The sequence below is a fragment of the Remersonia thermophila genome, chromosome 4 (assembly GCF_042764415.1).
Source record: "Remersonia thermophila strain ATCC 22073 chromosome 4, whole genome shotgun sequence".
NCBI classification, from domain to species: domain Eukaryota; kingdom Fungi; phylum Ascomycota; class Sordariomycetes; order Sordariales; family Chaetomiaceae; genus Remersonia; species Remersonia thermophila.
Genome location: NC_092220.1, coordinates 1,399,059 through 1,867,088, shown reverse-complemented (window position 1 = coordinate 1,867,088; position 468,030 = coordinate 1,399,059). Strand labels below are relative to the sequence as shown.

General features: G+C 58.6%; 148 protein-coding genes and 6 non-coding genes across 154 annotated transcripts; 79 read left to right on the top strand and 75 right to left on the bottom strand.

Moving 5' to 3' along the window:
* Window positions 1–3,657: 3,657 nt before the first annotated feature.
* On the top strand, window positions 3,658–4,203 carry VTJ83DRAFT_4668 (uncharacterized protein; the record flags this gene model as incomplete). The annotated part of the gene is made up of 1 exon (XM_071011182.1): window positions 3,658–4,203. The coding sequence occupies one exon, from the start codon at window positions 3,658–3,660 to the stop codon at window positions 4,201–4,203; it is 546 nt and encodes a 181-aa protein (XP_070866118.1).
* Window positions 4,204–4,718: 515 nt separating this feature from the next.
* Window positions 4,719–6,890, bottom strand: VTJ83DRAFT_4667 (uncharacterized protein; the record flags this gene model as incomplete). The annotated part of the gene is made up of 5 exons (XM_071011181.1): window positions 4,719–5,650; window positions 5,721–5,858; window positions 5,926–6,428; window positions 6,494–6,582; window positions 6,645–6,890. The coding sequence occupies 5 exons, from the start codon at window positions 6,888–6,890 to the stop codon at window positions 4,719–4,721; spliced, it is 1,908 nt and encodes a 635-aa protein (XP_070866117.1).
* A 412-nt stretch (window positions 6,891–7,302) lies between these two features.
* VTJ83DRAFT_4666 (uncharacterized protein) lies at window positions 7,303–8,245 on the bottom strand (the record flags this gene model as incomplete). Its single annotated transcript, XM_071011180.1, has 6 exons — window positions 7,303–7,311; window positions 7,365–7,418; window positions 7,495–7,588; window positions 7,849–7,902; window positions 8,054–8,109; window positions 8,234–8,245. The coding sequence occupies 6 exons, from the start codon at window positions 8,243–8,245 to the stop codon at window positions 7,303–7,305; spliced, it is 279 nt and encodes a 92-aa protein (XP_070866116.1).
* A 530-nt stretch (window positions 8,246–8,775) lies between these two features.
* Window positions 8,776–9,897, top strand: VTJ83DRAFT_4665 (uncharacterized protein; the record flags this gene model as incomplete). The annotated part of the gene is made up of 1 exon (XM_071011179.1): window positions 8,776–9,897. One exon carries the CDS (start codon window positions 8,776–8,778, stop codon window positions 9,895–9,897), a length of 1,122 nt encoding a protein of 373 aa, XP_070866115.1.
* Window positions 9,898–10,902: 1,005 nt separating this feature from the next.
* On the bottom strand, window positions 10,903–12,904 carry VTJ83DRAFT_4664 (uncharacterized protein; the record flags this gene model as incomplete). Its single annotated transcript, XM_071011178.1, has 2 exons — window positions 10,903–10,970; window positions 11,035–12,904. 2 exons carry the CDS (start codon window positions 12,902–12,904, stop codon window positions 10,903–10,905), a joined length of 1,938 nt encoding a protein of 645 aa, XP_070866114.1.
* Window positions 12,905–13,639: 735 nt separating this feature from the next.
* On the top strand, window positions 13,640–14,764 carry VTJ83DRAFT_4663 (uncharacterized protein; the record flags this gene model as incomplete). Its single annotated transcript, XM_071011177.1, has 1 exon — window positions 13,640–14,764. The coding sequence occupies one exon, from the start codon at window positions 13,640–13,642 to the stop codon at window positions 14,762–14,764; it is 1,125 nt and encodes a 374-aa protein (XP_070866113.1).
* An 868-nt stretch (window positions 14,765–15,632) lies between these two features.
* Window positions 15,633–16,602, top strand: VTJ83DRAFT_4662 (uncharacterized protein; the record flags this gene model as incomplete). Its single annotated transcript, XM_071011176.1, has 2 exons — window positions 15,633–16,098; window positions 16,175–16,602. 2 exons carry the CDS (start codon window positions 15,633–15,635, stop codon window positions 16,600–16,602), a joined length of 894 nt encoding a protein of 297 aa, XP_070866112.1.
* A 1,296-nt stretch (window positions 16,603–17,898) lies between these two features.
* Window positions 17,899–18,787, top strand: VTJ83DRAFT_4661 (uncharacterized protein; the record flags this gene model as incomplete). The annotated part of the gene is made up of 3 exons (XM_071011175.1): window positions 17,899–18,336; window positions 18,424–18,544; window positions 18,606–18,787. The coding sequence occupies 3 exons, from the start codon at window positions 17,899–17,901 to the stop codon at window positions 18,785–18,787; spliced, it is 741 nt and encodes a 246-aa protein (XP_070866111.1).
* Window positions 18,788–19,363: 576 nt separating this feature from the next.
* Window positions 19,364–21,024, bottom strand: VTJ83DRAFT_4660 (uncharacterized protein; the record flags this gene model as incomplete). Its single annotated transcript, XM_071011174.1, has 3 exons — window positions 19,364–20,326; window positions 20,417–20,830; window positions 20,926–21,024. The coding sequence occupies 3 exons, from the start codon at window positions 21,022–21,024 to the stop codon at window positions 19,364–19,366; spliced, it is 1,476 nt and encodes a 491-aa protein (XP_070866110.1).
* Window positions 21,025–21,954: 930 nt separating this feature from the next.
* On the top strand, window positions 21,955–22,968 carry VTJ83DRAFT_4659 (uncharacterized protein; the record flags this gene model as incomplete). The annotated part of the gene is made up of 1 exon (XM_071011172.1): window positions 21,955–22,968. One exon carries the CDS (start codon window positions 21,955–21,957, stop codon window positions 22,966–22,968), a length of 1,014 nt encoding a protein of 337 aa, XP_070866109.1.
* Window positions 22,969–29,540: 6,572 nt separating this feature from the next.
* VTJ83DRAFT_4658 (uncharacterized protein) lies at window positions 29,541–29,881 on the bottom strand (the record flags this gene model as incomplete). Its single annotated transcript, XM_071011171.1, has 2 exons — window positions 29,541–29,760; window positions 29,838–29,881. The coding sequence occupies 2 exons, from the start codon at window positions 29,879–29,881 to the stop codon at window positions 29,541–29,543; spliced, it is 264 nt and encodes an 87-aa protein (XP_070866108.1).
* Window positions 29,882–31,930: 2,049 nt separating this feature from the next.
* Window positions 31,931–33,791, top strand: VTJ83DRAFT_4657 (uncharacterized protein; the record flags this gene model as incomplete). Its single annotated transcript, XM_071011170.1, has 2 exons — window positions 31,931–33,028; window positions 33,084–33,791. 2 exons carry the CDS (start codon window positions 31,931–31,933, stop codon window positions 33,789–33,791), a joined length of 1,806 nt encoding a protein of 601 aa, XP_070866107.1.
* Window positions 33,792–34,173: 382 nt separating this feature from the next.
* On the bottom strand, window positions 34,174–35,058 carry VTJ83DRAFT_4656 (uncharacterized protein; the record flags this gene model as incomplete). The annotated part of the gene is made up of 2 exons (XM_071011169.1): window positions 34,174–34,265; window positions 34,389–35,058. 2 exons carry the CDS (start codon window positions 35,056–35,058, stop codon window positions 34,174–34,176), a joined length of 762 nt encoding a protein of 253 aa, XP_070866106.1.
* A 1,843-nt stretch (window positions 35,059–36,901) lies between these two features.
* Window positions 36,902–51,303, bottom strand: VTJ83DRAFT_4655 (uncharacterized protein; the record flags this gene model as incomplete). The annotated part of the gene is made up of 4 exons (XM_071011168.1): window positions 36,902–42,225; window positions 42,278–44,075; window positions 44,142–44,896; window positions 44,964–51,303. The coding sequence occupies 4 exons, from the start codon at window positions 51,301–51,303 to the stop codon at window positions 36,902–36,904; spliced, it is 14,217 nt and encodes a 4,738-aa protein (XP_070866105.1).
* Window positions 51,304–52,349: 1,046 nt separating this feature from the next.
* VTJ83DRAFT_4654 (uncharacterized protein) lies at window positions 52,350–54,909 on the top strand (the record flags this gene model as incomplete). Its single annotated transcript, XM_071011167.1, has 4 exons — window positions 52,350–53,802; window positions 53,864–53,940; window positions 54,013–54,141; window positions 54,214–54,909. 4 exons carry the CDS (start codon window positions 52,350–52,352, stop codon window positions 54,907–54,909), a joined length of 2,355 nt encoding a protein of 784 aa, XP_070866104.1.
* A 975-nt stretch (window positions 54,910–55,884) lies between these two features.
* Window positions 55,885–56,706, bottom strand: VTJ83DRAFT_4653 (uncharacterized protein; the record flags this gene model as incomplete). The annotated part of the gene is made up of 1 exon (XM_071011166.1): window positions 55,885–56,706. The coding sequence occupies one exon, from the start codon at window positions 56,704–56,706 to the stop codon at window positions 55,885–55,887; it is 822 nt and encodes a 273-aa protein (XP_070866103.1).
* A 1,536-nt stretch (window positions 56,707–58,242) lies between these two features.
* On the bottom strand, window positions 58,243–63,686 carry VTJ83DRAFT_4652 (uncharacterized protein; the record flags this gene model as incomplete). Its single annotated transcript, XM_071011165.1, has 6 exons — window positions 58,243–60,356; window positions 60,422–60,791; window positions 60,849–62,941; window positions 62,997–63,451; window positions 63,514–63,540; window positions 63,616–63,686. 6 exons carry the CDS (start codon window positions 63,684–63,686, stop codon window positions 58,243–58,245), a joined length of 5,130 nt encoding a protein of 1,709 aa, XP_070866102.1.
* Window positions 63,687–64,389: 703 nt separating this feature from the next.
* On the top strand, window positions 64,390–66,206 carry VTJ83DRAFT_4651 (uncharacterized protein; the record flags this gene model as incomplete). The annotated part of the gene is made up of 4 exons (XM_071011164.1): window positions 64,390–64,458; window positions 64,522–64,672; window positions 64,746–65,078; window positions 65,152–66,206. The coding sequence occupies 4 exons, from the start codon at window positions 64,390–64,392 to the stop codon at window positions 66,204–66,206; spliced, it is 1,608 nt and encodes a 535-aa protein (XP_070866101.1).
* A 626-nt stretch (window positions 66,207–66,832) lies between these two features.
* VTJ83DRAFT_4650 (uncharacterized protein) lies at window positions 66,833–68,037 on the top strand (the record flags this gene model as incomplete). Its single annotated transcript, XM_071011163.1, has 2 exons — window positions 66,833–66,863; window positions 66,917–68,037. The coding sequence occupies 2 exons, from the start codon at window positions 66,833–66,835 to the stop codon at window positions 68,035–68,037; spliced, it is 1,152 nt and encodes a 383-aa protein (XP_070866100.1).
* Window positions 68,038–69,089: 1,052 nt separating this feature from the next.
* VTJ83DRAFT_4649 (uncharacterized protein) lies at window positions 69,090–70,350 on the bottom strand (the record flags this gene model as incomplete). Its single annotated transcript, XM_071011161.1, has 3 exons — window positions 69,090–69,407; window positions 69,465–69,974; window positions 70,066–70,350. 3 exons carry the CDS (start codon window positions 70,348–70,350, stop codon window positions 69,090–69,092), a joined length of 1,113 nt encoding a protein of 370 aa, XP_070866099.1.
* A 2,040-nt stretch (window positions 70,351–72,390) lies between these two features.
* On the top strand, window positions 72,391–73,622 carry VTJ83DRAFT_4648 (uncharacterized protein; the record flags this gene model as incomplete). Its single annotated transcript, XM_071011160.1, has 2 exons — window positions 72,391–72,580; window positions 72,682–73,622. The coding sequence occupies 2 exons, from the start codon at window positions 72,391–72,393 to the stop codon at window positions 73,620–73,622; spliced, it is 1,131 nt and encodes a 376-aa protein (XP_070866098.1).
* Window positions 73,623–75,695: 2,073 nt separating this feature from the next.
* VTJ83DRAFT_4647 (uncharacterized protein) lies at window positions 75,696–81,543 on the top strand (the record flags this gene model as incomplete). Its single annotated transcript, XM_071011159.1, has 2 exons — window positions 75,696–80,898; window positions 80,963–81,543. 2 exons carry the CDS (start codon window positions 75,696–75,698, stop codon window positions 81,541–81,543), a joined length of 5,784 nt encoding a protein of 1,927 aa, XP_070866097.1.
* Window positions 81,544–83,025: 1,482 nt separating this feature from the next.
* On the bottom strand, window positions 83,026–84,492 carry VTJ83DRAFT_4646 (uncharacterized protein; the record flags this gene model as incomplete). The annotated part of the gene is made up of 1 exon (XM_071011158.1): window positions 83,026–84,492. The coding sequence occupies one exon, from the start codon at window positions 84,490–84,492 to the stop codon at window positions 83,026–83,028; it is 1,467 nt and encodes a 488-aa protein (XP_070866096.1).
* Window positions 84,493–88,783: 4,291 nt separating this feature from the next.
* Window positions 88,784–90,091, top strand: VTJ83DRAFT_4645 (uncharacterized protein; the record flags this gene model as incomplete). The annotated part of the gene is made up of 3 exons (XM_071011157.1): window positions 88,784–88,859; window positions 88,923–89,585; window positions 89,637–90,091. The coding sequence occupies 3 exons, from the start codon at window positions 88,784–88,786 to the stop codon at window positions 90,089–90,091; spliced, it is 1,194 nt and encodes a 397-aa protein (XP_070866095.1).
* Window positions 90,092–90,672: 581 nt separating this feature from the next.
* On the top strand, window positions 90,673–91,979 carry VTJ83DRAFT_4644 (uncharacterized protein; the record flags this gene model as incomplete). Its single annotated transcript, XM_071011156.1, has 2 exons — window positions 90,673–90,961; window positions 91,024–91,979. The coding sequence occupies 2 exons, from the start codon at window positions 90,673–90,675 to the stop codon at window positions 91,977–91,979; spliced, it is 1,245 nt and encodes a 414-aa protein (XP_070866094.1).
* An 866-nt stretch (window positions 91,980–92,845) lies between these two features.
* On the top strand, window positions 92,846–94,324 carry VTJ83DRAFT_4643 (uncharacterized protein; the record flags this gene model as incomplete). Its single annotated transcript, XM_071011155.1, has 3 exons — window positions 92,846–93,156; window positions 93,224–93,425; window positions 93,488–94,324. 3 exons carry the CDS (start codon window positions 92,846–92,848, stop codon window positions 94,322–94,324), a joined length of 1,350 nt encoding a protein of 449 aa, XP_070866093.1.
* Window positions 94,325–99,422: 5,098 nt separating this feature from the next.
* VTJ83DRAFT_4642 (uncharacterized protein) lies at window positions 99,423–100,704 on the top strand (the record flags this gene model as incomplete). The annotated part of the gene is made up of 2 exons (XM_071011154.1): window positions 99,423–99,474; window positions 99,557–100,704. 2 exons carry the CDS (start codon window positions 99,423–99,425, stop codon window positions 100,702–100,704), a joined length of 1,200 nt encoding a protein of 399 aa, XP_070866092.1.
* Window positions 100,705–101,647: 943 nt separating this feature from the next.
* Window positions 101,648–104,823, top strand: VTJ83DRAFT_4641 (uncharacterized protein; the record flags this gene model as incomplete). The annotated part of the gene is made up of 9 exons (XM_071011153.1): window positions 101,648–101,665; window positions 101,886–101,909; window positions 101,983–102,028; window positions 102,102–102,243; window positions 102,302–102,492; window positions 102,554–102,753; window positions 102,813–102,938; window positions 102,992–103,809; window positions 103,866–104,823. 9 exons carry the CDS (start codon window positions 101,648–101,650, stop codon window positions 104,821–104,823), a joined length of 2,523 nt encoding a protein of 840 aa, XP_070866091.1.
* Window positions 104,824–105,776: 953 nt separating this feature from the next.
* Window positions 105,777–107,260, top strand: VTJ83DRAFT_4640 (uncharacterized protein; the record flags this gene model as incomplete). Its single annotated transcript, XM_071011152.1, has 3 exons — window positions 105,777–105,967; window positions 106,083–106,256; window positions 106,333–107,260. 3 exons carry the CDS (start codon window positions 105,777–105,779, stop codon window positions 107,258–107,260), a joined length of 1,293 nt encoding a protein of 430 aa, XP_070866090.1.
* Window positions 107,261–107,740: 480 nt separating this feature from the next.
* VTJ83DRAFT_4639 (uncharacterized protein) lies at window positions 107,741–108,481 on the bottom strand (the record flags this gene model as incomplete). Its single annotated transcript, XM_071011150.1, has 1 exon — window positions 107,741–108,481. One exon carries the CDS (start codon window positions 108,479–108,481, stop codon window positions 107,741–107,743), a length of 741 nt encoding a protein of 246 aa, XP_070866089.1.
* A 1,128-nt stretch (window positions 108,482–109,609) lies between these two features.
* Window positions 109,610–110,851, top strand: VTJ83DRAFT_4638 (uncharacterized protein; the record flags this gene model as incomplete). Its single annotated transcript, XM_071011149.1, has 5 exons — window positions 109,610–110,044; window positions 110,114–110,266; window positions 110,340–110,584; window positions 110,650–110,759; window positions 110,820–110,851. 5 exons carry the CDS (start codon window positions 109,610–109,612, stop codon window positions 110,849–110,851), a joined length of 975 nt encoding a protein of 324 aa, XP_070866088.1.
* An 829-nt stretch (window positions 110,852–111,680) lies between these two features.
* VTJ83DRAFT_4637 (uncharacterized protein) lies at window positions 111,681–112,467 on the top strand (the record flags this gene model as incomplete). Its single annotated transcript, XM_071011148.1, has 3 exons — window positions 111,681–111,724; window positions 111,912–112,189; window positions 112,277–112,467. The coding sequence occupies 3 exons, from the start codon at window positions 111,681–111,683 to the stop codon at window positions 112,465–112,467; spliced, it is 513 nt and encodes a 170-aa protein (XP_070866087.1).
* An 898-nt stretch (window positions 112,468–113,365) lies between these two features.
* On the top strand, window positions 113,366–114,583 carry VTJ83DRAFT_4636 (uncharacterized protein; the record flags this gene model as incomplete). The annotated part of the gene is made up of 1 exon (XM_071011147.1): window positions 113,366–114,583. One exon carries the CDS (start codon window positions 113,366–113,368, stop codon window positions 114,581–114,583), a length of 1,218 nt encoding a protein of 405 aa, XP_070866086.1.
* Window positions 114,584–116,886: 2,303 nt separating this feature from the next.
* VTJ83DRAFT_4635 (uncharacterized protein) lies at window positions 116,887–117,990 on the top strand (the record flags this gene model as incomplete). Its single annotated transcript, XM_071011146.1, has 3 exons — window positions 116,887–116,998; window positions 117,069–117,556; window positions 117,643–117,990. The coding sequence occupies 3 exons, from the start codon at window positions 116,887–116,889 to the stop codon at window positions 117,988–117,990; spliced, it is 948 nt and encodes a 315-aa protein (XP_070866085.1).
* Window positions 117,991–118,470: 480 nt separating this feature from the next.
* VTJ83DRAFT_4634 (uncharacterized protein) lies at window positions 118,471–119,497 on the bottom strand (the record flags this gene model as incomplete). Its single annotated transcript, XM_071011145.1, has 3 exons — window positions 118,471–118,590; window positions 118,653–118,909; window positions 118,984–119,497. The coding sequence occupies 3 exons, from the start codon at window positions 119,495–119,497 to the stop codon at window positions 118,471–118,473; spliced, it is 891 nt and encodes a 296-aa protein (XP_070866084.1).
* A 1,880-nt stretch (window positions 119,498–121,377) lies between these two features.
* VTJ83DRAFT_t86 lies at window positions 121,378–121,448 on the bottom strand. Its single transcript has one exon. It is a non-coding gene; the product is annotated as a tRNA-Gly (tRNA).
* An 869-nt stretch (window positions 121,449–122,317) lies between these two features.
* VTJ83DRAFT_4633 (uncharacterized protein) lies at window positions 122,318–123,322 on the top strand (the record flags this gene model as incomplete). The annotated part of the gene is made up of 1 exon (XM_071011144.1): window positions 122,318–123,322. The coding sequence occupies one exon, from the start codon at window positions 122,318–122,320 to the stop codon at window positions 123,320–123,322; it is 1,005 nt and encodes a 334-aa protein (XP_070866083.1).
* A 1,580-nt stretch (window positions 123,323–124,902) lies between these two features.
* On the top strand, window positions 124,903–126,679 carry VTJ83DRAFT_4632 (uncharacterized protein; the record flags this gene model as incomplete). Its single annotated transcript, XM_071011143.1, has 3 exons — window positions 124,903–125,442; window positions 125,511–125,623; window positions 125,677–126,679. 3 exons carry the CDS (start codon window positions 124,903–124,905, stop codon window positions 126,677–126,679), a joined length of 1,656 nt encoding a protein of 551 aa, XP_070866082.1.
* A 1,274-nt stretch (window positions 126,680–127,953) lies between these two features.
* VTJ83DRAFT_4631 (uncharacterized protein) lies at window positions 127,954–129,717 on the bottom strand (the record flags this gene model as incomplete). Its single annotated transcript, XM_071011142.1, has 3 exons — window positions 127,954–128,506; window positions 128,574–129,449; window positions 129,515–129,717. The coding sequence occupies 3 exons, from the start codon at window positions 129,715–129,717 to the stop codon at window positions 127,954–127,956; spliced, it is 1,632 nt and encodes a 543-aa protein (XP_070866081.1).
* Window positions 129,718–130,630: 913 nt separating this feature from the next.
* Window positions 130,631–132,169, bottom strand: VTJ83DRAFT_4630 (uncharacterized protein; the record flags this gene model as incomplete). Its single annotated transcript, XM_071011141.1, has 1 exon — window positions 130,631–132,169. One exon carries the CDS (start codon window positions 132,167–132,169, stop codon window positions 130,631–130,633), a length of 1,539 nt encoding a protein of 512 aa, XP_070866080.1.
* Window positions 132,170–133,171: 1,002 nt separating this feature from the next.
* Window positions 133,172–134,714, top strand: VTJ83DRAFT_4629 (uncharacterized protein; the record flags this gene model as incomplete). Its single annotated transcript, XM_071011139.1, has 6 exons — window positions 133,172–133,303; window positions 133,366–133,462; window positions 133,526–133,616; window positions 133,689–134,002; window positions 134,093–134,511; window positions 134,577–134,714. The coding sequence occupies 6 exons, from the start codon at window positions 133,172–133,174 to the stop codon at window positions 134,712–134,714; spliced, it is 1,191 nt and encodes a 396-aa protein (XP_070866079.1).
* Window positions 134,715–135,122: 408 nt separating this feature from the next.
* Window positions 135,123–136,886, bottom strand: VTJ83DRAFT_4628 (uncharacterized protein; the record flags this gene model as incomplete). The annotated part of the gene is made up of 3 exons (XM_071011138.1): window positions 135,123–135,154; window positions 135,220–136,572; window positions 136,640–136,886. The coding sequence occupies 3 exons, from the start codon at window positions 136,884–136,886 to the stop codon at window positions 135,123–135,125; spliced, it is 1,632 nt and encodes a 543-aa protein (XP_070866078.1).
* Window positions 136,887–148,969: 12,083 nt separating this feature from the next.
* On the top strand, window positions 148,970–149,997 carry VTJ83DRAFT_4627 (uncharacterized protein; the record flags this gene model as incomplete). The annotated part of the gene is made up of 4 exons (XM_071011137.1): window positions 148,970–149,055; window positions 149,120–149,250; window positions 149,311–149,775; window positions 149,843–149,997. The coding sequence occupies 4 exons, from the start codon at window positions 148,970–148,972 to the stop codon at window positions 149,995–149,997; spliced, it is 837 nt and encodes a 278-aa protein (XP_070866077.1).
* A 1,853-nt stretch (window positions 149,998–151,850) lies between these two features.
* Window positions 151,851–154,610, bottom strand: VTJ83DRAFT_4626 (uncharacterized protein; the record flags this gene model as incomplete). The annotated part of the gene is made up of 5 exons (XM_071011136.1): window positions 151,851–152,646; window positions 152,711–153,842; window positions 153,900–154,168; window positions 154,233–154,456; window positions 154,527–154,610. The coding sequence occupies 5 exons, from the start codon at window positions 154,608–154,610 to the stop codon at window positions 151,851–151,853; spliced, it is 2,505 nt and encodes an 834-aa protein (XP_070866076.1).
* Window positions 154,611–156,269: 1,659 nt separating this feature from the next.
* Window positions 156,270–157,393, top strand: VTJ83DRAFT_4625 (uncharacterized protein; the record flags this gene model as incomplete). Its single annotated transcript, XM_071011135.1, has 5 exons — window positions 156,270–156,314; window positions 156,399–156,416; window positions 156,482–156,685; window positions 156,762–157,093; window positions 157,309–157,393. 5 exons carry the CDS (start codon window positions 156,270–156,272, stop codon window positions 157,391–157,393), a joined length of 684 nt encoding a protein of 227 aa, XP_070866075.1.
* Window positions 157,394–159,208: 1,815 nt separating this feature from the next.
* Window positions 159,209–160,024, top strand: VTJ83DRAFT_4624 (uncharacterized protein; the record flags this gene model as incomplete). Its single annotated transcript, XM_071011134.1, has 2 exons — window positions 159,209–159,888; window positions 159,964–160,024. The coding sequence occupies 2 exons, from the start codon at window positions 159,209–159,211 to the stop codon at window positions 160,022–160,024; spliced, it is 741 nt and encodes a 246-aa protein (XP_070866074.1).
* Window positions 160,025–164,115: 4,091 nt separating this feature from the next.
* Window positions 164,116–165,363, top strand: VTJ83DRAFT_4623 (uncharacterized protein; the record flags this gene model as incomplete). The annotated part of the gene is made up of 1 exon (XM_071011133.1): window positions 164,116–165,363. One exon carries the CDS (start codon window positions 164,116–164,118, stop codon window positions 165,361–165,363), a length of 1,248 nt encoding a protein of 415 aa, XP_070866073.1.
* Window positions 165,364–166,605: 1,242 nt separating this feature from the next.
* Window positions 166,606–167,766, top strand: VTJ83DRAFT_4622 (uncharacterized protein; the record flags this gene model as incomplete). The annotated part of the gene is made up of 4 exons (XM_071011132.1): window positions 166,606–166,674; window positions 166,856–166,946; window positions 167,031–167,584; window positions 167,650–167,766. 4 exons carry the CDS (start codon window positions 166,606–166,608, stop codon window positions 167,764–167,766), a joined length of 831 nt encoding a protein of 276 aa, XP_070866072.1.
* A 917-nt stretch (window positions 167,767–168,683) lies between these two features.
* VTJ83DRAFT_4621 (uncharacterized protein) lies at window positions 168,684–170,143 on the top strand (the record flags this gene model as incomplete). The annotated part of the gene is made up of 3 exons (XM_071011131.1): window positions 168,684–168,749; window positions 168,876–169,296; window positions 169,374–170,143. 3 exons carry the CDS (start codon window positions 168,684–168,686, stop codon window positions 170,141–170,143), a joined length of 1,257 nt encoding a protein of 418 aa, XP_070866071.1.
* A 555-nt stretch (window positions 170,144–170,698) lies between these two features.
* Window positions 170,699–171,297, bottom strand: VTJ83DRAFT_4620 (uncharacterized protein; the record flags this gene model as incomplete). The annotated part of the gene is made up of 3 exons (XM_071011130.1): window positions 170,699–170,738; window positions 170,912–171,026; window positions 171,171–171,297. The coding sequence occupies 3 exons, from the start codon at window positions 171,295–171,297 to the stop codon at window positions 170,699–170,701; spliced, it is 282 nt and encodes a 93-aa protein (XP_070866070.1).
* A 1,288-nt stretch (window positions 171,298–172,585) lies between these two features.
* On the top strand, window positions 172,586–175,333 carry VTJ83DRAFT_4619 (uncharacterized protein; the record flags this gene model as incomplete). The annotated part of the gene is made up of 2 exons (XM_071011128.1): window positions 172,586–174,813; window positions 174,895–175,333. 2 exons carry the CDS (start codon window positions 172,586–172,588, stop codon window positions 175,331–175,333), a joined length of 2,667 nt encoding a protein of 888 aa, XP_070866069.1.
* A 754-nt stretch (window positions 175,334–176,087) lies between these two features.
* Window positions 176,088–179,120, bottom strand: VTJ83DRAFT_4618 (uncharacterized protein; the record flags this gene model as incomplete). The annotated part of the gene is made up of 2 exons (XM_071011127.1): window positions 176,088–177,148; window positions 177,203–179,120. 2 exons carry the CDS (start codon window positions 179,118–179,120, stop codon window positions 176,088–176,090), a joined length of 2,979 nt encoding a protein of 992 aa, XP_070866068.1.
* A 3,496-nt stretch (window positions 179,121–182,616) lies between these two features.
* VTJ83DRAFT_4617 (uncharacterized protein) lies at window positions 182,617–183,375 on the top strand (the record flags this gene model as incomplete). The annotated part of the gene is made up of 1 exon (XM_071011126.1): window positions 182,617–183,375. The coding sequence occupies one exon, from the start codon at window positions 182,617–182,619 to the stop codon at window positions 183,373–183,375; it is 759 nt and encodes a 252-aa protein (XP_070866067.1).
* Window positions 183,376–184,417: 1,042 nt separating this feature from the next.
* On the bottom strand, window positions 184,418–184,510 carry VTJ83DRAFT_t85. The gene has a single exon. It is a non-coding gene; the product is annotated as a tRNA-Arg (tRNA).
* A 298-nt stretch (window positions 184,511–184,808) lies between these two features.
* On the bottom strand, window positions 184,809–186,263 carry VTJ83DRAFT_4616 (uncharacterized protein; the record flags this gene model as incomplete). The annotated part of the gene is made up of 1 exon (XM_071011125.1): window positions 184,809–186,263. One exon carries the CDS (start codon window positions 186,261–186,263, stop codon window positions 184,809–184,811), a length of 1,455 nt encoding a protein of 484 aa, XP_070866066.1.
* A 421-nt stretch (window positions 186,264–186,684) lies between these two features.
* VTJ83DRAFT_4615 (uncharacterized protein) lies at window positions 186,685–187,638 on the bottom strand (the record flags this gene model as incomplete). Its single annotated transcript, XM_071011124.1, has 3 exons — window positions 186,685–187,078; window positions 187,163–187,259; window positions 187,326–187,638. 3 exons carry the CDS (start codon window positions 187,636–187,638, stop codon window positions 186,685–186,687), a joined length of 804 nt encoding a protein of 267 aa, XP_070866065.1.
* An 892-nt stretch (window positions 187,639–188,530) lies between these two features.
* Window positions 188,531–188,770, bottom strand: VTJ83DRAFT_4614 (uncharacterized protein; the record flags this gene model as incomplete). The annotated part of the gene is made up of 1 exon (XM_071011123.1): window positions 188,531–188,770. The coding sequence occupies one exon, from the start codon at window positions 188,768–188,770 to the stop codon at window positions 188,531–188,533; it is 240 nt and encodes a 79-aa protein (XP_070866064.1).
* A 1,885-nt stretch (window positions 188,771–190,655) lies between these two features.
* VTJ83DRAFT_4613 (uncharacterized protein) lies at window positions 190,656–191,306 on the top strand (the record flags this gene model as incomplete). Its single annotated transcript, XM_071011122.1, has 1 exon — window positions 190,656–191,306. The coding sequence occupies one exon, from the start codon at window positions 190,656–190,658 to the stop codon at window positions 191,304–191,306; it is 651 nt and encodes a 216-aa protein (XP_070866063.1).
* A 666-nt stretch (window positions 191,307–191,972) lies between these two features.
* VTJ83DRAFT_4612 (uncharacterized protein) lies at window positions 191,973–193,514 on the top strand (the record flags this gene model as incomplete). The annotated part of the gene is made up of 4 exons (XM_071011121.1): window positions 191,973–192,021; window positions 192,231–192,397; window positions 192,451–192,767; window positions 192,851–193,514. The coding sequence occupies 4 exons, from the start codon at window positions 191,973–191,975 to the stop codon at window positions 193,512–193,514; spliced, it is 1,197 nt and encodes a 398-aa protein (XP_070866062.1).
* Window positions 193,515–195,200: 1,686 nt separating this feature from the next.
* On the bottom strand, window positions 195,201–196,394 carry VTJ83DRAFT_4611 (uncharacterized protein; the record flags this gene model as incomplete). Its single annotated transcript, XM_071011120.1, has 4 exons — window positions 195,201–195,251; window positions 195,346–195,364; window positions 195,435–195,513; window positions 195,614–196,394. The coding sequence occupies 4 exons, from the start codon at window positions 196,392–196,394 to the stop codon at window positions 195,201–195,203; spliced, it is 930 nt and encodes a 309-aa protein (XP_070866061.1).
* A 1,284-nt stretch (window positions 196,395–197,678) lies between these two features.
* VTJ83DRAFT_4610 (uncharacterized protein) lies at window positions 197,679–198,129 on the bottom strand (the record flags this gene model as incomplete). Its single annotated transcript, XM_071011119.1, has 2 exons — window positions 197,679–198,023; window positions 198,103–198,129. The coding sequence occupies 2 exons, from the start codon at window positions 198,127–198,129 to the stop codon at window positions 197,679–197,681; spliced, it is 372 nt and encodes a 123-aa protein (XP_070866060.1).
* A 2,006-nt stretch (window positions 198,130–200,135) lies between these two features.
* On the bottom strand, window positions 200,136–201,842 carry VTJ83DRAFT_4609 (uncharacterized protein; the record flags this gene model as incomplete). Its single annotated transcript, XM_071011117.1, has 3 exons — window positions 200,136–200,318; window positions 200,390–200,810; window positions 200,878–201,842. 3 exons carry the CDS (start codon window positions 201,840–201,842, stop codon window positions 200,136–200,138), a joined length of 1,569 nt encoding a protein of 522 aa, XP_070866059.1.
* A 1,856-nt stretch (window positions 201,843–203,698) lies between these two features.
* Window positions 203,699–204,977, bottom strand: VTJ83DRAFT_4608 (uncharacterized protein; the record flags this gene model as incomplete). The annotated part of the gene is made up of 2 exons (XM_071011116.1): window positions 203,699–204,678; window positions 204,749–204,977. 2 exons carry the CDS (start codon window positions 204,975–204,977, stop codon window positions 203,699–203,701), a joined length of 1,209 nt encoding a protein of 402 aa, XP_070866058.1.
* A 776-nt stretch (window positions 204,978–205,753) lies between these two features.
* On the bottom strand, window positions 205,754–207,397 carry VTJ83DRAFT_4607 (uncharacterized protein; the record flags this gene model as incomplete). The annotated part of the gene is made up of 2 exons (XM_071011115.1): window positions 205,754–205,786; window positions 205,850–207,397. The coding sequence occupies 2 exons, from the start codon at window positions 207,395–207,397 to the stop codon at window positions 205,754–205,756; spliced, it is 1,581 nt and encodes a 526-aa protein (XP_070866057.1).
* A 3,236-nt stretch (window positions 207,398–210,633) lies between these two features.
* On the bottom strand, window positions 210,634–211,681 carry VTJ83DRAFT_4606 (uncharacterized protein; the record flags this gene model as incomplete). Its single annotated transcript, XM_071011114.1, has 2 exons — window positions 210,634–211,499; window positions 211,552–211,681. 2 exons carry the CDS (start codon window positions 211,679–211,681, stop codon window positions 210,634–210,636), a joined length of 996 nt encoding a protein of 331 aa, XP_070866056.1.
* A 941-nt stretch (window positions 211,682–212,622) lies between these two features.
* On the bottom strand, window positions 212,623–213,747 carry VTJ83DRAFT_4605 (uncharacterized protein; the record flags this gene model as incomplete). Its single annotated transcript, XM_071011113.1, has 4 exons — window positions 212,623–213,265; window positions 213,318–213,486; window positions 213,549–213,601; window positions 213,707–213,747. 4 exons carry the CDS (start codon window positions 213,745–213,747, stop codon window positions 212,623–212,625), a joined length of 906 nt encoding a protein of 301 aa, XP_070866055.1.
* Window positions 213,748–216,649: 2,902 nt separating this feature from the next.
* VTJ83DRAFT_4604 (uncharacterized protein) lies at window positions 216,650–217,116 on the bottom strand (the record flags this gene model as incomplete). Its single annotated transcript, XM_071011112.1, has 2 exons — window positions 216,650–216,821; window positions 216,884–217,116. The coding sequence occupies 2 exons, from the start codon at window positions 217,114–217,116 to the stop codon at window positions 216,650–216,652; spliced, it is 405 nt and encodes a 134-aa protein (XP_070866054.1).
* An 836-nt stretch (window positions 217,117–217,952) lies between these two features.
* On the top strand, window positions 217,953–218,522 carry VTJ83DRAFT_4603 (uncharacterized protein; the record flags this gene model as incomplete). Its single annotated transcript, XM_071011111.1, has 1 exon — window positions 217,953–218,522. The coding sequence occupies one exon, from the start codon at window positions 217,953–217,955 to the stop codon at window positions 218,520–218,522; it is 570 nt and encodes a 189-aa protein (XP_070866053.1).
* An 807-nt stretch (window positions 218,523–219,329) lies between these two features.
* On the bottom strand, window positions 219,330–221,828 carry VTJ83DRAFT_4602 (uncharacterized protein; the record flags this gene model as incomplete). Its single annotated transcript, XM_071011110.1, has 1 exon — window positions 219,330–221,828. The coding sequence occupies one exon, from the start codon at window positions 221,826–221,828 to the stop codon at window positions 219,330–219,332; it is 2,499 nt and encodes an 832-aa protein (XP_070866052.1).
* Window positions 221,829–223,832: 2,004 nt separating this feature from the next.
* On the top strand, window positions 223,833–228,853 carry VTJ83DRAFT_4601 (uncharacterized protein; the record flags this gene model as incomplete). The annotated part of the gene is made up of 4 exons (XM_071011109.1): window positions 223,833–224,078; window positions 224,138–227,666; window positions 227,717–228,501; window positions 228,584–228,853. The coding sequence occupies 4 exons, from the start codon at window positions 223,833–223,835 to the stop codon at window positions 228,851–228,853; spliced, it is 4,830 nt and encodes a 1,609-aa protein (XP_070866051.1).
* A 1,643-nt stretch (window positions 228,854–230,496) lies between these two features.
* VTJ83DRAFT_4600 (uncharacterized protein) lies at window positions 230,497–232,710 on the top strand (the record flags this gene model as incomplete). The annotated part of the gene is made up of 1 exon (XM_071011108.1): window positions 230,497–232,710. The coding sequence occupies one exon, from the start codon at window positions 230,497–230,499 to the stop codon at window positions 232,708–232,710; it is 2,214 nt and encodes a 737-aa protein (XP_070866050.1).
* A 702-nt stretch (window positions 232,711–233,412) lies between these two features.
* Window positions 233,413–234,771, top strand: VTJ83DRAFT_4599 (uncharacterized protein; the record flags this gene model as incomplete). The annotated part of the gene is made up of 1 exon (XM_071011105.1): window positions 233,413–234,771. One exon carries the CDS (start codon window positions 233,413–233,415, stop codon window positions 234,769–234,771), a length of 1,359 nt encoding a protein of 452 aa, XP_070866049.1.
* Window positions 234,772–235,836: 1,065 nt separating this feature from the next.
* Window positions 235,837–237,337, bottom strand: VTJ83DRAFT_4598 (uncharacterized protein; the record flags this gene model as incomplete). The annotated part of the gene is made up of 4 exons (XM_071011104.1): window positions 235,837–236,146; window positions 236,350–236,724; window positions 236,791–237,231; window positions 237,291–237,337. The coding sequence occupies 4 exons, from the start codon at window positions 237,335–237,337 to the stop codon at window positions 235,837–235,839; spliced, it is 1,173 nt and encodes a 390-aa protein (XP_070866048.1).
* A 1,487-nt stretch (window positions 237,338–238,824) lies between these two features.
* VTJ83DRAFT_4597 (uncharacterized protein) lies at window positions 238,825–240,639 on the top strand (the record flags this gene model as incomplete). Its single annotated transcript, XM_071011103.1, has 3 exons — window positions 238,825–239,371; window positions 239,443–239,526; window positions 239,582–240,639. 3 exons carry the CDS (start codon window positions 238,825–238,827, stop codon window positions 240,637–240,639), a joined length of 1,689 nt encoding a protein of 562 aa, XP_070866047.1.
* Window positions 240,640–240,969: 330 nt separating this feature from the next.
* Window positions 240,970–241,914, bottom strand: VTJ83DRAFT_4596 (uncharacterized protein; the record flags this gene model as incomplete). Its single annotated transcript, XM_071011102.1, has 2 exons — window positions 240,970–241,468; window positions 241,667–241,914. 2 exons carry the CDS (start codon window positions 241,912–241,914, stop codon window positions 240,970–240,972), a joined length of 747 nt encoding a protein of 248 aa, XP_070866046.1.
* A 1,449-nt stretch (window positions 241,915–243,363) lies between these two features.
* On the top strand, window positions 243,364–244,302 carry VTJ83DRAFT_4595 (uncharacterized protein; the record flags this gene model as incomplete). Its single annotated transcript, XM_071011101.1, has 1 exon — window positions 243,364–244,302. One exon carries the CDS (start codon window positions 243,364–243,366, stop codon window positions 244,300–244,302), a length of 939 nt encoding a protein of 312 aa, XP_070866045.1.
* Window positions 244,303–245,796: 1,494 nt separating this feature from the next.
* On the bottom strand, window positions 245,797–247,497 carry VTJ83DRAFT_4594 (uncharacterized protein; the record flags this gene model as incomplete). Its single annotated transcript, XM_071011100.1, has 4 exons — window positions 245,797–246,502; window positions 246,593–246,709; window positions 246,791–247,047; window positions 247,135–247,497. The coding sequence occupies 4 exons, from the start codon at window positions 247,495–247,497 to the stop codon at window positions 245,797–245,799; spliced, it is 1,443 nt and encodes a 480-aa protein (XP_070866044.1).
* A 2,039-nt stretch (window positions 247,498–249,536) lies between these two features.
* On the top strand, window positions 249,537–249,610 carry VTJ83DRAFT_t102. The gene has a single exon. It is a non-coding gene; the product is annotated as a tRNA-Val (tRNA).
* Window positions 249,611–250,072: 462 nt separating this feature from the next.
* VTJ83DRAFT_4593 (uncharacterized protein) lies at window positions 250,073–251,394 on the top strand (the record flags this gene model as incomplete). Its single annotated transcript, XM_071011099.1, has 2 exons — window positions 250,073–250,616; window positions 250,709–251,394. 2 exons carry the CDS (start codon window positions 250,073–250,075, stop codon window positions 251,392–251,394), a joined length of 1,230 nt encoding a protein of 409 aa, XP_070866043.1.
* A 557-nt stretch (window positions 251,395–251,951) lies between these two features.
* On the bottom strand, window positions 251,952–254,515 carry VTJ83DRAFT_4592 (uncharacterized protein; the record flags this gene model as incomplete). Its single annotated transcript, XM_071011098.1, has 2 exons — window positions 251,952–252,240; window positions 252,303–254,515. The coding sequence occupies 2 exons, from the start codon at window positions 254,513–254,515 to the stop codon at window positions 251,952–251,954; spliced, it is 2,502 nt and encodes an 833-aa protein (XP_070866042.1).
* A 1,896-nt stretch (window positions 254,516–256,411) lies between these two features.
* VTJ83DRAFT_4591 (uncharacterized protein) lies at window positions 256,412–257,926 on the top strand (the record flags this gene model as incomplete). The annotated part of the gene is made up of 4 exons (XM_071011097.1): window positions 256,412–256,462; window positions 256,535–257,425; window positions 257,484–257,772; window positions 257,853–257,926. 4 exons carry the CDS (start codon window positions 256,412–256,414, stop codon window positions 257,924–257,926), a joined length of 1,305 nt encoding a protein of 434 aa, XP_070866041.1.
* A 584-nt stretch (window positions 257,927–258,510) lies between these two features.
* VTJ83DRAFT_4590 (mitochondrial 37S ribosomal protein uS12m) lies at window positions 258,511–259,355 on the bottom strand (the record flags this gene model as incomplete). The annotated part of the gene is made up of 3 exons (XM_071011096.1): window positions 258,511–258,585; window positions 258,714–259,007; window positions 259,182–259,355. The coding sequence occupies 3 exons, from the start codon at window positions 259,353–259,355 to the stop codon at window positions 258,511–258,513; spliced, it is 543 nt and encodes a 180-aa protein (XP_070866040.1).
* Window positions 259,356–259,967: 612 nt separating this feature from the next.
* Window positions 259,968–261,485, top strand: VTJ83DRAFT_4589 (uncharacterized protein; the record flags this gene model as incomplete). Its single annotated transcript, XM_071011094.1, has 3 exons — window positions 259,968–260,062; window positions 260,174–261,343; window positions 261,440–261,485. The coding sequence occupies 3 exons, from the start codon at window positions 259,968–259,970 to the stop codon at window positions 261,483–261,485; spliced, it is 1,311 nt and encodes a 436-aa protein (XP_070866039.1).
* A 1,907-nt stretch (window positions 261,486–263,392) lies between these two features.
* On the top strand, window positions 263,393–267,167 carry VTJ83DRAFT_4588 (uncharacterized protein; the record flags this gene model as incomplete). The annotated part of the gene is made up of 6 exons (XM_071011093.1): window positions 263,393–263,759; window positions 263,842–264,105; window positions 264,166–265,146; window positions 265,211–266,526; window positions 266,600–267,005; window positions 267,106–267,167. The coding sequence occupies 6 exons, from the start codon at window positions 263,393–263,395 to the stop codon at window positions 267,165–267,167; spliced, it is 3,396 nt and encodes a 1,131-aa protein (XP_070866038.1).
* A 746-nt stretch (window positions 267,168–267,913) lies between these two features.
* Window positions 267,914–269,470, bottom strand: VTJ83DRAFT_4587 (uncharacterized protein; the record flags this gene model as incomplete). The annotated part of the gene is made up of 1 exon (XM_071011092.1): window positions 267,914–269,470. One exon carries the CDS (start codon window positions 269,468–269,470, stop codon window positions 267,914–267,916), a length of 1,557 nt encoding a protein of 518 aa, XP_070866037.1.
* Window positions 269,471–270,684: 1,214 nt separating this feature from the next.
* VTJ83DRAFT_4586 (uncharacterized protein) lies at window positions 270,685–272,303 on the top strand (the record flags this gene model as incomplete). Its single annotated transcript, XM_071011091.1, has 2 exons — window positions 270,685–270,905; window positions 270,971–272,303. 2 exons carry the CDS (start codon window positions 270,685–270,687, stop codon window positions 272,301–272,303), a joined length of 1,554 nt encoding a protein of 517 aa, XP_070866036.1.
* A 171-nt stretch (window positions 272,304–272,474) lies between these two features.
* On the bottom strand, window positions 272,475–273,393 carry VTJ83DRAFT_4585 (uncharacterized protein; the record flags this gene model as incomplete). The annotated part of the gene is made up of 3 exons (XM_071011090.1): window positions 272,475–272,608; window positions 272,678–272,826; window positions 272,900–273,393. The coding sequence occupies 3 exons, from the start codon at window positions 273,391–273,393 to the stop codon at window positions 272,475–272,477; spliced, it is 777 nt and encodes a 258-aa protein (XP_070866035.1).
* An 816-nt stretch (window positions 273,394–274,209) lies between these two features.
* Window positions 274,210–274,685, top strand: VTJ83DRAFT_4584 (uncharacterized protein; the record flags this gene model as incomplete). Its single annotated transcript, XM_071011089.1, has 2 exons — window positions 274,210–274,526; window positions 274,592–274,685. The coding sequence occupies 2 exons, from the start codon at window positions 274,210–274,212 to the stop codon at window positions 274,683–274,685; spliced, it is 411 nt and encodes a 136-aa protein (XP_070866034.1).
* A 43-nt stretch (window positions 274,686–274,728) lies between these two features.
* Window positions 274,729–276,260, bottom strand: VTJ83DRAFT_4583 (uncharacterized protein; the record flags this gene model as incomplete). The annotated part of the gene is made up of 3 exons (XM_071011088.1): window positions 274,729–275,637; window positions 275,733–275,977; window positions 276,113–276,260. 3 exons carry the CDS (start codon window positions 276,258–276,260, stop codon window positions 274,729–274,731), a joined length of 1,302 nt encoding a protein of 433 aa, XP_070866033.1.
* A 325-nt stretch (window positions 276,261–276,585) lies between these two features.
* VTJ83DRAFT_4582 (uncharacterized protein) lies at window positions 276,586–277,981 on the bottom strand (the record flags this gene model as incomplete). Its single annotated transcript, XM_071011087.1, has 4 exons — window positions 276,586–277,406; window positions 277,519–277,616; window positions 277,708–277,842; window positions 277,959–277,981. The coding sequence occupies 4 exons, from the start codon at window positions 277,979–277,981 to the stop codon at window positions 276,586–276,588; spliced, it is 1,077 nt and encodes a 358-aa protein (XP_070866032.1).
* An 810-nt stretch (window positions 277,982–278,791) lies between these two features.
* Window positions 278,792–278,882, top strand: VTJ83DRAFT_t103. Its single transcript has one exon. It is a non-coding gene; the product is annotated as a tRNA-Pro (tRNA).
* A 537-nt stretch (window positions 278,883–279,419) lies between these two features.
* On the bottom strand, window positions 279,420–280,040 carry VTJ83DRAFT_4581 (uncharacterized protein; the record flags this gene model as incomplete). The annotated part of the gene is made up of 3 exons (XM_071011086.1): window positions 279,420–279,657; window positions 279,741–279,845; window positions 280,018–280,040. The coding sequence occupies 3 exons, from the start codon at window positions 280,038–280,040 to the stop codon at window positions 279,420–279,422; spliced, it is 366 nt and encodes a 121-aa protein (XP_070866031.1).
* An 826-nt stretch (window positions 280,041–280,866) lies between these two features.
* Window positions 280,867–282,084, bottom strand: VTJ83DRAFT_4580 (uncharacterized protein; the record flags this gene model as incomplete). The annotated part of the gene is made up of 3 exons (XM_071011085.1): window positions 280,867–281,432; window positions 281,502–281,721; window positions 281,791–282,084. The coding sequence occupies 3 exons, from the start codon at window positions 282,082–282,084 to the stop codon at window positions 280,867–280,869; spliced, it is 1,080 nt and encodes a 359-aa protein (XP_070866030.1).
* A 1,115-nt stretch (window positions 282,085–283,199) lies between these two features.
* VTJ83DRAFT_4579 (uncharacterized protein) lies at window positions 283,200–283,961 on the bottom strand (the record flags this gene model as incomplete). Its single annotated transcript, XM_071011083.1, has 1 exon — window positions 283,200–283,961. The coding sequence occupies one exon, from the start codon at window positions 283,959–283,961 to the stop codon at window positions 283,200–283,202; it is 762 nt and encodes a 253-aa protein (XP_070866029.1).
* A 1,134-nt stretch (window positions 283,962–285,095) lies between these two features.
* VTJ83DRAFT_4578 (uncharacterized protein) lies at window positions 285,096–285,899 on the bottom strand (the record flags this gene model as incomplete). Its single annotated transcript, XM_071011082.1, has 1 exon — window positions 285,096–285,899. One exon carries the CDS (start codon window positions 285,897–285,899, stop codon window positions 285,096–285,098), a length of 804 nt encoding a protein of 267 aa, XP_070866028.1.
* A 601-nt stretch (window positions 285,900–286,500) lies between these two features.
* Window positions 286,501–287,433, bottom strand: VTJ83DRAFT_4577 (uncharacterized protein; the record flags this gene model as incomplete). The annotated part of the gene is made up of 1 exon (XM_071011081.1): window positions 286,501–287,433. One exon carries the CDS (start codon window positions 287,431–287,433, stop codon window positions 286,501–286,503), a length of 933 nt encoding a protein of 310 aa, XP_070866027.1.
* A 1,131-nt stretch (window positions 287,434–288,564) lies between these two features.
* VTJ83DRAFT_4576 (uncharacterized protein) lies at window positions 288,565–290,907 on the bottom strand (the record flags this gene model as incomplete). Its single annotated transcript, XM_071011080.1, has 1 exon — window positions 288,565–290,907. One exon carries the CDS (start codon window positions 290,905–290,907, stop codon window positions 288,565–288,567), a length of 2,343 nt encoding a protein of 780 aa, XP_070866026.1.
* Window positions 290,908–294,997: 4,090 nt separating this feature from the next.
* Window positions 294,998–296,484, top strand: VTJ83DRAFT_4575 (uncharacterized protein; the record flags this gene model as incomplete). The annotated part of the gene is made up of 2 exons (XM_071011079.1): window positions 294,998–296,275; window positions 296,371–296,484. The coding sequence occupies 2 exons, from the start codon at window positions 294,998–295,000 to the stop codon at window positions 296,482–296,484; spliced, it is 1,392 nt and encodes a 463-aa protein (XP_070866025.1).
* A 476-nt stretch (window positions 296,485–296,960) lies between these two features.
* Window positions 296,961–298,094, bottom strand: VTJ83DRAFT_4574 (uncharacterized protein; the record flags this gene model as incomplete). The annotated part of the gene is made up of 1 exon (XM_071011078.1): window positions 296,961–298,094. The coding sequence occupies one exon, from the start codon at window positions 298,092–298,094 to the stop codon at window positions 296,961–296,963; it is 1,134 nt and encodes a 377-aa protein (XP_070866024.1).
* An 871-nt stretch (window positions 298,095–298,965) lies between these two features.
* Window positions 298,966–301,962, bottom strand: VTJ83DRAFT_4573 (uncharacterized protein; the record flags this gene model as incomplete). The annotated part of the gene is made up of 1 exon (XM_071011077.1): window positions 298,966–301,962. The coding sequence occupies one exon, from the start codon at window positions 301,960–301,962 to the stop codon at window positions 298,966–298,968; it is 2,997 nt and encodes a 998-aa protein (XP_070866023.1).
* A 1,143-nt stretch (window positions 301,963–303,105) lies between these two features.
* Window positions 303,106–305,823, top strand: VTJ83DRAFT_4572 (uncharacterized protein; the record flags this gene model as incomplete). Its single annotated transcript, XM_071011076.1, has 3 exons — window positions 303,106–303,145; window positions 303,226–303,368; window positions 303,454–305,823. The coding sequence occupies 3 exons, from the start codon at window positions 303,106–303,108 to the stop codon at window positions 305,821–305,823; spliced, it is 2,553 nt and encodes an 850-aa protein (XP_070866022.1).
* Window positions 305,824–306,710: 887 nt separating this feature from the next.
* VTJ83DRAFT_4571 (uncharacterized protein) lies at window positions 306,711–309,249 on the bottom strand (the record flags this gene model as incomplete). The annotated part of the gene is made up of 3 exons (XM_071011075.1): window positions 306,711–306,723; window positions 306,805–309,033; window positions 309,119–309,249. The coding sequence occupies 3 exons, from the start codon at window positions 309,247–309,249 to the stop codon at window positions 306,711–306,713; spliced, it is 2,373 nt and encodes a 790-aa protein (XP_070866021.1).
* Window positions 309,250–311,586: 2,337 nt separating this feature from the next.
* VTJ83DRAFT_4570 (uncharacterized protein) lies at window positions 311,587–312,798 on the top strand (the record flags this gene model as incomplete). Its single annotated transcript, XM_071011074.1, has 4 exons — window positions 311,587–311,602; window positions 311,705–311,938; window positions 312,006–312,260; window positions 312,341–312,798. The coding sequence occupies 4 exons, from the start codon at window positions 311,587–311,589 to the stop codon at window positions 312,796–312,798; spliced, it is 963 nt and encodes a 320-aa protein (XP_070866020.1).
* Window positions 312,799–313,416: 618 nt separating this feature from the next.
* Window positions 313,417–314,993, bottom strand: VTJ83DRAFT_4569 (uncharacterized protein; the record flags this gene model as incomplete). The annotated part of the gene is made up of 4 exons (XM_071011072.1): window positions 313,417–313,547; window positions 313,628–313,676; window positions 313,750–314,078; window positions 314,897–314,993. The coding sequence occupies 4 exons, from the start codon at window positions 314,991–314,993 to the stop codon at window positions 313,417–313,419; spliced, it is 606 nt and encodes a 201-aa protein (XP_070866019.1).
* A 2,318-nt stretch (window positions 314,994–317,311) lies between these two features.
* Window positions 317,312–318,702, top strand: VTJ83DRAFT_4568 (uncharacterized protein; the record flags this gene model as incomplete). Its single annotated transcript, XM_071011071.1, has 3 exons — window positions 317,312–317,375; window positions 317,434–318,589; window positions 318,654–318,702. 3 exons carry the CDS (start codon window positions 317,312–317,314, stop codon window positions 318,700–318,702), a joined length of 1,269 nt encoding a protein of 422 aa, XP_070866018.1.
* A 1,359-nt stretch (window positions 318,703–320,061) lies between these two features.
* VTJ83DRAFT_4567 (uncharacterized protein) lies at window positions 320,062–321,441 on the top strand (the record flags this gene model as incomplete). The annotated part of the gene is made up of 3 exons (XM_071011070.1): window positions 320,062–320,172; window positions 320,266–320,439; window positions 320,683–321,441. The coding sequence occupies 3 exons, from the start codon at window positions 320,062–320,064 to the stop codon at window positions 321,439–321,441; spliced, it is 1,044 nt and encodes a 347-aa protein (XP_070866017.1).
* A 1,593-nt stretch (window positions 321,442–323,034) lies between these two features.
* VTJ83DRAFT_4566 (uncharacterized protein) lies at window positions 323,035–324,691 on the top strand (the record flags this gene model as incomplete). Its single annotated transcript, XM_071011069.1, has 4 exons — window positions 323,035–323,302; window positions 323,687–324,065; window positions 324,178–324,372; window positions 324,445–324,691. The coding sequence occupies 4 exons, from the start codon at window positions 323,035–323,037 to the stop codon at window positions 324,689–324,691; spliced, it is 1,089 nt and encodes a 362-aa protein (XP_070866016.1).
* Window positions 324,692–326,931: 2,240 nt separating this feature from the next.
* VTJ83DRAFT_4565 (uncharacterized protein) lies at window positions 326,932–331,668 on the top strand (the record flags this gene model as incomplete). Its single annotated transcript, XM_071011068.1, has 1 exon — window positions 326,932–331,668. One exon carries the CDS (start codon window positions 326,932–326,934, stop codon window positions 331,666–331,668), a length of 4,737 nt encoding a protein of 1,578 aa, XP_070866015.1.
* Window positions 331,669–332,230: 562 nt separating this feature from the next.
* Window positions 332,231–333,404, bottom strand: VTJ83DRAFT_4564 (uncharacterized protein; the record flags this gene model as incomplete). Its single annotated transcript, XM_071011067.1, has 2 exons — window positions 332,231–332,401; window positions 332,571–333,404. 2 exons carry the CDS (start codon window positions 333,402–333,404, stop codon window positions 332,231–332,233), a joined length of 1,005 nt encoding a protein of 334 aa, XP_070866014.1.
* Window positions 333,405–334,168: 764 nt separating this feature from the next.
* Window positions 334,169–337,499, top strand: VTJ83DRAFT_4563 (uncharacterized protein; the record flags this gene model as incomplete). The annotated part of the gene is made up of 4 exons (XM_071011066.1): window positions 334,169–336,193; window positions 336,282–336,853; window positions 336,911–337,032; window positions 337,105–337,499. 4 exons carry the CDS (start codon window positions 334,169–334,171, stop codon window positions 337,497–337,499), a joined length of 3,114 nt encoding a protein of 1,037 aa, XP_070866013.1.
* Window positions 337,500–338,287: 788 nt separating this feature from the next.
* On the bottom strand, window positions 338,288–339,677 carry VTJ83DRAFT_4562 (uncharacterized protein; the record flags this gene model as incomplete). Its single annotated transcript, XM_071011065.1, has 4 exons — window positions 338,288–338,679; window positions 338,738–339,010; window positions 339,109–339,426; window positions 339,488–339,677. 4 exons carry the CDS (start codon window positions 339,675–339,677, stop codon window positions 338,288–338,290), a joined length of 1,173 nt encoding a protein of 390 aa, XP_070866012.1.
* A 570-nt stretch (window positions 339,678–340,247) lies between these two features.
* VTJ83DRAFT_4561 (uncharacterized protein) lies at window positions 340,248–341,379 on the bottom strand (the record flags this gene model as incomplete). Its single annotated transcript, XM_071011064.1, has 2 exons — window positions 340,248–341,190; window positions 341,258–341,379. 2 exons carry the CDS (start codon window positions 341,377–341,379, stop codon window positions 340,248–340,250), a joined length of 1,065 nt encoding a protein of 354 aa, XP_070866011.1.
* Window positions 341,380–342,178: 799 nt separating this feature from the next.
* On the top strand, window positions 342,179–342,776 carry VTJ83DRAFT_4560 (uncharacterized protein; the record flags this gene model as incomplete). Its single annotated transcript, XM_071011063.1, has 2 exons — window positions 342,179–342,297; window positions 342,410–342,776. The coding sequence occupies 2 exons, from the start codon at window positions 342,179–342,181 to the stop codon at window positions 342,774–342,776; spliced, it is 486 nt and encodes a 161-aa protein (XP_070866010.1).
* Window positions 342,777–344,040: 1,264 nt separating this feature from the next.
* Window positions 344,041–347,702, bottom strand: VTJ83DRAFT_4559 (uncharacterized protein; the record flags this gene model as incomplete). Its single annotated transcript, XM_071011061.1, has 7 exons — window positions 344,041–344,095; window positions 344,244–345,081; window positions 345,163–345,546; window positions 345,635–345,684; window positions 345,757–346,503; window positions 346,563–346,961; window positions 347,380–347,702. The coding sequence occupies 7 exons, from the start codon at window positions 347,700–347,702 to the stop codon at window positions 344,041–344,043; spliced, it is 2,796 nt and encodes a 931-aa protein (XP_070866009.1).
* Window positions 347,703–349,090: 1,388 nt separating this feature from the next.
* Window positions 349,091–352,211, bottom strand: VTJ83DRAFT_4558 (uncharacterized protein; the record flags this gene model as incomplete). Its single annotated transcript, XM_071011060.1, has 3 exons — window positions 349,091–350,088; window positions 350,159–350,470; window positions 350,534–352,211. 3 exons carry the CDS (start codon window positions 352,209–352,211, stop codon window positions 349,091–349,093), a joined length of 2,988 nt encoding a protein of 995 aa, XP_070866008.1.
* Window positions 352,212–352,858: 647 nt separating this feature from the next.
* On the top strand, window positions 352,859–353,803 carry VTJ83DRAFT_4557 (uncharacterized protein; the record flags this gene model as incomplete). Its single annotated transcript, XM_071011059.1, has 1 exon — window positions 352,859–353,803. One exon carries the CDS (start codon window positions 352,859–352,861, stop codon window positions 353,801–353,803), a length of 945 nt encoding a protein of 314 aa, XP_070866007.1.
* A 268-nt stretch (window positions 353,804–354,071) lies between these two features.
* VTJ83DRAFT_4556 (uncharacterized protein) lies at window positions 354,072–355,040 on the bottom strand (the record flags this gene model as incomplete). Its single annotated transcript, XM_071011058.1, has 2 exons — window positions 354,072–354,771; window positions 354,847–355,040. 2 exons carry the CDS (start codon window positions 355,038–355,040, stop codon window positions 354,072–354,074), a joined length of 894 nt encoding a protein of 297 aa, XP_070866006.1.
* Window positions 355,041–355,625: 585 nt separating this feature from the next.
* VTJ83DRAFT_4555 (uncharacterized protein) lies at window positions 355,626–356,041 on the top strand (the record flags this gene model as incomplete). Its single annotated transcript, XM_071011057.1, has 3 exons — window positions 355,626–355,673; window positions 355,776–355,903; window positions 356,002–356,041. The coding sequence occupies 3 exons, from the start codon at window positions 355,626–355,628 to the stop codon at window positions 356,039–356,041; spliced, it is 216 nt and encodes a 71-aa protein (XP_070866005.1).
* Window positions 356,042–357,112: 1,071 nt separating this feature from the next.
* Window positions 357,113–359,227, bottom strand: VTJ83DRAFT_4554 (uncharacterized protein; the record flags this gene model as incomplete). Its single annotated transcript, XM_071011056.1, has 3 exons — window positions 357,113–358,813; window positions 358,880–359,015; window positions 359,127–359,227. 3 exons carry the CDS (start codon window positions 359,225–359,227, stop codon window positions 357,113–357,115), a joined length of 1,938 nt encoding a protein of 645 aa, XP_070866004.1.
* Window positions 359,228–359,783: 556 nt separating this feature from the next.
* VTJ83DRAFT_4553 (uncharacterized protein) lies at window positions 359,784–361,484 on the top strand (the record flags this gene model as incomplete). Its single annotated transcript, XM_071011055.1, has 3 exons — window positions 359,784–359,862; window positions 359,932–361,213; window positions 361,271–361,484. The coding sequence occupies 3 exons, from the start codon at window positions 359,784–359,786 to the stop codon at window positions 361,482–361,484; spliced, it is 1,575 nt and encodes a 524-aa protein (XP_070866003.1).
* Window positions 361,485–365,975: 4,491 nt separating this feature from the next.
* Window positions 365,976–368,463, top strand: VTJ83DRAFT_4552 (uncharacterized protein; the record flags this gene model as incomplete). The annotated part of the gene is made up of 4 exons (XM_071011054.1): window positions 365,976–365,981; window positions 366,289–366,390; window positions 366,479–367,231; window positions 367,528–368,463. 4 exons carry the CDS (start codon window positions 365,976–365,978, stop codon window positions 368,461–368,463), a joined length of 1,797 nt encoding a protein of 598 aa, XP_070866002.1.
* A 1,673-nt stretch (window positions 368,464–370,136) lies between these two features.
* Window positions 370,137–371,453, bottom strand: VTJ83DRAFT_4551 (uncharacterized protein; the record flags this gene model as incomplete). The annotated part of the gene is made up of 1 exon (XM_071011053.1): window positions 370,137–371,453. The coding sequence occupies one exon, from the start codon at window positions 371,451–371,453 to the stop codon at window positions 370,137–370,139; it is 1,317 nt and encodes a 438-aa protein (XP_070866001.1).
* Window positions 371,454–372,098: 645 nt separating this feature from the next.
* Window positions 372,099–372,495, bottom strand: VTJ83DRAFT_4550 (uncharacterized protein; the record flags this gene model as incomplete). The annotated part of the gene is made up of 2 exons (XM_071011052.1): window positions 372,099–372,244; window positions 372,339–372,495. 2 exons carry the CDS (start codon window positions 372,493–372,495, stop codon window positions 372,099–372,101), a joined length of 303 nt encoding a protein of 100 aa, XP_070866000.1.
* Window positions 372,496–373,025: 530 nt separating this feature from the next.
* Window positions 373,026–376,304, bottom strand: VTJ83DRAFT_4549 (uncharacterized protein; the record flags this gene model as incomplete). Its single annotated transcript, XM_071011050.1, has 7 exons — window positions 373,026–373,327; window positions 373,402–373,831; window positions 373,898–374,055; window positions 374,112–374,952; window positions 375,005–375,156; window positions 375,210–375,659; window positions 375,728–376,304. The coding sequence occupies 7 exons, from the start codon at window positions 376,302–376,304 to the stop codon at window positions 373,026–373,028; spliced, it is 2,910 nt and encodes a 969-aa protein (XP_070865999.1).
* A 1,961-nt stretch (window positions 376,305–378,265) lies between these two features.
* On the bottom strand, window positions 378,266–378,890 carry VTJ83DRAFT_4548 (uncharacterized protein; the record flags this gene model as incomplete). Its single annotated transcript, XM_071011049.1, has 2 exons — window positions 378,266–378,627; window positions 378,794–378,890. The coding sequence occupies 2 exons, from the start codon at window positions 378,888–378,890 to the stop codon at window positions 378,266–378,268; spliced, it is 459 nt and encodes a 152-aa protein (XP_070865998.1).
* An 815-nt stretch (window positions 378,891–379,705) lies between these two features.
* Window positions 379,706–380,394, top strand: VTJ83DRAFT_4547 (uncharacterized protein; the record flags this gene model as incomplete). The annotated part of the gene is made up of 4 exons (XM_071011048.1): window positions 379,706–379,708; window positions 379,843–379,996; window positions 380,070–380,303; window positions 380,366–380,394. 4 exons carry the CDS (start codon window positions 379,706–379,708, stop codon window positions 380,392–380,394), a joined length of 420 nt encoding a protein of 139 aa, XP_070865997.1.
* Window positions 380,395–381,656: 1,262 nt separating this feature from the next.
* On the top strand, window positions 381,657–383,960 carry VTJ83DRAFT_4546 (uncharacterized protein; the record flags this gene model as incomplete). Its single annotated transcript, XM_071011047.1, has 3 exons — window positions 381,657–382,448; window positions 382,502–383,607; window positions 383,693–383,960. 3 exons carry the CDS (start codon window positions 381,657–381,659, stop codon window positions 383,958–383,960), a joined length of 2,166 nt encoding a protein of 721 aa, XP_070865996.1.
* A 554-nt stretch (window positions 383,961–384,514) lies between these two features.
* On the top strand, window positions 384,515–384,613 carry VTJ83DRAFT_t104. Its single transcript has one exon. It is a non-coding gene; the product is annotated as a tRNA-Ile (tRNA).
* Window positions 384,614–385,303: 690 nt separating this feature from the next.
* On the bottom strand, window positions 385,304–386,810 carry VTJ83DRAFT_4545 (uncharacterized protein; the record flags this gene model as incomplete). Its single annotated transcript, XM_071011046.1, has 2 exons — window positions 385,304–385,363; window positions 385,428–386,810. 2 exons carry the CDS (start codon window positions 386,808–386,810, stop codon window positions 385,304–385,306), a joined length of 1,443 nt encoding a protein of 480 aa, XP_070865995.1.
* Window positions 386,811–388,786: 1,976 nt separating this feature from the next.
* Window positions 388,787–391,455, top strand: VTJ83DRAFT_4544 (uncharacterized protein; the record flags this gene model as incomplete). The annotated part of the gene is made up of 4 exons (XM_071011045.1): window positions 388,787–388,927; window positions 388,996–389,289; window positions 389,351–389,460; window positions 389,514–391,455. 4 exons carry the CDS (start codon window positions 388,787–388,789, stop codon window positions 391,453–391,455), a joined length of 2,487 nt encoding a protein of 828 aa, XP_070865994.1.
* Window positions 391,456–392,539: 1,084 nt separating this feature from the next.
* Window positions 392,540–393,067, bottom strand: VTJ83DRAFT_4543 (uncharacterized protein; the record flags this gene model as incomplete). Its single annotated transcript, XM_071011044.1, has 2 exons — window positions 392,540–392,574; window positions 392,851–393,067. The coding sequence occupies 2 exons, from the start codon at window positions 393,065–393,067 to the stop codon at window positions 392,540–392,542; spliced, it is 252 nt and encodes an 83-aa protein (XP_070865993.1).
* An 893-nt stretch (window positions 393,068–393,960) lies between these two features.
* Window positions 393,961–395,711, bottom strand: VTJ83DRAFT_4542 (uncharacterized protein; the record flags this gene model as incomplete). Its single annotated transcript, XM_071011043.1, has 2 exons — window positions 393,961–395,601; window positions 395,679–395,711. The coding sequence occupies 2 exons, from the start codon at window positions 395,709–395,711 to the stop codon at window positions 393,961–393,963; spliced, it is 1,674 nt and encodes a 557-aa protein (XP_070865992.1).
* A 1,711-nt stretch (window positions 395,712–397,422) lies between these two features.
* Window positions 397,423–399,918, top strand: VTJ83DRAFT_4541 (uncharacterized protein; the record flags this gene model as incomplete). The annotated part of the gene is made up of 5 exons (XM_071011042.1): window positions 397,423–397,690; window positions 397,794–398,052; window positions 398,138–398,313; window positions 398,385–399,345; window positions 399,513–399,918. 5 exons carry the CDS (start codon window positions 397,423–397,425, stop codon window positions 399,916–399,918), a joined length of 2,070 nt encoding a protein of 689 aa, XP_070865991.1.
* A 681-nt stretch (window positions 399,919–400,599) lies between these two features.
* On the top strand, window positions 400,600–403,118 carry VTJ83DRAFT_4540 (uncharacterized protein; the record flags this gene model as incomplete). Its single annotated transcript, XM_071011041.1, has 2 exons — window positions 400,600–400,728; window positions 400,797–403,118. 2 exons carry the CDS (start codon window positions 400,600–400,602, stop codon window positions 403,116–403,118), a joined length of 2,451 nt encoding a protein of 816 aa, XP_070865990.1.
* Window positions 403,119–404,123: 1,005 nt separating this feature from the next.
* Window positions 404,124–407,238, bottom strand: VTJ83DRAFT_4539 (uncharacterized protein; the record flags this gene model as incomplete). Its single annotated transcript, XM_071011039.1, has 6 exons — window positions 404,124–404,881; window positions 404,955–406,043; window positions 406,118–406,743; window positions 406,828–406,913; window positions 407,010–407,102; window positions 407,191–407,238. 6 exons carry the CDS (start codon window positions 407,236–407,238, stop codon window positions 404,124–404,126), a joined length of 2,700 nt encoding a protein of 899 aa, XP_070865989.1.
* Window positions 407,239–408,446: 1,208 nt separating this feature from the next.
* Window positions 408,447–409,858, top strand: VTJ83DRAFT_4538 (uncharacterized protein; the record flags this gene model as incomplete). Its single annotated transcript, XM_071011038.1, has 3 exons — window positions 408,447–408,514; window positions 408,583–408,668; window positions 408,738–409,858. The coding sequence occupies 3 exons, from the start codon at window positions 408,447–408,449 to the stop codon at window positions 409,856–409,858; spliced, it is 1,275 nt and encodes a 424-aa protein (XP_070865988.1).
* Window positions 409,859–410,276: 418 nt separating this feature from the next.
* Window positions 410,277–413,472, bottom strand: VTJ83DRAFT_4537 (uncharacterized protein; the record flags this gene model as incomplete). The annotated part of the gene is made up of 21 exons (XM_071011037.1): window positions 410,277–410,337; window positions 410,396–410,508; window positions 410,564–410,628; window positions 410,689–410,740; window positions 410,819–410,889; window positions 410,946–410,961; window positions 411,066–411,109; window positions 411,190–411,202; window positions 411,271–411,343; window positions 411,408–411,421; window positions 411,496–411,559; window positions 411,620–411,678; window positions 411,746–411,786; window positions 411,870–411,888; window positions 411,948–412,078; window positions 412,146–412,188; window positions 412,250–412,725; window positions 412,805–412,828; window positions 412,918–413,084; window positions 413,292–413,309; window positions 413,405–413,472. 21 exons carry the CDS (start codon window positions 413,470–413,472, stop codon window positions 410,277–410,279), a joined length of 1,632 nt encoding a protein of 543 aa, XP_070865987.1.
* A 2,389-nt stretch (window positions 413,473–415,861) lies between these two features.
* On the top strand, window positions 415,862–418,134 carry VTJ83DRAFT_4536 (uncharacterized protein; the record flags this gene model as incomplete). The annotated part of the gene is made up of 2 exons (XM_071011036.1): window positions 415,862–415,933; window positions 416,140–418,134. 2 exons carry the CDS (start codon window positions 415,862–415,864, stop codon window positions 418,132–418,134), a joined length of 2,067 nt encoding a protein of 688 aa, XP_070865986.1.
* Window positions 418,135–419,197: 1,063 nt separating this feature from the next.
* VTJ83DRAFT_4535 (uncharacterized protein) lies at window positions 419,198–422,271 on the top strand (the record flags this gene model as incomplete). The annotated part of the gene is made up of 2 exons (XM_071011035.1): window positions 419,198–419,829; window positions 420,003–422,271. 2 exons carry the CDS (start codon window positions 419,198–419,200, stop codon window positions 422,269–422,271), a joined length of 2,901 nt encoding a protein of 966 aa, XP_070865985.1.
* Window positions 422,272–422,840: 569 nt separating this feature from the next.
* VTJ83DRAFT_4534 (uncharacterized protein) lies at window positions 422,841–424,403 on the bottom strand (the record flags this gene model as incomplete). Its single annotated transcript, XM_071011034.1, has 2 exons — window positions 422,841–424,236; window positions 424,297–424,403. 2 exons carry the CDS (start codon window positions 424,401–424,403, stop codon window positions 422,841–422,843), a joined length of 1,503 nt encoding a protein of 500 aa, XP_070865984.1.
* Window positions 424,404–425,561: 1,158 nt separating this feature from the next.
* Window positions 425,562–426,679, top strand: VTJ83DRAFT_4533 (uncharacterized protein; the record flags this gene model as incomplete). Its single annotated transcript, XM_071011033.1, has 3 exons — window positions 425,562–425,641; window positions 425,705–425,962; window positions 426,022–426,679. 3 exons carry the CDS (start codon window positions 425,562–425,564, stop codon window positions 426,677–426,679), a joined length of 996 nt encoding a protein of 331 aa, XP_070865983.1.
* A 1,429-nt stretch (window positions 426,680–428,108) lies between these two features.
* On the top strand, window positions 428,109–429,650 carry VTJ83DRAFT_4532 (uncharacterized protein; the record flags this gene model as incomplete). The annotated part of the gene is made up of 1 exon (XM_071011032.1): window positions 428,109–429,650. The coding sequence occupies one exon, from the start codon at window positions 428,109–428,111 to the stop codon at window positions 429,648–429,650; it is 1,542 nt and encodes a 513-aa protein (XP_070865982.1).
* Window positions 429,651–430,403: 753 nt separating this feature from the next.
* Window positions 430,404–432,075, top strand: VTJ83DRAFT_4531 (uncharacterized protein; the record flags this gene model as incomplete). Its single annotated transcript, XM_071011031.1, has 3 exons — window positions 430,404–430,905; window positions 431,061–431,715; window positions 431,862–432,075. 3 exons carry the CDS (start codon window positions 430,404–430,406, stop codon window positions 432,073–432,075), a joined length of 1,371 nt encoding a protein of 456 aa, XP_070865981.1.
* A 629-nt stretch (window positions 432,076–432,704) lies between these two features.
* Window positions 432,705–434,418, bottom strand: VTJ83DRAFT_4530 (uncharacterized protein; the record flags this gene model as incomplete). The annotated part of the gene is made up of 5 exons (XM_071011030.1): window positions 432,705–432,996; window positions 433,056–433,386; window positions 433,454–433,588; window positions 433,652–433,832; window positions 433,909–434,418. 5 exons carry the CDS (start codon window positions 434,416–434,418, stop codon window positions 432,705–432,707), a joined length of 1,449 nt encoding a protein of 482 aa, XP_070865980.1.
* A 295-nt stretch (window positions 434,419–434,713) lies between these two features.
* Window positions 434,714–435,328, bottom strand: VTJ83DRAFT_4529 (uncharacterized protein; the record flags this gene model as incomplete). Its single annotated transcript, XM_071011028.1, has 1 exon — window positions 434,714–435,328. The coding sequence occupies one exon, from the start codon at window positions 435,326–435,328 to the stop codon at window positions 434,714–434,716; it is 615 nt and encodes a 204-aa protein (XP_070865979.1).
* Window positions 435,329–437,326: 1,998 nt separating this feature from the next.
* Window positions 437,327–438,602, bottom strand: VTJ83DRAFT_4528 (uncharacterized protein; the record flags this gene model as incomplete). The annotated part of the gene is made up of 4 exons (XM_071011027.1): window positions 437,327–437,508; window positions 437,591–437,741; window positions 437,819–437,907; window positions 438,323–438,602. The coding sequence occupies 4 exons, from the start codon at window positions 438,600–438,602 to the stop codon at window positions 437,327–437,329; spliced, it is 702 nt and encodes a 233-aa protein (XP_070865978.1).
* A 745-nt stretch (window positions 438,603–439,347) lies between these two features.
* Window positions 439,348–443,140, bottom strand: VTJ83DRAFT_4527 (uncharacterized protein; the record flags this gene model as incomplete). Its single annotated transcript, XM_071011026.1, has 3 exons — window positions 439,348–439,746; window positions 439,825–442,966; window positions 443,046–443,140. 3 exons carry the CDS (start codon window positions 443,138–443,140, stop codon window positions 439,348–439,350), a joined length of 3,636 nt encoding a protein of 1,211 aa, XP_070865977.1.
* Window positions 443,141–443,719: 579 nt separating this feature from the next.
* VTJ83DRAFT_4526 (uncharacterized protein) lies at window positions 443,720–445,485 on the bottom strand (the record flags this gene model as incomplete). The annotated part of the gene is made up of 7 exons (XM_071011025.1): window positions 443,720–444,026; window positions 444,089–444,256; window positions 444,317–444,594; window positions 444,648–444,675; window positions 444,741–445,153; window positions 445,212–445,278; window positions 445,325–445,485. 7 exons carry the CDS (start codon window positions 445,483–445,485, stop codon window positions 443,720–443,722), a joined length of 1,422 nt encoding a protein of 473 aa, XP_070865976.1.
* Window positions 445,486–450,711: 5,226 nt separating this feature from the next.
* On the top strand, window positions 450,712–452,999 carry VTJ83DRAFT_4525 (uncharacterized protein; the record flags this gene model as incomplete). The annotated part of the gene is made up of 3 exons (XM_071011024.1): window positions 450,712–451,770; window positions 451,835–452,011; window positions 452,070–452,999. The coding sequence occupies 3 exons, from the start codon at window positions 450,712–450,714 to the stop codon at window positions 452,997–452,999; spliced, it is 2,166 nt and encodes a 721-aa protein (XP_070865975.1).
* A 2,521-nt stretch (window positions 453,000–455,520) lies between these two features.
* On the top strand, window positions 455,521–457,289 carry VTJ83DRAFT_4524 (uncharacterized protein; the record flags this gene model as incomplete). Its single annotated transcript, XM_071011023.1, has 2 exons — window positions 455,521–456,423; window positions 456,471–457,289. 2 exons carry the CDS (start codon window positions 455,521–455,523, stop codon window positions 457,287–457,289), a joined length of 1,722 nt encoding a protein of 573 aa, XP_070865974.1.
* Window positions 457,290–458,173: 884 nt separating this feature from the next.
* VTJ83DRAFT_4523 (uncharacterized protein) lies at window positions 458,174–458,964 on the top strand (the record flags this gene model as incomplete). The annotated part of the gene is made up of 2 exons (XM_071011022.1): window positions 458,174–458,254; window positions 458,338–458,964. 2 exons carry the CDS (start codon window positions 458,174–458,176, stop codon window positions 458,962–458,964), a joined length of 708 nt encoding a protein of 235 aa, XP_070865973.1.
* An 843-nt stretch (window positions 458,965–459,807) lies between these two features.
* Window positions 459,808–459,922, top strand: VTJ83DRAFT_t105. Its single transcript has one exon. It is a non-coding gene; the product is annotated as a tRNA-Leu (tRNA).
* Window positions 459,923–460,080: 158 nt separating this feature from the next.
* On the bottom strand, window positions 460,081–460,713 carry VTJ83DRAFT_4522 (uncharacterized protein; the record flags this gene model as incomplete). The annotated part of the gene is made up of 1 exon (XM_071011021.1): window positions 460,081–460,713. The coding sequence occupies one exon, from the start codon at window positions 460,711–460,713 to the stop codon at window positions 460,081–460,083; it is 633 nt and encodes a 210-aa protein (XP_070865972.1).
* A 939-nt stretch (window positions 460,714–461,652) lies between these two features.
* VTJ83DRAFT_4521 (uncharacterized protein) lies at window positions 461,653–464,584 on the top strand (the record flags this gene model as incomplete). The annotated part of the gene is made up of 4 exons (XM_071011020.1): window positions 461,653–462,254; window positions 462,309–462,890; window positions 462,944–463,227; window positions 463,278–464,584. The coding sequence occupies 4 exons, from the start codon at window positions 461,653–461,655 to the stop codon at window positions 464,582–464,584; spliced, it is 2,775 nt and encodes a 924-aa protein (XP_070865971.1).
* Window positions 464,585–468,030: the final 3,446 nt, after the last annotated feature.

Below are 468,030 nucleotides of genomic sequence, written 5' to 3'. Positions count from 1 at the left end.
CCGGAAGGTGTGTCGTGTCCTAACGCTAGATCCAACCCAGATTTTGGTGTCATATATTACATCATCCCCTCCCCATGCGCCCATGCGTCCAACCGTGCCCGTTGGTTGAGGGTACGAGTTACGATGAAGACGACCAACCTAAGGCAAGCCCGGTGGGCTGCAGAAAAATGTGGCGTGAAATATGATATCGGATGCTTTGGCTTGAGCCATTTTTTGTCTTGTTTTTTTTATTACCTTAGTTTCCAAGAGACTCATCTACCTCCCAACCTGGGCGCCTCACCTGCCTGGAGACCTGCTGTTCCATCCGAGGAACGAACCGGCTGGTCACTGGCACCGGAAGATCGTCCTTCAGATGAACCAGTTGGTCAATGAAGTCATCAAAAGGGGGAACCGTACACAAAAGACATACTAGGCATCTCGAAGCGTTCGCTAGCGGCTCGAGGCAGATCATGAATGACAGTCATGCACATCCTCGTCTGTCCTCCGCAACTGAACACACCGTACCACCAGCTCAGGTCCTTGAACATCGAGGCTTTGCCACAAATTCTTGCCGTGATATAGCCGGCTCATGACCCGTTGGTGTGCATCATTGCCCTGGAGTCCGAAGTTATTCCCCGGATTAGTACCCTATGAGTCATGGGTGCTTAGCAACACCCTCTCGAGGTGAGAGTGGGAGGATGAATGGAGACGGAGAATGAGACTCATTCATAGTCGCCATGATCAAACTAGCCCTATAAATTCTAAAAGGTAAGTTTGTCTCCACGGGGAAAGAGGCTAACAACACGTCTTGATCACCCATGGTCCACACAAAACGGTTGCTATGTCTCATCTTCGGGCCACAGCCCCAAGTACATCTATTGACTGGCGGCGCCTGTTGCACCAGCCATCGTGGTCCTGAACCACCTCAGCTTCACCCTTTGTTCCCACATCACCCGCATCCGGACATTTAAACACAACACCATGGAAGATTCTCATCGCAGCCTCCTACACGACCTATCAAGCTCATACCGGATAACCCTCAAGGCACGCCACGTCCGCGAAAGCAATCAAACCGATCCACCGCCAAACCTCATACAGGGTAAAAGAATTTGGCTGTTACACGCAGATCTTGGGGTCTACCAGGCCAGGCCAGCGGCTGGCGATCAGTAAAGTGTCGAGGTTGGTATCGACAACGAGCAGATGAAGCTGCAGTGGAAGACGGTGGGTCCTGATGCTTCCGTGAGAGCAAATATAGGAGGCCCCTTTGATGGGGGGTATACTGTAGTAGTAGCTATGGGGTCGATCAATGAGACTTGAGCCTTGTTTCGGAGCATCGGCGGAAGGGACTTGCCGCGCATCCGCACTAATACTTGCACCCCCGGAGTTCACACAGACTTCCGATCTTCCGATTGGGATCTGACAGCTTCGCTTGCATGTACCATTGCCCGCGGGGTACATACAATCCATTCATTATGGTTGAATCCATGCATGTGTTGACAGCAGATTTGTGCCACCAAGATTGATGTCAGATCCGAGGTCGAGGTTGGATTCAGAACCGATAGGTTGGAGGGCTAAGAAACGATTAAATTACACCGCCGATTCACAGGTACAGGTGAAACGGCAGTATCTGGCCTGGTTTCATAAGCCAATCAAAACATATGGTGAAGACTACAATCCCATCCTAAGTGGAATCTTTTGCGTCCTTGAATCGAACGTGCCGAATCTCATCGTCATTGTCTCTGTTCGGTCTACGGATCAAAGGCCCGGACTTTTTCAAGGCCACAAACAAGCCAGGTACAACTGTGTGCAGAATACAACATGCCATGCTGATTTCCTGGTTTCTTACTTTTTTGGCGTTTTTTCATCCTTTTTTTGGCGTGGATGGATGGATGGACGAGATTTTGCCCGGAGGCACTGAGGCTGGAGGGTCCTGACCACGAGCTGCACCCCATGTACTCGGTCTTCTCCTGGTCTTCTAGAAGGCCTTGAAGATATTTTCTTGAGCAAAGGCTTCAAGGCGCTTGCATGGCTGTGCCACCCATGGTGATAAGCCAGCTGGATCTGTCCACGCCTATTCGGTCGGAGTAGAAGATAATTCATCCCTAGGTAGGTGATAAGGATCACCCCTACCCTTATTGTGTATGACATAAAGAAGCCGTGCATCAACAAGCACGTCACCGCCAAGCAAGGGGAGAGTGTCAACAATATGGGATGGCACCTTCCCTATGTCCAATTCTTGTTCTATGATTCATTTCTTTTTTTAACTACTCCGTCCACCATGAGTCTCGTCGATCCTTGACCGGCCTTGGAGGATATGTCCTTTTCTTGTCTGGAACAGCAGAGCTCATTTTCTGTCCTAATTAGGTAATGAGCTGCGGCTCATGGTTGTTCGGTTTCTTATAGTATAGTGCAAAGACGTACCTTACGTAAGAAACGCGAAAGAGTTGTTGCGGATTGACTAATAAGGGAGTCAACAAGAACGGGCATATGATTTATTCAACGAGACAGCATTGAAGATGTTTTGTGAAGTATCACAACGGAAGCTTTCGCCCTTGCCTTGGTGTCTGTCCCTATGTGTTAGGCAGCAAGGACCCGGCGCTGCTGGAGGCAATGTCGAAGCAAAGAGGACATACAGTAGGTGCCTAGGTACCTATCCATGGTCTGATGACGCCCGAGTCTCGGACGAATGGCTCTCGGACGACAAAAGAGTAAGCCGGAAAGGATACGCGTGCGCTGCTTTGACCTTTACCTAATGCCCAGAGGCACTCGGCTGCTCCGGCCAGTCCTGCACCGTAGAGTGGGCCTGAGGTCAGGGTTGAGGCGACTTGGGCAGCAGCAACCTCGTGTGTAAGTTGCCCAATTTGAACGTGCCCCGACGAGCTCGCCCCGCATCCATTGGCCACAGGACCCCCCTTCGCTTGGGCTGGCAGTTGGCGTCGCTCCGTTGCCCCGCGTTGCCGGCGGTTGCCGTTGCCCCGCCCACCACCCCCGGGGGGCAGACCGTCGGAATCCCAACGACGCTGATTGGACGGTGTGGACCCGGGATCGGCCGAGGCCCTTGTTGCAGCAGCGGCAATCTGATCGCGACCACATGGATGGTCACGCTTGCAGTGCGTCAATGCTCGTCAAGGTTGTTCCGACCGAAACCTTGATTTTCCACCTCGAATCCTCCAACGGCGGCCAACCCAAAGATGCGTTGGTCCTTTTTTCCGACAGCCGTCCGTCCATCGCGCCATCACGACCCGAGCCATTTATCTGCCTTTCTGTCCTTTGCCTTTTGACCCAACGCCAACCACGCGGCAGGCGTTCCTATCTCTCTCGGCAAGCCGAGAAAACGCCACAACGCAGGCAAACCGCCAAGCGCATTACATCAGTTTGCAACCGCGCGACTGGGACAGCCCGGAGCCGACCCTCCAACGGCCAGACGCACGCCGTCTTTGAGACATTTTTTCCCTCGAGCAGCCGTCCGCGATTGCTTGCGACCGAGGGCATTTGCTCTTTCGGGGTGGGACGTTGTAGCCATCAGCGACGCTGCCATCCGACTCGGTCGACCGACTCCCTGGATCGCTGCCCCTTCCGACAACCCCTTATCGCCGCAGACAAGCCACCGTCGCAAGCCCGCAGAGAACGCCCTCGCTGTGCCCTCTGTCCTACCGCACCCTTGCCGTCGCCGCCGCCATGTCTTCCCAGCGACCCTTCTTCCTCTCCACCTTCTTCGCCGCCTTCCGCCAAACCCCAGCCTCCCTCTCCACCGCGAGCGCGTCGGCCCAGCAGCCCAACAAGCCCTCCACGCAGCCCTCTGCCGCCGCGGCGCAACAGGTTGCCGCGTCCAACCCGCGCTCCATCTCCACCGCCCCGACCGCGACGGCCTCCTCGTCGCAAGCCACGTCGCCGTCCTCCCGCTCCGGCGCGGTCATGAGCCACCTGCCGCTGCACACCTCCCGGCATCACCACCAGCACCAGAACCAGCACCAGCATCAGCACCAGCACCACGGCCACCACCACAGCTCCGGCATTCCCATACCGCAGGGCGGCCGGGACAATCACCACGGCCGAAGAAGGGGGAGCGATAGCAGCAGCGAGGGGTTCCGGGAGGCACTCGGGGCCGACAGGCTGTACATCGGCGGCAGGACGGCCACGGGGGAGGAGAGGTTTTTCAAGCTGGGCGTCGTGCGCAGGATCAGGAGCGGGGATAGGTTAAGTTTGGATCGGTTGAGCTTGTGAGGCGTGAAAAGGGTAGGGCTTGGCTGAGAAAGCATGGGAAACCAACAAAAACATGGGATCACAGGACAGGGTTATCACAGAATGGGCGATGCGATGGCTGACGGGCGGCGTTTACGGCATGAGCATGGAACGCAGGGATTTACTTTTTTTTGTTTTGTTTTGCAGGAAACATGGGCAAGGTCGGTTGGGTATCACATCGGGCGAGGGAGGGTACAGGGCGTTATGGGGGATGGAAAAAGAACCGATCCGTGCTTGTAACAAACGTGGCGAAATCCGCATACAGCATCGTCGACAGAGGAATTTGCGATTGGGGTGTCCAATATAAACCTATTGACTGACCGTCTTATTCCTGTGCATAAACGTTGGAGGCAACGCTGTGGCGAACCTCAGAGAGGTTGTGCATGGTAGACGGCGAACTCGAGGAAGAAGGCATGAAACAGCTCCCCTTTTGCCATTTCCTTCGACGCGATTCGTCATGCCCAAGCGCAAAGGATTCGGCAGAGACAGGGATGATGCTACCACATAAACCTCTGCACCCTCCCGCCGTCCAGCACCTCTCCATCCTCGCCCCTCCACACGAACCCCTTGCGCAAAAACACGTACATGGTCGCCGCGTTGACCACGAAAAACCACGCCCTCTCCCATCCCAAGCGCACGTCCGTCCCTCCTCTTTCTCCTCCTTCTCCTTCTCCTCCTTCTTCTCTTCCTCCCCCGGGCGTCCAAGCCGGCACCAGCAGGCGGTAAAACACCCACGGCAGGATAAAGTAGCGAGGCTCGACCAGCGGGGCGGTGACGAGCGAGAGGGAGGTGGCCAGGAGCCAGAGGAGGGCGGTGGAGGTTCTTGGCGGGAGGGCGGATGCGGGGGGCGCGGCTTGGCGGGGGAGCGGGAGGTGCTCGTTATCCGGCTTGGTATCGGCACGTTCATTCTCCTTGGAACCCGCGGGGCCAGCAGCACCGCCGCCGCTGCCGCCGCTGCCGCCGCTGCTGCCGCCGGTGGTAGTGGTGGTGGTGTTGGCGGTGGGGATCAAGGTGGAGCTGGCAGAGGGATGGGGCGCCGTTGACGGCCCTGTTAGCTGGTCCCATACCAGCCACCGACACAGGGTGTACGGCGCGACGAGCAGCAGGCGCACGCCGGGCCCGCGGAGGATGGTCCGGCGGAAGACGTAGAACATGTAGTGGCGGTTGTCGGCGAGGGTGAAGGGGTGGACGATGGTGTTGTAGCGCACGGCGAGGAGGGAGAAGAAGGCGGCGAGGAGGACGTGCGGCGCGGCGACGAGCGCGCGCCGGCGCGAGGCGAGCCCCGCGAGGCGCAGGAGGTAGGGCAGCGGTTGGCGCAAGAGCAGGGCCGCGGAGCGGAGGAGCAGCGGCGCGGAGAAGAAGGCGAAGAAGGGCCAGATGTAGAGCAGCTGCGGGAGGTGGAGGGTGGCGACGTGGTTGGATTTGTCTCCTGGGGGCGCATCACGTTAGCGCGGGACGTTGACGTGATGGGGAGGGGGGCGAGGAGGGGAGGAACGAACCGAGCACGACGCCGCCGTTCCAAGCGACAAACCCCGCAAACAGAGCGAGGATCGTGATGTGCGGCCATACCTGGCGCAGGACCCTCCCGGGGCTGCGGAGGGCAGCCGTCGCCACGCTCAAGGCGCACAACACCCAGTCTGGAGCGGCCTGTCAGCGATGTTTGACGACGACGAGGCGAACAAAAAAACAGCGCCAACCACGTACCCGCAAGGTCGGATTGATCCAGCAGAGGGTCATGCAGGTCCTTCTTCCCGTTCCGGCCAAGGACGTAGACGGCCTCGGATCCGCCCATGTACACCACCACCCAGAAGACGTTGGTCTGCCGCATCAAGAGCGCCGCGATGCCCAGAAGGACGGTCCGGACGTCGCTCGCAAGGCTCGGGGCGCCGGCCCCCAGCCGCAACAGGTGGTTGCGGTAGGCGACGAGCACGACCAGGGCGGAAAACACATCGGTGTAGTAGAGGCCGGAGAAGAAGAAGATGACGGGCATCGCGGCCACGTTGACGCCGGTGCGGGAGGCGTAGGCGGAGACGCTTCGCGGGACGCGGCTCCCCTCGCGCTCGGCGGAGCGCATCTCCAGGAGATGGCGGCATTGCGCCGCCAGCAGGCCGGTCAGGACGGTGGCGAGGACGTTGTTGGAGCGCAGGCTTGCCGCGGTGCACGCGGGCAGCATGCGCAGCTTGTGATACGCGACGCTCAGGAGGTACCTGGTGCTGGGTGAGCGGACGAATGGAGACAAACGCAAGGTTTCATGAGCCGGGGGCGTTCGTACAGGCCCGGAGGGGTCGTGATCTTGTCATCCCAATACCAGAAGCGACCCTCGCAGTATTTCTGCGCCTGGGGGATGTGGAAGACTTCGTCCTGGCGAGGCATCAGCGGAAGGGCCCCTTTTCGGCTTGGGGTTCCTCCGGGATGAGACTCACCAGATACGGCTCCGGGACGTACGTGTTGACGAGGTTCAGCCAGCACCGGGCGGCCAAGTAAAGAGCCCAGAAGCCGAGGCTGTTCAGCCCATCGCGGCGCGGCTGGAACCTCGGGGCGAAGACGGCCTGCGCCCACTCCCGTTCGGAGCTCACCGTGAGCAACCGGCTGCAAACGACACCCAACGCTAGGCCTTGGGCCACTTCGGCCCAGGTCAGGCAACCGACAATTGTCCGTATCACCTCCATGTCGAACGGGAGGATGATTCACAGATCAAGGAGAGTGCATGTTGTTGGCTCTCACCACGGACTTGATGTTGTCGCAGCGCAACCGAAGGTGTGGTTTGTTTTGGTGCATGCGTTGAGGACAACTTCCCACCGAATGAGCCAACGCGAAGTTGGTCCGTGCGTTCATGTAAGTGAGATGAAGGTGGGAATGGGTGGCACAACCACCCAGGGATTTTTGTACCCCGTGCTCCTAAAGCTGAGCGTTTGAGATGGCAAACGCTTGGAGTTCACGCAAGGACCCGCCAACGGGAAAACGAGGGTGTATGCAGGACTGTCTATGAATTTTTCTTCTACGTGCCGTATAACACCCCGGACGCCATCGCTCTCCAGACGGACCCCACCCGACACCACGTCCCGACAAGGCAAAGAGGATTTAGAAGGGCTGTCAAGCGTCAGTCTGCCGTAGCTATTACGAGGCGCGCCTGTCGAACTCACGTTGTCCTGGGGGTGGATCTCCTTCTCGAAACGGCTGCCGATGACCGGAATCTTCTATAGGGGGGTCAGCAAGCCACGGCCGGAGGATGCGCTCATGTCATGTTGTGCGCGTTTGCGGGGGATGCCGTACCTGGAGAATGTCACGCTGGATCCTGGGGATGCCCGAACCGAAGAAGAGGACGGCAAAGAGGGCGACGCCGCCGAAGAAGCCGGCCTTGACACCGCTGGGTCACCGTCAGCCCTGGTCCACCACACCGCGTGCGCATTGGGGGAAGAAGGGGGGCTATCAAGCGTGCAAGTCCCCCCCCCCCCCCCCCCCCCCCCCGGGCCGTGTCGCCAAGCAGGAGCTCCGAAGAATGCCCAACAGGCCTCTCCGTGTTCCTCAGGTTGACCGTCCGGCACTCGCCATGAACCCCTCCTTCCATATCTCTTTTGCATCGAGGTGCATCCTATCGTCGGGGGATGCGGGAGGTTGCGGGCTTACGTCTTGAGGAAGGTCTGGGTCGTGATGCCGGCGACCTGGCTCTGGTAGTAGTACCTGGGGACCGTCAGCACCCGCTGAGCAGAAGAACGCCGCATCGGGCCCAGCCCCGCAGCAAGGCGGTACGGCCGAGGTGCGCGATGCGGGATGCCGGCCGCGTCGGCCGTAGGACTGGGGACTTGTCCATGGATAGGGGGTGGGAACCTACTTGGGAGCGTACGGGCTCTGGTACCGCGGCAGGTCAGCGGCCCGGCGAGCGAGGGTCTGGCATGACAGTGGTTAGCTCCGGCGTTGGCGGCATCGTGTGCAAATACATCAGCGTCGGTGCAGCGGCTCGGGAAGCTCGAGAAATCGGCGCGGGTGGTGGGAGCGTGTGTTGGATACGTACGGGGTAGACCATGGTGACTAGGGCGGTGAGAATGAGCGAAGGGCTGCTTCAATGGCGGCAGGACAGTTGTGCTTTGGGGACTGGGATTTCCAAGTTGCGATTTCGAGACGGAGTTGCGCGCGAGTTTCTTTGACCCGGACAAAGCCGGAGAAGTTGTGGCCTGAGGCAGCCTTGTCGAGCGGGATTGGATGGGATCCATCAGGTGCCAAGTCCATCCTGCAACGGGCTCCATCGCATGCCAAGGCTGAGAGATCCTGAGGGCCCCACCAGGCAGAGGGAGCCCCACAGTTCTGGCCCGGCGCCGTTCCCTGAACGGTTTGACAAGCGCGCATCGGGTCGCGGCAGTCAACCAAGCGCATTCGTGCATTCGTGCATTCGTGCACTCGTGCATTCGTTCAGTTGCCTCACCCAAGGTCCCGTCAGGTGCCAAAAAGCTTCCAGCGTTCACATTCCCGAGGGGACTTGAACCTCCTTCTACATGTTGCAACCATAGCTGCTGCCGTCCAACCCCCTTTCGCTAGAGGTCGACCGATGCGCCCGCCATGGACAAGGACCTCGACGCCCGCTTCGAGAAGCTCGAAAGAGCTCTCGGCAGCATGATCGACTCGCTTGCTAAGAACAATCCGTCCAGGACGGTTGCCGAAGAGCTCGTCGCCGCCGAGGCCGAGCTCGCCGAGGGCCTCAAGCTGCTCGAGCGGCACCAGAACAACGCCGCCCGCATCCAGCAGCTCCGCCAAGAGACGTCGCTGCTCGACACGCAAATAAAAGACATCGCCAGCTCCCTCTGGACCATGCGCAAGGAGCTCAAGGCCGTGCCCGTCACCACCCACCCGCCCGCCCACCCCGAATACCGCTTCACCACCGCCGAGCTCCTCGCCTACGCCCGCCGCATCAGCCGCAACACCCTCCCCCTCCCCGGCGTCACCAACGGCGTCGAGATCCCCACGCCCCAGCCCCCCTCGCAGCAGCAGGCCTCCTTTTCCCAGCCCGCCGACGCCGACGACTCGTTCCGCCAGACCCAAACCCCCAACACCAGCTTCAACCTCAGCTTCGCCGCCCCGGCCGCCGACGCCTCGGCCGTCTTCCCCGGCAGCGGCGCCCTGGCCCCGGCCCCGACGGCCCTGACCCAGGACACCGCCGCCACCCTCCCGCCCTCGCAAGCGCCCCTCCAAGAAAAGCTCTCGGCCGCCGCCGCCACCGCCCCGGCCACCAAGGCCGCCGCCGAGTCCAAGCTCCCCACCCACCTCCGCCCGGCCGTCAACCCGCTCCGCGACGCCACCTTCCTCCCCTGGCCGTCCGAGGCGCGCATCCGCTCCGGCGCGCTGGCCGCCGTCCAGGCCCTCGTCGACGCCGGCATCAACCCCAAGGGCTACGACCCCGCCGAGGAGGAGCGGAAGCGCAAGCGCGCCGAGGAGGAGGAGCGCGAGCGGCTGCGCCGCGAGGCCGAGGAGCGCGAGGAGCGCGAGAGGAGGATGCGCGAGGAGCGGGAGCGCATGGCCCGGGAGCGCGAGCGGGCCCGGATGCAGAGCCAGCAGGAGGCCGGGCTGGTGCCGGGGCTGGAGCGGCGGGAGAGCCTGCTCGCGGCGGGCGGCGGCGGGCAGAAGCCCAAGCAGTTTACCTTTTTGGGGGCGGATGACGACGACGACGACGACGACGCGGATTGATGGCGCAATGTCCAAGCGTGCGTTGGGGCCCTGTGCGGCGGAGAGAAAGGCAGGTTGGTGAGCCACCTGGCCCGCAAGACCGAAACAGCCGGCGCTCAACCCGATCTGCCAGGACATGCCATGGGGAGGTTTGCTCTCTCCTTTATAACCAGAGGAGACCGGCATCTCTGCCGGGGTGGATGGGTATGGGTACTCAGCGACATGAGCGGCAACGCATTCAAGCCTTTGCCGTCATCGTAGTCAGAGACACGAAGACGGAATGATGCTCCCGGGCTGGCATGTACGACTGGAGAGAATATTATGTCTCCGAGGGCTTACGTTGAAGATTCCGTGCTGCGAGCTCAGCAACTGAGCTCTGCTGTTTGATTAGCATTGTCGGGAGTTACGAACAGGGAAACGGCGCTTCAGGAAGCCAGAGTTACTTAACAGGCCTCAGCACTAGGCTGGCGTGGTTATGACCACTTGATGCGATGCTTAGTAAAACAAGAAGAATAAAAGAAAAGAAAACAAAACAAAACAAAACAAAAAAAAAAAAAAAGAACCTGCCTCCTGGGCCGGAGGCGGTGGTATCCGAACCGCATCGCGTATGCATAGGTACCGAGATGGAAGATGGATGAAATACCCGCGTTCATGAGCTGCTCCAACGTAGGTAGCACAGCCCGCTCGTCTTGGTCGTGTCCAGCTGCCTGTAGTTCATCTGGTGCCGATCCGTCTACTTTTGCGCAAAGCTCCACCCTCTCTACAGCACAGCCAATATCCCGCCATACATGCCACGGCAGCGGGCAGCTAGGAAAAAAAAGGCGAACCCTGGCTGATAATACATACAACCCCTCGCTATTTTTGCACTGTGTTGGTACATGAAAGGCACGGCACCGAGTAGGTAATAAAAGGTCCCTCCCATCGTCCATTGCCGCAAAAAGTCCTTGAACGTCGCGCAACAAACCTCCTCTCCTGCCCAGGCTTTTTTCGTGAGCTCTCAGCTCTCCTACGCGTGCTTCGCCTCGCCTAGTCGATCTTGATGGACGAGTAAATCTTGCGCACAAACATCCAGCTGGCGAAGAAGCCGATCGAGCCTGACGCAAAGTTAGCCAAGAGACCGAGTCTTGGGCAATGACAAGGAAAAAAAAAGAAACTCACCCGTAAGAATAAAGAACAAGAACGAGATCATCAAGCTGTACCCAATGTACAGCACGCTGCCGACAAACCCGCCCAGGGACAGCTTGCTGATCCAGTAGATGATGGCGTTGAGGAAGATGTAGACGGCGGTGGTGGCCGGGGCGAGGAAGGCGCGCCACTGCCAGTTGTAGTTTTCGGCGCACAGCAAAAAGTAGACGAGCAGGACCGTCACCGAGGCGCACGTCATGATCATAAGGCCGTAGCACAGGAACAGGAAGCCGAACATGTAGTAGATCCTGCTGAACCAGATGGAGCTCATGATGAAGTAGAGCTCGACAAAGATGGCGCCGAAGGGGAGCAGGCCGACCAGCAGCGCGCTGGGGATCGGGCGCAGGTAGGTGGTGACGGGGGGGATCTGGCGCGGGATCTGGTTGGTGCGGACGGGGGGCTCGATGGTCGGGGCGCGGAAGCCGAGCCAAGAGCCGGCGAAGGAGAGGGGGACGCTGATGAGGAACCAGATGAGGATGATGGCGAGCATGGTGGTGAAGGGCACGGCGCCCGACGACTGCTCGGCCCAGAGGAACAGGTCGAGCAGGAAGAAGACGCCAAAGACGATGCCCGGGACGAGCAGGGGCGTCAGGATGATGCACAGCTTCCAGCGGTCGCCCTGCATCGACTTGTACAGGCGGGACGAGGTGTAGCCGCCGATGAAGCCGAGCACCGTGTAGAGCAGGATGATGATGGTGCCGAGGGACCCGCGGTTGGAGGGCGAGAGGAAGCCGAGCAGGGCAAAGGCGATGGTGAGGCCCGTCATGACGAAGAGCTGGGCGCCGTTGCCGAGGAGGACCGACAGCAGCAGCGGGTGGCTCGGGGTGCGGAACACGTCGCCGTGCACGAGCTTCCAGCCCGAGTCCTCCTGCACGCCGTCCTCCATGACCGCCGAGGTGCCCGACAGGTCGTCGAGGCTGAGCTGGTCGAGCCGGTTGTAGCGGGCAATGTCCTTGCGCAGGGCGCGCACGAGGATGGACATGACGGTCAGGACCAGGAACACGACGATGAAGGCCGAGTTGACGAGCGAGAACCAGTGAATCTTGGGATCGAACACGTGCAGGTACTTGTCCCAGCGCGTGGCCCACGCCGTCTTGGACGGCACCCAGTAGACGCTGTAGGTGAACGTGACCTTGGTGTCGGCCCCCTCGTCCAGCACAACCGGGTCGAGGGCCTGGTTGCACGTGTCGGCCTCGACGGGCCCGGTGTACTTGCGCGATTCGGGCTGAACGATGACGCCGACGACGCGGTACTCATCCTTGGCCCCCGGGACGGCGTGGTACTCGACGATGATGTCGTAGTGGTTGTTGAACTGCACCTTCTCCGTGTCGCCGATGTGCTGGCCCATGAGGAAGCCCGGGTTGTAGAACTCGGTGTCGCTGATCTCGTCGATGATGCGCTGGCCCGCCGGAAGGCCGTCGACGAGCCAGTTGAGGCTCACGCCGGCGTTCATCAGCGAGTTGATGAACTGGGCGGCCGAGGGCGGGTACGTGGTCTCGCAGAGCGTCTTGCACGTCTCGTTCTTGGCCATGTGCAGCTGAAAGGAAGACGTCTTTATCCTGTCGCCGAACAAGATGCTGCCGAGGCTGGCGCCGACGTCCTTGGGCCCGTCGGGAGGGCGGCAGAACTGGAAGATGGGGTGGTAGTAGTCGTACGAGACGACCGAGTGCAGCATGGCGTCGGCGCCGGCGACGGGCCGGATGGCGTTGACGTAGAGCGGCACCTGCTCATCCTGCTTGTACGAGGTGGGCGCGACGCCGGGGAGGTAGAAGGCCGAGGCCAGCTGGGGCGCGGCGACCAGCGCGAGGAGCGCGCCTGAGGGCGTGGGCTTTCGTAACTGCATCGTCGGCGGGATCTGAACCGGAGGAGGGAGGAATCAGAGCATCTGAAAGGGCTCGCTCGGGGGTGGTCGAGGCTCGGACGCGCGATGGCGATGCAGCGGCGTTGGCGGCGGTCGGCTGCGTCTTCGTCTTGGTCTGTTTGTCCTGGAAGCTTCCCGTTACCGAAATTGGGAGTCAATAAGCAGCAGCGTAAACAGCAACGTCCCAAGTGTCGCTGGCAACAAGGAACGATGGCTTGGGCAAGAAAAAAAAGGACGAGAAACGGAAAACAAACGACCGTGAACGAAGGCTAGAAGTGGGATGGAGGGAGGGGGGTTGGAGGAATGTCGCGGCCTCCAAGTCAGGCAGTGCGTCTAGACAGGTCTCTGATAGGGGCCTTGCTTCTTGTCCGCGTCGTTGGCGAAAAGGCATCCATGCAACCTGTCGTCTTTTGGGAATTGGCAAGACGAGGCACGGTGGACCCTTACGTGGGACGAGGCCTGGTGGGTCCGTGCTTCAAGCCGCAAGGTGGCGCGGCCTCGGAAACATGATTGGAGCGACAAGGCTTGAGCGGGGCTTGGCATCAGCCTTGCCTGGACCCACAAAAAAAGTTGGATGCAGCCGGCAGCAAAACTTCAGACTTTCCCATTGCGTCCAGTCCCATCTTGTTGATCCTTCACCCACCCCCCCAACAACACCCACCGGCAGCGCTTGCAACCCAAGGTCGTCCACCCAGACCGACTCACACGGCCGCAATCATGGCGGCACCCGCAACGCTGCCAGCCTTGCTGGACTCCCTGACCCGATCGCTTACCACCACCCTCGAGGCAGCCCCGAAACTCGCCGGCATTGAGCTTCCGAAGGAAGGCCTGTCGCTCCTCGACGTCAAGAACGAGCTGCTGCTGTCGTACCTGCAAAACCTCGTCTTTCTTATTCTCCTCAAGCTGCGCCAATCCAAGTCGGGATCCGACGCCCAGCAGGACGGCCAGAGCCTCAGCGACCTCGTGGTTTCCAAGCTCGTCGAGCTGCGGCTGTACCTCGAAAAGGGCACCCGGCCGCTCGAAGACAAGCTGCGTTTCCAGATCGACAAGGTCCTCCGGGCCGCCGACGATGCAGAGCGCGCCGCCAGGGCTGCAGAACAAGCCGCCGCCCAGGACGGCAAGTCCGACTCCGAGTCCGGCAGCGAAGACGGCGAGTCGGACGAGGACGACGACCAGGCCGACGGCCTGGACAAGGTCAACGTCACCGATCTGCAACACCGTCCCAACCTCGCTTCCTGGCAGCGCCCCGCGGCGGCTGCTCAAGCCAAGGACAAGGAGAAGGACGCCTCCGGAGTGTATCGGCCGCCCAAGATCGCGCCCGTGGCCATGCCCACCACGGAGCGCCGCGAGAAGGCCGACCGCCGTCCTCTAAAGTCCGCCACGCTTGACGAATTCATTGCCGACGAGATGTCCACGGCGCCCATCGCCGAGCCCAGCATCGGCACGACCATTGTGAACCGCGGCCGCAAGGTCAAGACGGCCGCCGAACGCCGCAGGGAGGAGGAGCGTCGCGAGTTCGAAGAGACCAACTTTGTGCGCCTGCCAAAGGAGAGCAAGAAGGACCGCGCCAAGCGTGCTAGGTTGGAGGGCAGCAGCCGCCGCATGAACTTTGGCGGCGAGGAGTGGCGCGACCTCAGCGAGGGCGTCGACCGCATCAGCCGCTTGACCAAGTCCAAGAGCGCCGGCCTCGGCACCAAGGCGCTGCTGGAGAAGAGCCGCAAGAGGACCCTCGACAGCGCCGATGGGCCGCGCGGCAGCGGTGTCGCCGTGGGCGAACGGTTCCAGAAGCGCCTCAAGGTGCTTGAGGCTGGCCGTGGCACGCGAGGCAAGGGGCGGCGGTAAGGCAGCCACCGTAGCTGCCGATCGCCCGCAACCACCGGTAGCGGTCCGCGATCGTTTCCGGCATCCATGGACTGAGCCCCGCAAGCTGCGCTGGGGTGTCAGGCTCCAGCGTGCGCATCCGGGCGGCGGGCGCGCCGCTGGCCTGCGAAGCGCCATGCGCCTTTGGCTCTGTTCTTTCCTGTCAGAGCATGGCCTGCATCGAGGAGCATCTGCCGAGAACGGCATAGTGTTTCTCGTACTGGATGCAAGCCGCCTCCCAGAAATCCCACCGGCCGACGGCTGGTCCAAGAGACGACCCAGCTGGCCCGTTGGACAGGTTCCATGTCCTGCCATGCTTTGGGATCTGGCATGCGCATTTCCTGGGCACGCGCTGCGCCTTAGATTGGTATTGGAAATATAGTATACTCCTTGGGGTCTTCCGTCATCATCGTCCTCCATGTTCACCTCGTTGTGTTGATGATGCTGCAGTGTCTGCGCCTCAATCTGGGCCTCCCAGGGGTCAAGGCAACCCCCTGTTTAGCGAATCTTGTGTCTTCTTTAATCGTCAAGTACAACCCTTGCTGCGAAACATGCTGGAATGAAGTGGGAATGGCATCGCGAAACGCTGGCGCGCTAGGGTCCACCATCGGCCCATGCTGCGGCTCACGCAGGGGCGTTGAGGCGCCCTGAAACACCAGGCGTCTGGGACCACGACAGCACACCAGACCGCGCGTATTTAATCGCCGGACAGCCCAAGTCTTTGTTTGAGCTTGGCGGCTCAACTCACCCCATCCTTTAGCACACCATCGACGCGCCGTTCAATTCGTTTGGATCGCAGGCGGTCCTGTTTCCTTGAATGACCAACTTTTAATCACCAACAGCCGCCACGATGATGCAACCACTCCCCTCCCCTGCCCCGGGGACGCGGTATCACGAGATCCGGTTCGACGATGTCGCAGGCGACGAAAAGCACAGCACGGCGTTCCTAGACCCATCCGATCCGTTCTACAAGGCCGTCGACGAAGAGAGGGCATGGAGCGACATCACGGCCGGGGATCCGGACATTCCGCACAGGAGACTCTCGAGGAGGCGGAGGATGTGGAAGGCGTTCATGTCGGTGCGGTCGCTGGTCGATACGGCGTTGTTGGTGGTCATCCTCGTGCTCGTGCTGGATCGCGGGCGGGCCAAATCGGCTGGCCCGGTGGATGTGGATGTTGGGGGGGACATCACGGGGTTTGCGCCGACGTTCCCGAAGCAGATCCAGCAATTCTCGCCGGACCCGACCTTCTTCCCGGAGAACGGCGAGGACTTTTTCACCGATGAGGTGCAGGAGCGGTGGCTGAGCATCGTTCCCCGTAAGCCAACCCCCCCACCCCCGAGCAAACCCCCCTCCCCCCTCACGCAACGCGCTGCTAACACGGGCCACGACAGGCGGTCTCGGCTACGTCCGCGTCGACACCAACACCACCGCGCGCCGCTACGACAACCTCCCTACCCCGCTCTCTCACTACCCGCCCTCCACCTTCACCACGTCCCTCACCCACCAGCTTCACTGCCTGCACACCCTCGCCGGGGTCGCCGCCGCCTTTACCGCGGGCCGGCCCGAGCTCCTGCATCGGGGAGACGAGGAGGAAGGGCGCGAGGCGGATGACGCGGCCTGGCACTTGGGCCACTGCGTCGACTACTTGCGACAAAGCATCATGTGCTCGGGAGACGTGGCGCTGGAGGGGCAGCACACGACCTTCCCGGAGCGGGTGACGGGGAGCGATGGGTGGGATGGGAAGCATGTGTGTCGGGATTACCGGGCGGTGATGAAGCACTTGGAGGAGCGGAGGGTGGACGATGAGAGGTGGATTTGACGACGGCAACGCCGCGGGGGGCGGGGGGGAAAATACCTTCCTTGCCTTGCTCTAGGGCGGGCCCCTAGGGCGAATACGTAATGAATGCCTGATGATTGCCTAGCATCGGTGAAGAGGTCGTTCCGATCTTGCCAGTGGAGGGAGGTTGCAGCCTGAAGTTCAAAGTTCACCGGCGATGGATCCAAGACATACGAGCATGCGTCGGGGTGTATCGGGCGTGCAGGTTGTGTTGTGATACTCCTAGTACCTAAGCCACGGACGAAAATCGGGAAGGTGGTGAGATCTAGACCAGCAGCGATCTCCGGGTCCTCGGGCACCGGTGAAAGGCTGCATGGAGCATGGAGGCATGCTAGGTAGGTACCGTGCCGTCCGGAATGGTGGAGGCATTGCGGCTTTGATGGCTTGTCGGAGAATGCTGAGAAAGGAAGAGGCTTGTTCCTGGGTTTCCGAATCGGCCTTCAAGGGGGTGGTGTTCTCGGGCGATTAGAGGGCGGATAGATACGACGGTCTTGTGATTACGCTCTCAGCACGGCGAAGGTATGCTAGGCCCCGGACCAACCCCTAGAACGGTTGTCATAGCAATAGCAGCTTGAAACGAGGGCGTACGGAGTTGCTAGCATAACGGTATGAGGTCATGGAGCGTCTGCTAGGATGGACCCTTTTCCGTTGCCCGCATAACAACAACAGCGGCCTGGTTCAACGTGGATCGACGCTGGCTGCAACATGTGTTCCCGCCTCGTGTTTGGCTTGCTAAAGTCTTGGCTGCCGTCAAAGCAGGGCCCCCGGGCGCCGAAGCTGCGGGATGCCAGAGCGTCGGAACAGACCAATCACGCCGGGAATCACGGCGATGGCACCCGTCATCAAGAAGCCCCGGTCGTGCAGCCTTTCTCGTATAACCCGTCCGGCTTCACTCGCCGCTTCGAGCCCGATGCACAATCTCGGCTCCAGTGCTACCTTACCTGCCTAAGGCTGAACGAAGATCCGCGGCGCAGTGACATAACAAACCCCGGATTGGGGTCACACCACCCACGTCACGGTTCGGCCCAGGGAGGTATCATGACGGTCACGCCGCCGGCGGGATGGCTGAAAGGAGGATTCCGGTGGTCAAGGCAGAGCTTGCAAAGGGGCTTCCTAGTGGCGGGAGAGTATTCTTATGCTTTTTCCAGGTCGGGCGTTCCGATGTTGTAGTTAAAGGCAGGGCATCCCCCGCGGAAGAGGCTTGCCACAGAAGCCCGCCATCCTCATCTCATCCATCCACCTATTTGCACGCTTCAGAATCACCACCCACCTCCCAACATGGCACTCCGCTCCCTTGTCTTCCTCGCCGTCGGCGCCATCGCCCCCCTCGGGGCCCTCGCCGAAGACATCCACTTCTGCGGCCCTGCGCCCTACTACCCATCCCAATACACATGCTACGACGGCAACTTCCTGTGCCCGATCCTGTACGGCCAGCCAACGCTCCGCTGCGGCGAAGCTTGCTACAGCCCGGACATGTACTTTTGCGGCGCCGGGGACCAGCTGCACCTGATCGCGACCCTCGGCCCGGGCAATCCCTTCACGCTGCAGGTCCAGAGCTCCAACCCCGCCATCAACGGTCGCCCGGTGGAAATCAGCGGGCTGCGGTTCCGCGTCGGCGCCGACGTCCAGACGAGCACCTGGTGCTACCACGCCCCGCCCATGTATGATTGCGGCTCGTACTCGAACAAGACCATCTTGCGGCCAGAGGGCAATTTGGTACGGACCACCCCGCCCCTTCCCTTGCGTACGTTCGGCGGCGAGAGGTGCACCATGTCGCTGACCCTACCTGCAATAACTACCTAGCACGTCGACGTCCCCGGCGGGCAGTATTGGTTTTTCGACGGAACCACCGGCGCGCTCAGGGCCACCGCGGCTGGCAAGGCCGCGGGAGAGGGAAGAGACCGGGCGGGCATGGGCGTTATCAGTAAGTCGCGCCCCGCCACGCATGAACGCTGGCGCTCCCAGCTGACCGCTTTACGTCGCAGTCTATACCGAGGGATACTTCTGGTTCGTCGGCAGCACGTACTGGCTCGCTTGCAAGGAGCCTGGTGCCGCCGCGGTTTACAACATTGTTGCGCCCATCATCGAGTCTGAGGCGGGCTGCGAGAGGATCAAGCTGGTGACGGTGTTGGGCACGGGCCAGAAGGGCGCCTATTCGTATACTTGAGCCATTAAGCCTTTTGTTGGAAGCGAGGGTATGGTGATGGTACAACGTAGCGTCCGAAAATCAAAGAAGAAATCGGCTGATGAAGGGCCGATTGCTCCGTGAATATCCGTCGATGATTACCAGTCGGGTCTGCAAAATCAATGTGATGATTGCCGTTCTCAAGGGCCGTCCACTGTTCCAAGAAGGAGACCCCAAAGGAGGAGGTGCCTTGATACATACACCTGACGAGATCCCATACACATAGCGGCATGTTGCACAAGCATCAAGGCCATCAGATGATCACCTATGTTAACCCCTGATGTTAGCTTTCTCGATATGGCAGGGGACCCTGCCTCATCCATCAGGTTCATCTCATCTCATGTATAGTAGAAAGCCTCGTCCAAGGTCTTGGATCCATGACACGACGCAGGGCCATTCACAAAACGTATTTGCCGCCATTTGAGTTTACTCATGAATAAGCTATCGCAAGGACGCGAGCAAGGAACGTCATGATCATCATTACTCAAGTATACATACTGTCTATCCCGATCTAACCATTATTGTTACAAAACGGTCCCGATACGTATCCCTCTCTGATTACGGGGTGTAGATGAAGTCCGGCCTCATATCACCTCTCTGCACCAACTCCTTCTCCGACTTGCCCTCGGCCCAGTAGTCCCTCTTTCCGGCCTTTCTCCTCTTGTTCTCAACCCGCAGCAGGACCGTCATCAGCAGACTGCCGCCAAACAAAAACACAGCCAAGAAGGCCAGCACGATGGCATGGCCTTCAATGTACCTCGGCGGCGAAAAGTAGATGTTGGAGCTGACGATGCCGTTGAGGTTACCCCACCCAATGACGAACCCGAGGATGATGCCTCTGCGGTACACGCCCTCCACGTTGTTGGCCATCCACGTGATGGTGTTGCTGATGCAGGGGTAGATGCCCATGGCGCCGAGGAACGTGCCGGCGTACTGGACGCCCGGGTTCGTGCTGCCGAGCAGCATGGCAAAGCCCACGGCGCCCAGCGAGCTCGAGACCAGGTTGTAGATGCCCCGCGTGCGGGTGCGATCCGCCAGCCAGCCCACCACCACCGTCAGCAGCGCCGCGGCGACGTACGGCGGCACGCTGTAGAGCTGCGTCTGCACGACGTTTGTGGCCCACCCCATCTCCGAGATGATGGTCGGCAGGAAGATGCTGAAGGCGTAGAGCGGCACCGTCGTGCCCATGTAGATGGCCATGCCCAGCCACATCTTCCAGTCGAGCAGCGACGACCACAGGGCGCCGTGCGAGTACGACTCCTGCTCGGCGCTGCTCTGGTTGTCCTCGCGCAGCCGCCGCAGCACGCGCGCCAGGTCCTCGCGGGACAGGAACTTGGCCTCGGACGGGAAGTCGTGCACCATCCAGAAGGAGGCGACGGCGAAGACGACGGTGAGCAGGCCTTCCAGGATGAAGATCCACGCCCAGCCCGGCTTGCCGCCCACGCCGTGCATCTGCTCGATGGCGGCGGCGAGGAGACCGCCGAAGGAACCTGCGATGGCGGCGGAGGAGAAAAAGATTGCCTGTCGCAAAAGAAAAAAAAAAAAAAAAGGTTGTTAGCCTGCGAGCCTGTTTCAGGGGCGGCGGAAACAACAGACGCCGGGAGAACGTACCACGCGGATGCCCAGCTCGGAGCGCTTATACCAGCAGCTGAGGTAGTAATTGAGACCGGGGAACAGGCCCGCCTCGGTGAGACCGAGGAACCACCGCGCCGCCATCAGGCCGGCGTAGTTGTGGACGAAGCCCATGAAGGTCATGGTGAGGCCCCAGGCGAGCATGATGAGGGGGATGAAGATGGAGGGGCGCATGCGTTTGAGGAGCACATTGGTGAGCGGCTCAAACACCGAGTAAGAGACAAAGAAGATGGTGAGGGTGGCGTTGAATTGCGAGGTGGTGAGGTCCAGGTCTTTTGTGAGACCGGCGATTTTGGCGTTGCCGATGTTGGCGCGGTCGAGAAAGGCGAGGAGGTAGAGGATGCAGAGCCATGGGATGATTTGGAGGTCGAGCTTCCACAGCAGTTGTCTCTCCTGAATCTAGGGTTAGCGTCGAGTGTGTGCTGGTCGGGCTGGCTGCCCGTGTAAGGCAATGGTCGCCTTTCTAGGATGCATCGAGGGAAACGTACAATCTTTGCCTTCTCCTCCTCGCTGAGCCCTTCATCAGGGTCCGACAGTTCGTCGACCGTCGGCACTTGTGACTTCTTGAACGCGTCGAATAGTCGCATCTTGTGCAATGGACAACGTTGATAGGTAGTTGAAATAAGCTATTGCGCTTGTCGATGGATATTCCCAGCATCTTGGTGGTTCTTTAGGGATGCCTTTTTATACACACGTTTGTCGCAACCGGCGCCGTCCGTGTCCGATTCGGTTCCGGCGTGCTATGGTATGGTACGGCTGTCGGTGGTGATCCGTGGTGGCCTGATCTTTCGCCAAGCCGCCGTCGTCACCCCACGCTCCCGAGCGGTCTCGCCGGTCGCCGACCACCGCTGGGGTGCCAACACGGGACGCGTTGTGCTGCGGCCATTGGACAGGGCATGTAGCTTGGCACAGGCGATATCGCCCGGAGGCGGCCTCGGGTTCCGTCTTAAGGTGGCTCCTCGAGGTTGATGATGTCTAATTATCAGCTCAGGGAGCAAAGTGCCCATGATGTTTTGTCCTTCGAAAGACGCTGGCGAGGGCCGCCGGGTTGCCGTCCACCCACGCCATGTCTGCCGAAGCCCACGCGGTGGCTAGTATGCCCCAGGTCTGGGCTTGGGCTCAGAAAGCCCAAGGGTTGCATCGCCGAGAAATCTCTGCAGGCTGAATGCGGTCGGTGATGCGGTACGAGCTAAGGCGGAAGCGAGATCGTACATCCCGCAAGCGATGGCCTGAACACGGCGGGAACAGTGGACAGTTGGGCGCTATCGTGCGTCGTGCGGCTGTGATCGCGCGTTGTTTGGGGGGCGGCGGTGGAGGCTTCTAGAGGGAGTTTGCCTGGGTTACGGTGGAGGCTCACGACGCTAGCCAGCAGCATATTATCTGGGATATCTGAGGCTTGATCCTGCGAAAAGACAGCGAGCACAACGCAGAGTTTCATTGTTCCATTGCTTGGGTAAACTACCTTACCTACCTACCTATCCACCTACTTACTTACCATTTCTCACCATCTGAACAAGATGACCAAGAAAACCATCAAGCTCGCTGTCTTCAGCGCAAAACCCTACGACAAAAAGTACCTCAGCGAGGTGGCGGACAGATTCCCCGGAGCTGTCGAGGTCTTCTTCTACGACTTCGCCCTCAAGCCCAAGACCACCTCCGTTGCCAAGGGCGTTGACGCTGTCTGCGTCTTTGTCAATGACGACCTCTCAGCCCCCGTGCTGCAGGCCCTCCACGAAGCCGGCGTTCGCGCCGTGCTGCTCCGCTGCGCTGGCTACAACAACGTCGACCTGGCCGTCGCCAAGCAGCTTGGCATCTTCGTGGCCAACGTCCCCTCCTACTCGCCCGAGTCCGTGGCTGAGTTCGCTGTGGCCCTGCTCCAGGTCCTGAACCGCCACATCCACCGCGCCTACAACCGCGTTCGCGACGGCAACTTCAACCTCCAGGGCCTTGTTGGCACCACGCTGCACGGCAAGACGGTCGGCCTCGTCGGCCTCGGCAAGATCGGCTTTGCCTTTGCCCGCATCCTGCACGGCTACGGCTGCCGCCTGCTGGCGTACGACCCCTTCCCCAACAACGCCTTCCTCGAGCTGGGCGAGTTCAGGTCCCTGGAGGAGCTGCTTTCGGAGTGCGACATCATCTCGCTGCACTGCCCCCTGACGGAGCAGACGCGGCACATCATCAATGACTCCTCGCTGGCTCAGATGAAAAAGGGCGCGCTGCTGATCAACACCTCGCGGGGCGGGCTGATTCACACAAAGAGCGTCATCACGGCGCTCAAGAAGGGCCAGCTCGGCGGTCTCGGCATTGACGTGTACGAGGAGGAGGGCGACCTCTTCTACAAGGACCACAGCGGCGACATCATCCAGGATGACCAGCTCATGCGCCTGTTGACGTTCCCCAACGTCGTGGTCACGGGCCACCAGGCGTTCCTGACGGAGGAGGCCTTGGTGGAGATCGCGACGACAACGTTTCAGAACCTGCATGACTTGATAACAGGGCAGGAGTGCCGCAACTCGCTGGTGAAGAACTGAGGAGAATGTTGGATCGGGAGGAGGGCAAGGATGCTCATAAATGACGAGTTGGACTCCGGTTAAGGATAGATGATATGATTTGGGCAGTATTACACACTGGGTGAGCTATGCGGGAAACAGGCGTTGGAGGCAGATAGTCTGGTGAGTTTCATGCCGATACGAAGACCTGGAGTCAGAATACAAATGGTTTGCTACTACCGGAGAGGATTGGCCAACTCATAGAACCTTTGATAACGAGTAATCAACACTGAAAGCTTGGACGTCGGTTCGTTATGAACGAAACGGCAGAACGTCAATGTGCAGTCATGTCTCATCAGCAGAAACGAGAAATAATACATAATGAAACAAACAGTTGGCGTAAAAGGACGAAAGAAAAGGAAAAAAAAGAGAAAAGAAAGACAAAACAAATAAAAGACGTTGCCGCTCTGATGTGAATCGCCGTTCACCCAAACTTCCGCATCATTTCCTCTTGGTATCCTCCGACCTCCCCCCATAAGTTCGGACCATTACCATCTCTACCGCCCTCAAACTCGTTGCCATCCAGCCCCTGCATATCTGGAGCCCCAATCTCGGCCCCTTCACCGTAATAGTACGGGGCACTGTCATCTCCCGCCCCGTAATGACCGTACTCCCTGTTGTAGTTTGCCACTGTGTTCTCTTCCCTGTTCAATTCCGTGCCCTCGAAGAGGACTTCCTCTTGCGGCAGCTGCCTGGCCCGTCCCGGTGGGTTCGCAGCCGAGATGCTGCTGTCGTGCTGGACTGTAGTGCTCGGATATACTCGGCGTGTCATGGCTGCGGGACCAGCCCTGCTGTAAGCCACCGCGGGTTGGTTGCTTGAATCGGCGGCAGCACCCCGAGCCGATGTTGACGGCGGCCGCCTGACTTGGTTCGGGGATGGTGATGAAGGCTGAAGTTTGGGCGTGACTTGAACGGCGGCATCATTGGCAGGGGAAGGGGAAAACGAGCGGGACGTGCTGTGATCGCGGGTTCGTGGTGGTGGCTGCAGACCTCCTCGGCCTGCCCCCGACGACGCGGGGTGCAAAGTGGGCGGCGGTCTCAAGCCCCAGGGTTGAGGTGGTTGGCCAGTGCTTGGGTGACCAGGACTTGGCCACCCTGGGCTGGCATCCCTACTGCCCTGGACGGGCGTATGACGCGGGGGGGCTCTTGATGGTCGGTGGCCGTAAAAGTGTGCCTCCTCGCGGCCAAAACCAGAGCCAGATGGGCCCCTACGATGGGGATAATTCTCCTGGTATCCGTAACCCCCCCGGGAACCTGCATGAGGATATACTGTGCTTGCTGACCATGATGCTTGATGTGCACTTTCGGTGGCTCCGTAGTCGTCTCGTCGAATCCTCGTCTTTCGAGCTCTGTCGGCGTCCGTTGCCTCCGTCGCCGCGTGAAAGCAGTCTTCAAAATTCCGGTTGGCATCGGCAACCATGCCGAAATGTTCGCCGTTCAGCTGCGTACTTTCGTCACTCTCGGCAATGGAAGACGCAATCTGAAATGCATTCCGAATTTGCCTTCCATTCCATCGCATGTGAGGAGTGGCTTCATTCTGGTCATAGTGAGACTCCGCGAATCGGAGGATGCTATTGCTGTTGATGGACATGACATGACCGCGCTCTTCTGGTTTTAGCTCATGCTCATGCTTTTGCTTTTCGTCGATTATCCTCTTGAGGTTCCGGATATTGACTTTGAAGACCGTGAGGGTTTGCCGCTTGTCGAGAGGCGGGTAGTAGAGACTCATATGAATTCGCGATTTGAAAGCCTCATCAAGGGTGCCGACTCGGTTTGTTGTTAGGAACAGAATGCCGTTGTAATACTCGAGCACGCGCAGGAACACTGTGTATGCAATGTTAGCGTTGGGTCGAAGGGCTGGTTCACGGACATGCATGATGTTCGACACATGTCAAGTGGTTTGACGTGTTCTAGCCAGACCGTCTCCCGACACCCGGACCTTACCTGAAACAAGTGCGTTTCGCTTGAGGTCTTTTAATTCTCTGCGGGAGAGGAAGATGTCGGCCTCATCGAGGAGTAGAATACAATCCCAAAGATAGGCCAAGCGAAATATTTCGCTGAGCGCATCCTCGACCATGTTGGGAGTGAACCCTAAGTCTCCACAAGTGATAGCAAAGAGCGGCTTTTTGTAGGCCTGGGCCACAGCTTCAGCCGTTGCCGTTTTCCAACTGATAGGCAGAGCATGCTGTTAGTTTGCAACCATCATTCCTTTTGCGCTGGGAGAGACGTATTTACCACCGGGAACTCCGTGGAGCAAGAAAACCAGTGAAGAGCCTTTGCCGCGGATGAAGTCCTGCCGGAGGCTAACATTGGGGAGACGCCTCCGGGCGTCTTGTTTCACAAGGTGTGATTTTACCAGGGACTTGACAATATGCATGTGCACCTCGTTGATACAGAGGTTGTCGAAGATGCTCTCAGATGTCGGGAAGTCTTTTAGCGAGTGAATGTCAAGCATAACGAACTGACGGATTCGAAAGGCATATCCTACTACCCTCCGAGGCAGCAGCACCCCGTCACCCTCGTCAGGTTCCTTGAGGGGCGTTTTGTCTTCATCAAATGCCTTTAGTCCTGGTCGAGTACTCAAGAGATTCTGCTTTTGTGCGACGGAATACCTGTTACGTTGTCAAGAATTAGCCACGGTAAGATATGCAGACTCATCTGGGACAGAAGCGTCTCTTGCCATTCGTAAACGTGTATCCGGTCCTCCAGCTCGACGAAGGACAGAGAGGGCTTTTTTTCCCATCTGAACTCGAGCATTTGGTCTCCAAGGTTGATACCTTCGTCCGGCAAGTGGAATATCCCATTGTTTATCTCGTTTGTAGTCAAACAGCCCGATGCTCCACGATGAGGGCCCAAACTTGATGAGTGATTTTGACTTGTAACCTTCCACCAAGTCAACCATAACATCACTATCAATGTTCTGGATAGAAGTGCCTACACCCCCGGAGCTGACACTGTCTTCAAGGGCAGAAGAATCAGGAGAGGCTCTGACAGTCCAGCCTTCGTAATGAAGAAACCTCTCCCCCACTGCCTTGCGGAACAGATCACCCTGTTTGAGAAGGTTGCTCTTGATGGTTTCGTGATCCCTGACATAGCGAAGCGGATATATTTCAAGCGTCCGTATGTTTTTCTCCCCCGTGTAGAAGGGAATCGTGAACCTCCGGCAAATCGGGACATAGGAGGTTCCATCATGGTCCAAGCGATAGACGTCGATATCCAGCCCATCTTCGGAATTCGCATTTCCATCACCAAGCATGACGCTCTCGACTTTTTCGTTTCTTATAGAGAAGAGCCTCCATACAATTTGGCGGCTGACGATGCCAAACTGTGATTTGTGTGCTGTGCCAGGCTTTTCCATAGATTCTGAGCTGGAGAGGGGGGAGTAGAGCAACTCTCCAGGCTGAAACGCCATACAGAGGTCGCGAAAGCGAAACCTTTCCTGGCTGGTGCCCCGGGCGCGGTCCCATAGGGGTATGATGGACTGGTCGATGAAGTCGACCAGCGTTTTTATATGCGCCAGGGCAGTTCGCGAATCGAGCTTCGCTTCCAGAATGGCTGTTCTTGAATCCAAAGGTTGCGAGAGCGCTGCATCAATGTTGCTGTCGTCGTCATCGTCATCATCGCCGTCATCGTCATCATTGCTGTCGTCATCGTGATCGATCTCTGAAACTTTCATGGCTTCGTCACCGGGAGAAAATATCCGGTCAATATCGTTGTGTGTTGCACTTGTCACAATCTCAAGACATTCCCTAAGCCGAGGCAAGAAGTAGTAGAATACCCGAAAGGGGGCGAAGATGATGTGACGGGCGTGAGAATCCCACTGAGCGCCTTGTCCAGTCAGCCGGGCAAGTAGACGAAGGAGTTGTGGCGACTGAAGGCGGAGGCAGTGCATCCAGTGTGTCTCCCCGTCTACAAGTGACTCCAGATTAGGCCGAGGCCGTAGTGTTCGGGTATCCTGTTCGCCATAGATGCCTCGTCGAGTTCGTTTCCGTCGCATCTCGTCGTATAATTGCGCATTGACAACAAGGACTTCAATAATGGCCAGCCCTTGCCCTGACCAGTGATTCTTGAAATGCTCATCGTCTAGCCATGCCACTTCCGCTCTAAGTTTGGAGTTGCAATCGTGCACCGATCTCTTTATCGGTAACAGGGACTACGCGATGCTCATGCGAAAGGGAGCGCCGCAGTCAGCTAGGCGCGATCATGAGATGATATTGATTGCTTGGGTTGGGCTGCTGCGTCCCTACCTCTTCCTCCTCTTCATCTTTGGTTTCTAAAGTGGCCTCTTGATGCTCTGAAGTGCCGTCTTCACGCTCTAAAGCGACATCTTGGCGGATGTAAGTGGTGGCTTCACTTGCTGAAGTGTCATCGTTGTCCATGATGACAGCTGGGAATCTGGGTGGACCAGGATGATATGAGTGTAGAGGGATGCAACGAGGCAGAAAAGGTTACAAGTTCCAAGCTTGCAAGGTAGTGTGGCCGTAGTCTGGAGCGTAGTCACTTGACTCTCAACCAAACGAATGCGAGGGACAGGATGGGAATTCATAGATATTTATTTCCCTCGGTTGCCATAGACTTGCCCCAGGCTTCCGCTGTGTTTCGAACTGATTAGCAATCTCCCTGCCAAAGCCGCTCGCTCCCAAAACGCGGGGCAGTGCTGGACGAGGCTGCAACACTTGCAGTGACATTGGACATTTATGATGTGAGGCGTGGTGCCAGAAATGGCACTTTGATGCATGCACGAACTCCCGGCGGCGCCGGGGAGGGAGGGGGCGAGGTAGGCGGGAGGAAGAGGCAATTTATGCTGCTGGATTCATTGTGCCTGGTTGAGTTGTACTGTGTATGTGACCCCAGCCATTGCATCAGAGAGTGTACATGTGTTGGGCTCGTCAGAGATAGGCCATAGACTTGAAATTGACGCTTGATTGACAGCATTGTGCTTCAGGGTCTCAAAGAAGGAAGACGTCGCGCAACCTCTGACTGCAGGGTGTCACACCCCGAGAGCACTGAGGTGGAGGGAGACTTCTTGATTGGTTTAGGAGAAGCCTAGGTATGCAAACCAGCTCCAGACTTGGGTGGCTTCACTTCGTAGGCCGCTGGCTCTGTGGTGGTGCGTGTCCCGGCCTTGCCTGGTTTGATATTGTTTGATCCATTCTGCATGGTCTGTGCCGGCCCATCAGAAGTGAACAGACCTGGCTCCAGTAAAATGGCAGCAACAGTCTCATGACACGCGAGGCATGTCACCATCTGTTAATAACTACTGTGATCGCCAACTGCAATGCAACGCTGGAGCCCGAAGTAATGCAGATGGGAAGCAGGCAATCATCCCGACAGACTCAGACCTGCCGAGATGAAATGAGGATTTGGCTGGATGCAAAGACCGCATGGAAAGCTACGCATGCGGAATTACCTGGACGATGTGATTGAGCAGGAAAAGGGAGGCGCGGCGCCATGGAGAGGGAAGACTGGTCAGGATATCGATACGGCATTTTATTGATCATATCACTGTTGATGGCTGTTGTTTGGGTCGGTCTGTCGTGTGCCCGTGTTTCTGGCGATGTTGGCCCTGGTGGTTGGTGAAGTGATCCTGGTGAAGAGGAACTCACCTAGAGCAGTGTTCGCAGTTGGAAGCCGTGGATCAAGTATCTGATTACTGCAGCGTGCAGGGAATAGAAGTGGCTTTGCAAGTAAGTCGGCTAGGTACCTAGGTACATACATCAGGAACTTTGATATCTCACTCTCTGGTCATATGGATAGGATTTGAGCTATGAGACAGGGAGTTTCGCAAGCCGAGGCCATAGGCCGACGGGTGCGTAATTATTATCATGTTGGAGTGGAGCAACATCCAGGCAATTAGTGCTCCTCAACGGGCTGCCCCCAGACTCCCCACAGCCACCCCGCTACCTCTGATAACCCCAATATGAAGAGTGGCGTCAATCGTGCAATGTCAATAGTCTGAATAGTCTAACAAGAAGGAAACGGACACGCCGTTCCTCAACTATCCTACAAGATATACTACTGCTGTTTGGCGTCGCCAAGGCGACTCCCAAATGGCAGGTACATTTGGCTAACAACCTCCCTCTGATGTGCAATCGTCTTTATCTCCGCATCCATGAGCGCTACTTCATCGCCCCCTCCCAAAGGTAGCGTCCCACCCACCCGGCCGAGTCAAATCCATGCAACATGTCAGGCGCAAGCAGCCACCACAACCACCGCGTACTCCCATGACCGCCGTCATGAAGCTCACACCACACAAACCGTTCGCTATGCGCGCCTATACATAAACTGGCCCTCGATACCAAACGGCTGCGGTCTTTGTGATCCAACGAGCTCGACGCCAACGAACCCGTCATGTCACATAGGCATTCGTATTAAGCGTTTGCACAGTTCTGCCATTATTACTGCCCGGTCGCTCCGATACGGACGGAGACTTCCTCGCGGAAAACACTACCGAAGCCTCGATAGCCTGACCTCATAAACCTGCTTAGAGGTGATCATTGTACGCAATAACCGCCTCTCCACAACTCAGCACGGTAGACATTGACATTCCAGAATCATTCAGCATCCTCCTCCATCCGGCTACTGCCTGTGTGAGAGCCGCCCTTGCGACCAGCCTCCTTGGCACGCTCACTTCCGGGCGCGAAACTGCCCGACGAGGCGTGGCCGCCCTTGGAGGCGATCTCGCGCTGCTTGTCCGGATCCATGCTGGCGAAGCCGCCGCTGTGGCTTGCCTGGCCCCCCTTCGAGGCAATCTCCCGGACCTCTTCCTTGGGGCTGGGTGGAGGGGAAAGGAATGTTAGCTTGGTGATCCCTACATGCGGTGAGTCTCAGCAAGCAAGGGGAAACCGCACCGGTTGGCAAAGTTGCCAGGGTTTGTGTTTTGAGTGCCGGACATGGTGCTTTTGGGTGTTTAGCAATCGAAGAGTGCTGCTGAATAAAGCTAATAGGAGTTTAGACTGTAATAAGCCGGCATTCGTTGGGGTGATGAGGAACTTCGCGCGTGAAGCACAACGGTGAGAGGGACACTGCCCTAACAGTCCTATGCCTCCTAATATACCGGCCGTCTACCGCTTCGTCACTGGGGCGACGCATGATGTCAAGCCTTTCCGGACAGATGCCGGCGGGTGGAAAAGGATTCGCTCCCAAGCGCCGGAGCCGGTGACGTCTTCCTCCGGATATCCGCCCCACTATGAGAGCCGGGCCCACCCGGGGCCAAGGGAGCATCTGCCGGGCAGCCGGTCTCCACCATTCCCGAATCAGGCAATAGCGACGTCGACCCATCGGATCGGCGCCAGAATGACGATTGCGGGGCGGTTTCAAGTCGACTTGACGACAGGAAACGGATGGAACTGAAATCAACCCAGAAAAGCATGTGATCAGGTTCGGGACAATGATGCGTTTCTTTGATACGACTGGCCATGGCATCCGCCAGGAACTGTGGTCCTGTAGCGTCACAAGATGTACTAGTAGGTGTAGCTTGCTGCTGGGCCCTCCTCTACTAGAGCAACGAATTTCAAAATGAGACACACTTTTCGGACCGTATAGTTACACAGTACAAATCCCTTCCCAGACCGAATCACAAAACATTTTGCATATATCCCTAACCCTTGCAATCGCACTTGCGATGGAGGACATCGGTCGATGAACAACAACAAAATCGCTAGAAATCAACGATTTTGCAACCAATCTTCCACCCGCACAACCTAGCGAAATCTATTAAATTGCGCATATACATAGATAAACAGCTGCTGGGCAGGGTAACCAAGGCTAGGGCTACCAGGGTAAGGACGCATACCAGGGGTGTACACAGTAAGCTAGGCGCAGGCGGGGTGGTGATTGTTGACATAGGAGGCGATGCCTGAGGCGCTTTGCGGGTTAGGGTTTTGTATGAACTACATCGCCAGGTTCGCTGCAAATCGCAGTGTCTCAATCTTATTTCGTTTGCACGCGATCCAGCGCCTGCAAGCTTGATTGGTTTGATTGATTTCGACTGTGATGCTTGTGAAGTTGATCGACCGATATCTTCGAGCGCAAGTGCGATTGCAAGGGTTAGGGATATGTATGCAAAGTGTCCGAAAAGAGTCCCTCTTATAATATGGTCCGAAAAGTGTGTCTCTTTGTCGGCTGACAGTTCCACCCCTGGGCACAACGACGTAGCATTAGAGCGGTTCAGCTATTCTCCGTTTGACAGTCATCGGTTTCACTACTAATGGGGCAACAATGCATACGACAGGATGTCCAACAAGCGGCAAAAGCTCCTCTGTAGGGTGTGCAGTCATCATCGCGTGCTCCAAGGACCCGGGTTTTCTTCCGGCTGTTGCCTGTCCGATCCTCTTTATCGTCACCGTGTTTCCAGTTCCCAGAGGCACCCTATGGGCGTGGATTGCTGCCATTCCTTTGGTTGAAAAACCGTAGGGCTCCTGTTGTTGTTTGTGCCGGAATTCCTTGCCATAGCATCGGACTTCTCGGTGCTTACTATCTATGAAGGTCGCACCGAGACGGCCCCGGAATCCTGGGCCAAATGGCCGAGTCGCTTTCGCGATCCGACATGAAAAAAAGTGGCTAAGGGGACCGAAAAATGTGGCACAGCCCTGTGGGAACCGCTGAAGTCAAACCACTGGACAGTAAGCAGGGGAGCTCTCGGCGAACACGGGCGAGTCCACACCCCCGCAAGGATGCTTACTGTGATGCATGTAGGACGAACGCATGTAAAACCTGTTACTATGGTTTGGGACGATATCGACTCTTTCGGTGTCGGTCATGCCATTGTCAACACTTCCGGTCTAGATGCATGTCACAATGGGTGCGCTGGGGTTCCCTACGCAATGGTGCCATTTAACAAGCAGACACCCCAGCCAGCCTGGAATGGAGCGCAAACGACGGTGGTGCCGACAGAGTCTCGCTGGTGTCGTATGTGGCCAAGTGCACCGCTGGCTTGGGCACAATGTCCTCCTTCATTCCTCTGTCCCCCCTTGATTTGGGGCTCACGCGATACACCCTGAGCCCAACCACAACCACCGTCCTGGTCGGCATCCTATCCTTCGTCCTCTGGCGCCTGTACCTTGCTCTGCTCCCCAAACCCCTCCCTGGCATCCCCTACAACCATGCGTCTGCGCGCTCCATCCTCGGCGACATCCCCGGCTACCTCAAGGCATCGCGGAAAACCCGCGAGCCCATCACATGGATTTTGCAGCAGGCCAGCGCCACCAACTCGCCCATCTCGCAGCTCTTCCTCGAGCCGTTTGGCGGCAAGCCCTTCGTGGCCATCACCGACTTCCGCGAAGCGCAGGACATCCTTATGCGCCGCGGCAAGGAGTTTGACCGTTCAGACATCCTGAGCGGTACCCTCGGTGTGCCGCTCCCGCACCATCACATCGTGCGCAAGACCGACGCTGGCTGGCGGGCGCAACGACGTCTTCTCCAGGACCTCATGCTGCCCACCTTCTTGCACAACGTCGCCGCGCCCAACATTTACGCCAGCGTCAACAACCTGGTGAAGCTGTGGCAGGCGAAGGCGAAGATCGCAAGCGGCCGGCCGTTTGATGCGGATAGGGACATCTACTATGCTGCGCTCGACTCGGTTCTCGAGTTTGGCTTCGGCCCCAGCTTTGCCCCGCGCGCCACCAAGCCGCAGCTGGATGCCACCTTGAATCTGAGCCAAGAGCAAGCGCAGGCGCTCCGAGGGACGTCTGGCGACGCGGACACGCCAGTCGACTTCGCGAGCGCCCCGGTCGACGAGACGGTCCACGCCATCCTCAGCGCCGGCGAGGTGATCGAGCCCCTGACTGCTTCGCCGTTCCCTCGCCTGACGTTGCTGTTCAAGAAGCTGTTCGACAAGGACTTTGTCAAGATCTGGGCCGCCAAGGATCGCTTCCTCAAGGAGCAAGTCGAGATTGCCGTCGAGCGCCTGCAAAAGCACGGCGAAGGCAACGACGAAAGCTGGGTCAAGTCGGCCGTCGACCACGTCATGCACCGCGAGCGAGTCTTTGCCGCCAAGGAAGGCCGCCAGCCCGTGTACTGGACGCCCGTCATTCGCGACGAGGTAAGCATCCCTCTCCAACCACCCACCGTGCACGCATCTAACCCCTCCAAAAAAGATCTTTGGCTTCATCGTCGCCGGCCACGAAACCTCCAGCACCACCATGCTCTGGGGCCTGAAGCTCCTCGCCGACAACCCGCGCGTGCAGTCCACCCTCCGTCAGGCCCTCCAAGCCGGCTACGCCGCCGCGCTGGCCGAGGGCCGCGACCCCTCGGTCCACGAGATCATCCACGCGCCCGTCCCCTACCTCGACGCCGCCGTCGAGGAGATCCTCCGCTGCTCCCCCACCGCGCTCGGCGTCATGCGCGACGCCATGGTCGACACCACCATCCTGGGCTGCCCGATCCCCAAGGGCACGCACGTGTTTGTGTTCAGCACGGGCCCGTCGTTCAACCAGCCCGCGCGGCCGGTCGACGAGACGCTGCGCACCCCGTCGGCGCAGGCGGCGGCGCGGGAGCGGGGCGTCCGCGAGTGGGATCCCCAGGACATGCACGAGTTCAAGCCCGAGCGGTGGCTGGCCAAGGCCGAGAGCGGGCAGGTGGCGTTCGACTCGACGTCCGGGCCGAGCATGCCGTTCAGCCTGGGGACGCGGGCGTGCTACGGCCGGAGGTTGGGCGTGTTGGAGGTGAGGATGATGGTGGCGTTGCTGGTGTGGAACTTTGAGTTTTTGAAGTGCCCGGAGGAGCTGTCGGATTACGCGGCGATTGACGGCATGACGCACAAGCCGCAGAGGGCGTTTGTGAGATTGAAGCCTGTGAGGGAGTAGTTGGTTGAGCGTTTGCTTTGGAGGCATGGTTTTCTTTTTTTTTTTATCATTTTCGTCTTTTTTTTTTTTTTTGGGGGGGGGGGGGGGGGGGGGGCGGGGGTCATACTACTGCGTACATATAGTAGTCACTTTTTGCGACGCGTTCATGTATCGGTACTTGCATGTCCATGAGACATCCTACATCCGTGATCCTGGCCAGAAGTTGTCTTAGCCCTGAGCATATGTATATTGCAACATGGTGGGGTGCGGTGCATCACAAGGCCACAGAAAAGACGTTATCACGAAAAGCAAAAAAGACTGATGCAGAGCTACACATTATCCATTATGAACTAATGCTTTTACCGAGCATGTTGCGCTTCTTCCAAACATGGCCCGTGACACGTCAGAGCAGCCCAAAAGCCGCCACCATGACCATCCCCAAAGCCCATCCCATCGAGGATGCCCCAAAACGAGCGGCCGCTCCCGGGACCGGCGCTGCGGTAGTGTTCTGCGCGTCAGCCGGACGGGTCGTTTCTTCGCTGTCGGTGCCAGAAGCGGGGGTGCCGGTGGAGGAAGAGGGAGTGCTGCTAAGGATGGTTGAGAGCGTGGTGGTCGTACCTTGGCCATCGGTCCCGGTAGGAGTCGGGGTGGTGCTCGCGTCGGTCGAGTCGGTCGAGTCTGCCTCAGAAGCTGAAGTGGTCGTGGAGGCCTTGTCCGCATCGCTAGACTTGGCCGTGGTGGCCGGAGCGGAAGTGGTAGAAGAGGCAGCGGTTGTCGACGGCGTCAAGGCAGCCCTCACGACCGCAAGATTCAACGAGAGCGAAACATCCATGTTGTTCTGAGGATATCGATGGGACTTGTGGCTGACCCGGCTCGCACCCTGCGAGCTATCCCTCAACGATAGACAATTCTCCGCCCTGTCGTCCGATACGCAGAGGGTCTGTCCGTCGGCAATGATCGACGTGCTCGAGGCGCGGCAGTGGTGCAGGAGCGAGAAGGATACCGAGGTGAAGTATCTCCAAAAGTCGTGGCTGCTCGAGTAGCGCAGGCACCCTTGGCAGGCATCGATGTATGCGTACCACTCGGTGTTGACGGAATCCGGACAGACGCATTGCCTCGCATCGCCAACGACCTGCTGGCATTTGTGGAATACGCTGTAAAGATACGGGCACGCGCCGCATTCGTCCAGCATGTCGGGGCCTTCCGGGACGGTTTGGTAGGCCGTCGCGGCGAGGGGGGACACGCAGAGCGCGGCCAGTGCGGCAGAACGAACGGAGTAATACTTCATGCTGAAGAGATGCTGAACAGCCGTGGGTAACTTGAGACGAAAAGATTGAGCAACAACGAGGGGACAATCCCGGCGTAAACGGGATCTTAAAGACAAAGATGGAAGAGCGTGAGGACCGAAAGGTGGTGAATCAATATGAGTTTGATCTTGGGCGAAGGTGGTGTCATGATGCCTCTTGATTATAGAAAGTCGACGTCCTCCCCTTTACACGACTAGTTACACTAAAATCTGACCATGCAATTTCCCCTGCAGAACCGTTGGGGGCCGTTCTGCAACATTACATACGTGCTGCGGCAATCCGTGCCGCAGGGTGACCTGCGGCGCTATGCCCCTTGCGGACAAGCCTTGGGTAGCGCGCCGTGGGACTCTCCATCGACGATCTTATCGAGCCAACCACGAGGCCGAATATCCTTTTGCCTGGGCTAAGCGGGGAGGCTTGGGAGATGATCGGTCCTTGTGTATGCGGCGGTGCAGATGGAAGCTCCGCAACGCTCCCACCTATAGTAGATGCACTTGTTTCCTGTTGCAGTAGCAGGTATATATGGTGCACTAGCTGATGGCAGCATCAGCGGATCCGTTTTTGCTGTCACATTTCCACTATGACTCCCTCGCCGGATGGGAGGATAGAAACGGTAATCAAAACTCCCCGTTGGTTCAGCGAGAGGCTGATGCATTAATGAACCTGCGGAACACGCCGCAAAACGGCCCTTTGTCGTCGTCAGACCAACCAATTGTTGACATGGACCCGCACGGCGACCTGATTCTACGCGTCGGATCATCAGCCCCGACCTCAAACCCGTCTCAGCGCGTTGAAGTAGTGCGATTCAGAGCTTGCTCCGCCTCCCTAAGACGGACCTCTCCTGCCTGGAAGTCCATGCCCTTTGGAACGTAGATGGAAGCGAAGCCGGCGACTGGCGAGTGGACAGCGGACCTGCCAGAAGACCGCCTTCAAGACTTCCAAGTTTTGCTCGCCATAGCTCATGGCCCGTTCACCTCGTTCCCGTCGACATGTAGATCGAGGACTAGGCCAACGCCCTGCAGCTCGCTGACAAATACGGCATGGTGTCTCTTCTTACACCACGGAACTCCATGGTCGAGATGACTTTGCCATCGTTGCCGAAGCAGGACAGCCCTACGGGACATGATAATTGCCAGGTTGACCACGTTTCGGCCATCCGTGCGGGTTGGATTCTCGGCCTCGGGAGCCTTGTTTCCGAGCGAATCTGGACCCTAGCGCTCGCTTCAGAATCCTATGATCGTGTGTTGGATCATGACCTCAAGACGAAGTGCAGCCATGGAACACCCATTTCCATGGGAGACTGTGCTGGTGCCAGAACCGATGTTGAAGCTAGGGAAGCGGAGGGAACAGTGGAAGTAAATGAAGGCACCGAGTGATGAATGCCAAGCTCGATTAGGTCGGGCAACTTTGCATTGATTACTCGTTGGGCAACCAAGGGCGGAAGCGAGAAAGAAAAGAAAAGCATCATCTGAGGAGCAGAGGAATTAAACGGTCTTGCATTTGTCACTGGAAAAACCTCTTGGGTCTATGGACGGAGACGAGCAGAGAGAGTGAAGTAGAAAGATGGCAATGTTATCTCAGCCAAGTCTAGAAACAAATCATATACCTAATGATTCCCCATTGTTCTCCGAAACTCCGAGGAAAACCCAACAGAACCAATTTTTAGATAAAAACAAGGAACCCAGCAGACACAAGAGCATTGAAAGAGAAAGACACCAACCAACACAAAGAGAAACGCGGTACAGAAAGCAGAAACAAAAGCCTCCACGCTGGAATCCTGTATCCACATCGTTGCCCACCCCTTCACTCGACCCCTCCGGGCCCTTAATCCCACCTATCCGGCTCCCTGGCCTTGATTCTCTTCCTCACGTGGTGCGCCACGTCCCGAAGGGCGTTGCCGTACTCATAAAACCACTCCCGGACCGAAACCTGCCGCTTCATCTTCTTGCTCCACGTGCACTGGATGCACAGCTTGCCGTCCCTCACCTCCGCCGAGATCGAGAACAGCGAGAAACCCTTCACCTCCTGGCCGTCCGCCCCGAGGCCGCCCTGGATCGCGTTGCTCATGTCAAACAGCGAGCTCGCGTCCCCGCTCCGCTGCTGGTTGTCCGAAATGCCCAGGTAATTGACCGTCACCTCCATCTTGTCCAGCGGCCCAAACGCGCTCGGGCCGGCCGGGTGGTAGTACCTCGACGCGAAGAAGCCGAGGCCGTTGTGCGGGAGGGACTTGCGCGCGTCGATGACCCGCTGCAGCACCGACAGGCTGTCGTCCTTCTTGTTGACCTGCACCTGGATCGGGGACAGCGTGGTGAACCACCCCACCGTTCCCGACGGGTCGCCCCGCCCGAGCACCTCGCGCCCGTGGTTGTACCGGAACACGGTCGGGACGGGCCTGTCGCGGAAGACGTAGCGGAAGGCGTGGCTGAGCGACGAGCAGAGGATGTCCATGGGCTCGGCGCCGAATTCCTTGTTGCAGGCCGTGAGGAGGGTGGCGGTGTCGCGCTTGGAGAGGGTGATGGTGTGGTGGGCGGCGTCGCGGACGACGTTGGGCCGGTCTTCCATGCCCCAGTACTTGTAGTCGGCGGGCATGACGCGCAGCGGCAAAGCCTTGGACGGCGGGAAGTTCTGGATGGCGTACTGCTGCTGCTCCCTGGCCCAAGCCGAGAAGGGATAGGGTGTTTCGGCGGAGAATGACTGGGTCTTGATGTGCTCTTCAAGGTCGCGGAGGATGGTGTTCCAGGAGACGAGGTCGACGACGAGGTGGTGTGCCACAACCATCAAATACTGCTCATCCTTCTTGGTCGTCACAAGGTCGACGGCCATGATCGGGCCCGCTTCGAGGTCTAGCCCCTGCCGAGCCTCCTCTAGCTCGGGCTTGATTTCCTTGATGGTGACGTTGTCCCAGCTGCGGAAGCGGAACGAGCCGGCAATGTCCTTTGAGATGTACTGGCGCCAACCGCAGGCCACGGTGCCGTCGCGCAGGAAGCGGGCGCGGAGCATACCGTGGCGCTTCACCAGCGCTTCGAAGGCGCCGCGCACGGCCTCGGCCGAAAGGGTCTGTTTCACAGAGAGGCAGAAGGTGTGGTTGAAGTGCTTGTTGGTCTGCTTGGAGAGATGGTCATCGCCGAGGGCAAAGTTGGCGTAGAACTGCTGGATGGGCGTCAGGTCAAACGGCTCGCTGGACTCCTCGACAGCAGCGGGCGTCTCGGGAAGGGCGGCGAGGGCGCCCGCGGGGATGTCGACACCGATGCGGAGAATCCGAGAAGCGAGCCCGGCGATGGTCCTGGCGCTGATCACATCGGCCATGGTGACGCGAAGGCCGGCGGCCTTGAGCTTGGCGATGACCAACATGGCCAGAATGCTGTCGCCGCCCAGGGTGGTGAATTCCTGGGTGACGCCGATCTCCTCGGGTGGCATCTTCAGAACCTCGACCCAGATCTTGTGGATGAGTTGCTCGGCCGGTGTCGAGGGCTGCTGGATCCGGAAGCTAGCGCCGATGCCAACAATGCGTTGATGAGTGGCCTTGTCGAGAGTTCCCAGCCATTGTTCGATACGCTTCCGGTTGAGCTTGCCGGAGAGGAGCAGCGGAAAGCTTTGAACAACAACCCAGACCTCGGGGATCATGTACGAGGGCACACGCGTCGTAAGGTCCTTGGAGAGCTCCGCCACCTCGGCTGAGATGTGCTCCGCCAGCTTCGTGTCAACCAAGACGACATCGCCGTTGGAGTTGGTGGTAGCGCCGAGCTGCACAAACGACACGAGGCCGACCAGCTGTCGCTTGCAGGGCCCTGTCTTCGGATAAGCGACGACAGCGTGCTGGACCTTCTTGTTGCGCGTAAGGTGGGTTTCAATCTCGCCGAGCTCCATGCGCTGGCCGCGGACCTTGACCTGGGCGTCCTTGCGGCCGACAAACATGATGTCGCCATCGGTGCTGAAGTAGGCCAGGTCTCCCGTCTTGTACATCCTCCTATGGCTGCTGCCGTTGGGGACCATCTCGGTCCAGGTTGGGTTCTCGATGAAGACCTCGGCCGTCTTGTCGGGCTTGTTGAGATAACCGCGGGCCACGATGCTGCCCTCCACCACCAGCTCGCCGATGGTGCCAAGGGGCGCCAGCTTATTGTGATCCTCCGGGTCGACGATCCAGCAGATCCCGCCGAGCGCCTTGCCAATGTTGGCGGGGTCCTCCTCGGGATGCGTAATCCCATGCGCAGAGGCAGCGATCGTGCACTCGCTGGGTCCGTAGCCGTTGACGAGCCGCACATGGCCGGCCCAAGTCTTGATGTTCTGCTTCGTCAGCGCCTCGCCACCAAGAACCAGCGTCTTGAGGTGCGGGATGTCGGCGGGCTTGATAAACTTGACAATCGACGGAGTCAGGAAGGCCCAGGTAATGCGGAAGTCGTTGATAACGTCGACAACGCTGCGCTTGCGGACGTTATCGTTGGGCACGCAGACGCAAGCGCCAACGGTCAGGGCTGTGAGCATCTCCATGACGCTGACGTCGAAGGAGTACGAGGCTCCCTGGAGCACACGACTGCTGTGGGTCATGCCAGACCGAGCAGCCTGCGCCCTGGCGCAGGTAAGGAAGCTGTGATGTTCAATCACGCAACCCTTGGGCTCGCCGGTGGAACCGCTGGTGAAGATGAGGTAAAGAGAATTGGAGGGCTTGACGCCAGAGTCCACCTCGTCGGTGATGGACGGAAGCGACTCGATGGAGATGTTGTCGATGATCATGACGGGCACGTTCGAGCCGTGCCAGAGGGGGGCCTGGTTCAGGGAGGCGAGGATGATGCTGGCGTTGACCTGCCTCACGATGCCGCTGAGACGGGCCATGGGATAGCCGGGGTCGAGGAATACGAAGGCTCCGCCGGCCTTGAGCACGCCCAAGACAGCGACCACGGCCCATCCTGACTTCTCAAAGCACAGCGGGACCACCGTCTCAGGGCCCACTCCGAGGGAGCGAAGGTGATGCGCCAGCTTTGTTGACAAATGGTCGAGCTCGAGGTACTGGAAGTCGACGTCCCAGGCATTGACCGCCATGGCACACCCGCGCTCCAGAGCGACGCGGTGGATCACGTCGTGGGTGCAGTCCAAAATGTCATCAGGTGTAGCCTCGTTCATCTTGGCCATTTCGGTCAGGTCCTCGGCGCTCACGAGGTTGATGTCCTTAACCAGAACGCCGGATTCGTGTTTCTTGTCGATGTCGGCGAGGGCGGTCTCAAACTGCCTCAGGATCCGGCGCATCTGAGCTTCCGACACGAGGCGCTTGTCGTAGCCACCCGTGACCGAGATGGCATCGTCCTCGAGGGAGCACTCCAGGCCCATGCCAAAGCGGAGGAAGCCCTTGTCCTGGTCCTCGATGAGCGTGGCGCCCATGGGATCCAAGTTGGCGTCGCCCTGTCCGGCGGGCTGGATAACCATGATGTTGGTGAAGGCGCAGGCCTCGCGACACTCGGCACTGATCCTCGAGATGTTCTGCAGGCCCATGTGCTCGTGGCGCATCATGTCGGTGCTCTGATCCTGCAGCGTCTTCAGGAAGCTCGCCAAGGACATCTCGCCGTCCACCCGGATGCGCAGAGGCACGGTGGTAATGGTCGGGCCGATCATGTCGGAGATGCCGGGGATAGGGACGTTTCGGCCGGTCTGGACAGCGCCGAAGAGGGCATCAGGGGACCCGGTGTAGCGACTGATGGTCAGCGCCCAGGCGGCCTTGAGCACGGTGGCCGTAGTCCACTGGCTCGCGGCGCGATCCCTCGTAATCCTGATGGTCAGAGTGCTGTCGAGGATGGGCTTGTACGAGAGCGACGGGAGGCGGGGGAACGGCTGAGCCTCGAGACCGTCGAACTGCGCCCGCCAGAATTTCTTGGACTCGTTCGGATCGGTTTGCTGCAGGTACTGAATGAACCGATTGTAAGGGGCGATCTTGGTAGGAGAGGCCTGAGGCGAAATGCCCCGGTACGCTTCCTGGACGTGCTTCATGATCAATGTCTTGGACCAGCCGTCGTACACGGCGTGATGCATGCTCAGAATGAAGTAGCAACCGGTATGCTCGGTCTCGATGAGGGCGAAGCGCGCAAGCGGCGATCCGTAGTCGAAGGGCTGCGACTTATCCTGGTCGATGTACTCTTGAACCTTACCCGCGGTGCGCCACGGGATGCCGTCTTGGTTCATGACAAGCTGGAAGGAGCCGTGCTCGCCGAGGTGGACGATGCGCGTGCGAAGCGTTGCGGCGTCTTTGACCACCGCCTCCCAGGCGGCCTTGAAGCGGACCATGTCGATCTTGGGGGGAAGGCGGTAGATCTCCCGAAGCACGTATGCCTCAGGGTCCTTGATCGTCAGCGAGATCAGGCCTTCCTGCAGAGGGGTGCATGGCAGCAAGTCGGCGACGGCTGCTTTCTCAATGCCATACGTGCGCTCAACAGCATCGAGGAGCTCGCCACGCTTGCCAACGGGCAGAAGGGAGAACGGAGCAATCGGGCGGCTGGAAACTCCCGAACCGCCGTCGCGGGCCAGCTCGGCTGCCTCCGCCAGGTCGCTGATCCTCGGGTGGCGGAAGATGAGCTCAGAGGACAGGGTGATGCCAGCGGTCCTGGCAGCACCCACGAGTTGAATGGCGGTGATGGAGTCACCACCGAGCCGGAAGAAGCTATCATTGCGTCCGATATCCTCAGGCTTCAGGCCGAGGATAGGAGCGATGAGTCCTACCAGCGTTCTTTCCACGTCCGTCGCAGCGATTTGCTTGTCGGCCGTGTCTTCGTCCTGCTCCGCCGAGCCGAGAGAGTACATCATGAACTGGGTCGCCGTCAAGCCGGAGAGGAGAGCGGCAAGCGTCTTGCGGTCGGTCTTCCCGCTGGCGTCGAGGGTCGGCATGGTCGTGACCGGAATCCACAGCGATGGCACCATGTAGCCGGGCAGAGTGGCGCGAGCAGAGGCCTCCAGGTGCTGCAAACGGGCAGACATGGCATCGTCCACTTCCATCATTATGTTGCGCTTGTCAACCAGAGTCGGGCTGTCAATGTCGGAGAACTGAACGAATGCCGCCAGCTTTTGTTGGTTCCTGCCGAGGGTCTTCACGGGGTTGTTCTTGGTCGCCAGGACCACGGCGGATTCGACGTTGTCGCCCTTGGCCTTGAGCTGAGTCTCGATTTCGCCTATTCCAGTGTCAGCGAGACGCCATCACCATGTGCACAAAGTTCTGCTTACCGAGCTCCAATCGCTGTCCGTTAACCTTGGTCTGGTTGTCCTTGCGCCCAAGGTAGGTCAGAGAACCATCTTCTACATCCTGCCTCACCAAATCGCCCGTCTTGTACAGCAGCTGTTCCGTGTTCGTGTGGCCAAACGCCCGGAGCCACTTCGGTGCCGGGACGAACGCCTCAGCCGTTTTCTCGGGGTTGGCCAAGTACCCACGAGCGACACTGGGGCCCTGGATCAACAGCTCACCGACACAGCCGACAGGTGTCAAGCGGTGGTGGTCGTTGGGGTCAACAACCCATCCGATGGAGCTGACCGGGTGGCCGATCGTCTCGGGCTTGTGCAAGCGCCGCGGCTTTCCATCGGATGGCTGCTGTTGCTGCGCCTGCCGGGTCTCAGCGCCAGGGATGCTGCGGGTGACAGCAAAGACACAAGTTTCCGTCGGACCGTAGCCATTCATGAGGTGCAACCTCTCGGCCCAAACATCGATGCAGTCCTGGTTGAGCGCCTCTCCGCCGAGGACCACAGTCTTCATGGAAGGGACCTCGTCCGGGTGCAGCAGGCGGACGAACGAGGGCGTGAAGAAGGCCCAGTCGCACTGCATATCGCGGATGAAGCGGGCTAGGTCGTTGCGGCGTTCGTGCTCGGTGGGGACGCAGATGACGCCACCGAAGTGAAGGGCCGTGAATATTTCGGCAATGCAGGCGTCGAAGGTGTAGCTGGCGAACTGAACGGTGCGGCGCGGGAAGTCGGCGAACCCCATGGCGACACCGTGGCCGTACGTGCTGGAGCTGACAGCAATGTGCTCGATCAAGACCGCCTTGGGCCGGCCGGTGCTGCCGCTGGTGAACAGAGCGTAGGCCAGGTTGGATGGCGTGACTCCAGAGATGACGGGGTCGGTCTTCAGAGGAGCCCACTCGGCAATGGCCTTGGGCAGAACGACGGGCGAGATTTTGTTCTTTTGATTGTCGGTAACCAAGGGCGCGCAGAGGTTCTTGGTCTGTTCCGAGAAGATCACCACAGTTGCCGAGACCTGGTCCAGGAGGTCAAGCAGGCGCTCCGTCGGATCAGTGGGATTCAGGGGGACGAAACCACCGCCAGCCTTCTGAATAGCGATCATGGCAATGATGGCTTCAGGCGACTTCTCGAGGCAGATAGGGACAAGAACATCCGGGCCGACGCCCAGCTCGCGCAGCTGGTGAGCGAGGTGATTGCTCAAATCCTCCAGTTCCTTGCGGGTGATGTTTCCAGCGGTTGAAGCAATCGCAATGCTGGACGGCGATTCGGCGGCTTTGCGTGTGATGATGTCATGAATGCACTCGTTGACGACCTTGGGGAAATTGCTGTTCCAAGCCACCAGGTCGGCGCGGTCCGCCGGCGAGAACATGTCCACATCTTGGATGCGTCCAGTGCCGTTGTGCGCCTGAAGCTGATGAAGGAGGTGCTCCAGCTGGTGCAGCAACCGCTCGACATGGGCAGAAGAAATGACCTTGGAATCGTGGTGCGCCGAAAAGACGACCTCGCCATTGCCCAGAGCGCACTCAACAACAAGGCCGTAGCCGCTGAGGTAATTTGCCGAGGTAGCCGACATGTGCTTCTTGAAGAGCATCGATTGCTGCTCTTGCTCGCCAGGCTGGATGACCAGGAGGTTTTGGAAGTCGCACGCAGTCTGCGTCGCACTGCCGCCCATGTTCCTAATGTTCTGAAGGCCGACATGGGAGAAGGGAATCATGTCCACTGCTTGGCTCTGCAGCTGGTTCAGGAACTCCCTCACGAAGCGCTGACCGTCGATCTTGACTCTCAGGGGGACCTGTTGCGTACACAGTCAGCACGTCACCTTTCCGCTCAGTAAAAGACAGCCAGCAGGAGCACTAACCGTGGTGATCGTGGGCCCGTTAATCTGCTCGATGCCCGCCAGCTCAACATCCCTGCCAGACTGAGTGATACCAAAGACCACATCTTGCGATTCGGACAACCGAGACACCAGGAGACCCCAAGCCCCCTTGAGCAGTGTCGCCATTGTGATGCCAGCCGTACGGTCGAGCGAGAACGGGACCGTGTACTGAACAGTGTTATCAGCCTGACCACGATGACCAGTGGGGGCAACGGGGAAGGGAGACGTCTCGAGATCCGCGAGCTGCTGAATCCAGAACTGCTTGAGGCGATCCTTGTCAATCTTGCTGAGATACCCGATGAACTCTGCGAACGGCCGAGTGGGAAAAACATCCATCTCTGTCCGGAACGCATGGTCAACAGCAGCGAGGGTCATGTCCATCGAGTAACCGTCATACAATGCGTGATGAACGGTCCAGACGAAGACCTTGCGCTTGCCGTCATCGACGATGGCATAACGCGCGAGAGGGGTGCCGTAGTTCATGGGTTTGTTCCGGTCGTTCTTGAGATACTTGTCGAGGTTATCGGCATGCTCCCAAGGGATCGGTTCGTCGACCACGACTTGGCAGGTCCCAAGTCCGGGAATGAAAACGAGACGAGTTCTCAGGATGGGATTGTGCCGAGCGACCACATCCCATGCGGCAGAGAACTTCTCGACGGGCAGAGAGTCGGGAATCTCGTACATGTCGCGAAGGACGTAAGCGTCGGACTTGTCCGCGGTCAGGGCCATCATGCCCTCTGTTTATTCGCACTCAGTTAGCGCTGTACCAGATAGGGGTATCCGATGGCTGAGAACTCAACTCACCTTGCAAAGGCGTTGCTGGGTAGACATCTTGCACAAGGTCGCTGTCAAGCCCGCACTTCTCCGCGACCGCTGACTTCACCTCCTGCACAGAAATCTTCTCAGAGACCATCTGGAACGGGAAGTACGCGCGCCCGTCGACCGGGCTCTCAGGCGGCGTGACCCATGATGGGCTCGCAGGCTCGGTGACAGGCTCCAACATGTCATGCTGCTTTGTCACAACCTTCAGGCCTGGCCGCGGCTTGGCCACAAAGGCCTCCTCAGTAGGTAGGGGTGGTGTGACAGGAGGCGAGATTTCCTGCGGGACAAACTGCCGTAACGCCTGCTCATCGGCCACCACAGCTGCCGAAGCCATGTCCCTCAGCTTGGGTGCCTTCAGGATCCGAGGTACCGACAGACCTAGTCCAGCGGCTGCGGCTTTGCCGACAAGTTGCATGGCAGTAATGCTATCCCCCCCGAGGCCAAGAAAGCTGTCGTCCGGGCCAATGGCTGTTGAGCTAAGGTCGATACCAATGATGTCCGCCCATAGGAGGGCGAGGGCGTGTTCAACCGGCGATGTGAAGGAGACCTTCGGCTTGACCTCGCTCGATTCTGATTGAGGAGACGGAACAGCAGGCTGAGTGAGCGAGTACAGGGTCACAGTCCGCGGGTCGAATTTGCCAGCCTCCTCTCGGAGCTTCTTGCGGTCGATCTTGCCGGAGGTGTTTGTCGGCATCACGAGAAGGGGAATGAACAGACTCGGGACCATGTATTTTGGGAGCTTCTCGGCGATCTCGGACTTGATGCGGCGGAGTTCGGTAGTCAGGGCGTCGGTCATTTCCATGAGGGTAAGGCTTGAAGAACTGCTCCCAAGCTTGGTACCCGCGCGGGCGCTATCAGCCTCGGAGAACTGTAAGAACGCCGCCAAAAGCTTGCGGCTGGAACCACCAGGGCTGAAGGCCTCGACCGCAACCTGCGAGCCATCAAGGACCGAGAGGCGCTTCGTGATGTTGTACTCGATCTCACCAAGCTCGATGCGCTGACCATGGAGCTTGATCTGGCTATCCTGCCTGCCCAGGCAGTCCAGCGTCCCGTCAAGGTTGAACTTTGCCAGGTCGCCCGTGCGGTAGAACCGACGGGGCTTGCCATCAACGCCAGGCATGGCCCAGCGCAGGTCTTGTACAAACGCCGCCTTGGTTTTCTCGGGCTGGTTCAGGTATCCGCGACCGACAATAGGACCTTCGATCAGCAGCTCACCTGCTGCTCCGATGGGAAGAAGGCGGTGAGGGTCCTCAGCGTCGACAACCCACAGCTTGCAGTTCACTGGCCAACCGATGTTGGCGCCTGTGGCGACGCGGGCCAGGGCTTTGCTCGATGTGCATTGGATTGAGCACTCGGAGGGTCCATAGGTGTTGAAGAGTCGGATACCGTCCAGGCCAGCCCAGGTGTCGATGATGTCCTTGGTCAGGGACTCGCCACCAAGGACAATGGTCCGCAGGTATGGAGAGTTTTCGGGGGTAAGGAGGCGAGCAACAGTAGGGGTGAGATCAGCCCAGTTGATCTGCATGCTCTTCATGACGCCGGGAAGGTTGCTGAGACGCTGCTCATCCGAGGGAATGCACACGCAACCACCGTACATGGGGATGATGACGTTCTCCTCGATGGCCACGTCGAAGGCGTAGCTGGCAAAGTGAATGGCGCGGGTGGATGGGCCAACGCCGAGGATTTCGGAGTTGGTGCGAGATGTGGCAGCCAGAGATCGGTGCTCTAGAATGCTGCCCTTGGGAACGCCGGTAGAGCCCGATGAGTAAACGACCCAGGCAGGATTATGTGGGGAGACGGTGACGGCACCCTCCTTGAGGGGGGATCGACAGGGCAGCTTGTTCAGCATGTCAGGATCAACAGCCACGATGTGTGGGACCCCGAGGCCTTCAAGATGGCTTGCGTATCCCTTGGACGCAACGACGACCTTGGCAGCCGTATCGATCATGATCGTTTGGTGACGCTCGCGGGGATGCGACATGTCCACACCAACGCAAGCACCACCGGCCTTGAGAATAGCATGGATAGCAACCGTCGCCCATGCGCTTTTCTCGAAGGCAAACGGGACCATGACCTCAGGCCCAACACCGAGCTGCTCGAGGAGGCCAGCAAGCCGATCAGAATACTCATTCGCCTCGTGGTAGGTGAGCTTAGCATCCCAAGCATCAACCATCAGAGCGTCCGGCTGGCGCCGGGCTTGTTCCTCGATCAGCCAGTGGAGGCAGCTGTCCAGCGGTGGAACTTCGGGATTGAAGGTATCGAGCATGCTCACGTCGAGAGGGCTCACGGTGTCCAGCATGGACAATGGGAGTGACCCGTTCTCAGTCGCACCCAGCTGGCGGTGGACATGCTCAAGACGGCTCAGCAACAACTTGACCTCGGTTTCTGAGAGGAGGGAGCTGTCAAAGCCAGCACGGACGTCGATCTCATTGGAACCGAGAGTGCACTCAAGGAGCAGGCCAAAGTTAAGCTGGTCGCCGGCGTTGCGGACATCGAGAACAGGCGAGAAGAGCTCGGAGCCGTTCGGGAACGAAGGCTGAACGACGAGCAGATTGCGGAAGCCCACCGCATTGGCACACTCGTCGCTGGCCTTGCGGATATTCTGCAGACCGACTTGCTGATGAGGGATCGCATCGACGTATTGCTGCTGAATCTTGGCAAGGTACTGCGCGAAGGACAGGGATCCAGCGGCCTCGATCCCGCCGCGGATCGGCATGGTAGCCAGACACGGGCCCATGCAAGCGTGGACTCCGGGGAGGTCGATATCACGGCCTGACTGCGTCACGCCCATGACGAGCTCACTCGAGTTATTGGCCTGTGAGAGGACCAACATCCACGCAGCGCGGAGCAGGATCGCCGGCGTGATGGCGGAGCGTGCTGAGTTGTGGGATGGCATGATGCGGTGGGAGATGTACTTATCAATCGTAGGTTCGTGTGTGTCGGGACAGCTGGGGTAGTGGGTGCCGTCAAACCCAGCAAATTCGCGGCGCCAATATTCCAAAGAAGCATCCTTTCTGTCCCCGGCTGTGGTATGCTTGACAAACTGGCTGAAGGCGATGGCGTCTGGCGAGTCCGGAGCACCGCCGTGGTAGGCGAGCTCCAGGCAGCGCAGCATCAGCTGATGCATGTGCCCATCGGTGATAGCGTGGTGGCACGTCCAGACCAAGTATCGCTCGCCGGCCGGGGCGGTAATAATGGCAAAGCGGCTCAGGGCATCTCCATAGCCCATGTGGATGTGCTTGTCGCGGGCGAGGAAAGCGTGCAGATCCTCCGAGAGCAGGTCAACCTCAACGGGCTCGCTATCGGAGAGAACCACCTGGAAGGTCCCACGGTCCTTGAGACGCACGATGCGCGTCCGCAAGATCGGGTACTGCTCGACGACAACCTCCACCGCATCATGCAGCCTCTCCACGTCGACATCTGCGGAGAGTTTGAGGACCTCCTGCAGAATGTAAGCCTCGGGATGTGCCACAGTCTCTGCCATGAGACCCTCCTGCATCGGGGTCGCAGGAAGGACATCTTCGACCCGGTTTGCGGCGAGCTTGAATATCGTGCGGAGCTCCCCGCGAAGGCCAAGAAACCCAGCAAGACCACCGATCAGCTCGAAGGGCTCCGTCGGCTCTGGCACCAACGACACGGTCGCGCCGATGTTGCCAGTGTCAGGCGTCCGAGTCACGGCCTGCGCAAGTTCGGCCAGGGTGGGATGCTGGAACACATCCGCAACCGAGAGGCGCAAGCCAGCCGCCGCCGCTTCTGAAACCAGCTTCATGCACGAGACAGAGTCACCACCGAGACCGAGGAAGCTGTCCTGTCTGCCGATGCAGGTGCCGTCAAGACTGAGGACTTTAGCCCAAAGTTTGCTCAAAGCGGCTTCCATGTCCGTGTATGGTTTCTCGACCGTGCCGCTGGACACTGGAGCAGAGCCCGTGAATTGGCTGGCTTGCTCAGGAGTCAATGAGCGGGCAAAGCTCTGCAGCCTCCGCCGGTTGACCTTGCCTGTGGCGCCAAGGGGGATGTTGTTGACCACGAAGATGTGGCTCGGCACCATGTATGATGGCAGAGAGGCCAGGAGCGTGCGGCGGAGGTTGAAGATGAAGTCGCGGATCGTATCGTCCACCGGTCGCAGGGCCATCTCCGGGTTCACGACGTCGCTTTCCGTGGCGCGTTCCGGCATCACGGAGACCGGCATCTGAATGAAGGCGGCGAGGGTCTGGATGGTCTGGTCATCTCCCGCAGCAATGCTCACCTTGTCGACGACAAGACGTGCTTCCTCGGGCAGCTCCTTCTGGATCTTGGCCTCGATGTGCCCGGTCTCCAGGCGCACGCCGTGAACCTTGATCTGGGCATCACGTCTGCCGATGAACTCGAAAGAGCCGTCATGCCTCTGCCGCACCAGGTCACCTGTACGGTACACCCGGGAACCGCGGGTCTGTTCCGGGTACATGGCCTTAAGCCACTCAGGGGCATCAATGAACGAAGCCTTTGTCTTCTCCTCGTCCTTGAGGTACCCCTGGGCCAGGATGTTGCCCTCAACCACCAGTTCGCCGATGCCGCCGACAGGGACCAGGCGAGTAGGGTCGTTGCTGAGAGTTACCCACAGTGCCGCGCCCATCCTCGTACCAATGTTACTCGGCGTATCGCCGGGCGATTTGATCGAGCAGGCCACGCGGCTTGTGCACTCGGCGGGACCATACGAGTTGACCAGGCGGCAAGCCCCAGCCCAGAGCGACATGATCTCTTCGGGCATGGTCTCGCCACCAGTCACCAGGACCTTGAGCGTGGGCACCGCCTTGGGCCGGAGGAACCGCGCGACGGTGGGGGTCAGGGCCGCGTGATTCACACGCATCCGGTTGATGGCGCCAGCCAGGTCGTTAAGGCGTTCGTGCTCCGTCGGCACGCATACCGTTCCGCCAAAGGCAAGGGTAGTGAAGATATCTGTGATGCTAATGTCGAAGGTGTACGCGGAGAACTGAAGCAGACGGGTCTCGGTGGCGTGAAGCTCGCGAGGGCCGTGACAAACCGTGTTGGTGCACCACGCGCTGTGGCTGCAAACGACGCCCTTCGGCATGCCTGTCGAGCCGCTGGTAAAAATGATGTAGCCAGGGTCTGAAGGGTGAACCTGAGGAAGTGATGCGCCATCGAACGGCGGGAGGCTGTCGAACACAGCCGCGTCGACAACCACGGCATCAACACCGTGCTCCGCAAATCGAGCCTGATGCGTGGGCGAGCAAACCACGAAGCCGGCGTTGCAAGCCTCGAGAAGCCCTTGGGTATCCTGCCACTGATGGGCTGGATCCAAAGGGGCGAATGCCGCGCCAGCCTTGTTGATGGCTAGCAGGGTTGGGATGACCCAAGGGCTCTTCTCGAACATGAACGGTACGATGCGCCCTGGGCCGGCCCCCTTGGCCACCAGGTGGTGGGCAAGCCTGTCGGCCATGCTGTTGAGCTCCCCGTAGGAAAGAGACAAGTCCAGTGCCTGTGAGCACACGGCTTCGGCGAACGGCCTTTGTTGGGCCATCCGCTCTACCATGTGATGCATGCAGTCATCAACCACGGGCGGGACCTGTCGGTTCCAGTCAGCGACCCGGGTGATATCGCCGGCACTTGCAGGGTTCAGATCTCTTAGTGTCCGATTGTTGGCGGGATCAAGAGTGGCGGGATCAGCGAGCTGCTGCAGCAAGTGTTCGAAAGTGTCGAGCACGCCCTCCATCTCTGTACGGGTGATGATGGCCTCGTCATAGAAGACCTGAGCAATAACTCGGGACCGGACCAAGGTGCACTCCAAGTTGATAACCCGGTCCAGGGGGACCTCCACGTCAAGATCGGCGGCGTTGGCGTCGCCGTGGATAATGAGCTGGGTACCGAACTTGGTAGCATCCTCAAGCTCGGGCCCGAGTCTGGCAAGATCTTCCAACCCCAACGGGCCCCGTGCCAGCTGGCGGCCTTGCTGCAGCTCATCGAGGGATGCGGCAATGGTTTGATCCGGCTGCATGTGGAAGCGGAACGGCATCGCTGCCGGTATCCGTTGTTGAGATGTCTCGCCATAAACCTCGCCGCCTTGTGGTGTCAGAAGGCCAATAACGACGTCGACGGAGTCCGTGTAATACACGTTGACAAGACACCAGGCGAGTTGGAGGAGATCTCGTGATTGCTCGGCAGAGATGCCCTCTGTGAGCCTGATCTTGCGGCGTAGGATAGCCCCAGGAGTTGATGCTGCTCCAGGGGTTTGGCGAGGAGGGAACGCAGACAGAGGGGCGTCCCTGAGGTATTCCCGCCACCTCATTTCCAGGGTGGCGCGGTCAATGGAAGCGCTGGACGACATTATGCGAAGGTCGTTTCAAGAATTACCGGGGGATGGATGTCGTTAGGACGTCTGGGTTGACACGGTAAAGGGTCTCGCAGATGTATCTCGATGGTGTTTATGTTGGGGTCGTGGGGAGACTCGTGGAGAACACCACAAGGAGTGGTAACAATGCCTGATTATGGCCTTGGAAGGCGTGAATCTTCCTCGGTCGACCTGTAAATGGAGTAAAATAAATGAGCTCAATGGCTCAAGCTTGAGACCGACAATGGACTCGGGAAGTGATGTGATGGGGAATGTTAGAGAGGAGAGGAGATGGTAACGTTTATGAGATACCTCCTGTGGTCCCGTGTCTCAAAGAGCTTGCAGTATGATGGCCAATGCGTCTTCTTGAGAGAGCATCTTGGAAATTGTCTTATCTATCACAAACGCACTCTGATCTAATTACCGCCTATGGTTACGCTGTCTCAAGCGGACCATGTAAGTTCAGTGTCAAGCCACCCGTCAGGCGTTTGAGGCTTAATCCGCAGGCATGTTTCCCGTGGCACTCTGCTCACTGTGCAGTTGTTGTTTCTGTCATGATGTCAAGACAACCTCGTCTTGGGTCAAGCCCTGTTAGTGTTTAGGGTTACATCGATTGCCATATTTGGCAAGGTCCGGGCGTTGCCCACCAACTTGGCGTAGTAAGACTTGCTCGCGTGTAAGTGGAACGCAGTAAGCAGCCCCACGGGCTCAAAGCGTTGCAGTCAGCTTGCGGCCTCGGCATCGAATGTGTGTCGTGAGGATATGCGCACCAGGGTGGTCCAGCCCTCCGAAATGACTGAAGCTCGTAAACGAAGGGAAATGACCAGTCGCTGGACTGGGATCCTAGCCGCTAGGTAACGGGAAGCTGCGGGATACCCGCTGGGGCAAGGGGTAAGGGACATTGGGCGAACCAAATAAACATAGAGCTAATATCTCCCCCTGCAACTCAAAGGTTTTACTTAGTGCTATCCTACTTCGACATCCTCGTTCTCTTCCGTGACCTTGGAGTCTTCTTTCCCTGATTCAAACTCAGATTGCCCACCATGTGGCCTATGACACATGCCCTTTACACGGGTCTCAACGAGACTGCCGTTGAGCCAATTCCGAGGCCCTCAACCTCAGAGTCTGTCAGGACCTGGTACGGCAACAAGCGCCAGTCCTATGCGTCCAGCATCTCGTACTCCCAGTTCGATAGCCGAAGCATCCAGGAGCCAGCACAAGAGCCAGCAGCTCGGGGCGAGGAGCTCGGAGACCTCATCAACCGGTCGCAACAAGTGCTCAGTGTCCTAAGCTTCGATGTCGAGAAGGAGGCCCAACGTTCTCAGAGCCGCCAGTCCATCGCCTATTCGAATGGAGGTGCCGAGTCGAGCAGAGCCGTGACGACACGGGATGACGAGCCGTTTTCCCACCATGAAAGCGGCCGGCACAGTCAAGACCATGAGGCAGTCCAGGGCTCAGAGGGCGATGTCACCTCCAACGGGTTCACCACCGTGGCATCTTCCATCAGGGACATCTCCGAGACCCCCAAGCGCATGTCGGGAACATCCACCTCTGGAGACGGCACGCCAACAGTCATCCCTTCTTCTGGATCGAGCAACATCGCCACTCCGCAAGGCAGAACCGCCACCCCGAGCGTCTCAGCTGGTTGTGATGGCATGAATGAAAAGAAACCCGACCCAGTTCACGTTAGACCCTTGATATCGGACGACGATATCAGCCGTGAAGAATCTCAAGCGGGTACGAGGGATCCTGAGAAGAATCAGCCCGAACAGCCGACTGCGGACGACGCGACCGAAACCGATGACGACCGCCTGACTGGCCTGGCCCTCGCATCCGTTACTATTGCCCTGAGCGCTGCGGTTTTCCTCGTTGCCATGGATGTCAACGTCATCGCCACAGCTGTCCCACGCATTACAGGCGAGTTCCGCAGCCTGGACGACGTCGGTTGGTACGGTTCATCGTTCTTGATGGCAACTTGTGCCACCCAGATCCCCTACGGCCGTATCTACAGCCTGTTCCCGGCCAAATGGGTTTTCACATCAGCTATCGTCGTTTTCATGATCGGCTCTCTCATTGCAGGCCTCTCGCCGAGTTCCCCCATCCTGATTCTTGGACGCTCTGTTCAGGGTCTCGGCACCTCGGGCATCCTATCGGGCGGTCTCATCATCATGAGCCAGGTTGTTCCGCTGCGGATTCGGCCTGTGCTTACCAGCGCTATTGGGGCTATGGAGGGCGTTGCCATGATCTCGGCCCCTATCATCGGCGGCGTGCTAACGGACCGTCTGCATTGGCGGTGGTGCTTTTACATTAACCTGCCAATCGGTGGTTTTGCTCTGGCGGTCGTGCTTTTGTGCCTGCGCAACATCAAGGACAAGGTTCCTCGGATGCAGACTGACAAGCTTACGGTGTGGGAGATTATGTACAAGCTCGATATCTTGGGAGCGATTACTCTTCTCCCCCCCATTGTTTGCGTGCTTCTGGGCCTTCATTTCGCTGGTAAGCCAGGCGCCATCGATAGTATGGTTATGATCGCGAGCGTATGCTGATGATATCACAGGGGCAAGTGGGCATTCATGGGCTGACAGCGATGTCATCCTGCTTTTCGTGTTGGCGTTGGTTTTGTTCGGCATTTTTGTAAGTACCAAAGTACCTAGGTACCAACACACGACCAGGAAAGGCATTGCTGACAACCATACCCGACAACAGGGCTACATACAACACCGCAACCAGGAGGTTGCTATGCTCCCATTCCACGTCATCAAGCATCGCTCCGTCCTTGCAGGGTTTTGGTTCATTACCTGCACAAGCTCAGCTTTGGTCGTCATCACATATTTCGTACGCAAAATCCATATCATTCTCATTTCTGCCCATCTTGATAACATTGGTCCTAACTTTACTCTTTCCCAGTTGCCCCTCTGGTTTCAGACAGTCCAGGGGACCACTGCCTCCGATTCTGGTGTCGGCATTCTGCCCATGCTGGTGGCCGTCATCGTCGGAATTCTTGGCAGTGGAGCGCTTGTCAGCATGATCGGGTACTACACTCCGTTCATGCTCGCAAGCTCCGTCCTCATGCCTGTCGGCCTCGGCCTGCTCACGACGATTAACCCCTACACCTCACGGGCGAAGATGTTGACCTTCCCTGCAATCTTCGGCCTTGGCGTTGGCATGGGCTTTCAGCAGCCCCTGATGGGTGTTCAGGCCGCGCTTCCCCAGGCCGATATCCCCGCCGGCACCTCAGTCATCGTCTTCGGCCAGGCCTTCGGCGCCGCTATTATTATTGCTGCCGGCGAGACCCTGTTCCAGAACCGTCTGCTGGCAAGCCTGGCTAAGTTTATGGGCATCACTGGCGTCAGCAGTGATGCCCTGCTTGGACAGGGCCCGGAGTCCCTGTCCGCTTTGGTGCCGACGGAGAAGATTCCGCAGCTTATCGAGACGGTGAACGTTGCGTTCACCCAGACCTTTTTCCTCGCGGTGGCCCTGGGCGCCTTGTCCGTGTTCGGGAGCATGTTTATGGGCTGGACATCGGTGAAGCAGCCAAAGAGCGACGAGAGTGTTCTTTCGCCTGTGATCACCGCTCGTGCTAGTCTGAGGGCAGCTCCTTAATTAGCGTCAATTGGTATGGGGTTGTGAGGGATGATGTGTAAGAAGGATTCCGATGCTTGGATCTTTTTCAACGAAAAGTTGTTTCTTTCTGTTTTACGATTCTACGGACTCCTGACGTCTTTCTATCATTTTGAACGCATCATTTAGGGTAAAATGAACTAAGTTGTATCCGACATGCATTAACAAATCATTGCTTGGTTCGGTCCGTCGTTGGACAGGAAATTCCAAGTTGAAGCATGAGTAAACAGATCAAGAAAAGGAAAAGAAAAGAAAGAGACAGAACATTAACAAGATACAAGAGCGCATGATAACTTTCACCACCTCGTGGAATCATCACCTACACAGACGGCACCAAAGCAGGGTCAGACAACAGAATTGAACTTTCTTCAGAAAAAGTGGTTATATTACCTTAGGAATTAATATACCACCATACTGCTGTAACTCTTAAATCATGTTTCTGGTTATCAATTAGCAATTAGTTCATCTCTCATCTTCATATTACACGCACACGTAGAGATACCTGCATCACGACACTAAGAGAGTGGAGCTGTAGCTTCGGACAGAAAAAAAAGCCCTGTACAGCTCAGCTGATAGTTCTTTTTGCTAACACCAAGAGCGGCCTGTAGGAAACCGGGTAGTTGGTGCGGAAGTAGATTATTGTTGGTGGTTCTACACCGCTGTGCCCTTTGGCTGGGCTCGCTGGTCCATCTACCGCTAGTGTGCAGGAAAACCGTGCCCTCGGGCCGGGTGAAAAACATATACCTCTCCTTCGGAACCACCCTCAAAGTCCACATTCTACTAAGAGCGGAAGCAGATATCACCCAAGGGATTCCATGTTGTTGCATAGCCGCAAGACTGTTCTCTCAGATAATTATGAGGCTCAAATCTGAGCAAGAGAGAGGAATCGTTTCCAAAGAGTCAGGGATGGCACCAGCGACGTGGTGGGAGGGAGTCTATTGTGCTTAAAATGATTAATTACACCATGCAGTCTCTGACATATTCCATCCCAGCCTTCACAGCGGTTTCCACAGCACTGGGTGCGAGCAACTGAGCATCTAGAGGATCCGCCTTATCGACTCCAGGTGTGCCAACCGCTTTGACCAGGAGGCCAGCATGTTTCAACACGGAAGCTGGTGCAACCGTCTTGCGCCCCTTTGACTTGCACACATATCGCGTAACCATGACGGCATAGATGGTTCTCCTCAGGCTCGCATCCTGCAACGCCGCAGCCGGCCCACCGGCGAGTTCCACATCAGGGGGTAACGCAGTCCTCGGCTTCAAGAAGTAAGTGACAATAAACAAAGACTTCTCGTCCCAGCAGAGAACACGCGATGACAGGTCGTACGCCTGAAAAGGCCCGATTTCCCTCTTGAAGGTGCACTGAACAGCTGCCAGGAGAGGCACAGCCCCGACCAGGCCGCCAATTAGCCTCCGGGTAAGCAGTTCGGCGCGATTGATGTCGGCGTCGGCGAAAAACGTGCTGTTGGACTTGTGGATGTTGACGTCCAGATCAGACAGCACGGCGCGCGATCGCGTGATGTGGTGTTGGAAGAGACCAGGCCGTGCAGCAAGAGGAGCCTCGGCTGTGGCTGCAGGGGTTGAGGCCGCGCTAGCCCTCTCGGGGACTCCTTTCCGCGACGAGAAAAGTCGAGGGCGAAGGAGACGGTAGAGCGAAGGGAGCAGACGGATGCTGTGGACGAACGGAAGACCCTTGGCGTTGACGACGAGCAAGCAGACTATAACGGCGGAGCCGACGAGCGTAGCCGCACCAGGGGTTGCAGCAGGGAGTCGTTCCATGACGGAGTGGATGGAGGGGGGTGGGACAGTGCAAATCGATGAAGAAAACGGTGCCAGCTGGTGTTGTCGGTTTGTAGGATGCCCCTTGTCGAATTGATGTCAACGCAAGAGCGACAACGAGATCCTTCAAGACATTTTTGCCAGTGCTGGTCGCCAGAATTAAGGGGCAGCGAGGCCGCCAAGCCCTAGTACACGCCCTGGATTTTGGTGGGGCACCATCTTACCCCTGGACGGGCGAATAAGACTAAAGCGCTGCAACCGCAGTAAGCTGCTTACTATGGATGGATCATACCTACCGCAGCGACACCAGCGGCTCGTAACCGCATCCAATGTCAACGTGTTAACTGTTCAATACCTGATGTTCAGGTGTCGTATTGTAATCACAACCCTCGGGGAACTTGTCCGGGGCCGGGGGCTAGGGGGGGGGGGGGGGTGGATCATCTTCTAATAGGTAGATGTGAAGACTTACTAGGAGTCAAGGAAACGGCTCTCCTAGAGCCTCTAGGCCAGGACTGCATTGATCTGTAGACGCTGGGGTGTGATTAATGCACAAGGCTTGCGATCTTCACATACCCTCCTTCCCGACGTTGAGCTCGGTGAGAACGGATATGAGATCAGGGGCCTGATCCTCGACGCGGAAGCAACGGCCCAGTATCGGATCGTTGATTTAGGATCTGAGTAGTTGCAAGGGATCGAGCATTGTGTGCACTTGTATCTCGGTATCACCCCCCTTGGCCTACCCGACTTGGACTCGGTCAGGAATTCACGCGGAACTGGACGTTCAGCAAGGAGCAGCTATTCAACGCCAATACCGTTAGCCCTGTTTTGTCTCAAGACAGGGCTTGAGATCGAGCTGGGGTCGACCGCTACGGCACCCGCCATGTCTGACTTGGTCTCGGTGTGGGCCAACTGATTGCGACCTGGGTGTTGACTAGGACGTGACTTTCCCCACCTCTATGACATGGCACGATGATGCCGATATTGTAATATGTTCGTACCTTGCAACTGATCCATTGAGACAGGGGACTAGAGCTTGGGGGTTGGGGATTCGGGTAGCGGTCCGGTAGATGAAAGGGTGGAGATGGGATTTGGTCAGTCGAGGATGGGCGATTTGGTCTATTGTCGGAGTTCCGTGCTCATAACGCAACGAACGGCTTTCCTTAACAACTAAGGCGAATGAAACGAGGAAAATGGGCGAAGACATGAGAGAAGATACCAGGTCATGGAACCTATGGAACCTGAGAAAGCCCACGGTCTATCAGAGCTGCTAACTAAAGCACGGTGATGTTCTGTTGGGGGTTGGACATAGCACTGTAGCGATGGCCAGGTCTTTGCCTGGAACAGTCTCCCAAGAGCAATGTAAAACAATGGAGAGATAGCGTAACAATCGTGACCAGTTTCGAGTATCCTGCTTGAAGCTACACCAAGGAAAAACCAATAACATGATAAAGATAGTAAAGGACAACGAAGATAGAGCAGCATCTTAAACCTAGCAGCCTCCTCCTGAGCCATCCGCCAGTCAACCCCGAAACAAACTCACATGTACAGCATCGCCCTCTCCAAGTTGCTCTTCTCGTACACATTGTGGTCCTTCACCCTCACAAACTTGCCTCCGTAAATCCCCTGCTGCAGAGCCCTATCGGCTGCCGCTTCCCTCTCCTGGACCTTTGCCTTGTAAGCCTCATACTCTGCGTGCGACAGCGTCGCAAATAAGTACTTGGGGTTAACTCCGATGACCTGCGCTCCCTTCTGGCCAAACCCAAACGATGTCACCGAAAAGGCCTTGACCCCCATGGGGGAACGATACGTCTTTGAGGGAAAGAACAGCAGCTCCCGGCTCTTCAGCTCCTCGTCAATATCATCGGCATTCCGATTCCCTGGAATCAACCCGGTCGCGACCATTTGGAGGCAGCTGTTCATGGCGAATGCGCCCGCGGCACCCTTGCCGTGACCCACCAGGGCCTTTTGGAGGCAGCAAGGTAGCGTGTTGCCGGGCGTCCGGCCCAGGAAGCTCAGCTGCGCCTGCACCACGGCCGTTTCGTTGATGTCGTTCAGCTTGGTGCTCGTGCCATGCAAGCTTGCCACGCTCAGATCGTCCACCGTCAAGCCCCATACCGCAAGGGCACCGCGTAGCGGCGAGATGGACGGGTCGTGCTTCCAGAACTCGTTGCCGTACATGTTCTGCGCGTCGCGGCGGGCGCGGGCGGCGTCGTTGTCGATTTCGAAGCGGCAGCGCTCCGCGTACTCGGCCGGGCTGGGGCGGGAGGCGACGCGATCATCGTCGGTCTGGGGCTTGGAGCTTTGCAGGTTCAGCCACTCGTTGAGCCGGGTTATCTCGGCTTCGCGCTTTTCTTCAATCTGGCGCAGGCGGAGGGCGAGGCGGACGCGGCGGTGGTTGATGTCGAGGAGGGGGCTGTGCAGGCCGCCGTCACGTTTCTCGGAAGCGATGGTAAGAATGCCTTTGCCGGGGGAGGGGACGGAGCGGCCGATGCCGTCTGAAGCCATGTGCGTTAGAGCGACGACACCCCGGATGGGAAGGCCCATATCGATCGCAAGGCGTGCCGTCGTTAGCAGCTGGACACCGCATCCCTCACTCTCGACAAACCCAGCACGGGTTGAGGTGGCGGGCCGGGAAGCTTCCTTTGGCGTACGCCCGGCGGCGGCGTCTTTCGTAGCGTCAATCGTAGCACCCATGTTGGCGAACTCCTGCGCGATTTCCCGTTCCAGGGAGTCTGTTCCTCCCACAAGGACCGCCTTGACCCTGCCACTGACGATCATGTCGTAGCCGGTATCCAGACTCTCGAGGGACGTGGCACACGCACCAACTGGGGTGCGGAGAGGGCCGGACGAGCCGAGCAGCAGCATGTTGATCCAGGCTGCGGTGGTGTTCACAAAAGTCTCGGCGAGAATGTCGCTTTGGACCTGGCGATCCAGGAAACGGCGCTTGTACAGGCTGTCAAGCGACTGGAGACCACCGAGACTAGCTCCCACGGCGTTGCCTATCTCGGACACGTGGATGTAGTTGTACAGTTCGTATGGGTCCGTGATCCCCGCCGAGAGGAGCGCCTCGACGGTAGCTACCAAGGCGTAGAGAGTCACACGATCCACCTGATTGATGATGTCGTCGCTGATGCCGTACCGTTTGGGGTCCCATCCGCTAGGCACCTGAGCCCCGACGATGCTGCGTGACTTAATTGCCTTGGGAATCCAAAGGGTCGTGCCAGCCTTGAGAACCACGGAGCACTGACCGCCCTCGGTCTCGGTGACAACCGCATTGTCGCCGTGCTCCCGCTTCAGGTCCTCGGCGACCTCCGCGGGTACCTCGAACGGACCAAGGTCTTCCACAACCGCAACCTCATGCAGTCTCTGCTCCTGATCCGGCGTGGTGAGGTCGCGGGTTTGTTGCTCGACGATGCGGATGCCGGTGTGCTGAGTGATGTATTCGCCGTACTTGGCCTTGACCTCGACATCCGCGATGGGAGACTTGGTTTCGGCATCGATCCAGCCGCAATAGTGACCCTTGCCGTTGAGCGGACCGGAGTGGTGGTACTTAATGAGGCCCATTAACCACGCTAGTTCCACAAACCCGGAAATGGAAAATGTGTCGGAGCACTCGGCTTCCCAGCGGGTTCTGGCGCTGCCATACGGACCTGAAGGGGAAGATGTTAATCAGGGAAAGGTTCAGCGAATACGCCATCGATGACGGTGCACGTACCAACTTCGCCAAAGCCAACGACGACAACGACACGATCGAGATCCACCATGTCCTGGAGCCGGGCAGCAAGGGGTTGCAACTCGTGATACTCGGGGAGGCTGGCCCTCTCTACCTGGATCCGAGCCTTGGGAGCCAGCGCCCGAGACGACGCAGGCGAGGAGGTAGAAGGATCCTGACCGGACTCGAAAAGCTGCTCTTTGAACAGCGACTGGTTCATATCGCTCCGAAGACTGATCTTATCCTGGATCTGCCGCAGCATGGGCCGCAGGTTAATGGTCGAGGACAGACCGCCGCTCAAATCGGCCATCAGGGGCTCCAGGTCACAGTACGAGGCAGTGCTGGTGTCCATCAAGCCGACGATGTGCCATGCCTGTTTGCGTTTCTGTTAGTGCCTTTCCATGAGTCTTTCGTATGACGGTGAACTCACCATTTCAGCCGCTGAAAAGGTGCGGATGCCCAAGTCGGCCTCGATGCCCGTGGCGAGCAGGTCATTATTGTTCATCAATCCCGTTCCTCTGGTCCAACCGATGACGGTGCCGCACAACGTGAGATACTCGTTCCAGTCCTCAGAATACCACTTGTTCAGCAGCGCCTCCAGGGCCAGCTTGGACTCGGCATACAGCCCGTCCTTCCCGAAGACGCCGTGGTTGGGAGAAAGGGGAAGGATCACGTGGGTTGGATGCGTGGTGATGTGCCTCTCGTCCTTGACTGTCTTGACCCACCCGAGAAGCTTCACCAGGTTGGTCAGCATGACACGATGCGCAAGCTCCGACTTGTCGTCAATCCCATCGATGGCCCTTCCCGCCTCACCAACGGCGGCAAATGGAACGATGTGGTCAAGGTCCCAACCAAGACCGCCCTTGGACTCGTCATCGTAGATGAACCGAACCAGCTTCTGCACGTCTTGGCTGCTGCCGCCGTTGAACGGGACAACTACCAACTGCGACCCTCGAGCTCCGCGCTGGTGGTACAGATCGCGGTAGTAGTTGCACGTTTCTGGAGAGTAGGAGCTCGTTGTTATGATCACCTTAGCCCCAGCAGCGAGACAAAACGAAACGATCTCGGACCCGATGGACCCCTTGCCCGCGCCAGTCACGAGGATGGCCTTGTCGGTGAACGAGATGCCATCGTTGGAGCACTTCTGGAACCACCGGAGGTACCCGTTGGTAATGTCGTGATTTGTGCGCCATCCGCTGTGACCCTTTGTCTTGAGCTGGGGAGTCCACATGCTGCTGGGCACACCGGTCTCGAGGTGCGGCGCGGCGGTAGCGTGGGGCCCATGAATAAAAACGACGTCTTCGGCGATGGAGCTCAAGGGCGATTCGGTCCCGCCCTGAGGGTCGTAGGCAGATGCGAACAGGGAAACGGAGATGGTGGGTGGATGGGTTAAGGAGCCGTAGTAGGATTGCGCATCGGCGAGAGAGCAGGTTTCATCAGCGTCGAGGACGTCGCAAGCACTCGAGAAGCTGATATCCATCGGCCGTGCCATGCGAGGCACTTCCTTGACTGTGGTACGGCCGCGCTGGTCCACCTCAAGGATGGGCACCTTGGAGACCACAGAACATCGGAAGAGAGGTTGCTTGCGTCCTATGGAGGCTTTGCAGTTCTTCTCCAGATCGCGCAACCATTCCAAAGCGGTGTCCCGTCTCGTCGCCTGAACATCTTGCGCCTCGCGAAGCTGCCGCTGAAGGAACTCGACAACCTGAAGAAGCCTGGGGGAAGCCCGGGTGGTGATGAGGTCCATGGACTGCCGGGTCTGGACCAGGAAGTCGTCAAGCTGGCCAATGAGGGCCATGGAAAATAGAGACACGACTTGCTCGACTGCCCAGTTCCACCAGGAGCCGTACCGGCGAGCCTTCTTTGCATCAAACGTAGAACTGATGCCCTGCTCATAGAGGTCGCCGTGCTCGGCGGACCAGGCGTCCAGTCTAGCCTGGAGCTGATCGATGGCGCTCTTGGCTCCTGCCTTCTCGATTGTCGCCTCGTTAACATCACGACCAAGCTGTCTGGCATAGACGCCAAACAAGGCTTCGGCTTGTTGTCTCTGCTCATCCCGGAAAGCCTTGAGTGCCTCCGACGAGACGGCAACAGCGGCGGCCCCCGACGAGCCGGAACCTCCAGGACCGGCCGAAGCCAGGCTAGTCGGGTCAATGCCCACGCTCTTGAGTACGGTGCCGGCGATACCGTCCAGGAATTGATGCAGGTCCTTCTCGCCAGCCAATCTGGCGTCCGGGGGGCAACGGATCATGGCAAGTAGGGCCTTGTCCTGGAGGCCCTGTTTGAAGCCCCAACGACGCTCGAGATACTGCCGCAGAACCGTGACATTGGAGTTCGCGGGCATCTTTCCGGTGATGACCTTGTTGATCAGGGCGTTGGTGAAGGGCCCAAGCTTGGCCCCAGCGCCATTGTCCGCCACCGTGCTGGCAAGCTCCTCCAGGGACATTCCCTCGGGTTGGTCCGGAAGAGACCCCAGCTCCTTTGTGAGGTTTCCGACGATCTCATTTTGAACCGTCGACCGGCCTGTGACCTTATCAGTCTCTCGTAACGGCCTGTGACACTAGACGATTGCACCTACCGCCGCACAGCGACCTCAATGTTTGGTCCTGAGGGATGTCACTCGACCCCTTTGCCAGCCCAAGCCCCACAAGCGTCGTGATTATTTCCTGTGGCGTTACTGGTTTATCTGGGACAGATGCTGCTACTGCCGGTGGCGCGGCATCTGCTGGTGAGATCGGTGCCGGAGGTGGTGGAGCTGAAACGGTCGCTGGAGCAGGGAGGGGCTCCGGCGCGGCGGCGGGAGCCGGGCTGGTCGTGGCGGGAGCAGCCTGCTCCTCGGGAGCATCGTGGTAGATGGCGGGGGCATCTCTGTTGTAGCTGAGGAGCTCTCGCTGCACACCGAGCGCAACGTCCTGGACCTTGTAGTCTGCTTCCACCGTCCTCTTCGCCATGTTGGTTAGTGTTTCTGCCGGCCCAATCTCCACCAGCCTCTCTGTTCCCAACTCCCCGAAGATGGCATCTTGAGTTTTGATCCTGGATTCGGCCCAATCGAATCAGTGAACTGCTCAAGGGAAAGTGGAGAGGGCGCATCTTACCACTGAACAGGAGAGCAGAATTGGTGTCTGGTGTATCAACGGTCCCGTTAGACAGCCATCCGACGCCCCTATACTTCCACCACTCGGCCAAGGATGACGTACGCAAGAAGCTCTGTGAGAAGGATCTGGGTGAGCTGATGCTCAGCGGCAGTGTAGGTATCGGATCTGCCCATCTTGGATGCTCTTCGTCGCTGTCTGGATGCCAGCGCTTGGGAAGCGGGAGCAAGGGACAAACAGGGACAAAGCGAAACAGGTGATCTTTTCAACCAAGGTAATCACGGAAGAAGAAATCGAAATACTTATTTCTCGTCTATCTTTGATCCGATGTCACGCCCAGCCTTCCTTCTGCCATACAGAGGACACAGTAGAGTGGTATCAAACCCTGCGCCCTCCCCGCAACTGCACTTCCGATCCAGTGCACCCAAAGAACGATGCATGCATGTGTCTGCCAGACTCAGACTGATGCGGTCAAGGCGAAGCTTAGCTTGCGTTTCAATCGCGTTGGCAGCCATGACACGTCCGAAATAGTGTATGCTTACGATGTGATCCCTACGCTTACTACATCGCCAGCCATCCCCACAATCGCCTCTTGGTGGAGTAAGCCTGAGCAAGGACATTCACGAAAACCATGCCACACATGAAAAATCATGGCCTGGCGGTCGTACGACACAGAGTGTGGTTTGCTCCCGTTGTTTTGTTCCTGCCATTGTACTCCGTACGTCGAGTGTTGAGCGCAGGAGGTATATGGTCTCCTCTTAAGACCCACGAGACACCAGTCTTGGGCAGTAGATGCCTTCGAACAGGATTGTGTCTTGAATCTTGCCCAATCCATCCGCTGAAAATCCATTGGCACTCGGGTATAGCAATCTCAAGAAAATGGACTGGGTGTCCTTCTGTCGACCAGCCACACTGGCTGTTGTTGGCCTTGCTGCACTGGTCGTGGTGGTATGTTGCATCTGGTATCTTCAACCCCCTTGCCGCATGTTAACATTGTTTCTTCGTCATCAGGCCCTTGCCAAAGCAGTATACCTAGCATTTTTCCATCCGCTCGCAAAATATCCGGGGCCCTGGCTTGCCAAGTTCACCAACGCTTATGCTGCCTATCATGGCTGGAAAGGGGACATTCACCTTGACATGTGGCGATGCCATCAGAAATATGGTAGGGACAAAGCCCTAAGACCACACTTTGGTGGAGGGTCGTGAAGCAATCATGGCTAACGAAATTCCCCTAGGCGATCACGTCCGGTACGGGCCAAACCGGCTCATCTTCAACACTGCCGCAGCTCTTCGGGACATTTACAGTGTTGGCTCCGTGTCCAAGGTCATCAAGGCCACCGCTTATGAGCCTCTTGTCCATCGGGCACCCAACACCCTGACCATCAGAGGGGGCAAGGATCATGCCCGCCGGCGTCGCATCATGGCCCAGGGGGTTTCAGAGAAGGCACAACGCGGTTATGAGCAGCGCATCACTGGGCACATTGCCAAGTTCTGCGATGCCATGTTTGGCACTGCCGAAAAGCTGGGGCCTGAGAGGTGGAGCGAGCCAAAGGACATGTCCAAGTGGTGTAAGTGAACTCTACACATCGTGTCGCTCAGTTGTCGGCGAGGGGATTGACTTACACGAGGTTATCTCGGCAGGCTACTATCTCTCGTTTGATATCATGGCAGACGTTGTCTTCGGAGCGCACTACAACCTTCTTGAGGAAGAGCGCTTCCGCTACGTCATCGAGTGCATCGACAAATCCAACACCCGCATGTCCTGCCTGATCCAATGGCCCGAATTTGCCCGGTTAAAGATTGACAAGTACATCTTCCGGGAGGCCATTGTAGCGCGGAATCGCTTCATCAAGTTTGTTTCCCGGGTTGTCGGCGACCGGCTGGGCAAGTTCAAAAGCGCGTTCCCGGACAAGGTGACGGCCGGGCCGCCGGATGTCTTTGCCAACCTGGCCGCCGCCAAAGACCCAGAGACGGGGGAGGGCTTCTCGTTGAACGAAATTGCCGCCGAGAGCACCACCCTGATCGTGGCCGGTGCCGACACGTCATCGGTTGCCTTCGGCGCCATTCTCTTCTACCTGGCCGACAACAAGGAGGCTTACGACAAGGCCGCGGCCGAGGTGCGCAGCAAGTTCCGATCGCGCGACGAGATCGTCATGGGCCCCGCGCTTGCTTCTTGCAGTTATCTTTACGCGTGCATTAACGAGGCGCTGCGCATGTCGCCTCCCGTTGGCCTGGCCCTGTGGCGCGAGGTGGCGGCTGACACGCTCCTCATCGACGGTGAGCCCATCAGCCGAGGTACCGATGTGGGCGTGCCGCTCTACTCGATTCACCACGACCCCAAGTACTACAAGAACCCGTTCGAGTATCGTCCTGAACGTTGGCTGGAGGATGATGGGACTGGAAGTGTGGAGCGTGCGCGGTCTGTCTTCAACCCCTTTTCCGTGGGCATGCGCAGCTGTCTCGGCAAGAGCATCGCCACGACCGAGATGGCCCTGACGGCGGCCACGGTGTTGTTTACTGGTGACTTCAAGTTTGCCGATGGCGAACAGGCTTTGGTCGGCCGCGGCCGGCCTGATGGAGAATTCGGACGTCATCGGCCCAATGAGTACCAGCTCCGGGATCACATCACCGGCCAAAAGGACGGGCCTATCTTGCAGTTCATGCCCAGGAAGATTGGCCAGCTTGACAGCAACTAGCAGAGGAGCAGGAGGCATACAAATGAGGCATTTTTGCTCACGTTACTTCTAAAGAATCGGAATTTACCAGGGAGTGTATATGAAATCATACTACGCAGTACACTAGTTCGCCTCATTTTTGTGTATGCGTGAATCTCAGTGCCCGATGAATCAGAGCGTCATCCACGTGCTGCCATGCTGGAGCTGCGAGGCTTTGGCAACGAAACAATTAAATGGGCATGAGTAAGCAACCTCACAAGCCGTGTCCCCTGTCAAAAACATGACTTTTCTCGTGAGTGGGGAGTAATTAAGGACTGCTTACTATGGACCCAGGGCTAGTTTGCAGTAAAGATAAGCTGCACTTCATCCAGCCATGGACCAGGACGGAGGGCCTCGTCAAGTGTTCTGATTCTGATGACTCCATCATGTTGTGTCAAGCGCCTTAGTAATCATTGCTCGTACGGGTGAGGTTGGCAGAACAAGACTTTGGTTCTGTAGACAATAGAAGATCTTAGCCTAGGCGCCATTACGTCGAGCATCTGCATTCTTCATATGAATCTGAGCACATTGGATGCCCTGCACAATTACACTCCCTCCCCATATCCCACCATCCCACCGGTACTCTGTTTCCCCACAACACTCACACAATGGCTGCTCCAGCACCCCGGAAAGACATCGGCAAGTTGCTCTGCTTCCTCTTGCATTCCCTAGTACTAACCTGTCCGCACCAGACTGGTCCCAGCTCGGTCTAGGCTTCGACCTCACCGTGAACGGCCACATCGAAGTTCGCCACTATCAGAGCACAAAACAATGGACCTCCCCGGCCCTCATCGCCAACCCTAACATCTCCATCAGCGGCCTCTCCCCGGCTCTCAACTACGGCCAGCAGTGCTACGAAGGCCTAAAGGCCCTCCGAAGCCCCAACAACACCATCTCCATCTTCCGCCCGGACTTCCACTGGTCCCGCCTCTGCCGCTCCGCCGAAGCCCTGTGCCTCCCACCTCCGCCGAAGGGGCTGTTCCTGGAGTGCCTCCGCCGCGCCGTCGCTGCCAACGCAGAGTTCGTGCCCCCCGCCGATAGCGACGCGTATCTGTACATCCGGCCCGTCCTGTTCGGCGCGTCGACGCGGCTGGCGCTGGCCCCGCCGGAGGAGGTCATCCTGGCGGTGTACGTCCAGCCGGCGCGCCCGTATCACGGGTCGGAGGCGGTGGATGGGCTCGTGCTCGAGGACTTTGATCGTGCTGCGCCAAGGGGGATGGGCGGGTACAAGGTCGGTGGGAACTATGCGCCTGTGTGGCGGCACGCCGCAAAGGCGAAGGAGATGGGATATGGCATCACACTGCACCTTGACAGCGCGACGAGGACGTTGGTGGAGGAGTTCTCCACCAGCGGGTTCCTGGGTCACAAGACGGTGGACGGGAGGGATATTCTCGTCGTGCCCAAGGCTGGGGGCGCGATTGCGAGCACGACGAGCGACAGCATGGTGAGGCTTGCCGAGAGGGAAGGGTGGGTGGTGGAGAGAGCCGAGGTGCCGTTTTCCTCGCTCAGCGGGTTGGATGAGGTTGTGGCTGTTGGCACCGCCGCCGCGGCTGTGCCGGTTCGCAGCATTACGCGGCTATCGACCAACGAGAAATACGAGTTCTTGGGCTCTGATGGGGGGAGCGGCAAGCTCATGGGGCTTGCACGGCTGATGATGCAGATTCAGCGGGGAAAGAGTTCAGATACCGAGGGATGGTGCTGGGAAGTCACTGGTTTCGTGCCACCAACCCCTGCGCTGGGGCCCTTCTCAATGTTGGGCGGTCTTGCGCAAATGGTGTTTGGACGCGGCACGAAGGTCTCCGCTGCGGCGTAGGAGGGCAGCAAGGCCAGGATACGATTCAGGGGCGTTGGTGGACGGGATGGTTCGCAGTCAGCAAGTTTCAAGGGCTTTGAGCAAGTGTCCGTAACGCCTTTTACTTCTATGATTGGTGCAATCCTAGCCAAGATGGTCTCATCAAAACGCTTACTATTGTTGACTCGTTTACTGTGTAAGTGTCGCGCCAACAGCATCGGGTATTTCCGTCGAGCGAAAATTGGGTCGTCAATTAACGGTCTGTGTTCCTTGCTCCGAGTTCAGCTGGCAAATCATCTTGGTCCCTGCGTCTGTACAACTGAAAAGGCGCTGCGTTGAAGTGGCTGCGAGACTAGGTAGCATTAGGATCACTACCCTGCGCATCATCAAAAAGTCAGTTCAGCATTCCCACCTACTGTTGTCATGGGGAATACAGGGTGTAGATGTCTCCAGTTAGGTAGGTCGTCGGAAAGACATCCCGAATTCACGACATGCGTGGATCCTCCTGGCTGCACACACCCTTCCACCTGACAAGCCGGTCGTTAATTAGACCGAAGACGGCCTCTAGAAACCACGGATTAATCCGCCCTGCATTCCTTGCAGCGGCTGCTTGACCGCCTATTCCGTGACAGAGTCGCATCAGGAATAGTTGGGGAACCGGCCGTCGAACTCCTGAGTGTTCCAAAGATGTTACAAGCCAGGTCAAGGACAGGCGGAGCGTGATGCGTGGCGTTCCTCTGAAACCATGATTGGGTGTTGACCAGCGCCTCAACCATTCCGTCCAGGATTTGCAGTTTCGCTGCGGGGCGCGGAAGGCCGCGGCTGGGAGGGGTTCAGAACAAATTGTGGCTAAAGAGGGAGAGAACTGGGGATTTTCCTTGGGCTCAGTTGTTTTGTGCCCTTCTTCGCCTGAGGGGTAAAAAGACAGGTACCGACATCGCCGACCTCGCCAAACCAGCCGTGCAGTCTACCAGTTAAAGTTTACCTGTACCCATCAATGAACCATGTACCCAAAATGTCTGGAAATAGAAGTGTGCACCTGAAGCGTCCCTGCACACCATAGCTGCAGACTCTCAAGGGAGTCCATCATTGTCTTCATGATGCCTCCTCTTGTGTCGCTTGGCCTCCCGCTTGGCCTCCTTCTTGGCCTCTTTCTCCGCGCGCTTCGCTTCCTTCTTCTGTCGCTTGATGGCCTTTTTCTCCTTTCTCGACGGGAACTCGCTCTCGTGGCCAACCAGGAACCGACCCGGGTGCCAGATGGCGATGATGAGGAGTGCAACCATCATGGGAAAGCAATCGAGGGCGTAGGTGTACTCTTCGTGGAACGGGATGGGGTTCTCGGCGGGGTCAACGCCACCTGTGAATTCAACAAGTCGGAAGATGATCCGAACCTTTTTGTCGAACGTTAGACATGATCGAAAAAGAAACCGGGGCAGAAAATCGCTTACCGTGATGCACGCAAGGACGCCGTACTGCGAGTACAGCAGCGGCCGCCAGCTTGTCCGTCGGTTGCGGTCCTGGCCGCTGGCTTCCGCATGGCTGCAGCGTCTTTGGAACGCATACATGAGACCGGAGAAGACAACAATGAAGAACTGCTGAAGCCCCATGCCGCTGAGGTAGATGTTCAATCCCACCCTGATGATCTCGGCGCTGGACGTCGGGTTGGCCATGATACCGCCGACGCCTTGGACGATGAAGCAGATGATGTCGGCCAGGACAAACCATTTGGCGATGGCCGTCGCCGGGAGACCAACGACCTTGCCCTCGGGATGCCAGTACAGAACCATGCGGGCAAACGTCATGTACGCAAAGGCGTTGATCCACAGCGGGGCGAGCAGAAAGAGCACGTTCCAAACAGTTGCATAGGCGATCTGCTGTTGGTCCTTCGCACCGGCCGCGTGGATTGCGAACGCGATGGTCTCCCAAAGGGCGCCCATGAGCAAAACCCAGCAGTATTTCTAATGTTAGGGTGATGGGACAGCGCGGCATGCGTTAGAGCGGGACTGTTGCCAGCAATATGTGGGAGCAGGATTGGACACCCGAACGAACCTTTCTGAAAGCAAAGGCCTGGACGACGTGGATCCCGGTGAAGAGGCCAAAGATGACGGCTGTCGCGACGGCGGGGGCAAACTGAGGATCGTAGTTGTAGTACGAGTTGCACGCATCCAGCGGCACGTTTCCATTCGGACCAGGCTCCGCCCAGCAGTCTTTGTTGTCCTCCTCCCAGTCATTCCAGTCGCCCCAGTCGCCCCAGTCGCCCCAGTCACCTCCCCAGTCGTCATCGCGGCGGGCTAGCCGACTGGCGGTCCTCGTGAGGAGTGTGTGTGGCAGCATGTTGGGGGAAGGAAGGCGAAGAAAGTCAGCGCTGGATGAGGTGAGATGCGTGCAGAAGAGGAAAAGCGTCCGAGCTGGCTGAGAAGGCAAAACGGTCGTGGGCGTCAAAAGCTCTTTAGAATAGGCGAGGAGAGCGTGGTCGGCCGGGCTTGCTAACAGTCGACGATGGCGGAGAGGTGATGACCTGCGAGGAGCCGAGAAATAAAGATACAGGTTTCGGAGAAGAGGACTTGGGAATAGTGTGGTTCAATAATAAGTGTATGAACTGCGCCAGGCATTCATATGAGGCTTGGATTGGTTACGCAACGCAGGCGCTCTTCATGTTGGCAGAAGATAGAGAGACACATGTGCCATGCGTGGCGCGGTAGTGTGGCCCAAAAGCCAACAGCCCTCCTTCACAGGCTTCGAGGGATAAGCCCCAGCCATAGACACGCAAGTAGCAACAGTGGCAGAGAGAAGTCTAAATGCCCAATCGTATGCGGGCGGTTAGAAACATGCTCATCAGTCAACCAACGGCTGGCTCACAAGGGCTCTGATTGGAGGCCGAGACGACTGCCGCTCAGATCCCAGGCCGTCGGAATTATGCGGTCCACGCAACAAGCCACCACAAGCTACCAGCGTAGCAACAGCCAGACCGACCGCTGCCATACAATGGTAGCATGCGTTTCATTTGTTCTTGCATCATTGCTTCTTCCGGGATAGGCACCATCTCGCTTCGAACCGACGCCCACATCTCTGCTGCGTTTTGACAGCGGCTTGTCGCACTGCCACAATACTACCGGGCGAGAGGAGGGAAAGATGACAGACCACCAAACCCAACCCCTTACTGTGCAGGAGATGGACCCCATGGCGAGGCCGCGGTACCAAAAAAATAGTAAGCCGGACTTCTCCACAGCTACCTGATCCAACGCTCCCGCGTGGTCGGCGATGTCACGGTAACATGACACACCGACGTAGCAGGATCACCGCTGCTTGTTCCCTAATTGATGTACTTTCCATTGTCCTTCACTGACTCGGGGACCTCAAACATCTACAGCTGTTGTTGATTTCCATCCGACTCATTGGGTTCGAAGAAAGAAAAACAAAGTGAGAAAAGAACGGAAAAAAAGAGAACAAAAGAGAAAGAAGAGAAATAAAAGGAGAAAAAGAAAGAACGAAAGAGAAACACAGAGAAAATAAGATAGAAAAAGGAAAAAAAGAAGAAAAAAGAAAGGAAAAGAAAAGAAAATGAAATGAAATAAAAGCAACTGATGGTTGTATCGTTGATTCTGAGTATGAACCACATGAGCCTTCGCTGGCGGCGACAGGCGGTCACCAGGGTGTTTCGTCGACGGTCGCTTTCACCTTGTTTACACCCGACTCAAGAGGGGCTGATGCATCTGGCCATGGCATCATGGCCAGCGTTTCGCTCGCGATGATACGTTGCGGCCCCATTGCGCGACGTCGTTATTCGCGGGGGAGTTCTGGAAACCATCACCCAATACCGAGCACTTTCAATGTCACACTACGACCTCGCGGCCCCATTCACAGTCGGGAGAATTGGGCCGTCTTACATGTAACCGTTTACGGTACTGTGACAACTTTGTATCGAACAGTTACGGATCTAAGATGGCGTGGCTCTAGAGATGCACCAGCGTTGTAGCATACGCAAAGACCCCTGAATGCAGCGCTTCTTAGCTTGGATTCGGGACTGCAGCCCCGGCTGAACGAACAAAGATCTAGGTACGGAGTGATGCTATCGGAGTGAGAAACCGAAGCGGTGCATCGGTTAGGTAGCAGATAGCTTGGGACAGCCGAGCTTGGCCGGTTGATTGTGTTCTATGGTACAGGAGGATCTGGTGATGGCAGGCCATGGAGGGGCATCCATCCATTCTCATCGTCTTTAAGGTTTGCCCCTCCGCCAGCGTTGGACGTCTGCTTTCCTATTAAATTGGCCGCCCGCTCTGTGTACCACATGGTTGGTGCTGCGCAATTGTCCATGTGTCAGTACATGATCACTACGTGACGTCTTTACAAAACTCGCACGACCTAGCCCCAGCAATGGCAACCACCCGCACGGCTTCTCCCGGCAAGTCGCCGTCCCCCCAGCCCCGGGCTCGTCAACACTCCAACCGTGAGCAGACGGTTGCGTATGCGGACCTCATGGTGAGCCCAGACGAGGACTGGAGAAATCTCCCGAACGCAGCCGAGCGGAGAAAGATCCAGAACCGGTTGGCACAGAGGGCCTATCGTGAGTTGCTGCTCCAGCACCCCCCCCCCCCCCCCCCCCACAGCTTTGGGCAATACCTAGCCAGGCGGTCCGAACGTTCATTCGTTGCTAACCAGCTACAGGGAGGAGCCTTAGAGAGCGGAACGAAGAAATCAAGCGGCTAAGGAAGAAGGTGGAAGAGCTTGAGGAAAAGGGAGCGCAGAATGAGCTGTGCAGCCCTCCCGGCGAGCCCGATTCCAACGCCGCCCCGAGCCTGACGATCTCGACAGGCTCGTCGACGTATGCGGATACGGTTCACTCTGCCACCTCTGTCACATCGACGTCGGACTGGATGGGCGACTACCTCGGCGTCTGGCCACACACTCCGCTATCAGACTCCTCCCACAACCAAGTGGATGCCTTTGGCGCGGAGTTCGGCATGGATGCGGCCACCGCAGACCGCATGCTCCACTCCATCCCCGAGCCCGCTGGCATGGACCACCCAGGGTCCGCCGCCGAAGCAGCTCTTCCTGCTGCGGTCATGTCGCCGTTCAGTCCATACGGGAAGTCGGACAGCAACAACAACAACAACCCGAGCCACAGCAGCGGCAGCGGCACCATCGGCGCTACCAACAGCACGCTCGGCGGCCACGACATGTTCGCCTTCCATCAACCCCTCAACCTGGGCGCGGGGGACTTCACCATGTGCGCCAGCCGGCAACATCGACTGTCCCCGGCGGCCACCCCCCGCCTAAGCCCGTGCGGCAGCACCGTTCACGGAGCCAAGCGTCACGACACGTTCCACTCCTACCCCACCCCACCGCCCTCGCACTGCTGCGGGTGCTCCTCCTCGCCCACCTCCGCATCCAAAGAACAACATGGACGGTGCGTGATACGGCCTCTCGATGCGGAGTCGCTGTACATGCAAGGGCTGGTGGTGGAACCGTCTGACGGCGGTGATGCGGTCACCATCCGGCTTCCCGCTCCAATCGTCGGAGATGGGAAGGCCACCGTGGTGGCGTTTATGATTCAACGAGGGGGGACTTTGGGGAACAACACTAGCGGTAACAACACGAGTCACTAATGTCCATCGTGGGCGCTCCTCTTCCTTTCCTTGGTGCTTTTCTTTTTTTTTTTTTATCTGTTTCTTTACTGGTGGCTTTGCGATGATACCTCAAGACATCGGTAGAAGTCCTTGCATGGAATGGATGGGAAAACGGTTTGGTTGGCGGCGGCAGAATCGCCATTTTGAAGGTTCAAACCTGTGCATACGGAGTTACGGCTAGGGGGCAGAGGAATGGTTGTTTCGCTTTTTTTTTTTTTTTTTTTTTTTCCTTTTTTTGTCGTGTAAATAGTTGGCTTCCGTTGAATGACATAGATGTAACAATGAATTTCTCAACGGCTCAATTGCACTGGACAGAATCCCGCAGCTGGAATGTCGGGCCCCATTCAGAGACAGCTAAACTGTCGAGGGACGTCGGCGTCGTGACAAGCCTGGCATCTGCACCGACGCGGTTGCAAAAAGGTAACCCCAGATTTTCCCCGTTTGCGCCCTTGTAGATGCCGCTCAGCCCCGCCAGCGATCTCAGCCACGTCAAGGTACCCACCCATCCAGGGGGGGATGAAGGGCGCGCCAGATCGTCGCCGCCCCCTTCCCCCCACACTATGTACAACCACCACCCACCAACACCAAACGCCTTCTCAATCACACCACACACTACCACCCTGACACCGATAAATTGATCGTATGTTTCGGCAATATGAGCCTACTTCATGCGCTATATCATCAAAAAAAAAAAAAAAAACTTTGAGAGTTGCCCTGTGACGTTGTGAAGAAAAGCCACAACCCAAGAAGAGAGTGAACGAGCGCGCGCGAGAGACGGAGAGAAAGAGACGGAGGGAGAGAAAGTGAACGTGAAAGAGGAAAAGGCGGAAGATTGAAAATCGATAACAGTGGGGTCGGATCAGGACTACCGTACCACCTACTAGTAGTGTCGGATGCTGTGCAAGTAAACCAAGTGGAAGCCAGTTCCGCGCCGTGCGGCAACAAAAGTCCCGACGACGGTAACTGACGGTTTTTTGCGCGGAACTTTGCCAATGAACAAGCTTCTTCCCGCTAGACTAGTGCTTACAACAGCGATCCCAACGCCGCGGCCCGCACCTTTAGGCGCGTTCGCATCGGGAGGGTCGGGCAGTGTGGGATGCTTCACCCCCTCGCAGGAGCTTCGACACCCTCTGCTGCGAGCCTCGCTGTTCGGTGAACGAAGATGGGTTGCGACTCGCGAGGACCCCAAATAAAAATCGGTTGATGTCTTGTGTCTTAGCGCGAGCTCCCATTGTTTGTTGGCCTTTCGTTGGCTGCTCTTGGCTCGAGTAGGACGCAGTGCAACGCTGACCGTAGCCAAGTCTGCGGGCTCCAGGCCCCGGGCGGTGGGGTTCCGATAGCCGAACACAGGTGTGTGTGTGTACGGCGTAGTAAACATGTGGCTGAGCATCGTTGCAAATGGGGACGGGGAATCAAACCGTCCGTCCTGCTTACTACGCCGGTCTACAAGACGTCTACCCCCCTTGCCGATGGCCGGCTGTCACGTTCCGCGAAAGCTAGGGCCGCCTTCATGCTTAGCTCAGCTCCACGACAACTCCACTTGGGGGTTTGGAGATGATGAGGAAAAGGAGACCAAGTTTCAATTCCTCGGCTTACTGTTCATCAACAAGCACCTGAAAGAGTCGAGTTGCTTACAGTGTCAAACTGCTGCACATCAAGACGCATGGAGGTAAGGCAATGACGCTCTGCTAGCTGGGTTATGTCGCTGCTGTGTAAGGCGTAGTCAGTGAACCATGGACGATGATATGGAGAAGAGTGAAGTTGTAGGTGAAAAATGCATCCTACCGGTGTTCAGCTTAATACTAGGTAGACGGTGGCTTGGGGGCGTTGTACTACTTCTCTATAATTCAAGATTCTTGGTTACCTTCTCGAATGCTGTCTCTGGTTTCATGGGCTATTGCAGCAACACAGTTGATCGTCTTCATCGTGACCCCCTCACCTCGACGGACACGAGACCCAGCAAGACAGCAAAGTATACCTGACCACAACGTCCCGGCCACCTCCGTTCAGCATCAACCTCTCGGCCTGCCGGCTCACTCCACTGTCGGCGATATGGAACCCTCTACTCAGTCGGCCCTGCTGCAGGCCTGCGCCGCGGGCAAGGCTCAGCTTCACGGCCTCTTCGGCGGCCAGGGAAACAACAGGCATTACTTGGACGAGATCCGGACCGTGTGGGAGACCTATGAGCCTCTGATCCACGACCTAATCGCATCGTTGAGCACTGTTTTAGACACACTCAGTCGGGACGAACGGGTCTCAGACCAGTATCCTGATGGCCTCGACGTGGTCCGCTGGCTCCAGGACCAGGAATCGGTCCCAGATGACGACTATCTTATCAGCGCGCCTGTCAGCTTCCCTTTGATCGGGCTGCTTCAGCTGGCCCAGATTCAGGGCATTTGCAAAACTTTGGGCGTGGGCCCTGAGGAGTTTCCCCAGCTGTTTGGGAGCCTGGCCGGGCATTCTCAAGGGGTTGTGACCGCTGCGGCCGTTGCTACCGCCTCCAGCTGGTCCAGCTTTGCAGAAGCCGCGGTCAAGGCCGTTACGATATTGTTCTGGGTTGGCGCTCGGTGCCAGCAGGCTTGGAGGCAAGACACGGTGTCTGAAGAGATGGCGAAGGAGCTGGAGTTGAACGGCCACGGCAAGGCTTCTCCAATGCTATCTGTCTCGAACATCCAGCAAAGACAACTCCAAACTGCTCTTGACACCTTGAATCGCCGCATTCCGCAGCAAAATCAGGTGTCCATATCGCTGGAGAACTCAACCACCAGTTTTGTCGTCAGTGGTCCTGAACGTACCCTCGCGGCTCTGGTTCAGACGCTTAACGCGCCGTCAGCCGTGGCCTCGGGGCCCCAGGGGCGTGTGCCGTTCTCCCAACGGAAGCCTTCGCCATCAGCAAGGTTTCTTCCAATCACGATTCCCTGCCATGGCAGTTTTCTCGACGCAGCCCTGCCGCTCATCGACAGCGACCTGGGTCCTGCATGCGCCATCCGAGCCAACGAGCTCAGGTTGCCCGTGAACCGGACACGCGACGGTGCGCATCTGGGGACGCTGGGGCAGGTAGGAGACGAGAGCAGCAGTGACGACACCAACCTCACCCCGGCCCTGGTCCGTTTGATCACTTCAAAGCCGGTGCAATGGACCGAGGTGGACTTCGCCAACGCAACCCACATCATCGACTTTGGTCCCGGCGGGACAAGCGGCGTAGGAGCAATCACTCATCGCAACCTTGTCGGTTCTGGAGCCCGCGTGCTTATCGCCGGGAAGACGGGGCGCAACGACATGCCCGACAAAGCCGGCCTCGGCTCCCTCTCCGAGCTCCTCTCTCCCGACCCCTCGCACCTCGCTTGGGGCCCCAACTTCTCCTCCGACCACCGGCCCTCCCTCACCCATACCGCATCTGGAGTCACAATCGACTCCAAGCTCGCCCGCATCCTGGGTCTGCCCCCCATCATGGTCGCCGGAATGACCCCCACCACCACCCGTCCCTCCTTCGTCGCCGCCATCATGAACGCAGGGTACCACGTCGAGTTTGCGGCAGGCGGCTACCATTCCCCCTCCGCTCTCCGCTCGGCCCTTGAGCAGCTCCGCTCCCTCATCCCCCCCGGTCGGGGTATCACCATCAACGTCATCTACGCGGCGCCCAAATCCATCGCATGGCAAATCCCCTTTATCCGCTCCCTCCGCGACGAGGGGTTCCCCATCACAGGCCTGACCGTCGGCGGCGGAGTGCCAACGCCAGACGTTGCGGAGGAGTATATCACCACGCTGGGGCTGGAGCACATATCCTTCAAGCCAGGCACGGCGGCAGCGATGCGGCAGGTGGCCGAGATTGCGCGCAGGAATCCGGACTTTCCCGTCATTCTGCAGTGGACCGGCGGCCGCGGCGGCGGCCACCACTCCGCCGAGGACATGTACGCGCCCTTGCTCGAAACCTACGCCGAGCTGCGCGCCTGTCCCAACCTCATCCTCGTCGCCGGCTCCGGGCTCGGGTCGGCGGAAGATGTCGTCCCCTTCCTCACCGGAACCTGGAGCACCGAGCGTGGGCACAGGTGCCGCATGCCGCTGGACGGTGCGCTGCTAGGGAGCAGGGTGATGGCCTGCGCCGAAGCGTTCACCTCCCCCGAGGCGAAGAGGCTGATTGCGGCCGCGCCAGGGGTGGGCGATGAGGCGTGGGAGGGCACGTACCGAGGCCCGACGGGTGGTGTCATGTCCATTGTCAGCGAGATGGGCGAGCCGATTCACGTCATTGCCACGAGGGGGGCAAAGCTATGGAAGGAGATGGATGAGCTGGTGTTTAAGCTGGATAGGAAGAAGAGGCCTGAGGTTTTGGAGCGACACAAAGCCTACATCATTGAGAGGCTGAACAAGGATTTCCAGCGTCCGTGGTTCGGGAGGAGGGCGGATGGAACGCCGTGCGACGTCTCAGACATGACATACGAGCAAGTTGCCAGGAGGCTGGTGGAGCTCGTGGTTGTGGGCGGGAAGAGGTGGATCGACGACAGCTACGTCGGCCTGGTGGCGGCGTTCCTGACGCGCATTGAACAGCGGTTCCGGGCCGAAGCTGGCAACGAAGCCAACGCGCAGGCCGTCACATCGGAGGCGGCTTGCCGGAAGAATCCCCTCGCTCTGCTGACGGAGGTGTTCCAGCGGTCACCCCTCGCCGCGACGACGCGGGTTATGTACGAGGACGTCGACTACTTCTATCAGCTCTGCCGGAAGGCGGGCCAGAAGCCAGTCCCCTTCGTCCCGGCTCTTGACGAGAACTTTGAGACGTGGTTCAAGAAGGACTCGTTGTGGCAGTCGGAGGATATCGACGCTGTTGTGGACCGCGATGCGGAGCGGACCTTGATCCTGCACGGTCCTGTCGCCGCTCGCCACACCTGCAAGGTCGACGAGCCTGTCGCCGAGGTCCTGGATGGGATTCATAGCGGGATCATCAATCACCTCAAGGCCGGCCTGGGCAGTGGAGATGACATCGAAACCTCTCTGCCCTACGAAGAGCTGCTCTGGCCACATCAACATCGGGACACCCTCTTCTCCGGTCAGGAGGGCGGCCTTGTGCAGCTTGCGGGCCTCTCGACTGACGAAATCCACCGGGTGCTCACCCAGGCAGGGCCAGCTCCTTCGCCATGGAGAATGGCTCTGCTTGGATCCAACCTCGTCGTTCGCGGCAATGACCTCGTCGAGAACCCCGTCCGGAACCTGATCACGGTCGCCTCAGCTCACGCTGCAGACATCCAGATGGACTCGGTCACCTTAGTCGACGAGACCAACCACAAGCTCTTGCAGATCACAAAGCAGGAAAACGAAATCCACGTCCTGGTCTTCACCCACGTCACCAACGGCGAGCAGCCCATCTCGCTGGCGCTCGAATTTGAGTACCGGCCCAGCACTCCGTACGCACCAATCTGGGAGTTGACCAAAGACCGGAACGAGCGCATCGCCAACATGTACCGGCAGCTCTGGCAAAGCCAGGCAGCCCCGTCGCTCTCCTACGAAGGCAGCTTCACCGTCGACGCAGCTCGCGTCCGCGCCTTCAACCGCGCCATCGGCTACACCAAACCCCACCAACAGGACAAGGTCCCAATAGACTTTGCGATCGTCATTTGCTGGTCGCCGATTTGCAAGGCGCTCTTGCAAGACCCCATCCAGGGGGACGTGCTCAACCTGGTCCACCTCTCCAACACGTTCGAGGCCGGGGATGAGCAAGCAAGCGGGGAGCCTATTCTCAAGATGGGTGACGAGTTGACCACTCTAGCCTACGTCAAGTCTGTCATCATCGAGAGTTCCGGGAAGGTGGTCCAGATCGCTTGCGAGGTTCGGCGCGCCGGTGCTTTGGTCGTGACCGTGTGCTCATCGTTCCTCTTCCGAGGAGAGTATAACGACTTCTCCTCTACCTTCTCGCACGTGGTCGAACCTCGTATCGAGCTCGACATCCGGAACGAAACCGACATTGCCATCCTCGACAGCAAGCCGTGGTTCCGTCTTGACAATCGCAACCAGCTCGACCACCTTGACCTCACCAACCTCACGCTGGAATTCCACCTCGAAACCGTGACCCGTTGGCGCGACAGGACAAGCTACGCCAGCCTGGACACCACCGGCAAAGCCTACATTCGCTCCGAGACGGGAGATCTCACCCCCATCGGCACTGTCGACTACCACGACTCCAACCGCCGCGAGAATCCCGTTCTCTCCTATCTCCAGCGCCGCGGACGCGTGATCAGCACCCAACAGAATCATCCCCTGCGCACTCCCGGCTCCCCTGAGCACAAATATTCCATCCAGATCCCCCCCTCCAACGAAGCGTACTCGCGCGCCTCGGGCGACTTCAACCCGATCCACACCTCCCCGCTGTTTGCGCGCCTGATCTCCCTGCCAGGCACCATCACGCACGGCATGTACTGCTCTGCCGTCGTGCGGCAGGTCCTCGAGAAGCACGCCGCGGGCCGCGACCCGGACCGCATCCGGAAGTATTCCGTCTCCTTCGTCGGCATGGTCCTGCCCAACGACGTGCTGGAGGTATCGCTCTGCCACTCCGGAATGCAGGCCGGCCTCAGGGTGTTTGACATCACCGTGACCAACACGCAAACCAGCGCGAAGGTGCTCACCGGCTCAGCGCTGGTCGCGCCACCCCCCACGGCGGTGATCTTCACCGGCCAGGGGAGCCAGGAAAAGGGCATGGGCATGAAGCTGTACGAGTCGTCCCCCGTGGCGAGGGCCATTTGGGACCGCGCCGAGGCGCACTTCCAGTCTCAACTGGGCGTGAGCATCCTGGACATCGTCCGGAACAACCCCAAGGAGATCAAGGTCCACTTCGGTGGCGTCAAGGGCCGCATGCTGAGGCAGAACTATCTGTCCATGTGCCAGTACGAGGAGTCGCAGGGTGGCACGATGCACCGCCGGCCGCTGTTCCCAACCGTGACGCCGTCGACGCCGTCGTATACGCACTCGTCGCCAAACGGGTTGTTGTTCTCGACGCAGTTTGCCCAGCCGGCCTTGACGATTATGGAGCTGGCGGCGTTCAAGGACATGGAGAGCAGGGGGCTGGTTGATCCCTCCGGGTGCACGTTTGCGGGGCATTCGCTGGGGGAGTACGCGGCGCTGCTGTCAACTTCGGGCGTGATGACGTTGGAGAACTTGTTGAATACGGTGTTCTGCCGCGGCATGACTATGCAAGACGCCGTTGAGAGGGACGAGAATGGGCGCAGTGGGTACGCGATGGTGGCCGTTGATCCGAGCAGGGTCGGCAAAGGTGAGCTGCGCTTCATGCCTCCCCCCGTTCAGACCTGAGCAGGTTGGCTAACTCACTCCTATAGGCTTCTCCGAGACCACTCTCGGTGAGCTCGTCGCCCAGATCAATTCCAAGACCGGCTTCTTTGTCGAAATTGTCAACCTCAACATCCGCAACCGCCAATACGTCTGCGCCGGCGACCTGCGCGCGCTCGACCTGCTCCAGCGCATCTGCGACGACATCAAGAAGGGCACAGGTCCGTCCCCGCACGACAGCTCGGCTTTCGAGGAACACCTTCAGCAAACCGCCAGCTCGTACGCAGGCAAGCTCCCGCAGCATGTCACTCTCAAGCGCGGCACCGCAACGGTGCCCCTCGTGGGCGTCGACGTGCCGTTCCACAGCTCGCTGTTGCGCCCGCGCATGGGGGCTTTCCGACGCGTGCTCCAGGAGAGTCTGAACCTGGATCGGGTGAAGCCACAGAGACTGGTGGGCAAGTACATTCCCAACATCACGGGCGAGCCGTTTGAGGTTTCGAAGGAGTACATCGAAAAGGTGTATCAGATGACCAACTCGGAGGCGTTGAAGGAGGTGTTGGACAACTGGGAGAGTTGGGAGGAGAGAATCAGGTCGGAAAGGGAGGCCGTTGCCGTTGTGGCGGCAGCCTAATGAGGAAGCACTGGGTTGTTTTGTTATGCGATTCTTGACTTGTTTCTTGCGTTCTTGCAACTCTCTTGTAGCTTATGAAAGTCTTGAGTTTATTCATGACTTCGAAAATACTAGAGAATCTCAGCAACGTCCCACAACATGAGAGTTCCCATGTGACGGCAACCTGACCCACGAAGCCTGCAAAGAGTAAACGAAGCACTACATGAACTTCCTAGCACCTAACCCAGCCCAGGGTAACGCTAGGGTATGATGAAGGCGGCCCATCTTTATCACCGCGTACCACTCACAGATGGAGTGTTGTGGTTCTATCTCGCATGTTGATCATGAAAGATCCGGCTTACAAGATTTCTCACGGTTGGTGGAACGCTATAATACGTCTTCCAACGGATACATCACCATGTCTTGGAGTAAATGCCACTACCGAGATCATGTTGAACCTTCATATCCCTCTGCCAGTGACATCTCAACGAACTTCCTGATCAGATGCGACACTGAGCTCTATGTAAGATTGCAAAGCCTGAAACCGAGCCACCAGCTCGTGCTCTGGAACCCGTTCGGAACCTCCACTGCCCGTTTCGGATCAACATCGATGTCCTTCCTGTAACCCCGAAGGGTTGCGGTGAGGACGCTACAGCGCAGCCCTTGTCATCCACCTGGTACCAACGGTTTTGATGGAAACTGGGAGTTATTGTTGCAGTAGCAGGTATATATGGTGCACTAGCTGATGGCAGCATCAGCGGATCCGTTTTTGCTGCCACAGTTATAGCAACCGTTACAAGCCTTGCCTGCTGAGGCGTCAATGTGAGATGTTCAAGACCCATTTTTGGAATGCCCAGCCAGAATAACTATCGCTCCGAGCGACGGCTCGCATGCCAATCTGATAGTTATCTTTTACCTGATGCCTCAGGTGGGCCTTGGGACAGGGCTACGCAGTAAGATGGCATGACTGACCTCCCCCCCCAACCGTAGCCCCCAGCCGAACCCCTCCCCGCTTTAACGATCCCGATGACTCCGCCCCCTCCCCCCCCCCCCCCCAACCAAATCCACTTAGATCACTTATATGCAAAGATTTTGTATCTCCATTGAAGTGATGCAATCTAAACCATTCCAAATCCATTCCAAAACTACAAATCAATTCAGGATCGATGCACCCTAGATAAATTCAAGCCTGAAAAACATGAGCGATTAGGAATAGGTGTAAATCTTTACCGGTCCACACACATTTTCCCGGGATCAGGGTTCGATTCAACTCACCATGGATTTACGGTTCTTTGGTTTTTGGCTTGGCATGCGCTTAAGCGGGAGAGAAAGGGTCATCTCAGGTGTGATGTGATGGATGGCTGCCTAGTCCAGGTCCACCGGACGTGCCAGGTGGGCCCGTGCGTCGGCCGTTGCCAAGACTACCGCCAAGAGGCCACGCCAACGCTTCGGCGGACTCCCGGTCAGCGGGCCAGGGAACTGAACGTCAACTCATCTCTCCCCTCACCTGCGCACCCAGCCTTGTCTGTCGTCCTGGCTTCGTCCTGACCCCGCACACATCGCACAACATCTGGATGACCGTACAACCTCCGGCCGCAACCTGAAATCATTTCGACACCAGACCGAGCCCTTCGAGTTCCCGTCCCAACTTCGACCATGCGCCTCGCGACCAACCCCCCCTGTCGCATCATTCTGCGTACCCGCGGATTTCTCATCGACATCGCACACATCACTTAACGCCCAACTCGTGTGCTTTGTCTTGTGTCGTTGTTGAGCAGCGGCCACTGCAGCCGGTTTTCGACATGATGGGGCGGTTGCCTCAGGGCTCCAACCCAGCGTGGCCGGGTTGCCCCTCCTGGGCCCCCACCTCCCTGGACGAGACACCGGCAGAGTCGGGAGCGTCTCATCAAGCTCATCGCAGCCAACATCACCGCTCTGACTGGGCGGCGTGAAAAACTGCACCTGATCCCCCGTCCTCCTGGCCGTCATCGACGACTTCTTCGCCTTGGTGCCCCGCGACGACCCCGACGAAGCCTTGCCCGGCCTGGCAACCTCCAGCACTGTCGCCTGCGGCAAGGCCCGTGCCAGCAACGGCCCTTCGCCCCATAATGACCCGCAGGCACCATTGGGCGTCATCGTTGGCGGTAACGGGCCCTCGGTCCACGTCCATCTGGACAAGCCATTCACCCTCGGGCACAACCTCTGCAGTGTCTGCCGCGTCGCATCCAACGCCGGGTCGCGGTACAGACTGCTGATGGGGTGGCTGGCGAGGTAGGCGGCGATGTTGCGGTAAAGTTCGAGGTGCTCGCGCGCTTCGCACCGGGCTGGGGGAAGCCAGGTCACGCGGCTTGATGACGCATCATAGCTGTCATCATCGACATCTTCTGCGGGGTGCGGCCGGGTGTAGCGGTGAGCATAGGCAGCCTCGTCGTCTGCTGCCTCCACCGCACAGGTGTGCACCGCCAGCTGCAGCAGCCTGACGATGGTCCTATCGGCGGGCTCATTGGCGCCATAGGCGGATTCCTCAACAACGGACAGGAGGAGCGAGTTTACGTGGGCGCGGCCTCCGACGGCGGCGAGGTCGTGCGGATGGTAATGCAGCTTGTCGCGGATGTCCAGCAAGGCCTCCCGCAACCCGATTGCGCCATATGGGTGGTGTTGGGCCGTTGCGGGAGGTGCTTTTCTGGAGAAGTCTGGCGGTTCCAGCGGGAATGAGGGTGGTGGTGTGGGAAAGGCCATGAGCACGGAGACGGCGGTAAAAACCAGCCGGCGGGACTTTGGCGGTATCGAGGGCGATGCTGTGGTGGATGGAAGTTGGCTGGGTGGATGGGATGAGATGGAGAGGACGAAGATGATGAAAAAAATGGAGCGGACGGATAGACGGACGGAAGGGGGGAGGATGTTGGGGTCAAGGAGGGAAGCGGGAGAGATATTTGGGGGATGCACAGATTTATACGTGCAAGGTCGCATGAAACGCAACCAAAGACCCTTCCGCCAATCTGGGCATCTTTCCGGGCTTCCTGCAGTCAGTTGGAGCCTTACAACGACATGTGGTTGGATTTGTGGGCAACAGGTGGTTCATAGATGGGGGTGGGACATCTGCGGTCCATACCCCTGTCAGCCACCCACCATCCTGCAGCACCCGCGGCGAGACACCTCCCTCCATCACCACCATTTACCAGATGTACCTACCTATCGATAGCTATTGGCGTTTTATAATGTCCTCAGGCTTTCCATGAGCGAAGGCATTTTCGGGGCCAGATGTCATCGATGCAACATAGCAGCAATCGTGTAGCTTGTCGCTTGGCATTGTAAATGTCCCTGATGCCTAGGCCATCCCAACCTAGACGCCGCTCAGGAATAAGGAAGTTAGCCTGTTATCAAAATCATCCGACTGCATTTGCATCACCTCCATGGCACCACAAGGCTTTCTCTTTCTACCAGTTTGGGTGGTTGTTACATCCCAAGCGGGTGCAGGCGGAAGGCGTCACTGTCCCAGGGAGGCAGATGGTACATCCCCCAAGACAAGCGCAGATGGCCAGCCAAATGATACCATACCGATCTCGACAAAACCGCTCGAAAGTGATACAAGTGCACTGGATCTATTGACATAAAGTCCTTGTAAAGCAGCATCAGTTTTTTTGTCTTGGTTGTGACATTTTTGCTGCGTCGTCCTGGGCATTCTTGTGAAGTGCTTGTTATCCTCGAGGTTGACAAGATTATGTAATCTTCCCAAGATCTGCCGAAAGACCAGAGAGAGGGCGGGTATGTGTCGATGGGAGGCGATGCCAGACCTGCATGGGTCCAAAAGGAATGAAACACGCCGGTCAGCGCAGGAATACCGTCTGATTGGACACACCAGCTGCGCTTACTTGGAGCCTGGAAGCGAATGAGAGTGAACAACTGTAGTAAGTTGGGCGTTGATACCAGCGTGCGCCTTGACCGCGGTTAGCAGCGGTGGCGAACGGAGTGACCCATAAATTTCCATTAAGGGAAACGACAGGAAAGGAGAGCCGGAGATGTGGGGATTCACGGCCCGGAGCGGAGACATCTGGTCGGCCGGTCGCAGCACAAGTTCGGCTACCCTTCGCTGATTGGTCGCAAAGGCAGCTATATACTACCTCCCGCAATCGGAGTCATGTTGACCTCGCAGCTATCTGCATTGACCTCGCGAATAACTAGCCGTATCGGTGCCATAGATAAACGCATCCTGTCATTCCTGGCTGAAGCAAACATAGGTCATGAGCGCCCCTTCGTCGGCTGCAAATCAGCGGGAAAATCTATTTGCATTCAATCAAGAGTGACTTGGTTCGCCGAGGATCCTCGATGTTGAATGATGGTTGAAGACGACAGACGCTGCCAGATAGTAACTGCGGTGATGCTGTCGAGCAACCTCACGACGGAAAGCTCAAACCCACCGTCCGTTCATCGCTATGTACCCAGTCCGCCCTAATGAGCAGCCGTCCAAGGAAGGATAAAAAATCACATGATGTCCCGGGTTCCAGTCAAGGTGCACAACAGATGCCAAGACGCCAGGCAGAGGTCTCACGATACCCCTGGGTAGAAACGCTTGTGGTGATGCCTTGTCTACTTTCCCAGCCAGGGACAGATGGGACTCGAAGGAGGAGTTGCCAAGTACCTATGTGAGACTCGAAGAGTGACTCGGCAACGAGGTCGAAGAGGGTAATAGCATAGTCATTGCTAAATAAAACAGGACAGGAGAAAAAGAAAATTACCTGAACACTCTGCTTCACACGTACTCCCGCCCTGGTCAGGTAGGAGTAGTGGGCAGGTACCAAAATCCCCGCGAAGGAATTTTGCTTTTACTTTGGTGATGAATCGTGGAGAACTTGTACCTGTTTTCACGACAACGGAACGGTGCCAAGGAACATCCGAATGTAGCTTTGATATACCACCGATTCTGGGGCCATTGATGGAAGGCGATCGACTTGGCTCAGCGAGGAACTTCTCGATATCCCGCTGTGAGCAAGGCGGTTACCAAACTTCCGAGCTCCCGGCCAAGTTGAGACATCAAGAGCCATTCTGCGATCAGATACTAACAGCAGTCGTCTTACATTTCTTCATGTGCTCCATGTTGACGTTTTCTTACTGCACAGCCGATCAGGAGGGGAGGCTGGAGCAGACAATATGCGCGACTAATCTACCTCACTTGTCACCGACCATGTGCGACAAAGTCGTTATCCTTTCTTATGCTTCATATTACGGATAGCACGGGTCGAAAACCAACACAGGCACGCCCCAGATGTCTGCTGTCTAGTATACGGTGAGAGAGCGGGGGGCGGGGGGGGGGGGGGGGGCACTGCCCGTTTTGGGCTCCAGCAAGCGGAGTAAGTTATTGATATCGGTATGCTTACCATGGTTGGGTTCACCTGAGCTAACAAAATATTTCCTGAGTACCTCGGCCGGCTTGGAAGATTGCAGCTCTCAGAGTAGCCTTTGCGATGGTGCAAAGTCGAGGGAGGTTGTCTACTGACTTATGGTTCTGGCAGACATCGCTCGGAGGTCAAGTCCATGGTATAATAAGAGTCTGACAAAATATGATCTAGATCTGCAAGTAAATGTGCTTGTTGCTTTTTTTCCCGTCTTCGCTTACTCCCACCCATTGATATGATGGTTTTTGATTGTGTTGCTTTTTTTTTTTTTTTTTTTTTTTTTTTGCTCCCACCTGGACAAGAGCATCCGGGTGTCTCCTGGGCGTTCGAGTCCAGACCGTGTTCCAGTGAATCTAGACGATCCTCATAGGCTTTTGCTAAGGACCCTTTAACCTTCACAAGATGAGTGGCGCACCCCTGACAACCTAGGTAGCTACCTTAGGCAATGTTTGCATCAGTAGTCTCGTCTGAAAAGAAATGCGATTTGGGGAGGTCGGAACTGGCCTCGCCAGAAAAGGTAAGGAGGGCGGAATATAGGTAGGGCCATTCGATGGGATAAACATGAAAAACACCGGTGCTCGGTGATTTCCCTATGAGCCATTAGAATACTGTCACTGATGACTTATTCGCCCTTGGGGTCTCAGCTGCAAAGCATTGATCAACATTTCTCGCAAACCGACGACAGACCGCTGAAGAAGGGCACAATGTGTTTGTGATGCCTCTGCGAAAAGAAGCGCGCCAAGCGCCCTCTAGCGCCTTACAGCGCCGAGCTTGGCGCCGGATCATGCTGCGGGTTCCCTGTCCCGGGTTGGGATCCAAGTTTCCGGGACCAGGGTCCGAAACCCTGTTTCCTGGTTTCGGTTGGTTTTCCGGCCTCCCAGGTGCCTTTTCTTCCGTAGGATACGCTAAACTAGCATAGACTTGGTTAGAGCGTAAAGCATATTGTCCGAGCAAGCCATGATGATTCGCGCGGTTTGTGTTTCTTATGGGTCGACTGCGACTCCATGTTACGCCTGCGCGCTCACACTTTCTTTTTTTCCTCATCTCCTGCTGTTCATCAGGGCGGATCATCAGCGTGCAAGGCTGCTAGCCCGGCTTCTTTTGTATTCGCTCGGATGCTTCTGCCGAATGGAGATGTGACGCAAAAGAAAAAACAACCAAAGAACCGTGGTTGTGGGCCGAATCCTTGTGACCAGCAAATGCGAGTTTGTTGCTGAAGAAAGGCTGACGTTTGGCATGCATCCGACGCAATCCCCGCTTGGCGGCCTGCATGCTTGAACGGTCGCTGACGCCACCCTCAGCGTTTCGCACAACTTGAACGCTCTTCACTTCGAACTGATGGTTAGTACTGTGTAAACGTGAACATCACTGACGAGACAGAACATTATGTCCTTTAGGTGCTTCTTGTGGTCTGATTAGCGTTCGCGGGATCTATGCTCCGTGGCAACGGGCGGAACGGGGTGGCTGCCGGCGGCGGCGAGGGACAAGGAAAGCAATAGTAATGCAACCTCCCTTAGCCCCTTTCGTTGATGGAGCCTCCACATGCCGGAAACCAAGGCATCCGTGGGGGTCGAAACAACAAGGCGCCTCAGCGGCTCTACGGCGCATTTCGCTTGCGCCTGAACCGGGGAAGCCGTGCTCCCAGGGGCCCCATGCCTCCCGACAAACGACTCGGCATTGCTGGGCGCCATGGGGGATATCAACACTTTTGCCCCAGCCAAAATTTACTGATCTGGCTCCCGTTTGCTCCCATTGCGCCGTTGCCGTTTGGCCCAGGATTCCTTGGCTCGCCAGCTGTGAGCCGAGGACGAAGCAACACCATCGAACACCTTGCTATCGACGAGATCTGAGAGAAGCAAGGCTCTACGATGGGTCTCTGGGACGTCGAAGACTATGGCACCGTGGCCGACCGGGCCTGCTGGGCCATGTTTGCCGTTACGGCGGGTGAGTCTTGTCACGAGGTGTGGACGGCTGTCTCCAGCACGGTTGCTAACGGAGCTTTGCCAGTCGCCGTCGGATTGCGCCTCTTCAGTCGAGGCTACTATCGACGGATCACCGGGGCGGGCCTCGGCTGGGACGACTACATTACGCTGTTTTGCCTTATCGTCTTCCTGGCGACATGCATCCTCATCACCATCGGCTCCAGCTACGGTTTGGGTCGGCACATGAACACCCTCGAGCCCGCGCAAATCTCCCTCGCCCTGAAATACAACGCCATAATCAGCTCCGTGCTGATCTGGACCTTCTCGCTGCCCAAGTTCGCCATCATCTCGACCCTCCATCGCATCCTGAGCCCGGGCATCAAGACAACCATCCTCTTTTGGGCCCTCGGTCTCTCGTCGCAGGCGTGCATTTTGGCCACGTCGATCTGGTGGTTTAAGCAGTGCGACCCCGTCGAGTACGGCTGGGACCGGTCTATCGAGGGCGGATGGTGCGCCCCCGTCAGCGTCTTGGCCAACCTGGGCTACTTCACATCGGCCTACTCGGCCTTCCTCGACCTCTTTTTCTCTCTCTACCCGATTCCCTTCATTATGCGCCTCAACATGCCGCTCAAAGAGCGCATCGCCGTCGCCGTGGCCATGGGCCTGTCTTCATCAGCCTGCTTCCTTTCCATCTACAAACTGGCCATCTTCGGCGAGATCTTTGAGATTTTGGCCGTGGATCCAACGTGTAAGTTACTTCTAGGGTTATCCCTGACAGGCAACGATGCTAACCCGGCAGACCCCGTGCCGTACCTCGACATCCTGGGCCTCGCAGAGGGTACCATCCTGTTGGTGTGCATCTCGCTGCCGACACTTGGCCCCCTCTTCCGGGCCGTCACAGGCAAGCTGCATCCATCCTCCAACAACAGCTACCAGCTGTCAGGCGCCACGCCTCACGGGAGCGGCAGCCAAAGGCGCCGGTCGCTGTTTGGCGGCGCAGCCGGTGGAAGCAAGGCCCTCGCCGGCGGAGGCTGGGATAAGGTGAAGGGCCACAAGCTCGACTCGGACGCTGAGGGCGCCAGCCTGCACCTGCGCCCGAGCTTTGACAATACCCCGCTGGTCACGTCTGCCAAGGTCAACAACCCGACGGTTTCAAACGGGAATGCGGATCTGGAGCGTAGTGGGTTAACCATTCACAAGACCACGGAGGTGTCGGTGTCTTCACAACCGTTTAGCGTTGAGGTTAAGAGGTAGATTATTATGTATGTAGGCATCTTTCGCCAGAAGATGTGATATGCTCGCTAGTTCCAGTGGATCTCGATGCTTCCTGTGATCACAATGGCGCTAATGACGCCGCTTGCATGGGATGGGTGGAGAAGCGGGATGACCCCAGCACTCCTAGCACTTGGAGCCCACACTCAGTCTTCAACGGCGCGGTGCTGATGAATTGTGTCTCGAACATGAGGACTCTGGCCACGCCAACGACGCCGATACATACCCGCAACTCAAGTCTAACTCGGCCAAGGCGCATCGCTGATGGCCCGTTCGGATGCTTTTTCCTCACGCCGAGGGTCGCAGCGAGCGACGCCTATGGAAACCCCTAAGCCCCTGTTTTCCCGTCACGCCAAGCATCCTGGGGGGGGGGGGGGCAAAAGCAACGCTCTGCACTAGTCCTAACAGAGATGCGGATTGCCAACTCGATGCGCGGGGCGGGGGCATCGTCAAGACAAGAAAACGGTCGACATCCCTCCGGAAGAGACGTTCCAGCTCAGATTCCTCAAGTCACCAGAAGCCCCCGATCAGCCCATCCGTTCCCACAGACAGTACCTGATATCATGGCATCCGCCGACCAGCTCATCGCCAACCTGGAGGGCATCAGCGCTTCCTCGTTCGCCAACGAGGCCGAGCGCATCCGCGCGCGGGACGCCGTCTTCGAGGCTCTCCGCAGAATACAGTCACCCTGGGACATCGCCTGGGACCACGTTTGGGTGAGCGGCGCCATCAATGCCTGCGTCGCAACGCTCATCAACATTGGCGTCTTTGCCAAATGGGCCGAGATCGGCGGCGAGCCTGTCACCTGCACCCGTCTGGCCGAGCTCACGGGGGCCGATGAGCTGCTCATCCGTATGTGTCTACCTTCTCATCTCTGCTTTGGCCATGCTCATCGGCTAACAACCCCCTGCCAGGCCGTATGATGCGCGTCATCTCCGGCCAGCACCTGATCACCGAGGTCGCGCTCGACACGTACGCCAGGACGCCCTGGGCCAAGAGGTTCGCCGAGGACCCGGCGTTCGGGAGCATGTACGGAGGGTTCTACCACGAGCTCAACAACCCCATGTTCCGCTCTCTCCCGGCCTACCTCAAGAGCACCAACTTTCGCAACCCGACCAACGTCAACGACTGCAACCTCCAATTTTGGCTGGGCCAAAAGGGCAATCTGTTCCAATACATCGGCACCAACGCCGCCCTTACGGCTCCGTTCAACGACGCCATGGAGTGCCACTCCAAGTACAACTTGACGTCTTGGGTCGATATTTACCCGACCGAGACGGTGCTCGAGGCAGCGGCGGCCAAGGCCGCGCAGCAGGCCAACGGAACCAACGGTGACGCCTTGCCCCCGCCCCTCGTCGTGGACGTCGGCGGCGGCAAGGGCCACGATCTCGTCAAGTTCCTTGGTCGCCACCCATCCATCCCCGCCGGCAGCCTCGTCCTGGAAGACCTGCCCGACATCCTCAACGGGGTGAAAGACTCCCTCGCCAAGGAAAACGCCACGGCCATCTCGGTGCTCCCGCACGACTTCTTCACCCCGCAACCCGCCCGGGCCTGCGGCGCGCGCATCTACTTTATGCACAACGTCCTCCACGACTGGCCGGATGAGACCGCTCTCCAGATCCTGCGGGCGCTGGCGCCGGCGATGGAGAAGGGGTATTCGCGCCTGTTGATCCACGAGAGCTTTGTGAGCGCGGAGAAGCCGCTGGCGAGGGTCACCGTTTCGGATATCACCATGATGGCGTGCCTCGCAGCGGCGGAACGGTCGGAGGACGGGTGGAGCCGGTTGATTGAGCAGGCGGGCATGAGAATTGTCAAGATTTGGAGGGCCGTGGAGGCGGTAGAGAGCATTATCGAGGTGGAAGTTGTGTAAGTCAGTGGGGCTTAGCGGTGGTGGAGATGGGGTGTTGGGAACGGTTTGGTGTTTGGCTATGAAACCTGAGACAGTGACAAAGTCATGTCAAACAAGTCCCGTTGCCATCGTTCCAGCTCCGTCTTCGGTATCACTTCATACCTCCACCATAGCCGTCGTCCCTCGCAGGCAAGTTTGTCGGGAACATCCCACTCTGTTGGGTCCTGACAGTCGTCGCCGGCATGCAGGTCCCCTTGGCTATGCCGCGCACGAGGTCAGTGGCTTGTGCGTGACGATGGTGTCTCCCGCGGAGAAGGACCAGATGTCGGGGACGAAGCTCCACCGAAGCCCGAGGTTTTCACGTTTGTTACACGCAAAGACAGCCTCTTGCAGGTAGAAACGTGATCACCCAGGGTGATGGCGAGAGCTCAGTATAAGGATTTCCAGGGGTAAAACCAAGGGGCTATAAGCCGCTGCGCGGTGGCTCTCGATTTTGTTTCTTTTTTGCTTCGCTGCATCATGCAGGGCGTTTCCGGCGTCTCGGATCACGTTCACGTAATTCAATGTGCGACCCCCACACCCACGAGCCGGTCCCAGGTTCGAGGATCCCAAACCCGGTTGTTGAAGAACGTGCAGCTGCGGTGCCCCCCACAGATCTGTCTCGAGGGCAATGGCCGTTGTAACAGCACGCAATCCCATGCCGCCAATTACTCAATGCCCTCAACCAGCGCATTATATCGCCATCATAACCCCGCTATTGTCGATCATCTGCCTGCTCGGGGCATCATGGTGGTTCTCGCAACCGGCTCTGTCAGGTGCTGCTACACGACTCGGACAGGAAGCTCCATCAACGGGATGACAGCTTCAAAGCTTCCGAGTCCACCATCATGGCAGCAGCGACCATAGCAGCAGCCTCGCCTGCGCTCCAGGCCCGCGCGAGCCATGAGCTCGATGCTCATCAGCTATGGCTGTTGACATTTGTTACGCGCTTCGCGTCTACGCTGTCGGCGCTGGGAGTCATCACCATCATCACCACCTTCGCCCTGTCGCGGCACTTTCGCAACCCGATGCACAGGCTCATTGTCATCAACGCCTTTTATAACGCCCTCGACGTCGTATGCACCATGATCTCAACGAGCGGCTGGAAGGATGGAGATGCGTCGCCTCTATGTCAGTTTCAGGGATTTCTCAACCAGATGTAAGTGTTGCCACCCTGTAGTATACTAATTCTTAGTTTGCTGACCATTCATGGGGTGATATCCCAGGTTCCCCGTTGCTGATGTGATGTGGACACTGGCCATGGCCATCAATGTCTATCTCATCGTTTTCAACAGCTATGACGCCAGCATGCTTCGCAAGCTGGAGTGGAAGTACGCTGTCGCCATCACAACCTTTTGCTTCATCCCTGCATTTGTCGGCCTGTTCATCAGCACCCCTGAGAAGGGACCCTTCTATGGCGGCGTGACGGTGAGTTGGCACCTTATGTGTGGCGACATTTTCCCCAGTCACACGGCTGACTCCAACTCGAGCTCTGGTGCGCCATCGGCCGCAAATGGGTTCTCTTCCGCATCGTCATCTACTACGTCCCCATCTGGATCGGCATCATCGTCACCATCGTCCTCTACCTTATCGTTGGCATCGAGATCGTCCGTCGGCGCCGCATCCTCCGCTCCATCAGTCGCACCAACAGCACCAGCCTATCCAGCATCGGGGTTCTAGACATGGACGACACCATCGGCGCCCGCGCCCCTGGCGCCCGTGCTAGCCAACCACCTCCGCCACCTCCCGACTCACGCGAAACCTACATCACGATCGAGTACTCGCCTCGCTCAGCCGACGGGGCCGACGGCTTTAGCGTCGACCTCGACTCCGACATGGATGACCGCTCCCCACGCACCACAACGTGGGTTGAGTCCCCCGGTGGCAGCTCCGCCGGCTCAGCCAACGACAAGCGTCGGACGAAAAAGAAGCATTACACCCCGTCCACGACGCACATCAACCCCCCTGCCCGCGATCGCAGTCGTCGTCGTAATACCATCCCTGGCCTGCCCTCCACCACCACCTCCATCCAAGCCGCCGACCCAGGCTCTGCCGCCTCGTCCCTCTCGTTCAGACAGTACATCCTCATGCCGCTATTCTTCTTCATTGCGCTGCTCCTGGTCTGGATGTGCCCCTCGACGAACCGCGTCGCTGTGTTCGCAAATCCGGACTTCTTTAGCTACGAGCTGCATCTGATGGTGGGTATCACGGGATCGCTGAGGGGGTTTTGGAACGGAATTGTGTTTATTGTAGTAGGCATGAGGTCGTGGAGGAGGAGGAAAGAGGGGTTGACGTTGGAGTCTATGAGGTCGAGGGAGGCGAGGTGATACCAATTGCGGCGCCGTTTGGATCTTCATGAGGTTAAAGGGATGGCAAAGACGTTGCCCACTCGTGTTTTTCCATCTGTCCTGGTTTCTTAGAGTTTGGGCTATACCTTAATTCAAAATTATAACTTGGGTTGGTGTACTTTACCTTGGTTGGGTATGTCTTGCACGAATGCCCAAGGGGCCAGGCATCCTATTCGATCTTCTTTTGCGCCTTCTGGCGTGGTCGCTCGCAATTCCGGGGGATAGTCATCCAACACGTAATTATTCTGATGGATCCTTCCATGGCTAGTCGGACCCAAGCCGTCAATGAGAATTAAGATCCATTGTTGGTCAGTTACATATCGGCGGATCATCAAAGATCCTGCCTATCGTGCCACGGACGGAGTCGGTCGGGTGTTTCGACCCAAACCAAGTATAAGGGCTTCGTGGAATACCATGGTGCCTGTTACTCCCAGGATGGAGGGGTAGTACCGTCGTCTGATGATCTGATGATGAACACCTCGAGTATCGTGTCAGTCTTGCGCACCGTACAGTACTGAACTTCCTGCTGATTGCAGAGATGAAATCCCTCATGATGGACCAGTTAGAGGACTTCATGCCCAATGCCAGTATGCTGATGGCACGCACCGTCCTGATCAAGGAGCTCCCCCAGAGTGACGCATAAACCCGATGGTGAGCGTTTTTTCTAAACGTCTGGAGTTTGGAGCCGTCGACGAGCACCTGGGCTCTGCCCTAAGATATGCTGAACAGGCTCGGGCCGAGTCAGCGACATCGACATCGCGTGCCTGGGCGAGATTCATTACACGATGGTGATGGTATAACATTGGCTGGACGCAGAGAAAGCAAACGTAATGGCTATTTGTGCAGTGGAATACGGTCTCTGTGAGTACGTCCTGCGCAAGATCCTTGATCAGCCAGCTGGGTTTGAGGCCACGACATTACTCAACATTGCTGTTGACTGGGAGATTGACCCTCAACCTTTCCAACATTGGCGTTCAGAGCTGCTCGGAAACGCAAGCTCTTCAAACAAAATCATGGAGACTCTGCCTGATGCTTTCCATAATCACAATGCTACTCAACGTTAACGCCCAGGTCATCGAGGATGGGTGGAACTATTGCATATCAACGCTCGCTGACTTCCCTACAAGTTCATCAAATATTCGTCCGAACTGCCCCCTGCAGTGTTCAATTGGCGGTGATCTTGCTTCTGCCGTGCACCAGGACTCTAGCAACCTCTCAGCCCAGAGGATGTTGTCTGAGTTGTTCTAGAAGGACGCTCTTGAGGTCTGCCGCGTTTCCATGACGAACTCCGGCATATTGGCATGGCTAATGATCACACCAGATACGAGGTCAGCAGCGGCAATACGACGATGGGCTTGCGCTGCGGGATCAAGCCTCATGTTCAGGGGACATTATCGTTCTGAAAGAAAATTCTGATGTGGAGTGGCATAGGCACAAGTAGTACGATGGTATGGCATCAAAAGGCTTTGGTTAAGGCTGGATTGGATCTCAGCTGAACCCCTCCTAAACCCTCTTCCAATCTACGGACAGGACTCCATCCGTTAGCTCATGACCCCCTGATCATCCTGGGATTTCCAAGGCACACTCCCCTTACTCCCCAACCCCCCTGCAAGGTGTAGCTCGGCATCCTACATACCGCGAGGTACTGGCATTTCAAGGCTCAGCCTGTCTCAATTGGGCACAGCACCTCCACTGTATAATTCGGTTTCCCAAAGCATAATCATACCCTCCTCCCAAAACTAGCAACCAAGACTGCCCATCTCAGTCGGTGTGTTTCGGGCTTGCGGCTAGTGGAGTGCTATGCCCGCGCCGCGCGGTGAGATCCACTTACCGCACGCCGGCGCCGTGGTACCATTTCTCCGGATAATTACTCTGTCGTGTCCACCCAGCGCCAACTGCACTGATACCCGCCCACTCTATGACGTATGCCTAGCTGTACATATCTGGAAACTCTGCACCCGAGCGCGCTCACCAGGTGCCTGTCGTCAACGCCATCCTGTAGTTACGGGTGTATGCCCCCTGCTTTGGGTGCTGGGTGCGCCAAAGCGGCATAACGGGGGACTTGATGCTGGGCGGGACTGGGACCGGGGTGGGGACGGATTGATGGGCCTTGCGCCTGCTGATTGTCCCGGCAGCCGGCCGGAGAAGAAGGGCGGGGACTCGGTAGGCAAGCGAACGGAGTATGGATGTGGGGGGGGGGGGGGGTGGAGGCGGGCTTCGGGGCACTGTGCTCCAGAGCACATATTGACTTTCAATTGTTATCGTTTTTTTTTTCCCGGATCAGTTGTGTTGTGTTTGTGTGACCTAGCAACCCAGGGGTGTTTTTAAGAGGAGAACGGTATTAAAGCCGAGCCGTGGGCTCACTGGAAAAGTCACAGTTCGGAGTAGGCAGGAGTAACGGTAAGGGATGATTGAGACAGGGAGCGTTGAAAGGGGATCAGAGGTGAGTCTGCTAACAGGTTAATTAGTTCCTTAGCATAGGATTGTGCCATGTCCGACGCATTCTCATGAGGGAGGTGATTGGAGTAAGTTGGCGACGTGGCAACGCAGGGGGAGATTCTCAATCCATGTAAAATAGATTTTTCTGCAAATAATGCCCTACATTTCATACTGTGGTTTTCGACGCCATGACAATGACGGTTGCTTGACCAATTTGGTCTCGTCAAAAGGGTGAGAGACGCCGCTTGAGTGTGACGTCATGGCGGGCTGGCAAATCCACGGTGGGGTGCAGTTAACAGCGAGGCATTTAAGAGGCCGTCTTGAAATGTTGTGGAATTGGGTAGTATTGTTGGTTGCCTGGCGGATTCCCAACGAGAGAGAAAGAGAAGTGCAAAGAGAAGAAGGAAATGGGCAAGAAGAAAACAGCCCCTTATACCTAGAATGGCAAGACAGCTGTTGTGTCATGTAATTATACGGTTGATTGAATGGTAATCATGTGATGAGGTCAACCACATTTCATGTTGTTGAATCTGAGAGGTGAGGAATGGGGGACAAATAAGGTAGGGATATGAGGTCAACCTCTCATCAGGCTCACACTCTACAAACGCAAGCAAGAAAAGGAACTCACGGCTTGATGTGTCCACTCCATCTTGTTGCCGCCTGGCTATCCGTGTCACGGTCCAACATTGCATCGGCGGTACCGCTCTGCCACCGGGGAGGCCAGGGATGGTGTTCCATTGCAGACTAGGAACCGTGCACCGGATTCCAGTAATCACCGGATGCAGACAATTGCAAAGAACGGGCCCAAAATTGATTGGTGCAGGAGAATCGGGCCACGGCGAACATGAGCGCCAGCTACTACCATGCGAGGTCGACAGGGACATGGCTGGCCGAGTCGAACGGGACGCCACAGGAGGGAGGCTCGGGTCTCATTCGGCATCCTACTTGTCGAGAGGGTTATCTGCTACAAATTACGGCGTCAATGCTTGGGTCGGGTGGGACATGGTGTGGTGAATTGTTAGACGAAAGCAACGCGACGAGAGCTAATACCGATGATCAAAACAATCGTTAGAGGCCGGGCGGATTCGTAGGGTGGTGCAGGATCTCAGCAGTGCAGGACGAGGTTGTGTTTCGCTTGTCGGCCACCAACACAGAAACGGATCCTTCGGACCTGGACTCCTCAGACCACCACAGGCACTGGCCGGTCCGGATCCAAGCTCCGGGAGTAGAAGCGAAGACAACAAGGGCTCACCAGCTTGCCAAATTAAACAAGGTTGGGATGTTTCAAACATTCTAATTCTGCTGTGAAAGGTAAAACCTTTTATGGCTTGACATGGCTTGCCCTCCTACGCGGGTGTTTTAGGCCTTTCTGAGAAGGCATTCTTTTGTAACCCTGGTTTCTAGACAACCTGGAAGTACGGACGGATGGTGTGAAGGAGCATCGACCGCTTGCCATTTTAAGGGAGCCCATTAGGGGCCCAGTCCAGGGTTAGGCTTGGAGTCTGACATCATTCAAACAATTGCTGCGCTGCACCCCGGCTTATTCTGAGACGAAGTGGGAGTGAGAGCCAGACCCGACTGGCTGATGCTCCGTCTGTCCCTGACAGCAAACTGTTCAAGGGAGAATCTTTGGACGTCCCAAGGAAGCCCTCGCAGTCTCAGCCAACCTAGAATGCTGCTCTGAGCCACAGTGGGCTCGCTGTTCTCGCGGGTTCCATGACATGCAGCCGGCCACAGATCTCACCGGGTGGGGACCCGGAGAACACGTCGATGTGGGCTGCCGAAAGCATGGTTCGCAATTCCGGTGAATACAGAATGGCCACATCAAAGAAATTCTGAGCGGTCCCCCCCCCAGGGCCAATTAAATGCGGCATCTTCATATCTTTGTTTCAACAACCCTCTTGGGTCGACAGCCCGGTGCGAGCTCGCTTGATTCCGAGGCCACTTGCAAGACCAAGCAGAGGAACAGTGTTTTATTTTGTAAGCCTGGAAACTTGCCGAGGCATAGTAGGTCAGATAAGCGTGATACTTGCCGGGACAAAACTCAACTGCACATTTCCAAGTCTGCCAACGGGCAGTGCGCACCCGCGACTTCGCCCTGTGGTGGTTGATGCGGCGTTCCTGAACCGGTGCCAGCTAAACCACGCCGGGAAATGCGCCATCCCGCCAAGCGGCCGGTGGGGCCGTTCTTGCTCCCGATGAGCCCCACTTGTCTTCCGCTTCCGTCTCGGCACACCCCTCTGGTCCGTACCCATCTCTACTACGGGCACACCACAACGAACCCGTCATCCAAGACCCGCCCATCGTCGTCACTGAAGAGGGTGGCCACGAGCCCCTCGCCTCTGGGGGAGAGATGAGGGGAAGGCGACCGTCTCCCCGCCCTTATGAGCTACAAAAACAAATATGCCCTTGTCGTGTATAAGAAATGGCCGACCCTGCTGGTATCGGGTGCCGCATCGGCGTCTCAGTAACTGCTCCCCTATTGAGATCGGATGGCTCCTGGCCAAGTATTTGAACGATCTCGACGTCATCACCACAACCGTCAGTTCTTGTTTGATCTGCTGCTTCTATTTCCCCCCTGCCCCTCCGACGCCCGTTCTTCCATCTAGCGTACCGGACATAACCGGCGCTCTTCAGAATGGAAAGAAACGCACCCAAAAAGGCTGTTCACTTCGGGGCGGGCAACATTGGTACGCAGGCCCCGGCCTCCCGTCCAAATCCTCAGCACAGTACGGAGTAACCAATGGCCGCTGACTCTCTTTTCCCTACTAGGCCGCGGGTTCGTTGCCTGCTTCCTCCACAACTCGGGCTACGAGGTGATTTTTGTTGAGGTAAACAACGTCACGGTCAACCGGCTCAACGCACAAAAGAGCTACCGGGTCATTGAAGTGGGCGCCGATGGCACATCCGAGACTGTTGTGACCAACTACCGCGCAATCAACTCCCGGACGCACGAGGCCAACCTTGTACACGAGATCGCGACAGCGGACCTGGTGACCTGCGCCGTCGGCCCGCCCACTCTTGAGCGCATCGCGCCGGTCATTGCCAAGGGCATCGACGCGCGGTCCGAGGATCTAACCCCTGTGGCGGTCATCGCCTGTGAGAACGCCATCGGCGCCACAGACACCCTCGCCGGCTTGATCCAATCCCCCATGAACACCGACCCGGCGCGGCTGAACGGTTACGAGAGGCGAGCGCGCTTCGCCAACTCGGCCATCGACCGTATCGTTCCCGCGCAGGACCGCAGCCTCACCTTGGACGTGCGCCTCGAGAAGTTCTACGAGTGGGTCATCGAGCGCACCCCCTTCTCCGACCACGCCCCGCCGCCCATTCAAGGGGTCCGCTGGGTCGACGACCTCCAGCCCTTTATCGAGCGCAAGCTGTTTACGGTCAACACGGGTCACGCGACGGCCGCGTACCACGGCTACGTCCGCCGCAAGGCGACCGTCTACGATGCGCTGCGCGACCGCGACATCCACGCCGAGGTGCGCCGCGCGCTGGCGGAGACGACCGCGCTGATCACTAGCAAGCATGGCATCCCGCACGACGAGCAGCAGGCGTACGTAGACACGATCGTGCGCCGAATCGGGAACCCCCACCTCGAGGACGCGGTGGAGCGGGTCGGTCGCGCCCCGCTGCGCAAGCTCGGCAGAAAGGAGAGGTTTATCGGGCCCGCGGCAGAGCTGGCGGAGATGGGCGCCGAGTTTGGCGCGCTGCTGGAGGCTGCAGAGATGGCGTTCCGGTTCCAGCGCGTCGAGGGAGACGAGGAGTCCTTCCAGCTGGCTGAGATCATGGCCACCCATGATGCTGAGGAGGTGGTCCGCCGCGTTTGCGGGTTGCAGCCCTCGGAGAAACTGTTCCCGGCCGTTGTTGAGGTGGTGAAGCGTGTTCAGGCCGACACGATATCTGACTCCGACTAGTAGCGAGCCGTTGTCCTACATCCCCCGCTGTGCCATTTCTCAGGCTCACGGAACCGGTGTGCCTTATAAGGATTGGGATAGGTTGGATTCGGGGCTTGGAACCTGGTGTTGGCGTGGGAAGGGTAAACAGCCTGGAACTATGGCATTGGATTGGGACGAAATGGCTGTAACATAATAGAGCATGGCTTGTACTGTGTACATGTTGGGGTTTCGTCTATGTAGGCCTTCGCCAAGCGATCAGGGGTGCATGTCTTACCTATACTATATAAGTACAAGTCTGGTTCCGGTGAGTGATACCTGAATGATGTGGATGGGACAATGGTTAGACGTAGCGAGTTGTTGCTTTAACTAGGGACTCGATATGTCGCTGAGAGATCAAGCGCATGGTATTTCGGCCTTTGATCCTCCCTGTTGTTCCTGATCCATCGAGCCATCTGAGTGCTGTGATGCAGCTCAGGCGGCCGGCAAGAGGCATGGAGCCCCACCAACGATCCACCAGAGCTACCAAATGTAAGCAAGTACCACCCAGCTAGTTACCTGGAGCTACCTATTAGCTATGTTGCTTCCTGAGGCAGCAACGCCAAGGCTTATGTAATCCGCCGCTCCCACTCCTGGCTGCAGCCGATTGACCACATTGGCGAAATTGGCCAGCATTGGACCTCGAAACGTGGCCGGCAACTCGACACAGCCCGACTGCCTCGCTCGTTGGAGTTTTCGGATTTCGACGTCGAGAGTCGATAGCGCCTCAGTCCCCCCCATTCTGGCGCTCAAGACAACGACGCAACCTCGCAACGTCTTCCTGCCAAGCGACTGACCAACCACTCCGCCGCATCCCCCCCCCTTTCCGATAACTAGACGTGCCGCCTTAAACCCCCCACCTGCATCACGACGCTCGACGCCGACAACAACACCCAGTACCTGAAACAACGCCACCGTGATCAAGATGAGGCTGGATGTCAAGGCATGTCGCACAGTTTTGCTTCACCTCTCTGGCTTCGTCGTGGACAAGGAGAGTCAGGCATCGGGAAATGGGGTGACCGTTCGGTGCAGGGGCTGTTCCGTGGTCGCACGCTGGACTCCGTTCTCCTGATGCTTGCGCTCCGTGTCCAGCCTAGAGGCCCCGGTCCGACTCTGTACCATCTTGTTATGGATTCTTGCTAACAGGTGGTTGCCTGATGTAGCGCCAGCTCTTTGCCCGCTCTGAGGTATGCCGCTCCCCGCCCCCCGTCCCCGCCTCTCCCTACCTCCCGGCCCGCTCTGCTAACAGCACTTCGCTAGCGGGTCAAAGGCATCGACTTCCACCCGACCGAGCCATGGATCCTCAGTTCGTCCGCCTGCTCCTTCGACGGCTTCCCTGTGCCCCCATTGCGCTCCTCGCCGCTGACCCGGCCCAACAGCAACGCTCTACAGTGGCCACGTTTACATCTGGTCGTACGAGACGCAGCAGGTCGTCAAGACCTTCGAGCTCACCGATGTCCCCGTGCGCGCCGGTCGCTTCATTGCCAGAAAGAACTGGATTATCTGCGGGTCGGATGATTTGTATGAACTCCGAGCCCGGGCTACGGTGGAGGATGACGAGATTGACCGCACGACACAGCCAAATCCGCGTCTACAATTACAACACGAACGAAAAGATAACGTCTTTCGAGGCCCACCCGGATTACATCCGCGCCATCGCCGTCCACCCTACACAACCCTTCGTCCTCACCGCCAGCGATGACATGACCATCAAGCTTTGGGACTGGGAGAAGGGGTGGAAGAACGTCCGCGTCTTCGAGGGCAATTCGCGTAGGTTGCAGAGAACGTTCCCCCGGTAGGCCGACATGGGTGCTGACATGCCTGCGATCAGACTATGTGATGTCGCTGGCCATCAACCCCAAGGACACCAACACGTTCGCTTCGGCCTGCCTGGACAGGACCGTCAAGATCTGGAGCTTGGGCTCGTCCACACCTAACTTCCAGCTCGAGGCTCACGAGACCAAGGGCGTCAACCACGTCGACTACTACCCGCACAGCGACAAGCCGTACCTGCTCACGACATCAGACGACGTAAGACCCCGTTCCCGCCGGAGGGAGTATGGATTATCAGCCCGCTGACTGTCTTGCAGCGCACGGTAAAAGTGTGGGACTACACGACGAAGAGCCTGATCGCCACTCTAGAAGGGCATACCAACAACGTGTCGTTTGCGTGCTACCACCCGGAGCTGCCCATCATCATCTCGGGTTCGGAGGATGTAGGTTATCTCTTGCCCGACCAGCGCCAAGACTTGGAAGCTGACGTGCGCAGGGTACCGTGAGGATATGGAACGCCAACACGTACCGCTTCGAGCAGTCGCTCAACTACGGCCTCGAGCGTGCGTGGTGCGTTGCCTACCAAAAGGGCAAGCAGGGCATCGCCGTCGGGTTCGACGACGGCTCGGTCGTGATCAAGCTTGGTCGCGAGGAGCCGGCCGTGTCGATGGATGGCTCCGGCAAGATCATCTGGGCCAGGCACAACGAGGTGGTGTCTGCCGTTATCAAGGGCGGCGAGGCCACCAAGGACAACGAGCCCATCACCCTTACAACCAAGGACCTGGGCAACGCCGAGATCTATCCGCAGAGCCTGATCCACTCGCCCAATGGTCGCTTCGCCGCCATCTGCGGCGACGGCGAGTATATCATCTACACGGCGCTGGCCTGGCGCAACAAGGCATTCGGCCAGGCCCTCGACTTTGTCTGGGCCTCCAAGGAGAACTCGAACGACTTTGCCATCCGCGAATCGGCCACCAGCGTCAAGGTGTTCAAGAACTTCCAGGAGAAGAAGGGGGGTCTCGATGTGCCGTTCGCGGCCGACGGCTTGACGGGTGGCGTGCTGCTGGGTGTCAAGGGCCAGGGCGGTATTAGCTTCTACGACTGGCAGACGGGTGGCCTGGTGCGCCGTATTGAGGTCGAGCCCAAGCAGGTGTACTGGAGCGACAGCGGCGAGCTGGTGGCTCTGGCCTGCGAGGACACGACGTACGTGCTTCGCTTTTCGCGCGAGGCCTACAACGAGGCGGTGCAGAACGGCCAGGTCGAGGAGGACGGCGTCGAGGCTGCGTTTGACGTGGTCACCGATATCAACGAAAGGTAAGCAGCTGTGTGTCCATGCCTGCGTTGCGCTGCCCTGCTGACACCCGGGATAGCATCCGGTCCGCCGAGTGGCTGGGCGATGTTCTCATCTACACCAACACGACCAACCGGCTCAACTACCTCGTCGGCGACCAAACCTACACGGTGTCCCACTTCGACAAGCCCATGTACATTCTGGGCTACCTCCAGCGCGACAGCCGCGTCTACCTCACCGACAAGGATTTGTCGGTCACGTCTTTCGCCCTCTCCCTGCCCGTACTGGAATACCAGACCCTCGTTCTGCGTGAAGACATGGAGACGGCCGCCGAGCTCCTCCCCAGCATCCCGCAAGACCAGCTCAACAAGATTGCGCGCTTCCTCGAGGGCCAGGGCCACAAGGAGCTCGCCCTTGAAGTGGCTACCGACCCAGAGCACAAGTTTGAGCTGGCGCTGGCCCTCAACCGCCTCGACATCGCCCTCGAGCTCGCCCGCGAGGCTGACGCCGATCACAAGTGGAAGACCCTCGGCGACGCCGGGCTTGCCGCCTGGGATGTGCCCCTCGCGACCGAATGTTTCGTCCGCGCCAAGGACCTGGGGTCCCTGCTGCTGGTCTACACCTCGACGAACGACCGCGAAGGCCTCGCCAAGCTGGCCGAGCAGGCGTCCGAGGCGGGCGCGCACAATGTCGCCTTCACCTGCAAGTGGTCGGTGGGCGACGTCGACGGGTGCGTCGATGTGCTGGTGAAGACGGGCCGTCTTGCCGAGGCGGTGCTCTTCGCGCAGACCTACAAGCCGAGCCTTGCTCCGGCGTTGGTCAAGCAGTGGAAGGAGAGCCTGGAGAAGCAGAAGAAGGGACGGGTTGCCAAGGCGATTGGTGTGCCGGGCGAGGATGAGGAGCTGTTCCCGGAGTGGGAGGAGTGGCTGAGGTTGGAGAAGGAGGGGCCGAAGGTTGCGGAGAAGGCAGAGGAAGAGGAAGAGGAGGAGAGCGAGGAGGCGGATGAGGACGACGAGGAAGAGGAGGAAGAGGAGTAAGCGGCCCTTTGGTAGGCTTAAAGAAAGGGGCGGGGTGGGCGCGATAGTGATGTGATGATTGGTGTCTTGGAATGTGTAAAGAGCGAAACAGAAAAGCTCTGCTTCTTGAGGCTGGTGTGGTTCGTGATAGATGATCATGAATACATCAAGTCCACATGCATGGGCTCATGGTAATGAAATTCTCGTGGTCTTGTTCACCCGCCGCCACTACCAGCAATGACCTTGGGTTGTCGCAACCCAACTAAACTAACCCCAACCCTCTCGCCGCGAACTCACCCCTGGTTCCTTGATTCAGCCAGCCAATAGCGCACCGTTCCATTGCGCCTTGGCGCACGTTGGCAGGGCAGGCCCGTCCAAGTGGGCCCTGTGTTGTGCGTCATTGATTTCTCGGCTTCTTCGGATCGGCCACCGGGGTGGATGCAAAGTCCGATGACTGACGGGATTCAAGCAAGACAGGAATCGAGTCGGCGAGTCCCCGTCAGAGGGCGGGCTGCATTTTGCATCTTTTCCCTCCTCACTCCTCGCCTCCGCAACCGTAGCGCCCTTCTGGTGGTATACACCATTGGATTCTTTTGTTTACTCTCTTCTTCCAGTTGCTAAGCTTCCGTACGACGTGACTCTGAGACTCGATCCGCAGGCCGATCCCGCCTAGTAAGCACGCATCACTTACAGATTGGGCCTGCAGATCACCAGCTGCCTGCATCCCGCCACCTCCGCGCCCCGCATCCTTCCTCTGACTCCGACGCTCAACGCAAACTTGCGCTCCCTGCGCCGCGCTGGCTGTAGAAGACGGGCGCATCCGCGTTACGCCGGTTTCTCTGTCATATCGAGCAGAGAAGACAACGCCGAGGAGTTAGTGACGGGAAGGACCAAGAAAAGTCCAAGAACCTTGACGAACGCCAAGCGCCGGCGGCAACAACACCAGCTCTATAACCACTCCCAACAAGAAAAAAATGACCCTCGACCTCGAGCGCGTCACCTCCGTGGGCGGCCACGATATAGGCTACCCTCATGGGCACCTGGGGCATCTGACAGCGGACGAGGAGAAAAGCTTTCAAGAGTTTAAGGCCTTTTTGACGGAGAAGGGGCTTTACACGCCGCCAGGCGAGAATAAGAGGGCATCTTGTGATGACGGAACGCTGTTGTAGGTCTTCTTTTCTTTCTCTCTTTGCTTCGTATTACTTTTGATTGTAGTCATAACCCCTCAAGTAGTCGGTGGGCTTCGAGCTGGTCGCTGACGGATATCCTCCTACCCACAGACGGTTCCTCCGCGCGAGGAGATGGTCCGTCCAGGACGCCTACGTCCAGTTCCGCGACACGGAGGAGTGGCGGCGTCGGAACCAGCTCGAGGTGCTCTACGACACGATTGACCTAGACGCGTACGAAGAGACACGGCGTTTGTATCCCCAATGGACAGGTCGACGAGACAGGAGGTTCGTTCACCCACCCCCCGCCGCCTCTTTCTCCCGTCCCGTCCACCTCTCTCGCACCAACTAACCAGAGCCTCAGAGGCATTCCTCTCTACCTCTTTCAAATCCGCCATCTCGAGTCCAAAACGGTCTCCGCCTACGAAAAGTCCACCGAGGCCACCAACGCCAGCAAGGCCCAAACCGACGGCTCTACCCCGCAGCGCCTCCTCCGCCTCTTCGCCCTCTACGAAAACCTCACGCGCTTCACCCAGCCCCTCTGCAGCGCCATGAACGACCGCCCGCACGCCGAGCGGGGCACCCCCGTCACGCTGAGCACCAACATCGTCGACGTCTCGCACGTGTCGCTGCGCATGTTTTGGAACCTGAAGGGCCACATGCAGACGGCCTCGACGCTGGCGACGGCGCACTACCCGGAGACGCTGGATCGGATCTTCGTCATCGGCGCGCCCTACTTCTTCGGGACCGTCTGGGGGTGGATCAAGCGGTGGTTCGACCCCGTGACGGTGTCCAAGATCTTCATCCTGCAGCCCCATGAGGTCAAGAGCACGCTCGAGGCGTTCATCGAGCCGCGCAACATCCCCAAGGCGTACGGCGGGGAGCTCGACTTTGACTTTTTCGACCGGCCCAACCTGGACCCCAAGATCAAAGAGGCGGTGAGCTGGGAGAACGGGTACGCAGATTTCCCCGCCGGACCGGCGTATTGGGTGCCGGACGAAGACGGAAAGCGCATGGTGTGCTTTGCGGTGGGGAGCAAGGGCGGCAAGGAGAGGAGGGAGCGGGTGTGCACGGTTCCCGCAGCCGCGTTTGCGGGGGAGGAGGCGACGGCGCAGGTCAACGGAACGGCCGCGACAAAGATCGACGGCCAGGCAGTGCAGACGGTGGTGGAAGGGATCGAGGGGCTGGTCGTCTCGGAGGAAAAGGTGGTGGCGAAAGACATGGACGAAAAGGTGGCCGGAGACGGTGCGCAGGCAGCGGAAGAGCCCAAGACGGCAACGGTTGCTGTGTGAGCGTCGGGGAGGCGGGAGATACGGTTGGGTAAGGCGTTGATGTTGGGCAGGATTTGGCATAGACATCCCGAAGGGACGGTGTTTGGCTGGTCGGTGTCTCGTTGGATTTTTGCAGCGTTGAAGGTACATTTTTCTTGGTGGGCAAGGTTGGGGGATCTGCATCAAGACTGGGTCTTTTTGTATACGCATACATCAATGGTGTTCCAAGACGCATCCTGTCTCTCATTCTTCATCCTCCGGTGCGGCAAGTCGGTCATTTGATGAAACAAGTCTGGTATCTCGAGTTAACCAATAAATCCCCTTGGCAATGGGTATGTGCCCCGATCCATTCTTTCCTTCACGCCAGCCCTCCCTCTATCGCGAAGTCCTCAGCTTCGATATTACTATCCAGAGGTCCGAGCCATTCCTGGGTGTTCTTGCATTCATGATCCTCCACAACGCCTATCAACGCCTACTTTTATGTGTATCCTGACTTCGACCTCAGACAAGGCCCTGATTGCCCCTCCACTGCTCAATCCCCCTGGCCAGCTCCTCCCACGTCAACCCATCCCGAATGAGCCTCATCGTCACCCCGACCGTCTCCACCTCCAAATTCGGCCTCTCGTCGTCAAAAAACAGCATCTCGCTGTACGGAACCCCCGTCCTCCGCGCAATCACCTCGAAGTGCCTGAGCTTGCTGCTCTCGTATATCTCCAACCCGCCGCTCGAAAACGCGTCAATGACCTTCTTGGGCACTGTCGTCTTGTTGCTGCCGCCGCCAGCGGCATTCGCGGCCTCCGAGGCCGCGTACTCCTCAATCGCCTCCGCCCAGCCGGGCGGGAGGGAGGGCGGCAGCCGGAGCTGCTTGAGGACCTCGCGGCAGAGGTCGCCGACGGGGGACTTGCTCGCCACGGCGATCTTGACGCCGGGCAGGGCGGCGAGGAGGCGGAGGATGAGCGGGGCGTCGGGGTAGAGGGAGAAGAGCTCGCCGTTGCGGTCCGCGAGGGTCGTGATGATGGAGGAGGAGGAGGAGGACGACGACGACGCGTCAGGCTGGACGGGCTTGACGGGAGGAGAGATGTGGATGTCGGAGTAGAAGGGCCAGAGGGTGTAGTCGAGGTCGAAGACAAAGAGGCGCGGGATGGGCAGGTTGTCGAGGAGCCACGAGGGCGGTGGTGGGCTGGAAGGAGACAACGGGGAGGCGGGGTAGTCGGAGGGTTTTAGTTTTTTGCCTTTGGCCATGGTAGTTGTGGTATAGGAGCCGAAAGGTCGTTGAGGTGGTCGTGGCCTCTTGGAATCTTGCCTTGGACGGGTCGTTGTGATATTGGGGAGTATAGTTGGGCTATGATTGCTGGACCCTGTCACTGCTGGGGACCTTTGCGGCTCGGAGGAGCGGCCTGCGTTGGGAACGTGGGTGGGATGCGCGCTGAAGGGTTAGGGTTGCGCTGGCGATCTTACCCCACTCGATCCAACGGACTGGTGCCGGGTGGAGACTGGAGGAACTGGGACCTTGACCATCTTCCTGTCACCCTCACCACCCTGAAGAAGATGGCTTTGGTAGGTCCTGTCTTGTACAAAATGGTCGCCGATAACCCTAATGCAATGCATGGTGGACTGACTACCTGAAATATCGAAGACGTCTCAATCTGAAAACCGTGACCAACTCCAACAGAAACTCCCGCTCCGGGTTCTGATTGCATGACCTCACAGACTGGACTACGATAAACTTTCCCGATCTGCAGCTCGCTGGCATGATGGGTTTCTATCACCCTTCCCTCAATGTGCCCCTCCTTCCGTGATGATGGTCTCTACGCACGGCAGCAAATAGGGAGGATGTCACCGGGTAGGTGGTTCTGGTGCGGATGGCGGTTTTTGGTCGAATTACCCGGCTCCGACGGCCGTTGGCTCTCTCGCTGCTGCTGGCTCATAGCATCCGGTGAATATGCGCAGGTGTGGTGATTTCAACCGGCAACGAATTGCCGTTGTTTCCGTCAAGAAACACCCGGCCTTGTCCCTCGCAGATGTTCCCTCATCCATGTCCGGCCTGCGTCACCCGCCCCTTACCCCACAGCTGCCCCGCGGAACCAGTCGCTCCCGGCGGACCTCGCCGCGACGGGGACGGGTTCCAAATGTAATCTCCGTCCTTGCTAAGAGAAAGCGCCTTCGGGACTGGGGCATGTTTAAGATGGCGGCTGTGAGCAACGGTCGTCTCTCGCGCACCTTGGATGGCGCTGATCATCACCAACCAGCCGGCGTCAACGTCGAGTTGAACACGTCCAATCGCTGACTTACAACCCCTCCAACTGCCTGGTTCCAGAACGGTACCAACAGCATCACCAAATCTACGCAACCCCTCCCTGGACCTCGGCCATGACCTCGGACAACCCCATTCAAAAGATTCGCCTTGTGCGCATCGCCCACGTCTGGTACGAGCACAAGGACATCGACTCGGCCAAGCGGTTTGCGCTCGATTTTGGCTTCGTCGAGACGGCCCAAGTCGGCAAGACGACCTACTACCGCGGCTACGGCACCGAGCCGTTCGTGCTCGCGCTCACGGCATCCGACCAAGACAGGTTCGGCGGCGCTGCGTTTGTGGTTGAGTCGGAGGATGACCTGGCTCGAGCCGCCAAGATCCTGCCGCCCGAGTGCAAAGCGACCGAGGTGCACGACTTGACGGGCGTGCCCGGCGGTGGGAAGAGGGTGACGTTCTATGATCCGGTGGACGGGTTCCCGTTTCATTTGGTGCATGGGCAGGCTGCCGTGGCCCTGGAGGATCCGGGGTTTCCGCAGCTCAAGTTCAACTACGTGGGTTCTTTCACCGTTTCCCTCCCCCGACCAGCGCTTGACCAACACGGGGTTGCTGACTACGCCCAGCCCGTCGAAAAGACCCGTGGAGTCAACCAGTTCCAGCGGTTCCAGAAACGGCCCGCGCCGGTGCACAAGCTGGGCCACTTCGGCATGTGCGTGACCAACTTTGCCAAATGCTACGAGTTCTACACGACATACTTCAACTTCCACGCGAGCGAGGTAAGAGCTTGCGAACTCGCCGAGCTGCGGAACGATTCGCACATGCACACGCTAACCCTGCTGGCCCCCACAGCTGGTGCACAATGACCAGAATGTCGACATTACCGTCTTCTTCCGGCTTGACCGAGGCGACGAGCTCGTCGACCACCACTGCTTCTTCTTCTTCGAGGGTCCCAAGATGCACGTGCACCACTCGTCGTTTGAAACGCATGATTTCGACGCGCAGGTGCTCGGGCACGACTGGCTGAGGCAGCGCGGATGGAAGAATTGCTGGGGTGTGGGGAGGCATATCATGGGCAGCCAAATCTTTGACTACTGGTGGGACACCCCGGATCCCCGTAGGTTGGCCGTGTTTTTGAGGGACGGCGTTGACCATTGCATAGGTTCGACCCCGCCGGCTTCATCATGGAACATTACGTCGATGGCGACCTGCTCGACATGAGGGAGCCGACGCACCACACCAAGGCGGCGCCGGATAACTTGCATGTCTGGGGTGAGTCAAATCGCGGTCGCGTATCGTCGGATCGGAGCGTTGTGCTAACAGCGATTGCAGGCCCTGATGTGCCCCCAACGTTCCTCACATGAGTGGCCAATGTGCGGGCGATCTGTTGGTCGTAATCCAGTGGCACGGCCGGTCTCACAATTGGGGCATCATTATTATTGCTCGGGGCGGAGCATCGGAAACATTGGGTGAGATTTGTCTTGCTGGGGGGAGGGGCGGCTTTGTGTGAAGTGCCTTGTATTATTGTAGGGGGCTCCGAGGTTCTACGAGGTGGATCGACAAAGCTCGAGACATCATGCTCGAGCCACCGTCGACGTGAACGTGATTTGCATCGCTGGTTTCATGAACAAGGAAGGTCAAAGCAAACGTGCAAGACTAGACCCGACGGACCGGGTGAAAGAGGAAGGTGCCGAGCCGAATGCCACGCGGATGTGGTTGTGACAGCGGAAGGAAGAGAGCGGATTGGCACTCGACAAAGCTTGGCCTTTTTGCTGCATGACGTGTGTGTTAGTTCGGGCGACGGGGCAGTGCAGCGCAACTTTTGATTCTTCTTCAACGCTTGGATCCCCCCGATGCAAGACACGGCTGCCATGAGTTGGACCTCTCGTCGATGAACGTGGTCCGATCGGACAGCCTTCCGCTAGAGAGCCCTTCGTTTCGCCACAACCTCAGTCAACTGTCGAGTTTCGGCTTGCGTGGCGAGAGACGTGCTCTATCAAAAACCCGAGCCCGCCCGAGAGACCGCGTGATCGGCGTCTGCGAAATCCCACGGCATGAGCTAGATGCCTATCGATCTTGGTTCAGAAGAGGCGGAAGTTCCCAGCTGTTGCTTCATCCTCCCTCCTATTCAGCACACACACGCAAGAGCCCGCAAGCTTTTCGCCCGTTAAACCGAGACCTGTCAAAGCAGCCATGCATCTCCCACGATTGAACGTATACGCCATAATATTGGCCATGTGAGTTCCACAGATAGCCACTCAGCTATACACCCACACATACATAACACATACACCCACGCAGCGACCATTTTAACCCGTCATACCAACAAACAAAACTCTCTACCACGTTGCACACAGACCACCGTACACCACACACACACCCACAATTCGAAAGCCAACTCAAGCTGACAAAGCGATCCCGTAGGGTCACCTGCCCCCTGGCCGCCTTCGCCCAAGATATAGCCAAGGCCACCACGGACTACGTTTCGGGCTGTCCCGCCGTCGTGTCGACGGCAGATGTCTGCGCGACATGCATCACCCTCCAGTGCGTCGTATCCTTGACCGTCACCGCGGGATGCGGCTCCTGCGCGGCCGACGCCGTCCCGACCCTCTACAGCTCGTGGCCTTGCGATGGGCCCGCGGGCTGCCCTTCGGGCTGCAAGACCCTCTACGCTGTGTCCACGGCGAGCGCAGATGAGTGCGGTGAGTGTTTTGTCCGATCCTGAATGGAGGATGACTGGGTGCTTCGGGGAGGACGGTGTTGAGCTGTGGCTGATGGCTGCGGCACAGGCCAACCGACGGCACAACCGACGCCGACGGGCGATGAGCCTACGCCAACGGGTGGTGACCCCGGGCCAACGAGCAATGAATCCACGCTGACGGGTGGTGAAGTCGCACCGACGAGCGACGCGTTCCCGCCAACGGCGCCGCCGGTGCAAACAGCAGGCGCGGCAAGGATGAGACCTTTGCGGTGGTGGTAGGGCGCTGAGGGCACGTAACGCTTGGCGACGTGTTGAACTGAAAGCCGGCCGAGGAAGGGCAGCCGTGGTATTATTCATGGTTTGTGGGTCTCACATCGCTCCATGTTCGATTCCTTGCTTTGATTACACCTCGCGCCCCGTATTCACCATCATCTTCTCGCTTTGAGGTTTTCCAAGACAATATTCGGCCGCCTTTGAGGCATCAGCGGTGCTGGTCATGTCACGTTAGAACCCCTGCTGGTCCGTCTGTGGGTGGATACGTGACCGCGCGTCCAGTCCTTTGCTGCTTTGCTGAATGCTAGACCTGCCAAATCCCTACCTAAGGCCCAGCTAGCTACCTTGAGCAGATATTCAAGTAGACCTCAAATGTTGACTCCACAAAACTCTTGAACCTCATCTTCACTCCTCAGTACCTAGTGTACCGTGAAATGTTGTACTGTCACCCTCTCATGTGGCATCTGGGACGGCCTTGCGTTGTTGACCTTGTCGGGTAACTATCGCGTTCCGGCGCTACGATGACATCATGCAAGGGCCCATCCCTGCCCATGGCGCAGGCAGTTTTGAGTCAGCGCGCTGCAAGCTGAAACATGGAACCCGGAACCCGGAATGTTGGGTTGGCATCCTTTTCCTGGTCGGATTTCCTCCTTCAAGGCTTGTTTTCTTTTCTTCTGCGCAAAACAAATCTTCCTCGCCACTGCCCGTATCATGCCGGCCTCGAACCTCAACGTTCCGGGCCTCTTTGTCCTAGAGCGATAGCTTCCACGCTGTAGCCCTCTTTGGCTTGGGGCTAGGCGATTCAACAGCGCCTTGATCCTGACTCCCGAAATGCTTCGTTTTGAAGAAAACCGGGTGATCTCTCATCGTCCCTGAAGCACCAACCACCACGCCGACCGGCGCCATGCGGCTCATCCCTCCTATTCCGGCCCTCCTCGCCTGGGTGACGACGACGGCCGCCTTTGCCACCATCAACGCCCCAGCCCTTCTCCAGCAGAACAACGAACACGAAATGATCACACGCCTCGCCTTCCAGTGTCCGCCAGGCGAGAAATCTGACGGCATCTGCTTCGAACCGCGCTCCCTCGACCAGCTGGCCGGCTATCACGTCAACATTCTCGGCGTGGCCATCACCGGCGCCGGCATCAACGGCGCCGTCGGCGCCCCGGACACCCTAGACCCCATCCCCGAAGGCCCCGCCGCCCACTGCGACGACGCCGATTACCTCGACATCCCCGATTACCCGCAGACCCGTGAACAGGCGACGGCAAAGCTGCAGCAGTGCGTCGACCACCTCCGCCGCCGCTTTCGCGAAGCCGTGGCCGCCGCCGAACGTATCCTTGACGATCGCCACCGCGTGCGCGAAGACATGGTCCGCTTGTCGAGCGCCTTCGGCGGGGATTGCACGTTTGCGTTCCCCGGCCTGCAGAGCGACGCGTACGCCCGCGCCAAATGCTCCGCCATCGAAGGCCTGGGCCGCGCCCTCCACGGAATCCAGGACTTTTACGCGCACAGCAACTGGGTCGACGCCCACGACTCGACCCAGCCCATCAGCATCGCCAACCCGCCAGGCCTCGGCCTCAACCACACCGCCCCGTTCTTCAACATGCGCAGCGACCCGGACACGCCCATCGATCCCGCCACCGTCCCCCACAACCTCACCACCGGCTGCTTCGCCCTCCCGGATGTCTCCTACGGCGGCATGGGCCCTTGCCAGGGCCGCATCACCCACCACGACCTCAGCAAGGACAAGGGCGTCATACATCTTGACGGATCGTTCGGGCCTGTCGGTCCGGACCCGCGCTCGCGCGCGGCCAGGGGCAACTTTGCCGCCGCGGTGGCAGCGGCAGTGCTCCACTCGCGCGAAGCGTGGGCGAGCTTTCGCGAGGAGCTCAGGGAGAAGTATGGCAAGCACCGCGGAGACATGATGGTCTGCGCCTTGGTCAGAGATGATCCGGTTCGGGACTGCCGCGGGCATGCTTGGGATAGAGGCGGTTCGGTGGGCGGCACGGCCGAGCCAAGCGTGCAGGTTGCAGAACATGCGGTCGGGATTGCAACGGAGGATGAGTTGGTTGGAAGCGTGGTGCTGGGGCAGAAGGTGGTGATTGTGGGCGGCGATTGAGCGGCCGAGATTTCTTGCTCTTTGGCCTCTGACGACAGGCCCTGGGGGGGGGGGGTCTGCGTGCCTCAACGACGCGGCTCAGCTCGGATCTGCCAACAGCATCCTTTTTGTGGTCCTAACGGCCGTGGAACAGGCATCCCGGCACCACCCCTAACCGCTCGCCGCCGGCATTCTTTCTCTGTTGAGCCTCTCAGGCCCCGGAGCCGTCGACGACAACCTACCCGACATATAACCTTGAACCCACCGCTCAGCGCCGAGACCACCCATCGACGGTTCGAGACGATGCGTACGGCTGTCCCTCCTGCAGAGAGACACGGCCAGCCTCGAAGCGGCCATGGCTTGATCAGGCTTGTGCCTTGGTGGTTCGTGTACTGTACAGGCGCGGACTCATTCAGCAATTCTTTGCGCTGCCTGATTATTGTCGACAACCCCATGCTGCCCATCGGGCGCCGCGCTTGGGTACCATCACCATCGCTCTAGGCATTCTTTCGCCCGGCCCTGGATGAGACGTGCATTTTCCCACATTTCGGGCGAGGTGACGAGACATTCGTCACCAATACCTCATGTCAGCATGTGGTCCGGTGAAACCCACCACATGAAGCATCGCTAATACCGGGTTTTTCTACATCTATCGTATGCTAAGAAATCGGAGCGGTTGGCGAGGATGAGGAATCGTTTGCGAGGACAACAATCGGCCACAGGATGCATCGTTGTTAGACGTACTATAGACTTGCATAGAGAGTACGAATAGACGTTCTGCTGCGTTTCTGGTGAAAACAACTTTTGCTTCTTCGTCCATTCCTTGCGCCCTAGGCCGTGGTTTTGCCTCAGGTGACCTCGGTTGGGATATTTTTGGCATCCCAAGAAGCTAGGGTGATCGGCGGGGAACCAGCGTTGCAAGGGATGCCTCCTGGCTGAAACCGCAGGCGGTTTTGGTTGCCGACGGGGATTTCCGTTGCATAAACCAACCAGGCGTGTTTCGTTTCGTGATTCCTCATCCCAACTGCCGAACGTCTGCGCAGTTCATCCAAGGTGATGACTATAGGCTTCTTCGTACCACGCATCCCAAGTTTGCAGAGGTCGACCGGCGGGAGTGCATCTTGCGATTGGAAATGTCTCAACATGGACGCTCAAGGTCACATCCGCAAGGTTCTCCCCAAGAGGAGCCTTTGATCCGATCTCCCAAACGTTTGTACACGTACGCGGTGAGGGTTGGTTTTTGACGCCCGTGATCGACAGCTTGGGGGCCCAGGGGTTGTGGAGGAAAATGTCACCCCCGATCTGGGAACGCAGAGCTGCCAGGAGCTTGAAACCGGGGATCCCGACGAGAAGCGTGAATCGTACACGAGGAAGAGTTCGGGAAAACACACCAAAGGCGACGCTGGCGGCAAAGTTCCGATGATCATAGCTTCCCGCCTACCTAGCAAGACACCTAGCGAAGCGCAAGAGCGGGTTTCACCGGCCAGCGTTTGGCCGACTATTTCGGCTGGAGATACTAGGTACCTTAGCTATGCTGTAACAATTACCTGAGATGTACCAAGCGACCAGCTCTAGGAAGCACAAATTCATCGTTGAATTTCCGCTGATCTTCCGGAGGGTTTCCCGCGGCATAATTTACGTTTTGTAAATCGTTTGCACGCTTGCATACCCGACGGCCAAAGGCATCGATCGTAGACTTGCCGTTGCCGCGGCATAAGGTTTCGAGCAAGCAGGCGACGTTTTTGGCGTCGGGTGGACGCCAGGGGATCGGCGCTAACCTTTGGGAGCAGACCGCACGCACGGGCCTTGGCGCCTTTGCAGCACCATCGTGAGGCTTGTTTGGTGTTGCATCTGTCTCCTGTTTCGGGAGAATGCTTCTTTCGGCTGTCCTTGGCTGCTGAGCCTCGCTGCTCTATGGGATTCAGACTTCAGATGAAACATCCAAAAACCGCATCTAGGCGTGAGAATGGCTGAACGCACAGGTGGATTAGGGGTGAGCATCACATCTAGGATACGGACGAACCTCACACAGGGGGCGCGTTGAGGAGGTGTTCTGGCGGTGAGATTTGGAATCTACGTGGTGGAAGTTGGGACGAAGGCGATGAAGCGCTTGCAAGAAAGATATATAAGGACTCCAAGCTGGCGTTGAGAAGCGGACTTGAGATCAGCAGGGTCGGCTCCTCCTCCTCAAGCACCTTCTTCCATTCAGATCAACTCTTCATTCTTCACTTCTCCAAGCCCTGGTGGCATTGTTGTATATAGTTCATCTTCATCCGTCGTCGATTCCCACCCCCCAAGGCACTTAGACCCCCTGAACCGCCACAATGCACGCCCACGACATCCTCGCCCTCGCCCTCCTCGCCACGCCGACCGCCGCCCACGGCGTGGTCACCATGATCCGCGGTGCCAATGGCGTCAACATGCCCGGCCTGACCGGTAAGTCTCTTGCCACCCATTCTCCATCCCCGCTCTCATGCCCACGCCGGCCACTAACGTACCCTCCCAGTCGCCGATGGCACCCCCCGCGACTGCTCCTCCAACCGGTGCGGCTCCCAAGCCGACACCGCCATCATCCGCGATCGTGAAATCTCTTCCGGCCGCACCGGCCCTCTCGGTCGCACCCAGGGCCGCGGCAACGTCGACCCGGCCGAAATGATCGCCACGTTCATGGGCACCGCCGGTGCTCCGGCCCGCATCAACGCCGCGAACGCGTCCGTCGGCGTTGAGGACGACCTGAGCGGGCTCAGCCGGGTGTTTGGCGGTAGGAACAGGAACCAGCAGCGCGACGAGACCGGCGGCGTGAGGGTCGTGGCCAGGCAGTTCCTGGATCGCCTGCGCAACGCGTTTGGAGGCGGCCGGAACGGGAACAGCAACAGCGGTACGCCGACCACGCAAGCCACCGAGACGAACGTTGCGGCCATGGCCGGGCTGGGCGCCACGCAGGGCCTCCCGACGTGTGCGGATGATGGCACCATCGAGATGGTCTTCCGCCAGGTAAGCTCCTTTCGTGCCCCCGTCCCGCTCTCGCGAGCTCCCATCTTCCATGCCCAGCAACCGCTAACAACCACCCGCCCAAAAAGATCAACCAAGACGGCGCCGGCCCTCTGACTGCGGCCATCGACGGTACCTCGGGCGGCAGGGACCCCGCCGCCTTCCAGAACGCGCCCGTCATTGAGGACGTGCCTGGCGTCGCCGGTTTCAGCCTGTCCACGGTCCGCGACTTCACCGTCAGGGTGCAGATGCCGGCAGGCATGACCTGTGATGGAACCGTGGCGGGCGTGAACAACGTGTGCATCGTGCGCGTGCGCAACAATGCGATTGCCGGTCCTTTCGGTGGCAGCGCTGCCTTCACCCAGAGCTCGGCGGCGAGGAAGAGGGCCGTCGAGTACCAGAGGAAGATGAAGCGTGCTGTGGCCTTTAAGGCTTGAAGGGTTGACGCCAGACAAGCACGGATGTATAAGATGGGTGGATATGCGAGTACGGTAAAAGCCTGCTGGGCGAGGCATTGGGTTATGTGTGACAGCAAAAACGGATCCGCTGATGCTGCCATCAGCTAGTGCACCATATATACCTGCTACTGCAACATTATGACTTCAAGACGGTTTATGAGATTTCCTACCATGTACGGCTGCGGAGTGCTTGGGTTATCAAGGACGGGTTCCATGGCGTTGGATGATGGATACAACAACAGGAAGGTTTGATAGAAATTCGTTCAAGTTCAGATACAAGGCAAGATGATGAGCTATCATGTACATATATGCAGCCGAGCAATAAATGCTCTGACACAACAGGCAAAAGTCTACAACGTGTGTCGGGTATAAATATCCTTGAAGAAACAGCAGAGATCCGCCAGCCACCAAAATTCCAACCTCGAACGCTCCGCCCCGCTCAACGTCACCTAGACTCCTTCAGCAGGTTTTGGTCTGTGGTTCTGTTGCGTTATGCTCCGCTGTGGCATACTGAGCAACGTATGCCACTTCCATCATGGCACCGTATCCATCTTTGGTTTTGTCATTGGGATACCCAGGCTGTCCCGACACCGCGTCAGCATGGGAAACTCAAGCACGCCATCGACACGCAGGAAACTCACCCAGGTGCCTCCCACCGCGACGTTCAGAATGAAGTACAACGGCTTCGCCGTCAAGGTGGACCAGACCTCATGGTTGTTGATCTGGTCGCCGCGAACTTGAAAGAACTGCTCGTCGTTCATGAACCAAGTGATGGTCTCGCTCAGCCAGTCCTCCGTCGTGCGGTCCCAAACGATCCGCCAACGGTTCCATTCCTGGCTGGGCATGGCCACGGAGCCGCCGCGGCCGGTGGGCTCGTTGCAGACGCCTCCGGGATAGACTGCAGCGCCGCGTCAGCTAATGAGACCGTCTCTTCGCCCATCCTCTGTCGGAACCCCGCCGGGCGCAACTCACCATTGCAATGAATCGTCCCGTACCCGGTCAACAGCCCGTTGACCATCTCCATGATATCCAGCTCGCCGCACGCCGGCCACCCCGTCCCATGCCGGATCGCATCCCCCAACAACCAAAACGCAGGCCACATGCCTTGCTTGTTATCCGCCGGGTAGGAACCGAACCGGATCATCGCCTCCGCCATCGTCTTCTTCCCCGGCTGCGGCACAAACACATACTTGCTCTCAACCCTCCCCGAAGTCCACCCCAGCGTTTCGTCCCGCCACGGGACTAGCTGCATCGTTCTGCCGCCGCTGATTTGCACGTTGCGTCGGTCTCGCCGGTAGGTTTGCAGTTCGTTGTTGACGCCGAGGTTGGTGTTGAGAATGTTCCAGTTGGTTTCGTTGGGGAGCTGTCCTGGGCCGCCGTAGAAGGCGTCGGACCAGACGAGTTGGTAGTCCGGGTAAGCGGGTGGTGCCCAGGCATAGACGGCTCGGGCGAGAAAGGGGAGGAGGGAAGAGGTGGTAAGGCGCATCGTAGCGGCGTAGCAATGAAGGATTCTATGAGCCACAAATCGATAAGGGAGGTGAAGATGAGTACGGTGATGATTCGTAGGTAACGATAGGCTCCTGTGGTATCTCGAATGTGGGATTATTGAGGAACGATTTTGGCGTGTAGCAAAGAGCGACTATGAGAGAAAGATGGGAATGGTACAGAAGAGGTCGTTGAAGCTGGTCATGGCAGGTTGGAAATCAAACATTTGAAACGTCCGCCGACGGGGTAGTTTTATATCGAGAGGCCAGCACGTCGGTGCTATATCGAGCAGCCTAGCCACCAATCCACCAGCCAACCTCTTGGTGGTGTGAAGGCTGAGCACCCAGATTCCGGGGCATGTTTGGCCAATGAAACTTGACCTCCTTGTGCGCATGGTGTGGGAACAGTGGTGCGACTGGCGATGAAGAGGTTGGGGGGGTGGGATTCCATTTTGCTCAAACTTTGCATCAGGTAATTAAGGTGGTCGAGGTTTTACCAGCCGCCGTTGATTGTATCCAGTTGTTGTGAACGTATATCATCTACCAGCCACAAAATCCACCATTCAGCCTGTCCAAAGCGGAGACAAGGCCATCTGCAGAAGATGAAGGATACAAGCACCTCCCGGGCTCGGAGTGCGAACCAGCCGACACTCCCAGCGATAGGGCGAGGAGAAGTGGCTGGAAATTGAACGGGGCCCAACCGCGATATGCGAATAAACCTGAAGGAAAACACACCCAGGACCGAGGTCTAAAATGCGCTCTCCTGCCAAGACGAAAGGGTCGGCCTAGACAGAGTGCCTTGTCGAACTGCGCTGAAAAGTAGACGGATCCGCTCGGGAGGAGCCGACGATTCAGTCCACCATGCCGGGTTGGCGTCACGCTCCCCAGCCTCAGGGTAAAGAGCTCACCATGGCATCCAAAAAAGTACAGTGTCAGCCACACGCTAGGGATTTTAGTGGCGGTGTCTCCGTTACGATTCTCCCAGAGAGAGTGTGTGCGACGATGCACTGACTCGGCACCCTGCCTGATCATCGTTGTTGTGGGTTGTGACGTCCAAGTGTAACTCAAGGCCCAAAGCATTTCAACTCGTAGAGTTGAGCAACGTAGCTACAACACACAGAGCACGAAAGATAATAACTGGGATGTAATTTCCGTTCTTCACTCGATATATATGCTCCTGCACAGACATCTCTCGAGACCGCTCTCTTGAATCTCATGCAGAACTTTCGAGACAGGAGCTTCCAAGGGTGGTAGGGTGTGGGGAAGATTGCAGGGGTTCAACATTATAGTCCTCGGCGTGTCAACGGGAACTTGAATCGCCGATCCCGCCATCTACCCGGCTTTCTTGGGCATGCTCGTACCTTGACAAAACAAGGATGGTCCATGCATATCCTCACTTCCATGTGAGAACTCCACAGCACACTTGCAACACCAGCGTTGCCAAACTGCCCAGACGAAGTGAAGAATGCAGCTTGTTCGCCGGAAGCCATGCCAGTCCTCCCTTTTCACTGCCCAGCCAACCCGTCAAACCGATAAAATATTGTTGACCATAACCGCTCGCAAAAGCTGTGGAAGATGGACTGTTGAGGGCCTCAAAAGTCACTCATCGGGCCCGATGTCATGGTTCTCGTGGCGATCCAATGGAAAGGAAAATCTAACTGGTGGCCGGGTTCACCTGCCGGGATGACGAAAACGGTCTGGCCAGATCGGGAGATTTCTCTGCTCCCAATACTTGGGGATCAATGGGAAGTCCTGTGAAGGTTTTGAACTACTTGGATGCTCTGGTCAAAAGAACGTCTTCCACAAACGAAGAGGAAAAAACAATAGAAAAAAAATAAAAAAACAAAATAAAAAACTTGTCGTCTAAGCAAAAGTTTAGGTGTGCGCCAGCCGCGAATCGAACGCGGGGCTCATCGATGGCAACGATGAATTTTACCACTAAACCACTGGCGCGGACTTGGGTGGTTATTGTTGAGATGCCAGTTTGGTGGAGCAGCTTTTGGGTGAGGCTAGGCCCCAGCGGGCCTGTCTCGGCATGGCGCTCAGGACGGAATGGCAAGGTTGAAACATGGAGCATACGTCTGAAAAAACAAAGAACATCTTCACAATGACACCGCTAGGAATGCATACTCATCAACGGCAAATGACGAAGATGGTGTCAAACTAGATTTCGCTGTCGTATGACAGTTTGTCCTAGCAGGAGGAAAGCCATGAACTCCGCCACGGAAAGCCAAGACGGCACGTGAAAATGTATAGGGCAACCGTTTTATTCTTTGTTCGCATACTACTAGTTTGGCATATACCACTCCCATTGTCTTTGTCACTAATTCAAGGCGAAACAACGCCTTGGGAAAGGTACGATGTGGCTGGTGCCCCATCATGATCTGAACTGTCAGCAATCCGGGGGTACACGACTTTCCCTTTCCCCGCAGCTAGCCTAGGTAGGTGGTAGAGGTATATTTAGCCTGACACCTAAACAAGGTACCGTTAGTGTCTCCGGTCTCTTGAAGAGAAAGACAAGAGGCTCCAAGCACCGGGTCTACAGAGGGTTTCGCGTGCGGAGGATAAATTGCCGCACCAGTCGGAAGAACTGAAGATTCCCGAACCACGATTCCGGGACGAGAGCTCGCTCGCTTCGATATTGAACGCAAGGAGAGGTGCAGTTTTGGCTGTAATATATAGGATGGTAGCGTGATCTATATATATCTTTCGCCTCACTCCTTACCGTAAGGGTCCGCTTATAGAGTGTGCACCTCCCTCTCCTCGCTTTGGGAGCCTCGCCCCTCGTGGTAATTAGAACCCCTTGGTTGCCTTCGCCCTCCATGCTCTCCCCCCTTGTGTTGATCCTCTCCGTCACCGCTGCGGCGGTGGCCGCCCCCCTCTCGCCACGAGCAGCCCGCACCTCTCCTCCGGCAGGCTGCCTCGTCGTTGGCGGTTCCTCCTTCTACAGAACCGTGCAATCTGCCGTCGACGCGCTCAGCAAAACCTCCACCAACCCCCAATGCATCTTTATCTACCGCGGCACCTACTACGAACAGGTGTACATCCCGCAGTTGAAATCCCCCCTCACCATCTACGGCGAAACCACCGACACCTCCTCCTACCACGCCAACACCGTCACCATCACTCAGTCCCGCAGCCAGGACAACTCGCCCAACAACGATCAAACCGCCACCCTGCGCGCGCACACGTCCAACCTACGCGTGTACAACATCAACCTGGTCAACACGCGCGGCCGTGGCAGCCAGGCGCTCGCGCTGAGCGCTCAGCGTGATCGTCAGGGGTACTATGCCTGCCAGTTCAAGGGCTACCAGGACACGGTGCTGGCCAACCAAGGGACGCAGGTGTATGCGAGGAGCTACATCGAGGGCGCGACGGATTTCATCTTCGGCCAGCGCGCGCGCGCGTGGTTTGACGGGTCGGACATTGCCGTGATTGCGTCGAGCGTGGGCTACATCACGGCGAACGGCCGCGACTCCACGTCGAACCCATCGTACTTTGTCATTCACCGGTCGCGTGTGGCAGCCCGCGCAGGGGACAACGTCAGTAGGGGGGCGTATTACCTCGGCCGGCCGTGGAGGGATCACGCGAGGGTCGTGGTCCAGCAGTCGAGCCTGTCCAACGTGGTGAACCCGGCTGGGTGGGCGGTTTGGAACAATGGGGACCCGAGGACGAACGGTGTCGAGTTCGGCGAGTCCGAGAACTGGGGCGAGGGGGCGAACGGTGCGAGGGCATGGTTTTCGAGGAGGCTTCCGGCGCCGGTGACAAAGGAGGAGGTGCTCGGGGGTGATTATAGGTCCTGGGTTGACACGTCGTACTTGGCGTGAGGGGGGTGTGATTACCAGTTCTGTACATAGCAACCTGGCCGAGGGTCGTCATTGGTGCATGCATACACATGAATTCTTCTCGAGAGTTGATTTTTGGATGCTTTGTCACAGCCCAGGAGGTTGTATAGCGCGAACTCGTTCTGCCAGGAAGATGGCGTCGTTGGTTTATCGATGGCCGGGCACCGCCGATGATTGCAAGTGCGTAAGGTAAGGACTATTGACGCTAGCATCAATGTGATTGACACACCTTGTCGACTCGCAACTCATGCCTTATGATCGACACCTGCCTCGACCCTAGTCGGCGAACACGTGAACCATGGCAGGTCGACCATGAGCTTGTTTACGGTGCCTAACATGGCCCCCAACCCCGAGCCTCTGACCCCCACGCCGCTGATGTTCCGCCTAGTCCCCCTTCAGCCGTGCTTTGAAGCTATGGCCTCTGGCAACAGGCCACAACTAACGTTGAGCAGAGCCAACCTTAATCTCTAGAGTGTCTCGGCACCCAACCGTGTCACACACCTGGTGACGCCCAAGATGCTCCATTGACGCAGGAAGGCGATTCCACATTTGCAGGGTATGTGGCGTCATCGCAACTTTGCCGTTCCGGGGCCCCATCAAGAACCAAAGCGTCGGGATGGTGGTCACGGGTTTTTCGTTGCGGCTGATAGGTCGACAAGGCATCCGTGGCACTAGGTCTGCGTGATCCCTAACAAGACCAACTCTCAACCTTCGTCTCCTGTACGTTCGAGCTTCAGGAACCCGATAGCCGCTGGAGTTGCGGTCCCAAGCCCCGGGCTGCTCTGCTTGTTGTCGACAAGTTCCTTGCTGAAAACAGCATTCTTTGCCAGGCGGTGGTGGGGACTTCATGATGTAATTGGCTGTCCCGACCAATCGCTGCGACAACGCACGCGGCATCCCATCGCGGGAGCCCCAGCGAGCGTGTGGTTCCGTTCCATGTGGGGTGGTCGGCGCGGAGCCCATGCGGATTGCGCGATACATGGCGGGGTTGATGAAATTCCCATTGTGGATTTTGTCAACTAACAACAGGCTCGCGATTTCCATTCCGGCGCCTTTGTGTTAAGCCGGCCAGAGGTTGCTCCTCTGGTGTTGGCCGAATCCGAACCAATATCCCTGCCCACCATCCAACCTCCCCAGACCAGGACCCCCGGGTGGGTGTCTCAGTGCAGGCTTTTTCGAGATGCGGATTCGTTGACGACGATGTGAGTTGGTCCTTGGTTGACGGATGCCGTTAGCTTCCTTGACTCAGGATCACGACAGTGGTATCCCTGGTGGCTTCCGTCGTTGGCAAGCATGAAAGAAGCTTTTAAACATCATGCATCTCCCCCGACCTCCCGTCCGCCAGTGTTACACTGGTCCCGCCTCTCCTCCTCTCCTTATCCAGACGGCCGGTTCCCTGCCCGGGTTTACATACACGCCATTCCATCCTCTCCGCTCCTCTGGCTGAAGGCTCTTCTTCTGCTGGGCGAACCTCCATCCTCGCAACAGGACGACCGCCTGCTGACGCTCCTGAGACGTGGTTATCCACGGAGAGGACGCCTCTCATAGCCCATTCACCAGCCATGGGCTTCCCCAACCCTTTCAAGAGCAAGTCGTCCTCGGACGGCGAGACCGCGCTCGCCCCCAATGGCTCCAACGACCCTGTCGTCAAGACGGTCGACAACACCGAGACAGCGACCAGCTCCGACTCGGACGACTTCCGGGCCATTGACCCTCACAGCGGCGTCAAGCGGGGCCTCAAGACGCGCCACATTTCCATGATGGCCTTGGCCGGCATCATTGGTCCTGGTCTGCTCATCGGCTCGGGCGGCGCTCTCAGCAACGGCGGTCCGGCCTCCCTGATCATCGGCTTTGGAGTGATCGGCATCGTTGCCTTCTCCATCATGCAGAGTCTCGGCGAGCTGACCACCCTGTACCCCACCGGTGGTGCCTTCACCGACTTGAGCGATCGGTTCGTTGACAAGGCGTTTGGTGTCGCCGTTGGCTGGAACTATTTCATCATTTGGTTTTGCGTCTTGGCCAATGAGTACAATGTCATCTCGAGCATCATGGTGTTTTGGAGCGACAAGGTGCCCATCTGGGGCTACTTTTTGATCTTTTGGGTGAGTGAGCCTGGGAAACATGGAATCCCCTCCCTCACCCCTGACTCTCGCTGACCGTCCCGCCACAGTTTGCCTTCCTCGCCTTCCAGCTTCTCGGTGTCGAGACTTTTGGCGAGGCCGAGTTCTGGCTGGCCTTGATCAAGATCGTTGGCCTCATCGCCTACTTCATCTTCAGCATCATGTAAGCATTCTTCCACCTGGTGGTCATCTGTTCCTGCGCTGACCGGCTCTCAGTTATGCCTCGGGCGGTATCAAGGGAGTCGACGCTCTCGGGTTCAAGTATTGGAACGACCCCGGCGCTTTCGCTGACGGGTTCCGCGGCGTCGCGTCCGTCTTTGTCTTTTGCAGTACCTTTTACGCCGGTGTCGAGTCTGTCGCCGTGGCCGCCACCGAGACCCGCAACCCGCGCCACGCCGTGCCGCTTGCCATCCGCCAGGTCTTCATCCGCATCATCGTCGTCTACATGGGCAGCGCTTTCTTCTTTGGCCTGACCTGCCCGTCTAACGCCCCCGGCCTCATTGGCGGCAGCAGCCGTGCCCTGCGCAGCCCCATGACCATCGCCATTCAAAACGCCGGCTGGGAGGGCGGTGTCCACCTCATCAATGCCTTCATCTTCGTCACCTGCCTCAGCGCCATTAACAGCTCCATCTACATTGGCAGCCGCACCATCCTGTTCATGGCCCAGAACGGCAAGGCTCCCAAGTTCCTTGGCTGGACCGACCGGCGTGGTGTGCCCATCCCTGCCATTCTCTTGACAAACCTGTTTGGTGCTCTCAGCATGATGAACGTCAGCACGGGCGCCAGCAAGGCCTACAGCTACATCGTCAACCTCTCGGGCGTGTCCACCTTCCTGGTGTGGGGAGCCATCAGCTTGACGCATATTCGCTTCCGCTCTGCCTGGAAGGCGCAGGGCCATACCGAGGAGGAGCTCCCCTTCAAATCGCTGTGGTATCCCTACAACGCTTGGTTCGGTCTGTCGGCCAATGTGTTCCTGGCCCTTATCCAGGGTTGGTCCACCTTTGCGCCCTTCGACGCCGGTCTGTTTGTTGATGCCTACATCCTGCTGCCGCTCTTTGGTCTCATCTATGTTGTCTACAAGGTCATCTTCAAGACCAAGCTGTGGAAGGCTCATGAGATCGATCTGCAGTCGGGTCGTCGGAGAGACTTGGATGAGGCGAAGAAGATTGCCAGCAACCAGGGCCTGACGTGGTGGCAAAAGTTGCTGAAGAGCGTTTGAGTGGTTGAACGCATGGAGGAGGACTGCTTTGCTGGAGATACCCCCTGATATTAATGGAAAGCAATAGGGCTTGGAAGTCGGTCGTTGGAAATACCCCCTGGAGTCATTGACAAAGGTGTCACTTAGTTTGCGCTTCAATATTCCGTAGTTTCGTGCCAGGAATCTGGAATCATACCAAGGAGCAATTTGTCCTACATTGTCCCAGAGAGAAACTGGGTTCTCGATCCATGTACATGCTCGGCCCGAATGGTAATGCTGAGACAATGTCGCGTCTCACACAGGTCTCTCGGGAACTTACCCCGTACTATACACGGGTTGTTCAGCAGTCGTGCTCTTTAACATGGCTGGTAAAATCCGCCTCGGCTGTTCTGTTGAAGCCTAGCAGGCCAGGAGCCTAGTGCGGGGTGCCTAGAGGCTCAGCATCGATTCCTACAATGTTCGACCTGGGCTTTGGAGGACACTCCAGCATGAACCTGATGAGGCCAGAAGTTAGTATATCAACTACTTGGCCAACTCTTTCATATGACAGAGGGCATCAGCATACGAGAGCCCAACTATCCCCTACATGCCGCCCAAGATGCAGTATGTTCCTGATTACCTTGCCTGCATGATGACGCATCGGCTCAGACCTAACCATAAGATGCTTCATGTATAGGCAACGCGCGCAGTTCACGGAGAGCAGGCAGAAATTGATCCAGCAATCATCGCCTCAAACTTAGAGGAAAGAATAGAGCATTATTCCCTGCCATAATGTTGAAGCTTAGCGATGAGCAGGGGGTGGCAATGATGGCTGATCATGGGTTCGTGAATTACTGGGGATGTGTGCTACTGATTGACGTCCGGATGATGGCTGTTGCATGAAATGTGACTGCGTTTCTTTCGAGATGAGCAAGGCGAGCGGTGGCGCAGATAATACAGAGGGAGGAGCGTACCGTTAATAGGGGTTCGTTTATTGGGGAATTCGGAGAGAATTAGTAGGGTGCGGAAGAGCGTACCAGGAGTCGCCGTGTCGGGGTCGTGGTGGCTATCTGACGGGCTACCATCTCAACATTACGCTTTGGTGACAGCATATATTGTGGCGAGCACATGGTAGGGTCGGTTTCATTATTAATCATTACCGGAATACTCATTCAGTCATTCAGTGTGACATGAAACTCGGACCACTCCGAGCTCGCGGTGTGACTTGAAACACAATAAATAGCATGAAGTCGTGGTATCAAAAATAAGTACAAAGAAATAATATACTAAAACATGCATCAAGCTTTAAACTCCTCTCAATGCATTATTGAGTCGGCAAACTCTGGGTTTACCCACGTCGGGGGCCCAGCCCACTTCCTCATCGACGCACCGAAGCGGTGGACCATGGCCAGGATAGGAATGCAGAAGACAACGGTGATAATCGCATGACCAGCAAGCGTCCACGTGAAGCCGACGTTGTCGACCCACGGGATGATGAAGAAGGGATCCACAAACGCCGACATGTTGAGCATCACGGCGTAGAAGGTCATGGTCGCCATGCTCTGCATCGGGTATGCGTCCACAACGTAGGAGCACACGGCCGTGTTGCCCATCTGGATGCCCGCGCCAAACAGCGCAAAGGCAACCTGGCCAACGATCCAGTGGTAGCCGCGGTCGACGCTGATGCCCCAAAGCACCAGGCCGACCCCGGTGAGCAGCGCGGCGGGGTATGCCAGCCAGAGGCGCATCTCGGGGGTCTTTTTGTTGCCGTTGGCCTTGGAGAGTTTGACGACGATCCAATCGCTCAGACTGCCGGAGAACAAGACTTCCGAGATAAGAGTGCCAATGATGAGGCCGAGGAAGAGGAGCCTTTTGTGCGTCGTTAGCTTCAACGGTGGCAGGACCTATCGGGAAAGGAACAAATGTAGAAGCTTGCCCTTGAATGTGCGGCTTATAATCCGGATACGCCACCGGCACCAGCGTCACCACCGAAAGCACCCACCAGTACCAGCCGAAGCAGTAGCTGATGATCGAAATAGACACAACTGCGTACTTGAAGGTTTTGATGAAGCGCACCATCGTGTCCCAAAGCTTCGGGTGCGTCATCCCGGGCAGCGGCGTGGCGTTGATGAAAGACAAATCCTTGGTCCTGCGCGGCGTCACCTCGACATGATCCGGCGCCAACGACTCCTCGCCAGCTTCCACGGCGCCAACGCTCTTCTCGTCGTCGGCATGGCTGATGGTCGTGCTGGGCGAGGCGTGGCGGCGCTGCTGCTGCGCGAGCATCAGGTGGCGCGGGTAGAGCGTCTCGGGCAGGAAGAAGATTTCGGCGACCAGGATGACGCCGAACAGGATGGCCGACAGCCACTGGATCCATTGGTGGCTGACCAGGTTGATGAAGCCGCCGATGAGCGGACCGACAAGCAGGCCCTGGTCGATGGCCAGCACCCAGAGGCCGAGCTTCTGGCCGCGTTCGTGCTCAAAGAAGATGTCGTTGATGATGGCCAGGCCGACGTTGGCGGCAGGACTGACGCCAAACCCCTGGAAGAAGCGGGCTGCCATGTAGCCGTCGAGTGTTGGGGCGAGAGCGGCGCCGATGGTGGCGACCAGGGCGATGGTGGTGCCCAGGATGACGATGGCCCGACGGCCGATGATGTCGGCGGGGGAGGCCCAGATCAGGGGACCCAAAGACAGGCCCAGGGCTGGGATGGCGACGGTCCAGTTGATCTGCTCGAGGGTGGCGTCGTAGGTTTCCTGAAGCTCCGGAAAGGATGGGACGGTCGTCGTGGTGATGTAAGTGAACATGAAGTACCTGGATCATCAGGGGTCAGATCCAATCCCATGGCCCAAGCCGTCTCTTCGCGGGCCCTAACGTACAGCGCCATGACGATGGCCAAGATGACGCGTTTTTGAAACTTGGACCAGTTCAAGGGGTCAAGCTGGTCAACCCTGACGGGCTGCGGCCAGAGCGGGAGGCCATCGGGGCTCAGGGCAAGTTCGTCTGTGGTATAGCCCAGATTACTCTGCGCCCCGTCTGGTGTTGGAGGGGCCTTCTTTTCGCTGGTATCAAGGCCGGCCATTGTGTTAACGACTCTCTGGTGACTTTTGGAGCCGGTTTTGGGATTCCAATCCAATGGGATATTCGAATGGAAGCCTCATCATGCTTTGACGGGATCAACGCGCGTACTCACTTATATGTATATCAAGATCAAAGGTGGCCCCGAATAACTGCCGTATCTCTGTTACATGCTGCAACGACAACTAGCATGGTTTGATCTTCATCCTCAACCTTATCAGACAGGTCCCTTCCATTCCATCTGGCGCTCGCGTCTTATCGTGGAGGTGGTCATGCTGGCCGGGACCGGAATGTCACGGGTGCCCCCTCCTTATCAGCCCGGCGAGGGTGCCGGCCGCGAACGGGTGCCTTATCTGCACCAACAAACATGACGGCTAGGTAAGCCTCTTACCATGCGTGTTTTTTCTTTTGTTTAAGGCTGTAACTGCTCCCCACGCGGATTGATTGCCACACATGGGGTTGCTTGCATCTGTTGCATCCATCGCAAACCCGAGTGGCTGGAACCGAGGCAACCCCTTGAAAAACGGGGGCACAGATGGGGTGTTGTGGACCAACAGGGCGATGACAACATCCCGAAGCTTCCGGTTTCTACCTTGAAGCCTGGAGAGCTTTCACACGGGTTGTTCAACATCATGGGGTCTGAAATTCTAGAAGTTTTGAAGAAGCAAGAAAAAAAAACCGCACCATTCCATGTTTCACATAATACATGCAAGTAATTGCTTTGAAGAGAACGTGGGCTGCCCCAGAGCGGGAATTTATGGAGCTGGAATGTGGGAAACACCCTGACTCGAGCACGTTTTATCATGAAGGTATCCATCCGCCAGTTGGAAAACAAAACCAATAGTTAGTTCAAGATTCTCATCGATATCAAAACAATACCCCACCCCGAGTTATCTACCTAATGTACAGTACAGTTACTAGTACTCCTCGTCCAATAACCCATTTGCTTCAGAGCCATGCCCTCGGTGCTGATGCTGGTGCTCGTCATCCAACCTCTCCGCTGCCTTCTGCACCTCCATGTCCCAATTGCTCAATCCCACGATGATCCATTCCAGGATGCCCACCAGGAAGAGCGCCACGCATTGGCCTATCCACAGACCGGCCAAGCCCCAGCCGTGGAAGGCAAGATAGATACCTGCGGGCAAGGCGCCGCCGTAGTAGGAAACAATGTTGACAAGCGCACCGACCCACTGGCGACCCATCCCCCTCAGCGCGCCGCCGCACGATCCGTTCAGGCCGTCGGCGATCTGGAACAGCGCGACGTAGGGCATGATCTCGGAGACCAACCGGATGACGTGCTTGTCATCGTTGAAGAGGCCGCCGATCACATCGCGCGTGGCCATCAGGATCGTCAGGATGAGGGTGCCGAGGATCACGGACAGGATGGCCGCGGTGTGGGCGGAGCGGCGCGCGGATTTGGGCTTGTTGGCGCCGAGCAGGTTGCCGAGGCGCGCCGATTCGGCCACGCCGAGACCGAAGGGGACGGTGTTGATGATCTGGTCGAGCGTCATGACGACGGACTGCGCGGCGAGGGGGAGGGTGCCGAGCTTGCCGGCGGCAAGGGCGACGATCTCGAAGGCCCACCACTCGGTGCCGACGTGGACGACGCCGAGGAGAGCGAGGCGCGCGAACCGCCAGGGGTTGGCGATGGCGCGCTTCAGCTGGAAGCCGCTCCAGCACTCGTGGCCGCGGATGAAGGTGGCGTAGGCGACGAGGAGGAAGAAGGAGAGCCAGTACGAAATGCCCGTGGCGATGGGCGCGCCGTACAGACCGAAGCCGAGTTTGTAGACGAAGAGGTAGTTGAGGACGGCGTTGAGCGGGGACGTGATCATGAGCGCGTAGCTGCCGGGGCGGTAGATGCCCTGCGCCTGGAGGAACTTCTTCATGCACTCGAACCAGATGTAGCCGAGGCCGCCGGGGATGAGAAGCTGGAGAAAGCGGGCGCTGTGGACGGAGATGTTCTCGGGCTCGCCGATGAGGCGGAAGAGCGGCTCGGAGAAGCACCAGAGGACGACGACGACGGCGTAGAAGCCCGAGAGGACAATGATGCCGCGCTGAAGGAGAATGCCGAGGTTGCCCTTATCCTTGGAAGCCGTGAAGCTGCTCGAGGCCAGGGTGTCGAGGGCGCTTGTGCCGCCCAAGGCGATCAGCCAGGCCGTCGCCATGGCGAACATGTACGAGAAGGCGGCGACGGCGAGCGCCTCCGATGAGAGCCGGCCGACGACCAGCACCGAAACGGTCTGAAGGCTGTTCTGCAGCATGTAGCCCAGGATAACGGGGACCGCGGCTTTGGTCAGGAACCACGCCTCGGCGAGCCACGCTCCGTACTCGCGGCGGCGGTCATTGTGAGGTTGCTCGGCGGCGGAGGTTTCGGAGTTGACGAGCAGCGGCGTCGTTTCGTCGACATGCTGCTCAGAGTCCTGCGGGAAGCTGGTTATGGTTTCTTGCGGGCTCATTGTCGCGGCGGGCTCGATGGGTTCGAGCGGTCCTCTCGTCTTCCTTTGGTGAGCGGAGAGGGCTGCAGTGGTGAAACCAAATTCAAGGAGACCTTCAAACCTCGGACAGAGATCAAGGAGACCCGAACAGCATTCCCTCCCCCGACGTCACGGCACAGCATGATATCATATGTCTTTGTGATATGTGTCGCCGATTCTTGCCCGATGACGGGTTTCTCGGCTCCGGCGAAGAACCTGCATGTTGCATCGAATCCACCGCCTGTCACCAATTATTCACAACTTTGGGCAACGGGAAGCAGCATGTTTCGCGAACGCCGCCATGATAAGACCCAGCGCCGGCCTTCCGCAGCCATCATCCCCTCACTTTCACCTAGGGATGTTGAACCATGGGCAAGGCATCCCTGAGCAAGCCGCCCCCGTATCTTTGACACCTACCCCCGCTGCCGGCGGGTATCATGCCTATTTTGGAAATCGTCTGAGGATAGGATCCGACAAATCGCGGCAGAGGCGCAGACCAGAGGGGACAAAAGCATCCCACCAGATCGGAAGACTGCCCGTCAGCGATCTACTATGCCGAATTGGGCAAGGTAGGCGCTGCGCGATTGCTCGACGATAACGGGAATGTGGGGGACGGACGAAGCCATTCCTGGCATGCATGGCACAAACATGTGGGGTAACGTTGTGTCTGTCCAACCTCACACCGACGCCGCTTGACTGACTGTGGCGATGTAGGCGCTGGAGAGACGCATCAGCTGTGACGACACGAAGCATTCGAGCATTCGACACCTCGGATGTGGATGTAGGCGGTCTGGGGTAGATCGGTGAGGGGGGGAGGGGGAGGCATCTCCGTGCGTCGAGATACCGGCTACGATGACGTCCCGCCAAGTCCCGACTGCGAGGATATAAGACAGACTGGCATGCGTCTGGGGAAGCAGGTTGGAAGTCTCACCATCACAGTCACACTTGACGAGATCGCTAGGCAATCTAGTCAATATCATCACCATGCGTTCCCTTCTCCTTGCCGGGCTGGCTGCCACTGCCACCGCCCACTCGGGCCACAAGAACCAGAAGGTCGTCTCGGGCCCTCACCAGTCTCTCTGGTACAACAGGCTCCCCGGTGACGGCGGCACCCAGGTATGATGAACCCCAGGCTCCAGTGCTTGCCCGAACCTCCTCCCACTTACACGCCGATCCAGGCCGACTCCGTCTTCTCGGGCATTACCACCTTCGGCCGTCTTCCCTACCAGAACTGCCTCGAGAACCCCGATGCCCTCTACGACATTGCCTTCATCGGTAAGCAGATGCAGATGCTCAGCGATGCCGCTTCCAGAGACTCTTGCTGACGTCGAGACGCAGGCGCCCCCTTCGACACTGGCACGTCGTACCGCCCCGGTGCTCGCTTCGGCCCCTCGGGCATTCGTCAAGGCTCCCGCCGGTTGAACCTCTAGTATGAGCAATCCCCGCCCCCACAAGCTGCCCTCAACGGACGGGGCGAAGGCACCATGCTGACCAGATCCAGCGGCGGTTACAACGTCCCCCTCAAGACCAACCCCTTCAACAGCTGGGCCACCGTGCTCGACTGCGGTGACATCCCCGTCACCTCGTACGACAACTCGTGGGCGCTCAAGCAGATCGAAGAGGGCCACTTTGCCATCCTCTCCCGGACCCCGGCTACCGACTCCGACAAGCGCGGCCCCGCCCTCAAGGGCAAGACCCTCCCCCGCGTCATCACCCTCGGCGGCGACCACACCATCACCCTCCCCCTGCTGCGGTCCATCAACCGTGCCTACGGCCCCGTGTCTGTGATCCACTTTGACAGCCATCTGGATACCTGTAAGCCCGCATTACCCCAGACCCCTCCTCGGCTTGGCCCGCAGAAGCGTGCATGCAGGCGTCGTCCGTGATGCTGATTCCCGCATGCAGGGAAGCCCAAGGTGTTCGGCGGCGCCCCCTCCGACGTTGCCTCCATCAACCATGGCACCTACTTCTACCACGCCGCCATGGAGGGCCTCCTGGCCAACGACACCAACATCCACGCCGGCATCCGCACGACGCTGAGCGGTCCCAGCGACTACGACAACGACGGGTATGTCGGCTTCGAGATCGTCGAGGCCCGCGAGATCGACACCATCGGCACCGAGGGCATCATCAAGCGCATCCTCAAGCGCGTCGGCACCGACAGGCCCGTCTACCTCTCCATCGACATTGACACCCTGGATCCTGCCTTTGCTCCGGCCACGGGCACCCCCGAGACCGGTGGCTGGTCGACCCGCGAGCTGCGCACCATCCTGCGCGGTCTGGAGGATCTCAACCTGATTGCCGCGGATATCGTTGAGGTTGCTGTAAGTTGACCCGTGGCTTGCCGTCCCTGGAAGCCTGCAGCACGACGACTGACAACGCATTGCAGCCTGCCTACGACACCAACGCTGAGCACACCACCATGGCCGCTGCCGACGTCCTCTACGAGGTCATGAGCATCATGGTCAAGAAGGGCCCGCTGAGCAAGATGATTGAGCGCGCCGAGTCTGACGGCGAGGACCTTTAAAGGGGTGGTGGACGCTGCGAGGATGTAGGGACAAGGAAGAGTAACTACCTGGTCGAATGTGGGGTAGTGTGGGGTAGGACGGTGGGGTAACGGAGGAGGGGGAACGATTCCTCGAGCAGCCTTGAGGCTTTCATGAACAAAACCCCAACCGGGGGACAGGCACCTTCGGTAGGGGGATGTAATAATGACTATCTGAACGCATTTTAGATCTCTGAACACGGCGGTTTGACGTTGATCAACAACCCATCCGTGCGGCTGACTCGATTGGCTGAACTACAGGAAGTGAGCACATAGACGAGAAAGAAAACCCCAGCAACCAGAACAACCTGTGTTTGTCATGATCATTGCCATCATTTCATTATACCCCGGCCACCACTCTCGCAGAATCCAACTTACCCTCAAAGCCCCTTAGAACAAAACAACGTGGTAATTCAGTCTCTCTGTCATGACGTTAGCAACCCCAACCCCCAAGGAAACAAGAAGCACGGCGTCAACGCTAACGTACCTAACAGTTCATTCGCGCACAACAAGCCCTCCCGATCCCCGAGGCGGTCCCTCAGGTCCCACACGTCCCGCAACGCCTGGCGGATGCTCCCGACATGACTGCTCCCGATGCACCCGGCCAGCTTGCCCACCATCTCGAGCGCAAACTCCCTTTCCGCCTCCTCCACCGCCTCGCACCCCAGGTTGAAGAGCGGCATCGCCATCGCAACCCACGTCCGGCACGGCGCCGGCGCCGCCTCCCGCTCCAGCCGCGTCAGCAGCTCCCGGAGCGCGCTCGCCGCCGCCCGGACGGGCGCCGAGCCCGAGGGCAGGCGGTAGAGCTTGCGGTAGCAGTGGAGCAGCGTCGCCTGCTGGAAGATGGCGTGGCTGAGGGCGAACTCGCGGCCCGTCTCGTCGGTGAGCGGCGTCGTGATGCCGGCGACGCGGGGCGGGTCGCGCGAGTCGCGGAGGATCATGGCCTGGAGCCTGCCGAGGAGGAGGTCGGCGTCAAAGGGGACGGGCGTGACGGGCGTTGCCGCCGGCGCGGAGGATAGCAGGTCAAGCGGGGAGACGGCGGTGACGGCGGGCGCGGGGTGGTGGACGGAAGAGAGGTGGTTGATCTCGTGGATGATGTCGAGCAGCTCGTCAGAGTAGCCGAGGAAGCCGTCGATGGCCGGGCTCGCGGGGGTGGGGTCGAGAGGGGGGATCTTCGGGGAGTCCTCGCTCTCGGGCGACGCTGGTTCCGGGGTGGATGTTGGGGATTCCGACGCGGGGATGTAAGGGAGGGTGCGGAGGGAGAGGTAGAGCTGATGGAGATGCTTCATGGCTGGGCGCGTTGCGCCTGTTGGCGCGGCGAGGCTGCGTTGAGCACCGTCGCCGTCGAGGAGAGCGCGGATCCCCTGCAGGTGGATGCGCCAGGAGGATGTGCCCTGCCGGTGGGTGAAGATCTCGGTCAGGCACCACAGGAGGCAGGTCGCTACCAAGGTGCCGTTCATCTGGTTCGTCGCGAGAGCGCTGCGGAGGAGCGAGAGGCCCGACGACTGCAGATGGCCGAGGATCTTGGAGATGTCGACGCCGTCCAGGGCGGGGACGCCGCGGGACAGGAAACCGGCGGCGGACAGGGCGAGGCAGGCCGACATGAGGTGGGGCGATTCGAGACTGACGGGGACAAGGCCGTCGAGGAGGTCTTGGTGGATGGAGGGGTGACAGGACAGAGAGGCGAGGATGTGTTTGGCGAAGTAGCTCAGGAGCATCTGGTACGTTGGCGACAGCGGGATGCCGTTGGGGAGGCGCCGCGGGGATAGCGACGGCGGCAGCGTGTCGTCCAACTCATACCGCTCCTCTTCTTGCAGCTCCAAGGGGTCTCGAAGCCCATCTTGGCCAGCCGAGGAATGTTAGGTTTTGGGGAATGCGAGGACAGCGGGTGAGTTGTGACGGCATACCTGGTGGCTGGCGACGGTCCGGTGGGCTTGTGCAGCTTGGACGCCGGCCAACGCCCGGGTTGCGCTCTTTGCAGCCATTGCGGCGGCCGGTCTGCCCTGCGCTAGACCACCCTACAATCCGGACCTGAAGGGAGTAGTTGCAGGTCCTGTGGAAGGTGGAACACTGGCCGCAGATGGGCTTGGACTCATCACACTTCCTCCTCCGCCGGCGGCACTCGTCGCAGCCTTGGCGAGATCGTGAATTCATTGCGGCGCCCGCCGATGTGTCCGGGGGAGGTTGCTGGTTGGCTCAACCGCTCACGCGTCACTCCAGATTTGTTGTTCGAGGCAGCTTTACTGTGCATGGCAGTAAAGACGCACCGCTACAGAGTCTAGTACACGATCCGGGATGCCTCTGGAACGGCATCGGAGGCCCCCATCGGCACATCGAGCTTTCGATTTCACGATTGCATTGGCCACCAGCCAAGAACCACGAGCGATAAGCGTCACTGCTGCTGGCACATGCGTATTACCGATGCTGTGGAGATAAGCGAAACCCCCCTCCATACCTCCACCCCCCTCCTACCCACATCCATGGGCCCGTGGAGCGCCGTCGAGGGGTTCTTGGTTCGTCGGTCCGATGACCCCCCGAAGAGTGAGGCATGTCCTGTCTTCAACGAAGACCAGTCAACTCCGTTACACCCTGTCGTCTGGGGCCCGTTGCGAGCACGTCGTCGGAGCAAGCCGGAACCACTCGGCATTCAATCCTCAAAGGATCCAGAGATGGAGGAGACGGGCGCTAGGCGGTTGCTAAAAAGTCTATGTAACATGTAACGTGAATGCAGTAGCGAAAATGGGGGATGGGGCAGCTTGGCCAGGTCGCTGTCGGGGCGGAGTGGGGGTCCGAATGGCAGCCCGGGACGGGCCAGGGACGAGCTACATGCTTATCCATGTTCACGGCCCAAACAGATCACCGACCAGTCCCCACTTTTGAACAAGCCCCTAGCCGAACAGAACATATACGAACGTCAAGTCAAGGTAGTCTGAAAGTGGCGACAGACTTGGTCTGGTTTCTGCCATGGACTCTGCCCGTAGGTCAAAGAGCCTACCGAGGAGGTGGTTTTGTGGAATGCGATATCAATTCAGTGGGAAACCCCAGGAGCAGGCGCCAGCCCCCAGCACCTCGGACTCTTTGAAGAGAGAAAGGACTTGGTGGCGAGGTGTCAAGAAAGAATGCCTGATGCGACGGAGATATGGCTTTGTCATGGTCATGAACAGTTGTAATCATTCTTAGAGCACGGTTGGGAAACGCGCCTAGTACGAATCAACAATCCGAACAACATCTCGGGACGTAGAATGTCCTGCAAAGTGGTGGCAACAAGTCAATCGGATACCTCTCTTCCGCAGAAACATGGTCATGAGAGCATGTTTGATATTAGTATTGGGCTCAATAGAATCTCCATGGAGGTGTGCTGAAGAGATGCCCTAGCGTATCACACCGCAACGCCCAAATTAACTCTCATCAGCCTGCTACCCTAGAAACCCATAATACAACCCCCATCCCCTTTCAGAAGATTGAAAAGTGCATCAACTTGCCCTTGTGACACAGGAGTCGTTTTCCTATTCAGGGCAACGGATACAACGAATGCTAACACCAAAAAGCATATTAACTACATCCTGGATCTTCCCCCATCAGCCTCCCAGCCCGACCTCCTTGTTATCACCACGCTCTAGCTGCCTCCTTGACCAACGAGTCGATAACCATGAAGCTTTCTCTGTCTCTTATCTTTTTGGCCAGCCTCATTGCCGTGTCCAGCGCGAGCTGTCGCGGTGATTGCAAGATTCAATGCGGAGGGTGCAACCGCGAGTGTGTCAGCCGGTGCATGGGAGCCAACTGTCCCGGGTACGTTTCCCATCGACGATTCCTACAAATATAAAGCACCTAGGTAGGTATCTGAAAAGGGAATATCGTTCTGATATGGTTCTGCCACAGCGAGCCTCGCGAGCCCCTATGCTGAACCGGCAGTTTGGTCTTGGTTGGAACGTCTGGCACGGATTATGAAGTGATGCCAGAGCAGGAGGGCTGGCCGCCATCTTCTCTTGACGAGTATTCCTTTTTGGTTAGTGCATAGGGTATGAACTTCAATTCAACCTGAAAGCGGTGGAGAAACGGAAGGCATCTTCCCAAGATGCCTCATTTGCTCCTTGCGTGAGAATCCACTAGGGAATAGTTCAACCGCTACTCAAAGCATTAACTCGGCTGTCTACTTCGTATTGAGCTTCCAAGGTCTCACAGGCCCTATGCTCATAGGGTCACTGTGAATCAATTGATATTTTCTAAATTTGCCTCACTGCTCCGACATTCCTGTAAACTGATCTGAGTCGCAGTCTCGTTTTAACTCGAGCATCTCGACCCTGCTAAAACCCTGGTTTGCTAGCAATGTACAGTGATGCAAGAATACTCTTCGAGATCACCTGTACATAACTACGTAGAAAGCTTCAAGACAACCAGACAACTAGCAGGGGAAGCGAAGCCAAACAATAACCAAATCTATCGACTCACTCGGGGGCATGCTAGCCGGTCAGCCGGTTAATGAACCGTGTATGAAACTCGGTCCAACCATCAGACTTCTATTCATGCTGGGTTTAGCTCGAGTAATGACTTGGAGACTCAACGGTAGGTTTCTCGGGAGACTTCGACGTATCACAAACTGTGGTGGCCCGGACCTGTGAGAGTGTATACGGCGGAAAGGAGTGGTTGGAAGCTGTTGTTCAAAAGAAGAAAACAACTATCTAATATGCCTCTCCTGGAGGCTCCTTATATATACGATGGATGCCCAGAATAGCGGTCTGAGCAGGCAGAATGCCTGCTGGGGTTCAGGACCAGGGTATAAGTCCCTATAGATCCTGTTATACACCCCCCAGTTGTTCGTGATCAGCGAGCAACTATTATAATAGGATCTTGAAAATCAAAGAAAAGAGAGAAATACCGTCGTAGCTCTTACGCCCTTTTTAGCAGGGTAGTTAGGAGTTGAATCCCTTTGTAGTATACTATAGGCTATTTTAAACTTTGGGACGGGCTGTATCCGGCAATCCAAAGTCTTTGTAATTAGTTGACTTTTTAGGCCTTCGAAAGGTCGATTTAAAGGTTAACAAAGGAAATTATTCTTTTTCCGGAAATATTAATAATAATCCGGTCGACTATAATATTCTAAAACTATAATAATAAAAGCGATTTTTCCGATTATTATAACCGTAGAAATAGCTTCCCTAGGTACTATATTGATTTCCAGCTCTATTAGTTTTTTTAGTACTAAGAGTATATTGCTAAGTAGCTTAACGAATTAGGTTACTAGTTCTTATCGTTCAGAGTATATTTTCGATCGTTTAAAACTACTCTTTTTACCCTTTAATTATAAAGGAGTAACCGACTAGTTTTTATTATAATTATCTATAGTTTTCTAACGTATTATAATAGTTATCTAGCTTCCTGTACCGCTAGGGGTAATAGAAAACCTGCTAACGTAGGTAGTAATACCAGTTCGCCCGCGAAGTTGCTTTCTAACGGTACTATAGTATCCTTTAACGATAATTAGAACGCTATAGTTACGTTACGTAAAAATAAGGTTAACTCTGTTAAACTACCGTTCTTTAAGCTTCCGCGGAGGCTTAAGGACAGCTATAGGGTTCTCGGTCGGCGGATCGAGCCCTATATAAGTTGTTTTAAGTCGGCTTTAAAGTATAATAACGGTTTATATTTATCGGTCGTAGGTTAAACCTACTACTATTGTTATAAGATAATAACGTCTTATAGACTCGGGTAAAACTTCTTTCTTATTATTTTAAAGTCTTAGATAGTTATTGTAGTAACTAGTATTGTATTCTTAACTGATCCTTTTAATTATATATTAGTTCCTCGTTATTAGCGTTTGCTACTGCTTAGTATATACGATATAAGTAAGCTAGCGCCCTTAAGAATGTAAGTTTGTTATTTCGGAGACCCGATCTATAGGTTCTAATAAGTATATAGATTATCGATCGTACCCGTTACGTATATAAGGACCTAGAGGCCGGTATCGTTAAAGATTAATAGCCGGAGTCTCTCCTAGCTTTAAAGGAAAGTCTGAGGACTCTACTCTTTTATATTATTAACAGCGTTCTAGCGCTGCCTACCCTAGCTTAGTCCGGTCCCTTTATATTATCCGGTACTTGTAAGCGTTCTCTAATAGTAATTTCCGCTCCTTCTAGCCTAGCTAGTAAGAAGAAGAAGGAGGATAAGTCTCCCTTTGCTAAAAAGACTAAGAGTAAGGGTAAAAGTAAGGCGGTAGAGGAGGATAATAATAAAGATAAGGAGGAGGAGCTTTTAAAGCGTCTTCTAGCTGACGTAAAGGCTAAGAAGGATGTTAAAGCAAAGGAGAAGGAGGCGGAGGCTTAGAAGACGCGTCTATACGCCAAGCTAAAGAAGCATAGGTTAGATATTTAGATTATCGGTTTATTATATTAGTTTCTAACGCTTTTATTATAGAGTCTCTAGGAGTAAGTCCTATTAAATAACCCTTTGTTTTAAGTTACCCTCTAGATCCTGTACTAGCTTAATAGTATTTTAAAGGTTAAGGAGCTTCTGAAAATACTTAAAACGCTGTTGTAATAGATTCTTCGTTAATCTGTTAGCTAGTATCTGTACCGTTTAAAGGTACTTAATACTAAAAGTATTTTTTTTAACCTGCTCTTTTACCTATATATTATAGATATCGACGTACTTTAAAGAGATACTTATCCGTATTCTATCTTTAACTACTAGTCTAATTATATTAGTATTATTATAATAGATTATCTACGGCTCTCCGAGGTTTAAAGCAATATCCTTAAAGAAGCGTTACAGTACTATAGTTTCTTTAGCAGTATTTATAAGCGCTGTTAGTTCAGCTTCTATAAATAAAGTAATAACTATCGACTGCTTTACAGCCTTCTATACAATTATACTCCTAAAGAGTATTATTATATAGCCCTAGGTAAACCTTTAAGTATTAAGGTAATCGGTAAATAATACGTCCCCTACGATAAGGAGTACTCGCGACTCGGTTTCCTTATTAGTATATATAATCCCTAAATACTTTGTTCCGTACAGGTAATAGACTACCTAATACGTTGTAAAGATATATTAACGTAACGGATTTGTTAAGAAATAAAATAGCTTTAACGTAGTAAAAGCTACGTTTAAACGAATTATAATAGCTATATAAAGTATTAAACTAATAAACTTTTAGAAAAGCTTGATTTCGTTGTTTAAAGCAGTCCCCTTATATTTAATAAAATCGTTAGGGGGAAGTAGAATATAGGGCGTACGAACCGTAAGGTTAATGTCGAACCTTTTAGCTACCTTCTCGATATATTGGTTGTAGACTAAGAATACCTAGCGCTTCGGACGGTCCTTAATAATTCTTATACTTAGAAACTACTTCGCTTCTCTTTTCTTATAAAGTTTGTATTTAGCTTTAAAAGTATTTATAATACGGTTTGCTTTATCCGTATAGTTTCGATAGAAGAAGATAAGATAATTATTAACGTAGAATACAATAGTAACTTTATATTAGTCGTCGTAGAAAAGGTAAGGCTCTTCTTTAGAGGCTTTAAAGCCTAGTTTACGTAAAGTAGAGGAGAATTTTCGGTATTAGAGGAGAGGTAACTCTTAGAGTCTATAAAGGGCCTATAGAAGTTAAATATACTTCTCTGGCTGCTTATATCTTTCCGGGAGCTTATAATATACCGGCGCTTTTAGGAAGGTATTTAAAAATACCTGTTTAATATCGAACTAGTAGACTTTAAAGTTAAAGTATATAGCGATTGCTATTATAAAGCGAAATATATAAGCGGCAAGGGTAGTAGCGTAGGTCGTTTTAAAGATACTTTAGCGTTGTAGATCGCCTTTAATATAAATGTATACCTTTGCTTTCTCGATATAACTATACTCGTCGAACTTATATATAAATATCTATTTAAAAGGCAAAGGACGTCCTTTAACCTTTACGCGATAGATAATACGCTAAGTCTTCCGGTTAACGAGATTTCTAATCTCTTTATTGTAAGCTTTTAGGAATAGGTATTAAAATTTATAGTTCTCGATATCTCGAAAGCGCTAAGGTACCTTAGTATTAGTTAGTTCTAAGAAATATATTCTCGGTATTTTAAGAGCAGTACCTAAGCGTTTTATAGACCTTTGATTTACGGCTGCTGCTACTACGTAGTAGATAGTATAAGTTTAAAGGCTGTTACCCTTATAAATAGGATTGTCTAGGAAAAAGGTTGTATAAAAGCTTTTCTAGTATCTTTAATTTAACAGATATATACTATCGTTTCGATATATCCTGAATACGAATCCGATAAGTCTATACTTATCGTTATTGTCTTTACCCTTAGGCCTTTAACCTTTCTACTGTCTGCTCTAATATACGGCAGGCCTATATACCTTCTTAACGTACTTACGTTTAATACAGGCTAAATTAAAGTCTTATTTTTTTATAGTTTATTGTTTTATTATAGTATTTATAGTATAATAAACGCTTTATAACAGTTTATAAATACCGTTTGCCGGCTATAAAGGCTCCTCTTTAACTATAAGGAGTCCTATAGTATTATTATTGTAGGGGCCTAATAGGGGCGTACTAAGCTTTATAGTCCTGTTAATAGAATACTAGTCTTTAACTATTATACCTTTACGATAAGTATTATTAGTATAAGGTTTAATATTTATAACCCCGTTAAGTCCTATATAAAGCGATAGAGGACTAATAAATAGCTTTAGGGTCGGGAGTTTAGTTATAGGCGATCCTGCTTTTAATAGCTTAGTAAAGGTATCCGCGGGAAGTATACTCTTTACCTATACTCCTACCCCTAAATCCTAACCCTTTAGCCGGTTAAAACTCGTCTCTAGCCTTTTAGAAGATATTAAGTATTCTAGACTTTTAGGGTTAATATCGTTAGGCTCTTTTACTATACTAGCGTCCCGGTACCCTGTATTGGATTTAAATAACTCTATAATATCCCTTATAATTTAGAACGGTTGTAGGGATATATATTCCTTACTAGGTTTGTAAAAGAGTTTTTTATTGAAGATTATATTCCGTATAATAATAACCCTTTTAAGCTAAGGAACCTAAATCCGGTAGATATTAGTTGCCTAGTATTTAACTAGGTATCTAATATAGGTTTTCTTAGTTGTTTTAAACAGCTTCCGGTAAGTATTCGCTTTTTGTCGTTTATTGAATAGGTATACCCGGCATCCGTATATATATAGGTTATTAAGGTAAGGCTTTAGATCTCGTATATAATTATCTATAAACTCGGGTTAGTATTAACGGAAGTATTACTAAAACTACGAGTATAGTTTCTCGTTTAGTAATTTCTAGTCGTTATACTATAAAGGCGTAATATTAATTAGCTAGGCAGCCGCTTTTATAGCTTTTGGTTATAGGTTACGAGGTAAGCGGGCTCCGAGAAGTATAGTAAGCTCTCTTTCGATAATTTTACGTCCTATACGCTTAGATCCTCTGTTAGCCTCCGAGGTATAAGTTAGGGTAAGTTTAAGATCGATCCCTAGGTTTTAAATCCAGACCTTATAATCCGTATATCCTTTAATACTAATAATACTAGTATCGTTATCCTACCGGATTTTACAGACTTTAAGGCTAAACTATATATTAACCTATAATATAGTATCTTTGATTTGTTTAGCTACGGTATATAGCGATTTAGTTGTTAGAGTTTTTACGATTACTCTTCTACTCTACTCGTCTTTAATTATAAGTAGCTATTTTAAACCGTTAAACCTAGGATTAAACTTGAAAAGGTCTTAAATAATCCTTTAGAAAGGTCTTATAGTATAGTTCTCAAAGGGTTAGCGTAAGATAACTCGAGTAGCGTATACCTGTATATAACTTTTATATTCCTTTTTTAGAATACTATTTACTTTGTACCGAACTCTTTTAGCTGTAGAGATAAGTCTTTATATTACTTCGGGTCCTGTATATTCTATACGTAAGTATTATAAGCGCTCCGTATCTTTTTTTTTAGGAAGTAGCTTTTTCGATCGGGCGGCTAAACGGGTTTTAATAGCAGCGAAAGATATAGTTATAGTATACTTAAGCGGAGGAATCTTTAAGTAAATAGAATAAACGTTATATTTAAAGAATACTAAATTATACTTATAGACTAATTGTCTTATTACTAGATTATACTTTATAGGGCTGTAACGAAGGGTTCCGTCCTACCCGTAATACTAGAGGCCTACTTGTTTAAAAGCTACCTCTAATATAATATTAATATAGAACCCGTTAATAAAAACCGTATCTTTTAGAATCAGATCCTTAGTATTAGGACCTTTGTTACCGTTTAGTATATTCCTAAGCCTTTATCGCTTATAAGCTTATATTTGGAAAAAGGTTATACCCGCCTTTATACAGTCGTCTAGGTTATCGACTTCGTACTAGGATTTAGGCTTAAATTATAATTTATTGTTAATAATATAGACTGCTCCGTAGTTATCTAAAAGGATAGAATTATAAAGCGGGTAATAGTTAGTAATAAATATAGTATAGATACCGGGGGGAAGTTAAATTTTTGCCTATAGGTTGTAAGGGATTACCGTTTTAACGAAAGGCCCCGAAAAGTCTTTAATATTATTAAGTTTTAATTTAACTCTAACCGAATTAGGAAAGGGTTCTTCGCTGCCCGGTCCTAGTAGTAGGCGTAGTATTCTAAGACTAGGAAGTCTTATCCTTTAAGCTTATAACTTATCTTTAAAGTCCGTTTATTAAAGCTTTATAAGGTTATTAAGGATACGTTAGCGTAGGCCCTAGGATATTATACTGCTTCTCTTACTTTTGCTAATTATAGTAGTTTTAAGATTAAAGCATTTGATCGGTATCTAATAGTATTATTCGAGGATTTTGTATAAACAGTTATAATAAACCTTTAACGTTCGGTTTACTTTCCTATTTTAATTATTAAACTAGTTATAGCTTTGGTTACCGCTTTTTCTACTACTATTCCTACCTTTTCTTCGTTTATAGCTACCCTTTAACCTAGAAGGCTTACTTTTACCGTTATTATTATTTTTCTTATTAAACCTTTGTTTTAATAGGTCTTACTAGTTAGATAACTGCTTATATCCTCCAAAAATAACGTAAATATATAGTAAGATATATACCCCGGCTCCGTTTTAAAGGAGAAATCGGTATAGCTAGTCTATATATACCTTTATAGTTTCCTTAGGGTCGCTTCGGATAACTCTGTTAGCTAAGAATATATATTTAGTATAGGCTTATCCTAAAGTAATACGCTTCTAAATAGTATTTAGGAAAGCTATAATAACTAGGAGACCGATTATATTAGTAACTGTGACAGCAAAAACGGATCCGCTGATGCTGCTATTAGTTAGTACACTATATATACCTGCTACTGCAATACACCCCCCAGACCGAGGCGATTAGTCGAGGTCTGAGTTCCCTGGTACATTTATTTATCCTGACTTGGAGTCAGAGGAAATTTCATCTCTATCCTCCATCGTACCCCCGAGGGGTGCCCGGGTGTTTATTTATCAGACGCCACCCTAAAAACGTCCTTTGTATCAGGTGTGCAAATACAGGTTTCGAACTCAGAGCCTTCTTATTGTATGTGACTTTTACAGTGCAGGTAGCACTATTAATATACCGCTACGTAAACAGAAGAGGACCGGGCTTATAACTGTAACAGTAAAAACGGATCCGCTGATGCTGCCATCAGCTAGTGCACTATATATACCTGCTACTGCAACAGTAACTCCGTTTATAAATATATTATAATACTTACAGCGGAAGTCTATAATTTATTTAAAAGGGTTTATAGCTGTTTCGGCTCTATTAAGGATGTTAAGGAAAGCTTTATAAGACGTCTTTATCTTTACCGTTTAAATAGAAATAATTTAGGCTTCTAAAATACATAGGACGTTATAGCAGATCTGTAGCTATCTTATTAACGTAAAAAGGTTGAAAGCGTTTTTAAGTAGATCCTTCCGAACCGTGTTAAGGATAAGATAATATATTACGTTATAAGCCTTCTTCTAGTCGTTCGAATCGTCTTACAGGGTCTTTAGGAAGTATTAAAGGAGGTTCTGCTCGTATACGTAGTCTATATCGGATTTAAAGGGTTCTTTTAGTTTTTCCGGTTTAAAACCCCTTTCCTCCGGATTAGCATTCTGCTAGTCCCGAAGCTTTCGCTGGTATTGAATCTTAAGCTGCTGCTAGACCTCTAAATAGGCGTCTATATAAGACGGCTCTTAGTTATTATTAAGGATCTTTAAAACTATTTTAGCGTTTACTTCTAGTCTACAGATCTGCTATATACTATAGGTACAAGCTTCGTTTCGGACGTAATCGAACTATCGTCCTTAGTCGCGGAAGGTCTCTAGCCGTACAACGCTAAGAGTATAATCCTTAAGGACTAAGTCTATTTTACCGAAGAAGGTGTTTTAATAGTTAGCGACGGGTTTTAAGAGAGAGAGGAGAAAATAAACGAGTTAAACGCTTTAAAGATTAATTTAAGGGCTTATAACAAGAAGGGGAGGTTTTTTTCTACGTAGCAGGAAGGTACCGGGCTTATAACTGTAGTGGTCCGGACCTGTGAGAGTATATACGGCGGAAAGGAGTGGTTGGAAGCTATTGTTTAAAAGAAGAAAACAACTATCTAATGTGCCTCTCCTGGAGGCTCCTTATATATACGATAGATGCCCAGAATAGCGGTCTGAGCAGGCAGAATGCCTGCTGGGGTTCAGGACCAGGGTATAAGTCCCCATAGATCCTGTCACACAAACTCAGGTTGAGATTCATACGACAACTTTCAAATCACATTTGGAATGGATCGAGGAAGAGCAATTCATTCAAGTCATGTTCTCAAGGAACGTTACCATTACCAGGTATAAAGCTAGACTCTTGCCCCCCGAAGAGAGACCCGGTCTTCACATGCAAAACCAGGTCCAAACTGACATATCACCTCTTGCTCTAACATTCTCACATTCAGTACTTGGAATTATTGTATTATCACAACATCTACGGAGATCAAGCTGTCTCTGTCCCTCGTCTTTCTCGCGGGTCTGATCACGGGGCCACTACAGGCTGGAAGGGACAATGCCAGGACTCTTGTAGTCATCTTATATATACCAACGAATGTGTCCACCGTTACATGGCGAAAAGCTACTTGGAGTAAGTTGTTTGCTACATAACTCCACCTAAGGCATCTATCTATCAGACAGAGCAAACTAAAAAGTGTAATTACCAAAGCGAACCTCACAACTGACTTAGATTTGGGAGGGTTTCTCGAAGCGGTCAGGAACTGGTGATGGACCTAGACGCAGAGGCACAGAAAGAGGCCAAGATGAGGCCGAAGATAGCTAGGCGGCTATCGTTGTGTACGTTGTGTGATGGGTGGTGTCTATTCTTGTTGGGTGATCATTCAGCCATACCATAAATGGCCAATCGCATCCAGATTCCCTTCCTGTCTTGGTCAGAAAGCTAAGGGGAGTTGGGCGGTTTGGTGGTCCCTTAAGTGCCCAGCCTCCCACATTTGAACCTGCCACTGTTTCATAACACGAGGCTCGTCTGGTGGCGGCGTCGAATTGCGGCCAGCTGGCCTTGGAATGTGGCATCCTGTTATGTGCCGCATTGCAACCACTCTGCTGCACGGCGTAGAGTGCCCAGCTGAACTAACAACGTTGTACAGCATCGGGTTGCCCGGAGCCTGCATATCGCCAGTCCCATTGTCAGGTAAAACGTCCAGTAGCATGCCCAGGTAATATAAAAGAGACATTTCTCATGGAGGTCAGCACCTCGAATTTGCAAGGCTTGGTTTCGCATGTTACCCACTATGGCTAGCGGATGGCCTCCCACCAAGGCTGTGCAGGTGAATCTCAGCCTTGGGACAACCAAAACTCAGATAGCCGCTGCCTGCGAGATCTCGTTCCATATTGTGCGTATTGTGATGGCCCGGACCTGTGAGAGTGCATACGACGGAAAGGAGTGGTTGGAAGCTGTTATTCAAAGGAAGAAAACAACTATCTGATGTGCCTCTCCTGGAGGCTCCTTATATACACGATGGATGCCCAGAATGGCGGTCTGAGCAGGCAGAATGACTGCTGGGGTTCAGGACCGGGGTATGAGTCCCCATAGATCCTGTCACACGTATATAAAGGCAGAAGACAGAGCGGCGTCAAGCCGACGTGCTCATCAACTCTCTCTTCCATTGATTGTACGCCTTTGTATCCATTCTTAGCTTCAAGAAGAAAAGGCACGACCGAATCAACTCTTCAAACCGACGGCGACCATGGGCTCCCGGACGTGTGATGTGTACTTTGCCTTCGGTCCTGAGCCGGGAAGTTACCTGCTGAGCACCCGGACCGAGTTTAGAACGTCTGTTCAGCCCGATGTCAGTCCCCACTCTACGTACCATGCTGACCAACCTGCGATGTCATAGTTCGAGAATGCCCCCCTTCTTGACGGAGCGTATGACGAATGTGGACAGAGTACACTGGGCCGTTGTCGGTGTCAATGGATATGCGGCTTTCGCATACCGAGGTAAAGACGCGGAGGAGGGTGAATGGAGCTGTAAGTCACGTCTTTCACCTTTTTGGTCTTCGTCAACACCTACTAAGATTGGATTTACAGGGCGTTCTAGCGCGTTCAGCTCCGGGCTCCCCAAACCCAATGCCCGCCTCGCAAAGATAGTATCGGAGAATCGGTCACTGAGCATCTCGGTCACAATGGGCCCAGGAAATACCGTCGTCATCTGTGATCCAGTCAAGGGCAAGGTGTACGCCGCCAATCTCGACAAGGACGTCGAGACCCTTATCAAGATGAGACGGAACGTGTGGCACGTTGCGCTAGGCGTTGACGGTGCGTATGTGATCCTCCACGACCAAGGCGTCTCATGGGACCTGCGAGGCAAGTATGGCAACCTCGACAAGCTCTTGTCGAGGATGAATGAGGAGGGCGGACCTGACGTCTCGTACGTGACGCTCAACCCATGGAGAGCGGACCAGTACTTCCTGGTCCACCGCGACGGTACAGCCCATGTCCAGATGGATGTGCCCACAGAGGTTGAGCTTCGGCCCTTGCTGAAAAGACACGACGGCACGTACTACCCGAAGTATCCCGCCTGCCATGCTGCGAATCCTCCCGTTCTGACCAGGTATAGCAGGCCCTTGCCCCACGGCCGAACGAGCTGCCAAAGTTTTGGAGGCATCAAACCCGCGAAAAATCCAAGAACACCCCCCCGCGCCCAGTGCAAACGGCCAAGGGTTCACTTGGCTCCGCAACCCGTTTGGCCACGGAGCCAACGCTCTTGGCATGTAGACAGAAGAAACTTTAGTCTTGGTCTTGAGCATCTCGAGACAAACTGAATCAAGTCAAAGCTCGGGGTGCCATCCAAGGTACCGACAAACGCACCATGCCATAGGATTCGTTCTCCTCTTTTTTCCTTTTTTCGGGTCTCCAAGTTGAGGACTGGATTGAGATTAAAGAAGCAAGTGAAGTGGAAGGTATAAATTGTTTAATTGGTAGTTTACGATCCTCTCGAACGTTCACAAGCTGGGCAGCATTCGGTACCCGGGTAACTACCTCCCTGCAGTACCTATAATATACCTCGGTATATCTCCTTTGTTAAATCCAATAAAGTGTTCAACAACATGACTCGAGCAATCTGTCAATAAATTGCTGTGCTGAGCACCGAGTTGGCCTCCTCCCCTGATTCTGTTCCGACGGGAGCTCCAGTGAGGTGTCTATTAAGACGCATGTCAGACGCACATGCGTCTGCACGTTGGAATGTCTACGCGTTGGTTTGCCTGCAGCTAAGCTTCATGCACGTCCTGGAGAGGAGGGGCTCTTGAATGAGTCAGCATACTCCCTCAAGGCCATCCGTGATCAAAACGTAAGTATTACTCGAAAGGTTGATTCTTCGAACGCCGGTGATGCATCCTGGCTGTAGAGCGAGCATTTACAATCTAGAGCTCTTTCTATCGCTGAAGACTCTGCCAAAGTGACCCCGCCCACCTCCCACCAAGCGTCATCTTGACCACACAAGCCTATGGCGTCCCGAGCATGTGCCATCTGCTTCGCATTCGGCCCTGAGCCGGGGAGCTACCTCCTGTGGACGCAATAATTACATGTCCAAGACGTAATCCTATCGCGCGTACCATCACAAAGGCTTGGCTCTGATCTTCAGGCTGTCTCACATATATAATTTTCTAGATCCAAAATGCCCTTGGCCTTGGAACAGCTGTTGGCCAATGTCGACAGGCTTCCTTGGGCATCAGTTCGGGACGGCGGGTGTGTTGCCTTGGCCTACAGAAGCAAGGTGCTAGAAGGCAGCGAATTACACTGTAAGCTGTCTCTGCGTTCTCATCTTCGGCCATGCGAGTTCAACTGTCTGATACTTTATTCTCATGGGGACATCTAACGAGCTGATCTATACGATGTACGATTCCTACTGGTGCCTGCAGAGGATATTAGCAGTCGAAACTCAGCTCCCCAACATCTCCGTAGCCATGGGTCAAGGCGACGCCATGGTCATCTGCGATGTGGAGAAAAGTCAATTTCACTTCAACGCGCTTGACGACGGCATAATACATCGTATCACGAATAGAACCAGGCCTGTCTGCCAAGTTGCTCTAGGGGTCGACGACAAATATATCATTCTTTGTGAAGGGGGAGACAACGCGTGACAATTACGCCGCAACTATTCCCAGCTCAGCGAGATCTTCTCTGACATGCGGCGTGCCCAGAGACTGAAGGACATCGATTTTGTGGCGCTCAACCCATGGCGAAGCCAGGAGTTCTTCCTGGTGGAGAAGGACGGAGCCATCCACTTCCAAGTTCACGAAAGCGTGAGGCAGGATCTCGATGATATCCTGAGAGCGCACAACGGTATGCTTTCCTAGGCAGCCCTGCCCATCATCTTTCCAAGCACCATTCTTTTTGTTTGTGTGTGTGTGTGTGGGGGGGGGGGGGGGGGGGGGAGAGGACCAGTTGAGGCAGAGGTACGTCACCATTGACTACTCACTCAACTGATGTGGCAGTCCCATCCTTACCCAAGTCTATATAGGCCTATATTCAAGTAATATTACAAAATACAACGTGAAACTGAGGGAACCTCCTAACGTACAACATCTGACTCCTTTCCTCTACCGCTACTTCTCCACCGTGTTCCATCAAAAGTAGCCCCCATGTAGCCGAGCCACCGACTCCAGCGTCAGCGCATCCTTATGCCTCCTCGTCGCCAGAATCTGCTCCCTGACCAACCAGCCAACACCCAGAGTCGCACCCGGCCCGACAAGCGGCACGAGGATCGCGCCAAGGATGACCGTCTTCAGCAAGCCCTCACGCAGCATCCCCGCCTTGCGCATGTCCCAGAACAAGTACGCGAGCCAGAGCAGATGCGAACCCAACGCAAACACCTGATCCCACCTCAGGAACTCGGACGCAAACTTCTCAAGCGACCCAGCGGACCCGCTCGGCAAACCACGGGGGACGAACGTGTTCCACACAGACGCCACGACCGCACCCAGCCCGCCAGCTTGGGACATCCCTCCCAGGATCACCCACCACCACAGGCCCGCCGCGAGCAGACTTGCACCTCCCACATACACCTTCATCGCGTTCAAATCCTTCAACGGCCGCTGGATCTTGTCCGTGTCCATGGTCTCCTGCAGGAACACCTTCGAGATGCCCCATCTCGCAAGCGCAAGCCACACGGGGTAGAGCTGCCACAAGAACAGCCAGCACTGGCGCCCCACGAGGTTCGGCCAGAAGCAGACCGCGTAGAACGGCAAGAGGTACGCGAGCAGCACGGCGGGCAGCGAGGCGTAGCTGACCCGCGTGTTGGTCAGGCGTCGGTCGATGGCCGCGAACTTCTCGACGGGGGTGAAGAGGTAGTACAGGAAGCAGTACACGGGAGAGACGACACCAATGCCGACAACTTGGCCTAGGAGGGAGAAGAAGTTGGGCCTGTCAGGCATGGTGGGTTAGCAAGCAGCCGGGAGATGGGTAGACGCGGAGGGAGGGGGCTTACAGCTGTATCGGGGTGAGCAAGCTCGCACGCCGGGCCGACTCGAAGTGCCAAATCAGCTGGAGGACGGTGCCGTCGGTGATGAAGGAGATCATCTGCCGGCGAGCGTCGGGATCGGTGCCGAAAATGGAGGGGTAGAAGAAGGTGTTCACGAGGGCGAGGAAGTCGTCGAAGCTCGGGATGTGGTAGAAGTGGCGCAGGATGGGGACGCGGTCGCGGATGGCGGGAATCACCCCGCCATCGCGGACGGCTGCGGCCAGGCGTCCGACCGGAGTAGCATCCATGACGGAGCTCGCAACAAACGCAAGCACCAGCAGGGGAAGGGCAATCAGCATGCGGTGCAGCTTGCTGCCACCGACGCCGTCGTTCATGGTCGGGTTGAACGGCATGGTGCCTGTGAGCGAGGCCTCGGGGAGAGGGAGGAAATCGAGCTTGGCCGCGCCGACCATCGTGTTGGACAGCGTCTCGGGCAGGAACTCGGTCAGGCGTGGGCGCACAAATTTGACGAACAACTTGGCGCTGAGGCCGCGCATGTTTTGCAAGCGTGTCAGGCGAGCGGACGCGTCGACCACGCCCATGGCCCGGACGACGCGCTCCCGCTGGTACTGAGCCATCTCGGCGTCGATCTCGGCGAGCGTCGGCCGGCGGCCCGTGGCGTTCTGGGCATCGGCAAGCCGCTTGATGGCGTTGGCAAGGGTCGCGGCGGTCTCTATGGCCGAGTTGCCGCCCAGGCCGAGGTTGGGCGTGGCTTTGTGGACGCTGTCACCCGCACACACGATGCGGCCCCAGTGCCACAGCCTGAACTTGGCCTCTTCAATAGGGACGAGACGGAAGGTGACGGTCTTGGCCCAGAGCTCGGCCAGTGTCAAGCCGCCCGTCCCCGGAACAATGACGATATCGCCATTTCGCTCCACGAAGGCGCGTGCGTCGTCGTCGGTGTACCGCGGCATGTCTCCCACGCGGTGCTTCCGGCCCAGGCGCTCCTGGCTGAACCAATAGACCGTGCCCTTGTCGGCTACGATAGTCAAGGCGCAGCGTCCAACGTCGTACGTGGTGTTGACGTCTCCAGCCTTGATCTTTGGGGAATCGACCCCCTTGGCGATGCCGAAGATGCAGTTGTGCTCGGCGGTCATGCCTGGAACGTTGTCAGGAAGGAGGGTGAGTAGGTTCTTGGAGCTGTTTCGAGACTTACGATCCCTATCGGCGCGGACGATCTCTGGCTTTTCCGGCTCGGCCAGCTCCCACATCTTCTGGCGAGTCCTGCTGTAGGCGCCATCTGCACCGACAAGCAGGTCGGCCTGGTACGAGGAGCCGTCATCGCAGATGACGGTAACGCCGTCGAAATCATGCTTCACATCAACGACCTTTTTGTTGACATGGATCCGGCTGCGGTCCTTGATGCTTCCCAATATCCCCTTCAGGAGGTTCTGCCGCTCGCCCCAAGCCGAGCCGTACCCGGTTCTGGATTCCTGGGAGTTAGACCGGCACTGACTGGCACAGGCACGAATTTGGTGTATGTACCCACCTTGCCTGCATCAAACGCGGGCTGCGATCGGGAGTGGCGACAAGCTGGCCTTTTCCATCGCGGCTGTAGAACACCTGAAGAGGTTCGCAAAGCTTCTTGAGCTCCTTCCAGGCTCCGAGCTGGTCCAGAATTCGCGCCGAGCAAGGAAAGATGCCAATGGAGGCGCCGATTTGCGGTGCGACCTCATCGCGGCGCTCCAGTAAGACATAGTCGACGCCAGCTTTCTGATGCCCATCGGGGATCTTGTCAGCATTGCGAATTTGAGCGAAGCCCGGCGGTGGAATCCAAACACACCTCGAGCGCGCTGGCCAGCGTCAGGCCGGCCACGCCGGCTCCTGAAATGACGACCCGGAAACCGTCCCCTTTCGTACCGGCCATGGTGGTGTACAAGGGGTGATACGTTGCGCCGGCGTGCCCTGGTCCGAGGAGGGGAGCTCACAAATCCAAGGCTGGCCTCAGTTTATTACCACGTCAAGTTCTAGCGGGACACTCAGCCGCTCTGCTGCACGTGGCGTCTACCTGAGGTACCTAGGCAGATTAGAGTAGGTCGGGGAGGAAGACAACTCGAGCGTTGGACGTTGCCTGGTGGAACACCAGGGCGGGCAAACGGGGAACATAAAATAAACCATCGTGACACATGATACCGAGGGACAAGCAAAAAGTCTTTTAAGAAATCTTCAGGCGATCTGCCCTCCTGGCGTAAAAGACGCGTTCTATGGAGCCATGCGCGCGCCATGCCGACCGGCCACCCCCTGCATTTGGGTCCCGCCATCGCCCCAGCGCCGCAGTGAACCGATCTCTGAACACTCCGAAGTCCGTCTGCCCTGGCATCTGGGCCCCTGTCATACCCACTGCCGCAGCCTTGTTCCGAGATACCGGAGCTGAGTCCGGCAGGGTTGGGAGCAGGCAGCCAGTAAGATCAAGCCCTGATGGGAACACAGGCAGTCCAGGTCGCCGAGCCGATCGGCGACACGAAGGACGTACGCCCAAACCCCGTACGAGGCGTCGTTGACACCTATTGGCTGATGTTGCCGGCATGGAAAGGTTTGGGGGGAACCCTTCTGGGCTCAGATTCGCCATAGTGTAGGTCCAGAGTTGATGTAGAATCATCACAATCTTGAACATCTGCCAGTTCTACAAGAGGGCCGGGAATAGGTACAGGGCTGCGCACTTGACACTAGCGCCGCGTTACGCTGCTAGGACATCCCCTGCAGCCCCTGTGGAGTTTGTGGAGTTGCGGCTCTCAGATAGGCATGCTACTCGCTTGGAGGACTGTGGACGTGGACCACCTCATAAAAAATTCAGTGATAGTTGGCAGATCTGAGAGAAAAACACCACAGGTTGTCGGTGATGCGTCTTGTGATGCTGAGATGCCCGCCTGCGTTACTTCAGTCGTGTCATGAACGGAGAATGGAGCAACTGGGCATCTGTCAAGAAAGACCGAAATATCAACATGCAATCTCCGAGGCATGTTGACGACTCCACAGGGCTTTTGATTGCAACGTCACTTGGTTTGGATGGTAAAACGCTCCTGCGACGGTCGCCTCCGCCAATTGGTGTCATAGCGCGAAACCGTCAATGTCGGGCATGTGCAGACCAACTTTGGGTTTAGGCCAACAAGATCTCAGTAAAATTGCAGCCAAATGCCTCGCAGGATCGAGCTGCAAGATGGACCAATACGTGGAAAGCTCTATGAGGACATGGAGAGTAAGAAAACTGAAGCCAATGTCGAGAAGAACGACCCGTAAACAAGCACGGAACAAAGCAATCAAGAAAAGAAAGATAAAACCCCCTATGAAGGTTATGCGGAAAACTGGGAAAACAAGCCAGCCAATATCCCAGAACATAACGGGAAGCTGTGATTCGTTGTATGACTAAGCCGGCGTTACAAGCGCATTGTGAACTCATCAACCAAACGAAAACACCTCAGCCAACCATCCATCATTCCTCATAACTCATATGGTCCCCTTCACAATGCACTTAATATTGCTTTCATCCACCTGATTCAGCTACAGTAGTCTCAAGTCTCATCACGGGATGGATGTGCCCATTGCGGCCAACATCCTTGGCACGCTTGGTGCAGTGAGTACATAATAAACAAGCCTAACCTCCCGCCATCTGGTGATGAAATGTGACAAGTCTCACCCTTTTAACAACCTACCGCAGGTGTGCTGGTCAGTGCAGGTGGGTGTATACCAAGAACCAAACTCGTATACCCCGATTGCATCCTCTTACACTCACGATCTCAGCTCATACCCCAAATCGTTATCAACTATCGCCGCCACCATGCGACCGGCTTGCAGCCGTCAATGATGATGCTCTGGGCGTGGGCCGGCGTGCCGCTTGGTGTCTACAATATCGTTGAAAACTTCAACATTGCTCTGCGTATTCAGCCCCAGATCCTCACGGCCCTCAGCATGGCGACTTGGATCCAATGTTACTACTATCAGAGGGTAGCCAACCATGACACCTGCAACGCCCATTTACAAAATTACAATAATTATTATCCAAAAGTCTAATCGCTCACAGAACTGGCCCATTTCACGGTGTATCCTTATCACCCTACCTATCCTCTTTTCCATGGCCACCATCCAAGCCGCCCTGATCCTCATTCTCCGCCTACTCGTTTCGAGCGACCTCGCCTGGCCGCGCACCCTCATGGCCGTGCTTGCTGCTGCCCTTCTTGCAGCCGGTGTCCTTTGTCACTACTGGGACATCTGGGTTCACCGAACGGTCCGTGGCATCTCGTTCCTGTTTGTTGCCATCGACGCGGCGGGCGACCTGTTTTCCTTGGTCTCGATCTTCTTTCAGCCCAAGTTGGACGTGATGGGCATGGCAATTTACGGGGTGGAGTTGGCGCTGTGGTTGGGAGTGTTTGCGTGTGGGGGGTATTACAACTTTTGGCCATGGGTTAGGGAGACGTGGACGACGACCAGAGAACAAAAGGATGGAAGCCGGAGGAAGCCAGAGGTACCTACAGGGGATGGTGCCGTTCAGAGGGAGGTTCAGGATCGGACGGTGGGATCGACCGGTATAGAATCGATCGCGTTGCATGACATGCCCTCATCAACGTCAGTGTTTCAGACGGCATCCAGGGAGACGGTCCCGGACGGTGTGAGGCTAAGGACCGGTGGATCATGTCGTCGGAGCGGTCAAGTTGATGGCCGGTCTCCGGTTCTAATATTGTGATGGGGAAGATACCTTTGCCATTTTCGTTTAACACATCGCTGAAAGTTAAAAGTCCGGGTTTCCCAAGCCAAACTGCTCTCCACTTCGCTCTCTGAACCCCCTTAAGACGTCACTCGCTTGGGCCCCGAGATCCAACCCTTGTCCGGGCTGCCCAACCTCTACGGCCACGAAGTGAGCTGGAGCTACGTCTAGTAACGTACAAACTGACACGGGCTTAGATACCGTCGTCCGGACGGTTACTGTTTCCCTCACGTTATAGAGATAACACCAAGACAAGCTATACCGACATTTGGACTTTCAGGGGCAGTACTATAAGTATGAAGCTCCACTCGATAACTAGACTACACGTACTACAGTATGTAGGTAGGTACTCAGACCCAATGATGACACAGTCCCCAGCCACTAACAGAGCGCCAAATGTCAGATCTGTCAAAGTACACTACGCAGCTCCTCTGTTAACAGCTACTACATATAGTCACGGATCAATTCATGTTCCTAACGGAAACGTGGTTCCGCGACATTTTCGGCTCTGCCCGCGACCAAAGTCTACCCTAAATAATGAATGAGGCCGACCAACCAAGCCGAACCCAGACGGTGATTGCAGCCCTTAGCTTCTTAGACTGGCACATCATGCAATTGTAACCGGTACCCAGCCGATTCTCAATACGTAACTGTGCTGCTAGGGGGTTGGCCGCCTCTGAAATGGTCGAAGGAGGAGGAAGAAGAATGGTCGGATAACGCCCAGAACTTTCCCGTCAAAACAGCGTGGGGTTAAGAGCCCGGGACCGACAATTGGGAAGCATTGCTCCTTGGAGCGAACATAATGCATTGTAAGCTCATTGTAATGCCGTCGCGCTCTGGAGTCCTGGGAGAAACGTTAAAGATTGCCATTAGCTGCCATCGAAGACTGCCCGAGCCAGTTTCGAAACACTCGAGAAATGGCGAATCAAGCGCTGCTGCGGAGATGAGGCGATCGTATGGAGGCACTGATCTCGCATTTCAATCCATCACCCAGACGCTCCGAGCCACTCCTTGATGAGTCTAACAACCTCATGCTGTAGCAGTTGACCGGTTGTCGGGGAGCAGCTACGACCGTATCAAGCCCTTTACTTTGTCCAATCCATGTCGACAAACTACAAAAGGTAATAGCCGCGTGGCAACGAGATGCAGGATTGTAGAGACGTTTTCATCAGCATTGGGAACGGCTCCTGCAGCGCTCCCGTCCCGTGCAACCTGCGGAGCAGGCCAACGAGTGCAAACTTGCCGACCGCAACGACCGAAGAACTCGATGGCCCGAGTGATCGGGACGGTTCCGTCGCCAAGTAGCGCGCAGCTGCGTTGGACTGGACTGCTTGCCTGTTGGTGTAATCTTGGTCGCGGGATGGGAGCGTCAAGCACTGGTACCTGGTACAGGAGGATATGCCATCCAATCAAGGAGAGGTTTTATATGCGCCGCAGGTGCATGTTTTCCCCCCGATAGTACGGCCCCGCCGGCGTGGGCCAGAATCGGTGAGCTTTTTCGAACCCCTGGCTGATCAGGCTGTCTGTCAGTCTTGTGTAGCACATGCTTTGTAATGGTGTGCGTACTTGCGCACGCAGCCTGCTTGCAGGAGACGGTTTTGAGAGCATCCCCCTCATCTCTTTCTGCTCTACAACTTCTTCCACACATCTGTTGTTGGTGGTTCCACGCGTTTTCTGGGGTTATTTGTGTCAATGTAGGTAGTTCGGACGCCGCTCGTTAACCAGGCCTTCCCTGGACCCTGCCGCTCTCTTGTTTCTCCTTCACCATGCCACCATTGAACGTTATCGCCGACGCCGACGCCCCCGCCATCCAGAACATAGCCGCCTACATTTGGCCTCGCACAGAAGATACAACAGATACGAGTGCGAGTATCAGCAGCGACATCCAAGCCACCATCGGCGTCACGGTCTTCGCCGGGTGCATATTGATTGCCGTGGGCGGATGGTTTCTGAGGAAGCATCTACTTGCGCGGAAAAAGAGGAAACAGGAGGCTGAAGAGGCCGAGGCGGAAGCAGCAGGAGCCGCAAGCGACGACACCACCGGTCCCTACGACGAGTTCGAGGATGGCCTTGGCAAGCGACCGGAGCTGGAAGGAAGCAGAGTCGCCCACGAGTTGAGCGGGATGGTGGTGCCAAAGGAGCTAGAAGCCATCGAGAAGCCGGTCGAATTAGGCGGGACGCCGCGGGCGGAGTTGGAGACGTGCTGGAACGATGCGTTGACCTGGTCGGCGGTGCAGCAACGGTTGCCTATCACCTCAACGGTCCTGGAAGGCCCCATGAAACAGTCGCCATCCGTCATCACATTACCTTCGTCATCGTCACTATCGGCGGCAGTAACAGGAACGTCAACGGGCGCGCTCGAGTCCGAATATAAAAGCTCGTTGAGGTTCTCACCGTTCGCCGACCCTGAAGGAATCCTGAGATCATCAAACTCTTCTACGCTCAAGTAAGGCGACTCGAGGTTCAGACAGTTCTTATCGGAGTGTGTAACAGCTGAAACGCACGGTCTTCATGTTGCCAGCCATCAATCCGGGATATGTCAAATCGGAATCTTTCTCAGCACCCAGTTTCCCACTCGGTAATTATGTACAAACGAGAGATAACGACCCCGATCCCCGCATTCTACGGCTTCCTAGCACCAAATCGACGATGTTGGGCTTACGGTAGCCACGCTCATACCTCGAACGAATGGTGGCCTCGCGGTATTTCTCAGCTCATAACTTACACCGTCCCTGCTATCCTTGCGCCGTGTCAAAGACGGTATTATTAAGAGGAAGGATGCGCAGGCTGCAGTGCGATTGAGCCATGGTCACCGGATGTAGATAGGACTGTGCTGGTTTTGTGATGGGATACGAGCCCCTTTCTCCAAGGAGATCAATGAATTAATGTTGGAGTAATTACATCATAGACAACGCTGATGACAGTATCTTCTGGGCCCGACACAACAACGGATGGCAGGTGGTGGTACGACGGAAACGACGGGCGAGACAGGGATGGTTACATGAGATCAGTTACGGACCTTGAGAGATTGCAACTTCGCTCTGTTTTCCGCAACAACTCGCATCCCTCGCCTGATTGTCCCTGCCGGCCCTTTCGTGATCTTTTCGAAGTCATCACGTCAGACGAAGACACGACCACGATGCATCTGGTTCCACTGCTTGCTCTGCGGCTGCGTCTCCCTCGGCTGCTACCTGGGAGTCTCGTGGAGAGTGGGTCAGGATGGATTCAACGCCGGATTTCAACCACCCTGCTACGTACCTTTGTGTTGAGAACCCCTGACAAGGGAGCTCCCTTGGTTCAATTAATCCGGTTAATTGAGCTGAATTCTTTCAAGCAGAGGCACCTGGGCTGTGGAGGGCAAGGACCGATATGACGAGCAAGAACCCATCTACGTTGTGATGTGTCTCCTGCTCTCATCTTCTCACCACACCACGCTGCTCTCGGCGACCCATGGCATCTTTAGCATGGAGGACAAAATCCTGAGCGGGATCCCAGTAGCATCCTGCAAACACGTCTCAAACAGATTCATCCATCAAGACATAGTGGAGGTAAAGTGATGGGAGTATCTACGGAGTTGGGCCGTTGAGTAAGGGGGGAGCTGATAGGGTTCTGAACATGCCTCCTTCCCGAGTTGCTGTATGCTAATCACCGTACAGGGGAGTCATGAGGTTAGTTAGCGTATACGTTCAAATAAGGGTCTTGGAATCATATGAGGCGAACTGATGATGATGATGATGATGATGACGATGATGATGGCGATGATGGGAGTTTGTGGGGAGCTGAAATGGCTCCAGGGTCGCTGCGGGGGATCCGCACCATTGAGCGACAACATCGGCATAGCAACCTCTTAGCAACGGTGAGTAGACCTTCAGGGACTGGCGGAAGGCTCTGGTGGAAAACAGGAGAGTCAAGGGCCAAGGGGAATATCAACAACCCAAAGAGTTTACAAAGACGGAGCCGCGTCCAGTGAAACCTCCCATCGTACTCCTCCCATTAATATCACAATAACCCAACCAACATCGCGTGGCTTTATACAAACTGCTCAACACCACACCTTCCGATAAATTCCAAGTCATAGCACTACAGCGTCTACCTTGGTTGCCCCAGCTGAAGCTAGCATGACCACAGCTACCCCGGCCGAGCTGGCACGGGCCCCAGCTTGCCCGGTTGAACTCGGCCACGAACTCGCCATCGATCTCTTCGATGGTGCTGTTCATGCTGTCATCGTCAGCAGGTGGGCCTAAGACAATCTTCCCCGCCAGAGCAGCTACTACCCTCTCGATGCCCACAACTTGACCAACAACAACGAGGGTTATTTTCTTTGTTGCCGCCGAGTATTACCACCCGAGGACCGCAGGCAACCCAGATCACATCAGCAAGATCGCCGCTTTGGTGCTGAGCGGTGAGTTCAGTTCCCTTTCTCTTCATTTACGCCGCCCCAGCTGACGTGAATCAGAGGCCTAGCTACCGGTTCACGGTCGACCGTAGGTTCCAATTTGGCCAAGAGGACAGAAGCGGTGCCTCACAGCTTTGTTGTCTACCACGACAAAGAGCGCAAGCCGTTCCATCATCGCTTCGTGGAGACCAGCGTGCTCTCTGTCCTCGCCACATTAGGCCAGAAGATTGCCGACGGTGTGCTTACCTGTCAACTTTGGCCTGTCCGGTGCTGCCGAGAAGGTTGTCGAAGCCATCAAGTCATGGGTTGGTGACTTCCTCCGTACATTGGGAAGCAACACCTTCAGGGCCTTCTAGCCGTGGGCAATGAATCGCCGATGGTCGGGGAATCGTGACCGCGAAGGAGGCATAGTTTCCATTAAGACGGTGATCGCCCAGATTTAAGAGGACGGTTGTGCTGGACAATGGGCCACGCATGCAGCGCAGATCGGAATTCAATTTCCTCAGTATCATCCCGCCTTTTGTCCCTTCCGGTGGATTGGAGCAGAGCACTGGACAAAAGAATATAGACGGTAACAAAGCCAGGACATGATGGTCAAGCCGACGGTCGGATGGGACCTATTGCTAGGGCCCTAAAGTGCAGGCTCATAGAGAATGGACCTATTTACCGGTCGCTAGATCCCGAGGATAACGATATACTATTGATGACACTGGCTTCCAGAGCTGTAGAGTTGTGCCCTAATGCAGACGGTAGGTTGGGACAGTTGTTGTCCCATCTATATTATACCCCACCATGGGTGTCCAAAGGTGGTTCTGTACCTAACTGGTAGTTAACTAGTCGGGAGTGGAAAACGTTCCCGCTGGCTCGGCCTAATTAATGAAAAGACCGCGCCATGCCAGGAAAGAGTCGATCCAGGGGTGCTCCCGCGTCCCGTGAAGCTTAGCGTCTCACGTCAGCATGGCTGCAACCGTAAAAGTCCCTGTCCTCAAGCATGGGCTCGAGCTCGGGAATTGACCTCTCGCAAGCCAGCGGTTCAGAATCTTGGTGGACGAAGTACTATACCTCCAAGGGAAAACAATTCCCCTGCCATCCGTCGCCGGTGCCGTTTCATCGCAGCGGCGCAGTCCACAGGTCGGAGGAATGTCCCAGAAGACGCAATGTTACCACTGAACAATAACCTTATTGTTCCTGCCAAGCCAGCAGACCTCATTTGATCCACATCGCCCACAATGCTACAGCGGACCAGAGACAGGGGAAAGAGACAAATGGCTCAGTTGTGATACGCCACGGGCCCGTCGTGCCACGGCCTTGCAGTCCTCCCTGATTGCCCGGAGTGTAGGCAGATTTTGGGCACATGTCCGTGCCGTAGATGAAGAGCGTTTCCAGCCCCCGCGAGCGGCGCTTGCTCGGATGTACCAGGCAGAGAGAATAAGACTACTATATGCTCAGGCACCTATCTCCTGCGTCGCTAGGCTGGCGATGAAAAGCCCTAACTGGTGCAAATAGTTTAGAGAATGATGGAGAGCAGCTATGGGAGGATAGTTACCTAATTATAGTTTCTTCTTGGGACCGGGACAGATGCTCACAGCCACGGGGCTCCACTGCAGAAACCAGACCCTGCCGGATGGGGACTTGATGGTCCAGTGGTTCACGACCACAGCGATCGGGGAATAAGCTTTGAGACGTGTGGTGGGAGATCCCGATCCCAGGCAGCCACTCTAATGCTCGGCCCCTCCCTCACAAGCGTGTGGTCTATTGGACGCTTGGCCATGGTCAAACGCCATCCCCCCCTGGTCCTCCAGGGGACTGTGGCTGTCAAATCTGCAAACCTTGACGACCGGAAGGGCAGCCGGCCACGCAGCTGGTCCCTAGCGCGACGGGCGGCGGCTCAGACACACCGCAGCTCCTTAAGCTTAACCCCGGCCCGTACTGCCCGTTTGGGACCGGTCGGCCGCTCTGCTCCACAGGGTCATCTGCGGCACGAGGATTCGGGATGTCAGGCCTTCCGCGCTGTGACCCTGCCTCGCGGGCTGATGCAGACCCAAAACCCGGCCGCTCCCACCTCCACGGACCGCTTGTGCTCGTTCTCTCCTGTTTGCCTGTCGTTTTTTCTACGAGCGCATCGACGACGTGCCGCGGCAAAGGCTGCTGTCGACACATTCTTCCCCGGAGCGAACTTGAAAGGCACTTGACACGACAAGCAGCACGGCGGACACCCTCCAAAGGCAAGCGGGCAGGCAACCAGTCCATACAAGTCCGACAGGCGCAACCGACGACATGGCGACCCTCACAGACAGGGAACGGTTCATCATCGGTGACCTCACCACCGTCTTCACGCCGCCAGAGTATTGCACGACAGCGATCGGTTTGGGGCGGAAGAATAACGTCGCCTGGTGGGGGCAAACATGCTCGTCGAAGGGACCGAGGGACCATACAGGATGCTGGCCGCCGGGGACGGAAGGGGCGAATTTTGCGCCGTCATTTAGCGGAGGCGGCTTCTACTCGCCCGGCCTGAACTGCCCGGCAGGGTACAGGACGGCCTGCACGGCAGTAGAAGGTGGTAAATCGCAGTGGCGGGTGCAGTTCAAGATGGAACCCGGGGAAACGTTTGTCGGGTGTTGCCCGACGGGCTTCAACTGCTGGAACCTCAACGGGCAGACGTGCATCTCGCACGTCACGGAAGATGTAGTCTCGACCGCATCGTGCCAGAGCGGGTCGTTCGCCGGCTTGGGCCTCACCACCATCCCAAACGAGTTCGTCACGTCGTTGAACCTGTTTGCGCCCATGATCCAGCTGGCGTTCAAGGAGTCCGACCTGCCGGATAGGACAACGACCACCACCTCCCCCACAACAACCACATCCTCCTCGTCGTCGTCAAGATCGTCTTCTGGACAGTCCAGTTCCCGCACCACCACGCCCGGCGAGGCCTCTGATGCCGCCGCTTCCGATGCCCCGAGCAACGGCCAGATCCAGCAGCCTGACAACAGCAACCCTGCCGCAAACACCGGGGCGGGGCTCTCAACGGGCGCAGTCGCGGGAATAGCCATAGGCACGGCAGCCTTCCTTCTTCTCATCTTGGGCGCGGCGTTCTTCGTATGGCGCAAGCGGCGGCAGGATCACGTTGCCTACCAGCCAGGGCCAGCAAATCCTCCCGACGCCATGTCCAGCCCTTCGACGTACTACACGGGCCCTTACCAGCCGATGAGCGATCCCAGCGTGAGCAGCCAGGCGGGGGAGATGAAGCCCTTCCCTCACTACTTCGTCCCTGGCGTGGGCGGTGTCGCGGAGATGGGCCAGGGCCACGAGCGGTTCGAAGCACCGGGGCCGGAAAGCCAGCGGGCGGAGATGTTCGCGGGCCCGAGGGAGTTTGGGAACCAGGGCCAGCAGCAACCGCTGCCGCCGCCCTCGTATTATCCGCAGGGTTGGCAACCACCGCAACAGCAAGGAGCGGGCTATCCGGGGATGTATGCGGGCGGCGGTGCAGGGCAAGGTCCCGTCGAAATGCCTACGGAGCGGTACGCGTAGACAGGTCGGCTTCAACGTTTCGGCTTTGGAGAAAATCGGGTTGGGAACGGGGTATTGGTTGCGTTTGGCGGAGCGTGCGGGCGAGAAAGGCATTTTCTGGTGTCAAATTGGGACTTTGGTATATCCGGTGTATCCATGATTTCGGTGCAAGGGTTTTCCTTTTCTTTGTTTTTTAGAGAAAGATGGGTGAATAGACCGATAAGGTGGCTCTGTCAACGTATGGCATCGGTGCAATCCGACGCCGTTGTCTCTTCCCGTGGTAGCCAAATGTCGCTCATTGTCGTTGTCACACTGGTGTATCGAAAAGTAGGGAGGCAGGAAGCCGTCCACGACATAAGCGTATCCGTTCCTTTGAACAGGGCTGAACCCGAGTCTTTGCGGCACGCAGTTCCAGGGGCCATTGGCAACAGCAGATGGTGGGTTAACTGGGCATCTTCGGCCTTGAAAACTACACTTTCCGGCTTGTTGTTCTGTTCCCGAGTATCGTTCGTTGTCTGTTGGCAGGGCTCCGCTTGGCCCAGATGTGCTAACGTCGGATGATGGCATGGAACATCGGACAACTGCGTGACAGAAATAGGGGAAACGAGCCAAATTCCGACTGACCATAGGATCCCCCGTAGGTCAAAGTGAAATGTCGACAGAGATTTGTAGTGGCCGTTGTGTAGAAAAAGGAGGGGGGTAGGAAGGAAGTCGCGGAGAGAGGCGAACGCTTCCGGTGTTTCGATGCCAAGACCCACTCGGATCGAAAACGGCCCGTAGGTCGGGCCGGCAGCGAACAGACGCAGCTTTTCGCCGGAGGCAGTCCATGCCATTGGCCGACTGACATGGGGCAGCTTGGCTCAAAGCAATCGCCCAAGACTGTTCCTCATCTTCCCGTCACTTCATCCTTTGCACATATGTACCATCATACCAATTACATCTTGAACCCTGCTGCACCCTATCCCATCGCTTCTCATCGACCCTCATTCCTCCAGAGCAGCACACAGCGGGCCAGGCCAACCCACGAGGCGAAACGGCAGCCTTGTGGACCCAACGAATTGCCGCTAGCGCATGATTGTTCCAATCACGATCGCCGGGCCGAGGACACCCCTGCGCGACGTGTCGTCATAGAACAGCGACCAAGGAAGCAAGAGGCCGGGGGGGGGGGCCTTTCTCTGGATTTCTTTGCCCGCGGGTTGACCCATATCAGGGTCCTCAACCATCTTTATAGTGCGAGGACGTTGCCCTGGGCTCTCGTCCATCATGACCTTGGAGCTGTATCGTCGCCGTTTCGTCCAATTTCTCAACAGCACATCCATCAATGACAAGAGCGTGAGTTCCGGCCTCTTATCTCCCCACTTTCCGTGTGGCCTCAACCGACCTCGATAACGACCACAATCATCACCACAATCCCCATGCGTCTGTTCTGGTCGCCAGTTTGGCTCGGTGTATCCTGTATACAGGCTTATTACTCTCCAGGATACCCAAGCTGACCATGATGCGTCGTCGCCAGCCGCTAGTGCATGCCATCATCCTCTTGATCGAGATGGCACTCTTCGCGCGGCTCACGAGCCGCTTCAACGCCTACTACGATGAACGCCCTAGTACGTGCACACTCCTGGGCCGAGCCCGCCCGGACGATTCATGGCCACGTTTTCCCGCGTTCTAACCGGAACCTTGCTTCACAGTCCTCACCATGATGGTGTCGAACGCCGTCCTTGGCGGTATCGCCGACACAGTAGCGCAAACCATCACGGCCGTCCGCGAGCGCGCCCTGCGCAAGCGCCCCGGAGGCCGGCTCGACCCCAGAGAAGACGCCCTTGCCATCGAGATCCACGAGCTCGATCGCAAGAACCCCTTCACCGACCGCGAGCTGATCCCGGAGTCCACGTCGCTGCCGCCGCCCTTTGACTTTGAGCGTCTGGCCCGGTTTATGGCCTATGGCTTTTGCATGGCACCCCTGCAGTTCCGGTGGTTCAAGTTCCTTGAAAAGGCTTTCCCGCTGGGCAAGCCCGCCGCGTTCCTGCCCGTGGTGAAGAGAGTGGCCTTTGACCAGCTCATGTTTGCCCCATTTGGCCTGGCTTGCTTCTTCACGGCCATGACCCTGGCTGAGGGCGGTGGAAAGACGGCGATCCTCCATAAGATGCGCGACATGTACGTGCCGACGCTACAGGCGAACTACGTGCTGTGGCCAGCCGTGCAGCTCGTCAACTTCCGGCTGATGCCGGTGCAGTTCCAGCTGGTGAGTTCTGTCCAACGTTTCTCCGCTGGTGATGCGAGGATCTGACCTGCGACTGTGCTTGGTAGCCTTTTGTCTCGACGGTCGGCATCGCATGGACCGCGTTCCTCTCGCTGACCAACGCGGCTGAAAATGCCCAAGAGACGCGGCGCATTGCCCGGCGGGCAGATATGCGGCTGCCCTGAGGGGCGGCGCTAGACTCCAGGCAACGGGATGGAGGCTGTACACAGGCTGCTCATGGGAAATGCTCGTGGGTCTAGCTGGGCGGTGCATTTCATCGTTGGGGTAGTAGTGTCCGGGGGGTCTTGACACATCCTATACCGGCATGGTGAAGGATCATGGAGCACGGAGTTAGGCGTATTGTTTTTGGAGGGGGGGGGGCCGGTCGTCGTTTTCTTTTCCGTCAGTTCTTTGGTTCTAACCCCCCCCCCCCCCCCCTGCCGTGAGACTTCGGCTCCTTTGGAAACAGAGTACAGTTCCTAGCGTGCACTTGTAGACCAAGATGCACCTGGAAACCATGGGAAAATATGCAATGATTACTTGTCAGAGAATCGTCGGTGTGGCCAGCTCCGGTTGCCTCCGCCAGCCTCCGAGCAGCAGAATGGAAGTAAGCCGAAGTTCGGAGAACTGGCTGCCGATCCTCTAGGTCGGTTCCCTGCCAAGCCACCGAAGTCTGGAGACGCGGCTGTCCGTATCTCAGAGGGCCGTCGAAGTCGCGAAACGGCATCAATTGCATTTTCGGTGAGCTGATCGAGCCCCGCAAGCGGCAGGAAATCGGCATTTCATGTCCCTCGAGCAAGTCCAATTGTCTCTTGGTGGTCAATGGCAACTGGCCTGACCGTCGTGAAATCAGCTAACCCTGGGCCGACGTCAGAGGCCAAGCGGGACGGCTCCACACCCTGTCAACCCCCAACCCGCAAAGGTTACCTTACCCCTCTACCCCTCCATCCCGCGGGATCACCTCAGCTCCCTCGCGACCCCTGGACCTCTGCGTTGTTTTAAAAGGCTTCCCGCTTTTCGGCCGTCTCCCTTGGAAAATCCTGTGACCCCTCGTCCACCCAAGCTGTCTCTCCCACATTCGTCCCCATTGACCGTCATCAAGATGTCTCTTGCCAACAAGCTCTCCATCGAGGACGTGGACCTCAAGGGCAAGCGGGTCCTGATCCGCGTAGGTTCCCCCGTCATCTCGTCGTCTCGTCCCAAGTGCCGTTGCTTGCTGCTGTTTTTTTTCGTTGCGCATCTCGGTGGAATCCGTCATGGAAGTGGCTGACCGGGTCTCGTCATTCTTCTGCAGGTCGACTTCAACGTCCCCCTCGATGCCGACAAGAATGTGACCAACCCGCAGCGCATCGTCGGCGCCGTCCCCACCATCAAGTACGCCATCGACCATGGGGCCAAGGCCGTGGTGCTCATGTCGCACCTGGGCCGCCCGGATGGCAAGGTCAACCCCAAGTACTCGCTCAAGCCCGTCGTGCCCGAGCTCGAGAAGCTGCTGGGCAAGAGCGTGACCTTCGCGCCGGACTGCGTGGGCCCCGAGGTGGAGGAGATCGTCGCCAAGGCGGACAATGGCGACGTTGTCCTGCTCGAGAACCTGCGCTTCCACATTGAGGAGGAGGGCAAGGGCACCGATGCCGAGGGCAACAAGATCAAGGCCGACAAGGCCAAGGTGGAGGAGTTCCGCAAGGGCTTGACCAAGCTTGGCGATGTTTACATCAGTTCGTACCACCTTCTTTTCGCGTCTTTGCTCTCTCTCGGCCCAAAGCTCTCACCGGCTAACATGACACCAACCCAGACGACGCCTTCGGCACGGCCCACCGCGCCCACTCGTCCATGGTGGGCGTTGACCTCCCCCAGAAGGCGGCCGGCTTCCTCATGAAGAAGGAGCTTGACTACTTCGCGCAGGCGCTCGAGGCGCCCAAGCGCCCCTTCCTGGCTATCCTCGGCGGCGCCAAGGTGTCGGACAAGATCCAGCTCATCGACAACCTCCTCGACAAGGTCAACACGCTCATCATCTGCGGCGGCATGGCCTTCACCTTCAAGAAGACGCTCGACAACATGGCCATCGGCACGTCCCTCTTCGACGAGGCCGGCTCCAAGACGGTGCCCGACCTGGTGGCCAAGGCGCAGCGCAACAACGTCAAGCTCGTCCTGCCCACCGACTTCATCACGGCCGACAAGTTCGACAAGGACGCCAACACGGGCAAGGCCACCGACAAGGAGGGCATCCCCGACGGCTGGATGGGCCTCGACTGCGGCGAGGAGAGCATCAAGCTCTACAAGGAGGCCATCGACGAGGCCCAGACCATCCTGTGGAACGGCCCGGCCGGCGTGTTTGAGTTTGACAAGTTCGCGCACGGCACCAAGGCGACGCTGGACGCGGCCGTCGCGGCGGCGCAGAGCGGCAAGATTGTGATCATCGGCGGCGGCGACACGGCCACGGTGGCGGCCAAGTACGGCGTCGAAGACAAGCTGAGCCATGTCTCGACGGGCGGCGGCGCGAGCTTGGAGCTGCTCGAGGGCAAGGCCCTGCCGGGTGTGGTTGCGCTGAGCGAGCGCCAGTAGGTGGCGTTTGACTCTTTTTGTCTGGTTGTGAGCGGTGGTTGGTAACATGAGATAGCAAGACAATGTTGTGAATGATGACGACATTCTGATACCGCACCAGGCACGTACTCTGTCTGTTGGGGTTTGTTGGGGTCGTGTTTGTACTCGCTGCTGGTGGGACATGGCACGTTGCCTGTTGCCTGTTGCCCGTTGCCCGTTGCCCGTTGCCCGTTGCCCGTTGCCCGTTGCCTGTTGCCCGTTGCCTGTTGCCCGTCGCGTTGTCTAGTAGTGTGCATTGTCTCTAGCAGTGTAGACAATAATAATGCATCGCGTATCCATGCCCCATTGGGAAGCGTAGCATCCATGGTACATCAGGGACTCGGGCAAGACGCCTGGCATCACATCGAAGGCCGTTTGGTTGAGTATTGACCTGTTATGTCTGTCCTGATGATATGTGTCGTTACACCGAACCTCGTGCTAACCCGTATGCTGCTGCTGCTGTTGCTGCTGCTTCGGCTGCTGCCGCCAGCAACCCCTTCTTCTCCTCGCTGCGCATCTTACATGTCCTCGCCGTAATTACCGCTTCCTCGCCGCCTCGACTTTCTTCAGCTCCTCCCTGGAAACGCAGGCGTCATGTCAGCAAGGTGTCCTTGAGTCTTTAGGAATGGCGGTCTCGGTGGTTGGGCTTCAAGCCAGAGGGGGGAAGCGAGATGGGAAGGAAGGCCATGCGCGGGTTGTGATAACGGGGGAAAATCAAACAAGAAAAAAGAGAAAGGAACCGGAACGCACCTAAGTTGCGTCGAAAAATCGTCGCTCGTGTCATCGTCGTCCCACGACTCCTCCCACAGGTGCTGCGTCGCGCCGCCGGCGCCGGCGCCGGCCTCGGTCTCTTCCTGGTCCCAGTCTGCATCTCACCATGGGTCTGGTCAGCCAGCCGTCCGTGCTCGAGCGTATAATATGCACTTTAGAGAATCCATCGATTCCGCGGGGCTTGACCAGCGCCGTCCCGGGACATGTTCACAAGGGGAACAGGAGGAGCAGAACCGACCTTCCACGGGGAAGTCCTCAAACTCGTCGTCCTCTTCCAGGATGGCGGGTTTTTGCTGCTGCTCGGCGGCCTGGGCCTCGGGCTTGGTCTCGGCGGTGGGCTTGTCGTCCTTCTTTTGTGAGGCCATGATGGGCGGATGTGGATATGGATGTGGATGTGGATGTCGGTGGGAGAGAGGGAGAGAAGGGGGGGGAGGGCGAATGGTGGAAGGGGAGGGCGGTGGGAGATGGGTCGGGCTGGGCCACGGGTCACGGTCGACGGTTCAATGGCGGCGGGAGATCAAGAGATGTCGGTGGCTCGTAACAACTTGGTGCTGCTGAGCGTCGAAGCGAAAAGTGGTTGATGGGGATGTTGTTTGGTCTTGGTTGGTTGGCCTGCGGGTTTCGCAGCTGATGGGTTGCTTGAGGCAGCTCCCCCCCAGGCTGCGACGGCGGTCGGCTGGATCGTTATGGAAACGCACGGGCCAGAAATGGTGGGGCAGCCGTTTGCTGTCCCTGTCAGGTAGTTAACGTTAGTTAGGTCAGCCCCACCCCCCACCCAGCGAGCCTGCCTTTTTCCCTGGGCCGTGTTGTCTCCCTTTTCGCCCGTTCCACTGGCCGCCTCGCTCCTCAGCTGTGCCTCTCTGGTCCCATTCAACCTAGTCTACCGTTCGAGGGGTTCCTGTGTATTCGTGGAGGGTATCACCGCGTCATGTCTTGTCATCCTTGCTTGGGGGGGTGGGAAGTTCGTTTCCTCCCCGCGTTTGCACTTCTTTTCCTGTGCCATTATGTACATGCTTCGTCCTCCGTACTCCGTACTACGCTTCGCTTTCAGATGCAGCTCTGACGGGACATGCCAACTACTGTGTAGGCGTGGTACAGTGCCCGGCGGCTCTTGGAAACCCTTGCGGGGCATCAAGACCGGAGGATAGCAACGTCTACTCTTTTTTCGTCGGGGTTTTCTTTGTTTCTTCTGGGCACCTTAACCCTCGCCTGTCCCGGCGGCCGGGCCGGCCCCTCTCGCCCTCCTCCACCCCCCCGAACCAGACTGTCCAAGTCCCGCACTCCCGTGGCAGAGGTGCTGACACTGACAGCAGCCCCAGCGGCGACCGGCAGGGATCCGTGCTGGCTACCTAGTCGGGAGCTCCGCCCTGGAACCTGGAAAACCCCCCCGGCCCTCCGCGGCCCCAGCAATTCGGTCTCGCGGAGTCGTCCACAGGATTTGATGCCGGGGTTGCCGACTCGCCGTACCTCGCTCCGATTCTTGCATCGTTCATGTTGATCCTTTTTCTCTCTCTTTTTCTTTTCCCGGGCCTCATGATCGCTGCACGGGTTTGCATTGCGACGTCATCGTTTCTCCGGCTTCACCTCGCCTCCGCTCCCTCCCATTTCTTCGCACCCGCCCGGCCTCCTCCCGGCGCCGTCATCGTCTAAGCCATGTCGGGCCTCCGCTCGTGGCTCCGCGGCTCCTCCACCACCGCTAGCTCCAAGGTCTCCTCCAAAGACGTTACCCCGAAACAAAGCCCCAACGCCAGCACCTCGAACCTCCAGCATGCCAAAGACAAATCACGACCGGCCACGCCCCCCGCGGAACGCGAGGCCCGCGATATCGAAGATGCCATGGCCGCCGCTGCCCGCATCATGAACGACGACATCGACGGCGCCGAATCCGTCCTCCGTCTGCGCCAAGACGCCTCGGCTTTTCACAGCCTCGGCCTCGGCGTCACCACCTTCATGCGCAGCGTCTTGGGGTTCGAGAAGGACGCCATGGCCGAGGCGGCAAACCGTCTCAACGAAACGGAAACCAGGGCCTGGAATGACATGAAAAAGGCGCAGAAGGAGGCAGAGAAGACGGCCAACGGCGCGGCGTCCGGCGGCGGCTACTGGTACTCCAGCAAACCGGCGACTCCTGGCCCCCAGGCGGCCGGGGCCAAAGGCAGCGGCTCCGCGATATACCCGCCCGGGTCGGAGTTTGCCCTCGTCAACGCCGAGGCCCAACTCATGGGTGCCGTGGTGGGCGTCATGCACGAGACGCTCACCGAGGCCCTTCAGGGGTTCTACAAGCTGCGCAAGGCTTACGTGACGCTCGATACCATCATGCAAGCAGAAGAGAGGCATCTAGAATCGATTGGCAAAGGGCATGCAAAAAGGGCGCCATCCCCGAGAAGGCCGAGCTTCTCGGAGGACCTCATGCCGGGGAGCTTTGACGAGTCCGAGTTTGCCGACCTCGAGGAGGAGATGGCCCGGGAGTTCCAACGCGAAACAGACAGCACCACTAGGCCGGTGAATGGTGACGGCGTATCAAAGACGGCGTCCCTCGCCGACGGCAAGGCCTCTGTGGAGACACAGGACACGGCGGCCATCGACCAACGGCTTCCCAACCTCACCATCTCACCTGCCAACGAACCACCAATCCCCAACGCCCATCCGTCCTTCGACGCCCTCAACCCAAGCGGCGCCGACGAGTCCCTCTTCACCACCACCATCGACGTCTTCGTACACAGCGGTGCCAACATGTGCTTCGGCATCTTGCTCTTGCTCCTCTCCATGGTCCCTCCGGCGCTCTCCCGCCTGCTCTCCATCATCGGCTTCAAGGGCGACCGCGACCGCGGCCTGCGCATGCTCTGGCAGGCGACCAAGTTCGATAACATCAACGGCGCCTTGGCGGGGCTGGTGCTGCTGAACTACTACAACACCTTTCTGGCCATGGCGGATATCCTCCCTCCCGACCACGACCCTGACGACGACGACGACGACGACGGCAGTGGTGTCGCCCGCGAGGACAGCCACGAAGGCATCGGCTACCCGCTCGCCAAATGCGTCGCCCTCCTCGCCACCATGCGCCAGCGCTACCCAGCCTCCCCGCTCTGGCGCCTCGAGGAGGCCCGTATGGACGCCAACGATCGCCGGCTCAACGACGCCATGGCGCTGCTCGCCGAGAACCAGAGCGGATGCCGCATGGTACAGGTCGCCGCGCTGAACAGCTTCGAGATGAGCATGTGCGCGCTCTTCGCCATGGACTGGCCCGCCATGCGCGACGGGTTTCTGAGGTGCATTGAGCTGAACAACTGGAGCCATGCGCTGTACTACTACATGGCGGGGGCGGCCGAGGTGGAGATGTACAGGGATGCTGTCGAAAGCGTACGGAAGGCCGAGAGGGCAGCAGAGGCTTCCGAGAAGGGCGACCTGGACGTCCTGCACAAGAAGGCCCTCCAGCACAAGCGCGCCGCGGACGAGTTCCTCCGCCAGGTCACCCGCGTGGCAGGCAAGAAGCGCTTCATGGCTCGGCAGCTGCCGTTCGAAGTGTTCGTCTGTCGCAAGCTCCAGAAGTGGGAAGACCGCGCTGCCGCGGCCGCCTCGGCGGCGCCGCAGTCGGAAAAGGCCGGGCCGCTGGATCTCGTCGACGCGGTCATGGCCAGCCCGGCCATGGAGATGGTCTACCTCTGGAACGGGAGCAAGCGCATGTCCACCGAGCAGCTAGCCAGGGCGAGGCGCCTGCTTGCTTGGGACCGGTGCACGGCGCCCAAGAGCGCCGTGGAGCATGTCCGTGAGAAGGAGAAGGACGAAGCGGCGCTGCAAGCGCTGGCGGATGCTGCGTTGGCGAGGCAGATGGGCGAGCGCGAGGAGGCGCAGGCGTTGGCGGAGGGGGTGTTGGCGCTGGATAGGTGAGCTTCCCGCCATTTTCTGCGCGCACAAAGACGTGGCGACGGCGCCTTTGCGGACTAATAGCTGACGGCTTTGCTCAGATCCCACTTCAAGGGCCCGACGCGCGACGACTACTGCGTCTCCGCCGCGCACTACGAGCTCGCCGCTCTCGCCTGGCAGGCCGTCTGCGACCCTGCTCTGTGGCCGCAACGCGAAGCCTCTTCGCCATCGGCGTCTGTCATTACCAAAAGCACCGACAGCGCGGAGACCTCGTCGACGGCCACGGGGCAAACGAAGGAGAGCAAAACCAAGAAGCACAAGGCCGAAAAGCCAAAGGCCGATGCAGAAACCGCCGCCGCCGACGCCGGCGCAGCGGAGAGTCCAATCACCTCCTTCCGCCGCGCAAAAGCGCAGGAATGCCAACAGCACCTCGACCGCGCGGCAAAGACGGATGGGTTCGTGCTGGACGCGCGGCTGGGGATGCGCGTCAAGACCGGCATGCAAGCAGTCGAGTGGTTCCAGGCGAAGAAGGGATGGTGAACTTCCAGCAGCTTGAGCGCTTAGGGGGATGAGAAAGGGAAAAGGAACCAACCCTTGGACCTGGGGCGGGTTCGCTGTGACGGGAATCCACGTACGAACGTACCATGACTTTACGCAACGAGAGGAAGCAGGACTCGGGGGCAGCGTCCATGTAGACCGGACAGCACACGTCAATATCCGGCATATGTTTATCCTGGGGTTTCTTGAGCAATCGGAGTTTGTTGGTGTACACATTCTGGAAATCTAGGAGGCGTAGAGTCCAGGACCGGGGCTGAGCCATCTCTCAGGCACAGATACAGCAAATTATAGAATAAAAGCATCACCTTTTTTCTCTGTTCGCGTGGACCGACCTATCTGACTGCTTAGACAAACGCCCGGTGAGATTAGCAGACAACAGGAAGAAAGGCGCGAGAAACAAGCGGCCGAGGAGCTGCATCGGAACGTCATTCGCGCGGGACTACCCATGAAAAGATAGAGTCATATGAAAAGCGCCATGAAATCTAAGAATGGGTTACCTCGCCCGTAGTAGATGGAGGTGGGGTGGCGACAAGAACTGAGAAGACGTCCCGAACAAGGATTCCCGACTCCGTCTAGATATACCTGGTCTCCCGTAAAGAATGTAAAAAGGAAACCCCCCCCCCAAAAAAAAAAAAATACAGAGATATTAATAGTCAGTATTAAAACATGATATCGTGAAACCCTCTCCAAAAATCTCCCGCCGGTATTCCCTGAATAGATGATCCGTTAAATCACCTTACCGCTGCCCAATCGTCCCCCGCCTCCCCCTCTCTTGCTCCCTCTTCGTCGCACCCGTCACCCTCGACCACTCCTCCCACTCCTTGCTGATCTCCATCAGGACGTTGCCCATCACCTGGGCGCTGGCCATCAGCCCATGCCCTTCCCCTTCCAAGACGCGCACCTCGCAGCGCCGCATCGTCTTGCCCAACCATCGCACGTTGTCCACCGGCACTCGCGTATCCCTGCTACCATGGTGGATCACGACCGGGCGGGTGATGTCGACGTATCGGAACCCGATCGTGTGTCTTCTCTCGAGGCAGACGAGCAGGTCAACGGCGGGGTTCGCGCCCGTAGTGGCGAGGTTCCAAATGGCGTGCGTCAGGCGGTTGTCATACAGCTCCTGCCTCTCGCGGTCGGCTTCGGCGCGGGAATGGGCAAGAATGCCGGTGGTGGAGAGCACGTCTGATTGACGGCGGTAGCCGCTCTGGTGGTTTGTCGTGGTGGAGTTGGAGCGACGGTGGCGATGGCCGATTCCGTTGTGGCTGCTGAGCGCGGGGCCTGTGCTGGAGGCGCCGTTGGCCTCGGGGCGGATGCGGTCCATATCCTCGTCGGCGTCAGGGAAGGTGGGGTAGTTGGCGGCGTTGCCTCCTTGGGCCTGGTTTTCCTGGTCTTCGAGGGCGGCGTGGAACATGCTCTTCGGTTGGTCCTTGTTTTCCTTGTGGCTAGCCGCCTTCTTGTCGCGCTTGACACGTTTCTGCTTGGGAAGAGAGCTCGTGATGCTGGAGCTCGTGGCTGTCATGAAGCTGCTGTTCGCCGCCTTCAAAATGGGCGTTGGGAGCGCGCGCAGGATCTTTTGGCTGGTGGGAATCGCGTTGGTCGGCGGAAGCGGCGTCTTGTCGCTGGCGCCAAACACATTCATTTGAGAGGGGGGGATCCAGGGAGCCAGCAGGTGTATCCTGCCGCGGATGTGCTGGGGCATGCGCAGGGCCGTGGCCAGAGCGTAGATGGCGCCGGCCGAGTGGGCCAGGATGGAGAACTTTGTGATTTTCAGGGCCTGGCAGATGGCGTACACATCGTCTGCCTTCAAGTTAGCAACCGAGATGAAACCAGGGGAGGAGGCGCACTACATACCAGGCCAGCTGAGGGGCGTTGTTGTACCATCGGCATATGGCTCGCTGTCGCCCACGCCGGGGCGATCAGGGGTGATGAGGCGAAGCTTCAGCGTCAGGGCCAGCTCGTCGTAGAAAGCCGTAATGTACCTCGTCAGGCCCATGCCCACGCAACAGAAAACGGCGCTCCCGTTCGGGTCGCCCACCTCGCTGAAGCTGATGACGCGGCCGGTCTGTGGATGTCGGATCTTCTGGCTGAGTCGGGGGCTGCACAGGTAGCTCTCAACAGCATCGTCGATGCTATCGGCGCTCTGAGGCCGCTCATACGCGACGTGCGGGTGGTCGCTGCTCTTGCGAGCCCCAGGGGAGCGCGGATGGTCGGCTCCGCTGTCGGACAAGGCACCGCCCGCGCCTGACAGGCGCTTCAGCTTGGAGCTGCTGCGCTTTACCTTGAGCGACGTGCCGCCACCTTCGCTGACGTATCCACCGAAGGGATCCGGTGTGAGGCGACCGGGGCGCCGGCGATACTCGGCGCTCACTTCACGATCTCGCCGCCTGCTCTGCGCCACGGCGGGGGACGGAGCTCCCTCGTCGATGTCGTCCGGGAACATGGCGATTGCAGGGGTGGAGGGGCTTGTGGCCGACTTGCTCAGCGAGGCCGGCCCGTCAGGCGGCAGATTCGACGTCAGCTGCAGAGGATCCAGGCCCTGGGATCTCTTCTGGCCGGAATGACGGCGCTTGTGCAGGTCGCTGTGCCGGGACGTGCGGGTGCCGGGGGCCTGTTCCTCGATCTCCGGGATGGCACCGTAATCGCTGTCACGCTTCGAAGTCCTCGATGTGCGGCGCGACGACCGCCTCGCGTTGCTCGGCGTCTTCCTCAGAGACGACTCCCTCGCGGGAATCAAGCGCGGGTCGGCCATCGTGTCACCGGGGCTGGCTGGCCCAATGCCCAGGTCAAAGCCGGAGCCCGGCTCCTCGTCAATGACGGAGTCGGCGGATAGCGGATCAAGGCGCGGGGTGGTGGGCCCGCTCGCGGCGCTCAGCCGGTTGGAGGACCCAGCGCCGTTGCTGGCGCGTTTCTTTTCAGTCTCCTTGTCGCGCAGCTTTTCTCTGCTGCTCATGTACTTCAAGCCACGCGGGCGGCTGGAGCTCTTCGCCGCCCAGGTATCCAGGGAAGGCTGCTTCCTCAAGGTGTGGGCAGCTTCGGGCCTAGGAGACACAGGCTCCGAGCCGCGTTCGATGCTGGGCTTGCCGATGCTCTCCGCTGCAGACGTGAAAGACCCCCTGCTGGAGGGCCGCGAGATGCCGCCGCTGCTCCTCCGCGAGATGATGCCCTTGAGCCCCGAGTCTCGACCGCTCGGGCTCCTCGGAGACCTGGGGGCGGTTAGGGGAGACAGGCCGCTCGGCGCCTTGGAGGTCCGGACGACCGGGGGGCTGGCAGGGAGCTCGTCTAGAGGGTCATTCTCCTCGGGTAGCTGGGTCAGCAGCACGGGCTGATTGTAGGCTCCGTAGTCTACGCCGAAAGAGCCACCGGTGGGGGAACCGGGAACCGAAAGGCTGAGCGGGCTTTGGAGGCCGCTCGGGGCCAGGGAGGCGGGGCTGAGATAGGAGGGACCGTCAAAGTGGTTGCTGACGGGCCTCGAGATGGATGACAGTGATGTGATGAGCGACGAGATAACCTCGGGGGAGGCCGGAGGGAGCGGAGCAAGCTGGTCGTCGTCTCGGGTCTGCGGCCGGCGGTTGTTATCGGTGAAGGCGGCCCAGTTCGCAAAGACGTCCTCGTCGGCCGAGGAATCCTTGGGCTTGGAAGGGTGACGCGGGGTGCGGCGGTTGGGGGACAGCTCCGGGTCTCGGACACGGTCCCGGGTTCGCTCGGAGGACCTTCGAGGAATCGGAGGCGGGGCAACGGCGGCTGGGGGGAACAGGGAAGACTGGTCCATGGTGACGGTCGGGACGGGCGCCGGTGGCGCGGCACGGATAATATGGATGCAGGCGATTCCCTAACCTAACCTTGACTTCTGCGGTGCGCGCCCAGGAACGGCCGAGCACGCGCGGAAGCGAAGGGTGGGCGGAGAGCTCAGGGGGGGGCGAAGCCTCCTCTCGGCCAACACGCGACTTGTCCGAGCCTCCAGGCAGGATCGACTCCTCACGATCGGCGCGTGCCTTGGAGCATGCGGTGTATGGGGTGTGCTGGAGATGATCGGGACTAGTCCGACTCCTGCAGAAGCTCAAGCCTGCATCGCGGAGGTCCTGGCGTCGAGCGAGGGGGTTGTGGCCCAGAACCGAAACGGCGAGGTTGATCGATCAGGTCTGAGCGCCGTCGGTTGGAGGCGGCGCGGGGCCAAGGAGAAGGTAGCAACACGACAAAGAGATTTGGTCTGTTTGGGAGTTTGGCCAAAGGAGCAAAAAAAAAAAAAATATCAAGGGAAAGAAGAAGAAGAAAACAAGGTCAACAAGCCATTGAAGCCGCAAAGCAAGGACGAGAAGATCGACCTCGGAGCGCGGTGGGGAAATGCAGATGCAGATGCAAGCAGATGCAGCGCACGGCGAGGCGAGAGTGCAACCGGGACAGGGAAAAGACTGGGGTTGGCTGATGAGCCAGAGTGGAGCAGGCGCGAGGAAACGAAAAGCAAAATGAGTGGGGAGAAGGCAAATGGAAAGAAAGCAAAGCGTAGGACGGGACGGGAAGAGAGGGTTTGCTGACAAGCTGGAAGTCCCGCGTCCGAGGGAGGGAGTCGTCGCGCGCCGAAAGCACAAGCACAAGCCGACCTGAGGGTAACTACTGTGTACCTACCTACGGTAGGTTCTCCCCCACCCCTCCGACGCCTGCATGGGCTGTCTGTCTGCCCTGGGCTCTCTTGCGTCTCTCTCTGCCCGTGTCCCTGGCTGGGTGGGTGGGTGTCCGTGAACTGAAGCGATAACTAACAAGCTGGGATCAATTGGCAACCGACGAATCTCAACGTGAGGTGTGACTGCGGGAAATGGTGAAGGGCGCATGGGCCCTCTCGTCTGTCATAGGACGGGAATGGGTTGGTCCGTGTTCCTTTTGATCGATACCCCTGAGAGCCACCCCTTACATGTGGGGCCATGCTACTCCCCATGACCCAATCAGATGGTCGTTGCCGACCCAGCGGCCCGTGGTGTGGGTCTCACCCCCCACCCCGTCTCAGTTCCATCAGTTCCATCATCCTTGGCTTCTCCTCCGCTCCATGACATCCCAAGCTCCTTTGGGGGAGTCAGCGCGTGGAACTCCACTGAGAACATTCCCCCGACCCGAACTCCTGGGCCCAGGCCTGTTTCGTCCTCCAGTCATTTCCTGTCCGAACCCTGTCAGCATATCAGGACTTCAGCACCAGCCAAGAGCCGCCATCCGGCATGCTGTATGTACTGTGTAGTAGTACATAGCATCCCGACCAGGACTCCCCCGATCCGCGGAAGCTAGCTGATGTTGACGGTAGCATCCCCGGATCGTTTAGCTTGCCAGCCACAATCGTCACAACGCAAGGCGTGGATGGCCACTCCCACAGGTGACTGACGTCATGGCCATCAATCTTCTAACTACCGTGTACGTGCTCTACCACCTCGAGCTTGACGCTCCGTCTTGACGTGAGGCCTGGCTAGGCCCCCGACACTGCTTGGGAGGTGTCTCGCTCGATCTGCCTCTCAGGACCGTACTTGCCCGTGTTAGCATAACTAGGTATAAGGCCTTGCCTGTGCATTGGGCACTTGGTCAAAGAGAGCCGGAATCTTGCTCCGATTTCCCCGGCTCGGAAAAAAGGAGACAGCCAGCCTGGGGGGTGACAACCGTCTTTGTCAATGTGCGCAATGTGATCTGTATGGTCGTGGAACGCCAGAGGGAGTACACCAGCCCTGCCCGAGGCATGGGGGCCGCTCGCAGCGTCAGAACAACCCCCTTGTTTTCCTTTGTCTCTCGACGCCTCTCGGCACCTCCAGGGCCCCCAAAGCCTATCGGGACAGCGCATCTCTCTCCCCCGGGAATCACAGGTGCTCCCTCCTGTCGCGAAATGAGTCGATGCTAGACCGGAATCTGTTCCGAGGGACGCGAGAACATACTCGTGATGATCGTAGAGAGAGCTCCAAGAAGTCTGTAAACAAGATAAATGCATTGTCGTGATTGTTTTTCTCTGTGTCTACCATGTCTTCCAGTCCAAAAGGCCTCAAGGCACAGCTTTTCCAAGCACACTCGTCCGTCGTTCTACGTGTCGACTTGGCCTTGATCTGGCAATCTTCCGTTTCACCTCTTGACAATTCCTACGCCTTCATAGCCTCTCGCTTATACCCCTCGCCCGCTGGCGGGTAGACAACTATCAAGGCGCCCATCTGGGCTTCGCGGCCCGCCAGCTGGCTCAGGAGGGACATCGCTACCAGCATCTCTCCAACCCAGACCTGAACAACCACTTCACATCCGCCCTTCAATAGCCCCCGGACTACACCGTCCATGGGCAAGACACACCACTGCCCCGGTGCGAGGGGCCCAGGCAAACACTGCACCTCCCGGAAGATCTACGGTGTCTGGTGTTGTACTAGACACCAGGTCATCTGCTCCGATCATTCCAAGGTCTATATGAAGGATGATGAGTGTCCATCCTGTACGAAGGGTGCCATCCACAAACTGCAGCGCGAGAAGAAGATGCAGCTGAAGCAGGAGAAGAGGGCCCAAAAGAAGGCCAAGAAGACCAAGGTTACGGTCAAGGAAGGCAAGCGCAAGAACAAGAAAAGGAGAGGTGGGAACAAGTAGATGCCTAGCCTCCCACCTCGCACAACGCCCAGCACACTTATCACACACCGCACATGCCCGCGTACAGACATACGCACATTCGAAGAAACGAAGGCACCGAAAGGAAAACCAAAAGGAAGACGAGTGGGAAGGAGGAAGGCAAGAGACGGACAAGGGAGGCAAGAGAGAGATAGATGATATTTTGGATTGAAACGGCGGGCGTTTTGGCTTTGGCTTTGGATAGAGAACCTGGGATATACAGAATCTGCTTCTTGAAGACTGCATGTCTGTTGGCGTCGTAGAGGGCGCACGGTGTGTTGTTGCTCCATCTGTACTGTCAAGCCCCACTTTGCTGACCTGATGGCCGAGGCCCGGCCAACCATGGCGCCGGGATTGGGAAAACTGACGCTCGTTTGGGAATGTCATCAATGTGGGATCCGTGTGCAAACGGCTAGCGGCCCGATCTGGCTCTGCCTGTCCGCGGGGTGGCCAACCGGTCGCGCCGAGACCCGACCCCGAGACCCGGCCCGTTCCGGCGCGAATAACGCTCCCGCCTGACCCCTCACCGAATTACAACCACCATCATCTATGTCCCGGTCTCTCACCAACCCCTTCCCTTTCAGCAACCACAGCACCTCCATCCACCTCAAACCGGGTGGCCCTCCCATCTCATCTTCTCCATTCTACGCTCATCCACAATGACAGACGCCTCCAACGCCCGCTTCAACACCGAAGCCCTCTCCTGGGACACCAACCCGGACGTGCAGCGCGCAACCGCGCTCGCCCACGCAGCCTACCTCGCCCGCCTCCCGTCGGACCCCGCCGTCCTCTCCACCTACGACGTGCTCGACCTGGGCTGCGGCACGGGCCTGCTCTCGCTCGCGCTGGCGCCCGCGGTGCGCTCCGTCACGGCCGTGGACCCGGCCGAGGGCATGATCGACGCGCTCCGGGCGAAGCTCGCATCGCCGCCGCCGCCTCCTCCCGAGGGGGGCAAGGGCCTGCCTGTCGCCAACGTCTCGCCCGTGTGCGCGCTGCTCCAGGACCCGGACGACCCCCGCCTGGCCGTCGACCCCGTCACCCGGTCCCCGCGCCCCGGCCGGCGGTTCGACCTGGCGGTCTCCCACCTCGTCCTCCACCACGTGCCTGACCTGCGCAGCTTCTTCCGCACCGTGCACGGCTGCCTGGCGCCGGGAGGGAGGCTGATGGTGACGGACTTTGAAAACTTTGGGCCCGAGGCGCGCAAGTTCCACCCCGAGAGCAAGATGGACGGGGTCGAGCGGCACGGCCTTCGGAGGGACGAGATGCAGGCGCTGCTGGAGGAGGCGGGGTTTGCAGACGTGAGCGTGGAGACGGCGTTTGCGCTGGAAAAGAAGGTTGAGACGGAGCCGGGGAGCGGGGTTATGGGACCGTCGATGGTATTTCCTTTCTTGATATGTCAGGGGAAGAAGACCGGGTAAGGTGGATGGGGGCTTGGATCAGAGGGGGAGAAGCAGGAGGAGGACGAGCTGGGCTGGGTGGGTTCACACAACGCCGAGAACCCGGCATCAAGAAAAATGAAAACAAACTGTCTCTTGTCACAAAGTGAATTTCCGTACCCTGCTGAAGCCAGGAGCAACACAAACGAAAAACATATCGTGCAAAGTCACGGCTACATTCGGGAATACACACCCTAACGTTGAGATAGGCAACCCCAATAGAGTTCCTTCGAGACGCGACGAACAGATCGCGTCTCCAGGGTGGGTTGGATGCAATATAGATGGAGTCGGCCTGCTGACGCGTGGAGAGGCTCGAAAGGGAGTTGGAGAGAAATAGACTAAGTACAGCGAGGACTTAATTCCATGATGAATCATTTTGCAATCTTTTGTAATATGCCTCATTCCAGACCATCGTATCAACACCACTGAAGAATGGGCCTCCGAAGGTTGATGTGCATCAAGGCGTGCACCAAACGTTTAGCTGGAGGGTGAGGCTGGCTGTATGTACTATAGCCGTCTCTGGGTACTGTAATCCCGACTCAAGACAATGGCAAACGCTAACGATTTGCCAACGGTATGCAAAGTACTAAAGGAAGGGAAAAAAAGCGAATCATGCATCTTGACTTAGTCATCGGCGCAGAGTTCGCGACTTGCACGGGAGGATGTGGGTCGTGTCTCACCTCAATTTCAGTGTTTGTCCGAAGTCATCTCCAAAGGGACCTTGCTTGGTGGCTATGAGTTCTTCTCGTAGAAGTGCAACCATCTTCTAAGGGCAGCTCAATTGGCTGTGCATACTTATGTGTTTGGAAAACACTCAACCAGCGAAGGTTGACCAAGGCTTGCCTGTGCCGCAGGGTGTCCGTCGTCTTCCCTCAAGGCGCACGCACTGGACAGACCCTCGGACCTCGCCAACCCAAAGAATATACACACGAAAACGTCGCAAATGAGCGGTATCAAAAGAAACGAGCGGGTGTAGATTAAGAATTCCAAAAAAAGTAGCATAAAGGGGACGGCAGAAAAATTACACCCGACGTGGGACTCGAACCCACAACCCTTAGATAGCTACCAACGTGAATGTTAGAAGTCTAAAACGCTAGACCAATTGCGCCAGCCGGGCGTAGGACGATCATTGGCCAGATTTCCGGGCTCATAATTTTATCAGAACTGGATCCTGGCTTGCACAGCGGTGTGTGCCTCGTCCAGTCCCCGAGGCCAACAATCGTCTCGATCTCGCTCTCATGACTCCAACCCTGAAAGCAGCCCTACGATGTACTGTAGTACGTCTAGAGAGTCCTAGCAGAAGCCTGGTCATTTGGAAAAGATGCCTGAACAGGATCGTAATACCGCGCGCCCCAGGTGAATCGTTCAAACAGTGTAATTGATGCCCTGTCGTGACTCTATTCTCCTGTATGTCTCTAAGCCTCTTTTATCGCCAGCTTCTCCCCCATCTCCCCCTTGATCCTCGTGATGGTCCCCGGCCCGCCATAGACCAACCCCGTATACACCATCGCCACGCTCGCGCCCGCGTTCAGCACCGCCAGCGCCTGTTCCCCGTTGGTGATTCCGCCCGTGGCGAAGATCACCTTTTGCGGCGGGAACGCACCCTCCACGCCCGCCGTCTTGAGGTTGTAGCTATCCAGCATCGAGCGGTACCGCTTCACCAGGTTCCTCGTCCTCTCAAACATGGCGGGGCCCGAAAACCCGCCCTCCTCGCCCAGGTTTTGCTGCTCGGCCTTGCTGAGCTTCAGGCCCTTGGGCACCAGGCCCGTCCTCCGCTTCGTCGTGTTGCCCACAATCACGCCGTCCACCCCGCTCGCCCACACCGCCTGCACCACGCCCTCGATTTGCGCGTCGTCCTCCTCGTCGGGTGACACCTTGACCATGACGCGGGGCTTGGTGCTCCGGCTCGGGGTGCGGCGCGCCTCGTCCACGACCGACTTGAGCAGCTTGGCCAGCGGCTCGGCGGCCTGCAGGTCCCGCAGGCCAGGGGTGTTGGGGCTGCTCACATTGACGACGAGCACGTCGGCGTAGGGGGCCAGGCGCTGGGCGCAGTAGACGTGGTCGGCGATGACGGCGTCGATGTCCTTCTCGTCCGTCTTTTTGTTCTTGGCGATCTGCACGCACAGCAGGCGGCCGGGCTGGAGGCTGCCCACGGGGACGGACGGGCCGGCCTCTCCGGCCAGGACTTCCTGCTCCGTCAGCCCCACCGAGCGAGCGAAGCGGCGCAGACGGTCGCGGAGCCGCGCCGCCATGGCGTCGGCGCCGCGCGAGTTGAGGCCGTAACGGTTGATGAGGCCATCCACGGAGGGGATGCGGAACACGCGGGGTCGCGGGTTGCCGGGCTGCGGGAGGGGCGTGCAGCCGCCGACCTCGACCACGCCGGCGCCCAGGGCGAAGAGCGGATCGGGAATCTCGGCGTCCTTGTCGAGGCCAGCGGAGATGCCGATCGGGTTGGCAAGGTTGACGCCAAAGACGTTGGTGGCCAGGGGGTTTTCGGCGGGCGTCCCCGGAGCGACACGTTCGCGGGGGTGGAGGCCGAAGGAGTAGAGGGTGCTAAGGGCGGCGGTGCCGGCGTGGTGGGCGTCCTCGGCGTCGGGGAAAATGACGCGCAGAAGGCGGGGGACGAGCCATTGGTGGACGGAGGCGCGGGTGTCGGTGACGTAGTAGTACGTGATGCCGCCGGCGACGGTCAGGAAGCTGCCGAGCACGATATTGCGGGTCGTGGAGGTGCCTCGGGAGGAAGACGACGCAGTCGAAGCGGGGCGACGGGCAGGGAGCTGGTTCAGGCGTACCGGGGGGCGTGCGACGGGCCGGAGGCTTGCCGCTAGCGAGCGTCGGACGCAAAAGCAGGCACCCGTCATGTTGGGCATGAGAGCCGCTCGGGGCCGGGGCTGAATGGGTTCGAGCGAGGGTCGAGAGAGCGTCGAGGTGGGAAATTTTGGAGCGGGCTCGGAGCTGTGCATTCCATGAAGTCCAGAGTGGGTTTTTGGGTCGCAGCGCTTCACATGCACGCCAAGACGGAACAGTGGGCCCCGGCACCCGGGGTGGTTCGATGCCGGCGGGTAGGTACGCCGTACATCTGGTTGTGGACTTTTGTGTGCAGGCCTCTTCTTCTCAACTTCCAACATTCCCAGCTTTGCTTTTTCCAAAAAGGCAGTCAACAAGTCTATTCTCTATTCCGGGTTCCAAGCCCAAAAATGCAACGTTAAAAGGTTTCAACGAGAACCGCCAGCCCTGCTCCAACGCCCGTCTAATATTCAGCCGTCCCTTGTCAACACCGACTCCGACGCGTCAAGCAGCCACCTCGATCCCAGCCTCCTGCATCCCCTTCGTCTGCACCTGCGCCGCCACCCTCTGCTCCGCCAACCGGTTGAGATAACTCAGATACGTCTGCCACCCCACCGCGATAACGCCGCCAAACACCGGCCTATACTCAAGCGGCAAGAAGGCGAAGCTGAAGGCGGTCACGGCGGGCCACAGCTTGCACGAGTTGACGCAGCTCACGGGCACGGTGTGGACGATGCGCTCCCAGGTCTCCGCCAGCGTGGCGCCCGACAGCAGGGCCTGCATGCCGAAGAAGTAGGTGTTGAAGACGGGCGTGAAGCAGATCTGGTTCACCACCACCTTGGTCGCGATCGACAACAGCCGCGAGCGGTAGTTGAAGTTCTCCGAGAGCCAGACGAACCTTTTTTTTTTTGCGATGCGGGAGAGGTCAGCCGCGAAACAGCATGGTGACAGGGGATGCGACGGCCAGGTGGTGGATACTGACCAGTGGTAACTCGGGATGGACGACAGCGAGCCGATGAGCAGCGACCGTGCCGTCCGGGTTGGGTCGTAGTCGCGTCCGCCCATGCTCTGCGCCGAGACTGCAACCCATCATCCGTCAGTCACACATCAACGACCAAGAGTCGGGGCTCCAGGGGTCGGCGCACTGTCGGAGCAGAAGTAGATGAACAACGACGTGCACACTTGGGTCACGTATGGCCTCTTGCGCTGGGCGCGTGCATAGGCTTGGGCAGCCCGCGTGAACGGCCCCAGGCGCTGCCAGAAGTTGAGCGTCGGCACGTTGTTTGGCGTGGGCACCTGGTCCTGGGTGGGCGGCGGAGTGCTGAGGCGTCGCTTCGCCGGCGTGCTGGGGTCAGCGCCGTGGCCGCTGTTGGATGAGTGCATGCGGCGCTGGCGCTGCTTCCGGAGGAGGTCGATGTGCCGCCGAAGGGCGCTCCTGCAGACCGAACACACCGTCATATCGCCGATCCGCGCGCCGAGAGGAGGGTGATTTGCTGGGTTCGCTAGGCGACGGACGCCCTGGGCACGAAACGTGACAACGGCGCACGGCGGAAACGTGGATGTGAGCGAGGGCTGCGTTCGTGGAGGCGTCGCCGCTCGCGATGTGTTGGTAGGGCTGAGATGAAACCGTCAGCCCGCCAGGCCGGGTCCCTTTCAGGGTGCAGCCAGCCGCGGCTGGACGCGGTAATTTCACGTCCTGTCCCCTAACTAATCCATAAACATTCGGCCGAGAGCGGGTTCCCTCCTTGTGCGACAGGGGCACGTGGCGAAATGCGGAAAGGCACGTCAACGCCCCCTGCGATGGCGATCCGGTGGCACCCGGACAAGGCGAACTCCACGTGCGCAACGGGCAGAACGACGGGTCGCGGGGAAATGCTCAGGATCCTACCCCGAGGGGTTGCTGCTGCGCAGCGATGAATTGTCCTCTTTTTCTGGCTTTTCCGGCCGTCGAGCTCCCATCGTTTTGGCCGCATTACGGTTTCAAAGTGTGTAGTAGGGTTAGGGTTCGGCTGCCGGTCGGGTGCTGTGCCGGCCCTTCGGGAATCATTTTTGCGTAGCATCCAACCGTCTCGGGCGTCATTTCCGCTCACATGCATGCGTCACATCTGGCTGGCAAAAGAGTAGCGGACCTGCCGGGAAGGCATCAACAAACTCGCCAAAAAAATTTGCAACCCAAAAGACAACCCGTCTATTAGACTAACGCCGGTCGATGCGTCATGATGTAGATACCGCTAGACTCCAAAAACGACAACCCAAGGCACCTCGCTAAATCCCTGACCAACGAACTTGACTGACGTGATTTGAACTGATGCAACATCGCCCCCACCCCTTCCTTCGTTCCTTGGATGTCTTACTGACGCATCTTGAGCCAGGAAAGGTCCCAGCCGCCGCGGTGCTCGTGGTGCTGAACCGTAGAGTCGGCGGGGCGCTCGCCGATGGCCTTTAGCACCCGGAGGTGCTCGGTGCGAAGCTTCTCGAAGTCCTCGTCAAGCTGCTTGTGCCAGGGGTAGAGCACGCCGACCTGGAAGGCCAGGGCCGACGTGGCCACCACGAAGTTGGTGCACGAGACGATGCGCGTGAGGACGGCCATTTCGACGGTGTTTTGACGATAGATGGGGGTAGTCTGGCTTGTTTGCCTGGAATCCGAGGTTTGCGAGTGTGGCGGATGTGTGTTCTTGTAGGAGCTGAGACGAGACGAGAGAGGTCCGGAGGGTATCGCAGACGAACTCTAGCCCGAAGGTCCGACTTGGATGATGGATCGCAGCGACAAGTCTCTAGCGACGTGAAAGGTAGTCTCCGGCGGTATGGAGGTCACAGCCAAAGCACCACAAAATGAGGGATCGTGGTCCAAGCTGTGGGTGTCCGCGAAGAGGGAGAACAAAGCCTGTGTGGGTTGAGAGAGAAAAGGGGAAGGAGTTGGCGCTGGGTGACTCAGGGTTTTACATATATGTGAGCAGGCGCCGTAAAATTGGTCCGTGCTCCAGTCGGGCGGCCAAAACTCGGACATAACCGAGGTCCCTTTCTTCTACACAGTAAATTGTCCGCCTTATTTCCTCGTGGCAAGCCGCCAGGGAGAAAAGGAAACCTGAAGATTCGCCCGGATCTCGCTCTTCGGCCTTTTGCGTGACATTTTCGGGGGGCGGCGCCGCCTAATCCGCTGACGGCAGGAGCCCCACAGTTCTCTGCAAGCGTGGATGTTCCCCGTTGGGAAGGTTCGACCTCGATCTGCGGCCTGTGGTTTGTGTGCAAAAAAGCGGGGCGTTCCGGGAGCATCCCGGGAGGCCCACGGAACTCCCTAAACTCACTCGCAACGACATCTCGCTGGAATCCTGGTTGTCCGTCCTATGTACGAGCACTCCGCTTGTGCAAGGCGGGATACTCCGTGCTCGCATATGTGCACTGTACGCACACATGACCCTCTTGTGACCGGTGCAATGCCCTCAAGCTGACCGAGATCCTTGCCAAGTCGATCCCGTCCAAGCCCAGCACGGTGTGTCAAGGATGGGTCCCACTCCGAATGGCTTGCACGGCTTCGGTCGAGCGCTGCAACCTGCGAGCGCTGTGCCATCCTGCTTGGCGATGCCCACACGGACCGCCTGGTTCGTGACAGTGACTGCGTTCGCCTTTGGACCTGCTGCCATGACTAACCCCGCGAGAACGCGCCGTGGTATCGTCCCATTCCCATCCCGGGCAACGAGGTCGTTATTGCTCCCCATGGTGCCACGGGTTATGCGCACTGCGTGCGCCGTGTTGACACGTGTGTGGGCGGTGGTAAGCCGCCTGTTTCTCAGCGACCCGGCTGTCGGCTCCTGGATGGCCGACCTTCCCAGACGGCCCTGACATCTTGAAGTACCTCATCGCGTTGCGTCCCGTGTCACCGACATGGGACGCGCCCCTGTTGCGGCGCTGGCTTGGCACCTGTGTGTACAATCACATGTCTTGCAAAATTCCAGCTCCAGAAAACGGCCTAGATCACGATGCAGAACCGCCAGAACGTCCCACCCGCGTCATAGATGTTGGGCCTGAGAATCCAGCGTGCCATCCTGTTCTCGTAGGGGAGCCTAAGCAACAAGAGTCGATACGTTGCCCTGAGCCATTGCTGGGGGCCGCTGGCTGCGCACGTCACACAAACGGAGCGCTCCAACAAGCATCGCCGGATGCAAGAGATCCCCATCAGCGAGATGAGCACAAACTTCGGACACGCCATCGAGGTCACGCAAGTCTTGGGCTTCCAGTATCTCTGGGTTGATTCTCTTTGTATCGTCCAAGACGATTCCCACGACTGGACGGCCGAATCGGTCAAGATGGCTGAGATATACAGCCGCGCGAGCTTGGCCATTGCGGCTGCCAGCAGCGCATCTTCCGACTAAGGCTTCATGAAGCCCCGGCACAGCTCTCGGACCGTTAAGTTGCCGCTTAGAGGCAGCCACGAAACCCTCGGCGGGTTTTGGACCATCATATGGCTGTTCAGAAACATGCTCCGTGCTACGAGTAGCGTATGGAACATCAAATGGCCGTTTCGAAGCAGCCCCGGTGGCGTTGTAGGCCAGTTCATGATCGCGAAGCGAGCGCCCGAGGATAATGAAGACCAACCTGATCACTACCTGGTCGAGACTGAGAAGAACCCGCCCTCGAATCGCGGCTGGACCGTGCAGGAGCGCGTGCTCTCTCGTAGCACCGTCCTCTTTGGCCAACGCCAGATGCATTGGGAGTGCGCTTCGGGCCGCTGGAGTGAGAGCACCCGCATGCGCCCCGTTCGATTTGAGAACCATGTGCTACAAGTCGGGTTGCCCTTCGCGCCCTTACCCAAGTTTGGTTCCGGCCCTGTGCAAGACCAAGACGAGCTGCTCGAAGGCTGGTACCGGATCCTCAGAGTGTTCACTCTGCGCGAGTTGACAAAGAAAACCGACAAGCTCCCCACGCTGTCCGGCATCGCCAAGCTCGTCCGTCAAGGCTTTGGCGACAACTTTGACACCACATGCCAAGATGGTCTGTGGTCCCACGATTTTCCGCGGGCGATCCTGTGGACATCAAGGGATGCCGCCACCGACATCCTCAGCGTTGCTTGGGAGAACATCGTTCTAGACGTGAACGATTCGTACGGCCCGGTCAAGGAGGGCACATGAATTTTTACAGGCTATCTGAAGCAAGGAGACTCGATTCACCCCTTCCAACGAGCGCCACAATTCGTCCGCTCGCATTCTTATCCACTTACAGACGCGGTCCTGTGCGGCAGCGAGGCCCTGGAGATAGGCTCTGCTGTCCTGGATGAGCCATCCGATAAAATTATAATTTTCCAGCAGTTGCTTTTGCTCGCTCTCCAGCATACCGCGCCCGAGCCGTCATCGTACTGGATCCCTGCGGTTCACGCCCTGCTGTTGCTGCAGCGAGTCGACGGCACGTTCCGGAGGGTTGGCGTTGCGGAGATCAGAACCGACATTTCCGGAAAAGAACGTTATAATGGCTGTTCGTTTTCTATGCATTTTTAAGCCTTGTTTGGCGATGCGCCGGAAAGGGAGGCCAGGATTTCCTAATGGGTCTGTCATACGTTGGCCTTGACGGTGGTTACAGTTTGATTGGGCGCCAAACCCCTGGGCGCCGGCGCTTAAGCAGCCTGTGAGGCGCAGCGCCCAGATAATGATGGCTATTGATGGATGTCCCGTGTTGCTATTTAACGTGACGCTCTGCGCCTCCTTTACCTGGGTGCAACATCTCTCCGGGTTTGCTCACTTCGGTCGTCTAGAAGAAACGCTATTTGATTCGCACCTTAAATCCATTGAGGTATTGTGAATATGGCCACCCCACCGGCGCGAGGTGCCCAGATACGTGTGCTGTGCTTGGGTAAGTCCGTCAAGTCTCGAAACTTCAACGGGTGACGAATTGCAAAGAAGATTACCTATTGGTTCATTTGTTTCTCTTCTCTCTCTTTTCTTGCCTCTTTTTTCTCTTTTCCTTTTCAAAATGAAACAAGACAGCTCCGATGGCAGTGCTCGATCTTGGTACCAACATAATTGACCTTCCTGCAGAACCTGCTACTAACTTGGGTGTAGACAGTGGCGGTGTGAAGGTCCTTTCATCTTTGTATATCCTCGAAAGGTTATTATATCGCATCAAGCCCGAGGATGACCCCCGACAACGAATAAAGCCATGTGATGCATTCGACATCATCGTCGGTTCAGGAATGGGGGGCTTGCTGGCCATAATGTTGGGCGTGCTGGTCAGACTGTTCATTGTCAAATAAAATTGAACGTTCGACTAACGATAGAGCAGGAAATGGACATCCAGACATGCATCGAATGCTTCACCTCACTGGCACAAGATGTCTACACGCCACGACGGCGTACCAGAGTTGGGGGTGCCCTTATTCACAAACTCCTAGGTTCAACAAGATATTCAACAAAAAGGTTTCAACAATTGATCAGAACCATGGTCCGAGAAAACCACCCAGATATCCAACATCTTCAGCGGGTTAAGGAATCGAGCGATGCCAGCGAAAGCCAAACAAAGGAGGACGCCACGCAAACGAACATCCAAGTCACTGAGCCAGAAGATCTGCCAATGCTGGAGAGTAAACGTCGGTGTAAAGTGTGAGTATCGTACTTAGGTTCAAACCTCGTATGCCGCTGGCAATGCTCGGCTTCCTTTGGATTCTAATGTGTGCTCGCCATAGCTTCGTTTGTACTATGCTTGAAAACCGCACTCCTTACCGCATCCGAAGCTATCGATCCAAGTACGAGCCAGGTCTACCCATGACTGTCTGGGAAGCTGCTCGGGCGACAACAGCAACCCCGGGTCATTTCGAACCCCTGAACTTCAAGAATATGACGACAATGCACGACGGCAGCTTCCGCAATGCCAACCCTGTCTTGGAAGTGATGTCTGAGATTGAGCACGAGTTCGGCCTCCGCGATATCGACATCTCATGCATCGTCAGCATCGGGGCCGGTGTGCCGAAGACGACGCTTCTCCAGGACGGCCTCGTTGACATGGCCATGGCCTGTGTCGACATCGCCAGTGACGCCCAAGCCACCGAGGCTCTCTTCCGCAGCACGTACGCCACCCCTGGGAAGCCCCTTCACGAGCGTTATTTCCGCTTCGAGGTTGAGCAGGGCTTGCAAGATGTCAGGGCCGACCAATGGAAAAAGATGCGCAACATGTGGTCTGTCACGACAGCCTATTTGAACCATCCTCTTCGTCAGGAGAGCCTGGGAAAATGTGCTGCTCTTCTCGCGTCAGACCTGCCTGTTGGTGAAGCCTTGAAAGGCTCATGGAGCACCCTTTGCAATGGGTACTGCGGGTCGGTACCTGAAGGTGTTGAGAGTCTCGGCCCCTAGGATGTTGGATAAACGCCTGAAATACAACTTCTTAGCCAGCGGATGTCTGGCGGCAGCCAATCGCTGGAACTGTCTTGCCCAAAGTTTTGGCGTTGACTTGAGATTCGCTCCGCAGGTCCACACCCCAGAGTTTGAGTGCCCTGCTGTAGTATGGGTCGTCCCTTGGTCGTCTCCGTCCGTCGTCGACGTTAAGGAAGATAATGTCGTTCGACGAGGCCCTGGCGGTCCGTCGCCGCAACGTTCGACATTTTATTTGTCTGCCTTTTCCTGCTAGGCTTCTAGGAATCCGGCCTATGCTCTCAGGGTGTTGACCGGGGGGTGATCTTTTTCCTGGCGTGCTTTCCATTGATTTTTAGCGCTCTAAGTACTCTGGGTCGACATATTTGATGAATTCTAGGCTTACCGTCCGTAGGAGTGCGGCTTAGGGGTATCCGCCTTTTGCTAAACGTTGGACTTAACAGGCACTGAGCTAGACATTCGTCTTGTCCCATGTAGGCGCTATTAATACGGTTATAGATAGGATTGACGGGAGAGCCCAGAAGAGAGCTGTGAAGGTGGCCTCAGAGCAATCATGATTGAACGGAGCTCGCAGCGGATCCCGGGGATGACATCAAGATTTGGACCAGGGGGCCAGAATGAATGAGCTCAACCCTTGATTGATCACATTGGCAATCGATAAATTCGGGTTTGGGTTCAGTGGTCCTTCCGATGCTCTCTAATACAGGTGAGAAGGTCTCCGTCCACAGCCGTTCAAGTACCGATGTAAAGAACAGCAGGAGACCCTGCTGTCTCAGTAAGAAGTAATACCCCAGACCTGGCGAGGTATCTCATCGGGGAGGGACCTGGTCCAGTAGGGGGTCGGGGGAGCCGGAGAGTTTAGGACTTCTAGAAGGCCTGGGGCAGAGCTCAGTTCAGACTTGTCTTAGAGTTGCCAGAACGTGGTGTACGTGTCGAGGATGACTTTGTAGACCGGTTGGTCCGATCCGAGTTACAAGGTTCCATCATGTCTTGTTGCAAAGGTATATGCGTAGGTCCTTGACTGCCGGTGACATCTTAACAGTGTTGGAGACGAGGCGAAGACCGCAGGGACAACAACGCACAAGGAATCGCCGATAATGTGTGGATATTGCGGAATATTCTATGCCTTCCAGTCGAGGAGAATCTACAGAAGCCCTGAGTTGTTCCTTTCACAAAATCCCGTTCGTCACTTATCATGGAGAGCCTTTTTCCTTTCTGAGGAGTCATGGTATTGGCTGTCGAGGTGGTGAAGAAGATATGGGTCGAGCATGATGCTATACCGGTTGCCAACGGTTCTTATAGAATGGTCCAGAGATCTGGATTTACCCATGTTACCCTCAAAAGTTATTAGAACATTGTGATCTACTTTAAAGATCATCGTCGCTTGTACACACTATCAGGAGTGGGATGAGCCTGCGAGCATGTAACTTTGAGTTTTTTGTCCTCCGCTGCGAAAGCTGGAAGCTCAAGTGCTTCATGACACCACAGCTGCGTGATCGAACAGTCCCACCCAGAAGTTTGAGGTACTACTACCTTACGCGCCTTGCAAGATAACCCCCTGCTGGGACAGCTGGTGAAACACACCTCACTTCCAAACCAACTAGGGAGAACTGTTCAGTTTTACCCATTCCATTTTCGTCGCTCAAGCTCAGGATCTTAGATGACCCTTTATTTCAAGGTGCAGACAAACCACCCAACCAAGAGAGCGTCGCAGTTAATCTGAAAAGATACCATGTTAGTAAGAGATTAAATCTACGTCTCCTTGCTCGAGTAGTTGCAGGAGGAGAGCAAGTAACAAGGAAAAAATACTTACCGAGGGGTTAAGGGCGTAGCTGTTGTGGAAAGGAAAAAGACAGGTTAGTTCTGACGTAATACGAACGGGCTATAGCATCGGTTGCTTACAAGTCCAACAGAGTGAGGTTGTTCCTCTGCGCCAGGCTGCGGCACGAGTCGTCCCAGCGGATCTGATCATAGCTCCGGCCTGTTGAGAGTGAAAATGGAGGGTCAGTCTTTTCTTTTTCGTCTATGGTTGCTTCTTTTTGCGACAACATTGTCTCTCAGCAGGGACTTTGGACACTCACAATTTGTCGGCGTGCCTGGAATAATTGGCCGACCGCCGGGCACCTGGGTGGTCGTCGTGACCGGGCGGGTAGTGGTCGTGCCAGCGCAGGTAGTCGCAGTAACAAGGCGTGTGGAACTGACGATACTCGTCAAGGTATAGCTCACGACAGACGTCCGAGAAACGACGCTGGTAGAAGTCGACACGCTCGTCACGATCGAGGTCAGGCGAACGGTGGTGGTCGTCGAGGCCGGGACAGTGACGGTGCTGGCAGCCTGAGTCCGCGTCACCGTTGCGGTTCTGGTGACGGTTCCAGCGGCCTGGGTCCTTGTCACGGTGGTGGTACTTGGTGGCTGCACCAATGTATACGTAACCGTTGGGCATGTTGAAGGTCCAGCGGGCGAGGTCGGCCCGCCCGAGCCCTGACAGATACCAAAGTCGGACTGGCAGCCGGCGCCGCAGTGCTGGTTAGTGCTGCCGCAGTAGCCGTATGGGGAGCAGCAGTTGCCGAAGTTGGAGCCGGCGCAGGTGATGCCGTTGCCGCAGGTGCCGTCGGTGCTGACGCGGAGGGGGCTGCCACCATCGGCAACGCCCTCAATGCAGTACGCAACGCCGGCTCGGAGGGCGTTGCAGTTGGTCACGGAGGGGTTGGAGCGGAGGAAGTCCGTCACCGAGATGCCCACCAGGGCCGACAGCGAGGCGCAGGTATCGCCTGCCTGGGCCGTGATGGTGCGCGAGCACGCCGCCGCGGCGCGCTGCGAGAGGCCGGCAAGGGCCAGGAGCAGAGTGCCCTTGGTCAGCATGGTTGAGGCGAGGTCGGACGAGGGGAGGGCTCTCGAAGGTGAGGAGCCGGATGGTCTGGACGGGATAGGATCGTCTTGGGAGCAGTCTCGACCGATGGCGTGCTGGGCCTAGGTAAAGCCGGAAGCTCCCGCGTTGTGGGAGCAGCGCGCAGCTGCAAGCTTAAGTACCAGTTCCAAGGGCGGAAGAACAATGGCGGGCCGCTCATGTTGCCGTCAATCACCGTAGTCAGGTCGATGTCACGTTAATCAGTACAACGTTGTAGGTTCCAGGAAGCAGGGCGATATCTCACCAGCTTCTCCTCCGGACCACGAGCCGCGATCATCGCCGAGGCCAGGTCGGGAGGACCCGAAGTGGTACCCGGAAAGCCAAGAGGTGGGGATAAGACAAATATAGCGACAAAATAAACAAGGCTCACCTGTCCCAAGGACCGCGACCCTGGGTCGGAGGAACGATAATATGTGGGTAAACAGGCAGCCCCGCGAAAGTTAATATCGAGACATGCGAGGCCATCCGGGCTTGCTGGGCCGCGTGGCGGAAGCGCACCAACAGGCTAATTTGCTGGCTTATCCTGCCAGGCTTAGCAGCAGCACAACACGGTAATAACGGCGCAACAGACTCTGCCGTGTCCCTTTCAAGCTTTCCAACATGACCCGCGGTTCCTGCACGACAGTTGGACAGTTGCAGGCGAAGGTCAAGCCCCACAAGATGTCACACGGATGTTATAGCCCAGGCCGGGGGAAACACATGGCAAATTTAATCTACGAAGGGACCTCGAAGTCAAGTATCCGGATTCTCGGAGCCTCGAGAAGCCAGCCAGTCAGTCGGTCCAGACGATCTCGGGAGCTAGTGACTTGGCAGCTGAGGAATCAGTGGCACATCGCCATTGAAAGTAGTGATGCTTGCCATGTCCCAGGCAGAACAAGAAAGGTGACTTATTTACCTACCCAAAGTACATAGAGTTGTGTGTCAATCCATGCTCACTCTGAGTTGTTACAAGTGGCGAAAGTTCTCAAAGTGCTGATTCATAGGTACGTACCTATGCCCATGTGCATGAATACTAAGAAAGGATAGAAACTACCAAGGAAGAACCAAACCCATATATATTCCAGCGCCCATGCTCCTCTCGCCATGCTCCCATGGTATCAAATCAGTTTCTTCCATACCGGCCAGTGCTCCAGGATCCAACCGTTGCATAATAAACACCCTTCCGCTTTGTTCCTGATGCTGTCATGAGCCATGATCAAACGCGAGAATGAAAAACCGCCTCCTCGAGCGTGGCAACCTCATGCCCGCGATACCCGACCCACCGCCTCCTTGCTCCCCGCCGGCGTTGAGTTATCAGCATGGGTCCGCTGACACTTCGCGCATCTCCCGCCAGTGTCACGAGGGTGCTGGATCTGGGCTGACGTGACTGGGCAGATGAAGACGCGCTTGATATAGGGCTGGTGGACTTGGAAGCATGACAAGCATTCCCTGTCCGGGCGCACCGAGGGGCTGTCGACGCGGTAGCCCGTATTGGGACAGACAAAGACCGACTGCCAGATGATGTCGTGATTCGCCCGGCATTGTTGGCAGATGCCGAGCGGGGTGTCGATTTCGGTCCCCGTTGTGGGGCAGAAGTATGAGGGCTGGAGGCGTAAGCTGGGCGTTTGCGGAGAGAGAGAGAGGGGGGGGGGGGGTTGAAGGGGATGAGTTCATACTGCATACCTGAATGACGGAGTGTTTGTGTCCCATGGTGGTGTGGTGCTTTCGATTCCAGGAAGCTGTCGTTGCAGTTGTTGTCCTTCTTGAGAGTCAATTGGTCAGATAAAGATAAGTCTTGTGTTCTCGTTGCACAGAGGCTCAAAGGCAGGCGATGGCAATCCGAAGTCCCCTTTCTAAGATGTCCAGAAGGACTAACATGCCCCTTATTTGAAGTGCGGTAGAGTCAAAGAGTTTAGAAAGAGGCGAGTTTTGAAATCCCTCGGACTACCGTTCGGTCCTATCCCTTCGTGGTTGTGAGCCGTAGTGACGTGGAAGCCTCTTCAAGGCATGGCGCGTTGGGGGCGATATTCAACACCTGGGAGCACGACTCAGCACAGCCACACGGCAGCAGGCAACAAAAGAGGACAAAATGATCGGACGATTGCCATTCAACATGGGCGGCCAATGGAAAATATACCCTACCACGTGTGGTCGGGGATCAGGGGATCGAGCTGGCGCGAGACGTTGCATCTCTCCAGGTCCCCGAGGCTGGGATGGGAATGGCGAAAATCAGGAAACGTGAGATTAACGCAACGATGGACGCCCAGAACGAACCCAAGAGCGCCCACAGGGTCCGAGCTTCAAGTCGACTGCAACATTGGAAGCATGTCAAGGAACACAAGAACATGGGGTACGCTCAGCGTTGGTGTGCTTCATTGGGCAACGTCTTCCGGCCATCTTGCCGGCGCACGTCCCTCGATCGTGCACTCTTGGGACCTTCACCACAAGAGCGTACAAGAGGCCGGTAGTCCGCATAGCATCTGCAGAAAGGGAAGGGGGAGGGGTTTGGGGAGCCCCGACGCACGCCACGGGCCAATGTGGTGTTCAGTGTTGCGGTTTCGCAGCAATGTATGACTTAATAGAATCCTTGGCGAGGTGCCTGTTCTGTTCTGGCCGAGTGCTGGGCATTGATGAACGTTCAACGTTTTGCTTTAACGTACTATAGTTAGTGTATAATTACGGGACGCGGAACGCTGCCGAAACAGGGACAGGTTCAACCGTTCGTCAACCCCGCCGCCGGTCCAGAACGCGGAAGCCAGGCCTATCCACCGGCGACCGCAGCGGAGGACTGACGGCGAAGTCTTGCACTGCAAAAGCCTTATCATCTTAACAACCCCCCTCGATTACCTCTTCGAGCAACCCAACAATACTCGTCAATATATCTCCATCGCAAGCCGTGTTTGCACCCAGCGGATGGCTCCCGCATCTCAACACAACGCATCACGGCCACGATAACATGGCTAACATCGCCCCTGTCGCGTTCTCCGTACGCTTTAGTAGTACGTTAGCTCCCGCTCTCGGGACGATGGCCCTGGCGTCTCCAAAACGCAGCGCCAACAAAACACCAAAACGCAGACTCGGCTTCCAAGCCACTGCCGGGACCCCTGTTTAGGACCGTGCACCCGGATCAACGAGGGCATGGCTCGGGGCTCGGCAGCGTCATCCGCATGCTAGCGCCTGACCAGTGGTTTGCCCGCTCGGCTTCGCTCTCTCTGGCCGGGGGGGGGGGGGGGGGGGCTGAAAGGCATCTGTGAACCTTCATTCTTGTCCCCGATAGTTAAAGCCCTTTCCCTGCGGCCGAACCGGACGTGAGCCGGCACTTGTTTTCGGTGTTGATATTCGTGAATCTCTCCATGCTCATCTAGCTACGTACGGGTAGGCGTGTAGGACATCGTCGGGTAATTTTATGAACAACGTGATTGTTAAGGAACTCTTTGCACTAGACCCTGAGGCAACTTTACTTTATCTGTTGTCCATCATCGTCTTCCATGATCTCCAACCATCCACGATAGACAAAAGCACGATGCAAGACGCAAGACGCTGAGATGGTATGGGACCCTAGCCCAAGTCATCATCTTTCCGGCTGTCTCATGTGAAGCAACGTCCAAATCAACAAATCAAACATTTCAACCAAACGCCCTCATCCCATGCCTGTCATATCGATGACCTCCAGCCATCTGCGAAAAGACTCCCGAGCAGCCTTGAGCAATCCAAGGCTACGCCTTCTTGACGTGCACCTCAAGCCCAGACTGCACCACAAAGAACGACGCATTCGCCTTGAGGGGGCGGTCCGGGTGGGCCAGCTGGAAGCGGTAATCCCTCAGAAGCCGAGGCACGACCTTGTTGATCTCAAGCAAGGCCAGGTTGCGGCCGATGCAGAGATGGCTTCCGCCGCCGAACTGTTGAGAGGAGGGCAATCGTCAGACTCGCGAACAACAATGGCACTCCCGGGGTTGAGAGAAGGGCTTACCTGGAACATGTATCTCTCCATCCTCTTTGCCTTCTCCTCGTCCTCCAGCCACCTCTCGGGCCTGAACACGTCCGCATCCTGACCAAAAATCTCTTGATCTCTGTGCAGCACCCACCCGTTGCACGCGACGGTCGTGCCGCCGGGGAAGAAGTGCCCATCCAGCTCCGCGCCCTCCGGCGGAACGAGGCGGGTGATGTTGAGCCCGACCGCGGGCCTGACGCGCATCGCCTCTTTGAGGCACGCCTGCAGGTACGCGAGGCCCTGGGACTGGTTCCAGGTGAGGTTGCCGGAGGCGGGGATGGCGCCGGTCCGGACGGCATCGGCGAGCTCGGCGAGAATGAGCGAGTAGACGCGTCGGTCGGCGAGGATGTGCCAGAAGAAGGATTGCATGGTCGAGGCGGTTGAGTCAGAGCCGGCGAAGCTGGAAGGGCGTTGTTAGCTGGTGTGTTGGAGGTGACGCCCCGAGAGCGGGAAGAGGGAGTCCTTACATGGCGCCATGTGCTACGGCAAACACATCTCCCTCCCCAAACCTCTCTGGATCCTTCAGGTGCCCCTGGATCAAGCTCGCCATGAGATCCCGCCTCCCGTCGCCGTTGCGAAGCAGTCCCGCATTGTCCTTGTCAAACGGCTGGCGACGGGCCATCTCCTCGAGCGCCATGCGCGTGATGAGCGCGTTCTTGGTGCTCAACCACGGCACGAATTTCCACAGCGGGTTTCGCCTCAACAGGTGGTCCAGCTCTGGCACCTGCCCGACGATGCCGTTGTACATTTGCGAGCGGTCGATGGTCTTGATAGCATTGTCCACGTCGCGGCCCTCAGCGAGGAAGCCGAAGCTCCGGCTGAAGGCAACCTCTCCGAGCACGTCAAAGGCGAAGTAATGCAGGTAATCCCCGAGATCAAACACCCCCTTGCGACCCGCAATGTGCTCCTCGATCTTCTTCATAAAGAGCTCAATGGTGTCGTCAATAAACGGGCTCAGCTGCTGCATGGCCGCCATGCTATACGGCACGTTCGCCACCCGTTTCTTCATGGCATGCACGTCCTCCCTCGTCTCGGTGAAGATATCCGGATTCTCGGGCGGCGGGAACACGCCGTAAAAGGGCGTCTTGAAGAAGCGCTTTCCCGCGCTGAGCAGCGTGCGCGCGGCCTCGGGTGACGAGACGGACACCTCGTTGGGCGCAATGCGCACCACGGGGCCGTATTTGCGGTGGAGCGCGATGTGGTCGAGGTGTGTGCGCCCCGAAGCGGTGGAAAAGACCTTCCAGAGGCGGGAGACGGAGGCAAGGAAGGGTCCGGGGTATTTGCGGAGGGGGGAGGCGTAGCGACGGTAGAGGGCGCGGATGAAGAGGGTAGCAAGGAGGATGAGTGCCCAGTGGGTGGTGATGGCGGTCACGGCGGTGGCGAGGAGAGCCCGGACGGGGGAGCCATCCTCGACGGCGTGGAGGACGCCCATGGCGATGGCGTGGCGATGGTCAATAGGAACGGCGGTGGGATAAATGGGGAGGATGATAGGGGGTTGGACCTGCAACGAACGCCTTGTCCCCGTCTCGCGAGGGTGCGCGAAGCCCGCGACTCCTCCTCAATCAACAAACCACAACGGCAGTGTCCAGGGCAACTATTGCAGTTGCTCGTCCTGCCACCGACCTTTGGTTATTATACGTGATAAGCAATGCAACTCCTCAGGCCTAGAAGTGAGGGACGGGACACATGCCCGGCGGGCTGGGAGTTATTAACCAGGAAGCTCCAGACCAACGGACGGAGTTCGACTCTATCAAGCCGCCCCCTCCCCTCCGGGCATGGGTTGCCGTTACAGCCCGGTTGTGTGAAGCTAAGTGGCAGTACGCCACTCTTCGTGTTGATCAACATCATGGAAGGATTCCGGGCATCATCTGCCGGGCAACTTCTCCAGCGCCTGGGAACCGTGTCGGCTGATGGTTGCTGACAGCCAAGCAAGCGCCGGCTGAAGATTGACCGCGCTGCGGCTGGCCAGCCATCCATGCCACTGACGTTCGGGACTCTCCCGCCCATTCGGGCCCATTGGCCCTGTCTCAGCGGTGTGATGGTGCTTGTCTGGCTAGCTGAGCAACGTGCTTGGTTGTTGTGGTTATGCGCGGCAATGATGACATCCAATCAGGGGCATCGGATTTCGGAGTCAGAAATAGAGAGCGAGTTACGCGGGGCTGCCAGGAGGGTGGGAGTCGAGGGGATGCGGAGAAGATGGGGAACTGAGGAGGGAGGGGACGGGGGCGCTAACAGACGACGGATCTGGGGAACTGGAGACAAGTCCCGACGAAGTGGCCCTCGCGCAGCGAAAGCCCAGGAACGGTGGACCATTTTCTCCTTGGTCTTGCTTCTGACCCAAAGCCATGTTCCCGGGAGCGGGAAGCACCTAGAAATGGACTGCTGTCAATGCAAGGCGAATGACTACAGGTATTTAGGACCCGTCAAGCTCCATCACGCCAGCGTTACATAAGAGGCGAGTCAGCATTCTCGACAAGTGGTGTCCTGAGAGCTCCCTATTCTACTGCACCTATGCTCTGCTCTTAATGATTCTCCCTCGTGTTTCGGTAGCACTCACTTCTGCATCATGCAACACGGAAGGAAGCCAAGGACCCCAAAATGGACGGCTCGTGCGGGGTGTGAGTCAAGGAGTGCTGGGTGTGTAAATACGTTCAAGTGCCCCTCCGTCGGCACTTGTTCTGGGCCTTGGCTGGCCATCCGGGTGCCTTTTCCGTGACCCGCCGGGACGTGCCATGATGGATGCATGCTTTCACGCCATCAAGTTGGAGAGAGCTAGCGAGGTAGAATTCGCTTCTTTCCTCAAGCTACACGCGCTGATGTTGGGAACTGGAACGGAGGGAGGGAGGACGAGGTGGTGGGTGAAAGGGTTGGGATGGATTTCGCACGCGCGCCGGTTTGCTATGTCGAGGTGAAACCAAGAGATGGGCTTCGGGGACATGGACCTGCTGTGGCTCATAACTTCGATCCCGGCATCGCCGCCGGACGTGAGTGTGCGACGCCGGCCAACTCAAATGCCGTTACTCCGTAGATCGCACCGAAGCCTCTGACCTGCATCGCCAACACGGTCATGCCACACTTTGCACGCGCGTCACGCGGTGTAACAGCCCAAATACCAGGTCTCCGATGCATAGCGACTCTACCTCAGGTAACAACACATGAAGACATGCGAAGAAAGCCTTTTGTTTTCCTCCCGCCGATGACTCCAAACTCCAAGATATACCCATGCAAAATCTGGAGGGCCAGGGGGAGATACTGTCCTCCGGCGTCCCATCCATCGCGCACCGGTGATTAGAGGACCTCCGCCTTGCCAGCCGCCTTCTTCTTCTGGTTCTTCAACTTCGCCTTCCGCTCCGCGATCTCCTTATCCAGCTTATCGTCGTTGCTCTCCGGCAGCGGCGCGGCCTTCTTAGCCTTCTTCTTAGGCCTGTCTCCCTCCTCCTTCGCCGGCTCCTTCGCCTCCTCTGCACCGGGCCCATCCTCCAGCGGCTTCCTCTTCTTGCTAATGTTCGCCTGCTCCGCAGCCGGCCGGGCCTTGCCTGGCAAGGCACTCGGCGCTTGCTGGCCGTCGGGCACAACCTTGGACTCATCCAGCCACAGCTCATCGGTCTGGTAGATGGGCAGGGCGGCGGTCTCGGGGCCCTTGATGTAGATGTTGCGGACGTTGCGCCAGCCCTGTGGGACAAACCGGCTGACGAGCTCGCGCACCACCGTTTCGACGTTCTCCATCAGCTTCTCGGGCTCCCACCCCGCGTAGCCGACGCGCACGGCCGTGTTGGTCGACGGGCTAAGGTGCACCAGGGCGGCCCCCATGGCCCGACGAATTTCGGCCGCCATCTCCTCCGCAGGCCGCGCGTTGGCGTTCTCGGCCGGGTCGCGCTTCGCCTTCTTGCCTCCCGTCTTGGCCACGGGCGCACGCTTGCCATCAACCTTGGGCCGCTGGGCCATCAGCACGACCGGAATGGGCCGCTTGACGGTCGTCTTGTAAAAGGTCTTGCCAAGCGCCTTGGGCAGACGGTTGATGATGCGGTCGTCGCCAAGGAAGACGTGGTGCTCGCTGAAAAGCTTGCGCTGGGCCTCGAAGGCCTTGAACTTGGAGCGCAGGTGGCTGATGTCGACGACGCGGCCGATCTTGGCGCGCAGGTCCTCGGGGAACTCATCGGCGACAAGGTTCTTGTAGTAGCGCTGCGGATCGGCCGTGATCAGGCAGATGCTAGTGTCTTCGGCCGTGTTGAGCGGATGAGGGAGGATGATCTTGCCGGGTTGGAGACCTAGAAAGAGCCGGGCGCGTCAGCAGAAGGGGGGGGGGGGGACCGTCAAGCCAATGGATGGGTTACGTACGGTTGGAATCGTGGATATGCTTCTTGGTGGTCAGAGTCAGCCAGATGGGCGTCTCGGCGACGGTCGACTCCTCGTCGGCGAGCAGATCCTTTTTGCCATCCTCCCGAGGTTTCGCGGCGGCCTTCTTGATGTGAGCGACGAGGGCCTTGCAGGCCTTGAGGGCCTGGGCCGAGTCAACGGGAACCACCTCGGCCTCGGAGGCCTTGGTGACAGCTGTGGACTTGGACATTGTCGCGAGATCGGGTATATCGGCGACAACGGATCCGGTGTTTGTGATGCTGCCGTTGTTGTTCCTGGTTGTTGAAATGCAGAAGCACGTCCAAGAAATTTTGGCTTATCGGGGAGCCAGTTTTTCCGCTTATCGTTTGGCTGACAGAGCGCGACGGCCTGTGGGGCGCCATTCCGCTACTTGCTCAGTCGGGCAAGTGGGGCGCAAGGGTGGAGTCAGCCACACCATCATCACCAAACGGCTGCCAGGTGAACCCTTGAGATACCTCGACTCAACTGCTTCACAGCACAGAGCATCTACCAAGCTACCTTACTTCACAGTAATTTTGCTAACTTGAGCAAAGTACCTAACTATACAATACATCCCACAGCGCTGCTGTCCATCCGTCGTCTCATACCAACAACAAAAACAGCCAGACCGCCACCATTTTATCGTCCTCCATCCCCGAAAGACCTAAGTCATCCGAAAAAAGAGGCTAGGATACACAGGATTCGTGACAAACAAAGACAACGAAAGCAAGAGAGAACAAGCAAACGGTATACCGACAAGACGCCATGCGCTATGCAACCCTCGCAGCGGAAAGAGACAGAGGGCAGATGAAAAGGACCACCCTGTGAACAGCAGGGAGAAAGAGGCAACACCACCTGGCAGAAACCCACTCAAAAGACCAACCCTAAAGGACGGGCCATCCTTGACATGGTACCCAAGACACGCCTGATATCAGGGTGCAAGCGAAGCCATGGCTTAGGGCGCCGTGATAACACCATCTCGCCCCTCTAAGGAGTCTTAGGACGCTTCCAGTAGTATTGCTATTCACCGCATCGTCAGCAACTTGGGCTACACGTCTTCCCGATCGACGAAAAGAAACCCACCTTATGCTGCTTCCGGCAAGCCCTCAAACTCGGCTTCCTCAGCCCATCTGTCACCGCAATGCGCCGCTGCTCATCATCATCCAGCTCTGGCGTGTAGTAGTACTCGCTCTCGAGCGGCTTGCCCGCCGCGTCCTTGCCCTGCCGCCGAATAATTCCCACGCAGGGGGTCGACTCGATAATGACACGAAGCTGCTCCTTGCTGACGGTGCGCCTCTCGTCTGCAGGCAGGTTGTTCATGATGGTTGACAGCGGCGTCGACGACAGCCGCGAGAATGCCAGCTGGTTGATCATGTGGTTGCGGAGCGTGGCGGCGGCTTCCTGGGTCATGCCGGCGATGGTTGCGGGATCCGAGGGCGGGGCTGGGGTCGTCGGAGTGGTGGTTGCCGACTGGTTGTTGCCGTCGTTGGTGCTGGCGCTGGAGGAGTTGGGGTTGGTGATGCCCAGCGGGGAGGACTCGAGGGCCTCGGCCAGCGAGCTCCGCGGGCGCACCTTCTTGGTGGTCACTGCCGCCGATGAGAAGCTGCCGCCAAAGGCAAAAGAATGGAGCATCGGGTCGTTCTCGTTCTCGTTGTCGTCGTCATCGTCCGACAGCGGGTCGCTGAGGTCGCTGGAGAAGCTATCGCCCGCCTGGGTCGCGAAACTGGTGTCCGCGGCGCGGGACTTGGCAACGTGCGGCAGCTTCTCATCGCCGCTGGCATCCTCGTAGATCTCGACCGGGGCGTCATCCTCATCCTCCTCGTGAGCACCACGGGCAATCAAGCTGTCAATGCTCGCGTTCGAGGTCGTCATGTTGGCAGGCGTGGGAGACTCGGGGCTGGCAAAGCGGGTCGTCCTCCTCAGCGGGCTGCCGGGCAGCTCAGAGCCGGCCCTCGTGCCCCTCCGCGGCGATTCATCCCAGGTGGAGTCGCTCAGGTGACCCAGCGCATCGTGGTCCTTATCCTTCCGCGGCCAGAGCACCAAAACACGTGCGTCCTGGACATCGAGCATGAGCTCGGCGCCCTCCGTCTCAGACGTGAACGAGTCGCCCTTGGCCAGCTCCCAGGTCTGGCCTTGGCAGTGAAGCTTGAGGCCGTTCCAGCCAGTGCAGACGATCTCGATCTTGTTGGGCTCCAGCGGGTTGCTGGCGGCGATGTAGCGGGCCTTGACGTGAACGCGGCTGATGAGGCGGTTCGCCGAGAGCTGGTAGTGAGAGGAGCTGCTGGATCGACCCATGAGGAGCACCTCGCCGTTCTCATTTAGCTGGACCGACGGGACGCTCGAGAGCGGGGTTCGCTCCGAGGCCGTCGAGAGGGTCCGCTGGATTGTGGGACGCGACCCGACACGCGGCGGGCTGGACGAGAGGATGCCGGTGCTCGAGGTCGGCACGGGCGTCGGATACTTGAGGAAGGCATTGGAGCTTGCATGCCGCTTCGTTGGCCGCGGCAGGCCTGGAGATGAAGATAGGGGCTCAAAGGCAGGGAGGAGGGAGGGGGCAGGACGCTTAACGCCGGCCACGGTGGGCAGCGTGGGCTCGGCGGTCTTGGTGCCGGTCGACGGAGAAGAATCCATTTCTCTCGACCTGTCACGCCGTGGTCATGACAATTCCAGATCCAACAGATCTCCCAGATGCCGGCAATGCCTTAGACGGCGTGGGATGGAAATCGCAGAGTTCGAGTCGCGATAAAACGCGTCGTCTGTGGCTCCTTGGCGGCCAGCTCGGACACGCTGCTGCGGCGTTTTTACGTGTAAGTCGCGGCCGTGCAAATCCAAGGTCCCGAGAGGCCGAAGTATCGAAATCGAAAGCTGCAGTCGGAATCACAAAAAATTGTCGAGTCGGCCGGTGGAATGGTTGAATGGGTGGTCGGGTGAGGTGGCCGGTAGAAGCGAGACGAAAAGCCAGGTTGGTGGGGATTTTGATAGCTTTTAAGAGTCGTGGTCGTGTCTGCGGGACTCGCACGGAACCCGTTGCAGACGCGGTTTCTGGGCGCGTTTGGCGTGTCTGGCCCACCCAAGGGCGCGTCCCAAAGGGGGCTGGGCGCCGCTGTAAAATACCGGCCCGTGGCGGTCAACCGCCGCCAACTGGCGTATCCGTCACCCCTAACCCAGGGCAGCTAACCCCCATGACCTTGCTCACATGCCAACATTGACGACGACCCGAACCCTGGTTTCATGAATGGGTCCAAGGAAACATGCCCAGATGCAATGCGCTGTCTTCAAAATCCGAATCAAGCCCCATTGGGTCGTTGTCGTTGACGCATCTCGATGTGTTACAACAGCAGGCCTCTCCCCAACTGTCCAGTCCAACAATGTTCAGGGAGACGAACCACCCGCTTCATCGCCTCGGTCGCGACAAGATCTACGGGACCAAAAAACTCTAGTGACACGAAATTCCCATGCCACTACCTAACCAAACTTTGGACAGGCACCTCGGTGTCTCAACTGATCAAGCCTTGGCGAGGCGTCTTCATTCTTCCAGACAACGTCATCTTTAACAACCAATAATAGATCCACAGCGGCTGATCCCAGCAGCAATTACAACATCCCTGGCAACACATACGATACATATCCTCCAGGGAGTCGTCGTCTATGGGACCAGGACCGAGAAAAGTTCCCTACTTATGTACGTGAGCAAATTGGCCTTCTCACCTCCATTGTGACTTTACATGCCTTCTCCTTATCCTCTCTTTGTTTTCTCTTCATGACGTCACAGGGCAGCTTACAATGAACCCAAAACTGCGAACCGGTCCAACATGCTTTTCTCTAAGCGCGGCCTGCGTGCTATGGTATCGCTATGCTAGCAAACCATCTAGTCAGATATTGTTGATGTTCCTGGCTCTCAACGCCTGTGCTCATGGTTGGAGGAACTTCCCCCAGCACCCCCCGAGTCCCTCAAGCTCATGAAACAAAACTTCTCCTTGATCTTACGGTTGCGCTCCTCCCGTTCCCTCTGTTTCTGCTTGTATGTTTCGCACTGCCAAGTAGGATCGTATTCCTTCTTAGTGTCGAGGTAGCCGCAGTTGCGTCGCTCTTTGAACTTGTTACACTCGACAAACTTTCCGTTCCCAGTCCTGTGTTTCAGGCTGCATGGGCAAACGTATACGATCGAGGTGCACATTTTGATGCTGAGTAAATTCTGCGTTTTTGGCACAAGTTGTAGTGTGTTCTGAACAGGGCTGGTAATTGCCGCGTCCGTTTAAGAAGCGATGACTATGGCGCTTGAGAGTTGAAAAGATACCAACAAAGGGTAGATATCTGGTAGGAACGTTGGAACGTGAATAGAGCAAGCTTTGACAAAGAGTATGAAGTGACTTTAAGAAGGTATTCAGAATGGGAGCAACGCCGTCTGTGGCTTCTCTGCTCTTATAGAGCCGTCTGACACCGAGACTCGTTGATGTTCAAAGGATCATTTACGTGAACCTAGCAGCCTGCCGGACTTACCCTCTCGGAAGGCAGGAACGAGGCCATGGATTTGGCCCTATGACCGACACATTTGTCGCCTCCACATGGCTACTGGTTGGATATCAAGCGAATACCCAAGTAACGGGCGTCGCAAATCGTGAGGCCGCGGGGAAGTCATGTCCCGGTAACCAGCCTCAACCAGTGCCCTGACCCGTAATCGTTGCTTCAGGCCAGAAGGCAAGCCATGGTCACTCCGCCTCGACCCGTATCATGGATCAATTGGCCCTAGGCCCCACTGCAGATCTGTAAGGAGTGCTGTGCCGCCGGTTTAGCCCTGCGTTGACTGTTCTGTCTCATCCTTGTTTTCGATGTTACTGGGGCGGAGGGAGCGCCCTGCCACACAAACAAGGTGTCGGTTTGCTGGTGGGAACTAAGCACAGGTGGCAAGCAGAATCCTTCCGATTCTGACCGGAGAGCAGAGGTCATATCATGGGAGCAGGACATGAAAACACAACTTGGTCTGCTGGGATGGATCATACCTAGTCCCGCTTGACAACTACCTAAACTGTATACTCTTTGAACTCCTGCCTCCACACATTGGGCATCGCCGAAGAGCAACGGGACATTGAAGACCCCCGATCTGAGGTAGATGAATGGAGAGGAAGGCAAGGACAAGGGAGATCAAGCTCGGCAATGCAAACATTGCAAAACCAGAGGAGCATCTTCCGAAGGATGGGGATCAGCGAATGCGAAACATGCTCAAAACTTGAGAGTAAGCCATATTGCTTGATCGGATACGCCGGGGGAGATGGAAGATGGTCAAGACCTGGCCGGGGGCTAACGGTTGCTCGAAAATATGGTTGGAAGGATCAGGTCTTAGGAAGAGGCGGCACACAATGGTTCTGGTCGGACCCCATGATTATTAAGCAGGAGGTCTTTCTTGTGGAGAAAGTTAAGTGTTTATAGCTATTCTGAGACCGATGACTCTTTGGACATTGCTCCGGCTGGCCCAAGCCAACCCCCAGATTGACCTGAATGCGTTGCCGACACGACAACGGAGTGTCGCATTATGGAGGGCTAGTTCAATGGTGCCTAGATACCTTAGATCGATCTCTGAGTAACATCGTGTAAGAGTAAGTTGCCCGACTTGATCCATGGGTGAAGGTCTTATACCTGTTGAACTGAGAAATAACCGGGTTGTCCACAATTGCCCTCCCTATCGCTCTTCCTGCTATCACCAAGAAGTGGAACAAATAATCCATCTAGCCCACAAATGCTGCCTCTTCCGGGGCCCTCTGACATGTTCCACGGCTAGTAGTCACCTGGGCATTACATGCCTCCAGGAACGCCAAACGCCAGCCCGATCCAGCCCATACTTCAAAGAAAAAGAAAGAAACCCCTCCTCATCAAAGATCGCCAGCATCCTCCGGGTATAACGCCGGCCTCGGCTCCGACCTTCCTCTGTACAGGTTCAATGGCCCGTAGAACTGGGCAAAGGTGTCCCGCAGCAGGTCGTCCGAGAGCTGCATGTGTTCTCCTGGCGCAACCAGAAACTTGAGCCCACCCTTGCGGTCGAGGGCACGGAGACCCAGCCAGTCCTCGGTGTACAGCTTCCGAGCGCGCAGGGGGGTGCTCTCTGTCCCATTCATCTCCTCGAACCAGGCCGACTCCTTGGGGATGGCGGTGGTATCGTCTTCAAACATGTACATGACGAAGTACTCGAGGTTGGCGATGTTCTTTTTGTATTGCTCGTTCTTGACATCGCGCTCGTTGTTGATGTCGGCAAGAAAGTTGGAGTGCTCCAGGTACTGCTCGTACTCGGCTGGGTTGCGGTAATACTGGGCCGGCACGACCTTGCCCTGCACCGTGTTGCTCCAGGCGTCATTCTTAAGCCAGGCCATGGCCGCGCGGCAGAGCCAGTCCGTGGGCTCGCAGTCGCGGAAGGTCGTGATACCGTTGTGCTGCGAGCCGAAGGTGACGAGGCTGCGCACGGGCGGGTTGTTGCAACGCTCGACGTAGGCGCGCAGGAACTGGCCGCCTTGAGAGAAGCCGAGGGCATCGATGGCTGGCGCGGTGGAGAGGATCGGGTGAGCCGCGATATCGGCGCAGACTTTGGCGACCTGTTCCGTTACATTGCCGACAAAAGACGAGTAGCGGTCCCGCGACTCGCTGTCGTCGATTCGGATCGAGTAGACGAGCGTTCCGGGATTCACTTCTTCGGCGAGTTCGGCTACACGGCGCATTCCCTCGCTCTGGTAACTATCGCCTAGGCCTGGGCTGCGAGTTAGTGGTGGTCCAAACCAGAGGGAAAAAGTCGCACGCACCATGCCAGATCACCAGCGGCAGTGGGGTGTCGTCGTCGTCATCGCTAAGGGCCGTCTGGACAGGCTTCGCGATAGCGGTTCCAAGAAGCGAGCCGACCAGAAGCAACCGTAACGGATTAACAACCGCCATGCCGAAAAAGAAAGTGGTTGATGATGCAGACAAAACTGTCGGATTAGAATTAAGAACGCTGGTTACGGAAGATGACAGATTCAAAGCCCTCTAACCGCTGATGAGGCAGCAGAAGACACAGAAGAGTTGGTTGATGGTTCACCAGGTGAGCTTGTCGCGCGGCTGCGTAGCCTTATCGCCCACCTTATCAGGTGGATGACATAAGCCATCTCCGGTGCAACGTTAGTGGGTCCGAAAGAGACTACAAAACCTTCCACCATGTTCTGTTTGGGTTTTTGCTTTTCCTCAACTCCATTTCTTTCCACGTGGGATGAGCTGGATGTTGACATTGTAGCGCGACACTTTCCTGAGTTTGCCACCAGCTGCCTACCCTGCTCCGTGTTGCACTGTAAGTCCATGGATGTCCCTTCTTTGCAGCCATTTCTCTTGAGCACCATGATGATATTAGGTTTCCAAAAAAACATGTTTCAAGACGGGGCTGAAGTCTTTGATGATAACTGCACCTGCTGAAGCTCATTTTCGTTTTCTTTGGCTAATGCAGTTCTGCCTGGGGAGTGCAGCAACTAACTCGGTTGTAGAACAATGCTATTGTAGCATCTGACGATTCAGAACGGTTGAGTGAGGCGTGACCCATGAAGTGTCTGCGCACCAGGCGAATATGCTCGGACCCCGACTCGAAGACGTCATCCTAGTGGCCGTCCAGTGATGCTGAGGAATGTATCTGGGTGACCTCCAGCTCCTTGGTTGGGCTCGAACGAGTCCGTCTGGCACCCTTGGTGTTGGCATGATGCTGCTGGTGGCCAAGCTTGGTCAATCTGTCACCACAACTAGTCCCTTTCCTTCACCTTCATTGTAGCAACAGCTGTAGCGAGTTGAAGCAATTTATGACCCAAGGGAGATTTTTCCAGCTACCCTCCATCGGCAAGAGCAATGCCTCCTCGTCATTTGAGCTTCTTTTGCCTCTCCTCCTCCCTCAACACCTTCTCCAGCTTCTTCATCCCAATCATGCGATACAGCGCGAAATCCAAAATCCACTCTCCAAACCACGTCGCAATCCAGACGCGCGTAGCATTTCCGCCGCCCCAGAACCAATCTGGTCTCCCAAACCAGCTCCTCAACAGCAGCGGCCACTCTGGCGCCAGCGCCTTTGCCACCAGCTTCCTCGCGAACTTATCCGTATTCACGGTGGCATTGTTCTGACTGAACGTCAGCCGTCTCTCAAACACGTCCCTCACCCGCTCGTAGATACTGCCCGGCGGCAGGGTGCGGTGGGTCTTGCTCGCAATGTTCGATCGAATGGTTCCCGCCATCACCACCATGACCCTCACGCCAAAGGGCTTGAGCTCGAGGCGCAGCGTGCGCGAGTAGGACGTGACAGCGCCCTTGGTCGCGCAATAGGCGGAGCCAAAGACGTAGGGCGTGATGGCGGCGAGGGAGGCGATGTTGATGATGAGGCCCTTGGCGGAGATCAAAAGATCCGAAAAGGCCGCACACATGGCCATGACGCCAAATACGTTGGTCTCAAAGGTCTCGCGGACATCGGGGATGGAGAGGTCCGTGGCGGGGTGGGTGTGGGTGCGGCCTCTGGGGGAAGGGTAAGCTGTTGTTCCGACAGTCTGTGACAGAAGGGACATACGCATTGTTGACCAGAATGTCGAGCTTGCCGCCGGTGATCTTGGCCACCTCATCATGGCATGTCTTGATGCTGGTTTCGTCGGTGACATCAAGCTGCAGGGTGCTCATTCCCATCTCGGCCATCTCGGCGAGCACGGCCGGATTCCGGGCTGTCGCAATCACATGAACCCCTGGGGAGTCTGTAAGCAGGGGAAAACGGCCTGGGTGATGGCCAGGACGGTGACAACAATACCTTTGTTGTGGAACTCGAGGCACAAGGCGTGCCCGATCCCACCCGGTGTACAACTGCAGAGCCTTAGTTAGTGTCGACTGCAAACGTCATCTCTCACAGATGCGTCGCGGAGCCCAACCAAGCCCAGTCATGTGAAATTTCCTCCACGGGGAACGTACCCGGTGATAAGCACCGTCTTCTGGCCAGGCTTGGGTCCCATGACTACCTAGCTTCAGGATGCAAATATCCTCACTGCAGCAGGGCGTATCAAGAATGTCAGGATGCAACACGTGGTGTGGTGAAATCGTCGATTATCTTGACGACATGGAAGATGGGAGATGTTCAGGTCCGCCGAGGTTTTCGGAGATTCCCCCTGGGCTGTGGCGTTCCACATGCGCATGCGTCATGATTGATCCTGGTCCCCGCTCCAGAAGACGCCGAGAGATCTTATCAGGCGGGGTTAGGGTTGCGCCTGGAAGATGGGCGGCCCGTTCAATGCTTACATAGAGGGAGAGCTCAGGTATCAACGATGATACTTTGGTGTTGATCTCAAGAAACCGCTCTGAGCTAGGCATGGCTTATTGAGGCAATGAATTAACTAAGCGTCTGACTGGGATATGCTGAGCCTTACAGAGCAGGATACGGGTGTAGGCAGGGGTTGATTAGCTACGGAATCCTTCCCAGGCCCCTTCGGCTTTAAGTCTGAAAGGCAACTACGCAGTAATGTCAGGTGGTGAAGAAACTGAACATGCAGCCCAGTACAAGGCCATTGGATATTACATGCTTTCCGGCTTTGCTGTGTTGGCTCTCTAGATCCTCTCTTTTATTCCCCTCTTCACCATCACCTAGGTAGATATTACAGGTTTCATTGTTCAAGGTCCACGCCGAGGCTCCATCGCCCCGCGGGTCAGTCTTGGCATCAAGCATCTCACCTGGGCTCGTGACGATAACAAAAAGACCACTCCAAAAATATATAAGAGCTCAGAAAAAACCAGGGAGTGCTCCTAATTCAAAGCTCAAGGATATTTTGGGCTTCGCATTGCGATGTCGCATCAGGTATAAGGTGCCGAAACAGTAGACACAACACCCCATGCGCTTGAACAACACGTTCCAGGCTGGTAGACGAGAACGATCTTGACGTCAGCTCACCGAAAGCGTACGCAAAAGGATCCCAGATGGCTGAGTAAGTTGCCTTGCCCTTCATGTTGCCTACATAGGTACCTACCTAAGCTGGCAACTCTGGTTCCTCCGTGCCTCTCTCGGCGGGTACCCAGGGCCAACACAGCACAGCCCCGCGTCCCCAAGCAGCTCCCGCTCCAAGGAGGAAGCCTTGCGGCCCGGCGAGGTTCTTGGCCTATCCTTGCCGCAGTCCTTGCAAGTCATGGACGGATGGATAGATTGGAGTGGTGGTTCCCAGGTACCGGGGGGCTGTAGTTGGTTCGTCGTTTGCCGGAGTTGGTCGCTGCTGTTGAAAGTTACCTGGGTCTGAAGCCGATGGCTTTTTATCTCGGACGTAACCCGTATGTTTTCAGCATTTTGTGTGCCCAACATTAGCATTATCCTGCACATTCGAAGCGGCGCATATGGATCAAAATTCTGTTAGTTTCAGATCGCCTGGTTCTTGTGACCACTCTCCTAGTCATGGTAAATGGGTCAAATTGGTGTGTCGACAACATTGTAGTTGTTTTGGAGCCTCATCAACAAAGTTGGGGAGTCTGAAAGAAGTGCTGACGTGTTGGAAGGTGATCGGTTGATCACATTCCCAACTTTAGAAGCCTGAATGTCAAAATGGTGCAAGTTAGCCACGTGAAAACATAAAAGGCAAAAAAGCGGACGTCCAGTCCGTTGTCCCCCAATCCCTGCAGATGAAGCGTTGAGGCGGTGCGTTCTCGAGGTTAGCAATTGTATGTGCGACCCTTAGCTCAGCTCAGATTCTGTACGTTTCACACCCATGTTTGGTGGCGTTCTGCTGTGCGACTGGACCAACCGCTCCATGCTGATCTTCAGCCTTAACGTCTTCTTACATCGATCTTGGCAACATGAGTGAGTTTTGCGGCACACAACTCCGTCCTCTTACTCTTTTCGTTCTGAAATAAAGTGGGGGGGGGGGCGGGGGGGTTCCCGGTGTGATGACCGAGAACAGCTACGCGGGCTGAGTGAGTCCTGGTTCGGGGGATAACGCCGCTGTGCCGCAGCCAGCTTCCTTCATCCGAGTTTCTCGCTTGTGCAGGCACCAACAAACCAGAACAGTGGTTCAGGATACCGGCTTCGGGAGTTCCAGCGGCCCGTGGCGGGTTTTGTGCTCCAATTCCCGGTTGAATTGTGGCCTGTGTACGTCATGTAATACTTGTGTAGGTGTACCGTCCATCATTTGTAGGAGGAGTCAAGGGTGGGATGTTTTGCCTTTCCTGAGGAGTAACAATGCTGTAGCCTGAGGTGGAAGCCGGAAAGCTGAGTCTTTTCAGGATTCCCATGGAACTTTGTATTGTGTGCCATGGTAAACTTCAACGTTGGCCTTACGGTGGTATCCTGGTGGAAGGGTCTCGGATCGGCTTGCTCCCATCCGATGGCGACCCCCGCGGGCTGAGCATCATCGTTGCGTTCTACGCCGCGAGCCCGGATCACAGGTCCACCCCAACGGAATTATTACGGCGGCACAGGGCCACTAGATATGCTCGCATCGGGTTTACACCTCCCTGTCCCACGCTCTGGCTCCTCACCACCCCCAGGCTCCCCTCCGAGCATCATCCGTTTCTAACGACAGGCCCGGTATCCTACGATCTGCCTGCCTGGAGAACCAACGTCGCTAGATCGGGGTTCACCACTCCTCGTCAACTGTTTTCCCAAGTCATCTCCATACCAGACCAGCCAGCCATATTCGATGAGTTAAAGCAGACCTGACTGCACTCGTGACGCATCCGATACGTCCAAGCCTTGGTCTTGCCGGTACGGTTGCTGGTGCAGCGGCCGAAGCCGACATGGTGACCACGAGAACAGAGGGACCTGTCCCCACAGACACAATACCGGGACGGACGACGGTGACAGTAACATCCACAGCCATCAGGGTGACAGACAACACCTTCAATCTTATCCATGAAACGAGACGGCCCGCGACTGAATTGTCACCGACGAACGCTGCAGGATCGAGCGGAACCGGCGGAATTGGGTCGCTGAGACGGACGACAGGCATTATCGTTATTGTGTTGGTGACAATCGCCGCGGGTATCATAATCTGGACGGCAGCGTTCCTCATCGTTCGGCGACACAAGAAGAGGCTTGCAAGCCTGAAGAAATCTGGATCACAGTCAGACAGTGACGGGAACGCGCTTGAGCGGGGGGCGCGACAGACGGCATACACTTCACGGGGCCCATCACAGCGCACGCCAAAGCATGCGGCAGTTCGCCCATCGCGGCACGTCTCGAAGCATACGCACCCTCGCTCCAACTCCCATTCCCACAACACATGCAAGCCAACCATAGGGACGCCCATGTCGGCGATCACCAGCCCGGCGGCGTCAGAGCTCGAGGCGGGCACTTCCACAATCGGGAGCACGCCAAACCCGGCTGAACTTCCAGGCGATCTGCTCATGGAGCCCAGCAAACCGTGGCTTGGCCAGCGCTCCTGGCTGCGCAGCCCATCTCTACAACCGCTTTGGTGTTCGCCTCGGTCGGTGTTGTCGAACCACAGGCGGACGATCCGCGAGTCGTTCGGCGAGAAGATCAACGACCCAGCAGCGGCGCTAAACCAGTTAAAAATCCCCAAACCAACATCGCTATCCTCCTCGGGGCGACCGTCGCCGAAGCCTGCGAGCCCGAGTACGAGGAGTTTCAGGCCATGACTGCCGCTGAGTCCGAGGAGCCCCTCAGCACCCAGGTCATCGGAGAGGTTGGGAACGGGGTTGAATTCTGATGCGTCAGGTCCGGGTGGGGACGGAACAGGACACAGAGGGGAACAGAATGGTGGCACGAGGGAAACGGCGTGACGGAAGCAGTCCAGATCGGCCCAAAACGGATGCGAAGCGTGGATTCGCCCGGAACCTTCCCCCAGGTACCACGCACCGGGAACGACGGGACGACCGATCAGTGAGTCCAAGGCCCGCTTGAACTTGAACCCCGAACCCTGACCGGGAACGGGTTCCCTTGGGTTCCCCACTCTGCTGACAGCATGATCCCCGCCGTGGGATTGACATCACCCAACAAGGACGTAGGCTGTGCCGACATCACGAACGTCATGGAGCGTCCATAAGGAGACAATCCATTCCCTGTCATACCATCTGACGACGTCTCGCCAATCTCTGGTTCTTGCGAAAAGAGATATATCTTGCAGACTCGCCACAAAGCAGAGCCTCCAGCCAGCCTCAAGGCTACAATCAGTTGCATCACTTACACGCTTTCAACAACCAACCTCAGCAATATCACAATACAATGTCCGCCCCACAAACATCAACCAACCGACCGGCCGGGTCTGAACATCAGCACGGCCGGCCGGAAAGGGCCAGTGTCAACCTTACCGCCGTCATTCCCGAGATCGACCCCGAACTGACGGCATCGCTCCTGTCTCCCAAGTTCTCCCACCCGCATCGCCACCACCACCATCACCATCATCACCACCACCACCGCCAACCACACGAGCAAGAAAACAAACCAGAACAACACCAATCCCAACAGCAACAACCGCAACCTGACATGCATCTCCAACCCCCCCACCCAACCTCGACCTCGGGATACATCTCCGACACCCCTTCCTGCGCCTCCGCAAGCGGCATCTCGGACACGTCAACCCCCACCCCCGCCGCCCGCGCTGCCATGGACCACACGGGCGCCTGGCAGCCGCGCACCGACCGGCGTCAGAGCTGGGACAGGCAAGAGTACAAGCACGAGCTGCTTGCGCAGCAGAGGCTGTTTGCCGCCGTGTCGTCGATGGGTCGGAAGGAAGGGGAGGCGAACGGCGAGGTCAAGGGTGACGTTGGGATCGCCGGGTTCTCGGAGGCTTAGCCTGCTAGAGTCGGCGATGAGAAGAATGGTGGCGTGTCCGATCCTGCGGGAGACAGCCAGTATGGGGTGAGTGGTGGCTCTGCACAAGGGAACGAGCCAGGGGCGGTGACAGCCTGGTGGGAAAACGCCAACATGGTGTATTCCGCGGGCAGCGAAGCTTTTTTTTTTTCTTCTTTTTTGACTGATGTATTGTTTTTGCTTTTCTGTTCTTTCTTCTTTCGCAGATTGTTTTCCTTTTCGCTTTTCTCTGCGTAGGCATCGGACGATGAACCCCTTACCGACGCGCGCTGGGTATGGTCTCGGGACTGGTCAGGAGAGTACGGAAACGGACATGGGAACAAGAAAGGGGGAAAAACAACGTGGGTCTGGAATGGCGAAGGATAAAATGGTCATGGAGGATGTGGGAAGCCTGCCCATGGGCAGACCATGAAACGACTGCCTTTCCTTGTTTTTACCTCTACTGTTCGTGTACTTCAGGGGTCATGGGGAATCTGACAACGACCGCCAGACAGTCCGGGATGTTTTGTCACACGATAGGATGGACGATCCCGGAGGTCGAGTAAAGCATGCACGCTTTTATCACCTGGAATAGTATCAAGATCGAGTGACAAACTATCATTATGTGAACTTTGCGAGCCGAAAACCAGCACAACCCTAGTTGCCCTGAACCAATCCTATATACAGTGCTCAATGAGTCGTGGTGGTAAGAGGCTCCTTTCTCTTGTATACGATATACGGTCCAACCGTTTTCTCATCACCGTCGTCATCGATACATCGAAAGCAGAAACCAAAAGCAACACAAATTGGTCAGAACCTCTTTGGTCCCCGGCCATCAACCCCTCCGTTTCTAAAATATTCGGTCACCACCCCGATAGAATAAGCCGCACCTGCCAACGACGCCGTGCCCAAAGCAAGCTTACGGGGCAGACCGGATTTCTTCCTGCTGCTCTGGTTCCCACCCATTTCCTCGCCATGCTTATACGCTCCCGACTCACTGCTGTTGCGAAGGGCTTCTCCGCCGCCACGACGCTCCCCTGCCCCATCTTGCTCGGCCTCTGACCGTAGCCGCGATTCCCCTGGTAGCGGCAGGTCGCAGTAGTTGACAAACCCCGTGGGGCTTGAAAACCGCAGTGCCTTGACCGAAAGGTCGTCGGCGCGTGGCTCGCCAGTCATGTCGATCGGATTGATGGCCGAGAGCCTTCCGCCCTCGTTGGTCCCTGCTTCCTCTGCCGAGGCAGCGACGGTGCTTTCGCGGACCTTGCGGAAAATAAGCACGTCCCCGCTGCCTGAGACAATCTCAAAGCCCTCGGCCTGGAGACGTGCAAAGTGGGGGAGGAACTTGGCTGGGTGGGAAATGCCGGGGAGGACTTCAGCAGGCGTCAGAGGTGTGGTGTGACGGTCTTCTGTGGGGACAGAGGAGGTGGCCTCGGCGATATGAATAGACTGGGTGGTGGGGTCGTAGGCGAGAACTTTGTAGATGGTTGGATTATTTGTGCCAATGTTGTTGGGGTTGGCTTTGGCTGCCTGGTGGGTGGGTGTGTATGTGCCGGTGGTGAGGCGGTCGAGGGCGGGCTGGAGAGGTTCTCCCGAGATGACATTATCCTCCTCTAATGGACAGCCTGTGGTGATCTCCTGGGTCCAGGACTTCGAGAAGTCTTCAGGGAAGTCTTGGACATAGTTCCCTGTCAACGTGAGCTGGGTGGTGGGCATATTCCCGTGTTCAGTCGAGGGCTGGGCATCTGTCACGGTCGAAGATGCTGCAGCGATCTGCGCCATCAGCTCGTCCACCTGCTCATAATGAGAGGAGGATAGATTGTGGGTGGCTGTCTTCTGAGTTTCGATGTTGGAAACTCTTCTTCCAGACCCATTGCTTTCACCGGGACTCATACCCGGCTCAACGTCCGTCTCCGTCGCTGTTTGTGGGAAACCGACCGAGTCATACTCCCGGGAGAGTGTACGTTTCGATTCCATTTGGATGTCCTCCTCTTGATATCCGTTTGACATCGCTTTCGTCTCCGTTTCAGTGTCGTGAGGGGCCTCATAGCTGGTAGCCTTCTTAGCCTCTTGCATAGAGGCAGTAGCGGTTTCCGCGTCGTGCTTCCCGTTGGGCTCGTGGCTGCGGACGGCCTCGTACCGAGATAGCTCCGGCTCTCCAGGCTGTGGTTGGCTGTTCGAAGCGGCGTGCCGGTCATCTGGTTCGTAACAAAAGAAGGGGTCGCGGTACTTGGCCAACTCGTCCACCGGGTATCCAGGCCGACCTTGGTGGATGGCATACGTGCCATCAGGCTCGTTGGAAAAGAAAGGCTTGCGATACGCCTCAAGCTCTGCCGCGTCAGGAGGCTTGGTCTGAAGTTTTTCGTGGTGCTTTCTGTCTGGTTCACGGTAGTGGAATGTCTTGGGGCCACCGAGCTCCTGTGAGCTCGCCAAGGATCCAGTCGTAGTGACTTTCGAACGCTTGTCTGACGTTTGTCCCTGGTTGGATGCAGGAAGAGGAGACGACTTATCCAGCCACTCTAACTCATCGGGTGCGTCGGCCTTATTCCCCAATCGGTTCCATTGGATCTCCTTACCCCTGGATCCCAACATGTTACCATGGACCCGGCTCTCCTCCGTTTCCGGAGCCCAGAAAGCCTCGAACTGCGGCTTGTACGGTTCGAATCGTTTGGCGGTGACTTTTACGTCTTGGTCTGAAAGGTGGCAACTGCCTTCGAATTGCTTCCGGGGCATCTTGCGGTTCGAGATGGGGTCGATTACGTAGTCGGCATCATTTTCCTGTTGGGCCGACGACTTGATCGGCTCACTTGAGGCCCTCTGCTTTTGCTCGCTGTAGCCCTTCTTGTCGCCAAACAAGAAATGTTCCCAAGGAGCTCTCTCCACATCCTCAATGTTCTGGCCTGGTCGGATGCCCTCTGGGTTGTCCGGGGTCCTTCGCGGTGGAGAGCTTGTGTTTCGGCTGCGGCTAGCATGCTGGCTAGCCCCGGGATCCAAATACAGATAGTTGTTAACCACGTTATTGACCACGCGTTTCACATCGTTGGCAACATGTTTGGCGAGAGCGTGTGGATCGCAGGACCGATAGAGATTCTGGCAGTACTTGTTATAGCCTGGGGACTTGCCACGGGTGTAAACGTCGGGGGAAATGTAGTGGATGAAATATGATGACAGGCGGCCGAAGCGATAGCCCCTTATCTGGAGCGACGGGTAGGAGCATGGAGAAGATGTCAGGAGCGACGCGAGAACGGCAGGATGAGCGGCTCTGGCGGTCCGGCAGCGACCAGCAGATGTGGAGGCGAGTGATGATGGCATGGCTGTTTCTGCTCCTTACGAGACCGGTGCTACCTCTGGCATAGCATGCGGGTCAGCTATCTAGATGACGGTGGACGCTCGACACGGCTCGGGTGTGTGACCATGATGACATTCAACGCGGGCTGGAAAGCGGGGTTGTTGTCGGCGTGGTGGCAACTTACAGGACCAAGACGAGAGGCCGTCGACTATCGTCGTTGATGGACTTGAAGGTCGATGAGGATGGAGAGGATACATGTAGCCTTCAGGGGCCGAGGTCCTGAGCTAGGGCGATAATATCAGGGTAGTTGTCGATAGGTGGTCAGACTGGACCGAGAGCAGAGCATGACGTGGTTGGGGGCAAACGCAAGCTCCCTGAAAGCCACGACTTGACACCTCGGAGGGAAGACATGCCTCTATCCGTGGTTGCGGACAAGCCCCGTTACATGCCGAGCCATCCACTATCGCCCCTCGGTGCGCGAATGCAGCAGCCCAGCTGGGTGTGAGAGCCAACGACAGGGGTGCTGCAGCTACTTACAAACTGTGATTCGCCGGTTTCGGTTAACCATGCTTTGGGACGAGAATAGAATGGCCTGAAGCCGCAAGCCATGCAGTGGGACCTTGCGGGGTAGAAGGCCGGAGCAATCTTCTGGGTACTGTACCTGTACCTGATACCGGCTTATAAATCCGTCTGGCTGAAGAAGGTAGATATGACACAGGGTGCAAACTGCCCCTAGAAAGACCCAGATAGTAGAAAACGCAGCCCAATCAGCCCCAACGACGCATTGAGTAAGGATTGTGAGGCCGGAAATGGATGCGATATGCGTCAAGCGGTTCTGGCCGTGGCCAGCATGGTGGGCGGACGGCCAGCTCCAGACTTGGATCACAATCCGATGAAACAACCACTTAGTGCCGCGTATGTGTCTTTGCTAAAGTGAATCAAACTCAAACGCTGGCTTCAAGTCCATGACACTCCATGAAGAAGCGAACAATTGTCTTGGTCACTTACTGTGGCTGGTACTGTGCAACTTACAGGAGTCTCTCGAGTGATGATGTCATGCCGCTCCCACGTGGATCCAGAGTGGGCAGGGATCTGCACAGTACCGTTACGAGTTTCCACTATCACCGCAGCGGGGCATCCATTCCACAAACATCAAGTCCCGAAGACCCTCCGAACAGGGCAGTTGATAGAGAACGGTTGACACGAATTGGAATATCCTGAGTTGCAACAGTATAATTATTTGGATAATTTTTAGTCTGAATCTCAGTACATATATGCTCCAGACACGCGCGTGCCTTGGCCTCACTCGACGGACAGGCGGCTAGTGATTAGCACTGCCCCGCGCCTGGGGATTTCGACGAACCGACCATCTGCCCAGGCGAAAGACACGGCTTTGGGATCTCACAGCTGCGAGAGCGAAGGAAAGAGAAAAAAGGTTAAAAATAAAAGACAAGATTGAAGGAAAAGGGATGTCAGGTACAGGCCGTTCGGTGGTTGATACACTGTTTAGATGCAGTGAAATGGACGCCAAGACACTCGTTGTGTCAACGCATACGCAGTACAGTCGATTTACCAACACTGGCGCCTGGCAGCGTAATTTTCGACCCCTGCCCCTCTGCCCCGCGGCTACCCCACGACGAACGCCGCATCAGTCACACACCGAACATGGCTGAAATCTGCGACAGCATACGATAGACGAATACCCCAATAAACTCGACGGCCACGAAGAGTCCGTGACGGCATTTCATGGGCTCAATTACACTTCATCGCCATATGCTGCCTTCCCCATAGTCCCTCCCGTTGTTCTCCCTAGCTCGGATCCCTGGCGCCGACCAGAAAGTTGAGCTCTGGCGCATATTTCAGAGCACCGAGCACCAAAAGACCAGCCAAACTCGCATTTCCCTCTGCGTCACGTCTCGCCTCTGCCACCGCGTCGAGTCCCAGGGTGATTGAGACCCTCCAACTGAGCCTCTACGACGCCCCGTCCGCCGGCACTTTCACCGTCCGTCGCTCCTTTCAACCGCACAATGTCATTCGGCAGAAAAAAGCCCGGCGCCAGCTTCGGCGGCTTCGGTGCCTCTGCTACCACGCTCTCGTACCTCACCCCACCGCCTGACTTCTCCGCCATACCGCATGAAGTTGTCGTCCAGTATAAGAACCTCCTAAAGAAGGACAGCACCACAAAAGAGAAGGCCCTTCAAGATATCCTCGCCTACGTCCGGCGCCTTGGGCCCAACCCCGAGACCCTTGAGGAAGCCGTAATCGATACCTATGTTCGTTGAACCGCCCGGTTAACGCGATAACTAGTCAGCGCTCCCTAACCGCCTCCTAGATCGACCTCTACCCGAGACTATCTATCGACGATTCCCCTAGAGTACGAGAACTCTCCCACCAGCTACTCTTCCACCTGCTCAATGCGGCCAAGAAACGCATGGCGAAGAAGCTGCCCAGCTTCGTCGGCCCATGGCTTGCTGGAATCTTTGACCGCAACAAGGGTGCCTCCCGAGCGGCAACAGACGCCTTGGCTGCATTCTTGAAAACCAAAGAGAAGGAGGAGGCATTCTGGAAAGCCGTGCAGACGCAGGTCCTCGAGTTCGCGATCGAGGCCATCAGGGAAACACCCGGCACTCTCAGCGACGAACGGGTCACCACGGCGGAGGACCTGGCCGCCAAGTACCACCGCGTTGTCGGCGCCAGCCTGTCGCTGGCCCTCCACGCCTTCAAGAAGGGGGACGCAGGAGCCTTGGAGGACGGGCTGACCCGGTACCTGGAGACAGATGCTCTCTGGGACATGCCCAAGACGGATGATTCCTTTGTGCGGAAAGCCTACTACCAATTCCTCCTCGCCCTGCTCGCCGCAAAGCCAGAGCTGCTTGAGCCTCATCTCCAAAAGGTCGCGAGAGCCCTCGTTCATGACAGCATGAAGAAGAGTCAGAGCGGCTCGGCAACAGACTTGCTCAAGGCCTTGGCCGCCCTGACAAAACGTTTCCCCCAAGTATGGGGCACCAAGAAGCACCCGTTGCAAGCCCTTCAACAATTCGTGGCCCAGGGTTCTCAGGGCGGCGATGAGGAGTATTGGCTATCCTTGGAGCAACTCCTTCGCACGATTCCTGACAGAGAACCGCCGGTCAATATCGTGTCAGCCTTCCTGGCTTCGGTGCGGAAAGGGGCCGCAGACCGGCGTGAAACCACTGGTGCTCGGAACCAAGCTTTCAAGACCTATGGACAGGTTTTCGACATTTTCCTCCAGCACACGCCGCTTTCGACAAGCTTCCTCGAGGAGAACCTGGTGACATTGACGCGGCAGTATCTCCATCCCAGCTCGGGGTCGTCCACACCGGTGCCTCAGAGGCCCGAACCCCTTGCAGCTACCTGGGTTATCGTGGCTCGTCATCAAGACGACGAAACCCAAGCGGGGATCAGGGAAGAGTGGCAGAAGATGGCCGATGCGTTCACCACTCGCATGGCCAACTCGTTGCCAGAAGTCTCGGAGGGCTACCAAAAATCGCAAGCTTCTATTGCGTTCGAGGGCCAACTTTGGTTTGCCTTCACAGCAAACATTCTCGCTCAGCCGGCCGAAAGCACCGCACTTCTGTCTAATGTGGTTACCACCGCCTCGGCTCACGTCCTGCGCGGGGCCGTTGACCTTCTTGTCCGGAGGAATTTCAAGCCTTTCGGCGCAGCTTCGGTCATTCAGTCAGCCTTTCGCCACTCTCCTGGTCTTTGTGCAGATCAGAAGCTCCTGGAGTCTCTCTTCCCAGCCGATGAGGGTGAGGTTTTCGACCGGGTTGTCACCTCCCAGTCACTTCCCTACCTCGTATCTGACCTCAATACCATCACGGGTGGTGATGATGGGCGCTTCGGCGAGATCTGGTCCCCGCTCGTTGAAGCTGCACTGAAACTTCCGGATCGAGGACAAGCGATATCTGCTGTCAGGGTACTCATCGGGATACCCTCTGCTGCCCCGCACGCACACCAGAACTCTTCGTTGCAGGCTTTCCTTGTTTCCCTCTGGAAGGCGTTTGTCACCGGCGAGGCTGCCAACTCGGGCCGGGATCTCTGCGAAGCCACATTGTCATATCATATTCTCGTCAAGGAATCGTTGGCCGAGATCGCAAACGAGATTGTTGCGGGCCTGGAGGTTCCCACAACACGTGATTCCGCCTCCGCCGCTCTCGAGCTTCTGCTCGCCAAACGCCGCGAGACATTGACGGAAAACGGGGGCCTTCACGTTCGCTTGGTGACCAACCTGCTCGCGCTAACCGAGATCTCGGATGGCACGCTTTCTGCAAAGGCGAAGAAGCTCAAAACGCTCCTCGACGAGCAGCCGACCGCACAGAACCACGTGGCGGCGATCCTAGAGAACCACCTCGAGGAGGCTGGTCCTTCATCGCTGGACGTGGACACGCTGCTCCAACAAGCTCTCGATGCTCTTAAAACGGACATAGTATCGGCCGAGGACATCTTCCCCAGCTCAACGGTCTGGATGGAAGAGCTCTCGGCCTACCTCCAGCGCGTTCCCAATCCGTCTTTGTCTTTGACCAGCAGCATGGGAGGCGCATACTTCCTGGTGCAGGGAGCAGGAAACCTCAGCTCTGCGCCGCTGCGCCGCGACAGCAGCGGCCGCTCTATTCCGGCTAGGATGGCCCTCTTCACGGCGAAGCTCTTCTCCTCTGGCGTGGACACGTCGTCTCTGCCTCCCGAGTTCCTCTTGGAGCTCGTCTATCTCTTGTGCCTCACCGAGGCCGTCGTCTTGGACCAGCTCTCTGTGCCCCAAGCTGGCGGTTTGTGGAACGATGGTCCGGAAACCGAAAGTCGACTCCAAGAGTTTTGTGACCTCAGCAACTCTGTGATCCGTACCATCGTGACGGCCTGCGGAGACTGGACGAATTGGACCATGGCCGGTGACTCCCTCATTGAACGGCTCGTCAACTTCATGCTGCACGAGGCCGTTGGGCTGAAGCCGAAAGCCTTGTACGCAGCCAAGGCCCTGAGTTCGCTGCTCCAGCTGCTGGTACAAACGCACGGCGGTGCGCCGGCGAACCTGGAGGAGTGGGTCACCAAGCTGGGAATCATGAGGGTTGCGCCAAACACGACGTTCGCAACAGCTGCCTTTCTGACCGGGTTCGGCGAGGCATTGGCGTCATCCAAAACCGTCGCGACGCTATGTACCCGCCTCGTCAGCGAGCTGCCAGGCATTCGTGAGGTTTCTGACGGCAAGGCTCTCGTCACTCTGGTCATGCTCAATCTCTGTATGGATGTCTACGAGGCGAGCACAGTGCCGGTCGAGACCCGCAAGCAGGTCCTCGCCCTCCAACAGTTGACCCGATGGACGGAGAACCCAGAAAAGCTAGGCTACCAGGCCGCTTCTGAAATCTGCAAATCCATCATCCGCCTCCTCCCGGGCACCAAGGATACCTATGGACCATACTGGGAGCAGGCCATCAAGTACTGCCTCGAGCTGTGGGTCACAAGCGCTGCGGGCAGCGTTCAGGACCAGAAACTGCCGTATCTTCACGCGTCTCTGAAGCTGATGCAAGCGCTGCGTGCCGCCGAGGACCCCAACGACGATCTGGTGGAGGCCCTGGCGGAGCACAAAGGAGAGGAAACGGCGGCGCTGATCACCTTGCTCGGCGCTCCGCACGACGATACGGCAAGCATGCCCTCCCAGCAGGTCGACGCGCTTCTTGCGAGAACCGTTCGCAGGTTGCAAAATGTGCGACTAGAGGATCTCGAAGATATCTACGAGGCCGTCGCGTCGGAATCTCGGGAGATTCAAAGGGCAGCGTTTGGCCTGCTCCACAACGCCCTGCCGGCCGCGCAGGAAGATATCAATCTTGCTGTGGTCCTGGATAAGAAAGGTACGTCCCATTCACCAACACAGTGTACTTCGGTGCGCTGACCCTAGCAGCTGCCAACCTCCCGTCCGAGCTCCTTTCCCTTCTCCTCAACGCTCCCTACCCTCAAGACTACACCGATGAAGACCTGGCTTCCTTCCCGACCCCTATCCGCTCGTACCTCTTGGCCTGGCACCTCGTCTTCGACGCCTACAGCAAGGCTTCCTTTCGCGTCCGCAACGACTACACGGACAACGTCAAGAGCGGCAAGCACCTGGACCCGCTCATGGCGTTCCTCGTCGACGTTCTGGGCCACGCAGCGGCGAAACCGCTCAACCTTGATCGCGCCGGGTTTACAACCGAGCATATTCGGTCGTACAGCATTGACTTGGCCGACGCTGAGCTGCCAGAGAGGGATATGAACTGGTTGCTGATTCACCTGTTCTATCTGGTACTGAAGTACATACCCGGGTTGTTCAAGCTGTGGTACCTGGACTGCTCGTCCAACCAAACCCGCATGGCTATTCAGGCGTGGATGGAGAAGTTCTTCTCGCCGCTGATTATTGCGGATGCGCTGGATGAGGTGGTGGAGTGGTCTGCCAAGCAAGGGGAGACGGCGTCGGGTAGTGGTGGCGGCGGGGGGGCGGACGCCCAGGAGATCACCGTCAAGGTCAGCAAGAGCGCAAGAGAGGTCACGGCGGGATATCCCGTGGATGACGATGCCGCGACCATCGCGCTGCGCGTGCCAAAGTCGTACCCGCTTGACCCTGTCGATGTGGTCGGCGTGAAGAGAGTCGCCGTGAAAGAAGACATGTGGCAGGCGTGGTTGATGGGAACGAAGGCGGTTATCATGTTCGGGGTAGGCCTTTCCACCTTCTTCGCTCTCTCGCGCGCACCATGCACATTGTGCTGAACCTTGCTGACGCAACACGTTGTTCCAGAACTGCAACTTAGTGGACGGCCTGACCGCTTTCCGCCGCAACATCTCGCTCGCCCTCAAGGGCCAGGAGGAGTGCGCCATTTGTTACTCCATCATCGCCCAGGACAAGACCCTGCCCGACAAGCGCTGCGGCACCTGCAACCACTCCTTCCACCGCGTGTGCCTGTACAAGTGGTTCCAGAACAGCGGGCGGAATACCTGCCCTCTGTGCCGGAACGCCATCGACTATTTGGGGTCGGATACGAAAAGGCGGAGACCGGAGCACGAGTAGAGGGATGCGTGGTGGAGGGGATGAAGGCGGGTTCTTTTGAAACGGGTTGGCAGTTGCCGTGCTGTGAGCTTGAGGGTTGGCGGACGAGTAGTTGTGTCCTAGCTACATGCTTGGCGTCATGGAGCGTTGTTGCATCCGAGGATGTATGGATATGTCGTGATACCAGTCGCTGCGCGGCACATGAGATGGAGAAGAGAGATTCTGATAGATTCGATATCCATACAAAATACAGCATTAAAACATGCGTTCGATGATGAAGCACCTGGCCTGCTTCCGCTCGTGGTGGAAGCCGTCCCGGTAGTAATTAACCCTCGGGATGCGACGACCTGAGACGGAAGCACACGCCGGGCGAGTCAGCGAGGGGGGTGGCGGGTTTGGTGTCCCAGGGCACCCCACATGCATGAACCTGTCAAACGTTAAACCGTCCAGTGTTGCGGTTGAGCACGTGTGAGAGTTGCAAGTGTGAGGGGCTTGGGAACCTTCGAACTCGGACGTTCCCGCTCCTTGTGCTGGGCTGTCAGCAAGAAATGTGTCGTTGTGCTGAAGCACTGCCCCGCAGATCCATTGCGACGCAAGACTTCCTGTCTCCGCTACGATCATATCGGAGAGAGGTATGCGAGGGGATCAACTATGTCGACTTGCCGCCGTACGTAATCAGTTATACCTACGCTGTATGTAGGGGTCGTCGGCTTCCTCCGATGGGAAAGGTAATCTTGAGCGTTGACGAAAGCAGAAAACCTTCCCATAATCGGGCATGAGGAGATCGGCTTGTCCTCATTGCATCACTTTTCTCCCTGAGCTGACAGATTCTTCGAGGACATTGCACCTCCGGTGCTTTTCCATATCCCCCAGAGGACATGATGTCATGCCGATTGCATAACCACATTGGGACATGCTCCTCTCGGGCTTTGGTAACTACCTGAGGAACCTGAATCACCCCAAAGGCTTCGGGAGTCACATCGAGATCCCCCGGTCAAGAGATGGGCATTCACGCCCGGGATGTCCGAGTTTCTTCTTGGTCCAGATTCTTACCAATGTAGCCTGTTGTGGATCTCCCAGGGGCCTTGCTTCTCAACATTTCTGTGTCAATGTCAGAGGAGGTCAGTTCAGACGCATGGAACAGGGTCAAGATGTCTTGGCAACACCCCCTTTACCGTTTTGGGACAATCCCAAACATCGCGAGCCCCTGGCTGCTGAGAGCGATGAAACACGATGTGGTTCCGCAAACCCGGTGCTCTTCACGGCCGCAGGGTTATTGTCCAGGTGCGGACGAGGATGAGCACGGGGCGGGATCAACGGGATGCATGTCGATCAAACGACGGAGCAAGCGAGGAGGAAGATTAGGTCAGTCTGCGTGGACGGACCCTCAGCAGCGGTGATGGGGAAATCTCCCATGATGATGATCTGCCTTTTCTCCAGTCGGGATCTTCTCTTTCCTTCTCTTCCCTTTCGGCAGAGAACCTTCATTTTCTTCTCTCAGGATGTGCTGTTGAGCAGAGAGGCAGGCTGTTCGTGTGCCCCCTGGCGACGGCCATTTTTTTTCATTCTTTTCCTCTCATTCACCTTTAGCCTGTACTTTCATCCATTCTTTCTTCCTTTCTTCCTTTCCTTCTCTTCTTTTTTTCTGTTCTTAGATCGCGACAATGCTGGTCATTCGCGCTCTCTGGCTGCAGGCTGTCCTGGCGACAGCCCAGCTGGTTGATGTGGATGGGGTTTTGGGCGGAGGGAACGGCGCGATCGGCTCGGACATCATCAACAGCGAGGCTCCCGTGGAGGTCCCAGCAACGGCGACCCTGCCGGCTGGTGTGCCGGACGCTCTGCAAGTCGACAATTCACCGGCAGCGGCAGACGACGATGTTAAGAACATAGTCGTTGAGACCCCTGAACCAGAACCCATCAAGGAGGAGGCCGATTCCGTACCCTCCCCACCGGACGCGGAGAATAACAGGGAGGCGATCAACGGTGGTGTGTCCGTCCCGGCTGACAATATTAACGACAACGATGCTGCCACACCCTCCCCGACAGATTTGTTGGAGGTTGTGGAACGGGATGATAACGCGGGGGCCACCCCGGCAGACTCGCCGGCGGACGTGAAGGAGGAACCCGAAGCCACGCCTGGCTCAACGGACCCGACGAATAGCAATGACGCTGTTGAGGGCGGCGTGGCCGTCCCGGCTGCTCCCATCCCGGTCGACTTGTCGGAGGCTGTGGACAAAGACGATGCTGCCCCGCCCGCGCCTCTCGAAAATGCGGAGACGGAGGTCCCAGCCCCGATCGTTGTCCCAACGTCGTCCAGCGAGGAGCCGAAGCCAGAGACGACCCAAGTGGACGTTGTGACTGAAGCGCCCGAGCCAGCACCGACTCCTGAACCAGAGCCTACCCCTGAGCCTGAGCCGACTCCTGAGCCCGAGACGACTCCCGAGCCTGAGCCGACTCCTGAGCCTGAGCCGACTCCTGAGCCCGAGCCGACTCCTGAGCCTGAGCCGACTCCTGAGCCTGAGCCGACTTCTGAGCCCGAGTCAACCCCAGAGCCCGAGACGACTCCCGAGCCTGAGCCAACCCCAGAGCCCGAGCCGACGCCTGAACCCGAGACGACGCCTGAGCCTGAGCCGACTCCTGAGCCCGAGCCAACCCCTGAGCCCGAGCCGACGCCTGAACCCGAGCCGACTCCTGAGCCCGAGCCAACCCCTGAGCCCGAGCCGACTCCTGAGCCCGAGCCAACCCCTGAGCCCGAGCCGACTTCTGAGCCTGAGCCAACCCCAGAGCCCGAGACGACTCCCGAGCCGGAGCCGACGCCTGAACCCGCCCCTGAGCCAACTCCAGAGGAACCTCTCACGACAGAGACTCCGGCCGAGCCAACTCCTGACCCGGTTCCGGCTCCTGCGCCTACGAATGACGAGCCTGAGGCTCCTGCTCCCACCGCTGATCAGCCGACAGCAGGCGGCGAAGAGCAACAGCCTCCAGCAAATGACCAGCAGCAGCAGCGGCCGGATCCTGAGCCGGCGCCCGCCCCCGCTCCCTCTCCGGATGGCTCGAACATCGAAGAACCGGCTCCTAGGCCAACGTCCGACTCCCCCAACCCGGCTACTTCCCCTGAGGCCCCCGTCCTCGCTCCTCTCCCCATTCCTGGTCAGTCTTCGGCCGGTGGCTCTTCCAGCACCAGGCAGGCTTCCACCCCAACCTCTGCGCGCGAGCCATCCCCGACAGCGACCGGCTCCAGCGGTGGCCAGGACCAGGGCCAGAGCCACACCGTTCCCTCCTCTTCCTCCTCCCAGACTAGCCGCCCAACGACCACCTCCCTCCGCCTCCTCCAACCCACCGGCGCCCTCCGTGCGATCGACGGCACTGGGTCCACCAATCCCGACAACTCCAACCTTTCCTCCTCCTCCCCCTCCAACAACGTCGGCACCGACCCCTTCTCCCGCTTTGGCGACGACCAACCCAACGGCTCCAGCTCGACCGGCGACGTCAGCGTCAACCCAGACCTTCTCAGCAACGGCAAGATCACCGACGCCGACTCGGACGACAGTGGCTTGCCGCTCAACGTCAAGATTGGCCTCGGCATTGGACTGGGCATCGGCAGCATCGCTGCGGCTGTCATCACGGCATGGGCGCTCTGGAGGAGGCGGATGGCCAAGGGGCTGGCAGCTGCCAGGACAAACGATTTGGAGAGGGGAAACAGCGTCTCGGGCAGGTCGACGCCTGACGAGAAGGCCAAGATGGATTTTGAGAGTGAGCACGATCAGGATTTCTCGCCCTTCTTCCGTGGCAGGGGGGTGACGCGGAGCCCGAGCAACGGCAGCTCAACTGGACCGGTTGAGCCGCCGCCGGCGTACTATAGGGGGGTTGCACAGTGAAGTGATGGGATGAGGACAGCCTAGGTGGATCAAGAGCGCGGGAGGGAGGCATTCCGGGCTGGATTGTCAGGTGGAGGAATCGCATCCACGTGTTGGTGACAAGAGACGGGTTTCACGGTCAGCATATATATCAACCATGCATACAGCCAACTTTTATTTTCACCAGGGGTTAGGTCAGGAATGGACACTACGCATGGCCAGCCTTCTGCGATGTCTAGAATGTTAAACATAATTTCCAAATGACAATGATAACAAATAGTGCTACGTCTTGCACATGGTCACCTCAATTTCTTATCCTTTGTTTAATTACAGAGGGCCAAGTGAGAAGAAAATAACCAGTAGGCACAGTAATGGTCGACAAGATGGAAGACACTCGAAATGAAACCGGGCGGGAAGGCAGACGGGGACAACTCATGAAAAGGATATCCAGACCGTCGGTATTGGGACTGTGCGAGATGGAGCTCTCAAAACGTGAAGCGAGACGCAACGGGAGCACCAGCTGCTGCCATATGGTGACACCTGCCAGTCCCTGATCACAACGTGCCGATAGCTGAAGCCCCACGTGCATGTCACAAAGTCGGCTGGTGCCAAATATCCGTTTCAGCTCTCTCGGCCCACCATCCTGCATTCTCATCTTCAACCTACACAAGAGAGGATGCACACCGTTGACGGCGTGAGAGAGCGAACGAGTAGATAGTCAAGATGTCTCAACAAAGCTATCAACTTCATCTGCCACAACAACCACAGACGCAGTACGCGTCAATGCACCAGCTGCACACTCCGCAACCTCCACAACAGATGCACCTCCAACAACAGCAACAGCAACCACAACAGCAACAGCAGCAGCAACATCATCAACCTTTACAGCAACCACAACCACAACCACAACAACCACAACAACCACAACAGCAGCAGCAGCAGCAGCAGCAGCAGCAACCGCAACAGCCGCAACAGCCGCAACCGCAACAACAGCAGCGGACACCCGCAACACAGAACGCGCGGCGCCAGCAAACTCAACAACAGAGGCAGCGGCAGCAGCAGCAACAGCAGCAACAGCAGCAAGCTCCTCAATACACCCAGTTGTCGATGGCGCCTATTGCTCCGTCGCAGGCATCTCAGCAGCAGCCGTCATACCAGCCACACCAACAACAGCCTCACCAACCCCAAGGGCCCCAAGGGCCCCAAGGGCAGCAGAGCCAACAACTGCCGCCCCAGCCTGCCCCGGCACCTCCGACCCCCCAGCAGGGTCACCAAGGGCAGCCAGGCCTGGGCTACCAGCCGGCCCAACCCGCTCCCCAGCAGACTCCGCAGCCCCAAACCCACCAGGGCCAGATGGCTCTCCTTCCCCCTCCTCAAGACCGGCTCTACAACACGTGGGACGACCTCCGCGAGGACGTCAAAGCCTTCGCCAAGTCCCAGGGTTACGCCATTGTCATCATCTCCTCCCTGAACCGTGACGCCGACGGGCAGTACCGGCGTTACAACCTTGGCTGTGCCAAGGGCGGCAAGCACTACACGTCGACCAGCAAGGGCATCCGCAACACCAAGTCCACCAAGACGGGCTGCCCGATGCGCATGAAGGCCATCCGGGAAAAGGCCTGGCCGTACAATGACAAGTGGCACGTCATTGTCCAATGCGCCGAGCACAACCACGAGCCCTTCATGGGCGGGCCCAACGCCGACGCGCCCGCGCAGTTCCGCAAGATCGAGGCCGACGGCATGCGGTGGCTCATGATCATGCACCGCGAGGCCCAGCTTAACCTGCGCCAGCTGACCATCGGGATCCGCATCTCGTTTGGGGACAAGTACCAGTACGTCAAGAAGACGGACGTGCGCAACATGCTCGCCAAGATCAAGCGCGAGGAGGAGAGGAAGGCGGCCGCCGCCGCCGCCGCGCAGGGGCTGCCGAGCAACGTGCCGTACACCATCATCCCGGCGTCGCACCTGCCTCCGCCGCCGCCGCCGCCTGCTCAGCCGATCGAGAGGCTGCCGCCGCTGCCGCCGGATATGCAGGTGCCCGATCCGGATATGGAGTCGGATGATGATGGGGACGAGCTGTGAAGAAGGGGAATGGCTTGGCCGGGCGGATGGTTATGCTGCGCGGATGTCGGTCTGGGGGGTGTTGAGTTTCATGTCGTCTATCCGTAAATTGCGAGAGCGACGACCGAACTTTGAGAAGAGGGAGGTCGGCTCGGCATATTCCTGTGTGTTCTCTCTGTGTTCTGTAAGAACGTAATAGTCTAATCCCAAGCCCAGGCCCCCCATGGCCTGGCTGCGAGATGACTAGTCGGACTGTGTGAGTGCAAAGTTCTTCCGTAGATACACCGTGTCGAGGTCAAGCGCAGGCGTAATTAGACAGACTGTGTCCACCCAAGGCTCATAAATGGACTATGCCCAAACAAGAGTTCTACAACGTCGAGCAAAGTCTCCAAGCGAGTGGCAATATCACGTATCATCAACAACCACCCTTGGTGACGTTCCACCGAGGCTTCACTTTTCGAGAAAGCCGCATCAGGTCAACAGGCGCGTTGCGATAACAGATCCTACTGAAAGTTAGAAATGAATGTAATCAAACAAGAATGCCATGCTGAGAGCGCCAAGCAGGATCCGGGGAACAACCAAATGAAAGCGGCAGAGAACAGAAAACATAGCCAGACCACCCGAGTTGTCCAAGATAGCGAACCCCGTATGAGAAAACGCTCCAACGCACACGAAACAACGGTTGCATCGCCGAGACAGCGCACAGCACAGGGCTGAGCTTACCCCAGAGCGACGGACACCATGCGTCTTTTGCGAGGTAATAACGAAAGACCCCTTCCACCCACACCACACACCATGGTCCAAGCCATTATTGGGTAGCGTTTGTCCGACCCGCCCTCATTCATTCCTCCATGCCCCAGCCACAAGCCCATCCACACACCGGTACGGTCGAGGCCGTGACGCCGAGGCCGAGAAAGACACCCATCCCCACCTCGCCCGCCTTGATGCCCCGATGCTTGATCCAAGGCATACACTATATGCAGGCCCTCTTGAAGCGATCTATTCATTGGTTCAGAGCAAAAGTCCTGGCTCCCCAATCATGCCCCATGGAAAGGGCATGCGGTTCTCTGGAAGCACCGCCCTCCGCTATCCGCGGGACCGGCGGCGCCTACCAGAGCCCGGGGGCGAGGCGGGTATCCCGTCCCCCCCCGCAGCATGGCTTTCCGGCATCTTGGGGCAGGTCCACTTGTGGCGGCTGTTGAAGTTGTCTTTGCGCATCCTCTCGGAACAGCCCGGGCAGCGGACCTCTTCGTCCCAGACGGACCGGTTATTGCGCACCTCTGGGAGGTCGCCGTGACATTTGCGCAGGTGGCGGTTCACTTCCTTTTTCGTGGCGCCCTTGTACTCGGGGCAGTGAGGGCAGGGCAAGGAGGGTATGTGGTATTTCTTGTGTTTCCTGAAAGTTGCAAAACCGGTCAGTGGAGTTGGTGATCAGCCAGCGAGCGTGGGGGTGGAGGATATGCACAACAAGTCCGGCTCGTTGAGTCGACGGGGGTAGGTTTGCAGGGAGGGTTCGGGGGATGGCGTGGAAGAGGGCATGAAAAACGAGGAGGAGACGGGAGCCGGGGGGGGGGGGGGGTGGGAAGGGGTGTGACATACCGAAGCTTGGACGGAATTCTAAACGTCTTGTTCTCACAGCCAGGGAAATTGCATTTCAACCCTCCAGGCTGGCCGGTGTGTGATGTTGAGCGGTCGCTATCCTGGCCGGAACGGGGGGTGTCTGGAACGCCGTGCTCTTCTGGTGACATCGAAAGAGCATTGTGCGAAGTGACCAGCTCGGGAGCCGGTGATTGATTAACAAAGCTTGTAAGGAAGGATGTGGCCGTACTGTCGGTGCCACTATCGAGTGGTACGGTGGTGCCAACGCCACCATGGTCTCCCGGTCCCCGCGCGGGCTCGGGAGGAAAGAAAGCGGATCCCGTAACATCAAAAGAACCTTCCGAGACATCCTCCACAACCTCTCCCACCGCATTGCTTCCCATGTCAGATGAAGCCTAATGTTCATACCGTGGCACGCTCGAAGAGAGTGCCACTGCGGACATGGGGGCATCAGGGAAGAAGGAGGTGGGAGAGAGGATGTCTACCGCGGGCTCTCCAAATGAAACGGTAGCTCCCCCGTTCCAGGGATTGGCATCTCCCAGGTTGGGGGTGTCCAATGCTGCTGAAAACATTCCGTAGGGGTCAGGGTTTCCCAGCGAAACGCCCAGCCCGAGGGCGTTCCGCTCCGCAGAGCTCGGCCCAAAGGCGGCCAGATCTCTGGGATTTACGGTGCCGTCGTGAACGGCCAGGTTAGGGGGCATCTGGACGGGCGGCGAACCCGGCGTAAACGAAGCCGGTGCGACGGCCGCGTGGTTAAGCCCCATCATGCCAAACAAACCCTGGTGGCTGGTATCATCCCCGAAGAAGATGGGGTCATCCTCTCCGGAGACCTCAGATGTGGCATCTGGCCCCGAGGACCAGTCGCCATCTCGCACATCAACGCTTTGGGCGAGCTGCGCGTCAGCTCCCCCGTCGGGAAGAACTCATTGGCGGCAACTTACTCGTAAAACATCATTGTGCCCGAAGCCCAGCATGCGCCAGAGATCATCCGTCAGCTCGGCAAAGCCGCGAGGTTTCTGGCAAGTCAGGGATGATGGGGGCTGGGCTGGCAGCGAGCCCCGTCGAGAGGTAAGAGACTGTGGAATCCCCACCCCCGGCGTCAAGTGTGGAGATACGGAATCACCAGCCGTGCCCGTGTGACAGTAGGAGGCGATCGTTTGGGGGGGGGTGGGAGCCTAGATTGATGCCTTCAAAGGATGTCTCTGGCGGGTCATCAAGACCGTCTCGGGCGGAGAAGAGAGGACAGGGAACCAGAGAATGTGGGCGCCGCGCCGGGGCAGGGAGCCGTAAAAGTGGCTCAAATACCCCTCCCACCGTTTCCGCAACGCCAAATCTCGGCGTTTCTGGGAGATCAACGGAGGCAGGCATGTACAGAGCCGGTTGGGCCGGTGGTCAGGCTGTCTGGCTGCGCGTCGCCGACCCGGACGCAGTAGTTAGTTACATGGCCGCTCTCTGGCAGACAGCGGATGGAGGATGCCAAGCGAAGCGTTGAGGTCGGGGGCTGAGGCCCCTGCAAGAGGGGACGCAGTGAGGCCTGCCACCTAGTTATTAAACGAACAACGTTACGCAGTACACCTACTGTGTACAGGACGCGTTCTCCACTTTTGTTGTGAGGCCCGCCACGGGGCCATGCAGGCACTCTAGCGTGTACACTTATAAGTCCACCTGTCCGAAAAGGCTGTGATTGGCGACAACAGGAGCAAGGCTGCGAACCGTCCCCAGCAAGTAAAAGAGAAAGACAGAACCTCACGTCCAGGGCCTCGTCATTCTTCTTCTCTCGTCCGTACTTTTCTCATCTCGGCTATTCGTCGACTTGGAAGCCGCCATCCACAGAGACAGAGGCTTACAAGTGTGCCTCGCCGTCGGTTGGCTCGTTGGTTCATGTATCTACCTTCCATCTGGTTCTCTCTGCCTTTTACCTCTCCAACAGCCAACAGCGTTTCTGCTGCTGCACGGTGTCCTGGCGGTCGAGTCGCGGCCAAGGCCGTATCGTCAAACGGAGGATCGGTTCAATGCGTCACCTGCGCTCGGAAATGCGAGATCGAAGCGGAGGGACATGGTGGCCACGCCGGGACGCAGGGTCCTGTGGATAGGATGCGATGCCCTCGGCGGCATGATGTTGAGGTGATGAAGATGAGATGGATTCCAAAGCAACGAGAGCAACATAACTTGCCAATCTGGAAGGGGAGAAGAGGGGGGGGGGGGGGGGGAGGAGGGGGCAGATTCGGCGACAAGTACCAGGATGTGCCAAGGAGGGTGAGGCCCTCGACCTTGGCGGCGCCATTGGCTCCGTTGGGTCTGCGCTCCGCCATCCCATCTCGCCTTGCATGCGGCCGCTTGCCCGGCGGCCGGCCGGGGGCGGGGCGACTTGGCTGTGCCCACCAACCGCATGGGAACCTAAAAGGCCCGCAAGCCCAACGACGGCGGCGGCATCGACGGCGGCATCGACATCGGCATCGACCACGGCGACCGGCAATGGCAGACCAGACCAGGGAGAAAGAAGACGCCACGGGTCTGAAATACAGCGTCCGAAAGCGCTTCTATGACCTTGCCCTTCTCTTGGACGGCCTCCGCTATGTCTACCGCAAAGACAATCGCCTCTCAGAACCCGACCTGGAGAGCGCGGTATTCAGGTCCAACCGGGAGACCTATTTCTGCTTTCTCAACAAGCTCAGCCAGGTCTGCGATTGCCGGCCAAAGCAGCCCCTGGGCCCTACCGTGAGCGCCGTCACGGTCCTCGACTCGGGCACCATCAGGTACTGCGTGGCTTCGAATCAGCGCACCGCGGCCGAGCTCCAAACCGTCAAGAGGTACCTGACCGACATCCTCTCCATTCTCGGTCGCGCGAGGGACAAGGCAGTCACCGACCGCATTGCCCGCGCGCCCATCGCATCGGACATCCTGCGCCGGGTTTTGGCCTTTAACCGGCCCCGGATCGAGGATTACCTCGAGTCGCTGCTGAAAAACAACCGGCTTCACTTCTGCATCGGCTATGCTGCATCGACGGATGGGAGCAGCCAAGGTGACATTTCCCAAGGCTGGACCGCAGCTTCTACCCCCTTGCACGCTGACGGGGTCCGCCGTGCTTTGTAGGTACTGCTGCCGCCGCAGCGCTCAGGGAACTGTATCCGCTCGTCGACGCCGCCCGGCGCGCTTCGCCACTGGACCACGAGCAGTGTAAGGGGAGCCTTTTGAGGCGAAACAAGGGTCTCCAGGTGGCTAACAGGCCCAGTTGCCCGCCATGCCGAGTCGTTGCTTCAGGCCATCGACACGCATTATGCATCCGCGCTCGATGAGTACATGAAACAGTTCACCGACCCGGAAAGCCCGTGGCGGGAAGTGCGCCACGCGATCGGCCGCCTGCTCTCGTATTTCATCGCGGTCCGCGTTCTGTTCACGGCGCGCAAGCTCTGGCCGGCCCTGTTTGTCGACTTTGACGTGGAGACGGTAGCCTCGAGCGTGCCCCTCGAGTCGCCGCCTCCCTCGCACAAGAAGGCCAAGGATATGCTCACGCTGCCCGTCGGCATGGCGGATAAAAGGGCGCTCCTGAACCACATCGAAGGCCTGCAGGAACTCGGCCTCGACAATCATATCCGGCAGCAGGCGCACCGCACCCGCTTCCGCCCCATCGTGCACGCCGAGGTGCTGCTGCTGGATTGGGTGCTTCGGTCGCGCGCCGCTGCCGACCGCAACGGCGATGGGCCGCTGCGCTTCTGGGGGGAGGCCGAATTCGGCCCCTACATTGGCTCCAGCAAGCCCACGTGCCTCCTGTGCCACGCCTATTTCAACGCCCATCCGGCGAGGGTCAAGTGTCGTGATACACACGGCAACCTGTACTACAACTGGCGGGTCCCCGACCCCCAGACGGGAGAAGGCGAAGGCGCTGTCCGGATCCGCAAGAACATCTTCAACAGCATGACGACGGAATTGCGCATGGAGGTGGTCAAAGCCATCGTGGATCGCTCTTCCACGCGCAGCCGCCACGACTCGCGCGACACGCCGTCCAACCCTCTGGGTAGCACCGCCTTGACCGAAAGCGTGATCGGGGACAGAGCATCGGCGCTGGCTGCGCAGGCGGCAGGAGGGCCCCGGGCCGGAAACTGGGCAGCGAACCAGGACGTAATCGGTCCCGGGAGACAGCCGGCACGAGCCGACCTGGATTCGGCGTCAACGAGAGCCCTCAGTGGTGGCACCGGTAGTGATATGGGCGACGATGGTGATAATCATGATGATGACGATGATGACGACGATGATGATGACGACGATGACGACGGCGGCGCAAGACTTTGATTGTGTCATCTCCGTATGATCTATCCCCTACATCATTGCATCGGCTTCTTGTTCTTGTTTTTGTTCTTCTCCTTCTCCTTCTCCTTCTTCTTCTTTTTCTTTTTCTTTTTCTTTTTCTTGGTGTTGCTCGCGTCTTCTTCTTGGACCGTGCAATGACAGAGTGGAACGGAGAGTTGATTGAATATCTGCGGCGCCAAAGCCACCATGCCGTGACGAAACAGACCACCATGGTCATGGACGAGAGAGATCTATTTTCTGGAACACCGCATACCCAAGGATAAGGGCCTCCCTGCTGCTTCCTTCCATTCCCGAAACCGCTCATCCGCCCACTCAAGCCCCCTGAACAATCGACTTCCCATGCCTCGCCGAATCCACAACCTGCCTCAGCCACCACACATGTATCCTCACGTCGCCCGTCAATTCCGGATGGAAGCTGGTTCCAAACACATTGCCCTGCCTCACCGCCACGATATCCCCTTTGCCCTCCGCCTCGGCGTCCCCCTTCCGATACACCCCCAGCACCTCGACCGGCGGCTTCCCGCCGCCGGCGCCCTCCTCCTCCGCCATGATCTCCTCGACGACAGGCGCGCGGATAAAGACGGCCCGGAACGGCGCCGCCGGCTTGCCCTTCTCCTCCTTTTCCTCCTCGGAAAGGAATCCCAGCTCGAGGGGCGCCACGAAGCTCTGCAGCTGCGTGCCGAAGCGGTTGCGCAGCACGCGCACGTCCAGCCCGCCGACGAGCTCCTGACCGCCCTGCTTGACGGCCGAGGCCTGCTCGGCGAGCATGACCAGGCCGGCGCAGGTGCCCCAGACGGGTTTCCTTTGGACTCTGTTGTAGGAAAGAAGGGGAAAGGGACTCGTGTTAGCCTTGTTTTTTTTTTTCTCTCTTATTCGTCTGGATTCTAGCATGCACAGCATGCATGTCCTCGAAACCTCGGAGATGACGAGGGCAGAGGGAGGGCCGTTGAGGAGAAAAAGAACGAGGGGAGCTCCCGCGGGCGGGGGGGGGCGCAGGCAAGGAACATACTTGACAAACTCCCTCAGGGGGTCAAGCAACCCCAGCCGGCGGGCGACGATGGCCATGGTGGTGGACTCGCCGCCGGGGATGATGAGGGCGTCGCAGCGGGCGAGCTGATCCGGCGTGCGGACCTCGGTGAGGGCGAACTCGATGGCGGGGCTCACCTGCGCGGTCGCCCGGCGAAGCAGGTTGAGGTGCTCGACGACGCCGCCCTGGAGGGCGAGGACGCCGATGGTGATGGTTTGGCTTACCGTCATTTTTTGAAGGGGCAAGGGGGGGAGGGGGGGGTTGCTTGTCCCTATGGGTTCCTCCTCCTGGAATTCTTTTGGGCGAGGGGTGTGTGTGAGACGAATTTGGAGTGCAGGTATGCTTGATGCACCCACGGTTGGATGGATATCTCTATCCGGGTCCCGGCGTAATGCTGTGTGATCGTATGGAAGATATCTGATCCTCTCCTTTGTTGATAAAAAGAGGCTCAAAACGGCAGTTGGACAGCCCACTCCCGAGTTGACAGACGTCCCAGCTTGATGATTGATGATTGCGAGCCGGAGGTTCCCTACGGATCGCCACTGTCTGGGGCCAAAATGGAGCAGCGACCTGCTAAGCACAGCAGGCAATGCTATATTATACTTCGTATCCACTTCCCGCCGGACCTGAACCTCCTGGGACCTGGGATACGCTGGGAAACCCGGATTGAGTCGGCAGCGCCGGGAATTCCGAGGATTCCAAATGCTGGGTAGGTAGGGAAGAGGGAGCGAGCATCCAGCGACAGCCAACGACGGGATGAGCCGGTGTGTGCGCCGGTTAGCTACGGCAAAATGCCTCGCCTCGTGCCCTTTGCCTTTTCAACCACATCGGCCCTCCCTCGCACGGGTGGCCATCTCAGTAGCGTAAGAAAAAAAATATCATCCTGCCCCTCCCTCCGGAATTGGCACTGTGCGTGCGAGACGGGGAGGTTACAACGGCATGGAATTAAAGTTAGAACGGCCTACACGTGCTCCACTCGTTACGATATCTTCAGCAAGGATGACCGTGGGGTCACCGAGGGTGAAGCCAACAACGGCCGAGAATCGTGCGACGAGGCGTTGCTGGCCGGTCACCGGCAGGGCGTAGCCATGATGCTACATGCCGCATTGGGGGCGCGTCCCGTGGGAGCTGAGGATGGGTTTTCGTGTCCAACCAAGCCGGCCGCGTGTGTTGTTTCGCTCACAATGGAATGCTCTTCCCCTGATAAATATTCTTCCAACTCGACTCTGGAGCAGGCCCGCGGGTTTCCTGGCCCCATGGCGCAATCCACCTGCCCCGCCATCCAGTTGCCGGGGGTCCGGTTCGGAGGCGGGGCACATGGCGGGTAGCTTCTGACGCCCCGACCTTACCGTGTGCGCCGCACTGTGGTGTTTTTTTGGAGGGGCAGCCCGAGGGGTTCTCTTGCTCTTCTTTTCCTCCTTGGGTTGCACATCCGTCAGGGAAAACCTCCAAGGGCGTGGTGACATTCCATCTTCCCATCTTCCGTCTGGTCCCTGGCCTGTCCCGTCCAGAACATATATTATTGCCGTTGGATACCTCGGGTGAGTCTCACCAGCGAGGGAGGAAGCAACCCCGAACCACCCCGCAGCCCACCGTCTAGGTCCTCTCCTGCATCTCGCCACAAATCCCTCGGCCTCGTTCACGCCAAACGCCAACAAGAAACCCTTCCAGCTTTCGCAATGGCCACCAACCTCCACCCCGACGTCAACGGCAACGCCAGCGATGACTTCACCGTCAAGGCCGGCCTGGCCCAGATGCTCAAGGGCGGCGTCATCATGGACGTGACGACCCCGCAGGAGGCCCGCATCGCCGAGGAGGCCGGCGCCGTGGCCGTCATGGCCCTGGAGCGCATCCCCTCCGACATCCGCAAGATGGGCGGCGTGGCGCGCATGTCCAACCCCGAAATGATCCGCGAGATCCAGGCCGCCGTCACCATCCCCGTCATGGCCAAGGCCCGCATCGGCCACATCACCGAGTGCCAGATCCTCGAGGCCCTCAACGTCGACTACATTGACGAGTCCGAGGTCCTGACCCCCGCCGACGACCAGTTCCACGTCCAAAAGACCGACTTCAAGATCCCCTTCGTCTGCGGCTGCCGCAACCTCGGCGAGGCCCTGCGCCGCATCAAGGAGGGTGCCGCCATGATCCGCACCAAGGGCGAGGCCGGCACCGGCGACATCGTCGAGGCCGTCAAGCACATCCGCACCGTCAACGCCGACATCGCCCGTGCCAAGGCCGCCCTCGCCGCGGGCGGCGACCTGGCCATCGCCCAGCTCGCCCGCCAGCTCGAGGTGGACGTCGCCCTGCTGAAGCAGACGGCCGAGCTCGGCCGCCTGCCCGTCGTCAACTTCGCCGCCGGCGGCGTCGCGACCCCGGCCGATGCCGCCCTCATGATGCACCTCGGCTGCGACGGCGTCTTCGTCGGCAGCGGCATCTTCAAGGACGCCGAGTCGCCCGAGCATGCCCTCAAGCGTGCCCGCGCCATCGTCAAGGCCGTCGCCAACTGGACCGACAAGAACGCCCTCATCGAGGCCAGCATCGAGCACGGCGTGGCGATGAAGGGCATCAGCAATGCGGGGCTCAAGCCGGAGGAGAAGATGGCCGGCCGGGGCTGGTAAGGAGAACGTGGAGGCCGTGGGATTGGTGCTCTCGATCCGCGGATAAATGCCCCTGCTCTGGGTTGGCTTGGGTTGCATAGGGTCTCTGCTCTGTATCTTTGCCGCTCCCTTGCGAGACAGTTGCCGGAGGAGTGCCGACCTGAATCATATATGGGTGGATGTTTGAACATTACGCTGATTTCTCAACGCATGTCGGCAGGGGATGGGGGCGGCGATCTTGTCTTTTGGTTTCTTCTTGTTCATCAGCGGAGGTATTAAAAAATACAAAAGGGATAAGGGTTTTCTCATGTTTTTCTGGTACCCTGGGGTTTGGTTGTTTAGTGCCTGGGAACTGAGGCTCTGTCTCGTGTGACAATATAGGGTAGTTGATGGGAGATAGTGTAACGGTAGACTACCTGAACCTGTCTTGGTCTTCGCACTCCTCGGCGTCCGGCTCGGCAAAACGTTGAAGTTCGACGTCACGGTTCACAACGAGAGTCAGCATATTGCCCTTCTTCCTGTGGCTTCGGTGCTCACTCGTTCCACCGCAATGACCACATCCAAGAAGACAACAAGGCTTGTGGAATACGGGCTGCACATACCAACTGCCCCGTGAGAGCACCAACTGTCCGAAGCCTCTCTCGTATGGGCCTCCTGCTGACCATGAGATGAAGAGGTAACAAGTGGTATTCCCGTTGACGGACAGCCAAAACAAGATGCCGAAACCCTGGGATAATAGTGCACATCCGTCCGCCGTGTCCTCTATGGTGTCGTCCACTCAGGATCCCTCACACCTTGTGACCTGAACAGTCTGTCCCACCCTCCCGCCGGCAAGGCGCTCGGAGCGTCCTCATCTCGCCCTTGCCAGGTTATTTCGGCGAGATGACGGGACAAGACTCGCACGGTTGACCAAGGTTCGGGCAGCGAGAGCATCAAGGGGTATTGTTGCATATTAGCGATCCGCGTGGCGATCCCGGTTGCCGTTGACATGAGCCAGGGGTCAGCGTCATGCTTCTCAACAGGCCCTGCTGGATCGCACCGCTGCAGGGACATGAGAGATCTCGTGGATCTTGGGTCGAGCGAGCCGATCCTTATGACAGTACCGGTCCTCTGTCATCATGTTGCAGGGGATCCATCCATGCAAGAGTGCACACCATCCATCAGGATGGTCGGCCTGATTGATCCAACGTCATGAGATTTGCGATCTGTCGATACCAATCCATCCCGAGGATATCGCAAAAGACACTACATACCAGAGGTTCAAGAAAGCAAGAAACCATGATGCCCAACGCCTGAGTCCCATCCGTGCCCTTCCCACCCGTTCCCTAGCAGAATCCATGCCACCCGGGAACTAATGGCCCATGAATGTTGCCCACCCAAACACCCATTTATCAAACATATCAACCCAACAACTCCAGAAGCCCCGAAGGTATTGGACCTTTTGACCAAATCCGCCCACACAGCCCTTTTTGTATCACCGCCAGGAACCGCGGCCTTCGTCCAAAGGCGATTGCCTCATCCAATGGACCGCGCCGTGGCTACCCTCCCAAGATCTGGGTCCGTCCGCTCAGACGCACCATCTCCCAGAGCAGGCGATGGAGGTGCCATGTCGCCGCTGGCATTGTTGCCTTCGGTCGATGGCATCCGGACCGGGCCAATCCTCCTCTTGTCATTCGTTCCGTCGTCATAACCACCGACTCCCAGGCTCCTCCTATTCCTGCCATCGTTCCCCGCGAGAGAAGGGTGCGAGCGTTGGTCCCTAGCACCGAGGCCGAAAACCAACTTGTTGTACCCCTTCGCGCGGCCGTTCCCGTCCGCGTCCTTTTCGGACAACCCGCTCTCCGCGGTCCCGTACATAACCGCCTCCACCCCCGGGTGATGCTCATGCTGCCCATCCGCGACCTGCAACGGCCTCGTCGGCCTCGACCCAATCGTAAGCGGCGGGTCGCTGCCGCCAAGACCGCTCCCATCGTCTTTGAAAGAGTCTCCTCCGGCTCCTGCCGGTCCGTTCCCATTCGACCCGCGGCGGACGCCAAGCAAGCCGGGGAAGAACTTCGCAGCGAGAGGTTTCAACGTCATGGCGCATGCGACAACGATGGCGGTGTGGGATTCGATAATGGTCCAGTAGGTCAGCTTTGCTGGCGAGTAGGTGAAATCCGGGTCGACGGATTCCGTGACGCTGATGAGGATCGAGAGGCGGATGAGGGAGACGAGGCACACGCTGAGAAGGAGGGGGTGCAAGGTAAGTCAGTTATCCGGACGCTGCTCGCTGGATCGTGCGGACGGGGCAAAGGAGGGCGAGGCTGCCTACAAAAAACCGATGGCAAACACGCCAACCAGGATGACCTTTTGCCGCAATGGCAGTTTTAACGGGGCGAGGAACGGGATCGGCAGCAAGAAGATGAGGAAGTCGGTCACGATGGCGAGCCTGGTGAGCAAGGAGAAACACAACGTCAGCCTTTCCCACCGCTCCAGCAGGTTCGGGAAGAAGGGGCTTCCGGTCACTTACGCCGTGTTGACCCACCAAATCTCCGGGCTCTGGCGGAACCGTGGCACGACGGCAGGGTCCCAGGTCGCCTTTAGAGGGATCGTGAACGTCGCGGTGCTGACGAGAGCAGTGAGGTTCGAGCCGACGACGAGGACGAGGACGACCCAGGCGGCGCGTTGAGCCCACTCAAAGGTAAAGATGGTGAGGTACAGCAGACATATGGAAACCTTTGTGAGCGAGAGGGTGAGAACGTAGAATAAGAGGGTGAACCACCAGGCCTGGCAGAGAGCTGATTAGCCGGGCTGCTGCTTGCCGCGCCTCTGGGAGGAGGCATGAGCTGCAGACGAGCAAGGTAGTCCTCTCACCATGTTAATGGCCACAAAGCTGCTTGGGTCAACATCCCAAACGTGCCGGCCCAGGCCATGGCTGATCTGTACCGCAAGAGCGACGCAGTAGCCCCCGGCCGCCAACAGAGACAAGAGGATAGTCCAATCTGACAGCCCCAATTTGTGGACGATCCGCATGCGGGTGTAAAAGCGCAGCACCACAAACACGAGGGCGATGGTCCAGGTGATGGCGGCGGCGGCAAGCATGTTTGGGCCGAGAGTGTCGTGATCAAGATCGGCCGTTGAAGGAGGAGGGCCGTCGGGCGCGCCAAGCGCGCCGGGCAGACTGGGCGCCGGCCCGGCCTGGGGCCCGGGTCCTCCCTCGGGGGTCTCGGAGGCCATGAAGAGAACGGCTAACGGCGCATTGGCTTCTTTGTTCTGTCAGGTAGTGAGGCGGTTCGGGCGAGGCGAATGTGCCATGGTGATCGTGGGTCTTGGTGGTGGGGGCGGGCTTGGGCAATGATCTCAAGTAGACCTCAAGTAGACACGGTCAGACCTCGACGAAAAGGACGCCGCGCCGATGAGATGGAGTCAAACAGCAATAACTAGTTAGTTATCGTTCAAGAATCTATCAAAGGTCAGGGACCACGAAACGGGGTGGGCAGCCATCTTTGAAGGAAGCCATGAAACTCGGCTCCCGGCTGCGCCGCATGCTTGATATGCGCTGAATCGGGAGCCCACGCGGGAGAGGACCCTGCTATCATCAACCTCCTACTATACTCCCCCGGCCAAGTAAAGTGAGGCCTGGACTCGCATCCGGCAGAGAGGCACAATGTCCCGCCGCGACCCGGTCCCCTGGAAAGCACCATCTTGGTTTGGTGGGAGAGCTAGTCGCCAAACAGACGGGGCGGCCCCACAGTGGGATGTCCAGTGAGAATCACCATTGACGTCTGGCGGTGCAGGCCTGGGCCCTTTCAGACTCACACCGCAACGCTAGCGTCGCTATGCCTGTGTACGCAGTACTGGGGCGGCCGAGCCCCTATTCGCCCGAGTCGCTGCATCTGTCTTGCTGCTCCTTCTGCTCTTGTTGAGCCTCTCATCGGCCAAAGGAGAGAGAGGTGTCAACATTCCCGTGGCTCTTTTCCGGATGATGGCAGGCATGAGAGATGACACGGGCCGGCCTTCATGTGTGCGCGCATCAAATTGTAGCCAAGAGGTAGCATTGAAATTACTAGTGCGTCTCGTCCCTCTCCTGGGGGGTCCCCTCGGCCGACCTCGCCCACCCCTCTGGTGGCTGCTCCTCCAGCCTTAGCGCAGCGCACGTCCACCCAGGTCGACCGATGCGGCCGCGGGGAACCTAGCCCAACATGGTATCAGAGCCGACCGTGAGCCAGGCTCTTTGTTGTGATACTTTTTTTTTCTTTCGTTGCTGTGCACTTGATCACCCACATTCAACGGTAAGAGCATGGTGTTGCAGCCGAAGAACACAACACGCAAGACCGGAGAGCAAAGCAACGGAGGTATCAACGGCTTCACAGATCGCCGTATCAGAATGGCTGGTTGGACGGGGGCAGCCGTGACCGCTTTACCGTACAACCAGTGCTATTGGTTACATCGGATCGTCCCTTGGGTTGTTTGTCGATCGCAGGGCTCAGCCCTGCAGGCAAAAGGACCATCTGGCCATGGTCATGGGCGACGATGACGATGGTGGAACGAGGTGCACGAGGGTTAAAGGCTCATGCGGGGGACATGCGAGTTCGGTAGTTGGTGTGCATACTGCGTATGCACTGCGTACGCAGTACACAGTACATACAGGCCGAAGAGAAACCGTCGTCCGTTACTTTCCTCTGCTTGCTGCATGCTTCACAACTTCGCTTCTCTCCCTCGTCTTCGTCTTCGACGCCACATCCCGCACACCAACCACACAATCCCGGCGGCGCATCCCGCTTAACCCCGGTCCCTGCATTTCCGGTTAGCAAGGCCCACGGCCATGGACAGCTCGCGCGGCGGCAACTCGGGAACCCGAGGCCCTCCCTGCACTCCACATCGAAGAAGCTCCAGCCGCTCCAATGATGGCCAATGTGTCTCTCTACATACGCAGTATAGTACATAGCTCCGAAGCTGAGGCATCCACGCATCGCCGCACGGCCGGTGAGGCTGCGGTAGCAATGTATCACTTGATGAATCTGGCAAGCATTGCAAAATGCTGCGCGATGCATCAACGAACTACCGGGAAACTCGTATCGAGGCCAGAGAATTGCATACTGACCATCTACTTCAGCTCTGTCAGTAGGGGACAACCTGCCTAAGAGGGCCGGGATGGATAGTTGCTCATTCCCCATTCCATGATCTAGCGTTACGCTGTTTGGTGTGGAATTGCCTAGTGTCGAGTCCGGGGTTGCATCATATGAGCATCAAATCAAAGGGCTGCCGAATGTCAAGGTCCGATGGTGTAGTTGGTTATCACGTCAGTCTAACACACTGAAGGTCTCCAGTTCGAACCTGGATCGGATCAAGACGCTTTCACTTTTGCCTCGAGATTATTTTTTCTTTTGGGGGGGGGGGGGGGGTCTCTAAAAACAGGCATTCAAACTGAGACATTTCAACCTCAGTGTGACAAACGTACCTCCGGTGCCACCTGCAATGCGAAATTCTGGATCAAATCAACGAAGACAATTCTGCTGCATCTCTGCTTGCGCTCGCGTACTGTGTACTGCGTACTAGTTACGTACTACTCGTAGGGCGACCACGCTTCTCCAAGTGCCCCACTAAAATTTGGAACGTCGCGGGGCATCTGAAAGCTTTCAGATCCACGCTCTGGCTTTGAACCTCGACACTTGGACTGACCTAGCTCAACTCCTTTTGACATCGGCTCCCTTGACCACCACGATTTTCTTCTTCTCTGGTGATTGTTTGATTGGGCTGTAACCATCAAGCCTTGACAACAGGATATCCTGCGATCGGCGCAGCCAAAAACATGTCCCACACCAACCCGCCCTCCGGGGCACCCGCCTCTGCCAACGACGACGATGATCCCATCGTCGCCTCCTACTCCGTTTTCCTGAAGCCACCCCTCCCGGAGCACCGAAAGCTCGTCGTCTTTCAATTCGTCACCAAGACCGCCCAGGACCCAACCCAGCTCCGCGTCCCCCGCATCACCGAGTTGCGCGTCAAGCCCAGCTCAGGCATGTACGAAGTCGACGTGCCGATCGACACGTCCGAAGCCTACGATCGCGCCAAGGGCCTCGCCTGGGGCACGGCCTTGCACAAGTCCATGGAGACCAAGAAAGACGGCAGCCTGGGTCTGGCAGGCGGGTTCAACATTGTCGCGACCCCAGGAGGGGCCGGAGGCGGAGGCGGGAGAGGGCGACGTGCTGCCGCCGCGGCCGATGACGACGACACCCCGCAGACCTGGGCCGAGGCGGCCAGGCAGGATAAGGTCTTGAGGACGCAGACGTTTGGCGGCGTGAGGAGCGCCCAGGAGAAACATACGAAGCACATGATTGGGGTGTTCCAGGGCAGTACGTGCTTCCCTTCAACCCAACCTCCCCAATCCCGCGAAACGCAGTCTTTTCGGTTGCTAACCGCCGCCATTCTTCCTTCTCCTCTCCAGAAAACCTCCATCTCACCCCCGTCTCCTCCGTCGTCCACCTCCGCCCCGTGCCGCACCACATCGACGCGGCCACGGAACAAGACCGTCTCTCCCGCGGCGCCTCCGCCACGGGAGCCTCCGGCGGAGCAGCCGGCGCCGACAAGGCGGGAGGCGCCGCCGCGCGCGCGATCCACATGACCATCAAATCGGCCATGGACGGCGACAACGACGGCGTCGCGACGGAAACCATCGTCGACCGGCTTCGGCGCGTGCAGACAGAGTCCTGGCGGCGCATGGAGTGGGTCCACGACGAGGCCGAGATGGCCTGGGAGGCGTACAACGAGTGTTTGCTCCTCCGGCCGAACCAGCACGGAAATGCCGCCGGGGCCGACAGGGACGCGGCCGAGGAAGATGGCGGCGACGGCGAAGACAAGGGCAAGGGCAAGGAAAAGGAATCCGCGGCCGAGGAGAGCAGCGCCGCGGACCTGATAGAGAAGGTGGTGCATCTCAAGACGGATTGGGGGGAACAGGAGCTTTTGCAGGCCATTAGCGGGGTGAAGCTGGCAAGCGACGCCCGGCCACGGGGCGAGGCGAAGGTCAAGGTGGAGGAACCATCAGGAGCCCAGCAGCGAGCACCAGGGCAATCCACAGCAAAGAGGGCGCCTAGGAAAGGGGCATCAAGGAGTACGGCGATGGAGATAGATTGAGGCCGTTGAAGGAGGGCTTGGAGCCGTCGTGTGTTGAAATAACACGGGCTTTTGAAAGCCGCACAAGGTGCAACGGCGTTGTATGCCGTGCCAGCGTTTGGGTGACATTGCCCGAGCCGCTCACCGAGGTGACATCAGAAGAACCATGGGTATTCGTGTTTTTGTTTTCTCCGATCGCATGTACGACGTCCCAAGCCACGGACTCATGGCCCATAACACTACACTTTGAAAACTCGATATGCTTCTTCGCCTTGCTGTCCTAGATCGTGCAAAGAGTTTCGATTCCACCTGTGAGCTTGTGGCATGGCAGCCTTCAACATCATCATCTTCGAGGCAGCCGGGTCTCTTTCCCCCACGTTCCCGAGCTTAGATGGTTTGCGCCCGCATCGTAACACCCAGCACACCATTCGATTCCATCCCAACATCCTAGCCCCTCAAATCGTTCCGCGCGAGAGAATAAAATCGTATATACTCAGCAAACCTATATCAAGCCGATGAGGGAGGCGAAGGCCCCCGACTACGCGTCCCTACGTCGTCCTTGCTTCATTTGCTGTGCTCTACTGAAGGAGCTCAACATCCAAACCAATCGACCTCATAAACAGGTTCACGTTCTGCAGCCGCTGCGAGGCGAGGTCCTGCGGCAGAGTCTTGGAGAGCGCCACCGTGTCCATGACGCGGTCCTTGACAGCCAGGACCAGTCTCTGCTGCTGGTCTGGCGAAGCGCCGATGCCGAGCGCGGCCAAAAGCTGCCAAACGTAGACATCATCGCTGGCCGTGACAGGGCCTGGGAACATGTGCGGCAGGGTGGGCTCGATGAAATCGAAAAACCGGGTATGGGCGAGATCCCTAAACGTCAGGTTAGCGCGAGGCAAAGATGATGCGAGTGAAACACCGGGCAGGGTACGAACCAGGCGCGCCAGGCCTGCTCAGTGCCTCCTCCGCCGTGCTTGATAATCTCTGCGCGGCTCAGGAGCATGGTGAGCATGGAGGCGCCGACTCTGCTCTTGGCGATGGCGTCAACGTTGCGCTGGCAGATGAGGCTGAGCATGCCGGCAACAAGATCCAGGTCCAGCTCGTTGAGGATGTTGAACAAGGTCGACATGACAGCCAGCGAAAACAGCTCGACGTTCTCCCGCATGGCCATGCTCAGCTGCGCCGCCTCGGACACCTGGGCGTTGCGCACGACCTCCAGGCTGTCCAGGTTTACAACGATGAGCGTGAGGATGGTCGTGCGCTGCTCCGGGGTGAGATGACGGGCGATGCGCTGCATGGCCTTCATGCCCTTGCTATACGACAGGAGAGCGATGAAGGGGTGGACGTGATTGGGTTCGGGATGGTCGTGGACGCGAAGGGCGGTCCAAAGCTCGTTGTTGAGAAGCTGGGCCTCGCTGTTCCAAGCGACAAACTTCTGAACGGCATCGGTATCGGCATCACTGCCCGGAGGCGGAGGCATAGCCCGGTCGTGGTCCTCCATGTGCATGAGGGTCGTGTAAATGCGTTCGAGGCAGCGGAGCTCGCTCTTCCTATCACCGGTCTTGGGAACCTGCTTGTGTGCGCTGGAAGGGCGATTCGAATCACCGGCGTTTTCGGGACGCTTGATGTTGAGCAGCGGCTTAGGTGTCTTGGCGTTGCTGAAGGAGATCTTGCCGAGACTACCCTCAATGACCAGCTGCTTGTTTTTAGGCTTGTTCTTGGCCGCCTCGACAGCACGCTGAACCTGCTGCTCCATGCGCTGCAGGTGGTTCTCCGGGCCGCCGCGATGGTGACGGCGCATGCCCTGGCGGCCACCGGTCTGGAAGAGATAGGTTTGGGCGAAGTTGTTGAGCGGCTGGTTGGAGTTCTGGCGCTGGCCACCCTGGATCTGAGTGTACACCTGATAATAGAAGTCCTCGGCGAGCGCCTCATCGGTTCCGTGCTCGTTGGGGTTGCCCGTGGCGGCAACCAGTTGCTGCAGTTGGATGCGGGTGACAAAGTTCTTGTCCTGCGGGGTCATGAGGCCATTATCGCGGGACATGAGGAAGATCTTGTGGTTGCGCTTCGCCCGCTTGGCCTCCTGCTCCAGATAAGCCGCCTTCTCCTCATCGTTGAGCTGGGCGACCTGCGAGGGATGAGTGATGATCGGGGGTTGCCGAGAGAAGGAGCCCTGCGGTCTGTGGGCGGGTTGCGTCGGGATGGGACCAGCAGGGTGCTGAGGCGCATTGAATCTTGCTCCGTCCCCGGAGAGGCGATTGGCATTCTGCAAGATCTGCGTGGGCTGCACGTGTGCGGGCGGGTGCTGCAGCGGGTGCGGCGCGGATGGGATTTGGGCTTGCGGCGGGGGTCCTTGTTGGTTGAGAGGCCGCTGCAGGATGGTGACGGCATGGCCAGGTCCGGCTTGCGGGATCGGACCAACCTGGGGCGGGACGTGTTGCTGGAACTGGTAGGCCTGATCGTAATGAACCGCCGCCGGAGCGTGAGCTTGCGCCTGGAGAGGCACCGGAGATGGAGCAGCCGACTGCTGGTGTTGCTTCTGCTTGGCCTGCGCCCGCAGCTGAGCCTCGACTTCCTCCAGACTCAGGACCTTCTTCGCCGGCTGGGCGGAGGCCGTGGCGGACGGGGCCGGCTGAGGCGACTTTTTGGGGGCGACACCCCACAGGGAGGCATCGATTTGCAGGTCGGCGACCGGCTCCTCTTTGTACTTCTCGTAACCGGTGCGGACGGGTTTGTGCGAGGCGGAAGAACCATAGCCGTACGAAGGCGCGGGCTGCGGAGCAGACACCTGAGGGACGACACGCGGGGCAGCTGGCACCGTCGACTGTTGATTGGAGGCGGGCTCATGTGGGCGGCCGAAGCGAGGGTGCTCCTTTTCGATGACATTGGCCACCTTGGCGGTCGAAGAAAAGAAATCAAAGTCGGTGCCTATTGCGCCAGAGGGGCCGGCTGCGTCGCCAAAGGTGTCGTCGTTGAAGGCGTCGCCGGTCTCCTCCAGCTGGTCGCCCAGGCCGTCATAGGTGTCCTCGAACTCGAGAGCGTCGGCGTCGTCGTCGTTGCGATTGGAAAGGCTCGCGAACGGGTCGTGGGCATGAGAAAAGCCGGGGGCGGACGGATTATGGCGACTCGCGCCGGCACCGAAGAACGACATGGTGAACGGTTGCAGCGTTGCAGGACGGTTTGTGGCCCAACGGATGGATTACTGCGCAAGACGTTAGTTGTTGGGTGGAAACTTCTAGGGTTGTGGCGAGCTGAGGGATAGCGCTGCGATGGGCGCTTTGGACCGCGCCCAGGGCCACGGGCGGCTGTGGCCAGGACCGTTTCATCGCACTCCATGCATAGACAGCAGCAACACGCGCACGGGAATAAAGAAACGTACGGTGCGGGCAGTAAGGATATCTGAGTGACCGAGTCGATCCAGGGACATGGTGGTTCGAACAACGGCGACGTGAGGGGGTTTCGAGAGCCGTCGATTCCGCCGATGAGCCCGGCTGTCGATCGGGAAGCTCGAGAAGCCGACCAAGACCCTGAGATCCGACTGAGGGCGAGGAGCTAGCCGACGGCTCGGAAAGAGGGGCTACAGGGGACGGCAACTGATGCGGAGGACCAAGCTGTCGTGGAGGCAATGTGGGTGAGCCGCCGATGACGAGACGAGGGTTGGTGGGATGCAAACAGCGGAGGTGGGGCAGTTAACGTTAATCCGATGAGCCAATCGGCGTGTTGGGCATTGTTGTGCAGCCCAACCTGGCCTGGAGAGAGCACCCACAGAGCATCAGCCTCGTCAACCCAGAGGTCCAGTGTGGCTCAAGCCCCGCGCCCCGCCACACCTGCATCCCTGCCCAGCGGCCTGCCCAGCGGCCTGCCCAGCGGCCTGCCCGGAGCCCGAGCCTTGCAGCCCTGGCGGGCGAGAGCCAAAAAATAAAAAAGGACCTGCCTTGGACCACTTGGGCGTCCATCCGAGCTTGGCACATTTGAGTGGCGCTTCACAAGGGCATGGATTGTGTACGCAGTATGTACTGCGTAGTTACCGCGCACCTGGGGATCTTTGCATAACTCTTGTGTACCGCGTGCCGAGTGCTTCAACCAGCTCCCATCGGGGGGTCCCGCTGTCCAGCTTGATGCTTTGTTTCCAGGAATCCTGTCAGCTCGGTTTTAATCCGATCGACGGAATAGATGCGCTTGGACTGTTCCCGGATTTCCGGGTCGGCGCCAAGGGCCTACCAGGGACGGGAGCAGGTGGCGCAAATCAATGAACCTCGAACTCGGGATCTGCGTCTTCTCCATCGAGTGTCTTGGGTCATTGAACGTGGTGAGAAGCTACTGGCAGGGCCACGGACTCTGGATTCTGGAAACCGCCCAGCGTGCACCTGAGACCTAGAGTTGCTCTCATCCCAACTTGCGAAACTCTCTTGGGGCTTTTGATGTTCCTAGCAATGCTGCATGGGCTGATTGAGAGGGATCAACAAAAGGGCCCGGCCATCCCTTCGATACGAGGGGCAGAGTCCAAAAATGGGTACGTATTGCACTATCAGGTGCCAAGCAGGCAAGCCCACAATTTCAGTTAACAGGGTACCATGAGTCGTGCGGATCCGAAACGGATCCTGCCGTTTGGGGTTGGCTTGCGTTGGGGGGGAGGAAGGAGGCCACAGGATGCCTGCGCAAACGCAATGCATTGCGGCTGTCATCCACCTTTTCCCGAGCCCAGAACTCGCCCATAACTCGCCCAGAACTGGCCTCTGTCAACCTCCATACCATTTCTCCCAGCCACTCTCCCCCCCTCTCCATCCTCTCCAAAGATTGTTTTCCGAGCTGGTCAGCCTGACTCGGGGCTTTTGCTTGCCCACTGCGCGACATGACCGAGCAGTGAGGATCTATGCTTCGCTTGGACGTCAGGTCCCTTCATCCGTCCCATAGGTTTTATCGCCACACCCGCGAATCCGCCTTTCCCACCAGACCGTTGCCATTCAAGACATAACCCTATACTCCCCTCGGAGACCGCAGCATCTTTTTCCAAGCCAACGCTCCAGTTTGGCCGCTATCATCCACCATGGCCGCCGGCGGTGCGCGCTATGTGCGCTACATCATTATATCCCTGTTTGTAAGTCGGCCATGGCTCGGCGTGTGTCGCTGTCGAGGGGAAAGCCTCCTCCCATGCTAACGTCCGCGCCAGGTCCTGATCGTGTTCTACTTTGTGTCCAGCTCGACAGATGTCGTCCCTCCCATCAAGCCGCACATTCCTGTCTATAACGGCAACGGCCCGTCCACACCAAAGCAACCTACCCCGGATCATGGCTCGACGCACCTGACAGACTCGACGGGCTCGACGCACTCATCGCCCAACTCCCACAAGGTCTCGAACAACTACGATCCGTCAAAGTACCCTCTGGCCTTGACGCCCAACGACCCAGGCTGGAACGACCTGAGCGGCATCGCTCCCGGCCCGCGGATAAACGCCACCTTCGTCACGCTCGCCCGCAACACGGACGTCTGGGAGATCGCCAAGTCGATCCGCCACGTCGAGGACCGCTTCAACCGCCGGTACAACTACGACTGGGTGTTTCTCAACGACAAGCCGTTCGACGACCTGTTCAAGAAGATCACCTCGTCGCTTGTGTCGGGCAAGACGCACTACGGCTTGATCCCTAAGGAGCACTGGTCGTTCCCGGAATGGATCGACCAGGACAAGGCGGCCAAGGTACGGCAGGACATGAAGGATCGCAAGATCATCTACGGAGACAGCATCAGCTACCGCCACATGTGCCGTTTCGAGTCGGGATTCTTCTTCCGCCACCCGCTCATGATGAACTACGAGTATTACTGGCGCGTCGAGCCCAGCGTCGAGCTCTTCTGCGACATTCACTACGACCCCTTCCGATACATGCATGAGCACAAGAAGAAGTACAGCTTCGTCATCAGTCTTTACGAGTACCCGGAGACCATCCCGACCCTCTGGGATAGCGCCCGGAAGTTTATGAAGAACCATCCGGAGCATATCGCCGAGGACAACTTGTTGCGTTTCCTGAGCGATGACGGCGGCGAGACCTACAATAGGTGCCATTTCGTATGTCCACCCCTTCGAGATGGCACTTTTCAAGCCCCTTTACTGACCAGCTCCGCAGTGGTCCAACTTCGAGATCGGCAGCCTGGAATGGCTGCGCTCGAAGGCCTACATCGACTACTTCGAGACCCTCGACAAGGATGGTGGCTTCTTCTACGAGCGCTGGGGCGACGCCCCCGTGCACTCCATCGCAGCGGGACTGATGCTGAAAAGGGAGGAGATCCACTTCTTCAATGACATCGCCTACTATCACGTCCCTTTCACGCACTGCCCGACGGGCGAGAAGTTGCGGACGGCGCTCAAGTGCCACTGCAACCCAGATGACAACTTTGACTGGAAGGGCTACTCTTGTATGTCCCCCCCCCCCCCCCTTTTGGGTTGTGTGTGCATGCGTGCATGGCGGAGCGCTGCTAACTTTAACCCCTTACAGGCACGTCCAAGTTCTTCGACGTCCAGGGCCTGAAGAAGCCCGAAGGCTGGGAGGAAGAGTCGAAGAAGGATTAGTGGGTCTAGAACGACAAATGAACAAAGGTGAGGATGGTTGGGACAAGCTTTGGGGGTTTCCCAGGCTCCTGTTGGCACCTGTGATCTCAATCATCCTAGCGCAGCGGCGGCGAGTGGGTGATCTGAGGCCTAACGCGTCGTGGGACGCTCAAGCGGAGAAAACGGGGCATTTGGAAGCGGAATAGAGGGCGGGGATTACAAACACAAACTCAAGGGTCAGGGACGGGGCGTCACGGCAACGGGAACCGGAACCCATTGGGAGCATACCTTGCTTCTATATGAAATTAAACAGGATGAGGCGGGTGTTGCTTTGTTAGTTTGTTCATATTAGTTACAACACACCTCTCTGTGTATGTCGTGTTCCGAACAAGAAGCATACGCCATGGTATGTTGACACTGAGAAGGTGTGCGCTGTCCAAATTTCGTGCTGGATTGATACACGAAGATATGATACAGAGTTTGCCAGGACTCCTTGGCCCAGCAGTCTGGCTTGTTGGCCAGATAGCACCAGTTTTGATATATTGTCTATCCGAACGCCGGTTACCTCCCGAGAGACTTGTCTTCCACCTTCACCGGCCCAGGCCTTAGCCAACAGACGCCTTCTTGGGCTTCTTGGTCCCGTACTTGCTCCTGCTGGTCGCGCGGTGCGTGACACCACCCTAACGGCAAGCCCAGTCAGCCAGAGCTTTCGTCTCACCCGCTTGTCTCCCTCAACTCCAACCTCCCCTCAAAACGGCCGCTAGCCAGGAAGGAAAAGGGGGAAAAAGGCGAAGGAAAAGGCACGTACCAAATCCAAAGCACCCCGCACCAAATGATACCTCACACCGGGACAATCTTGCGAGCGCCCACCCCGCACAAGCACGACGCTGTGTTGCTGGATGTTGTGCCCCTCGCCAGGGATGTACGCCGTAATCACCTTGCCGGTCGACAGCCGCACGCGGGCGGTTTTGCGCTCGCCCGAGTTGGGCTTCTTGGGCTTGGTGATGCCCACCTTGACGCACACGCCTTTCAGGGCGGGGGCGCGGATGGCCGAGAGGGCCGGGGAGACGGCGTGGCGTGCTCGTTGGGGTTTGCGGCAGCCCTGTTTGTTTCGGTCGCGTTAGCCAGGTCACACCGGGGTGCGTGGTGGGATCGCGGCAGATGGGTTGGGGGATTCGCCGGGGCGTGGGAGGCGGGGAGGGGGAGGGTTGCTCGGGAGGATGGGGATCGCGCGGTTCGGGGACGGCGGAGCCAAGGGAGACGGGGGACGGCGTACCCGCAGGACCTGGTTGAGCGTCGCGCTGTGCGAAGGCGTGGTCGAAAATGCGCGGGCTGCGAGGATGGTGCTGGGTATGGAGAGCGAAGAGGGTTGCGGTGCTGATGGTGATGGCCTGGCCAGCGGCTGCCGGAGCGCCGGCCGCAGCACCAGGTTGCGCAGGAACGTCGCCATGGTGCCGGCCTGCGTCGAAGTCTCGGTGTTGCTGGCTGGCTGGCGCTGGTCGGCCTCGTCGTGGTCGTCCCCGACAGATCTTGGATCTTTCGGAGCAGCAATTCGCAAAGAGTGGGGCCTCTCGGACGGACCCGCTCGGACGGGAACATTTTGGCATCACGTGAACTGGCACGTGACTACACGGTAATTATCGGCTCATGTGGGGAACCCCAGCGGCCCCTCGAACATCCTGAGGCGGGATCCGGTCACATGAAAGTGTTTCCGCCCTTGCTTGAGTCGATCGGCCCCCGGCTTTGTGGGGAAGCCCAGTGTCTCTCTGCTACCGGTAACCTCGGCTTCCGTCGCGCCTTGAAAAGAGGCAGCGAACGGGCGACCAGGAATGGCCTGTGGGCTCCCTTCGGCCGTTGTGTACACAGTAAATCCAACCCCCGTCCGTCCTCCACGTTGTGCTCGTGGTCTCGAATCTCCGGTTTCCGGTGTGGGGCTTGCGGATCATCTTATACATGCATCAACCTCCCGCCTCTCCGTTCCCTGTGCCGTTCTCCCTCTCCGCTTGCCCAGCCGTCCCCGTTGCATACACCGTGTAACCCCCGATTCGTCACGCCAGCCAAGATGAGGTCTTTTGTGAGAGCGTTGCGCCCCGCGGTGCGGAGGAGCCAGGCCGTGTGTGCTCCCAGGATAAGGGGCCCGGCGTTTGCTGCCCAGTGGTAAGTCGAAGCTCTTGAGGTGAAATGGAATCGGCCCGTCTCGAGTCAATGGTTGTCAAGAATATCTCCCCGACAGTGCTGGCAGGTGGCTAACTTTGTCCTTGCTGACAGCGCCCGTCCTCTCTCCACGACGGCCGCCCGTCGCGATGCGAGCCTCGCCGACGTTGCGCCGACGCCCATTACGCACTTCTCGGAGGTCGAAACCGCCATGGCCGAGACGGTGCAGAAGTTCGCCAACGACGTGATCCTGCCCAAGGTGCGCGAGATGGACGAGGCGGAACAAATGGACCCGGCCATTGTGGAGCAGCTGTTCGAGCAAGGCCTCATGGGCGTTGAGATCCCCGAGGAGTACGGCGGCGCGGGCATGAACTTCACGGCGGCCATCGTGGGCATCGAGGAGCTCGCGCGCGTCGACCCGTCCGTGTCGGTCATGGTGGATGTGCACAACACGCTTGTAAACACGGCGGTGCTCAAGTGGGGCAGCGAGGCGCTCAAGAAGAAGTACCTCCCCCGGCTGGCGACAGCCACGGTGGGCTCGTTCTGCCTGTCGGAGCCCGTCAGCGGGTCGGACGCGTTCGCCCTGGCGACCAAGGCGACCGAGACGGAGAGCGGGTTCAAGATCAACGGCAGCAAGATGTGGATCACCAACAGCATGGAGGCCGAGTTCTTCATCGTCTTTGCCAACCTGGACCCGAGCAAGGGCTACAAGGGCATCACGGCCTTCATCGTGGACAAGGACATGAAGGGCTTCAGCATCGCCAAGAAGGAGAAGAAGCTGGGCATCCGGGCGAGCAGCACGTGCGTGCTCAACTTTGACGACGTTGAGGTGCCCAAGGAGAACCTTCTCGGCGAGCGGGGCCATGGGTACAAGTACGCCATCTCGCTGCTCAACGAAGGGCGGATCGGCATCGGTGCCCAGATGACGGGCCTTGCGCTCGGCGCCTGGGAGAACGCCGTCAAGTACGTGTGGAACGACCGCAAGCAGTTCGGCAAGCTGGTTGGTGAGTTCCAGGGCATGCAGCACCAGATTGCGCAGTCGTACACCGAGATCGCGGCGGCGCGGGCGCTGGTGTACAACGCGGCCCGCAAGAAGGAGGCGGGCGAAGACTTTGTCATGGACGCCGCCATGGCCAAGCTGTACGCGTCCCAGGTGGCCGGCCGGGTCAGCAGCTTGGCGGTCGAGTGGATGGGAGGCATGGGTTTCGTGCGCGAGGGTCTCGCCGAGAAGTTCTTCCGCGACAGCAAGATCGGCGCCATTTATGAGGGCACGAGCAACATTCAGTGGGTGCCCTTTTTTTTTACTTTCTTTTTTTATTTTCCCTCTTGGGTGGTTGACGATGGGTCGTGAGAGCAACCTTGCTGACTGATACATCCCAGGCTCAACACCATTGCCAAGATTCTGCAGAAGCAGTACACCAACTAATAAGAGTTTGACGAGCCAAAAGTTGCTGTCTTGGATCGCTGGAGCTGGGAGACTTGACAATGATTGGCTTAAGGGGGGGGGAAGGGGGGGTTATGGTTTGCCTCGGTACCCCTTTGCATCAAGCATTTAGCGACGCAATTGCATTGTCCCACTTCGCTGTGAATTCCCTGTCTCTCGAAAACGAAGCATGGAGACGGAGCGGTATTATTAATTGGGGTTTCAGGCCTTCTCCGATACTTCGTAGATCATGTCATTTCGGACATGCTTCGAAAGGGGTTGATAGGTAACGTTACCCTCCTGGCGTGGGGAAGAGACATGCGGGCGGGCGAACGGCCGCAGATCCAAAGTCCTACGGCGAGTCCTAGCCCCGGAGTCCCAGGTCTCGCAAACGGCGATGGGAAAACGATGACAACGACGAGACAACCCTGAGACTAAACTGCATCATGTGTAATATCCTTCCAGCCGCACAACAGCCCCGTTTGACCTAGAATATAGCAGTGAAGCAGAAAAAGCAGGAAATGTAGTTGGAGGTCCTAACGGCAACAGCACTTGCATGCTGGTTCTGGAGCTTGAGCTAATCCAGGGTCGGTAGGTTCAGGTCACTACCTAGGCTGCCTGTGGATGGTGGGGTTCCTCTAGCTGCCCCACTTTTCTGGCCCAACCCGGGCCTGCACGAGAACAAGAGGGGAGGAGGGTCGGCCGAACTCGACAGCTTGGAAAGAAGCGATTTCTGGAATGGAACAAAAAGCAGTCACATCCAAAATTTCCAGATTCTTGCCAAGTTCCATGCAACTCAGGTACTTGAGACAGAGATTGGTGGGCTTCCGGGGCTTGACGAGCCCCAAACCATGACTTGAGTACATAGACTTTGCACCCCAGAACCGTTGCGTCTACGTACCAGCATCCTCGTCCCATCATCTCCTTCCTCCACGCCACCCACTCGGAGTCAGACCCCGCAGTCTGTTGATTGCGGCAGCCGCAGGGGTCATCTCACCGATCACAAAGCATCAAGGTCCTGGCTACCTACCTACGTACCTAGGTGCATGCACTGGACCTACGCCGTCCGGATAGGACCATCGGTTTGTTGAGAGCTGCTTCACACAGTGCACGCCGAACCGGACAAAGTCAACAAACCCACCTCCCATCCACAGGAGCCTGGAGCTGCCCGTGTCGACCTCCTTCAACCCCTCCAAGTCCCCCGTCGGCTTGGAGCAACCCTTGCAGGGTGATCAACATCCGCCTGCAAGTTCCCAACTGCCCAGGCCCGGCGTGCTGCCACAAGCTAAAGAAGTGCCCGCGCGGCACCTCCATAACGTTATTGATTTGTCCCGATCACCCAACTCTTCCCGTGTCGGGCTCCAAGTGCGGCTTCGGTTGGCTCCCGTCCGCTTGTTTGTTGTAGCGCGCTGCCACAGGCCCGCTCCCGCTCTTCGGCCGCGTTGTTTCTTGAGGTTCCATCCTCCAGCCTAGGACTCTCCACCCGATCTCCTCCCACCCTCCGTGCCGTGGATTCCTCGGGCTGCAACATCCCCTCGAAGCTTGAACCTTCGACGTCGAGAACCAGTTCGCTTCCAACTCCCAAGAGGCAGCGTCTCGCGGTCTTCGCTCTCGTCAACAGGGGCCTGAAGCGTTTCCGCGACACCGGCACCTCGATCCCTGGTCGCTGACAACCCCTCCCCGCAACCCACCCGAAAGCCCTGAAGGCCGTCGTCCGCTGCTCCCACCGCCGCCAGCTTCCCGGATCGGGGGTGACAACAACACGGGTCTCCGTCTAGGACGCTCCGGGGACAGATAGAGCGACAGAATCGCCAACACGTGAAGGTCGTACCAGCCCATCCGGTGCACCAAGCTTTACAACCCCGCGCGAACCTCGGTGCGCCCTGCTGCGCACCACCACCGACGCCAAGATGAACGACGACGACAAGATCCTCGACATCACCAAAAAGATCGAGCGTGAAAAGGCCCTGATAAATGCCGCCAATCTTATGCGCCAGCAGACCAGCAATGAGGCCGTCCGCTCCAAGCTCGACACGCAGATGCGCGAGGGGCGCCGCAACCTCGAGTTCTTCGAAGAGAAGCTTCGCGAGCTGCAGATGCGCCGCATCAGCCAGGGCGTCGACAGCCTGTCGCTGGGAGGCACCACGGTCGGCTCGTCCCAGGGCGACAGCTCAGGCGCCCCGGCCCCGCCGCCCAAGGACGTCTCGGGCTACGGGCAGCATGGCCAGGGAGACGTCGTGGCCCGCCCGAAGGGCCGCCCCAACTTCACCAAGCTCGGTATGTGCCACGTCGGGGACGCGAAGGGAGGATGCATCTCGTGCGTGTCGTGTCGTCAGCTAACCCTGTTCTCCCTCCTTAGATCTCATCAAGTACGATTCACCCTACCTCGGCCCTCGCATCCAGTTGATGCTCTCGCAAATCCAGTTCAAGCTGAACGTGGAGGAGCAATACCAGAAAGGCATCGACAAGATGGTGCAGCTCTACCAGCTCGAGGGAGACAAAAAGAGCAAGGCGGATGCTGCAGCTCGCAGGATCGAAAGCACCCAAAAGATTGTGCTGCTGAAGCAGGCCTTGAAGCGATACGAGGAGCTGCACATCGACATGGACGAGGAAGGCCCGGATGGTACGTCATTTCAGGAGCAGCCTGCATATCTGCCACGGCTTTGCTGACCCCCAGGTGCAGATAGCAGCATCAACATGCCGAACCTACGCAAGCCTCTGACTGGCCAGCTCTCGATCCGCGTCATGGCCGTCAAGGACGTGGACCACTCGCCGACCTCTCGCTTCTCGCGGTCCCCCGAGACCTTCGTAACCATCAAGGTGGAGGACAATGTCGTGGCGAGAACAAGGGCGACGCGCAACGACCGCTGGGAGAGCGAGTTCCACAACATCTTCGTCGACAAGGCAAACGAGGTCGAGCTGACCGTCTACGACAAGCCGGGCGAGCACGCTCTCCCCATCGGCCTGCTGTGGATCAGGATATCGGACATCGTTGAGGAGCTTCGCCGGAAGCGCATCGAGGCCGAGACGAGCGCCGCGGGTTGGGTCTCAGCCGATCGTCTGGGCACTGCTCAGAGGATGCCCCCTCCTCAGTTCCCAATGGGAGCCCATGGCCCGCAGTTCGCCGCCCCGCCGACGGCTCCGGGTCAGGTTGGCCCTTCCTACGTTCCTCCGCCTCCGCCCCAGAACCTGGTCATGACCCAGCCGATCGATGCGTGGTTCAACCTGGAGCCGGCCGGCCAGATCCAGCTGAGCCTCAACTTCGTCAAGGAAAACAAGGCGCCGCGGCCTTTGGATGCCGGTCTGAACCGCAAGGGCGCCGTCCGCCAGCGCAAGGAGGAGGTGCACGAGATGTACGGCCACAAGTTTGTTCAGCGCCAGTTCTACAACATTATGCGCTGCGCCCTTTGCGGGGACTTCCTCAAGTACTCGGCCGGCATGCAGTGCGAGGACTGCAAGTACACGTGCCACACAAAGTGCTACACCAGCGTCGTCACCAAGTGCATCAGCAAGAGCAACGCCGAGACGGACCCGGACGAGGAGAAGATCAACCACCGCATTCCGCACCGCTTCCAGCCCTTCTCCAACCTCACGGCCAACTGGTGCTGCCACTGCGGCTACATGCTGCCTATCGGAAGCAAGAAGAACTCGCGGAGATGCGCCGGTACGTTTAGATCGCCCGCCTGCCTCCCCCGCCCCCACATAGCTGACCAGCGTTTTCCATCTAGAGTGCAATCTCACTGCTCACGCGCAGTGCGTGCACCTCGTACCCGACTTCTGCGGCATGTCGATGGCTGTGGCCAACCAGATCCTCGAGGGCATCCGGTCGACCAAGAAGACCCGCCAGGAAAAGGCTTCGTCGATGAGCGAGCGGACGCTGAGGCAGGGAAGCAAGGCAACGACGAGCAGCTCTCAGTCGGGCCTCTCGTTTGCGCCTTCAACGCCTGGGGCATCCCCCGAAGCCACCGAAGCAGCAAAGCTCATGTACGGACAGACCTCCCCCCAGCGGCAATCCGGCCCAACGCCGCAGACCTCGCCCACCGCGTCAGCCGCCGCCGCCGCCGCCATGTCGCCAAAGTCCCCCGCTACGCAACAAGCGAACCAGATCCCCGACTTTGGCCCGGGGCATTATGGCTCGGCCGGCACGTTCTCGCGGCCTGGGTCGCAGGATGAGAACCTGTATGGCTCCCCGCAGCCCCAGTCACCTTACGGGCAGCCCCAACAGCGCAAGTACAATCCAGCCGACTACGCCAACATCGGGGTGCATCCGGGCCAGCCTCCCGTCCAGGTCCGGCCGTCCCAACAACACATGGTCCAGCAGCCGTACATGCAGCAGCCGATGTACCAGCCCCAACCGCACCAGCAGATACAACAGGTGGCCGCGCCGTCTCCCAAGCCGCAACCCTCTCCGGCTTACGCGGAGCCTCAGATGGCTCAGATGGGCTCCGTCGCGGGAGTCCCGGTGCCGGCCAGGAAGCCGCTGCCCTCGGCCACGGACCCGGGCACGGGCCAGCGCATCGGCCTCGACCACTTCAACTTCCTGGCGGTGCTCGGCAAGGGCAACTTCGGCAAGGTCATGCTGGCCGAGACCAAGCGGACCCGCAAGCTGTACGCCATCAAGGTGCTCAAGAAGGAGTTCATCATTGAGAACGACGAGGTTGAGAGCATCAAGTCGGAGAAGCGCGTGTTCCTGATTGCCAACCGGGAGCGTCACCCCTTCCTCACCAACCTGCACGCCTGCTTCCAGACCGAGACTCGCGTCTACTTCGTCATGGAGTATATTAGCGGTGGCGACCTGATGCTGCACATTCAGCGCGGCCAGTTCGGCTTGAAGCGGGCTCAGTTTTACGCTGCCGAGGTGTGCCTGGCGCTCAAGTACTTCCACGAAAACGGTGTCATTTATCGCGATCTCAAGCTCGACAACATCCTCCTGACCCTGGACGGGCACATCAAGATCGCCGATTACGGTCTTTGCAAGGAGGACATGTGGTACGGCTCGACGACGAGCACGTTCTGCGGCACTCCTGAGTTCATGGCGCCGGAGGTCCGTTTCCCTGCCCAACAACCACACAGCACGCTGCTTGGTTTTATCGTGTACTGATATCTCATCCGTCTAGATTCTGCTCGACAAGAAATACGGACGCGCCGTCGACTGGTGGGCGTTCGGCGTGCTGATCTACCAGATGCTCCTGCAGCAGTCGCCATTCCGTGGCGAGGACGAGGACGAAATCTACGACTCGATCCTGGCAGATGAGCCGCTCTACCCGATCCACATGCCACGCGACAGCGTGTCCATCCTGCAGAAGCTGCTGACGCGCGAGCCTGAGCAGCGCCTGGGCAGCGGCCCCACGGATGCTCAGGAGGTCATGTCGCAGCCCTTCTTCAGGAACATCAACTGGGATGATATCTATCACAAGAGGGTGGAGCCGCCGTTCCTGCCGAGCATCAAGAGCCCGACGGATACGAGCAACTTTGACAGCGAGTTTACGAGCGTCACGCCGGTGCTGACGCCGGTACAGTCTGGTACGCTTTCTTTTCCTTCGCCATTGCTGTGCTTCCTTCTCCCGTTCTTGTCGTTCTCATCGCTAACCCGGTCTTTTTTTTTTTTTCTCCCCTTGTCCAGTCCTCTCGCAAGCCATGCAGGAAGAATTCCGGGGCTTCTCGTACACGGCCGACTTCGAGTAGAGCGTCGGACCGCCGTCGTCATCGAGCAACGCCGGATCCAGGAGAGCCACCCCGACCGGCGGTGCCTTGCCGCCCATTGACAAAGCCATGCAACCACCAGCGTCCTCGGCGGCCTCGGATTGGACGGATTCCGAGACGAATCATTGCGGTGAACGGGAGCGGGAGCGGGAGCGGGAGCCGAACCAAGAGTCTCGTCACTGCGACCGTGGCGCTGGTGCGGCAGGGCGCACCAGGAGGGGGATCTTTTCGCGGTGGTTATCGTGATGCTTCAGGATGGACGGATACCCCGCTCGAGGCTCTTGAGGTGGCCATTGTTACTGTTTGGTGGCTGATGTGTTGTGTGTTAGGGGGTGGGCGTGTGCGAGCGTTTTGTTGGTGTTCCTCATGGAGATGGAGGAGGAGGAGGAGGAGCTGGTGCCCGTGCTGCGGACGCCGTTGAGTCATGTGTGATGTTTTGTATGCCCGAGACGTGGGAAGGAGCATGATCGCATGAGGAGACCCGGAGAGAAATCTCGTCCAGATTCAAGGGGCCGCCGTCATATTGTTGCAAGAGCGGTTTAATAGTCGTCTTTTGTTATACACGTCTAGATTTCTACATTGCTATACATGTACATCGTCGTAAAGATAAGCCCGGGCTTTTTTGATACGCTGATTTTCCCCCGCGATGTCCGATGAATTTATGGCATCAGGTGAAAGGAGAGAAAAAAAAAAAAAAGGGGGGGGGGGTGCGAGAAGGGTGGACAGCTTCAAGCGTATGATGAACCCTTCAACAGCGCCAGCGCCAACACCGTAACCACGGTTGCGCCAGCCGCCGCGCCTTGGAGGGCGATGAGCGACGCATCGCGCATCGACATGTCTATCCTCCGGTCGCTGTAGAGATCCAGCAGCGCCTCGCGCAACAGTTCCGGGTCTTCCCAAAAGTCCAGCAGCACCTCCTTCCAGGGACGCGGGGGACGGTCGACGTGGATGGGAAGAGGAGGAGGCACCGCATCGGCCTCGCCCAGGCTGGACGGGGCGTCCACGTATCCTGCCGGCTCCGCATCCTCGGGCAGCACCGGCAGAAGCCCGGCATCCGCCCCAGCATCGGCCGGCCCGGGCTCGTGGTCCCTCTCCCGGCGCCCGCTTGCCTCCAGCGCGGCCTTCACCTCGGCCAGCTCGCGCCTCACCTCGTCCATGACCCCCTTTTCGCTCTCGGCAATGCCCCGCATCAGCCTCTTGCGCTTCCAGGGCTCCGCCACGAACTGCAGCACCAGAAACAAGACGACGTTCATCCCCATCAGCCCCCAGGTGCCCCAGGTCGACTGCCTCCGGATGCGGTCGCTCCAGATCTGCTCTTCGTGGTACCTCCTCAGGATGCCCGTGTTCAGCTCGGCCGCGAGGCGCGCCTCGTCCGCCTCGGCCTCGGTCAGCTCCTCGGCGGCGGCCTGCACCCGCGACTCGAGCTCGTGGTCGAGGCGGTACAGCGCCGTGAAGCGCTCGAGGTCGCTCGGGTTCCACATGTCCTTGCGCGTCAGCAGGGTGGTGACCTCGCGCTGGGTCGAGGCCCGGTGCGCCGTCAGGGACTTGTACTCGTGCCGGGCGGTGCGCAGGCGGGTCTGCGCGGCGGCGTGCTCGCGCTCGAGCTCGAGGTTGCGCGCCTTGATGGCCTCGATGGCCGAGTAGCCCGTCAGGTCGTTGAGCTTTTGCGTGGCGACCAGGACCCGGGCTTGCCAGTTGTCCATGAGGTCGCTGAAGCGGGCGGAGAAGGGGTGGCGGTGGGTTTCGGTGAAGGAGGGCAGGGCCGGGTCGGTGGTGGTGGCGGCGGCGTCGGCGGGTGTGCCCGAAGGGGACGACGAGGACGAGGGCGAGGACGAGGACGACGAGGAAGCGGGAGAGGTGGAGGTTGAGCCGTGGAGCGAGGATGCGGAGGATGAAGAGGTGTCGGAGGACGGGGTCGACGAGGCGGAAGTCAAAGCGGGTTTTGTTGCTGAAGAGGTTCCCAAGTCGGGCTTCGAATCGGGCTGCGGGGGACTCAACGCGTTGGAGAGGTCCTTGCTAGCAGCCAAAGACCCAGGCTCTAGCCTGCTCTTCTCGGCCTCGAGAATTCTGTGCAGCGGCGGCGGGGGACGTCTTGGTGGGGGAGGGGCCGTCGAAAAGAGTCGTAACCTGGGACCGGATCCGAGGTTGGCATCGATGAGACATCGCCGGCAGAGGGAGAGCGGCCGGCCGTGGGACCATGGTTTCGGGACGGCGTTGAGCTCTTCGAGCATTGGCGGTGTCCGTAGGGGACGAAGAGCCCGACGGAGAGCCGCATGGGCCGCCATTTTGAACTGGCACCTCGCCAGCAGGTTGGAGGGGGGGGAAGGGATGTGAGGAAGTAGGTGAGGCGCTTCCAGTTCGGCGGGACTTGGACGAAGCTTGGCGGAGAGCGAGGAGGGACGAACCGGACGGGTTCGCTGGATTCTGCCGAGTTTCAACGCTTACCGCCCAACGCCCGCGGGGCAGCCACCGGGGACCCTAACCCTCAGGGATCGAGGGGCCTGTTGCTCCACCGAGCCATGGACAACAAAGGCACCTGTCCCACTTTTCCTCCTTTCTCTCTCTCTCTCTCTCTCTCTGTCGGTTTGTCTGTCTGTCCATCAACACGGTGCCCAAAGAAACCTACAACGTCCAGCACACGTGCGGTGTTGTGGAGCGACGAGGGGATATCTTCGCTTGTATGGAAGAGCTGAGCAGATCGGTGTCATGGTGGAGGACGATCGGGCAGCTCTTGGCATGGAGCCAGCAAAGATGATGGAATAGGGGCCCTGGTGTCGGAAACTCGGCGCTGACTTCCGGGGAGAGGGATGGATCATGCCTGTTGACCAGCCCTGCTAGACAAAGGGTCCGGTCATCCTGGCAGAGCCTCAGCATGGCTTTGGTAACGCTAGACGGCAGAGGTAGATCCTATAGGACAATATATTCAAGGAAGTGGTTTCACCGTTTTCTCCTTTTCACAGGCGAATCTGACTATTGACTTGTATCTTTGACGCCACTCTCCTATGGTTGGCTAACTACTACGCCCGGTGGGTGAGCCGCCCTGGACTTCTCGTTCATGGTGGATTCGGTCAAAGCGGCACCAGGCCCACGCCGGCGTTCAAGTTGACCCTGCAACGAGGAGCTGGGAAGGCCTTCCCGGGGGGGGAGGGTTCTGTCATAACTAGTTATCAACAGCCGTTGCTTGGAGCCCCGTCTTGTTAGCGCTCACTGACCCTGGCGGAGTTTCCTATCAGGGACAACCCTTCGTTGCGCAGTGCCCGACTTGGGAAAAGGGCGCAAGACATGACAAACCCGGTGCGAAGCAGCTCAGCAGTTGTGCAGTTGAGTACCGTTCGGGTGTGCCGGTGAGCCTTGGTCGACGTCTTCAACGGATGTCGCCCCGTACATCCCTGTGCCGTGACAATACAATCCTGAAGAATACATTTTCCACCCCCATGCGCTATTCTTCCCGTCGACCCCTGAGTCCTCAGAAAAACGAGCTTGCTCGGGTTGACGGCGAATGGCTCGAGACTACATGCGCCCCAGCGGATCAGCTTTCGGGGGTTTCGACATGGCCTTTCTATACCCACCCCATGAGGCCGTATTCAACATATCCGGCCCGTCTTCGACAAGGCGTTCGGGAACGAACATGGCCCATCTCAGCGTCCTCTGTCTGACGAGCCTCATATGGGGACTCGGCGCCGCCCCGATCCTTGCTTCTCAAGAAACAGCCTCCAGCCAGTACGTGGACATGTCCTTCTGCCGGGCCGCGACTTGAACCCGCTGAGAGCCGCTCACCAACTCAGACCCAGAAGCGTTCAGCTCGCGTGCTCAGCCCTCCCATTCGCCCTGGGTTCTATCCTCGCCGCTGCCTTCTTCGACCCCGTCCTCCGAGCACTCCAATCTGCCTCCCCATCCGCTCGCGCTCTCCTCCTCGCCAACCTCTTGCTCTTGGCGTCCAACGGCCTGTCCCACCTGCATCCTCTGACGAACCTCGTCGTCGCCGCCCTGTCGAACCTTGCCATGTCCGCGGCCTCAACCCTCGCCATGACTGTCCTCCTCTGCCACCCCGGCCCTATCAAGCACACCTCGGAGTTGGCGTTCGGGGCGGCAGCATTGGGCGTCGCTCTCCGCGCAGCTGCACAAGCAGAGGCGGCCGACGCTGCCAAGGCGCTCCACAGCCGCGGCCACCTCGCCGTCTCGGCCCTGACGCTCGTCAACGCGGCGCTTATCACCATGCGTCCCTTGAGCGGTAGCTGCGCCGTCGCCGGCGCCCCAGGCACCCCCAAAGGCCTCGCCGCCAAGCACCCGGCCGCGATCGTCTCCGCCCCGCCCGCGTTCGACGGCAGGCCTCCGACAAGCTGCACCATCCGCGCGGCCTTCTTGGCGCTCGTCTCCCTCGCCGCGGCGGCAAGTCTCCCCGCAGCCCTGGCCTCCCTGCGCACGCGCGACCATCCCTCCCAGCAACCCCAGGGAGAAGCGCCAGGACGGCACGCGTCCGCGCCGTCCTCTCCGAGCTCGGCCCTCCTAACAGCCTGCCTCTGGATCGGTCTCGCCATCCGCGCCCTGGCACCGTCTGCAGGGCCCCTCCTGTCGCCCCTGCGCGACGGAGCGGCGTCGAAGACGGGGGCGCGGGCAGCGTCCGGCCACGCCAGGCTGAGAGGGGCCTGCATCGCCGGGCTGGCCGTGCTGGTGGTCGGCTTGGGCACCGCCTGGCTGGCCGGCTACGGTGGCTTTTGTCCCGAGGCGAGCGGGCAGCATGACGGCAAGGCCGATGAGGGCAGCCGGCGTGGCGGCGGCGTGGCGGCCGTCTTGGCGGCGACGGGCTTCCTCGCCGGGTTGGCTCTCGGGTCTGCGTACCCGCGGGCGCTTCGCACTGCCCAAGGACAGAGCGGTGGGGAGGGGCCCAGGATGAATGCGGTGGGGATTGTCGTGGCGTACGGGACGGTTGGGGCCGTGGCGGGCGTGGTGATGATGAGCGTGATTCGGGACGCGGTGGCCTTTGTCCAGGTTCGTGCCATGGTGAGTTGGCTGGTTGTGGCCGTCTTTTCCGTTGGAGTGTGGTGCCTATGGAGGCCCGTAGCCGAGGCAGATGCAGAGGCGGAAGGGAGCATGACAAGCCACGGCTTGGAAGTCTGACGCTGTGGTAGTTTCATGAACCGTGGAACTCGGGTATATCATTGAAACGGTACTCCTCGACGTGTCTATGGTCTAATATCCATCCACTTCTTGTGCATGATTCACACCACGGCCGCCAGAAACAATGTCCTAACAGTGCATTCCTGGCCCACCAGCCTGCGCGGGGACGATTTACTTTCGCCCGACGGCAGCTTCCTTGACGTTGAGCTTTCCTTCCACAATGTCCTTGACGGTGGCGTGAATGTCGGAGAAGTCGTTGAACGTGGTGAAGGGGACGCTCTCGTTCTCGCAGTACCTGATAAGATCTGCCCGCTGTCAGCGCACGGAACTCCTTCCCCATGTCCTCTCATGGATTCGACGCAGCCGCAACGTACCGCGCCCAGCCTTGGCGAACAACAGGTCGGTCTCCTTCGCGGCCGACAGATCCGACACGCCGTCGCCGGCGTAGAACAGGACCGGCCTCTCGTCCGCCGGAAGGTTGGCGTACGGGCGGATCTCGCGAGACTTGTCATGGCCAAACCCGCTGCCAGCAGCTCGTCAGCCACAGACACCAAGATCAACGTCATGGCAAACGCCCGGATCGGGTCAAGCCTCACCTCTCATCGCGATACACAATCTGCCAACCGCCAACCTCATTGACGTCCTTCTTCCCCTCCCGCGTCGCCACGTGATTGCTAACAATCTGCAGCGTATCCGCCTCCTCAGGCCCCAGCATGTGCGCCAGCAAGGCGCGGATGACGGGCTCCATCCCTCCGCTCAAGATCACGATGGGCATGTTGTTTTCCTTTGCCCACGCGAAAAAGGCCTTGAACCCCGGGTCGAGCGTGATGTTCTTCTTGAGAACCTCGATGCACTGGTCCAAGGGGGCGGTTATGCTGTCGAGCATCTCGCGGAAGGCATCCCGGAAGTCGGCTCGGCCGTAGAGAACGTCCTCGTTGAGCTTCCTGCGCGGCGCCTGGCCGAAGCCAAGATTGTCGGTGATGTAGTCATTGCTGTCTTGCTCGGTGATGGTGCCGTCAAAGTCGGTGAAGAAGATGAACTTGGGGTTGGTCTTGAGAGCCGGGAGCTCGGTGGGCGATGCTGACCCCATGTTGACAGATTATGAAGGTGATGTGCCGAGGAAATGAAAGACCGATGCAGTGGGAGGTCGCCGTGATGAGAGGCGACTTGACCAGCGAGTGACGGAGGGCTGCAAGGCCGCTGCAGGTGAGGTGAGGTCTAGGTGAGGTCTAGGTGGTGAATGATGGTTTCGTTATTACTTACCTAGGTAAGGCACCCTCAACCAGCTTCAAGCTCAACCTTTCCACCACCAACTCCCAGGGGTGGTTTGCTCGTTTCGTGTTGAAAAGTACAAGGGAAAAGGAGAAGAATGTGTGTGTCTCGAGGTTGGAATCTGCATCTTGTCTTGGTCCCGGGATTTCATTACTATTACTGATCAGCGGGGGCCATCCCGGATCCGCGAGGGGGGAATGTGGGGGGGGGGGGGGGGGGGTATTAGAGGGGGGGGGGATGGCTTGGTGTGCAGCCTCTCCTGTGTCACCGGGCTGGGCTGGGCTTCAGACGAACTAGGCCCGCCGCTGAGAAATGTTTTGAAGCAAGATCTGAGGGATTGGAATTTCCATGTTTCTTCCATTGTGGAATTCCTGCTGAAACGTGCAGAATCATGAAGCGGACAGCCCAAGCGCGCTGGAACGACAAGCGGGAACGTTGGATCTACTGTGTAACTAGTTAGTTATTAGTGTTATCGATAAGGTCAGCGGGCTCCAGATCTGCCCCACCGACGTAGGAAATTCCCATGGCGGGGTGATTGATTTTCCAGAACCTCGACAAAGAAACTCGGATTGCATCTGATCGACCCGTCCATCTCCATTGTCCGAGCCCGTCAAGGAAATTGCCCAACGCAACCATGGGCAAGCCAAAACGCGCCGTCCTTGCTGCCGCCCAAGAGTCGTCGACTCCCCCCGACGAGCTGACGGCGACCCAGTCCATCGCCCGCGTCATCAAGGCCGAGGGCAACAGCATCTACAGCTGCGAGCTGCCCAGCGGCAAGCCCGTCTTCGTCGAGCTCGACCCCAAGTTCCGCAACACCATCTTCATCCGCCGTGGAGGATATGTCCTGATCGACCAGGCCGACGCCAAAGAGCGCCTCAAGACGAGCCGTGTCTCGGGCGACATCATCAACATCGTGCGAGATGAGAAGGCGTGGCGCAAGCAGCCCTACTGGTACTCCCCTCCTGCCGGCCGTCATGCAAGCGAAATCCCCTTCCCTTGTCTGACCCACAACGCAGGCCGAACGAGTTCGTCAAAAAGACGTTCGGCGAGGACGAAGACGAAGACTCGAACGTCGGAAAGCTGCCGCCCAGCGACTCAGAGGACGAGTGATGTTGACCAGCGGCAGATGGGAGCCGCAGAAACCCAACCAACCTCACCGCTTCGCCGCCGCATCCTTCGCAGCAGCGACGCGCACCCGCTCCGAGCCGTCCCCCGTGCCCAGCCACACGAGGCCCACGGTCGCAGCGAGCACGCCGACAACGACGCCCGAGCTGGCAGGCGTGCTGGGGTACACGTTCCACGCCCATTCCTGCGCGGCCCACAGGGCATATTGGAGGACGGGGTGGGCGCCGCTGCGCCAGAGGAGGAAGGGCGTCGACCAGGCCAGATAGGCGTAGAACTGGTAGTGGAGGGACCGGGCAAAGAGGAGGCCGACAGCATTAGCGGACAGGATAGCCGTCATAATAAAGCGAGGTGTGACAACGTCTCTCGAGATGGCGCGCTGCTCCTGTTCCGTGAAAGGCGACCTGCCAAGCAGGATGGGGACGACCAAGCGCGGCAGCGGCTTGCGCGCGAGCTTCAGCCACCGGGCTGTGAGGAACGCTACCAGCACGACCGCATGCAGGCCCAGCAGAGCCAGCGAAAACCGGCGGCTGAGGAAGACTTCCTCCCCCACGAACCGCCAATTCACGGTCCACCGAAAGAGGAACTGCCTCGACAGCTCAAACGCGCGCCCGAGGTATCCCCAGGGGTTCGCCGCCAGAAACGGCACGGCCAGGAGGATCTGCACCAGCGCCATCAGCGCGGCCAACCGCAGGCCGGCGGCATATCCGGCCCCCAGGAGAAGCACGACGCCCACGGCCGGAAGCACCAGCAAAAGCGACATCTTCACCCCGAGGCCCAGGGTGTAGGCCACGGCGCCAGCCCGCCACATCCGCCTCTGGAGGCAGTACACGGCCAGCCAGAGAAACAACGCCGCAAACCCGTCGTTGAAGCACCGCAGCATGAAGATGCTGTGAAGTCGCTTGGAGAGGATCAGGAGGGGAAAGACGTAGGGTGGGACCTATCGCAACCATGAGAATCAGCCATCGCGGATACCGTTTTCCCCCTCCCCTTTCCGCCAACCAACCCCCAAGAGCCTGATGGAAAGCGACGTACCCCTGCCTTGCGATAGCAAGCCATCACCAACGCCAGAGCGGCCATGTACAACGCGCCAAACAGCTGCTGCGCGAGCAGCACATCCTTGCCGCCGTCGGTGACGCGATGCAGCGCAGAATAGATGTAGACGTGCGCCGCCGGGTAGACGAGCGGGCCTGTGTCGCCGCGGATGCGCGTGTAGTCCCGTTCGCCGGAGGCGATCTGTGAGACCTGCTGCATGTAGGCGACCCAGTCGATTTCGGTATCTGGGTTGTAACGTTAGTAGCTGTTGTCTATCATGATGATGATGATGATAACGATGCATAAGAGGCGAAATGGTTCTCAAACTTCAGTCCCAGGAGCGCAATTGCTGCTGGTAGAAGATGGAGGGGTTCCCATACAAGGGACTTTCCAGATGACCAGCGCGCAGAGGGCTGCGTCGGCCAGGAACAACAGCGGCGCGACCAGCTTGGACAGCGCATGCCGGCCGTTGGCCACATCGAGGGCGAAGCGCACAGCGTGCACCGGGAGGTGCGCCAGGCTCGCCATGGCGAAGCAGTGGGCGGTCGATTCGGGTGTAGGCCGAGGCGTTGCGAGTTGAGGACGCGTTGCCGGATGATGAAGCTGCCAAGCTCTGGAGAGCTTGTGAGCGTGATTGGGCCCCGAAGAAGCTTGGCAGCTGCCGTCAGCTGGTGGGTAGCCTCGGGAGCGCACTTACACACTCTCCTCCCCAGGGCATGCAAGGTGTCGACGACAGCATCGTTCTCAAGCAGCGGCTTGCAGCAAGAAGCGGTGGCTGGAGGAACCTTGAAAACCTTGGAATGAACTGAGATGGGGTATATATGGCGCCTTGAACGGCTGTCGACCGTTCACCTCACAGCTTTGCCTTCGCCTGCTCGCTCACCACCTCTTCCACCAGCTCAACCGCCCTCTCGGCGCAACCCCAACTTCCCTGATACCCCCAGCCTGCATGCCCATAGTTATGCACCACCGAAACGCCGTCAATCACCTCCTTCTCGATCCTCACACCTCCCTCCCTCCCGGGCCTCAGCCCCACCCCATGCCTCGCCACGTTGAGGCCCTCGATCCCTTTGCCCCCCGTCAGCTCCGGCAGCGTCTCCACCGCCCTCTTCATGATGCGCACCGCAATGTTGGGATCCGGGTTGGGCTCCCAGCTGCCCTTGGTGTAGGTGCCCCCGAGGATCGTGCCGCCCCCCAGCGCGCGCTGCATGATGTAGATCAGCTCATCCTCCCCGTCGTCGCACCCGCTCACGGTCGGCATGAGGCCGGCCGCCTCGTTGCGCACCAGCACGATCTGGCCCCGGATCGGATACACCTTGGAGTCCATGACCCCTCCCAGCCGGCACGCCAGCAGGCCCGTGGCGTTGACCACCGCATCCGCCTTCCCTCCGAGGTGGTGCATCGCCGCCGCCTCGGCAACGTGCTTCAGCGTTGCCCGCTGGAACCTCACGCCCTGCGCCGCGCACTGGCCCACGAGCCAGGGGAGGTAGACGGCCGTGTTGATGCAGACCGAGGTGAACTCGCAGCCCGAGTGGACCCCGGCGGGGAGCTCGGAGGCGGGGAGCTCGCGGTAGTTGGGCATGAGGGTGCGGTACCAGGGGTTGCGCTCAAAGAGGCCGTCGCCCAGGCGGCTGATCGCATCGAGGTCGACGGCGCGGCGGAGGACGCGGGCGGCTGGGGCCAAGGTGAGCTGCTAACCAGGCTGGATTTTTTTATTTTTTTTTTTTAAAAAAAAAAGGAAAGAAGAAATGAAAAGAACATGGGCGTCGGGCAGGCTACCACGTACTCTGGAAATGCAACCCCGCCTCGGGAACCTCGGCGGCGAGCCGCTGGAGGACGGGCCAGGTACGGCGCTCCCAGCGGCTGTCCTTTTCGGACGCCATTCTTTGGGGCGAGGGAAAGCAACATGGGTTAGCGGCGCGCTGTGCAGGCTGCTTGGATTCGGCGTTCAAGGAGGGGCCGGCCGGCAACCTACGGCAGCATGTTTGCGCCGGCCCAAGGCGACGTGTACTCGATGTCATAGTCGCCAGGCATATGCTTTGCAACGACGGTCACCGCGTGGCCCTGCTTCGCCAGGAGCAGGGCGCATGTGAGGCCGCTCACCCCGGCGCTGTCGCGTCTTTGTTAACCCCGAGGCATGCCCCGTCTGGAAAAAGCGAAGTCCTTCTCCCATCGAGCGGAACGGCTTCTGGCACCGCGGTGGCCGCGGCGGCCGGGCGGACGTACCCCACAACGACAATCTTTGGCATTCTTGAGGCGTGTGTTATACGCAGTATGTCGGGGGGTGGGTAGCAGGATGTCTCAGTGTGGCACGACGGTGCGAAAATGAAAGCTATTTTGAGAGTTCCTCCGGTCCTGGCCTAGGAAACACCAGAGGAACTTGCGCGTGATGATGAAGGTCGTTGATTCTCGCCATCCACCGCTTGCGTCCTAGCCATCTCTCCGAAGCAGGGGTATCGACCCACCTTCCGGCCGGGGGGGTGGCCCGGGACCTTTGGGTGTGCGGAGCTCGGCCGGGTCAGCCCTGAACCTCCTCCCCCGCCAAACCTCGTAACATTCTCCCGGTAGGTGTCCTATAGTAGATGTTTGTCTTGAAACCCGAGACATGAGCCCGAAGATTGGGAGCAAACCAGCCCGGGCCCAATGCCCATGAAGCATGGCATCCTTCCGTGATGAGACCACAGCTGGATGGCCATCTTATAAATGTCGTGCCGATGCCCGATGCTCCCGATGGTCCTGACCAATGCAACAGCCCAACTTGTGTACATCGGGTCAGCGCTTATGTACACCGTAGATCAGCAATGATCTTCCGCCCAGCGATATGCCACTTCCATTGTAGGACAACGCTGCGGTGCTGGCTCTTGGTTGTGGTCATGACTCTTCTCCCGTCCAGCCCCGACCCCCGAGTTCGTTGACAACCATACAACGTTCATTGAGCTTCCTTTCATTCTATACAATGTGACAGTGACGAGGAGGCAAAACGATGTCCTCGAGGATGCTGCCCTCCGAGGTCCACTTACAATCGTGCCCATCCACTTTCCGAACAAGTGATCTCACAAGGGCCGCTGGTCTAGTGGTATGATTCTCGCTTAGGGTTCACCCTACAGCTTCTGTTGCGAGAGGTCCCGGGTTCGATCCCCGGGTGGCCCCGATTTTTTTATGACAGTTGTAAACACATCAAGCCAGAGATGTTGTTTACATGGCCTTTTTGCTCCCGGCTCGTTGTTGTGTCTCGACCCGACGGGGCGAGATCTCGTGCTTCTTCTTTTGCGATTTCTCTTCACCGAGAGCAGGGTTTGTGCAGAGGTGCCCCGTACAATTCAGATTCAAGACGCCATCCTCAATTCAAGAATGATACGAGGGACCCCAAGTCGAAGAGAACGCGATCAGTTTTGCTCAAACGACGATGCATTGGCGTCTTCCCCAGGAGAGAATATGGCACGGGGCTAGCAGCTGTTCCCCCGTGATATTCGGCTACCAAACCCGCAACCGTAAAAAGCACGCACAGTCTGGATCGCGGAAATGTGCAACACGAAGCCCACGGGGTATCATGGAATTGCAGCCTCCCTACCAACCCATCGGTTGGCTGTGCTGTCATGCTTCAAAAATGCAGAAATCCCCACGTCACAACGGATCATGTTTTTCCCCTTCTCTTTGCGAAAAGGATATGATTGCTTCGGGAATATCTCAAGCCTCGGTGTTCTCCTCGCTCTTGGCCACCGCACCCGCCGGATTGTGCCTCTTGAGCAGGCTCAGGAGGGCCTGCGGGTTGGCGCCAACGAGCTCTTCAACCTTTTTGCCGTTCTTGAAGAGTAAAAAGGTGGGCATGGCGTGGATGCCCAGCTCCTGGGCCAGGTCGAGAACCTTGTCCACATCGAACTTGGCAAAATAGATCTTGTCCTTGAACTCAGGGTCCTCGGCCCAGCTGTTATGACGAGACGGCGTCAGTGGGTGAAAAGAAAAGACGAGGCGCGCGCGGGGGCGGCCGAAGGATGAAGGGAAGCGTACCGGGCAATCTGAGGCGCAATCGCCTTGCAGGGACCGCACCATGTCGCGAAGGCGTCGACAATGACGGCGGGCTGCTTCTGGATCGTCTCCTTGAACTCCTGGAACCTGCGAGGAAGGGGAGAAAAATGTTAGCCACCGTCAACCGTGGGCGGCCGTGGTGGTGCGCCGACAACTCGGGCCGTGGCAGCGGCAACAGCAACGCGGGGTACCCCGCGTCACCATGGCTGGAGCGCGGGGCAATTGTCAGGTTCAGGCGGCGGCCGGACGGGCTACTCACGAGGTGATGTCGTGCACGGTCATCTTGGGCAGAGTAGTGGTGAAGGATCTTACGGCCGGCGATCTCGTGGCGGTTTGGAGTCCTCGAAGAGTGGTGAGAGCGGGGCGCAGGAGGCTGGATGTTGACATTGGTAACGAGGTGGGGGAGGGGGAGGGGGGGTTGTGCCGAAAGCCGGAGAGAGAGCTGAGGGTTTATTAAGGGCGTTTTTTCTTCTAGGGAAGCACGGCCAGAGTGGGTGGTTGCCTTTCAGGGCGAATGATGTAATCCACGAGCGGGACGCGGGATTTGTCAGATTCCAGAAGGGGGCACCTCAGCCGGGTCGAAGCCTGCCTTGGCCCCGCGCTAGGCGCGTCGGCGGGTCCCAGGTTGCTTGCGTCAGAGCCTGTGATGGGAGAGGTAATATTGGGGGGGGGGGGGGGATCTAGAATCCTCATGACCGTTCTCCGAGGGGGGAATCCACACGAAGCTCATGGACGTCGGACTGACGAAGCTACATGCACCCCGCGGTTTCTCATCACGAAAACCAACATGATTGGGATTTACAGTTCCATGTTTGGGTGCCCCAAGGTGGTGGAGACGGGCCTGGTGGCACAACGAACTGCACGTCCAAGTCATGGCATTGGCATTGGATGTCAGTGTCAGAGGATGTTACAAATGCATGCACGAACGACCGCATTTGGAAGACCAGCCGGCAGATCGCCGCGGGGACCGCCAGCGACGGTGCAATTTCACATCGGTTTCTTGAACATGATCAAAACCGTTCGGTGGTATATTATACTGACATTCCATTGGTTATTATCATCATCCTTCATTCGTCACCAGCCGACCTAACCCATCACCGTCATGACCTCATGTGAACACCTGGTTCTCGCAAGGCTCGTTCGCCTCGCACTTCTCGTACAAGCTCAACCACGCGTCGCCGCCGCAGAACTGGCTGTTATCGCCCGTGCAGCGGTAGTTGCAGTTGGCCAGGCTGGCGATGGTCGTGAGCGGGGCGCGGGTCGGCGCGAACTCGTGGCCGCACCAGCACTCGCGGCTCCATTCGGTGCCGGCGTACTCGTAGCCCTGGGCGTCGCACCAGGCCATGCACCACTGGTTGGTCATGGTGTCGGAGCTGTGCACAACGTTGGGCAGCGTGCGGAACGCGCCGTCGTTGGCCCACCGCTCCTCGGGCGAGCAGCCCAGGAAGCGGAAGCCGAAGGCCGTCATGTCAGTGAAGAGGTCGGCGGGGTCGGTGGAGGGGGTGGCAGTAGGGGCGGTGGCGGTTGAGGAGGAAGAGCTGGTGGTGGTGGCCGCTGAGGTGCTTGTGGCAGGAACCGTGCTGGTCGTGAAGGTGGTAGCGGTCGTGTCGGGGATCTCCGTCGTGGGGATCACCACGAGGGTGACCGTGATGCACTCGCGATTGGGGTCGATGACTGCATGGGGCCGGTTAGTGACGCTGCTTCACGGTCTGCCTCTCGAGCTCGAGCAGGGGGAGAACGTACGGGTGTTGCCCGGCGGCGAGTAGCGGAACTCGTGGCTGTTCTCAAAGGCCGAGCGCACGCAGATGACACCGCCCGGGGGGTCATATTGCCGGCCCACGAGCGTCAGCTCGATCTGGAGCTCGTCCGTGTCGGGGTTGCAGCCGTAGGTGGGCTGGAAGACGGCCCGAGGGTCGCCGCGCCCTGTCATGAACAGCTTGGTGGTGTCGTCGATCTCGGACCACTGGGCAGGAGGATGGTTAGCACCCGCGGGCTTCCCCCACCATTCGGCCAGCGACAAGGGCATACATACCTCGCCGTTGACGACGGCCTGGATGCCCTGGGGGGCATGGGTGATGACGCCGTCGACGAGCGTCAGGTCGTAGGTGGGCAGGCCGACGGGCCCGATGAACAGATGGCAGTCACCGCCGCCCCATGGGTACAGATTGAAGTACTGGTTGTGCACTTCCGGACGGGTGGCATTCTGCACCTGGATGCGGAACGGGTAGGCGAGGTTGTTGCTCAGGGTCTCCTCGGGGAGGGTGCACGCCGAGGTAACGGCGGCGCCGGCGATGAGCGCCGAGAGCGTCCTGAACCGGTTCATCATCTTGTCGGTTCGCCGCGAGGTCGACTGCAGATCAACAACGACAGGTGAGGGCGCAGAGGGGGCCACAACATGCCTCCGTGCCGTTCCTTCACGCCAGCTTTATACGCCAGGCACCCGAAGCCCCGGGCGCAAGGGAGAAGGGCGCCCGGCACCGCGCGCTGGGTGCCTGCTTTGATTCCCCCAGCCTCGGCCATCCACGTGCGTGCATGTTCTCGACGCTAGGCGAGAAGCTGAGCTGTCAGCGACATGTCGACTGGGATCCAGGCAGCTTGGCGACCGCCACTGCTAACGACTTCGGGCACCCCGCTGGAGCTGCCCATTGACGTGGTGTGTGCGGCGCGGCTGGCGATCAGCTCAGGTTGCCGTGCGAGCCTGGGCTAGCAACGCAGGGTCCTCGGGCTGAAGATCTTGAACGGTCAAGCGCGGCCACCTGGCGTCTGCAGATCGTTTGATCTGACTAACTAACGAACTCCAGATACTACATCACCCAGATGTTTGGACCGCCTGCTGCCCCGCATGCCCAGCCTCCCATGTTGGAGCCGCGGTGCTGCGAGCCGAGCAGCCATGTTTCTCAGCCGCAATGCCTTTTCGCCTCGACCAACGACGTTTGCGGGAGGGGCCTCGTATTCCTGCGGGCGTGGTGAGCAATTTCCGTTCCATTGCATCGAGGCACGGCTGACAGAGCCGAAGTGGCCTGTCCTGGCGGCAGGGAGAGCAAGAGCATGGCCAATGGCATGACGCATCACAGGAATGCAGACGCCGTTGGCCGGGACGCCAGATCGAATTGGTTTCCGGAGAGGGTCAGGTTCGCGGCGGTGAAACCCCGAGAATGTGGCTTGTCGCTTCCCCCGCGCTCCGCCGCTTCGGAATCTCTTGTACGCTAACCGTAGACGGGTTCCGTGCCGCTATTGCAGGCGAGCAGGGAATGCTGTTCCTGGCTGGGCCTAGTTCGGGACCGGGCGATCATCATCAACATCCATCGGGAGGAACTTCGTCACCAGCCAAAAACAAAAAGTGTCTTGAAGAACTTCAAGCCACCATCGATCCCAGCGAACCCGGAACACCGCCGTGTTTTGAATCATCCATCATCACCGGTGAGCCAAGATTCGTCAAGGTTATGCGACGATCCGGCCGTCCATTTCGCTCCTCGTCCGTGAAGATCGCCCAAGTACAGGTCGGATGGACCCCGAGATGAACCAAGAGCCCCAGCCGAGTTCCTGGAACTGCTTTGCGGCCGCCGCGGAGGGAGCACAGCCAAAGAGAACACCGACCGTGGACAGCAAAGGGAACCTCCGCAGCTCGGCGTCAACCCGCGACATTGGCTCCTTCAAGAATGCCATCATGCTTGGCAAGGAGTACATGGTGATGCACACCCTCGGGGGAATCGAGTATATCAACATCTGAAGGCCAGGACAGCGCTCTTGAAGAATTCTCAGGCAGGCCATGTCGGCTTGGGACGCGAGATCCATGCCTGAAAAAACCGTCTTTCCCGCGGCGCTCATCGTGCGGGCGTACTCGAGCTCCGGGAGGTTGAGCTCGAGCCGGGTCACGCAGCGAGCGTTGGCGGGCCCGATGGTTTCGAGGAAGCGTTGGACCTTTTCGAGCTGCTTCTCGGGAGTCTTGTCGCTGAGAATGATGCAGCGAGCACTGTACACAAGCCCGATCGATTCGGCATACACTTGTCGGCAGGTGTAGATGAGAGCGGTCCATTGGGATGGCTGTCGGGCGCCATGCCCGTCGCGTCGGTGTGGTTGGCCGGGGTCCGGCGGGTTATACAGCTTGAAGTAGCGGTTCGGCGCAGCAAAGACGTGGCGATAGATGGCCAATCTGATCTCTGCAGGCAGGCTGAGAAACCGGCTCTCCTGGGGCGTGCTCATGGCGTTTTTGTCGATCGGGAGCCCAAGAATGGAGGCCAGGAGAAAGAAGGGAGAGCAACGGGCGGGCGAGGACAAGGCGGTTGTTAAGCTGAGCAACCGGAAAGCTCTGGTGAGACATTCAAAGGGAGACGGTTTCAGACAGCCGATCGAGAGTTACGGTGTAAGGTATCTACACGTACGTCCGGTGTACGTGCTGCATTCCTGCCAAATCAACCCGACCGGAGCCTGAACCTCACCTATTGGCGGATCGTAGATGAAGCAGCACGCCTATCGCTCAAGGCAGGATATACGCGGTGCTTCTCGGGCTTCCATGATCCTCCGCTTCCCTTGACCACTGCAGCAAGACGTTGGTCGCCTTGAGCCCTCACATCATTGGATTCCCTCAAGTAATTATTCATACCATTGCTTTGGTTTTCAACTACGTAGCGTTGTCTGATGACCAGTTCGGTCAACGTTGTTGAGGATCACAGAAACATCATTCAACTGGTTGATCGGAACAACGAATCCAGCGGAGATCCTACACATGATTCGTCCTCTTCTTGCTCGGAAGGACGGCCCTTCCCATACGCATTGATCTTGGACGTTGAAACAACGATCCTCTGCCCGGTGACGGTCTCTGGAGATGTCTCCACCATGGTCAACCAAAAGCCCACATGCATGGTGAATGAGAAAGGGCTCCGCCGGAGGGAAGTTATAAATACATCAGCTGGCGACGCACTCTCTGCGTTTGGGCTTACGCTTCTTCCCGCTTCGCCGCTCTGAGACAACCAGATCTCAAGAAGAAAACAAAAGGCTGGTGCCGTCCTCGGTTCGACACCTAGTTGGCAGGCCTGATGTACAAAATGTCACGGTGTGGCCCCGGGATGAGCGCGGCCGTCATTGTCGCAGGCGAGCCGGAATCCGCGAGAAGGGCAATATGGCATGCAGCACCATCACGATGTCGCTGTCAAATCATCCACGGAGGGGCTGGACACATCGTCGGCCCGATCCCGGCTGGTCACCAACACACAGTCCCCTCTCTTCCGTGGTTCCAAAGCACTAATTATCGTACTGCGCAGGCTGGCTTGGCCGGTTCAATGATGCTCAGTCACCCCGTCCCTCGTGCAGGCAGATCCTCCATGACGCCCTTCTCCACTAGGAAAGGTCAGCACCAGAGGTGCCTAATAGCCTCCACGAAAAGCTGTCCATCAGCTTGTAAAGCCCATATCCGATAGAATTTGTGTTGTTCTTCAGGTCAGAATGCCTGACCATAACCACGTCCGACCGAAGCAACAAAGGAAACTTCTGCAGCTCGGCGTCAAGCTGCGTCATGGCTCTCTTCACGTCGTCCCAGACGTCCTCATTCATGGTCACCCAGGCCTTCAAGAGATGCACCTGTGCTTTGGGGTATACTACAAAACCCAGGTATCTCAGCTTGGGGCAATACTCTTGCAACGCCCTCAGCAGATCCAAGTCGGCCCGCGCAAGCTCGACGCCTCGGATCTCGCCCTCGGCGTTGCCCCGGGGGCTGTTTTCGGCGTCGCCGCCTCCGCGAATGAGCCGGAGCTCGGGAAATCCGACGCTGGCCATGGTGAGGAAGGCGGCGTTGCGGCGCCCGACGGTTTGGAAGAAGCATTGCGCCTTGTCGAGCTGTTCCTCGGGGCTAAGAAGGAAGCTGCCAAACTGCACCGGGCCGAACATGACGAACGGAACCGTCTCGGTATAGGTTTGCCGGCAGGTGTAGAACAAGGCCAACCAGTGGGGCGGCCTCTCGAAGGTTGGCCTGAGCCGGGGCCTGTCGTCGTCGTCGCCGCCGCCGCCGCCGCCGCCGGCGGGACGTCGCTCCAACTTGAAGCTGACCATGGGGGCGTCAAGCGGCGCAAAGATGTGTTCATAAATCAAATTTCTGAGCTCGGCAGGGAGGCTCAGGAGCCTGCTCTCCTGCTGGGGTGCGCTCATGGCCGATCGGTCTTCCGGGATGCCGAGCAAGAAACGGACGCCAAGCCACGGGGGGTTGGGGTTGGCGATCGTGCCTCAATGAACGATGACGGACGAAGGCTCTCTCGGTACGTATCGGCAGCATGCATTCGGTCGTGCCAGGGCGCGTTGGCGTTGAGCTTTGTGAGATTCCTTGGACGCAGAGGCCGTGCGAGACGAGGGATGCGTGAAAATTAATCCGTCGCAAGCGGAAGCGTTGCGGTGGAACCTAAACATTCATCCAATTGTGCTGTGTGAGGTGCCTCTCCAAGTCCTGTTAATCTCGGCCAAGTGGGGTTCTTTGGATCATCATGATCCTGCGCTGGCAGCCCGAAGGTTGGGAACCCGAACATGGTCTTGACAACGTTTGGATGAGCAAATGGCTCCCAGCCATAAGATACCATCCGGGCTTGTCTCATTGAATTGAACGCCTCCTCAACACGCTCCGTCACCAACAAAATCTCTTGCCGAGGATGTCCTCACCAATAGCTCCACGACGCCTTCATAACGCCGTGCAACACCCCGTTCCGAACTGCTCCTTGATAACGAATATTCATTGCCGCTCCATGCCCATCCCGCCTCCTCACTCCGCCTTCCACTCTTCAAACTCCTCTTCCAGATGCCTCTTTAGCTCCGCAAACTTGTTCCCAAACCCTTTCCCGCACCTCCAACACCTCAGCTCGGCGCTCAGATTCCCGTTCTGGTACCCCGTGTCCCTCCTCACGTCGTCCTCCGCCAGCGGATGGTCCGCCAGCGGCACCAAAAACGGCGTCGTGAAGCTGTTGTAATGCTTCCTGTGCTTCATCCGCTCCGAATGCATGTCCCGCGAGATGATGTGCACGTGCAGGTGCGCCATGCTCGGGTGCGCGTGCGTGCCGACGCGGAGCTCCCGGGCCCAGTCCCGTCCCGGCGGCCACGACGCGGGCGGGTCGCCGCGCGCCATGGCCTCGCGCCGCGCCCGGCTCGCGGCCGAGAACCCCCCGAGCTTCCGCTCGAGCTCGGCCGCGGCGAGCCGCGCGGCCTCCTCGGCCTCCTGGCGCAGGATCGCCAGGAGCTCCGGGTCCTCGGACAGCGCGGCCGTGGGGTGCCGCAGGCTGTGCCCCGCCGACCGCGGGAGCAGCAGCAGGTGCACGGTCGCCTTGGGGAACGCGTCGCGGATGAGCACGGCGTGCTCCGTGTACCGGACCACCACGCTCGGGGGGAAGCGTTCCGGGTGGGCAATGTATTCGCCCAGCGCGCCGCGCCACATGCCGTTGCTTTTGGCCTGGGAGGCCCTGGCGGCCATGGAAGGGGACGGCTGGTGGATCGGTTTTGGTTTGGGGGCCATGAGCTCGGTGAAGGCGTTACCGACCACCTTCTCCTTCTTCGGCTTGGATGTAGTAGAGGTTGACGGGAGCGCCGGAGAGTTCGGCATCGAGTCGGAAGACTCGGTGGGTACGAGGGGTGTCTCATGAGGTGGGTGAGTGAGGTCTTGCTCGTCCTCGGCGAGTTCGGGTTCGGGGTGTTTGCTCGCCATGGCGTCGCCGTTCGGACCGGCACGGTGTGTTAAGATCCGTGTGGGTGCGAACCTTGTTTGATTATTTTTCAAGAATGTCTTGAGATGAGGTCTGTCAAACCGATGCATAATTGCCTTGGGAGGGCATGAGAGGAGAGGTCGAGGTGGATGATGCCAGTCCAAGTCGTCAAGTGGTTACCGTGACAAGTGGCAACAGCTGGAGCAGCAGGCAGCAAGGCGAACCATGAATCATCCATCATTTGCGCTGGGGATCGAGGTTGGCATAGCTCGGTGTATTAGAATGAAGACGTGATGCTGTCGATTACATGGATTGGCATTTCCCGTTCACGATCAAGACAAACCTGAGGTCCGGTGTTCGGGGACCGGGTGTCCTCCTGTCATATTCTCATTCAATGTCATCAAGAACACCACCACTCAAACGCGGTTTGGCATACGCCTCCAAGTCATCCATCAACCAACACAAAACGCAACCCCATATGCATTACCGCTCTCTATACACTAATAACACACTTATTAACACACATGATACATCTAATAACACACAAACAAACGCGACTTTTCCGCCATTCCACCCGGGGTATGTGCTAATAAATCTGCGACCAATGCATGCCTCCGAACCTGACAATCTCCCAGCAAATCCCTGTGCCATCTTTCTTTCGAGCATCTCTCTCTGCCCTAGGGATGGCAAACCATAGCGAGGAATGAAATGGGAATGAATAAATAGTTATGTATAATCAAACAGGTAGAAGCGAAAAAAGAAAAAAAAAAAAAAAAGGTAAGGATTGGAAGAGAGCTCATCAAGCTCGCAGAAAGAACCAAGTTGGGCGAAACGGCCTGTGGCAGGCTGGAGGCGGGGGAGGGTAAAAAAAGGGGGATGAGAAGGGGAAGTGGCTGATCCGGGACTGATTGTCTTTTTTTTTCTTTTCTCTTTTCTTTCGCTTTTCACCTCTCGTGTTTTCCGGGGCTCGTTGTGTGATGACAAGGAAAAGAAATCGTAACGAGCGAATGGCGGTCGGTAAGGTGTGAAAGAGAAATAAGGAAACGGTCAAACGAGTGTCGTGAGCCTCTGGATCAGCCACTGACCACGTCACCCCTTCCACCTTACTTCCGTTCCATCTCCGGCCCGGCCATCTAGGCCGATTCGGACAAGACCACGGTCCGCCCATCACCCCTTTCGGTGGTGGTGTCGTCATCAGCCTGCTGGCTGCCCGTCTCCGGGTATTCCAAGTGGCCTTCGTCGAGGAAGGACTTCAGCACCTCGTGGCTCTTCACCCTCGTGGCCGCGGCGTTATCCGACGGCAACACCACTGTCGGCTGCTGGCTCTTGACAAAGTTCCACTGCGCCTGCTCCCCCTCGCCACCCCAGTCGCTCGAAGGGCGCGCGGCACATGGATCCGGGTTCCAAGGGGCGAGGTGGTCGTTCGGCGTCCAGGCGACGCGGGAGAGGTACTCGTCGTCGGTGATGTCCATCTCATCGAGGTGGTGATGGTCATGCCCGTGGTCGAATTCGGGCGTTCGCAGCACGGGGAACCGGAGCCCGGACGTCTGCTTTAGGATGCTCGAGGGCGTGCGTTTCGCGGATAGCCTTCCGGAAAACCACGATCCCTCCGAGTCGATCGAGGCCAGAGACATTGCGTGCGGTTCTGGAGACATGCCGGGCTCGTCAGGGTGACTGAAGGTGGATGGGGTCTGCCGCATCGCCTCCACAGATCGCTGCCATGAGCTCGGACGGAACGTTGACGGCGATGGGGGAGCGTCGTCTTCTGCGTCCGTCTCCTTGTTCGACGTTGCGATCAGCGACGGTGGTTCCTCGACGTCAGGGGATTGCCTCCGGGATGCCGGGGGCGTAAGTTTGCGTTCGGGGAGGTCTTCGCGGAAGCGGGACAGGGTGCGTCTCGGCATCCCCGCCGTCACGCGAGGCGGCGGGGACGTGATGACGGGAGGAGGCGGCTCCGGTACGGGGGGGGCCTGCATCGAGTCGTGCAATGTGTTGGAAAATGACGATGGGTCGGTCGAGCGACGACGCCGCTTGCTTCCCCACCGGAAGATGGCGGCCCAGGAGCGCGACAGCCGCTTGTTGTCGCTGTCAGGTCCCGAGGTTGGCGACGCGGATGGTTCTGCAACCATGGCGGAGTGCCGGTGGGATTTCGAACGCGACAGCCTCCTGAAGATGGATGGCTTGGGTGTCAGGGGGTCGAGGGGCATGGCGGGCTCCTTTGCCGGCGCTGGCGGGTTCTCTCGCGGCTCGACGTGATGGCCGTCGGCTCGATGGAACGCGGCTTGCGGATCTGGCCGGCTGCGATCGCCGGTCGAATCGTGGTTGCCGGTGGCAGCATTGTCGGCCGCGTGGCCGAAGCGGTCCTCCGAGTTCCTAACCGTTGATGAAGTCACGACTGCAGACGCAGGGTCCATGCGAAAGCGAACATCTTCCCGTCCAAGCACGCCCCCCCTCTCTAGATTCGTCGGCGAGTCCCTGCCGTTTCTCCACGCCTCGGCTTCAGCAGCCTTTTGTTTCTCGGCGCGACGAGCGAGCCTGCGCTCAAGCCTCTCCTGCTCCAGCTGCCGCTTCCTCTCACGGCGACGCTGGTCCCTTTCCATGAGCTCCCGGATATCGCTGGCGCTGAGGTCGTCGGCGAGGCTGTCAACCCGCGAGTGGGCTCGGAGGGCATCCTCGGAGATGGGCTCGGCCAGGCGTCTCCGTTGGCATGGCCTCCTGAACGCGTCGTTGGTATCGCACGGCCAAGTCCCCGCCCTCGCTCTCGCTCTTGGGTTCACGCTGCAGCGCAGGGTTGGTCGCGGCGCCAAGGCCTCGAGAGCCGACACTTTGAACGAGATGTAGTCGGAGTCGGAGGAGAGGGCCTCGTTGATGGGATCGGCAAGCGGCAGCGACATGTCGGAGAAGCGATTGTTCCCGTCAAGGGACGCCCGGAAGCCCACGCCGAAACCCGTCTTTGCTCGCTTGCTTTCCTTTCGCGACGGGCGACCGGCCATCCAATCCTCGGCGGCAGGGCGAGCGGGAGCGACGGTGCTCATGGCCTTGATCTCGGCTTCGCGTTGGCGATCCTGCTCCTTCCAGCGCCTGCGCGAGAGCTTGCGAGGCAAATGGTCGCCGTCCCGCTTGCTGCGCAGCGTGGGCACGCGCCACATGGTCTCGTCCCTGGTGGCATCCGTGCCGGCAGGCGCGGAACCCTTGGTGCTCTTCTTGCGACGGACCTCGACGACGTCATCCCGTCCCGGGGAGAAACTGTATGCGCGAGGTCGTCGTTGGAGCTTCTTGGGTTCGGTCTTGCGCCTCTTGCTTGGTTGGCGCTCCGGAGCAGATGGGTCAAACACGGAGGAGGACTCGGGGACCGTGTGGCTTCGTGGAAGGCCGGCGCCCATTGACATCATGGCCTCTAACTCTGCCGGGCCCATGGTGACCGGCCGGCCGCGCCGCCGGCGGCTCTTCTGCCGGAAGAGTGGCCACAACGGCATGGCGTGTATGTGTGTGCGTGCGTGCGTGTATGTATGTATGTGTGTGTGTGTTGGCTTAGCGAGAGCTCAACGACCAAACGGCGTGGTATGCTGCGTGACTGGAACAGTAGGTTGTGTAGGTGCTAGTTGGCGATCGGGAGAGGTTCATCCTGAAGGTGGCAAGAAGGAGGGGTGAGTTGAACGCGTCGGCAGCAACGAAGGGGCGAGCAGATAGAAGAAGGGGTGCCGGGAAGATGAAAATGATTAGGGCCTCTCAGGCATGCTCGGGTGCGTCGGGAGTTTAGGGCTCGTTCGCTAGGACGAGAGGCGATCGGAGGGTCGGCGGAATGCCGGATGGCCCAAGGTGAGTCGGGACTGGAGACGTTGCGGAGAATTTGATCTGCGCTGCTGGAATGGAGGGACGACCCTTTGGGATTCGAGTCCGGTCGCCTTTCTCAATAGGTAACAAAACAAGTATTATACAGGTGGGGGAAGGGGAGGGGCCCAGATGCCTTGGAGCAAGGATGACTAGACGAGCCAAAGGGACTAGTAACAGGTCCAAGCTTGGAAAAGCAGGGCTGAAGGGCTTGGGCTTCCCGGGGATTGGGTTGGAGGAGATGGGGAATGGGGAAACAAGAAAAAAAAAAACTCGATGTCCAGGTCGAGGGGGCTTCGCGGTGTCTCAGAAGGCGACAGGAAATATTTGAGGCTCGGGGCTGCGAAAAGGGCGGTTCTCCGGGAGAAAAGCAAGGTACGGGCACCGGTCCTTGGTACCGTATCATCTGGTTCGCCTGTCACCTGAAATGACAGGCCCGGGGAAGTGCATGAGAAACGGAGCCGCAAACCAAACGGTGACATATCGGGCGCGGAGCCTGATGGAACGTCGAGCAGCCAACCACAGGCCGGGATGGGATGGCGAACTGCGTGTGCGTGTGCGTTCTCACAGAACCCATCCGTACACAGTACGTACGGAGCGCGCAGTATTATGTTGGACGGGTAACGTAACGGTCCACTCTTCTTGTTCTTTTCTTCTGGGACCCGTGGTTTGCATTCTGCACGCCGAAATCTGTGGTTCTTGATGAAGGCAGGCCATGACTTCGTTTCTTTGGCCTTTTTTCCATCCATCAGCGATGCCGACTCGGCACCTTGATGCGGTGGTGCTCATGGATGCATGCCCAAACAGCCCCTCTGGCCAGGGTTGAACGTAACGTATGGTGGTAGCCAGGACGTTGTGTTGAGAGGCACGGGATCCACCTCACTTGAACCGAGAGGGTGAAGTACGGGCGTATGGCCCCGCTCCCGCCCTCGCCCCGCCCATACACTCCATCGGCTTTTCGATGCAGGTCCACCTTGGCGCCGGCTCCATCGGCACTGGACTCTCCCGTTCTCGCATGTTCATGGCCCCAGTTGGAGCGTACACTACCGTACGATCTCGAACAGCATGGTCGCCCGGCGGCGGCTAGACACAATACTTGTAGTACATACTGCGTACTGCGTAGTCCGTAGTGTACATGTCCAATTTTGCTCCCAGCCAGGCTGCGCATCCTGGGGGTACACCACAGGCCAAGAAACAACGTTTCAGCCGTCGCGTTGCTTGGCCTGCCCGGGCTTCCATGCCTTGCTTGGGCTGCCTAGGTCTCTCAATCCAATATGACACACAGCCCATCATGCTCGTATCCGCTGCTGCGGGCTTTGTTCCTCCCCCGTTACCCGGCCAGCAAAGGCAGGCAAGAGTCCAGACGAAAAGGGGGGGGGGGGGGGAGGTTGTTTGCGGACAGGCTTGGCCGGTCACGTCAGGTCCTTGGTTTGCCACGCACCTTTCGACGGAAAACGTTCATGTTGATTTTTTGGAGAGCTTCTGGCACAATCGACAGCAATTAAGAAATCGCTCAGCTCGCTGGACCGAATCGTCGTCACTCTTTACACTCGGGACTTACACCGTGCTGCACGCTCTCTGCCGGTGCCCCACCCGTCCGCGGGTTTTTCAACCGTCGGCTGGTGTGTCGAGTTCTGCTCACACGACACGCAGGGACTTAGGGGTTGGTTGGTAGCATTGGAGTCGATCCGGGTTGCATTCGCTGCAGAGTCTGCAGGTGTCAACCAAACACATTGGCTGCGCACGTCTCGATAGTGCACGGCCAGCGGAGCGTCGATGTTACGTCCGCGGCGTTCTCCGGCCTGACACGTGTTTGTGCAGCGAAGGAACCGTATGTAGAACCGATTCATCAAGTTGATACGCCATGGCATCTTGCAAAACAGCCCTGGGTATCCCCCCGTCGCGATGGCGTCGTGGTGCCGTCTTGATGCCGCAGGCTCCGCGAGAGTACATGCCTCCCTTACATCTGCAGAGCACGTGCGGTAAAGAACGACGCCCCCGGCAGCCCGCTTGGGTTCCGTTACGCTCCATGGGAGGAGGGGCGTCTTTGGAAAGCAACAAGGCGCCGGGCGCTGGCTGCTATTCCTGTCGTGTTGGGGCCCCAGATGACGGCTTGTGCAACCCTTCAATAACCATGAACGCTCGTGAAAAGCAAACCCTCAAAAATTGGCCGCCAGGAGGCCGGGGTATTGCACCCTGGGCTCCCCCGCAGCCCATCGTTGGGACAAGATGGGCTCTTGCTACCGAGAGGTTGGAATCGCTGGGCTTCACGGGTTGTTTTCATCCGATTCAGCCTTGTCGGGCTCGGACCCAGGCCGGAAGGATTGCGTTGAGGTTCTACATACTAATTATACTATAGATCCCTCCGGAGGCTACTGTAGTGCGTGTGCCCCTGGCCGCTAACTGAATGGTAGTATGACTGTGATATGTACTAACGTTAGTACAATTCCTATCACGGAGCAAGCCTGGCCAGCCTTGCTGCGAAGCAATACTATAGTAGACAGACCCCCAACCCCACCACCCCTGCCCCCCTGCCTGCTGAGTGCCCCAGCCTGCAGTCGGACGAAGCCCCGATTCTCGCCAGGGGCAAACGGGGACATCATCGATCAGTTGCCACTCGTCTTTCTAGCTTGATAGAACCTTCTCGTGGTAACGCCAGGACCACTCCCATCAGGTAACCTTTCCTCGCAAAGATGCCGCTCTCTCACGGACGTTGTCCTCTCCATGTCGTGCGCCGTGTCATCGCCTGAACACAACAGGACGACCATCTAACACAGATCGACCCCAGCATGATGCAGTCATCTCTTGTTTTCCGTACATCCGACATTGTTTCCTCCCAAAGCGCGTCCCGGAACCGGCCCAACCCTGGTCCGGGCCGCTGGTGCGAAAAAGTAGCAGAGCCGTTTCAATGTTTCAGGGAAACTCGCCTACGCACCGACCAGTTCCCCAGAATGTCTCAGGAGGGGAGGGGGGGTTCGTTCCCGCCGGCTACACCCGGAATGCATGAACTCCTAAAGCATGTCGCACATGTGCCAGTGAACTAGTACTACGCAATATCCACAGGAGGTGCGGTCTCTGGACGATCGTGCTCGTTGGTTCACGCTGCAGTGAGCATGAGGTAACCTGATTCTGGTACCTCGGGTACGGCGTCGCTCCGTTGTGAATGTTGGCATATTTTTGAAATGCGGCCAACGCTCGCTCGCGTGGATGGGTTGAGAGAGCTTGGTCGATCTGCCTTGTTGATTCACGTCCCTGACTCGAAGCGATCGCCGTGTAATAGCGCCCTGGAACATCACGAAACAGAGCCACGAGAGAAGACGTCAAAGTCCACGTGCGCATGTTTCGCGGTGCCCTCGCCGTAATTACGGACTAGACGGGATGTCCATGATCGTGTCGTCAAAGGTTGGGAGATTGCCCTGTCCCAATCTCCAACGGCCGGGCCGTGTTTGCAAAAGTGCGACATGGGCCAAGAACGACAGGCATGACCTAAGCGGGGATGCATCAATCGGGAGGAACGATAGCACGCTAAGCGGGGCTGATAGGCCGTTAGCCAATACAACGAGCGTCCCAGTTCCTCGAGCAACGGCGTTTGCAAACCACTCCCCCCCCCCCCCCCCCACTTTGTCAACAATCCAGCGTCATCCAAGTCGCGAAAAATAAAGAGGTCAAATCTCTTGAACGCGACGATCACCGAGCCCGGCCCCGCCCCACGTCGCCACCCCGCGAACCGGCAGGATGGCTTTCAACAAACGAATGTCGATACTGCCGACCGCGCAGCAGCAGTCGCGGTCGCGCAGGCGAGAGGAGGAGGCGGCGTACGCCATCATCCGGCTGCCCGACCGCGAGCTCGTCGGCTGCATCAACGAGCTCGGGATCCCTTTTACGCTGGCCGACCTGCAAAAGCCGAACCCCATCCAGGTGCAGATGATCTTTGAGAAGGTCGGGGAGCTGCTCATGAACAAGACGCGCCAGACGGTCGAGCCGGCGATGCGCGCGGCGGTCGAGGACCTGTGCGGCGACTTTGGCGACGGGCTCATGCCGCCCGACACGCGCAACCTGATGGGCTTCTTCGTGTCGCTGCGCCAGATCATGCTCGACTGCGGCATCAACGACTTTAGCTTCGCCGACCTGTACCGCCCGACCCACGACCGCTTCGTCAAGGTGCTCAGCTACGTCATCAACTTTGTGCGGTTCCGCACCAACCAGACGGGCATCATCGACGAGCACTTCAACAACGCCGAGAGCACCAAGGCCCGCATCGAGCAGCTCTACGCCGAAAACCAAAACATGGAGGCGCAGCTCGACGAGATGCGCGCCAACCGCCGGCAGATGGAGGCCCTGGTGGCCGAGAAGACGCGCCGCAACGAGGAGCTCAAGCGCAAGCTGCTGGAGCTGCTGCGGGTGCAGAAGGAGGCGACGACGCGGCTCGAGGAGGTCAAGGCGCGCAAGGGCGAGCTGGCGGCGGAGCTCGAGGACAAGACGGCCCACAAGCTGTCCCTCAAGCAGGAGTGCGCCAAGCTCAAGCCCTACACCCAGCAGAGCCCCGTGGCGCTGCAGGCGGAGCTCGCCGACCTGACCAACGCGCACAACACGACCAAGGCCAACATCGAGGCCCTCGACCGGCGCGCCCGTGCGCTCCAGACCTCGTCCGACTCGTTCGCCGTCGTGTCGGCCGACGTCGCCTCGTGCATCAAGCTGCTCGAGGAGATCGCGGTGGAGCTGGCCAAGGAGGAGGAGGACAACGCGCGCAACGCCAAGCAGCGCGACGCCCTCACGGAGCGCGGGGCCAACGTGCGCGAGGTCGAGCGCACCGAGGCGCTCCTGCAGCGCCAGCTGGCCAAGTGGACGGAGCGCACCGAGGCGCTGCGGGCGCAGAGCGAGGAAAAGGCGAGGCGCGCCAAGGAGAAGATGGAGGAGCTGCGGGAGGTGCACAGGAAGCTGACGGAGGAGAGGGCGGAGAAGGGCAAGGATATCGAGAGGAGACGGGTGAGGATTGAGCAGATCGAAAAGAAGGTACGTGTTGACGGTGACGTGATGACGTTGCTGTTGTTGCTGCTGCTGCTTCTGCTGGTCACCAAGACGCTGACATGCCGGTGCTCCTACTGCAGATGCTGGACCTCAAGGAGAACATCGAAAACGAGATACACGCGGCGCACGACGAGTATCTCAAGATGGAGTCGCACGTCAAGCTGTACATACGGGAGATGGAGCAGGCCATTTGAGTGTTTTTTTTTTCTCGGCCGCGTTCATCATGGCCCGCTTTGTAATGTCCGCATCACTTCATTGTACGGAGAAGGGGGGGAAGGGAGTTGGGTAGAACAGGCCAGGACCGGTCGGGCGGGGGCAGGGTTTCACGGAACAGGACGACGGATACCACGGAACGGGCGTCGGCGGCGACGGTGTTTTGGGGCGATTGGCGTTGGGTGTTGTTGCACGGGCGGGAGAATTTATCACGTCACGACACATTTTACGAGTTTGCATCAACCCATCTTCGGAATTGGACACGTCCGTTCATGATAATACGTCAAGACCAAAGAAAGAAGCCTTGGTGTTGCAACGAGTCCGACCACGTTGATGGGTTGGTCGCTGGCATCGGTAGCGGCCGGTGGCACTGGACGATGATGGGCCACTAATACCACATTCGTCGGTCATCAACCATCCAGCCAACCCCTTGAAGGGACAGCCTTGTCAAGGGCTCCTAGGCTCGTAGCGCTTCTTCCCCATCCCACCACGCCCTGTCGCCCAGCCGGAACCACCTGCCCAACACCATCCTCACTTCTACCGTCTTCCGCCCCAGCTCGCCGCCGATCCGCTTCGCGTCCCCGCCGCTCAAGATGGGCACCTTCTCGGCCAGCAACTTGTCCATCCCCACCACTGCCGCAGGTTCGTCACCATCGCCGCCGCCGCTCTTTTGCCCTTGCGGGGTTTGGTGTTGTTGTTGCCCCTCGACAACCACGGCTCTCAACCCCGTGCGCGCCGCCGCCTCGACGAGCCCGGCCGCGCTGGCGCCGACGCCTTGGGCGCTCCACTCGCTTGTGTCCCGGTGCAGGCGAAGGAAGCCGTACACGAGCAAGAGGGGAGCTTCCTCTTGACTTACGGGCTTGTTACCGTGTTTGACATCTGGATGAGGAGGAGGAGGAGGAGGAGGAGGGTGGAGCCGCTGGGTCGGCGGGGGTGGTGGTTTGCGAGAAGGCAAGGTGGAGGAGGCGGCGGCGGCGGCTTGGTGGTTGTCCACGACGACGGAAAAGACGGAGAGAAAGGCGCGTAGGTGAGATACCGTCGGGACGAAGACGGTGCGGATGTGGCGGGTGGCCGAGAGCTGCGCGAGGGTCGGGGTCAGGAGCGGGTGTGACGGCGGGTGAGGGTGAGGGGGGCGGTGGGGGGAGCTGTCTCTGCTGCTGTCCCTGCTGCTGCTGCTGCTGCTGTGCAGCGAGATGGATGGTTCTGCTTCATCTTCGTTGTCGTCGTCGTTACCATCGTTCATGTATGCTTCTGCATCGACGCCGTCGCCGACCTCCTCCTCTCTCACAACATGACGTAGATGCGACAAGCCGGCTACGGGCGGCTGGGCGGGCGGGCTGGTGGCCTCTTCTGTAGCCGGCGGCGGCGACTGTTGGTGCCGTCGCCGGCTGCGACGGCGATGCTGGCGCAGCTGCTCGTGTTGGTGTTGCTGGCGAGACACAAAGTCCTGTGTAAGGGCGGACAAGAAGTCGGCGCGGCTGGAGCATACGAGGAGAACGGTGGGATAGGTGCACCGGTTGATGATGAATTGGACGAGGTCGGACGGCAGGATGGGAGGCGGGAACAGAGCCTGTCTCGGGGTGGAATCCATGGGGGCTCGGCTTCTTCCCTCGACGGTGTGGCCTCATGGAAGGGAATCCGGATCCAACCTCATGAATCGCAAGAGGCGGATGGGGCTGCCCCTCGGCGCATCAAACTGTTTCGTGGCTTTGACGAAAAGCCATCACAAGGACGTGCGGTATCGCCCGGATGCTCGTCGGGCGATACGTCCTTGCAACCTACACAAGGTGCTCTTGATGGATGGTGGAGGGTGGGTAGGTAGGGAAGCGTCTCCGGTTGGAGAAAAAGAGGCATCTTGATGAGAAACCAGTGGTTTGGTTGACCACCATCACAGTGGGCTGGGCCGGCCCTGGCACTGTGTGAATAAGAGGTCCGACATACCGCTGTACCAAGCAGGACGACGTGACCTCGAAGATCGCGTATGTACTAACCTAGGTACCCAGGTACCTAGGTGCCATGCATAGGAGAGGCCCAGGGGGCTGGAAACTGCAAGCATTGCTAGGATTGCTATTATGGGTTGGTCAAGCCAGGTCCGTCCATCGTGGATGTATAAATAGAGCTTTCCCCACTAACAACAACCGTCACCAAGAAATAACCATACAACCATGCACAGAAACCCTGCAAAGGCGTCGTCTGTCTGTACACAGTATGTGCCATGCTATTCACTGGACCAAGAGAAAAGACAGAAGAGAGAGACGACTGCTGTATTCCTCCCGACTAGGTGCCCAAGATCAAAATCAAGCTATTGTAGGTAGCACATAAGAATGATGGAGCAAGGAAAACATCTACGCAGTAATACTAGTAGACTTGGCTGCGCCGGAGCTTGGCTGGGAGCCATGTGCCGCCAGCTCCCGTGCTCTTCGCGCGAGGGAGCAACGTGACAAGCCATGACCCTTCCTTCTTCACTCCCACTTGTTCCACTCTTCTATCAGCATGGCCTGCTGAACGCGAGGCTCCGTGCTCTGGCGGAAGAGCACATCGGCCTCGGCGGCCTGCTGCTCGGCCAGGATGCCGCTGTGCGAGTTGTACCTGTTTCCCGAGGACGATATGTAGGTGGCGGACGGAGTTCCGAAGGTGATGGCGTCCGACGTCCTGTTGCTGTTGCTCTGGATCCGCAGGTTGACGGCCTTCCAGTACGTGTTGGAGATGACGGCCTGCAGGCGCTGGATGGCCGGCCACATGACCGCCCACTTTTCGTAGCGCTCGCGGCAAAAGGCGAGGAAGCCGTCGAGGTCGCCGGTCTCGCACGCCTCGCGGTACCGGCGCTGCTGGCCGTCCGAGAAGAGGCTGCAGATGCGCGCCTCGTCGGGGACCCCGACGAGGCCCTGCAGCGGCATCTCGGAGGCGAACCGCGACCCGGCCGCCACCGAGTGGTAGTGCCACGGGCAGATGGTGCAGTCGGGCCACCCCCACCACTGGCCGCCCTTGGCCGCGTGGATGCCGGTGCACGGCGGCGTGGTGGAGAGGGCCCGCGCCTTGTCTTCGTACGCAGCCCACACCCCGCTCTGCAGGGCCTCTATCAGCCACTGGTCAGAGCAGGCCGCCCAGTGAACTTTGGGGTGGAAGTTACAGTACGTGTTGCCCGGGACCATGCTCGGCCGGTCCGTGAAGAAGCCGGCCAGCCCCGAGAGCACGATGCAGCTCTCGTAGCAAGCCTCGCAGATGCCAAAGTTGGCGATGGGCGCGTCCCGCACGTTGTAGTACAGGCCGTCGACCAGACCCTCGGGGTTCCCGCAGGCGGGCTTGGTCACGATCAGCGCCAGCCTCCGGCTCAGGTCCTCGGCGCCCAGCTTCAGAATCTCGGCGTAGCGGAGCGCCATGCCCAGGTTCCGATTGTGGCTGTTATGCCAGTCGCAGGCCCACCGGCCGCCGCTGTCCAGGGCCGCCGCGACGCCGGGCTCGACGATCCCCTCCCACCGCGACGCCGCGAACTTGCCGAGGTAGCACGGCTCGCAAACGAAAATCCTATCGCACGCGCGGAGCGTCCACCACCGGGCCTCGGGCCCCTTCCACTGGCCATCGCACGGCGGCAGCGCCCGCCACCGCTTGACGTGCTCCACGAACCTCGCCCAGTCCCCCTGGAGGATATGTCGCACGTACGGCTGGTGCCACCCGTCGCACATCCAGCTCTCGTCCTTGGGTTGCGCGCCCGGCGCCGCCTCGAACCGAGCCCTCCAGGGCCCTTCGCCGACAAGATCCTCGAAGCAGGCCTCGCACAGGGCAAACTCGCTCGCGGGGAGCGCCAGCCGGTCCCGGGCCGCGAACCACCGGATGCTCGCCGACGCGGGCTTGGCCTCGGGCCCGCCGCAAAAGCTCATGGCCCCGGAGGAGCGCCGGCGCATGTACTCGACCAGCGGGGCGAGGTCGCCCGTCGCGCACGCCGCGGGCCACAGGGAGCGCGTGATGCGGGGCACGTGGAAGCCGCAGCGCGCCTTCTCCGCCGTCTTGGCCTCGAACGAGGCCGCGAAGGCGGAGGGGGCCAGGTACGCCCCGTAGCAGAAGGCGCAGATGGAAAACTCGGGCGCCGACGGGTGGAAGTAGACGGTGCGGCGGCCCACGTGCGGGAAGTGGCCCATGCAGATGCGAGTCTGCGGCGTCGACGAGAAGGGAGCGACCATCATGGGGTGGAGGAAATAGTCGGTAACGACGATTTCTCCCGTGGCAGGGTACGGATTGGTGCTGATGCGCGGGAGGGCGGAGGCGGCATCGGCGGCCGGGGCGGAGGGCAGGAGCCTCTCGATCTCGGAAGCGAGCGAGCCCATCGAAAAGGCCGAGCGCGACGAGTCGGGACCGTGAGAAGGCGGTTCTTCTGCGGTGGCCTGGGCTTCGGGGACTTTTTCCGGCACGGGAGGGCGGGTTTCATTCTTCTCTCCCGGGGCGGGTTCGGACGCGGACAACGGGCCTGGACGGCCTTGGTCCCCCGAGCCCTGGTTCAGGGAGGCTGTGCTCGCGGCAGGATGGGAGGAGAAGGAGGAGGAGGAGGAGAATTCGGGTTCCGAGCCATGAGCTGCTTGAGCATTCTTCTCGGGTGGCGGAGGGACGGAGTCAAGCGAGTGTGTTTCTGAGCGGGCCGGGAGCGTCGTGGGTGAACCCTGAGCTTGGTGTGAGGATTCCAATGGAAGCAAAGGCTGATATTGGGGAAATTGGGGGGGTGGTGGTGGTGGTGGCGGACATGCATGCTGAGAGGTTGAGGGAACCGGTGACCAGGTGGAGGAGAAGTGTACGGGCCCTGCTGCTTGAGGTTCTGCTCCCTGGGCTGTCTGTGTATTCCCGGCGGGCAAGGGATGGACGGGCTGTTGCGAAGCTGTTGGCAGATCCTGAGGCTGGTGCTGGTACGATGGCAGAGCACCGCCTCCGCTCGTAGCTTGTTGCGAAGGGCCTCCCGGATAGTAGGCGGTTGGCGGCGGCGTCTGCATCTTGGCCATGTAGCTGCCCAGCTTGGACTGGAACCCCGCCACGGTGCCACCCAGTCGAGACTTGAAGTCGGATAGGACTTCGCTGGAGGACGGAAGGGATGCAAAGGCGGAGGACAGCGGACGAGGCGGGAGCGGAGGAGGCTGGTAATGTTGTCCTGGAGGTGGCGGAAAGGCGGGCGATGGTTGACGAGGAGGAAGCGGAGGAGGCTCTTGAGATTGGACTGGAGGGGGTGGAAAAGCCAGCGATGGTTGGTAAGGAGGGAGCGGGGAAGTCTGTTGATGCTGGCCTGGAGGCGGAGGATAATGCTCCTGTGCGTGTCCCGGAGCTTGCTGAGGGTACGAGCCCGACGGCGGCGGATACGGAGCCGGCTGTTGCCCTGATGGATGCTGGGCTCCCGAGGGCGGATGCCCTGAAGTGTTGGGAGGCCCCGGATCGGGATTGGGGTTGCCCCCGTAGTAGTAGCTAATCTTGATGTCGACCATGGCAGATAGGTACTTTGTAGACGGGGGACGGGACTTGCAACGTCGACGTCGGGAGAGCCCTAGGTCGTTGAGGAGGGGGGGCGACGGAGAGGCAGTGGCACAAGGGGGACGAGGGGAACAACCTGGAGGCGAGGACGGCGGTCCAAGTCCCCAGCCGGCCTACACCAGGTACGGTACTTATACCCTACGCCGATATTCATCACGGATGGGTGCCCCAGAAGGCTGTAGCCCGACGCACAGGGCACCTCGAGCTGAACTCGGCTGGACGCAGGGGGCTAATGTAGGGGGCCAATGAAATAACCAACTACCTAATGATTGCTGGATAGGTAGCCACCAGCCAACGGATGTCATGGGCTGGGACTGCAGCCCTTGGGGGTAACCAGGTAGTTATCGTATTGACAACTGACAAGGTGGTTGCGCGAGTAACGCAACCCGGAAGTGTGGCCCCAGGTGACCCGGGTGCCGTCCTCTGGTACCTAGGCAAGGTCCTGCGCCATATCGTCAGGGAAAGGTTTCACCAACTCCCTACCTACCTAGGTACTAGATGTGCTGGCTGTACTTTCAGGTTCCTCCTCCGTGTTCAGGCCCGGCTGGCTGAGGTGAGCCAGGTCCGGGGTCCGGAGACGGGAGGGGGGGAGCTGGGAGCGGGGGGGACCATCAGCTGAATGAGCCCATCTCAGCTGAATGAGCCCATCAGCCATATCGATTACGTGCTGTACACAGTTACCTACATGTAGTACACAGTAAGGTGCTGTACCGTAGGTAGGTACCTACCTAGGTACACAGGTACACAGCAACTCAGGTATCTAAGTACGGTAGTTAGTGTGGGGCTCATGGAGGTTACAGGTTCAAGTCCCGCTGTGGCATAGGTTGTCTACTATGTAGGTACCTAGGTGCCCCACCTGCCCACCTGGCGTACCTCGACAGGCGGCGTGTGGGGTAATTCCAGGTCCACAGCGCCGCCGGACAGTGCGCGCTTCCGTCATCGCCCAGCGATCAGCCTCCATTGCCTAGCATCACCATCTGCCAAAAGCCCCCCCACCACCACCGCCTACCTAGCTCCTCCTCACCACACCACAACCCCACAACCACGGTCCACGGCTCTGACCCTCAGGGCCGACGGGCACCACCAACACTCCCATCATGGAGTCGATTGCTAGGATATCGACTCTCCTGGAGTCGGGTACGTGGAAATTCCCCCCCCAACAGATGCCCAATCTGTCCCTCGGAAATGACGCTGACCCAGCGTCCTTCTCCCTCCAGCCCGGGAACTCACCCTCGATGCCGCCTCGGCCGCCCGCGGCGTCAAGAGCTCGTCGAGGCCCCTGGATCGCGCCCAGGTCAAGAAGCTGCTGGACAGCCGCAACGAGCGTGACGTTCTCGACGGCCTGCGCCGCGTCACCACGGTAGGCTTTCCCCCCCAGCCTCCTCGTCTCGGCCACGGCCGCCGCACCACCAGAGACAGCCATCCGCTGACGCCCCCCGGCCCAGATGATGTACCGCGGCCAAAGAACGCTCCCGCTCTTCTCGTCGGTCGTCAAAAACGTCGCCTCGCCGAACCTCGAGATCAAGAAGCTCGTCTACATCTACCTCCTCCACCATGCCGAGCAAGAACCCGATCTCGCCCTCCTCTCCATCAACACCATCCAAAAGTCCCTCTCCGACACCAACCCCCAGGTCCGCGCCCTGGCTCTCCGCACCATGTCGGGCATCCGCGTCCCCGTCATCAGCCAGATCGTGTCCCTCGCCATCCGCAAGGGCGTCGGCGACATGAGCCCCTACGTCCGCCGCGCCGCCGCCCTGGCCATCCCCAAATGCTACCGCCTCGACCCCTCCCAGCTGCCCCAGCTGCTCGAGTACCTGTCCACCCTGCTCGGCGACAAGCAGTACTACGTGGCCGGCGCCGCCGTCACCGCCTTCCTGGCCGTCTGCCCCGACAGGATCGACCTCATCCACAAGCACTACCGGAACCTGGTCCGCATGGTGGTGGACATGGACGAGTGGAGCCAGCTCTCGACCCTGCGTCTCATGACCGTCTACGCCCGCCGCTGCTTCCCGAGGAGGCTCAAGACGGCCAAGCACAAGGACAGGGCGGCGCCGGCATCCGGGCCCCAAGACTTGTACGGCGACGCCTCGGACGCGGGTCCCTCGGAAGGCGACAAGGCGCTCGTCCTGGACCCCGACCTCGAGCTGCTCCTCGACAGCATCAAGCCGCTGCTGCAATCCCGCAACGCGGGAGTCGTTGTCGCCGTCGCTCGGTGCTACTCGGCCGTCGGCACGCCCGAGTACGTCAAGACGGCCATCGGCCCCCTCGTCGCCCTGCTCCGCGGAGCCCAGGACATCCAGCAAATGGCCCTCTTCAACATCGTTTCCATCTGCCTCACCTGCCCGGCCGACTTTGTCAAGTACGCGACGCGCTTCCTCGTCCGCGCCAGCGACAGCCAGCCCGTGTGGGAGCTCAAGCTGGAGCTTCTGACGCTCATCTTCCCCCACGCCCCGCCGCGCGTCAAGAGCCTCATCCTCACCGAGCTCGAGCACTTCAGCCGAAGCGCCGACAAGGCGCTCGTCCGGGAGGCCGTGCGAGCCATCGGCCGCTGCGCCCAGACCGACACCTCGGCCGCCCCGCGATGCCTGCGTCTCTTGCTCGGCCAAATCACCAGCCTGGACGGCACCCTGGCCGCCGAGAGCCTGACGGTCATCCGGCACCTCATCCAGCAGGATCCCGCTGCGCACGTGGCGACGGTGATCCGCCTCGCCAAAAATATCGACTCCGCGACCGATCCCCAGGCCCGCGCCACCATCATCTGGCTCGTCGGCGAGTTCTCGGGGCTCAACGGCGAGGACAACATCGCCGCCGACGTCCTGCGCATCCTCCTCAAGGACTTTGCCTCGGAATCCGAAATCGCAAAGCGCCAGATCGTCCTGCTGGGCGCGAAGGTCTACCTGCACCATCTCAACCGCCAGATCGAAGCCTCCCAATCCCAGCCTCCGCCCCAGCCCGACCCCCTCGACCCGGACCTCCCGCCCTCGGAGCAACCGCCGCCGCCCCCGCCGGGCCCGAAGCTCCTCGAAGACGACGACCACCCGGCTGCCAAGCTCTGGCGCTACCTGCTCCTCCTCGTCCGCTACGACACCTCCTACGACCTGCGCGACCGCGCCCGCGTCTACAAGGCTTTGCTTGCCGTGCCTCAGCTCGCCACGCTGATGCTGCTCGCCCCGAAGCCCGCTCCGCAAACGCCCTCGCCGTCGGAGGCACGCAAGGGGTACACCCTCGGGTCCGCCGCGCTGGTCCTTGCCGGCGTCGGCGGGGGGCTTGGCGTGCACGGGCTGAGGGGGTACGAGGATCTGCCGGAGTGGGTGGAACCTGGGAGGGAGCCCGATTCGAGGCTTAGGGAGACGGAAGGGGCGGGGAGGAAGGTGGCAGTTGGCGGCGGGAATGGAACCGGCGATGAGCTTGCTTCTTCCTCGTCGGTGGCTGTCGCGGCGAGAAGGGCATCGCCGGCTTCGCCTTTTGGGGAGCCCGGCGTAGCGCGGTCTTCGAAGGTGAACGGATTGGGCGAGAAGACGCTGGACGACTGGTTGGCAGAGGAAAGCGAGGAGGAAAAACCGAGCGTGGGGGTAAAGCAGGCGGCCAGGGTGGTAGACCAAGAGGACGAGGAAGACGACGATGATGATGATGACGACGAAGAGGAAGAGTCGGAAGAGGAGGAGGAGGAGGAGGACGAGGACGATGACGACGACGGCGACGACGACGACGACGACGATGATGAGGAACAAGATTCTGAGGAGGACGAGGAGTCTGAAGAGGAAGAGAGCGAGGAAGATTCCGAGGAGGATGCCAGGCTCATACGGGCCTCATGATCCAGGTACCACCATGCCTCGATGAATCGTACCTTGTACGTACCCTGAACGACCTTCTTGGCTTTCCCACATCTTTGGCCATGCGTCTTCGTTGCTTGTGTTGAAAACACCATCCAAAGTCCACGGGCTGAACCAGGAGCTGGGAGGGATCCGATAGCCAACCCCTTGTAACCCCTACCTATCCCATCGCAAGGTGAGACGGGCTTGACGTGAGGGACGCACTCAGCACCCCTCTCGTCTGCCCCTGCTGTTAAGCCAAGAGAGGCAATGGGCCTCGGGGCTGTAGTTGCGAGGCCGAGAAAAACCCCCCAAGGACAACGAATAACAAGAACAAGGGCCCGGTCCCGGTATGCACCATTTCCGCTGAATATCCGTCCCGGATCCTGGGGATTATGTATTTTTTTTTCCCCATCAGAGAGGTTGACGAGTAATGCTCAGTAAAGTAGTAAGAAAGGAAGCGGTGAGGTTCCAAAAAACGCCCTGCCCATCTAGCCCGGTAGATAGAGATCCCGCCACCCCCTCCCCCCCGTTGAAAATGCCCCGTGTCCCGATACATGATGATGCACACGACGACGGTGAAAGGAAATCAAGTCCGAAGCACACGAAATCAACAAATCCGACTTTCCTTCGTCCTGTTGCACCGAGGCATGGAAAGTTGGCTTCAAGCAAATGAAAAGAAAAAAAAAAATGAAGAAACTGACACCAGCAAGCCGGGATGGAAGCCGTAGAGTCCCTCCTTTCTTGCTCCTCCTCCCAATAAAAAGGGTTGAAAGCACGCCGTCGAGGACGTGAACAAATGCTGAGAAGTAAAAATAGAAAATAATACCAATAATGAACGAATCTGGACATAGGTCCATGCGAAAAGAAGCCCTGAATGGATCCGGCGATCACCAGCGGCGGCTGGAAGGAAAATCCTAGGTTAGCCGATGCCCATCCCATCATCAGGCCAAAAATGCAAGAACCAGTTGCTGTCGCACTCACCCAAACGCCTCATGAACCACCGCCCTTTTCTTCACGGGCTTCTTCGCTGCCGGCTTCTTGGCCTCCTTCTCCTCCGGCTCCGACGCCATGCCAAGCAGCTCCGCCTCGAGAGCCGTGAGCGGCGATTCGCTACGGCTCCTTTCGCTCCTCCTTCCCTGCGGGGAGTCGCTACGGGTGCTGTCACGGCCGGCACGGCCGCCATGACCACGATCACGGTCGCGATCCGCGCCTCCGCGGCTGCTCGGTCTCGGCGGGGTATCCCGACGGCCCACGCTCGAGTTCCGACGATGGGATGAGCTGGGACGCATGCTAGGGCTGCGGGTGCGCGACGGCGAGCGGCGCCTGCGGTATGCGTCGCCTCGGTCCCGGTCGGCGGCGGAGCCAGGATGGCGGTAATCTCGTTCTCGGTCGTCGTCGCGGTACCGCGGCGTGGCTCTGTCCCTATCTACCGACTGGGCGCTATGGTAACCGCTGTCCTGGCGCTTGTCTGCGAACGTCGTTCTCCTCTCTGGTTGGGAAGGTGTGTAATAGTGCTTGGCGTCGCCGTAGTCGGAATAGCGGCTGTTGCTGTGCTGCGGGTTGCTGTACCGGCGGTCCGGCGATGATCCGCGGCGGTGGCTCTCGCCCGGCTGGGCTCCCCGGAAATCGGCGTCGGGACCGTACCTCGGCGGGGTCGGGCTCTGTCGGCGCTGAGAGTGATGGGGATGGTTCGGAGTCTCGGTTCGGCGAGCATCATCGCGCGGCCTGCCATCTTGTGGGTGATCCCGCCGGGCCCGCTTCATGTCGCGCTCGGTCTCGGCGCCGTCCATAACTGGGCGTTTCGGCGGCCGGCCTTCCTCGTCGCGATCCGGACGTTGATGGTCCTGCGACGATGCCTGATAGCCATTGGGGGTCGGTTCGTTGCTGCCATGGGCCTTTTGGATGGCCTGGTTGAACGCCTCACGGGCTTCCTTCAAAGCCACCGGGTCAACGTAAAACCTCGATGGCAGCTGGACCGAGCTCGGCGACGGCGGCGGCCCAGGGGGCTCGTAGGTGGGATACTCAAAGTCGCTTTCGGGGAACTGGCGTTTTATCATGCCTCGGTATTGTTTGAATACAGGATCGCTGAACAGTAGGACCCATGACGACGGATCCTGGCGAATAGATCGCCCGAACTCTTCCTTGTTGTCGGCGTTGAAGTACGGGGACTTGACGCAAGTGGCATTATAGGCTGGCGGGATGGTCGGGTCCTCGGTGTACTCGAGGGGGAGGGGAATGCCCACGGGATCGGCCGCTTTCGTTTTGATCTCTGGAAAAGCAATTTTGAGCTCCTCCAGCAGCTCCGGATCCCACTTGCCAGCATCCTCCTCGTCGCCATCATTCTTCTCGGTCTCTTTTTCGTCGCTGCGTTGTTGCGGAGTATCCTGGACCTCTCTCCGACGTTCCTCGGGTTCGAGGCGTTCATCCTTCCCATGGCGATGGTCCTGCCGCTGATTTTGCGACTCGCCCCTCCCACGTTTGTCTTGGTTGTTGCGGGGCTTATCGCGGTTTTGGTGGCGTTTCGAGCCATGGTGATTCTTTCGGTCCCTTCCGCGTGGGCCTGCCGGTGATGCGTCGGACGGGAACGGCGCGCCTTGCGATGGATGCCAGCCCGGCGGAGGAGGAGGATAAGCACCGCTTGGAGGTGGCGGCGGCCCGTATGGCGGCGGCTGTGCTGGGGGATACTGGGCTGCCAGCGGCGGCGGCGGAGTCGGTGCAGGGTAGGGGGCCGCGTAAGGCCCGACGCCAGGAGGCGGAGGTGGGGGTGGACCGTATTGCTGCGGAGGATATGCGCCTGGAGCGGTGACAGGAACAGGAGAAGGGCCAGCGGGATGGCCGCCTCCCGGTGGATAGTAGGCCGGAGGGGACGGATACGGCGGTGGATACTGCGGCTGTCCGTAGGGAGGCGGCGGGGCCTGAGTGTTGCCATAAGGACCTAGGGGCGGCGGCGGAGCTGGATACTGCCCATACTGAGGAGGTGGAGGGGGAGGTTGGTAGCTTCCAGGATAAGCGGCTTGCGGGTAGCCCGGGGGCGGGTAGCCTTGTGTCGACGGCGGTGGAGGAACTCCAGGAGGGAAAGGCGGCGGCGGTTGTCCATACGTGACCCCGGGAGCGGCCCCAGGGGGCGGAGGTGGGTAGTAACGCGTCACAACGGCCTTGGAAGCGTTCCCATGACCTTGCTCCTTGTTCTCCTTCCATTTTTGGAGACCGCTGTGTCTGTTAGATCATTTCGGAGAAGACACGAAGACAAAGGGAAAAGATCAACTCATTCGTAGAGTCACGAGGTGGTACTAACGCGGGAACTGGCCGGGTAGGTTCGGGGCACGCAATGAACAAATGACCCTTGGTTCCGCAGTTATAGCAGGTTGGCTCGTCCTCCTTGGACGTCCTTCCGGGAGCAGTGTCTGCCACCGTGGTTTGCGTCATGACGAAAGGCCGGAAACCCCGCCACGGTTGACGACGAAGGGTGCCGGGGGGTGCAAGTAAAGGTTCTGGAGCGCAAGCGTTGGATGAAACCGTTGTCGGCTCTTCGCGACCGGGATGCCAAATGTCGGGGTCCGATGTGTTGTAGAGCAGATGCCAAGATGTATCGTTGGTGTGTACAGCTCAGTCATCTGCTCCTTCGAGCAAACAAAAGGAGCCTGAGACCGCTGGACCGCCCAGGTTGATGATGGAACGGCGACGTTGATCCAAGCCGCGCTCAGAGGCACCGTGGGGACTCGAACGGGAAAAAGGTAATTGGCGCAGCCTTTCGCCGAATGGCTCTATGGAGTGGAAACTCTGTACGGTATGACGACGGGCCCGGTATGCTACTGGTGATCGAGCCGGAGGACGAAGGTTGCGAATTGGAGAAGGTTGCGGGACGACGGAAGTTGCCGGGTCGGATTGGAGGTGTCTGAGGCCGGACGGAGGAGCCAAAAGGCGGCCGGGGCTGGCGATTGTCGTCGGGGATGGCGGCAGCGTGTCGCCAAACACCTAGGAGAATAGGAAACGAGCCGCGAGCTCTCCCAAACTCAACACCAAGCCCGACAAACAGAAGGACGCAATCCCCGTTCGCCGAGCCCAATGCCCCGGATCCTCCTCCGTTTGTCCAGGAGACGCCCTTGCTCTCGAGACATCAAGCGGAAGGATAAGAAAAGAGCTTCGGATCTCAAGGGAATGCTGCAAGCCGAAGGTCGTGGGGAGTTGTACGCGGAAGAGCCGGCGCGGGCGCGTTGTAAGCCTCCGAGATACTCGGAGATATCAAACGGGCAAAATCTCCCGAGTTGCCCAGGATGCGCTTGGACCCCAGCCATCATCACCCTGGCGGGGCTTGCCAGGGACAAGTCACGTGAGGAGGCGGGCACCCGCAGGACGACTTCGCCCGAGCGAGCAGTCATTGTCGACGACGACACCGCGTCTCTACTTTGGGGTGTTTCCCGTGAATGTTGGAAGATGGGTGTGACGCCCTATAACCGGCTACAACAATACTGAACGCACCATCGCGGCGTTGCCTCGGGGCATCGTTCATGATATAGAAGAGAAAACAGCTGCCGTTGAGCACGCTGGCCGACGACATAGCTCACAAGCCCGTGGACACGAAATATCAAACATGGAAGAAATCAAAATGAACCATTGCTAAGATGGAAGAAAAACGAGGCTGGCAATCAGCTATATCAAAGAGACGAACGAGGGAACGAAGGAGCAAGAAGGGCAAAACTCCTCTCTCTGAGGCCCAAGGGGTGGAGGAGGGGGGGAGGGGGGGCCGCAAAAACAACCGTTTGATCTCGAGCTCTATGTCCCGCAGGGGGGGAGGGGACCGGATGGCAGCAGACACTGCGGTGCTAGAAACCACAACAACGGTGAACAGGAAAAGCGAGTGTGGCGGACCAGAGTGGAGAGACGAGAGGCCTGGCTAGGCTGCTTGGAGGTCGAGCAAAAGACGCCAGAAACTCTATCAACCTGGATTAACCCTCGGAGAGTGAAATGCCAACCGAGAGAAATTGTAGATCCACGAAGATCGAGCGAGAAACAAGACCAACGGCCCACGGACAGCGAGCAAAAATGAAAATGCGAGAGGGAAGTTTGAGGGAGAAAATTGGCAGCACCCAGGGCGGGAACTGGGCTCTTTTTGAATCCAGGGCAGCAGGTGGAGTCGGCCGCTCCCCTGAGGTGAGGTGAGGCACGTGGTTGGAGCGGGACAGGCTCTTGGCATTTCAAACTTCGTAATCCATCTCTTCTGTTGAGCCCAGCCCCTGCGGAAGACGGCGGGGCGTATCTTATCGCCGAAGATAATCCGACCCACCCAAGCTGTGACACCGGTACTGGACCTACCGACAGCGCTTGAGCTTCAGGTTGGTGTTGGGGGATTCTTCGGCATCCCGCATCAGCGCCTCCCGCCAATACCTTGAATGGCTGCTGGCCCCCTGAAAGAAAAAAAGATGACTCGCCGAGCTTCTCTGGTCCACGACCTTGCCAACCTCTAGTCCCGTCGTCGACCCCCCCGGACGTCCTCCATCCGTACATCCATTCCATGTATCGATCGATGCGTTCAGCTCTCGAGAGTTCCCGTCGCCCACCTCCCACCTCGCTCAGCCCATGCTGCTTGATGTGATGCCCAGTTTTGGCGAATATGTTGGTTCGCATCTCCTCCATCTCTACAGTTGACATCGCTCGAACCGGGAATCGCAGTCCACCTCCACCCTGCGGATCCTGACCCTGCCTCCTCCCCTTCCCCCCCTTGGCCCTGTGCTCTACACCCCTCCCGGACCTCTCTTCTGAAAAATGCCCGGGCTTCCATGTGAGTTCCCCCGTCCTGCCATCGCCGCGGACCAACCGCCGCCGCCATGGACCGGCTCTTCCAGCCGAGGGGCAGCCCTTCTCGCTGACGCTGCATCGACAGCTTCCGTGGACCTCGACGAGTGCATCTCGCGCCTCTACAAAAAGGAACTTCTCGCGGAGTCGGTCATCGAGGCGATATGCGCAAAGACCAAGGAGCTGTTGATGCGCGAGAGCAACGTGGTCCACGTCCGCGCCCCCGTCACCGTCGTCGGCGATATCCACGGCCAGTTCTATGACCTGATCGAGATCTTCAAGATCGGCGGCTGGTGTCCCGACACCAACTACCTGTTTCTCGGTCGGTGATGCTCAGCCAGCCCCGCCCGCCAGCCGAACCTCCCGCTGACCGCGCGCTCTCCCTCCAGGCGACTACGTCGATCGTGGCATGTTCAGCGTCGAGACCATATCCCTCCTTGTGTGCCTGAAGCTTCGGTACCCCAACCGCGTCCACCTCATCCGCGGCAACCATGAGTCGCGCGGCGTCACCCAGTCGTACGGCTTCTACACCGAATGCTCCAGAAAATACGGCAACGCCAACGTCTGGCACTACTTTACCGACATGTTTGATTTCCTGACGCTCAGCGTGGTCATCAACGACCAGATCTTTTGCGTCCATGGGGGTAAGGCTCCTCCTGGTGATTTCTTTTCCCCACGGCCGACTCCCGAAGCTGACCCTGCCCCTCCCCCTCGCCGCTTCCAGGGCTCTCGCCGTCCATCCACTCCATCGACCAAATCAAAATCATCGACCGCTTCCGCGAGATCCCGCACGAAGGCCCCATGGCGGACCTCGTCTGGTCCGACCCGGACCCGGAGCGCGACGAGTTCTCCCTGTCCCCGCGCGGGGCCGGCTACACCTTTGGCGCGCAGGTGGTCAAGAAGTTCCTCGCCGTCAACGGCATGAACCACATCCTGCGCGCCCACCAGCTGTGCCAGGAAGGGTACCAGGTGCTGTACGACGACCGGCTCAGCACCGTCTGGAGCGCGCCCAACTACTGCTACCGCTGCGGCAACATGGCGAGCGTCCTGGAGGTTAGCGATACGGGAGAGCGTTTTTTCAATGTGTTTGCCGCGGCGCCGGAGAATGATGCCGTCAAGGATGCGCAGTTGGCCGGAGACAAGACCGGAGAAGGGGGTGCGTTGCCGGATTACTTCTTATAGACGGGCACGTGGATGTGGGTGGTTTCGCCTTGGTTTGCCTTTGCCCTGTCTGCATGTGAGGGGCGCGTCGGATAACGAGGAAGGGACGGAGTTGCAAGATGAGCACATTGAACATATCTTGACATAGACATTGCCGTGGCCAGTATGTAGACGTGTGATACCACCAACGCTTCGGGACCTGTGACATGGGTACGTGGTGATGGAAACTTTGTGATATCTTGCTTTTGGCATCCCGTCTGGCCAGCCGACGGACCCCAGCAAGAACCGTGTACGTATCACCAACCAGCTGATCACCCATATCTGTTCTGCGGCCTGCTCCACGGCCCGCGGTTTCCTCTCAAATCCCGAATCCCGTCCGGCGACGGGTCTGGCAAAGACTCGCTCATTCAGCATCCTGTGTATTCAGTCCCCCACCAAGGTGCAAACCCTTCAACGACGAGGAAAACAACCCCGAGAAGCAACTTTGCGGAAAGCATCCCATCCTTCGTCTCATCGGTCCGTCCAACTCGCTCTCATTCTCTCATTTCTCTGGTCCCACTCGCCCGTTCCGGGGTTCTCACGTTTCCTTCAAACGTGGCGATGCGTTGTCCAACAAGAGTGGTTGGCATGGCAGGCTGTTTACCAGTCCTTGTCGATCTCGAAGGCCCAGTCAAACGTCAGGTGGGTCTTCTTGTCGTCATCGACGAAGCTGGACTGGACGGAGTACAGGCCGCGGACGGCCCAGCCCGTGGGCGCGGTCTCCTCGGCGACTGTTTCCGGCGTGGTTGTCAGCGAGGCTTGGGCCCTTGTGCGATGACGGTGATGACGACGAGGGAGCAAGTATACGTACACTTCTTGGTGTAGACGGGCTGCTTGTCCGTGTTGGGAGCATAGCTGCCCTGTGAAGGGAAGCAAAAGGTTAGCGGTCTGGAACCCAGCCAGCATGTTTCTCGCGGCTCCGAGAGAACTCACAATCATCTCATCCGACTTGCCACCCGGAATCCGGATGCCCTTGCGCTTGATGACCTGCACGTAGTGCAGACCGCTGAGGATCTCGTGCTGGACCTTGAACTTGGCGGTCATGGTGAAGGTGGCGCCCTCCTTGATCTTGAAGGGCGTCTTCTTCATGTTCTCGAGGCTGCCGGGAGCCGTCAGGTCGATGACCACAGGGTCGCGGCCGGGTGACTCCATGGTCAGCGACTGGATGATGCACACGCGCGGGTCGTTGGGGTCCGAAAGGTCCTTGCCGCCGCCCAGGCCGAGCGACTCCTTGTAGCGCTGCAGCGACTCATCGCCCGCGTCTGCAGAGAAGATGGGGGGGTCCGTGTCAGCATCGCTATCCATGCTTTCCTTGAGCAAGCCCGGGTAGGGGGAGGGTGAGCGGGAGATGGTTGCTCCGCCGTTGGCAAGGCCTCCGGCGACACCAAAGTCCTGGCTATCGCCGTCATCAACCTTGCCGTCGGCACAGAGCTGTTGCTGCAGCCTGTAGGCCTGCAGCTCCGTCATATCGGGCTCCACAAAGCTGACTTTGCGGCCGGTGGTCATGGTGATGCTGTATGGGGTGATGGAGACGTGAGGGAGGTGGGAGTGGGAATGTGATGGTGAAATGGCTTCAAGGGAATGACACCAAGAGTTGACTTGGGAATGGGTGGAGGTGGAAGCGGAAGCAGAAGGGCTGGAATGGCGAGGTGGTTTCGCGGGACAACTTCTCGCTTGGTCCTGCGCGGTAGATGCATGGTTTCGCAGGGTAGTGTGCTGGCAGAGCAGGTAGATAAACAACCTGAGGTGAGAAGGAGGATGGAGGTTTGGATGGAGGGGCGTGCTGGCGGTAGGCAATGGCACAGTGTTCGTTGCCAACGCTGCAACAATCCTGCCATGCCATCGCATTGTGAAGCCATAGCCAAGAGCCGCTTATCGATCGACAGCTGTGATAGAGCTCATTTGGAGGAGACACTGGGACGGAGCGTGTGTCTGTGATCATGACGATCCATCTGGGGGGGGGGGGGGGGGGGTGGGCTCTCCGGCGCTCATGTGAACCCCTTTTCCAGGTTCCACCTTCTGATGGTCTGATGGTTTTACACTTCTTGGGCCTCCGGGGGGTCTCTCTCATGCAACTTACCCATATTCTTGTACTCCTCAATGGTGTGCTTGGGCTGGGAGAGCTTGTAGCCCGAGGTATCCTCTGGCAGCAGCTCCTCGTTCTGGTGGCCCGACATGGTGGCGGTAGGGGAGGGGGTTGATGACAGAGAGGGGTAGGGTCTAAGGGCGGAAGAGACGGTCACAGAGCCGGTCGTGTCTCGAAGGTTGGAGATTAAGAATAGAAGTAGTTACGAGATGTCGCCGGTGGAACAACTACGGAGCAGGTTTGGGAAGATGTCAACAAAGCGGCGGCGAGCGATGGCGGGCACAGGAGCTTATTTATTTGGGTGATGAGGGGTGGTCGATAGAGGGTCGCCAGGTCCCGGGCCCAGCCAACCAGCGGCGCCTGTGGTGGGGTTCAGGCCGGTCCTGCCCACTTTTGGATCAGACAGCTTCCTTGAATGGTCGGACGTGCACCATGGACCCTCCTGGATCTGGACCACCCATGGCAATGCTGAGTCCTGGGGGTAGCTCGCCGCTCTTCAGCCTTTCAGTCCTATAGCGTTCAGTTGGCGTCCACGCTCATCAGGTCAGGGGCGATTGGAGAGGGATGCCTGGGGGGCACGTTGCATTCTTGTTGTGCCAACATCAGAGGACTCTGAGCTGCAAGCACGCTAGGCTCCGGGGTTGTGTTGTGTTGTTCCTTTGTCGATGTGACCTGGTCTATGTCTAGCTCGCCTCCTGTTGGGCGGTGTCTGTCTGACGCAGCATGCCCGAACCCAAACAACCTACCGCAGGAACCTTGACATGGTCTTGGCCCAAACACCTGCAAACAAGTTCCCGAAGGTGATGCCGTTGTACCGTGAACGGCTTGTGAATGTAGAAGATCTGCATAGGTATTCCGAGATGCACAAGATACGTAGTTCTCGCAAGCGACGCCAGGCATAGCATGGTTTTTTTTTTTTTTCCTTGTCAGGCTCTGTGACTGTTTGGTGAGCCCCGAGGTGGCACGACGTGCAGGCCGTCAAGGGGCTCCTCGGGGTTTCTAATGAGACCTACGATTTTTATGCAGAACAAGAAATGTTTGATCGCCCTTCATTGTCCACACAGCACCAAACGGTTACCGTGAATGTAGGTCGGCTGTAATATGTATGTACGTGTGTCCTTTAAAGTCGTGGAATCTTCTACCGATGAGGGACCCTCCTGAGTGGCTCACCGCCAGATTCGGCATCCTGGATGAGGTAAGCTGCCCAAGGATGCTGGTCCAAATAGCCTGGGCAAGACAACATCCGGGACCTGCTGCCGACGTCCTCGGAAACGGAGGGCCAGTTTTTCCGAAGTCGGGGGCCGTCCCCTCGGCCTTGACTGTTTGGGACAGGTCAAAGAAACACGCACGCCGGCGACCACCTCCATGCCAGGAACCCCCATGTCTTCCCCGGAATCCGGGCTCGTGGGCCGGCCTGCAGGTGGTGAGCCGACATGGCAGCGATAGGGCTGCGAGGCTGAGCCCGCCAATGGATACCCGACCACCGAGCGTCGGCGCCGTGGCAGAACGGGCAATGTTGACGAAGTGCCCCAGTTGGTGATCGGCAAAAAGGCCTGGGGGGCCTGGGAGGACAGGAGCTGATGTGGTCAACACAAGATGGAGAGAAGCGACCAAGTGATGCGCGCGATGGTTAGGTAGCGTCCTGTCCTCGAAAAGCCCGTTCAGCCAAAGGCTTAGCCGCGATGCCCGCCCTCGTCGAGCCACATGCGCGGCAGAGAACCATGATTCGCTGCGGGGGGGCGTCTTCTTGTGCGGTTCGTTAGCGTATGCGTGTGTCACTCCGAGCGTGCTCCGCTCTCTGTAGGGCTTCCCGTCGTGCTTCTCTTCGCACCCCTGAGTTTCCCCTGATTTGTTCTGGTGTCGTGACCTGTGGGGAATCAAGGGCCCCACATTATCCCCCAAAAGTGACAAGCGGCGTTGGGGGTGGTCCGTGCTCCCCTCAATCGGTGCTACTGACAAGCTGTCGCCTCCAAATGTTGCTGTGTTGCCCCGGAATCACTGCCCCCGTCGTCTATCCAACCCCAGAATCGCAGATTGCCAGATTGTGTCCGGCTTTCAGATTCTACAAATCCTAATCGCATCGCGGGCCTCAATATCGCTGAACCGCGTTGCTTCCCACCCAGTATTCGTTTGAATTGATCTTCCAGGCTCCCCCGTGTTATTTTTGTGTGTGTTTTTTTTTCTGTCTCGGAGGTTGCCGTTGATCCCCCTGCGACGGAACAGCCAACCTGACCAAATACCCCCCCCCCCCCTGCGACGCCTGCGCGCAAAAGATTTCGCTCGTCGCGTCGCCCCGACACCCGACTCGAACTTGGTATCGCGATTCAAAATTGGCGACTCCTAAGCACATCGCATCGCCTCAGAACAACGTGTCGAGTTTCTTATACGTCGCAAGTTCGTGCAGCAGCCATGACGCGATCCAGAAGCCTGCCGGAGCGCCGCAACCACCTTCTCCTGGAGAACATCCCTTCTCGTACGTGTCCTCATCACAACCTGGTCAGATTTGCGTCGCGCCTAACTTCGCGCCACAGATGGTGAGCTGGTGGCTCGTCGCCGGCTAGGCCAGACACAGTTGACGGCGCGCATGGTGGCCTCGTCGCCCGGCGGCGAAGTGGTGGACACGTCGTCGCTCGGCGCGTTCGACTACGCGCATTTGCGTGCGCCGCTGCCCAAGGGCATCGTCTCCGGCATCTTCAAGCCGTCGCCGGCCAGCTACTTCCTCATGCGCCGCAGCCAGGACGGCTACGTCTCGGCGACGGGCATGTTCAAGGCCACATTTCCGTACGCGGCCGCCGAGGAAGAAGAGGCCGAGCGCAAATACATCAAGTCGCTGCCAACGACGAGCCCTGAGGAGACGGCCGGCAACATCTGGATCCCGCCCGAGCAGGCCCTGATCCTCGCCGAGGAGTACCAGATCCTGCCGTGGATTCGCGCCCTGCTGGATCCCGCCGAGATCGTGCCCAACTCCAGCGCCGACCCCAAGAAGATCACGGCGCCCCCCAAGTTCTACGCCCCCGAGCACGCGCTCCCGCCTCCGACCCCGAGCGCTACGCGCACCTCGTCGCGCACGCGCCGCTCCGTCAGCCCTGTCAAGTCCCTCTCCAAGCGCGCCATCGCGACCCCGCGGAAGCGTAGGACTGCTTCGTCGCAGTCTTCTGTCGCCACGACCGACTCGACCTCGCCAACCCTGGTCAACGGCGATGCGCCGTCCCAGACGCTGTCCGAGGAGGGTGACGTCAAGGTTGACTCGGTCGAGAAGGAGCACCCCGCCGCCCTCGAAACGGTCGAGGAGGAGCCCAAGATCAAGGTGCACGTGGACCAGGACGTCAAGGTGGACCAGGACGGCGAGGAGGTCAAGCACACAAAGGTCGACGTCGAGGTGCCCATTGTCGGCGAGCTCCCGTCGCGCGAGGACGCGGCCAGGATGATCGCCGAGGCCAAGGCCATGGTGGAAGCGGCCGTCGAGGCCGACAAGGAAGCCTCCGGTGCCGCGGCGGTCCCAGAAGGCAAGGGCAAGCGCAAGGCCGACGACATCGCCCAGGACGAGGAGGAGAAGGAGGGCGAGGAGGAGGCCGACGCGTCGCGCGCGACCAAGAAGGTCAAGACGGAGGCGGAGATCCGCAAGGAGAAAATCCGTAAGAGGGCCTTCTTCGGCCTCACTGCCACGGTTGCTGTGGGAGCGTTTGGGTAAGCACGCCACTCACCGTCACGCAAAAGCTGGACTCGCCCGTTTCTGACATGCAAAACACAGAGCGCTGCTCCCCGTTGTCGGGCCCTACATCTTTGGCGGCTCGCTATAAGCCATACCCCCCTCGTGACGTTCCATCGCGGCTCCCGTTCTTTCGTTAATCGCAAGGATTCCGGACACTCTCGCTGGCTGGCCCCCGTTCGACATCAAACCTGCACGCGGCACAGCATTCGGCTCATGCGGACTTTGTAATTGGAGACGGACACCTGGAGGATAAGGCCTGGGCGGATTTACGTCGTATTTCTGTTTGTCGTTGGTCGCATTTCGTATCCTTTCTTGCACATACACATACCCCCTCCCCTGCGGCGCTTGCCGCGTTCACACATTATACCAGACGGAGAGTTGAGATTTGGACAGGACCCTGCCATCTTGTGTTGGCGACGCAGGTGATGGATCGGCCGGCCTTCAAGCCGGGAGGGTGATGCGCGACGGCGAGCTGTCTGCTGTGCTCTGTGCTTGGGGCCGAGGATGGGCGTTCTGGACAACCGATTTCTTCTCCCTCTCATATCCCCTTTTGTAATGATGGACCTGGACTGCGCAGGCCCGGGCAGCCCACACTGAATTGTAGGAGTACGGCGTTTGTAGGGAAATGTCGAATGTGAGATACACCGAGCGCATGATCCTGATATGGTACTTGACTCCCGAACTCCATGCTTTGTCGTATGTGGTGGTGTTTTACGGAGGTACCTGAGCTCGTGTTTTCCTCGGGTCTCGGGGGAGAGAGAGAGAGCGTTCAGGGTTCGGGTTGGGGTTGATCCGCCCAATCTGTCCACCGCCCATCCCAATTGGGTTTGGCAATTTCTGCTGCACACAAAAGCTTTTTTGCCGACCGAACCGTTTTGGTCTTCTCTTCTTCAACATCCATTCTTCTCACATCCAAACCCAAGCCATGGGAAGCCCGAGGCCCTGACGAGGCGTCTTGAAGGGAGGGGGGACGGCGGGAGCTCCCGCCATCTTTCCCCCCCGACCCCGCTTGGAACCCTGCAGCTTCTCCAGGTTTTCCCCTTTCCCTTTGCGCTCGGCCCCAGCTTTTGGTCCGGTGACCCCATGGCTATCTGCCCACTCGCTCGAACGGGCGGTTGTTCGCGGGTGCGGCCTTTGGCCCCGGCAATGGCCGGCTCTGGGGAGCTCGGCTGCCCCGCCATACCGCTCCCTTCGACCGGGCGACACCATGGAAAAGGGAAACACAACACCGAACTCACCGGTGCCTCCGAAGCCGGTCGATTTTGTTCTGGGCGACTCGTTCCGAAGGTGCCGCGCTGTTGGTTTTAACGGCCCCGCGTCTTCGTCCTCGACTTGATCTTCTTTCTTCTCTTGTTCTTCTGCTGCCACTGATCTTCATTCCACCACTTCGCCCCGTCTCTTGGACGTCACCTTGAACCACCACGCCGAACTCCCTCAGCCCATCCCAATGAAGAACACGGTCAGGTTATGGCGTCCCGTCATCCGCGCCCAGCGCCGCGGGTTTGCGACCACGTCGCGGCGGCTGGATAACTACGCCTTTGTCGGCCTAGGGCAGATGGTACGTCCCCCATGGTCTTCGAAGTGGCCCAGTGCCACTGGTATTGGATTTCCAACCATGCAGGACATGACGCTGACTCGTCTTCTCCTTTAGGGGTATCAAATGGCGCGCAACCTCCAGTCGAAACTCGCGCCGAGCGACACAATCAGCGTGTTCGATGTCAACGCGTCCGTGGCGGAGAAGTGGGTGCAGGAAGCGAAGACGCAGCAGCCCGGCGGCGCGGCGCCCAAGGTCGCCCGGAATGCGGGCGATGCGGCGAGGGATGCGGTATGTTGATTCCCTCCTCCACCTCATCTCTTCCCTTGATTTGTGCAATCCCCCCACTCCCCGGGCTTCCATGATGAGTTTGTTTATCAATGACTGTTCTAAGTTGGGCCAGCTTGCTGGCCTTCTCATGATTATTGTATACAACAAAAGCCAATCCTCTGAGAAGCCCTAGCATGGTCAAATGCATCGCATTTCCACCGGAGATTTGCTGTCCTTGAGCGCTTGCTGACGCGAGTCAACCAGGATGCGGTCATCACTTGCCTACCAGAGCCGAAGCACGTCAAGTCGGTCTACGACTGCATCATTTTGACCTTGAATCGGCTGCAACACGACGAGCTTATCACGAGACCAAAACCGCGGCTGTTCATCGACTGCTCGACGATCGATCCGGCCACGTCACGCGAGCTCGCTGCTGCCGTGAAGACGGCCCTTCCGAACGGCCGGGGCAACTTCGTTGATGCCCCCATGTCTGGTGGTGTTGTCGGGGCGACCGCCGGAACCTTGACCTTTATGCTCGGATCACCACAGTGCCTCCTCGGCCGTATCGAGCCGATCCTCCTTCGGATGGGCAACCGGGTGTTGCACTGCGGTGCCCAGGGCGCTGGGCTCTCGGCCAAGCTGGCGAACAACTACCTGCTCGCGATTGAGAATATCGCGACGGCAGAGGCCATGCATTTTGGCGTGAAGTCCGGCCTGGACCCCAAGGTTCTTGCCAATGTGATCAACGTCAGCACTGGGAGGTGCTGGCCGAGCGAAGTGAACAACCCGGTGCCCGGTGTCGTGGAAACCGCGCCGGCAAACCGGGATTATGCGGGGGGGTTCGGCATCGGGCTGATGAGGAAAGATCTCCGGTTAGCGATGCTCGCAGCCAAGGAAGCCGGAGCAGAGTTGCCATTGGCCGACAAGGCGTCGGAGGTGTACGAGACGGTCGAGGCAGATGAGGGGTGCAAAGGCCGCGATTTTTCGGTCGTGTACAGGTGGTTGGAGGGGGGGAAGCGTTGATCAGCAGCGGCAGGTGTCTCAGAGCCGTGACCGTACGCTGCGATTTTGTATATACCAGGAGCATTCGGAGCATTGGGAGCGTTGACACAACCAAATATTCAGTACATATGTCTCGGTTCAAATCCTTACTGTTTTCATCGTTCGATTATCGAATGACCGTTTTGCCACCAAGGATGCAAGTCTGCATGCGTCTTGTTGTTCTAAGGACCGCATGCGTGAACGGGCAGCCCCTCCGCATCCGTAGACCATCGGATATGAGCCGAAAAGCGGCAACAACATGTGGTTGACGAAATGCTGGCATCGGGTTGGCGTGCATGGAAAATTCCCCGACTTTCCACAGCCCGGCAGCCCTGTCGCCCAGCGGCGGTGACCTGACCTAGGCTTCGACCCAGCACGCGGTTTTGTAGCACCACTGGACGAGGACCTTTCCCCTCACCCCGTTGCCTCCCACAGGTGACAACCCGCCCTCCTTTACCTCCGGAGTCGCGTCTCGGCTCTCTTGATATTGGGGAGCACAACCAATCGCACAACTCCTCACGCCGGTGTGACCGTATTCGGAATCGCAACAATTGCCGTGTCTTGCGACCTCTGCCCTCACTGATGAGGCTCCGAGGCTCACCACAATGGCTTCTCGCGCCGCACCGAGCCTCCGTGTTCACTGTCGGCCTGGCGCAACATGAGAAAAGCAATCCATGAACAACCGGAACCGAGCCCCGGGTGGCGGAGAAGACCGTTTATACCCTGCGGAGAGGGCGGTTGTCAACCTCACCACGGGCCTGGGTGGGGGGATTGAGTACCCGGGGGCCAAGGCCCTAGAACGGCCCAACCTTCTCCTCCCGATGTCCTTGGCTTGGAAGCCCAGTGGTGTCATTGCGACGGTGTTGCATCCGAGACTGTGTTGACTGCGACTGTGACGCGCCTTACATGCCATGCAGTCTTCCTGGTCTTCTTGGTCTTGGTCCTCTCGAGATAAGCAGGAAGAAGGATCCCGGTTGGATCGACAAAAAGAGATTGACCAGCGAGAGGGAGGAAGGCCTGCCTGATGATATAAGTGGCTTTGCAGCCCTGCCCTCTGCTTGCAGTTGTTCGCGAGAGCTGGGCCCTCTAGGTACACACAGTCGGCACGCTCAGGTAGCCTATGTTTTCCTGACAGCGTCGGAGGGTTCAGCTTTTGTGCTGTCCTCGCACCAGGCCACCAATATCCCGTGCGTTGCTTGCAGAAGCTGGCGCTAACGGGATCGAGCGTGAGGCTATCCATCCAAGACAGAGCTTCTTCCGGCATCACAATTTTCGGGTTCGAGATCCCGCTACAGCCAGCCTATCTCCCTCCCCTGCCAATTGAGACATAGTCTCGGAGTGATTTTTTCCCTGGCAGGTGAAGACGGACTCGACCTGATTGTTTTTTCCCCTGACGTCTGTCGGCCTCTCCATGCTTTGTACATTATCAACCGCCTGACCAAACGAGAGCAACTACTTGAATCGAGGAGCTGCAGCTAGCAACGCCAAACCCCCAGACACGGACGACCTACCTACCTCCCAAGGTATTTGCCAGCTGAGAACCCCCCCCCTTTTCTTTTTCACCACGTCGCCGCCATGGGTTTAGAGCAATACTTTCCCCCGGGGACCGACGAGGACACCATCCAGGAGGCCATCTCAAAGTACTACTATTCGTGCACCGAGGTCACCCCCACCTGTCCCGTTGAAAACACCGCCCTGGGCTACTTCCCCAACAAGGGGATCAACGTCTTCTTTGCCATTGGGTACTTTTTGGCGATGGTGACCGCGCTCGTGCTGGGGATTCGTACCAAGACGTGGAGCTATACGGGTTTTCTGGCGGCGGGATGTGCTTTGGAGGCTGCTGGTGGGTTATATCTTTCTTTTCTCTCTCTCCTATGCCATCGTTCCCTCGCCACCGGGTTTCTCTTTCTGCTCACTTTTCTCCTCTTCGCTGCCGTGTTTTCCTCTGATTCTTACTTGTTTCACTGGAGGGTGTCCCTGATCGTGAGAAGAGCGTACTGGGATGAGAGTGTTCTCTCCAGCTGCTTAACGCGTAGCGCCAGGAGGCTACCCAGGGGTTGCTCAACCGCCGTGGTGATGAGCAACGAGCCTGAAGAGAAGCGAACCTTGGAGCTTCGAGAGAGCCACGAGCACCAACCCCGGGTTATCCCTATCACGCATTCTCGTCGTGCTTTTCTCGCTCAGATAGGGTGCTCCTGATTCCGTTGTCTAATCCTCCCGATCCTAGGCTACGCCGCCCGCGTCCCCCTCTCCATCAACCCATGGAACAAGCACGCCTTCGAAACCCAAATCATCGCCATCATCCTAGGACCAACGCTTGTCTGCGTCTCCATATACTTGACGCTCAAGCACGTGTGCCTGGCGCTGAATCCGGCGCTGTCGCGTGTGCGTCCGCAACGGTACCCTTTCATCTTTGTGCCGCTCGATCTTTCGTGCTTGCTCATCCAGGCCATCGGCGGCGCGCTGGCCGCCAGCGGCGCGCTGACCAACATGCGGGTTGTTCAGCATGGGAATCGGTGTATTATCTCGGGGATCGTGCTGCAGATGTTGGTGTTGGGGTTCTTTGGTACGGTGGCGGGGGAATATTTTGTGAGGACTGCGAAATGGTATGTGTTGAATGCCGGGCCCATGCTATTGTTGCAGACCCTGTGCTCCTAATGTCATCTTGGGGTATGGTTTCCATGGGATCGAGGGACCGTGGCTGACAAGACGGGACAGGATCCAATCCGGCCAAGCCGACGCAGAGGTGGTCGAGCTGTGGAAGAACAAGAAGTTCCGCATGTTCACATACGCCGTCGGCGGGGCATACAGCGGCATCTTGATACGATGCATCTATCGCACGATCGAGATGGCGGGCGGATGGGGGAACCACATCATGCAGGACGAGCCATCCTTTATCGTGCTCGAGGGATTGTAAGTCCGTCATGGAACATTCCCCGGGGGCCCACATGGACACGGTGCTGATACCCGATCTTTGACGAACAGCATGGTCCTGATCCCTTTCATTCTTCTCGCCATCTTCTCGCCCGGCTATTTTTTCCCGCAGATGGCAGCTCGCATGTCGGCCCGCAAGGGGCGCGGAACGAGCGACAGTGAGAAGCATGCCGGGTCGCCGCCGGCTGAGAGCGAGAAGCCAGGAGGTCATCACAACACGACGACGAGCGGGGACGAGACGTCTCCAGCCAGCGAGACGTTGGTGGTGGAACCTGCGTCTGTCAAGACTGAAGCCTAGGATGGGGGACTGGTTGACGGAGACGGGCCGTGTCAAGATTTTAGCATCTTAGCGCCTGCTTGGAACGCCACTCTAGCTCGATGCGCTGATACTCGACGTTCAAGGGTTTATTTATATATATATATATCTATGGGACTGGCTGGATCAAAGGAACAAAACCTGGGCACAAATGGTCAGTAAACGTTGGAAGACTTTACCAGGTCACTTGGCTGTGGTGTCATTGCTTGGACTTTATGGACCAACCTTGAGCTATGTCTCGCAGGCCGCAGATCGATGTCATCCTGATGTACCACTGGTGCAGAGGTCAGAGGAGTCCGTACTTGTCCGTTCGTAACCAGTGGGAAAACAAAAAAGGAACTGCGTCAGAGTGCATTGGCAATCAGAGCCAAACAAGAGCTCAGTACCTAAGTCGGTACGTAATTTGCCAGGAAACAAATTGTTCACCAACCACTGGTTTACATTCCATCTTCTTTTGTTCCAGAAGGTCCTGCGAGATATCGAGATCGGCGCATGGTGTATCAACAGACATGCATCGAAGATTCCATAGTGTTCATGATCTTCATCTTGGCTACCCTCGTGTTTACTTAGCGAGGTACCACCCTACAGGACGCCTGAGAGAAGCGGCAGGGTGTCCACATGGCGCGCCGCAAAATTTACAGACAAATACCAAAGGGTCTGGGACCGACGAACGAGGATTTGCGCGCCTCGGGCGTTGAGGTAATGGACTTTGCGACCGGAGCCGAGACCCGGGGAAAAGCGCAGTTGGAAGCAAAGGCCGGTAGGAGGTGATGTGGATGAGAAGTGGAATGCTATGCCGGTCCAGTGCCTACACAGTAGGGGAGCTGAGGCGTAATGGGTCGCCCCCCCATGTGGAGGAGCAGGAGGACGGCATGGGGGAAAAGGAAGAGAGGGATGGCCAGGTAAGTCCGGAAAGCGGGTTACCATGGATCATGGAGCTGAAAGTAGGGCATGAGAAGTCAAAGATTGAAAGTCAACAATAGTCAGGGGCTTGTTGTTGGGTGGGATACGAAGGAAAAGGGTGAAAGGCACTGGTGCAACTCGCGCGGGCTCCATTGTAGAGAGATTAAGGGAGTCTTAGAGCATTGATGGTGGAGAGGCAGCAACCAAAAAAACCAAAAGCAAAGCCATATCCACTAGCAATACAATGGCATTGTCAGGAAGCACACCATGTCGCAAGATGATTTGTGACACATCGCCGTATATTTATTGACCGTGGGGTTGTTGACGTCTGCCCGCCCTGTCCTGGAAGATGTCCTGGACGGTGTCCTGGACGATGAGTGATCGACATGACATGTTTGATGTCTCGTGCCGCCGACCAGGTTGTCGGCAATTCCCGGCCCCCCCCCCCCCCCCCTCCCCGCCTGGAACTCCAAAATGTGGGGTGGCTGGAGACGGCCAGGGTCCGGTCCATTTGGGCATCGACCGCCGGACATTCACCATCCACCTCATCCACATCCTCACCGACGATCTCGGCCGTTATTATCGTTAGTTGCTTCCAGATGCTCCCCCCCTCTCGATCTTGATTTGATCGGGAGCTTGCGTTCGCTGCCCACTACACACACGGCCTCCCCGGCCTGTACTTTTACTCTTCGTTTTCAATCTTTCACGTTGACATTTTGCCCAACTTTGTTTGCCCTGTATTTTCTCCCCACCTCGACCCCAGGTGGCATCACGCCACTCCTACTAGTATTCGGGCCTCTTCAACCCATGCACAAGCATACAACGCTTGTCCCCCAGCAAACTGCATCCCAGGCCTGATCGGCGATTTCGTTCGATCCAGGTCCCTTCGCAGGGTACTTCCCGGTTCCGCCTTTGTTTACTTTCGCTCCCCCCCCTCCAAAAAAAACCGAGAAGCGCCAATTCCACTGTCGCATCCGCCGCACGTGCGTCTCAACCTGCAGCCACCGCAGCTGGTGGTTTGCCTGCATCGCTGATCGCAGAGCCGGGCCACAATAGCCTGTCGTGTCCAGGGAAACAGCAAGCACTGCGCCCCCGTGTTTACGCTCCTTCAACTGCTGTTCGTCTTCGACGTAGCTTGTTGCGACCTTGCCTTCGCCTTCCTGCCCGACGGTATTGTCGACGTCGAGTCCCTTTTCTGCCATCCTCAACCCCGCCACGACCGACCCGCCCCCCCAAGCGCAACGGCCCAACCGGCGGCCTCAAAATCCTTCTCCCTCATCCCCGCCGCGATGTACAGCATCACCGCCGTATAAACGACCATGGTTCGTGTAACGGAAGAGCTGGCGCTCTCGCCAGAGCACCTCACTCTTTTCTACGCCCACGATCCGCTCCTTGGGAACCTTCCGATCCTCATCTTCCACGGCCCCTCCACCACCGCCAACTACACCCTCAACAGCTCCAGAATCCAGGTCCACATCTACAGTCCCGCCGGCTTCCAGTCCTACCCTCGCATCACCGTCTCACCCAACTCTTCCTTTTACAGCGCCGTCAACTACCTTCCGCGGGAATTCCAGGGCGATGAGGTCAGCCGAGGCCTGGCCTTTGGCCTGTTCAAGTACTTCAGCGAGCTGCCAGAAGCCGTCAAGAACCACCTCAAGAACCAATACCCCGCCCAGCGCCCGGGATCCGCCCCGACCCTGTTCGGCGAACAGCATGCGGCCGACCTTGCCAAATCGGCGGTGCTGGCTGACAACGCGATCGAGATCATGGGGGTTCTGGAATATGCTCTGCGCCCCCAGCATGTGAGCAACGTCGACGTGGATCTTGTGCTGCCGCCCGGCTCCATCGTCCCCCTTGACGGCGCCGACTTTGACGAGGTGCCCGACGACGAGGACGACATCTACGACCCGACTCTGCGTCAGTACACCGGATATGCTCCTCTGGTGAAGCTCTTTGGCGAGCCCGTGTTTCTCCCCACGTCCAAACTGCGCCGGGCGCCCTCAAGACCGGCCTCGCTGAGCCGGTCCAAATCCTTCTCCAAGAACCACAAGGTCGAGCTGCGAATGAAGATGGGGGAGCTGGTCGATACGGAGGAGCGCTACGTCTACAAGCTGAGCGAGCTGGTGAACAACATCGCCAACGACTTCCGACAAAAGGCCAAGGAGCGCCCGACCGACAGCATCAGCCCCGGCGAGGACGAGCTCGAGAAGCTCTTTCCCAAGTCCGCCGATCGCATCCTCGAGAACAACACGGCGTTTATGGAGGCGCTCCGCAAGCTCATGGACGAGACCGAGGAGGAGGCCCTCCGGGATATGGAGCATCCGTACGCGCGGCCGCCCGGTTCCCACAAGGGCAAGGATCCCACCGGCGTCGTGGCCATGGCCAAGATTTTCCTCGAGTGGTTTCCCAAGTTCACCGACTGCTACCAGGACTACATCCGCGCGAGCCAAAACTTCCCGCAGCTCCTGAATGCCTTCCTCGACAAGCAGTCGAGCTTCCGGCAGCGCGTCGTCCAGACGGGCGAGCAGACCGTGCGCTCCCTTCTCATCGAGCCGGTCCAGCGCCTCCCCCGCTACAGCTTGTTCATCGACCAGATCGTCTCTTGTCTCCCCATGATGCACCCTGCTTTGCAGCCATTGCTTCGCGCAAGAGACATTATCACCAACATTTGCTCCATGGACGAACCGCTCCCGGACAAGCCGCACGTCACGAACCGCCTTCGTGCCATGGTTGAGAGCTGGCCGACAGACCTCGAGCCCCAGGGACGACTGATTCTGGCCGCCGACATCATCGAGCTCGCCGCTCCCTACGTCGCGGTGTCGCATAACCACGAAGGACCAGATCGGTCGGGGCTGCTGCTTCTCTTCTCCGACTGCATTGTCGTCGTTCAGAAACGAGGCAACTCTGGCATGACAGGCCGCGAGTTCCTGCGGGAGATCGACAAGCCTTCCCCGGCCGGTCTGCTTGCGTCCATGACCAACGCCGCCGGTGGGCCTGGGAACTACGAGCTCACGTTTGCCGGCTGGCACGCCCTGGCCGATGTCCGATTCACGGAATCCGCCGACGGCCGGTTGATATGGATGACGTCGGCTCAGGAGATGAAAGGCGTCCCGGCGGACGGGCCCGTGAGCAAGGCTGCGACGTCGCGGTGCTTTCTTCTTCAGGACAATTACGAGGGAAAGGCTGGCAAGCTAGGCGAGGAGATCGTCCGGGCTCGCATCGAGGGGCGGTTTTCCGAGAAGGAGAGGGAAAACCCTACCTGGACGCTGCGGACAGTGAAGATGCAGGATAACAACCTCGGCCTACACGCGGCGGTGTTCCAGGAGGGTGCCACACAGCTTATCGAGGGACGGAGGGAGCCAGCGCCCATCCGGATCGTTTTGGACAACGACAAAGGCACCAAGGGAGCGCCCGTCGGTCATTACGGCGTCGAAATCGTGGTTGAGGTCCGGACCGGCGATATGAAGAGGGTTTCGATGACCACCATGGGATTGAGCGGCAAGAAATTTATCGACGACATTGCTCTGGAAGACTTTATCCCAACACTATCGCGCAGGATCGTGCAGCTACTCGGCATCCAGTTCAGCGGCGCTAACCTGAGGCTCGTCTCCGCCCTGGTCTCGTACCACACCAAGGTTCTTGCCGCCATGCACGTCGGCACCAAGGTAGAAAAGAGCTCGCGATCATTCCTCTCGTCGTCGCCGGTCAAGATGCTCTCGAGCCTCTTGGGTGGGACCTCGGCGAACTCCAGCACCACATCTCTCGAGAACACGGGCACCTACGGGTCCAGGCACAGGCGGACACGCTCCAATAGCACCAGAGACGTGACCATTATATCCGGATCGCTCAAGGACAGGCTGATGGAGATCCCCCAGCTTACAGTTGAGGAGGAGCTGCCTGAGAACCCGCTGGTGCGACTTGAGCAGACCTTCACGGGCTACGTGGCCAACCTGCAGGCGCGCAAGGGCTACTTTATCGGCCGCACCCTGCTCAACCGCGACATGGTCGACGAGCTTGCCGTCAACGACCTCTACAATCGCCTGATCGAGTTCCCGTTCGATCTAGACGCCGCCTCGGAGCTGGGGACCGAAGTCATCTTTGCGGCGTTTGAAAAGTTCATCCGCATCGCCTGGCGCGAGCAGATGGGACCGGTCATGTCGAAGGAGCACCTCGAGGCGCTTCAGGTGCGCCTGTCCAAGAGGGTGGTTGGCGACTTTGCCGATTTTGTCCGTTTTCTGTTCAACGACATGGCGCCGCAGAACCGCCGTGCTTTCGTCGCGCTCATCAAGCTGCTGGCAGACTTGCTCGACGGGTGCGGAAACGACGGCGACAGGGGAGCCTTGACGCTGGCATTTGCCGAGCTTCTGGTCGACGACGGCAACGCCTCCGACTACATCAATCTTTTGGACCGCCTCGTCGAAGACTGCGAGCGCATCTTTGAGAAAGCCGAAGTGACCGACCCCACGAGCCTGCTTCTCAAGAGCTACGAGTCTCTGGCTGCGAGCAACCGGAGCCTGAGGTCAATGACGGGGTCCGTCAACTCCAACACGTCGTCTCTGCGGCGCAAGCTGGGGTTCGACACGCTCTTGCGGCAGAACAGCAAGACGGAGGCGGACCGGCCGTCGGTTTGGCGCACGCTAAGCAAGCACGGAAAGTCGCCCAGCTTGGAGATCGGCAGCTCGTCCAAGGCTAGCCGGTCAAAGTCGGTCGACATGGGGAACAACTACACCCTTCCCCACCGGCTCCGTCGCCCGGGATCCCGCGACCGTCCTCCCGTGGCCGGCGCCTTTGACGACATCGGACACCGGCCGACCAGCTCGTACCGGCTCGAAACGATTGGCGAGCCTGACGTTCTCGTCTCGTCGGATCGCAAGCTCAAGAAAAAGCGGCGTAGTTCGCTGTCCGACCTCAAGTCGCTCATGGCGGCGGCGAGCCTTGAAGACGACGACGATGACGATGACGACGAGGAGGAGGAGGAAGAAGAAGAAGAAGAAATCCCCCCGGCGCTCATGCCCTTGCGTATCAACCGGCAGCCGACGGCCGAGAAGTTCAACTCAGTCCCACGACCGCCGTCGCCTTCCAAGCTCCCTATCAGCCCGCAGTCGCCGATGCACATTTTCCGCTCGTCCAGGGACAAGCAGTTTAGCGAGAACTCTTCCACCGAAACGTTTCAGCCGCTGGTGGCGCCGGACGACATGGCCGAAGGCGAGAAGCCCACGCCGCTGAGATTGCGCGCTAGGACCATGACCATCTCGCAGATCCCGACCCTCCGGCCACCGTCGCGCATCCCCGCCCCTCCGACGCCCGACTCGCCCATCCGCCCCTCTTCCAGCCCCGGGAAATCACCAGGCACGTCCGTTACCAGCATGAACCCCAAGCTCCGCCTCAACTCGCCACAAAAGCTCCGGGAGCGCTTGCAAATGGAAAAGAAGGCGGTGGAAGAGGCCGACGCCTCCCTCCGCACGGAGCTCTCGCGCATCTCCGAAGACATGACACGCATCCACTCCACGCTGCCCCGCTCGTCAACGGTCGACATCCGCCGCCTGAGCGCCGCCGTCCGCAGCCTCGAGGAGCACGTCCCGCAGGTCCTGCAGGAGCTCGACGAGCGCCAGGCGGCGATGCAGCACGATGTCGAGGCCAGCCTGCGCGCATCGGAGGCCAAGGTCAAGGCGATCGACCAGCTGTACAAGGAGGCCACCGCGGAGAACGAGCTGCTGTACGAAAAGTTCAACTCGGAGCTGGCCAAGATTGTGAAGGCGCTCAAGGGCAAGGGGAGGGAGGACAAGGAGGAGCTGGTTGCGCGCTTGAAGGAGGCGTGCGACGAGACGGCAAGGGTCAAGAAGGAGAATGCGCGGCTGCGGCGAGAGATGGCGAGCCTGAGGGTTTTGGTCAAGGGGGTCACTTCTACGTCTTCCTCGACCGATGGCGCCTGTGCCGGAGCAAGCACGTTGCTCCCGGCGGCACCGGTAACGAGCAACGGTACCATTGCTGCCTCTTCTACGACGACGACGACGACGACGACAACTGCGGGTGGCGGGAGCGGGGAGGGGAGTTAGGTGATCGCTGAGGTGGTGGGGTGGGTGTTGCTGTGTTATGGGGCGTTGGTGTTGGTGCTGGTACCGGACTGGCGAAGAAGGCGATGGCGGTGGCAACGAGTGTTTTGTTCTGGCTTGGTCAAAATGCTGGCGGGGGTTTTGGGAGGGCGTTGACGGGTCACTATGGGTCGGTCAGGGTTGCTTGTTTTGTTTTTGCGGGCTCTTCTTCCTCGGGTTGGGTCAGGTTTGATGCTTCACTTCTTGTGGATGACGTTGATCGCGATCATTCTATTTTATGTTCATTCTTGTTCAGATACCGTTGCTTGGAGTCTGTTGGTCTCTCTCTTTCTCTCTCTCTCTCTCTCTCCCTCCGAGTGTGGTTGCAAGGCGCATTGACTACGACCGGCATTTCCGTTGTTGGCATGGTTCATTTGTAGCTGTCGTGTTGCATTGCGAGGAGTACATACATACTGAAGATCAGAGAGTCAAGTTGAACATGAACACCGGTATGTAATAGATCCTAAACTCCCAGAGCCCCCCATTTCGTCACGTCGTGTCATTTGTAAGGGAGGTACGCGATGGGCTAGGCGCCGCGCTTCTGACCCTCCGCTGCTATTTTGGTGAGCACCTCCTTTGCCTGGCTCTCCTCCACCCAGCACTCAAAGAACAGCGGCCCAGCCTCGACCGACCGAATCGGCCGCGTCTTGACACCGCCGAGATCCTCACCGGCTGCCGATCTAGCCCTGCTCTTGGGCTGCAGGTTCGGTTCGGAGGGGATCCAAGATTGCGGATGCTGTTGACGACCACCGCCTCGCAACCCCCCCAACATGTTAGCCACCGTCTCCAAAACAAAGCAAAACACCATGCCCGGAACAGACGGGTAGGCAAGCAAGGCATCTTGGATACAACGAAAGGCAACCTACCCCAATCGGCGCGCTTCCCTCGTGCCCCAGCTCCACCGCCACGGTGAACCCGCACCCTTCCACGGGCAACGGGCCCATCGCCTCCGCCGTGCTGGCCATTCTTCTCAAGACCCCGCGAAGCTGCTCGTCGAGGTCGGGCCAGGAGAACCGGGCGTTGTGCGGGTCGGGCGCCAGGTGTCGCTCGCGGGCTTCTTCGGAGCGGGCGTCGCGGGCGAGGACCCGGCTGAAGGAGGCCATGGCTTTGGAGGGATGGTGGGTGTTGGTGGTTGCGCCTGCCGTGGTTGTCGGGTAGTCGGGGTCGAGGGTGTCGGGCCAGCGTGGGAAGTTGGCGGTGGAGATGAGCCAGCGTTCGAGAACCGTTCCGCCGGGTGGCGAGGATGGAAGCTCGGAGGCTTTGCGAGGGGAGGAGGGGCGGCGGATGGGTCGGGAGGAAGATTGCGGCGGTGGCGGCGGTGGTGATGGGGCGGTGGTGAAGGGGGAGTGGATGACGATGGCGATGCGCTCGACGTGGCCTTCGGCAAGCTGGATGGCGACGGCATCGACGGCGTCGCGGATCCAGGCACATACTTTGGGGTGGCGGTTCTGGTGAACCGGGAGGTTGTAGGCACGGGTGGAGAGAAAGGTGGATTGCGGGTAGATGCTGCGGTAGTAGAGGATGTTGTGGATGGCGATGGTGAGGAACGTGTTGAAGGATGTCAACAGGATGTGCGAGTGGTCCAAAGGGAGCGAGTCGTCATCGGGGTCGCCATCCTGTGCATGATCGGGTGGCTGTGGTTGTGCTGGTGGGGGTAATGGTGATGAGGAAGAGGAGGAGGATGGCGGCGGTGGTGACATTGTGTGTATCTATTTATCCTTTGCGTAGTCTGGTGTGGTGTGGTGTACTTGTAGTGTGTGGTCTGGTGTGGTCCGGCATGACCCGGGGTGATGTGGCGTTGGAGACATGGAGACAAGGCCGACGGATTGAATCGCGGGGCAATTTTGGGAGACGCGACGGAAAAGCAGGCAACGCGACGCCAGAGCAGGTGACCAGCCAGAAGAGCCAGAACAGGCAGAACAGGCAGAACGGACAAAAACGGTCAGCTCTGCTCACCGCCTTCCCATCCAGCCTCGTTCAACCCCTCCGCCCCGCAATAAATTACATGTCGATACGCGGTACGCGTTCCCCGTCCGTCTCCACCGTGGATCGTGTCCCGCGGCTTCACATTGGTTGTTACCCCACATCAGCACCGCTTCAACTTGAAGATAGCTACACAACTTCACCATCCCTCCCTCCCTCCTCCCTCCCCCTTTGGGTCTCGGGTTTTGGGCAAAGTCCTTAATTTCTTGGACATTCTCGACAACATAAAACAAAAAAACAACAAAACAAACCGTCAATCAGCCGAATCTCCAGCCTCGAGGATACACGTGGGCGGGGTGTTGGTCTGTTTGACGAGACTGGATCAGGTACCCTGACGAGCAACCCACGGAGCAGAGGGCACAGTAAAACCACGTCCGCCCATTCTTTCTCCTGACACTTGACAACAGATACCCAAAACAAAAAAACAACAAAACAACACTCAACAAGCCACCACCACCGAAACCGCTCAAGAGCCGCCAAGATGGATGAACAGCTCGCCCAGCTCCTGGCCAACACCCACGACAAAAATGAGGGTCCCCGCAAGCAGGCCGAGCTCGACCTCATGCACGCCCAGCGGAACCCCGAGTTCCCGCTGTCGCTGTCGCGCATCGGCGCTCACACCGGGGCCCCCATCCACATTCGCCAGTCGGCCCTGTCGTATCTCCGCAAGTTCATCGAGAAGAACTGGGCCCCCGACGATGCCGGCAGCGGCCCCCAGATCCCCATCCCCGACTCGACCAAGGACTACCTGCGCAACGCCATCCTCGAGCTGGTGCTGAGCCCCGAGGACGAGCGCAAGGTCAAGGTCGCCGCCAGCTACGTCGTCTCCAAGATCGCCATCGCCGACTTCCCCCACCGCTGGCCCGCCCTGCTGCCCGCCGTCCTCGGCGTCATGCCCGCCGGCACTGACGCCCAGCTCCACGGCGCCCTGCGCATCCTGCAGGACCTGGTCGAGGAGAGCCTCAGCGACGAGCAGTTCTTTGGCGTCGCCCGCGACATCATCCAGGCCTGCCACGACGTGGCCCTCAACGAGAAGCGCAAGGAGACGCACCGCAGCCTGGCTGTGCTCGTCTTCCGCAGCTGCTTCGACCTGATGGACATCGTCAAGGACGACCACAAGAGGGAGGTCAAGGCCTTTGCCGAGCAGGTCCTCGCCGGGTGGCTGCCCTTCCTGGAGCAGGTCATCAAGTCGCCTCTCCCTCCCCTCCCCGCCGACACGAGCGCCCAGCCCGAGACCTGGTACGGCCCGGTCGCCCTCAAGGATCAGGCCATCAAGACCCTCATCAAGATCCGCTCCGTCTTCCCCTCCATCCTCGTGCAGCAGAGCCTGGCTCTCTTCACCGCCACCTGGGAGGAGCTGTCGCTGCTGGCCCCGGCGTACCAGGCCCTCTTCATCGACTCCAACGCCCAGAACCGCCTCGAGGACATCGACGGCCTGCCCTTCACGCTTGACTTCCTGGTCCTCGACGAGCTCGACTTCTTGAACCAGTGCCTGCGCGCCCCGCCCGTGCAGAAGCAGCTCGCCGCCGAGATCAAGGCGCGAGGCGCCGTCCACGACACCCCCTGGGTTCTGGATCTCATGAGCCTCCTCGTGTCGTACTCGCAGATCACCCAGGAGGAGGAGGGTCTCTGGGACATTGACGTGTCACTGTACCTGGCCGAGGAGACATCCGTGTCGTCCAACTACACGGCTCGCACCGCCTGCGGCGATCTCATCATTAAGCTGGCCGAGTGGCTCGACAAGGCCGCCCTCGAGGGCCTGTTCGCCTTCACCAAGACGCTCTTCTCCACCGAGGGCACCAGCTGGCAGCGCAGGGAGGCCGCCTTGTTCCTGTTCAGCGCCATCCTCAACGACTTTGTCGACGTTGAGAAGTCGGTGCCCCCCGAGATCGCAAATGCCTACCTCGAGCTTGTCGGCTATGCCATCAACCGCGAGGACGAGCCGATGCTGCGCGCCCGCGGCTACCTCGTTGCCGGCTCTCTTGCGCACGTCTACCAGCCCGCCGCCGCCCTGCTCAACAACGTGATTCAGGCCGTCACCCAAGACGACTCGGAGCTGGTCCAAGTCGCTAGCGTCAAGGCCATCGAGGGTTTCGTCCGCGGCGGCGTCTCGGCCGACCGCCAGGTCCCCGTCCTCCTGGCCATCCAGGGTTTCCTCGAGTCCCGGGATCTCAGCGATCTCGAGGATGCCGATGACCTTCTGGTGACGCTCCTCGAGACCCTGCGCAGCACCATCAGCCTGGACACCCGGATCGCCATCCAGCCCGACAGCAAGGCCCTCGACCTGCTGTTCCTCATCGCCAAGCACGGCGCCGCCAACTTCCACGTCAGCCTGATCGTCTGCGAGACCTTTGAGGATGTTGCCAGGACGTTCAAGGACAACGAGGGCCCGCTGAGGGATATGGAGCACCCTCGCTTGTACGCCGCGCTTTGCGGCAAGGTCCTGCCCTCCATTACGGGCACTTTCGATGTTGCCAACCTGACCCAGGACGACCCTCTCGTCACGGTTCGTTGCTTTCTCTCTCCCCCCTTCTCTCTCCGTCCCTGTCTCTCTCCCGAGCCTCTTCGTGGGCTGACCGACCTGTTGCCGCCAGCTGGCCGCCGATCTGCTGTCGCTCCTCGTGCAGTACGGCTCCGAGCCTCTCCCCGACGGCTTCGTCGCCGCGACGCTCCCCAAGCTTCACCATGTTCTGATGACGTCCACCGAGGGCGAAATCCTCCGGCCGGGCGCCGAGGCCCTCAAGTTCATGCTCATGCATGACCATAAGCAGGTCTTCAGCTGGAGCGACGAGACGGGCCGGTCCGGCTTGGAGGTCTGCCTCCGCGTCATCGACCGCCTTCTCGGCCCCGGCATCGAAGACAATGCCGCCTCCGAGGTGGGCGGCTTGGCGGCCGAGCTCGTCGAGAAGGCCGGCCACGAGCGGCTCGGCCCCTTCCTCCCTCAGCTCCTCCAGGCGGTGGCGACGCGTCTTGAGACGGCCCAGGCGGCCCAGTTCATCCAATCTCTGATCCTGGTGTTTGCGCGGCTGTCGCTCGTCGGCGCTCAGGATGTCATCAACTTCCTCAGCGAGATCCAGATCAGCGGCCAGGTTGGCCTGCAGGTCGTGCTGAGCAAGTGGCTGGAGAACTCGGTCAACTTTGCCGGCTACGACGAGATTCGGCAAAAGTAGGCCTACCCCTATTCCCCTGTTTTGGTGTCGAGACAGCGCTGACATTTGTGCAGCGTCATCGCGCTGTCCAAGATCTACTCCCTCAACGACTCCCGCCTGGCGCAGACCATGGTCAAGGGCGACCTCATCATCGAGAACACAGGGAGGATCATGACACGGTCGCGGGCGAAGCTGCGTAGGTTCCCTCCTCCTTCTCTCCGCCTTTTTCCCTTGCATCTCCCTCCAGCTGACCTTTTTTCCTTCCCAGACCCCGACCGATACACCATCATCCCTGCCCCGCTCAAGATCCTCAAGGTCCTCATCGAAGAGCTCGTCTCGGCCTCGGGCATCCAAGCCGCCTCCAACCTCGCCGCCGCCGCGGCAACCGAGCTCGCCGACGAGGACCTGGACGATGACGATGGCGACGACGGCTGGGAGGACGAGCCCGACGACGCTCTCGATCTGGCGCTCGGCAGCACCAAGTCGGACCTGATGGGCTGGGCCGAGGGGGCCGGAAACCAGCGCCAGCGCGACGACGAGACGCAGGCGTATCTGGTGGACTTCTTCCTGAGGGCCGACGCCGAGAACATTGCGGGCTTCCACGACTGGTTGGGCATGCTGAGCGAGGATGAGAAGAGGAAGATTAAGGAGGCGGCGCGGTAGAGCAGCCCGCTTCCGGACGAAGGCGGCGGCGGCGGCGGCGGCGGCGGCGGCGACGGCAGCGAGCGGCCGAGGCCGTGGCTGCTTGCGGGAACGAACCTGCGGGAGATGCAGTGGCGGAGGATCTCGCGGGAGGGGGCGGTCGACAAAGTGTTGCGTGAAGAGCCCCGCCAAATATAGTAAGCAGGACGGTGGGAACCAGGTGATTATCTTTTTTGGATGCGATGGCGTACAACGTTAGAGGAGAGTACGCGCATCAGGTAGCTGGCCAGTGATTCGCGGTATCCTAGATGGGGGAGTATAAACAGAGTTGATAATCCGATCGGAATAGCGGACGGGGTGGATACGAGGTCAAAGGGCCGAGGTCGAGGATCGCGGTGGGTTGTGATATCGTTCATGGGCCTTATGCCGACAAAGCCACCCCCAAAGTGTAGCAGTAAGGCTGGAGGTATATAACTACACAGCTGGTAATCGTGTCCATCAGCTGCTGAGAAAGTGGTAATAATTCCTAGTACATACCATGGGTAATTCCACCATCAACAAGATCATGGCAGAGACACACCCCCGTGGTACAGCAGACACGCATTCTGTTCTTGCCCGGTATTCATGTATGGGCTTTTTTTTTTTTGTTTCTTTTTTGTTCTCGTCGTCCATCATCAACCCGCCTTGGCCTGGCCGCCCATTGGACTCGCTCGCCTCTTTTTGAGCAGTTCATTTTCCTCTCGCTCCATCCACTCAGCACAAGAACGCCCTCCAAAACAAACACATTACAACGCCAGCGGCATGCCAGCTTAGATGATATCCCCCCCTCCAAACCCTCCCCAGCCTCCTCCAAACCCTCTCCCATTGCCACGCCCGCCCCCGAACCTCGGCTGCCCGCCGGGCCCGAGCGGGTCCCACCTCGCCCCCGGGGGTATCTGCCCTCCAAACGTATCCTCGCCTCCCTCGCCGCCCCGACCTCCTCTTGGCCCGCCAAACAAAGGGTCATCAAAGGTGGGATGCATCCCGCCTCCGCCAAAAGCACCGCCGCCTCCTCCCAAAGCGCCGCCGCCGCCGCCGTAGAAACCGCCACCGCCAGGCCTCCGCAACCCCTCCGGCCCGAGGCCGCCTGCGCCCGCAAACGACCCAACGATGGGGTCGTGCGGCCCCAGCCCGGCGGGGTACAGATCGCCGCGGCCCAGGCCTCCCGGGCCCGGAGCCTGGCCGGGGATCGGGCCGCGCGGGGGCGGGTGACTTCGTACTCGTCCTCGAAGCCCGGGGGCGGGAAGTCGGCGGCCGGGCGCGGGGGCGGCGCGGCGAGGGGTCCGGGGCGGGGTAGGGGTTGGGGACGGCGGGTTCGGGGAGGCGAGGGACCGAAGGGCTGGCGGGCCCGGGGCGCGGCGCGCGGGGGCCGGCGCGGGGTTCCCGGGAGGGCGGGGCGTCTTCTTGCGGGATGGGCTCTTCGGCGTAGCCTTCCTTGTGGAGAGAGGGGATGATGCGCTGGATGATGGAGATTTTGAGAAGGGTGGATAAATCTGCGGAGCAGGGAAGCGGCGGTTCTCGTTAGCGTCCGTGATGGAGGGATGGATGGAGGGATGGATGGATGGATGGTGGAGGGGTGGCTTTTACGAACCTTTGATGCGCTCCTCGGAGATGAAGAGGGCTTTCAGCTTGGCCGGCAGGTCGGACCGGTCCTCTTGGCCGTCCGAGGTCATGGTGATGCGCAGCGGCAGGGCCGACTGAGAAATGTAGTCGCGGGCGGGGATGTCGAAGCGGGCGATGCGGTCAGCGCCCGTGGCCAAGGCGCGGATCTCGACCTTGGCGCCCATGCGGTCGACGCGCACGACAAAGTTCATGGCCGACTGGGTGTGGGCGTAGACGAAGCCGTGCGAGTTGAGGGACTGGTTCCATGGCGGCGGCAGCCTCGGAGCGAGGCGGGCGCATTCGGCTTCTGGGGGATCGTCAGCCGGGAGCTCCTTTTCATGCCAAAGAGCGCGGAGGTACGGCCCTACCAATCTTGCGCTCCTCGTCAAAGCCAAGCAGACGGAAGCCAAGGTTCACCATGCAAGCGTGGACAAACAGAGCAATGGCGTCGAGCGAGCTGCTCACGTCCGACGTTGTGTCGTCTTTTTTATGCGTCGGCAATGCCTCTGCCGCTGTCTCTAGGATGGCGGGAGGGCTGAGAGGATCCGTTGTCGTCATGGTATCTCGACGGCGTTTGGTTGTCGTGATGAACGGGGGAGGGGAAGAGGGACGGTGGCAGTTGACGGTAGATGTCTGAGAACTTCAACCCCAAGGGGGTTTCAAGGGGGATTGGGTGGTCGGCTATGTAGGCAGCCAAGAGAAGATATAATACCTAAGCTAGGCAAGACATTGTTTGGTTGACGATTGCCCGAGCACTGGGAGCGTAGAGCTTCAGGCCCATCCATGAGCTTCTGATGGTACGTCTTGCGGGACGTTAGGTACTTGTACACAGTAATTAGTTCGGCGCGGGGCTGTGTGACGTAACCTGGTCCACCGGCAGCCTTTCGAAGGTGTAATAACAAAAGCACCTTGAAACGCCGTACGGCGCATCACATTGTAATTAACGTATGTATTGTACCGTACACTCAATGACCACGGCTTTCCCGCAACAACACCTTTGAAACATGAGGCAGAACACTCATCATGATTCAACAAAGAGCGGAGCTTGGGAATTCATGACTGCGGAAACTCATTCCAAACCAACGACTTCAACGCGTACGCTCTTGCTTCTTCCCACCCCTGCCCTTCTCACTTCTTGTTCTTCTCTTCAACAACTCTGCCTGTTCCATGCTCGTTCCTCCCCGTCTTCAGCTCGCGCAGATACCACCGTCCCGGCTCGGAAGGGTAGTCATGCGGAAAGGTGACCGGGTACGGCGGTACAATCTTCTCCCTCTCTGTCGCGGCTACGATATCCTTGCGGATGTACAAGTGTGCCGGCCCTACTGTGTGCGGAGCGCTTCTCCCGTCAAGGGGGAACTCCACGTAGTCTTGGACTTCGCAGCCCTGGCGGACCCAGATCATCGCGGCGGGCTTCTTCTCGAGGACCTGGTTCCGCTGATGGAAGCTTGCGTCTATCGCATACACGAGCGTGTGACGGTCAACAAGAGGGCGTCCTCCGACGGCTGCCGCCGCTACCGCTGCCACGGGCGGCAAGTGAGCCAGCTTTGCCATCTCCGAGAGTCTCTTCAAGGCCTGGCGGTCCTCTACGGTATACTCGTCATCACAAAAGTACACGGGGATGTCGGTCAACTCCTTGTCGCCGCCGTGGTTCGCCGTCGGAGGCAGCGTCCTGAGCTTCTTGACCATCGGCTCGCCGATCTGACCCGCCGAGCCCGGCCCGCACTTTGAGATCAGCGTCAGCTTCTTGAAGTGGTGTTTGATGAGCCCGTGCTCGATGCCTCGCTTGGACGAGCAGAACTTCATCATGGAGGCCAATTCGATGGCCGCGACGTGACGGAGCATGACCTGCAGCGCATCGTGCCGGTCCAGGTCTTGAGCGTTGAACTTGCCGACCAGCTCCGCATCCCGAAGAACCTCACGGTATGTGGCACCGTGGAACGGGCCTCCGTTGGACGCAACGTTTCGAAACGAGCCAAGGCCAAAACAGACCATCTTTCTCACTCCCCGGTCCCAGAGAGGGAGCAGGTAGTGTAGATATCGCCAAAACTGAGCACAGATGCAAACGTTTCGGCTACGCAGCATCAGCGGACACGCTGCCCAACTTCTCGACAGCAACCCCCCCTCTACATGGTACCTACCATATCAGCGGCTGCTCGACTTCCTCGCGGCCTAGCACCTTGAGCAGCTCCTGACAGATTATGCCTGGTGATGCCGACAGACCAACCTGTGCCGGGTCGAGCCCCTGAATTGGAAGATCCATGTCGTTCCTGAGGCGATGCTCGAATCCGAGAGCTGCGTTCTGAAGGTTGAAATGACGCAACGGGTTGCTTGAGCACAAGCTCTATTGACCATGAACAGGTACTCAACAAGAGGTACCGCGCCTCCCAGCCCTCGGGCGTAGTTATACGTCAACATGCGCCGTGCTCCCCTGGGGACACGTCTTCAGGATGCCAACATGCCACCGCAGTTGGCCAGGTCCCGGTGCGATGGTATCGGGTAAAAGAAAGCGTAGAGAAAGCATGCTGTAGAGCGGTCATAGAATGGCTTGACAAAGGGGGGTACACTTGTCGAGCTAGGTAACCAGTTACAAGCAAGGTACCAGGACACCTGGTGCATGGTGGAGTGATCATCATCAGGAGCTGGCACGACAGGCAGTTCGGTTCTCCTTGTTGCTGCTTCGACATTCTCTTCCTTCCTCCCCTGTTATCTTGTTCTTTTTCTACATCTCTCCCGGTCTTTTTTTTTTTTTTCTTTCTTGCCCCTTTGACCCGTATTATGGTGTAGAACAAGACCGGGTGTTGCAAGAACCGTTCCATTACCGAGCGCACACCCCGTTACGTTACCAACCCGATACCCCCCACCAAATCCCAACGAAATGAAGCCCTGTGATACCAACCGTACATCCAGTGTTTGGCGACCTTGGTCAACCCTGGACAGGCTTTCCTTACCACATTTCCACGCCCAACTTCCCTTCAGCCTCACCTCATGCCTCAGCCATGACCTCTAGGAACTACCCAAGGTAGCTTAGACAGCATCAAAGGTGCAAGGCCCGACTCATCATGTCAAGCCAAGACAACCAGGGCATCCCCCTCGTGCACGCCCACGACGGCAGGGGCTACAAGCTGCTCGAGCTGCCGCCCGAGCTCCTCGAGCTCCTCGAAAGCCAAGACCCCCCGACGTGAGTTTGCATCAACAGACAACAACAACAACCACAACAACAACCCCATCCATCGCGCCGTGTACTGTGTACTACCCGTCGCACACGCTCTGCTCTAACCAGCCCGCCTCAGCTTGACCCTCCACCCCTCCCCCACCGCGGCCCTCCTCAAAACCCCCGCAGGCAAGACCTACTCCCTGCGACAAAAGAACACCTCCAACGCCCTCATCTTGCTGGAGCCCACCACCATCACCACCACCACCGGCACCACCGCCGGCACCAGCCCCGCAGGTGGCAGCGACTCGGACCCATCCGGGCTCGAGGCAGCCGCGGTGCCAACGACGGGCCTGCGCGCCATCGCCACCGTCCACGAGACGATCGAGCTCGTGGCCGAGGCGGACGGGGGCGGAGGCGAGGCTGCCGGCGGCGCGGGCGCGGGCGCGGCGGCAACGGCGAAGCCAAGGGGGAAGTGGCATGAACGGTTTGCCCGGGGGCGGTAGTTCTCAAGCATAGTATATATGTATATAATATAGCCTTTGGCAATGCTTGATGGAAACCAAGCAAAGGAATGGTAATCGCTTCATTGCGGGAGCGTCCAGAACGTCTCACAGCTGGCGCTGGCGTGACACATGAGACAACATGCAAGAATGATACACTCCAACACGTTGGGTGTTGAGAACAGACCTCGCTGGCGTGACCACATCCCCTCAGACCCGACCGGTTTCTTGCCTGCCTGAGCCGATGAACCAACCAAACCACCCCCGGTCCTTTCTCCTTCTATAACCCCCGTAAGGTCTCCTCTATCAGTTCCAAAAGAATACGAAAGCAGACATCTCCGGCCTGTCGGTGACATATACCCCCAACCTCCCGATGCTCCATGCTTCCTTGATGGGGCCATGACCCGGGATGCCCGAGGAAGGGTGAGTAAGAGAAAAAAAAAAGGAGAAAAAAAAGCAAGTAAGGAAAAGGCATGAAAATCGTGACTCTGAGAAGAAAGACACACAAGATTACAACAAAGTCCGACACATGAAATCTCCCGCTTGGTCCATGCCGTGGCCCGTCGAGAGATGTCTCCCTGGGGAATCCGAGCAGATGTGAAAAGAGAGACGACGCAAGCCAAACAAACAAAAACGCAAGAAACCAGAAAGGAAAAAAAACCTGGACAAAGAAGAAGAAAAAACAATCAGAGGGCCAAAAACGTGGCTGAACTCAGAAAGCAATACCAAACGTTGCCTGCAGGATGTCACACAAGCAACGGCGTTTCTTTTGCCGGCGTAGACAGGGCGTCGTTTTTTTTTTTCTTCTTTTTTTTCTTTTCATTATCTGCCCGGCCTTGCGGCCTTCAAAGCTCCTGCGCTCGCTTCCCCTGCTTCTCATCGATGAGGACGCCATCAACAAACCGCCGCCACATCTCCTCTGTCCACCCCCTCGGATCCCGCCCTTGCACTCGCAGAAGCACGTGCAGTCGGCGGTGTTCCTCCGTCCACAGCTCCGCTGGCAGATCCCGCATCTGCTGCTCCTGCCGCAGCACCAGCTCCAGCCTCCTCTGCTGAACCGCGTGGATCATCTGCTCGGTCTGGAGGCGGCTCTGTCGGACGAGCTCTCGCATGCGCCAGATGCAGCCAGGCTGCGTAGCTCGAAGCATCGCCTGCGGGCGCGGCGACGGCGGGAGAGAGCAAACCCGAGCTGGCGGAAGCGGCGGAGGCAGGGCGTCGAGTTCCTCGCGGGGAGCACACGCAGGCGCGGGCGTGGGCGCAGCGTGGGCTACTCGTGCAGGTGGTGCAGCTGGCCGGGATGCCGGGTCCAGCCCAAGGCTTGCCTGAGCAGCCGCAATGTTATCACTGAGCTGGTTGACCTTGGTGGTGAGGTTGGAGAGGAAACGGGCTTGGGCCTGAACCTGTTGCAGGAACGTCGCCACTGGCGGCACCTGTTGGGGAAAGGGAGAGGGGAAAAGGAAAGAAACATGCCTGACATGGCCGTTGGGTTGCGGTGCACGGCCTGCCGCTGCTGGGATGGGAGGCTGCCCGGGGAAGATCGGGAAATGATGATAGAAGGCCGAAGGGACGGCGGGCGCAGGAGCAGCAGCCGCGGGCTGTGCGGGCTGTGCGGGTTCGGGTCCGGAAACCACGGTGGCGGCTAGGGGAGGACGGAGACGGGCGAAAGGGGACTGCTGCGCCGGTGACGCCTGTGCTGGGTGGGTGAGGATGGGTGGTGTCTCGGCCTGAGCGGGCGCGGCCATGTTCTCTTCCTCGGGAGGAGGAATCTTGGGATCATTGGGAAATCCGTACATTGCAAAAGGAGCATTCTCGGCCGGTCGGGGGACGCTCGGAAGGACGGCGGCGATGTTCCAAGAAGGGTGTACCGCAGGAGCGGGTTGAACAGCTGCGATGGCCGGTAAGAGGCTCGGAACCGGCTGGAACTGACGTCGCAGATCCAGCGGTTGGCCTGGGGCCTGAGGCTGCGGAGCATCCAGGGGCTGAGCTGGAACGAGCATCTCGGCTCCGAAGGCCTGGGGTGGCTGTTGTTGTGGCGGCTGGGCCCGAGGTCGTTGAGCATTCGGGGACGCAGGGTCTGGCCCTTGAGGGGGCTGACCAGCTCTGGCCGCTCGGGGCGGGTACCCATCAAAGCCAAAGAACCCCAAACCAAACTTGTCGATCGGCGGGTATACCGGAGGTTGGAGCCTGGGTCTATATAGATCCCTTTGGTCTGGCAAGATGTGGCCCAGCCACTGATGTTGATGTGCGGGCGGAGCCGGCTGAGGAGCAGGAGGAGGAGGAATCACAACATTGCCAGCCAGACCTACACCTTTGACGCAAGAACATGTAAGCCAAAGCATGCTTTGTGGGCAAGATGAATCGATTCATGCGCCGTATGGCGCGTACATACCATGAGCCATGCCATCGGCTGCCTCCATCGGTCCTCCGCGTCTCAACGGCGGAGGAGGGGGGGCGTTGGGCGGGCCCTTGCGCCGCTCCTCGCCTTCCTTGACCTTGTCTGAGAACTGGATCTTGAGCATCTCAACGTCCACAAGCGGATTGCTCTCGATGACCTTCTTCCGGGCTTCCTCCTCCGCCCGGCGGACTTCATCGCGGTGCCGGTCCTCGACGTTATCAAAGAGCGGGCAGTTTCCCGGCTTGCCTCCGCGTGAGGGATCGTCAAAGTGAGAGTAGTCGCATGACTCGGAGCAGACGTAGCACTGCGTGTTCTTACAACCGCTTCGCGTGCACCGCATCTTGTTGCAGCCGTTCTCTTTGATGAAGGGTGTGCCACCTGTTTTTTTTTTTTTTTAAAAAAAAAATACCATCGTCGGTCAGCATGGCGATGCGCGGGCGAGGCACGAACCAAAACGCCCACTTACACTTGTTGCACTTGCGAATGAGCGCGGCCGACATGGCCTCCTCGATGACCCTTCAAGCCGAGACGCCGCGCTCCGCAGCCGCCTCCTTGCACGTCTGGGGGATGTGGGTTTCGTCCCGACACAGACGGCAGCTGACGATGCCGCAGCCCGGGTCCTCGCACCTGAACTCCTTGTTTTCCTCGACGGGCGGATACTCGGCGGCGTAGTCGCAGAAGGGACACTGGACCAGGTTTTCGATACCGGCCATGCGGATGACGGCCTCCTGCTCGATCTTGTCGAGGGCCTTGGCCATTTTGCCGTCCAAGAACAGCTCCCGCTGGTCCCGCGCAAACGTTGCGTCGCAGCCGTCCGTGGCCATGCAGCGGAGAAGGTACTGGGAGCTGCCGATGACATGCTCGGCCATCCTCTTTGCGCACTCGAGGCAGAACCAGTGGACGGCGCCGGATGCGTCGCAGTGGACCATGCGGTTGAGGGCCATCTCGTCGAAGCAGCATCCGCACTCGGCGACGGTCCCCTCGGCTTTGGCGCGCTCAAAGTTGGCCTTCTCGGCCTCTTCGGCCAGCTTCTTCTCGCGCTCCTTGGCATGTCTGGCATCGGCTTTGGCGCGACACTCCTTGCGGGCGACTTCAAACGCGGCCACGGCATCCTTGTCCGACTCGGTTGGGCTGACGCGAGCCGCTTCTGCGGCATGGCTGCTGCGTCGTCCGCCGGCTCGTCCCTTCTTCACCCGCGCGGGAGCAGCGGTCGGATCCCAGGTGGCCTTGTCCAGCTCGAGGTAGGCCGGGTAGATTTTGTAGTCGTGCTGCTTCAAGACGCTCTCCACGTCGGCCACGTAGAGCTGGGGGAACTCATCCTTGAGAAGGGACTTGCTGCGCGACACATTAGCCAAGGGGCGAATGCCCGGGGGCGAGGCGGCAAGCATGCTTACGCCGTCTGTATGTATCGCTTGACGTAGGTGCGGTCTTTACTAGCGAGCCGCGGGTCCATGGCAGCGAGCCTCTTGCGTGCCGCTTCGTCCGAGCCCTCTTCGACGTTCTCGGCTTCTTTCTCGTCATCGCGTTTCCGCTTCCGCCTCGATTCCCGCTTCGGATACTGCTTGCCCTGTTCGATGTCGTCGAGGATGCCGCTGACGACGGCGTGGGAATCCCACAGATGGCGAAGGCCTTGGTCCCGGAGGAAATTCGGGCAAATGTCCGGAAAGCAAGCACGCACGGCTTCTTCGCATTGCGCCATCTTGCCATCCTGTTCGCCGGGATTGGGCCAGGGCTGGTCCTCCAGCGGCTTCAGCAGAAAGTCCGGAGCCATGTGCTTGAACCCGTCGGCTGTCCTAGAGGGGCGGTCAGCGAGGGCTGAGATCGCCGAGAGCGGCTTGGGGTGTTGTCTGGCGCAGTGCCATGTGAAGCGGGGGACGTCGAGGGAGAAGAGAACAACAAAGACAAAACAAAAAAAAAAAAAAAATTGGCTTGGTTTAGGAGGAGGAGTGGTGGTTTGTGATTTGGGGAATGGGCGAACGATTTCGAGGCACCGCACCAGAAAGTGGTCAAGAAGTCCGGGTACAGGAACCGGGGATGGTGTAGTAGTAGGGAAACCCGGGTGGCTGCGAGAACAAACACCCGGTCCGTCCAGCAACCGATTTGGGGAATGTTGATCGAGCACCACGCAGCGTCAAACCGACCCAAAAAAGTCGGTTGGGGAAAAGACAACCCAGCGTCCGGCCAGGGGCAGATGGTTGGAGAGGTGCTTACAAGGCAATGAGTTCCGGGCCATCCAAAACCCCAAGCGGGCGAGCCGCTTTCTTCGGCACGGGAAGCTCAAACCCCGGCCGATGAGAAACGTCAGGCCCGGGAGGGTCGAAAGCATCGGCCTTGCGGCCAAAGAAAGGGGACGGAGGTGCCAGGCGGAGAGCAGGAGGCGGCCTCGGCGAAGAGGGAATGGTCAAAGGAGACGGCGCCCGCCGTGGAGGCGACGGCGAGTCCGGGATTACGATGACACCCTCTCGTTCTCCCAACGGGCCCCCCAGGCCCAAGGCCGCGCGAGGGCCTGGCCAAAACTCGTTGAAATCGTTCATGAGGGTATCCGGGAGGTTGATGCCTGCCGCCGCGGACCGGCGTCTCGCGGAACGACGTTCGGCTTGCCGGGTTGGGAGTGCAGGCCGCAGTCCTGCCGTCTCGCCAACTGCCTACCTTGACCCGCCTACGCAAAGAGGGAGGGGATGGACAACCTGGACCTTGGGGAAGCCAGAGCCGTAGGAGGGTTCCGGGCCGACCCGAGGCAGAGGGAGCGCAAAGGGAGATAATATGGATGGATTGACGAGGGGAAGCTTTGAGAAGCCTTGGAGGGCAGGCTCGACGAGGCCGGTCAGCCAGCAAAACGCCGAAGCTGGCCAGGCCCGGGCAGAGATTGAGGCTAGACCTTGTGCTCCCTTGCAGTGGACCGAGCAGCTAAGACACCTGTCAGGCGTAGACGGCAAGTCCCGGCGACGGGCTGCTGGAACTCGATGAAACGCGAGGGCTTCGGGGTTGAAAAACGGCATGTTCCACGGCTGCCGGGCGTTTCTGCGGGCTAGCCAAGGTAGGTGGGTTTCCAAGGGAAGAGGACGGGCTTGCATCCAAGGCACTGGTGGCATCAATCACGAGTTTGGCTTTCGGAATGGGAGGCACGGGAACCCGAGCCGAGCTCCACCGTCATGAGAGACAAGCCGACGTCCCAAAAGCGAGGGCGGGTCGTACTTTGCCACTCGCTGGGTGCCCGGGCTAGAAAAGGTTGGAGGGGCTCCTTGCATGGGCCAAACAGAAGGAGAGGACCCAAAGGGGAAGAGGAGAAAGATGAGGAGGCCTGAGGGGGTGGCGCTGGGGGGGAGGCATGAGGTGGCTGCGGCCAACGAGATCAAGGGTCAATCAAGCCCATGTGACCTGTGCAACGACGCATACATACTGCGTACACACACACACACACATAACTACTGTGTACGTGCACAATACACGGGCAAGCCAAGTCTTTGGCAAAAATGGCGAGCGAGGTACGCAGAGTCGGGTCTGGAAGGCTGCAGGAGGGACGGTGGCAGCGGTACGTGGCGGGGTGGCTTGACAGGGACAAGAAATGCGCGCCAGCGCAAGAGACGAGAGCCAACCGCCGTCGAGGCTGCTCCGCGCATGATGCAATTTCGACGTGGCAGGGCAGGCAGATTGTTAGATGGTCGGGTCCGAGGAGAACTTCAGCAACGCAGCATCGCATCACGCCAAGAAAGGCCTCCAAATGTCTGGAAAGAAGGAAAACCGTTGGCATGCGGCCCATCGTCCACGGGGAGCAGCCGGCCTCTCGTCCAACGTCTAAGGGGGCATTTTCTGCAAAGGCGCTGCAGAGCAGCCTTCGGCCTGGAGAAGTCTCTGGCCGGCCCCTTGTCCTACCCTTGGTTCGCGAGCCGAGAAGAGCGAACACGCCCTTCGCCCGGCCAGGCTATTCAGACGCGTTCTCATCGAGGTTGTCACCGTCCTCCTTCTCATCATCATCACCCGCCTCGTCTTCTTCGCTCGAGGATGCTCCGGCCCGTCCTCTTCTCCTCGTGCTCCTCCTCCTTGACGACGTGCCCTTGGCCCGCGCCGCCGCCTTGCGTTTCGGTCGGCTGCTCATCGCCGACGTCGTTGGTTCCACGGCGGCAGCAGCAACTGCCTGCTCTGCCTCCTCTGCCTCCTCGCCGTGGTCGACTTCAAGCGCGCTCTCGCCCGCATCCTCGTCCTCGTCGTCCACGACAGGGAAGAAGCCCGATCTCACATGCGCGGGCTGCTCCTCCGCCTCCTCCTCGCACCCCTCGGGCAGGAACCCACCCGCCATGTCTTGGTCATCCCCCGGGTCTTGGGGTTCCGCCGGCAGGCCCCCTCCCCCTCTACCAAACACATCGACTCCCGCTTCGACCTGGCCGTACTCCAGCCGGATCCTCTCCACGATCCTCAGCCCCATCATGAACTTCCTCCACATCCCCAGCGCCACCTTCCTCCTCTTGTCGTCCTCCTTCCTCTTCCTCTCTTCCTCGTCCTTCCGCAGCTCCTCCATGACCCTCTCGTAGTGCTCCTCGGCAATCACCACCCCCTGGATCACCGGCACCGCCATGCGGTGGCCAAACTCAAAGTCCACCACCGCCTCGGCGTAGTCGATCCCGAGCCTCTTGGCCACGCGCATGGCCCCGCGGTAGGGCACGTGCACCGCGCCCTCGGGGCACATGTGCTCGACAAAGAGATCAATGTTGCCGTACTCGTTCTTGGGGATGATGCCGTCCTGGATGGGAGGCGGGATGATCCAGTCGGTCTGGTCGAAGCTGTACAGGCCCTGGAGGACCTTTTCGCCGGTGGCGGCCTCGGCCTCGGCGATTTCGCGCCGTCGGTTGGTGGTTGCCGCTCGGTACGGCACGCGCTTGAGCGGCTCGACGCCGGGGAGGGGGGCTCGGCCCTGTTTATGCCCTGCGTGCGGGGGGTTCCCGTGTCAGCGGGTGCAAATGATGGGGCGGACAAGACACGAGGAGATGCGTACAAGTCTCGGCGCTCTTGACCTGCACCACGTCTTTGCGCAGGTAGACGGGCTCTTCCTCGCTCTTTTTGCCCTTGTTCTTGAACATCTTGACCGGCTTGGCTGTCGGGAGGAGCGCCTCCTCGCGCCTGAGGTGGCGCGCGAGCACGAATTCCTTGGACTGCTTGTAGTACTGGAGGGTTTCCTCTCCCTCTTTTACCTCTTTCCGCTCCATCACCGCGGGCTTCAAGTCGGTGGCATCCTCCTGTTGGTCGGCCTCGGTGGCGGGGTGCTGTTGGCCTCCTCGGCTGTAACCCTTCATGACGGTTTTGAACCCTGCGACATCGTCAGCGGCCATGCTCTGGACGAGACAAGATGCGAGCAAGGCGGGGCGCGTACAGTCGTGCTGGTGATGACGCTTGACGTTGCCATGGCGATCGTACACGGGAACCTTTTCGACCGGGATGCGCATCCCCTTGGTCCTCCCAGGCAGCATCTGCCGCTTGAGATAACGGACGGTCACGTCCTTGGCCGTGCCGTCCTGGGAGTGCGCGACGACGTAGGCCATGACTTGCTTGGCCCTGTCAGCCTTGCCTCCCCGGGGCTCCAGGGACTCGACGAGCTCGCGGTTGGTCGCAACCACCCCCTTGACAACCGCGTCAACCGCCAGATACCTGTTGGTCACGGGCGACAGCACCTCGGTCCAGTAGTGGGGGAACTCGAGGTCTGCGTCATACGCTTTGCCTCGTTTTTGTGGCGCCTGGGGGACCTCGATGGCGAGATCCTCGTCGCTGTCGCTGTCGTCAGCGGCCAGTCCGGAATCGGACTCGTCCGGCCGAGCTCTGGTGCTTTGCCGCGTCGGCCGGGTCTTTGCCGGCTTGGCCTTGGTCTGCTTGGCCTGCGGCTTGGGCTTCTGGGGAGCATCGGGCGGCGGCTCCCTGAGCGCCTGGCTCGCAGCGCTGCCCGGTTTCTCAGGGTCCGCCTCCTCCAGCTTCGTCCACCCAAAGCCGAGCGGCTGCAGGTTGGCAACCATGCGCGCTTCGAGACCCAGCGCCCTCAGGAGCGCGGTGAAGAGCTGAGCCCCGACGTCCCGGCTGCCGGCGCACTCCTGCGCGCATGCGTAGAACGCGTCGAGATGCGGGATGCGCTCGCCGAACCTCTCTTGATCGTGGCCCTCCTGCTTGAACGCCTTGGTCAGGCGGTCCAACCGCTCCAGCGTCATGTAGCCCCATTTTCGCAACCCGGGAGCGGTGACGCGAAACCGCTGCTTCCACCACGCCGCAAGGTACTTCATCAACCGGAAGAGGGGGTCGCCGTGGCTCATGTCGACGGCGCCGGCCTCGAGACGTTGGGACGCCTCGCTCCAGTCCCGCGACGAGCGGGTCGCGCGAGCTGCGGCCTTGCCTTTCCCTTTGCGGTCCGTCTTGGACGTGCCTGCGCGACCCGTCTCGGGCGCTTCCAGGCCGCTGGCCTTCCTCCACCTCTCCGCTTCGGCCCAGAGCCTGGGCGGGAGATGGGAGAGCAAGATCCCTTGAAGGAGCGGGTCGCACAGCCACGCGTTCCGGAGGGCGTTGTGCCAGAGGAGAAATTGCACATGGGCGCAGTGCGTGGAGATCCGTATCTGGCGCTCCAGCTTCGTCGGACCTTTCTTTCCGAGAGCATTGACCAGCGAGATCCGGGTATCCGGGATCAGAACCAGCTCCAGATCGCCCGAAGGGGCCGGGACGTTCGAAGGGACCGCCGACGTGGGCACATCCTCAAAGACCATGTCCTCGTCTTCATCGTCGTCCTCGTCCTCGTCTTGGGGCTCGGAAGCCTGCTGGCCCTGGGCGGCAGGCACGTCCTCAAAATCGGCATCCGACAGGGACGTCAGGGAGCTCGCGTCATCCTGGCTGTCCTCGATCTGGAGCACCGACGATCCGTTCCGGGTGGACGACCGGGGCGTCGAGCTCGCGTCGAGATCGTCAAAGAGCGTGGCCTTGCGCGGCGGCGCTAAGCCAGGCGGCTTCTTGTTGGGCGCCTGACCCGCCTCGTCCGTATCATCGCGGACACGCTTGCGCGGAACGAACGGAGGCATCGTGATGGGAAGGCGGTGCGCGGTGGTGATGCATCCTGCGTGGAGCACGTCGACGACGGGTTGGATGGAAGGTTTGAAGGGGGGGGCGAAACCGATGTCGACCGCGTCATGTCATTGATACCCCGTTACGGTAACGTTCCATGTTCATTTCGAGAAGCTCTCGGTATACAGTACATTACAATCTGCGGAAATGGAGACCCCGCAATGCCAAGCCGCTAAGGCGTCGATCGCCCCCCTGGGCCCCACCCAAGCTTGCCGGGCTGTCGGTGTCACTTCCAGATCGTTCTAGTTCACCACGAAGGGGGGGGGGGGGGGGGGCGCATCCATCATCAGGTACCCAAACACCACGTCGGCTGGCTTCCTTCGCTTGGTCAGCCGCCTCGTCAGCCTCGTCGGTCCCAGCAAGAACAAAGAACAGCCCCTGCGTCGCTTACGCAACGGGCGTATCCCTACATTACTTGTACATACTGCGTACATCTCGCCCCACCCCTTCATTTGGCTTCGGGACACCATTCATTCGCATTTCTCGTTGGTATTATAAACCCTTCCTCGACCCTCCTGCGGCCTCCCCCCTCCCCCGCCCTCTTCTCAACATGGCGTCTCCCAATTCCAACTCTCCCGAAGGAGAAGAAACCTCCTACGTCAAAATGCCGACCGCCGCCGTCGACAGCCGGGGCACCGACGCGTCGCTCGTCGGCTCCCACTGCCAGTACGCCTACTGCAACCAGCTCGACTTCCTCCCCTTCCGCTGCCAGTCCTGCAACCAGACCTTCTGCCTCGAGCACCGCACCGAGGACGGCCACGCCTGCGCCAACAAGGGCGCGTGGGCGGCGCGCAAGCGCGAGGCCGAGCTGGCGCGCCAGGGCGCCGGGGCCGGCCACCGCATGCGCGACCCCGTCACCGGCCACCGGCCCCGCCCCTGCGCCGCCGACGACTGCAAGACCACCGTCGGGACGAGCCTGAACCCGGGCGTGCACTGCGACAGGTGCAACCGCGCCTACTGCCTCAAGCACCGCCTGTGCGAGGACCACGACTGCGCCAACAAGCCGCCGATCGGGGCGCGGGCGACGAGCGCGGCCGAGGCGGCGAGCGCCGCGGCCGAGGGCGCGAGGAGCGCCCTCGAGAGGTTCCGGCTCTGGGGCCTGGCCAAGAAGCAGAAGGCCAAGGACTCGCTGGCGTCGGCCTCGGCGTCGGTCGGCGGCGCCAAGAAGCAGTCCAACGCCGCCCGGCTCGTCGCCGTCAACGCGCTCAAAAAGACGGCCAAGGGCGACGCCAAGCTGCCGCCCGAGAAGCGCGTCTATCTGTACGTCGAGGCCGAGGCGACAACGACGCGGTCCAAGATCCCCAAGGGCGACTTCTTTTACTCGCGCGACTGGAAGGTGGGCAAGCTGCTCGACGCCGCGGCCAAGAGCCTGCAGGTTCCCAATCTCAACAACCAGTCCGACGCGGAGGAGGACAGGCTGAGGGTGTTTCATGTGGAAGGAGGGAGGTTGTTGGAGTTTAACGAGGTGGTCGGGGATGTCTTGCAGAGCGGCAACACGGTGGTTTTGTTGAGGGGCGTCGGACCTCCCCCGGATTTGATCGATCTGTAGGGTCCCGGGGAAACGTGTCGAAGGGGGGGGGTTTTGTTTGCGTGTTTCGGCATCGCGGTTGGGCTTTTCGGCGTGGCGTTCTGGGATAGATGGGAGTTTCTCGCGTCGGGGTGCCCGCGGGCTTGGGCCAGCATGTTGTTGTTGCATACCGGATCATTGGTTTCAAAGACGAGCGCATTGTCCGTACATGCGGAGGGAGCTATTTACCTACATGGCAAACACGCGTAGTCCACCAACGCCCATGGGGGGTTTCCGTGCTTCGGGCCGCTCAGTCCTTCTTCTCCTTGGGCCGTTCGCTGAGCTGCCTCTCCCTCCCGATCAGCGGCGCATCGCCTACCGCCTCGTGCCCGCCGTACGCCTCGAAGCCCTTATGGAACGCCCACTCGACCGCGTTCTCAACCGGCCTGTCAAAGATGCGCGGCAGGAACGGCACCACCGACAGCCCCAGCCCAATCGGCCCCCACGTCCGCAGCGCCGCGTTCTTGACGCCCTTCATGGCGCGCCCGCTGTGCTTGACGATGCTGTGGATCGTAAACGCCGGCAGGCCCATGCTGGCTACGCTCTGGAAGATGGCGCGCTGCACCATGACGGTGCGGTAGTCCTCGAGCGGGGGGATGGCGCGGAGAGCCCCCTCGGCCGCGGCGGCCGCGGCAGGGAGGGGCTCGGAGCTCGGCTCGGCAGCGTCCAGGCCCAAGATGCGCTGCTGGCGCGACGAAAGCTCGAGGCGGGGGTTCAAGACCCGCTGGTTGTGCAGGTAGGCCTTGTAGCCCTCGTAGCCGACGTCGCCGAGGATGTAGGCCCAGGAAACGCCGTAGGCGCCGCGGACGAGCCACGGATGGGCTACGGGCCGGAAGGATTCGCCAATGTCGGAGGTGTAGGCGACATAGCGGTGGGCGGAGAGGAGGATGGTGCGGAATCGCGCAGCGTAGGCGGCGTAGCGGACGTTGGAGTCGGTCGAGGGGGGAGCGCTGATCGGGTCAGATGATGGGAGGTGAGAATCCTGGAGCCGTTCAAAATCGCAAGTCAAGAACGCATTGACATACTATCCCTCAAAGACCTCGTCAAAAATGTTTTCTTCGCTATCTTGCTTGTCGACGAGCTCCTTGAGCCGGGGTGGGAGCTTGGTCTGGTCAGGAACTTTGCTTGGGGTTGCCTCTGGCCTCTGCTGTTGAGACGCTCCGCCTGGGACCGCTGAGGGGCCCGCAGGCTTATCCGAACCGCTGCTCCAGGGCCACATGGTTACGCGCGAGAATCGAGCTTAGGTATGCCGTGATAGAGGGGCCAGTGTGGTGTTGGACCAGGAGAAGCTCGCAAGGACCCTTGGGGGAGCTGCTCGGGTATTCTCGGGCGATCCGATCGTGAGAACAATAGCCAGGCCAAGGAAGCAAGGCTTGAGTGGCTGCGATAGGATTGGGCGCACCTCGAACTCGATGATCGAAAGCCTCAAAGTAGGGGGCTGGTTTCGCTTGTTCCAAAGCAGCGCTTTATCTCGAGTTCCTCCCCGTCGTCATCTCTGGCGTTCTTTTGGGGGGATTGCGGGTCAATGACGTAGCTGGGGCCGGCCCTCGGGGCTCTTGGCGTTCCGGGCCCACCCTCCGGCGCTGCAGGCGTGGGTGTGGGTGGCCCCGGCCTGCCCTGCCTGGGCGCCGGCTAAACTTCGGAACGGGACCAACCGAAGCCCGCAACATCTGCGATCTTTTTGGCGTCTCGGAGCTTCTGCTTGACAGACACACCCACCGTCCTTGAAGCGTTCCAGTTTGCGCCCGCCAACCCACCACCGCTCGTCGCCTCAATCCTAAAGTCTCACGGCTTTTCCGTCAAAATGGGTCAGACGTACAAGATTCTCGGCACCCAGGTTGCTTCTCAATACGTGCGCCCCCCCCCCCCCCCCCCCCTTCGTAGGAAGACCCTCGACCACATTGAGGAAATGCGAGCCATTGCCCGGCAATGACTGACAAAACCGGTGCTCCAGCTGGCCATGGGCGTCCTCGGCACCATCTTCGGCGGCGCTTACCTCGGCCTCAGCGGCGGCAGCAGCAAGGCGAAGCCGGCGACCCCCCCGATCAACGCCTCGAGCCCCGACGAGGCTGACTTCATCAAGTGCGTTCTTCCCACCCCCCCCCCCCCCCAAAAAAAAAAAAAAAATTTCCTCGACGCCTTGGTTCCCAAACATGCGCATAGCTGACACCCCCGTGCAGGAAGTTCCTGGAGCAGAACCAGCAAGAGCAGAAGAAGTAAGGATCTCACTAAGCCTTGGAGAGGTTGGAAGACGAGGGGCGGCGCTGGGATCCTCCGATCCCCGTGTACATGTATAGACGCATTCAATGAGAGCGTGCAAATCCTTCTTCTCATCGATACCCCTCATCGAATCACACCATCCTTCTCACGCGTCTGCGCGCCAATGGACAGCCAGGCGCCGAATGAAGGCCCCTGTCTATCCCCTTGGTTTCGTTTGTAACCTTCCAGAGCCAGCCACCCCTTCGGATCATTGTTCTCCTTTGGAGCATACTATGAGGTTCATGCTCTCTTCGGTCACCATCCTTCCTGCGCCATCTCTCCTCCGTTTTTCGGCAACATTCTCTCTTCCGCGCCCTTGTCGTGGTACACCGGAGGACCTTTGCTTCATATTCGATCATGGAACCGAGTGTGGCATAATCCTCCGGCCCTCACGAGAAAAAGAGCCCGGAAGACATTGAACAAGGCCAATCACCGGGCGAGAGACAGCAAATGTGCGACGTGTTGGGTGTCCGTGAGCCCGTAGAACGTGAGTCTGAAAAGGCTCGAAGGCCCGGTTGCAGAAGGGAACTTGACAAATCTCGTCGGTCCCAAGTGCCAAACTCAGCTTCACCATGCGTGATCTGAACGCTGTGCCTTCCGCTCGGCATCGAACCCCCCTCCTTAAGGTCATCTCTCCCCAACTCCTGAGCGCCCTGTCGCATGCATAGGGGCTTGCATCTCTACAACGACCCAGGCGGGGCAGAAGGAACGGGCGGAGGAGCGGGGATGTTGGGATTGTGCGCGAAGAAACCAAGCCGTAAGCACGGCGGCGAGAGTTCTGCAGGACTGGCTAGGGTATGCCGGATGCTAAGGGCTACGAAAGCCAGCTGCCTGCGGATTTCGGCCTGTCACGCCGGGCCATATCGCAGAGCGAGAGGGCATCTTGAACGATGCAGGCACGACGTGGGAACCGAGAGAAAACAAGACGAGAGTTACGGGCCGGGTATAGAATCTCGACTCTATCTTTCACGGTCTATGCAACGATCAAGCCGGTCGGCTCCAAAACATTATGCTCCCGTACACTCTCATGGGCTAGATCATTCCGGATTCCTTCAATACCCGCATCATCCTCTCGCTCTCCAACGTTTTCTCGTCCTTGTATCTCTTCCCCTCGCCCGTGTCGATGAAGTTCTCCCAGAACTTCAGCCCTTCGATACCCTCCTCGCGACACAGCACGCCCTTCTCCTCGGCCATCTCGAGCTCTTCCTCGGCCACGCCGATACTCCACCCAAACCGCTCGGCGACATCCCTCGCCGTGACGCCACGGCCAAACCTGCGCCAGTCCCACGGCACCTCCCGCTCAGGCGGGAACTCGTGCAGATCCCGCATCCACGCCAGCAGCGCCTTGATGGTGGTTTCGTCGGTCCTGTCGCGGGCCTGCACCACCTTGACGCCCGACTTGAAGGTGCGCAGCCGCACCGGAAGGTTGAGCTTCTCCCACAGGTTGGCCGCCTTCTCAAAGTCGGCCGGGCTCACGAGCTCAACGCCGCCGCGCGCCCGGTTGAACATGGCCCAGAGGTCGACGAGCGAGATGATGCCGCCGGCTTTGCGGAGCACGCCGCGCCGGTCGTCGGTGAGGAACTCGGCCAGCGTGCGGGATAGCTCCGACAGGTACAGCGAGTCGCTGTCGCCGCTCTTGCTGCCGACAATGTCCTTGGTCGTGATCAGCCCCAGCTGGCTGAACGAGTCGGCCAGAAGCGCGTTTTCGCTGGCGCTCGACCCGCCTGACGCGCCCTTGACCTGTCGAGCGAACGTCTCGGCGAGCGCGATGATTTCCTTGGCCGATGCCATGAGCGCCTCGAGATCCTCAAAGGCGCTGCCAATCACCATCTCATTGTTCTTGCGCATGGCTTGGCTGTGGTGCTCGAGACCCGCAATGCCGCCAATCTTGGGACGAGACGGCTGGCCCGACGGGGTTCCGGATCCGGATCCGGCGCCGGAGCCGTCCAGCAACGCATCGCCCGGGCGCGAGGCCTTCGGGATGGGAGGCGCATTCTGGAGCAGCCATTTCCGTTGCGTCATGGCGCCCTTGAGCCTCTCGTAAAAGATCTTCTCGCCGCCGCCGCGGAACGAGAGCTTGATGCTCTCTAGGTTCTCCGTGCCCACAGGGAGCGAGCTCAGGGGGTTGAGGACAGGGCCGGGCGATGCCGTGACCGGGCGGCCGCGCTGCGTGAGCTCGGTCGGGAGATCGTTCGAGATCAGCGGCCCGCCACACATCTCGCAAGAGAGGAGAGATGGGTGGTTCAGAAAGGTGCAGCGGGGACACTGGAACGACGCATCTGGATCCGTATGCCCGGGTGAGTCCTGCGGGCGATCGGCCCCGGAGGAGAGGCCGGATGCTGGCGGGGGCCGGACAGGCAGCGGCGTCTGGAGTGCCGGAGCCCCGGATTGCCTGCTCGCAGCGGTGGAGATGGCAGCCTTGAGGACGTGCGTCAGGGTCGGCTTGATCCCGCACGCAAGGCATGGTGGAAGAGGCGTGTGCACGCTAGCCGTGGTGGGATCGAAGTTGGACGGTACCGGGTTGGCGAAGGTGCAGATGGTGCAGACCCATGTTGCCGCGGTGGCAGGCAGGGCGTTGGCGGTCGATCCTCGGACCGGCCCGTCAGGGTGGTGAACGGGCGACGCCGTAGCACTCCGCGATGGGCTCCCGGTCAGGCCTGGCGAGCGAAGGGAACTGCGCTTTACGGCCTTGGGCACCAGGGTGATCTTGGCCGACGATTTGAGGAAGCCGCCCTGAGAAGCAAAATCCCGAACATCAGCGACCGCGAACGGCAAAGGCAGAGCCGAAAGATGGCATACATAGAACTCGAAGCGCTCAACATCCTTCAGGTCTAAGGCGACCGAGTACTTCCTTGGCTCGGCCTTGTCCACATAGCATATCCGATGCGATGTCAGGTAGACCTGACCGTTCTGGTGATTGGGGAGCTTGAACTTTCTTGACGGCAATGAGTCAGCCTGTTTTGTTTTCTACCTTGGAAGCATGTAGCCGTCGCTTGGGACGGACGCTGGAGAGCGCCGACAGCCGATGGCCACACCGCAAACTTACCCCTCATACAACCCCACGTTGTCCTGGACAAAGAGAAGGTCTTCGTCGGGAAGATAGGAGGGCCGCAGAGCGGTTGTCAGGTCGAGCTGCTTTAAGAACATCCGTCATAGTTGGGGGTTGTCCCGCATCATGAACGAGGAGTGGGAGGCTATCACAAAAAGGGGGTGGAAAGCATGCTGCTTCCCCAACGACAGCAACAGACGGACGGCATTCCACGGGGTCGCGCGGTTGACGTAAAGCGGCAGGGCGATACCGGTAACGTTTCGTTTCCTGTACGGCGCTTACCTTACCTTACCTATTGGGTAAATTACAGTTTGGACAGTGTGAAATGGGCCGTGCGAGTCACGACTCGACGACGCGACGCGCAAACGCCCAAGAACAGGAAGAACCCTGTGAGCGATTACATAAGTAAGGGCCCTCCTCACGTGCCATTGGGCGCTGCACCGTTTCCCTCCCTCCCTCCACTTACGAATTTCCAAATCAACTCGCCGCACGCCTTGCGTCAATCCGTTCTTCACATCAACCCCCCGCTCTCATATAGAACCTCGCGCTGTTCTATCGTGGTGACTGCACCGACTCCCTCCCCCAGGCCCCTTGTTTTTCCCATCAAACCGGCCCTTCCCAGCTTTCTTCCCGCCCCTCCGAAACAACGACAACATGATGCCGACGTGGCCAGCGGCTGCTCCGCCTCCGGGCGGACCGGCGCCATCGACGGCCCATGCCACCACCTACTCTGGTAGGTTCTCCCGGGATATCTCAAGCTCAGGCTTAGCTCTGGGGCCACCGCTGACGTTGGCGCGCGCAGCCCCGGCCTACACCCCGGTCCAAGTCCGACAGTCCTTCGGCCAGCCCTACGCTGTCCCGCAACCCTCCTACCCCGTCACGCATGCTTACGGCCCTGCCCCTCCTGCTATGCCCAGCGCAACTAATCCAGCATCAAACCCGAACCCTCCGCCGTCCGCCGCCCAAGAGCAACAAAACACCAAGATCGACTGGCCAGACTCGGTTCGCCGATATGTCCAGCGTGCTTTCATGCCTGCCAACCTCGATTCGACCGTGACAAGAGCCGAAATGGAAGCAAAGCTGAAAGAAACCATCACTCATGCCAAAGAAAGCGGCGTCATGTACACCCTTGACTGGGACTCGGTGCCGCTTCCCCAGCAGATGATCCGCAACGAGCGTCAGCGTGCGCTGTTCTCTCACCCGTCAAAGCCAGAAACTCCGGCACCGGCCGAGGGTCCGACAGCCAAGAAGCGCAAGTCTTGGGACGTGAACGACACGGCACCCGCGGACTCGTCCTCGACAACCCCTCCGTGGCGAACCGGAGCTGGCCGTCTGCAGGACCGCGTGAGCTTTGCGAACGACCGACGCCAGATACCCGACGAGCCTCTCAAGCCAAGCAGTAAGTTCAGCCGCGCGGACAAGCGCCAGAAGCGTAACGAGGGGGAGTACAAGACGTACCGCGAGGATACGCCGCCGCCTTCGGCCGGACCGGTGGTTGGCACCTGCCAAGACCTGGAGAAGCGCTACCTTCGGTTGACGTCGGCGCCGAAGCCGTCCCAGGTGCGCCCTCCGCACGTTCTGCGGCAGACGCTGGAACTGCTCAAGAAGAGGTGGAAGAAGGACCAGAACTACGCGTACATCTGCGACCAGTTCAAGTCCATGCGGCAGGATCTCACAGTGCAGCGCGTCCGCGACGACTTTACCGTCGAGGTCTACGAAATCCACGCCCGAATTGCCTTGGAGAAGGGGGATCTTGGTGAGTATAATCAGTGCCAGACCCAGCTCAAGGCGCTGTACAAGCTGGGTCTCAAGGGCAAGCCCAACGAGTTCAAGGCGTACCGAATCCTGTACTACATTCACACCGCGAATCGCACAGAGCTGAATAACGCCCTGGCGGATCTAACTGCAGCAGAGAAGAAGGACAAGGCCATCAAGCACGCCCTTGACGTGCGCTCCGCCCTGGCCTTGGGCAACTATCACCGCTTTTTCCAGCTCTACAACGACACCCCCAACATGGGCGCCTACCTCATGGACATGTTTGTCGGGAGGGAGCGTCTCCATGCCCTCTGCAACATTTGCAAGGCGTAAGTGTTCCCCGGTTCCCGTCGTTGCTGGAACGCGTGCTAACAGCCGGCCTTCAGATACAAGCAAGATGTCCCGTTGCGCTTCGTGACTGAGGAGCTCTACTTTGAGAGCGACGTCGAGGCGGCGCAGTTCATCCTCGACCATGGCGGCCAGGACCTGCTCGAGGACCGGAATGGCTCCATCATGTTTTTGACTGCCAAAGCTGGCAACCGGTTCGAAGGCCCTCGCGCCAAAGCCTTCTCCCGCGTCGACATCAAGGGGCAAATATGAGCTTCACCCCCGGACACCTCATCCTGCATCGTCCCGTCGCATCACTTTTCCCTCTCCGTTTCCTCCATTCGTCGTACATTGTTGTTCTGCCCTTCACCGTTGTCGAGTTCTTTCCCTGGTCCGGTTTTTGGTTTCCATTCGCCACCCGGTTTCCGAACCGGTGCTCTCCCGGAATCCGAGCAGCCATCCGCTCATCGAGGCTTGACAGAACTGCCACGTATTCGCCAGTGTGCCAACGAGGCAGTGGGTGTGCTGTCATGTCATCGGTCCCGCGGGAAAAGCGTCGCCCCAACCCAAGCAATCTGTCACGAGGAGCGTGCCCGCCATTACCTGCTCTGACCGGGTCAACCTCCCGATGGCGCTTGACGGTAGTCGCCATCAAGCGGCAGCCACAAGTGGCTCTATCGTTTCGGGAGTCACCAACGGCCACCGAGACACTGAAGCCGAACCCGCTCTCCTGACACGATTTTTTTTCACCTTCTGATGGGCGACGATACTGACCCTCTCTTCTTTCTCTCTCCCTCCCTCCCTCTCTCTCTCTCACACACACTCTCTCTCTCCCCGAGTTACATGTTCAACGGGCCGCGAGCGGTCCAGCGCTGAATCACGGCGCACGGTGGCGTAACCAGGTGGCTTGTTGCTTGGGGATAAGCTTAGAATAGGTCGGGATTCTGGAGTTTGGAGTTGAATGGTCACGGCAGGATCATCCCATCTTCATGTAGTATCATTTAAATTGGGTACCTTCCGTAGAACAACTGAATCATGCATTACCTTGTTGAATCCATCTTCATCCTCGGTCTGCCTGGCTGGTCTAGGTAAATACCGTGTTTCTTAGCAATGCTTGGGAGGGGTGAGTTGAGCGAAGGGTTTGTCCAGCAGAGGTGACACATGCGCCGCCCATGGTTGCAAACTACAGATGGAATCTGAGACTGTAGGGTCTGAGATGGTGCGTCAACCCTGCAGCTCGTCATCTTGTTCCTGCATATTCTGATGTTCAGCTGCTGCACTGATGCCCACGTCATGCATCACAAGGACGTTGGGTGAATTTTTCTCCTGCGGTCCGTCAGAGTCGGGGGAAGAAGAGGCGAGACCCAGAGATCGTCGCAAGTGCCGTGACCAAGACACATGGCGCTGGATGTAACCAAACATCCCCCCCACTGGTCGCGTGGAGAAGATAACTATCTTGGTAGGTTGGATTGCATGAACCTCGGATAGGGTTTGTACAAGGGATTCGCTGCTTGGTCTTGGAGCTCTCGAGGTCCTTGCCCTACTGCGTACACAGGACCCTCCTACCTAGGTTGGGTAAGGAGGCAGGTGGTCGGTTGCAGTCGAGCCCCCTATCACACACACATGCGCGCGCGCGCCCACACACATTGAAGAGGTCTTAAAGGCCGGGGATGCGTTCTGGTTGTCTGTCCCTCCTGGGTTGTGCTTTTTTTTCCTCCTTTCTTTCTTGCTTGGACATGCGAAAGCACAGCCTCGAGTCTCCGTTTTTTTTAGGAACCACACCGCTACCAACACATCTCGCACCGCCTCTGTCCAGCCTGCCTCGTCCGATGCTCAATGCATGCTGAGGTAGCAAAACAAGGGAAAATATCTTTTTGCAGGCATGCCGTAGCGCCGAACAGCGGTGGACGGCGGGGTTTGTTTCAGGCCCCGGTTTCATCCACGGGGGCCCCGATGGATGGGTGGGCGAGCGGGCTGCCGGATCCGGGAGGGCATGGATCCGAGGCGGGGGGGCAGGCCGGGAGGGTTCCAATGGGATAGGCCAACGATGCGAAAGGGTTTGCGGAGGAGGTTTAGATAAGGTGTTGTGTTGTACCTTACATTAGGTAGGGTGCATGGACGGACTGGATGTGGGTTGGTCGGGTTGCGGTGTGAGCGTGCTGGAGGTGAAATCTGGGATTGAGAAATGGCATGGAGGGTGTGTATAGTATAGTATGGGGGGGTTCTTCGCCGACGTCATCCAAGCATGGTGGGGTTCTCGACGACAGGGGGTAAGTACGCATACTGTGCATGCCATCGCCAGAGAAGAACACAGGTATTGGAGAGATTTCAAGGTAGCAGTCGAAACATTGATCCCTTCGCCACTGTTCTCCGTGAGCTGAAGAGCCCGCGCTCATCCTCTCGCCCAACAACACGTTGTTATCATGGCTGAGCTGTGGTCCCCCGCTGAAGAATACTATGTAAGTAATGTTTGCGGGGCTTACACAGAAACCAAGGCAGCTTTGGAAACACAAAAGACTGCAGCGCATCTAGACGAGAGTACCTTCTTTCCCTGCGCAGAGACTGAGCGTTGCCTCCCCTGAAGCGCCAATGTGCTGCGGAACTGTCGCCCCCTGAGAGGTACAGCTTTGCGGCGGTGCGGAAAAGCAAGAAAGAATCCAACTCCTCATCCCATCGGTCGCCGCCGTGGTCAGCGAATGGCACGGCTCGCTCAAGCATACCAATCTTCCGGTGCGACCTCCCACAGCAGCACCGCAATGGCGACTCTCGGGATATAGTGAATGGTTTGCCAAAAGAAAGCACGCTTGCTTGACTGTTACATGACCTGGGACGGCCATCTTGGCATTGGTTCAGGCAACGGGCCGCTGGTTCATGCGCAGCACACACAGCACATGGGTGCTGTGTTCGAGAAGACACGGTGATCTCCAGTGCCGAGGAGGCTACGGGATGCAGGTGCCCAGGGGCTGCCTTCATGTGATCCCCGAGGGCCGGCTATTTGCATCGTCTTCCGGCAACGCCATTTTCCAAGAGGCAGTAGCCCTTTTGAACGCTTTGTTTCAAGCAGCAGTCGAGAATTGTACCGGCAGACACGGCTTCAGGACCTATGACCGAGCGTTGGCGAGTGATGCCATGATGAGGACAGCAGGACGTTGGTCGAATCCCAGGTTCCGTGGAAGAGCGGGCTCCAACGCCCATCTGAAATGCTGTGTAATACAGAGGCCAGAAGCATGTTGCCCTGTGCCGCATAAACTTGGGGTTGTGTGAAGCATCCCGGACCCGGCTGCATCATCCAGGTAGGTAGGTCCGGCTCCTTGATTGCCTGGCGCTGCTCTCATAGCCTACCACCGCCCCCCCAATCGTGGGTCCTTTGACATGTATGAATCGATGGATCGGACTGTCTGGAAAATTCGACCCCGGAGATGCATGGCTGGGGAGCCTGTTGGAGCTGATCCAGTGGTGCCGCTGCTGGCTGGTGACAAACTAGCGCCCGGCGTGCGACAACGCTGAGCAGCAGATAAGCGCCAGAGAGGCTCAGCCAGATACCTAGTTATCGTCAAAGGCCTGCTGAGCAGACCAGACCCGAGCGCCGCGCGTCTTACCGAGGGCCATAGGGCTACATGGAATGCCTGGGCGGAGGTCAAGTTTGCAGCCACGACTGGCGGGCATCTGAAGTTCGGGTTGGCAAAGGCTTGTCGGAATCCCCCAGAATAGCGACACGACACCCCTCCGTCCATGTCCCGTGACAAAGCGGAACCATCTGGAAGTGGGCCTGGGCCAGGACTTGAGTGTGCATGGGGCCCCTGTCCATTTTCTCCATGGATGGGAGAGAGCCGGCCCGCACCAATCCTGGGTGCTGCCTTGGCCAAAGCTGCCCCTCCATTTCGTCGACTTTGCGTCTTTTCACCCCAGACCCAGCTCAGATCCCCAGGGTTGCGTTGTTGTGTGACTCGTCGGCTTGCCCATCGTGTCCCCTCCGATAGTTAACGTTACCCTCCCCCTCCCTTTTAGAGACACCGGCTTTAAGCTTGGATCACTGCCCCTGCTCGGCGCCTCTCCCCGCCGCCCACACTTTGCGCAACCCCCCATTGTCGACGTTGTTGCAACTCGATTTTCTTCTGCCGGCCTTGACGGCAATCCCGACTCACGAGCGTCAGCGCAGGCGAACACACAAGACAAAGCGGCAGCTCATCTCACGACCGGGAGAGGTGCGTCTTGCTTCTCGAGAGGGCTTGTGCCACAACAAAGCGCAAAAGCAACACGCAGGAGGAGTGGCCACAACAGAGGCCAAAGCTGGGCGGACCCTTCTCCTGCAGCACACGCAAGCAGTCAGTCAGACGGGAGGGAGGGAGTCAGCGTCCCAGCTCCACCGGCCTCCAAAATCGCCCGCATATGAGCCAACATCCGACAACGAAACCAACGTCGTCGTCGACTTTTCCCTAAACCATACACAACCAACATCTCGAATCAGCAGCCACGCCCCAGATTGAGCCACCCGTCATCGGCCAAAATCATCAGCACCCCCGGAGAAGAACACAAGAGGCCATCGCGATTTTCCACGACCGCACCGAAATCCAATAAATAGTTCGACTCGTTAGACCGATCCGCCGGGATCCGTCCGATAACGAGCTCGGTGCGACGCCGAACTTGTCGGCCGTAGCAAACAGCGCACGATCTTGTCGATTTTTTTCTTTTTTTTTTTTTCTTTCGATTTTGGCCCCTATCGTTTGCGGAATCGATCGGTCCTGAGAGGCCTCGGCAAACATCATGAAGGTACGTGGTTCTGGTTGGCTGCGTGTCCCAGCCAACGTATCCGTTTCGTTGCGGTTCGCTCCATCACATGGGGTTGCGTTGCGGGGAGGGCAAACGCAGCGCCAGCACCAGGCAACGGCTGCTTTGCTTCAGCTCTTGCCTGCCTTCGGCGACGGAGCGTTGCTACACACACAGACATCGTTCTGGCAACACAAGCATCGGCGACCTTTTTTCCCGCTTTCCATTTCCATGGATATGGCTACGAACCTGACCGTTCACCGCGGAAGGAGGTCAAGAGCAGTTGCTAACGAGAATGCGTGTCTTCAAGGGCCTACGGATAGGGAGGCGGTCCATCAAAAGCGAGGAAAAGGGCAGGCCTCAGATCAGCATTCCTCAGAAATCCGCAGTCGCGATTGTCCCGCCGAAAAAGGTGTGTGCTCCCGCTGTTGACTCACGTGCCTCCACAACCACACGATGACGCAAACATGATGAAGCTGATGGTTTGGCTGTCGGCTTAGGTCATCCGGGCACTCTACGACTACACCGCACAGACCCCGCAAGAGCTGAGCTTTTCGCGCGGCGACTTCTTCCACGTCATCGGCCGCGAGAACGATCCCGAATGGTACGAGGCCTGCAACCCCGCGGTACCAGACGCCCGCGGTCTGGTCCCGGTTTCGTACTTCCAGGCTCTCGGGCGCAACGAACGCGACAGCGGCCAATCGCAACCCGACACTGCTCGCTCTGCCAAGCACCCCGACCATGATTCTGGCTACGGCGAGGCGCCGCCAGTGACGACGCCGCCGCCGGCGACAAGCCAGCGGAGTTCCAAGTCGGGAGGCAAGGGCAAGTCCGGCGCCATGGTTTATGGTGTCGTCATGTACGACTTCCATGCTGAAAGGGGGGACGAGCTTGAGGCCAAGGCCGGAGAGGCCATCATCGTCATCGCCCAGTCCAATCCCGAGTGGTTCGTCGCAAAACCCATTGGGAGGCTCGGCGGTCCCGGTTTGATTCCTGTGTCCTTCATCGAAATCCGAGATATGGCGACCAACACCCCTGTCGAAAACCCCCAAGAAGCAGTTCGCAAGGCGGGCATTCCCAAGGTGGAAGAATGGAAGAGGATGGCGGCCGAATACAAAAACTCAAGCATCACGTTGGGCAAGTTTGAGTCGGGCAGCGCTGCCGGTCAGCAGCAGCAATTGGAGCAGAGCATGGATCGTCTCAGTCTCCAACAGGCCAGCGCCAGAGGGAGCCAGGGCTCTGGTTCGAACATGGTGAGTGCTCGCAACAGAAGCGACATACGGCGATAAGTGACACACACACACACTCTCTCTCTCTCTCACTCACTCGCGCGCGCGCGCGCGCCTCTTGCCCCCCACCCCACCCATCCAACATCCCATAGCCAAGGGCTTGGGGGAAGAAGTCCGCGTTACTACCACACACCTACGACCCTCCGTCCGTGATCCGTTGAGTCAACGGTCCCTTGAACGTGATCTGGATCCCACGCGCTCCCAGTATTCACCTCAACAATTCCTTCAAGTCTCTCTTTGCTAACGTCAACAAACAACAGCAGCCAATGCAGCAACCCGCCTATGCTACGCAGCAGATGCCAGTCCAGCCGACCGCTCCCTTGTCGGCGCAAGGCAGCCAATTACTCGCACCTGTTTCTGCAAAGATTCCCAGGTATTGCTTCGCCGAGGACAAGTACTGGTTCATCATCGAGGCCGAGATGGAAGACGGGCGGATATGGGAGCTGGCCCGCTACTACGAGGACTTTTATGATTTCCAAATCGCGCTCCTTACCGAGTTCCCTGTCGAGGCAGGCACGACGGGAAAGAAGCAACGAACCTTGCCATACATGCCCGGGCCCGTCAACTATGTGACCGACGCCATTACGGAGGGCCGTCGACACAACCTGGATGCCTACGTCAAGAACCTCCTCGCTCAGCCCGCCTACATCTCCCGCTGCCATCTCGTCCGACAATTCTTCCGCCCCAGGGAGGGCGACTACGAAATCGACCCGAGCCAGCTCGAGGAGGAGTATCATCTTTCGGCCGGCTCGCGCCCGTCATCCACCGACACCCCCGGCGATGGCTCCTCTCACCAGTCCTCCCGCCAAAACCTCGGAAGCGGCTATGGCAACCTCGGAGGCCCGACCTCGGCCGGCCGCCCACAACAACCTCCCTCCGTGTCTCGCCAAGTCTCAACTCTCTCCCAACCTTCCCAGACGTCCCTCTCGCCCGGCATCCAGACGGCCGGCTCCCAGATGAAGGTCAAGCTTAGCTACAACGGCGACATCATCGCCATCAAGGTCCCAGCCGACATTTCGTTTGAGAGCCTGTACGATCGGATCGTGGACCGGCTCAAGATCCCGGCAACGGAGGAGGTTCAGCTGTCGTACAAGGACGAGGCGACGGGAGACAAGCCGCCGTTGATGAGTAACAATGATTTGGACATGGCGTTGCAGAGGAATGATAAGCTGCTGTTGTATGTTGATACGGTGTGAACGGGAGATGGAAAGAAGGGGGAACAGCCGGGGCGAGGAGGAAGCAGGTGTGTTTTTTGGAGGTTTTTTTCTTCTATGGTGTGGTCATTTTTCTTTCATTTTCTTCCTTTCTGGTTCCGGCTTTCGGGTCATGGAATTTCATCTTTGTGCCTTCTTTTTCCTTTTTTCTTCCGGCATGTGAGTTTTGCGGTTTTGTCACGTTATACCCCGACCTTGTCCGTTCTTCTTCGTCTCTGCCCTTCTACCTAACATACCCAATCCCCCCCTTTTTGTGATGTGACGATGATGGCATGGCACGAACGACATGGATAGACACGGATGGCGCGTCGGGGCTGGACGACAAGCTGGGGCGTGTTACGAACGTTCCTCTCTCCCTCGGTCACGTCGACTGATGGATAAACGGGACGATGGCATGTCACCGCCAGCGTTGTCGTGGGGAATCATCATCACACCAGTCCCTTTTCTCCTTGTGTTTTTTTTTTTTTTTTTCGCTTTTTCTCCTGTTGCTTTTTGGGGGGTGTGAGTTCTGGATGGAAGGGTGAACAGGGAAGGTTCTCGGGGAGAGAGTGACAGGAGGGCAAAAGGCGGGGTTGTCTCTTGTCGTGATCCGAAAGAAATGAGAGGGGGAAATCGAGGAAATGATGTGGATATGATCGTTTCCGATGACACGAACGTTTCCGAGGAGAGGAGGAAGGAAGGGAGGATGATGGAAACCTTCTCCCCTTCATGGCACGAGGGTATGTATGTATGTCTTGGGTTTCAAAACAGGCGGTTGGGTGGGAAGGAAGAGAAGTCTTCAATAGGCTTGGCTTCTCTGCGCTTCTTGTGGGTGCGTCTAGGATAGCCAGGCAGAGGTCGTATTGGGGGTGATAGGAGTGGGATGGGGAGGACGGCGGTAGTGTCTTGTGTTTGTTTTTTTCTTCTCGGGAGTTAGTTATGAGCCTTTTCTCTTTGGCTTGGGTAACTCAATGAGAGGTTCATGTGGCTAAAAGATGTGTCCTGAGTGCAACCGGTGTGTGTGTGTGTGTACGTGCAAGCAACCAATCGACTGGCTCTCCGTCTCTCCGGGTGCTTGGGAGCCCATGGTTTGTGGTCCCTGCATTGAAGGCCATTTGGGTTGCGAGAGAGCTCGTCGCCGGTGTTTTGTTATGAAGCGTTCGAGGAGCCCCGGTGCTCCGCTGCAAAAAGCACCCGCTGAATACTGTAACTAATAACGTCAAGTGGCGGATCGAACCGTCATCCTATGCCCTCGATTTGCTAAGGCCAGAACAAACACGGTTACGTCTCGATAACTCGACACAACCCGTAATGGTACATCTCTTTCATGCACGACGACCGTCCCTGAACGCCTTGTGCTCTCCCTGCCGAATCGATGGGAACGGTGCAAAAAAAACAGAGCGACCAGCTCCTGGTTTCATAAGTCCCTTTTCATTTTTTCTTTGCAAGCCATCTGTTTTTTTTTTTTTTTTTTTCCCAATGCCAGTCCCGGGTATACGCCGCAGCCAGCGCCGTTGAGAGAAACCGATCCGATAGCACCACCCCAAAGCAACCGAAACATCCAAAGCAAAAACAAACGCCCAGCCAAGCCCGGCCCGTCGGGGAGCTTTCAACCACCGCGCCAACCCGCACGCGCGTCCATGGATACTACTCTGCTTTACGCCCCTACCGTCGCCTCACACAATCACATGCGTCGACATGTGCTCCACCGCCTCCTTGATCGTCCTCAGCATGCGCTGATTGAGACAAAACGGACACCGGACGGGCCGTTCCGTGGCCGAGACAGGGGCGCCGCTCGGGATGGGCGTGAGCGTGAGGTCCTCGGCGCCCGGCGCCGCCGGACCGGTCTGGGCGGCGGGGGTGGTGGCAGGGACGAAGCGCGCCTGGGTGCAAGGGGTCGCCGACGACGAAGACGAAGCGCCAGCGGCGCCGGTGCTCGTGGCCCGCGCGGCGCTCACGGCGGCGGCCGCCTGCTGCGTGTAGGCGGCGGTTCCGCTCATGCCGCGGTCTGCGCGGTCGCGGGCCTCGCGCTCGGCGGCGGCGGCGGCTTCGGCGGCGGCTTCTTCCTGCTGGAGAGCGCGGAGGGCGTTTTGGAGGACAACCTCGGGGTCCTCGTCTGCGTAGAGAGGGGGCGCGTCGGCGCTGCCAGGGATGGCCGAACCAGGGCCGTTTTGGTGGTGGTGATGTTGTTGTTGCTGCTGCTGCTGGGGAGTGGCGGGCTCGACGGGTTGTTGTCCCGCTCCGGCACCAGCTCCCGCTCCTGGCTGTTGGCGTCCGTCCATCTGTCGGACGATTTCATCGCGCACGCGGGCGCAAATGTGCAGCGAGGGCTCGACGCCGATGACGCGCTGAACCACGTCTTGGATGGCGGCGGGCGAGATGTCCGGGGTGATGTTCATGAAGCGATTGACTGCATCGACGAGGTAGGGAATATCCTCGGCGGTGTTGGTGTTGGCGTTGCTGGGACGGCGCTGGCGCTGGCGGCGGACGAGAAGGCCGTAGCGCTTCTTGAAGCGGTGAATCCAGCCCGGAGAAAACTCGGGCGGCTCCTCATCCTTGTAGCGCGGCAGCTGGGTGAAGATGATCTTTGCCTTTTCGGCGAGCTCTTCGTTGGAAGGCTGTTTGCCTTGGTTGACCATCTGATGGTGCCAGAGCAGAACCAGCCTCTCTACGTCGGGCCAGTTGCCGAAGCGCAGGCGCGAGCCCGAAAGCTGGGTGTCATTGTCGAGGCGGGCGTACTTGGGCGAAAGGGAATGCGAGACGGTCGACTGCGAGATTCTTTGGTTGAATTGCGTCTGGAACCATTCGATGCACGCCTTGTGGCTCGGGCGCACGGGCTGGGAGCTTGCCCAGCGGCGGAGAGCGCGTCGCTGGTCGAGGGTCAGCGAGTTGCGTTCTCGCGTGGGCGTGGCCGTGGTGGCGGCCGTCGTCGCCGTCGGGGGAGTGGTGGTGGTGGTGGTGGCGGGGGGTTCGACATCGGGCGTGGTCGACATGGCGACACGACCCTGCGAGAGGGCAACACACAGCACAACGCGTTGCGTGGAGCAAAGCCTCGACGATTTCTTGGCAGTCGAATGCCGGGTGGGAGGGGCCCCGGATGATGGTTGCGAGGGTTTTGAGATAATCGGGATATCTGGGAACGGATGGAGGTGGTGATCGTTGTAAGGAGGCAGCGCCCCAAGCCCAAGCCGCGAAGAGGAGAAGCGAAAAGCTGTTTGGCTTGCCGGGGGGGTCTCGGTCACCTGACCTGAGCCAGGGTCTCGGCCAACATCGGTTTGGAGCAAGCATGACGCCGGCCGCCCCACGCGATACACCCCATACGTGCATCTTATCCCGAATGTAACGGTACGGTATTCTGCATCGTTATCGCAGCAAGCTCCATGGCAGCTCGCCCGCCTAGAGGCATGTAAGTGGACGTCAGATGCGGCCCGGGGACTTGATCTTGGGCGTCTGATTGTCGAAGGGAGCAATCAACACAATCCAATTCAATCACGTCTTATTCGAGGACCAACCGGAAACGCCATTTCTTTCTTGAACGAACTCGATCAAGACCTTCCCAAAGTTCCCTCTATACGTTATCGTACAAGACCGTCAACATCTAGCCAGCCATCTGCCAGCTCCGACGGACACTGATTACCTTAGTTCGACCGCTTCTTCATCCCCCCCATCTTATCCTGCATTGCGCCTCCAATGCTCCCCTCAGGAGTGAACTGCTTGCCGATCGCCCCCTCCTTATCCAGCGGGCCGCCGATCGCCTGGGCTGCTCCGCCCAAGGCTCCCTCAGCTTTCCCCAACGCACGTCAGCTCCCCTGTACACTACGAAATGAAAAAAAAAAAAAAATAAAAGGAAAAGGTGATTCAGGTCAGATGACACGTACGAGTAAACTGCTTCCCAATCGCTCCTTCCTTGTCAAAAACGCCCGGCTTATCTTGGCCGAGGTGTTTGTTGGCGGGGGTCTGCGTTGAACCGGTCATGCCGGCGCTCGACCTGACTCCGGCGCGGGGGTTGCTGTCTTGAGGCCGTTGGGACGACATGATGTTTTGCGTACAATGGATGGATGCTTTTCTGGAGAAAGAAAAGAGAGAGAGAAAAGGCGTTCCATGAGAGATGGTGGGTGATGGATTATTTAAGGACCTGAACGAGATGTTCGCCATTCTGGAGCACCATGACGGCACCCGCCCCCTGATGATGTCACGGAGCACACTGGCCTTCAGATCTGTGACGTCTGTGATCTCACGCTCCCGTCCATCGGCATTCCGGCGTGGGTGGACTTCACATCATGACCTAGACTTGTCTTTGTTGCCGAAAGCTCACCCAATTAGTTGGAACATACCCGACTCTTGTCCTTGCCCTTTGGTCATGGGGTTTCTTATCCAGGTACCCTCTGTTCGAGGAACGGTCTAGGATTCTTTCGTTCGGTATGAACAGGAACGTCCTATCTCTGTAGCTAGGAGCCGCAACCGCTGCCATTCCTAGGCAACCTAGGTGGTTCAACATAGAGTTTGACACGCGGTCGAGGAGCCAGCGTTGACAGCCGTCGTTGCGGCATCAAAGGACAGCGGCATCAAGGATACCCCTCTAGGATCGTCATATGCAGCACAGCATCCATCGACAACTCATTCCTCACGGTACATGCCACGCCCGCCTTGACCTTGAACATTCCATGGGGACCGAGGTCGAATGCAGGCTCGCTGCCTATCGTGATTCGCACCTTGCCGGTGGCCACTGAGCACAGGCGCATCGCGTCCCTCTCGGCCAGGAGTTGCAGAGTGCCACCCGAGGGTATCGTGTCGACATGGAATCCCACGTCCTCGCAAACGGGGACAGCTCTTGCGCTGGAGAGGTAGGGCTTCGAAAAGGCGATGTCTAAGGAAAGGTAAGGTTGCGGTTAGCCTGATTCTCAAACATACAAAAAAGCAAAACTACACATGTGAACTTGCCGTCTCCTTCAGCAGCTTCACGAACCCTCCCCGGCGCCATTTCCCACTGTTCCATCTCCAACACATCCTCCTGCCCAGCCGACTCTCCTTTCGACACAAGCGCAGACGGCATGTTCGTTTGCAACCGGGTTCGTCGCAACGGATACGGTGCGGCAGGAGGGATTGGCGCTCCGTTCGACCGACCCGTCTCCAACTGCACCGCCTTTCTGGTGGAGGCTTCAGGATGCTTTGAATTCTGAAGATAAGAAGGGAGCTGCGGCGGTGGAATTGGGCTGCCGTCACGCAAGGGCACTTGCGAAGTAACGATGGGAGGAGCTTGACGCAGAATCTTACCGCCTCGGGCTATCCCGGTGCCCAGGACCCGGTAATAACGCTTGATGGTAAAGGTTCCGTCTTCGTTGTCGTTCAACTCAGCACCGGAGTGCACGCGCTAAGGAAGAGGGGAGCCAGACGTGAGCAAGCAGGACAGGAAAGAGCTCGAATAAACCCTACTGACCTGAAAATGAAATCCCAAATCTGGCCGTTTGCGATGAGCGGTCCGACAGGTGCGAACCGGACAAACCCATGGCCTGCCAGGGATCGTCTTGTCGGGTCGGTATCCCGATGGGAGCAATGCTCCAAACATGGGGCCCTCTCCTTCGTTTTCACCCTCAGCTGAAAACCTGGTCAGATGTGGGCAAGTTCCCAGAAGAACGCTGTCACGATCTCACCTGGTCGATACACGCCATACGGTCTGCCCTCCTTTGTTGCAAGGATAGGCCCAGCCATGGCATCTGGCTGACGTTCCTCGCCCTCGGCTTCCTCATCGTCGGTACCGCTCCGTCGCTCCTCGTCGTCTGATTCCGCTTCGACGGTACCGCTCCGTTGTGGCTGTTGTTGGACGTTGGTTTTCTCAGCGGTGGTTATCTGCTTCGCCGTTTTCTCTGAAAATTGGAGGAGGGTCTGGAAGAGCTGTCTCTCCCGGTCTTTGAGGATCCTCTCTTTCCGCTCAATACCCAACTTGTTATGGGAGCAGTACGATCCAGTGCAATGGTAGTAGCAATTGGCGCAGCACGTAACACCTGCCAAGGCCCGTAGGTCTGCATGGGGGGAGATCATGATACAGGACCTAAAGGGCCCTTTGCGCTCAGAGCATCTGTTGCATAGGCTGGGTGCTGGCTCCCCGGTCATCTGAATCAAAACGGCTGCGATATCTCTTGGCTGGGAGTCGCGGTATGGATGCTCCGTGAGCCACCGCGTGTTCCATTCTGGCTTGCGAAGACGACGGAGACGAAGCAGGCTTGGTACATGGCCCCGGGTTGGAGGGACAGGGCCTTTGTGTATCGTCAAATAGGGCTGAATGAAGCGCCAGAATTCGTCGGGGTCTCCGTGGTGCGTGTGGAGTCCTCCTTCAGGTTGAGGTGGGAGCCACGGGTCAACCGGTGGGGGGTCTGAAGGGTCGGGGGGGCCGCGAGATACCACGACGGGTTGGCTGGTCGAGTCTGACAGCTGATCTCGCTGCGTAAAGGTCCCATCGTCGTTGTCGTGTAGGAGTGCCCCGTGGTGCGCTTGCTGTAAGTGAAATGTCAGCAAGGCTCAACGATGACGCGCACGTCGGACCTACCAGGAAATGGGCACCAAGCCGGGGGATCGATAGAAACCGTTCGGGGCATGAACGTATCGGACAAACCCATGGGTGGCTCGGAAGGCTCCCGTCCTGCCGGTAGCCCTCTGGGATGAGAGCGCCACAAGCGGATTTCAACACGCCATCCTCATCTGGGGGCAATTAGCGTGCCAACTTGCCATGCATGAGCGGATCGGCGACAAACCTATATATTCTGTGTAACGACGGCGAGGATCGGCCATCTCAATCGTCGTTGTCGGCGCGGTTGTTGTGGTGTCATCATCAGCATTACTTCCCATCTCGATGTCGGAAAGCGAGCGGGCGCTGTCGGCATTGCTCGACGTGCTGCTCGACATGCTGTCCGCCCACGAAAACGTCAAGGCATGATCAGTATCCACCAAGTTGTATGTTTGGGTCGATCTGAGCGGACTGCTGGCAATGTGCGCTTGCCCATTCAGGGTGGTTCGATGCGTTTGCCGACCCCCTCTCACCTCGACGTCGGCGTGGGATGACGGGTCGGGCGTCAGACTGAAGGGGCGCTTTCGGCCGGCTGCGGCAGCGGGGGTGCCGGAAACCGCTTCGGCTTCCTTGCGGCGACGGAGGGTCTCCAGCCGCTTCGCGTGGACGTGGGCCATGGCGCCTGAAGCCCACCGCTCTGCACGATAAAGCGTAAAAACGTTGGTACAACGACCCAGAATCAAGGTTCCAAGGACAGGTGCTCACCCTTCAACGCGCGGCTGATGGCCTTTCTACGTTCCTCGTCCGATGCATACTTTGTTTTGCCGCTTCCAGGGGGCTGGAGCTCTCCCGGGCCCGTCTCTGTGCTTCGGGACGGAGTTGGAAAGGGAGCAGGTGATATGAAGTCACTGACAACGGGGGCGGATGTTGAGGCGGCGGCTCCGTTGTATGAGGCCGGCGATGTCGGTTTCTGTGCGGGAGACCGTGGAAGGCCTGGCGGGAGAGCTGAGAATCCTGTGCGCTTCATCTTGATAATTGGTCTCGTGGTCCCATCTTTTGGCGGCCCTGCCGGTCCGACGTGTACCGGAGCAACGTTTTCAGAAGCGGGCTGCAAGACGCCCTGTTCCGGAGAGAGACGGACCACCGTCTGGCCGGTGCTCCCAACAATGGCGTTTGCCGCATTGGTTGAGGCCGATGTTTCTACAACCCCTGGTACTGGTGTGTGCGGGTTATGATGCGACTTTTCCATCCGGGGTGTCCAACAGGCCTCAGGGAATCCCAGAAAGGCCCTCTCCCGGCTGATGAAAGTTGGGGCAGTTAGCTCTGAGTTCCCAAAACCCATCAGGAGCAAGGAGGAAGAGAGCAAAGCATGGCTCAAAACCCAATATCAAGGAGGCAGGAGTCTCACCTTCCAACCTACGCGAACCTGGGCTTCGGTTTCCAACGTCTTGATGTGACAACTGGATCGTCTCGAGAAGATAGGAGGTACCGTGATAATCTATCTCCAGGTTAAACAACCTGGTAATAGCATGTTACACCCGAGAAAAAAAGTACGGAAGTATCCGTCCGAGAATTATTTAGTTACTGCAATACAGCGCTTGGCCATTTCATCGAGCTCAATATATTCACGTGAGTTGTACGGTGTACTGCGTAGGTAGGCGACGCGCTGCGTCACGTCACGTCCCATTTCAGGGGTCGCGTCCTGGGCCCGTGCATGTCTTGGCTTACGTCAGCACACTTGGGCACCCGTTACCCCTGGTCACGAAACCCCTGGATTACTGTGTAAACATTTAGCAACCTCCCCGTGCCATCGGGAGAGTCGCTATCGAGGGTACCTAGTGGTTCAATTACCATGGCACCGAACCATCCAGATGGCATCTTTATCTAAGATCTTCTGATTGACGGATGTGTGGCTGGGCTTTGGGAGGCTAAGCGGGAGTAGATATCGATAAAAGCGGAGTCTGCTCGAGGATTCAAGAGGCGGCTCTGGCCCAGAATGTCAGCCGGCAGAGAAGCTTCTCCGTCGTTGCTCATGGCAGCCATGTGCAGCCTGCAGCAAGTTGCCATTAGTTGTGCTCGCTCAGTCCGCCATTCCTGCTGTCAACCCTTAAGCTAGAACCTAGACAGAGCGTTGTGGCGGCGGATGCTTTGCCGAGGTATTGTATGCTCGAAACCCTGGGCGTCAAGGTTTGGAGGTGACCGCCTGTCATTCCCAAACGGACTGTAGGTGCCTCTGAGAGTGGAAGAATCAACCCATGGAGCTCGTAATACGGTGTCGCGTAGCAACAAGCGACTTGGTACCGTGACCGAAGGCCTTGCCTGCCCCAAGACATTACCTCAACATCACATGGACGAAACGTTCTCGGGACGAGCCCTATTAAACCCACCACCCGTCATCAGCCGAGAAGCGTCATTGACTCTATGGTCATGTTTGACCAGCCGACCGGAGTCTTGGTACCAATGCCTCTTCATGCACCCAGCTCACTCTCCTCGGCCTTTAACTGATTTTTCTCGACACTTCTCCATTCATTCTGCGTCTGAGGTTGGACCCCTGTGTGAAGAGCTCCTAGAGAAATTATTTCAGTATGAAAATATATAATCTACAGGAACCGGCCACGGCCGGCTATGACATACTGGTAGGGAACTGTGGCATACGTCAGCGGTAGAAGTTGTTTTTTGCCTCCAACTCCGATAGCTGTATCCCATAAATCTTATGATTTAACCTCACCACCAGTCACCTGAAGCATGAAAATGTATCTTTTCAGGGGTCAATGCCAATACCGTAGTATATTACCAAGAACCAAGGACAGAATGACCTTATGTTACTGTGGCCGTCTCTTGTCTCGAGAGATGTCCGGGCCCGCCTCGCGGGCTGGTCAGACACTGTTAACTGTGCCCAGCGTACCCCAATGCTCATTTTGGATGGTCAAGATAATGCGTCAAGTCAGCGTCAGAATTCGTGAATCTGCACCTCGGTAAAATGCTTGATGATGATGCCTGAGGTGAGGTGAGGCCCAGAAGCAGACACTACTGTCCTACCCCTGAAGTATTTGGCACGGATAAACTAATAAGGAATAAAAAGATATGGTGGCGGGCCGTAATGACTGCCTACCCGCCCGGGTAAGAGACCGCTGCTCAGAAGGTACGGTCCGACGTCATCTCTTGGCCATCCATGAGCTGAATCCGATCAAGAGGTTTGAAACCGAAACAACGGTGCTTTCGACATTCTGCTACACCCTACCACCCTACATCCTAAGCAACAAACGACACCTGCAGCCGAGGACAGCTCCCCGTAGCCCCCTTCTAAAGCTTCCCCGCCTCCCTCAGCCCTCTCTCACCATCCACCAACACACACCAACCCTGGCTTCCATGCCCTCCGTCGCCCGCCACCACGGTCTGGAAGTTGGTGCGGGCGTACTCGAGCACGGCGTCGTCAAACGTGCCGGGCTGCAAGAACACGGCCTGGATGCCGAGCCCTTTCGCCTCCTCGAGCGTCTTGCGCGTGACGTGCGGCGGCGTGATGATCGAGACCGACGTGTCGGCGGGGCTGTCCAGCGCCGAGAGGGAGGTGACGGCCGGGTATTCCTTGCCGTCGACGGGGATGGGGGCGGCGGTTGGGTTGATGGGGGTTACGGGGAGGGAATGGTTGATGTACCAGCGAAAAACTGCAATTGAGTTAGCCTGGGCTTTTTTCTTCGTTTTTCTATGTGCTGATGTGTGTGGTCGTCGGCGCAGCAGGTGGTGTTTGCGGTGGTGATCGAGGTGAAGTGATGGGAGGAGACGATGGATGTAAGCGACTTCGGGGACACTTCGGAGACAGGCCCAACTCACCCTTGAAGCCGAACTTCTCCGGGTTTGTGCTCGCGCCCACAACGGCGAACTTGGGCGATTGGAAGAACGCGCGCAGCGTGGCGTCTGTGGCAGCCATTGTGAAGGAACGGTGGTTGTTGAGTTGGTGGTGAGAAATGAGTGAGAATGGTGGGAGAAGATGAGTTACGGATCTAGCTCGGAGACTTGAACGACATGCCGAGGGGAATGTGGAGAGGGTGCGGCGGGCATTAATACGAATGGGTGCAAGAGAGATGGCGCAACACTGGAGCTGCATCTCAGAATGCGGCTCGAGCCCGGCGGCTGGACAGAGTCACACTCACCCGAAAGAGGGGGCACATGTGCGATGAGTTTCTGGATTGTGAGTGTTTTGCTTAGTACATTGGTGACGCACGAGAGGAATGGAGATCCATGGTATTTTTCTGCAGAAGCCGAATGGCGTGCACTTGACGAGCACCGGGTCCGTCGAGGTTGTTCATTTCCAAGCCTCATTGTCCCAAGGCCTCCGAGATCTGCTTTGCTCTTTGTGACCTTTGGTGCAAACACAAAGTTAGAAATCCACTCGAGTAGTATCATCTCGTTGAGTCTTGTCCAACGCCCTCGGGTCATCTGCAGGGCCCTTGAGCTGGACGTGGTCTTGGGGTGTCATTTGCGACATGAACACTGGAAGATGGAACTGGCGGGCTGGCGCGGGGCTTACCCCGCGATGTGGCGGAACGTGGCGCAGACTGCAGACTGTGAAAGGCATGGTTGCCGTGGAGACAAGTCTGGCCGAGCTGAAGGTGGGGCAAAATTCAGATCCACTCAACAACCCGACCGACTCCTGGTTTGCAACATCGTCAACCATCACAACCACATCTCCTTGTCGATCCTCAGCCCCTGCACTTTCTCCGCAAGAACACTCTCAAGATCAAAATGGTGAGTCATCGTGGAATTCATGATTTATCATTTCGGGCACGGGTTGCGCACGTTTGGCTACGCTACCGAGACGTGGGGCGGCGCTCCCAGGGGGAAGTCGGCTCGACATGTTGCTAACCAAAAGACGCTCCCAGGCTTCGACCAACTACAAGGAGGCGTTCTCCCTCTTCGACGTGCGCGGCTCGGGCCGTGTCTCCCTCGACAAGCTCGGCGACCTGCTGCGTGCCTGCGGGCAGAACCCGACGCTGGCGGAGATTCAGGAGCTGGAGAAGAGCGTGGGCGGTGACTGTGAGTGCTTCTTTCGGGAGCAGCGCACGTTTTTTTTTTTAGCGGACAGGAAGGCTTACAACCGATATCGCAGTCGATTTCGAGACCTTCCAGCGCGTCCTGAACCGCCCCGGCGGTTTCCGCGATCCAGGCGAGCCCGAAGAATACTGCCGCGGCTTCCAGGTGTTCGACAAGGACATGACAGGCTTCATCGGCGTGGGCCAGCTCAAGTACATCCTCACGAACCTGGGCGAGAAGATGACCGAGGAGGAGGTGGACGAGCTGCTCAAGGCCGTCGACACCAGCAACGGCCAGGTCAACTACACGGGTAGGCAACGTCTTTTCTCCTGGGGCATGGTTCGTTCCGACGCTGACCGCCATTTTGTACAGAGCTTGTCCGCACTGTCCTCTCCAACTAAGGCTACGAATTGCTGAACGATGTGGCGTTTCCGCCCTTCGGTTGGCGAAGGGCCGTTTATGAGGCCACGGCGATGGATATATTGCATGGATTCCCGTGATGGTCGGTTGGCGTTGGCGTCTTGCTTGTGTGACTGGACTTGGGACACCTGGGATGGTTATTGCTGTTGGGTCGCTCAGGTGTGGGATAGGATACATTTATGAACATGTAGTAGCAACACACGATTTGAGCAATTCCGCCTCTTGTAGGGTTCGGTTTGGGTCGAGTCTCCTACACTGGGCCGTGAATGGGGCGCAGGCCGTCTCTGACGGGTTGGAACAGCACCGCATATCGATCCCGCCAGGCTGGGCGGTCAGGGAGGGCGCTGCGTTGCAAGACCACCTCAAATGGATGGGTGGGCGTGTATGGCGGGGTCCCTCAAGTGAATGGGGCAACTTGGGCTGCGGACCGGGCTTGGCGCCAACCCCCTTTCAGCATGCCCGAGCGAGCCGAGTCTGCCGATGGGGCCCAGATCCAGTTGTCTGAGACGCGCTAGCCGGCTGAGAATGACACGGTTCTCGATTCGTGAGAGCAAGCTTGACCTTCTTCTGCACACAGGCTCCCACTCACACACACTCTCTCCCGTCTCTCTCCGTACCCAGCAACCCACAAGCCATTGGTACTGTATTTTTCCGAGTGCCCGACCAGGTCCTCATCAAAAGCCCAATTGTGCAGTTCATGCCGTATTCTCCTTGTCCCGCCCAACCGTTAGGTGGTGTCTAGCTCCCTAGTAGTTAGGTGTGCGTGCTGCTGAGCTGCAGCTCCATCTCGTCCGTTGCCCACCCCGTTCCTCCACCTTCCCCTGTCGGGTTTCCCCGCAGTCCGAACCGAGACAAACGACCTTACTCGCCATTGCCCCTCTGACACGCGCCCTCAGGACCCCGCGGCCATTGAGGTCCTGCTTGCTTCCCCTCCAACCACTTTTGTTTGTTCTCTTGGGTTTAGGGTTCCGTCTTCACCCTGGCGCCCCCAACGAGTCCGGTTCGGCAGGCCGTCTTCCTGCTGCTCCTCTCCCTTGTCTTGTTCTCCGCCACTACCGTCATCCTGGCTGCCCCGCGCATAGTCCCCCGCGTGACAGCCCTGTTCACCCAGCTCAGGCATACAAGAGTCCACCAGGCGCCGCTTGGAGGACCCTTTACTGCCGTAGCTACTGGGCGACCTTCGCTAGCCACGCTCACATCCACTTCGCATCCCTCCATCTTTACCAACAGACCCGGCGTCGACATGGCCAAGTACGCCAACCCCCCGCAGCCCCCGCCGCTCTTCACGGGCACCAAGGAGAGCATCGTCGCCGATGCCAAGGCCCTGTGCGATCGCACCCGCGCCATCCTGGACGCCCAGGTGGCCAGCATCAAGCCCGACGAGGACCCTGCCTCGGCCACCTTCGAGTCCGTCATCCTCCCTCAGGTCGACGACGAGAACCAAAGCTCGCTCAGCTCCCGCATTCTCGGCTTCTACCAGTATGTCTCGGGGGATAGCGAGCTGCGTGACGCCAGCACCGAGGCCGAGAAGGTCATGGACGAGTTCGCCATCGAGTGCAGCATGCGCGAGGACGTCTTCCGCCTCGTCGACGCCGTCTACAAGAACTCGGGGCTGGCCGTCAGCCTCGACAAGGACAAGGACCGGTCCATTGACGCCGCCCTGGCCAAGGCGGCTGGCCTGCAAGACGTCGAGAGCGCCCGGCTGCTTGAGAAGGAGCGCAAGAGCTACATCAGGAACGGCCTGGGCCTGCCCGAGGGCCCGCAGCGAGACCGCTTCAAGGAGATCAAGAAGCGCCTGAGCCAGATCCAGATCGAGTTCCAAAAGAACCTGAACGAGGAGAACGGCGGCATCTGGTTTGCTCCGGAGGAGCTCGACGGCGTTCCGCAGGATGTTCTCGACACCCTGGAGAAGGGCACCGGCGAGAACGAGGGCAAGCTGCGCCTGACCTTCAAGTACCCGGACCTGTTCCCGACCCTCAAGTTCGCCAAGAATCCCGAGACGCGCCGTCGTGTGTTCGTGGAGAACGAGAACAAGGTGAGCTGGCCGAAGCGGCGACGAGCGCCGTGCCAATGCTGACCGTGCTCCAGTGCAACCAAAACGTCCCGCTCTTCAAGGAGGCCATCCTCCTCCGCGACGAAGCTGCCCGTCTCCTCGGCTACCCCGACCACGCGTCCTTCCGCATCGAGGACAAGATGGCCAAGACGCCCAAGACGGTCATGGACTTCCTCAACGACCTCAAGGCTCGCCTCGCGGCCGGCGGCGTCAAGGAGATCCAGCACCTGCTCGAGCTTAAGAAGAAGGACCATGCGGAGCGCAACCTGCCGTTCGATGGCAACTACTACCTCTGGGACCACCGCTTCTACGACCGCATGATGATCGAACAGGAGTATAGCATCGACGAAAACGCCATCGCCGAGTACTTCCCCCTCAAGTCGACCGTTGCCGGCATGCTGCGCATCTTCGAGGAGCTGTTTGGTCTCGTCTTTGTCGAGCTGACGCCCGAGGATCGTGCCCGCATCTCCCCCACCGGCAAGGCCGAGGATATTTCGTGGCATGAGGACGTCATCATCTTCAGCGTGTGGGACGACGGCTCCGAGGGCGACGCTTTCGTCGGCTATCTGTATCTCGACCTGCACCCGCGCCCGGGCAAGTACGGCCATGCGGCCAACTTCAGCCTCCAGCCAGGCTTCCTCAAGAAGGACGGCACCCGGCGGTATCCCGCCACGGCGCTGGTCTGCAACTTCAGCAAGCCCACCGAAAAGAAGCCGTCGTTGCTCAAGCACGACGAAGTGGTCACGCTCTTCCACGAGCTGGGCCACGGCATCCACGACCTGGCGGGCCGCACACGGTACGCGCGTTACCACGGCACCTCGACGGTGCGCGATTTCGTCGAGGCGCCCAGCCAGATGCTTGAGAACTGGTGCTGGACCCCCAGCCAGCTCAAGAGCCTGAGCAGCCACTACGAGACGGGCAAGCCGATCCCGGATGATCTCATTGAGAAGCTGATCGCTACCAAGCATGTCAATGATGCTCTTTTCAACCTCCGCCAGCTGCACTTTGGTCTGTTTGACATGGCGGTGCACACGCCCAAGACGCACGAGGAGCTGGAGAAGCTGGACGTCAGCAAGCTGTACAATGACTTGCGCGTGGAGATTTCTCAGATCAAGGGACCCGAGGCGCAGGGCGAGCCGAGGTGGGTTTTCTCCGCCTGTCTTTACACAGTCCCTCCCCCCATTGCATGGCGAGCATGGAATGCTAACGTATGTTTGCGCGTACAGCACCTGGGGCAACGGCCAAGCGACCTTTGGCCACCTGATCGGCGGCTACGACGCCGGCTACTATGGCTACCTGTACTCGCAGGTCTACTCGACCGACATGTTTTACACCGTGTTCAAGAGCAACCCCATGGACCCGGTCCAGGGCCGTCGGTACAGGCACACGGTGCTCGAGAAGGGCGGGAGTCAGGACGAGATGTTGTCGCTGGAGCAGTTCCTCGGGAGGAAGCCGAGCACGGAGGCTTTCTATAAGGAGCTGGGTCTTGAATGAAGCAGTCACGCCATGTACACCACCGTCTGCATGGACCAGCTTAGTGCCCAGGTAGCCTTCTTCCCAGGGCGTCTGCCGACTCGTCTTTGCCATGGATGCAATAGACAGCGCCTCGTTGCTTCCTCGGTGTCCTCGACGTGTGTTGTTGTACTCACAGTGCTGGGCTATAGCAGAGCTTGGTGGTTCAACTGCGTTTTGTGAACCCATCCCACAACGCCTTTTTTTTCCCCGTTGCCAGGAGAAATGGATCTTGACGATTGTTCAGCCAGGACTGGAGGATGCGAAGCACCCCAAGGTTCCCCTTCCGGCACACACAACTTACCCTGGTTTTCCCAGGACCGGGCCTTCAAGATCCTCTTGTTTCCATGTCCGAACCCGGCATCACCCACTCCCATCCCCCCGCCAACCCCGGCGTCGGCCAACCCACCTCCACACCGGACAAAATCTGACCGACGACATGAGCTCCGTCCCACCACAACCCCGCACCACCTTCCACACCACCGTCATGTGAGATAAATGCCGCGTCCGAAATGCAGCACACAACAAGCTCTTAAGCCCGGTTAGCTCAGCTGGTTAGAGCGTCGTACTAATATATCCCGCTTCGGGTATATGTAGTAATGCGAAGGTCAACAGTTCAATCCTGTTACTGGGCATTTCCTTTTGCCTTTTTTTTCAGATGCTATTGTTTTACTGCTTTCCCCCTTTTTCTGCGCATAGGTATCGTCTCATATTGTTGAGTTTTTTCTTTTTTTCTTTTTTTCTTTTTTTTTTTCCCTTTGTTAGTCGCAGCTCTCTGGCTTAGTATTTTTTAGAATCCAAGAAAGGCACAGCCCATTTCGCTTTTCGACTTGATAAGGTGCGTAGGGCAAAACCAAGCCACAGTCTCATGCAAGACAAGTGCAGAGCTAGAGGTGCATGACATCCAAGACGTGGTCGAGTTGCATGGGATTTTATTTCCCCTGATTTCGCTGTTGAGCTCCTATTTTTACTTGTTTGTTCTATTTTTTTACATTGTTTTTCCCCTCTCCTCCAGCCCTGACGTGCTTGCCAAGCGATGTCCCAGCTTTGGTGTATTACGACCAGAGACTCAACCGGGAGAGCTGTGTGCAAATCCTGACGCCGAATCCCATTCCGTACCTCCTACGACCCCGGCCTTGTATGAAGAAGCATGTCTTGAGGCGTGTCTATCTCTTTTTGTCTATCACGACGTTCCCGAAACCATCTTTTCTTACCCCCCCCCCTTAATGGGTATCGAATGGGACCACGCCCTCTTTGCCCTCTGAACTCCAGAGACCAGAAATGATGCCAAAGTAAGGAAAAAAAAGAATGTCACAGCAGCTTCCTCATGTGAGGGGCGCACAGCTGAAAGGATCGCTGACCATACCCATGTTGTAACGGTCAATCTGCGGAAACAAAAATCAGTCAGAGGTACGAACTTCGGTCGGTGATATAGGAGCGAGCACTCACAATATCTTGGATGCTCGCGTACGTGCCCACACCGAGGACGACGATGCCAATAATGAAGCACAGCGCATTGGCCCCCGCGAGCAACCAGTTCTTGGGTGCATACCAGCGCCCCTCGCAGATGAACATGAACCACATGATGGCCGGGAAATAGAAGGTGAAGCCCGAGATGAAAAGCGACGAGCTAATGGCCAGCAGGCTTGAGAAGAAAGGAATGGCGCTGGCGATGACCCAGGCGAGCACCGTGATGATGGCATCCAGCCCGATCCACGTGGCCCAGCCCATGGGGGTGTTGACGTAACGGATAACCGACCGCTTGAAGAAGCGTCCGTGGATGTAGCGCGCCACCACGGTGGTGTTGATGCTGCCCGAGATGAAGATGACGGGAATGGCGACGCCGAAGGCGACCTTGGATACCGTAGGGCCGGCGGACAGCAGGGCGGGGGAGCGAACGTCGGGGCCCACAAAGACATAGACCAGGGCACCCACAATCGTGTACAGAACGATCTCGAAGATGCCGAGGGTGAAGATGGCCTTGTCGAAGTCGCGGGGCGTGTGCATCTCATCCATGAAGCTGAACTGGCACAGGGCGAAACTATAGGCGAAGACGATGTTGCTGATGGCGACGAAGGCCTCAGCAACCGTCAGGTCCTCCTTGGGCCAAGCGGACCAGGGGACCGAGCTCACGCCGCCAGGAAGCTCCGAGGCGCGCACGCCCGTGGCGATGATGGTGATGAAGATGGCGGCCATGATGGACACGAAATCGATGTAGCCGAGGACGGCCATCTCGGAGAAGGTGGGCGGAATGGCAACAAGGAAGAGCAGAATCCCCGACACGACGGTGAAGACGATGGTGCAGGCGCCGCTGTCGGACAGGTTGTCGAACATGATGGCGCCCGTCAGCACGTGCGAGCCGATGGTGAAGATGAGCTGCAGAACGAACATGGCGCTGATGATGGCATAGCCGACCTTGCCAAACATCATGCCCCCGGCGTCCGTGTAGTGCGAGATGTGCGGGTACTTGAGCTTCATCTGCCCGATCACGTAGCTCGCGTACATGGCGACGAGCCCGAGGCCGACCGACACGATGACGCCAGCCACCATGCCGAGCGTCGCGAAGGCGCCGGGGAGGCTGAGGCTGCCCAGGGCGACGGCCGTGACGACCAGGACGATGGTCAGCTGCTTCCAGCCGAGCTGGTGGAACTTTTCCTCGCCCTCGGCCATCTTCTGCGCCTCGTAGTCCGACGCGGCGGCCGTGGGGCGGACCTCTCCGACCTCGTCGTCGGACGAGGGGCCAGAGCTGGCGCCGTTCTGCGCCCCGAGCATGCCCTGCTTCTTCTCCCACGCCGGGAGACCGACGTCCGGAACGGTGTTGGCGACGGCCATGTTGAGTGCTGCGGCCGTGTGGGAAGAGAAAGGTCTCCGAGTGCCCCACAAGTTTTGCGCTCTGGTAGTTGTTGAAACCAGAGCAGACGGCGACGTGTCCGTTGAGGACGTACGGGGAGGGAGGAGCCTTGAGCGCGGGGGGGGTGCTGACGGGCGAGGCCTCCTGGTGTGGGTGGGTGGGAAAGGAGAGGAGAGCCGGGAGCGAGCGTGCCGATTCCTCCGCGAGTATGAGCCCAAAGCCGTCCTACCTAGGAAGGAAGTGAGAGTCGTCGGGAGAGGCCCCGAGGCTCCGGGGGGTAGCCGACGCCATGTATATAAAAAAAAAAAAAAATCACATCGGAGGCTCGCTCTTTCTTGGTTCCTCAACACCACATCCTTGCCTCACGTCTTTTCCCCCTTGCATTCGGACCATTATCCTTGCACAAAGAGCCGATTTCGGTCGCCGTTGGTAATGGGGCCCTTCGGTCATGCCCGCAGCCCTTTGCTATTTTTCCGGAGCTTCCTCAGATCCCCAGGTCCATCTCAGCTGTTTTGCGTGCGTGGCAGCAGGACCAACCTTGTCACGACTGTCTTCCCTGCTCCAGGTTTCAACCGAAAAGCCCCGAAAAATGGGATGGCTGCCACGGTCCATGGGTCGTGCTGAAGCCCTGCATCCATTTCCCGGACGCTGACCTCTTCCAGGGCATCACAGTCAACCATGGTCACTGGCTGACCGACCGCTTCGGAGCAGGATGAACAGGGGTTGGACATCGAGCGATGGTAGTTGCTGCCATGTGCTCCGCTACGTTTGGCCGTTGTGTGGAGATTGAATTAAGATGGTGAGCTGATCGACGCACCCACACGCTGCTACGCCAGGCGGCCATGTCCTTTCGAGCGTAGTGCGCCCCGTCTCTGAAGCAGAGAACAGAGAGCAGAGAGCAGAAAGGCTTGACTGAACACGCCCGATATCCACAGGGCTCTCTTCGGTGCCCGTTTGGAGATCGGAACTGGATGGGCCGATCTGGATACACGGCAACATGACGTTGACGGGATGGTGACGAAGCAAGGTCCCGAGGTGAAGCAGGAGGCGGCGCAGATGAAGCCGAACCCGCGCCGCGAAGTCCGGGGCTCATGTCTTCGCCGGAAAAGCCCCGTCATCAGGTCACCGATGCCTGCGCGCTCCACCTCCATGTGCAATGTGCAGGTGGCGGTGGAGACCGGGAAATCTTTGATGTGTCTTGGATGCCACGGCTTGTGAAAACCTAACAGCGGGGTCTGGGGCGGTGGCTGATGCACTGCCATGGAGACTGGGGACGCGTTCTATGTACGGTGTAACTACTGCATACTTTACATGGACGGTGTCAATGCCGGCCTTTTTTTTGGTGTATGAGACGGACGGCACAAATGGGCCGTTTGGAATGAGGCGGCCGGGAAGCTTCCGAGGTTCATCAGATGCGAAGTCGCCACGCCGCCAGGTTGAGGCTCTTACATGTGAGCGTGGGAGGTCGGGAGATGCCGATGGGGCTGACATGGATCTTGGAGGCGAGAGCCGGAATGATGATACAACTCTACCCTAACCCTGAAACGATCCAGCGGCACGGCGCGCGCAAGCCAGCTGACAAGCGGACAAGCTCCCCGAGAAAAAAGACCCACTCTATCCCACAAACGGAAGTAAACAAACGCGACATGGCCATCCAATCACAACATCCTTCGCTTCTCTTTTTACCTTCTCCCTGCAACTTAGCATCTTCCAACTCCCTTGGTCGCGCCAGACTTGTGATACCCGCGAGGAATACGCCTGGTCGTGTCTGCACCTCGACCTCGCCACAGGCAGGCCCTGCTCGACGAGAAGCGTTCGCCGCGTAGCCAGCCAGTCTGCGACGACGACGACAACGACGACGACAACGACAAAGACACCATCCGACATCCTTCCGCGTCGCGGTCACCATCTCATATTGCATCGCGGTCGGCAACGCGCCGGTACAAACATTGAAAAGATGGACGCCGACGACAAGTTTTTCATCTTTGAGCACCGCCTCGACTCATTCCGTGCGGCCCAGATCGTCATCGCCAAGGGGAGGGGCGCCCCCAAGACGGTATCTGTACAATGGCCGCACAAAGCCCCCTCTGCCATGGCGGTAAGTGCCAGCCGACGCGACGCACGCATGCGTGACGAGCGGCTCTGAACTGACGCATCGCAAACCAGCTCGCAAAAGCCGGCTTCTTCTTCGAGCCGCACCCCAAGAGCCCCGACAACGTCGTGTGTTTTCTGTGCAAGAAGTCGCTCGACGGCTGGGAGCAGCACGACGACCCGGTCGAGGAGCACTTGCGCCATTCGCCGACCTGCGGCTGGGCAATCATGGCCGCCATCGACGCCGGCTTCGGTAACTACGATAAGGTCCATCCGCTTGACCCGGCCATGATCGAGGCGCGGAAGGCGACGTTCGACGGCAGGTGGCCGTACGACGGCAGGAAAGGCTTCAAGTGCAAGACCAAGAAGGTACGCGCTGCCCGAGCTCCCCCTCGCAGAGTCGCGAGGCTGACCCATTCGCTTGCCGCAGCTGGTCGAAGGCGGCTGGAAGTACACCCCCTCAACCGAGGCAGACGACATGACGACCTGCGCTTATTGCAACCTCGCTCTGGAAGGCTGGGAATCCGAGGATGACCCATTGTGCGTATCCCGTGGGCCGAGCTAGGAGGGCGCCCCAGCTAACACCAACGTAGTGACGAGCACTTTAAGCGCGTGCCTGGTTGCCAATTCTTCGTCTTGCTCAGCCAATATCCGGGACCCAAGAAGGGACGCGGCAGGGCGCCGAGGCTCTCCAAGGCCTCTCGTCTTTCGATTCAATCCGTTGCCACCGTTGCCACGAGCGCCTCGGATGTCGCCTCGCTTGCCGACATTACTGCCGACCACGACGACAGCGTCATGACGACGGCATCCAACATGACGCAGACGGGCAAGAAGACGGCTCGGGGACGCAAGCCCGGCGCCGCGACGGGCCGCAAGACCAAGGCAAAGAAGGAGGAGCCGATTGAAGTGTTGGAGGACGAGCCTCAAGTGCCCGAAGAGCCCAAGCCGGCCGCGACGAGGGGCCGGAAGCGTATGAGCGATGAAATGGAAGACATTGCCGCCGTCGACGCCACGGCGCCAGCCCCGAAGAAGCGGACAACCAAGAGCCGCACGAGCGCCGCTGTCGAGAATACCTCCATCGTCGACATGTCGATGACCGACGCGGCGCCGGCGAAGCCCGCGGCCGGCCGCAAGAAGGCAACCGCCAAAACCACCCGGAGGACATCTCAGGCTTCAGTGAGGTCGCAAGCATCGTCCGGGTCGCTACGTGGCTCGTTGCTTGACGACGAGGAGCTCGATCGTCAGCTGGAGGCGGATCTGGAGAAGTACCAGAGCGAGGTCGAGGAGGCGCCGGCGCCGGCTCCCGCCCGGGGACGCCCCAAGAAGGCCGCGACGGGGCGCAAAGTCAGCGCCCAAAAGAAGAAGGCGGCCGCCGAGGTTCAAGCTGCGGTGCCGGACAAGGTTGAAATCGAGGCTGATGCCCAAACGCTGCAGGCCGATATGGAGGCCGAGCCCCCTGCCCCCGAGACTCTGGTGGTCCCGAAGAAGGGCCGGAAAGCCGGGACGCGCAAGGTATCCGGGAAAAAGGCAGCCAAGGAAGCCGCGCCGCCGCCAGAGGTTGAGATGGAGGATGCGACACCCGCCCCCGAACCCGAGCAGCTCGGGGACGAGGCGCTCGCTGCGGATCCCGATGCCAGCACAGGGACCGTCATCACCAAGGCTGTCGGGCGGCCAAGCCTCGAGAAGCGCCCGCGCGGACGCCCAAGGAAGTCCGCCGCGTCTCAGGTTTCCGTCGATGACCAGCCGCAGCGGCAGTCCCTTGGCATCTTGCCGCAGCCCACCGTACCGGAGGAAGCACCTCGCGCCCGGGAGTCCCTCGCCAAGCGCTCGCGCTTGTCCGGCAAGCCTGCCGCTCAGGCTTCGGTCCCGACCGAACCTGCTCCCACGAAAGCGGCAACGCCCAGGTCAAAGCCTCTTCCGCCTCTGCCCTCGTCTGCGAACCGCGCCTCGCAGCCACCGCCGTCGACGCCTCGGCACGCCCGGCCCACCCCACCCGTCGTGCGCGGCTCCAACCAACCGGCCGTTCTCTCCCCCGCGCACTCGCCGCAGTCCTCCGACGCCGAGAACCACCCGCCCTCGCTCCAGCCCGCCGCCAACGTTGTGGCCAAGCGCGTCGTCCTTGCCCCGGTCGGAGGGAACTCGAGCAACCCGCAGCAGACCACGCCGCAGCGCAGCTCCCCGGCCAAGAGGAACATCATCGCCGGGCTGCAGAGCACGTTCGCCTGGGAGCCGGCCGACGTGGACCTGCTCTTTTTTGGCTCGTCGCCGGCCAAGGTGCGGGGCCTTCTGAGCGGCGGCGACCGTGATGAGGAGGAAGGCGGCGAAGACCAGGAGAACGGCATGGCCAGGTTGCTCCGGCTGGGCGCCACGCTGACGAGCGCCGAGAAGAAGATGACGGTGGAGGAGTGGATTTATCACAACGCCGGGCTGGCGGAGCAGAAGCTCAAGGCCGAGTGCGAGGCGATGGTGTCGGCGTTTGAGAGGGAAGGGTTGAGGGCGATGAAGGTGCTTGAGGGCTTGGTGGTGGATGCGTAGTGGGTCGATGCTTCTTCTGGCGAGGCATGCGTCGCGAGCTTCTGGGCAGGGGGATTGGATCATCGGGTTCATGATGCAACGGGGTACGGAGCTTGGCTATGGGGTGGGTTCTCTGCATATTTCCAGGGTTATTGGGATGGAGATGCCGGGTACACACGGAGAGTGAGTCTTGCTTGATTGTTGTTTTCGGGTACCGGAGCGTTTTGGGCGGCACGAGGCGTTGAATGGGCATTTTGCAGGTTGTTTGCGTCCATTCGAGTTGCTTGTTTCGTGTCCCTTGATTGTGGTTTTCTTTCTGCGGTGACTGACGTTGAACCGGCGTGCCGGCCCTGTGATGCCCTCCCTCTCCGTGCATGTTGGGCGAGGCCTGCCTAGCAGTTCCGCAGTTGAGAGGCGTGCGCTGACCAGGCCCTCGGGCAACGGGCACCCACTCGGCAAAGATGTGCCAGGGCAATGTCGAAGTTGACGTTGCTCTACGGGTGTAATCACCACGAGTTACTAGTCAGCTGGAAGCATTCACTTCAGCATGTTGGAGAGAAATACTCGGACAGGTGCGTATTGCTAGCAGGAGTACTGACGTAGGTGCTTCAAGAAACAAAGGCCTTTTCTCCCACCGCAGCTCGATCAAGAGCTTTCTAGCGAACCCTCATCGCCGCTCACGCCACCGCCCTCGGCCATCTGCCGAGCCAGCCTCCTTACCAACCCGTCGTTGTGCTATCACCTACAACCGCGGTCGCACGCTTGAACCCTCCGAAGCCTCCCTCGCCCACCGTGGCGGCCTATTGCTCCTACGCAGAACCGACGTCCCCATTGCCGTCCTCGCACCTCCTTCCAGACGACCGACGTTTCCAAGAAGCAGCAGGTCGGTGGCTTTCACCTTCGTCGTCGCCAGGCTCAGACTCATCCTCCTCGTCGATGCCGGCCAGGCTGACGAGACCGGCCATGCTTCCCGGCCTCCCGCGAGCAGCAAGCGCCCATCCCACTCCCCGGGCAACAAAAAAGCCACCGGTGTTCGTGCGCTGTTGTTGTTGTTGCTGTTGATGTTGATGGCGGGATGCGTCCCCCGCGGGCCGGAAGCCCAGTGCTACTTTGTGACGAGATGCAGGGCGTGGAGGACGCCTGGAAGCCTGGTGCAGCAGCAACAAAAACGAAAGAACGAAAAAAAGGTCTGTCAGTGGTCATGACGCCTGAGGTTCATGCAAAGAGCATGGGAGGAGGAGCGGATGGGGACGGACTAAGTGGTGGGCTGGTAGCGGCGGGTTGAAGGAGCCAAGGGGAAGGGGCAAGAGTCATGAAATAAGCATGCTTGATGCTGAATGATATCGGAGACCTGTCGTTGGACGGCCGAACATCTAGAGAGAGGGAAAAAAAAAAAGAAAAAAAGATACAACGAACCGCCGGTCAGGTACGCGTACCAGCCGAGCGGCGCCAGGGCGGAAACGTACCAGCCGAGCAGCGTCAGGACAATGTTGACGGCAAACTCGTTGTGCCGCGTGCCGCGGCGGAGGTAGACAGCCAGCGGCGGGACGAGGACGGCCGTGACGTAGAGGATGGTCCTGCGCAGGCCCTTGCGCAGGGGTTTGAGGTTGATGCGGAGGTGGAGGTGGGCCATGCTCAAGAGTTGTTGGTTAGTGAATACTGGGTCGAGCTTGAGGGCCCGGGGGCTCTTTTTGTGTTCTCCGGGCTGGTCGGGCTGGTCGGGCTGGTTGTTCGGGGGGCGGAGGGTTGGGGTCGTTGCGGTGCCGGTTGCGGGCTGCTTTGATTCTTCCAACCAAGATGCTGAGAAGGAGATAAAGAAAGATCATGGATGGAGGATGCGGTTCATTTCTTGAGCTTCAAAGATGCTGATGAAAGGTGTAGGATGGCTTGTGGGTGGATATTGTCATAGGAATCATGATGATGGAGTCATTTCAGGGGAGGGGGGTTCGTTGAAGCTGGGCTCGGGCAACCCAGCCTCAGAAAGGACAGGTCTCGCTTTCTGTGTGTCCATCTCCATCCGAGCCGTGCCCGAGGGCAACGACGTCGGGGTAGGTAAGGGAAGCATGAATCCTTGTCGTCGTATGGACGCTACATCAACATCCACCAAGGAAACAAGATACCCTACCTAAGACACCCAAATCAAGAAGGATACCTATTGTAGGTACTGTGCGTGGATGCGCTGCTTGGGTACAGCATTCCTCTGTTCCCGTCATCGAGGCCCGGCTGGCATGGCCAAGCCGCCTCTGTCTAAGTCGTTACAAAACCCTCTAACTACAACCGAGATGCCTCCCCCATGGGAAGCTCGTCACAGAGACGACACCGCCAAACGCCGTTCCCGCCGTCTAAAGCCCATCCGTCTTCCCAAATGCCTGCCGCCCCGAGATGCCATGCACAGAAGAAGAACGTACAACACAAAAGACACATGACAGCGCTCTGTCGCGCTGGAGATCCATGCGGACGTAGATCTCACGGGGAAAGAAGAGCAGGCCCGTAAAAAGAAAAAAAAAAAAAAAGAAAAGAAAAAGATCAAGCCTGGTTGCCCCCCCTTTCCCCCGCATCTTCGCCCGCCTTCCCCTCCCCATTACCGTCCTTCTTCTTCTCCTGCTTCCCCTGTTTGTACTTGTCCATCTTCTCCCGCAGGTACCTCCATGTCCTGGACCACCCCGCGGTCAAGGGCCCCTTGAGGCTCTGGCTCGTGGCCGGCCACGAGATGGTCTGCTTGATGACGGCGCGGATGTAGGCCCGCAGCTCGTCCGGGTCGTCCTGGGCGATGCGCCGCTCGAAGCCGCCGCCTTCGCGGCGGCGGAACGCCACCGAGTCCTCCTGCCGGCTCTCGTCCATGATGCGCTTGAACTGCTCGGCCGGGATGGCCAGCTTGCGCTGGTACCGCTCGTACAGCTTCTCGCGGAAGGCCTTGGGCAGGCGGCGGACCATGTTGCTCCGCTTGACCGGGTCCATATCCTGGGCGAGGCGGAGGGCGAGGGTCTCGTCGCGGATCCAGTCCGCCGCGGCGGTGGCGGCGGCGGCGGTGCTGGTGCTGCTGGCGGGGATGGGGGAGGTGAAGTCGACGTTGGGGAGGGTCTCGATGAGCGGGAGGTAAAGGCGGCGGAAGCTGGCCATGTTGTTGCCGACGATGTTGCGGACCTTGCGCGGGTTCTCGGTCGGCAGGGCCATGCGGGGGTCGCCGAGGTAGCTGATGCCGGCGATGGTGCTGTAGAGCTCCTCCTCGGTGAAGGTGGGCGGCAGGAGGAGGAGGGCGGTGCGCAGGGCCGAGAGCAGGTTCATCTGGTTGGCCAGGCGGATCTTGGGGTCGTCGCGGAGGATCTTGACGGGCTTGTGCAGGCGGCCGGCCAGGTAGAGCGTGTCCCACTGCGTCAGATCCCTCTCGAGGGTGGCCAGCTGGACGACGCCGTACTTGATGAGGATGCCGTTGACGACGACGTAGGGGTTGAAGTAGACGCCGGCGCCCAGCTTGTCCTGCACCCAGGAGACGGCGCCGGACCCGAGGCCGGCCAGCGCCGAGTAGTGGTGGCGGTGCTGCTTCATGTTGAGCGAGTGCCAGTGCTGGGTGTGCGAGACGCCAAAGATGAAGTCGATCATCTTGGGGGTGCCATCCTGGGCGCGCTGCACGGCGAGGGGCGCCTTGGGGTGGATGGCGCGCAGCTCTTCGTCGGTGGGGACGCGGCCGTGGGGCTTGGACTGCGGGAACACGCCCGAGCCGTAGGCAAAGGCGTAGCGGATGGGGGCGCGGAACTGCCAGGGTATCGCCCGGAGGACTTCCTTAAACTCGGCATCGAAGGGGATATGCTGGTTGGCGCCAAAGTTGGGATGCGGCAGGTCCTGGAAGGACTCGACCTTGGCGTCGGGGTTGTACTCCCACGCCTCGACGTCGGAGGCGATGCGGGAGGAGGCCGGGCTCGACGACGGCGCGGCGTCGGCGGCGAGGGCCTGGGGGGAGGATGCGTCCTGGTTCGCCGTGGCCGTTGCGGTTGCGGCGTCGGCGGCAGCATCGTGTTGGGCTTCGCTGGGCCTCGCGCCGGTCGAGTAGCGACTCGAGCAGCTAGGGAAGGGCGCAGGGGTTGGCTCGGCTCGGTAGATCGGGGACGATGCTGTCTTGGGGATCGCGTAGCATCGACGCAAGGCCGAGGGCGTCGGCATGAAGCGGCCCTGGTCCGACAAAAACCGTGTTAGCGGGCACCACCCGGCATTGCACGACGGCGTTCGGGGGGAAGCTTGGGACGTACCCGCAGCGCGGCGGGGACGGAACCGCGGATCATGACAAGGACGGGCCCTGGGAGACGACTCAAGACAGCGCCGTCAAGGTGTGCACCGGGGGGGGGGGGGGGGGGAGGGTGGTTGGGCGGAAAGAATGGGTTTTTGAGGAAGCAAAGGGAAACCCGTTGCGAGGTCGGGGAGGGTTTTTGGGTGTGGTTCCAAGGTTCGGTTGACAAAGCTAAGAATGCCAAGGGGAGCTTGTTTCGGCGCCGGGCTTGCATGGCCAAGGCATTCGGCCTCCGGGGTTAACGATCCCAGGGTTTGGTCCGCTGTCCCCCCCGGAACGCGGGAAAGGCGGGCCAATGGGCCACCCGGCTTGCTCCGGGTGGAGTCCTTGGCAAGCCCATGTACTGCAGTATGGTATCAGTAGTCCGTAGTACATAGTTTGTACTGTATAGTAGTATACTAGTACAAACGTACATGAAGCCTGAGGATTTCTACAAGATTTCATCAACCCGTCGCTCTCGTTTCTACCTGATGTACATCAGGGGTGGCCAGGAGCATACCCTAATACGTACCTTACATCGGCACCCATCCATACAGGCTGGCACCATGAGATGCCACCCAAGAGGGGAAGGGTGAGAGGGTGGTCCATACTGTAGTATGCTTGTATGTCCAGTCTGTTGTGTTTCAGAGCAAGAGGAAAAAAAAGTGAAAGGCTGACGGACCCCAGGGTTCAGTGCTGTCATGCTCGCTGGGTTCAGGTGGAAGTACCCGATCCGCTACACCTTATCGTGACGCCCTGGTAACGGTATGGTAAGGTCGGTATGTTACCTACGAGTACTTCTACCATCCGCCAGCCTGGACCTCCTGCGAGGGGGTCGGATGGAAAGTTGTCTGGGCTTTTCCGAACACGGCATTTCCTGGGGCAACCTGGAACTCATCCACGACATCCCTTCGTACGGTGTAATTCGAGTGAGGCGCTGCAAGGTACGTCCACTGGGTAGGTATGTAGGTACCTTGGCGCACCTTGCAACGCATGTCAAAGTCCCTAGGTAGCCAACGCCGTGTCTCAGCCCCTAAAGGCTCCATTCATGAATGATGCAGCTCTCCAGACCCCGAGTCAGCTTCCAACCATCCCATGGATGCTGCATTCCAGGACTCTAGGCATGACGTCCGAGCAAAGCTTCATCGACTGTCTCGGTTCCACGCAGACAGACCCCTGGGGAAACGTTGATGACCGCTTCGACAAAGCATTTGTCTACAATTCGCACAATCCCTCGGATGTTTTGTATCCGCTCTCGCGGCATCCTGTGCCATGGGCCATGCCGCATCCTAGCGTCGCGTGCTGTGCGGTAGGGTGGCGTCGGAGATGGAATAACGGCTGCGGCTGAAGCCGGCGGGCCTCGTGCTGCCCATCGTGATCCTACGAGGCCTTCTCGCTCCGTGTCAAGGCGCCTGATTGGCGAGATCCCGCGGGAATGGGGTTGCTTGCTCCGTCTCACAAGTGCTCGACCAACCCTTTGCCCCGTTTCCTTGGGACTGGGGTTGGCTAGGTAGGTTGGCTCCCGGGCAGGCGGACGGTGTCATCTGGACAAGCATCGAAATGGCTTTCTTATCCACCTGTCGGACGGGGACAGCCCTAGGGATACCGCCTTGGTATCCATAGGAAGCTTTTCTGCCGAGGCTTTTGTCGTCTTCTGGCAGAGAACCGGGGATCGGGCGTTGGATGTTGGACATTTTTCTTCCCGTCCCAGGGAAGACACAGACACCATGAGGGAGTTAGCAACCGGCCGTCGGGGCGACAACAACAACAAGAAGAAGAACGCCATGTCCAATTCCATCCACCGCGCGGCGTCTCCCACCGACGACATCATGGCGAAGCCGCCTGTCGGACTGGCTACCCAATCAGCCGCTTACAACCACGACGAACTGCCTCTCCACGAGGAGCCCGCCGGCTCGGACGATAGGAACCACGCTCGGATCTCGCTGTGGCTCCCCGAGATCTTGTCCCAGGTGTGCGGAATGGCATGCCTCGTAGGTATGTACATACGGCGGGACGCCTCCCTAGACGAATACCGGCCTCTTCTGCGGCTGAAGCAGGACGATGACACGGGGATGATGTGGTAACTCGCGATGCACAGCCATCGTGTGCATGCTCTGGTCCTACAACGGCCAATCGCCACCCAACTTTGGCAAGGGCTTCACGCTCAACACCCTCTTGGCCTTTCTGACCTCGCTGGCCCGGGCATGCTTCCTGGTGCCCGTCGTCGAGGGCATCAGCCAGCTGAAGTGGGTGTGGTTCTCGTCACGCACGCACCGGCCTCTCATCGACTATCAGCGCTTCGAAGACGCCGCCCGCGGGGGCCTGGGCAGCGCGAAGCTGCTGTTCAACTTCAACGGGTAGGGATCCCACCTTGGTGAACTGCCGGTTCCCCGGGCCCGATTGGCCATGGGCAGGCATGCTGACCCGACTCGACCCTACCAGCGTCCTGGCTTCGTTCGGCGCCCTGATCATGCTGAGCGGATTGGTGACATCGACCCTGACCCAGCAGGCCATCAACTACATCCTCGTCCAGGACGTGTCTCATGATCAACGCGACACGGCCACGGTGCAGCGCGCGACCCTCTTCTCGACGTACGATGGGAACGACTTGGCCATCAGTGAGTCAACCAACCCACCCTCATCCTGCGCAAGACAAGAAAAACAAAAAGCGTTGGTTAACCGGGCCCAGCCCCGTATGACACGGCTCGTCTCCAAAGGGCCATCTTCGAGGGCACCTTCACGGCACCCACCGACGGCGTGCCCCACGTCCGACCCGTGTGTTCCTCGGGCGAGTGCGCCTGGCCGCCGTACGGCTCGCTCGCCATCTGCGGCGGCGTGGCCAACCTGACGGAGCGGGGCGACCCGGAGCTGCTGGCCAAGCTGCAAACCCTCACCGAGAAGCGCTGGGCGGTGCTCTCCAACACGAGCCACTCCTTGTTCTCGGCGCTCGGCTACGGCGATCTGTACTACCAGGCCGTCCCCAACGTCTTTCCCATCATCATCGGCCACCTCGAAGCCCCCTCGGGCGCTTTCAACCAGTCGGTCGCCGACCTCATGATCAACGACAACTTTCTGGCGTACAGCGACGACCTGCTCAACAACACCCTGGACGACGGCGGCGGCCGGGACCTGTCCCGGATCAAGTACCTCGAGGTCGCGCTCTGGTGGTGCACCAAGACGTACGCCACCAAGGTCACGGCCGGCCAGCCGCGCACCGAGGAGCTCGCGGCCCTCAGCCAGGCGGCCGCGCCCGACGGCAAGGAGAAGAAGCTCAACATGCAGTGGGAGCCCGCCTACTATCTCTGCTACCAGGGCGAGACGTGCAACGGGACCTACGGCGGCGCGACGGTCGACCTGGCGGCGCCGCCGGGGTCGGTCTTTGACCAAGGCACCGAGTCCGAGGCATCGGCGTACCCGGTGCACCAGTGGACGGCGCTCACCTGCTCGGCCCTCATCACGGCCACCATGTTTGACTCGGTGCTCCTGGACAACAAGCGCGGCGTCGTCACGTCCAACGGCGGCGGCGTCGCCAAGGCCTTTGCCTACTCCCTGCTGGGCGACTTCCAGGCCACCGAGCTGCCCCCGCCGGAGCAGCAGATGGCAAACGTGGACACGCTGGTGAGCAACCTGGCGAGGACCTTGACAAACATGTGAGTCTTTTTTTTTTTTTTTTTTGATTTTCTCTCTCTCCCACCCTCCACCTATCGAAGCGTGAACAACATGACCCGACCCATCATTTCCAAAAAAAAAAAAAAAGAAAAGAAAAAAAAAGAGAAAAGAAAAAAAAAGACCTGCGCTAACTCGTTTCACCTCGCAGAGTCCGCGAGGGCACCACCCGCCTCAACGCCACCGACAGCTCCGCCGTGGTCCCCGGCACCGTCTTCATCCCGCAGTCGCGCATCGAGATCCACTGGAAGTGGCTCGCCATGCTCGCCACCCAGCTCGTGCTCACCGGAGTCTTCCTGGCCGTTACGGTGGTCGTCACCCGGGCCGAGCGCGTGCAGGTGCTCAAGGGATCGAGCCTGGCGGCGCTGTGCGTGCTGGACAGGGACGCGAGGGAGAGGCTGGGGGGCGTCGATAGCCTGGCCGGGCTGGGCAAGAGGGCCAAGGAGGTGAAGCTAAGGTTGGAGCGGGATGCGGGAGGGAGGGTTTGGTTGAGGAGAGACGGGGAGCAGCACGAGGAGCGAGGATCGTGGGAGATGTACGGCAAGGATGAGAAATGACGGGGATAGAGAAAAAAGAAAGAAAGAGAAAAATGGGGAGGTGAACAAAATGCAGCATAGGACGAGTGGAAAAGCCTTGAACGTCCAACTTTTACCTTCTGGCGGATGAGAATGGCATGCTGTTGTCTGAAGTACACCATGGATCCTGATGTAATTAACCATTGACTTGGACCTAGGAAACTATCAGGGCAAAGCACCAGAACAATCGGAAACAAAGATGCCCTGCGTGCCATGGAGAGTTCCTTGCACCATCGGGTGACTGCCGTCGCTGGTTCTGCATTTCGAACACGGGGCAGTTTGTGTACAGTCAATAACTAATAATGTTAAATGGTTCGCTGCAAACAACACCCATCATCAAATCCCTACGGCTCTCCTACTGGTTAGCAGACAATACATTACTGTGTACGTCAGAAACCAAGGCACGCACCTACACAGTACGTACTGTGTAATAACGATTAACGAATTACAGCACGGGACCAGCGGTTGGTCCCGGCGACCCCCAGTGTTTTGGCCGGGACGAACCAACCAATCAAAACCTCTCAGCTGGTTTCCGTTTTGGGTCATTTTTAAACACGAGCCACAGCGCTGCGTCACGTCAAAGACCGCGAGAACCCGCCAACGCCAAGTCGGCGCAGTCTGCAACGACGCTTCTTCAGATCATCCCTCCACCCCCCGGAAAACATGAGGTCAACCACTCCCAAGGGCGACCCGCCAGGATCCGCGAGGCGCCCGTCCGTTTGCTCTGGCCAGTTCCGAGCCACCATCGCCGGAGGCATCCCTCGACCCAGCACGTCGATCCGGGAATCAAGAGTGGGTGATGACCATCGTCAACACGCCGTGGCCCCCATCGCCATCGCTTACATTCGCATGCATCGCAGATCCCGAGCTTCCGCGCCAGCACCACATCGCAACCCTCCTACAACTTTCTCACCGGCGAACCGGCCGCCATGCCCGCGGCCGGCAGCACCCCCGCGGCCCGCCCCGCCTCGCGACAAAGCGCCGCGCCGCCGCCAGGCTCGTCCCCGCCGCGAGGACGCGCCGCCGCCGCCGCCGCCGCCGCCTCGAGCAGCTTTAGCCGCGAGAGCAGCAAGGAAAACCGCCCTCCCGACGACGCCGAGGGATACGAAAACCAGCGCCGCCGCATCGAGGAGCTCAAGGCCGAGGTCGGCACCCTGCAGTACCAGATCAGCAGCTATGAGCAAGAACGCGAGCTCGCGCGGCTCCAGATGGAGAACGAGATGCGCGACGCCCGCCGCCGCGCCGAGGACGACTTCAAGGCGAAGCAGGCCGCCGAGGCCGAGCGCGCCCGCGCCCTGCGCCAGGTCGAGAGCCTGCAGCGGGAGCTGGAGGAGCTGCGCGAGGACAAGGAGCGCCAGAAGCGCGAGCTCGAGGCCAGGGCGCGGGACGCCCAGGAGGAGGCCCGCGTGCTGCAGGAGCAGCTGGAGGAGCTGAGCGCCGCCAAGGACGACGCGGCCCGCCTGGCCGAGCGCGAGGCCATCGACCTGCGGGCCAAGCTCGCCGCCTCGCAGCGGACCGTGCACGAGCTCCAAGAGGAGGCCCACGCGAGGGACGACGCGCTCGACAAGGCCCAGTCGCTGCTGGCCGAGCGCGACGAGGCCATCGGCCGCCTCGAGGCCGACGTGCTCCGCCTCAAGGCCCAGACCGGCGACGCCGAGACCATCGCCGTCATCCGCCGGGAGCTGTCGGACCAGGTCACGCACATCCGGAACCTCGAGGCCAAGAACCGGGAGCAGGCCGCCGAGCTGAGGCACCTCCGCCAGGTCCACAAGGCCGTCGAGGTGGTCGAGGAGGAGAAGCGCTCGCTGCAGCGGCGGCTCGAGGCCGCCGAGGCGGTGGAGCAGGAGCTGAACGAGGAGAGGCGGCAGCGCCAGAGGCTCGAGGACGAGAGGCGAGCCTGGTCGGCGTACCTCCAGAACGAAGGCGCCGGCGATGACGACGACGAGCTCGACTCGCCCGAGGCCGTCGCCCGCGCCCTGGTGGCCGAGCGGCTGCGGTCGGCGTCGCTGGTCGAGAAGCTCGGCGAGCTCCAGCCCGAGATCGCCGACCGGGACAACATCATCAAGGCGCTCGAGGACGAAAAGGCCAAGCTCCAGGCCCAGATCGAGCAGCTCAGGGCCTCCGGCGGGGGCGGCAGCGGCGGCGGGGGCGCCGGCGGGGGCGCTTCGGCGGCCAACGACAAGGCCCGCGCCCGGCTCGACCGGCAGCGGGCCCTGGCCGTGAAGGAGGTCGAGTACCTCCGCGCGCAGCTCAAGACGTACGAGATGGAGGACATGACGGTCTCGCCCGAAACCATCGACCAGCAAAAGGTCAAGCGCATCCAGGAGCTCGAAGACCTCGTCGACAAGTACAAGGCCGAGGTCGCCACGCTCCACGCCGATCTGACCTCCCTCGAGTCCGCCTCCGCGAGCCCGGCCCAGCCCGTCATGGTCGGCGCCAAGCGCGGGCGCGACGACTCCGACGGCAGCGCCGAGCACGAGCAGCTCGGCCAGCTCGCCCGCAAGAACCGCAAGCTCCAGGCCGAGCTCTCGGAGCTCCAGACGGCCCACCGCCTGCTGCGCAAGGAGCACGAGGTGGCCGCCTCGCAGCTCGAGTCGGCGCGCGCGCAGCTCCAGACCCGCGTCCTCTCCCTCCGGAGCAACCCCACCTCGGACCACGAGGCCGTCAAGGCCTCGACCCTGGCCGCGCTCAAGCGCGAAAACGCCGAGCTCCTCGCCCTCGTCGAGCGCAAGCCCGCCAGCTTCCCCACCGTCCCGGCCTCGCAGCTCGCCGCCGCCAAGCGCGAGGTCGAGGCGGCCCTCGCCGACGCCGCGTCGGCCCACAAGTCGGCGCGCCGCCTCAAGGAGGTCTGGGCGTCCAAGTCGGCCGAGTTCAAGGAGGCCGTCTTCAGCACCCTGGGCTGGACCGTCTCGTTCCTCCCCGGCGGCAAGATGCGCGTCGAGAGCGTTTACTACCCCTCCCGCACCGACGAGCACGAAAACTCCATCGTCTTTGACGGCGAAAAGGGCACCATGAAGGTCGGCGGCGGGCCCCGGAGCGCCTTCGCGCAGAGGATCGGCGAGAGCATCCAGTTCTGGGTCCGCGAGAGGGGCTGCGTGCCGTGCTTCTTGGCCGCCTTGACGCTCGAGTTTTGGGAGGAGCAGAACAACCGGGGAGAAACGACGAGGATGGTCGAGGGGTGAGAAAAGAAGGGGGCGAGAGGGGTTGGACGGCGGTGGGATGGACAAACAAGATGAAAGGGAAGGAAGGCTGAGAGAGAGCGAGACCATGATTGACGTCTTGAAGAGGCGCCGTTCTCCCGCATTCAGGTTCTCTGCTACGAGATGGTTGACTTTTTTTTTTTTTTCGTTTGGTTCCAAGGGAGGAAAACCGATCACCATGTGCTTACCAAGTAGACGACCGGCGTTTGGGAGGGGGAGGAGGAATGGGCTTGGCTGAAATGAAAGAACCATAATACCCTCTTTTCTCCATCATCTCACACACATACACGTCGTACACACAAGCACGTCGTACGCGCTCTGGCTTTACACAAGCATCTTGTCTCTATCGTGACGTAACTACCATGAATTATAGGAAGCGAAGAGAAACAAGGGGGGTTGGGGATGACCGACGTGAGGCACACCAGAGCGCTTGGGCGCCAGAGATGCAACCGACAAAAAAGAAACTTCTCGTGTAGTATATACGGCCTATTGCTTGTCGCTATATCATCTCCCCGAGGCTCTCGGCACAGGCGGGGCAGAAACGAAACGTCTACTGCTCCGCTGATGACAACAAGACAAGCCCTTTTCCGGTATTGGACGTGTCAAGAGCAAACAACGACAGGGAAGCGATCTAGGTATCCATCCGTCCGACCATCCATCCTTCGCGTCGCCATGGAAAAGTGAAAATGAGAGACAGAAGGAGAGAGACAGGGAGAGAGAGAAAGAGAGAGAGAGACAGAGAGAGAGAGAGAGAATGAGAGACAGAAATAAAACGCAATGACAAAGGAAACAACAACGGGAGCAATGACAACTTATCGGACATCAACACGCACACACACACGCACATACACACCCACACCCCCCGGAGAACAACCGTCTCCCCACATCCTCACCAACAACGCTCACAAACGCATTACCATTACCCCCCCCGCTTCACTCCTCCTCCTTCTCCTCCTCCTCTTGGAACAAGAAGCCGTATCCAAAACCTCATCTTCCTTCATACTTGCCAGCCACTACCCTCCTCACAAGGGGCACGTCCTTCCACTCTCGGCCCGGCGCGAAAGCCGGCGAGCCCGGCGGGGAGACGGCGGCGGTGGCGTCGGCGAAGGGGTCCTCGGCCTCGTCCGCCTCGGTCGCCTTGCCCTTGCCCTTGGGGACGGGCAGCAGCCTCTGCACCGAGATGCCGCTCCCGCCCGTCTCGAGCGCCGACGCGCCGCCCTGCGGAGGGGGCGCCCACTCCCAGCGCACCTCGACGCGTCCGGGGGCCGGCTCGGCGTTCTGCTCGCCGATGACGCGGCAGACGATCTTGTGCCAGGCCCCGTCGTCGGCGAGCGTCACGTCGCCCAGGCGCCAGTAGACGAGGTGCTTGTCCTTGAGGTGCGTCCCCGTCGGCTTGGTCTGGACGCCGCTGGCGCGGGCGCCCTCGTACGTGGCGAGGAAGACGACGTTGGACAGCGTCACGGGGCGGGGGAGGTTGGAAGCCGGGTGGAGGCGGTACTGCAGGAGGAGGCCGAGCTTGTCGCCCTGGGGCTTCCAGACGGGGTGGATGGCGATGGGGCACTGGGGAGCGAGGGAGGTGTCCGAGTCGGCGTGGACGCGGTACGTGAAGGCGGGGGAGGTGCCGGTGGAGATGTGGGAGAGATCGATGGAGAACTCGTCGGGAGAGGGGGTGTTGCCGACGAAGACGCGATTGGGGCCGATGGACTCGAGGATGGGAAACTTGTTGAGGCGGATGGTTTCGTGCTCTTGGGTTGGCCATGTCAGCACGAGCAAGGGCGAAGAAGACAAAACAACAAAACAAGAGCAACGTCAACTTACCGGCCAACGGAGCATCGGGGTCGGGGACGTAGGCCAGGGCAATCTCTCCCGTCACCTTGACCGAGGTGGGCTGACCGTCCTGGAAGACGGCCGAGACGGTCTCGATGATGGACGAGTGCAGGCCCGGGCCGTACGACGGACCGTGCATGTCGGGATGCCTGGAGCGAACGGCGTTGCTGAACGAGGACGTGCCGCCGAACGAGGTGCCGGACCGGATCGACTGCGTGTCGGACGTGTGGCTCGTCTCGGAGACGAAGGTGGCCGAGGGCGTCATCTTGGGCGTCGCGGCGCTGGTGGGCAAGGATGGCGAGGGCGGCGGGAACGGCGTCTCGGCGGTCACGTCGGGCGTCGGCAAGGTCGGCATGTAGACCGTGTTACGGACATCTCTCCTTCCGCGCACCGTCCCCGCCCTGCGGGCCGGCACTCCCATGCTGGTGAGAGCGTTGGCGACGTTGGACAAGGCCGCTTGCTTGGCGTCCTGGTCCTCCTCCGGGATGGGCTCGTTCTTGATGCTGAGCTTGAAGATGTGGTCAGACTCCTCGCTCGAGAGCGCCGCCTCTCGCTGCGCCAACGAGATGGGGTCGTTCATGGCCGGCGGGATCGAGTACCCCTCGGAATCCTTGCTTGGACCCTCCTGGCCTTGCTGCTTCTGCTGCTGCTGCTGCTGCTGCTGCTGTTGTTGTTGTTGTTGTTGCTGTTGCTGCTGCTGAGACGGGGGTGGTCCAGGCGGGGGAGACACGTCGAAGATGTCCTCGGCCGTGCCGTTGATCAGGCTCGGCTTTCGAGGCTGGGCGTCTCGGCCGGAAACGCCGTTGGCGCCCTCGTGCGACCTGTTCGGCTGCTCGCTGTCGGCGGTGGAGTCATGGTGCTGGGCGGACGTCGGGCTCTCCGCCAGCGACGTGAGCCGGTTGGGCGACTCGGTCAGGTTGTGGGACGAGGCTCGCGGGGACAGCGTCTGGCTGTGGCTGCTCCCGATATTGCGCGAGGACGAGCCCAGATTCTTCTGCGACCCGCCCAGGTGGCCGAAGCCAGCCACGCTCTGTCGGCGGCGTCCCAGCATGGTGCCGATGCGGCTGCGCAGCTTTGATTCTGTGCGTCTGTCAGACCCGGCCCGGCTCGCGTGGGGAGGGACAGGGGCGAGGCGAGGCATGGGAGCCTCCTACCTGGATGCATCTCTCTGTGGCCAGAATGCTCGCTGGCATCGTCAGCGGTCGCGCCGTGCGGGGCGGCGCCCGGCGTCACCGGGGTGGGCAGCCGCGTCGACGTCGACTTCCTCTCGATCCTGGCTTTCCCGGCGGTCGTCTTTTGGGCAAAGCCCCGGATCTCCTGCGAGGTGTTGAGCTCGAGCAGCACGTTGAGCACCTCCTCGGCCGCCTTCTGGCATCGGGTGGACTGGTCGACGGCGTGCGTCTCGAACTGGGTCAGGACGTCGCGCAGGTGGTTTATCCGCTGCTCGTCGAGGGCCTGGAGGGTCTCAAACATGAAGGGCGCGGCCGATTCCCACTGCTGGGTGGCGGCCTCGAGCCGGGCGGCGGCCTGGTCGACCTTTTGAGGGTTGGCCCTCCCCTTCTTGCTCAGCTTCTCCGACTTTTCCGTGGCATCCTCCAGCTCCTTGGCCATGGCCTGCAGGTTCAGGCTCATGTCCTGCATGTTTTTCATCTCGCTCCTGTCCTGGAACGACCGCAGGGGCAGCTCGACGTCCTTTTCGATGCGCTGGGCGAACAGATGGTGCGACGCGGCAATTCCGTCGGTCGACTGGAGGATCATATCCCACGGGCCCTGGATTACGCTGCAGGCGGTGCGCGTCAGCGGCGGAGATGGTCATGCGTGAGGAAGTGGGGGGGGGAGGGAGGAGGGCGGCGTGGTGACGAACCCTAGCTCGGTCGCGGCATTGGGCACCTTGTAGACGAGCAGCTTACGCAGGGCCGAGACGTACTGCTCCTCGACTTTCCTGCGCTCCTATGACGGACACAGTCTTAGCCTCGCGCGCCTTTCTTCCCCCGGCTTCGACGACCACGACGATGACGAGGATGACGATGACGACGGCGCCCATACCTGCAGCCATTCTGCGATCTCCTGGTTCGCTCTGGCGATGCGCTTGACGCGGTCCGAAAGCACCTGCACGGCCTCCTTTGGGTGCAGGTGGGCCTGGAAACGGGGCAAATCGTCAGCGGTTGATGCGATGGGATGCTCGGGCGCAGGTCCCGTGGGGGGGGAAGCGCGTGGTGATGCATACGAGCATTTCCGGGTACTCTGACCGCGAGAGATCCTCGGCGGAGGCCATGTTGAAAGCTGGCCGTGACTTGCGAGAGGTGGGTAGCTAAGACGAGCAATCGGCGGCGGAAGCGGCAACGGCAACGGCGGCGGCGGCGGCGGCGGCGGCGGCGGCGGCAGAGGTGGAGGAGGTGGAGGAGGTGGAGGAGGAGGCGTGAGGAAGCGGGAGCACCGAATCAATGCATACCAGCGGCAATGGCTGTCGACGTCGGCAACGGATATACACAGCGCAGATGTGTCAGGGGGGACGGACGACGGGCAAGATGAGGATGGTTTGGAGCTGGATGCAGATGCAGGCAAAAACGACAGGGTCGGCACATTGCGCACCCTCCCTCAGGTTTGGAACGGTTGGAGGTGTTGTGAGCTGAGCACCGGCCCCAGCGACGCCAAAAGAGACAAAGCTCGCGTTTCCAGGTCAGCGGGAGCCCGGCGCCGACGACCGGGGTCCACCAATCGCACGTTGCACAAGGGTTTCCCCCCACTTGAGTGGCTGCCCTCCCCGTCCTGCACCAGGCAGGTCCACTAACGTTATGTGTAACACTGCCTGGCCTGGCCTGGCCTTACCTACTGTAGTACTTACTGTAGTTGTACATAAACGGGCACGTCTCCACCGTCTCGACGTTAGAAATAGCATCGAGTAACTATGGTGGTGGGATCCACCCATAGCTCGGCGCCTGAATACGGTCATTACGGGCACGAACTACGCAGTACTGTGTAATCACTAGTTACTGCGTAGTTAACTCGTCAACGTGAGGGCCCCGACGGGACCTGACCGGAGGCCCCTGGGTGAGCCACACATACCTAACCCTGGCCTCCCTAGGGTACGCACTCCGTATTATAATGAGTATACTATGGGCCTCGAACGGAACCGAACATCATGGAGCTTTGTGAGCTTGTGAGGCGCCATATGCGCCGAGTTCTTTTTGCGATGTATGATTCCTGAGCGACAGATCCTAATACAGACCACGAGCTATTTTTCAGGTTTCCAACTCGGTTCTTTTCTGCTCCAAAAGGTAGTTGGTTCTTTGGGGGGATTGGTGCGTTGGCTCAGACAGCGAGCGGCCCCGGTGTGCGTGTGTCCCCAAACAACCGAAGTCAACGTCTAACCCTGATTCAACCCTCACGCTCACACTCGTCACCATCACCATCACCACCACCACCAGCAACCTCACACCGTCTGGGTGCACTGGCCGAAACGTGGTTTCGCAGGACAAAACCATGGCGGATGTTGGTGATTGGAGACGCTCGCTCACGGCGTCAGAACGCTATACCAATATCCAGAAACTGTACGTCCCCATCTGCCCCGCGTGTCCAGCTCCAAGGGGGCATCGCCAACGCTCACCCGTCTCGACAGAACCCAGGCATTGAAAGCGGCCAGCCTCTCTCGGAGCGCCTTTTCCATCGAAGAGGAAGCCTACAAGAACGCCGAAAGCAGGGCATGTACAGCCCATCTAGCCTCGCAGGTGGACGACCCCAACTAACCGTCCTCTCAGGAAGAATACGATGCAGCCATCCACCGCTCCATTCCCTCTTCCGAGCCCGAGTCACCTCCTGAGCCGCCCCATTCCACAGCCACCGCTGAGGACCAGGAGGAGCACGACGACTCACCCTCCTCCCCCGGCATCACCATCGGGCCCTACCAAAACTGCCACTATGTCGCCAGCGGCGTGACGGCCGCCGTCTACCGCTCCCGCCAGCGCGCCCTCAAAGTCATTGTCGAAACCCGCAACCTGGCGCCTCACAACCCAACCCTCGAAGCCAAGCTCCTCGCCGACCTCCGCGCCGCCTCCGCCCCCAACATCATCCCCCTCCTTTCCACCTTCCACGACCACGACCAACGCCTCGTCCTCGTCTTCCCCTACATGCCCTTCTCGCTCGACCACCTGCTCTCCACCCACCGCGCGCGCAACGGCAGCGGCAGCGTCGCCGCCCCGCTCCCGCCCCCCGTGCTCCGGGCCGTCTTCACCGCCCTCTTCCGCGCCCTGGCCCACCTCCACGCGCAGGGGATCGTCCACCGCGACGTCAAGCCCTCGGCCGTCCTCCTCTCCTCCCTTTCCCCCTCCCCGGCCGGCCGCCCGGGCGACGTCTACCTCGCCGACCTGGGCGCGGCCCACCACCCGGCCCACTCGCCGCTGCTGTCGGGCGAGCCCGCCGACGCCAAGGTCCTCGACGTCGGCACCGGGCCGTACCGCGCCCCCGAGGCCCTCTTCGGCCACCGCGCCTACGCCGCCCCGCTCGACCTGTGGTCCGCCGGCTGCGTCCTGGCCGAGTGCCTGCGCGGCGGCGAGCCGCTGTTCGAGTCCCGCCCGGCCCACGAGGACGGCAGCCAGCTCGGCCTCGTGCTGAGCATCTTCAAGACGCTGGGCACCCCCACCGAGGAGACGTGGCCCGAGGCCAAGGGCTTCCGGACGCCGCCTTTTGAAATGTACAGGGTGTTTGAGGGCACGGTCGAACGGGAAGGGTGGCGACGGGTCTTGCTGGGGAGGTGCGGCAGCGCCGGCCATGGAGGGGAATGCGACGAGTGGGACGAGTGGGTTGGCCTGGTGGAGAGGTTGGTGAGGTACGAGAGCGCGACGAGGGTCACGGCCGCCGAGGCGTTGCGGTGGCCGTGTCTCCGGGGGGGTGGGTGAGGAGCGCCAATGGGTGAACCTGGAAGAGGGCGGTCGGGCTGGCGGAACGGATGAGCGGACACCATTTCCTAGCGAGCCCCGTCATGCGATTGCATGGGGATGGATAGGTTATAAATTTGAAACCCCTTGCGGGGGGCTGGGTCGGAGGTGGTGACCGTTGGCCAAACTACCGCGCGCATCCTTTCTTTTTCTTTTCTTTTCTTTTCTTTCCTGTTCTCTTCTTTGGTATGTTTGCCCAACCTGTTGGGAAGTCTATCATCGTCCACGTCTGCTTCATGCCTTTCTCTACGTGGCTCCATGTGTACCCCGAATGTTTCGTTCCATACATGCTCCCCCGTTTTCGTTGACCCGTTCTGCAAGTCACGAAGCATGCCTAGCCTCGGCCTCCTCCTCCGCTGGTCTCCCTTTCGGGACCAGCTTACTCGAGCTCGATCGTGCCGGGGGGCTTCGAAGTAACGTCGTAGACGACGCGGCAAACGCTGCAGAGCCAGGTTAACCACCGGCCCGACAGGAGCTGGGATGCACAAGGACACATACCCATGGACCTCGTTCACGATCCTGTTCATGACGCGCTGGAGGAAGTCCCAGGGGAAGTTGAAGGCCTCGGCCGTCATGTAGTCGGTCGTGGTCACGGCACGGAGAATGATAATCTAGCCGCGTGTCAGCCATCCCGAAAGAGGAAGCCAAGGGCCGGTCGTCACCTACGTAGCCATAGACGCGCTTGTCGCCCATGACGCCCACCGCGCGGCTGGGGTCCACAGCGGCATAGGCTGATCATCGCATTAGCGGGCACGCACTCCAGCTACGCAGGGGAGGGGGGTAGGGCCAACCTTGGGAGATCTGGTCATAGAGACCAGCCTTCCTGATCTCGGAGATGAAGATCTGTGGAGCATTGTTAGCATCGGACGAACCCAACCAGCGATCATCACGGAGGAAGCTCCAGTTCTCATCGCCACCTACATGGTCCGCCTGCCGAGCGATCTCGACCCGCTCGGGGGTCACCTCGCCAAGGATTCGAACAGCAATGCCGGCTGGTGACGGTCAGCATCCGTAACACATGGTGCGAGGTGGGGCTTGGTTGACATACGGCCGGGGAAGGGATGCTATTGGAGTCGGTTAGCAAAGAACGCCACACGGAGAGGTTGAGGGGCCCGAGGAAGGGGGTGGTGATGGCGGCGGCGGTGGTGGTGGTGACAGGACGACTCACCCTCATAACGAGCTCCTCACGAATGCCCAATGCCCGTCCAAGTTCTGTACGTTTATCAGCTTGCTTCTCGCGAGGCGGGTTGGGGATAGGAAGCCAGGGATGCCCAAAGCATTTCTCCACATACCGCGGACCTCATCCTATTTGACAACCCTGTCAGTTTAATGCATGCCGAGAAAAAGGATCGGCCTGGAGCCCGAGGACCAACCTTATACAGGGATCGCAGAGGCTCGATGAGCTTCAAGCCCTGTCCGTTCATCATCCGCGCGGGGAGACCGCCCCTGGAGAGCTAGTCAATCAAAAGCATCGGATATCGGGGAAAAAACGGTGTGTGGGGATGCATACACATTGTGGTGAGTCTAGCCACGGGTCAGATCATCAGCCCCCGTCTTCCCATCGTCCCTTGCTGTCCAACGGATCATAAAAGACTGACCTTGATGGTTGCCGAAGGCCCCTTGAAAGAGAGGGATTCGATGACGTCGGGATACAGCGTGCCCCTGTCACCAAGTCAGCGGAAAAGGACAACCACCAGGGAGGGCTCTCTTAGGTAAACGGACTGCATAAAGAATTCAATCTTGCCGGCCTTGGCCGGGTCGCTTTCGGCAGCCTTCTCGATCTATCAGGCGTTTGTCAGCAAGTCCATCCTGCACCTGATCGGTGGGGGCTTCTCATCTTGGACATACCTTGAGGGCCTCCTCTTCGAAGACGTCGATGAACTTGCCACCTGTTCGGCAGTTAGTGTCGGGTCGCCCACACTCAGCCCTGATCCTTGGCAGGGCCACGGGGCGCGGCTTTCGCGACACATACCAATGAACTTGCGCTTCTTCTGGAGGGGGGTGAGCATGTACTTCTGGCACGATACAAGGGGGAACCAGCTCGGCGTACCTCGGGGTCGGTGACCCCCTTGAGGCCCTCAAGGAACTGCTCGGAAGCATCGACGACGGTGAGGTTGATGCCGAGCGCCTCCGAGAGGTCCTTCTTGACCTGGTCGCATTCATTGAGCCTCATAACACCATCTACACGGCAGCCGTCAGCCCGGATCTGTCTTCTAAATTTCCGATAGGCTTGTGGGGCACGGCTCACTGTTGACAAGGACGGCCCAGAACCGGTCGCCAATGGCCTCTTTCTGCGGGAGGCGTCAGTCACGGGCAGCGTTTTTTGTGGCCATCTGGAGGATGCAACCTTACCATGAGCTTCGCAGCCACGGTTGAGTCGACGCCCCCGCTGACGGCAGCGAGGACCTGCCCCTTGTCACCGACAGTGTGGCGAATCTGGGAAATCGCCTCTTCCAGAAACTTTTGCATGGTCCATTCTTGCTTGCAGCCGCAGATTCCGACGGCAAAGTTCCTGAGGAGAGCGGTTCCGTTCTGCGTGTGCGTCACCTCGGGGTGGAACTGAAGGCCGTAGATGGGTTTCGTCGCATGGCCAATAGCGGCGTACTCGGAATTGTCCGAGGAGGCGATGGTGTGGAAGCCGTCGGGAAGCTTGACAAGCTTATCGCCGTGGCTCATCCACACGCGCATCGAATCCTCAAGGCCTTCGAAGAGGCGGTCAACGTGGTCGTCGATGGACCGAGCCTTGAGCATGGCATGGCCATACTCGCGGTGGGTGCCGGCGACCACGTTTTCGGGGTTGAGCCGATATGCAAGTTCCTGCATGCCGTCTGTGGCGTTGCGATGTCAGCTAGGAGCGGTGTGATTGGAGGCGGCTGCTAGAGCTGCAGGAGGGTGGTCGCCACGCACAGCAAATGCCAAGAATGGGCACGTCTACCACAAAAAGAAGCGTCAGTTGAGGACGACGACATCGGAGAGGCGAAAATGAAAAACCGAGGCATTTCCGGTGAGTTTGGACGCACTCATATCAAAGACGGCAGGGTCGACGTGAGGGCTGCCATCCTCATAGACGGAATAGGGCCCGCCCGAGAGGATGATGCCCTTGGGGGTGAACTTGAGTTCCGAGAGCTTCTGGGTGCATGGCAGCATCTCGGAGAAGATGTTGAGCTCGCGCAGCCGGCGAGTGATGCTTCAAGTCGACCGGAATCATTTGGTCAGCATGGGATGCCATCCAGGGCGCGGGGTCGGGAGACGGTTTCAACGCCGGAACCAAGGCAGGATGGATTTCTCGTGGGCCGAGATGGATCCCCTCTTGATGCACTCATGCACTGTATGTTTTGGCTTTTTTTTTTTTTTTTTTTCAAAAGAAAAAAAAACGGGGTGGTGAGCAACATACAGGTGAGTGTACTGTGAGCTGTTCGGGAAAGGCAGCGTAGATGGTTAGCAAGAGTCTGTCGGCATATGCTTTCTTCACCCCTCGCCTCCCCTCGGACGGTCGAGATGGCTCACCCAAAGTCGAGCACCAGAATGGTGTCGAAGGCGCTATGGGCCATGGCCTCTCCTGGTTCGCCAGCCATTGTGAAAATCAAGGCACCGGTTTGAGAAGTCGGCTGTTCCCAGGTATTGAAACGGCGTGACGGTAGGGGAGCGGACGTCTATCTGTGAGGACGCCGGATGAGAGTTCAAGGTTTGCTCAGTCTGGGTGCCCGCAGTGTATGAACCCCGCGGTGTGAGTGAGTTGCAAAAAATTTGAGCCTATCAGTCGCTATCAAGGCAACCGTGCACCGGGCGTTGCAAAAGCCGTCGCCCGCCAGCTGCCACCCCTCGCGCGGAGTCAGGGCCGGGTGGATTCGCGCCCCGGCGTAAGGTAAGGTAACCTGGACCCAAAAGGCCCTCTTCGTTTTCGGCGCATCATTCCGTGTAACGGAAAGCCGGGTGGGGCGGGCTCACTGCTTCCCTACTACCTGGGCGGCCTTCCAGCTTTGGACATCCAACTTTTGAAGGCGGGCTATCCCGGTTTTCCATGCCACAAGTCGTAATACGCCAGAAGGCGTCGATAGGCATGGCTACGAATCCACATCCCTGCGTCTCGACGACAATAGACTACTAGTACGCACTACTCTGTCGAGTCCCGCGTACACAGTACATAGTACCTATACGAGGTGGACCAGGATGCGCGGCTCCCTTCACCCTTCCAGCCATGTGGCAGCCACGCCATCATCAGACCACCACCGCCGCCGAGACGCCCGGATCTAGCATTCGGCATCCGGCAAGCAACGGCCTCCCCCAGCCCCAGCCGCCACCAAGGCAAGCGTCCGACAACGCCTGCGTCGCGGACGGCTCGGCCACAGGGCGGTCATGGGCCCTGCGCGGGTTTCACTACTATTCGGTTGCTTGGGTCTGGCCCTCCTTCAACCTTTTTGCCTGCCGCGAAGCTGGGGTGGATCTCGGGAAGCGTAGAGTAGGTACGGACGAACTAGACGATGGTAACGGCGGAGACAAGCGCTCCAAGTGCCGGCATCACCGCGCATCGCCGCGCATCACCGACCGGGGCGCGCGCCGGGGGGGGGGGGGGGCAGGGATGTTCCTATCCAAAATGTCGTACAGTATGTCCATACTTAGCAACGTCAAGGCCTGCCAGAGGCTCGCTTCCTGCAACGAAGATCCAAAGATCGTCGGCAGCAATCATTCTCGGTCAGACTAGGGCCTACACGTGTACACTATGTACAGCGTCCTGTGCAGAGGATGGCGACCAGGGGGGGGTCTGCATCTTGGGTACTACCCGCTGGTTGACGGGTGCGTGTGGGCTGGGGGCAACGGGGTGACCGTGGGATGAGAGGAGCACTTGGGGAAAAAGCAACAGGAGGGAACTCTGGGATGTTCGCTTGCATGGCGTGCCACCCAATTCGGAACCCAACAAGCAGCTGCCGCGGAGGAGCCGCCGCCCAGCTCCAGAGCCTGGACGGCGAGTGTACTGTGTACTATACATCTATCCAAGGATAATAAAAACTAGTGCGGTACTCCCGCCCTTCTATCCCCACTTGGACCCACTCGATTGCAACCTAAGAAATGACTAACCAAAAACGAACAATAAAGTCACAGGTACCTACAGTTATATACAGAATTATATGGGAATAGAGGTACCAGTACCCAATATACTTCCCAACCAGTTCGATCACCTTCCGGAGCCGACCTGGCATCGAGGAAGCTAGCTTCGAGTAGGGCTTGACTCCCGTCTTTGGCGTTGTTGTTGTAAGCGATAGAAGCGTACGGCTGAAGGTGAGGTCTGTAGATAGTGGAGTGTTGTATCCATTGCTGGTTGTTGGTTGGTGGCCTGGAGGATGGTTGTCTGTACGCGTGCCGGATGATCGCGACACTTGTTGTCCGGTGTTGGATTGCCATTTTGGTCGGTGTGACTGGAAGTACCTTTCCATAGAAAATAGTATGGGAAGGTACTTCCATTTCCATATTCGGTTAGAAGTGGGGACACAAGGGGGAAGTACCGCACTAGTTTTTATTATCCTTGGATAGGTGTACACCATCGCAATCCGAGCCAAAGTCTGCGTGCCGCGGTTTATGCCGCTTGTCTGTGGCGTTGCCTGCCGGAGAACCGCCCAGGTGGTGGACCCCGCCGCGACTCGGACCCGGCTGCTCATAGGCGTGCGTCGGATCAGCCTCGATTGGATCCCTTCGCTGGCCCTGTCGTACTAGGTTGTGGCTTCCAGCGTCTGAGACGACGGAGGGGGGGGGGGGTGGTTCGTTTCTGATGGCTGCACAAAGGTCAGCTTCTTAGGTAGGGGAGGGGTGTGAGGGGTGGATGGTCCAAGGACCTTGAAGAGGGCACCTTATGGCTTTCTTGTCAGCCCGACATCCGTAGGTCGCGGTATTTCTCCTCCGCGCTCCCCACCTTCAAGTCCAACGTCAACACTTGCTTGGCAGCGGGACGAGAGCGGCAACCGGGAAGCAATGGCGCCAGACGGGGTCATGAAGAACAGAAAAAAGTCGAGAAGCGGGTGTCGCACCTGCAAAGCCAGACGGGTACGTGTGAGATGATCGCCATCATCATCACCATCATTGTCATCATCATTCACCCTCGTGATGCGGCTTGCCTTTTTTTTTTTTCTTTCTCTTTCGTTTGCGGGCGGGACCAACTTTGGAGGCGTGAACCACGCGATGCCTTGCCCCTGAAGTCGATGCTGCCCGCGGATGGCGGAGAACTCCACTGCTAACTGGCAGAAACACAGTTGAGATGCGACGAGACCAAACCGACATGTCGCAACTGCACCCAGAAGGGCCTTGAGTGCCCCGGCTACCAGCAACGTCTGCAGTGGTCAACCAAGCATGAAAGGCCAACGGCGACGCAGACGAGGGTCCCGGCGAACTTTGAGCAGCTCGTGAGCGCTGCATCCGAATCCATCATAACGGGCGCCCAAACAACGGCGAAACCGTCCGTCGCCGACGGCTCGAGCCCCGAAAGGTCCCAGGCGCTGCTGGCGCCGGTGCCTATCCATTCCTACAGCAACCCGTCGCGGTCGCCGTCCCCGTGGCCATTGCCGTCGCCATCTTCCGCCTCCTACGCCTCGTCATCCTCCTCGTCTTCGTCCGCGTCGTCTGCGCCATCCCCTGCGACGCTGTCCCCGCCGCCGCACTACGAGGATCGTATCGCGACCGGCGGGCCCCACATCACCATCGTTCCCGCCGATGCGCCGGTCGTGGACTCGGTGGTGCCCAAGAAGGAGGAGCCCGACCAGGCCGACGATGTCATCGAGCTGCCCAAGCCGACCTTGGTCCAGCCCGTGGTCAACATCCCGACCTTCCTGATCGAACACTGGTTCAAGTCGGTGTGCACGTCGTGGTCGGCGCTCGACTCTCCGTCGAACCCCTACCGCCGCCTGACGGGGGACCTCTGGAACAGCTCGCCCGCCGTCTACTATTCGCTGCAGTCCATCTCGGCCGCCTCGCTGGTCGAGCGCCTCCCGCACGTGATGCGAGACACGGCCAGGACCGCGCCGCAGCTGGCCTTCGACGCGATCAAGCAAGAGCTGCGGGCCTTTTATACGGGCACCACCCGCCGGTTCCCCACCGAGCTGCTCCTCGCGCTGTTCTGCATGAGCTCCTCCATGGCCTGGATGGAGGCTCGCCGCACCGGCCAGGAGCTGGTCCGGCAGGCGCGGCACGTGTTGAGGTCCCTCAAGAGCTGGCGCTTGGACAAGCAGTCGCAGGAGCTTCTCGATTTCTTCAACGGCTGCCTCGTCTACGAGGAGATGCTTCGGAGCGTGGTGAGCGAGGACGATATCGATTTTCATAACATGCTCAGCTGGCCGGACCCCACACCCAACAAAGCGCTTGTGTCTCCGACGACGCACCCCTGGAGCGGGGTCTCGCCCGACGTTCTCATGCAGTTTGGCAAGGCCATGGCCTTGTGCCGCAGGTCCCGGACGCGTTGGAGGCTCAACGAAGGGACCAGCTACGAGATCCTGGAGGGCGCTCTCCAGGACATCAAAGACGCCCGGCGAATCGAAGAGTCGCTCCTCCCGCCGGACTTTGCCCAGCTGCCCCAATGCCAACCGCCAGCCTTTCACTGCTCCGACCACGGCCTGCACTACATCACCGAGGCCTACCGGCTGTGCGCGTTGCTGCAGCTCTACGAGACCTTCCCGGACCTGTGCACCAAGCGCATCCCCTTGTTCAAAGACGCCCACCGGTCCACCATCTGGCACGCTTGGGTGTCCCCGCTCGCCCTCCATATCACCGACGTGCTCGCCAAGGTCCCGCCCAGCCACCTCAGCTGCATCCAGCCGCTGCTGTGCCTCTGCGCCGGCAGCGGTCTTCGGTACGAGAGCAAGGTCAAGATGAACAGCGGCGAGAACAGCTATCTCATCCTGGACATGGATGACATGATCGGGCCGGGCCCCGTGCCACCGACCATGATGTCCGGGGCCGCCGCCGCCGCCACCGCCGCCACTACCACCAGCCCCTCTTACTCGGCCAGCACCGAGCTCGGTTCCGGCCCTAGCATTCCCATGTCCGAGACCACGATGCGCACGTCCCAGGCGTGTCAGTTCGTGATGGACAGGCTGGACCAGCTCGAGACTTGCCTCCCGCCCAAGCCGATCGGCGTTGCGAAGCAGCTTATGCGCGAAGTCTGGAGCGTCTACGACAAGGAGATCGGCCAAACGCGGCGGACACACTGGCTGGACGTGATGAGCTCCACGGGGCTGCACACCCTGTTTGGCTAAGCCGGGGAAGCGAGGAGGGTGGGAAAGACAGCACCAACGGACTAGAAGGAGCAGGATTCTGAAGGCCTGCCTGCCGGGGCGGAGGGAAAAGAAACGAGGCGGAAAGGGGCAGAACGTCGGTTTGCTGGTGTGGCGGCAACGGGCATGGAAGGAGAAGATGAGCTTTTTGTTGGAGATGCCATGGTTGGCGCTGAACGTTGGCAACGAGATGAATGTTTGGAGCAGGCGTCCTGGACGGTTCTTTTTTTTTTTTTTTTTTTTTTTGTATAGTGCTTCCTGTCCATCGGACAATTCTAGGCGAAGAGGGGGTTGGTGGTGTCATTTAGCGAGTTGGGCAAGGTACCCGGTCTTGATTTATGGCAATATGAGAAGGAGTCTGGGCGGGACGGTGGGCAGTTGGACAGGGCTGGTTTGGAGTTGGGTGCGCGGACGGGACCATGAAAACAGCAGTGCTCCGGTGTATCTCTGGGAGGAGGGCTCTGCATTTGTCAATATACCTATCTGGGCGTCCTAAGGCACAGGCAATAGTTCGTCAAGTGGCCTCAAAACTGGATGACGCGGTTGACACTGATGAGCTTGAAGTATCCGGTTGAGAGATGAGCGAAAGTGACTCCGTTTCCCATGGAACCCGATCTCGCGCCGGGCGTCTTCCAGGTTTGCTCCCGGCGAGTTGTCGCAGGAGGAGGCGAAAAAATTACCCACCCAAGGTACCTAAGGTGCCCGAGGTACCGGCTTACAAAGTCGGGCGCCTTGGGTACGTACCTGCACTTCCAAAAAGAGAATGCGGCTTGCGCAAGGTGGATTTCGTGGTACAGTACCCGGGATACGACTTGCCCTGCGTGACCGTAAGCCTGCGCCAACACATCGCCGTACGGCGCATGGAAGGGGAAGGAACGAACTCTGATGTTGATGCCTCAAGCCATCCAATGGAATCCATGTGCCTCTCACTTCTTCCAACTTACAATCGGTTTTTTTCTTTCTCGCGAGTCTTTCGTAGGAGGACAAGGACCAATTATTGTGCATCCTTAACCAAAACCTAACCCCTAGTATCCAGTTCCCAAAGATGGAGGGCGAGATGGAGCTGGATCCTGAGGCTCCCCTCCTCCTCTCGGACGTTTCATCCAGCTTGATTCCCGTCGAAGACGCGGTTCATTATGCCCTTCGCAATGAACTCACCGTCGACAGCCTCCAGCTGGGCAGGCAAGCGCTGGTCGTGCACCACCAAGCCATCGCCTCAACATTAGACAGCCTCAGCCCTGACGAGCTTATGAAGGGAGCTGGACTCCACGAGTGCCTTTTCCGCCCCATCATCCCCGCCGCCGAGCCATGGCCCATGCCGGCCTCCGCATTGAAGTTCCTCCATCAGGTCTGCACCCGAAGCACGAAAGCCGAGGTTGCCGACCTAACCTTGCGACAATGCTTCGCCACCACTGCTACGGGCATGGAAGCTCTGAGAAGTACCAAGATGGAGCTCCCGGCGCTCCGCAGCGATCATGATGCAGACTGCCGCGCGCTCCAGCGGCGCGTGGAGGCGCTGCGGAAGGTCTCGCTGCCGGATCATAGGCTACCGCTGCATCCAGTCCATGCTGAGAGCGGCGAGGGGCTCGAGTTCCCGCAGAGCATGCTGCAGAAAGATGCTGACCAGATGCGGGCTATCGAGCGAGAGCGGCTGGAGGTGGACAAAGACGCCATGTTGTATGCGATACAATCCTTCAAGGCGGAGTGGACGCATGAAGATCGGCAGGAGTTGGTTGAGAGCATCGGTGCTTATCAAGGGGCAAGTGACTCCGTCAGCACGCTGCATAATACGGTTTGGTGCTGACCGAGGCGTAGGTTGGCGCAAGGGAGCGCCTGACACCCCCCCTCAGTCCCATGAGAGAACCCATGGAAAACCCCTTCGCACCAGAACCCGATGCCTGCGAGGTGCCAGAGCCATCTGAGCCAAGCTCGAGGTTAGGCGAGGATATCGAGGCCGCAGAGGATCGGGTCTTGGCGCCGGACCGACAGTTCTGGGCCGATGTAATGGAGACGGATCAGCCTCCGGAAAGACACAGCGACATGGACGTATCTGAGATGTTTCGGGCAGGGGACTTCCGGGTTACGATGGAGACATCATCTCCTCCACACGTCCCGCGCAACATCAAGCTCGATACCCCCTTGCTCCCCTGTGGCGACGAGGAGAACGGCGTGGAAGTCGTGAGGGTTCTTGATCCGGGGGACCTGGTCCAGGCAAAAAGGCTGGTCATGAGCAGCGACGCATCCTCCGGTTCAGACGGCCCCACCGGCCAGCTCGTTGCCCTCTTCAAGACCAGCGAGACCGCCGTGATGAGGCAGGCGGAACAGGAGAAGCTCGAGCCTCTGGACGCGACGGCCAGGGTCACGGTGCCCATTTTGGATTTCTCCGTTTCCGTGCCCGAGTGGGAGCAACGAATCTGCGACCCTGAGGCCATGTTTCGGCGGATACAGCAGCATCTCGATGTCAGCTGGCAAGGGAGCAAGTGGCCACACAACAGGGCAGCCGAGCAAAACATGGTATGGGTGCCATTGGCTCACATGGGCGAGAAGAGGCCGGCGTGGGAGACAATCGAGGCCGAACCGGCGCTCCTCGAGTCCTTCCTGCGCGGGCCGCGAGACGACGAGATTCTCACCAGCGCGGACTACGTGTACAAGAAACCAGGCCCGGCAATCCTCCGGGTGGATGACGAAGATGACGACGAGGGCTCGCTTACGGGGCCCTCATTCGACGAACCATCCAGCGGTTCAAACACCGCATCGTCGGGGCAACCCTCCGGGTCGACGGGCTCGTTGTCCGAGCAGCTGCAGAGTAGCCCAGATCACAGGAGCAAGCCGCGTATCCCAGAGCCCGCAGACTTGACTACCCTGGTCGCCAGAAGAAAGCGCCAGATTGACGAGATGGTTGGGAGGGGACCATCTAACAAGGGGCAGGTCGGTGCCGCAGCATCCTCTGGCAACGCACTCGCCGAGGGATATATTGACGCTGCCTTGATTCCTTCAACCAATGTCCTCAGGGGTTACATGACCGAGTTCACCGACTTTGCACCGCTCGTCGAGAATTTTGTCGAGATGAACTTCCCCAAGAAGCCAAAGCTCACGCATAGCTCTTATTTCAACCCCCGCGGCGACGCAGGGCCTTGGCCTGCCCTATCCAAAGCCGAGATGGCTGCGAAGCTGATGCCGCCACCGCCCAAGCCTGTTCTCGCGCTTGCCCCCGAGATCATGCCCTCAGAGATCCCTCCGCGCATAGTTATTTCAACTACAGTCTCCAACATCATCACGCAACACTTAAAGAAGTTCCTCCCCGGCATAGTCCTCCTGACCCGCGACTACAACAGGCACCGTCCACCTGGCTGGCAGCCGGGCACCTCCCCACCCAACCTTGACGAAGCCGACATTGTGATATCCCCGTCCACGGGCCTCCTCCTGACCACCATGATCCACCTTCGTCAGCGCGCCCTCCCAAAGCAGCGCGCGGCATCCGGCGAGGGGCCTGGCAGCAACACCGACGACTCCCTCCCTACCTTTCACCGCATCGTTTGCAACGTGGCAGCCCGCCACGAACGTCTCATTGTCCTCGTGTCCGAGGGCAGCAAACACAGCGAGACCGTCAGCCCCCTCTCGCAATCGGACGTGCGCGCTCTGGCCGAGCTGCAGGGGCTCGCGGCCGGGCTGCGGGTGGCGGTGAGGACGGACGTGCAAGTGGTGTACGTGGGCGGCGGGGCCGAGACGCTGGCGCGGTGGGCGGCGTTTTACACTTGCCTGCATCAGCATCGCTGGACAGAGGAAGGGGAAGATGGCGGGATGGGGGTAGGCGACATGCTGCTACCTCTCGAAACGACCTGGGAGGTGTTTCTTCGGCGGGCGGGGATGAACGCGTATGCAGCGCAGGCGGTGTTGGGGAGGCTGAAAGTGCCGGATGGGAGGCCGGCGGTTGGGGGAAGGGATGGGCGGGCATTCGGCCTGCCGCTGTTTGTGGCGATGTCAAGGGAAGAGAGGGTGGAAATGTTTGAAGACATGCTAGGTGGGAGGAGGGTGTTGGAGAGGGTTTCGGATGTGCTTGACCAACGTTGGGGGCAAAGCCAGCAGATCAACAAGCTTGGAATGGCGCGTGGCTGGTGAGGGCGGGCGAGTTGCATGTTGGAAATAGCTTCGTTTTGGACGATTTGCTCTGGAAACCATTGCTGAGGACGTGTCTGGAGGAGGGGTAAAGAAAGTACAAAAAGCTCACCACCCAGCTCTACTCCCGCGCCGGTCGAGTAGCGGTGGATGGTTACGAAAAACCCTTCGCAGGATTTTTACTCCGACGAGCCGTGGAGTCGAACCCGGACCTCTTTCGATTTACGACGAGGGAACCGCGCCGAGTCTCGCCCTCAATACCGCTTGGCCATTGTGACAGAAGCGTTTGGACCATTGAGGGGAGGCGGTTGACACGAGGACAGACACGGTGACTTATATTCTCCCATCTCGCGGAGGCCATGCTATGAAGTGCCAGGGTCGATGGACGCAGGCCCTGACGTCTGTTCGTCACCAGGAAGGTTGACCAACCCTTTGGTTGAAATATATTACCATGACGAGCGAGATACTGCGGCAGGAAGGTCATTCGAGATGGTCAAGATGATACATGATCTTTCATTCGAGTCTTTTTCTCCCAACGACCACGGTCCGCAAGAGCCACCATGACAAGGAGTCTAGGTAATGCTCCAAATCTTCATGCTTGTCTCCTCCAGGTACACCTTGGGTTTCTTTACCCGAGCCGCCTTCTTGACGGCGGCCTGGGGGTGTGTTGGTTCAGGACCCGGCTCCTCAACGTCCTCCTGGGGTTGGTTGGACCTCGGGCTCCCATCCTCGATGTCGTCAGAGGCGTCGGATTCCGATTCGTCCTCGGAACTCTCTGATCCTGAACTCTCTTCCGAGTCCTCGGATTCCGCCTCCTCCTCCTCGTCGTCGTCGTCGTCGTCCTCCTCCTCCCGAAACCTCCACGAACCCTCACACGTCGCCACCACCGATCCCCTCGGATGAACCGCCGTTGCCCCGACCGCCGACCCGTGCGCCTGCCATCCCCACGACGGCTCGACCCTCCCCTCGCTGTTCCCAACTCCCTCGTACACCACAGCCCCGCCTTTCGCCGTGCCCGCCCACACCTCAAACCCTCCCACCCTCTCGAGCCCGGGCAGCACGTCGCAGCTCAGCCGCTGGTTCGTCATGGCGTCCCGCCCCTCGAGCACCGCCAGCAGCCTGCGCGCGTAGCGCACGTCGTACACCAGCAGCCCCGTCGAGCACCGCTCGTTGACGAGCAGATACCGCCCGCACGGCGACCAGGCGGCCTGCATGACCCCCTTCCCGCCGACGTCGACGCCACCAAAGGCCGAGGCCGCCGCGCCGGCGACGCTCCAGGTCGCGACGCAGCGGTTGCTGCGCCCCACGTCGTACAGGCCCATGTGCCGGGTCCAGGTGCCGGCGGCGAGGAGGCCGTCGGCGGCGTGGTGCCCGCGAGCATCGGAGGCCGGGGCGGCGGCTACGGCCAGGGCCGAGACGGTGCCGCGCATGCCGACGCCGCCGCCCTTGGCGAGGTGGCGCGTCGAGGGGATGGTCGGGATGGAGGCCACGGGCTGCGGGCGCGCGGCGGGGTTGTCCGGGCGGGAGACGTCGTAGAGGGCGATGAGGTTGGCGGTGCCGACGACGAAGTGCGTGCCCGGGTAGGGCCAGACGAGCGAGGTGACGGGGAGGTAGGCCTCGGTTTCGCGCTTGATGAGATGGAAGTTGGCGATGGGGGGCAGGTCCGGGGCCCGGCCGAGGCCGCGCCCGTCTCCGTCTCCGTCTCCGTCGTCGGGAGAGGGCCCGAAGGCGTGGCGCAGCTGGATGGGGTGGTCGCGAGGGGCGACGAGGAAGGCTTGGGTGCCGTCCAGGCCGAGGTCGAAGTACGGGCAGGGCGCGAGGACGTTGGTGGGCTCGGGGAGAGCGGTGGTGCTGTGGGCGGCGAGCTCCAGGGGAGCGTCGCGCGGCTCCAAGAGGTCGTGCGGCACGACAAAGGTGCATATCCTGTTGGAGTAGGACGATGTGAACAGGGTCGTGCCGTCGGCGGACCTGGGGATGGTTAGCCGCCAAAGAAGGAGGAGCCATAAGGGGAAGAAGCGGACGGCAAACCATTGGACGCTCTTGAAAAAGCTGTCATGCTTGCTGGCGTTGGACCCCGGGGGTCGAGAGCCGTTGGGGTTGGCCGTCATGGCCACGAGGCTCGCGGTGGGCTCCATGTTTGCGGCCTCCTTGGACGACACAGAGGGTGTGATGTCAGGTCTGCTGAGTCCGGTACCATCCTGGGTGTCAGCCGTCCATCGATGGGATCGCTTGCGAGAACTATGGCTGACGTTAACGACCTACCGGGCTCCTGACGAGGTTGATGATGTTGAGCGTTGGAGGCGGATGTGAAGGGTGACCTCGACAGAACGATCAGAATCGGTTAGAAGGATGAGAATCGTCTTGGAAAGGTTATTGTTTTGACGAGAGCCCCGCCTTTCGCCGGATCAGGCAGGGCGACTCTTTGTCTGCGCTGCCTTTTCCCTGCGTTCCAGTTATATACACGCTTAGCTGGTTCGTTATAGTTAGTTGACTAGTCGGGCCATTCACCCTCCTAGCTATGGCACCCGGACAGAGGCACTCGTAACAGATGCTTTTGACGGAGGAATGCATGTATGTGACTTTGCACAAAAAGCTTTTCATTATTGTTTGCTGTAGATAGTTAGGTAATGGGATCGTTATAGAATCCCATCCTTACGGGCGACATGTCGGCTTCTGATTGCCCATTCCTGTCATCCTCGCTGCGAGCATCATGTACACCCGACTGCAAAGCTTCCTCCTCCTACCACCTATTAGCGGGCAGCGTAACCTGACCTGCCAGCGAGACCCGCTAGTTACCGTTAGCTACGCAGTACCCGCTAGCCGTTTCCTTGGTGGAGGCCCACCTAACTGCAGGGGACACGCGGGGCCCCACTTCGGGAACAGGCAGCTTGTGGAGCCACCTTGGTGTCAGCCGCCCGGGCTGCTTGAGCTCTCTACTTGCTTGCTAGTCAGTATTATTACTTCCCAACCTCCCAAGTGCGCACCTCTTTGGCCCAACTCCAAACTCCAACCCCAACAACAATCACACCAACCACCACCACCCAAGGCCCGAGCCGACATTGCGCGTCAACAGGTCGCTGCAACCATCCGTCCTGCCTTTTCCCGAAACCCCCTTCTCATCGTGCTGCATATCATGAGGTGCTGAGCGTATCGGAGCTCGGATACGACCGGCCAACCAATTGTTCGTTTCGATAATACCCGACCGACCGACCCGGCTTTGTGGATCGTCGTCGCGTCATCCCCTCGCAGCCATCCCGTCGCAGCCATCCCGTCGCAGCCACCCCGTTGCAGCCATGGACCTCTTCGCCATCAACACCCAAGACCGCTGCGAGGAGCTTCGCGACCTCAGCGTGGTCAACCTCATCGTCTCCATGTACGACCCGCCAAGGCCGACGCCTCGCTTGCCGTCTTCCTGCTGACACCTCCCGCACCCCAGCTTTCTCGTCATTGGCATGCTCGTCAGCTACCTGCCGCAGCACGCCCGGATCATCAAGCGCGGCACCTCCGAGGGCATCTCGCCCTACTTTGTCCTCCTCGGCACCACCTCCGCCACGTCCGCCTTCGCCAACATCCTCTTGCTGCCAAAGTCCCGCCAGGACGTGGCTTGCTGCAAGGAGCTCGATTCCTTCCACTGCATCGCCGGATTGCTCGGCATTGCCCAGCTCGGCGTGCAGTGGATTTGCTTCTCTTTCATGTAGGTCTTTGTGCTTGTCCTTTCGACGCCCAGCAGCGCCTGACCGCAGCCGTCGGCAGCTTCGTCTTGTTCCTCGTCTTCTTCCGCTACGACACGGCCGACGCCGACCTCGAAGACGTCGCCGAAGAAAACGCCCCCCGATGGCAGACCGCCTTGCTGGTCGCGTCCCTGACCCTGCTGCACGGCCTGGCGGTCATCGTGATCACCGGCATCCTGTCGACCGTGGCCAAGGACTATCTTCCCATCTGGGCCAACTTCCTCGGCGTCATGGCCGCCTTCCTGGCCGCCGTGCAGTACATCCCGCAGATCTGGACCACGTACCATCTCAAGCACGTGGGCAGCCTGAGCATCCCCATGATGTGCATCCAGACGCCGGGCGGCTTCGTGTTTGCCGGCAGCCTGTTCGCGCGGCTTGGCTGGGCCGGCTGGAGTTCCTGGGGCATTTTCGTCCTGACGGCCACCATGCAGGGCATCCTGCTGTCTCTGGCCGTGTACTATGAGGTCCGGGCCCACAAGGCCCGCGAGGCGCCGCCCAAGACGCCGCCGCCGCCGGTTTGGTATCCCGAGGTGTACTCCGAAAGCCCGGCCGATGTGCGGACGGATCTGCGAGCCTCCCTGGATCGGCAAGATGCCGAGTCGGTGGACGAGTCGGCCCCGCTGCTTCGATCCGCCGCGGCGGAAGAATCGGACCGGAACTACCAGACGAACCGAGACTAGGAGAGCTGAGCAGAATTGAGATATGCTTTATTTTCTTTGGTGATGACGACCCATGGCTTTGCATGGCAGCAGCGACGTTGCGCTTTGCCCTTCCTTAGGCCCCTCTGGAACCTTAACACAACCGGGGATCCAGGTTCCCCAATACGAGAGGACAAGGTCGTCGGGATTGACTGCTCGGAGAGTTTTAACTGGCATGGTGGCAGGGTTCGGTGTCATCCCATCGCATCCCGTGGAGATACATGCATACATACAGGCGTCAGCGGCAGACGCGCACCTCGACCACCTTGCCCTTGTCGTCCGGGGGCTACAGGCTCGGCATCGGATCAGGGCCGGCTTCAGATCTGGGGTACAGCAGGAGTCGGCTTCTGCAGGTCCAGGGGTGGTGGGTGCATCCGATCCAGTTAGTTGACTATTTAGTGCGGCTGCGCACGGTCACGACTCCTCCTCCCACCACATCCACGCTGTGAACCATGGTCTGGCACGCCTCCTCCCCCCCGGGTCACCTCTTGTGTTCAAGGCTGTTGTTGATCCTGAAGGATCCGGTTCGGATCACAAAACAACAAAATTCCGAATGCTGGGATGACGAAATTTCCCGCCGTGCCTTTGCGTCCGGATCGTACCGCGCTTTTTAGGCAAGGGTTTCGGCCGGCGGCGGTCTGCCGCCCAGCTGGGCCTCCGCAGAAACATCAAACGCGGCCGAAAAATTTCCAAGCGAAGATGCCATTTGAAAATGTCGGACACTTGGAGCGACGAAAGAATGTTCCGGTTGGCTTGGGAGGCTTGGGTTGAGGGGAGGGGGTTTCGTTGCGGCTCGGAACTGATCCGGCTCGCTGACATGATCTACGGACCTGGAACACCGATGTCTCCTCGGCCTTATGCAAGACATCACCACCCACCACATGTGTCGCCGCCTCGGGGTGGATGCCTCGTCCGCTCCCTCGGCAACACAACAAATCGTCATGGCTCTGATCCTCTCTTTTTTGCTCGCGAGGGGGTGCACCTCAAACCGAAACCCCTCCCGGCTGCCCACAGATGCCAGTCGATCAGGTACGCGATGCGGCGAGTGATGTGCCGCGCAGCATGCGATGCCCAACGGCCCCTTCCAGCCTTGCCTGTAGAACAATACACCAGAGTCTCTTATACCCGACAGGGTGCATCGCAGGTGTTTTCTCGTCGCTTCTGCCAGAGCGCCGGGGGTTAGTTACCGTGTGCCCTCTTCGCCATGTTTCTTTCTCTTGATCGATTGTTCGTGAAGCCCGCCCTACCGTCACCATCACCACCACCACCACCACCACCACCACCACCACCACCGCTACTACTACGACGACGACGAATCGCCGTGACGGTTTCCCCGCCTCCTACTCGGCACATCGCCGCGGTCAACCGTCCGCGTCTACGCTAGCGAGCTGGCCTCTTCCTCTGAACCAAGATGATATCTGACGAATCCCACCACCACCACCTCCTCCGGGGGAGGAGAAAGCTGCACCGACGCCAACAACCCGCCGCCCGCCTACCCTGCCCCCGCGGCAACGGCACCGCCATCGGCAGCTTCCAAGACTTCACCGTGTTCTGCAACGTCAGCATCGAAGGCGACGTGCTCCAAAGGATAGACGCCTTTGACCTACGCACCTGCGCAGACATTTGCTCGTCGTTCCACCCCAGGTGCGACGGGGTCACGTACGACGGGGCCCAATGCACGCTGCAGGCCGGCCTCCGGCTCGAAGAGCGGCGCTTCTCGTTCCGGCTCGACTCTGCCGTCGCGGCCTTCCCGGAGGCCAGCTCCAACTGCCCGACCCTGGGGGGAACGCAGTCCGTGGCCCAAGGGACCATCACCTTCACCACCATGTGCAGCACCATCATCGCGGGGAACGACCTCGGCCAGAATTTTGCGCCGACGTTTCAGGACTGCCTTGGCCAGTGCGGGGCGACGCCGGGCTGCGGGGCGGTGTCGTTTGACCCGACCCTGGACCTGGGGCTCAAGAACTGTTACCTCAAGTCGGCCCCGGCGAACCCGGGCGACATCACCGCTCACCCCTTTACCGACTCGGCGCTGCTGGTGCCGGGAGCGGGCGCTCCGGCGCCGTCCGGGCCGGGGGTGACGACCATCCCCGTCCCCACAGGCACGGTGGGCGGCGGCGTCGGGATCATCTTCACCCCTCCCGGCGCTGCTTCGCCCACCGTCTCGACGGTAACGGTCACGGAACCTGCCGGCTCGTCATCGTCATCGTCATCGTCATCGTCATCGTCATCGTCATCAGCAGAAACCTCACTTTCTTCTTCCTCCTCTTCTCTCTCCTCCTCCTCCATCGACGCTTCCCTCTCCTCCCTCGTACCTAGCACGTCCCAAATCATCCCCGCCACAACCGCCGTGTCGTCGTCGGATGCCACGGCAGCGCCCGACGGCGCCGTCGACTCGGCGGCGAGCACGCCGTCCATGGCGTGGGTCGCGGCGCCCGTGGTGGGAAGCCTTGCGGCGGTCGCGCTTATCGCGGTTTCGTTTATCATGCTTCGGCGCAGGCGCCTGAGCAACGACCCAGACCAACGGAGGAGGTCTGGGTCTTCCTGGTCCGGATCAGAGAGCGGGGGTTGGCTGACGGGGTGGTTGCCCGCGGCGTGGACCGGCGCGGGGAAGGGTCGTGGTGCTGCCGAGAGCAACGGGAACCAAGGCGGCGGCGGCGACGGCGGCGGGAGGGCAGCGGGCAGGGGTATGATGACGGGGATAGGCAACTTCTCGGCCGTGGAGAGCGCCGCCGGGAGGAGGAGCTTGGACGCTGGCGGGAGGGGGAGCGTGAGGGATAGCGTGATGGGCTTTGTCACGGGGAGGCCGGCGGGGATGGAGAGGCTGGAGGATGTGCCGGAGGGGGGAGGGGAGAAGGAGAAGGAGAAGGCAAAGGATACGAGAAAGAGCACACGGACGGGCGAGCTCAGGGATAGTCTTAATGGGTTGGTGCAGAATAAGTGGCAGGGTTGAGCGGAAAGGGAGCTCGGGGGGGAGGATAGGAGGAGAGAGAGTGATACCACGGCGATTGTATCGTCGTCGCACGTCATGACGATCTTCGACTTTTTTTTTTTTTTTTTTTTTTTTTTACACCGAGATACCATATTACACCGCCATAAGCACAGATCATATGGGGCGGCCTACATGAGCAGAGTTATTCTTCAACGACGGATGTCCAAGACCGTGGAGGCGTGCTTGGGTGAGCCTTGTGGTTGGCAGGGGAGGGGGGAATTCAAGCCGTTGACGATGACAAGGGGGGGGGGTGACAGGGTTGGATTTGCGCCGATGCGTCACACACCGAAGATGGCTCACCCCTGGCCGCCCTCGACAGCATGGACTTGGCATCTTCCGAACCATTGATGATACCTTTTGGCTTTTTTCCGGGAACGGGGTTCAAAATCAAGCCGTCGCTCACCCTCTCCCTGTTTGGCCTCGAGTCTTTTTCTCCCTCGCAGCCAAAGTCGGGGGGGGGTTCAGGGATCAGAGACCTTACCGTCCTCGCGGATAGAGAGATATCGCAGTCTCTCGTGTAAGCCTTTCAGACGACCCACCGCGAATTGGCCAGTGATAACGTTTCTGTGGGCTTTCTCGGCGTCGACGCGGGACTCGGAGGGGGGGAGCTCGATATTATTCTCACATGCCACACCCCGCTCATCCCACACCACATCGGTCGGCACACCCTTCACCAGCATCCATCCCTCGCGAAAGCCTCGCTCCGGCAGGTCAATGGCCATCACACATCGTCCGGTCACTCACCCCGCGGCCTCCGAGGCCGCGCCGGCCAGTGACGGCGCCAACCCCGCGCCCGCGCCTGCGCCCGCGCCTGCACCCGCGCCCGTGACGGCTCCCAGCCCCTGGCAGGCCGGCCACCAGCACTCCCTCTCGTCCGCCTCGACCGCCACCGTCGACATCGAAGCCTGGACCGTCGCCGCGCTCGAATCGCTCAACATCACCCCCGTCGCGCGCGGCACCGGCACGGCGCTGTCGATCGCGCTCGACGCCGAGCTCGCCGACCCGTCGTCGCACGTGGCGGCCACGCCCGTCGGCGGGGGGCTGAAGCTGCGCGGGGTCAAGTTTGGCGCCGGCGATGGCGACGGCGATGGCGATGACGGCGAGGCGGCAGGGGGCCGTCTGCGTCGCACCCCTTCGCGCCGCGACAGCTTGCGCCGGCGGGAATCCTTGTTGATGGGGAAGGAGGGGAGCCGGCAGAGGAGGAGGTGGGAGAATGGTACCGTCCCGTCCACACGTCTCCTTTCTCGTCCGTCCGTCCGTGTTTGACCGAGCGAGCTAACCAACCGCGCCGCCGCCTCCCCCCGCGCGTCCCGCTCCCACGCGGCGGCGCGCGCGCGGCCTTGCGACGCCCTTTCCCCCCAACCAACGCAGACCACCTCGCACACGTCCCCAACGTCGTTCCGCCCTTGCCATCCGACTTCCAGATCCGCCCGACCCATCCCGTCCTCCCGCCCGTGCCGTACCAGCTCGCCCAGTACTGGGACATTGGCGGCCTGCGGGAGCGGGCCGAGAAGCGGAGGGAGGAGGAGGAGGAGAAGAAGCGCCGGATCGGCGGCGGCAAGGGCAAGCGGAAGGGCCGCGCGACCGCCGCCGCCGGTGCTGCCGCGGAGGCGAGGGACGAGGAAGCCATGGGCCACGAGGGCCGCAGCGTCCTGCAGCACGTCGGCCGCGTGCCCCGCGACCTGCGCGCCACGGTCAAGCGCACGCCGGCGGCGAGGGAGTGGCTGCGCATGCTGGAGCAGCCGGTGAGGGAGTTTGTCGTGCGGTGCGGGCTCGCGACGGCGGCGGCGGCGGCGGAGCCTGCGGAAGCCGCCGGCAGCGACGAGGAAACGGACCCGGACGACGACGAGATTGTGTTTGTGGGCCGCAATGGGGCGATGCGCGACGGGAAGCCGCCTAGGGCGGCGGCGGGGGGCGATGGCCGTGGCACCTCAAAGGGGCGGGCCGGCGACGGGGAGAGGAACGGAGCCGTGCTGGAGAGCGGCATGGTGTTGGAGATGGAGGAGGGCACCGGCGGCGCGTTTCAGTACGTTCCTTTTTTTTTTTTTTTTTTTTTTTTTTTCCTTTTCTTTTCTATCGCCATGGTTCTCCTGGTTCTCTTTCCCCTTTTCCCCCTCCTTTCCCTTTCCTCCGGTTTTACACACTCGGGCTCACACACGCACGCTCCCCCAGGCGCTGGCTCACCCACTCCATTTCCGACTACTACGGCCTCGACTCCAAGTCGGTCACGGTGGGCAACCCGGCCCGCCGGGTGGTGTACGTCGCCGTCAAGCAGCCGAAGCCGCCGGGGAAGCACTCGAAGCAGCACAAACGGTCGGGCACGCGGCATGGGGGCAATCCCGCATGCCGGCCTGCCCTGCCCCCGCCGCTGTGGGACATGTTTTGAGAGAGGACACCGGTCCTCGGCATCGTTTGGGGCTGAGAGGGCGAAAAGAAAATGAGGTGGCTTGTGGAATATGCGGCAGACTGTTTGAAGTTGGTGAGGTGGTTGCGTCGCAGCAGCAGCAGCAACAGTTAGCACCACCACCACCACCATCACCGGGTCACGAGTCGAGATCTTTGTTTGCATTGTCTTGCATACGTCCATGGATATATAGACTGCAGCACACGTTACATGCATATGTACTCTCTCTCTTCTTTATCATCGCCTGGTAGAAGGGCTTCAGCATGGCCAGCTTCTCCTGAGGTTGAAAAACAGCTGTGAAAGCGTGGTTACGATGTCGCAGACAACATCACAAAGGACAAGCCCCCCCCCCCCCCAAGCTTGCCTCCCTCTGGAGTGTCAACACTGCTGGATCCCCTGCCTATATCATGCTCTTCTTCAAGCCAAAAACATCAAGATCACTCTAGCAGACGACGAACTCTGCAGAACGCATGGGGTGGGTTTCCAACTTCATCTTTTTTTATTCTTTTTCATACAGGTCGAACCTAATCAAACATGCGCCAACACTCGTCATCATCATGATAGTGAATCGTAACAAACCCCAACCCCCCCCCTCTCTCTTCTTCTCCCGCTTAAGCCGACACGCCGAGCGCCGAGTTAAACGCGTCGGCGGCGGTCTGCCCGCTGACGGCCTGGGCAGCCTGGGCGGCCTGGGCGGCCTGGCGGCAGGCCTGCACCGTCTCCTGCGGGGCCTTGCAGCTGCTCTCGAGCCGCTGGCAGGTAAAGTCGGCGATGATGCGGATGTTGAAGGCCGAGCCGTGGTTGAAGTCGCGCTGGTTGCCGCTCTGGAAGCTCGGCTCGCGGCGCCCGTCGAGGCCGGCGGCGAAGCGGATCGCGGGGCTGCCGCAGCTGCCGAAGCTCAGGCTCTGGCGGCGGACGGGGCCTCGCGGCGGCGCCGGCGGAGGTTGTTGGCGGCCCGGCACTGCTGCAGCTGCTCCTCGCACTGGGCCACGCCGCCGGCGAGCTGGCCGCTGTTGGCGGCGTTGGCGCACTGGTTCTTTTGCACGTCGCACGAACGCGAGAGGGCGGCGGCGATGTTCTGGAAGGTGGCGCCGTTGACCGAGAAGGGCCGGTTCGAGGCCGGGTCGCTGATGACGGGGGGAGCCGGGGCGCCGACGGCGCCGGTGAAGGCCTGGACGTTGGCGGTGCCGGTGGGGGTGTCGTCGTTGCCGTTGTCGTTGTTGTCGTTGTTACCGTTGCCGTTGTCGTTGCCGTTGTCGTTGTTGTTGCCATCATCGACCTCGCAGGCTTCTTCTGGGCCGTGTTAGCGTTTGTCCGTTCTCCTCTCCTCTATGCTTGCTTGGCAATATCTTGAACGTACCATCGTCGCCGGCACCCGCACCAGCATCAGCCCCGTTGTCGACGTTGTCGTTGGCGTTGTCATTGCCGGCGTCATTGCCGGCGTCGTTGCCGTTGTCAGCGCCGGCGTCGTCGCCCTCGTCGATCTCGCAAGCCTCTGGGACCGAGTCAGCTTCCAGTCCTCGTATCGTGCCCGCTGGCGGGTGGCATCTCCACGTACCGTCATCACCGGCACCGGCGTCGTTGCCGTTGCCGTTGCCGTTGTCGCCGGTGATATCGGCCACGGCAGCCAGGATCTCCTCCTCGGTCACGGCCGGGGTGAGAAGGTTGAGAGTGAAGATGCAGCCGACCGGGTCATCCGGGTCGTTGCAGGTCTGACCCCTGGCCGTCGGGTCACCGATCTACAGGCCGTGTCAGTCACCAACGCATCAAGGCAGGGAACCAAAAAAAAAACGCTGTCCCAAGTGTCTAACGTACCTCGCCGGGAGGGAAGGTGGCGCTGCGCAGAGCCAGCAAGGGGTCGGCGCCGATCGAGGCCAGGGAGCGGGCGACGGCCAGCTCCACGTCGCGGTTCACGACGGCCTCGGGGGAGGCGGCGTCCTGGTGCTGCTGGATGGAGGCGATCTCCGGGTTGACGGCGGTCTCGTTGCACAGGGGGCTGGCGAGGCCGACCTGCAGGGTGTTCTTCTCGAGAGCGCGGTAGCGGATGGCCGAGATCATGCCGTCGAGGTCGCCGGCGGCCTTGGCGTTGGAGAAGGCCTGGTCGGCGATGATCTGCTGCAGGCAGTCGAGGTTCTGGACGGTGGGGGCGCCCTCGGCGGCGGCAGCGTTGCCCAAGAGACCAAAGACGGCGTCCTTGATCCCGAGGGGGTTGTTGAGGAAGAGCATCTGGCTGGTCTTGCGCAGGTCCTCCTCGTGGGAGTGCTCCTGGGGCACGGCGGCCAAGACGGCGCCGGCCATGGAGAGCAGAGCCGTTGTGTACTTCATGATGACGGTGTGTGTGTTGAGCGATCGACGCGTATGAAAAGGAGGGAGCAAAAGAAAGGAGAGGACCCGGCCTCACGGAGCAAAGAGCCAAACGAAAAGAATAAAGAGCGTCAAAAAACGTAGAAACAGTTCGCAGAACCGAAAGAATGGAAAGGAGAAGTTGGAAACGGCGTGAGGAGAGAAAAGGGAAACCCAACAGCGTCGTGTGGGAGACGGACCGCCCACTTATATGTTGATCATGGCATAGGCACGGGATGGGGTTTCGAGGGCGCTTCGTCTCATCATGGGTCATGGATCATGAGATTCTCCATTCCCCCATGCCGTGGCTGGCCAGCCCGAGGCGTCGTCGTTGGCGATCGGAGGCGACGGGAGCTAGCCCGTATTCCTGGACCAGGGTGGATGGGCGGGCTGTCACGGCTGGTGCCCTGCTGCGTGGCCCGTTCCCCTGGGAGAGGGAGGCCGGATCGACTGAATTCCGGAACGAGATGGACATCAAGGTTCGTGCGACCATGCTTGCCAGGGGGGGCGTTCCTCGTTCGGTGGGGGTGCGGGAGGGAGGAGGAGGCTCGCCGGGCCCCCTGTTCATCTCGGGCGCTCCTATGCAGGGACATGGAAGCCGGTGCTGGCCGTTTGGATAGACGCCCGGTTGCCTTGACGAGAGAGTGTGGTGTGCGTACGGATATGTACGCCAACCACAACCAATAGTTACTGCACTACGTTGTACTGTGTATGTGTGGGCAGTTGGGCCCTGCGAGGCAGCCCGCCCTGTCGACATCCCAACGGTGGAGGATGGGATGGCCACCATGTCAGCGTTGGGTCTCGATTGCAAGATGGAATGATCGGCGGTTGCATTCAAAGTCGATGCCACCACCTTACCACACACAGCGTACTGTGTACAGCACGCTGACATGTTTCCTTGGACAATGGGTCCCCTTGACCCCCATCATTGCATGCCTGTCGGCTCAAGTCGCCCTCCAGACCCCCATCCATCAGCCTGTCATCTCACCGGGCGATCCAGACCGGCCGAGGCGGGCTGTGAGGTATCATCGCTAACGCGCGCTTCTGTCGTTAAGCAAAGGAAGACTCTAGGGGTTGAGACGTCGGCGAGGGGGGCTCTCTTGGCTTGGTGAAAGCGAGCGGGTTGGTTGTGTGGAGTTGGGGGGAGGAGGGCGGGAAGGCTTTCTCTGATCAGACGAGACATGGCACAGGGTTCGTCTCAGCATGCCTTCCTCCGCTGAAGAGACGCTGGTCGAGGAGCCGCATGCGGGGCTCGTGTCGGCCGGGAGCCAATCACGGCGCAGCGCCCAGGGTTCTTGGTTTCAGCGGGCCCTGCTCCACGTCCATGGGGCACGGGCTCTTCAGAAACAACCGCCGCCATCTCGTTAAGAAGCTCGGCCAACCACAGAGCTTTCGGAGATTTCTCCAAACACCAACGACATGAGAGGCTGCTTCATCTCGCGCAAGCCTGTCAACGGTTGAGCCTCGGCCTGCAGGCGTCCCGCTGGACAAGCGCCTAGGTAGGTACGGTTGCGTGCCCGGGCGTTGGCATGTGTAAGGCGCATGGCGTTACGAGCGTGACCATGCACCTTGGACAGTACATAGCTACCTAGGTAGTGAGATGCAGGGGAAGGGCATGCAGGCCTCGTCGGATTCCACGACGCAGATGGCTTCCTGCTGGGAACCTAAAACCTACTACGTTGGCCGTGGGTGCTTGGCTTGCTTGTTCATTCTCCCGAGCTTCCAAGAACCCTCATGCCTCGGGGACGCCTTTCTTCTTTGAGCGCGGCCAAGCCGTCGCCGCACTCTGAAACGCCGTACGTACGCTCAGGGCATGGATGGAATCAACGTCAGCAGCACAGGCCATCCATCCAGCCCAGTGTGCTCAATGATGCAGCTCCATCGTGCTGAGGCACAAACCAACCCAACTAGGTACCCTGCATGAACCCGTGCGGTTGACCATAGCAAAATCACAGGTGTAAGCACCGGACAAGGTGGGCAGACCGGGCATCCCACATCGAGGCCTTCCCTGCTTGTACATAGTTACACAGTAGCTCCTGTAGTTGCACGAGTGATGATGGCATCGTCTCCCAAGAGAGATCAAGCACCCCGGCGTTGATGCGCCCGCTGTCATCTCAAGACCTCCCCGACGCTTGAGCATGATCGACACATAAAATCCCACCCCGTCATCACACACCCGCCGGCAGTTGGGCTCCGATTTCACCGCACCATCCCCATATCACCGTCACCTAAGAGGAAGATCTCTGTTCATGCTCGGCCTTGTCTTTCGTTGGTCGGCCAGTCGGCGGCCTTCTCGTGAAGGTCTTTGGGCTCCTTGATCCGAACGTTAACCTCGGGGGGTGCCGAGGCCCCATCATGCCGTGATTCAGTCGTTCCCACGATCAGCACCGCTTGGCTATCCGGCCTATCTGCCCTCGCTGGGGCGGTTTCAAGCTGGCTGGCCATAAGCTACCAATCAACAACCCCCCCCCCCCCCTTTTTTTTTTGTTTTTTTCATTAATTTATTTATTTTTTCCCTCCTCGCGTCGCAGCAAGAGCAGAAGCGGTAGCATGTATATGTGCATATTTCTCGTATCACGAGTCCCGGTTTGTACATTTGGCATTTTATTCGAAGCTGATCCAAATCTAAGGAAAGGCTAAGAGAAAGAAAGGAAAGGTTTGGCCCAGACTCTAGCAGCAGCAGTAGCAGCAGCAGCAGTCAGGTTTTGCTCCACGGTATATGGTCTATAACGGCGCTGCAATAATGCTCCCCCTTATCTTTCTTTCTCTCTCTTGGCCCAACCAGAAACACCTGGCTCCCCATACTGTACAGTGCCTAGAACACCACCACCACCACCGGCGGTCACACCCCTTCCTCGTCTTTGTGTTCGGTTGTTTTTGTTTCTTTGTTTTAACCGACGACCAGCTTGTTGTCCTCGGTGATTTCGTACTCGGGGATCTCGAGGTTCAGGGGAGCGGGGCCTTTCCTGATGCGGCCCGAGATGTCGTAGTGCGAACCGTGGCAAGGGCAGAACCAACCGCCAAAGTCGCCGGCCTCGCCGATGGGGACACAACCCAGGTGTGTGCAGACGCCTAAACAAAGCACCGCTTGTTAGCTGGCTTATTGCCCTGATGGGGATCCTTTCCCTCTCCTCCCCCTCTCCCAAGCACCTACCCAGCATGACGAGCCACTCGGGCTGCTTGACGCGCTGCTCGTCCGTCTCGGGGTGCCTTAATGAGGAGACGTTGACGCTGTTGGCCTCGTCAATCTCGGCCTGGGTGCGGTGGCGGATGAAGACGGGCTTGCCGCGCCACTTGATGATCACCTGTAGAGGGTAGAAAGTCAGCACCGGCGTCTCTCTCCCATCTTTGTCATGCGGTTCCCGGTGACGCTGCAACGTACATTCTTGCCCTCAGGAATGGCGCTGAGGTCAACCTCGACCTTGGCCATGGCCAAGACATCGGCCGAAGCGGACATGTTGACGAGGAACTCTGGTGTACGCGTGCGGGTTAGCCAGCTGGTCAGTCCGTATCTCGTGAGCGTTCCCTCGTGCTCCCGCCCCTGCTCTTGCTCTTGCTCATGCTTCTGCTCCTGTTTTGTTCTTCCTCCTAACCCAACATTCCCATCTCCACGCAACTACCACCACCACCACCACCACCACCACACCCCCACCTCCACGCATCGTCCCCTCGCCAATGGCCCTCCACCAACCTCTCTCCCCATCCCTCCTCGCCCAAGAAAAGCCCGCTCAGCGGGTCCCGCTACCACCATCACTACCACCATCATCATCACCACCACCACGGAGTATTCCCCACCCCTCTCGCATCGCATCGCATCGCATCGCATCCCATCCCATCCCATCCCATCCCATCCCACCTCGACAAGATCAAAAAAGACTCAACTCACCTTGGATGGTGCTCTTGGCGCCCGCCGCCGTGATGGCGCCCATGGTGCCGACCATGAAGTACGAGTACAGGGCGTTCTTGCCGCCGGGGGCCTTGGCCATGTACTTGGAGAAGTCGGGCACCTTGGTGGTCTTGGACTCGCCCTTGAAGGGGCTCTCGAAGGACGACGAGGCGCCGGCGCTGAGGGCGGGCGTCGAGCTCACGGCGCGCACGGCCTGGGTCGGGAGGCGGGAGGAGGCGGCGCGCGCGAGGGCGCGGGGGAGGGTCTGGAGGGGCGCCATTTCGTTTTCTTTGTTTTTTTTGTTTTTTTTTTTTCAGGCTGGCGGGGGTGGGAGGGAAAAAGGCCTCTTGGGCTGGTTGTCGTCGCTAGCGGTCCGCGGGGGTAAACAACAGGACGGCAGGCGGAGCTGGGCGAGGAGCAATTGGGTCGCTTTCGCTCGGTCGCGGGGTGGTTGTTGTTGTCAAAGTGGTGGTGGACGTTGTCGACGATGAGCCGAGCCCAGTGGACTGAGGTTTTTCAGGAAAGGCGGCTCCCGAAGCAGCGTCCACCATGTTTCCACATTTCCCGGAGCGTGGAGCTTGTCCCGAGGGGAAGCTCGCCGGCGGCCTGAGGCATCCATTCTGGCAAATGGACCGCTTCTGATTGGCTGCACCCAACCAGTCTCCGGCTTCTCCCGCGGGCGTTGCCAGCCCGATTCGGACCTGTGTTACTGTGTGTGTGTTGCCCGTGTGTCAATTCCAGGATCACTGTCGCCACCATGAACGCCTTCACAGCCAATTCAAAACAGGTCATCGTGATCTACTGTGTACAAGCAGGAAAAAAAATGAACCCAATTGCCCCCTTGATTGCCACCCCCGGAAACTTCTACATCGACATTCCAAACGCCAAAATGCGGCGGAGAGGCCGATGGTGACCGAGACAGCGTCATGCATCCCGTCCTATAGCTATAGTATGCATGACCACGATCAAATCAACATCAACAGGAGCACCAACACCAGCACAAGCACAAGCACCAGCATTTCCAATCAATGCAACCTTCTCAGCTCCTCCACCAGGTTCCGCATATCCTCCACCGACGGGCCCAACCCTTCACAGATATCCTTCTGCGCCTTGTCGTCCAGGTCCAAGAATCTCTCCAAAAACTCGCCGTCCAGGAACCGGAACGGGCCATCTCCCTCGCGCTCCGCGTTGCGGAACGCCCGATAGGACCGGAAGGGCACGTGGCCGACCGTCTTGTCGTCGTCAATGTCGTCTTGGTCGGCGGCGTCTCCAACCCTGGCCTGCGCCTTGCCGGCGGTGGCCTCAGCCCTGAGGATGGCATGCGTCTTCTTGTCGAGCTCGTCAGCCAGCTTCGCCTGGAAGCGCAACAGCAGATCCTGCGCGTGCGGTGCAACGGTGCCGAAGAGGTAGATGCCACCTTCCACCTGTAGATCGGCTTGTAGTCAGCATGACTAGATCCAGGAAACCAGAGTGCTGCAGTGTGCATGTGTGTGTGTACTCACCGTCCCCAAAAATGCCCTCGGCACAATCATCGCCCCCTTGGTCGTTTCCACCTCGATCTCCCGGATCCTATTCACCATCTCGCCCAAATTAATCTCGCTCGTGACCTCCATGCGCTTCTTATCCTCGGCCGTGACGCCTTCCAGGTTCCTGCGCAAAACCAGCAGGTTCCCCTGGGCGTCCGCCTCGAGCCAGCTATCCCCCTCAACTTGGCCCAGGGCAGTCGCCCACACGCTGGCCGGATGCCGTGCGCGCTCCACCAGCTTGGCGGGCGTTCCGGGCACGTACTCGACCAGGGCGAGCGACTTCATCAGGTCGGCGACGGCGATGATGCGGCCGCGGACGGTGATTTCGGCGGGATAGCTCGACGGCCGGTACGAGGCCAGCCGGGTGAGCTCGGCCGTGGTGCTGGACGTCTCGTCGTACCGACAGACGACGACGGTCTTTGTCAGGCCGGCGACGATAAGCCGGCCCCCGCCGCCGCCTTCGCCGCCGCCGTCATCGCCGTTCATGCCGTCCCCCTCCTCGCCGGCGTCTTGTTCAATCACCGCAAGGCACCGGCACGCGCCCTTGAGCTTATGATCCAGCACAAGATAGGGGTTCCTATCCCTATCCACCCCAAACACCAAGATCCTCCCTCTTGTGTCCGTCGCAGGCGCGTAATCCGGATCCGGGAGGAAGCTCGTCCCGACCAAGAACCTCTCGGCCGGATTGCCGTACGAATCCCGCAGCTCAGTTCTCACCACGCACTCCACGAGCTCGGTGTACCCCGGCCCGCCGAGCGGGAACGTCCTCCCGACCCGGTCAAACAACACCTCGTCGACCAGCTTGAACGAGCTCTGCACGATCTCCTCGCCCGCCGACAGCTCGCGCCGGATGCAGCCCAACCCGAAAACCTTCTCGCGCGGCGAGTAGGCGATGCGCCGCACCATCTCGCCCATGGCGAGGGGTTTCACGTGGGTGCGGCGCTCGCGGTCGATCAGCGCGATGCGAAGCTGGCTTTCGGTGGCGACCGCGATGCAGCCCGGAAAGGCCTCCGCATCGAAGGGGCAGACGTAGGTTGCCTCGTCGGCGGTGACGGCCGAGTAGACGGTGCGTCCCTCTGCCGAATAAATCAGGCTTGGGTGTTCGGTAGTAGCGAAGATGTTGTAGGTTCCGTCGGGCTGCGGGAGGAGGTGGAAGCGCGCCTGGCGCATGCCGAGCATGACGCGCTTGCGGCCGGAGAAGGACAGGTCGTCCTTGGAGATGTTGAAGGTCACGACATCGCCGTCCTGCATGGCTACGAAAAGCATGGGCCCGGATGATGAGGTTCCGCTTGGCGGCAGGATGTGTATGAGGGCGAGATCGCGCGGGATGGCAGCGTCGTCCTCCGACTTTCGTAGCGATTCGCCGTGGATCGGCTCTAGCGTGTTGAGATGGACGATGGAGATGGTGCCGGACGTCCAGAAGCCCACCACCGCCACGCCGCTCAGCTGTGGCTGCGGTGGTACGTGGATGCATGCGATCTGGTCCTGCTTGCTGATGTCTCTTTGCCCGACAACGCCTAGCTCGCTTCGTATGTTGAAGGAAACGAGCTCCGTACCATCGACGGATAGTAGGAGCCACTCCTGGTTGGCCGACGCGCTCACGATGCTCTTCTCCTCCGGCGGCGTCCACGCCGCTATCGTCATGCCGCTCTCGGCATCGAGAAGAGTGGCTGCGGAAGCCGTGACCTGCAGAATCCGGCCGTCCATGAGGTTCATCGCGAGCAGGGTTTGCTGGTGGAGAGCCATTCCGGCAAACGCTTCGACTTCCTCCACCTCCCCCGCGGGATCGAACCGGAACACCCGCGTTTCCGTCAGGAAGGAGACCGCCAGCGTGTCCGTCTTCCCGGACGACTGGTGCGACCTCAACGGAAACAGACCCCGGCAGTGCTCCAGTTCGGCCAGGATGCCCACGTCCTCCAGCCCAACGCCGCTGCGCACGCTACGCAGGGTACCGTCCTTGTGCGCGCCGCTGCACGTCACGATGCGGGCCTGCCCCGACGAGTACTCGTTGGCAAGCTGCCCCTCGTCGCCCCGATTTCCCATGTCCATGATGGTGAAGTCCAGGATGGGCCCGATGTTGGAGAGCGTTTGAATGAGCTGGAGGTACTGCCGAGGATCTTCGTTGGCAAGGTCGAGGCGGAACAGCTGGCTGTCGCCGTAGTGGGACGCGACGAAGAGGAGGTCGTTCCCCAGGTACACGAGGTTGCTGGCGCGCGACGTCCTGCCGATGAGGTTGACATCCATGCCCTTGACCACCACGCCCTCCGTGTTGAGCGTAAGCAGGTGCAGGCCGCCGTAGTCGTCGGCCAGCAGGTAGTGCGTGACGTTGTATTCGGCCCAGGCGACAAAGATGGATGCCTCGGTGAGGGCCGACTCGACGGTTGCGTGCGTCATCTCGTCAATGTACAGCAGGCGCGTTTCGCCAACGACGACAAGGCCGCCTATGTGCGCCTTGGCGGACTCGACGTGGCGCACATTGTGCCGCTTGATCTCCTCCTCGACCTTTCGCACGGGTATCAGCATGGACGCGCTGGGGTCGGGGACCTCGATGTCGAGCTCGCGGTCGCGACTGGGGTCGAACTTGGACACGTCCATGGGCCTATCGTCCTTGGTGAGGCGGTACGTGGCAAGGCGTACGTTGCCGGAATCGGCTCGCTCCTGGTAGAGGAAGGCGATCTTGGGCTGCCCCGTCTCTGTATACAGAAAGGTGCTGGCCTTGATGAACAGCTCGGTCAGGCGCACCTGGTCGCGGCACGGGAACTCCATGGCGTTGTTCTTGCGATTTCCCAGGCCCAGGATTGTCAAGACGCCCTCCCACAGGTGCATGACCAGGTACCGGCCGGACGGGTCGACCAGGGCGCGGTCCTGGCTCTGAGACTCGCGCATGTAGCGCTCACCGGCATCGTTAAGCGGGTTCAGCGTTTTGAGCTGCGACTTCTCGGGATCCCATGCGAGGGTGAAATACTGGAAACGGTCGGTACCGACGAAGAGGAGATCGGTAGTCGAGTCTTTGGGACGGAGCCTCTGGAGCATGGAGATGGTGCCGTTGATGGTCTTGGAGAGGGCCAGCGAGAGCACCCCGTCCGAGAGCCGCCATACCTCGAGTCGGTTGGCTTTCCTAGGAGGGAGCTGATGTCAGCTGCGGTCCAGGAGCGTTGGTGGCACGCCGGGCGCGCGGAGGGGCAATGCCAACGTACGCAAGCACCAGGCTCTCCTCGGTGTCGGAGAGGAGGCGGCTTCGCAGGGCGTGGCGCACGCTGCTCGGCCGGTGGATCGGTGCTATGTAGGCCATGGCGACGCGAGAATGGCGACTGGAGTCAACTTGTTCGTCACATACGGAGGACGGCACCTCGAGTGGTTGCTCACTGCAGCTTCGCTCCCTGGCACAGTTGCAGTCGAATCGGGTTTATGGTGGTGATGCAATGGCCGGAGATAAGATAAAATAGCTCCACGTCCCGCGTTGCCAACCCCGCGGGTCGAGGGAGCTCGAACGGCAAAGAATCGTTTACTGTGTAACCTGGCGCCTTCGACGCTCGGCCATCTTATTCGCACTGTACCCTACAGCTTCACCAGCCAATTGAAAAAAAAAGAGAGGGAGATTTATAACTATGCAATAGACGAGAGAAAAGAGCAAAAAGAGAAAATTCGACCAAGAGCTCCTGACGTACGTACCCAGGAGAGATGAATGCCTACTGCTACATAACAAACGTGCATCCCTACAAGGGGGGGACGGGGGGACGGGGGTGCGGGGGGCGCCTTTCAGACCGTCCAATTTAACAGCCGATCTCTGGGGCTATTCAAGCTTGGGGCTATTCAAGCTTCTAGTTATTATCCAAGAGAGCCCCCTTGATCATCTATCAAAAAACATCCCCTACGCCCAACCACTCTCCTCAACCTCCCTCAACGTCTTCCGAATTCTCTCCAGCCCTGTCTCCAACGCTTCCCGCGACACGGTGTACCCGAGTCGGAACCAACCGAGCTCTTCCGTAGCGAACCACGTCCCCAGCGCGATATTAACGCCGTTCTCGAACAACCGGCGACCCAGCTCAGATTCCCTGTGCCGGTATTTCGCCTTCTCTTCCTCGCTCAGCCCGTGGAGAGACAGCTCGCCTGGGGCCACCTCGGCCTTCCCGGTCAGGTACCGCCGGAGGTCGATCCAGATGAACATGCCGGCGTTTCTGTCATCGTGTTAGCTGGCGGAGCGTTTGCGGAGGTGAAAGCATTCAGGAGGGGGTCATACGTATTGTCGTGGTGCGGGATCCCGAACTCGTCCAGCCGCTGCGTTGTGAAGGCGTACTGCTCCGCCAGCCGCTTCTGGTTGGTCTCGAGGAAGTTGCTGGTGAACGCCTCATCTTCCAGCATCGCCGCCCAGGCTTCCTGGATCAGGTACGGCGGCCACGCAAGCATGCTGATGCCACTGTGTGAGTTTCATGTTCCTGCTGTGGCCGCTATGGTCCTCTTCACGTACCTGGTCGACGCGATCGCGGCCTGCAGGCCCTGGTTCCTGCTGTAGAGCATCCCCAGCCGCAGGCCGTTGGCGCAAAAGTCCTTGCTCGCTCCGTACAGGACGTGGACGAGCTGCGAGTCGATCCGGTCGGCCAGGTCGAGGCTGAGTATCGATACAAAAGGAACCGGGCTGCGAGCCTTGGGGTTCTGGAAGACCGACTTGGCGTAAATCTCGTCGCTGATGAGGTGGAGGCCGTGGCGGCCGCAGAAACTGGCGATTTCGAGGAGGGTTTCGGCAGGCTGGCGAGAGTTAGCCGTGTCCAACATTGGCTGTCGCATTGGGGAAAACTTGCATAGCATCGTCCGAGAGGGTTATGAGGACTGGTGGCCGACAACGGTTAGCGAACACCAGAATCTTGGGAGCGTCCGGCTTGGCCGCCACTCACTTGGTGACGAGAACCGCCCGGACTTTGATCCCCTTGTCCTTGGCGCCCTCGAGAGCCGCCTCCAGCGCTTTGGCGTTCATGACCGGGTCAAACACATCGTCAAATCCGCTATATTCTTTGAGCTTCTGGAACTCCAGCGGCACGATGACGCCGTGGGCTCGGGTCGGGATGTCGACAGAAAAGCCCGAGTAGAAGGGCTGCGGGATGATGATGCCTTCTCCCTCATTGAGGATTGCCCACGCGAGGTTGTCGACCACCGAGGTGACCCCAGTCAAAACGAGAATGTCTTCGCCTCGAACTGGCTCGCGGGGTTGAAACCCAGAGTTGAGGAACGAGGCCAGCGCTTGCCTCAGCCTGGGGGATCCTTTCGGTCCCGAGCCGTAAGTCAGGTGGCTGATCGGGTTGACGGCGGTCTACATTGCAAGACATCAGCACTGTCATTCCATGACCTTGTTGCAGAAAGTTCCCTACGTTCTTCGCCATAAACTCAACAACCTCTCGATGCATAAGGGCATTCTCGGCCACACCCAGATTCACCCTGGTCTCGTCAGCAATTGTCCATGGCTGCTTGCTGGCGGACTCACAATCCATCGGGAGTGTCTGGGGTCCATGGGTTTGCCAATGACTTCTCAAAGCCCTCCCACTGCCTCATGTGAACAAAGTTGTGTCCTGCCCTGTCGGCGATGTGGAAGCTGGATGCGGCATCCTTAGCCGATGTGGTCTTGAGGAGTGGGACGCTCGACATCGCTATCTTCGGTCGTAGGTAGACATAAGATCAAGGTCTCACGATAGGGTGTGGGATCACCAGTCTGGCTGTTGAAGAAACACGATGTTGATTCAGGCCGCCGCTAGTTTGGAGATGCTTGCAGGCCAGTATGAGTCAGGCGGGACGCTGTGGATCACATCCGAATCCTCGGTCCGGCGTCACATCGTGACATCGGGCTGGCGGACTGGACTGTTTATTTGTAATATAGCATTCCGTTTGAAACATACTCGATCTTTAACATCGCCGTCTGTTGGCATCCTCAGAGGTTGGATGCTGGCTTGCGAGCACTCGGATCATCTGTCATCCTGTCACACCCTCGAGTCTGGTGACAATGAACGAAGGTAAGGAATGGCACACACAAACCACCCAGTTGGGAACTCCATTTCGGTCGGCACAGTCGGGAAAACACCGATGGAACCATGTCATTAGCTAAAGCCTGAGGGCCGACTTCTTCCAAGTCTTCCGGGCTATCCACTGTCGTCAAGCGGCATGGCGAGACGCACAATCCATACAAAGACGTCCAGGTTGCACAACCTTCCCCTCATCATGCTCGTCAATGACGAGAAATTCCACAACCTCCCCCCCCAGCAACTCCGTTTCAAGTGGATGCTCTTCCTCACATCCCGAGAACAAGCTCGAGATTGCAATGAAAAGACGGTGGTTCGCGTCACCCGGAGGCAGTGTAATACCGGGGACACTAGCTCAGCGACATGGACAAGTCCAGAGGTCGACCGAGCGGTGACAAAAATTGATTTAATCCATAAATCTACTCCGTAGAGTAGTTTCAGAGATTAAACTGAAAAGAACAGATACTACACTTGATCTAAGCCAAAAGGCAAAGAGAGCTGAGAAAAGAAGAAGAAAAAGATTCTAAAATTTTGGGGGGGTCAAGCGGTATATATAGGCACCCAATGTGGCCTGTGCGCCCCTGCAGACTTGCAGAGCCCCACCCTTCATGACGTGCGTGCACAGACCACCTGTCAGGCAGATCCCCCGCTTTGCCTGGTGCAAGCAGCCACAAGTGGCACGCCGCGCCACGTTGAACTTCCAAACAAGGCAATTTGTTTTTGGTCCCCTTTCTCCTGATATGCTCAATCAAACGATAGAAGCCGCTGGTCTTTGCGCGGTTTGGAGATGCCAAGTATTCCTGTACATCTGGTTTATTTTAGACTTTTGCTCTCCAACGCATGTATTGTCATGATTTCCTTGGCCAAAGAACATCTTAATGGCGTATCCAGACAATGTATCGCAGCCTTCATCCAAATGCTTTCTACCTTTGTCGACAAATGGGGCGTTAACAACATACATCACCAGCTCACAAGAACTCGGTTATGACTGCTTTGGTATTTTTTCACTAGAACCATGCCGTGTCGCTCCATCATTGACCAGAGGAAGTTCTTTTGCATATACAGAACAAAGAGATCTCCTAATCCTTTTCATTACCCTCGTAAATATCCTTTACCCTTCGTATCTTTACGAATCTCTCTTCTCCCTTGCTTCTGATATCGACTAGAATCCTTGAACAGCATGGGAAATCTGTCACTCCTCTTGACTTTGACTAGTTTGAGAAGGGATTGGCCAGGCCACAAAACCTGCTTGCTGGAGAGAGGAGAAAAAGCACGAAACATGACCTCCTCCACCAGCTTACCTTCTATATAACTTCTTCCCTCCTTCGGCCGCGGTTGCCATGGGACCCCAAGACTCTCTGCAAGAGCTGTTACACGACCAGAATCACTGCCCAGAACACCAAACCAAAGCACCACAGCGAGCAGGGCACTCATCTCTCAACTGCCTAGCAACAGGGAGGTCCTTTGTCTTGTCCTCCTGCCATCCCGCTCTTCTAGGTGGATTGACGTCAAACAGCCATGATGGCAGAAGAGCTTGAAAGGCAGGTCCACAACAAGACTTCTAAGTCTCGTGCACGCTACGCGAGGCCTGAGAGATGGGTGAGGCCGCTGGATCTACCCCGACAGAACGCCTGTTCTAGTTCTGCTGCGCATAATCTCGCAAATGCTTCCGGTACCCGAGTTTCCGCAGTCGAGACGGCACAGCCCATCAGCCAGCCTTGTTCCGTCAGCGCGGTCAGGGGCTCCTTGATCCGGCCGAGCTGTCGCTTCCCTTCAACATCTGGCGACTTACTACCTGAAACTTCGCCAGCCAAACAGCAGTGGATGGATGTTCTCTCACGCGCAGCAGACGGGGACCTCGCCACCGATTCTCGACAGCCTGCTACGGACTCTACAGCCATGATGCAGTCCCCGCCTCATTTCTCGCCAGCGTCCCTAGAGAACGATCCGGTTTTGGTAACGCCTGTCCACATCACCCACGAGACCCCTGGCACCTGGAGCACTCGGTCCTTGTCTCCGTCTTGCCCCAGGGCTGCGGAGTCTCCATCACCCGTCCCAGGGTCGCTGCTCCGAGGACAGCACTGCCAGCCAGTTGACCACAGCACCGTTACTTTGACGGTCCACCTCGGCATCGCATCCCGTACCTTCTATCATGTGTCTCCTTTTGTTCTGGACGCGTTCACAGCCTGGAAGCTGGTCAATGGCCGTGTTCCAATCAGCAACCCTCCGTTCGTCAATGTGGCATACACCGAGGAAGTGTTCTACGTCACCCTGTCGGGCCTCCTACCCCCACGCATGCTTTTGCCGCTGGCGGATGATGCGGGTTATCCTACCATACCATCGTTGGAGGAGATGGAGGAACATCTGGACGCGCTGGAGGCGTTGTTGGGGATTATGCATTTTCATTATCGGAGGAAGAGTTGTCCGGGGCATCCGGGCCCTGTTTCCCGCCACGGGGAGGAGGTGAGCACTCACGATGAGGGTCGGGCTCGAGGTGACGACGGCAGTCAGGAGTCAGTGGAAGGGGGTGCAAGCGGAAAAAACATCAACAGCCGCAACGGCAAGATCGATGGCAGTGACATCAAAGATCCCGTTCTCTCCATTATCCACCTCTGGCGACTGGGGGGTCTTCGCAACGGGCTACTTTTGGACGAGCGCTGGCTCTCCTGGATGCGGAACAAGTGCATGGGATCGTTTGTGGCGAGGTTGGGGACGGTGGAAGGGGAGATGGGGAGCGGATGGCCGCCGCAGCCCAGGAACCGGAATGAAGACAGACTCCAAGACGATGACGACGAGGATGAGGACCACGACGATGATATGCAGGACGAGCTGGTGATGGAAAGGGCTCTCAACGTATGTCTAATCTTTGGCTGGGAGAAGGAGTTCTGCAAGGTGGTGGAGCGGTTGGCGTATGTTTGCTCGGTGGACTGGGACAGGGCTACGGGCGAGATGAGGCTGATGAAGCCGGACGGGAGCGCGATTTCGATCCCCGTTTGCGGGATGAAGACGGTTGGTGCGTAGGAAGATGGTTGCTTTCTCTTCGTCTTTGCCTTATCCTTCTCCTTTGCTGTGTTTTGTCTTGTTGCCTTCCGCCCATGAACTCTCCTTGCTAACCAACGTCTCATTCAGAAACTATCCTCGCAGCACGCGACGAAGTTGTTCACCATGTCTGCGCCAAAGCAAAGTCCTCCCTGCTTACCTGGACCTCCCGCATCGGGCAGCGGCCCTGCGCCAACGCGACGTGCAACGCCAACCGCATCGCCTGTCTCAACGCGTTCCTCTCGTCTACCGGCCTGTACCCTTCCCGCAGCAACACCCTTACTCGGCCCCTGCGCGAGATTGTTGACGCGCTGAAGTACATTGTAGCAACCGATGCAGAGCTGATGGCCCTGGCTCCTGAGCAGAATGCCGATGGTGGTTTCGAGGATCGCCGGACACACCAGGCTGTTGTTTCTTCTCTGGGAATTCCTTCCTGGGCCATGCGCTTGCGCGAGATGTATGGCGGTACGTGCGTGAAATGCAACGACTTTACGCCGACGAGCATGCTGTTTCCACTGGAGGATCTACTCAGCGACCTCTCCATGGAGGTTCAAACTCGGCTTAGCGAGTATGTACAGCCTTGGGGTACTGTGCCCGTGGCTTGAAGGGGAGGATAACAGGGACAAGGAAGGGCTGTCAGAGATGAACAGGCCGACGGGTGTGAAGACATGAAAGACAAACGGCTGGGGGAAGGGAGGAGAAGGCCAAAGGAGCGATCCCAGGGAAACGATCATGGACGAGGACAGTCTTGCACTGTCGATGCGATTGAGCTGGGACTCCACACGCTGAACCACGCTAGTACGCATGCTCTCTTTCTGAGGGCCTGCATTGCCCAAATTCGCTTCTCTTGACCCCAATCTTGATCGGCTTCATAGCCCCTGGTCAGAACCAACATAACGTCACCTGCGCTGTGTACAAGAATTAAGTCACACCTGACTTTGGCCGGAGTGCTTCATGATCAAAGTATTCTGATCTAGTTATTCCAGCAACTTCGCAATCTCTTCTACGAAGCAAGTAGAAACCTGAGAGAATACTGAGGATTCGAGTAATGTAGGACACATTGTCTCGCTCTCACCAGGATCGCTGCCCGGAGGTGGTGTGCTGAGGTGAATGTCATCTTTCCATTGTCGGCTGCAAACACCAAGCACTGCCTCACATCTGCAAGTTGCGCGTACACCACTTTTTGAGCAAAACGCAGGTAGCCAAATCGATCAAAATAGATCAAAATCGCTACAATAGTAATAGTTATTATTATACAACTGCTTTTTTTTTCTTTTCTTTTTTTTTTTTTTTTTGCTATTGGAGCCATTGCAGCCAAATCCTAGCAAAGGGAAACAAAAAGCACGCCTCTCCTCAAACCAAAGAGGAGCGAGAGGGATCTGTGAAGCTTGGTCGTTTTGCTGCACGTTTGTCATCGCTACCACCACCATTTCCAGCGTTAATTATCGCTCGAGGCACCGAGGCCTGAAGTCACATGCGCGGGGCATGTTGTGAGGGAGCGGCCAGGGATTACGAACAGTGGGATCTGAAACAGCAGCTTTGAATGGCACGATGCGGCGCGGCGATGCTCAATCACGCCTAGCCGCTGCGCTAAGACGGCTCGGCGTCTCAGCTCCCCCCCCCCCCCCCGCGAGGCCTCGATCTGGATGCACGGCAACGTTAGTTACTGTGTATATGAGGTCATGAGGGCGCTTGCTTCCCTCGATTCCGTGCCATCAGCTCTGCATCGGCGTCGCTGAGCTCCCAGGAGTTCGCGGACAACCGCAGAATTGACATAGACATCGCCACGGGGTGCCCTTCAAAACCCGGCCGACGCAGGATGCCGATCCGGGTCAAGTCGCGCGTCCCCCAAGGCGGCGCGGGGCCCCTCCGGACGCCCTCGCCGCAGGGTCGCCTTGTCCGCGCCATTGACGTCGAGCTCCCAGACATTGCCGACGACGACTGCTTTCGCGTGCTGGTCAAGAAGCTGTCGGTATACATCGCCAAGGCGGTGGAGCTCCCGGTGACGTTTGAGCAGCTGAGGACCACGAGCGCCGGCGACGGTTTGCGCGCGCTGGTCGATCACCTCGGACGCAACTGCACCCACCCGGCCATCGTCAATGCGCTGCTCGCCTTGAAATGGCACTACGGCGCCGCCACCGAGGATAAGGGCTTGAACGATGCCCGCGCCAACGCGTGCGAGATTGTCGCTTGGAGGTTCCTTACTCATCTCTCCGAGAGGGAGGTGGTGGACTATTGCCTCTACGAGATCCCGGACCCCAAGGTCGCCGATGATGAGGGGGCGACCCCCACGGATGAGGAGGCCGCTGCCGCGCCCGACGAGCGCACCTCGCTGCTCGGCCAGGCCTGCTCCGTCTTCACCCCGTCGCCGTCCGGGAGCAACAAGCGCAACCTGCTGCTGCGTTCCATCTCGCGGCTCACCATGAGCATGACGGCCGATGACGACGATGACGAGGAGGAGGAGGAGGATCCCACGGCCCACTTCGCCAACCTCAACGCGCTCGAGATCGCGGCCATCGCGAATGCCAAGTGCTTTCTCAGCCAGAATGTGGTGCAAAAGATCATCACGGGCATCTGGAACGGCGACATCATCTTCTGGGATACCCTCTCGGTGCACTCGGTCAAGAAGCCCCGGTTTTACAAACCGTCGACCGCCGACCCCTTCTCGCGCCTCCGCGTGCCCAAGTATCTCAAGTCGTTTGAGGTGCTCTTCTTTGTCAGCTTCCTGTTCCTGTATTATTCCGTCCTCATGGAACGTGATCCGACTCGTTTTACGACGCTCGAGGTCTTCCTCAACCTGTGGCTTGCTGCGTTTGCCTATGACGAGCTGAGCGAGTGGATCGATGCCGGTTCGGTATTCTACGCCACTGATGTTTGGGTGAGTGGCGCTGTCTTCCGGCGGTTCGCTCCACGCGGGGCATGCGATGAACTGACGTTCCCAGAACGTTTTTGACGTGTTCATGATCGGCATCGGCTTCACGTACTTTATCTTGCGGGCCGTCGGGCTCAAGAGCCACAACGCGCATCTTGTGGAGCTCTCGTTTGATGTCTTGGCCCTCGAGGCCCTCTTCATGGTCCCCCGTGTCTTTTCCATTCTCAGCCTGAGCCCTTACTGGGGCGTAAGTGCTTCCCCTCCCCTCTCAACGATGCTGACGTTGAGATGCTGACGGTCCTCAGACTCTCATCCCGTGCCTCAAGGAGATGGGCAAGGACTTTGTCAAGTTCATGGTTCTCGTCGTTGTCATCTATTTCGGCTTCCTCACCACTTTCTCCTTGGTCGGCCGCGACTCGTACTCCTTTCACGACATGACAGGATTCCTAACGCGTATCTTCTTCGGCTCGAGCGGAGTCGGCTTCGACATCATGAACAATATCGACCCCGTCTTCGGCCCGCCGCTCATGGTCGTCTTCATCATCCTCAGCTCCATCCTGCTCACGGGCTCGCTTACCGGTATGCTCTCCAACAGCTTCTCGCGCGTCATCACCCACGCACGAGAGGAGTACCTCTACGTCTACAGCGTCTACGTGCTCGAGGCCTCAACGAGCAACCGCCTGACGCACTTTTACCCGCCCTTCAACCTGCTCCCCCTCGTCATCTTCAGGCCGCTGCGCCTCGTCATGCCGGGCGACACCAACTTCCGCAGCGCCCGCATCTTCCTGCTCAAGGCGACCCACCTCCCCATCGTTGCGGCCATCGAGTTTTACGAGTGGCTGTGCGGTACCGCCGGCAAGGGCACCCAATACAACGGCTTCCGCGGGCCGCGCTACGCCACCATCGCCAGCCACAACCTGGCGGCGAGGAAGCAGCGCCACCAGCAGCACCACCTGCAGCCAAAGCCCTCCTCCGGGAACCTGGCGGCGGCGCCCGGAAGCGAGGTGGGCATTGACAACCTCGAGCCGGGGCCCTCAACCACCCGGGTCGTGCCGCACGAGCGGTATTCCCAGGCGTTCGGGGATCCATCTGCGGATATGGAAGACCGCATTGCAGAACTGACGGCCAAGATTGACCGGCTGACGGAGCTGGTGGTGGCTCTGCAGGCTCAGCAGCAGCAACAGAAGCAGCAGAGCGGGCAGTCGGAGGATGCCGGTGATGCTGGAGATGCTTGAAGAGCGGCCTGCGCGATTTTGACGTTTTCTCTAGGATGACTTCTTACATTCTGGCATGATCGGGAGTTGCGCATTGTTGATGATCTTTCACGGGTGTATGGCATTGGTTTTGCTACGTATTTGTCATGGCTCGATCGACCGCCCGTTGCAAGGGCTGGAAAAGCAGGGACAGATGTAGGTGGAGAACAGGCATGTTGTATAATATCCTCCGGGCGAAAGGGGGTTGAGCGCCGGAGGGATGGCAGACAGGAATCCGAGAAGTCTAGCTCTGTAACTTGTTCACCTCGCTCGAAAATGGTTGATAACACACTTCGCTCAGGAAGGGGGCCTGCTTTCGCATTCTGTCCTCCCTGGAGGCATCCTCCATCTGCGAACCTGCACCAGTGCCCTCGTGTGTGAGAGCGGGAGCAGCATAAGACAAGGTAATGTATTTAAGAGAATTCGAGGAGACGCGTGCATCTACTCCGTCAACGTGATCGCGTTGGTGAGCGTTGGTCGTTGATATTTGTCAATCTCGAAGTGTCACCGCTGTTTCACCGGAACAGCTTGGAATTTCCCCTCCTCCCATATGGCCTGGCGCCTGCTGAGGTGCACTGGACGGTCATCGGATGATTTGGCTTCCAAGTTCGACTCAGCATCCACGCCAACGTATGAGGCAGCGTGAGGCGCGGTTTGATAAGCAGAATCCCCGGGCCACCGAGTGAAACAGCCGTTCCAGGGCCTTTGGACAGAAGAAGGTAGAGTTGCGGGTTCGACCCATTGGCTTTTTCTTGTTAACAAAAGTCTGCAGTCAATTCAAGGTCTCAGATGTCCGACAGCACTCGGTCATCCCAGCTTTCACACCTGAGGCTGGAATCCTTCCCGATTTGGAAAAGGTTCAAGTAACTACACACTAAATTAATACACCGTACGTGACAAATTAGCGCCTGGGTCAGGTACCGTACGGCGCTTCGTCTCCGGGCTGAGACGGATCCGGCGGCTGGTGGGGCACCGCCACGAGGCTCTTCGAGGACGGGATGGTGGAAGGTCCGCTAAAATTGGAAACTTGACATCTCCCTTTAGTGTACGGTCGTAACTACTGGTAACTAGCACTCTGTCTGTATTCCGTCCATTGTTGACCCGGCAGAACACCAGAACACATCCAATGGATGGATTGGGAAATACCAACGACACCTCAGGTTGGGATGAGAACATTAAACCTTGGAGCAGACCAGCTCGGATTTTTTTTCCGTTGGCACCCCTATCGTTCTACTACCAAAGCCGAAGAAAACGACCCACCGTGGTAGTGTAAACCTCGAATGCGCCGGAGGATTTTCCTGCCCGGCCCAGCGGTCCAGAGCGGAACTTCTGCAACGCAGGGATGTTTGGGCGGGGGCAACCCACCGCACGCCGTGCTTCGCCTCGCCAGTTCGTCAGTCCCGATGTTGCGCTGACCTGGCCGAGCTCTCGGGGAAAAGATGGTTGGTGATCGGCCAGGCTCTGCACGCTTCCCTAGGTATCACCCAAAGAGCCGACCTTGAAAGTCGTTTGAAAGTCGTTGGGTAAGGAAGGCCTGGAACTCAGAGGAGGGTTGCGCATCAGATCCTGGTCTCCCTTGATGGAGTTCTTCACGTTTGAGGCCACCAAAAACCAGGTTCAAGGGGTGGCTACCCACTACGGCAGGGCCCGGCGCCCGCAACGCGGACGTGCCAACGATGGGTCGTCAACGTTAACTAACGGAACGTTCATGCCGCCAGGGGAACCTGGACTCTCGGATCAAGATCCGGCTCCCGTCATCGACCTCGGGCTCACCTACAAGGCTCATGATGGGAGGGAAAAGTCACGACGGTTTTTTTTATTTTCTTTTTCTGCTGCCTGTGCAGGCCTGTCGCTTGTTGCATCCCATCGTCTGAACATGCCATGGGGCAGCCCCTGTGTTTGGAGTGGCTTCAAGACTCAAGTCTGTCCGGGTTCTTGGCCTCACCTTTCACTCCTGACGTGCCGACGGCCAGATCCACCGTTGGACCACGCACACGTCCCCACGGCGTCAGCATCGGGTTTGCATCCCTGTCGTCAGGGTCTCGGCTGGGGCTGGGTTTCGGTTCACACATGAAGACTTGGCGCAGGCTGCGCGGGGGCAAGACGTCAGCGTTGTTGAAACGTCGTGAAGCCCGCCGGCAAAGGGTGCAGGCGCAGGCGCAGGCACAGGCGTCGGCGCAGACCTGGAATGTGACCTGGCTGTGCTGCTCCGTCGCCCCCATTGCTCGGTTGCTTGCGCTTGCTTCGTCGTTGGCGCCCTCTTCGCATTCCTGCCGGAGCCGACCCGGACAGATCAATAGATGCAGCATCATCTCGCATTTTAGCTTTGGAATCCCCCCGTCCAGCCTAGTAGGTACCTAGGCACGCCCGTTCCTGGGGCCTGACGTTGGCCATTGCAGGAAAAAACGCAGCCAGCCGTCAGCGTTCCATTTCAGCCCACAGCGAACGCCTGCATCGGCGCTGAGCGCCCCAAGACCACAGCTGCTCGAAGCGCGCCTGTTTCATGACCATGAGGGCCGACATGCTCGACCGTCTGCCGCGGCCGACGGCGCTCCTTCTCGTGTCGAGCATCCTCCAGCTCACCAGCGCTCGCACGGTACCGAAGTTACCGAGGAAAACACCCGAGCCCGCGGCAACAATACCGCATCGCCTTCTCAACGTCCAGCCCTGGCCTCTCCGGCCAACCCCTCCGCCCGGAGCGCGCCTCTTGGCCTTCCGCCGCCGGCAGCTCGAGAACAACACGATATGCGGCTACATCGGAGGAGACGCGGCGTTGCCCGCGACGTGCGGAGCCGGATCGCACTGCGTGGTGGACACGGAGCATAACGTTGTAGGCTGCTGTCCGGACGGCATCGGCTCTTGCACCACCGGCGTTTTTACGGGGTGCGTCGACGCCAACAGCGGGCCGCAGACCGAGGTCAACCCTTATATCTACAGTTGCACCGGTTCCGACGTTTGCTACAGGAACGTCTTCGAAGGCGGTTACTCGCAGTTCGGCTGCGGGACGGCGAGCGACCTCGCCGCCACGGTGCTGAACAGCGCCAGCGGTGCGACGGGAACTCTGGCCCGGCCTACCGTGAGCGTCTCTCTCACAGATTCCGTCAGTACCTTGGCCGAGCCAACCACTCTCGGCACCATCTCATCAAGCAGGACGAGTTCGTCAACGTCAACATCTTCTTCATCACCATCTTCTTCTTCTTCTTCCTCCTCCTCTTCAGCTTCGGAGTCATCCACATCAACAAGCGACAGCCCGACGGCAGCCACGTCAGGCGCCACGGCCCCCTCCTGGACCGAAACGTCAAATTACCGCACCGGTGCCATCGTAGGCGGCACCATTGGCGGGCTCGCCGTGCTGATCGCCCTCGTGGCGCTGGCCTTCTTCTTCCTTCGCCGGCGCAACGCCAACGTGCGCCGTGGCCCGGGGCCTGGCGGCATCCGCAACAAGGTGATCAGCCCGCCCCAACCCGGCCGCGGCACGGGCTTTGCGGCCCTCTCGCCCGAGGACGCGGACGCCTTCGAGACGGGACCCCCGGCCCCGCCTTCTACCACGACGCGCCGCCACAAGCGCCCATGGCCGCCGCGGCGTACGGCCCTGGCGTTGTGCCTCAGCACCCCGCCGACCGCAGCCGCCTCCCGCCCCTGGCCACCTCCTCCGCTCCGCGCATGCCCTTCCAGAACGAGCCATCCCCTGTCGAGCAGCACGACCCCGAGAACCCCTTCGCCTACGGCGCCTCGGTCGTCTCTCCGTCGTCCTATCCGCCCTACTCCGCCGGCGTGGCCAGCGGCCTGAGCGACCCCTCGCCCATGCAGCACTATCCCGGCCCCCACTCCGCTTTCGGGTCGCCCTACGCGGCCGGCGGCGGCCTGCTCAACGGGCTGAACCCGCTCCTGCTGAACCGCGGCGCCGAGCGGCACCTGGAGAGCGACCAGATCCCGCTCACCAGCGCCCCCGGCGGTGTCGGGGACCGCGAGGGGGGTGACTTGTCGTACGGGTACCATGCGGCGCTCGGGAGGATCGGGGAGGAGGAGGAAGAAGACGACAATGGGGATGAGCGTGCCGCGCGCGCCTGGAATGCCCGAAACCCGGGGTTCGGTGGCGCGGGGTATAGCGATCGCGCTCCCGCGGGGACGGCGTTGAGCAGCTCGTCGATGGGCCAGTATCAGCAGCAAGAGCAGCCGCTTGGCGAGGGCGTGAGGGAAGGGGGGCCAACGGAGGGAAGGCCGCTCTGGCAGCAGAATCGTAGGCAGAGTCGGAATCTGATGTGGATGTAGAGAGAGACGGGCATCCGGCGCTTTCTCCCTCATCCTTCATTCTTGGTACGGTCCATCACCTTGTCCATTGCTGCTATGGGAAACCTGTCTACCCTGGCCTTGGCGAATCATGGGCGCAGGGCCTCTCCGGTGTGTGTACATCTTCTGCGTATGCTACACGCTCCGTCCTACCGGACACCCGCTCCGCTCCCAAGGCTGACTGGCCTTCTGGGCCCGGACCCACGCGTCGTTGCGGGCCTATAGCAAGGCGAGTCCCCGTCGGTCTTGGGGTAGGACATGCCGCGTCCCGGGACTGGAGCATAGAACGTGGCTGCTATCTCGGAGCGGTTGTTTCATCATGGCTCTGGCAACACGAGTCAGGTATGGTGCAATAATGATTGGATGCTGGATAGGTTCTCGGATTTTATTTTTTTTTCGTGCGTCGTCGACCTGGGTTCGGCTCCCGGTGTGACGTCACTCAACCGTTCCAAGCTTACGGGGCGGGAGACCTGTGATACGTTTGCCTCATCCTGGATGTTGGGCAAGCCTCCGAATAGCTGGAAGACCAGTGGAAGCAATGAACAATGAGCAAGTTCTCCTCAGTAGAAAGCTGCTGGGTCTTGAGAAGTCGCACAAGGTGGCCTTCGTCTATGCCATGAGCCTTGCTGAACGGGCGGATGTGGTTTGACATCTTCCCAAGCTCCCATCGTGAGTCCCGTCTATAAGAGGTGGAGAGCCACAGGGAAACGACCTGGCCAGAACAAGTTCGTCTCATCTGGGCTCGATCTATCCGCCTTTTTCTTTTCGCACGCATCACCCTCAGCCTCGTCATTTCATCATTGTCGACTCGCACCCACTCGCACCACCTCCCATCCCGCCTTTCCTCCTTTCGACTCACCCTCAACATGACTTCCCGCAAGGTCCTCGTGGTCCTCACCTCCCACGGCAAGCTCGGCGACACAGGCAAGCCCACGGGCTGGTACCTGGTACATCCCCTCCCCTCTCGCCGCACCCGTTCCCAACCTCCATCGCCAAGCTAACCTCGCCTCCTCCTCCCGGCACGAATCAGTCCGAGCTCGCCCACCCCTTTGACGTCTTCACCAGCCACAACTTCGCCATCACCGTCGCCTCCCCCCTGGGCGGCGCCGCCCCGCTGGACCCCTCCTCCATCGACGCGGCCGCCGACGACCCCATCTCCCGCTCCTTCCTCTCGGAGCAATCCGCCCTCTGGGAATCCACCACGCCCGTCGCCTCGCTCCTCCACCGCGGGGTGGCCAACGGCTTCGACGCCCTCTTCTTCCCCGGCGGGCACGGCCCCATGTACGACCTGGCCGTCGACCCGGCCACGCAGGCCCTCGTGGCCGAGTTTGTGGCCGCCGACAAGGTGGTGGCGGCCGTGTGCCACGGTCCGGCGGCGCTGGTCGGGGTGACGGTCGACGGGACGCCGTTCCTGAGGGGAAAGGCTGTGACGGGGTTCTCGGACGAGGAGGAGAGGGCGGTGGGTGCGGACGGGGCGGTCCCGTTTGTGTTGGAGCAGAGGTTGACGGAGCTGGTCGGGCCGGCGGGGAGGTATGAGAAGGCCGGCGAGAACTGGGGGGAGAAGGTGGTGGTGGATGGGAAGTTGATCACGGGGCAGAACCCGGCGAGCGCGAAGAGGTTGGCAGAGGAAATTGTGAAGGCGGTTGCTGGCCAGTAGATGAGGATGACATGGGATGGGGGGATGAGAGGTCGGCGGTTCGGGTTGGGTAGCAACAATGGAAAATCGGCTCGACGAGCTTGGTTCTGCAGAAAAGCCTCTGGCAATAGGCGGTCATGTTGTTGAGGTCTTGACGATGGACAATGAGAAACTATGAAGCCCACGTTTCGAAAAGGTACATCATGACCCAAGGTGCCTGGATCGTTTGGCTTACCAGATCAGACCCGACTTCCACGCAGATTCCGAACTCCCGACTGCAGCGTCATCGGGTTGAACAAGGGTGAATCGGCCAAGCCAATATGTGAACGCTGCAAGACCAGAGTGGTTTCATCCCGGCGCTTTTTGTTTGTTACGACCGATATCATGGCCAGCCGAGCCGGACCGGATCAGTTCTTCATGGTAAACAACATCTCGCCAGCAGCGCCAGCAGTGGTATGCAATCGTTTATGAGAACGCCACTGCATCATTCATCTACACCGTACGCAGTACTGCAGTAGAGCCTAACAATCAAGCCTCCTAGCATCCGATACCCACGCCTCTGAGACAAGTTGTCAACTTGAAACACTCGGTGCACTGCGACCCAGCGAGGCTCAGGTAATACAGCAGGTATGGCGATCTTGGACTTCGTAATGAGCCAATTGAGCTCTCTCGCCGGAACAACAACTACGCGAAAACACGTCCTGCTCAGTCAGCCCACACAGTTGACCCAAACTTTCATGCGTGTTGGGGCGTTGACATGAACGCTGGACGCGTCGTCATCGGCGCTTGTCGCATGTTTTGTGTGGGTCGCGTTGTGGTTGACGTTGGGACAATCCGACGGCGCTCTGCAACCAACATCCAATAGGCAAGGTGGCCGAGCGGTCCAAGGCGCCAGGTTCAGGTAAAACCTGAATTTCCAAATCTCGCGAGATTTCCTGGTCTCAGTAATGGGGCGTGAGTTCGAATCTCACCCTTGTCACAAAATTTTTGCGGATCGTTTTTTTTTGTGTGTGTGGAAGAGGAGTTGGAGGATCCATCGAGTTTTTTTTTCTTCCATTTTTTTTTTTTTTTTTTTTTGCGGGATCCAGCAGCGGGCGTTCTAGAAGCGGGGGGCAGGTACCTGCAGATGGGGTGGGGTCATCCGGCGTTCTCGTAGAGCTCAACGGCGAGACCAGGTCCAAGCTGAGGCGAAGATGCACACGGCAAACATGCCGGTTCGACACACACAACATGACAAACAGAGACAACATGGCAACTCCTGCGTCGGCTCATGCCACGGGGACCCGAAGACGGGAGGGGACGGTCTCCTGGGAGGGAACGCGGCTGCGGCTGAAACGAGTTTCCTGGTTGTTGCTCTCTTTCTCTCTCTCTCTGTGTGTGTGTGTGTGTGTGTGTGTTCCACGTGCACACTGGACGGTGAGGTTGACTCGGCGCGGGCTGGAGGCTGACAGGCAGGGAGAGCGTTCCCTTTGGATAAACCGCCGGGGAAATTGGGGTCAGATGGAATACGACAGTGCAGTACCACGGACTGGCAGACTCTGGACTGCTGGGCCGATGACGAGCGCTGGACCCTAGTGATTTCGGTCCGGCGAGGAGCGAGGGCCCCGTGTCGTTAAGTCGAGGTCCTTTGACGTTGGTTTGTTTTTTTTGGGATGATGTCAAGGCAAGAAAAGGAACCGAACAGTGGGGGAGGGTGGAGTGAATGGAGGGAGTGGGTCTCGTGGGCAAGCGATCTGCAGGCCCGAGGAACGGTCTCTCTGTCTGAAACATCAGATCGAGCCTCGCACCTTTGGATCACCGTTGGTTCGCTGGTCAAACCGAGTGGTTTGCTGCAACATGGCGTCGAGGCCAGCAACAAAGAGGAATGGCCCGACGTTGCTAGGCATCGCTGTATCGGGGCAGCAGCCGGGCCAAGCAACCCTGCGCTCAGGAACGGCGACCTGAACCAATCACAAAGCCGTCGCCGCCGCTTGTTTTATTGGACCAGCACGCCACGAGCTGCAGCTTCTCTCAATCGGGGGAGCAAGGGAAATTAAAACGCGGTTGAGGGTCAGGGGAGGTAAGAGGGAAGCACGCAGCTGGAGGAGCCTGGAAAGAGCCCCGGACGGGTTTGACTGAAGAAGCAGACGCCGGCCTGCACAAAGGCAGAGACGCACAAGAGACAGCGCATTGAGGGCAGCCACGGGTTGTCGAGGCCAATTTCTCGTTTTCTCTCCTTTGTTATGCGAGTGGCCCTTCGTTCATTACACATCCCCGTCGCCAGCGTACACAATTCTCACACACTCACACGCTCGTTACAAGTCGCTCGTTTCTTCCTTGTCACTCGTTTTGTCGCCCCTTCGCATGAAGCAAATTTAACTCTCGCGACAAGGTCCCACGTCGCAACCTGTACTGTACGCGTCTCGGCCGAGGCGTCAGCGCTTCCCCAGCTTGTCGCGTGCCTTACGCTGCCAGTCCCAGCGCCTGGCCGTCCAGGCTGGCCTTTCGGTGCCCCCGTCGTCGACTATCGAAGGGGGGCGTTGTCAAGCGGGGAGACGGGGGGCCGGATCAGCTCGAGCCTTCTAGGGTCTTGCGACGCTTGTCGCTTGATGCTTGACGCTTGACGCTTGACGCTTGACGCTTGACGTGTTGACGTGCTGACGCTCGACGCCGGTGGAGTGCGTCTCCCGCTGCCCGCCGGGCCCCGACGTATAAGACCCCCGACCGGGCATGCCGGCCAGCAGAATGATGCCCGGACCGAGGGGCAGGTCCCCTGCGTCCCGGCGTGCCGCACTGAAGCTCGGCGGCGACGCTCCCCTCCGCATCCCATATCGCCTTCGGAAGGATGCAGACTCGCCGCGGAAGACTGCAGCCGCCGATCTTGACACGGCCGCCGCCCGTTGCCACGACTCCGACTCCGCCTCCACCCCGGTGCCGGCCGCCGCCGACGCCCTGTCCCTCTCCGGCACTACCCCACCCACCAGCCCAACCATGGCCAGCTTCCCCGGCGGCGCCAAGTCCATGACCCCCGAGTCAAAGCCCTCCCGCCCCCAGCTGGTCCTCATCGACTCCCAGGGCAAGGTGACCGCCGCGTCGGGCCGCCATGATGATTCGTTCCGCAAGCACCACCGGGGCATGGCCTCCATCGACTCCATCATCTCGTCCACCACGTGCGTCAACACCCAATCGGAGTGTAGCCGCTCCGAGTCCCGCTTGTCCCGGGATATCCGCATGGGCCCGGAGGAAGAGGACGACGGCGGCGGCGACGACGACGAAGAGGGACGTCTTTCCTCGGTTCCTCGCCCCCTCCCGCCCAAGAAGAAGATCAGCAGGTGCGTATTCTCACGGCGGATAACTCTGTTGATCCATGCTCACAACCCCCACAGTCCCCAGCTTGCTCCACCAGGCCGTCTTGGCCATGTCTCCGCCGCTCCATCGGTCAACGGTAGTAGCGACGGCGATGACGTTGAAGAGGAGGACGAAGAGGCCAAGCTGGTTAACGAAATCTCATCTTGGGTCTTGCGGAACACGTTTGGCAAGGACGTGGATGATTGCCCTGCCCCCTTGCTGATCTGGGATTGCACCTATCGCTACCTTCAGGAGCTCTGGACGGCATCCCAAGGCGGAAGCCTGGGATATGTCCAGGGCACGGTGGGCGACGGCACCCCTTCCCCGCGCTACGGCGGAAGCCCGGGGTCCGGGAACAACGACCAGCCGCCCTCGGGACAACCGGGGAAGGGGAAGCGGAAAGCCGACGGCAGCGGCAGCGATGACGGCAGCGGCCTCGGCGGCCGCCGCGGCAGCCAAGGAGACGATGACCGGGACGTGTCGCCGGCATCGCAAGCGTACAGCTCCAAAGGCATGACCAACTTCAGCTGTCCTTACCGCAAGCGCAACCCCTTGCGATTCAACGTGCGGGATTATTACGTCTGCGCAACACACTCCTTTGCCGACATGTCGCAGTTGAAGTAGGTCATCGTCAGGCCCGCCGGGCACGGAGTCCCATGCTGACCTAGGCTAGGAAACACATTCGTGCCCACCACCCTCCGGTGCAGAGGAACGCCGGTCCCTTCCTCTGCCCTCGGTGCTGCCAGGGATTCTCCTCCAAGAACGCCCTGGACTCGCACCTGCGCCAGCTCGACGTGTGCCACGTCTCGTTCGACAGCGGTGGTGCGGATCCCGAAGACGGCATCACCCAGAAGATCATCGCATCCCTGGAAGCTAGGAGCCACAAGGCTAAGATTGACAACTGGAACTCTCTGTGGAGGCTGCTCTTCCCCGTCGATCAAGTCATTCCGGATCCAGGTACGTCTCTTGGTTCTCGCACGACGCGAAACATTTCTGACTTTTGGCAGTCTTCGTTCCTGTCATGGAAGTCTTCGACTTCATCTCTGAGTCCAAAAAGTTCCTTACTACTCTTAAGGATCTTCTCGATCTTCAGTATCGCCATGTGCTCGAGGGTGCGACCCACGCCATGGACATCGATGTCAAGATTCGCCAGGGTCTTGAACGGAGCACGAGCTCCATCTACACCTGGATCGAAACGGTTGTGCAGGACTGGGAGCAGCGGATCTCCGGGACCATGTCTCTCTTTACAAGCTCCGCCATCCGCCGGGCTGCCTCCAACGACAGCTGGACCTCGACGCCACAGCTCCCACCCTCGCCCGCCCCCACCCCCACCGTCGTGGCGGGAAGCGTGGGCGCAGCCACCACGTCGACAGGATCCGAAAGCCCGGGCGCAACCGCCCCGGCCGTTGCGAGACCGCCGCCGGCGAATCGGAGACGCACCAACCCTCCTCCTAAGCGGGTCAAGCGACCGGAAATCTTGCCCAAAGCTTCGGTGCCGACTCAGATTCCCGTTCCGATACAGCGGGCGCGGACCCCTCAGTCCCAATCGAGACTCCCGGGCAGCACGTTGCGGCCGTCCCCGCAGGTCCTGCCGGGCCAGTCGGTGCACAGCATGCCGTCGACCACCACGCAGGCTCTCCAACCAAGTCCGCAGTATCCTGCTGCCAGTTGGGATCATACCACCGTCGCCGTCTCCGGTGCGTACAGCGTACCCTACACGAGCCCCACGGAGGTCTTCCAGCATCCCGCCATGACGCCGACGCACTATACGTCCATCCATACCAGCCCGCTTGAGGTTGCGTCGTCTTATCTGGGGTCGGAACAGCAAGCGGCATCCATGTCGCCGGAGGGAATGCACCGCAACGAGATGGATACGCGACCGCAAACCGCAACGACGCTGAATGCCAACCGGTTCACCCTGTCCACGGCCACGCCCCGCTCTTCGCTAGCCAGTCTCAGCTGGATCCGCGACGAGCATCGAGACTCGAGCCAAACCCTGGTCGAAGCGCATCCGCCGGGTCGGTGCGGTAACATGTATTGCCCCAGCTGCAGCAAGCCTCTGGCCGAGGATCTTGTGGGCCAGCCATCGCCTGTGGGCATGCACCCCGTCACGGGCGCGCCGCAACAACATCCCGCATTCCACACCGCCGGCGCAGGGCAACGGGGGCCGTTCCACACGTCGCCTATCTCGGCGGAGGTGCACGGTCTGTCGGATCAAGTGGAGTGGTCGTTCCATGCTGCCGGGGGGATGCACGGAGCGGGAGGTGAAGCTATGTTTGGAGGCGGCCATCATGGGCCGCGGGAGGGGTTCTGAGCTCAACGGAGCAGTTGAGTGGCAGTCCCCTCATCCAGTCCGATATTTCCTTTGGTCTATTTTCGTTCGCTCATTTCAAGTCTTGTATACTGCTCTTACGAGAGAACCCAACGCATGCACACACAGGCAGGCAAAGCAATTTTGTACTAATGTAATACCAGTTGTGTGAGACCGGCTCAAACAAGGGGATGGGAGGTTGAAACCGGTGGCGCCTATAGGCCGAGAGAGAGAGAAGAGGAGAGAGGGGAGGGGGAGGGGACGTGTTGAGAGGGAGAGTGGTCAACGGCACACTGATGAGGTTATGACTGATGTGTATACCAACCGACATTCTTTTCTTGGTTTTTTTTTCTTCGGTCTTTTCTCTTCTTTTTCTATTCTGTATATATTAGATTCGTGCCATTCCAGTGCCCTGGAAGGTGGGAGGTGTCCTCCCTGCTGGTTAGATGTAATCTTAGTCGCGCGTACCCGATGGATACACGGAAGTCTGAGTGAATGGGGACGGTGGGCATGATCTCGTGAACATCGTGAGTTTGTTGGTTTCCTACGCATTTGCTGTGGAGTCTGGTCTTTTTTTAGATTCCCTATCTCTGATGAATGTGTCAGTGGTTGTCGGGTACGGTACCGGTTGCGAGCGTTCCGTGGTTGCGAAGATGTGGATATTGGGCCCGGACCTGCGGCCGCGAGCTGTGGCCGGTGTCAACATTCTCCCTAGCTACACGCCTAACAAAGGCCCGCCGCGTGGGGTCTATGTGGTTTATGTCGCATCACATACGAACATGGCGTATGGAGGGAACCCTGTCGTTGTCATTGTCTCCGTGGCGCGTGGGGAGTATCTTGTCGTCAGCCTGGACGACTATTTTGTAAACCACCAGGCGGTCAGTCAAGCGGCGGAAATAGCTTACCCCTGTGTCGACAGGAAGGGTATGACCGGACACGAGGACTGAATACCTATCTTAGCTTGTTCGACCAAGTGACCGATGAAGATCCTCTCCGAAACGATGCGTGGTTTGCTTGGTTGTTTGGGAGGAAGCCTTTGTTGCGTTGTCGTGGTGTGAACTGAGGGCGTATGTTGGGCGAGAGACTTGCTAGGAGCTGACAACTAGGGACTGGGGCTTTCATTTGTGTTGTGTATAAGGAATCGCAGCTCGAAACCTTTGGTTTCACCCAGGCATCCTCTTCGGGTCCAGGAGAGCGAGTGTCCTTGGAGCCTCTGAGTAAGGAAGATGGGCTCCCACGCTCCTGGATGGATATCTCGGTGGTACCACAAAAGAGCAGAGCTCCTGTGATGTGTCTCGCATGAACCACGTAGGGCATAGGGGTGTCCACGCAGGTCGTATGTATTGGAGATGCATCGTTGCAAAAGTCTTTTGACTATCCTGGATTTGTCCTCGAGAGACCGGTGATGAAAGACGTCACGGTACTCATGGTATTCAACATCGTTAGAGACCATCCAGTAGTCCCTATCGACTATGGAATGTTGGCAGCGCTCTTGACGTTGATCCCGGTTTCACAGCAGGCAAGTGGTTCATCCGAAGAGATCAGTTACCGTACCACACAAATGCAGACATAGTCCTCGGACTGGGGACATCTCATTATCGGAGCGACCCCGAGCCCTCAGCACGTCAGCAACCGACAAATAAGCAACGGTTTGGCTCACGACAAGACCAAGATGAATAAATTAGTTAGTCGGTTTTGTCTCACGTAATACGTAATTGTGACTTCCACTCAGCCCTACATGGTACACCCGGGATGACTTTGGCATGTCCTGAGTAACCACCGCCATGCTACCAGGTGTGATGTTCGACGAAACCGCCGGAATGGTCAATGTGTCCACTTATATTCCATGGTATATACTACTACCTACCCAGGGAGGCAAGGATTGCCATTCTACCGGTGGAAATCAAGCCATCGGCTCCCGATTCCCACGGACCGTTGTATGCCTTGTGTCAGCAAGACCCTGCATCCGTCAGGGCCTTGGGTGGCAAAGGCGCCGAACGTTCGCTGGGGAGATGCTCCGCGCTGCAGACTGTGCGTTACCTGATGGGCCACCGATGGGGCAAAACATCTTGATCAGTAATTTTTTGCCATCTTGACCACGAGCGGAACAGATGGAAGCAGAACTAATATCGCATTCGGTGCGGGAGAGGTCACTCATGAAAGAACGCAGAACCGTCGAAACTCATCATTATCGTTCGACAGATGTCGTCAACACACCGAGCAGAGTCAGCCCTTCGAAAAAGATCGATTCTACGTCATCACGGCCCACGGCCTCTGGTCTTAGACACTGGTTTCACCGTCGGACCATGTGGACGGACACCAGAGCACAAACGGCGGAGCGGAGCAGAGGTTGGCCCGAGAGAAACAGGAAACATGCAATCCAACCCCTGAGCCAAGGGGCAACGGTTTCGGCCGGGCCGCCGATCGACTCGGCAGGTCAGGGTAGTCTACCAGGCACCCCCCCGTGAACTTGACAGCAAAACCACCCGGGACGGTCCCAGGTCCTCATGACACAAGGAAGCGGGCATGGGGCGAAAAGCCGCCGTCGTCGGCATCGCGATGGGGGAAACCATCCAGCCACCTGAAGGCGGCGAGCAACCAGGACCTCTGGCATGACGGCGACGCTAATGCACTGCGTTCCTTCGTACTGTGCTCTGTATCCCTTGTTGATGTTGTTGTTGCTGCCCACCCGCTGCCCAACGAGTCAGCGAGCCTGGAGACCGGTAGGCATTTCTGCTGGCCGCTCGCATGTTTCACGCGTTCCCACAGGCTGTCTCAGAACAGACCCCATCGACCCCGACTTTTCCCCCCGGCCAGCGCCGGAGCGAAACGCAGAAAAGAAAAGAAAGAAAAAAAAAAACCACTTGGGCGGTGGCTTTGTTGACATGAGCGGGGTTTCACGCCGCTCGAGCCGCACGCCAGATCCACGCTGGGGCCTGTGCTTGCGCGGCACGATGTCGATGCCCGATCGGATCGCTGGGGACTTCCGGGGAAAGAATCGAGCGATAAAACCCTCGGCATGTCGAGGTATTGGGGTTCGGGGGGACGGCAGCGGCGGCGGCACAGGCGGCGCAGCCCCCCCCCCCCCCCCCTCCGGAACGTCAGACGTCAGGCGGTGTTGCAGCTGGGGGTTTCACTCATTTATGATGGTTGTCCCTCTTGCTTACGCAGAATGAAGGATGACGCAGCCCGGCGATGATTCAAGAGACTGGGAGGCATGCTTCTTGGTGGACATGCTGTGTGTAGTAGTATTGAGTAGGGGGGGGGGGGGGGTGGGAAATGGGTTGCACAACCCCATGAGCTCCGGCAGGGATAGCCATGGCAGCCGTCTGGGTTGATTATCCGGCAGTCGGGATGGCCCAATGACCGGTACTGCGTACGCAGTATACTAGTAATGCCCTCAGGTTGCTGCGTTGCTGCAGCAATGGCAATGATATTGAAAGACAGCG